The 487,420-nt window shown below is 38.4% G+C and overlaps 16 protein-coding genes and 4 long non-coding RNA genes across 56 annotated transcripts; 5 read left to right on the top strand and 15 right to left on the bottom strand.

The window, feature by feature from the left end:
• Window positions 1-12,241: 12,241 nt before the first annotated feature.
• Window positions 12,242-17,728, bottom strand: LOC129724335 (condensin complex subunit 3). Its single transcript, XM_055679099.1, has 6 exons — window positions 17,420-17,728; window positions 16,559-17,361; window positions 16,018-16,209; window positions 14,513-15,947; window positions 13,469-14,455; window positions 12,242-13,401 (listed from the first exon to the last, which is right to left on the bottom strand). The coding sequence occupies exons 1-6, from the start codon at window positions 17,576-17,578 to the stop codon at window positions 12,451-12,453; spliced, it is 4,527 nt and encodes a 1,508-aa protein (XP_055535074.1). The 5' UTR covers window positions 17,579-17,728; the 3' UTR covers window positions 12,242-12,450.
• An 11,376-nt stretch (window positions 17,729-29,104) lies between these two features.
• On the top strand, window positions 29,105-30,624 carry LOC129722090 (putative methyltransferase C9orf114). The gene is made up of 2 exons (XM_055675325.1): window positions 29,105-29,634; window positions 29,701-30,624. The coding sequence occupies exons 1-2, from the start codon at window positions 29,247-29,249 to the stop codon at window positions 30,597-30,599; spliced, it is 1,287 nt and encodes a 428-aa protein (XP_055531300.1). The 5' UTR covers window positions 29,105-29,246; the 3' UTR covers window positions 30,600-30,624.
• A 688-nt stretch (window positions 30,625-31,312) lies between these two features.
• On the top strand, window positions 31,313-37,406 carry LOC129722098 (uncharacterized). Of its 3 annotated transcripts, none has more exons than XR_008727554.1 (6): window positions 31,313-31,636; window positions 32,178-32,393; window positions 32,505-32,909; window positions 33,116-33,227; window positions 33,779-33,900; window positions 36,987-37,406. It is a non-coding gene; the product is annotated as an uncharacterized LOC129722098 (long non-coding RNA). The 3 variants fall into 3 exon arrangements; XR_008727552.1 differs by having other exon boundaries at window positions 36,982-37,406; XR_008727553.1 differs by having other exon boundaries at window positions 32,178-32,404; window positions 36,982-37,406.
• LOC129722097 (uncharacterized) lies at window positions 37,157-43,656 on the bottom strand. Of its 2 annotated transcripts, none has more exons than XR_008727550.1 (6): window positions 43,107-43,656; window positions 42,456-43,041; window positions 41,785-42,393; window positions 41,458-41,573; window positions 40,910-41,007; window positions 37,157-37,217 (listed from the first exon to the last, which is right to left on the bottom strand). It is a non-coding gene; the product is annotated as an uncharacterized LOC129722097 (long non-coding RNA). The 2 variants fall into 2 exon arrangements; XR_008727551.1 differs by having other exon boundaries at window positions 43,425-43,656.
• Window positions 43,657-44,445: 789 nt separating this feature from the next.
• Window positions 44,446-50,634, bottom strand: LOC129719570 (uncharacterized). The gene is made up of 8 exons (XM_055670965.1): window positions 50,622-50,634; window positions 49,961-50,195; window positions 45,675-45,833; window positions 45,617-45,620; window positions 45,538-45,572; window positions 45,400-45,480; window positions 44,621-45,299; window positions 44,446-44,564 (listed from the first exon to the last, which is right to left on the bottom strand). The coding sequence occupies exons 1-8, from the start codon at window positions 50,632-50,634 to the stop codon at window positions 44,475-44,477; spliced, it is 1,296 nt and encodes a 431-aa protein (XP_055526940.1). The 3' UTR covers window positions 44,446-44,474.
• A 1,965-nt stretch (window positions 50,635-52,599) lies between these two features.
• LOC129722093 (ubiquinol-cytochrome-c reductase complex assembly factor 1-like) lies at window positions 52,600-62,266 on the bottom strand. 4 transcript variants are annotated; one of them, XM_055675331.1, is made up of 7 exons: window positions 61,054-62,266; window positions 60,382-60,990; window positions 60,054-60,169; window positions 59,504-59,602; window positions 53,554-53,634; window positions 52,775-53,453; window positions 52,600-52,718 (listed from the first exon to the last, which is right to left on the bottom strand). In XM_055675331.1, the coding sequence occupies exons 4-7, from the start codon at window positions 59,590-59,592 to the stop codon at window positions 52,629-52,631; spliced, it is 939 nt and encodes a 312-aa protein (XP_055531306.1). In that variant the 5' UTR covers window positions 59,593-59,602; window positions 60,054-60,169; window positions 60,382-60,990; window positions 61,054-62,266; the 3' UTR covers window positions 52,600-52,628. The 4 variants fall into 4 exon arrangements, with proteins under 4 accessions (XP_055531306.1, XP_055531304.1, XP_055531303.1 ...); XM_055675329.1 differs by lacking the exons at window positions 60,054-60,169; window positions 61,054-62,266 and having other exon boundaries at window positions 60,382-60,401; XM_055675328.1 differs by lacking the exons at window positions 59,504-59,602; window positions 60,054-60,169; window positions 60,382-60,990; window positions 61,054-62,266 and adding an exon at window positions 53,829-54,098 and having other exon boundaries at window positions 52,775-53,123; window positions 53,196-53,453.
• Window positions 62,267-63,034: 768 nt separating this feature from the next.
• On the bottom strand, window positions 63,035-69,215 carry LOC129719569 (uncharacterized). Its single transcript, XM_055670964.1, has 8 exons — window positions 69,203-69,215; window positions 68,542-68,776; window positions 64,263-64,421; window positions 64,205-64,208; window positions 64,126-64,160; window positions 63,989-64,069; window positions 63,210-63,888; window positions 63,035-63,153 (listed from the first exon to the last, which is right to left on the bottom strand). Exons 1-8 carry the CDS (start codon window positions 69,213-69,215, stop codon window positions 63,064-63,066), a joined length of 1,296 nt encoding a protein of 431 aa, XP_055526939.1. The 3' UTR covers window positions 63,035-63,063.
• A 1,967-nt stretch (window positions 69,216-71,182) lies between these two features.
• On the bottom strand, window positions 71,183-79,638 carry LOC129719568 (uncharacterized). The gene is made up of 6 exons (XM_055670963.1): window positions 79,626-79,638; window positions 78,966-79,200; window positions 72,412-72,570; window positions 72,137-72,217; window positions 71,358-72,036; window positions 71,183-71,301 (listed from the first exon to the last, which is right to left on the bottom strand). The coding sequence occupies exons 1-6, from the start codon at window positions 79,636-79,638 to the stop codon at window positions 71,212-71,214; spliced, it is 1,257 nt and encodes a 418-aa protein (XP_055526938.1). The 3' UTR covers window positions 71,183-71,211.
• On the bottom strand, window positions 72,046-83,032 carry LOC129719567 (ubiquinol-cytochrome-c reductase complex assembly factor 1-like). The gene is made up of 11 exons (XM_055670962.1): window positions 82,839-83,032; window positions 82,781-82,784; window positions 82,702-82,736; window positions 82,564-82,644; window positions 81,785-82,463; window positions 81,610-81,728; window positions 79,626-80,211; window positions 78,955-79,563; window positions 78,624-78,739; window positions 78,086-78,183; window positions 72,046-72,217 (listed from the first exon to the last, which is right to left on the bottom strand). Exons 1-6 carry the CDS (start codon window positions 83,030-83,032, stop codon window positions 81,660-81,662), a joined length of 1,062 nt encoding a protein of 353 aa, XP_055526937.1. The 3' UTR covers window positions 72,046-72,217; window positions 78,086-78,183; window positions 78,624-78,739; window positions 78,955-79,563; window positions 79,626-80,211; window positions 81,610-81,659.
• Window positions 83,033-89,764: 6,732 nt separating this feature from the next.
• Window positions 89,765-95,943, bottom strand: LOC129719566 (uncharacterized). Its single transcript, XM_055670961.1, has 6 exons — window positions 95,931-95,943; window positions 95,270-95,504; window positions 90,994-91,152; window positions 90,719-90,799; window positions 89,940-90,618; window positions 89,765-89,883 (listed from the first exon to the last, which is right to left on the bottom strand). The coding sequence occupies exons 1-6, from the start codon at window positions 95,941-95,943 to the stop codon at window positions 89,794-89,796; spliced, it is 1,257 nt and encodes a 418-aa protein (XP_055526936.1). The 3' UTR covers window positions 89,765-89,793.
• A 1,968-nt stretch (window positions 95,944-97,911) lies between these two features.
• On the bottom strand, window positions 97,912-105,263 carry LOC129722092 (ubiquinol-cytochrome-c reductase complex assembly factor 1-like). Of its 2 annotated transcripts, XR_008727549.1 has the most exons (5): window positions 104,027-105,263; window positions 103,356-103,963; window positions 103,028-103,143; window positions 102,480-102,577; window positions 98,887-98,946 (listed from the first exon to the last, which is right to left on the bottom strand). XR_008727549.1 is itself a non-coding variant. In XM_055675326.1 (4 exons), the coding sequence occupies exons 1-4, from the start codon at window positions 99,331-99,333 to the stop codon at window positions 97,941-97,943; spliced, it is 1,044 nt and encodes a 347-aa protein (XP_055531301.1). In that variant the 5' UTR covers window positions 99,334-99,386; the 3' UTR covers window positions 97,912-97,940. The 2 variants fall into 2 exon arrangements, 1 of the variants encoding a protein (XP_055531301.1); XM_055675326.1 differs by lacking the exons at window positions 102,480-102,577; window positions 103,028-103,143; window positions 103,356-103,963; window positions 104,027-105,263 and adding exons at window positions 97,912-98,030; window positions 98,087-98,765; window positions 99,140-99,386 and having other exon boundaries at window positions 98,866-98,946.
• A 539-nt stretch (window positions 105,264-105,802) lies between these two features.
• Window positions 105,803-107,325, bottom strand: LOC129722096 (ubiquinol-cytochrome-c reductase complex assembly factor 1-like). The gene is made up of 3 exons (XM_055675334.1): window positions 106,706-107,325; window positions 105,978-106,615; window positions 105,803-105,921 (listed from the first exon to the last, which is right to left on the bottom strand). Exons 2-3 carry the CDS (start codon window positions 106,449-106,451, stop codon window positions 105,832-105,834), a joined length of 564 nt encoding a protein of 187 aa, XP_055531309.1. The 5' UTR covers window positions 106,452-106,615; window positions 106,706-107,325; the 3' UTR covers window positions 105,803-105,831.
• LOC129722100 (uncharacterized) lies at window positions 106,964-113,090 on the top strand. 2 transcript variants are annotated; one of them, XR_008727556.1, is made up of 6 exons: window positions 106,964-107,312; window positions 107,860-108,084; window positions 108,195-108,599; window positions 108,806-108,902; window positions 109,457-109,578; window positions 112,666-113,090. It is a non-coding gene; the product is annotated as an uncharacterized LOC129722100 (long non-coding RNA). The 2 variants fall into 2 exon arrangements; XR_008727557.1 differs by lacking the exon at window positions 106,964-107,312 and adding an exon at window positions 107,577-107,790.
• Window positions 112,831-117,525, bottom strand: LOC129722099 (uncharacterized). The gene is made up of 4 exons (XR_008727555.1): window positions 117,493-117,525; window positions 117,164-117,279; window positions 116,611-116,708; window positions 112,831-112,901 (listed from the first exon to the last, which is right to left on the bottom strand). It is a non-coding gene; the product is annotated as an uncharacterized LOC129722099 (long non-coding RNA).
• Window positions 117,526-119,971: 2,446 nt separating this feature from the next.
• On the bottom strand, window positions 119,972-124,496 carry LOC129722094 (uncharacterized). The gene is made up of 2 exons (XM_055675332.1): window positions 123,583-124,496; window positions 119,972-120,645 (listed from the first exon to the last, which is right to left on the bottom strand). The coding sequence occupies exons 1-2, from the start codon at window positions 124,418-124,420 to the stop codon at window positions 120,581-120,583; spliced, it is 903 nt and encodes a 300-aa protein (XP_055531307.1). The 5' UTR covers window positions 124,421-124,496; the 3' UTR covers window positions 119,972-120,580.
• A 5,940-nt stretch (window positions 124,497-130,436) lies between these two features.
• On the bottom strand, window positions 130,437-131,553 carry LOC129722095 (ubiquinol-cytochrome-c reductase complex assembly factor 1-like). The gene is made up of 3 exons (XM_055675333.1): window positions 131,403-131,553; window positions 130,612-131,337; window positions 130,437-130,555 (listed from the first exon to the last, which is right to left on the bottom strand). The coding sequence occupies exons 1-3, from the start codon at window positions 131,436-131,438 to the stop codon at window positions 130,466-130,468; spliced, it is 852 nt and encodes a 283-aa protein (XP_055531308.1). The 5' UTR covers window positions 131,439-131,553; the 3' UTR covers window positions 130,437-130,465.
• Window positions 131,554-132,147: 594 nt separating this feature from the next.
• LOC129722089 (activating signal cointegrator 1 complex subunit 1) lies at window positions 132,148-134,825 on the top strand. The gene is made up of 4 exons (XM_055675324.1): window positions 132,148-132,407; window positions 133,552-133,639; window positions 133,702-134,127; window positions 134,189-134,825. Exons 1-4 carry the CDS (start codon window positions 132,293-132,295, stop codon window positions 134,607-134,609), a joined length of 1,050 nt encoding a protein of 349 aa, XP_055531299.1. The 5' UTR covers window positions 132,148-132,292; the 3' UTR covers window positions 134,610-134,825.
• On the bottom strand, window positions 134,647-196,340 carry LOC129722088 (activated Cdc42 kinase-like). Of its 4 annotated transcripts, XM_055675323.1 has the most exons (9): window positions 195,710-196,340; window positions 154,072-154,141; window positions 152,539-153,979; window positions 152,182-152,478; window positions 151,850-152,129; window positions 151,676-151,778; window positions 151,270-151,609; window positions 135,246-136,757; window positions 134,647-135,185 (listed from the first exon to the last, which is right to left on the bottom strand). In XM_055675323.1, the coding sequence occupies exons 1-9, from the start codon at window positions 195,711-195,713 to the stop codon at window positions 134,997-134,999; spliced, it is 4,236 nt and encodes a 1,411-aa protein (XP_055531298.1). In that variant the 5' UTR covers window positions 195,714-196,340; the 3' UTR covers window positions 134,647-134,996. The 4 variants fall into 4 exon arrangements, with proteins under 4 accessions (XP_055531298.1, XP_055531295.1, XP_055531296.1 ...); XM_055675320.1 differs by lacking the exons at window positions 134,647-135,185; window positions 135,246-136,757 and adding an exon at window positions 137,106-149,611; XM_055675321.1 differs by lacking the exons at window positions 134,647-135,185; window positions 135,246-136,757 and adding an exon at window positions 137,106-149,608.
• Window positions 196,341-204,132: 7,792 nt separating this feature from the next.
• On the bottom strand, window positions 204,133-459,781 carry LOC129724619 (sorbin and SH3 domain-containing protein 1). 26 transcript variants are annotated; one of them, XM_055679648.1, is made up of 22 exons: window positions 459,549-459,781; window positions 453,451-453,503; window positions 392,552-392,605; window positions 308,472-308,945; window positions 298,972-299,142; window positions 298,755-298,918; window positions 298,565-298,637; window positions 292,114-292,149; window positions 289,935-290,067; window positions 289,742-289,862; window positions 283,569-283,601; window positions 281,806-281,871; window positions 281,303-281,361; window positions 266,621-266,796; window positions 261,830-265,600; window positions 261,431-261,754; window positions 260,991-261,080; window positions 206,955-207,291; window positions 206,784-206,898; window positions 206,516-206,725; window positions 206,070-206,275; window positions 204,133-206,012 (listed from the first exon to the last, which is right to left on the bottom strand). In XM_055679648.1, exons 1-22 carry the CDS (start codon window positions 459,764-459,766, stop codon window positions 205,844-205,846), a joined length of 7,053 nt encoding a protein of 2,350 aa, XP_055535623.1. In that variant the 5' UTR covers window positions 459,767-459,781; the 3' UTR covers window positions 204,133-205,843. The 26 variants fall into 26 exon arrangements, with proteins under 26 accessions (XP_055535623.1, XP_055535625.1, XP_055535629.1 ...); XM_055679650.1 differs by lacking the exons at window positions 392,552-392,605; window positions 453,451-453,503; window positions 459,549-459,781 and adding exons at window positions 337,915-337,974; window positions 348,889-349,292; window positions 350,937-351,213; XM_055679654.1 differs by lacking the exons at window positions 392,552-392,605; window positions 453,451-453,503; window positions 459,549-459,781 and adding exons at window positions 337,915-337,974; window positions 348,895-349,292; window positions 350,937-351,213.
• Window positions 242,773-244,114, top strand: LOC129724621 (uncharacterized). Its single transcript, XM_055679665.1, has 2 exons — window positions 242,773-243,302; window positions 243,373-244,114. The coding sequence occupies exons 1-2, from the start codon at window positions 242,999-243,001 to the stop codon at window positions 243,579-243,581; spliced, it is 513 nt and encodes a 170-aa protein (XP_055535640.1). The 5' UTR covers window positions 242,773-242,998; the 3' UTR covers window positions 243,582-244,114.
• Window positions 459,782-487,420: the final 27,639 nt, after the last annotated feature.

Below are 487,420 nucleotides of genomic sequence, written 5' to 3'. Positions count from 1 at the left end.
TCTTTTTTGTTTTTTTTTCTGGCCTTTAGAAAGCGATTTCGGCCATTCTGAGCTTAATTTGGGATCATTTTCTTTATTGGTTTTTTTCTGGCCTTTAGAAGGCAATTTCGGCCATTCTGAGCTCAATTTGGGATCATTTTCTTCTCTGGCCTTTAGAAGGCGATTTCGGCCATTCTGAGCTTAATTCAAAATCATTTTCTTTTTTGGTCTTTTCTGACCTTTAGAAGGCGATTTCGGCCACTCTGAGCTTAATTTAGGATCATTTTCTTTATTGGTTTTTTTCTGGCCTTTAGAAGGCGATTTCGGCCATTCTGAGCTCAATTTGGGATCATTTTCTTTTTTAACCTATTCTGACTTTTGGAAGGCGATTTCGGCCATTCTGGGCTCAATTTGTAATCATTTTCTTTGTAGTTTTAATAGTGGACTGTAATTTTCACCGAGAGAAAACGCAACTGTTAACGTTTACTTCTAACTTGTATTTCGCGATTCGTCTTTCACAAAAGATAAACACTGAATGAATGATGCGCGACGCACCCCTGTATTTATAGCACATTCTTTCTTATGTCGTTTTCCTTTTCGCTGTTGTTCACTTTGCGCTGATTGGCTGGATATGCTTCTCGAACAATGTGGACCATATCGCAACTCAGTTACCAGAAATACGTTTAGCAACTAACTTTTAGAAAAGTGAAGAATATTCGAACATTCTTTTTGGCCTTTTCTGACCTTTAGAAGGCGATTTCGGCCATTCTGAGCTTAATTTGGGATCATTTGCTTTTTTGGTTTTTTCTTGCCTTTAAAAGGCGATTTCGGCCATTCTGAGCTCAATTTGGGATCATTTTCTTTTTCGGCTTTTTCTGGCCTTTAGAAGGTGATTTCGGCCATTCTGAGCTCAATTTGTGATCATTTTCTTCTCTGGCCTTTTCTGACCTTTCGAAGGCGATTTCGGCCATTCTGAGCTTAATTTGGGATCATTTCTTTTTTGGTTTTTTCTGGCCTTTAGAAAGCGATTTCGGCCATTCTGAGCTCAATTTGGGATCGTTTTCTTTTTTAGCCTTTTCTGGCCTTTAGAAGGCGATTTCGTCCATTCTGAGCTTAATTTGGGATCATTTTCTTTTTGGTTTTCTTCCGGCCTTTAGAAAGCGACTTCGGCCATTCTGAGCTTAATTTGGGATTATTTTCTTTATTGGTTTTTTTTCTGGCATTTAGAAGGCGATTTCGGCCATTCTGAGCTCTATTTGTGATCATTTTCTTCTCTGGCCTTTAGAAGGCGATTTCGGCCATTCTGAGCTCAATTTGGAATCATTTTCTTTTTTAACCTTTTCTGACCTTTAGAAGGCGATTTCGGCCATTCTGGGCTCAATTTGTGATCATTTTCTTCTCTGGCCTTTAGAAAGCGATTTCGGCCATTCTGAGCTTAATTTGGGATCATTTTCTTTTTGTTTTTTTTTTTGGCCTTTAGAAAGCGATTTCGGCCATTCTGAGCTTAATTTGGGATTATTTTCTTTATTGTTTTTTTTCTGGCCTTTAGAAGGCGATTTCGGCCATTCTGAGCTCAATTTGGGATCATTTTCTTTTTTAACCTTTTCTGACCTTTAGAAGGCGATTTCGGCCATTCTGAGCTCAACTTGTGATCATTTTCTTCTCTGGCCTTTTCTGACCTTGAGAAGGCGATTTCGGCCATTCTGAGCTTAATTTGGAATCATTTTCTTTTTTAGCCTTTTCTGGCCTTTAGAAGGTGATTTCGCCCTTTCTGAGCTTAATTTGGGATCTATTGGGATCTTTGAGTACTTGGGTCCTCCAAAGACGCCATGCACTTGAGGTATTGTTATTCTGTGTAAACATAGGCCACTATTACAGAACAAGAGGTGAGCGGCGAGTTACTCGTCTAACCAATTTTGGTATCACAGATAGCGAGTCGGCTGGATTTTGAACGAGTAACTCGTCTGTCAGTGAGCTGTCACCAGCCAAGTTTCCCTAATACAACATTTTGCTGCGTATATCCTCCGAACAAAATTAACACCAACACACAACTTTTAGGAAAGTTTCGAAATTTTGTCAAAAATTCTTGTGATTTTTTTAAGATTTTTCAGTGCCACAGAACATCATTTTTCAACATATAGTTACTATTGGAAAAAATTTTCTCCAAACAAAATATTTTTATAAACTACAACTTAGGATGCCCATTCGTTGTCTTGCTTTCGTTTCGAACAGACGCAAATTGTTTTACTCCGGTTGATTCGAAATATAACAATACGGCACACGAGTTGTCGTTCGACGGGTATTGTTTTATCGGTTCGTTCTTGTGCAGTGCCCTGTGCGACAACAATAGCCTGCAATTTATCAGCAGAAGCATTTTTTGCGCACTGGCAGGCTACCCCGCCAGTGGCCGGTCCGGTCACGCAGCTGGAATCATAGCAGCAAAAACATTCCCTCGCACCGCTGGTACCCCGCTAGCAGCACGGATCTCCATACGGCCGAGTGAGTGGATTCAACTGCAAGTCTCATCTACAAGGCCGCGCGCAAATAAGACCACCGTGATACAACACAAAACGGGATCATTCGATGTCGGCATTGTTTGTTTTGCTGAGACACTCTTCCTGATTGATCCAACTAGCAGCCATCAGGCAAAATACCGTGTAGGCAAAAGACCTAGACGTTCGGTGAAGTATTCGCTTTATAATTATAATTTTTATTTTTATTATCATTATTATTATAATTGTTATTATTATTATTATTATAATTATTATTATTATTTTTCGTTCCCAATACGATTGTCTTTTTTTTCATTTGATCCATCTTAACTTGAAAAATTGTTTTTTTTTTTATTTAATACCAATTATTTGATCCCCCGTATATTCGGATAATTATCGTTTGTGTGCGGTAGAGCGTAACGCTCCCGCAAAAATGGACAACAACCAGATGGAACTATTCCTGGATGTGGAAACAAATGGGGAAGAGATTGAAATCTCCCCCTGCAGTTCCCCCCTGCCTTCCCCTGTACCATCCCCGCTACCTAGCCCTGTACCAAGGGTACCTGAAATACGGGTGAAAGCTTACCCAGATGCTTCGAAAGGTCCGTTCATAGTTTTTTCAGGCCCATTAAGAAGCCTCTTAATATAATACAAATCGGCAAAGACCTGACAAAACAGTTTTCGGACGTAACCGAAATTATTTAGGTTAGACCGAACAAACTGCGAGTTGTCGTGAGTAGCTTGAAGCAAGCAAATGCAATTGCTAGCTACGAGCTCTTCACGAGAGAGTACCGCGTGTACATCCCTGCCAAGGACGTGGAGATCGACGGTGTGGTTACCGAAGGAAACCTCACGGTCGATGACATTTTGCGTCACGGGGTTGGCTGTTTCAAGAACCCCCTGATTCAAAATGTAAAGATACTGGATGTCAAGCAATTGCATTCAGTATCCATCGAATAGGGGAAGAAGAAATTCCTCCCTTCGGATTCCTTCCGTGTAACATTCGCCGGATCTGCACTGCCGAACTACATATCTTTGGACAGGGTTCGTCTACCTGTACGCCTGTTCGTACCCCGGGTCATGCATTGCCAAAACTGCAAGCAGTTAGATCATACAGCCACCTACTGCTGCAACAAGGCACGCTGCATCAAGTGCGGAGGCAATCATGCTGAGACCGCTTGCAGTGAGGATACTGAAAAGTGTCTTTACTGTGAAGGAACTCGGCATGACCTTCCGGCGTGTCCCGCGTACAAACAGCGCGAGGAAAAAATTAAGCGTTCCCTCAAGGAACGATCAAAGCGTTCTTTTGCAGAAATGCTTAAGAGGGCTGAGCCACCCTCGACAGGAAACATCTTTTTCTTTTTGCCAACCGATGAGGGTACATCTGACGATCCCGTTGAAGGGTGTTCTTATGCCATGCCAGAAGGATCTAGGAAGAGGAGAATGCTTAACTCTCCTAATCTTTCTCGCAAAGGTCGTAAGATAACCCCTAGCGGAATGACCAATAAGCCAACACAAAAAGGAAGTAGTGAAAAAAAACCGAAGCAAGTACCTCCTGGTTTTAATTTCAATTCAAACCAGGAGTACCCACCGCTTCCTGGGGCACCAAAAACCCCTCGTGCACCCTTTGCTCATTCAGAAAATAGAAAAGAAACAGGGTTTATAAATTTCTCTGATATTGTGGATTGGATATTTAAAACGTTCAACATACCAGATCCCCTTCAAAATATTCTTCTTGCCCTCCTCCCCACAGTGAAAACCTTTTTGAAGCAACTAGCTGCAACTTGGCCCCTCATTTCAGCTAACATATCTTTCGATGACTAATACGTCGAAAGAGGTTAGGAATTTTATCACTGTATTACAGTGGAATTGCAGAAGTATCATCCCCAAATTCGATCTATTTTCTCATTTGATAAACACACACAATTGTGACGCGTTTGCGCTCTGTGAAACTTTTCTCAATTCAAACGATCAACTTAATTTCCACGATTTTAACATTATTCGTCGAGATCGAGACTCACACGGAGGAGGGGTACTTTTAGGGATCAAAAAGTGCTATTCTTTTTTTAGAATCGACCTACCATCGATCTCAAATATTGAAGTCGTTGCCATTCAAACGAATATGAATGGAAAAGACCTATGCCTTGCTTCGATATATATCCCTCCGTCCGCGCGGATTGAACAGAGGCAACTTACTGATATAGCAGAGTTGCTTCCTGCGCCTTTTTTGATATTGGGAGATTTCAACTCTCACTGTTCGCTATGGGGGTCGCTGTACGACGACAACCGATCTTCTTTAATCTGTTACTTAATCGACGACTTCAATATGACACTTTTGAATACTGGGGAAGCGACACGTGTACCTAATCCTCCAGCACGTGAAAGCGTGCTTGACCTATCCCTCTGCTCGACATCACTAGCGTTAGATTGCCAGTGGAAAGTAATCAATGATCCCCACGGTAGTGATCATCTTCCAATCGTTATTTCAATTGCTAATGGTTCAACTCCCCCGGATCCAATCAATATCTCATACGACCTTACACGTAATATTGATTGGAAGTCTTATGAGACGATTATTGCGGAATCCATCGAGACTTACGAGGAACTTCCTCCGGAGGAAGAATACGCGCTCCTTTCTGGCTTGATCATCGACGCCGAGACTCAAGCTCAGACGAAACCGATACCCGGGGTAACGATTAGACGGCGCCCTCCTACCAAATGGTGGGACAAAGAGTGTTCTGAGCTGTACGGGCGAAGGTCCTCGGCGTATAAGGACTACCGAAAGTACGGCTCTGTTAAGCTGCTTCGAAGGTACGAGGTACTCGACAGGCAGATGAAGAGCTTGATGAAAGCGAAAAAACGCGGATGCTGGCGGCGGTTTGTAAACGCGTTGTCGAGGGAAACAGCGATGAGCACCCTTTGGGATACCGCCAGGCGCATGCGGAACGATTTTGCCAAAAAGGTCTGTCCGGACTCTGTACCGGAATAGAAAACCTTTCGCGACGCGTTATTAGTAACTACGGAAGAGCCTCCATTTTCGATGTTGGAATTTTCAATGGCTCTCCTGTCGTGCAACAATAAGGCTCCAGGGTTAGATAGAATAAAATTCAACCTGTTGAAGAATCTACCCGACTCTGCAAAAAGACGCTTGTTGAATTTGTTCAACAAGTTTCTTGAGCTAAATATTGTTCCGCACGACTGGAGGGAGGTAAAAGTCATTGCTATTCGGAAACCCGGGAAACCTGCCTCTGATCACAATTCATATAGGCCGATTGCGATGCTCTCTTGCCTCCGGAAATTAATGGAGAAAATGATCCTCTTACGGTTAGACAAATGGGTCGAAACAAACGGTTTACTTTCAGATACTCAATTTGGCTTTCGCCGGGGCAAAGGGACGAACGATTGCCTAGCGTTGCTTTCTACTGAAATTCAACTCGCATTCGCTCGAAAAGAGCAAATGGCTTCTGCGTTCTCGGATATTGAGGGGGCTTTTGACTCTGTCTCTGTAGAAGTTTTAAGCGCGAAACTTCAATCGCAGGGACTTTCACCAAATTTGAATAACTTTTTGCTCAATTTGTTGTCAGAAAAGCATATGTATTTCTCACATGGCGATTCGACAACTTCCCGAATAAGTTACATGGGCCTTCCCCAGGGCTCATGTTTAAGTCCTCTCTTATATAATTTTTACGTCAATGACATCGATGAATGTCTTGCAAATTCATGCACGCTACGGCAACTTGCAGACGATAGCGTTGTATCCATTACTGGTAGCGAGGCTAGCGATCTGCAAGGACCATTGCAAGATACCTTAGACAATTTGTCTGAATGGACTCTTAAGCTGGGTATCGAATTCTCTCCGGAGATAACTGAGTTGGTCGTTTTTTCTAGGAAGCATAACCCAGCTCAGCTGCAGCTCCTACTAACGGGTAAAACGATCTCTCAGGTTTTAGTCGCTAAATATCTCGGGGTCTGGTTCGACTCTAAATGCACCTGGGCTCGTCATATTAGGTATCTAACACGAAAATGCCAACAGAGGATTAATTTTCTTCGTACGATTACCGGAACCTGGTGGGGTGCCCACCCAGGAGACCTTCTAAGGCTTTACCAAACAACGATATTGTCTGTAATTGAGTACGGGTGTTTCTGCTTCCGCTCCGCAGCAAACACACATTTGATCAAACTGGAGCGAATACAATATCGTTGTTTGCGTATTGCCTTAGGCTACATGCAGTCAACCCATACGATGAGTCTTGAAGTGCTAGCAGGTATTCTCCCGTTGAAACATCGCTTTTGGAATCTCTCTTACCGGTTGCTAATCCGATGCACAGTTATGAACCCATTAGTAATTGAAAATTTCGAGAGGTTGGTCGACCTTCAATCTCAATCCAGATTTATGACTTTATATTTTGACTATATGGCTCAAGATATTAACCCTTCTTCATATGTTTCCTCCAATGTCGCACTTTTAGGTACTTCTGACAATGCTATATTCTTCGACACCACCATGAAAACAGACATTATTGGTATCCCGGATCAATTGCGACCACAAGAGATCCCTAAGTTTTTTTCCAATAAGTTTAAACATGTTAGTTATAATAAAAGGTTTTACACTGACGGATCTAATCTAGATGAGTCCACTGGCTTCGGTGTTTATCATGAAAATTTTACCGCCTCTTACAAACTCGATGCTCCTGCTTCCGTGTACGTCGCAGAACTTGCTGCTATTCAGTACACCCAACGCAAACGGGGAACATTTTATTACTTTGGGGCATTTTTTTATTACTTATTGTGTCTTATGACGGCCACACGCTTGTATGTGTTTCTGCAGAAGAACATACAGCCAAGCACCGCAATGCATGTGTTAGCAAAACTTCACTCGCTGCATTTGTATTGATGCAACGATCAGATTAATTTTTGTCCTCTTCATCCACACATAATGAGAATCTCACCCGTCAACCTCAAATGTCTAATTAGAAACACTTTCGTTTCGTCCCGCAGTGTTTATTTGAAATGAAAATATGTTATACTGTCTGAACAGAGTTGCCGAAGTTGCGAATATTGTTCTGGATGGGCACGAATTTTGTATTTCCAAACAGGTGCAAATGAGTTTCCATGAACCAATGATTATGTGTTTTGGATAGCTTGCAAGAAAGCGAATGTTTTTGTTTTTCTCTAACGCAGTTTACAGATCGTGATGTCAATTGAAGACGCATTCCAAGTCTTTGAAATCATCAACGTTTGCATACTCTATGACGGGGAAAATGCTGCTTGGCAGCTCTTGTCATATTCTTTCTCGACTCCGTATGCATACAACGAGCGAACTAATACACGCTCACCGGATGAATTGGAGATTGAAGGAACTTGTAACATGTGCAACATATGCGACGGTGTGTGATTTTTTTTTTCTTGAGATGGAAAGGGAGCAGTTTTTGACAGAAAAAATCGTGCATGTGGTTGAAACGACCATTATTAGATAGTCGCACTCCCGTAACACGTGCTAAATATATGACAGTATGTGTTGTTATTTGACTGGGGAAGAATTTTATTGCCTTTTAAGTAATAGGTTTGTTACCTTAAAGGCAATTTTGCGCTATTGCTTCTAAAGTAATAAGGAAAAGTTTTGCGTGTACTCTCTTTTGGGATCATCGAAACCCTGCCCATAGACCACTAATTCATCTTCACAGATAGTCTCAGTGCCATTGAGGCTCTGCGATCGATGAAGCCTGTGAAGCACACCCCGTATTTCCTGGGGAAAATACGGCGGTTTTTAATGCTTTAACAGATAAAAATTACCGGGTTACCTTAGCGTGGGTCCCTTCTCATTGCTCGATTCCGGGTAATGAAAAGGCTGACTCTTTAGCTAAGGTGGGTGCTATTGATGGCGATATTTATGAAAGACCAATTGCTTATGATGAATTTTATAGCATTTTGCGTCAGAGAACACTCAACAGTTGGCAATTATCATGGAACTCAGATGAACTGGGACGGTGGCTACATTCCATTTTTCCTAAGGTATCGACGAAAGCATGGTTCAAGGGGTTGGATGTAGGTCGGGACTTCATTCGCGTGATGTCCAGACTTATGTCCAATCACTACACGTTAAACACGCATCTCTTTCGTATAGGGCTTGTAGACAGTAATCACTGCGTTTGTGGCGATGGCTACCATGACATCGAGCATGTTGTTTGGTCGTGTACCGAATACTGTGGTGTTAGGTCCGAGCTTATAGATTCCCTTCGGGCCCGAGGAAAACAACTGAACGTACCCGTTAGAGACATTCTGGGAAGCGGTGATCTCCAGTACATGACACAGCTATACGGGTTTATAAAAAATGCTGGAATTAAAATTTGATTTTTCTTATCTATTTGTTAGATTACAATTCCCGTTATAAACTGAATGAAAATGATACACCATGCTGGAGACACTAAATCGAAGACTCGGCATCTTCATGTTCACGCAGACACCTCAGACCAAAACTGCTCAACTGGAACATCACTGCTTAGCCATGTACAAATAAATAAATCCTGTAACTCAATATAGTTAAAATCAAAATTGTAACTCCCCTCCTCTCACCTTAAATCCCCACTAGCTCGTAGTCGGCAGCGAGATATAAAAAATGTGCCTCCCTCTTTTCCCTGCTAATTTAGAATTAAAAAAAAATGTACTTGGCTCAGTTAAACATAAATTGTATCGTGCCGTGTCAAATAAACTATTTTAAACTAACTTAGGATGCCCTTTCTGTGAAAATTTATCAAATTCGATGCAATATTTCTTAAGACTCTAGTCTATTTTTAATACATATTGACCTTATTTTCAAATGACAATAACGGCTTGAAAACTTACTCAAATTCAGAAAAACTTGGAGAATCAGGTTCTATTTTATTCTTGAAATTCTTTATATATATTTGAAACAATCAACCAGCGCAAATTTTAGTGTCCATTTAATGAATTCTGACCCAGCCAGAGTCGGATTTACGATTGTGGAGGCCCGGGGTCCAGTTTTAAATGGGGACCCCAGAATAAAACGTTTAAAATCTGTCCACGTGGTATGTGGATGGTTACTTTCTTTACTTCACTCTTATGGTGACACAAAATTCGGTCTTGGACTGCTCTTCTCCAGTCTCCCCTTACACCCGCTGCTCTGGCATCCTCGTCGACAGCAAACATCCAGTGCATGCGAGGTCTGACTACGCAATTCGTAATAAGCCTAATTCGCTGCCGAAATCTGTCTCTTCACCTCGCGGCTTACCTCGTTGTCATGTGAAACTGTCAAGCGTCGCACGTAACAGTTTAACTTATTTTGTTGGAAAACCATGTTCAAGCATAATTTGCCACAGCTCGTTGCGTTGCACTGCATCGTACGCCGCCTTGAAATATATAAACAGATGGCATGTCTGCAAGTTGTGTTCTCGAAACTTGTCGAGGATCTGTTTCAAGGTGGACATCTGGTCGTGTCGCTCAAAAACAGCCAACAAAGGCTCCTTGCAACGGTCTCAGTCACTGAAACAGGATACGGGAGAGAATTTCATAAGCGGAATTACGGGGAGTTATGCCTCAATAATTACTACAGTCGAGTTTGTTTCCCGTTTTGTAGATAGGGCTGTTGATAGAGATAGGGATGTTGATAGAGATGAGGTAGGGATGTAGATGAATCCTTCCAACCAGTTCCTCAGACCATAAAGCAAAGCGGAACATTGGTGCTACAGTCCGTATCGGAACTCGACCTTTTGTTTTACTATACACAGACTTCGCAGCCGACTGTTATATGTACAGAACAATTGCGGGGCTAGCGCTACGATCCTACTGACACTAACAGTCTCTCCCGAGCCGGGACTTGAACATACGACGACTGGTTTGTTAAGCCAGCATCGTACCTCGAGACCAGCTGAGAGATTGACACGGTTCATTTAATTTCCAAGTAGCACGAAACTGACGCCCCGGTTCGCTCTGTCGCCGCCACTGTAGTAGATGTGGTACTTGAAAAAATTGCCCGCGGTCACGCCCGGAATTCACGTTTTTCGGTTTTAGACCAACGCACCTTTTTATGGCTGCTACCTCCACATTTGCCTTCCGTAGCTCTCTGGCCAAGATTCCCGTGAGTGCCGGCTCGAGCAGAGTCCCAACATTCCAAGTGCCAAGTTCCCAATCGCTGTCCTTTTTCGTTTGTCCTGTCTATACCGATAATTCCGATCATTCTCTGGATTGTTCGTGGTATGTTTATTTTAGCATACTACCTTACTAGGGCTGCGATGCGTAGTCTCGCACCGGGGCTGCGAGACACCGCGTTAGCATACGACAAAGTTCTCACCGATCCACCGATCTTCTCTTGGTTGCTCGTATCCCAGTCGAGACCACGTGGAGGTAGGGATAGGAGTTGCTAGGTATTATGCTATGGACCACACTGGGGTCTATTTCATGCCAACGAGTACGGGTGGTACGCACTGCCCAGTCATTTATCAGCCCTGAAACAATCATTAGCTATGATCCAGAAATATTTGAATCTATTTTTTTTCTCCGCAATCTCGTACAGTTTCGGGTTCCCGAAAACAAAATTGCGGTCGGAACAAAAGTAGGTACACAACTTAAGGATACTTTCGTATCGATCGTTTTATTTTTAAGCATCATTCCGTGACGGTTTTCAAGCGATGATTTTTGTTTCTTCTTGACGACTCAAGAAAGGTAAATCAAAACGTTATGTTGAACGTACTGATGTTTCGATATTATTTTAAGAACTTATTCTGCTATATATTCAACTAATGTTTTTTGGGCATCCCAAATCAACAGTCTTACGACCATCAAATCATTAGGCTGATTATAAACAGTCTACGGGGTTCTAAAGGCAACGAATGCGACAATCACCGGAAGTTTTTTCTCAGTTTGATTATTTCCTAACCAAAATAGGCGGTTCATATATTATAGAATTTTCAATAATTTCAGGTGCTGGAAAATCTGCCACGACTCTTGGGGAATTGGTTATGTGCACTCGGAGGAATTTGAAAACGTCTACTGAATGTATCACGAGCTGGAAACGGCAGGCCTGTCTCTAAGTAAGTACAGATTCTTTTATTTTCCTTAACTTGTCCTTTTGCGGTTTTGTCCAATTAACGAAACATTACATTATTAGTTATTATATTAAAATCTGAGAATTAAAATGCAAGAATCGTACGCCATCATGTAAAAGCTTTTTTTACACTGCAAGTTTATTAAAATCGCCTTTAAAGCATCTTCATGATCGGAATGTTTGTTAGCTTCTGCGTCTTCGACGCTATAAGGAGCCTGGGACCAGGATTGCATCGGTGTTTGATAGAATCCCTTGAAAACCTGTCTAAAATCCTTCAAGTGTATCACAATCTTTGGATTCAAGGAAATCTCTAAGACCTTATCCACGCAATTAACTTGGTCATGTTTGTGTACCGTATCAACGAAGATTTCCAATGAAAGTGTAGCTCCATACTGTGGAGCGTAATTAAACCTTTGTAACCGGGGTTGTCCAACATTACCTGTAAAAATCTGAAGGTTAACGAGGGAAGGTAAATCAGTAAATTAGCAATTTTCAATAATTTAAGGTGCTGGACAATCTGCTAAGACTCTTGATGAATTGCTGATGTGCACCCGGAGGAACTCTAAAAGTCCACTGTTTTCAACTGTTTTAAAACGGCATGCCTGTCCCTAAGTAAGTACAGATTCTCTATTCTTTTATTTCATCGTGCGATTTTTGAACAAGCTTCCAAAGGAAATGTAGTGTCATCGAACAAAAAATCTCTGACCGATTGACAAAATATTACATTATTAGTTAATATATTAAAATGCAAGAATCGTAAAGCAACGATGTAAATGTTTTTTTTTTTTTCACTCTGCAAATGACTTGCACGAGACGTGAATATATGTTAGTCACCATACAAACTCTATACAAGTTTAGGAAAATTTCAAAATAAAGCACACACACACAAAGTCAAATGAACTATTCGTCCAAGTTTCCTCACTTCTTCGCCAACTTGCGTACCGGCCGTGTTGGCGTCGTAACTAGGCGTGTCGTCGCCCGTACCACACTAAGCGGCGTAGATGCTACTCGTTTAGCGTGCAGTGGACTGCTGCTGGACGACAGGCCACTGCTGATGGAGGAAGCGGACGTTGATTCGGATGGCACTTTCGATAGTCTGCCGGAGGAGGCACGAGTTGCGACCGGTGTTCGAAGACCAGCCTTGGGGGACGTTATCGTGGTTTCACTGTTAGTACTTTGGCTTTGACTACTGTCGCTACTTGATTGCTTCCCGGATGATGTCGACGGTGACCCGCTTGATGACGATGCCGCCTTAGTGGCAGGTTTTTCACTTTTTTCAAGGGTTTTGCGCGTTGTACGTGTACTGAGTGAGCTTCTCGTAGATGCTGTCTGATCGTTGGTGGCTGACTTTCTGGTGAGCTGTTTTTCAGCGGATTTCGTACGAGTTGCTTTCGCAGAATCATTAATGCCTAGAGATTTCCTCGATGATCTTCGTACTGCATCTGCTGATACTGATGATGTTGATGCTCTGTGGTTTGTTTCTTTTGACGATTCATTGTCAAGATTTTTTTGCTTGTTGGAACGTCTCTTAATCGCTTCATTGTCCTCCATTTTCTTTTCTTTTGTTCCTGTGGTCTTCGTAGTAACTTTGCTGGAGTCTGCCTTTGCCGTAGGAGCAGCAGCAGCTTTGGCTCTCGTAGCTTTTGGGCTTTCCGGAAGCAGAGTGATACCGGTGAGACTTGTTCGTGTCGGTTTTTTGCTAACTTCAGCCAGAGATTTACGGGTCGTCACCTTCTTTTGGGCGGTTTCGTCACGTGTCGCAGTTCGTGTTCGGGGAAGAGTTTGCGGGGTGGTGCCTTTAGATCGCACCATTGATTTGGCGGATGCTTTTACCAAAGGCCGAACGACGCTGCGATCGAGTCGAGTTACCTGGAAAGAGAATATAAAACGGCGAATGGTACGTTTTATTAGTGCAAGTTGTTTTTCGTCATTTTACCGTAGTATTAGGTGAAGCATTGATCACTTCGTCCTCGAGTGTTTTATCGGTCTTTCTGGTTTCATTTTCCAACTCGGTTGATTCGTCCGATGTAACGGAAACTGCTTCCTCACTACTTTCGGCGGCGATTTTTCGCTTTGTAGGTGTTCGTTTAACGGAGTTTTGCTGGCTGCTGGGGGTTTCCTTCGGTGGTGATCGTTGTGTTTCAGGAATTTCTAGGTGTAGAATAGACGAGTCACCATCGGTTGAGGACACCGTAGTGTCCTGCGTAGCGGGAATTATAAACGATTCTGGTGCGTTGTTGGAGGGAGTCATAGATTCATTTTCCTTTTTCTCTTCTTCGGAATCTTCATCCTCAACTGGAGATCTATTCTTTTTACTGGTTACTTTTTGTTTCATCTGTCGTAACGTTTTTGCCATATTGGCATCGGGAATCTTGAAGAGGTTTTTCGGAGTGGGCTGCTCTGGAAAACCAAGGAAATTCATCGATTTTCGAAGCGACTTCATTCCGGTAGTGTTTTCCGAGCCAAACGTAGTAGGAGTCGCAGGCGGTGTCGATGGTGGTACAGGTGACGACGTAACAGACTTAGCCGGCGAAGACAGGGGTCGACTGGAGTCGTCTCTCTGCAGGGAAGACTTATTGATCTCAGGAATCTCCCTGTCTCGAGCAAGGGGAATATTTTCCTCCTCTTCGATCGCCTCCAATGCATCTTCATGCTCGGCATGTTCGTCAGCTTCTGCTTCTTCGACGCTAGGGGGAGCCTTAGAGGACGAGAATAGCAACGGCGTACGATAGGTTCCCTCGAGAACCTGTCTAAAATCCTTCAAGTGTTTCACAATCTTTGGATCCAAAGAAGTCTCTAAGACCTTATCAACGCAATTAATAAGGTCATGTTTAAGTACCGTATCATCGGAAATTTCCAACGAAAGCAGCTCCTTACTAAGCAGCTTTAGTAAATCTTTGTAACCGAGGTTGTCCAGCATTACCTTTAAAAATCTGAAGGTTAACGAGGGAAGGTAGATAAGATATAATTTAAAACAAACCTGCAAAAATGACATCGCGATCATGTTGTGCAGATTCAATCCTGGACTGCAAAAGACCGGTTTGGTCGAATCAATCACGAACTTCACCACGTGTTCCGGTTTAACCTCCTGCAGAGGACTATCATTCGGTGCCTCCATAATGGTGCAAACCGTACTCATCAGAGCTTTCTGGAGGGTTTCCTGTCGCTTTCTGTTAATCAATGCTTCGAAGAATATACCCAAAATTTGCTGAGTTTTTGGTTCGGTCGTCGGGTTGAAATACTTCAACAGTAATTTCGCCATAATATCCTGTGAAGTGCAGTGCCCTCGCAGGATCAACCGACAGAAGCCATCGACGATAGCCGTGCAGATAACGTTGTCTTCGCATGTTTCGAAGAAGTGAGTCATCATGGACATCACCTTTACTCCGCTTCCCATGTTGGACGTATTCGCGTCCTCATCCTGCCCCAGATAGTCCATCGTGTTGTACAATTGGCGGGCATTTTTCCTAGATTCGTCTTTTTTTGACTCCACATCGAAATGCTCAAATCCGTACCGATCCATCAGCTCGAAAATGCCTTCGATCGAAGTTTTCCAAAGGCGAGTGCAATGGTTCCGGAAAAACTGCTGGTACAGCAGCTGGAATGTATCCTTCGACAGACCATCGTATAGCATACTGAACGCGACCGCACATCGCAATGCCCAATCGCGAGTAACGATTTCAGCCGATTCCAAATATCGACTGATGAAGCTTTTGTAAAGATCGCACACAATTGGAGTCAACGAGCGCACGGTGCTGCTGTTGACCAAATAGAACGAAATTTGCAGACATTTATTAACGGTCGCATTGGTAATCTTCTTCGGTTTTAGCGATTCACGGAACATTGAACTGCCATCCGATAAAGAAGAAACCTCCAGTAAAATAGGCTTAAGTAAAGCAGCATATTCTTCATTCGCTTTGTTCAATTCATCCGAAACGCGCTGCGCACCCGCGTAGTCCTTGGCGTTGACCTTAATTGTTTCTTGTTCCTTCAGTTCCATTATGGTTAAACGCAGCCGAGAAATTTTAATTTGCAAACTTTTGTCGGGATTTTTCTCCAGATATTCGTCGACCGTCGAGCGGGACGAGTTCGAAACATCGGTTCGCGATGGTTCCAAAATACTATTGACCACATCAACGAAAAACTTAAACCGCGTTTCAACATCGCTGATCAAGCGTTCGAAAATCGCCAGAATCGTTTTGACGTTCTTCTCCGCCAAATCACAATTGCACAGCACATCGGCTAGAATTTTCTTCAACGTTTCCCGGCCAAACTCGTCCCCGAAATCATAGGAGTCAATTATTTCCAGCAGGATCTGCAGCATCGACTGAAAGTACATCTTCTGAAGTCGTATCATAGATGAATCATCCGCCAGAATGCGAATGTAGTTACAAACTGATGGGTTGTCCGTAAAACTTGAAGAAAACGACACAAATTCAACATAAACATTCAACCCTTTTTACAAAACTAAACGAGACAACTTACACCTTAATATATTGGCAGAATACGGACAAATCCACCATCAAACTTTCCAGTTCATCCGACTCAGTTTTCTGGAGAAAATCAAGCAAAGCCTGCCAGCAGATCACAGTTTCAATGGTTAAATTCTCCAACGGGACGGTTTTATCCTCCTCATTGAGACCCAGCATGGTAGTAGCGTCCGCAATTCCATATTTCCTATGGAATAGAATAAACATGTTTCAGGGTAGTGTCTAATTGACCACTTATTATGTTTGTCTCTGTATATTGTTAAAAAAACCATTTCAAAAATTCTCAAATCCGCGCAAAAAACGTTACGCGTGAAATTCAAATTGATAAAAAAAACATTTCAATTGAGGTTTTGAATCACAAACAATGCTTCCAAGGGTTAGCAAACAAAGTAGATATAATCTTGAATTTCACTTGAAATCCAAAAAAAAACATTTTTAAAGACCTTAACAAGTTATTAATAGATTACAAAATACGCTTAAAATTAGACTGGATATATCAAAATTAATTCCATGTAACACATGCGCATTGAACTTACGAAAAAATCTCAAAAAGCGCCAGCTTCGCCGTATTGCTGAATCTCTCCAGCTCCATTTCATCGGCGTCGATTTTCAGTGCCTTCACGAACAACACGTAGTTCTTCTGGTACGATTCGAACCACTGCGGAATCAGTACGTTCTTCACCACCTTCCGGACGGCTTCCGAGTGATCTTTGAGACCCTGCTCGAGAAAGGTTAACCGTTGGGCCACCTTGTACTGCTTCACCGGATAGCTGCTCATCTGCAGGTACGTATGCCGACGGACATGTTCCTCGACGTCCCACAACCGTTCCAGAATGTACGGTATGGTTCGATAGTTGCGTCCTAGGGAGGTAATAATCGATTGCCTTACCTTGGGCGATGGGTCAGTTTCAAGGTGGAAAATGTACGTGCGAAAAACGCAATCATCTGGATTGTCCGGATTCTGCAGCCGCTGCAAGGCCAGCACGGCTTGTACCCGCACGATAGGCGCAACGTCTCGCATTCGCTCCAACATATAGCGCAGGATTTTATCGCAAATATCATCATCCAGGGAAGCCTCCGGACCCATAGCATTTAGCACCAGATTCACGAACTGACAGATGCGGAAACGAATGGTTGACACTGGGCTGATGGTCTTCAGTAGCCAGTCAAACGAATGCAGTATTATTGGGTGCGTTTCTTCCTGTTCGCTGTAGTCCGGATGGGCAATGAACTTTGCACAAAGCTTCAGCCGATTGTTAGCGTAGTCGTTTAATTCTTCATGTTGCATTGCTCCTTTTAGCGATTGGATAAAGGATTTCATGAACGATTCGTGCGTTACCTAAATCATATTATCCTATAGATCAAATGCTAAAACCTCACGATCAAAATATACATACCGTAGGATAAATGTTTTTCAACTCCTTGAGCAATTTTACGTGAGATGTTTCACTTTCCTGGCCCTTCAAAATTGTTTGTATAACGATGATGCTGTATTTCGCCTTTTCTGGGGAAACTGGCGCCGCAACGACTTTTATTTTACGTTTACGAGGTGCCATGGTTTGTAACTTTTGTTAGAACAATAACTTCTTGCAAAATATCGTGTTAAAATAGATTACTCTTGAATAAAATTGTAAAAATACCAACAGACGCCGTTGACGCAGAAGTTTAGCTTGCATTAGCGAATTGAGGCTAATTTTGAACATCGCATTTGTTTACAGCGGCACAGTTAAACTGCTCGCTTCCAGCCAGGGTTGCCATTTTTTAAATAACTGTATGATAGTTTCCTAGTGGATTTTTTGAGGCTCGAGTAGAGCCAAAACGAAGAAAATAAATTCTATTCATTATTTGTCGATTGTACTATTGTTCCAGTTGAAAATCGAAAAAAACGGCATTCGATTTTTTTCACCTCATGCACAATGCGCATAATGTCGCATCTAGTGCGCCGTAGAGCGCATCACATGTGCTAACACTACCCGCCACAAGTTTGGAATCGCTTCACTGAGCATCCCGGAAAGTTTATCATCACCTAATATGGGCAAATTTATGTAGCTTTATGAACTTATGAAGGCTTTTTTTTGGTCTACAGTTTGTTCAAAACTCGACTGCAACGCATGTAGTTTTGGGTATTTTAAAACGTATTCACCTCGTATATCCGACCTTTTAAAAAGTTGTGGTCTATGGCACCGGCAGGTGAAATAATCCGTGTTTTTCTAATATTTTTCATATCTCTCAGAAAAGTGATAAAACCGAAATAGGGTAGGGAACATATTTTAAGCAGCTTTAGAAGCCGCCTGTGTATTGGGACAAAATACTTGAAATGTGTGTGTTCATTATCTTTTTCTATGTCAGTACTTCTTTTCAGATTGTAAAAGTGATTTAGCGAAGCTTAACAATAATCATTTAAAGTTTGCAATCGAAAAGCACCATTCCAATCACCCCGAATCTATTCTAAGCAGTTTGCATCTGTTTTGCTAGGGATTTTCTTCAGCACCCGAAGTGGCGCCTGAATGGCTACAATTGTGGTTGATTTTTTTGATTGATATTTATTCAAAGAATTCTCTGTACTGAACGGTATTTTATGTATTCGTAAGACAGCTAGTTAATCGGAGTGTTCGTTCTAGTCATTGAAATTGTCGATAATGATCGCAATTCAGGTGTTTGAGGGCCGTTTTCTTCGACTGTTTAAAATAGGTGCCACTGCTTAAGCCGTTCCTTACCTAATTTGTGTGATAAATTCGAGATTTTTAAAAACGAAACGTGAAAAAAAAAACTAACCGTGATAAAATTGTTTTTCATGGCACCCTAGAAATGAATGCAAGATTTTTCTTAAACTGCAATACTTTTCAACTAAAATTTAGATTGAATAGAAAGAATAACTATAGACTATCTCACCGAATCTCTTTAACCTCACCTAGAGTGCTCTATTGGAGATTAAAAATATTTTTACAGCCAAAATAGTTTGTTTGATGGGTAAAGTGTCTCTAGCAAAGTTATAGATAATAATTTTGTGTGCCTTTTTCTGGAATTTTTCTGGATCGGACAGTCCTCGATGTTTACGTAATCTTTTATAGTTTTGATAAAAATTAAGATGTCTTAAAAACAAGCTCTTATAGATATTTTTTTAAATTCTTCTTTGAAATTTTCTTGCAGTCAACATTTAGCCGGTTTGCCCGAATCAACATAAGATAAGGGTAAACTGCTCATTTTTCGGGGGCCAGTGCCTAAGAGAAGAGTGGCCAAGATGTTACCCGGTTTGCTTCAGGTTTTTGACGTAGACCTACGTTTTACTTTAGCATACCACACAGGGATTCAAACTGAAAAACTGGGACGAAATTTGTCCCTTTTCAAATGCTAATAGGTCGGTTGGTTTTCAACCGATTTTCTTCATTCTTGCAGCAATCGATTGGCAAATTATACATGCATCTGCCCAAATGCAGAAACATGTTGTTTGAATCTACGAACTATTGCACTATTGAAAATTGTCAAGCCTTGTTGGAATAGAAATAACGTCCTCTAATTGGTCGCTTACTTGCTGTGTGTGTATGATATGGTATGATGTGTGTATGATATGGTGTGATGTGTGTATGATGTGTGTGTATGATATGATATGATGTGTGTGTGTGTGTGTGTGTGTGTGTATGATATGATATGATGTGTGTGTGTGTGTCTGTATGATATGGTATGATGTGTGTGTCTATGATATAGTATGATTTGTGTGTGTGTGTGCTGTGTATGGTTTTTAACTCGGCACCTTCTGCTAACTGCTGAATCCGGTTCACGAAATTCACGACCCTTCATTAGTAGACATTATAACTCATTACCCAAGTAAAAATATTGGTTTTATCAAAGTTTCATAGCGCTCAATACAGCCAAAAAAGCGCTATGAAACTTTGATAAAACCAGTTGTGTTACTAGGGTAATGAAACACTCAATGCATTTGTTAATAGTGTACGTAGCTCTACGTCATTTATGCGGTCGTGTCTTGGATACAACCTCCTACTTTTTTTGCTCCAAATGTGATTGGCTGATTTTGACAACACGCGTGTGTGACAATAATCCAAATGGGTTCAGTTTGCCGTGTTGCTAAACAGCTGGTGTTTGACCCAATCATTGTGCAAGTGAAAGTAGAACATTGTGGAAACAATTTTGTTTTTATTGCGGCAAATAAAAGGAAAAACGGACTCGAATGAAGTGCCAAGCGTTTGGTTGTGAAAGCTACTGTGGTTCCGGTCTGGGCATTAGATTTTATCGATTTCCCAATGATGCAGAAGCTTATCGACAGTGGCTAAAAATATGCGTGGAATCTGAAAAAGATATTCCAAATTTGAAAATCTCACGCAATAGTCGAATATGCAGTGTAGGTATTTCTTTTCATTAATATATAGTTATTTAGTTGTTCGTTGTAGATTCACTTTCCGAACGGCATCAAAAAAAAACCCGAACGGTTCAATTAATATACCGTCATCTTCTTTTTGCAATGACAATAAACCTCATGAAAAAGAAGAAGTTGGTGAATGTAGAAGTATGTTACGTTTAAGGAAACAAGTGTCTGCATTAAGAAGGTGCGTTATGCATTTTTATGATTTTATTACTACATTAAAAAATTCATAGGTCTCGGAGCAAATTGAGAATGAAATATTTGAGATTAAAGAGCAAATTGTCAAAACTACCTGAAAATCACAGCAGGGTTGTGTGCAAAGTCACGACCGCAAGGTTAAAGTAGAATACTTTTACAAGAAAGATAACCCGGCTGCTTGCGTGTCAGTCATTTTTTCTAGTAAATAAATTTTGACTAATCAGATCAATCGAATTTTGCGCTTCAACAAGGATTGACCATTTTTAATAATATAGTAAGTTGCTTGTCATGGTTGGGGCTTGACCGCTTGACCATTTTTAAATTTTGAGATGAAATTTTTTCGGATGTCGTGCTCATGACTGAAGGAAAACATAATTCAGTACGTTTTGAGACACGGAGATGAAGTGAAATTTATTACTTTTACAAATTTAAAAATGTGAATTAACTCATTAGAAAATATTAACTCTTCAATCAAGTTTTTATTTCATCCTGAAAAGGACAATTTGTTGTTCATTTTAGTATCGGATAAGATGCCGATCACATCTTTGCGTTATCACTGACAGTGCGACTAAAATATTCCTTGTGATAAAATAAACAATGAAAAGCTGATTTAACACTCAAAACTAGACGGCTCACGTGTTGTCAAAATGAGTCAACTTTTCATTGAATACATTTACTAGTGCCCACTATCGCACAGAGACTGCATAGTTTGTTTCCAAAACGTATGTCATCCAGAAAAAAAAAACATTTATTTACATTCATACAGACTTTTTATTAAAACTGCTTTTTTCCTTCTCGTTGTTATGTATTTTTTGGTCCGATGAATCCAAGAATATCTGCTTACGGGTTGACAACTTTTTCAATAATTTCCTCGTCCTTCAGGAATTCGGAATCTGCATTTTCTTCATTGCATTTAAATATGACCGTTTGAACTAACTTTTTTTTACACATAAGTGTGGCCTAAAGATGCACTTTGTACACTGGTTTAAAACGTGAAAAACGTGATCGTGAACCTTTTGACCGTAAAAATGCTTTTGAAATGCTATAGTGTATTCGACAAAGTTTCTGTTTATCTTAAGGCGAAACTTTTAATACGAATAGATTTTTGATTAATCTGCCTAAAAGTGAAATGTAATTATTTTCTTTAATTACTTATCAAAGCAAAGTGAAGTTTTTGACAAAATTGTAGGTAATCTTTTGCAGGAAAATTTTGCTGAAGACGCTTTGGTTCTATCCCTTGAATATTGACCACATACAAGTGGTTTTATAGAAACATTCTTAAAATGTTTGAAAATTAAAAAAATACCAATTAACTTTTTTGGGTGTGATTTCAGAGGCCTACTATATTGTGTACATTTTTTCATATTTGAGAAATACACCATTCTGCCGAACATACCCTAAGGCATCGTACACAAATTACGTAATGCTAAAAATCTAGATTTCAGACACCCTCCCTCCCCCCTATGTAGCGATAGGTATCGTTCGGCATGACTCCTCCCTCTAAAATTACGTAACACAACACTGATCAGCTTGACCCCTCTACGAAGTTTTCAATTTCGAGCAAACATCACAGTAACGTAAATGTCTCTACCACCCCCTTCCTCCCCCCTACGTAACAACAATTAATGCAAACTCAACCCCCCTAACCCCCCCCCCCTTCATGCGTTACGTAATTTTTGTACGACACCTAAGCATATTTACAACTTTTTCATAAGTTTTATAATGTTTTTGATGAAAAAATGCACTTTTTTAAACATCTCTAGCAATTCGAGTTTTAATAAAATTTTGTCTTTTAAAATTTCAAACAAATCTTCAGAGATCAAACTTTAAGTTAATTTATTCTATCAGCTCCTCCGTTCCCATCCATGTTAAACCACGCTCTATCATGTTTTTCGAACGGGTTTTCAAGCTTCCGTTGAGTGTGGAGTATTTTATGGACACTCCCCAAATGATCAATAGTAACCAGAGACGTTGACAGGATAACCAATATATTATTTATAGGAGTTTCCATACCAATTTCGGAGTTATTTGTAACATAATAAAAATATGTACCTTATATCGAGGTAAAATGTACCTTATATCGAGTGACGCTTTATCGAAGGTACTTTAAATCGAGGGTTCCTTATATCGAAGTTCGCCTGTAGCATGTTTTAAATTGCAAGGTATATCCCAGTCCGCACAAATGACATGTTGGTGACCTTAAAGAGAAGATTCATATTCGTATGAAGAATATGTTCTGTAAATGGTCAGGAATGCTGAAAAAGCGTCGAAAAGGCGTGGCTTAGAGCCTTTTACAAACTTTTAGTAATTGTCACAAAGTGGTTTGTTAGAAATTTTCTACATTTACATATTTTTGACTTGGTGATATTTATAGGAAAAACCAGAAACATTTCTATTTTTTTTTTGATTGTCACCGTGAGACATATTTTTATCAACACATTCATGAACATTTCTCGTGACAAAGTTCTAAAGTAAAACATACTATTCGTGACTAATTCACGAACTATTTTAGTGTTTTTTTTTATTTCGCCGATGAAATTTAGAAATGATTTAGTGTGTGTATATAAGTAATAACATAGAACAAGTGGAAATTTCGATAAATGCCAAGAGCTATTTACAAATGCAATCCCATTTTCATGGAGAAAGTATATCGCCTACCCCTTCAAATTTCCACGCGCCTTCAAAAAAATTAGGTTTTAGATAGTATTCGTGAAATTTTTAATATTTTAGAAATACGAAAAAATAATTTTGTTGATCTCTTAAGGCAAATGTCTGTTTATAAGTGACTACTGTTGTAATCTTGCTACAAAATACATGAAAATTTTCGAGGAAAACGTCTAAATCGTATTATGGTTTAATTTTTTAATGGACTACTTTCGCCGCTCTTAGTAAGTATTTCCCCCATTTTAGTGAGCCAACAAACTTCAGGTGTTCGTCACAAATTATTCTTGGTGACTTTTGTAAACAAGATGCATTCCTACGGTTATAGATCATTTCTTAATTCTTTAATAAAGATCAACTGATACGGGGACTCATTTGAGACAATACCAATCGAACATTAGTTTCAGGGAATATGCAACCTTATTAAATTGAACTTTTTTTTGTTATTTGGTTAAAAAAGGATAGTTACTAAAATCCCGCGGAACTTTCAGAAAGATCACATATTGTTCAATGGCAACAGTTGGCATATGTTTCCTTACAAAAGTCACGGTGACTAAATAGTAACATTTGTTGGTCAAAGCCCGATGTTTACTTTTTCTGATTTTTACTCAAACCAAAAAAGATGATTACCAAAATCACTGTGACAATGTTAATAACTTATAAGTTCTTTCAAAAGGTCACGAACTCTATTAAACAAAACTTTTGTCAAATATTTTCTTACAAAAGTCACAGTGACTAACTGGGGAAACTATTTCTATAAAAAGTCACTGTGCATTTGTCAGAAAAATTTAAATGTACCTCTTAATTTCTTGGTGACTATTCTAAGACAAAAAGCCATTTGTACTTCAATTTATCACCGTGACTACATAATGGAACAAATACTTTCGTTTAACAAGTGAAATGATTTCGTCTGTGACTCTTCAGAGAAAAATTAATAAATTGTAGTTCAATGATCACGGAAACAAAATCAAAGAAATATTTGTTTTTTGATCATAGCTTTAGTGTCTTTTGTAGGAAAATAAACACAAGTTCTTCTATAAAAGGTAATGGTTTCTCGATTACAAAAACTATTTCCATATTGTTTTCAAAACGTTCGGGGGACAACTGTAAGAAAAAAGTCCTATTTTATTTGTGACTCTCATGCGGATTGGGATGATTCTGTCGACCGTGCTTGGGAAGCAATCATATAACGACCAATCAGAGGTCGAATTTTTCGTTTTAACAAAGCTTGACTGTTTTCAATAGTACAATAGTGTGAATAATAAAATTACAATTATCTTCTTTTGGGAAGAATCTTAGAAGATTTTCCAATCTATTGCTGCAAGAACGGAGGAAATCCATCGAATACTAACTGATTTATTAGCATTTAAAATTGGACATATTTTTCACTTTTTTCGATTTTAGATTTTCATTTCACATCCCTATGTAGCCGAACTTCCTGAGAGAAGTATTCTACTTCAAAAAAATATTTCGTACCGAGCAGCTCAAGCTTCTTTCGGGAGAAGTGAAACGAGTATATAAATGGAGCAGTGAAACTATAGTTGAGAGTCTTCAAATACATTTCGCTTGTCATGGTGGTTACAAAAAACTAATACAAAAAGGATACCCGTTCCCCTCAACGAGAACACTCAGAAGGCAACTTGAAGATCTCAATTTCAATCCAGGTATTTATGTTAGTTCGTCGAATATCTATAATCCTAATTGCGGGAAAAACATTTATCGCAGGAGTTTTGGAGGATATTTTCACGATGTTTCAATATAAAATTTCATCGATGTCAAAAAATGAACTGGATTGCGGTATCATTCTTGATGAAATGAGCACCGAGGAGGCACGCGAATTTTGTCTGAATAGAAAACAGTTGATCGTAACTACAACTTTGCCGATTTCGAACACATTGGCCAGTAAAGCATTAATTTACATGCTTGTAGGAATTTCCTCAAGATGGAAACAAGTTGTCGGGTACGATCATACTGGTAGTTCAATCTCGGGGCACGTACTGAAAGATAGAGTCATAGAAATAATTGGTCGAGCGGAATCGATTGGCTTGCGAGTTCAGTTTTTAACCTCTGATTCAGGTTCTGAAAACCTGAGGCTGTGGAGAGATTTGGGAATGGATATAGGTCGGTCTAAAGTATCTAACAGTATACCAGTGCCGCATCCTATCGATAAATCGCGCAAGCTGGAGCTCGTACCAGATCCAGTACATATTTTTAAGAACATGGTACATGGGTGGATCAACAATGTCTTCTTAGTTCTTCCCGCGTGGTACGTTGAGTGCAAAAAGCTTTCTACGAACATAGTTCATCGCAATCACCTCCAAAAGTTAGTAGCGTCGGAGAAAGGATATCAATTGAAGATGTGTCATAAACTTACTGACAACGATGTCAATTTTGAACAAAAAATGTCCTCTATTGACAAAACTAGGGTTTGCAGTGTAGTCAGCTCTTCAAGTTTTAGCGATACATTTGAATGATCCAGCTTTGAACGCCACAGCAGCTTTTATAGAGGACATTGCTCTTTGGTACAACATGATGACCAATCGTAATGAGAATACTGCTCTCAGCGAGGACAATCCCAAACACTATCAATATGCCGTCGAACATCTACAGCATGTATCTCGTCTCATATACGACGTGTTGGTTGGTGAAAATAGTCGTTGGAAGCCTTGGCAGGCAGGAGTTAACATTTGCTCCTACGCAATAATCCGATTGTCCAAAGAATTGCTGAACAACGGACACAAAACGATTATCACTGGTCGATTCGATTAAAATTGCCTAGAAAGCCTTTTCTCCCTGGTTCGGTATAAACAGAAACGACCAACTTCGCTTCAGTTTTCTCAGCACCTGAAAACAATAGCTTTGTCTCAATACATGGCACCGGTTTTATCTTCATCATATGAATTTGATTATCAACAACATCTAATTGGATTGACCGATATCATTAGTAAACGCAAAAACGTTAAAAAAGGAAATAACCCCGACAACTCTTTACTGCAATTGGGAGCAATTTGTGAGTTGATTAATCCTACAGACTTCATTGAGCTGGATTATGAAACATTAATTTCTGAAGCATCCAATTACTTCGACAAATCGGAACAACAGGCATTATACCATATATCAGGATATATACTGGGTAAAATTCGCAGGAATACATTGGCATGCAAGTCATGTTTCGACAAATTGCTCATTTCTAAGAAGATTCCCGAGCAACACGCTATATTCTCTCGCATACGGGCCAGGACAGCTGGTAATGCAACTTATCGTTTCTTATCTGTAGAATTATTTGCTTTTTTTAACGGAATGGAAGTTTTGTATCGAAACGTGAAAGCAAGCTTTCCTCCACAAACAAACAATTTACCCTTGATTTTGCAACAGGAATTAAGTGTTTTACCTAATATTTTTCATTGTATTCTTTTTAAAAATCTAATCAAGAAATTTGTTTTGTTCCGAATAAAGTCCGGAGAAGGGGGTAAAACAAGAAAAAAGAAGTTTGACAGTAGAAGTATACTGATTTAAATATAGATGAAATTTTGTTGTACTGTTTTATGTGTTGTTTGTAATCTTATTTTTATTGTTTTTTTTTTTTTTGTTAAATAAAAACATCAAAAAAATGAATTTTTCTGGTTGCACTGGATTTTGCGTAAGGCAGACGAAAATAATGTTCAACCGGGGATATGTTTCATAGCGAAGAAGAAGAGAAAGAAGCCACTAATGTATAGGTTCGCTAGGCCAGTGCCAGTGATGTTGGTAACGCGTCAAACGTATGGTAGCCAGGGTTGCCACATTTATATCTGTATTTTTCTTTGAAAATATCTGTATATCTGTATCTCGGGCCAAAAAATCTGTATTAAAAATCTGCATCGAGCAAACTCAGAATGTTGGATGGAAAAATTTTTACTTGCAGAACATATTCAAACAAATTCATTCTTCTCTACGTGATGTTTATGCAGGTTTTTGTTGAATTTATTGATTCAAGTTTTCGTTAATTTAATATTAGTATCTCCTCGGTCTGCAACGTTGCTTTCAGCTTTTAAAATTGAGATCATTAGCTTAGGGGCCATGCAATTTCTGATTTTAACTATATATCAAAAGTATGCGTTCTAAACAAGCAGAAGAGTATGGATTTATTTAAAAAAATCTCATAAATGATCTGTAATGGAAACTTGAAATTCCACCTAATGGTGTTCAACAGCTCAGACCAAGTTAAGTTATTTGTTTCAATGAATCTTCCGGTCAATAAGTTTTTTTCAAGCATGCGAAATTCGTTAGACAGCCCTTGTCAGTTAGATACTGTTACACATTTGGGGAATTGTCGCATCAAATCGTTTAAATTTTCTCATCTCACGAACGATATAAGATTACTTAAAGCTGCCATTTTCACAACAGGATCGGTGAAATCGTTCAAGTTACATTCCACTTCTTCTTCATCGATACCTACATAAACCTGATGTTGTTTTTTACAAAACTTTGAAAATCGTATAATCGAATTCTACCTTTGAAATTGATTTCAGTTCGTCGGTATAACAAAAAAAAAATCTGTAAAATCTGTATTTTTGGCAATATTCTGTAATTCTGTAATACAGATTCTGTATTGATTTTTCAGTTGAAAAATCTGTATATGTGGCATCCCTGATGGTAGCTGACAGCGATGCCATTCCCGTGGTTTGGAGCAATTTCTTGGTTGCATTTTGTATTGTACGAACCACGAGCAATCACCCTATTTCCCAAACTTTGGGGGCCGTTCAATAATTACGTAAGCATATTTTTCCACTTTCTAAAGCCTGTAGTACACTCTTTGTCTAATGGTCAAATATTTGACCTTCTGACATAATGGTCAAATTTATTTGACATCATGGTTGTTGTTTGCCCGTGTTTGCCCCATGTTAAAATTGGAGTGACAAATAATTATCTTTGACCAAATTTTTATCTGTCAAAAGTGACAAATATTTGACGCTGGGTCCAGAGATGCCAGATATACAGACAAATCTGTATTATACAGACTTTCTGTGTTGCGATACAGACACGCATAAGCCTACAGATTTTATACAGACATTTAGTATAATACAGATATTACACAGATATCTGATATTCTACATAATGGTTTTACCAGTATACACAAAGAAACGAACACAGAAACCAAAAGTCACTGTAGCCGTTGCTGGAAAAAGTGAACTAGGAACTGAACACTTTGCTGAACATATTAATCTTGCGTTTTTGAGAGTGAAATCATGACAGCGGGAATCGAGTCAGGCTATCGGGGTTTTTATCGGCCCCGTGGGCACTAATCTGCCTGTTTCGCCCCCAGTAACAAACAGCTGATTGACTCGATCGATTGCCATGCAGGTTATATTGGTGAAAAGACCGTTTGTTCTATTCGGAGCAATATCCAACGTTGAAAAATTGCTTAAAATGTCCCAAACCTTGAAGGTACTATTTTTATAACCGCGAGACTTCTGCCATCATGTATCAGTTTAGCTACATTACGACGAACGACGATTTTTATCACGGGAAAGACTCTTACTTCTATGTGTTACTTAGATTTAAAAGATAAATTAGTTATCGATTAATCGACCAACTATGATAGACTCGAAAAAGAACAATCAAAACAAGCAATAAAACAAAACAATCTGACAGGTCGACAAATAATTAGGTATCAATGTATCGGTAACTTTTTTTCGCAGCGGTATACAGACTTATACAGACATTTTTATGGATTATACAGACTTGCCAAAAAAAAGTCTGGCATCTCTGGCTGGGTCAAAGAGTGTACTACAGGCTTAAAAGCGGTTTCAAATATTTTTAATATATATTATCTGGCATCTCTGTTTCAGTCTTACTGCCCTTACCCGTTAATGCACCCAAGACTGCACTATCTATGTACTGCAGCAAAACAATAACAAAATTAACGCGTGGCTTCACGGTTTGCAACTCCCGTAGCAAAACCGAACTTTTGTCCCCTCAAACCGTTATCACCATCAGCAGTAGTTATGAAAACGAATTCGGATAGAAAGTCCTCGTCAGTGCCCTATAAAAAGTTATCTGCAAAGGAACGCTTCGAGCGCAAAGAGCTAAGCAAGAAGAAAAGACAGAACCATCTGCTGGAACGGGTAAAACGGGAGTTTGAACAGGTGGAAAACGAAAAGGATATTGCTACTGCCACAATCGACGTGCCGAGTATTCCGGAAAATAAAGCCGCTTCTACGCTCAGTATCGCTGTTCCGGGTTCTATACTAGACAATGCTCAGTCGCAAGAACTTCGCACCTATTTAGCCGGACAAATAGCTCGGGCGGCTTGTATATTTCAAGTGGATGAAATTATTGTTTTCGATGACTGTGGTAGCTCTAACCAGGCTATGGACAGAATGGGTACGATTGGTGAGTAAAACATGATGCGGTGATTTGTCTCCATGCTGTGGACACTATACGACGACTCCGTTTCAGATACGGCACAAGGCAGCACTTCCGCCAGACGCTGCTGTGTACAATTGGCTCGAATTCTGCAATATCTTGAATGCCCTCAGTATCTGCGCAAATCATTTTTTCCAATGCACAACGACCTTAAATACTGCGGATTGGTAAATCCATTGGACTCACAGCATCATCTGCGGCAGGCCAGCGAGTTTGAGTTCCGCGAAGGAGTAGTGACCAACAAGCCCACCAAAAACGATCGTTCTGCGTTTGTGAATGTAGGTTTGCTTAACGATGTCCTCGTTGACGGTCAGTTGAAAGCGGGACTGCGAGTTACGGTCAAAATGCCTCCGGGGGTGGATCTTAAATCGAAAAAGATTCGCGCCAAAGTTGTTCCACCTACACAGCCTCGACAGGAAACCGGCATCTATTGGGGGTACAGTGTGCGCATAGCAAACTCTCTTTCTCAGGTGTTTACCAAAAGTCCGTACAAAGGCGGGTACGATTTGACGATAGGGACCTCTGACACTGGAAAGGATGTTCATGAGATTTCCTGCAAGGAACTGAAATTTCAGCACGCGTTGGTCGTTTTTGGAGGGGTTTTTGGTCTAGAGCCTGCGTTGGAAAATGACGTTAAATTAAACGTGGATAAAGTGGAGCTCCTTTTCGATCATTATGTCAACACAGTTCCTGGGCAAGGGTCTAGAACCGTGCGTACGGAGGAAGCGGTTCTTATTTCTTTGGCTGCACTTGGAGAGAAGCTGGACCCAACGAACCATCCGAAAGAGTTTAAACATTTTGACGCTATTCCACAAAGTCAGGATACTGGAATACAGCAGTACGCTTTCAATGAGAAAAAGAGAAAACCAGTTCCGGAAGCGTCTGTAGTGGCGAGTGAATCTGCCTCAGACGATTTGTCGCGATTTGATTGAGGTAATCACAATTGTTGCTATTCAACTTGCATATTTATTTTGTGATGAAAGAATGTTCCACGGGCAAAGCTATTGTTCATCTGATTCGAGATTGGCGATTTCGCGTCGAATTTGCGTTACGACTTCCGCTAGCGACTGGGGATGAACGCCGGCTTCCAGTAGCTTCACACAAATATCCAACGTTTCCGGGTTGAGTCCTGTGTTGAGTAATTGCGATATGTTTTGAATGTTGGCACGTACGGTCTGGGACTGTTGTAGGCGCATGTAGAGATTCGAGTTTTGGTTATTTTCACCGTTCGGCTGTGTCATGTTGTTAATGTGCATCTGAAAGAGGAGAGCGTAAAGTCACTGTTCAAACCGTTCAAACAAAGCGTATGCACTTTCTGTATCCACGGAAGGAAAATATTTCAAAGGTGTACTTACAATTCTGCTGCGTTTAATTTCTGAATTGATTGAAATTTCCGGGAGTTACGGCTTTGAGAAACTATCAATGCATTTTACGCTAGATTTTAGTTCTCAAAACCTAAGAGCTCAAAACAAACGGTTGACAATCTATATATTTTTACAGCGGAGCGGATTTCATTGCCGCAGAGCTGCCAGATGAACAAATTTTTGACTGTATGATTCTTTCCATAGAGTCGTAAAAAAGATGAAGACACCAAAGCAACCCATGAAAAACGGTGACATATTCTATTCAAAGTTTTCCGCTATCGAAATAAGTTTGTTTGCTGCATGGAAGAAATTACGACGAAAACCGTTGAAAAACTGTTTCAAACCGAAGAATCGAACTTTTTGTTCATTCAAACCAAAATTACCATTCGCAGTAGTTATGAAAACGTTTTCGGTTAAAAACGATAAAAAGCCCCAGTCTAACGAACCATCCGAAGGAATTTAAACATTTTGGTGGAATAGCATCAGCATAGCGAAGTCATGGATACCGGAATACAGCAGTACGCTTTTAATGAGAAAAAAAATCCGGAAGCATCTGTATATGGCGAGTGAATATGCCTCAAACGATTTGTCGCGGTTTGAATGAGGTAATTACAATTGTTGCTGTTCGTTTTTTTTTTATCAGTGATAAAAGAATGTTCCACGGGCAAAATTGTAGAGATTGAGATTTTTATTATTTGCACCGTTATCATACTGAAACAATCGTTGTGCACTTTCCGAATTCGCGGAATGAAAGTATTTCGAGACAATTCGGTTGCAGTTGATGCCTGAATTACGGGAAGCGGGAAGCGATTTATTTTTATTGCTCTGAACTGCACCAAAACGGTCGATAATTTACCTATATGTTTCCCACGGGACGGATTTCATTTGTTTCTAGGGTTTTTCGCGTTTTTCGTCATTCTCGTAGAGCAGTGAAAATCCTGAATACACCAAAGCAAGCTATGATAAACTTTGTGACATTTTTCGTTCAAAATTTTTAGCTATAGGAATATTTTTTTTTTGCTCTATGGAAGAATTTAAGATGAAAATCTTCGAAAAAAGTTTTTTGAGGTGTTCAGGTTTCTAGTCTTAAGCTTTCACAGCGTTTTTTTTTTCATTGATTCTAAAGGTGATTTTTTTTTCTTCTAGTCCATCAGTCATGAAACGGCGGAAATCACGGAAACTTCAAAGCAAACCAAGCCAAACTTTGCGTCATTTCGCGTTGAACCTCTTCAGATTTGGAACAAGCTAATTTTTGCTGCGTGAAACCCAATTACGTTAAAATTCTCGAAAACCGGTGATTATGCACTCCCAAGTAGATGCTACGGTTCAAGAGTATTTACCGAATGGGACGATCAAGGCAAGGTATTAGAAGGGTTAGATTTTTTTTTCTTTTAGCTTCAAGATTCTAATGCATATAGCACCGATCAGTTGTTTTAACTTTAATCAAATCGATACTTTTCATTTGTACAATAGGAATCTCCGACAGTGGAAAGAATTTTCAGGTGGTTCTCTGCAAGAAAAAAGATCGAAATTTCAGCACGCGTTGGTCGTTTTCGGAAGGGTTTTTGGTCTGGAGCCAGTGCTGGAAAATGATGTTAAATTAAGTGTGGATAAAGTGGAGCTCCTTTTCGATGATTATAGCAAGCGTCCGAAACCGTGCGTACGGAGGAAGCGGTTCTAATTAATTTGGCTGCACTTGCAGAGAAGCTGGACCCAACGAACCGTCCGAAGGAGTTAAAACATTTTGATGCTGTTCGGTAAAGTCAGGATACCGGAATACAGCAGCACGCTTTCAACGATAAAAAGTGAAACCCAGTTCCGGAGCATCTGTAGTGACGAGTGAATCTGACTCAGACGATTTATTGCGGTTTAAATGACGTAATTACAATTGTTGTTATTCAACTTACCCTCGCAGCGTTTTTAGTAGTGTTGCGCACATTTTTTCCAAGTATTTTATTTTCTGCACTCAATCTTTGAATCATTTGGAGTTAAAACTCTCTCCCGAATGTTATTTTTTCTTAGTTTATTATTTGTTTTATTAGTTTTGAAGATAATCATTTAATGTTTTGTTTTTCACTAACCAGGAAATGGCCCAACAAGGAATAAAAGGACTAGAGAACATTTGTACGCCCAACTTGAAGTGAACTTGCTGGCTTCTGGCGAAAGCGATTTTGATTCACCTAATTGTGGCTGAAGGTAAGCTTTCAAGATTTTTTTTGTCAATACTAGGGAATGTCCTTATTGAATTTGTGGTCAAGAAAATTTGTTAAACAATTACCAGTCAGTTGGTAATTTAAGCTTTTTTGACATTTAGACCCAAATTATGCATTTCTTAATTTCAATATATATGAACCAAAAAATATCATCTTCGCTTTTTTTTAAACATATCAATGAAAAAAGTATAGAAACAGAACCAAACAGTTTCATTGACTTCAAATTGGATATACAAGAATTGTGACATTTAAAATCGTTTGCCAATTCTGAAGTCAATTAGGAAACATTATCTATTTTGATTCTTTTTGTTAAGCTTTTCTAGCACTTCTGAGTCTAATTTAGAATGATTCTTATTTTGTCATTGAAAAAACGGTATTAAGTAATTCCAATCCTAAATAATGTTTGGTTTATTTTTTAATCACTTTTAGGCGTCCAAATGAGAAAATTATTTCAATCTTAGGAAAGCTGGGAGAGTTTTTAAACGGCAATAAAAAGGTGGCAAAAGAAATTTAACCTTTTCTTTTTTTTTTCAGGTTCAGCAGGAAGCAGGGAGCGGCGGGAACCGAACATTGGAAAGCTCGAGCTTCTACAATTGTTGTACAGTATGGATGTGTATTGCATCTACTTTTCCCAGATTGTCTTTTAATTGCTTAAGGTAAGTGGACAAAGTTCATTTTTTTATTATTATTATTTCTGAAGATTTAAAAAAATCTTTCTTTTACATAGATATTCTTTAACTTTACAAGTTCAAACCAAGGAGTGTGTATATTAAAAACGTTCACTGTAAACATACTCACATACAATATACACACACACTTTTACTGTAAATACGCACATTTTCTTTCATTACTTCTTATTTCTTGGTATCTATCTTTAATTTCTAATCTCTTATACACTTCTGCAATTATCAATTTCCTGCTTCCAACATCTAACTTCTAATTTTCTATTTCTCATCTCTCATTCTTAATATCCAATTCACTATACTTTATTTCTAATTTTAAATATTCAATTTCGAATTTCAATTTTTCACTTGAACTTCAAAATTTATATTTTTAATTTCAATTTTATTTTTTATAACTTATACTACACTTAGGTACACTTCGATTATACGCACCCTCGATTTGACGTACATTTTACCTCGTTTTTATGCACAGTTTTTTCAAACACATTCTCAGTTCAAACGGGAGGGAAGGTAGGAAAATTTCCACACTTCATATGATTTTTCGAAAATTTATATGAATGTTTATCCATGGAGGGAGAAGGGGGTTATCTGAAATCATTCAAATATGTCCGCGAGGTATATAGATAGCCTCTAATTGTTTGATTTTAAATCATTTAAAAGCTGAGAGCAATTTTATAAAAAATATACTAAATTTAATATATTTTATAAGTGACATTTTTTAACCTGGGTGAAAATTTTCAGAGATGTACCTATCGACTGAAGATGTCATTTTGTGCTAGATTTTTTTTCTTTGGATCACGAACAATAAATTATTAATTGTTTGTTTGACAATAATTTTGTAGAGAATCGAGGTATACCTGTATTTCTAATATTTTATTATTACTCTAGCCAAATTTTGTCACTACAGCTATACACCATACACACAATTTCTTTCACACAATACACATACACACTATTACAATATCTCAAAACTCTACTTATATTTGAAAAACTATAAATAGATTGAAGATTTAAAAAAAATCTATCTTTTACAATTGAGAGTTTTTAACATAACGAAATTAAAATATGAGTCCATTTAGCGTTACCCAGGTTGCACCACGAGGAGGCGGACTTTTTGCAACCCAAAAATTTCTAATTCTTCAATAATTTCTAATTTCGATTCTAAATTACTAAATTTCAAATTCCAAATTCGATTACCAATTTTAAATTTTGAACTACTACGAATTTTCAATTTCTAATTTCAAATCTATAATTTTCTTATTTCTAATTACTAAATAATAATGACTAATAATTATAGACTACAAAAACACATTCATACACAAATGCACAGATCTTCCATTCCATTTTTTTTATACACACTGTACAAAGGGTGTGTGTATAAAAAAAACATTCGCTGCAAACATACACACATACAATAAGAACACACACACTCTCTTACTGCAAACACACATCTTTCAATTCTTTTTTTTCGTACACACACTGTTCAAAGGAAGTGTGTATATGAAAAAAAAAAACACTACAAACATACTCTGGGCACACTGCAAATACACATTTCCATTCTCTCTCTGTTTTTTAACACACACTTTACAAAGGTAGTGTGTATTAAAAAAAATCGCTGAAAACACACATATCTTTCATTCCTTTTTTTCATGTACACATTCTGCAAAAGGAATGTGTATATGAAAAAAAAAAGCCATTCGTTACAAATTCACACATACACACTTATGCTCATTTACTACAAATACACACGTACAATCTATAACTTCTGATTCTAAAAAAATCTTCTTTCTTGATACTTATCTCTAATTCCTAGTCTCCTATACAATTTCACAATTTTCAATTTTTAGTTCCCTACGTACAACATATAACTTCCAATTTTGTGATTCCCATCATTTATTTCTAATATCAAATTCACTATTTCAATTTCCAATGTTTTATTTCTAATTTTAAATATTCAATTTCAAATAGCTAATTTCTATTTCAAATTTCAATTTTTTTACTTGAATTTTAATTTCATTTTTTAATTTAAATTAAAAGTATTACATATGAATTACTATTACTAATATTATATTAATACTACAAATTATAAACGCACACATACAACTCAACACAACCACACACACGTACACACAGAGGATAAGAGGATAGGGATAGGATTTATTTTGTCCGTCATTCGTTATCCTTCATCAATAATCCATCCTCCATCCATCCGTCATCCATCCACCACCATTTATTATCCGAACAATTTTCTTCCACACTCTTAGCACTACAAAAAAAATTGTAACATTCAAAATAAATAACACAACACAAACAATAAAAACTACATAAAACTAATGCAAATGACGAACACAAACATAAAAAAAATTCATAACACTAAGCAACACACAAAAAACATAAACGTGAACAAAAACCTCATTCTCGCCGCAAATATTCCTCATGCGACGAGTACGTCGCAGCAACCCTGGTTTGTTGAAATTCCTTTGTTTTCTTATTTCACAAACCGGCCAAGTGCTGCGACGTTCACTGTCGGTCACCACCGTAATAGTGATCACCGACTCCTCCTGCAGGGATAGATTTCCATGGGATCTTCGGGGCAGTGTTGGCTGCTGTGGCGTACCATTCAGTGAAATCAGAGATCCTGCAAGGGCAACTGTTGACCAGTCGCACATATGCAGCGTAAAATCGATCTCTGGTTTCACTGCAGCGATAATCGTCGGCTGGCTCGATTGTTCCGCGAGATCCGTAAAATTTTGATCTCCGGAACCCTCGACCCGGTCCGCACAACAGCATGCCGAAAATGTCCGCTTCAACTTCCGCCAACATGTCCTGAAGATTCCCATAGCGGAGCGAATGAAAGCAGGTACGTTCCAAACCTATCCCTATCCTCTTATGATGATTATACTTTTTTCTTCAGCCAAGTGAACTGCGATCGAAAATCGTAGATTTGTTTGTTGGTCGCTAGGGTTTTTCTATTCTGTTGATTGTTGATCGCTATGGGTATATGTACTTCCATAGTTGTATATATTCTTTCATGCTGTTTTTTTTTTCTTCTAGCCCAGGCTCTGGTCGGTCGGACGATTTGGAAGAGAAACTGAAAAAGCTACCAGACATCGGCTCTGAGAAAATTCCCCTTCTGTAAGCGCGCATGGGAGTTCGGACACCAAGAATAAAATAAAATAACGACCAATAAATTGTTTTTATAAATATTATTTTTCATTCATTCCACGTTCCCTAGATTGGCCGGTGAGCGTGCAGTCGGTTTCGACCCAGGCCAGTTCTTCGACATCAACCTGAAAAAGAACAAATTTTAAATGGTGGTTGTCCGTGAAAGTAGATAGGGTATCGAACGTCTTCGGCAGTGGTTTCTTCGGCAGGTTTCCGCGTCAGAAAACCGGCCGAAGAAAACCACTGCCGAAGGCGTTCGACTATATAAAACAAAATATCTACAACTATGGAAGTACATATACCCATAGCGATCAACAATCAACAGAACAGAAAAACCCTAGCGACCAACAAACAAATCTACGATTTTCGATCGCAGTTCACTTGGCTGAAGAAAAAAGTATAATCATCATAAGAGGATAGGGATAGGTTTGGAACGTACCTGCTTTCATTCGCTCCGCTATGGGAATCTTCAGGACATGTTGGCGGAAGTTGAAGCGGACATTTTCGGCATGCTGTTGTGCGGACCGGGTCGAGGGTTCCGGAGAAGATCAAAATTTTACGGATCTCGCGGAACAATCGAGCCAGCCGACGATTATCGCTGCAGTGAAACCAGAGATCGATTTTACGCTGCATATGTGCGACTGGTCAACAGTTGCCCTTGCAGGATCTCTGATTTCACTGAATGGTACGCCACAGCAGCCAACACTGCCCCGAAGATCCCATGGAAATCTATCCCTGCAGGAGGAGTCGGTGATCACTATTACGGTGGTGACCGACAGTGAACGTCGCAGCACTTGGCCGGTTTGTGAAATAAGAAAACAAAGGAATTTCAACAAACCAGGGTTGCTGCGACGTACTCGTCGCATGAGGAATATTTGCGGCGAGAATGAGGTTTTTGTTCACGTTTATGTTTTTTGTGTGTTGCTTAGTGTTATGAATTTTTTTTATGTTTGTGTTCGTCATTTGCATTAGTTTTATGTAGTTTTTATTGTTTGTGTTGTGTTATTTATTTTGAATGTTACAATTTTTTTTGTAGTGCTAAGAGTGTGGAAGAAAATTGTTCGGATAATAAATGGTGGTGGATGGATGGAGGATGGATTATTGATTAAGGATAACGAATGACGGACAAAATAAATCCTATCCCTATCCTCTTATCCTCTGTGTGTACGTGTGTGTGGTTGTGTTGAGTTGTATGTGTGCGTTTATAATTTGTAGTATTAATATAATATTAGTAATAGTAATTCATATGTAATACTTTTAATTTAAATTAAAAAATGAAATTAAAATTCAAGTAAAAAAATTGAAATTTGAAATAGAAATTAGCTATTTGAAATTGAATATTTAAAATTAGAAATAAAACATTGGAAATTGAAATAGTGAATTTGATATTAGAAATAAATGATGGGAATCACAAAATTGGAAGTTATATGTTGTACGTAGGGAACTAAAAATTGAAAATTGTGAAATTGTATAGGAGACTAGGAATTAGAGATAAGTATCAAGAAAGAAGATTTTTTTAGAATCTGAGGTTAGAGATTGTACGTGTGTATTTGTAGTAAATGAGCATAGGTGTGTGTGAATTTGTAACGAATGGCTTTTTTTTCATATACACATTCCTTTTGCAGAATGTGTACATGAAAAAAAAGGAATGAAAGATATGTGTGTTTTCAGCGATTTTTTTTAATACACACTACCTTTGTAAAGTGTGTGTTAAAAAACAGAGAGAGAATGGAAATGTGTATTTGCAGTGTGCCCAGAGTATGTTTGTAGTGTTTTTTTTCATATACACACTTCCTTTGAACAGTGTGTGTACGAAAAAAAAAAAGAATTGAAAGATGTGTGTTTGCAGTAAGAGAGTGTGTGTGTTCTTATTGTATGTGTGTATGTTTGCAGCGAATGTTTTTTTTATACACACACCCCCTTTGTACAGTGTGTGTATAAAAAAAATATGGAAAGGAAGATGTGTGCATTTGTGTATGAATGTGTTTTTGTAGTCTATAATTATTAGTCATTATTTAGTAATTAGAAATAAGAAAATTATAGATTTGAAATTAGAAATTGAAAATTCGTAGTAGGAAATTCAAAATTTTAAATTGGTAATCGAATTTGAATTTGGAAATTCAGTAATTCAGAATTGAAATTAGAAATTATTGAAGAATTAGAAATTTTTGGGTTGCAAAGAGTCCGCCTCCTCGTGGTGCAACCTGGGTAACGCTAAATGGACTCGTATTTTAATTTTGTTCAGTTAAAACTATCAATTGTAAAAGATAGATTTTTTTGAATCTCCATAGTTTTTCAAATATAAGTAGAGTTTTGAAATGATGTAATAGTGTGTATGTGTTATGGCTGTAGTGTGTGTATTTTTTTTTTTGTTACAGTAATAATATTATATTAGTAATATAGGTATTCCTCAATTTTCACACATTGTTGTTTTTGAAATGTCGAGAAAGGTAATCATTTCCGTTACGTAATCAATAGACGTTCGCTAATGGACCGTGTATGGCAAGAACTGAACCAGAACATCTGGAAAATGCTTGAAAGGATTTACTCGAAAAAATGAATATGGATTGTGTGTGTGTGCTCGTAATAACACCGACCTTTATTGAATGCAGCCCTTCTGTCTTACTTGAGCTTTGATTCATAAATTGGCAAGACCGAGTGCCTATTAATGATAAATATATTTGAAAAACCGACACGATTGATTTGATCGATACGGTGTCTCCGAGAAAGTTCCAGATATTAATTTTGTCCTTCCAGAAAAATTTAAATTTGCCATTCTTTTTAGAAAATTTTATCTGTATTGTTTCTTATGATCAGGCAACCATAAATGTTTAGCTAACCTTTTGTAGTTTTCATAAAAAACAAGATTTTTAAGCTTTGTAAAATAAATAAACTTATTTTTTTTTTGTTGGAATATTATTTACAACATTGTCAAAGATGTCACACCGATCAAACAAACAACTCTTTTTTACATAAACCCTTGGAACTAATTAGTCGTGATTAAAAAAAGGAATAGCACAAAATGACATCACTGGAACATCTGTGCAAATTTTCACTTAGATCAAAAATGTCACTCATAAAATACATCGAAATTAGGACATTTTTCATGGAATTGCTCACAGCTGTTAAACAATTCGAAATCAAACAAGTTCCTATTAGGGGCTTTCTATATACCTTGCGAACATATTTGGATGATGTCAGATAACCCCCTCTCCCTCCATGGATAGACATTCATATGGATTCTCGAAAAATTATTGAAATGTGAGCATTTTACTACCAGCCCTCCCCTCCCCCCTTAAGAGTTCACGTTATATGTGGACAGCGCTTTGTTTGTGAACGATGCCTAATTTATATAAACCTGCAATATGCACAGTTCAAACAAAAACGTTTTAATTGTGTTTGAAAAAACTGTGCATAAACTCGAGGTAAAATGTACGTAAAATCGAGGCATACCTGTAGTATTAGTGATAAAAAAATAAACGAATTTAAATTAAAAATTTAAAATTCGAGTAAAAAACTGAAATTTGAAATAAAAATTATTTATTTCAAATTGAATATTTAAAATTACAAATAAAGTATAGTGAATTGGATATTAAGAATGAAAGATGAGAAATAGAAAATTAGAAGTTAGATGTTGGAAGTAGTAAAATGATAATTGGAACAGTGTTTAAAAGATTAGAAATTAGAGATAGATATCAAGAAATAGGAAGGTTGTGTGTATTTGTGGTAAAAGAGTAGGAATATGTATGTGTGTGTATTTGTATTTTTTTAATCTTGAGAATTGAAAATAATAAAAAAATAAACTTTATCCACTTACCTCAAGCAAGCAAAAGACAATCCGGGTACAACTGTTGAAAAAGCTCGAGCTTTCTAATGTTCGTCCTCTGCTTCCTCTGTTCCTGCATTCTGCTCAACCTAAAAAAAACAGAAGGTTAAATTTTTTTGCCATCTTCTTATTGCCGTTAAAAAGCTCTCCCAGCTTGCCTAAGCTTGAATTAAATTTCTTATTCGGACGTCTAAAGGTGATTGAAAATAAAACTAAACATTTTTTTTTTTAAACATTAACAACGAGTTATTGAAAATCGTTTATTCAAAGACAAAATAATGATTTTAAAATTAGGCTCAGAATTGATAAAAAAAAGTTAACAGGAAGAACCAAAATAGACGTTTCCCAATTGACTTCAGAAACAACTTTATATCTCACAATACTTGTAAATTCAGTTTAAAGTTATTGAAACTGTTTAGTTCTGTTTTTATACTTTTTTCAATTGATATATTTAAAAAAAAAGGAAAGATGATATTTTTTTTTTTGATCAAGTTATGTATAATTTGTGGCTGAATGTCCAAAAATTTGAAATTACTTACCTTTAGCCGAAATTCGGTACTCCCAAATTGCTTTAGCCGGGCGCAGAGAGTTCACTTTAAACAGGATGGGCGTACAAATTTTCTCCAGTCCTTTTATTTCTTATTCATGCCGTTGCCTGTTGAGTAAAAAAAAACAACATTAAATGGTTATTTTCAAAATTAATAAAACAGATATTAAACAAACAAAAAATAACATTCGGGACAAAATTTTAGCTCCAAATGGCTCAAAAATTAAATGCAAAAAAAAAATAAAACGCTTGAAACAAAAGTGCGCAACAGTACTGAAAACGCTGCGAGAGCAAGTTGAATAGCAACAATTGTGATTACCTCATTCAAACCACAACAAATCGCCTGAGGCAGATTGATTCGCCACTACAGATGCTTCCGGAACTGGTTTTTCCTTTTTCTCAATAAAAGCGTACTGCTGTATCCCGGTATCCTGACTTTGTGGAATAGCATCAACATGTGTAAACTTCTTCGAATGGTTCGTTGGGTTAAGCTTCTCTCCAAGTGCAGCCAAAATAATCAGAACCGCTTCCTCTGTACGCACGGTTCTAGACCCTTGCCCAGGGACTGTGTTAACATAATGATCGAAAAGGAGCTCCACTTTATCCACATTTAATTTAACGTCATTTTACCAGCGCAGGCCCCAGACCAAAAACCCCACCGAAAACGACCACGAATTTCAGTTTTTTCCTTGCAGAGAATCTGATGAACCTTTTTCTCTTCCACAATTCACAATTCTTCCGCAGAACTCCAACTCGCTGGCCTGCCGCAGATGATGATGCGAGTCCAGTGGATTCACCTATCCGTAGTGTTTGAGTGTATGCATTGGAAAAATAGATTTGCGTGGATATTGCGGGCATTCAAGATATTGCAGAATTCGAGTCTATTGTACACAGCAGCGTCTAGCAGAAGTGCTTCCTTGTGCCGTATCTGAACGGAATCATTTTCTAGCATCCACAGCATGGAAATAAATCACTGCTTGTTTTACTTACCAATCGTACCCATTCTGTCCGTAGCCTCGTTAGAGCTTCCACAGTCATCGATAATAATAATTTTATCCGTCTGAAAGATACAAACTGCCCGAGCTATTTATTCGACAAGATAGGTTCGGCGAAGTTCTTGAGCATTGTCTAGTATAGAACCCGGAACAGCGATACTGGGCGTAGGAGCAGCTTATTTTTCGAAATTCTCAGCACGTCGGTTGTGCCAATAGCATTATCCTTTCACTTTTTTACTTGTTCAAACTCCCTTTTGCTCGTTCCAGCGGACTGTTCTGTCTTCGCTTTCTAGCTTAGTTCTGCGCTCAAAGCTTTCCTTCGCAGTAAACTTTTTATAGGGCACAGACGACGACTTTTGTCCGAAAACGTTTTGATAACTACTGTTCATGGTGATTATGGTTTGAGTGGGCAAAAGATCGGTTCTTCAGTTCAAATTTCGAAACCGTTTTTCAAGGATTTCACCGTAATTTCTTTCATGCAGGAAAAAACTTATTCCGATAGCGGAAAACTTCAAACACGAAAATTCACTAAATTACTCATGGCTTGCTTTGGTGTCTTCATGATTTCTGCCGTTTCATAACTGACAAAGAATAAAAAAATATATTCAGAATTTACTAACCACATACCATAATATTGTCAAATTACTAGGTTCCAAACATTTTGCACTTTGGGGCAGCAGAAAATTAAACTTCGAAACGCCATATAACCTAGATATTCGGTTCACTGCTAAATCTACTAGCGCTACTATCCTGGTTCAATGTCGAGCACGAATTATTTCATTTTTTTTATAAAATGCAAGTATCAGGTTCGAATGGCACCACTCAAATGATTGGATGAATAATGAACCTATTATCGTCCTTAAATATCGTAAGTTCTGTAATTTAAACGACGGTTTCGTCTTTTCACGCCAGCAATTTCATTCACAAGCTCTACACTCCGGGATTTTCAATCAACAGCACTTACTTCACTGTTGGTTTGATTGCAAAATTGTAACACTTTCAGATGCCCGTAGTCTTCGCATCTATAAACGTCCTTTAACGGTTTTCGTCGTTATTTCCGCATTTCAGGCAAGCAACAAAAAAAAAAAACTTTTTGCGATAGCGGAAAACTTCAAACACGTAATTTCACAAAATGTCTCATGGCTTGCTTTGGTGTTTGCATGATTTTTTTTTCATTTCATTGGCCCTGACACAAGTACAAGAGATTTTTAAGGCTGTTCGCACCTACGCGAGTTCTTATAAGCAATTATCAATTTATGAGTGAAAACAAAAGCAAAAATATTTCCCTCCTTCACTTTCGCAAGCAAAAACCAAACCAATATCAACAGAGTCGTCAGGGCCAATAGCTGGCGAGGAAGAGAAATACCATTCAACCTACTGCTAGCGCTACTAGGTATCTTCTTTCAATGGCGAAATAAATAAAAGAAATATTCAAAAAAAAAAAAAAATTAAAAAACCAAAGTATAATTTTCATGCAAAGAATTAGCCTTTGCTCTTAAAAGCTTCAAAGGTTTATGAAAGATGTGCTGAAAAATCTAACGTACTAACCGAAATCCTTCGACAACGGATATACAATACAACGAGATCTATTCAAAACAATCTTCGCACGGTTTGAATCGATTCCTTGATTGTTTTAACGATTAAGAAACGCGACAAAAATCCGTTACCCCCCGAAAGAAAACGTCCGTTTTCTCTAACATGCTGAACGAGAAAAGTAAATATCATCCAAAAATAAATTTGGTACCTACAATTTGTGTAGCTAATTTGAAGTTGTTTTAGAACATATAAAAACTCCATGTAACCTAAATTACTAACATTTGACTGCTCAAACAGCTAGCGCTACGATCCTACTTCAGTGTTGATCGCGAACTGGAGTTTCGACTTTTTGAGAAAGCAAAGGGTAAGGTTCGATTTGCCAACACTATCAAATGATCAGTTGAATCTTTAAATTTCGAAAATTCTATAGCATAAACAAAAGGTTCACCTTTCACTCCAGCGTTTATATTTACAGCCTCTACAATCCGGGTTTTTCAATCAACGGCAGCCACTTCACTGTTGGTTTGATTGCAAAATTGTAACGGTCTGTCTTATCCAGCATTTCCATCTAAAACAAACATGAATCATAAAGTCGCAAAGGAAAACACAAGCCAATCAACGTACCTGTCTCCTCACGTACTTAACTAGTAGCTCCAGATGCTCGTAGTCTTCGCATCTACTGGAGAAGAACCTCCGCCACAGGGCACCCGACAGCACCTTGTCATCGCTGCTGATGCCCTCGTCGTAAGCCATCAGCGTGGCCTGAAATTGCTCTGAAAGAAGTTGAATTTGTGGCCGTACAGCCGACGGGTTATCAGCCGCTAGCTGCTTCGCCCGGGTTGTCACATCATTCCACATTGTTTCTACTATGCAGTTACGCATGAACCGACCAGCAGCATCCTTCTCCGGTCCTTCGGCCATGGCACGTACCAGCAGCATCCACACATGCAGCTCGGTTATCAGGAACCAGGTGTTGAAGGAATTAGGCATATTGAAGTACGTGAAGAATTCGTTGTAGTTAACGCAATCGGCTACCGATTCGTACAGATAGCAGCTCGACATCCGCAGACGGACTTTAGAGTTGTCCAGCCAGCCCATTTTTTTGATGAAGCGCTTCAAAAATCCTCCCTCTGTCTCAGCACTTACGGAGGTTTGATTAGTTCCAGTCGCAGCGGGATATGCTCTGGCAGTTTCTGTGGATAGTAGCGCCAGCCGAGTTTGCAAAGGTCTACTAGGCGATTTTAATAAGTGCAGATCCTGTGTGGCCTGGGTCGGAACCGACTGCACGCGCTCACCGGCCAATCTAGGGAACGTGGAATGAATGAAAAATAATATTTATAAAAACAATTTATTGGTCGTTATTTTATTTTATTCTTGGTGTCCGAACTCCCATGCGCGCTTACAGAAGGGGAATTTTCTCAGAGCCGATGTCTGGTAGCTTTTTCAGTCTCTCTTCCAAATCGTCCGACCGACCAGAGCCTGGGCTAGAAGAAAAAAAAAACAGCATGAAAGAATATATACAACTATGGAATTACATATACCCATAGCGATCAACAATCAACAGAACAGAAAAACCCTAGCGACCAACAAACAAATCTACGATTTTCGATCGCAGTTCACTTGGCTGAAGAAAAAAGTATAATCATCATAAGAGGATAGGGATAGGTTTGGAACGTACCTGCTTTCATTCGCTCCGCTATGGGAATCTTCAGGACATGTTGGCGGAAGTTGAAGCGGACATTTTCGGCATGCTGTTGTGCGGACCGGGTCGAGGGTTCCGGAGAAGATCAAAATTTTACGGATCTCGCGGAACAATCGAGCCAGCCGACGATTATCGCTGCAGTGAAACCAGAGATCGATTTTACGCTGCATATGGGCGACTGGTCAACAGTTGCCCTTGCAGGATCTCTGATTTCACTGAATGGTACGCCACAGCAGCCAACACTGCCCCGAAGATCCCATGGAAATCTATCCCTGCAGGAGGAGTCGGTCATCACTATTACGGTGGTGACCGACAGTTAACGTCGCAGCACTTGGCCGGTTTGTGAAATAAGAAAACAAAGGAATTTCAACAAACCAGGGTTGCTGCGACGTACTCGTCGCATGAGGAATATTTGCGGCGAGAATGAGGTTTTTGTTCACGTTTATGTTTTTTGTGTGTTGCTTAGTGTTATGAATTTTTTTTATGTTTGTGTTCGTCATTTGCATTAGTTTTATGTAGTTTTGATTGTTTGTGTTGTGTTATTTATTTTGAATGTTACAATTTTTTTTTGTAGTGCTAAGAGTGTGGAAGAAAATTGTGCGGATAATAAATGCTGGTGGATGGATGACGGATGGATGGAGGATGGATTATTGATGAAGGATAACGAATGACGGACAAAATAAATCCTATCCCTATCCTCTTATCCTCTGTGTGTACGTGTGTGTGGTTGTGTTGAGTTGTGTGTGTGCGTTTATAATTTGTAGTATTAATATAATATTAGTCATAGTAATTCATATGTAATACTTTTAATTTAAATTAAAAAATGAAATTTAAAATTCAAGTCAAAAAATTGAAATTTGAAATAGAAATTAGCTATTTGAAATTGAATATTTAAAATTAGAAATAAAACATTGGAAATTGAAATAGTGAATTTGATATTAGAAATAAATTATGGGAATCACAAAATTGGAAGTTATATTTTGTACGTAGGGAACTAAAAATTGAAAATTGTGAAATTGTATAGGAGACTAGGAATTAGAGATAAGTATCGAAAAAGAAGATTTTTTTAGAATCAGAAGTTATAGATTGTGCGTGTGTATTTGTAGTGAATGAGCATAAGTGTGTGTGTGTGTGTGAATTTGTAACGAATGGCTTTTTTTCATATACACATTTCTTTTGCAGAATGTGTACATGAAAAAAAAGGAATGAAAGATATGTGTGTTTTCAGCGATTTTTTTTAATACACACTACCTTTGTAAAGTGTGTGTTAAAAAAAAAAGAGAGAGAATGGAAATGTGTATTTGCAGTGTGCTTAGAGTATGTTTGTAGTGTTTTTTTTTTTTCATATACACACTTCCTTTGAACAGTGTGTGTACGAAAAAAAATGAAAGATGTGTGTTTGCAGTAAGAGAGTGTGTGTGTGTTCTTATTGTATGTGTGTATGTTTGCAGCGAATGTTTTTTTATACACACACCCCCTTTGTACAGTGTGTGTATAAAAAAAATATGGAATGGAAGATGTGTGCATTTGTGTATGAATGTGTTTTTGTAGTCTATAATTATTAGTCATTATTTAGTAATTAGAAATAAGAAAATTATAGATTTGAAATTAGAAATTGAAAATTCGTAGTAGGAAATTCAAAATTTTAAATTGGTAATCGAATTTGAATTTGGAAATTCAGTAATTTAGAATTGAAATTAGAAATTATTGAAGAATTAGAAATTTTTGGGTTGCAAAGAGTCCGCCTCCTCGTGGTGCAACCTGGGTAACGCTAAATGGACTCGTATTTTAATTTTGTTCAGTTAAAACTATCAATTGTAAAAGATAGATTTTTTTGAATCTCCATAGTTTTTCAAATATAAGTAGAGTTTTGAAATGATGTAATAGTGTGTATGTGTTATGGCTGTAGTGTGTGTATTTTTTTTTGTTACAGTAATAATATTATATTAGTAATATAGGTATACCTCAATTTTCACACATTGTTGTTTTTGAAATGTCGAGAAAGGTAATCATTTCCGTTACGTAATCAATAGACGTTCGCTAATGGACCGTGTATGGCAAGAACTGAACCAGAACATCTGGAAAATGCTTGAAAGGATTTACTCGAAAAAATGAATATGGATTGTGTGTGTGTGCTCGTAATAACACCGACCTTTATCGAATGCAGCCCTTCTGTCTTACTTGAGCTTTGATTCATAAATTGGCAAGACCGAGTGCCTATTAATGATAAAAATATTTGAAAAACCGACACGATTGATTTGATCAATACGGTGTCTCCGAGAAAGTTCCAGATATTAATTTTGTCCTTCCAGAAAAATTTAAATTTGCCATTCTTTTTAGAAAATTTTATCTGTATTGTTTCTTATGATCAGGCAACCATAAATGTTTAGCTAACCTTTTGTAGTTTTCATAAAAAACAAGATTTTTAAGCTTTGTAAAATAAATAGACTTATTTTTTTTGTTGGAATATTATTTACAACATTGTCAAAGATGTCACACCGATCAAACAAACAACTCTTTTTTACATAAACCTTTGGAACTAATTAGTCGTGATTAAAAAAAGGAATAGCACAAAATGACATCACTGGAACATCTGTGCAAATTTTCACTTAGATCAAAAATGTCACTCATAAAATACATCGAAATTAGGACATTTTTCATGGAATTGCTCACAGCTGTTAAACAATTCGAAATCAAACAAGTTCCTATTAGGGGCTTTCTACATACCTTGCGAACATATTTGGATGATGTCAGATAACCCCCTCTCCCTCCATGGATAGACATTCATATGGATTCTCGAAAAAATATTGAAATGTGAGCATTTTACTACCAGCCCTCCCCTCCCCCCTTAAGAGTTCACGTTATATGTGGACAGCGCTTTGTTTGTGAACGATGCCTAATTTATATAAACCTGCAATATGCACAGTTCAAACAAAAACGTTTTAATTGTGTTTGAAAAAACTGTGCATAAACTCGAGGTAAAATGTACGTAAAATCGGGGCATACCTGTAGTATTAGTGATAAAAAAATAAACGAATTGAAATTAAAAATTTAAAATTCGAGTAAAAAACTGAAATTTGAAATAAAAATTATTTATTTCAAATTGAATATTTAAAATAAGAAATAAAGTATAGTGAATTGGATATTAAGAATGAGAGATGAGAAATAGAAAATTAGAAGTTAGATGTTGGAAGTAGGAAAATGATAATTGGAGCAGTGTTTAAAAGATTAGAAATTAGAGATAGATATCAAGAAATAGGAAGGTTGTGTGTATTTGTGGTAAAAGAGTAGGAATATGTATGTGTGTGTATTTGTATTTTTTTTAATCTTGAGAATTAAAAATAATAAAAAAATAAACTTTATCCACTTACCTCAAGCAAGCAAAAGACAATCCGGGTACAACTGTTGAAAAAGCTCGAGCTTTCTAATGTTCGTCCTCTGCTTCCTCTGTTCCTGCATTCTGCTCAACCTGAAAAAAAAACAGAAGGTTAATTTTTTTTTGTCATCTTCTTATTGCCGTTAAAAAGCTCTCCCAGCTTGCCTAAGCTTGAATTAAATTTCTTATTCGGACGTCTAAAGGTGATTGAAAATAAAACTAAACATGATTTAAGATTGGAGTTATTGAAAATCGTTTATTCAAAGACAAAATAATTAAGAATCATTTAAAATTAGGCTCAGAATTGATAAAAAAAAGTTAACAGGAAGAACCAAAATAGACGTTTCCCAATTGACTTCAGAAACAACTTTATATCTCACAATACTTGTAAATTCAGTTTAAAGTTATTGAAACTGTTTAGTTCTGTTTTTATACTTTTTTTAATTGATATATTTAAAAAAAAGGAAAGATGATATTTTTTTAAATTTTTTGATCAAGTTATGTATAATTTGTGGCTGAATGTCCAAAAATTTGAAATTACTTACCTTTAGCCGAAATTCGGTACTCCCAAATTGCTTTAGCTGGGCGCAGAGAGTTCACTTTAAACAGGATGGGCGTACAAATTTTCTCCAGTCCTTTTATTTCTTATTCATGCCGTTGCCTGTTGAGTAAAAAAAAAAACAACATTAAATGGTTATTTTCAAAATTAATAAAACAGATATTAAACAAACAAAAAATAACATTCGGGACAAAATTTCAGCTCCAAATGGCTCAAAAATTAAATGCAAAAAAAAAAATAAAACGCTTGAAACAAAAGTGCGCAACAGTACTGAAAACGCTGCGAGAGCAAGTTGAATAGCAACAATTGTGATTACCTCATTCAAACCGCAACAAATCGCCTGAGGCAGATTGATTCGCCACTACAGATGCTTCCGGAACTGGTTTTTCCTTTTTCTCAATAAAAGCGTACTGATGTATCCCGGTATCCTGACTTTGTGGAATAGCATCAACATGTTTAAACTTCTTCGGATGGTTCGTTGGGTCAAGCTTCTCTCCAAGTGCAGCCAAAATAATCAGAACCGCTTCCTCTGTACGCACGGTTCTAGACCCTTGCCCAGGGACTGTGTTAACATAATGATCGAAAAGGAGCTCCACTTTATCCACATTTAATTTAACGTCATTTTACCAGCGCAGGCCCCAGACCAAAAACCCCGCCGAAAACGACCACGAATTTCAGTTTTTTCCTTGCAGAGAATCTGATGAACCTTTTTCTCTTCCACAATTCACAATTCTTCCGCAGAACTCCAACTCGCTGGCCTGCCGCAGATGATGATGCGAGTCCAGTGGATTCACCTATCCGTAGTGTTTGAGTGTATGCATTGGAAAAATAGATTTGCGTGGATATTGCGGGCATTCAAGATATTGCAGATTTCGAGTCTATTGTACACAGCAGCGTCTAGCAGAAGTGCTTCCTTGTGCCGTATCTGAAACGGAATCATTTTCTAGCATCCACAGCATGGAAATAAATCACTGCTTGTTTTACTTACCAATCGTACCCATTCTGTCCGTAGCCTCGTAAGAGCTTCCACAGTCATCGATAATAATAATTTTATCCGTCTGAAAGATACAAACTGCCCGAGCTATTTATTCGACAAGATAGGTTCGGCGAAGTTCTTGAGCATTGTCTAGTATAGAACCCGGAACAGCGATACTGGGCGTAGGAGCAGCTTATTTTTCGAAATTCTCAGCACGTCGGTTGTGCCAATAGCATTATCCTTTCACTTTTTTAATTGTTCAAACTCCCTTTTGCTCGTTCCAGCGGACTGTTCTGTCTTCGCTTTCTAGCTTAGTTCTGCGCTCAAAGCTTTCCTTCGCAGATAACTTTTTATAGGGCACAGACGACGACTTTTGTCCGAAAACGTTTTGATAACTACTGTTTATGGTGATTATGGTTTGAGTGGGCAAAAGATCGGTTCTTTAGTTCAAATTTCGAAACCGTTTTTTAAGGATTTCACCGTAATTTCTTTCATGCAGGAAAAAACTTATTCCGATAGCGGAAAACTTCAAACACGAAAATTCACTAAATTACTCATGGCTTGCTTTGGTGTCTTCATGATTTCTGCCGTTTCATAACTGACAAAGAATAAAAAAAATATATTCAGAATTTACTAACCACATACCATGATATTGTCAAATTACTAGGTTCCAAACATTTTGCACTTTGGGGCAGCAGAAAGTTAAACTTCGAAACGCCATATAACCTAGATATTCGGTTCACTGCTAAAACTACTAGCGCTACTATCCTGGTTCAATGTCGAATTATTTCATTTTTTTTTTATAAAATGCAAGTATCAGGTTCGAATGGCACCACTCAAATGATTGGATGAATAATGAACCTATTATCGTCCTTAAATATCGTAAGTTCTGTAGTTTAAACGACGGTTTCGTCTTTTCACGCCAGCAATTTCATTCACAAGCTCTACACTCCGGGATTTTCAATCAACAGCACTTACTTCACTGTTGGTTTGATTGCAAAATTGTAACACTTTCAGATGCCCGTAGTCTTCGCATCTATAAACGTCCTTTAACGGTTTTCGTCGTTATTTCCGCATTTTAGGCAAGCAACAAAAAAAAAACTTTTTGCGATAGCGGAAAACTTCAAACACGTAATTTCACAAAATGTCTCATGGCTTGCTTTGGTGTTTGCATGATTTTTTTCCATTTCATTGGCCCTGACACAAGTACAAGAGATTTTTAAGGCTGTTCGCGCTACGCGAGTTCTTATAAGCAATTGTCAATTTATGAGTGAAAACAAAAGCAAAAATATTTCCCTCCTTCACTTTCGCAAGCAAAAACCAAACCAATATCAACAGAGTCGTCAGGGCCAATAGCTGGCGAGGAAGAGAAATACCATTCAACCTACTGCTAGCGCTACCAGGTATCTTCTTTCAATGGCGAAAAAAATTAAAGAAATATTCAAAAAAAAAAATTAAAAAGCAAAGTATAATTTTCATGCGAAGAATTAGCCTTTGCTCTTAAAAGCTTCAAAGGTTTATGAAAGATGTGCTGAAAAATCTAACGTACTAACCGAAATCCTTCGACAACGGATATACAATACAACGAGATCTATTCAAAACAATCTTCGTACGGTTTGAATCGATTCCTTGATTGTTTTAACGATTAAGAAACACGACAAAAATCCGTTCCCCCCCGAAAGAAAACGTCCGTTTTCTCTAACATGCTGAACGAGAAAAGTAAATATCATCCAAAAATAAATTTGGTACCTACAATTTGTGTAGCTAATTTGAAGTTGTTTTCGAACATATAAAAACTCCATGTAACCTAAATTACTAACATTTGACTGCTCAAACAGCTAGCGCTACGATCCTACTTCAGTGTTGATCGCGAACTGGAGTTTCGACTTTTTGAGAAAGCAAAGGGTAAGGTTCGATTTGCCAACACTATCAAATGATCAGTTGAATCTTTAAATTTCGAAAATTCTATAGCATAAACAAAAGGTTCACCTTTCACTCCAGCGTTTATATTTACAGCCTCTACAATCCGGGTTTTTCAATCAACGGCAGCCACTTCACTGTTGGTTTGATTGCAAAATTGTAACGGTCTGTCTTATCCAGCATTTCCATCTAAAACAAACATGAATCATAAAGTCGCAAAGGAAAACACAAGCCAATCAACGTACCTGTCTCCTCACGTACTTAACTAGTAGCTCCAGATGCTCGTAGTCTTCGCATCTACTGGAGAAGAACCTCCGCCACAGGGCACCCGACAGCACCTTGTCATCGCTGCTGATGCCCTCGTCGTAAGCCATTAGCGTGGCCTGAAATTGCTCTGAAAGAAGTTGAATTTGTGGCCGTACAGCCGACGGGTTATCAGCCGCTAGCTGCTTCACCCGGGTTGTCACATCATTCCACATTGTTTCTACTATGCAGTTACGCATGAACCGACCAGCAGCATCCTTCTCCGGTCCTTCGGCCATGGCACGTACCAGCAGCATCCACACATGCAGCTCGGTTATCAGGAACCAGGTGCTGAAGGAATTAGGCATATTGAAGTACGTGAAGAATTCGTTGTAGTTAACGCAATCGGCTACCGATTCGTACAGATAGCAGCTCGACATCCGCAGACGGACTTTAGAGTTGTCCAGCCAGCCCATTGTTTTGATGAAGCGCTTCAAAAATCCTCCCTCTGTCTCAGCACTTACGGAGGTTTGATTAGTTCCAGTCGCAGCGGGATATGCTCTGGCAGTTTCTGTGGATAGTAGCGCCAGCCGAGTTTGCAAAGGTCTACTAGGCGATTTTAATAAGTGCAGATCCTGTGTGGCCTGGGTCGGAACCGACTGCACGCGCTCACCGGCCAATCTAGGGAACGTGGAATGAATGAAAAATAATATTTATAAAAACAATTTATTGGTCGTTATTTTATTTTATTCTTGGTGTCCGAACTCCCATGCGCGCTTACAGAAGGGGAATTTTCTCAGAGCCGATGTCTGGTAGCTTTTTCAGTCTCTCTTCCAAATCGTCCGACCGACCAGAGCCTGGGCTAGAAGAAAAAAAAAACAGCATGAAAGAATATATACAACTATGGAAGTACATATACCCATAGCGATCAACAATCAACAGAACAGAAAAACCCTGGCGACCAACAAACAAATCTACGATTTTCGATCGCAGTTCACTTGGCTGAAGAAAAAAGTATAATCATCATAAGAGGATAGGGATAGGTTTGGAACGTACCTGCTTTCATTCGCTCCGCTATGGGAATCTTCAGGACATGTTGGCGGAAGTTGAAGCGGACATTTTCGGCATGCTGTTGTGCGGACCGGGTCGAGGGTTCCGGAGAAGATCAAAATTTTACGGATCTCGCGGAACAATCGAGCCAGCCGACGATTATCGCTGCAGTGAAACCAGAGATCGATTTTACGCTGCATATGGGCGACTGGTCAACAGTTGCCCTTGCAGGATCTCTGATTTCACTGAATGGTACGCCACATCAGCCAACACTGCCCCGAAGATCCCATGGAAATCTATCCCTGCAGGAGGAGTCGGTGATCACTATTACGGTGGTGACCGACAGTGAACGTCGCAGCACTTGGCCGGTTTGTGAAATAAGAAAACAAAGGAATTTCAACAAACCAGGGTTGCTGCGACGTCCTCGTCGCATGAGGAATATTTGCGGCGAGAATGAGGTTTTGACGTTGGACTAACGTCTATATCGAAGTTAGGCACCTGAATTTAAAAATCTAGTAATTCAACCGGGGAAAACCAGGGAAAAGTGGTCAGGTTTTGAGCGCTTATATATCAGTCATTTCTTTTCAGAATTTCGAGGTTTTGGCATCAACCGATCAGAAATTCTTTTACGGTTGAATTTATGTAACAAAAATAACCTATTGTTCGAGATACACTATTGAAAAATTGATAAATCACATCGATTGTCTAAATCATACCGAGCAACCAATCACCACCTCTCTTCACAAGCACAGTCGACACTAACGGATACAACCGATCTGACTTTGTAAACAGTCTCGCAGCTTTCAACCAATGACGAGCTCGCTTTCGGTAGCTGCAACAGGTGTTTCAACACCGTTTTAAAATGCTTCTTTTATCATTACCACTGAACAGATTCTAAACACCAATGGCTTGATTGATAGGGGAAATATTGCGCAAGATTGTCATATAATAATTTAAATATGTTTTCGATACTAAACTAGTTAAAAGTTGTGTTAAAAGTCGTGCACATTCAACCAATCACAAGCTCGCTTCTTGTTTGCTCGCGGATGGATTTTTGCTTTGGGCTATATAATAGCCTGTGTCGTCTCATAGCAAGTGGAAGGCCTCATCAGTTAACAAGTGGAAGGCCACCAGGCCGGTCTTGTATAATCAGCAGCGGTGGCTGATTCCAGCGGCCAAACTGAGCTGCAGCAGAACCAGAGCGGTAGTATCAGGCAGCAGCGGCGGAGGTAGTGGGCAGCTGCATTTCTTCATTCAGTTCGGTTCTCCTTCGATCTGAGTTGGACCCCACCAGCGGTAATCCAATTCAGATATCGTTGGGTGAAAACTGCACGAAACTGCCAGAACTGCCAGAAACTGCACGAGCCAGCACCGCCACTAGGAAAGCTACCGCCATTTAGTGTGTGTGCAGTGTGCACATATAGCGTATGTGCATCCGTATTGCTATGACATTTGCGATGATAGGGATGGCGCTGTTGCGTGTGTATGGCTAGCTATAGCGTGTGTAAGACACTAGCATGTGTAGCATATTATGGCTATTGCGTGTATATCTTCAGCGTGTGTACGGATAGTTATAGCTTGTGTGTGGATAGCTGCTGCGTGTGTAATGATTAGTTATAGCGTATGTATGGATAGTAATAGCACATGGTTGGATAGCTTATGCGTGTGTATAGATAGTTGTATCGGATGTATGGAAAGGAATAGCATGTGTATGGATAGCTTCGGCATGTGTGTATAAAAAACTATAGCTACAGCGTGTGTATGAATAGTTTTAACGCGTGTTTAGATAGTTATAGCATGTGTGTGAATAACTATAGCGGGTGTTTATCGAAGATTATTATTGTCATTGAAAATATTAAAATGTCTTAACGAACATAGTTGTGAATTTGATTTTACAGCAGCGTTCTAACTTCTTCAGCCAGTCTTAATTCATCGAAGAAAAATTACTACCTATGAATGATCAACACTTATTTACTAGAAATTTGATTTAGATCAAAACGGGTTCTTTTGAGTATCATAAATTATTGGTAAAAAGAGTTGCAAGTTTTCTCAATGAGCATTCATTAAATTTTCGTTTTTGTTTCTCGGTGCGCGGTTTTGATTTTGTTTCTCGCACACAGAGAAAGAAACAAACTTGTCGCTATCGTGAAAAATAACAAAACAATTAGAAATGCTCTAAATCACAACTGAAGAAGTTAAGATATTATCCTGTCACTCGCCCAAACCTTGATAACAACTACCGAAAAACGTGTGATTGAGCTCTTGCTATATTGAGTTATTGAACCAAACGTTTTTGTTTTTCAAATACATGAAGTTATATGCTGGGCTGGAACCAACCTAGCATGAGTTTTATCGATTAAATGTCCAACAATTTTCAAATTTAAAATTTTCGTTTGAATCGTTCTGGGCTCCAATTTCAGATAGTTTCGTAAAGTTTGCTTTTTGCTTAGATAGGAAAATTTTACCAATTCGCTCAATTAAATGATTGTCTTGGTAGTGCAGCAAACAAAGGGTTGATTCGAATATGTATGAAATGACAGCGATTAAATAAAAGATATCCATTCTTTTAGTATATATTATTATTTATAACGTTTTAACGTCTCAGCATTCAGAAATGCACTGTTAGATAAAATTGCAGCAAATACTAGAGTTGCAATTCTCTCTATTATTTGTTTTAATGGAATATAAGAATACCGTAGTCCAACGTCATGCGGTCGTGTCTTGAATACCACCCTCCTACTTTTTGTTCACGTTTATGTTTTTTGTGTGTTGCTTAGTGTTATGAATTTTTTTTATGTTTGTGTTCGTCATTTGCATTAGTTTTATGTAGTTTTTATTGTTTGTGTTGTGTTATTTATTTTGAATGTTACAATTTTTTTTGTAGTGCTAAGAGTGTGGAAGAAAATTGTGCGGATAATAAATGGTGGTGGATGGATGACGGATGGATGGAGGATGGATTATTGATGAAGGATAACGAATGACGGACAAAATAAATCCTATCCCTATCCTCTTATCCTCTGTGTGTACGTGTGTGTGGTTGTGTTGAGTTGTATGTGTGCGTTTATAATTTGTAGTATTAATATAATATTAGTAATAGTAATTCATATGTAATACTTTTAATTTAAATTAAAAAATGAAATTTAAAATTCAAGTAAAAAAATTGAAATTTGAAGTAGAAATTAGCTATTTGAAATTGAATATTTAAAATTAGAAATTAAACATTGGAAATTGAAATAGTGAATTTGATATTAGAAATAAATTATGGGAATCACAAAATTGGAAGTTATATGTTGTACACGTAGGGAACTAAAAATTGAAAATTGTGAAATTGTATAGGAGACTAGGAATTAGAGATAAGTATCAAGAAAGAAGATTTTTTTAGAATCAGAAGTTATAGATTGTGCGTGTGTATTTGTAGTGAATGAGCATAAGTGTGTGTGTGTGTGAATTTGTAACGAATGGCTTTTTTTCATATACACATTTCTTTTGCAGAATGTGTACATGAAAAAAAAGGAATGAAAGATATGTGTGTTTTCAGCGATTTTTTTTAATACACACTACCTTTGTAAAGTGTGTGTTAAAAAAAAAGAGAGAGAATGGAAATGTGTATTTGCAGTGTGCTTAGAGTATGTTTGTAGTGTTTTTTTTTTCATATACACACTTCCTTTGAACAGTGTGTGTACGAAAAAAAAATGAAAGATGTGTGTTTGCAGTAAGAGAGTGTGTGTGTGTTCTTATTGTATGTGTGTATGTTTGCAGCGAATGTTTTTTTATACACACACCCCCTTTGTACAGTGTGTGTATAAAAAAAATATGGAATGGAAGATGTGTGCATTTGTGTATGAATGTGTTTTTGTAGTCTATAATTATTAGTCATTATTTAGTAATTAGAAATAAGAAAATTATAGATTTGAAATTAGAAATTGAAAATTCGTAGTAGGAAATTCAAAATTTTAAATTGGTAATCGAATTTGAATTTGGAAATTCAGTAATTTAGAATTGAAATTAGAAATTATTGAAGAATTAGAAATTTTTGGGTTGCAAAGAGTCCGCCTCCTCGTGGTGCAACCTGGGTAACGCTAATTGGACTCGTATTTTAATTTTGTTCAGTTAAAACTATCAATTGTAAAAGATAGATTTTTTTGAATCTCCATAGTTTTTCAAATATAAGTAGAGTTTTGAAATGATGTAATAGTGTGTATGTGTTATGGCTGTAGTGTGTGTATTTTTTTTTTTTGTTACAGTAATAATATTATATTAGTAATATAGGTATACCTCAATTTTCACACATTGTTGTTTTTGAAATGTCGAGAAAGGTAATCATTTCCGTTACGTAATCAATAGACGTTCGCTAATGGACCGTGTATGGCAAGAACTGAACCAGAACATCTGGAAAATGCTTGAAAGGATTTACTCGAAAAAATGAATATGGATTGTGTGTGTGTGCTCGTAATAACACCGACCTTTATTGAATGCAGCCCTTCTGTCTTACTTGAGCTTTGATTCATAAATTGGCAAGACCGAGTGCCTATTAATGATAAAAATATTTGAAAAACCGACACGATTGATTTGATCAATACGGTGTCTCCGAGAAAGTTCCAGATATTAATTTTGTCCTTCCAGAAAAATTTAAATTTGCCATTCTTTTTAGAAAATTTTATCTGTATTGTTTCTTATGATCAGGCAACCATAAATGTTTAGCTAACCTTTTGTAGTTTTCATAAAAAACAAGATTTTTAAGCTTTGTAAAATAAATAGACTTATTTTTTTTGTTGGAATATTATTTACAACATTGTCAGAGATGTCACACCGATCAAACAAACAACTCTTTTTTACATAAACCTTTGGAACTAATTAGTCGTGATTAAAAAAAGGAATAGCACAAAATGACATCACTGGAACATCTGTGCAAATTTTCACTTAGATCAAAAATGTCACTCATAAAATACATCGAAATTAGGACATTTTTCATGGAATTGCTCACAGCTGTTAAACAATTCGAAATCAAACAAGTTCCTATTAGGGGCTTTCTACATACCTTGCGAACATATTTGGATGATGTCAGATAACCCCCTCTCCCTCCATGGATAGACATTCATATGGATTCTCGAAAAAATATTGAAATGTGAGCATTTTACTACCAGCCCTCCCCTCCCCCCTTAAGAGTTCACGTTATATGTGGACAGCGCTTTGTTTGTGAACGATGCCTAATTTATATAAACCTGCAATATGCACAGTTCAAACAAAAACGTTTTAATTGTGTTTGAAAAAACTGTGCATAAACTCGAGGTAAAATGTACGTAAAATCGGGGCATACCTGTAGTATTAGTGATAAAAAAATAAACGAATTGAAATTAAAAATTTAAAATTCGAGTAAAAAACTGAAATTTGAAATAAAAATTATTTATTTCAAATTGAATATTTAAAATAAGAAATAAAGTATAGTGAATTGGATATTAAGAATGAGAGATGAGAAATAGAAAATTAGAAGTTAGATGTTGGAAGTAGGAAAATGATAATTGGAGCAGTGTTTAAAAGATTAGAAATTAGAGATAGATATCAAGAAATAGGAAGGTTGTGTGTATTTGTGGTAAAAGAGTAGGAATATGTATGTGTGTGTATTTGTATTTTTTTAATCTTGAGAATTAAAAATAATAGAAAAATAAACTTTATCCACTTACCTCAAGCAAGCAAAAAAACAATCCGGGTACAACTGTTGAAAAAGCTCGAGCTTTCTAATGTTCGTCCTCTGCTTCCTCTGTTCCTGCATTCTGCTCAACCTGAAAAAAAAACAGAAGGTTAAATTTTTTTTGCCATCTTCTTATTGCCGTTAAAAAGCTCTCCCAGCTTGCCTAAGCTTGAATTAAATTTCTTATTCGGACGTCTAAAGATGATTGAAAATAAAACTAAACATGGTTTAAGATTGGAGTTATTGAAAATCGTTTATTCAAAGACAAAATAATGAAGAATCATTTAAAATTAGGCTCAGAATTGATAAAAAAAGTTAACAGGAAGAACCAAAATAGACGTTTCCCAATTGACTTCAGAAACAACTTTATATCTCACAATACTTGTAAATTCAGTTTAAAGTTATTGAAACTGTTTAGTTCTGTTTTTATACTTTTTTTAATTGATATATTTAAAAAAAAGGAAAGATGATATTTTTTTAAATTTTTTGATCAAGTTATGTATAATTTGTGGCTGAATGTCCAAAAATTTGAAATTACTTACCTTTAGCCGAAATTCGGTACTCCCAAATTGCTTTAGCTGGGAGCAGAGAGTTCACTTTAAACAGGATGGGCGTACAAATTTTCTCCAGTCCTTTTATTTCTTATTCATGCCGTTGCCTGTTGAGTAAAAAAAAAACAACATTAAATGGTTATTTTCAAAATTAATAAAACAGATATTAAACAAACAAAAAATAACATTCGGGACAAAATTTCAGCTCCAAATGGCTCAAAAATTAAATGCAAAAAAAAAATAAAACGCTTGAAACAAAAGTGCGCAACAGTACTGAAAACGCTGCGAGAGCAAGTTGAATAGCAACAATTGTGATTACCTCATTCAAACCGCAACAAATCGCCTGAGGCAGATTGATTCGCCACTACAGATGCTTCCGGAACTGGTTTTTCCTTTTTCTCAATAAAAGCGTACTGATGTATCCCGGTATCCTGACTTTGTGGAATAGCATCAACATGTGTAAACTTCTTCGAATGGTTCGTTGGGTCAAGCTTCTCTCCAAGTGCAGCCAAAATAATCAGAACCGCTTCCTCTGTACGCACGGTTCTAGACCCTTGCCCAGGGACTGTGTTAACATAATGATCTAAAAGGAGCTCCACTTTATCCACATTTAATTTAACGTCATTTTACCAGCGCAGGCCCCAGACCAAAAACCCCGCCGAAAACGACCACGAATTTCAGTTTTTTCCTTGCAGAGAATCTGATGAACCTTTTTCTCTTCCACAATTCACAATTCTTCCGCAGAACTCCAACTCGCTGGCCTGCCGCAGATGATGATGCGAGTCCAGTGGATTCACCTATCCGTAGTGTTTGAGTGTATGCATTGGAAAAATAGATTTGCGTGGATATTGCGGGCATTCAAGATATTGCAGATTTCGAGTCTATTGTACACAGCAGCGTCTAGCAGAAGTGCTTCCTTGTGCCGTATCTGAAACGGAATCATTTTCTAGCATCCACAGCATGGAAATAAATCACTGCTTGTTTTACTTACCAATCGTACCCATTCTGTCCGTAGCCTCGTAAGAGCTTCCACAGTCATCGATAATAATAATTTTATCCGTCTGAAAGATACAAACTGCCCGAGCTATTTATTCGACAAGATAGGTTCGGCGAAGTTCTTGAGCATTGTCTAGTATAGAACCCGGAACAGCGATACTGGGCGTAGGAGCAGCTTATTTTTCGAAATTCTCAGCACGTCGGTTGTGCCAATAGCATTATCCTTTCACTTTTTTAATTGTTCAAACTCCCTTTTGCTCGTTCCAGCGGACTGTTCTGTCTTCGCTTTCTAGCTTAGTTCTGCGCTCAAAGCTTTCCTTCGCAGATAACTTTTTATAGGGCACAGACGACGACTTTTGTCCGAAAACGTTTTGATAACTACTGTTCATGGTGATTATGGTTTGAGTGGGCAAAAGATCGGTTCTTTAGTTCAAATTTCGAAACCGTTTTTTAAGGATTTCACCGTAATTTCTTTCATGCAGGAAAAAACTTATTCCGATAGCGGAAAACTTCAAACACGAAAATTCACTAAATTACTCATGGCTTGCTTTGGTGTCTTCATGATTTCTGCCGTTTCATAACTGACAAAGAATAAAAAAAATATATTCAGAATTTACTAACCACATACCATGATATTGTCAAATTACTAGGTTCCAAACATTTTGCACTTTGGGGCAGCAGAAAGTTAAACTTCGAAACGCCATATAACCTAGATATTCGGTTCACTGCTAAAACTACTAGCGCTACTATCCTGGTTCAATGTCGAATTATTTCATTTTTTTTTTATAAAATGCAAGTATCAGGTTCGAATGGCACCACTCAAATGATTGGATGAATAATGAACCTATTATCGTCCTTAAATATCGTAAGTTCTGTAGTTTAAACGACGGTTTCGTCTTTTCACGCCAGCAATTTCATTCACAAGCTCTACACTCCGGGATTTTCAATCAACAGCACTTACTTCACTGTTGGTTTGATTGCAAAATTGTAACACTTTCAGATGCCCGTAGTCTTCGCATCTATAAACGTCCTTTAACGGTTTTCGTCGTTATTTCCGCATTTTAGGCAAGCAACAAAAAAAAAACTTTTTGCGATAGCGGAAAACTTCAAACACGTAATTTCACAAAATGTCTCATGGCTTGCTTTGGTGTTTGCATGATTTTTTTCCATTTCATTGGCCCTGACACAAGTACAAGAGATTTTTAAGGCTGTTCGCGCTACGCGAGTTCTTATAAGCAATTGTCAATTTATGAGTGAAAACAAAAGCAAAAATATTTCCCTCCTTCACTTTCGCAAGCAAAAACCAAACCAATATCAACAGAGTCGTCAGGGCCAATAGCTGGCGAGGAAGAGAAATACCATTCAACCTACTGCTAGCGCTACTAGGTATCTTCTTTCAATGGCGAAAAAAATTAAAGAAATATTCAAAAAAAAAAAAAATTAAAAAGCAAAGTATAATTTTCATGCAAAGAATTAGCCTTTGCTCTTAAAAGCTTCAAAGGTTTATGAAAGATGTGCTGAAAAATCTAACGTACTAACCGAAATCCTTCGACAACGGATATACAATACAACGAGATCTATTCAAAACAATCTTCGCACGGTTTGAATCGATTCCTTGATTGTTTTAACGATTAAGAAACACGACAAAAATCCGTTACCCCCCGAAAGAAAACGTCCGTTTTCTCTAACATGCTGAACGAGAAAAGTAAATATCATCCAAAAATAAATTTGGTACCTACAATTTGTGTAGCTAATTTGAAGTTGTTTTCGAACATATAAAAACTCCATGTAACCTAAATTACTAACATTTGACTGCTCAAACAGCTAGCGCTACGATCCTACTTCAGTGTTGATCGCGAACTGGAGTTTCGACTTTTTGAGAAAGCAAAGGGTAAGGTTCGATTTGCCAACACTATCAAATGATCAGTTGAATCTTTAAATTTCGAAAATTCTATAGCATAAACAAAAGGTTCACCTTTCACTCCAGCGTTTATATTTACAGCCTCTACAATCCGGGTTTTTCAATCAACGGCAGCCACTTCACTGTTGGTTTGATTGCAAAATTGTAACGGTCTGTCTTATCCAGCATTTCCATCTAAAACAAACATGAATCATAAAGTCGCAAAGGAAAACACAAGCCAATCAACGTACCTGTCTCCTCACGTACTTAACTAGTAGCTCCAGATGCTCGTAGTCTTCGCATCTACTGGAGAAGAACCTCCGCCACAGGGCACCCGACAGCACCTTGTCATCGCTGCTGATGCCCTCGTCGTAAGCCATCAGCGTGGCCTGAAATTGCTCTGAAAGAAGTTGAATTTGTGGCCGTACAGCCGACGGGTTATCAGCCGCTAGCTGCTTCACCCGGGTTGTCACATCATTCCACATTGTTTCTACTATGCAGTTACGCATGAACCGACCAGCAGCATCCTTCTCCGGTCCTTCGGCCATGGCACGTACCAGCAGCATCCACACATGCAGCTCGGTTATCAGGAACCAGGTGTTGAAGGAATTAGGCATATTGAAGTACGTGAAGAATTCGTTGTAGTTAACGCAATCGGCTACCGATTCGTACAGATAGCAGCTCGACATCCGCAGACGGACTTTAGAGTTGTCCAGCCAGCCCATTGTTTTGATGAAGCGCTTCAAAAATCCTCCCTCTGTCTCAGCACTTACGGAGGTTTGATTAGTTCCAGTCGCAGCGGGATAAGCTCTGGCAGTTTCTGTGGATAGTAGCGCCAGCCGAGTTTGCAAAGGTCTACTAGGCGATTTTAATAAGTGCAGATCCTGTGTGGCCTGGGTCGGAACCGACTGCACGCGCTCACCGGCCAATCTAGGGAACGTGGAATGAATGAAAAATAATATTTATAAAAACAATTTATTGGTCGTTATTTTATTTTATTCTTGGTGTCCGAACTCCCATGCGCGCTTACAGAAGGGGAATTTTCTCAGAGCCGATGTCTGGTAGCTTTTTCAGTCTCTCTTCCAAATCGTCCGACCGACCAGAGCCTGGGCTAGAAGAAAAAAAAACAGCATGAAAGAATATATACAACTATGGAAGTACATATACCCATAGCGATCAACAATCAACAGAACAGAAAAACCCTAGCGACCAACAAACAAATCTACGATTTTCGATCGCAGTTCACTTGGCTGAAGAAAAAAGTATAATCATCATAAGAGGATAGGGATAGGTTTGGAACGTACCTGCTTTCATTCGCTCCGCTATGGGAATCTTCAGGACATGTTGGCGGAAGTTGAAGCGGACATTTTCGGCATGCTGTTGTGCGGACCGGGTCGAGGGTTCCGGAGAAGATCAAAATTTTACGGATCTCGCGGAACAATCGAGCCAGCCGACGATTATCGCTGCAGTGAAACCAGAGATCGATTTTACGCTGCATATGGGCGACTGGTCAACAGTTGCCCTTGCAGGATCTCTGATTTCACTGAATGGTACGCCACAGCAGCCAACACTGCCCCGAAGATCCCATGGAAATCTATCCCTGCAGGAGGAGTCGGTCATCACTATTACGGTGGTGACCGACAGTGAACGTCGCAGCACTTGGCCGGTTTGTGAAATAAGAAAACAAAGGAATTTCAACAAACCAGGGTTGCTGCGACGTACTCGTCGCATGAGGAATATTTGCGGCGAGAATGAGGTTTTTGTTCACGTTTATGTTTTTTGTGTGTTGCTTAGTGTTATGAATTTTTTTTATGTTTGTGTTCGTCATTTGCATTAGTTTTATGTAGTTTTTATTGTTTGTGTTGTGTTATTTATTTTGAATGTTACAATTTTTTTTTGTAGTGCTAAGAGTGTGGAAGAAAATTGTGCGGATAATAAATGGTGGTGGATGGATGACGGATGGATGGAGGATGGATTATTGATGAAGGATAACGAATGACGGACAAAATAAATCCTATCCCTATCCTCTTATCCTCTGTGTGTACGTGTGTGTGGTTGTGTTGAGTTGTGTGTGTGCGTTTATAATTTGTAGTATTAATATAATATTAGTAATAATATTTAATATGTAAAAATTTTAATTTAAATTGAAAAAATGAAATTTAAAATTCAAGTAAAAAAATTGAAATTTGAAGTAGAAATTAGCTATTTGAAATTGAATATTTAAAATTAGAAATTAAACATTGGAAATTGAAATAGTGAATTTGATATTAGAAATAAATTATGGGAATCACAAAATTGGAAGTTATATGTTGTACACGTAGGGAACTAAAAATTGAAAATTGTGAAATTGTATAGGAGACTAGGAATTAGAGATAAGTATCAAGAAAGAAGATTTTTTTAGAATCAGAAGTTAGAGATTGTGCGTGTGTATTTGTAGTAAATGAGCATAGGTGTGTGTGTGAATTTGTAACGAATGGCTTTTTTTTTTCATATACACATTCCTTTTGCAGAATGTGTACATGAAAAAAAAGGAATGAAAGATATGTGTGTTTTCAGCGATTTTTTTTAATACACACTACCTTTGTAAAGTGTGTGTTAAAAAAAAAAAAGAGAGAGAATGGAAATGTGTATTTGCAGTGTGCTTAGAGTATGTTTGTAGTGTTTTTTTTTTTTCATATACACACTTCCTTTGAACAGTGTGTGTACGAAAAAAAATGAAAGATGTGTGTTTGCAGTAAGAGAGTGTGTGTGTGTTCTTATTGTATGTGTGTATGTTTGCAGCGAATGTTTTTTTATACACACACCCCCTTTGTACAGCGTGTGTATAAAAAAAATATGGAATGGAAGATGTGTGCATTTGTGTATGAATGTGTTTTTGTAGTCTATAATTATTAGTCATTATTTAGTAATTAGAAATAAGAAAATTATAGATTTGAAATTAGAAATTGAAAATTCGTAGTAGGAAATTCAAAATTTTAAATTGGTAATCGAATTTGAATTTGGAAATTCAGTAATTTAGAATTGAAATTAGAAATTATTGAAGAATTAGAAATTTTTGGGTTGCAAAGAGTCCGCCTCCTCGTGGTGCAACCTGGGTAACGCTAAATGGACTCGTATTTTAATTTTGTTCAGTTAAAACTATCAATTGTAAAAGATAGATTTTTTTGAATCTCCATAGTTTTTCAAATATAAGTAGAGTTTTGAAATGATGTAATAGTGTGTATGTGTTATGGCTGTAGTGTGTGTATTTTTTTTTTTGTTACAGTAATAATATTATATTAGTAATATAGGTATACCTCAATTTTCACACATTGTTGTTTTTGAAATGTCGAGAAAGGTAATCATTTCCGTTACGTAATCAATAGACGTTCGCTAATGGACCGTGTATGGCAAGAACTGAACCAGAACATCTGGAAAATGCTTGAAAGGATTTACTCGAAAAAATGAATATGGATTGTGTGTGTGTGCTCGTAATAACACCGACCTTTATTGAATGCAGCCCTTCCGTCTTACTTGAGCTTTGATTCATAAATTGGCAAGACCGAGTGCCTATTAATGATAAAAATATTTGAAAAACCGACACGATTGATTTGATCAATACGGTGTCTCCGAGAAAGTTCCAGATATTAATTTTGTCCTTCCAGAAAAATTTAAATTTGCCATTCTTTTTAGAAAATTTTATCTGTATTGTTTCTTATGATCAGGCAACCATAAATGTTTAGCTAACCTTTTGTAGTTTTCATAAAAAACAAGATTTTGTAAAATAAATAAACTTATTTTTTTTGTTGGAATATTATTTACAACATTGTCAAAGATGTCACACCGATCAAACAAACAACTCTTTTTTACATAAACCTTTGGAACTAATTAGTCGTGATTAAAAAAAGGAATAGCACAAAATGACATCACTGGAACATCTGTGCAAATTTTCACTTAGATCAAAAATGTCACTCATAAAATACATCGAAATTAGGACATTTTTCATGGAATTGCTCACAGCTGTTAAACAATTCGAAATCAAACAAGTTCCTATTAGGGGCTTTCTACATACCTTGCGAACATATTTGGATGATGTCAGATAACCCCCTCTCCCTCCATGGATAGACATTCATATGGATTCTCGAAAAAATATTGAAATGTGAGCATTTTCCTACCAGCCCTCCCCTCCCCCCTTAAAAGTTCACGTTATATGTGGACAGCGCTTTGTTTGTGAACGATGCCTAATTTATATAAACCTGCAATATGCACAGTTCAAACAAAAACGTTTTAATTGTGTTTGAAAAAACTGTGCATAAACTCGAGGTAAAATGTACGTAAAATCGAGGCATACCTGTAGTATTAGTGATAAAAAAATAAACGAATTGAAATTTAAAATTTAAAATTCGAGTAAAAAACTGAAATTTGAAATAAAAATTATTTATTTCAAATTGAATATTTAAAATTAGAAATAAAGTATAGTGAATTGGATATTAAGAATGAGAGATGAGAAATAGAAAATTAGAAGTTAGATGTTGGAAGTAGGAAAATGATAATTGGAGCAGTGTTTAAAAGATTAGAAATTAGAGATAGATATCAAGAAATAGGAAGGTTGTGTGTATTTGTGGTAAAAGAGTAGGAATATGTATGTGTGTGTATTTGTATTTTTTTAATCTTGAGAATTAAAAATAATAAAAAAATAAACTTTATCCGCTTACCTCAAGCAAGCAAAAGACAATCCGGGTACAACTGTTGAAAAAGCTCGAGCTTTCTAATGTTCGTCCTCTGCTTCCTCTGTTCCTGCATTCTGCTCAACCTGAAAAAAAACAGAAGGTTAAATTTTTTTTGCCATCTTCTTATTGCCGTTAAAAAGCTCTCCCAGCTTGCCTAAGCTTGAATTAAATTTCTTATTCGGACGTCTAAAGGTGATTGAAAATAAAACTAAACATGATTTAAGATTGGAGTTATTGAAAATCGTTTATTCAAAGACAAAATAATGAAGAATCATTTAAACTTAGGCTCAGAATTGATAAAAAAAAGTTAACAGGAAGAACCAAAATAGACGTTTCCCAATTGACTTCAGAAACAACTTTATATCTCACAATACTTGTAAATTCAGTTTAAAGTTATTGAAACTGTTTAGTTCTGTTTTTATACTTTTTTTAATTGATATATTTAAAAAAAGGAAAGATGATATTTTTTTAAATTTTTTGATCAAGTTATGTATAATTTGTGGCTGAATGTCCAAAAATTTGAAATTACTTACCTTTAGCCGAAATTCGGTACTCCCAAATTGCTTTAGCTGGGCGCAGAGAGTTCACTTTAAACAGGATGGGCGTACAAATTTTCTCCAGTCCTTTTATTTCTTATTCATGCCGTTGCCTGTTGAGTAAAAAAAAAACAACATTAAATGGTTATTTTCAAAATTAATAAAACAGATACTAAACAAACAAAAAATAACATTCGGGACAAAATTTTAGCTCCAAATGGCTCAAAAATTAAATGCAAAAAAAAAAAATAAAACGCTTGAAACAAAAGTGCGCAACAGTACTGAAAACGCTGCGAGAGCAAGTTGAATAGCAACAATTGTGATTACCTCATTCAAACCGCAACAAATCGCCTGAGGCAGATTGATTCGCCACTACAGATGCTTCCGGAACTGGTTTTTCCTTTTTCTCAATAAAAGCGTACTGCTGTATCCCGGTATCCTGACTTTGTGGAATAGCATCAACATGTTTAAACTTCTTCGGATGGTTCGTTGGGTCAAGCTTCTCTCCAAGTGCAGCCAAAATAATCAGAACCGCTTCCTCTGTACGCACGGTTCTAGACCCTTGCCCAGGGACTGTGTTAACATAATGATCGAAAAGGAGCTCCACTTTATCCACATTTAATTTAACGTCATTTTACCAGCGCAGGCCCCAGACCAAAAACCCCGCCGAAAACGACCACGAATTTCAGTTTTTTCCTTGCAGAGAATCTGATGAACCTTTTTCTCTTCCACAATTCACAATTCTTCCGCAGAACTCCAACTCGCTGGCCTGCCGCAGATGATGATGCGAGTCCAGTGGATTCACCTATCCGTAGTGTTTGAGTGTATGCATTGGAAAAATAGATTTGCGTGGATATTGCGGGCATTCAAGATATTGCAGAATTCGAGTCTATTGTACACAGCAGCGTCTAGCAGAAGTGCTTCCTTGTGCCGTATCTGAAACGGAATCATTTTCTAGCATCCACAGCATGGAAATAAATCACTGCTTGTTTTACTTACCAATCGTACCCATTCTGTCCGTAGCCTCGTTAGAGCTTCCACAGTCATCGATAATAATAATTTTATCCGTCTGAAAGATACAAACTGCCCGAGCTATTTATTCGACAAGATAGGTTCGGCGAAGTTCTTGAGCATTGTCTAGTATAGAACCCGGAACAGCGATACTGGGCGTAGGAGCAGCTTATTTTTCGAAATTCTCAGCACGTCGGTTGTGCCAATAGCATTATCCTTTCACTTTTTTACTTGTTCAAACTCCCTTTTGCTCGTTCCAGCGGACTGTTCTGTCTTCGCTTTCTAGCTTAGTTCTGCGCTCAAAGCTTTCCTTCGCAGATAACTTTTTATAGGGCACAGACGACGACTTTTGTCCGAAAACGTTTTGATAACTACTGTTCATGGTGATTATGGTTTGAGTGGACAAAAGGTCGGTTCTTCAGTTCAAATTTCGAAACCGTTTTTCAAGGATTTCGCCGTAATTTCTTTCATGCAGGAAAAAACTTATTCCGATAGCGGAAAACTTCAAACACGAAAATTCACTAAATTACTCATGGCTTGCTTTGGTGTCTTCATGATTTCTGCCGTTTCATAACTGACAAAGAATAAAAAAATATATTCAGAATTTACTAACCACATACCATGATATTGTCAAATTACTAGGTTCCAAACATTTTGCACTTTGGGGCAGCAGAAAGTTAAACTTCGAAACGCCATATAACCTAGATATTCGGTTCACTGCTAAAACTACTAGCGCTACTATCCTGGTTCAATGTCGAATTATTTCATATTTTTTTTTATAAAATGCAAGTATCAGGTTCGAATGGCACCACTCAAATGATTGGATGAATAATGAACCTATTATCGTCCTTAAATATCGTAAGTTCTGTAGTTTAAACGACGGTTTCGTCTTTTCACGCCAGCAATTTCATTCACAAGCTCTACACTCCGGGATTTTCAATCAACAGCACTTACTTCACTGTTGGTTTGATTGCAAAATTGTAACACTTTCAGATGCCCGTAGTCTTCGCATCTATAAACGTCCTTTAACGGTTTTCGTCGTTATTTCCGCATTTTAGGCAAGCAACAAAAAAAAAACTTTTTGCGATAGCGGAAAACTTCAAACACGTAATTTCACAAAATGTCTCATGGCTTGCTTTGGTGTTTGCATGATTTTTTTCCATTTCATTGGCCCTGACACAAGTACAAGAGATTTTTAAGGCTGTTCGCACCTACGCGAGTTCTTATAAGCAATTGTCAATTTATGAGTGAAAACAAAAGCAAAAATATTTCCCTCCTTCACTTTCGCAAGCAAAAACCAAACCAATATCAACAGAGTCGTCAGGGCCAATAGCTGGCGAGGAAGAGAAATACCATTCAACCTACTGCTAGCGCTACCAGGTATCTTCTTTCAATGGCGAAAAAAATTAAAGAAATATTCAAAAAAAAAAAATTAAAAAGCAAAGTATAATTTTCATGCGAAGAATTAGCCTTTGCTCTTAAAAGCTTCAAAGGTTTATGAAAGATGTGCTGAAAAATCTAACGTACTAGTCGAAATCCTTCGACAACGGATATACAATACAACGAGATCTATTCAAAACAATCTTCGCACGGTTTGAATCGATTCCTTGATTGTTTTAACGATTAAGAAACGCGACAAAAATCCGTTACCCCCCGAAAGAAAACGTCCGTTTTCTCTAACATGCTGAACGAGAAAAGTAAATATCATCCAAAAATAAATTTGGTACCTACAATTTGTGTAGCTAATTTGAAGTTGTTTTCGAACATATAAAAACTCCATGTAACCTAAATTACTAACATTTGACTGCTCAAACAGCTAGCGCTACGATCCTACTTCAGTGTTGATCGCGAACTGGAGTTTCGACTTTTTGAGAAAGCAAAGGGTAAGGTTCGATTTGCCAACACTATCAAATGATCAGTTGAATCTTTAAATTTCGAAAATTCTATAGCATAAACAAAAGGTTCACCTTTCACTCCAGCGTTTATATTTACAGCCTCTACAATCCGGGTTTTTCAATCAACGGCAGCCACTTCACTGTTGGTTTGATTGCAAAATTGTAACGGTCTGTCTTATCCAGCATTTCCATCTAAAACAAACATGAATCATAAAGTCGCAAAGGAAAACACAAGCCAATCAACGTACCTGTCTCCTCACGTACTTAACTAGTAGCTCCAGATGCTCGTAGTCTTCGCATCTACTGGAGAAGAACCTCCGCCACAGGGCACCCGACAGCACCTTGTCATCGCTGCTGATGCCCTCGTCGTAAGCCATCAGCGTGGCCTGAAATTGCTCTGAAAGAAGTTGAATTTGTGGCCGTACAGCCGACGGGTTATCAGCCGCTAGCTGCTTCACCCGGGTTGTCACATCATTCCACATTGTTTCTACTATGCAGTTACGCATGAACCGACCAGCAGCATCCTTCTCCGGTCCTTCGGCCATGGCACGTACCAGCAGCATCCACACATGCAGCTCGGTTATCAGGAACCAGGTGCTGAAGGAATTAGGCATATTGAAGTACGTGAAGAATTCGTTGTAGTTAACGCAATCGGCTACCGATTCGTACAGATAGCAGCTCGACATCCGCAGACGGACTTTAGAGTTGTCCAGCCAGCCCATTGTTTTGATGAAGCGCTTCAAAAATCCTCCCTCTGTCTCAGCACTTACGGAGGTTTGATTAGTTCCAGTCGCAGCGGGATATGCTCTGGCAGTTTCTGTGGATAGTAGCGCCAGCCGAGTTTGCAAAGGTCTACTAGGCGATTTTAATAAGTGCAGATCCTGTGTGGCCTGGGTCGGAACCGACTGCACGCGCTCACCGGCCAATCTAGGGAACGTGGAATGAATGAAAAATAATATTTATAAAAACAATTTATTGGTCGTTATTTTATTTTATTCTTGGTGTCCGAACTCCCATGCGCGCTTACAGAAGGGGAATTTTCTCAGAGCCGATGTCTGGTAGCTTTTTCAGTCTCTCTTCCAAATCGTCCGACCGACCAGAGCCTGGGCTAGAAGAAAAAAAAAACAGCATGAAAGAATATATACAACTATGGAAGTACATATACCCATAGCGATCAACAATCAACAGAACAGAAAAACCCTGGCGACCAACAAACAAATCTACGATTTTCGATCGCAGTTCACTTGGCTGAAGAAAAAAGTATAATCATCATAAGAGGATAGGGATAGGTTTGGAACGTACCTGCTTTCATTCGCTCCGCTATGGGAATCTTCAGGACATGTTGGCGGAAGTTGAAGCGGACATTTTCGGCATGCTGTTGTGCGGACCGGGTCGAGGGTTCCGGAGAAGATCAAAATTTTACGGATCTCGCGGAACAATCGAGCCAGCCGACGATTATCGCTGCAGTGAAACCAGAGATCGATTTTACGCTGCATATGGGCGACTGGTCAACAGTTGCCCTTGCAGGATCTCTGATTTCACTGAATGGTACGCCACATCAGCCAACACTGCCCCGAAGATCCCATGGAAATCTATCCCTGCAGGAGGAGTCGGTGATCACTATTACGGTGGTGACCGACAGTGAACGTCGCAGCACTTGGCCGGTTTGTGAAATAAGAAAACAAAGGAATTTCAACAAACCAGGGTTGCTGCGACGTCCTCGTCGCATGAGGAATATTTGCGGCGAGAATGAGGTTTTGACGTTGGACTAACGTCTATATCGAAGTTAGGCACCTGAATTTAAAAATCTAGTAATTCAACCGGGGAAAACCAGGGAAAAGTGGTCAGGTTTTGAGCGCTTATATATCAGTCATTTCTTTTCAGAATTTCGAGGTTTTGGCATCAACCGATCAGAAATTCTTTTACGGTTGAATTTATGTAACAAAAATAACCTATTGTTCGAGATACACTATTGAAAAATTGATAAATCACATCGATTGTCTAAATCATACCGAGCAACCAATCACCACCTCTCTTCACAAGCACAGTCGACACTAACGGATACAACCGATCTGACTTTGTAAACAGTCTCGCAGCTTTCAACCAATGACGAGCTCGCTTTCGGTAGCTGCAACAGGTGTTTCAACACCGTTTTAAAATGCTTCTTTTATCATTACCACTGAACAGATTCTAAACACCAATGGCTTGATTGATAGGGGAAATATTGCGCAAGATTGTCATATAATAATTTAAATATGTTTTCGATACTAAACTAGTTAAAAGTTGTGTTAAAAGTCGTGCACATTCAACCAATCACAAGCTCGCTTCTTGTTTGCTCGCGGATGGATTTTTGCTTTGGGCTATATAATAGCCTGTGTCGTCTCATAGCAAGTGGAAGGCCTCATCAGTTAACAAGTGGAAGGCCACCAGGCCGGTCTTGTATAATCAGCAGCGGTGGCTGATTCCAGCGGCCAAACTGAGCTGCAGCAGAACCAGAGCGGTAGTATCAGGCAGCAGCGGCGGAGGTAGTGGGCAGCTGCATTTCTTCATTCAGTTCGGTTCTCCTTCGATCTGAGTTGGACCCCACCAGCGGTAATCCAATTCAGATATCGTTGGGTGAAAACTGCACGAAACTGCCAGAACTGCCAGAAACTGCACGAGCCAGCACCGCCACTAGGAAAGCTACCGCCATTTAGTGTGTGTGCAGTGTGCACATATAGCGTATGTGCATCCGTATTGCTATGACATTTGCGATGATAGGGATGGCGCTGTTGCGTGTGTATGGCTAGCTATAGCGTGTGTAAGACACTAGCATGTGTAGCATATTATGGCTATTGCGTGTATATCTTCAGCGTGTGTACGGATAGTTATAGCTTGTGTGTGGATAGCTGCTGCGTGTGTAATGATTAGTTATAGCGTATGTATGGATAGTAATAGCACATGGTTGGATAGCTTATGCGTGTGTATAGATAGTTGTATCGGATGTATGGAAAGGAATAGCATGTGTATGGATAGCTTCGGCATGTGTGTATAAAAAACTATAGCTACAGCGTGTGTATGAATAGTTTTAACGCGTGTTTAGATAGTTATAGCATGTGTGTGAATAACTATAGCGGGTGTTTATCGAAGATTATTATTGTCATTGAAAATATTAAAATGTCTTAACGAACATAGTTGTGAATTTGATTTTACAGCAGCGTTCTAACTTCTTCAGCCAGTCTTAATTCATCGAAGAAAAATTACTACCTATGAATGATCAACACTTATTTACTAGAAATTTGATTTAGATCAAAACGGGTTCTTTTGAGTATCATAAATTATTGGTAAAAAGAGTTGCAAGTTTTCTCAATGAGCATTCATTAAATTTTCGTTTTTGTTTCTCGGTGCGCGGTTTTGATTTTGTTTCTCGCACACAGAGAAAGAAACAAACTTGTCGCTATCGTGAAAAATAACAAAACAATTAGAAATGCTCTAAATCACAACTGAAGAAGTTAAGATATTATCCTGTCACTCGCCCAAACCTTGATAACAACTACCGAAAAACGTGTGATTGAGCTCTTGCTATATTGAGTTATTGAACCAAACGTTTTTGTTTTTCAAATACATGAAGTTATATGCTGGGCTGGAACCAACCTAGCATGAGTTTTATCGATTAAATGTCCAACAATTTTCAAATTTAAAATTTTCGTTTGAATCGTTCTGGGCTCCAATTTCAGATAGTTTCGTAAAGTTTGCTTTTTGCTTAGATAGGAAAATTTTACCAATTCGCTCAATTAAATGATTGTCTTGGTAGTGCAGCAAACAAAGGGTTGATTCGAATATGTATGAAATGACAGCGATTAAATAAAAGATATCCATTCTTTTAGTATATATTATTATTTATAACGTTTTAACGTCTCAGCATTCAGAAATGCACTGTTAGATAAAATTGCAGCAAATACTAGAGTTGCAATTCTCTCTATTATTTGTTTTAATGGAATATAAGAATACCGTAGTCCAACGTCATGCGGTCGTGTCTTGAATACCACCCTCCTACTTTTTGTTCACGTTTATGTTTTTTGTGTGTTGCTTAGTGTTATGAATTTTTTTTATGTTTGTGTTCGTCATTTGCATTAGTTTTATGTAGTTTTTATTGTTTGTGTTGTGTTATTTATTTTGAATGTTACAATTTTTTTTGTAGTGCTAAGAGTGTGGAAGAAAATTGTGCGGATAATAAATGGTGGTGGATGGATGACGGATGGATGGAGGATGGATTATTGATGAAGGATAACGAATGACGGACAAAATAAATCCTATCCCTATCCTCTTATCCTCTGTGTGTACGTGTGTGTGGTTGTGTTGAGTTGTATGTGTGCGTTTATAATTTGTAGTATTAATATAATATTAGTAATAGTAATTCATATGTAATACTTTTAATTTAAATTAAAAAATGAAATTTAAAATTCAAGTAAAAAAATTGAAATTTGAAGTAGAAATTAGCTATTTGAAATTGAATATTTAAAATTAGAAATTAAACATTGGAAATTGAAATAGTGAATTTGATATTAGAAATAAATTATGGGAATCACAAAATTGGAAGTTATATGTTGTACACGTAGGGAACTAAAAATTGAAAATTGTGAAATTGTATAGGAGACTAGGAATTAGAGATAAGTATCAAGAAAGAAGATTTTTTTAGAATCTGAGGTTAGAGATTGTACGTGTGTATTTGTAGTAAATGAGCATAGGTGTGTGTGAATTTGTAACGAATGGCTTTTTTTTTCATATACACATTCCTTTTGCAGAATGTGTACATGAAAAAAAAGGAATGAAAGATATGTGTGTTTTCAGCGATTTTTTTTAATACACACTACCTTTGTAAAGTGTGTGTTAAAAAAAAGAGAGAGAATGGAAATGTGTATTTGCAGTGTGCCCAGAATATGTTTGTAGTGTTTTTTTTCATATACACACTTCCTTTGAACAGTGTGTGTACGAAAAAAAAAGAATTGAAAGATGTGTGTTTGCAGTAAGAGAGTGTGTGTGTGTTCTTATTGTATGTGTGTATGTTTGCAGCGAATGTTTTTTTTATACACACACCCCCTTTGTACAGTGTGTGTATAAAAAAAATATGGAAAGGAAGATGTGTGCATTTGTGTATGAATGTGTTTTTGTAGTCTATAATTATTAGTCATTATTTAGTAATTAGAAATAAGAAAATTATAGATTTGAAATTAGAAATTGAAAATTCGTAGTAGGAAATTCAAAATTTTAAATTGGTAATCGAATTTGAATTTGGAAATTCAGTAATTCAGAATTGAAATTAGAAATTATTGAAGAATTAGAAATTTTTGGGTTGCAAAGAGTCCGCCTCCTCGTGGTGCAACCTGGGTAACGCTAAATGGACTCGTATTTTAATTTTGTTCAGTTAAAACTATCAATTGTAAAAGATAGATTTTTTTGAATCTCCATAGTTTTTCAAATATAAGTAGAGTTTTGAAATGATGTAATAGTGTGTATGTGTTATGGCTGTAGTGTGTGTATTATTTTTTTTTTGTTACAGTAATAATATTATATTAGTAATATAGGTATACCTCAATTTTCACACATTGTTGTTTTTGAAATGTCGAGAAAGGTAATCATTTCCGTTACGTAATCAATAGACGTTCGCTAATGGACCGTGTATGGCAAGAACTGAACCAGAACATCTGGAAAACGCTTGAAAGGATTTACTCGAAAAAATGAATATGGATTGTGTGTGTGTGCTCGTAATAACACCGACCTTTATTGAATGCAGCCCTTCTGTCTTACTTGAGCTTTGATTCATAAATTGGCAAGACCGAGTGCCTATTAATGATAAAAATATTTGAAAAACCGACACGATTGATTTGATCGATACGGTGTCTCCGAGAAAGTTCCAGATATTAATTTTGTCCTTCCAGAAAAATTTAAATTTGCCATTCTTTTTAGAAAATTTTATCTGTATTGTTTCTTATGATCAGGCAACCATAAATGTTTAGCTAACCTTTTGTAGTTTTCATAAAAAACAAGATTTTTAAGCTTTGTAAAATAAATAAACTTATTTTTTTTGTTGGAATATTATTTACAACATTGTCAAAGATGTCACACCGATCAAACAAACAACTCTTTTTTACATAAACCCTTGAAACTAATTAGTCGTGATTAAAAAAAGGAATAGCACAAAATGACATCACTGGAACATCTGTGCAAATTTTCACTTAGATCAAAAATGTCACTCATAAAATACATCGAAATTAGGAGATTTTTCATGGAATTGCTCACAGCTGTTAAACAATTCGAAATCAAACAAGTTCCTATTAGGGGCTTTCTATATACCTTGCGAACATATTTGGATGATGTCAGATAACCCCCTCTCCCTCCATGGATAGACATTCATATGGATTCTCGAAAAAATATTGAAATGTGAGCATTTTACTACCAGCCCTCCCCTCCCCCCTTAAGAGTTCACGTTATATGTGGACAGCGCTTTGTTTGTGAACGATGCCTAATTTATATAAACCTGCAATATGCACAGTTCAAACAAAAACGTTTTAATTGTGTTTGAAAAAACTGTGCATAAACTCGAGGTAAAATGTACGTAAAATCGAGGCATACCTGTAGTATTAGTGATAAAAAAATAAACGAATTGAAATTAAAAATTTAAAATTCGAGTAAAAAACTGAAATTTGAAATAAAAATTATTTATTTCAAATTGAATATTTAAAATTACAAATAAAGTATAGTGAATTGGATATTAAGAATGAAAGATGAGAAATAGAAAATTAGAAGTTAGATGTTGGAAGTAGGAAAATGATAATTGGAACAGTGTTTAAAAGATTAGAAATTAGAGATAGATATCAAGAAATAGGAAGGTTGTGTGTATTTGTGGTAAAAGAGTAGGAATATGTATGTGTGTGTATTTGTATTTTTTTAATCTTGAGAATTGAAAATAATAAAAAAATAAACTTTATCCACTTACCTCAAGCAAGCAAAAGACAATCCGGGTACAACTGTTGAAAAAGCTCGAGCTTTCTAATGTTCGTCCTCTGCTTCCTCTGTTCCTGCATTCTGCTCAACCTAAAAAAACAGAAGGTTAAATTTTTTTGCCATCTTCTTATTGCCGTTAAAAAGCTCTCCCAGCTTGCCTAAGCTTGAATTAAATTTCTTATTCGGACGTCTAAAGGTGATTGAAAATAAAACTAAACATGATTTAAGATTGGAGTTATTGAAAATCGTTTATTCAAAGACAAAATAATGATTTTAAAATTAGGCTCAGAATTGATAAAAAAAAGTTAACAGGAAGAACCAAAATAGACGTTTCCCAATTGACTTCAGAAACAACTTTATATCTCACAATACTTGTAAATTCAGTTTAAAGTTATTGAAACTGTTTAGTTTTGTTTTTATACTTTTTTCAATTGATATATTTAAAAAAAAAGGAAAGATATTTTTTTAAATTTTTTGATCAAGTTATGTATAATTTGTGGCTGAATGTCCAAAAATTTGAAATTACTTACCTTTAGCCGAAATTCGGTACTCCCAAATTGCTTTAGCCGGGCGCAGAGAGTTCACTTTAAACAGGATGGGCGTACAAATTTTCTCCAGTCCTTTTATTTCTTATTCATGCCGTTGCCTGTTGAGTAAAAAAAAAAACAACATTAAATGGTTATTTTCAAAATTAATAAAACAGATATTAAACAAACAAAAAATAACATTCGGGACAAAATTTTAGCTCCAAATGGCTCAAAAATTAAATGCAAAAAAAAAAAATAAAACGCTTGAAACAAAAGTGCGCAACAGTACTGAAAACGCTGCGAGAGCAAGTTGAATAGCAACAATTGTGATTACCTCATTCAAACCGCAACAAATCGCCTGAGGCAGATTGATTCGCCACTACAGATGCTTCCGGAACTGGTTTTTCCTTTTTCTCAATAAAAGCGTACTGCTGTATCCCGGTATCCTGACTTTGTGGAATAGCATCAACATGTGTAAACTTCTTCGAATGGTTCGTTGGGTTAAGCTTCTCTCCAAGTGCAGCCAAAATAATCAGAACCGCTTCCTCTGTACGCACGGTTCTAGACCCTTGCCCAGGGACTGTGTTAACATAATGATCGAAAAGGAGCTCCACTTTATCCACATTTAATTTAACGTCATTTTACCAGCGCAGGCCCCAGACCAAAAACCCCACCGAAAACGACCACGAATTTCAGTTTTTTCCTTGCAGAGAATCTGATGAACCTTTTTCTCTTCCACAATTCACAATTCTTCCGCAGAACTCCAACTCGCTGGCCTGCCGCAGATGATGATGCGAGTCCAGTGGATTCACCTATCCGTAGTGTTTGAGTGTATGCATTGGAAAAATAGATTTGCGTGGATATTGCGGGCATTCAAGATATTGCAGAATTCGAGTCTATTGTACACAGCAGCGTCTAGCAGAAGTGCTTCCTTGTGCCGTATCTGAACGGAATCATTTTCTAGCATCCACAGCATGGAAATAAATCACTGCTTGTTTTACTTACCAATCGTACCCATTCTGTCCGTAGCCTCGTTAGAGCTTCCACAGTCATCGATAATAATAATTTTATCCGTCTGAAAGATACAAACTGCCCGAGCTATTTATTCGACAAGATAGGTTCGGCGAAGTTCTTGAGCATTGTCTAGTATAGAACCCGGAACAGCGATACTGGGCGTAGGAGCAGCTTATTTTTCGAAATTCTCAGCACGTCGGTTGTGCCAATAGCATTATCCTTTCACTTTTTTACTTGTTCAAACTCCCTTTTGCTCGTTCCAGCGGACTGTTCTGTCTTCGCTTTCTAGCTTAGTTCTGCGCTCAAAGCTTTCCTTCGCAGTAAACTTTTTATAGGGCACAGACGACGACTTTTGTCCGAAAACGTTTTGATAACTACTGTTCATGGTGATTATGGTTTGAGTGGGCAAAAGATCGGTTCTTCAGTTCAAATTTCGAAACCGTTTTTCAAGGATTTCACCGTAATTTCTTTCATGCAGGAAAAAACTTATTCCGATAGCGGAAAACTTCAAACACGAAAATTCACTAAATTACTCATGGCTTGCTTTGGTGTCTTCATGATTTCTGCCGTTTCATAACTGACAAAGAATAAAAAAATATATTCAGAATTTACTAACCACATACCATAATATTGTCAAATTACTAGGTTCCAAACATTTTGCACTTTGGGGCAGCAGAAAATTAAACTTCGAAACGCCATATAACCTAGATATTCGGTTCACTGCTAAATCTACTAGCGCTACTATCCTGGTTCAATGTCGAGCACGAATTATTTCATTTTTTTTATAAAATGCAAGTATCAGGTTCGAATGGCACCACTCAAAAGATTGGATGAATAATGAACCTATTATCGTCCTTAAATATCGTAAGTTCTGTAATTTAAACGACGGTTTCGTCTTTTCACGCCAGCAATTTCATTCACAAGCTCTACACTCCGGGATTTTCAATCAACAGCACTTACTTCACTGTTGGTTTGATTGCAAAATTGTAACACTTTCAGATGCCCGTAGTCTTCGCATCTATAAACGTCCTTAAACGGTTTTCGTCGTTATTTCCGCATTTTAGGCAAGCAACAAAAAAAAAACTTTTTGCGATAGCGGAAAACTTCAAACACGTAATTTCACAAAATGTCTCATGGCTTGCTTTGGTGTTTGCATGATTTTTTTTTCATTTCATTGGCCCTGACACAAGTACAAGAGATTTTTAAGGCTGTTCGCACCTACGCGAGTTCTTATAAGCAATTATCAATTTATGAGTGAAAACAAAAGCAAAAATATTTCCCTCCTTCACTTTCGCAAGCAAAAACCAAACCAATATCAACAGAGTCGTCAGGGCCAATAGCTGGCGAGGAAGAGAAATACCATTCAACCTACTGCTAGCGCTACTAGGTATCTTCTTTCAATGGCGAAATAAATAAAAGAAATATTAAAAAAAAAAAAAATTAAAAAGCAAAGTATAATTTTCATGCAAAGAATTAGCCTTTGCTCTTAAAAGCTTCAAAGGTTTATGAAAGATGTGCTGAAAAATCTAACGTACTAACCGAAATCCTTCGACAACGGATATACAATACAACGAGATCTATTCAAAACAATCTTCGTACGGTTTGAATCGATTCCTTGATTGTTTTAACGATTAAGAAACACGACAAAAATCCGTTCCCCCCCGAAAGAAAACGTCCGTTTTCTCTAACATGCTGAACGAGAAAAGTAAATATCATCCAAAAATAAATTTGGTACCTACAATTTGTGTAGCTAATTTGAAGTTGTTTTCGAACATATAAAAACTCCATGTAACCTAAATTACTAACATTTGACTGCTCAAACAGCTAGCGCTACGATCCTACTTCAGTGTTGATCGCGAACTGGAGTTTCGACTTTTTGAGAAAGCAAAGGGTAAGGTTCGATTTGCCAACACTATCAAATGATCAGTTGAATCTTTAAATTTCGAAAATTCTATAGCATAAACAAAAGGTTCACCTTTCACTCCAGCGTTTATATTTACAGCCTCTACAATCCGGGTTTTTCAATCAACGGCGCCACTTCACTGTTGGTTTGATTGCAAAATTGTAATGGTCTGTCTTATCCAGCATTTCCATCTAAAACAAACATGAATCATAAAGTCGCAAAGGAAAACACAAGCCAATCAACGTACCTGTCTCCTCACGTACTTAACTAGTAGCTCCAGATGCTCGTAGTCTTCGCATCTACTGGAGAAGAACCTCCGCCACACGGCACCCGACAGCACCTTGTCATCGCTGCTGATGCCCTCGTCGTAAGCCATCAGCGTGGCCTGAAATTGCTCTGAAAGAAGTTGAATTTGTGGCCGTACAGCCGACGGGTTATCAGCCGCTAGCTGCTTCGCCCGGGTTGTCACATCATTCCACATTGTTTCTACTATGCAGTTACGCATGAACCGACCAGCAGCATCCTTCTCCGGTCCTTCGGCCATGGCACGTACCAGCAGCATCCACACATGCAGCTCGGTTATCAGGAACCAGGTGTTGAAGGAATTAGGCATATTGAAGTACGTGAAGAATTCGTTGTAGTTAACGCAATCGGCTACCGATTCGTACAGATAGCAGCTCGACATCCGCAGACGGACTTTAGAGTTGTCCAGCCAGCCCATTTTTTTGATGAAGCGCTTCAAAAATCCTCCCTCTGTCTCAGCACTTACGGAGGTTTGATTAGTTCCAGTCGCAGCGGGATATGCTCTGGCAGTTTCTGTGGATAGTAGCGCCAGCCGAGTTTGCAAAGGTCTACTAGGCGATTTTAATAAGTGCAGATCCTGTGTGGCCTGGGTCGGAACCGACTGCACGCGCTCACCGGCCAATCTAGGGAACGTGGAATGAATGAAAAATAATATTTATAAAAACAATTTATTGGTCGTTATTTTATTTTATTCTTGGTGTCCGAACTCCCATGCGCGCTTACAGAAGGGGAATTTTCTCAGAGCCGATGTCTGGTAGCTTTTTCAGTCTCTCTTCCAAATCGTCCGACCGACCAGAGCCTGGGCTAGAAGAAAAAAAAAACAGCATGAAAGAATATATACAACTATGGAAGTACATATACCCATAGCGATCAACAATCAACAGAACAGAAAAACCCTAGCGACCAACAAACAAATCTACGATTTTCGATCGCAGTTCACTTGGCTGAAGAAAAAAGTATAATCATCATAAGAGGATAGGGATAGGTTTGGAACGTACCTGCTTTCATTCGCTCCGCTATGGGAATCTTCAGGACATGTTGGCGGAAGTTGAAGCGGACATTTTCGGCATGCTGTTGTGCGGACCGGGTCGAGGGTTCCGGAGAAGATCAAAATTTTACGGATCTCGCGGAACAATCGAGCCAGCCGACGATTATCGCTGCAGTGAAACCAGAGATCGATTTTACGCTGCATATGGGCGACTGGTCAACAGTTGCCCTTGCAGGATCTCTGATTTCACTGAATGGTACGCCACAGCAGCCAACACTGCCCCGAAGATCCCATGGAAATCTATCCCTGCAGGAGGAGTCGGTCATCACTATTACGGTGGTGACCGACAGTGAACGTCGCAGCACTTGGCCGGTTTGTGAAATAAGAAAACAAAGGAATTTCAACAAACCAGGGTTGCTGCGACGTACTCGTCGCATGAGGAATATTTGCGGCGAGAATGAGGTTTTTGTTCACGTTTATGTTTTTTGTGTGTTGCTTAGTGTTATGAATTTTTTTTATGTTTGTGTTCGTCATTTGCATTAGTTTTATGTAGTTTTTATTGTTTGTGTTGTGTTATTTATTTTGAATGTTACAATTTTTTTTTGTAGTGCTAAGAGTGTGGAAGAAAATTGTGCGGATAATAAATGGTGGTGGATGGATGACGGATGGATGGAGGATGGATTATTGATGAAGGATAACGAATGACGGACAAAATAAATCCTATCCCTATCCTCTTATCCTCTGTGTGTACGTGTGTGTGGTTGTGTTGAGTTGTGTGTGTGCGTTTATAATTTGTAGTATTAATATAATATTAGTCATAGTAATTCATATGTAATACTTTTAATTTAAATTAAAAAATGAAATTTAAAATTCAAGTCAAAACATTGAAATTTGAAATAGAAATTAGCTATTTGAAATTGAATATTTAAAATTAGAAATAAAACATTGGAAATTGAAATAGTGAATTTGATATTAGAAATAAATTATGGGAATCACAAAATTGGAAGTTATATTTTGTACGTAGGGAACTAAAAATTGAAAATTGTGAAATTGTATAGGAGACTAGGAATTAGAGATAAGTATCAAGAAAGAAGATTTTTTTAGAATCAGAAGTTATAGATTGTGCGTGTGTATTTGTAGTGAATGAGCATAAGTGTGTGTGTGTGTGAATTTGTAACGAATGGCTTTTTTTCATATACACATTTCTTTTGCAGAATGTGTACATGAAAAAAAAGGAATGAAAGATATGTGTGTTTTCAGCGATTTTTTTTAATACACACTACCTTTGTAAAGTGTGTGTTAAAAAAAAAAGGAAGAGAAAGGAAATGTGTATTTGCAGTGTGCTTAGAGTATGTTTGTAGTGTTTTTTTTTTTTCATATACACACTTCCTTTGAACAGTGTGTGTACGAAAAAAAAATGAAAGATGTGTGTTTGCAGTAAGAGAGTGTGTGTGTGTTCTTATTGTATGTGTGTATGTTTGCAGCGAATGTTTTTTTATACACACACCCCCTTTGTACAGTGTGTGTATAAAAAAAATATGGAATGGAAGATGTGTGCATTTGTGTATGAATGTGTTTTTGTAGTCTATAATTATTAGTCATTATTTAGTAATTAGAAATAAGAAAATTATAGATTTGAAATTAGAAATTGAAAATTCGTAGTAGAAAATTCAAAATTTTAAATTGGTAATCGAATTTGAATTTGGAAATTCAGTAATTTAGAATTGAAATTAGAAATTATTGAAGAATTAGAAATTTTTGGGTTGCAGAGTCCGCCTCCTCGTGGTGCAACCTGGGTAACGCTAAATGGACTCGTATTTTAATTTTGTTCAGTTAAAACTATCAATTGTAAAAGATAGATTTTTTTGAATCTCCATAGTTTTTCAAATATAAGTAGAGTTTTGAAATGATGTAATAGTGTGTATGTGTTATGGCTGTAGTGTGTGTATTTTTTTTTTGTTACAGTAATAATATTATATTAGTAATATAGGTATACCTCAATTTTCACACATTGTTGTTTTTGAAATGTCGAGAAAGGTAATCATTTCCGTTACGTAATCAATAGACGTTCGCTAATGGACCGTGTATGGCAAGAACTGAACCAGAACATCTGGAAAACGCTTGAAAGGATTTACTCGAAAAAATGAATATGGATTGTGTGTGTGTGCTCGTAATAACACCGACCTTTATTGAATGCAGCCCTTCTGTCTTACTTGAGCTTTGATTCATAAATTGGCAAGACCGAGTGCCTATTAATGATAAAAATATTTGAAAAACCGACACGATTGATTTGATCAATACGGTGTCTCCGAGAAAGTTCCAGATATTAATTTTGTCCTTCCAGAAAAATTTAAATTTGCCATTCTTTTTAGAAAATTTTATCTGTATTGTTTCTTATGATCAGGCAACCATAAATGTTTAGCTAACCTTTTGTAGTTTTCATAAAAAACAAGATTTTTAAGCTTTGTAAAATAAATAGACTTATTTTTTTTGTTGGAATATTATTTACAACATTGTCAAAGATGTCACACCGATCAAGCAAACAACTCTTTTTTACATAAACCTTTGGAACTAATTAGTCGTGATTAAAAAAAGGAATAGCACAAAATGACATCACTGGAACATCTGTGCAAATTTTCACTTAGATCAAAAATGTCACTCATAAAATACATCGAAATTAGGACATTTTTCATGGAATTGCTCACAGCTGTTAAACAATTCGAAATCAAACAAGTTCCTATTAGGGGCTTTCTACATACCTTGCGAACATATTTGGATGATGTCAGATAACCCCCTCTCCCTCCATGGATAGACATTCATATGGATTCTCGAAAAAATATTGAAATGTGAGCATTTTACTACCAGCCCTCCCCTCCCCCCTTAAGAGTTCACGTTATATGTGGACAGCGCTTTGTTTGTGAACGATGCCTAATTTATATAAACCTGCAATATGCACAGTTCAAACAAAAACGTTTTAATTGTGTTTGAAAAAACTGTGCATAAACTCGAGGTAAAATGTACGTAAAATCGGGGCATACCTGTAGTATTAGTGATAAAAAAATAAACGAATTGAAATTAAAAATTTAAAATTCGAGTAAAAAACTGAAATTTGAAATAAAAATTATTTATTTCAAATTGAATATTTAAAATAAGAAATAAAGTATAGTGAATTGGATATTAAGAATGAGAGATGAGAAATAGAAAATTAGAAGTTAGATGTTGGAAGTAGGAAAATGATAATTGGAGCAGTGTTTAAAAGATTAGAAATTAGAGATAGATATCAAGAAATAGGAAGGTTGTGTGTATTTGTGGTAAAAGAGTAGGAATATGTATGTGTGTGTATTTGTATTTTTTTAATCTTGAGAATTAAAAATAATAAAAAAATAAACTTTATCCACTTACCTCAAGCAAGCAAAAGACAATCCGGGTACAACTGTTGAAAAAGCTCGAGCTTTCTAATGTTCGTCCTCTGCTTCCTCTGTTCCTGCATTCTGCTCAACCTGAAAAAAAAACAGAAGGTTAAATTTTTTTTGCCATCTTCTTATTGCCGTTAAAAAGCTCTCCCAGCTTGCCTAAGCTTGAATTAAATTTCTTATTCGGACGTCTAAAGGTGATTGAAAATAAAACTAAACATGATTTAAGATTGGAGTTATTGAAAATCGTTTATTCAAAGACAAAATAATGAAGAATCATTTAAAATTAGGCTCAGAATTGATAAAAAAAAGTTAACAGGAAGAACCAAAATAGACGTTTCCCAATTGACTTCAGAAACAACTTTATATCTCACAATACTTGTAAATTCAGTTTAAAGTTATTGAAACTGTTTAGTTCTGTTTTTATACTTTTTTTAATTGATATATTTAAAAAAAGGAAAGATGATATTTTTTTAAATTTTTTGATCAAGTTATGTATAATTTGTGGCTGAATGTCCAAAAATTTGAAATTACTTACCTTTAGCCGAAATTCGGTACTCCCAAATTGCTTTAGCTGGGCGCAGAGAGTTCACTTTAAACAGGATGGGCGTACAAATTTTCTCCAGTCCTTTTATTTCTTATTCATGCCGTTGCCTGTTGAGTAAAAAAAAAAAACAACATTAAATGGTTATTTTCAAAATTAATAAAACAGATATTAAACAAACAAAAAATAACATTCGGGACAAAATTTCAGCTCCAAATGGCTCAAAAATTAAATGCAAAAAAAAAATAAAACGCTTGAAACAAAAGTGCGCAACAGTACTGAAAACGCTGCGAGAGCAAGTTGAATAGCAACAATTGTGATTACCTCATTCAAACCGCAACAAATCGCCTGAGGCAGATTGATTCGCCACTACAGATGCTTCCGGAACTGGTTTTTCCTTTTTCTCAATAAAAGCGTACTGCTGTATCCCGGTATCCTGACTTTGTGGAATAGCATCAACATGTTTAAACTTCTTCGGATGGTTCGTTGGGTCAAGCTTCTCTCCAAGTGCAGCCAAAATAATCAGAACCGCTTCCTCTGTACGCACGGTTCTAGACCCTTGCCCAGGGACTGTGTTAACATAATGATCGAAAAGGAGCTCCACTTTATCCACATTTAATTTAACGTCATTTTACCAGCGCAGGCCCCAGACCAAAAACCTCGCCGAAAACGACCACGAATTTCAGTTTTTTCCTTGCAGAGAATCTGATGAACCTTTTTCTCTTCCACAATTCACAATTCTTCCGCAGAACTCCAACTCGCTGGCCTGCCGCAGATGATGATGCGAGTCCAGTGGATTCACCTATCCGTAGTGTTTGAGTGTATGCATTGGAAAAATAGATTTGCGTGGATATTGCGGGCATTCAAGATATTGCAGATTTCGAGTCTATTGTACACAGCAGCGTCTAGCAGAAGTGCTTCCTTGTGCCGTATCTGAAACGGAATCATTTTCTAGCATCCACAGCATGGAAATAAATCACTGCTTGTTTTACTTACCAATCGTACCCATTCTGTCCGTAGCCTCGTAAGAGCTTCCACAGTCATCGATAATAATAATTTTATCCGTCTGAAAGATACAAACTGCCCGAGCTATTTATTCGACAAGATAGGTTCGGCGAAGTTCTTGAGCATTGTCTAGTATAGAACCCGGAACAGCGATACTGGGCGTAGGAGCAGCTTATTTTTCGAAATTCTCAGCACGTCGGTTGTGCCAATAGCATTATCCTTTCACTTTTTTAATTGTTCAAACTCCCTTTTGCTCGTTCCAGCGGACTGTTCTGTCTTCGCTTTCTAGCTTAGTTCTGCGCTCAAAGCTTTCCTTCGCAGATAACTTTTTATAGGGCACAGACGACGACTTTTGTCCGAAAACGTTTTGATAACTACTGTTCATGGTGATTATGGTTTGAGTGGGCAAAAGATCGGTTCTTTAGTTCAAATTTCGAAACCGTTTTTTAAGGATTTCACCGTAATTTCTTTCATGCAGGAAAAAACTTATTCCGATAGCGGAAAACTTCAAACACGAAAATTCACTAAATTACTCATGGCTTGCTTTGGTGTCTTCATGATTTCTGCCGTTTCATAACTGACAAAGAATAAAAAAAATATATTCAGAATTTACTAACCACATACCATGATATTGTCAAATTACTAGGTTCCAAACATTTTGCACTTTGGGGCAGCAGAAAGTTAAACTTCGAAACGCCATATAACCTAGATATTCGCTTCACTGCTAAAACTACTAGCGCTACTATTCTGGTTCAATGTCGAATTATTTCATTTTTTTTTTTATAAAATGCAAGTATCAGGTTCGAATGGCACCACTCAAATGATTGGATGAATAATGAACCTATTATCGTCCTTAAATATCGTAAGTTCTGTAGTTTAAACGACGGTTTCGTCTTTTCACGCCAGCAATTTCATTCACAAGCTCTACACTCCGGGATTTTCAATCAACAGCACTTACTTCACTGTTGGTTTGATTGCAAAATTGTAACACTTTCAGATGCCCGTAGTCTTCGCATCTATAAACGTCCTTAAACGGTTTTCGTCGTTATTTCCGCATTTTAGGCAAGCAACAAAAAAAAAACTTTTTGCGATAGCGGAAAACTTCAAACACGTAATTTCACAAAATGTCTCATGGCTTGCTTTGGTGTTTGCATGATTTTTTTCCATTTCATTGGCCCTGACACAAGTACAAGAGATTTTTAAGGCTGTTCGCGCTACGCGAGTTCTTATAAGCAATTGTCAATTTATGAGTGAAAACAAAAGCAAAAATATTTCCCTCCTTCACTTTCGCAAGCAAAAACCAAACCAATATCAACAGAGTCGTCAGGGCCAATAGCTGGCGAGGAAGAGAAATACCATTCAACCTACTGCTAGCGCTACTAGGTATCTTCTTTCAATGGCGAAAAGAATTAAAGAAATATTCAAAAAAAAAAAAAAATTAAAAAGCAAAGTATAATTTTCATGCAAAGAATTAGCCTTTGCTCTTAAAAGCTTCAAAGGTTTATGAAAGATGTGCTGAAAAATCTAACGTACTAACCGAAATCCTTCGACAACGGATATACAATACAACGAGATCTATTCAAAACAATCTTCGCACGGTTTGAATCGATTCCTTGATTGTTTTAACGATTAAGAAACACGACAAAAATCCGTTACCCCCCGAAAGAAAACGTCCGTTTTCTCTAACATGCTGAACGAGAAAAGTAAATATCATCCAAAAATAAATTTGGTACCTACAATTTGTGTAGCTAATTTGAAGTTGTTTTCGAACATATAAAAACTCCATGTAACCTAAATTACTAACATTTGACTGCTCAAACAGCTAGCGCTACGATCCTACTTCAGTGTTGATCGCGAACTGGAGTTTCGACTTTTTGAGAAAGCAAAGGGTAAGGTTCGATTTGCCAACACTATCAAATGATCAGTTGAATCTTTAAATTTCGAAAATTCTATAGCATAAACAAAAGGTTCACCTTTCACTCCAGCGTTTATATTTACAGCCTCTACAATCCGGGTTTTTCAATCAACGGCAGCCACTTCACTGTTGGTTTGATTGCAAAATTGTAACGGTCTGTCTTATCCAGCATTTCCATCTAAAACAAACATGAATCATAAAGTCGCAAAGGAAAACACAAGCCAATCAACGTACCTGTCTCCTCACGTACTTAACTAGTAGCTCCAGATGCTCGTAGTCTTCGCATCTACTGGAGAAGAACCTCCGCCACAGGGCACCCGACAGCACCTTGTTATCGCTGCTGATGCCCTCGTCGTAAGCCATCAGCGTGGCCTGAAATTGCTCTGAAAGAAGTTGAATTTGTGGCCGTACAGCCGACGGGTTATCAGCCGCTAGCTGCTTCACCCGGGTTGTCACATCATTCCACATTGTTTCTACTATGCAGTTACGCATGAACCGACCAGCAGCATCCTTCTCCGGTCCTTCGGCCATGGCACGTACCAGCAGCATCCACACATGCAGCTCGGTTATCAGGAACCAGGTGTTGAAGGAATTAGGCATATTGAAGTACGTGAAGAATTCGTTGTAGTTAACGCAATCGGCTACCGATTCGTACAGATAGCAGCTCGACATCCGCAGACGGACTTTAGAGTTGTCCAGCCAGCCCATTTTTTTGATGAAGCGCTTCAAAAATCCTCCCTCTGTCTCAGCACTTACGGAGGTTTGATTAGTTCCAGTCGCAGCGGGATATGCTCTGGCAGTTTCTGTGGATAGTAGCGCCAGCCGAGTTTGCAAAGGTCTACTAGGCGATTTTAATAAGTGCAGATCCTGTGTGGCCTGGGTCGGAACCGACTGCACGCGCTCACCGGCCAATCTAGGGAACGTGGAATGAATGAAAAATAATATTTATAAAAACAATTTATTGGTCGTTATTTTATTTTATTCTTGGTGTCCGAACTCCCATGCGCGCTTACAGAAGGGGAATTTTCTCAGAGCCGATGTCTGGTAGCTTTTTCAGTCTCTCTTCCAAATCGTCCGACCGACCAGAGCCTGGGCTAGAAGAAAAAAAAAACAGCATGAAAGAATATATACAACTATGGAAGTACATATACCCATAGCGATCAACAATCAACAGAACAGAAAAACCCTAGCGACCAACAAACAAATCTACGATTTTCGATCGCAGTTCACTTGGCTGAAGAAAAAAGTATAATCATCATAAGAGGATAGGGATAGGTTTGGAACGTACCTGCTTTCATTCGCTCCGCTATGGGAATCTTCAGGACATGTTGGCGGAAGTTGAAGCGGACATTTTCGGCATGCTGTTGTGCGGACCGGGTCGAGGGTTCCGGAGAAGATCAAAATTTTACGGATCTCGCGGAACAATCGAGCCAGCCGACGATTATCGCTGCAGTGAAACCAGGGATCGATTTTACGCTGCATATGGGCGACTGGTCAACAATTGCCCTTGCAGGATCTCTGATTTCACTGAATGGTACGCCACAGCAGCCAACACTGCCCCGAAGATCCCATGGAAATCTATCCCTGCAGGAGGAGTCGGTGATCACTATTACGGTGGTGACCGACAGTGAACGTCGCAGCACTTGGCCGGTTTGTGAAAGAAGAAAACAAAGAAATTTCAACAAACCAGGGTTGCTGCGACGTACTCGTCGCATGAGGAATATTTGCGGCGAGAATGAGGTTTTTGTTCACGTTTATGTTTTTTGTGTGTTGCTTAGTGTTATGAATTTTTTTTATGTTTGTGTTCGTCATTTGCATTAGTTTTATGTAGTTTTTATTGTTTGTGTTGTGTTATTTATTTTGAATGTTACAATTTTTTTTGTAGTGCTAAGAGTGTGGAAGAAAATTGTGCGGATAATAAATGGTGGTGGATGGATGACGGATGGATGGAGGATGGATTATTGATGAAGGATAACGAATGACGGACAAAATAAATCCTATCCCTATCCTCTTATCCTCTGTGTGTACGTGTGTGTGGTTGTGTTGAGTTGTGTGTGTGCGTTTATAATTTGTAGTATTAATATAATATTAGTAATAATATTTAATATGTAAAAATTTTAATTTAAATTGAAAAAATGAAATTTAAAATTCAAGTAAAAAAATTGAAATTTGAAGTAGAAATTAGCTATTTGAAATTGAATATTTAAAATTAGAAATTAAACATTGGAAATTGAAATAGTGAATTTGATATTAGAAATAAATTATGGGAATCACAAAATTGGAAGTTATATGTTGTACACGTAGGGAACTAAAAATTGAAAATTGTGAAATTGTATAGGAGACTAGGAATTAGAGATAAGTATCAAGAAAGAAGATTTTTTTAGAATCAGAAGTTAGAGATTGTGCGTGTGTATTTGTAGTAAATGAGCATAGGTGTGTGTGTGAATTTGTAACGAATGGCTTTTTTTTTCATATACACATTCCTTTTGCAGAATGTGTACATGAAAAAAAAGGAATGAAAGATATGTGTGTTTTCAGCGATTTTTTTTAATACACACTACCTTTGTAAAGTGTGTGTTAAAAAAAAAAAAGAGAGAGAATGGAAATGTGTATTTGCAGTGTGCTTAGAGTATGTTTGTAGTGTTTTTTTTTCATATACACACTTCCTTTGAACAGTGTGTGTACGAAAAAAAAATGAAAGATGTGTGTTTGCAGTAAGAGAGTGTGTGTGTGTTCTTATTGTATGTGTGTATGTTTGCAGCGAATGTTTTTTTATACACACACCCCCTTTGTACAGCGTGTGTATAAAAAAAATATGGAAAGGAAGATGTGTGCATTTGTGTATGAATGTGTTTTTGTAGTCTATAATTATTAGTCATTATTTAGTAATTAGAAATAAGAAAATTATAGATTTGAAATTAGAAATTGAAAATTCGTAGTAGGAAATTCAAAATTTTAAATTGGTAATCGAATTTGAATTTGGAAATTCAGTAATTTAGAATTGAAATTAGAAATTATTGAAGAATTAGAAATTTTTGGGTTGCAAAGAGTCCGCCTCCTCGTGGTGCAACCTGGGTAACGCTAAATGGACTCGTATTTTAATTTTGTTCAGTTAAAACTATCAATTGTAAAAGATAGATTTTTTTGAATCTCCATAGTTTTTCAAATATAAGTAGAGTTTTGAAATGATGTAATAGTGTGTATGTGTTATGGCTGTAGTGTGTGTATTATTTTTTTTTTGTTACAGTAATAATATTATATTAGTAATATAGGTATACCTCAATTTTCACACATTGTTGTTTTTGAAATGTCGAGAAAGGTAATCATTTCCGTTACGTAATCAATAGACGTTCGCTAATGGACCGTGTATGGCAAGAACTGAACCAGAACATCTGGAAAATGCTTGAAAGGATTTACTCGAAAAAATGAATATGGATTGTGTGTGTGTGCTCGTAATAACACCGACCTTTATTGAATGCAGCCCTTCTGTCTTACTTGAGCTTTGATTCATAAATTGGCAAGACCGAGTGCCTATTAATGATAAAAATATTTGAAAAACCGACACGATTGATTTGATCAATACGGTGTCTCCGAGAAAGTTCCAGATATTAATTTTGTCCTTCCAGAAAAATTTAAATTTGCCATTCTTTTTAGAAAATTTTATCTGTATTGTTTCTTATGATCAGGCAACCATAAATGTTTAGCTAACCTTTTGTAGTTTTCATAAAAAACAAGATTTTGTAAAATAAATAAACTTATTTTTTTTGTTGGAATATTATTTACAACATTGTCAAAGATGTCACACCGATCAAACAAACAACTCTTTTTTACATAAACCTTTGGAACTAATTAGTCGTGATTAAAAAAAGGAATAGCACAAAATGACATCACTGGAACATCTGTGCAAATTTTCACTTAGATCAAAAATGTCACTCATAAAATACATCGAAATTAGGACATTTTTCATGGAATTGCTCACAGCTGTTAAACAATTCGAAATCAAACAAGTTCCTATTAGGGGCTTTCTACATACCTTGCGAACATATTTGGATGATGTCAGATAACCCCCTCTCCCTCCAAGGATAGACATTCATATGGATTCTCGAAAAAATATTGAAATGTGAGCATTTTCCTACCAGCCCTCCCCTCCCCCCTTAAAAGTTCACGTTATATGTGGACAGCGCTTTGTTTGTGAACGATGCCTAATTTATATAAACCTGCAATATGCACAGTTCAAACAAAAACGTTTTAATTGTGTTTGAAAAAACTGTGCATAAACTCGAGGTAAAATGTACGTAAAATCGAGGCATACCTGTAGTATTAGTGATAAAAAAATAAACGAATTGAAATTTAAAATTTAAAATTCGAGTAAAAAACTGAAATTTGAAATAAAAATTATTTATTTCAAATTGAATATTTAAAATTAGAAATAAAGTATAGTGAATTGGATATTAAGAATGAGAGATGAGAAATAGAAAATTAGAAGTTAGATGTTGGAAGTAGGAAAATGATAATTGGAGCAGTGTTTAAAAGATTAGAAATTAGAGATAGATATCAAGAAATAGGAAGGTTGTGTGTATTTGTGGTAAAAGAGTAGGAATATGTATGTGTGTGTATTTGTATTTTTTTAATCTTGAGAATTAAAAATAATAAAAAAATAAACTTTATCCGCTTACCTCAAGCAAGCAAAAGACAATCCGGGTACAACTGTTGAAAAAGCTCGAGCTTTCTAATGTTCGTCCTCTGCTTCCTCTGTTCCTGCATTCTGCTCAACCTGAAAAAAAACAGAAGGTTAAATTTTTTTTGCCATCTTCTTATTGCCGTTAAAAAGCTCTCCCAGCTTGCCTAAGCTTGAATTAAATTTCTTATTCGGACGTCTAAAGGTGATTGAAAATAAAACTAAACATGATTTAAGATTGGAGTTATTGAAAATCGTTTATTCAAAGACAAAATAATAAAGAATCATTTAAACTTAGGCTCAGAATTGATAAAAAAAGTTAACAGGAAGAACCAAAATAGACGTTTCCCAATTGACTTCAGAAACAACTTTATATCTCACAATACTTGTAAATTCAGTTTAAAGTTATTGAAACTGTTTAGTTCTGTTTTTATACTTTTTTTAATTGATATATTTAAAAAAAGGAAAGATGATATTTTTTTAAATTTTTTGATCAAGTTATGTATAATTTGTGGCTGAATGTCCAAAAATTTGAAATTACTTACCTTTAGCCGAAATTCGGTACTCCCAAATTGCTTTAGCTGGGCGCAGAGAGTTCACTTTAAACAGGATGGGCGTACAAATTTTCTCCAGTCCTTTTATTTCTTATTCATGCCGTTGCCTGTTGAGTAAAAAAAAAACAACATTAAATGGTTATTTTCAAAATTAATAAAACAGATACTAAACAAACAAAAAATAACATTCGGGACAAAATTTTAGCTCCAAATGGCTCAAAAATTAAATGCAAAAAAAAAAAAATAAAACGCTTGAAACAAAGTGCGCAACAGTACTGAAAACGCTGCGAGAGCAAGTTGAATAGCAACAATTGTGATTACCTCATTCAAACCGCAACAAATCGCCTGAGGCAGATTGATTCGCCACTACAGATGCTTCCGGAACTGGTTTTTCCTTTTTCTCAATAAAAGCGTACTGCTGTATCCCGGTATCCTGACTTTGTGGAATAGCATCAACATGTTTAAACTTCTTCGGATGGTTCGTTGGGTCAAGCTTCTCTCCAAGTGCAGCCAAAATAATCAGAACCGCTTCCTCTGTACGCACGGTTCTAGACCCTTGCCCAGGGACTGTGTTAACATAATGATCGAAAAGGAGCTCCACTTTATCCACATTTAATTTAACGTCATTTTACCAGCGCAGGCCCCAGACCAAAAACCCCGCCGAAAACGACCACGAATTTCAGTTTTTTCCTTGCAGAGAATCTGATGAACCTTTTTCTCTTCCACAATTCACAATTCTTCCGCAGAACTCCAACTCGCTGGCCTGCCGCAGATGATGATGCGAGTCCAGTGGATTCACCTATCCGTAGTGTTTGAGTGTATGCATTGGAAAAATAGATTTGCGTGGATATTGCGGGCATTCAAGATATTGCAGAATTCGAGTCTATTGTACACAGCAGCGTCTAGCAGAAGTGCTTCCTTGTGCCGTATCTGAAACGGAATCATTTTCTAGCATTCACAGCATGGAAATAAATCACTGCTTGTTTTACTTACCAATCGTACCCATTCTGTCCGTAGCCTCGTTAGAGCTTCCACAGTCATCGATAATAATAATTTTATCCGTCTGAAAGATACAAACTGCCCGAGCTATTTATTCGACAAGATAGGTTCGGCGAAGTTCTTGAGCATTGTCTAGTATAGAACCCGGAACAGCGATACTGGGCGTAGGAGCAGCTTATTTTTCGAAATTCTCAGCACGTCGGTTGTGCCAATAGCATTATCCTTTCACTTTTTTACTTGTTCAAACTCCCTTTTGCTCGTTCCAGCGGACTGTTCTGTCTTCGCTTTCTAGCTTAGTTCTGCGCTCAAAGCTTTCCTTCGCAGATAACTTTTTATAGGGCACAGACGACGACTTTTGTCCGAAAACGTTTTGATAACTACTGTTCATGGTGATTATGGTTTGAGTGGACAAAAGGTCGGTTCTTCAGTTCAAATTTCGAAACCGTTTTTCAAGGATTTCGCCGTAATTTCTTTCATGCAGGAAAAAACTTATTCCGATAGCGGAAAACTTCAAACACGAAAATTCACTAAATTACTCATGGCTTGCTTTGGTGTCTTCATGATTTCTGCCGTTTCATAACTGACAAAGAATAAAAAAAATATATTCAGAATTTACTAACCACATACCATGATATTGTCAAATTACTAGGTTCCAAACATTTTGCACTTTGGGGCAGCAGAAAGTTAAACTTCGAAACGCCATATAACCTAGATATTCGGTTCACTGCTAAAACTACTAGCGCTACTATCCTGGTTCAATGTCGAATTATTTCATATTTTTTTTTATAAAATGCAAGTATCAGGTTCGAATGGCACCACTCAAATGATTGGATGAATAATGAACCTATTATCGTCCTTAAATATCGTAAGTTCTGTAGTTTAAACGACGGTTTCGTCTTTTCACGCCAGCAATTTCATTCACAAGCTCTACACTCCGGGATTTTCAATCAACAGCACTTACTTCACTGTTGGTTTGATTGCAAAATTGTAACACTTTCAGATGCCCGTAGTCTTCGCATCTATAAACGTCCTTTAACGGTTTTCGTCGTTATTTCCGCATTTTAGGCAAGCAACAAAAAAAAAAACTTTTTGCGATAGCGGAAAACTTCAAACACGTAATTTCACAAAATGTCTCATGGCTTGCTTTGGTGTTTGCATGATTTTTTTCCATTTCATTGGCCCTGACACAAGTACAAGAGATTTTTAAGGCTGTTCGCACCTACGCGAGTTCTTATAAGCAATTGTCAATTTATGAGTGAAAACAAAAGCAAAAATATTTCCCTCCTTCACTTTCGCAAGCAAAAACCAAACCAATATCAACAGAGTCGTCAGGGCCAATAGCTGGCGAGGAAGAGAAATACCATTCAACCTACTGCTAGCGCTACCAGGTATCTTCTTTCAATGGCGAAAAAAATTAAAGAAATATTCAAAAAAAAAAATTAAAAAGCAAAGTATAATTTTCATGCGAAGAATTAGCCTTTGCTCTTAAAAGCTTCAAAGGTTTATGAAAGATGTGCTGAAAAATCTAACGTACTAGTCGAAATCCTTCGACAACGGATATACAATACAACGAGATCTATTCAAAACAATCTTCGCACGGTTTGAATCGATTCCTTGATTGTTTTAACGATTAAGAAACGCGACAAAAATCCGTTACCCCCCGAAAGAAAACGTCCGTTTTCTCTAACATGCTGAACGAGAAAAGTAAATATCATCCAAAAATAAATTTGGTACCTACAATTTGTGTAGCTAATTTGAAGTTGTTTTCGAACATATAAAAACTCCATGTAACCTAAATTACTAACATTTGACTGCTCAAACAGCTAGCGCTACGATCCTACTTCAGTGTTGATCGCGAACTGGAGTTTCGACTTTTTGAGAAAGCAAAGGGTAAGGTTCGATTTGCCAACACTATCAAATGATCAGTTGAATCTTTAAATTTCGAAAATTCTATAGCATAAACAAAAGGTTCACCTTTCACTCCAGCGTTTATATTTACAGCCTCTACAATCCGGGTTTTTCAATCAACGGCAGCCACTTCACTGTTGGTTTGATTGCAAAATTGTAACGGTCTGTCTTATCCAGCATTTCCATCTAAAACAAACATGAATCATAAAGTCGCAAAGGAAAACACAAGCCAATCAACGTACCTGTCTCCTCACGTACTTAACTAGTAGCTCCAGATGCTCGTAGTCTTCGCATCTACTGGAGAAGAACCTCCGCCACAGGGCACCCGACAGCACCTTGTCATCGCTGCTGATGCCCTCGTCGTAAGCCATCAGCGTGGCCTGAAATTGCTCTGAAAGAAGTTGAATTTGTGGCCGTACAGCCGACGGGTTATCAGCCGCTAGCTGCTTCACCCGGGTTGTCACATCATTCCACATTGTTTCTACTATGCAGTTACGCATGAACCGACCAGCAGCATCCTTCTCCGGTCCTTCGGCCATGGCACGTACCAGCAGCATCCACACATGCAGCTCGGTTATCAGGAACCAGGTGTTGAAGGAATTAGGCATATTGAAGTACGTGAAGAATTCGTTGTAGTTAACGCAATCGGCTACCGATTCGTACAGATAGCAGCTCGACATCCGCAGACGGACTTTAGAGTTGTCCAGCCAGCCCATTTTTTTGATGAAGCGCTTCAAAAATCCTCCCTCTGTCTCAGCACTTACGGAGGTTTGATTAGTTCCAGTCGCAGCGGGATATGCTCTGGCAGTTTCTGTGGATAGTAGCGCCAGCCGAGTTTGCAAAGGTCTACTAGGCGATTTTAATAAGTGCAGATCCTGTGTGGACTGGGTCGGAACCGACTGCACGCGCTCACCGGCCAATCTAGGGAACGTGGAATGAATGAAAAATAATATTTATAAAAACAATTTATTGGTCGTTATTTTATTTTATTCTTGGTGTCCGAACTCCCATGCGCGCTTACAGAAGGGAAATTTTCTCAGAGCCGATGTCTGGTAGCTTTTTCAGTCTCTCTTCCAAATCGTCCGACCGACCAGAGCCTGGGCTAGAAGAAAAAAAAACAGCATGAAAGAATATATACAACTATGGAAGTACATATACCCATAGCGATCAACAATCAACAGAACAGAAAAACCCTAGCGACCAACAAACAAATCTACGATTTTCGATCGCAGTTCACTTGGCTGAAGAAAAAAGTATAATCATCATAAGAGGATAGGGATAGGTTTGGAACGTACCTGCTTTCATTCGCTCCGCTATGGGAATCTTCAGGACATGTTGGCGGAAGTTGAAGCGGACATTTTCGGCATGCTGTTGTGCGGACCGGGTCGAGGGTTCCGGAGAAGATCAAAATTTTACGGATCTCGCGGAACAATCGAGCCAGCCGACGATTATCGCTGCAGTGAAACCAGAGATCGATTTTACGCTGCATATGGGCGACTGGTCAACAGTTGCCCTTGCAGGATCTCTGATTTCACTGAATGGTACGCCACATCAGCCAACACTGCCCCGAAGATCCCATGGAAATCTATCCCTGCAGGAGGAGTCGGTGATCACTATTACGGTGGTGACCGACAGTGAACGTCGCAGCACTTGGCCGGTTTGTGAAATAAGAAAACAAAGGAATTTCAACAAACCAGGGTTGCTGCGACGTACTCGTCGCATGAGGAATATTTGCGGCGAGAATGAGGTTTTTGTTCACGTTTATGTTTTCTGTGTGTTGCTTAGTGTTATGAATTTTTTTTATGTTTGTGTTCGTCATTTGCATTAGTTTTATGTAGTTTTTATTGTTTGTGTTGTGTTATTTATTTTGAATGTTACAATTTTTTTTGTAGTGCTAAGAGTGTGGAAGAAAATTGTGCGGATAATAAATGGTGGTGGATGGATGACGGATGGATGGAGGATGGATTATTGATGAAGGATAACGAATGACGGACAAAATAAATCCTATCCCTATCCTCTTATCCTCTGTGTGTACGTGTGTGTGGTTGTGTTGAGTTGTGTGTGTGCGTTTATAATTTGTAGTATTAATATAATATTAGTAATAATATTTAATATATAAAAATTTTAATTTAAATTGAAAAAATGAAATTTAAAATTAGAAATAAAACATTGGAAATTGAAATAGTGAATTTGATATTAGAAATAAATTATGGGAATCACAAAATTGGAAGTTATATGTTGTACACGTAGGGAACTAAAAATTGAAAATTGTGAAATTGTATAGGAGACTAGGAATTAGAGATAAGTATCAAGAAAGAAGATTTTTTTAGAATCTGAGGTTAGAGATTGTACGTGTGTATTTGTAGTAAATGAGCATAGGTGTGTGTGAATTTGTAACGAATGGCTTTTTTTTTCATATACACATTCCTTTTGCAGAATGTGTACATGAAAAAAAAGGAATGAAAGATATGTGTGTTTTCAGCGATTTTTTTAATACACACTACCTTTGTAAAGTGTGTGTTAAAAAAAAGAGAGAGAATGGAAATGTGTATTTGCAGTGTGCCCAGAGTATATTTGTAGTGTTTTTTTTCATATACACACTTCCTTTGAACAGTGTGTGTACGAAAAAAAAAGAATTGAAAGATGTGTGTTTGCAGTAAGAGAGTGTGTGTGTTCTTATTGTATGTGTGTATGTTTGCAGCGAATGTTTTTTTTATACACACACCCCCTTTGTACAGTGTGTGTATAAAAAAAATATGGAATGGAAGATGTGTGCATTTGTGTATGAATGTGTTTTTGTAGTCTATAATTATTAGTCATTATTTAGTAATTAGAAATAAGAAAATTATAGATTTGAAATTAGAAATTGAAAATTCGTAGTAGGAAATTCAAAATTTTAAATTGGTAATCGAATTTAGATTTGGGAATTCAGTAATTTAGAATTGAAATTAGAAATTATTGAAGAATTAGAAATTTTTGGGTTGCAAAGAGTCCGCCTCCTCGTGGTGCAACCTGGGTAACGCTAAATGGACTCGTATTTTAATTTTGTTCAGTTAAAACTATCAATTGTAAAAGATAGATTTTTTTGAATCTCCATTTTTTTATAGTTTTTCAAATATAAGTAGAGTTTCGAAATGATGTAATAGTGTGTATGTGTTATGGCTGTAGTGTGTGTATTATTTTTTTTTATTACAGTAATAATGTTATATTAGTAATATAGGTATACCCCAATTTTCACACATTGTTGTTTTTGAAATGTCGAGAAAGGTAATCATTTCCGTTACGTAATCAATAGACGTTCGCTAATGGACCGTGTATGGCAAGAACTGAACCAGAACATCTGGAAAATGCTTGAAAGGATTTACTCGAAAAAATGAATATGGATTGTGTGTGTGTGCTCGTAATAACACCGACCTTTATTGAATGCAGCCCTTCTGTCTTACTTGAGCTTTGATTCATAAATTGGCAAGACCGAGTGCCTATTAATGATAAAAATATTTGAAAAACCGACACGATTGATTTGATCGATACGGTGTCTCCGAGAAAGTTCCAGATATTAATTTTGTCCTTCCAGAAAAATTTAAATTTGCCATTCTTTTTAGAAAATTTTATCTGTATTGTTTCTTATGATCAGGCAACCATAAATGTTTAGCTAACCTTTTGTAGTTTTCATAAAAAACAAGATTTTTAAGCTTTGTAAAATAAATAAACTTATTTTTTTGTTGTTGGAATATTATTTACAACATTGTCAAAGATGTCACACCGATCAAACAAACAACTCTTTTTTACATAAACCCTTGGAACTAATTAGTCGTGATTAAAAAAAAGGAATAGCACAAAATGACATCACTGGAACATCTGTGCAAATTTTCACTTAGATCAAAAATGTCACTCATAAAATACATCGAAATTAGGACATTTTTCATGGAATTGCTCACAGCTGTTAAACAATTCGAAATGAAACAAGTTCCTATTAGGGGCTTTCTACATACCTTGCGAACATATTTGGATGATGTCAGATAACCCCCTCTCCCCCCATGGATAGACATTCATATGGATTCTCGAAAAAATATTGAAATGTGAGCATTTTACTACCAGCCCTCCCCTTCCCCCTTAAGAGTTCACGTTATATGTGGACAGCGCTTTGTTTGTGAACGATGCCTAATTTATATAAACCTGCAATATGCACAGTTCAAACAAAAACGTTTTAATTGTGTTTGAAAAAACTGTGCATAAACTCGAGGTAAAATGTACGTAAAATCGAGGCATACCTGTAGTATTAGTGATAAAAAAATAAACGAATTGAAATTAAAAATTTAAAATTCGAGTAAAAAACTGAAATTTGAAATAAAAATTATTTATTTCAAATTGAATATTTAAAATTACAAATAAAGTATAGTGAATTGGATATTAAGAATGAAAGATGAGAAATAGAAAATTAGAAGTTAGATGTTGGAAGTAGTAAAATGATAATTGGAACAGTGTTTAAAAGATTAGAAATTAGAGATAGATATCAAGAAATAGGAAGGTTGTGTGTATTTGTGGTAAAAGAGTAGGAATATGTATGTGTGTGTATTTGTATTTTTTTAATCTTGAGAATTGAAAATAATAAAAAAATAAACTTTATCCACTTACCTCAAGCAAGCAAAAGACAATCCGGGTACAACTGTTGAAGAAGCTCGAGCTTTCTAATGTTCGTCCTCTGCTTCCTCTGTTCCTGCATTCTGCTCAACCTAAAAAAAACAGAAGGTTAAATTTTTTTGCCATCTTCTTATTGCCGTTAAAAAGCTCTCCCAGCTTGCCTAAGCTTGAATTAAATTTCTTATTCGGACGTCTAAAGGTGATTGAAAATAAAACTAAACATGATTTAAGATTGGAGTTATTGAAAATCGTTTATTCAAAGACAAAATAATGAAGAATCATTTAAAATTAGGCTCAGAATTGATAAAAAAAAGTTAACAGGAAGAACCAAAATAGACGTTTCCCAATTGACTTCAGAAACAACTTTATATCTCACAATACTTGTAAATTCAGTTTAAAGTTATTGAAACTGTTTAGTTCTGTTTTTATACTTTTTTCAATTGATATATTTAAAAAAAAAGGAAAGATGATATTTTTTTAAATTTTTTGATCAAGTTATGTATAATTTGTGGCTGAATGTCCAAAAATTTGAAATTACTTACCTTTAGCCGAAATTCGGTACTCCCAAATTGCTTTAGCCGGGCGCAGTGAGTTCACTTCAAACAGGATGGGCGTACAAATTTTCTCCAGTCCTTTTATTTCTTATTCATGCCGTTGCCTGTTGAGTAAAAAAAAAACAACATTAAATGGTTATTTTCAAAATTAATAAAACAGATATTAAACAAACAAAAAATAACATTCGGGACAAAATTTTAGCTCCAAATGGCTCAAAAATTAAATGCAAAAAAAAAATAAAACGCTTGAAACAAAAGTGCGCAACAGTACTGAAAACGCTGCGAGAGCAAGTTGAATAGCAACAATTGTGATTACCTCATTCAAACCGCAACAAATCGCCTGAGGCAGATTGATTCGCCACTACAGATGCTTCCGGAACTGGTTTTCCTTTTTCTCAATAAAAGCGTACTGCTGTATCCCGGTATCCTGACTTTGTGGAATAGCATCAACATGTTTAAACTTCTTCGGATGGTTCGTTGGGTCAAGCTTCTCTCCAAGTGCAGCCAAAATAATCAGAACCGCTTCCTCTGTACGCACGGTTCTAGACCCTTGCCCAGGGACTGTGTTAACATAATGATCGAAAAGGAGCTCCACTTTATCCACATTTAATTTAACGTCATTTTACCAGCGCAGGCCCCAGACCAAAAACCCCACCGAAAACGACCACGAATTTCAGTTTTTTCCTTGCAGAGAATCTGATGAACCTTTTTCTCTTCCACAATTCACAATTCTTCCGCAGAACTCCAACTCGCTGGCCTGCCGCAGATGATGATGCGAGTCCTGTGGATTCACCTATCCGTAGTGTTTGAGTGTATGCATTGGAAAAATAGATTTGCGTGGATATTGCGGGCATTCAAGATATTGCAGAATTCGAGTCTATTGTACACAGCAGCGTCTAGCAGAAGTGCTTCCTTGTGCCGTATCTGAAACGGAATCATTTTCTAGCATCCACAGCATGGAAATAAATCACTGCTTGTTTTACTTACCAATCGTACCCATTCTGTCCGTAGCCTCGTTAGAGCTTCCACAGTCATCGATAATAATAATTTTATCCGTCTGAAAGATACAAACTGCCCGAGCTATTTATTCGACAAGATAGGTTCGGCGAAGTTCTTGAGCATTGTCTAGTATAGAACCCGGAACAGCGATACTGGGCGTAGGAGCAGCTTATTTTTCGAAATTCTCAGCACGTCGGTTGTGCCAATAGCATTATCCTTTCACTGTTTTACTTGTTCAAACTCCCTTTTGCTCGTTCCAGCGGACTGTTCTGTCTTCGCTTTCTAGCTTAGTTCTGCGCTCAAAGCTTTCCTTCGCAGATAACTTTTTATAGGGCACAGACGACGACTTTTGTCCGAAAACGTTTTGATAACTACTGTTCATGGTGATTATGGTTTGAGTGGGCAAAACATCGGTTCTTCAGTTCAAATTTCGAAACCGTTTTTCAAGGATTTCACCGTAATTTCTTTCATGCAGGAAAAAACTTATTCCGATAGCGGAGAACTTCAAACACGAAAATTCACTAAATTACTCATGGCTTGCTTTGGTGTCTTCATGATTTCTGCCGTTTCATAACTGACAAAGAATAAAAAAAATATATTCAGAATTTACTAACCACATACCATGATATTGTCAAATTACTAGGTTCCAAACATTTTGCACTTTGGGGCAGCAGAAAATTAAACTTCGAAACGCCATATAACCTAGATATTCGGTTCACTGCTAAAACTACTAGCGCTACTATCCTGGTTCAATGTCGATCACGAATTATTTCATTTTTTTTTATAAAATGCAAGTATCAGGTTCGAATGGCACCACTCAAATGATTGGATGAATAATGAACCTATTATCGTCCTTAAATATCGTAAGTTCTGTAGTTTAAACGACGGTTTCGTCTATTCACGCCAGCAATTTCATTCACAAGCTCTACACTCCGGGATTTTCAATCAACAGCACTTACTTCACTGTTGGTTTGATTGCAAAATTGTAACACTTTCAGATGCCCGTAGTCTTCGCATCTATAAACGTCCTTTAACGGTTTTCGTCGTTATTTCCGCATTTTAGGCAAGCAACAAAAAAAAAAAACTTTTTGCGATAGCGGAAAACTTCAAACACGTAATTTCACAAAATGTCTCATGGCTTGCTTTGGTGTTTGCATGATTTTTTTCCATTTCATTGGCCCTGACACAAGTACAAGATTTTTAAGGCTGTTCGCACCTACGCGAGTTCTTATAAGCAATTATCAATTTATGAGTGAAAACAAAAGCAAAAATATTTCTCCTTCACTTTCGCAAGCAAAAACAAACCAATATCAACAGAGTCGTCAGGGCCAATAGCTGGCGAGGAAGAGAAATACCATTCAACCTACTGCTAGCGCTACCAGGTATCTTTCAATGGCGAAAAAAATTAAAGAAATATTCAAAAAAAAAATTAAAAAGCAAAGTATAATTTTCATGCAAAGAATTAGCCTTTGCTCTTAAAAGCTTCAAAGGTTTATGAAAGATGTGCTGAGAGAATTTGGTACCTACAATTTGTGTAGCTAATTTGATGTTGTTTTAGAACATATAAAAACTCCATGTAACCTAAATTACAAACATTTGACTGCTCAAACAGCTAGCGCTACGATCCTACTTCAGTGTTGATCGCGAACTGGAGTTTCGACTTTTTGAGAAAGCAAAGGGTAAGGTTCGATTTGCCAACACTATCAAATGATCAGTTGAATCTTTAAATTTCGAAAATTCTATAGCATAAACAAAAGGTTCACCTTTCACTCCAGCGTTTATATTTACAGCCTCTACAATCCGGGTTTTTCAATCAACGGCAGCCACTTCACTGTTGGTTTGATTGCAAAATTGTAACGGTCTGTCTTATCCAGCATTTCCATCTAAAACAAACATGAATCATAAAGTCGCAAAGGAAAAAACAAGCCAATCAACGTACCTGTCTCCTCACGTACTTAACTAGTAGCTCCAGATGCTCGTAGTCTTCGCATCTACTGGAGAAGAACCTCCGCCACAGGGCACCCGACAGCACCTTGTCATCGCTGCTGATGCCCTCGTCGTAAGCCATCAGCGTGGCCTGAAATTGCTCTGAAAGAAGTTGAATTTGTGGCCGTACAGCCGACGGGTTATCAGCCGCTAGCTGCTTCGCCCGGGTTGTCACATCATTCCACATTGTTTCTACTATGCAGTTACGCATGAACCGACCAGCAGCATCCTTCTCCGGTCCTTCGGCCATGGCACGTACCAGCAGCATCCACACATGCAGCTCGGTTATCAGGAACCAGGTGTTGAAGGAATTAGACATATTGAAGTACGTGAAGAATTCGTTGTAGTTAACGCAATCGGCTACCGATTCGTACAGATAGCAGCTCGACATCCGCAGACGGACTTTAGAGTTGTCCAGCCAGCCCATTTTTTTGATGAAGCGCTTCAAAAATCCTCCCTCTGTCTCAGCACTTACGGAGGTTTGATTAGTTCCATGTTGGCACGTACGGTCTGGGACTGTTGTAGGCGCATGTAGAGATTTGAGTTTTGGTTATTTTCACCGTTCGGATGTGTCATGTTGTTAATGTGCATCTGAAAGAGGAAAGCGTAAAGTCACTGTTTAAACAAAGCGTATGCACTTTCTGTATCCACGGAAGGAAAATATTTCAAGTGTGTACTTACAATTCTGCTGCGTTTTATTTCTGAATTGATTGAAATTTCCGGGAGTTACGGCTTTGAGAAACTATCAATGCATTTTACGCTAGATTTTAGTTCTCAAAACCTAAGAGCTCAAAACAAACAATCTATATATTTTTACAGCGGAGCGGATTTCATTGCCGCAGAGCTGCCAGATGAACAAATTTTTGACTGTATGATTCTTTCCATAGAGTCGTAAAAAAGATGAAGACACCAAAGCAACCCATGAAAATCGGTGACATATTCTATTCAAAGTTTTCCGCTATCGAAATAAGTTTGTTTGCTGCATGGAAGAAATTACGACGAAAACCGTTGAAAAACTGTTTCAAACCGAAGAATCGAACTTTTTGTTCATTCAAACCAAAATTACCATTCGCAGTAGTTATGAAAACGTTTTCGGTTAAAAACGATAAAAAGCCCCAGTCTAACGAACCATCCGAAGGAATTTAAACATTTTGGTGGAATAGCATCAGCATAGCGAAGTCATGGATACCGGAATACAGCAGTACGCTTTTAATGAGAAAAAAAATCCGGAAGCATCTGTATATGGCGAGTGAATATGCCTCAAACGATTTGTCGCGGTTTGAATGAGGTAATTACAATTGTTGCTGTTCGTTTTTTTTATCAGTGTTAAAAAAATGTTCCACGGGCAAAATTGTAGAGATTGAGATTTTTATTATTTGCACCGTTATCATACTGAAACAATCGTTGTGCACTTTCCGAATTCGCGGAATGAAAGTATTTCGAGACAATTCGGTTGCAGTTGATGCCTGAATTACGGCTCTGGGAAGCGATCAGTGCGTTTTTATTTTTATTGCTCTGAACTGCACAAAAACGGTCGATAATTTACCTATATGTTTCCCACGGGACGGATTTCATTTGTTTCTAGGGTTTTTCGCGTTTTTCGTCTTTCTCGTAGAGCAGTGAAAATCCTGAATACACCAAAGCAAGCTATGATAAACTTTGTGACATTTTTCGTTCAAAATTTTTAGCTATAGGAATATTTTTTTTTTGCTCTATGGAAGAATTTAAGCTGAAAATCTTCGAAAAAAGTTTTTTGGGGTGTTCAGGTTTCTAGTCTTAAGCTTTCACAGCGTTTTTTTTTCATTGATTCTAAAGGTGATTTTTTTTTCCTCTAGTCCATCAGTCATGAAACGGCGGAAATCACGGAAACTTCAAAGCAAACCAAGCCAAACTTTGCGTCATTTCGCGTTGAACCTCTTCAGATTTGGAACAAGCTAATTTTTGCTGCGTGAAACCCAATTACGTTAAAATTCTCGAAAACCGGTGATTCTGCACTCCCAAGTAGATGCTACGGTTCAAAACGATCTAGAGTATTTACCGAATGGGACGATCAAGGCAAGGTATTAGAAGGGTTAGATTTTTTTTCTTTTAGCTTCAAGATTCTAATGCATATAGCACCGATCAGTTGTTTTAACTTCAATCAAATTGATACTTTTCATTTTTACAATAGGAATCTCCGACAGTGGAAAGAATGTTCAGGTGGTTCTCTGTAAGAAAAAAGATCGAAATTTCAGCACGCGTTGGTCGTTTTCGGAAGGGTTTTTGGTCTGGAGCCAGTGCTGGAAAATGATGTTAAATTAAGTGTGGATAAAGTGGAGCTCCTTTTCGATGATTATAGCAAGCGTCCGAAACCGTGCGTACGGAGGAAGCGGTTCTAATTAATTTGGCTGCACTTGCAGAGAAGCTGGACCCAACGAACCGTCCGAAGGAGTTAAAACATTTTGATGCTGTTCGGTAAAGTCAGGATACCGGAATACAGCAGCACGCTTTCAACGATAAAAAGTGAAACCCAGTTCCGGAGCATCTGTAGTGACGAGTGAATCTGCCTCAGACGATTTATTGCGGTTTAAATGACGTAATTACAATTGTTGTTATTCAACTTACCCTCGCAGCGTTTTTAGTAGTGTTGCGCACATTTTTTCCAAGTATTTTATTTTCTGCACTCAATCTTTGAATCATTTGGAGTTAAAACTCTCTCCCGAATGTTATTTTTTCTTAGTTTATTATTTGTTTTATTAATTTTGAAGATAATCATTTAATGTTTTGTTTTTCACTAACCAGGAAACGGCCCAACAAGGAATAAAAGGACTAGAGAACATTTATACGCCCAACTTGAAGTGAACTTGCTTGATTTTGATTCACCTAATTGTGGCTGAAGGTAAGCTTTCAAGATTTTTTTTTGTAAATACTAGGGAATGTCCTTATTGAATTTGTGGTCAAGAAAATTTGTTAAACAATTACCAGTCAGTTGGTAATTTAAGCTTTTTTGACATTTAGACCCAAATTATGCATTTCTTAATTTCAATATATATGAACCAAAAAATATCATCTTCGCTTTTTTTTAAACATATCAATGAAAAAAGTATAGAAACAGAACCAAACAGTTTCAGTGACTTCAAATTCGATATACAAGTATTGTGACATTTAAAATCGTTTGCCAATTTTGAAGTCAATTAGGAAACATTATCTATTTTGATTCTTTTTGTTGAGCTTTTCTAGCACTTCTGAGTCTAATTTAGAATGATTCTCTCTCATTTTGTTATTGAAAAAACGGTATTAAGTAATTCCAATCCTAAATAATGTTTGGTTTATTTTTTAATCACTTTTAGGCGTCCAAATGAGAAAATTATTTCAATCTTAGGAAAGCTGGGAGAGTTTTTAAACGGCAATAAAAAAGTGGCAAAAGAAATTTAACCTTTTCCTTTTTTTCAGGTTCAGCAGGAAGCAGGGAGCGGCGGGAACCGAACATTGGAAAGCTCGAGCTTCTACAATTGTTGTACAGTATGGATGTGTATTGCATCTACTTTTCTCAGATTGTCTTTTAATTGCTTAAGGTAAGTGGACAAAGTTCATTTTTTTATTATTATTATTTCTGAAGATTTAAAAAAATCTTTCTTTCACATAGATATTCTTCAACTTTACAAGTTCAAACCAAGGAGTGTGTATATTAAAAACGTTCACTGTAAACATACACACATACAATATACACACACACTTTTACTGTATATACGCACATTTTCTTTCATTACTTCTTATTTCTTGGTATCTATCTTTAATTTCTAATCTCTTATACACTTCTGCAATTATCAATTTCCTGCTTCCAACATCTAACTTCTAATTTTCTATTTCTCATCTCTCATTCTTAATATCCAATTCACTATACTTTATTTCTAATTTTAAATATTCAATTTCGAATTTCAATTTTTCACTTGAACTTCAAAATTTATATTTTTAATTTCAATTTTATTTTTTATAACTTATACTACACTTATGTACACTTCGATTATACGCACCCTCGATTTGACGTACATTTTACATCGTTTTTATGCACAGTTTTTTCAATCACATTCTCAGTTCAAACGGGAGGGAAGGTAGGAAAATTTCCACACTTCATATGATTTTTCGAAAATTTATATGAATGTTTATCCATGGAGGGAGAAGGGGGTTATCTGAAATCATTCAAATATGTCCGCGAGGTATATAGATAGCCTCTAATTGTTTGATTTTAAATCATTTAAAGCTGAGAGCAATTTTATAAAAAATATACTAAATTTAATATATTTTATAAGTGACATTTTTTAACCTGGGTGAAAATTTTCAGAGATGTACCTATCGACTAAAGATGTCATTTTGTGCTAGATTTTTTTTCTTTGGATCACGAATAATTAATTATTAATTGTTTGTTTGACAATAATTTTGTAGAAAATCGAGGTATACCTGTATTTCTAATATTATATTATTACTCTAGCCAAATTTTGTCACTACAGCTATACACCATACACACAATTTCTTTCACACAATACACATACACACTATTACAATATTTCAAAACTCTACTTTTATTTGAAAAACTATAAATAGATTGAAGATTTAAAAAAAAAAATCTATCTTTTACAATTGAGAGTTTTTAACATAACGAAATTAAAATATGAGTCCATTTAGCGTTACCCAGGTTGCACCACGAGGAGGCGGACTTTTTGCAACCCAAAAATTTCTAATTCTTCAATAATTTCTAATTTCGATTCTAAATTACTAAATTTCAAATTCCAAATTCGATTACCAATTTTAAATTTTGAATTTCCTACTACGAATTTTCAATTTCTAATTTCAAATCTATAATTTTCTTATTTCTAATTACTAAATAATAATGACTAATAATTATAGACTACAAAAACACATTCATACACAAATGCACACATCTTCCATTCCATTTTTTTTATACACACTGTACAAAGGGTGTGTGTATAAAAAAAACATTCGCTGCAAACATACACACATACAATAAGAACACACACACTCTCTCTTACTGCAAACACACATCTTTCAATTCTTTTTTTTCGTACACACTGTTCAAAGGAAGTGTGTATATGAAAAAAAAACACTACAAACATACTCTGGGCACACTGCAAATACACATTTCCATTCTCTCTCTTTTTTTTAACACACACTTTACAAAGGTAGTGTGTATTAAAAAAAATCGCGAAAACACACATATCTTTCATTTCTTTTTTTTCATGTACACATTCTGCAAAAGGAATGTGTATATGAAAAAAAAAAAACCATTCGTTACAAATTCACACACACACACTTATGCTCATTTACTACAAATACACACGTACAATCTCTAACTTCTGATTCTAAAAAAATCTTCTTTCTTGATACTTATCTCTAATTCCTAGTCTCCTATACAATTTCACAATTTTCAATTTTTAGTTCCCTACGTACAACATATAACTTCCAATTTTGTGATTCCCATCATTTATTTCTAATATCAAATTCACTATTTCAATTTCCAATGTTTTATTTCTAATTTTAAATATTCAGTTTCAAATAGCTAATTTCTATTTCAAATTTCAATTTTTTTACTTGAATTTTAATTTCATTTTTTAATTTAAATTAAAAGTATTACATATGAATTACTATTACTAATATTATATTAATACTACAAATTATAAACGCACACATACAACTCAACACAACCACACACACGTACACACAGAGGATAAGAGGATAGGGATAGGATTTATTTTGTCCGTCATTCGTTATCCTTCATCAATAATCCATCCTCCATCCATCCGTCATCCATCCACCACCATTTATTATCCGAACAATTTTCTTCCACACTCTTAGCACTACAAAAAAAATTGTAACATTCAAAATAAATAACACAACACAAACAATAAAAACTACATAAAACTAATGCAAATGACGAACACAAACATAAAAAAAATTCATAACACTAAGCAACACACAAAAAACATAAACGTGAACAAAAACCTCATTCTCGCCGCAAATATTCCTCATGCGACGAGTACGTCGCAGCAACCCTGGTTTGTTGAAATTCCTTTGTTTTCTTATTTCACAAACCGGCCAAGTGCTGCGACGTTCACTGTCGGTCACCACCGTAATAGTGATGACCGACTCCTCCTGCAGGGATAGATTTCCATGGGATCTTCGGGGCAGTGTTGGCTGCTGTGGCGTACCATTCAGTGAAATCAGAGATCCTGCAAGGGCAACTGTTGACCAGTCGCCCATATGCAGCGTAAAATCGATCTCTGGTTTCACTGCAGCGATAATCGTCGGCTGGCTCGATTGTTCCGCGAGATCCGTAAAATTTTGATCTTCTCCGGAACCCTCGACCCGGTCCGCACAACAGCATGCCGAAAATGTCCGCTTCAACTTCCGCCAACATGTCCTGAAGATTCCCATAGCGGAGCGAATGAAAGCAGGTACGTTCCAAACCTATCCCTATCCTCTTATGATGATTATACTTTTTTCTTCAGCCAAGTGAACTGCGATCGAAAACCGTAGATTTGTTTGTTGGTCGCTAGGGTTTTTCTATTCTGTTGATTGTTGATCGCTATGGGTATATGTACTTCCATAGTTGTATATATTCTTTCATGCTGTTTTTTTTCTTCTAGCCCAGGCTCTGGTCGGTCGGACGATTTGGAAGAGAGACTGAAAAAGCTACCAGACATCGGCTCTGAGAAAATTCCCCTTCTGTAAGCGCGCATGGGAGTTCGGACACCAAGAATAAAATAAAATAACGACCAATAAATTGTTTTTATAAATATTATTTTTCATTCATTCCACGTTCCCTAGATTGGCCGGTGAGCGTGCAGTCGGTTTCGACCCAGGCCAGTTCTTCGACATCAACCTGAAAAAGAACAAATTTTAAATGGTGGTTGTCCGTGAAAGTAGATAGGGTATCGAACGTCTTCGGCAGTGGTTTCTTCGGCAGGTTTCCGCGTCAGAAAACCGGCCGAAGAAAACCACTGCCGAAGGCGTTCGACTATATAAAACAAAATATCTACAACTATGGAAGTACATATACCCATAGCGATCAACAATCAACAGAACAGAAAAACCCTAGCGACCAACAAACAAATCTACGATTTTCGATCGCAGTTCACTTGGCTGAAGAAAAAAGTATAATCATCATAAGAGGATAGGGATAGGTTTGGAACGTACCTGCTTTCATTCGCTCCGCTATGGGAATCTTCAGGACATGTTGGCGGAAGTTGAAGCGGACATTTTCGGCATGCTGTTGTGCGGACCGGGTCGAGGGTTCCGGAGAAGATCAAAATTTTACGGATCTCGCGGAACAATCGAGCCAGCCGACGATTATCGCTGCAGTGAAACCAGAGATCGATTTTACGCTGCATATGGGCGACTGGTCAACAGTTGCCCTTGCAGGATCTCTGATTTCACTGAATGGTACGCCACGACCAACAATAATGCCCCGAAGATCCCATGGAAATCTATCCCTGCAGGAGGAGTCGGTGATCACTATTACGGTGGTGAACGACAGTGAACGTCGCAGCACTTGGCCGGTTTGTGAAATAAGAAAAAAACAGAGGAATTTCAACAAACCAGGGTTGCTGCGACGTACTCGTCGCATGAGGAATATTTGCGGCGAGGATGAGGTTTTTGTTCACGTTTATGTTTTTTGTGTGCTGCTTAGTGTTATGAATTTTTTTTATGTTTGTGTTCGTCATTTGCATTAGTTTTATGTAGTTTTTATTGTTTGTGTTTTGTTATTTATTTTGAATGTTACATTTTTTGTAGTGCTAGGAGTGTAGGAGAAAAATGTGCGGATATTGAATGGTGGTGGATGGATGACGGATGGATGGAGGATGGATTATTGATGAAGGATAACGAATGACGGACAAAATAAATCCTATCCCTATCCTCTTATCCTCTGTGTGTACGTGTGTGTGGTTGTGTTGAGTTGTATGTGTGCGTTTATAATTTGTAGTATTAATATAATATTAGTAATAGTAATTCATATGTAATACTTTTAATTTAAATTAAAAAATGAAATTAAAATTCAAGTAAAAAAATTGAAATTTGAAATAGAAATTAGCTATTTGAAATTGAATATTTAAAATTAGAAATAAAACATTGGAAATTGAAATAGTAAATTTGATATTAGAAATAAATGATGGGAATCACAAAATTGGAAGTTATATGTTGTACGTAGGGAACTAAAATTGAAAATTGTGAAATTGTATAGGAGACTAGGAATTAGAGATAAGTATCAAGAAAGAAGATTTTTTTAGAATCAGAAGTTAGAGATTGTACGTGTGTATTTGTAGTAAATGAGCATAAGTGTGTGTGTGTGAATTTGTAACGAATGGTTTTTTTTTTCATATACACATTCCTTTTGCAGAATGTGTACATGAAAAAAAAGGAATGAAAGATATGTGTGTTTTCAGCGATTTTTTTTAATACACACTACCTTTGTAAAGTGTGTGTTAAAAAAAAAAAGAGAGAGAATGGAAATGTGTATTTGCAGTGTGCCCAGAGTATGTTTGTCGTGTTTTTTCATATACACACTTCCTTTGAACAGTGTGTGTACGAAAAAAAAAATGAAAGATGTGTGTTTGCAGTAAGAGAGTGTGTGTGTGTTCTTATTGTATGTGTGTATGTTTGCAGCGAATGTTTTTTTTATACACACACCCTTTGTACAGTGTGTGTATAAAAAAAATATGGAATGGAAGATGTGTGCATTTGTGTATGAATGTGTTTTTGTAGTCTATAATTATTAGTCATTATTTAGTAATTAGAAATAAGAAAATTATAGATTTGAAATTAGAAATTGAAAATTCGTAGTAGGAAATTCAAAATTTTAAATTGGTAATCGAATTTAGATTTGGGAATTCAGTAATTCAGAATTGAAATTAGAAATTATTGAAGAATTAGAAATTTTTGGGTTGCAAAGAGTCCGCCTCCTCGTGGTGCAACCTGGGTAACGCTAAATGGACTCGTATTTTAATTTTGTTAAGTTAAAACTATCAATTGTAAAAGATAAATTTTTTTGAATCTCCATTTTTTTATAGTTTTTCAAATATTAGTAAAGTTTTGAAATGATGTAATAGTGTGTATGTGTTATGGCTGTAGTGTGTGTATTTTTTTTTGTTACAGTAATAATATTATATTAGTAATATAGGTATACCTCAATTTTCACACATTGTTGTTTTTGAAATGTCGAGAAAGGTAATCATTTCCGTTACGTAATCAATAGATGTTCGCTAATGGACCGTGTATGGCAAGAACTGAACCAGAACATCTGGAAAATGCTTGAAAGGATTTACTTAAAAAAATGAATATGGATTGTGTGTGTGTGCTCGTAATAACACCGACCTTTATTGAATGCAGCCCTTCTGTCTTACTTGAGCTTTGATTCATAAATTGGCAAGACCGAGTGCCTATTAATGATAAAAATATTTGAAAAACCGACACGATTGATTTGATCGATACGGTGTCTCCGAGAAAGTTCCAGATATTAATTTTGTCCTTCCAGAAAAATTCAAATTTGCCATTCTTTTTAGAAAATTTTATCTGTATTGTTTCTTATGATCAGGCAACCATAAATGTTTAGCTAACCTTTTGTAGTTTTCATAAAAAACAAGATTTTTAAGCTTTGTAAAATAAATGAACTTATTTTTTTGTTGTTGGAATATTATTTACAACATTGTCAAAGATGTCACACCGATCAAACAAACAACTCTTTTTTACATAAACCCTTGGAACTAATTAGTCGTGATTAAAAAAAGGAATAGCACAAAATGACATCACTGGAACATCTGTGCAAATTTTCACTTAGATCAAAAATGTCACTCATAAAATACATCGAAATTAGGACATTTTTCATGGAATTGCTCACAGCTGTTAAACAATTCGAAATCAAACAAGTTCCTATTAGGGGCTTTCTATATACCTTGCGAACATATTTGGATGATGTCAGATAACCCCCTCTCCCTCCATGGATAAACATTCATATGGATTCTCGAAAAATTATTGAAATGTGAGCATTTTACTACCAGCCCTCCCCTCCCCCCTTAGGAGTTCACGTTATATGTGGACAGCGCTTTGTTTGTGAACGATGCCTAATTTATATAAACCTGCAATATGCACAGTTCAAACAAAAACGTTTTAATTGTGTTTGAAAAAACTGTGCATAAACTCGAGGTAAAATGTACGTAAAATCGAGGCATACCTGTAGTATTAGTGATAAAAAAATAAACGAATTGAAATTAAAAATTTTAAATTCGAGTAAAAAACTGAAATTTGAAATAAAAATTATTTATTTCAAATTGAATATTTAAAATTAGAAATAAAGTATAGTGAATTGGATATTAAGAATGAGAGATGAGAAATAGAAAATTAGAAGTTAGATGTTGGAAGTAGGAAAATGATAATTGGAGCAGTGTTTAAAAGATTAGAAATTAGAGATAGATATCAAGAAATAGGAAGGTTGTGTGTATTTGTGGTAAAAGAGTAGGAATATGTATGTGTGTGTATTTGTATTTTTTTAATCTTGAGAATTAAAAATAATAAAAAAATAAACTTTATCCACTTACCTCAAGCAAGCAGAAGACAATCCGGGTACAACTGTTGAAAAAGCTCGAGCTTTCTAATGTTCGTCCTCTGCTTCCTCTGTTCCTGCATTCTGCTCAACCTGAAAAAAAAAAAACAAAAGGTTAAATTTTTTTGCCATCTTCTTATTGCCGTTAAAAAACTCTCCCAGCTTGCCTAAGCTTGAATTAAATTTCTTATTCGGACGTCTAAAGGTGATTGAAAATAAAACTAAACATGATTTAAGATTGGAGTTATTGAAAATCGTTTATTCAAAGACAAAATAATGAAGAATCATTTAAAATTAGGCTCAGAATTGATAAAAAAAAGTTAACAGGAAGAACCAAAATAGACGTTTCCTAATTGACTTCAGAAACAACTTTATATCTCATAATACTTGTAAATTTAGTTTGAAGTTATTGTAACTGTTTAGTTCCGTTTTTATACTTTCTTTAATTGATATATTTGAAATAAAAGGAAAGATGATATTTTTTTAAATTTTTTGATCAAGTTATGTATAATTTGTGGCTAAATGTCCAAAAATTTGAAATTACTTACCTTTAGCCGAAATTCGGTACTCCCAAATTGCTTTAGCCGGGCGCAGAGAGTTCACTTTAAACAGGATGGGCGTACAAATTTTCTCCAGTCCTTTTATTTCTTATTCATGCCGTTGCCTGTTAAGTAAAAAAAAAAAAACAACATTAAATGGTTATTTTCAAAATTAATAAAACAGATATTAAACAAACAAAAAATAACATTCGGGACAAAATTTTAGCTCCAAATGGCTCAAAAATTAAATGCAAAAAAAATAAAACGCTTGAAAGAAAAGTGCGCAACAGTACTGAAAACGCTGCGAGAGCAAGTTGAATAGCAACAATTGTGATTACCTCATTCAAACCGCAACAAATCGCCTGAGGCAGATTGATTCGCCACTACAGATGCTTCCGGAACTGGTTTTTCCTTTTCTCAATAAAAGCGTACTGCTGTGTCCCGGTATCCTGACTTTGTGGAATAGCATCAACATGTTTAAACTTCTTCGGATGGTTCGTTGGGTCAAGCTTCTCTCCAAGTGCAGCCAAAATAATCAGAACCGCTTCCTCTGTACGCACGGTTCTAGACCCTTGCCCAGGGACTGTGTTAACATGATGATCGAAAAGGAGCTCCACTTTATCCACATTTAATTTAACGTCATTTTACCAGCGCAGGCCCCAGACCAAAAACCCCGCCGAAAACGACCACGAATTTCAGTTTTTTCCTTGCAGAGAATCTGATGAACCTTTTTCTCTTCCACAATTCACAATTCTTCCGCAGAACTCCAACTCGCTGGCCTGCCGCAGATGATGATGCGAGTCCAGTGGATTCACCTATCCGTAGTGTTTGAGTGTATGCTTTGGAAAAATAGCACAGCAGCGTCTAGCAGAAGTGCTTCCTTGTGCCGTATCTGAAACGGAATCATTTTCTAGCATCCACAGCATGGAAACAAATCACTGCTTGTTTTACTTACCAATCGTACCCATTCTTTCCGTAGCCTCGTTAGAGCTTCCACAGTCATCGATAATAATTTTATCCGTCTGAAAGATACAAACTGCCCGAGCTATTTATTCGACAAGATAGGTTCGGCGAAGTTCTTGAGCATTGTCTAGTATAGAACCCGGAACAGCGATACTGGGCGTAGGAGCAGCTTATTTTTCGAAATACTCAGCACGTCGGTTGTGCCAATAGCATTATCCTTTCACTTTTTTAATTGTTCAAACTCCCTTTTGCTCGTTCCAGCGGACTGTTCTGTCTTCGCTTTCTAGCTTAGTTCTGCGCTCAAAGCTTTCCTTCGCAGATAACTTTTTATAGGGCACAGACGACGACTTTTGTCCGAAAACGTTTTGATAACTACTGTTCATGGTGATTATGGTTTGAGTGGGCAAAAGATCGGTTCTTTAGTTCAAATTTCGAAACCGTTTTTTAAGGATTTCACCGTAATTTCTTTCATGCAGGAAAAAACTTATTCCGATAGCGGAAAACTTCAAACACGAAAACTCACTAAATTACTCATGGCTTGCTTTGGTGTCTTCATGATTTCTGCCGTTTCATAACTGACAAAGAATAAAAAAAATATATTCAGAATTTACTAACCACATACCATGATATTGTCAAATTACTAGGTTCCAAACATTTTGCACTTTGGGGCAGCAGAAAATTAAACTTCGAAACGCCATATAACCTAGATATTCGGTTCACTGCTAAAACTACTAGCGCTACTATCCTGGTTCAATGTCGATCACGAATTATTTCATTTTTTTTTATAAAATGCAAGTATCAGGTTCGAATGGCACCACTCAAATGATTGGATGAATAATGAACCTATTATCGTCCTTAAATATCGTAAGTTCTGTAGTTTAAACGACGGTTTCGTCTTTTCACGCCAGCAATTTCATTCACAAGCTCTACACTCCGGGATTTTCAATCAACAGCACTTACTTCACTATTGGTTTGATTGCAAAATTGTAACACTTTCAGATGCCCGTAGTCTTCGCATCTATAAACGTCCTTTAACGGTTTTCGTCGTTATTTCCGCATTTTAGGCAAGCAACAACAAAAAAACTTTTTGCGATAGCGGAAAACTTCAAACACGTAATTTCACAAAATGTCTCATGGCTTGCTTTGGTGTTTGCATGATTTTTTTCCATTTCATTGGCCCTGACACAAGTAAAAGAGATTTTTAAGGCTGTTCGCACCTACGCGAGTTCTTATAAGCAATTGTCAATTTATGAGTGAAAACAAAAGCAAAAATATTTCCCTCCTTCACTTTCGCAAGCAAAAACCAAACCAATATCAACAGAGTCGTCAGGGGCAATAGCTGGCGAGGAAGAGAAACACCATTCAACCTACTGCTAGCGCTACTAGGTATCTTCTTTCAATGGCGAAAAAAATAAAAGAAATATTCAAAAAAAAAAAAAATTAAAAAGCAAAGTATAATTTTCATGCAAAGAATTAGCCTTTGCTCTTAAAAGCTTTAAAGGTTCATGAAAGATGTGCTGAAAAATCTAACGTACTAGTCGAAATCTTTCGACAACGGATATACAATACAACGTGATCTATTCAAAACAATCTTCGCACGGTTTGAATCGATTCCTTGATTGTTTTAACGATTAAGAAACGCGACAAAAATCCGTTACCCCCCGAAAGAAAACGTCCGTTTTCTCTAACATGCTGAACGAGAATGAATGAATTACTATATTGTAATTCATTGTAATTGTAATTCATCGGACCACACCCTGGCAGACAAGCGTCCGCCCATCTACATTTACATGCTAGGTGAGGACCTACAAGCCTATTATGTACCTTAGTACCACTTAGTAGGAGTTCGGATAAAAACCACTTATTAAACACTTGTTACTTGATCCAAAACCAAACTGACTGAGTCAGCCCCGCGCAGCGGGTTTTATTCCTCCTTTGCGTTACAGTATTGGTGTTCGATAGAACTCTCCACTCCGGAGGAGAAGTTATATTGATTATATATCTTTATCAATCGGACTCGGCCTTTACTGGGCCTTATTATTACACCACAATTCTTATCCTTTTAAATTTTTTAATCCATCGAAAACATCATTTAAAATGTACTTTTCTTAATTATATAATTTTGTATAAAATAGCGATTGCGTTCTTTAACGCTCATTATAATTCAAACTTCTGAAAGCGTATAATTACGCCAACTCGATCAATCGATCGATACAATATCGAAACACGTTTAAACAATTAATCTACAAATTTTCTTTGATTTATCTTTTATAAACTCTCCTCGGTCGAACCTTTAACCTTTCAGAACGTCTAGGACTTGGCGTTTTTGGTTCCGTTCCTTCATGATCGCCTTTGCGAAACCTCTTTGCAGCCACATCATCTGGAAACCCAAGGAAATCCTCCTCCGAGACCAGCCTACGCTTACAGTGACTTCTGCATGGAACCGCCACGTTTGGAGAATTCTTAGAGTCTTTCTGGACCCTCAATTGCGAGCGATGCGCCTTTGTCGTTACGCTTCCAATACATATCTGAAATATTATAGGAGAACACTGTTTTACAAACTTTGCTTTTATCCATCTAGAATCATTTTTATTGTTATTATTTTTATACCAAATGGTATCTCCTAAATTCAGATTAGTAATTGGATCCACCGAAACTGATTTTCTATTACTAGTAATATCACAGTTTCGATTAATTTTTGTATCATCAATAGAATCGTCAGTTATCTTTGGTTTATATAGCTTCTTAGGATTAATTAAATCTAATAAAATCTTTGGTGTATAATTTAATAATTTTTCGGAAGGGTAGCTTCCTTCTTTCGGTAAACAAGTGTTTCTATAGTTAATAAGAAACAAACTGATTTGATCCTCCGTTTCCAACTTACTCACTTCTTGATCAAACAGACATTTCTTTAGCACATCCTTAACAATCCTGACCGACCTTTCGGCTTGTCCGTTACTGGAGGGATTGTAAGGAGGACTCTTCATGACAATTATTCCTTGTCTTGTTAGAAATGAAATAAAAGTGGAGGAATTGAAGGGAGGACCACCATCTGTTACCACTACATCCGGAAGACCAAATCTGGCGAAAACAGCAATGAACTTTTTAATAACTTTACTAGCATCTGTACCAAATCTCATCCACTCTACTTCGATCCACTTAGAAAAACTGTCTACGATCAGCAAAAATACCTTTTGTCCGAAGTAAAAAAAATCAGCATGTATTCTGCTAAACGGACGAATCGAAGGAATCCAATGTGATTCGATTTTATTTTTAGGAACTGTTGCCATTCTATTGCATGAATCACAAGCATGTACATAAGCCTCAATTGCTGCATTTATACCAAACCAGTAAACTGACCTGCGTGCCATCTGCTTCATTTTAACAATTCCAGAGTGATTTGCATGCAGTAACTTTAAAATTTCTTTATGCATAGCTTTTGGGATAACCACCCTGTCCTGGAAAATCAAACATCCTTCAACCAACTCCAAATCATGCCGATTAGAGTGTATGTTTATCAATTCTTTGTCGATTTTCTCAGGCCAACCACGCTGGAAATGTGTTATTATTCTTTGTAAAAAGCTATCCTGCTCTGTCTCTTTAGCAACTTTTGAAAAATTCATTGGAACTTCTTGTGTAAAATTTAAACTTTTTACAAAATCCTTGTCAAAATCAGTCGGAACTGGTTGAGGGAGTGGAAACCGTGAACAAAAATCAGCATTTCCCATTTGCGCTGATGGTCTATAACATATCTCAAAGTCATATATTGCCAATTCTAAAATGTATCTCTGCAATCTGGTTACATAAATGGCATTTTTACCGGTTTTCCCGAATATTCCTACAAGCGGTTTGTGATCTGTGTATACAGTAAAGCTTTGGCCATATAAAAATTTATGGAATTTTTTAATAGTGCTTACCAAAGCCAAAGCTTCCAAATGCAAAATTGGGTAAGAACGCTGGGCTTTATTTAATGAAAAAGACGTGAAACAAATTGGTTTTTCTGTGCCATCTACCAAGTGAGCTATGACTCCCCCTAGTCCATAGCTTGATGCATCCGAAACCACCACTATTGGTTTTGTTGGGTCGTAAAATTCTAGCATGTTTGCATTCAATAAGGCAGCTTTGCTTTCTGCAAAGGCCTTTTCACAGTTATTATCCCAATTATATTTCACATCCTTTTTCAATAATTGGTAAAGACAAAACAACTTTGAAGAGAGATGAGGTACAAATTTCCCATAAAAATTCACGAGACCTAAAAAGGCTTTCAACTCGGTTACATTTTTCGGGGTAACTGCTTCACTAATTGTATTGACTTTTTCTGGACTTGGAAGTAGGCCATTCTCCGTTATAACATGCCCTAAATATGGTAAACTGGATACGAAAAATTTGCATTTCCCCCAATTTACCTTAATATTGGCCTTATTCAAACGCTCTAAGACTGAGTAAAGTTTCCTACGACAATCATCTCGATCCTTCCCTGCAACTAACACATCATCTAAATAAACCGAAACGTTTTCAAGACCAACTAAAACCTGTTCCATGACCTGCTGAAAAATTGCTGCACTAGAGGACGCCCCTTGCGGTAAACGATTGTAAACATATAAACCCTTGATAGTATTAATGACCATAAATTTTTTAGATTTTTCAGACAACGCTAACTGAGTGTATGCACCCTCTAGATCTAATGAACAAAATATTTTACAACCTGACAATCTAGCAAACAGGTCCTGCGCTACGGGAAGAGGATATGTATTGGGAATAATCAATTTATTGATGGAAACCTTGCAGTCAATAACCAACCTAATGTCCTGATTTTTTTTCATCACCACAACTACTGGTGAAGCCCATTCACTAGTTTTAATTGGTGTTATGACTTTCTCCCTCTCCAACATTTCTAAGTGCTGTATAACTTTATCCTGTAATCTGTAAGGTACAGCATAAGCTTTACGAAAAATTGGTGAATTTTCCTTCAACACTAAATCTGCCTCAAACCCAAGAATCGGTGAAGAAAAATCCTTGCAGAAAACATTAGGAAAACACGCCTTGATATCCGCGATTGTGGCATCTTTGTGAATATTTTCACTAATATTACCTACACTGAGAGAGTTATGGAATGTCCCAATTAGGGTAAAACACGTCTAACCAATTTCGCCCTAACAAAGGTAGAAAATCATTTTTGCTACTCAAGACAATTAATTCCAATTTTTTGCTAACTCCCCTTAAGACAACATCAACCAAAACACTACCACAGACAGACAACCTAGCCCCATCAACAACGACCAATTTTTTCCCACACTGATCAAGCGGCATTTTAAATAGTTTGTCATATAGTTGTTTTCCGATTAACGTAATGGAAGAACCACAATCTACTTCCATTTTCAATAATTGCTCTTGTATTGTAACATCGACCAAACAAGGCTCGTTAAATTTCTTATAGCTATTAATTTGCATGCACATAAAATCACCTGAATCATCTGATGACTCATCCAACCCGGAAGGCTTCAATCTACTAAAAAGTTGCTCTAGATTATTGCTTGCACTACAGCCCGGTCGCAGCTCATCCGCAAATCTAACCGTTGGTTTCCTCTGACTGTTGATATATTTAAAACATTTTTTTAAAACATGCCCAGATTTGCCGCAATAATAGCAAGTCAATTTTTTTTTAAATCCAAACCGCCTCTGCCTAGAGCTACTTCTGTTTCTGTCCTTACTACCACTCGCACTTCTGTTTCGCAATCCATACCGCATACCCGATTTGCTCCTACTTCTACTTCTACTTCTGTCTCTCTGCTGAGTATTACTCTCGAACCTATCTCTACGCCCCAATCTATGTTTTACCGATGCAATTTGTTCATTTTTGCCACCAATCATCTTTGCTCTGGAACCCGCCAGCTCCCAATTAATTATCATCCTTTCAGCCGTTGCCAACGTAAGATTTTCTTCTCCTAGCATTTTTTGTTGTAGGCCTTTATCATAAACCCCCATTAGGAGTTTATCCCTAATGGCGGTATCTTTAAATTCGCCAAATTCGCAAAATTCAGCTTGCAGTTTTACTGCCAGAACAAAATTTTCAGCGGTTTCGTCCGCTCCCTGAACCCGGTTATAAAATTTAAACCGCTGTATCAAGTCTGATTCCTTTTTGTCAAACCGCTCTTTAAGTTTTTTAATTATCTCATTATACTGTAGAGTCGATAAATCCCTAGCAGGATACAAAAGTTTAAGCTCCTCAAAAACTGCCGATCCGCTGAGAGTAATAAATAGCGCCTTTTGAGAGTTCTCAGGGACGTTATTATATTGGAACATAAAACCTAACCGTTCAACATAGTTTGAAAAAGATGCTCCCGGAATATAGGGCTCTATCGTGCCCACTATATTCGAAGCCATACCTGCATCGGATGAATATATTCGCTATGAATTTGCCAAGGAACAATGAAAAAAATTTCGTCGCTTACCAAATGCCGTGTAAAATACTCCCTGCTGATGTATCACGCACGACCGTACGCTCCACACCAATGCAATGCTGAAGTAAAGACGCCAATCACCGTCGCCTGTTGACAATGTTTCACCAAACGATCCAACAATTGCGCTACCGTATTAGCGCGTAGTCCACAGCACCACGCACAGCAAGCAGCAAGCAGCAACCACAACGCAAAGCAAAAGAACAATTCCCCAGCCACAGCAGCCACAGAGTGATGACACAAAAAAACGCTTCCTCCCGTTGGAGTAAACGTTTATTTCGGCTAGGAAATGAATAAAAAACACTTTAGCGAATTTGAATTTCAACTAGGCTCGTGGTATTCGAAACCCTAAAAATTGAACGTTGAAAAGTTTTGCAGAAAAAACCGTTAATCACAACGGTGCAGAACTACGTTCAAAATCTCGCGCTAAACGAGATACTAAAAAAATCAATCTCGCTATAGTATTTTTTTTTTCTTCGCTTGCACTTTACTACACTTTTAACTATTGATTTTGCTTTTTATTTAAATTTTTTTTGTCGAAATTTAAAATTCCTCACACTGTCGCTTTATCATAAAATTTTTTTTTTTTTTAACACTTCCTTTTTATCATTAAATCACTTGCTTTTCCCCGAAGCTTATTCTCTTTTTCCAGCACAATTGCTTTTTTTATTTAATTGTAAGACTTCTTTTCGAATTTACCACTCAAAAGACCTTTGTCTCCGCGGACAAAACCAAAACCGATTTCCCTTTGGAATCAACGGCTTTAGGATTTTGAGAAAAATAGCACTTTTACAAAAGGATCAGTTTAATAATTACTGACCTTTTCGACCTTCGATCGCTTTTTTTTTTTTTAAATTCTTTTGTGCACTTTGCACACTTTTTCTTACTTTTTACTACACACGCGAACCGAAAAACTATTTCTTCTCTTCGTCGCCACTTATTATGTACCTTAGTACCACTTAGTAGGAGTTCGGATAAAAACCACTTATTAAACACTTGTTACTTGATCCAAAACCAAACTGACTGAGTCAGCCCCGCGCAGCGGGTTTTATTCCTCCTTTGCGTTACAGTATTGGTGTTCGATAGAACTCTCCACTCCGGAGGAGAAGTTATATTGATTATATATCTTTATCAATCGGACTCGGCCTTTACTGGGCCTTATTATTACACCACAAAGCCTATCCGTTATCTCAAGATTTTCAGGAGACTTGAGATATGCGCTAGACCGTATAGCGCACCGGTTTCTTCCACTAGTAGGCGCAGGCTTTCAACCCGTCCCGCTAGTTTCAGATGCATTACTTAGAGGATAGGAGAAGGCAGAAAGTGAAAGGATAGAAGAGATATATTTAATTTGCTAAAATGGAATGACAAATTGGATAATTTATTATGTTATCAATCATATAAATATATGATTCATGTATTTATATTTATATAGATTGCTAGGTTCATTTATATATTTCAACTTACTTCTTATGCTTATGTTGTTCATCATGGAGTTTTTTTTTTCATATATGGACATCATGGAGTTTGCAAGAGAGACATTTTACTCACTTTGTTTGGATTGTCTGATGCAGGAAGTAGGTGTCATTCTGAGTCGCTCGCGTCATCATAACCTTCGAAGTTGCCGTATGAGTCTTCTTCATCAGGAAAGCTGACGAAATCGGAATCGTAGTCTCCTTCCATTTGTTCTTCTTCGATTCTCGTTTTCATTCTGTCTGCGAAAGCTCCAAACCTTCCTCTTTCCTCAGCCAGCTCCCTGAGATAGCTTTCCGAAAGATCGGTGCACTCTATATCGTGTTTCAGACAGGTTTTCCAGTTGTGACAAGGGCGTCCTCGTTTTTGAGGTCCAGGGATTTTATAATCTTCAGTCAGCTTCAGTATCTCGCTTTCCCCCATTCTAAGCAGGTGAGCCCAGTAGAGAAGCCGTCCAATTCCATAGGGCGTTCGGCGCTGTGTCTCGAAGCTGAATATAGACCAAGTACGATCTTTTGTTCCATGTCGCGTAGCCGATCTCGATTGTGCTTTGTTAGTGTTGACACTCTCAAAGCGTACAGCACAATTGGACTTATCACTGCTTGCTAAATCCGGAGTGATGTTTCTCATCTAAGTCGGCAGGTTTTCACGAAGCCCGCTACAGCTTGGTACGCTCGAAGCGCTTCTAGAGCCCGATTGGATACTATTTCCCGTCTGTTTAGTGAGCTGGTGATATATGCTCCTAAATATCTCAGCTTGGATACCACTCGCAGCTCAAAGTTTCCAAAACGTTCACTTCTTGGAGCGTCAAGGTTTTGCGTTCGTGATGGGTCCCGGATCAAAACTTCAGTTTTGGTGACATTGAGTTCTAGTCCAAACTCCTTCAGGCAAGGGCCGATGAGGTTGAGTAGTCTTGGAATCTGTGCAGGGTCTGTAACGATTAATAATATATCGTCTGCGTACACTCGCAGGCATGGTAATTTTATTCGCTGCGTCTGGCCTAGTTGTAATTCCGGCATCAGTTGTTTTAGTCGTTGGAGTGCTTGGTCAAGAAGGTACACAAATAATTTTGGTGACAGTGGGCATCCTTGCTTTATTCCTGTTACTTTATTGTGTTTCAGTTCTTTGCCCGAACCACTGGAGCGAGGTACGTTCGGTGAGACATGCGGATACGATTCTGTTTATCAAGTATGGGGGCACGCCCAACCTCGATAATGTCTCTGGCACCACGCGTAGATCGATGGTATCGAATGCTTGCCGTAGGTCCAGCGAAACGATATACGTGGTTCTACCTTTGCGCCATCGCTCGTCCAGCATTTGGCGTACGATGAATATTTGGTCCTCGGCGCTCCTGTTGTGATACGCAAACTGGTAGTTGTCAACGTCTCCAAGATATATTTCAAGCTGTTCCAGCAGGAATCTGGCGTATATCTTATAAATAACGGAACAGAGGGTGATGCGTCTATACTCGTCTGCGTTTTTGGGTCGAGGGTTTTTGGGAATAGGTATTTGGACAGTCTCTAATAGCCGAGGAGGCGCTTCATTTTGTTGCCATATTTGCTTCAAAATTTCATGGATGCGTCGATGTAGACTTTCGGGCCCATATCTCAGTAACTCCGGGCGTACCGCGTCCACACCCGTAGCTGTGCCGTTACGTAGGGTTAAGCTGAGGCGTTCTACGTCATGCCACGTTGGGCCTGAGTTAATTGGTGGTGGAGTCGGCTCTGGAAGCAATACCACTTCCGCTTGACTTGCGCTGGATTGTAGTTTCTCCTCCCACCTTTGGATTGGGATATACGTTGATGCACCTTGCGTGATTTTGCGGCGATGACGTTTTAAGTAACGAAATGTTAAACGGAGTCTTTCTAAAACTGGAAAGTTTTCTATGTTTTCGAAGAACAACTTAACTTTCTCTTCCTGGTGGTTTTCGTACGCTTTGCTTTTCCTTTTTCGTGCATCTCGGTACTTTCTTTTGAGTTCTGCATCGTTTCTGTTCGCTAGCAGCTCACGTTGAACCTTTTCAATGTCGCGACCGCATTTTCTTCTTCTGGGAGTTGATGGGGACGTGGATCCATTCAGCGTGGTTGACGCAGTGTCTCATATGGCGGTTATGGTAGACTCGATAAGCTGGTTTGTGCTGCCTACAGTGCCGTCATTTTGGATATCTAATTTCCTGGTAAGTACTTTAGAGTAGCGTTCTTCTGCTGCAGGATCGGTTGTCAGAAGAGAGACTCGGTAGTTCGGTTGTCCAATTTTTCTGGCCCTTCCATCCTTGGTGTTAACGTTGAATTCGCTTTCTGTGGCACGGGGGGTTTCCGTTCTTGCATTCGGTTGACGATGACGTACCGTCAGTAGCAGCATGCGGTGGTCAGAGAACCCTGCTGTTCCTTCCACCGCTTTGCACTTTGGCCGCTGGAAACGAGGTATGATTGGCATAACCACATGATCGATCTGTGATTGGTTTGTGCCTCGACTCCATGTGCGCAGGACACTATGACATGGCCCAAACGAACTGCAAAGTTTATAGTTGTAGGCCTGGAGGATGTCTTTGAGTTCATCCCCGTTCGCGTTACTCCAGGGATGATACAAGAGTTTTCCGACATTTGGTCGTTCAGCTGGTAGCAGGTCACGATCGGAGGAATTCGTGTATTACACTGTATTCGGGGTCAGCTTGTCCTCTTGACGATCTCGCGTAAACAGAGATTATTATAAGTTGTTCACCAAAAATTGGTAGAAAAATGGCGCATGAGCTGTCAGATATCCGTTGGAATTTGTATCTTGGCACCAAATCTCGTTGAATCGCGATAGCTGTTCCTCCGCCCATTCTGTTGTTGTTGCCTGGCTTGTTGACATTACCACAGGTACGATGTGGTTCTAATTGTGCAGGTCGCTAATCGCGTTCCCTGTAAATTTGCTATCGCAAATCTGTTATCACGCAGAGTCTGATCAACTAGCTCCCTGTCGCTTTCTTGAGAGCATCCGGAGACGTTCCAAGTCGCTATCGTGATGGTTTCCGACACATCAACTGCACATGCTGTTGTGCTCTGAATGTCACTATGTTGTGTCACTTCGTGTGTGTCTGTTGCTGCTGGCCCTCGGCGTTCGGTTAGTAGATGGTGGATTGGAAAAGGGTTCTGCGTAGGAGGTGAAAAACCGGGTGTTGGGTTATGGCGACGTTTGACTCTCGGAGGTTCGTCGTTTTCAATCAATCTTATTACGCTGTCGCAATGATTGTAAGCACCGTATTCGTTGGATCTGTGAACTATGCTCAGGTCTTGTTGGTTTCGCACTCCGGGTTCTCCTATTGTTGTCATGCTTGCGTTTTCTGAGTACACTCTAATGTTATACTCGAAAATGGCAGCCACCGCTCTGATACTCTCTTCTCCGCCCCAGAATCCAGGTGTTGCGAGGTTGCGCATGTAGTGTTCGATGAGTTGGGCTGCTCACATGGTGCCGTGTAGTTCTGGAAATATCACTTGGGCTTGTGCCGTCAGTTGCTCTTCGAGCGATAATATTCTACAACTAGTGCTCGGAGACTGCGGGCGTGAAAGTTGTTGAGCTCTGTTGCCGGGAGTGATTGCCATATTTGGTGTGCTAGCGATGAGAACAGGCAGTTTCCATCGCCAGGGATTGTGCAGACCACCAGCGTTCCTTCTCGCACATTAACCATTTGTGTTTCCATTTCGTTTCATCTCTGTTAGCTATTATTGTTTCGCTTCTAGCTACTAACTTAGAATACCTGTGAAAGGTTTAGTAAAGTTGAAAATTAAGAAGGTTATATTGGAAACTGTTGAGTATGACATGTCGTACGGTCTCGCCCTCCGGATGTCCCGGTTGACAACCCGACCACACACTCACGCTCATCTTTTTAGCGCCAGCCGGTGGGGACTTGGTCCAGTACCCATTGCCTTCCTTATCTCTATTCCTCTCACCTTTTCGCAACATTGTGATAAAATGGGCGGAATATATTTTAATATGAGATAATTATTGCAGACGACTTTCACTTGTGAAAGATCGACAGGTAATCGGTGGGAGACCACCTGGCTCCTCATAGCATCATGCTTAGAGGCGGGCCGGAAGAGTTGATGAGCTTCCCCCCCCATGCTGAACGAGAAAAGTAAATATCATCCAAAAATAAATTTGGTACCTACAATTTGTGTAGCTAATTTGAAGTTGTTTTAGAACATATAAAAACTCCATGTAACCTAAATTACTAACATTTGACTGCTCAAACAGCTAGCGCTACGATCCTACTTCAGTGTTGATCGCGAACTGAAGTTTCGACTTTTTGAGAAAGCAAAGGGTAAGGTTCGATTTGCCAACACTATCAAATGATCAGTTTAATCTTTAAATTTCGAAAATTCTATAGCATAAACAAAAGGTTCACCTTTCACTCCAGCGTTTATATTTACAGCCTCTACAATCCGGGTTTTTCAATCAACGGCAGCCACTTCACTGTTGGTTTGATTGCAAAATTGTAACGGTCTGTCTTATCCAGCATTTCCATCTAAAACAAACATGAATCATAAAGTCGCAAAGGAAAAAACAAGCCAATCAACGTACCTGTCTCCTCACGTACTTAACTAGTAGCTCCAGATGCTCGTAGTCTTCGCATCTACTGGAGAAGAACCTCCGCCACAGGGCACCCGACAGCACCTTGTCATCGCTGCTGATGCCCTCGTCGTAAGCCATCAGCGTGGCCTGAAATTGCTCTGAAAGAAGTTGAATTTGTGGCCGTACAGCCGACGGGTTATCAGCCGCTAGCTGCTTCGCCCGGGTTGTCACATCATTCCACATTGTTTCTACTATGCAGTTACGCATGAACCGACCAGCAGCATCCTTCTCCGGTCCTTCGGCCATGGCACGTACCAGCAGCATCCACACATGCAGCTCGGTTATCAGGAACCAGGTGTTGAAGGAATTAGGCATATTGAAGTACGTGAAGAATTCGTTGTAGTTAACGCAATCGGCTACCGATTCGTACAGATAGCAGCTCGACATCCGCAGACGGACTTTAGAGTTGTCCAGCCAGCCCATTTTTTTGATGAAGCGCTTCAAAAATCCTCCCTCTGTCTCAGCACTTACGGAGGTTTGATTAGTTCCAGTCGCAGCGGGATATGCTCTGGCAGTTTCTGTGGATAGTAGCGCCAGCCGAGTTTGCAAAGGTCTACTAGGCGATTTTAATAAGTGCAGATCCTGTGTACTCGAGGTCGAAAGCTGATGTGCCAGGTTGATTGACAGTCGACTGCTATTAATTCGCAGTACTGTGTGGAATAATTCGTTGGCAAACTGAAATTTAATCAACCGAATATTATCTATAAATATAAGCTTTGTACTGTGAAGTATTCACGAACCGCCACCGTCTTGCCGGTCAAAAAGCTGGCCATCATCGATTAGCACTTGATTGTATCGCTCAGAATTCAGGACCAGCCCAAACTAAACAGAAAACTTTTCGCACTTGTATTATGTAAATCTGACGTTTCGGGAACTGCAGCTGCTGCAACCAGCGTTGCCAGGTCATTTTTTTTTAAATCTGGAAAAGGCAAAATAAAAATCTGGAAAAAATCTGGCAGTCATTTCGTGGAGTGAAAGGATAATTTTTCGGATAAAAGTCTTGGGGTACGCAAAATTTGAGGTGACAAAATTGCAAAATTTCGCGCCAAAATTGAAGTGATGACCTCTTTGCGGAACAGGGAAAATAAAATCTGGATAAAATCTGGATCTTCCATGAAAAATCTGGATAATTGGACATCAAAGCTGTTTACCTGGATACATGTTCAAAAATCTGGATAATCCAGCTAAATCTGGATACCTGGCAACGCTGGCTGCAACACAAACGATGAAATGCAACCTCTGCTCTGATAGCAGAGCGGTCAGAATATTTTGAAGAATCAACCTTTTCAGAAATATTATGAAGAATTCACTGAAAAATGGTATTGACAAACTACGAAAAGTACATTTAATATAATAATCAAAAAGCATAATTAAGGAACTAATATCATTAAAGGCACTATATCACAAGAAAGTTTAACTACATCAGCGAGATGTTCAATTTAACAGTTTAAATTTCCCAAAAATCTCTGGCATCTATGCACACGACAGTGCTGTTTGTTCATTTGCTGGTGGGTTTGCTTGCGGTATTTATCGTATTTATTATTTTTCTTATTCAGCTTTCTACGAACGATAATGGCTAAAAATTAGGTTGATATTGTTTCAAATAATTAAAACCTTATAAAAAGTCGAAATGGATGTGTTGTCACCGGAACTGATGTGGATTGGTACGCGCTGTTATCGTGTAAATCAAGTTTCCGAACAATCTGAACTGCAGCAGGATGAAAACACACCATATGTTGAAGAAGGTATGCCTACTTACTGCCGGTATCGTTAACTATCGTCGTTTTGTCTACTTGGAATTTTCGCATTATTTTCAATTATTTTTTATTTTAATTATTAATCATTGTTACAAAAAATCGTTAGAACGAATAAGAAAATGATTTTTTAGTTTTCGGATGGGCTAAATCCGGAACTAGCGCACGCCGTGAAATTAGAGCAGATACAAAAAGTTCATTAAATATGCTTTGCGCCAACTACCGTGGAATGATCCAGTAAACTTACCAGACTACACCGCGCGTTGAATGCTTCTTAACTTGAAAACTCTCGCAGCCCGTCGAATCAAGCTGCAAAGAATGTTTGTTTTCGACATAATAGAAAATGTTATCGACTGTCCAGAACTGTTACAGCACATTAATTTTAATGTCACCCCCGCGAACCCTCCGAAGTAATCCCACGAATAATTTACCGTTTCACAGAACTAGTTACGGACGTGATAGTTCATATAATGCATGTTTGAAGGCATGCAATGATGTTAGTAACCTTCATGAATTTGGTATGACGGAAACGGCTTTTAAAATAGGATTAGAAAGGAACCGTTCCCCAAACATGTGGTCATCTTTTGATCACTTTTTATACCCCCCGTACTCCCCCTTGGACTCTCGTGGTCTTTTGGTCACCTCCCTCTTGCGACCACGTGGTCTTTTTATTTGTCAAGTGCCAAAAATTCGCTTAAATGTTTTATATTTTTATTATTTAACTTTCAGTACCTACCTACATTCTATATTTCTAAAATGCAAAAGCTTCATTCTTGACTTGGTGGCAACAATAAATTATAAGTCAGGAAAAAAGACCACGTAGTCATTTCGTTAACTCCCCCACCCTCGTGCGTGGTCTTTCATGATCTTTCGACAAATCCCCCCGTCCTCCTCTTTATGACCACGTGGTTTAGGAATGGCCTCAAATTAGAATAAGCTAAAATTAGTCTGTACGATTTTCATTCGAAGACGAGAAACAATAAAATAAAGTGGTTTTCGAACAGATTTAGCATATTAAATGCAATACGGTTCGGCCACGGGCTGAATATTTGAGCAGAGAGAAAGTGCCATATTTTCTGGTTTAACATCAAAAAACGTAATCAGCTAAAAATGTCTTCCTGAATTCTCTTCACAGACTTGTATGAAGAAGACGATCGAGAGACGGACTATGATATTCAAATGGTTGACGGTGGAAAATTTCAAACATCCTTCCACGTACCTTCGTAAGTTTCCTTAACCAAATGAAAACGAAGCACTTACCTCGAAACATCTTTTTCGCCGGCAGAGTTTTCTTCGCAATGATCATCGGCAGTAAGGGAACCACCAGACGTCGGCTGGAGGCAGAAACAAAAACGCAAATTATCGTACCGAAACAGGGAACGGAGGGTGACATCACGGTAAAAGGTAGCTCCCGAAAGGCTGTAACTGCCTGTCGGCAACGTGTCGAACTGATTGTGTTGGGTGCCCGCAGTCGGCAGCAGTTCACTCACTTCTTGTCCGTTCCGCTGACTGCCAATGAGATCAAAACCAAATACGTGAAATTTCGGGAGAAAGTTCTGACGGAACTCCCGGTTGGATTAAGTATAGACGAATCGCTTTTTCAAAAACCGGACAAGCTACATCTGACGTTATTTACGATAAGCTTGATGGACAACGAGGACCGATCGCAGGCTGCGTTGCTGTTACAGCAGTGTCGTGAAACAATCATTGAGTTGGTTTCTTCTTGTTCGAGTTCTGTTTGTCGGGCCGCTTTCATATTGATTTTATTGCAGTCCAATCTTGGCTAGTTACGGATCGATCGAAATACGCCTGCGTGGTTTGGAGTACATGAATGACGATCCACACGCCGTTGATGTCCTGTACGCTAAGGTGGAATCCGAACCATTGCAGCAGATAGCGGATCAGCTAATGTTGCGTTTCATTGCCAGCGGGTTCGTTCAGGAGAAGTACGACCGGGTGAAGCTACACGTGACGCTAATCAATTCGCTCTTTCGGGATGGCATCGCAGTGGACGGCAGCGAGGAGCAACAGCAGCCTCGCAACTCCAGGGTTACGTTTGACGCCACAACAATACTGCGAGAGTTTGGTCACTATGATTTCGGCAGCCAGCGGGTAACTGATATACATCTTTCCCAGCGCTACTCGACGGCGTGCGATGGGTATTATGAAGCGACGGGGTTTATTAAATTGTAAGAGAGGTGGCGCATTCTTTCTAATAACACACAGGCGCTGCTTTCAGAAACATCGATAACATAAAAATATGTCAGTATAATATATGAGAATATACTTATCAAGCTATTTTGGCAATCATTGTTCGATTTGTTTTTCTCTTGGAGCGAAATAAAAAAAGGTTAGAAAAATAAATTTTTGATAAATGGTTAGAAAATGAAACAACGCGAAAAAAACGCAGCTGCACTGGAAGTATTTTTATTTCTTTTGAGCCTGGTTTTGAGAGGTTCCTTCCTGCTACGGTGAAGGGCAGTTCAGAGAATACTTATCGTAATACTTTTCTTTTTGTTCGGTTGCTCAGGGAAGACATTCGTCAAAACAAGAAGCGGAAGTATTGTGTGTATGGCTTAACTACTTGTGCGCCTTTAGCTTGAGTGCCGTCGTGTGTAAGTCCCAGTCGTAGCTTTCCAGCGCGTCGCGACACTCCAACAGTGAAAGATTGAAAGTGGACAGGATATTTTGCAGCTTGCACAGTTTTATCGCCTTGTGGATGTCCCAGTCGATGAAGTCCAACGTGATCATGCACTGCTCTGGTGGGGTCTAAAAGAATACGAATTGGTTAGCTGAGTGTTCCCTCGTCAGTATCTGACTAATACTCACATTTTTTCCCAGCACTTTGGACATGATGCGCACTTCGTCCGATTCTAAACCGCGGGCGCGTCCTTTCGGTTTTTCGGCGAATTCTAGCAGATCTTCGCAGCTGACGTAGTTAATGGACTTCTTCAGATCACCCTCGGCGACCGACGCGGGGGAGGTTGGCAGCCCATCGACGTCGTCCTCGTCTGGCACTGCTGACGGTGGTGGAGGGGGTGCTGCTCGCGTCGATTGATACGATTCGGCTAGAGCGGCGTTCAGCGTGGGAGCCGGTCCTGCCGGGGGTGGAGGTGATCGCAGGATGGACTTTTTATCGACAGTTTTAGTATCGACAACGTCGACATTGCGCAGCACGTCTTCAACTAATTTGATCGATTTTTTGCTCTCGATATCGTACAGTGCACTGGTAAAACTATCGACAACATCGATCGAAGTTGACGGCGATGAATGGTCCGCCACTTTGTCTGCATCGTTTTCCAGAATCGATTCACAGTGTAGAGAGGCGGTGTCGACGTTGAGATGGTGGCTGTTGTTTAACTGATGGGTCTGAATGATGTCTAGGTTTTCGTAGGTTGGATCCCGAGCTAGAGACTGTCGGTTGGCAGCGTCCTTCTCGTTGCGACGCCGAGTAAGAATCGTGCTTGTTGCGGGAATCGTTGCCGGAAGGGTTGTCATAGTTGGGGTCGATTTCAGATGAGGAAAATTTTTTTCCACGAACTCTTTACCGTAGGATTTTTGCGGTAAGGTTGTGTTGTTGTTAACGTACGAATGACCTATTTCATTGAGCTTCGAAGAGTCGGAGGAAGATTTTTCCAGCACGTGGTTCGAGTCTAGATTGACGGAATCATCGTGTGGGACAAGGAAGACATCGGTTTTTTCCTCGATGGGCGTGATCTGGGTTACTTTGTTGAGCGTTCGTTGTAGACCGGAAGCCGGAATAATTAGTGGATATTTTCGTACGTGTCGTTTTTGGTTGCTGTCGTATATTTTGTTGCGATCCCGTGGTGGGAGAGGAATCGGATTAGCTGCAGCAGCAGCCAATGGATCAGTGTTCGTTTCGGAACCATCACCAGCAGCGGCATTGTTGTACGTGTATTCTGGACTTGTCAGATAGCTGGGACTTTCGCACATTCCATCCTTATCATCCAGCGACACCAGATGTTCTTCTGTGCTACTCTGAGTTTGTATTTTCAAGCGTGGTCGCAGAGCGGAGAAATTTTTGCTTCTCAACATTCGCAGTGGATTTGAGTCATCGCCGCCAGAGCTGGTGTCTTCGTTGGTAGAATGTAGCCCAGGAGATTTCGGCGCCGGATGCGTGGGAGGTGCTGTAAAATCGATTTCCTTGAAGCGGAAACTGCCGGTTCCGGACGAGAACGTGCTGCTGGCCAAAGTGTTGAAGCGAGAACGCGGCAACGTAGACGACGTGAAGCACTTTAGATCGCTGGGAAAGACGCTGACTCCGTGCGGATTCTCTACCAGACTATTGTAAGCCTGTCGATGTTCCTCGGTGATGATGCTCTGTAAAGTTAATAGAGTTCCCGGAAACGGAAAACGGGTGTTGGAGTAGGAAAAGGAAAGACCAGCGGAAAGGATCAGGGAGACCAAATCGTAGCGCGTTCAGCGTTTTTTTTTTGTTCAGGTTAGAGGCCAAGGAGAGCGAGGGTTAAGTTGAAATCAAAAAACGTAAACGTGTAAGATTAATACAGAAAAACTAACAAAAGACAAAATTGAATCAGAACAAAAATCGAAATTAAGGCTAATTTAAAACAACAAATTTTTTTTTTGGGTTAGTGTTGGTTAGTTGATGATAATAAGAAGCCAAATTAGAAAAGTAATTAAATTAGGCGCAAAAAAACTCTGGTAATGTTCTGAAATTACTGAACCAAAAAGTGACGTCTTCGAGTTATCGAGAATCGGTTTTTATTGCTTCTAGTGACTAGCAATTTCATTCCATTCAGTTGTTTCACTGTCGCTTGTTTTGATCGATAGTTACAATAGTATTTATTTTTATGTCATAGCTGTTTTGTTGTTTAGCTTAATGTAAGTTATGTGTTTTTTTTTGTTAAGTTTAAATATCACTTTTAAGTTGGGTTCTCCCGCGAGCTTCCACTTCTCCCGTCTGCTGATGCAGTACCAGCTGGAAGCGAATTCCTGATAATATCCTGTCAACCTACCGGTGTTCTAATTGCGCGTTTCGATTCGAAACTGGAAACAAGTGTTTGTGTGTGTGTGTTTTTGTTCATCAATTCGTGTCTGTTTTGTGTGCCTGCTTATAGTCTAATCAGAAAGTCTTTTATTTCTTAACAACCAACAGTGTGATGTTTCTGATGATTTGTTTTTATCGGCTGGAAAGATCCGTTTCTTCGGAGAGTATCTAAAAATAGCATCAAACAACTATAACAACACGAACTTCATAAGAGGTTTTGTTTTTTTATCGTATGACGCTTCTGGACGCCATGAGCGAATGCAACGACGTTTCTACGTTTTTACTTGAGATAATGTTTGTGTGGCGGTTAAATTGAGAATTAAAAGGGACATAAGAATGATTGTACGACATATTCCCAGAAAACCCCCGGTAATCGAACAAATTTAGACGAAAATACTTGTTTTTTCAAATGTACTAAATTTAAGGAAAAATAACTTCTTCGAAAAAAATTAAATGAGTTAACCGTCAATCAATTTCTTCTATACTTAAAACAACTGAATAATCTCTAGCTGTGAGCAAGAGGCCGCCGCTTTCGATGGCGGGTCGGTGGCCCAAACCCGTTATTTGGTCAGCAACGCAGATGACCGAGATGTCACGTCCATAGAGAAGTAGTAAATGGGATCTACCAAAAAAATGAAGCACTTGTTGATTGTGAGCGCTCCAGGAACGTGAATTTCCGATGGAAGATTATGATTATAACTTTTTCTCATTGGGTATTTTCTATTAAACATTCAGGTGAAATTTGTTCAATGTGTATTGTTGACACTGTGTAAGTTGCACTCGGTTGCTAGTGCAATCGTTGCGAAGATGGATTCGGAAAAACAGAAGAGGCGTAGAGAAATTTTGCACACGGTAACTTTGAAATTTTGAATCTACGGTAACTCGCCTTTTAAATCGGTACAACGGCTGAACAGTACGTACCAGCAGTACACCTGTTCTAGTTGGCTAATAGACTCCAGTGTGGTGCAAAGCAGAACGCCCAGCAACTTCTAACGCAACCCAGGAAAGATCGGTGAACCGGTGGGAACTTGATCATATGCTGACAGAGAAGAGGGTGGGCTGTTCTCTTAGGAGCGCAGCTTGCCTGAGCGTCTGTTTTCCATTTTAGAGGCGGCTCAAACAGCGTCTGATCCGGAGCAGACAGCAGAATTCTGAAATACGGTGTTTCGCCTACTATATCCAAGACGGCAGCTCCGGCGCGAGACTAGGCATCCGCAGGCAGCCTAGGCAGCATGACGAAATATTGAAATACTACGAACAATCAAGAATTGAATACGGATCGGAACAATCGACAACGACCTAGGCGACGAAAAAAGGACGATGATTGGAAGCTCGGTACATATAGGTCGCTGAACGACCGAATTCTACTGGATCAGCTAGAACCCCGCCACTTAGACATCGTTGCGCTCCAGGAGCCTTGCCGGAAAGGAGAGAAGGTATGGAGGATTTGTGGACGCGGGGTACAGTACTACCAGAGCGGTGGCACAACCAATGAGATGGGTACCGGCTTTATAGACAATGTACACTGCCCTGAACGCTCAGATCGGTAGGGAAGACATACAAGCCGGTGATCGGCCCGCACAGCCTGCATACCATGACGAACGACAACGGCCAGCGATGCATCAACATCGGAGCTTTCTGAGGATTGGCAGTCCGAAGTACCCTCTTTCTCCGAAAGGGCTGGCAAACGAGTGGATGGAGGGAGTCGTATCATCTACAAGATATGTGGCAAACTAGAGTGCCGCAACAACCGAGGTATCTTGCCTATTAATGCCGCCTACAGATTACTCTCACAGATCATGTTCCATGATGTGCTACGTGCTTGTTTCGGGGATACTTTCGAGACCCTTTGAATCGCGCAGAGGGTTAAGCCAAGGTGAAGGACCTTCCTGTTTGCTGTTTAATATGGCCCTTGAGGGTGTGATCTGCAGGGCGAGCATTGACACAAGGAGCACGATTTTCACAAGGCCTGTTCAGTTTCTGGGATTCGCAGATGACTTTGACATCATAACACGTAACTTTGCAAAGGCGGTGGAGGAAACTTACGCCCGACTGAAAACCGGGCCGAACGAATCGGACTGCGAATAACAGCGTCGAAAATGAAATACATGCGAGCGAGAGGCTCCAACATCAGATTCCCAACTCAAGTCTCTGTAGACGGCGATGAGCTTTCGTGACCACCGACGATAACACCAGCAAAGAGATTCTGAGACGCATCCAGGCTATAAATCGTGCCTACTGTGGAAGATATTTCGATAGAGTCGAGTGCGACGACGCAGGAAGTTGACGCTGTACAAAACCCTGATAAGACCGGCAGTTCTATACGGAATCGGCACAACAACGCTTCTCGCGAAGGACCTTAACAGTCTTGGAATTTTCGAACGGGAGGTGCTGTGGAGTATCGACGGTGGAGTACAAACGGACGAAGGAGAACGGCGACGGCGCATGAACTACGAAATGCACGCGCTGCCTGGAGAGAACCCCATTGCACACCTGGCGAAAATTAATGGGTTGCGGTGGGCCGGTCACGTCGTTGGGGCGCCGGACGACAAACCTGTAAAATCTCTTCTCTTCAGCAACCCTGCCGGCACCAGAAATAGAGAGGCGCAGCGTGCACGATGGCTCGATCAGATCGAAGGAGACTTGCGACTTGCGGGTGATGAGACGCCTGGGGAACTGGCGAAACACAGCCCAAAACTGAGTAGCATTACGCCAACTTTATGATACAACACGAGCCACCACGACTTTCGTCTGATTGGTAAGGTAAGGTAAGAGCATTGACAGGAAAGAAAAAGGTGGCCAAAATGTATCTCCGTATAGTGTAAAGGATCACAAGGGAGTAGTTCAAGCTTTTAAGAAGAATCTGAACAGTTCAGGCTGAAAAACTTCATTTGAGTAAGACTTTCGTTCAAGATGCAAAAAAAATGAAGGATTACACACGTACAAAGTTCAGAAGGCGCCGAATCCCAATGAACGGCACGGTGACGAAAATACGTGCACAGAAGCTCTAGACCCCGAGAAACCACTTTGCCTCGTTATGGATGACGAGACATACGTAAAAGCAAACTTCCGGCAGCTTTCGGGGCTCCAGTACTTCACCGCTCATCATAAATTCGAAGTTCCTGAGGATGTTAGGAAGCAGAAGGTGTTGGCAAGTAATTTGCTCGTGTGGAAAGCGGAGTACCCCATTCGTGACAACGGGACGATGAATGGGCAGGTATACTTGAAGGAATGCCTCCAAAAGCGTTTACTCCCACTTCTGAGGTCACACAATGGTCCTAGCCGGATTTACGCCTCTGAACTGCGGCCAATTGATAAGTATGTACTGGGCCATCATGAAGCAGGCACTTCGGAAACATCCTAAGGAAGTAAAACCGAAGATAAAGAGAAAATGGATTTCCACACAAAAAACAGTGGGTCCAAACGTTATACAAGACCTTATGAGCAGTGTTAAGATGAAAGTTTGTGCATGGAGGTGAAAATTTGTTTTTCTAGGAGGCTGCTGGATATCTGTTTTTCGTGGCTCGATACAGTGCCAGTCCAGGTCACCAATATTGGTAAGATAAATCGTTACTATATGGAGACATCGACGAAGTTGGAGTATTCCAAACGAGGATCCACCAAGTTTGTTGGCTACAGCGCTGCCAATTGGAGAGGAGATCCTACAAGCAGAAGGTATCTCGTGGAACGTTAAAAAAGCAGCTAACAGTCGTATTGTCATACATGATCGTGTTTAATATTTTTTCGGGCAAGTGTTTTCCAAGGTAATTGCGAACAATTTCCCTCGGGAAAAATGTCGTACAACCTCTAGAAATGACCCGTACAGTGTATACTATCTCAACTGCAAAATGCTCTAACTTCATTCGCCAAAAAGGAGATAGTAGTTCGGTATATTTACGTATGCTAGTTGTAAATATACAGTTTCATAAATGTGTATTATTTCTTGTTTCTGGATAAGTAAAGTAAAGCTTTGTGCTTGTCTGTGCAACCAAACTTGCTCAGTACTGTTGCGTACAGCGACTCGATTTGGTCTCATAACGCTAATGTGTATTATGTATTGTTTGGATAAGGCAATCCACGGGTGACGTTTTTTTGCTTGTACGTTTGTTATTGTTGCTGTTTTTCAAACTGTAAAATCAAAACACGGCCAAAACCGAAATCTTTTAATGTCGGCAATAATATCAAAAGTGATTTTATATTTTTGTATTTAGGATTGGCCCTCGCGATACTAGAGCTACCGACAGGGGCGGACGAAGGCTGATTTGAGCTGCAAGCGAAGACTGATTTTGCCGCCCCCCTTCCCCCTACGTTTCCGACATATCAATTTCTTGAGGCACCTGTCTTTCTATCGATATCATCGACAAGCCACACAAACGTTCTTGCGACAAGGTCGATCGTAAATTCGTCTTTATTAGTTTTAATTTTGAGAAACTTCTCTCGCCACTTGCTACACTAATGGGTAAAGTAAGTAAAATTCTCAAAGATACAAAAATGTTTGTAAAAGTTTCAATCAGTTGATTTTTTGTAATGTAGTTTAACACATTCAATGGAGTCGGCTGGCAACATAGGTGACAGAAAAACAAGTTCTTGGTTCATTTCATGTCCATCGATGTCACACTCTTTCTTGTGTGTGAGGATTTTCTGTAAATGTAGACAACTTTTCTCTAACTGATCTGTACTACAACCCATTAAACTGTGAATATCATACAAGAAGCTGAAATTGTCATTGTGATTTTTCATTAGCTGGAATCGATCCTTGAACGATGCAATAGCTACATCCAATACAGAATAGAAGAAATTCACTTTGAAAGAGAGTATTTCTGATGTAATTGGTTCATCTGACTGTTCGGATGCAAACTGTTTCTTTATCATTCTCGGCCAAATTCGTGTTTCTATTTGAAATTCCGGATTTACTTCTAAAATGTCGGCAAGTTCTTTAGCATCAGTAATGACTATTCAGACCTTCTTCACTTTTCATACTTTCCAAAAAGTTTTGAACGATGCCTATCAAGTCTATAGTGATTTCTAGAATGCTATTTATTTTTTGAAGGTACCTACTTGCTCACTAAATTGATTTTGAACAAAATTGAATGCCAAGCTACTAAACTGCATAAGAATCTGAATTTTTTCGCTAGGCTTTAAGCAGTATTTCTTGCAAACGCATCTTGCTTTAGATCCTCGCTTGCTTCATATAAGGCATAATAAATTTCTCCTATATTAAACCTCAAGGGAGTAACAGCATTTTTTTTTTATTTTTTTTATAGGGGGATTTGTTAGTAGCTTAAGTATTTATGATAAATAATAGTAAATAATGAGTATGTGTGTCCAATCACAAATGGTGACTTCTCAACACTGTTAGTAATTTGTAATTTTAATTGTTAGGATTTGTTTGCTTTCGTAATTAGGACTTATCATTCGTAGGGATTTAATCCTACTTGTCAAGAAAGGAAAGTAAACTTACAACTTACTTAAATGCTAACTTATTGGCTATAAAGAGAGCTTATCGTAGCAATTGAGGATTGCAACGATTTTTGTCGAAAATTGTTAATAATTTTATTTGACATAGCTTCTAATGGTTCAACACCAGTAAGTCTATGTAATTCGAGTGTACCAAACCAAGGAGGACGCTTCAAAATCATTTTCAGAATATTATTCTGAATCCTTTGGAGCGTTTACTTCCTTGTTGAACAGCAACTTGACCAGATCGGTACAGCATAAAGCATTGCTGGTCTAAAAATTTGTTTTTAAATCAAAAGTTTGTTCTTTAAACAAAGTTTAGAATTCCTGTTAATGAGAGGATATAATCATCTCGTATATTTGATGCACTTGGCTTGTATACTCTCAATGTGCTCTTTGAAAATGAGTTTTTATCGTAAATTAGTCCTTACCTTACCTTACCAACCTTGTCAGACCAACTTAAAATAACCTCATTCATCTTGACAACGTGATTATTGTTTGGCTTGAGGAAAGAAGCCCTAGGCTTATGAGGAAAAATTATCATTTGAGTTTTAGAAGCATTGGGAGAGATTTTCCACTTTTGCAAGTAGGAAGAAAAAATATCTAAACTTTTCTGCAATCGACTGCATATGACACGAAGACTTTTTCCTTTTGCGGAAATGCTTGTGTCATCGCAGAACAATGACTTTGTGCATCCTGGAGGTAAATCAGTAAGATCTGAAGTGAATATGTTATACAGGACTGGGCCCAAGACAGAACCTTGAGGTACACCTGCTCTGACAGGAAATCTATCAGATTTTAAATTCTGATAGATAACCTGCAGAGTTCGATCAGTAAGATAATTTTTCAAAATTTTGATTGGAAAATTAAAAGTTTGCAATTTCGCAATCAAACCTTTATGCCGAACACTGTCGAATGCTTTTTCTATGTCTAAAAGAGCAGCTCCAGTGGAATAGCCTTCAGATTTGTTAGCTTGTATCATATTAGTAACTCTGAGCAATTGATGAGTAGTGGAATGCCCATGGCGAAATCCAAACTGTTCATTTGCAAAAATTGAATTTTCGTTGATGTGTGACATCATTCGGTTAAGAATAATTCTCTCAAACAGTTTACTTATTGAAGAAAGCAAACTGATTGGTCGGTAACTTGAAACTTCAGCTGGATTCTTGTCCGGCTATAAAATTGGAGTAATTTTTGCATTTTTCCATAATTTGGGAAAATATGCAATTTTGAAGCAGCAATTGAAAGTTTTCACTAAAAATTCCATTGTGCTCTCAGGGAGATGTTTGATTAGTATATTAAAGATTCCATCGTCACCAGGTGCTTCCATATTTTTGAAATTTTTAATAATTGATTTAATCTCATTCAAGTTAGTTTCAATTATTTCTTCTATTATTTCAATTGGACTCACAAAATTCAAATTTGAGTTATGAACACTCTAAAACTGCTGAGCAAGTCTTTGAGCCTTTTGTTCATTGGATACAAGAAAACGTTCACCATCTTTAAAAACTGGAATAGGCTTTGAAAGTTTCTTAAGAATCTTCGACAGCTTCCAAAAGGGTTTTGAATATGGTTTCAATTTTTCAACTTTAGTCTCAAAATTTTGATTTCTCAGAAGAGTAAATCTATGTTTAATCTCTTTCTGTAAAACTATATAAATAGTTTTAAAAACAGGGTCACGAGAACGTTGATATTGACGTCTGCGGACATTTTTCAAACGAATTAGAAGTTGAAGATTTTCGTCAATTATTGGTGAATCAAATTTCACTTGAGCCTTTGGAACATAATAATTCCTGGCATCAACAATTGCACATTTTAATGCTTCCAAAGCGGAATCAATATTCACTTCGTTTTGCAAATCAAACTTATTATTGAAATTTCTCTCAATATGAGTTTTGTATCTTTCCCAATTAGCCTTGTTATAATTAAAAACAGAGCTCATACATGACTTTGATCTGTTAGCACCAAATCAATGTTGGTGGGTTTCTTACAGAAGAAAAGCATGTAAGAATATTCTGAGACAAAATAGAATAGTATCCTGAAGAACAATCATTGTTCGTTCAGAGGTCGACTGTAGATTTTCAATATGTGGTGATTACGGCTTAGCAGACTGCTAAGCCGTAATCACCACATATGAACAATCATTGAATAAAATTTTGCCATTGGAATTACTTTGAGAATTATTCCATGAACGATGTTTAGCGTTAAAATCGCCGATTATGAAAAATTTCGAACGATTTCTGTTGAGTTTTTGTAAATCACCTTTAAAATAATTTTTGAGCTCGCGTGTGCATTGAAATGGTAAATATGCTGCGGCAATAAATAAAATCCCAAGCTCAGTTTGAACTTCAATTCCCAAAGTTTCAATAACTTTCGTCTCAAGATGGGGAAGAGCACGATGTTTGATTCGGCGATGAATAACAATTGCAACTCCACCGCCGGAACCCTGAATCCTATCATATCTATGAACCACGTAATTGGGATCATATTTTAATTTTATGTTAGGTTTCAAAAATGTTTCAGTAATAATTGCAATATGCACATTATTTACTGTTAAAAAATTAAAAAGCTCATTCTCATTGGCCTTCAATGAGCGAGCATTCCAATCCAAAATTTTGATCGGTTTATTTAAAATCATTGCTAAATTTTAAATTAGAAACAATTTTAATAGTAAAATTTGTGCCTATTTGAATGGCTTCAAACATTGATTTTGCCTGCAACATGGCGTTCATAAGATCGAACATTGCTTGTTGCAGAAAAGAAAGTTTACCTGCCGTAATAGGCCCCAGGCAGTTGACATTAGAAAAAATATTTTCGGTAGCAATATTAGCTGGGGTAATAAGTGTACAATTATTTTCTAGCTTGTTTTGCTTACCCATATTAGCGGTCATTTTCGAACTACCAACATTAGGCGGTAGAATGTTCGAACTACCTGTAACCTGTGCATATGTTAAACGGGTATGCAAAGAAGTAGGTAAACTATGCGTCACTTTCGAAGTTTGTTTTGAATTTTGCTTACCTTGCCTTGCCCTAACAATTGCTAAACGGGCTGGGCATTGATAAAATTTCGACATATGGTTGCCGTTACAATTCGCACAGCGAAAATTTTTACTCTCTTTCACAGGACATGTGTCCTTTTTGTGAGAAGAGTCTCCACAAATGAGACATTTTTGGTCCATGTTACAGAACTTTGAACCATGGCCATAACGTTGGCAAATACGGCATTGGGTGATATGCTTTTCACCTCCGCCAAACTTCCTATAAGCTTCCTATTTTATACGCACGTTATATAAAGCATGTGCTTTTTCAAAAAATTTCAAGTTATTAACCTCACTGCGGTTAAAATGAATTAAATAGTTTACAAGGGAAATTCCAGTTCGCTGACTGTTTTCGTCTCGTGATTTTTGTAGGGGACTTTCCCAACGCGTTCCACTCAGAGGCTTTACCTTAAGAGAAGTGATGTGTTTTTTGAGAACACTCCAACGATGAGTTGATGCAGAAAAGAAGTTGAAATTTTCTTGCACGACACTGAAAAAGTCTACTGCATCAAAACATGACTTGGCACCATCGTTAACAACAAGATTGAGAGAATGGTTGCCGCATGGAACGGATTGATTTTTACAAAAATTGATTTTTACAAAAAAAGTTCAAGAGATTATACCAGATCTCGACGTTTCATGCATTTCTAAAACCATTTTTTTCAATATCGAACATTTTACAAACTACCTGTGCATTTTTTATCGGCCGAAAAAATTAAACTTTGACTGCTTTGAGCCACCACTTTTCGAAGTCCGACTGAGCTGAAATTTTGCAAGAAGACTGTGACATGTGGAGTGTGAGTACAACGTTAGTACATAAAAATGTGGATGTAGTTATTTGTGTGAGTGCGCGATATTTGCATTGAAAAGTTCTGTATCACTAAGCTCGAAGCTCTGACAACAAACAACTTTCCCCAATAGCACAAAATATTACTTTTAATAAATTATTACTTTGGTTCACGATAAAGTCTCACGAGCTCTATCAAGTATGTAGTTCGTAAGGCCATCACCTTTCGCATCCTGCAAATTGTATGGCACATGTCTGGTTGCGTCGTACGTGAATGGAAATGCTGCTAGCGAGAGAAAAAAATTCCTCGTCGCTTAAAAAATAAGCACACGCACTAGCCGTCTGTTTGCCGCCCCTCGATGATTGACGAGCAGGCGACCGCCTGCTTCGCCTACGCGTTAATCCGCCCCTGGCTACCGATCGGATAACATTTGTTTTTCACGCTTCTGGATCCGGATTGCATCCAAGTTGAGACCGATCGAACATACCTAAAGCTGTCATAAGTTGAAAACAGACTGAAATCAGCTGATCGCAACTGTCTCGTGGATTGCCTTATTGAGTTGAAATGTGTGTAAGTGTGTCTGTGTGTATTTAATGTCTTCTGTCTACTAACAACATTCTAATACGTAACGCGTCTTGTTGAAAAATTTGTTGAACTCTGAGCATGCTTCATAATATAGGTTTCTGTTCTGTTACATGCATATTTAGTAGTTAAGTTTTTCTTCATATTTGTTTACAATATTGACCCTGCAGCTGTGTTGTGTTGTAATCAATATATTGGCTTAGCCTTTCTAGCTTCATCGAATAAATAGTAGTTTTCCTTTTCTGTAATTCCATTCAAGCCTCAGTATCAGCATCCGAGTTTCATCTAGCAGTAAAAAAGCTCCAACAGCCCCTCATCAACGTAGTCCACTTTTCCCGAAGGGTCCCAGGAAATCGACATGCTAAAGTGAAGATCGTTCGTAAAACTAAAACTCCAAAAGACATCTCGTGCTGGACGGATAGGAGCTGATTCTCGGGTCTAGCATCAAACGATCCTCACTTCGCCGCCACTGGCGCCCTTCTGGTGCGGGTACCCTCACGGTGCCGGACTGGGCGGCATCCCGGGTACAAACTCGCGCCGAAAGTCGACCGAGTCTGTCTCGGTGGAGGAAGTTTCGCTCGAGTAGCGAACGTCGTTAGGTCCGCCGGTGCCGACAGTGACTACTGCTGCAGTAACTCCCCCGCCACCGCTGGAGCTGACCACCGAACCACCGTAGAGCTGTTTCTGCCGCCACAGCATGTCGTTGTGCTTCACGATGGCACCGTGAATCTTCTCCGGCCACTGGAAGGCCGGTTGGGGTTGCGAGGGTGCCGTAACCGTTGCTACCGACGCTACCGTAGAGACAGGTAACTGCGACGGCAGCTGATTCGATTGCTGCTGAGCAGTGAAGTAGCTTTGGGTGGTCGGACTCTTGCCGGTCAGCTTCGAAACGTCGAATTCCGAATAGAGAAAGTCTCGTTCGAGAGTTTTGTTTGCGTATGACGCTGGGGGAGGCGGAGTAGGAGTCGGATCGTTCGCGTACTTGGCCGGGGGTGGCGGAGGAGCTACTGAACCTCGTCCAAAGTCGTAAATATTTTCCTCATCGTCGTCATTGTCTGCGTAGTCGGTGTAGTTGAAAGGATAATTGTAAAACTGTCGATCACTGTTGTAATTATATTGGGGAGCACTTTTAATGCTGGCATTTGAGCCGTACAGCTTGTCCTGGCTGCTCGCGCTGTTACTATTCGAGCGTCGCTGCATGTACTGACGGCGTCGGCGCGAACTGAGCCTCGATCGAATATCACACTCCGAGTGGGCGTGGTTTCGATCGAGTTCACTCTCGCTACTGGAAGATGAACTGTCGATCATGCTGATAGGATTATAGCTGAGTCGTCTAAGATTTCTAGCTCGAATGCTCTTTGGTTTGTAGGTTATCACCTTACGGGAAGCAACTGTTTTCGGCTGTAGTGGAGCGTGTAAAGCATGCTTCGACTGGCAAATGTTCAACAACTGAGCCTCGATCGATGTCGGTGATTTCAGCTCGTAATTCTCGGTAAAAGAAAGCGAACGCTGTCGATTCTGTGCGCTGGAATCGTCATACTTTCTACCCTGCATTGGAGTATTATAAATCTGGTACAATTGATTGATCGATTGATTACTCGAGTTTGCAGTCTTTTTAACCGGAGATGACGCGAGCACTTGATTCTGCTGCTTACGCGTTAAATCCGACAGATACTCATTTTTCATATTATAATAATCCGACCGGCCCTGTCTTTTAGGATCGATCCCTTGACGGAACTTAAAATCTCTAATCGGAATCCCTTTCGGTGAGCGCAGCGTCCCCCCACTGCCGATCAGCTCGGAGTACAAATTCATTTCATATTGCTTCTTAGTGGGAGGACTTTTCCCCGTCACAGAAGAACCCCCACTTCCCCCACCACTACCACCTTTCTCCACCGGCAGTATCCTAGTGGTACTACTCTCCAGCGAGGAACCCCGAACCAGCGAACTAGCCGGAGGACTTTTCCGATACGGAACTCCACCGCCACTGCCATAACTTTCACCGAACAGCGTCTCCGCTGAGTCGGCCTTCTCCAACTCCTGATAGGTCTGCAAAAAGTCCAAGTTCAGTGCATTCAGCGTCTTCTCGATGTCCATCAGGTTCTCCCCTATTAGGTCACGCGTTTTCTTGTCAAAGTGGCGCCCATCGAGCGTTGCCGTCGATATATCCAAACCGAACGGTTTGCTAAGCAACTCTCGACTTTTCTCGAAGCAAAAATCCGACGATTTTTTATCGAACAGCGGTATCCGGATGTCGTTATTTCGATAACTTTCGATACCGGTCAGCGAACGGTAGCGCTGCTTTAGCGGGAAGTTTTTTTTTATCACCAGAGATTCAAGCAAATTAAAAGTAAAAAAATTAGGCGAATAAAAAAAACGAAACATAAGCGCCAAAAGTATCGTAAGTTGCACATGATTCCGATCAAATTGTTTCGTATATTTTGTTTTCATACGCAATGGGAGTTGTACACGAAAAAGAACACAGTAAAAATAAGTTAGTATAGTTTTTTTTCCACTAGAGGTTATGGTTGTTAAACTACAAATCGACCGTGTCATCAATGAACTAGAGAATGGGTTGTTGTAGCAATATACATATAGGGGTTGGTAATGTGGTTTGTTATGATTTGATGTACCACCCGATGAGCGTGAAATAGTGGTGTTGAATGTTCGATAGTACAGATACAGTAATGGCAGTGTGAACGAAAAGAGGAACAATAACCGAAAAAGGCAGAACGAAGCAAAACGGAACAACGAATAACAGCGGTATGGTTTGTTAGTAATGGGTTAAACAACGAACAATGATAAAATCGAATGAAAAATTATTCGAAACGAAAAAAAAAAATCAAAGCAAAACCAGAGATGGTTTGTACAGAATGACAACAGAGAATGTGTTGCACGATCACAGTTCAGTGGGAGGTGATTTTAGCGCGCGAAAAGTTAGTGAAGAAAGAAGAATAAATATAATCATATATATACGACGTGAATTATAAATGCTTGAATATACTAATTATATGGTGTGTTTGATGGGACACTAAAATATTCTTGAACTGTCCAATTTAAACAAACAAAAATATCCGCTAATGTTTTGGGAGATGGAAACACTAAGCAACTACAAAATGGATGACTGTGTTCTACGTACTACTTAGGACTATTTTTTTTATCTGTGCGGTACGGAAACATTGAGTTAAAGGTTGGCGATTATCACAAAGCCAAAACTCAACCGCGGTTCGTAACAGTCAAATCATAGCCAACAGTTTCACCGAAGAAAGTTTAATTTTATATCGTATATTTTTTTAGTTTGTAGTTAGGAATAAACCGTAACATATCTAGGAATGATGTCTAGCCATGAATAATGTTTACCAACGTTTTGTTTTAAGAAACGAAATATGTCCAGAAACTTGCGATTTCAAAAGATGGAGCGAATAATTATTAAAAACTGTATATGCTTCGTAACAACCGGAACGATTTTAGATTGAAACATGTTAGCAAAACATGTGAATTTCAAAAAGCAGAACATATTTGAATTAAAGTTATTGAAAATGGACCAGCTTTTGTTTGAAATTCATCTTTTAAAAAGTTGTTCCTTACTTGAAAATTACAATTATTACAAAAATTTTAATCTAAAAACAAAAAATAAAAATAATAAAAATAATAAAAATAGTTAATAAGGACTAAGTGGTATAATTGAATATCAGCACGTTACGTCATGTAGCGCTGTATAGAGAAACGTCTAATAGTTGCATTTGCAAGACTCGACTAGTAACTTTCGACATGACTTCAATGCCCCAGTACTATCCCACAGTTAAACAAAGCCCAACAAACAAAGTAACCGAAGTAAAACTCCAACATTTCCGTTACCGCACAGTGAACTAGCTTTTTGCCATACGAACAAAACGAACCAAGCCAGATCCCCAACCCTGCTCCCATGCAGATCCGCCGGAGCCGGGCGGTGTACTTACATGCAAGTCTGGCACATTCTTCGCCTCTTCGGAAAAGTTTCTCCTCTCGCGGTAAGCACTGGCGAACGTTCCGATACCGTGATGATGCCCGGACGCCGACGAAGCTAGATGGTCCTTGTCGGAGCCGCTGCCCCGGCTACCACTGGCCGAACCACCCCCGCCTCCCACTCCGGTCGAACCCGAACCGGAAGAGTGATGATGGCTGCTGCCGGCGCTGCCTCCGCTGCCACCACTGCCACCGCCGCCCACGACACCATGAATGTGCGGAAAGCGGAAGCTAAACTTGCGCTTCGGACTGGACGTCTGCTGGCTCGAGTCCGAAACCAGGTCGGTCATCGATCTGGAAATGTTACAAAGTTTACATCACTCACTGGACTGGAAGCAATGAAATTTGTGGCTATCTTACTTTGCGCTGATTTCATTGGCTATTTCGATGGCTTGATTCAGCAGCTTTTCATCCTTCACCGATATTGGCTTCACGGTACTTGTTCTCTTTTTCGATTTACTTCCTGCGAACATAAAGTTACGAACAGTTTTGTTTTGTTTTTGAGCTTGTATTGTGAGTGTGTATGTTACTAACCAGTTTTATTGTTAACAGTTCCAGAACTCGAGCTGTTTTTGCGATTTAGTTTGGATGATAGCTCGGTCAGCTCGTTTCGCTTGTTGGTGTTCTCGACATCGGGCGAAAGCGGTGGCAGCTGATGTTGCTGCTCGGTTGCCGTTGTCATCGACTTGAACATGTATTCCATTTCGTCCAGTAGTGAGGTGCCATGGTCGAACACCTTTTCCGTTGGTATATCATCGTCGGAAATTTCGTGATATTCGTGAGGATCTTGATGATTGTCTGACGATTTTGCTTCCTAGAAGCGAAGATGTGATGACAAACTGTAACGGCTAACGTGCTAATTTTACCTTAGTTTGATTGTGCGTGCTGGCGTCTCCGTTGACGTCGACATTAATGAACGGGTTGCTGTCCTTGAAGCCGCTGTTGCGAAAATCGAATGCACTAGCTAAACCACTGTCAACAGTGGAACGGTCGTGATTTTCGCCGGCATTAACGAAGCTTTGATGTCGGGTTTGCAGTGTTTCCGAAAAGTAACCACTGGCCGTCTGGATCGAGTCCGGGCTAGTGGGAGTTGGTGGCAGCAAAAGTGGCGTTTGTTCTAGATCTTCCGAAGGCTTGTATGGTGTTACGATCTGTCGGGGAAGCTAATCGAAAAGTCAACAGATGATAACTAAAAAAAAACTAGAAATCTTATTTTTACTCACATTTTGTGGACTGGCAAGGAAGGCTACATCACCAAAATAGGCACCATCGATACCCACGTGTCCCGTGTGTTTTAGGTCGTTCTGCGGTCGCGAGATCATATCGGTTCTTATCTTACGCTTGCTTGTACGTTCTGCAGTCCTGCTGAAGCTATCGCGATTGATCGACGATGGAAGACTGTCCAGATAGGCGACGGTATTTGCCGGATTGAAGAGTCCAGTTTTACCCGAGTTCAGTACACCCTTCCAGTAGGGAGAGTTGGTGCTCTTGTCCAGCACGGTGATGATTTCTCCCTGTCGATACAAAAGATAGTCCTTTTTCGGCTCGCTAAACGAGACAATGGTTTTCAGCTGCTCTGGCTTCATATCTGGCAGAAGCAGGTAGATTTCCGAGAACTTGGGTCGCTTTGCGGCATCATGCTGCCAACATTTCAACATCAGCGAATAGTATTCTTTCGGACAACATTCCGGTTTTTCTAAACGCTGATAGTTTGGTTCATCTATCGCTTCTAGAATCTGATGACCGGTTAGCGCTGCCCACGGTTGGAATCCGTAGGAGAAAATTTCCCATAGACACACTCCGTATGCCCAAACATCCGAGGCATTCGTAAACCGGAGAAAGTTTATGCATTCCGGAGCGCACCACGCAATGGGCAGCTTAAGATTCACATTAAAATTGGTTTGATAATAATCTTTGCCGACACCAAGCGCCCGCGATAATCCAAAGTCCGATATTTTCACCTTGTTCTTACTAAACACTAGAATATTTCTTGCTGCCAAATCTCTATGAATCAGTCGTTTGTTCTCTAGGTACATCATACCGTTGCAAATTTGTGCTGCAAACTCACACAGAGTTGGAACTGTCAGAAAGCTCACCCTTAAGCCGGGATCCTTGAGGCATTCCAGCAGCGACCTGAGATGAGCCAGCTCGGTCACTAGCATGAGCGACTCGGTGTCTAGCACCACGCCGTACAGTCGCACAATATTCTCATGCTCGATGGAGTGCATTATGGCTGCCTCCTTTAGGAACTCCATCGGATTGGACTGCATCCGCTCCCGGCAGAGGCACTTGATTGCCACCTGAATCCGCTCGGTGCCATTCGTCCAAACGCCCTGCTGCACGATGCCGAATTCTCCCGTTCCGAGCTGTTTGTTCACCGTGATGGCATCGGCCGGAATTATGTGCTTGTTGTTGGGAATCTTGCTGGGCGACGGGCAGGTTTTCAGCGGTTCCACCGTTGAAGGCGGACTACCGAGACCCCCTTCGTCTTTTTTCGGTGCGTGCAGTAGCCGTTTGATCTTGTTCAGGTAGCCGTGGGGAAAATACTTCTCGTAATACTTGCGCAGGCGGCGTATCTCCGGCCGGGACAGGCCGCACATCTGGCGGAGATCTTCGTCGGTGGCGTACTTCAGGTGCGCTATGGAGGTGATTTTCAGATCATTTCTAGCAGGGAAGATATGAAGCAGGGTGGAAGGATTAGTGGTAAATTTTGATTTTTTACGAATTCATTGGACAAAATAATATGTGAAGCTTACTTGAGTGAATTGTAGTACTGCTGCAGCTCCGATTCTACGAGGAACTCGTAGAGGTCCATCGTTTTTGTTTCTGGAAAAGGAAAGAAAAAAACATAGTTATTGAAGTAAAACTTTGATTGGGTTTCACGTGGTTTCAACAATTTGTTTTTGTTTCTTCACGTATTTCTCGTGTAAAAGCCAACCCCAGATTGTTTTTGATGCAAAAATGGCTTATCGTAACTAAATAATTGAATATGTAAAGTTGAGTAATTTGAAATGAAAATGGTCTCTCCCGGCTTTTCCATGAGGTAACCTTCATCCTCGATAAACTCAGGCCTGATTTGCTGTAATAATGTAAGCACTCAAGTATAGTTTTAACAATCTATTATTTGTTATTGCAAAAGCTTCACAAATTCAAAATATACGAAGTTGTTCTTAGAACTGTTTGTATATATGGAACATAAATCATAGAAGAGTTCCTGCTTTATATTGTTTGCTTTGCTTTAAGTGGTTCTCGAAGTGCGGTGGCCACCTTCAATCATAAAAGAGGCCTGCGGCTAGCACGTACATAAATAAAATGCAACCAATCTATAAAGCTCTTATCTGTCTCACAAACTAAAGTGGATGAAATATATATCCGCTCATATCTGCTCATTTCGAACCTCAAAGTGTCTGTAGCTAGCAGCGGCAATGATAATGGCAGAGCTTCCAACTGAAATCAAATTAAAGAGTTTAATATCGGTAGAGGAAAATTGTATTCAATGGCTCCAGGTGAAATTTCTAATATCAACAGTTGCTGGTGAATTGATATACCAAGTATCAGAAATAAGAAGACTGAAAAATTAAATATAAAAGAGGTAGATTTACATTTTTTATTGCATCCTCAGAAGATCTAACGCTAAACTAAATTCACTGAAATTTATTCTTAGGGTGTAAGATTGATCGCCCCTTCTATAACAGTTACGGATATTTTGTTTGGTGATACGCTTTGATTTCATGACTTTCTTAAGTTTCGACATTGTTTTATAAAAAAATAAAATAAACCCAACGCAGTGACGTAGTTCAGTCAATGGTCAATTCGAGATTTGTTGTTTATCGCATGACATAAACAGTAGACTGCCAATATAAATCGACTATTCGAATTTTGTTTAGCGGCAGGATCTTGAAAGTTTCGTCTCCTCGAGAAAAGTTGCTATGCAAAATTCCAGCTCAGTCATGCGGCAACCTGTTTCCCAGAGCCAGGTATAGCCATAAAATTAGATTCACACGTACAGACAGACATTCGATGTAACCTTCCGTTGCATAGTCTGGAATAGTATATTTCTCCGACATTCATTCACCGGGATAAAATTCTGATACTCGACACCTTGTTAACTCCGCTTACAATGGATCCTTTAATGTTCGTACGCATGAACTTGAAGTATTGAGCACCTTCTAGTCTGCCTGCTCCCCGTAAGGAGAGAGCGAAGCGACTCTCCAACGCACAAAAGCGCAGGTACGCGGCACACTCCAAGGGATGAAGCCAGAATGCTCGCGCTTCGATCCTCCAACCGGCCAGACCTGCAAGGTCAAGCTGCTGTTGAGTGGCAACGATCGGATGACGTCCCGTCACCAAACACCAGCGCCGATCGTCCGGCGGACAACAAATCTCGGGTCCCGAGACACTCCATGAGAGTTACCTTCAGGGAAATGGTTGAAGCTATTAGTATCACCATCGCCCTTGATGGCTATAATCACCCGAATCCACTCCGCCAGACTACTGGGGGGAGTACCTTCTTGAAAATCTTACTTCCAATGACGTCAATATATGCTATATAGGGAACAACCCGCTTTTACTAACGCCATAAGAGACGAGGTCCTCGTAGAGAGAAACTCAAAAAATGACATGTCTCTGACGAAACGAGCTTCACAGATCACCGACGTATCATCTTTGACATCGAAGCTATTCCTTTAAATAGCGAAACATTCAGGAACCCGAAGAAGACTACTTGGTTTTCGTTCAGGGAACCCCTGGATCAACTCCTGGATAGACGCACACCTGACGATCTGGATATTGCTGCACGTGATCTTGAATGCAGGATTACTGATGCCTAGTGGCAAGCTTACGTGTCGCGACGTGCCCTGGTGGAATGAAACGCTCAATAACCTCCAACGTGAGGCCAACCGCTTACCGACGAATACAGCGCGTCACTCACCAAGTGCAACGCTGAGCAGCGAAGGAAAAAAATCACCTCTAGCGATTAATGAATACATATAAAACAAGCCTAGGATGCGTTGAGATCGTCGTCAGTATGCGAAAAACAAAGTATCGGTGCTGGTGCACTCTTTTTGCTTTCCTCTTTACGATATATTTCTATTCATTAGTGTACACCACAATACGTGGTTCTCAATGTGCACAACTCGGTATATGAAGTTATTCGTCTCTGTTACAGAGAGCGATCAGAACTTGTTATATCCTTATTCTTTTGACTCATGAATATGATTTTTTGTCAGAAAAAGAAAGAAAATGACAGTGTATGCTCTCCTACTCTCGCTTAAACTCAACCGCTGCCGAAGTAGTTCCTTCCCCCACACATTCCCTCTCACCGCACCACACCTCTGCTGCTGTTCAGGCGACATGATTTTCTCCTGTTGCTATCCTTTCTTCCCGTAACTACCGGCCTATGGAGAGACAAACGCAACGATCGATTCGCTTCTCAGAGCTGATGTAGTCTAGTCATGTGTTTGTTTTCTCCCAGAAACCTATGCACGCTATCATCATTTCATCATGGGTTGAGAGGATTCGAGTTTAGTCCCGGCCTGTACACTTCGTGAAGTGCACAAGTGATGAATAAACGACGATTGCATCATATTCGTTTCGTTTCCATCACTGACGCTGAGCTACGTAAACCTAAAAGAAATTTTTATGTTTTGCGAGGGCATCCAAACGATACCCGAAGCCGTACGACTCTAGAAAGTGATGTCCATAGACCACATCAACGGTCAGGGCAGTTAAAAAAGAGGACGGCAATCTCACCTCCACACCTCTGCAATCACTGGAAATCACCGCAGGTTCTAATGAACACGCACTTCTCTGGGTCCACATGTATGTATATTTATTTTTTTATTTATTTATTTAACTTCAACTGACAAAGTCTAAATGAAGTGTGCAATGGGAAAAGCCGACTTGAGCTGATAACATCATAACCATTCTCAAATCGGCATAAAAACCCATTTTTAAATGAGGTGTACAGAGTTTACAATTACAGATCACATACAAAATTCAGTCAAGAATTATAAAAAGTAATAACACTATAACACATTTTTTACGATTAATCTAACATATCACTTCGAAGGATTCGGTTTTTAAAATGCTCTAGAGTTGAAGAAAAGTCAAACAAATGATATACATTATTGAAAATACAACACATCGCTTGAACTGGTTCATGTTTCCCATAGTCGGTTCGATGAAATGCAGGTCGAAGGAAGTCTCGAGATCTTAGAGGCCTCGAACCGACGTTTAAATTCAACAGTGACAGGAGCTCAGGAGCATCAATTTCACCCATTAGCAGTTTAGCGACGAAAACAGCTCTTGAAGCATTCCTCCGTTTGTTTAAAGTGTCGATATTCAACAGGTTGCATCTGTCTTCATATGGTGGTAGGTTTACTGTGTTAGACCAAGGAAGATGTCTTAGGGCGAATCTGATAAATCTGTGTTGTACAGCTTCTATTCTGGATTTCCAAATTTGTAAATGCGGGCTCCATACAACAGAGGCTGTGTCAAGAATGGAGCGTACTAGCAAGAAGTAGAGAGCTCGCAAGCAGTACGGGTCGCGAATGTCCTTGGCCATGTGCATAATGAAACCTAGGTTGCGGTTAGCTTTCGACATGATGCTAGAGTAGTGGTTCTGGAAAGTAAGCTTGGAATCCAGTTCCACTCCCAAATCTTTTACTACGTCACCTCTTCCAAGAGGAGCATCGTCGATTTTATAATTGAACAATAAAGGAGTTTTACATCGAGTGAAGCTAATAATGGAGCATTTGGAAACACTAATCGTAAGGTTGTTCAAGCGGCACCGTTCTGCAAACTGGTTAATAACATTTTATAATTGCTTGCAGTCTTCTAAACACCGTACAGCAAGAAATATCTTTAAATCGTCAGCATATAGTAGTTTACATCCAGATTGAATTATAAAACAAACTTCGTTAAAAAATATAAGGAAGAGTAACGGTCCTAAGTTGCTACTCTGTGGAACTCCAGACTGGTTGCAGAAGGTACGAGATTCAGTGGATCCAATCTTCACTGAAAGGCTGCGGTTTGTCAGGTAAGTATGTAGCCAACTAACAAAACCGTCAGAAGCACCGAGTCGGCTTAGTTTCCGTAACAATATGTGGTGGTCAATGCGGTCATAAGCCTCTCTAAGATCTGTGTACACTGTGTCAACTTGAGCATTTTCCTCTATTTTCTTAATGCAAAACGAGCAGAATTGAAGCAGGTTTGTGTTAATCGAGCGTTTGGGAAAAAAACCGTGCTGTTCTATTGCGATGTACGATTTCACTTTACTAAATAAAAGCTCACCCACGAGAATCTCCAACAGTTTCGACCCGGCACACAGAGATGTGATTCCGCGGTAATTCGTAATGTTGCATTTATCTCCTTTTTTATAGACTGGGAAGATATATGATTTTTTCCAAGATTCAGGAAACTTATTCTGTAAAAGTGACATATTACAAATTTTTTGTAGTGGCTTGCATAACACTTCAGCACATTTTTTGAGTACAATTGACGGTATTCCGTCCGGCCCCGATTTATTAGACGTCTTAAGCTTTAACCGTATAACCGAACAACCAACGTCGGTCAACAGGGTCCGAGGCCAGGGCGTACAGCGACCCACGACTCAACTCTACTCTCTCGAAGGTTGTTCACGGAAGTTTCAATCAATTGGGCATTAGGCTCCATTGAACCTATGAAATCTCCAGGACCAGATGGCATTATATCCATCTTTATAGAGAATCTTTTTCGCGCAAGCTTCACCCTGGGCTATATTCCAGTTGGCTGGTAGAAAGTGATGGTGATTTTTATAGCGAAGGTAGAAAGGAAAGACAAAACACTAACTAAGACCTTCAGGCCCATGAGACTCACATTTACACTTCTGAAGTTCTCTGAATGGATAAAATTGCAGATAGCCTATTTTTGCAATGAGGTTCTCTAGGACTAATCACTATATTAGAATAGCACACTTACCAACCTGTTAAATCGACTGAAACTGCTCTTCATGACATAGTGACTCTTATCGAAAAGTCGCTGAAGTATAAAGAGACCGCGCTATGTGCTTTTCTTGATATTGAAGGCGCTTTTGACAATACATCCTATGCTTCGATCAATACATCTCTCCTGAAGAGGGGAGTTGATAACACTACAAGGAACTGGATTCAGAATATGCTCTCGAGTAGACAAATCACAGTTACATTGGGAGATGCTTCAATCACCGTCTCAGCGACAAAAGGCTGTCCAAGAGTGGCTGTACTCTTCCCCCTGCTTTGAACGCTGATGGTCGATGCACTATTAAACAAGCTCACCCAGCTTGGCTATGAGATTGTTGACTATGCCGTCAACCGCCATCAGGCGACACTAGATATTACCCTGAGTTGGTGCACTCAAGAGGTGCTGAACCTAAATCCTGCTAAAACAGTTACTCTACCCTTCACCAAAAGAAGGAAACACACTCTGGCTCCTTCACTGAATGGGTGTTTACTGACCTTCTGTAAAGAAGTCAAATTCCTGGGTATTCTTCTGGACAGTAAGCTGAATTGGACGGCCCAAATTGACTACCCAGTCGAAAAAGCTATGACGGTAATTTGGTCTTACAGCACACTACATATTTAGCAAAACCTGGAGATTGGAACCACAATTGGCTCTCTGGTCCTACATAAAGGTAAATGAAGTGACAACCCAACCCTGACCGGTATTCACCAAACTTAATCCTACATGATCCTTACTCAAAAGCATATGAGAAATGGGAGGGCAGCAGGGCTGGTAGCAGGTCTTTTTTTAGAGACTTGGTCTCTATTTTAAAGCTATTCTCTAAAAAACCTCTTTTTTCAACGAAAGGTCTCTAAAGTCTCTTTTTTCTTCTAAAATGGTCTCTTTTTAACCTAAAAGTCTCTTTTTTGATTTTTCGTTCAAATCATCAGTCGAGGTTGGAAGGAGTATCTGTTGTGCTACAGGAAACGACATCACAAATAAGGACGCCCGACAGAATTCAAGGAAATATCCTGAAAAGAAAGGCTCTTTCATCCCAAGCTACTTTTTCGAAGCGACCAAAAAAGTAGTTGCCAGTGTGCTAGAAGTACTTTGCTTTTATGTGATGCGGATGCAAATCCCAGGTACATTCCGTTTCGAAATTTAACCTTGTGTTTTTATTTGACACAGATTTCGCTGCCCATCGTTATATTGTACAATACAATTGCGCGGTTAAAACTTTGACAACTGTCTTGTGGTGCCCCAGGTACACTGCATAAATATTGCTGTATCGATATTTTATCGATATCAGTGCTTGGTTTGTAAGTGACAAATGCGCCACATAGCGGGGGCATTGACACTTAGTGGTAAATGACGGTTGCAAGTCTTTACACATCTTTTGAAAAGAAGATGAACGTCTGTTCTCTGTATCCCGCCTTCTCTGCACTCTGGTATCGACGATAAAAAATAAGCGTTGTTCACATCGGTTTTTGCTTTTTGTCACTCTTTTGTTCGCGCACAATTTTCTTTTTTTTTCGTTTTTCTGAAATTCTGGTGTATTTGGAAAATTTTCTGTTCTGCCAAATGGAAGGACGATCCATCAACCTCCAGGAATATGATATGGTTCTGAATGAATTTGGCAGCATCGCATGGCATGGTGAAGGTAGCGTGCTGCTCTATAACAAATCGAGTAAGCATTTTGTCTATGCTGACCAGACGTACCGTTTTGAACGGGATGGTATCGTTTTTAAACAATTTTCAACCGTCCCGTCTTATTGCCGTTTTGTACTTACTCGTTGAAAATTTTTCTGGTAAAGCTTCAGTAACAGAGTTCATGACAAATGCAAATCGTTGGGTTCAAATATTTTACGAAATGGAAAATATGTTTTGTTTGTTTTATTGAGTACATGTCGTGCTTTGCTGGTAGTTTTCATCATCACCCGCGTGTTATGATCGTATTGACCACCCCTTTGGCATCGCGCCATGTTTCAAGGGCTAACATCTCAACATATGTGTAAACGAGATAGCATATCACCACCTCTTTTCATACATCTTTATCTTACTGCTGACAGCGGGCACAAATTAACTTGAGCCCAGGACATCAGTTCATTGTCATTCACTGTTACTCGGTATAGGGATGCCAATGGCTCGGTTTTGACAGATACGTTGTAATAGTATTGGTGAACCCACCCGCAAAACTGACAAAAGTTACAGTGCGAACCTGTCTGTTTTGCAGGCGCTTTCAGGTCAATTCTGGGTCAAATTCAAGCGAATAAAGAAAGGTTTTGACAGCAGTTCGAGCGACTCCAGGTCAAAACGAGGTCAGCTGGTGGAATAAAGAAATTCGCCATTAATTAGCCGGATAAGCATCTTTTGCTGTTTCTTAACAGCTGTAAGCATCGGCGGGGATTAGGGGGACTGAGCACTTTTTATTATATTTGTCTAAACTTTAACTGAGGTTTTTGGTTGTCGAAAAAAGGTTTACCTTTCAGCTTCGCAACTCGTCAATCATTTTGATTTTTTTTAACTACGACTCATTTCAACTTGCCATTTAAGGTGGAGTAGGTTTAAGCACTAAATTTTGAAGTGTTAAATGTTCGTTCATGCCTCTGTTACTTCAAATTTTCGATTGGGTTGAGTTGACTTACCCACTTGTGCATCATATACTAAAGCCACAGACACAACCGTGCAACTAATTTTCGTAAAAAATGGCTTTTGTTTTGGCTAATAAATGTGTACGCTTATTTTTAGCAACATCAGTGGCATTACTGCCTATTAGTCAGTGCCTAATAAACAAAACTTCAAAACAATCGTTATTTTTCTGGACAAAGAAATCGTCATCGAGTGGCTCGTCTGTTTGTCTGTGCCAAAGCAGAGGCCAAAAATTTATATCGGGGAGGCCCTGCTCTTGCATAACGACACATGCACCCACATAATATCTGTGGGTGTACGGGTATTTGTTGCCTCCTGCTTCTTTTGAACGTGTAGGAGTCGTTCTTACACAAATTCGAACCATGATGAATTCTATATGACAATAACCATTTCCAATGTAAAAATATTCGATTCAAATCCTCGTTCAAAGTTGCCCCAGGGGCGAAAATGTAAGAGACAAACTAATATGATATAAATTCTTGCCGAAATAGAGACTTACTGTGTCTTTTTCAAAATTATTACACTTTATCAACACAAAATGTACAATTTACAATCTTTTTTGCGATAAAAATTTATGAACCAAAACTTCCTTCAAAAAATTCAATCTTCTTGTAAAAATGCTTACTCTGAATTGAAGAAGAGCGGGTATGAAACAAAAGTACAGCTTGCGCATAGTAACTCCAAGGTCTTGGTTTTGACAGTTGAAAGATGCGTTAATTGATATTCACTATTGAAAAATAATAATAGCAGTACATAACCAACGACCGAAATGGTGGCTCTTGTTTCATTTTGTTACAAAATGATTCTGAAAGAAGGGGTCCTTTTAGAGAAAAAAAAGTTTTTTGTTAGAATAACTTTTTTCCTTTAAAAGGACCCCTTTCTTAAAAAGAACTTTGGGCAACTGAATTGCCTGTCTAGAAAAACTTATTTAGATAAAATCTGAGAAAATCGGTTTTTATGAATATCAATTCTTGTTTTTTTAAGTATAGAATCTCAAATTCAAGTATCTCAATATTTTAAACTTCTTTGAAAGTCATCCCTTCGCAACTTTCCTTTATCTCGGTTTTTTATTCAGATATATCGATTTATTAAAAAAACTGATGACCTTTTCAAATTTAAAAAAAAAATTGCAAAGTTACTTAGGGTACTAAGGCCTACACACCCGCAAAGTTCCATCGAATTCTGAAAAGCTACTACCAACCCCTCAGTCGAGTTGGCACGAAACCCTTCTCATCTTTATCGAATTCTTGAAAAACCGTAATGATTTGTTTGCTTCTTATGAAATTTTTACCGTGCTTTCGAGCGACTTCGTGGTTTACTTGGATTATTTAGAACAATAGTTTTTGTTAATCATTTATTTGAAGTGTCGGTTTAACTTAATTTAAGGACATTGAAAAAATTGCCAATACATTCTATCGGCCTCAGCTCGAAAATTTTGTATGTTCAAGATAACGAAGTTTTTCGAAAAAAAAAATTTTTTGAGATAACAAAAAGTGTCGACGGTTCATACATTTCAACATTTCTAAGACATTATTTTTTCATCGGTTAAACAAGTAGGTAAAAATTGGACCACTGTTCGGTGCCTTCTTTCCAAAATCTGATTGAGGTCAAATTTAGCAAGATTTTTTTTCGAGAAGACAAAGGATTTGAGTCCTACCACTAAACGAAATGCGACATCGGAGATTGCGGGTTCGTGTTCCGTTTGGACGAGAGAAATTTTTTCGAAATCCAAATCACATCCTCAGCCCGTGTTCATTGTTCGCATTCTCGAAAAAATTTCATACATTGCCTACTTTGAAACTTGAAATTCGAGGGTCAGAATTTTAGCATAACAGAAGCATTGGAAGCCCAACGGCAAGTTAACAACAACAAAAAAGTGAAAGAAACAAGAAAGCGCCATAAGACGAAGTTTGCGAACGATTTGGACATAAAAAGAGCGAAAATTGTGCTGGACTTTATGTACAAACTTGTCAGAGTCTACGAACAGCTGAATAAAGTTTTCATAGTTTTCTAGCACTGTTTTTTCCTTATTTTCAAAAATAAAACAACGGGAAAATTTAAGAAATATTGTAGGGAAATCAGGAAAAAGCGAGAAATCAAAACTTGATTTTGAGTGGTCATCCTGTTATACGTTTGTATTGCCTTTTTAATGCAATCATTTTATATCCTAAAATTCACAAGCCTTTTTCACATATCAATAGATTTTTTTTGCTTCTTAGTCTGAATTTCATCTTTATAAATTTTCTCTATGGTCACCTTTTGGTCTCTTTTCGGTTCCTTCTCGGTCTCTTTTTGGTCTCTTTTTCAGTCATTCGGTCTCTAAAGTTCCTATTTTTGAGTCACTCAGTCGCTACCAGCTCTGGAGGGCAGCCACTGAAGGGAGAAGGGATGAATTCCGAACAAGTACATGTATAATTTCCGCTTTTCATACAAAAAAATACACGCCTTTATGAAAATTTGACCCTAATACAGCAAATGGCTAAAAATCTCTCAGCTGGTCTTGAGGTACAATGCTGGCCTAACAAGCCAGTTGTCGTAGGTTCGAGTCTCGGCTCGGAAGAAACTGTTGGTGTCAGTAGGATCGTAGCGCTAGCCCCGCAATTGTCCTGTACACTAAACAGTTGGCTGCGAAGTCTGTGAATATAAAAACAGAAGGTCGAGCTCCGATTCGGAATGTATGGCATTTGGAGACAATTTCTGGCCTCTGAGCATCATTCTGGTCAAAGAAACACCCATATTTGGTTGTTTTTGGGTCATTTTCGGCAGTTTTCCAGTCACCAAAAGTCGCCATTTTACAATTCAAAATGTTGTCTGAGGTCGATTTGTGGCTTCAGTGCATCATAACAATCGCGGAAATACCCATATTTGGTCATTTGCCGCTGTTTTTCAGAAACCGGAAGTCGCCATCTTGGATTTCCAACTGTCATTTGGAGACAATTTCTGGCCTCTGAGCGTCATTCTAGTTAAAAAACACTCATATTAGGTGGTATTTGGTCATTTTCGGCAGTTTCCCAGACACCGGAAGTCGCCATTTTACAACTCAAAATATTGTCGGAGGTCGACAAACGTACAAACCGTGGAACAGCACCCATGGATTGCCTCATACATAGGCGAACTTTATTATTATAAAATATTCGGCCGAGTCCACTTCAGAATAAAATGTGCATTTTTTTCAGTGTATCCATTAGGGTAATATTATTGTTTAAAGTTACTCTTTTTCGCATGTCGTGTAGAACAAAATCAGAAGTGGCGCACCTAGCGGTCGAAGAGGTGACTAACGCTTCTGTCATTTTCAATTTGTCTTCATAATTTCACGTAAGTGAACTATATTGGTATTTAAGATATTTGATGAAACCCTGAGTAACATTTGATTGTGTTCCGAAAATTATTTGGCGGCTTCCATTATCACTCACGAGTTATTGACGAGTTTGATGCCAGGTACGACATGTAATATGTAGATGATGAGTTTGGTGGCTGTTTTACTCTGGTACAAAAGAGCATTGACTTCGACCACGATGTTTGCCATTCAATGGAAAAAAATAGTAAATTCACTGGATCATGTAAATAATTAAAGGCCATTTGCCACACATGTTGAACCCGCTTTTTCTATCGAAAAAAAGCAAAACATGTTGTTTCTACAGGAAAAAAAGTCAATATTACTTGTTCCTATCCAACAGTGAAAGTCTAGCTAGGCCTCCGCTACGCTACAAGTCAAGCGTTTAAATGACAGCAGAGCACTGCCAAAACAAACAATTGTAAACTCCAAAGTACATCGCAAAATTAATAACGACGAAAAAACTTGCCTTTTAGCAAAATATGGAGCATTTTCGTTCGTGAGAAGATAAATCGTAAAGGTAACGAGTCTATAGGTGACGGCCACTTCGATGTGCGCGTCTTTTTGGACCTTTTGGACCTTTGTCACAGGTCACGTAAGATCTCCGTGTGCCAGTTGGTAGTCTATTTTTTTCTACATCCTCGCTGGGTTCCGAATAGGCGCTGCACTGCAGGAGTGACTGCGATTTTGTGCTGCTCTCCGTTTTGTTGTTTGCCCCTAATTGATTCTGGCAGCAGCAGCCGCAGTAGAAAATAAAGTTCGGCACCGGATAGCCTTAAACGGCATGCTATACGGTACGGTGCCAGGATTTTACCCCGGACAAGCGGGGGGACAAAGGTTGTTGTTTTCGTTTCGTTAGCTTGTTCCGTGTTCTACTTGTTTGTTGTAATATAGGATGTGAAAAACTGTGTTGCAGATATTTTTCTGCCGTCCTCGGTGTTCCCAACCGTGCCTGTATCCAGCTGTTTTATTAACTGGCGCTTCAAATTAGATGCTTCCCAGTCTGACGGAGGAAAAGTAATAACACACGTTGAGAGCAAAAGCTATTGACCTAGATTTTTAGATGTTTCTATAGTTTGTTCCATGAAATACGATTAACTAAATGAATTTGGCCAAGAGTTAAGCTATCAATGTATGTTAGTAGAATTATACACTAGCTTCGACCGGCAACTTGTGCCAAAGTAAAGAAGAGTTTAATGGCCCAATCTCCATAGTATTGTCGCTGCTTTTCTTCATCATCCTCTTTAAAGCTTTAAAAACTATTATCATCATAGCCGTTAGAAGGCACCTCAAAGCAACAGAACAACCACCGAAAACGAACGAATGCAAAAAAAACAGCACGCGAAAGCGATCGGAAACAAACACGGCGGCGAACAACCAACAACCGGAAGCGACATATTCGTATGTCGGGAGGAAGCCAAATCTGCGCTAGCTGTAGGCAAAAAAAAACCACGCTGGAAAGGGACGAGTTGATCCCAAAACTGTTTGTGTGTGTGTTTTTGTTTTTCTAGCCCAAACACATGTTAGGCAACAATTTGGTTGTAAAAAATAAAACGCAGTGTTGCCTCTTACGTTTTGCTTCCTTTACGTTCCAGAGCCAATCACAGTACTCAACGTCGCCGTCATCAGAGCCAACGACGCCAAAGGGGCGACAAACTTCCCGATGTAACCGTTCCACCCGGTAATTGTTTGTAGGTAAGCAAGATTGCTGACGTCTGCAGCAGGTAAAACTGTGCGATGACGTTATACTCAAAGCTCAAATATGTTACAAACGCCTTAACTGAAACTAGACACGATCTAGAAAAGGTATGCTGATTGGTTGATAGTGAAAATACTCAGAATTAAATGCGTTGTTGGTGTCCAAGTGAACAGCATTTCTTATGCTAAAAGGGTGCTGAACACTGTAGAAAATTACCTAGTTGACCGATCTTTTTCAAACTTTTAGACAATAAGATATAACCTATTAGATAGCTTTTGGCATATTTATTTCATTCAACTTCATTGCCACAATCGTACGCTCGCACCTTACGCTTAACTCCACTCATAGTGTTTTGTACAACATCTGGTTGCAGCTTCTGTACGGAAGCCCACATTTTTTTCATGTCCTCTCCATATTTAACCACCTTGGAATGTTTTCGTAGTGCCTAGTTCATAATAGCCCAGTATTTTTTGAAAGGCCTTCTTTTGTTGAGGAATTAGAATTACATTGTCCAGTGATGTGAACTTTTGTAAAATATCCCAATCAATTGCAAAATACAATGACCACTATTGTTGAGTGATCAGGTACTTGCACCGACACGCTTCTAGTCAGGTAAAATATGGTTTATGAATCCAATCACCTTCCCAGGATTCAAAGACCAAATCTCTTTGGGCTGTAAACAGTCACTGCCTTGATCTGCGTTCAAATAATGCACCACAACTGCACAGCAGATGTTCCGATATCTCGCCTTCCATATTTTTCAGAAAGGCCTTAGTTCCGCTGCTTTGGAGGGGGGATCTCATGTCCTTGGGTACGAAAGTGACCCCGTTAGCTTCGTACTACTACAGGACATAGTTCGAGTAGTGACACTAAACTAGATCCGGCTAGAAGATCGTAGGTTTAGGTCCCTCGTGTTGCTTCAACAGAGGAAGCAGACGCTTCTGTGGACACTCCTTCAGGTAGATCTTCTTGTTTACAACCCCGGTGGTCACGAATGGAAGTCCGCCTTGAGGTAATTATCCATGGTGAGACAATGAGGCTTCGTCAGCATCTGGGTGTACAGTTTCCGGGCCCGTGACTCTCCCACCGTATTTTTCCGGTAGTCACGATTTGGAGCCTTCTGCACTTTGTACATATGCAGTCCCTCCTTGGGTCTCTGAACGAAAGGCTTGGACAGATTCAACTTTTTGGCCACATCCCTGACCGAAGCATTGAGATTCTCCGTAAACACTTTCACAACACTCTCATGAACCTGATCACAGGGTGGCCACTCAATATCAATTTTCAATTTCCCTATTTTTTCCCGGTTTTCCCGATAATATTTGGAAAAATTTCCCGGTGTTTTATTTTTAAAAGATATGAGGAAAAAATCAATTTTCACATGCTTATTTGTGCTTTGCAAAAATAGTGTTACAAAACTATGAAAAACATTCCTCCTTCATCGTGTTTAGCTGTTTGTCGACTTGAGCAAGTACCTTCATGGTGATCTGCTGCACAATTTTCGCCCTCTTTATCTCCAAATCGTTGACAATCTTTGCCTTCTCGCGCTTTTTTGCTTCCTTCTGCTTCTTTCTCTGTCAACCTTCTCTCGAGCTTGCAGTGCTTCTGTATCAGGATGCCAATGAAATGCGTGGGATAAATTTAAGAGTTGGGGCATAGAGTTTTTGTCTTCTAGAAAAATGTCCTCAGGCTTCAAGACTTTGAGAAGAAGAGCCTCAGAGTGACCAATGAAAAAATGCACATGAAACTGTCAAGATGCATTTTGCAAAATGCATGAAACGTTGAGATCTGTTATTTCAAAACAATTTTTTTTCAAAAAACTTCCATCCTGGGACTTTAAAATTTTTGAGCTGGGGTCAATGTAAGAAATCTTCTCATGGTCCGTAAAATAAATTCAACTGACACTCTGAATAAACAATTTGAAAAAAAAAAAAATTAGCTACTGTTTGTTTTTGATATAGAAAAAATCTGAGAAATCTTTAACAAATAGCTCTTCAAGGTGGCGTCTTTCCCCAACAAAATTAAGTAGTAAAAAGGTCCAACACAGCATGAAAAAATATTTTTTTTCTGCAAAACACTTAATGTGGAGAATGTTCAAAATAACAAAGTTTTGATTATTTATATTATTACGAAATTTCAGCAGATATTGACCTAGTTTCCGCAACACGACATACGAACACAGTTTGTTAAAAATATTTGATATATATTCTCTATGAAGTATGTCGCTTGCAAATGCAATTAAAATGATCCGCAATATAAATGTGCTGCTTGTGGTTAAAATCATATCCAAAATCGAAAAGTACAAACCGGGTAGCTCCGTTCCGGTCCGGTTCGAAATAAAATCGAGACTCGAAGTTTCCGGTCCTATTTGACTTTTGACCGGATTCTCCCTGATGCGATGTCGAACACTATTCACAAGAAATTTCAATACGCCTCCCGCGACGCTGATAACTTTTTGACTTCTTTAAAAATCTGACAATATATGTTACGGAACAGTAAATTTATCCTCCTGACCAAGCCTGAATTTATTTGACGCAGATCTTGCTGCGAAGCCGCTGTCGACTTTAGCTGAAAACAACAACCAGCTTCTCCTAGCCGGCAGAATCATGCCAGTTAGGTGAACATGAAAAAACAGGGTCTCATGTTGACATTTCCTCAGAAACTGTTGAACAAATGAAGCGGCAGACATAAAGGAGGATGATTTTCCCGGCGTGAAGCCTAATTTCCCGGTTTTCCCGTATTTTTTTCCCGGTGATTTGAAATTCCCGGCTTTTTCCCGCTTTTCCCGGTAGAGTGGCCACCCTGTGATCACTGATAAAACATCCTTGCTGAGATCGCATTTTTCCTTCCGTTCCCCGGCTCACCGTTGACTGCACGCTTCCGAGATGTTTCCCGATGTCCCGAGGAGGAGGAATGTTAACGATTTTCCAGATGCTTGTGCAGAATCAATTCTTGATATTGTTTTTCGGGTAACGGAATTTTTAAATTTTCGGAAGCGAAAATACAGTGTAAACAATAAACTCCAAAACAACTTCTAACCAAATTTTCGAGACAAAATACCCAATGGGTAATTTTCTTATATAACGAATGTATGTGATTTCACGATTCATTCTTCAGAATAAATGCTAACTTAAGAAATTTCTCCATGATTTCACATACATAAAATAATTACATACATAAAACAATTACATACATAAAACAATATATGAAATGCACTGTAGAACATTTGTTACGTTTAAGGTATGGATAGTCAATTTAACTAACTACAGTCTGTGTCAGTAGTTGATGCATAATTTTTTTCGAGCTGTTCTCAGAGAATGAAACTGTTTTTTTCTACCCGGAATCCGAATACGGTGAAATTGTACACAGATTAAAGCAGTAAAGTAGCTAAACAACAGCCGTGATTGTTTCTATAAAATAAACTTAATTCATGGAATATTTGTATTCATTAAATATTCAACTTTATGTAGAATAGTTCAGTAGTGTAAGTAGGTATTTCGTTTTAAACTGTTGCCTTTTTTTAGTAATTAGGCTGATACAAATTTCGAAAAGTTTTTATGTCCACGGTTATCAAAGTTAGCTAAGGGGCAAAAAATAAATAACACTGAGAAGAAAAAAAAAAAAAGCAATAGCTTTCATAAAAAATTGTGTGCAAGTTACGACGTTTGTAACTTGCATGCAGAAGTGTATTGAAAAATACCACATTATCATTATTAATCATTTGGCTTGCCTTTTGATGACACTTTCACTGCTTGTTGCTAAATTAAGCATATACTCTGTCGAAAAGTCAATATTATTAACAAAACGGCTTGAACTTTTTTTTCTTCCCCTTCCAATTTTCAACATTTTAAATAATAAAAATGGAATTTGTATCGGCCTTATTTCTTTTCTTCTAAAAAATTATGCGAGAAAAACAGCAACGTGTACGAATTAGTCGACAGAGTAAACGAAATTTATAGCTAAAGTTTTTTTTTTCCACCCAAATTGACCATTAATTTTACTAAGAAACTGTTTTCATAACGCGTACAATTTAACCCGTTTCCGACTTTTCAATTTACTCATTTTTTGACAGCCTCATGAAATGGATAAAGATTTACCCATTAATCGGTTTTCGACGCTTACCGTGCAGAGAGTAAAACAACAAAAGCAACAACAAATCGGTTATAAAGTTAAATCGTTTGTATATTTTAGCGTCGGCTGTGCTAGAGAAGCAGGTCATGTGATTGGTCAAAAATGCGTTCAACGTTCTTAAATACGCAGCACAATAATTAGCATAACAAAAGTACAATTTTCCGCATTTAAAGGTGGACAATTTTCCCACTTGACTACATTCGCTGATTTGTACACCTGGTACACTGCATGGTTCATGCGTCTGCGCCAAACACCATTTCCTAGTTTGCCGCCAAGGATTGAACGCAAAATCCTACGCTCAAAAACACCAAGACCTCGCCGATCGGCCTCTTTCAACGTCCATGCATCATGGCCGTAGAGGGCCACGGGAAGGATTAGTTGTAGAGTACAAGCTTAGTACGGGTTCGCAGATTACGGGACCTCAGCTGGTTACGCAATCCGTAGAAGGCCCTGTTTGCAGCTGCTATCCGCCTTTTTATCTGACGCGGCTAACCTCGTTGTCACATGTCAATAATGTACCCAGGTAAATAAATTCGTCGATAAATTCAGCACCAACATTCGTCGGACTACCACGTTCTCTACCAGCTAGCATGTATTTCGTTTTAGCAGAGTTAATTATGAGCCCTATTCTCGCAGCTTCCCTCCTAAGAGGTCCGAAGGCCTCTTCCACAGCTCTACGGTTGATACCAATGATGTCGATATCGTCCGCAAAACCTAGAAGCATGTGAGACTTCGGAATGTTGGTGCCGTTTCTTTGCACGCCAGCCCTCCGTATAGCACCCTCCGTAGAGCCTTCAAGGGTGGCACGAAACAGCCTAATTAGTTTCGTTGGGAATTCGCAATAATTCATTTCTCTTAACTGTATCGTACGCTGCCCTAAAGTCAGATAGTGAGCCTGCAAGTTGAATTCTCAAAATTTTTTGATGATCTGTCGCAGAGTGAACATTTGGTCCGTAGTGGAGCGTCCCCCTCAAAAACCACATTTGTAATCGCCAACAAAGGTCTCCGATAACAATTTTAATTAATCTCAATCGAAAAATTAAAGCAAATCTCAAAAATCATAAGAAAATCTCAGGAAAATATAATTGTTTCACTCTCAAATGTATGAAATATACTTATATACTTAATATACTTAATTGTAAAGATAAAGTGTCTCTGAACGTGCTTCATATATGACATGTTAGAGTTCTGCCTCCTTGACAAAATATAACCTAATGAGCATTCAAAGAGCAAAAGAGCTCGATGGTGGTCATTAGAATGCTCTTAGTTTTAATGGCAGTTTTTCTGAAATGGCCAGGAAAATTTCTGGAATAGTAAAATATTCATCAAAATGTTGTTCAAAAAAGCTCATACCATCATTCGTGTGTATTAAAAACTCATTGAAACAGATAAGATGAAAACGAAAGGTATTACTGCATGCACCAGCGACATGCAGTGTTGTCGATTAGGATACAACATCGATTTTCGCAAAAAAAAAATAACTGCCTTTCTCCGCCTAAACCTCTCACGAATAACTCGCTGAGATTGCATTGCATGCATTGAAAGAGTCAAGTGCTTGAGCCGCCACTTCAGACTCGGAACGACGTAACACGGCACACGTAGCCTTGTACCTAGTTTATTTTCATTTTTTTTTTATTTTATCTGTTTCACCCATGAGGCCATCACCATGCCCCCATGCTGTTGGTGGACTCGTTTGTTGTGGTTGCCGATGTCATCCTTGAGCTTTCTCGAGAATGCAATTGCAGGCATGTGTGTCATGTCGACACTTTTTTCTCATATATCCACAAACTGTTGCGCTGTGGGCTACGTGCCAGAACTGCGGCGGCAAAACATATTTTTTATCATCTTAGAACATGAAGAAAACGGCACATCATCTCGTTTGTCACAGAGATAGTGCGGGTCGATGCTATGCAGAGGGATACTCCAAGAATGTCTAATATCATCACAGAAAATGGTGAATGCCAGCCGAGTGTGTGTGTGTTTGGTTGATGCTAGAATCAAGTGTGACCTTCTACCGTAATGGGTCTTCACCTTTGTACATAGATCATTCAAACCACAGAGTCAGGTTGGCAGACTCGTTGAAGTTTTGCATACAAGTTTGCACCATAAACGGTATCTTGACTGTACGATTACGCAGGGACAGCCGAATAGAAAGGAACAGGAAATCCCTTTGCCCTATAAATTTTTTCAACTCTCATAATCCAGCAGTTTGTCATGTTAACACGAATGGACCAAACGGCATTGGCTATTTTCACCGCATAGTTTTCCTTTTCCAGTTTGCTCGCTTGTACACATCCGAGAGTCCGACTTGTTTTAGGCTCTCGCATAGAAGCATGGTTCAGCGATAATCCTGCCCGTTTAGGTACAGGTCACGAAGCATCGCTTCCAGCCTTTGAAAATTTCACTGGTAGGTGTACACATAAAATTCTCGCAGGCAGGAGTGAAGGAAAGTTGTACTGCAAAGAGTGCTGCTGTTGAACCTGCTCCGCACTGGACCGACCTGTCCAAAGAGTGCTGGAAACGATGCTGGCGGTCAGTCAGCTTCGTTATTCTACTAGTGGAGGCCACATACATGCATGTACGATATGTACGGCCTTTTGTATTGCCTTGACCCATTATGGAATGCGGCCGCAATGATGAGTTTTAGTCGGGCCATCAATCGATGGTGGATTGTATTAACGATGAATGATCATCTGCAAGTGTGGAACGTGCCAAATGGTCCAAATGGATGCGGTTGAGAATTTAAGGGTTCGGAATGGCAGTACGTAAGAGAACGTTAACGAGGTTTTCATGTTCGTTTTTTTTTGTGATTTCAATAGTCTCAGAACTGCGACTTGTGATTATTAGATGCTTTTTTTGCATTCATAACCTGTATGTGAGATTTTACGAAAACTGCCCTTTTAGTGTTCATGAGGGCAAAAACTTGATTTCAAACCAAACTAGCTATTTTCTGGTGAGAACTCGTATAAAAAAAAATCAACGGCATCCAGAAAATTTATCTGTCTTGAGACAGATGGTTTATCTGTTGACTCTATGCAGCATCATTGAAACGAATGAGATAATAACAAAAAAGATGCAATTGTAAGTCAAGATAAAACATATCACACACGCTTCACAAATGACTAACCGTTTTTCTTTACTTTTTCCGCATCCTTGTAGGCAGACCTATTGTTGATCAATGTACTGTTTCCGGTCTTTAGCTTCCGACAGGTGAAAGAACGGCACATTTTAATTTTTAGAAGGCATTCCATGTCGGACATATTTCTCCAGGTCGCAAAAGTTGCTCCTCAATGCAATCTAGCTTCGACTCAAGTGCATGAATGCAAAGGAAGCGCACCCGGAGACGCTTGGTTTCGAGAGATTGCTGCTCGCTTTCCAATAACAATTATGTACGTCTGCTGCCGGGAAGCCCAAGTGGGACTCGAAATCCGGGCCAAAGCAGAAAAGTTGCCTCCTATTTTTCCACGCGAGCGATTTCCAAGAAAAGAATGTATTCTCAGCGCTCCACCGCCGCATCGCGTTCTCGCTTGCTTTTCTGTCGAGCGGAAAATACAGTTGTTTTGTTAGGAAACTCTAAAATTGAATACACTCACTTGAGACGAACCAAATGACGCCTCGTGCCAAACTAAACCACCCGGAAGCAAAAGGGGGGAAAGAGTCTTCTACTCTCCAGCCCCACCATTAGCTTCATGCATATCGCATGCCATTAAAGATTTTAGACTGAGCTCTTTTCGCAACGGCGGAAAGCATCTCAGCTCACGCTGTGGAAAGCAGTGCATCCATCAGTGTGCTTTATTTTTATTTTATTTTATTTTTTTTTTTTGAACGAAGAGTAGTGGGTTGTGCCGCATGTCAAAACACCAATATGATCCGCCATTCTACTCGCCATTACGGTATTGACATAACACAGCTTGAATTAAATTCTTTGATGAGATAGAAACAGAGAAAGTGAAAGACGGTTGTGAAATATGGTTATTTTTCTCACAATTTCCGTGCATAATATATCGATTCCCTATTCGATTTCTTATTTTTTCTCTGTTGAGCATTGCTGAAAGAAAGTTTTAAATTACCTATATCAAAAGTTAAATCTAACTCAAGATAAAAATAAATAAGAGAGTCCATCTCAGAACGAAAAACAAGTTTTATTTTCAACTTGAAATAACTCGAAAACAGATGCGTTTAGAAATTTAACACCTATTAACAGTAATCAACTATTCTTGAAAATGTTAAAACTAAACTTGCGATTTTCGTTCAAATTAGAGATACTTGAATTTGCTCAACAGACCATTTGGAGTGCACATTAGACGGTACCCATAGAGGAGCGGCCAAAATTACCAATAGGCGAATTTTACATTTAGAAAGTTTTATGCACACGATTTTGTAGTTTTTAATCTTTTTAATCTATATTCTCTCAATTTCTGAATGAAACCTTTATACATAAAACGATTCATGTTGAAAAATACCTCCAAAGTTACTTATTTCAGAAATAAAGAGACATAGTTTTTCTAAATATATTGTAATATATAAAATTCTGCTAAAGCCTATCTAAAGGTATTTTTGCATACAAATAAGAGATTATATTTTATAGTTTTTTTTTTAAACTGGTAGAATGATGGATTTTAAGTCCACAGAGTCTGCTGCAGGCCACATAGAAAATATGTGGATTTTTTTAGTGTGCCTGAAAGCTCCCCTTGTGCCTTCAAGAATCTATGTTAAAAGTTTGCAGACTTAACATTTGAGAAAGAAGAGCGGCTTTGACATCTTCTTCTCGCTGATTGTCAGTCACAACAGCATCTTCTTGGGGAACTCAATGTGAGAAACGAACTTCACCTCGGTGCTTACTGCCTTCGTCGGGGAAGTAAAACACGAAGTGCCCTGCCAGTCCTTGCCATCCAGTGTGAACAGGTCGACTTGACCATCTTATTCAGGCGCTGCCGCTGCGGTATTGCTTGCAACTCGAGACCAGTGGACGGGACTGCTGCTTCCTGACATGTATGTTCATGTTCGCCAGGTACTTCTTCACTGTTTGGCCGATTTCACCGACCGCCCGGCCAAGCGCACGCAGCGATGTAGCCACTTTTCTCTCGGTCTTCCTCTTCAGCATCCTTTGGAGCTTCTTGTTGCTCAGGGTCGTCAGCCATCCGGAACCGGGTTTTCTTTCGTTCTTTCGATGCTCTTATTGTTGTCCAATAGTGCCAAGATGTTGTAGATTTCAGAACGGGCTTATCCGGCGTTCACAAAGAGCCGCACGATGTTCGTTTTCAACGCGACGGAGTACCGTTTTTTGAACGCGCACACTTCTGAACAGAGTAGCCTCACTGTTTTCACGCCATCACGGTTAGAGTTCGACTGATATAGCTGACAATTTTTTTGCTGACTCATGGGTTACTATGATTGGTGCTGTATGGGTAGTTTCGTCAGTGCGCGTGAAGATAAACCCATGAAAAATCGGCAAATTTCGTCCATTTGTATTGCTGCAAACGTTGCAAACTAACTGTCCACTAACACAGCGGTCAGTATACCGTGACGTACCCTGGTGGAATGATCAACTTAGTGACCTTCGTCGGGAAACTAGGCGGTTGTTCAACAGGGCAAGAGTCACGTCTAACTGGGGCGACTACAGGGCGTCCCTCACTAAGTATAACGCCGAGCTACGCAAGGCTAAACGGAAATCCACAGTTAGTTTCTGTGAAAGAATTCAAACTCTGTCGGAAGGTACGCGGCTTCAAAAGGCGATGTCCAAAGACCATACTAACGGTTAAGGACAAGTGAGGAAAAAGGATGGATGCCTCACTGTCACTACCAAGGAAACGCTGGAGGTTCTTATGAACACCTACTTTCCTGGATCGACAGAGACCGGAGAACTGAATAGTGATGGGTCGCGGCAGGACAATTCGAGACATATGGCGTCTCGGGAGTCCATTTTGCTGGCCCGTCGACTGTTCACGGAAGCTTCAATAGGTTGGGCTCTAAGCTCATTCGACCCTATGAAGTCTCCAGGTCCAGACGGCATACTACCCATCTTTCTTCAAAAATCGGCCGCAGTTATCATGTCCGAACTCATCAACCTCTTCAGAGCCATCTTTATCCTGGGCCATATTCCGGATAACTGGCTGAAAGTGAAGGTAGTGTTTATCCCCAAAGTTGGAAGAAAGGACAAAACCCTACCTTAAACATTCAGACCCATAAGTCTGACTTCATCACTTCTCAAGTTGATGGAGAAAATAATGGATAAATATATCCGTGATGAGTTTCTTGAAGACTCCCCGCTGAATAGGAACCAACATGCCTATCAAAGCGGCAAGTCAACAGAAACTGCTCTTCAGAGCTTAGTGACGTTGATTGAAAAGTCCCTGAGTTATCAGGAGACGGCGCTATGTGCCTTTCTTGATATTGAAGGGGCCTTCGATAACACGTCCTTTGCATCAATTAATACGGCTCTCTCCAATAAGGGAATCGACCACACTTCAGAGAGCTGGATACACGCAATGCTCTCTAGCAGAGTGATCACAGCAACCTTGGGAGATTCGTCTGTAACAATGTCAGTGATCGAGGGGTGCCCGCAAGGAGCAGTTTTCTCGCCCTTGTTATGGTCACTAGTTGTCGACGCACTTCTCAATAAGCTTTCACAGCTTGGATACGAGGTCATTGGATACGCTGATCACATCGTCGTCATCGTCAGAGGTAAAGATGACGCAACTCTGTCGAGCTGAATGCAAACGGCTCTAAATACCACCATGTCATGGTGTTTACAGGAGGGTCTAAACATAAACCCCTTAAAAACAGTCCTAATTCGATTCGGCAGACGAAGGAAGATCTCCATCACTCCTCCAATACTGAATGGAGTTAGACTGGGCTTGCAATGAAGTCAAATACCTCGGAATTATTCTAGACAAGAAACTGAACTGGTCTGCACAACTCGATCATGCCGCTAAGAAAGCGATCTCAGCGATCTGGGCCTGCAGAACTCTGTTCGGTAAGACCTGGGGACTGAAACCAGACTTGGCACTCTTGTCTTACAAGACCAGTGCCCGACCAAGAATCACCTATGCTGCCCTAGTGTGGTGGCCTAAGGTGAACGAAGTGACTGCGCAAGCCAAACTCAAAAAAGTTCAAAGACTTGCATGTCTTTCGGTTACCAGCGCTATGCGAACAACTCCAACTGCAACCATGGAAGCTATGCTTTGCCTACTACCTCTACATCTTCATGTGAAAAAGGAAGCAGAGCTTGGCGCTCTAAGGTTGCAAAGGAGGAAAACTAAACTTGAAGGGGACCAAATCGGCCACCTTCGCATACTTAGGGAGTTCAAACTAACTCCGCTATTAACCACAGTCTCCGACTGGATGAACGTTAGGACCAACATGGATATTCCATATAGAGTGATTGAAACAAACCGCTCTATGTGGAACAATGGAGGGCCTAATCGTCCACCGCCATAAAGCTACTTAGTCTAAATCGTAGTGACCTACGGATAATCACGGGACTCCTTACCACACTGTCCCGCTTTTTATCATTTAAAGAAAATCGGTGTAGTATTGAACGACACCTGCCGATTCTGCAAATCTGAGCCAGAGAGTTCAGAGCATTTGCTTTGCTCTTGCGAAGCTCTTGCTTCCTTTAGGTACAACTTCTTAGGAAGCTACCTTTTAACCCCATACCAAGTGTGGAGCTCTAATACCAAACAGATAATTAGTTTCATCAACTTTGTTGTACCTAATTGGGGTACAGGTTTACAACAAAACAGTTCTACTCCATCAATGAGTACGAGCAATCCGTAACCTGTGCACAGCAATCGGGGCCCGCCACAAAAGACAATCAGCAAGAATGTCGCAGTGGCATTTCAGTACCCAGTGCCCTTCAGGCATACAGAGAGATACATGTTATATTGTTGCGTTTATGAGAGCTCTATCGGTCCGGCTCGGCTAGATACACACAAGTAGTCATTTTGCGAAATTGGGACTAACTGTAGGAACTTGAAATAAAGGCGAAGCTATTCAGGAGATAGCTCTATAACAGAATGATATGAGATTTATTTTTTGTGCATTAGTATTCCAACATACGAAATAAAATTTCACGTAGGTAGGGAAATGAGAGAACATGAAACAATGGCGTGGCCTATTTTATTATGTCAGTGCCGATATGGTACGCGATATGACCACCCAAGTAACAAAGCTGGTTTTATCAAAGGTTTATAGCGCTGTTTTAACTGTATTGGGTGCTTTAAAACTTTGATAAAACCAATATTGTTACTAGGGCATGGCGCATTTTTGCGGTAATTGAATGAAATTAGCAATTGCATTATTCGGCTTTTATCAATGCTGCTACAACTGCAACGAATTTTTTTTTTCATTAAACTACAACTGAGCAAATCCACGCTACTTCACAAATCGATACTGATCGATCATTTCCGATTTCGCTGAAACTTTGCATAGTTGTTCCGTTTTGATAAAGAGGTCATTTTATAACATCAGTTCTTCGTGTAGACTCACGACTGCTGTTTCAAACGGGGTCTATCAAAAATGTGACTGATGTATACAATTTTCTATATCAGAAAAACGATGTCTTCAGCAAAGTCGTAGGTAATAAAATTAAACACTGTAAATTTTTCTCTGGGCAAAATTTTCCAAATTGTCACAAAGTATTAAATAACTCAAAAAGTACCTTTAAAATCTCATTTCAAAAGAATATTGGTTTGTTTGATTAATGACGTCTTCAGCAAAGTTGTAGATAATACTTTGGCGTTCCAGAAAAAATATATAACACTGCTTCTTGGGAAAAAATTACAAGAATCATTATTAATTAAATATCTGTCTACTTTTTGAAGATCTGAAATTTTTACATAAATAATACACATTATTGTCTATACATTAATGCCTTTTGGAATATGGTAGAAAAAAAAACTAAAAATGTTATGATTTAAAAAAAGAACTTTTTTCATGGTGTAGGGTATCGAACGTCTTCGTCAGTGGTTTTCTTCGGCCCCTTTTTGCATAAGATTGCTGCAGAAAAACTGCCGAAGAAAACCACTGACGAAGACGTTCGATACCCTATATATTTTTTTTTTGGAAGGATAAAATTATCATCTAGAACTTTGCCGAAGACACTATTCCGATCAAACAAACAGTTTGAATTCTAAGATATTTTTGATCAATAATATACACTCGGCGCAGAAGATTATTAACAAAAAAAGTGGATATTCGATGAAGGATCAGGATGCCGGAACAAGAGCGTTGTACGGTATTCACGTCGACTTTTCGGATGCATCTGTTGATTTTACGAAACAACTGTTATTTGCAGTTCTTAGTTCTCCAGTTGTTTTTGTACACTAAAAAAATCAAAATCCCGAAGAAATCTTCGATTGGAGGACACTGAGGTAGATTTGTTGGGTTGCATATTAGGAGTGCGAATGGAGTCAAGTGGTTGTTCAGGAGCGTTTGTTTTTTTTTAACGTAATGTTTTATCTGACCAAAACACATACCTTTCATCGGTGAGATGTTTTGAAAGAAATGGAATTAAAATTTTGTTTGAACATTCGTTCTGATATACTTATCACACAAAACTGCAACCCCCCCTCCTCCTCTTCCCACGGATACCACGTCATTTATGGATGTTCCCTTGATTGATAATCAAACCACTAGGCTCGAACCATGATTTTGAAAAAAAAGTTAAAACTGTACGATGGGCTTGCACAATGCTTCCTGTCTCGACGCCATTTCACCAAGAACTGTGCATGCATAAACAAAACAGAAAAATACTGGCATGAAGAGGAGAAAGAGAGGTTTCATTTGAATATTTTCTTTTCTCTCTGAGCGTGTTTGTTGTTGAAATAAGCACCCCAAACAAAAGCAAATTTCTAGTTGTCACAGGTTACGCTCGCAGGCAGCAGCGATCTCGAAAACCTGTACAGTAAAGGACCCAAATTACTTCCTTGAGGAACTCCGAAACTGTTTATGTAGGAGATAGTCAATACAAGTTTGATGTTCACTTAAACCAATTAGGATCCCAGCCATTCAACGAAGTGTTGAGAGGTTTCCAAATGTTGAGTTCTAGCAAGCAGTCAGTGCAATCGAAGGCAGGTCTGTATAGATTGTGTCAATTTGACTTCTGTCCTACATAGGCTTGATTAAAGTTGATTCAAATTAAAAATTATATTGTAATAAATCGTATATATTTTAGAAAGACGTCAGTTTAAGTGATTTTTTTTTTCTAAAGACGAATCTTGAAGACTGCAATATTTTGCTCGAGAAGGTATCATACATGATTTCTGTACCATGAATAGGTGTTTCTTTAGCATGTAATAAAACTATTTAGAAGAGATTTTATTTGCATAAGCCGACACCAATTTACGTAAAGATTTCGAATCGTGCCAGATCGAGCGTCATTCCTCTCCGCTTTATAAAAGTCTAAGTCTTACACAGTATTTTTTGCGGAACTGTAAACCCCAATTTTTGCGGCTCCGCGATGCTATATTCGAGCGAGCTTCGGTTAAAATTAAATTCACCTATACAAAAATGAATCCCATAGGCAAGGTACAATAGATGGAAGCACACTTGAAACCGTCAGCCAGTGAGTCTACCTTTCCAACAGTGTATAAGTTAGCTAAAATTACCCTGCCGTGGGTAGAGCCATGGCGAAAGGAGACAACACCCACCTTCGTGCGGCGGGAAAACGATTATGATGGAAACGCGAAAATCCACGGCCTCTACACACAGGCCGCAGCTCGGTGGGGCTACAGACGGGGTGATAATTGATTTCCCTCCTCTTTTCCACTCCGGTCGGCTTCCTGACGGCGATAATTTCACGTAAAATATAGAACGCTAGAATTTCAGGAATGTGATTTGATGTGGTTGTGGTCCAATTACACCTCCACCCGCCCGAACATGACTCAGTACTTTATCTATCGCTCGCTTCGCCGTAGCGGAGGAAAATCACTCCAGTCTTGAAGGTTCACTTTGGGAAATGGAAAAAGAAAATGCTTATGTTTTCGTACTTGTGGGTAGGGCGCGTCTCGAGTGGAATATTGTAATCGACTGCCGCGAAAACAGATTACGTTCCCTCGTAACGAAGTGGAAAACTTTCTAATGGGAATTCGGCAGAGTTTGGTAAGAAAATAGTCAGACTGAAACTAGGTTACATATTTCAACATGATTTATTGTCCTATCGGAGTAACTCTTTCAGCACTATTGCATTGATTTAGGAGGAAGCAATCCGAACGTTTTAAAGTGTTTATCCATTTAACTTTGAAGCAAGTATAATGAATGTTAAAGTTAAAGGGAATTATGAATTCCTCACAAATTTTTTTCTCCTGATAGCCCTTCCCCAAACAGTCGCATAAATTAAAAATTGGGTCAATATAAAATTCCTTTTATAAAATGTTATCTGCTATAACGGTTAACGATGGTTCTTCAACGTTGGTATTTCAACGGCTGAACGTTCGATCTGGACAACAGCGGAGAGCTCTGATTGAATTACACGCCAACCCTTTACTACATGGCGTGTGTCCATCCGTTCGCGGAACCGCATCGTAAATCCATATGACCACCGTCCGTCCGTCCAGGATTGAATAGTGAGCAACATGTGCACAGTGTGGTGTGTTGTGTGTGGGCCAGCAGGGCTGGCGGCGGATTGGCGTCGGTTCGTGTTGCCGATGGCGCGCAATTCCATTCACTCACGCGGATCAACTTTCCTCGACAGCTTGCTCGAGCTACCGAACGAACAGCGCTCCGATAGGCAAATCAATTCAACCACAGCCACATGGGACCGAGCGTCAATGTTTTTCGGACGGAGCTTCTACCTGCTTTGACTACGGCAGGTGTGATGGGCGAAGCGGAGGGTCTATGTTGCTCAGAAAAGGGTAATTCAGATCGTTCTGTGCTTCCGAGCGTTGCAGGTTTTTGAGCAAAGGTTGAGTTCGGAACAATCGGACGATGGCCTTTTTTATCTCGATGCTGCGTTGAAACAAGAGCTTTAAATTTTAAAGCTAGCAATGTATGCGACTGCATAAAATGGAAAGATTTTTGTTGAGACAAAAATCGGCGGTTTACATTAAAATGATAGTATAATTAATTCAGCTTATGACATAATACGCAAAGCAAGTTTATTTCTGGATAAAATATTTTTTTACTCATCGGTACTCAGAAATTTCAACACACGTAAGTACTCGGCAGGGTACCCGGGTACCCACAAAAATGGAATCCTTCTTACTTCTTCAATTCTTGACCGATTTTCGATCTTGACCCGTCAAATGATTAGATAATTTGTCTATTTTTATTGTAAAATGGAAATTAATCATGATGAAATAAAGGTCAGAAAATACCCAAAAAGAAAATGATCGTAAATTTGAGCTTAGAGATGCAAAAAAAGGTTTCCGGAGACTAGTTTGAAAACCAAAGATCTCAAATGAAGCTTAGAATGACAAAACAAACCCAGAGACAAAAAATGGTTTCAAATTGAATGGAAAGCACGTGGAAGTTCTTTATACATACTTTAGCAATGCATTTGATCGCAAAAAAATACCAATGCTACTCTGCAAATTGTAAAAAACTTCTAAAGTGGCTTGAATCATATTTAACCAACAACCAACAAATAGTTAAATTCAACGGACAAAACTCAAATCCGATCACGGGCGATTCGTAACTTTTAAACTTTATAATGAAATATAAATAAAAATTTAGATTTAAAACTCACTTTTTGCCTGGCGTTCCTGTGTGCAATGCACAGGTTGAACCTACGGACGAGTCGCCCTTGAATCCGATGCTAGTCACTTCTAGTGTCCTCCAAGGCTCTTACTTTGGATCCCTTATTTTCATTGTGTACCTTATCGACATTTTTTTATTCTCAAAAAACTAGAAGTGTTAATTTATGCCAACGGTGTGAAGCTTTTTTGGAAATGAAATATGAAAAAGACATCAATGCACTCCAGAATGAAATACACATATTCTACATATGGTGTAGTAAAAGCTTACTAGAGCTAAAAGTGAAAAAATGCAACCTTATATCAGTCTGTCGAAGAAGAACAACACCAAACATTACAATATCCAGGGGGCGACTCGTCCATAGTTCCAACCTGTACATTGCACACGGGGACGCCAGGCAAACAATAAATTTCCAATCCAAATTTATATTTGTATTGTAATAGTTTTGGGTTTTATTTTTAAATGGTACCAAAGACAATGAGTTGTGTTTTTTTTACTTCCCTAAACTGTGCTATTCAGAATTTTTAAGTTGAACAGGTAGGTTCAAAGTCACGAGTCGCCCCTGTCAATAGCGTTAGGAAATCAAACTGTACGAAATTGTGAAAGAGTAAGAATGTTGGGAATTGTCTTAGGCTTCAAACTAACCTTCATTGACCATTACAATACAATAATCTACAAAGCTAATAACATGTTGGGCTTTATAAAGCGCTTTTGTTAAAACTTTCAGAACCCGTAAACCATCAAAACACTATATATAGCTTATGTAAGATCAATACTGGAATACTGAAGCATTGTATGGTTACCCTATACAATCTCACACGAAGAAAGAATAGAATCAGTACAAAAGCAATTACTATTGGTATCCCCTTCGTAAATTAGGATGGACATCATTTCCTCTTCCATCATTTGAAACACGTTGCATGCTTATAAACATACAATCATTTATTTATTTATTTATTTGTTCTTTGTCTTCGAAAATTTCGTACAGACTGTTGCTTAAAATAAATGCCTAATTCTATTAACAAAAACATCTCCACTAATACAGAAATCGAAATAATCGTAAACAACGTTAAAAGCACGGATGCACGATGCAATCTACCCGATCAAGAGTGATCGAACCAATCTTATAGTTAAATTCTACGGCTGTTTGGCGACGCGTGAAGGAGATTATTTTACATTTTTTTATGTTCACGTTCATCCCATTTTCGTCACACCACGACAGGAGTTTGTCGATGTCAAGCTGCAGGGATGCACAATCCAGAACGGATGAAATTACTCGGAAGATTTTAAGGTCGTCTGCGAAAATAGCTTTCAAATGACAAACGGTAAACGAGGTCGTTTATGTACAGAATAAAGATGAGAGGTCCGAGGATGCTCCCTTGTGGTACACCAGATGTGACATCGAATGTTACAGAGACTTCAAGATCTACTTGAACAAAAGCTTTACTTCCGGCAAGGTACGATCTCAGCCATTCAACTATCCAGCATGGGTAGTTCATATGTAGCAGTTTTTCGATTATTAGAGTTTGTGGGACCACATCAAGTCTTCGAAAAATCTACATAAATGGCATCTACTTGGCAACGGGCTTCTACAGCAGGGAACAGTGTGTTGGTATAATCCATCAGGTTGGTCGTAGTTGAACGGCGCGCTACAAAACCATGCTGAAACTCGCTGATTATCGGCTCAGCGGCGTTGTTCAGGAAACCGTGGACGTTTGTTTCAAAGACTTTGCCCAGACAGCAAAGTAACGATATTCAACGATGGTTTTCAACTAGATTTGTGGATTGGAATCATCTTGGCAGTTTTCCACATTGACGGGAACGTTCGGTCAGCGAGGGAACGATTGAAAATTATCGTTAACGGTATAACTAGTCCGGGAGCACAAATCTTTAGCATACGTGGCGTCAATCCATCAACGCCAGGACCTTTTGAAGCATCCAGGTTGTTCAGTGCTTCGAAAACGTCCCTGTCAGAAAAGCGGAATTCAGAAAGATGCACCTCATGAGTTAGTGTACGCCGAAATGTATCCGGGTTGGAAGCGGGAGAGGTGATTCGAAACACGCTTTTTAAAAACCGGCAAATAGGTTAGCAGCTTCCTTAGCTGTGCTCGCATGACATCCGTTCAACTCAACGTTCGATGGAATGCGTTTCGATGATTTCTGAGTCCTAATAAAAGCCCAAAATGATGACGGGTATAGTTTCAGATTTGATTGCAATCTATTCACGTACATTGAATAGGTCGTCGCCAGGAGACTGGAATATTCACATTCGATGTGCCGAAGAAACTGGTTGTTTTCTTCGGACCTTGTCCTGAAGAATCGGTTACGGGCTTTACGGAGCTTGTTGCGCAGGCGACGTAGCCCAGTAGTCCACCAAGGTTTGTGTGCAAAAGAGGATGTACCGATTTTGCGACGAGGAACGAGTCTTTCGAAGATGCCATGAAATGTGTCATAAAAAACAGACACAGTTTCATCTACAGAGGTACAACTCAGTCATTGTGCCCAGTTGATTGCTGAAATTTCAGTGTTTAACAAGTTAGTGTCACATTTCTTGAAGTCGAACTCCGTGGTATTCACTGAAGCGTTGTTGAGAGCCGGTCCGGTGAATTGCGTGTCAAGCTTTAAAATAAAAGGCATGTGATGCTCGTCTAGTTTTAGAAGTGGAGTTGGCGCGCCAAAATGTTCCACGTAATCGGGAGAGTTGACGTACGTTATGTCGAGAATTCTCCCGCTTGCATTTCGTAGGCTATTCATCTGAACAAGACCAGCAATGGACATTGATTCCGTCAGTGAAACCTCTCGCTCTGATGTAGCGTTCGTAGGGAGATAACCGTTTATGTCGTCGTCAAAGGTCCGGGGAGGTTATAGTCACCTAATGCTAGGATGATATCGTCATTTGTCGCGTTGTTACATACATTCTGGATTGCATTAGTGTGTGCAACATAGTTGTAGAAACTGGACAATGGTCTGAGATATATTCCTATAACATAAAGTGAACGATGTGCTAATTTGATGCGAACAATAGACTGCTCAAGTTGATCGCAATTGTCCACCGAAACTGCTTTACATTGGTGGACTGCTTTGACGGCGACAAGTACACCGCCACCTCTCGATAGTTCGCTTGTAAAGCCACTTCGATCGCAACGAAAAATGTAGTCCGATGACAGTTCGCTATCGACGATTTCCGGCCGGAGCTAAGTTTCAGTCAGAACAAGAACGTCATAATCGCAGCCTGAAAGTGCCAGTCGCAACTCGTTCGTTTTGGTACGCAATTCTTTGACGTTTTGATAATATACCGACAAAAAGCGGTCGGTCGTCGTAGAAGTGGTGTTGGACGTTGTTAACCCAATTTGTCGTGCGACGTTCGGTTCGGAGACGTATTGCCAATGTGAAGTAGCAACAGGATCTACCGGTATCTGGTTACTAATAAGCGGAGAAACTTCAGGTCAATTGAGGGATGTACTATTCGAATACTTGCCCGCGAGGGGATTTTGGAAAACCCTTTCCCTTTCCACGAAAACAGAGCCAGGATGACTTTGATAGCAGGATACATGTGAGCGACGAGATGTGACATTTCATCGTTGAGTGCCGAAACAGTTTCGGGTGGGTACGGGTCTTCCATACGGCTTTCGCAGGTGCATCCCGGGTAACGGTGGATGTTCATTGGTTTGCTGAACGATGTTCGAAGCCTCAGATGGGTGTACGATCGTTGCCCAGTGGATTAAACGCAGAACGACGAGAGTTTTTTGCTTGGTTCACAAATTCTCCGAAGTCCATCCAGCCAAGTCGACGCCGTCATTGAACGTTGGTGCAACGATGGGTCCAGACGAATTTTGTAAGACACGAACGACATTGACCAATTCTTGTGTTATGCAGAAATTCGTGTTTCATTTGTATGCGAGCCCTTCCTTCCAAGAGAGGGATGGTTATCAAACTACCAGGAGGATATGTTTTGCGCCCTAAAACCTCTCCATGTCAAACTGGTTCCATTTTCTTGATGAAATCTATCTTGAATTTTTGCAGAAATTTGTGTTTCATCAAACACATGATACACTTCACTTCATGTCAAATTTGGTTCCATTTGCTCGATGAAATCTCGAGTTATGCAGAAGTTTGTGTTTCATTTGTATTGTACCCATTGTCGAATCATAGTAGAAATATTTTTTTGCTTCCGAAACCTCCATTTGTCAAATTTGGTTCTATTGCTTGATTAGTTCTTGTGTTATGTAAAATTTCGTGTTTCATTTGTGTGGGACCTCTGCCTTCAGAGAAGGGATAACCTTCCCCGGTTCTAAAACCCCCTACATACAAATTTCCACGCCGATTCGCTAATCCGTTTTTGAATTTACTCCTAACATACAGACATCGTTGCAGTTTATTATATAAAAAAAGAAGAGAAGATAACAAACGTGGCTGAACACAGTTGAGTTTCATCCCACGAAGACCTGTTTCAAAATTTACAAAAAAAAAAACTAGAGTGAGCCGTACCAGTCTTGACGATAAAGTCATGTTTTACGTGCTTACACTTCGAAATGACTCCCACATTATTCACATAGCAAACAAAAATGAGAAAACAAGTCTCCATGCAACCGTAGAAAAAGCCCGAAAATGAGGTATTTGTTGTGTGGTGTTGTTCTTTATTCGTTGCGTGCCGATTCGAAGACGAGCATCAAGCACCGAACGCATAGGTAGCTAGAGTCATATTTTGGTTATGCCAACAGTGCTGTGCGTGCTTTACCAACTTTGCTGCAGCCTGTACCAGCATTTTCTTCCTTCAAGACATTAGTTTTAAAAACATTCTTACAGCAAATCATTAAATTGTCTACTAATGAGGGTTGCTACAAACTTTTCAGAAATGCTTTTCCTTTGAGTCTAGGCTCATGGAAGCAAACATCATTATCAAAGATTGCGTCATTTTGTTTTGGTTCTGTTGCATAGAATATCAAGACAGACGGTGGGTGTTTACTCATGTTATCTGAGCTAAGCATGTGATTGGTTCATTGTCTGCGGAAATTCGAGCTTAAAACTTTTCATCAATTTTTCTGCCGTGATTTTATTTATCCAACAGTATATTAATTATTGTTACCGTTTAAAATCTTTCATTTCGACATCACATCTGGGTTTTAATTTCCGCAGAGTGTGCCCCAATATAGTGCGGTAAGATGTAGTCTTACGTCAAAAGAAAGCAAACCAAAAAATTTCAGAATTGTGAAGACAGGCATTTAAAAACCAAAATAAAAAATAATTTAAGATTAATCTTAGAATGACGAAACCTCCGGTTTTATGAAGTCATAGATAACTAATTTTTTTGCAGAAAAACGCTTCGCAATATGAAAAACCATCAATCAAGAAATAAACTATCATTATTTAAACCCTTAAGATAATAGGACAAATCTGACAATAGAGCTGAAACCCTAATAAGTTTTTGTTTAAACAAAGGATTCTAATGCAAAAACTGCCGGAGAAAAAGATGCAGATTTCTCTGTTTTCTTTGCTGTCTGTTTCAGCGTTCCCCATGGGAGTAATATGAGTCTTTTTTTATGTTCTCGTTATTCATTGATCAATTTTCTTTTCGATTACCTTTTTGTTAGGATGCCGAAAATTTGACACTGACAAATCATGCGCATGTTTTTAACATTGCTAATTATGGTGAGTTGTAGTTAACTGTTGTTATTATATTGACGATTTCTTTGATAATCAAAAAAGGTATGTACATACATGAACATTGCCTGCAGTGATTTCATAGTTACTCAAGACAATTTTCAAGCAAACTCATCACAAGGCCTTACTGCGTGAGATCCATGCCTGTAAGCAGTGAAAAACAATTACGAAACGTGCAAACATGTGCAATTTCCTCCCGAGTTTATGCTGGCAGTCAGCCCACCGGACGAGTCTCGGTTACACTCAATTGGAAAAAATTGTTTGATGTGGTTCAAAGATAGATTTTCGCTTGTCCGTCTTTCAACCGAGAGTTTCAAGCTGGATGCTGCCGCTGCTAGCTGCGGGTCATCCCGTGTGTCAGTTAGACTGAAGCCAACGCCGAACGAACAAAGGGATGCTGCTCCCCAGCGGCAACACACACTGCAAACGATCTTTCTCTGCTGGCTGGTTTACAGTCCCGCAGTATGCTCAAATCATCATTCGCAGTGAAAGTGTACTTGCAGTGCAGCTCACAATGGACGCATTGTTCGAACGGACGACTATTTCTCGGTACGAGCATTTTGTACGGTTTCGTTACGAGAGGATGTTTTCAGCTGGAATTAACACTCATCATGTAGGGGAATGGCAGGAAAAGTGCTTACGTATGAGAGATTGGATATTGATTGAATTCACTTCTGCAACAGGCTTACAATCGGAAACATTCTTCGCTTGCATTATTTCGTCATTAGCAGAATGTTGTAAGGGAACAGGAATGAAGTTTGAAATATTCAGTGCATAACTTATTGATAACAAAATAACACCATGTACAGGATTATTTTAACTACTTCTGTAGACACCGCAAGCCCCAAAGGAATCTGTTTCGGAATGACTATTTGTAGTCAAAACCACGCAAAACCAAAAATTTGACACATTAATTTTGAAATGGTTTTATAGGTACTTCTGTGTGTGCTTTAGGCTATTGTGGTCAAAATAATGAAGTGCAACTTTGAATTTATCAAAACAAGGAAGTGATCAAAGTCATCCCGAATTAACAATTGAGGTAAAAATTTTAGGACAATTTAAAAAAATCTGACTGAAGTCTCAAGGTAGTGAGGGGACCTTGCTCATGCCAGCGTTTATTATAAAATTATCTACCTGTAGGTTTTCTGCTCAGTACGTTCTTAAAATATTATTGACAAAGAATCAAAGTCACCCCAGTTTACAATAATAGTGTTTAATGTGCAGTGCGCAGACCTTCATTCAACTCAGCTGGCAGAACCTCATGTGGCAAGTGTTGATAGTATAATTAAATTATTTAATAATTAATTTTTTTTTCAACCTAAACATGCACTGCTTTCAATTGCACTGATTCGCATCACTTTTTTTCCATTTCGAAGTTCCATGAAATATGGTTCGCTACACGAACACGACAGCTCTGCAGGGAAAAGCTTAGCTAGGGTAACTCGTCCACATTTGTGTCAAAAGCTCCCAAAAAAAATGAGAAATAGTAACAGCAAGCATTTGCACGTAGAAGCAATAAATCAACGAAAAGCACCCCGGCGTCGGTCATCGCAGCGATCCTCTGATTATGATATTTCTATCATAATCTGCTACCCGAGCGTTGTTGATTCCCATCACGCTTCGGAGCCGTCTGTTTTTGCCAACAAAACGGAACTAGCCCCAAAATAGGATCAAATCAGAGCAAGTTGGCTTGAGTGGGAAAAAAGTACTAGGAGGAAAAAAAGCACAACCACCGGGTCACCAACTTTACCATCACCATCCATCGTATCGTGGAGAGTAGCAAATCGGTAGGTTATGTGCCTGCTACAACACCGGCTTCGAGAGTCCGCTTATAAATGATTCATCGCGGTATGCGCTTCGGCCCATACCAGAAAATCGGCAAAATATGTTCCGTAATAATGCCACCGATCGCACACTACTGCTATGCCATGCATGTGCAGGAATTTATTTCGTTCGCATATGTCGTGTATATGCTAAATTCGAATTAAATCGAGCGAAGCATTTAAAATTCCTCGAATGTGCTGGACTCATTCCGTTTGATGACACAATCTTGTTAGTTCCCTTAAGGCTGACCGCGGTGGCAAAAGACTGAAAAAAACATGGCATGGCGAAACGAACGGTGAGAAGTGATAAAATATTCGCTCGCGAAGTTTTTAGCCGTACCTTCCGATTGAAAAAGTTGATAGATAGGATCGGCTTAAAAGTGTCATATTTATTTTACCTCAATTGCTGCGAATGACCGGGACAGGCAAGTAGTGCTGTGCACTGCACTGTGAAATTTGAAGACCCCGCTGAAGTTGAGTGAGATTACCGCGCTGCCGCTGCCGTTGGTCAGGATTTTTACTTGTAATTGATACACACTGACTGCGTTTGAAATGTCAAGATAAAATTAGATGCATTCTTACCATGAGCTATATCTCTTGGAATTTTCTTCCGTATTGATTCTCTTCTAGTAAATTCGTCACAGTCGGGAATTCAGATAGAAAGCTAGAGGAACGCTTCTGATGAAGAAATGAAAAATACATAACAGCGCTGATAAAAATAGATCACCAGTGCAATTTATCAAAACGTTGGAAATTATAAAACTTTACTTTACAGGGTCACTGACAAGAAAAGAAAATTACTTGTCTTTATCTAAATTTTACGTTTTTAATGAAAAATGCCGAAAATAGGACCAACGTGACGAGTCGCGAAAAACACAGAAGTTTCAAGTGCATGGCTTAGAAATAAATAAATTGACGTTTTGATTCGATTAAGCATTAAATTTCATTTCTAATTCATCCAGAAATCGAAAACTTGCAAAAAAAACAAAATTTCAAACAAATGTTCATCAATTTCCCTAATTTCTAATTAGATTTGCCTGGACATAACCAGCTTCGGAATATCACAGCTCATAAACTGTGCATCGTAGAATTAACAATAGCAGAGCTGTGTACGCTCTCTCCTATCATACAATCTTTTATTAACGACTGTTATACATGACCTGCCATTTATCTACCTTTCAATTGGCACCAATTGATTCAACTAACAGATAATTTATCTCAGCATTGTATTGAAATTACTGCATTTTAAATTTTCTGAGTAATAAACTTTTTTTTATGACTATAGCTGCGAGGGCAGGGTGTGTGTGACTTTTTGCCTTAAATTTGATTGGTTTTTCTCAGTCAACTGATCAGCTAATCAGAGAACTCATCTATAAATTCACAACGTTTTGAAAATCAATTTGTGAAGGTAAGTTGTCAGTTATAACGTTACCACTAACGTTAATTTGTCGTATTCAAAACCGCTCGGTTTTCACAGTTCGATTGATGGACCGTTAGAATAACCAGTGTAGTCTTTTTCATTTGATGTCGTACAAAGTGGTACCTACCTACAAACTATTGCGAAACTGAAAACTTGCCTCGCAGTAGTTTTGTCAGGGTGAGAAGAAAACCGGAAAAAAGTTCAAATCAAGCATAAGGTTAGTTTGTGTCATTACAAATCCATTTTTGATTTCAATTGGATGAGAAGCATTTTATAATGTAGCACAACTCACTTCACAAATAGGGTAGAGTGGGGCTAGTTGGTCATTTTTGCTCAAAATGTTCTGTAACTTTGTGGGAAATATTATGGCAAAAACTCATTCCATTAAAATGTTGTGTTAAGTCTATAGCATCTAGAAAAAAAAAACTGTACAGAATAGTTTATGATTCGGCGGATATTCTTTTTTTTTAAGTTTTTTAAGTGGATGTCAAATTGGCCAACTAGCCTTTCAGCTGGGGTAAGTTGGTCAGGGTGTGGGGTAAATTGACCATTTATATTCGGGAAGGACAATTCAGTTTTCCTTCCTCACTGCATTTGCGGCAGCCTGTAGTGTCTCAGTGGAGGTCAAATCGCATCCAGTTTTTTGTTTATACATTTGCTTTCTGAAATCCCAAACAATGAAGAAAGTAACTCATAATTGCATGAAAAAAATCGTGTTACTCTTTCATACCTAACGAGAAGTTTATGTTTAAATCTTTCTAATAGTTTGGTTGCGAACTAAATCGAAGACAATACTGATTCTCATCTGCAATCACAAGCAGGGCTCTACATTTTCGAAACAAAACAATGAAACTGATATACTCGCGCTGTCATTTCGATTCGAACCCTTGATTCCTTTCGGCTACTATCAACGAATCACTTCTTTCTCTCTTTCCCTCTTTCTTCTTTCGGATCATTTCAAATGAAACTAATGGCTATATCAATCGACGGAGAGAGTGACGGAGGGAGACTCTTTCCTTTCCTTCAGCGTCTCAATTGAAATTAGAACCGCATCGCGTCGTTTGATGGTAGTTTTCTAATACCGCAGGCCGTAGTTAGAACGGCAATGGCATCCAATAGATACGTTATGCAAGTTCCGATCAATATTTCCTTCCTCTTCCCTATATATACTGTATGGAAGCCTTCTGTCTCCGTCAGCGCTCATTGCCATTTTCAATTGAGATTCGTCATTTGAGAGTGATAGTGATAGTCTCCGCTTTCAATTGAAAAGCGTTTGTATCAATTCCAAGCCCTTCAGTTGTCAGAATCACAGCAAGAGCTTTCGACTGTGTGTCATGTGACTCACGAAGTACTCGAAAATGATACAAAAGCTTTTCAACTGAAAGCGACGGGTCAAAGCGTCACTATAACCTGATAATTGTCAATTAAAAAAGACTTTGTCAGGCTCTGATCACAAGCACAAAACTATAGCTACATTAGTTTTTTTTTCCTTTTTTTTGTTGAAAGCTTGCTTTCGCCGAAATTTTCATCAGGCATTTGTCGATGCAATAGTGTACGTTATAGTCATTTTAAATCAATGACAATGCAATGGAGATAACTTTTACCAAAAAGTTTAATCGTTCCAAATAAATGGTTTTGCTAAACAATAAAAAATGCTGTTTTCGCTTGGATTAAGTTTGCATCACGAAAGCACTGTTCCTGAAATTGCATTTACTTGGTTATTTGAATTCATTTATGATGTCCATATGACCAACCAGCCCCTCATGTATTTAATATGAAAATTACTTGAAATATATGAAAAAAAATTTTGGTGAAAGTTTGCTTTACACAACTTAAAACTCACGAAAATGACTTTCATGATACGTTGAGCCATGTTCATTTCCATTTGGCTAGCTCTGTTTCTCAAGCTTTGTTTAGACAAAAAACTTCAACTTGAAAATCGAGTCAATTGATGGCCAATTTTGCACCAATGTGTTGGTGTCTCCAAAACTGCACTCTGTTTCTTTCGCGGACTGTCCGGGACAGAAAAAGGGTAGTCCGGAAAATAAAAAAAAAAGGAAAACAGTTATAGGACAAAATGTAGTCCGCGATGTAGCTACATACGATATCTTTGCTCGGATATGTTGATATTATTGCATAAAGTAGTTGAAAATTGGATGTGAGAAAAATACCTTAAATTTTAGCAATTTTTCCTGCTGCATCCTGTAGTTATCAAAATATCCGTGGTAGTAAGGTAAAAGATAACTACTCTTCCATTGCTGAAATTATTTCTTCCACTGATTTGGTCGTTGGAAAGCTAAGAGCTATTGAACTAATCAAGCCAAAAATTTTAATATCCTGTTATCAGCGGAAATTTTATACTTATTTTATATTCCGTAAAGAAAAAGCACAAAAAATCAGTTTTTTTACTGTCAGCCATTCACTTTTTTTTTACTTTGTGTCAATGTTTTGTTAAATTTTCTTCTGAAATTCTGAAATTTCTCAACGCCTACTACGACGACTTCAATCCCATATTTCATTTAATACATATTTACCTAATACATTGCATAATAAGTGCAGGCACTACATTCATTGTTTATAGCGAACGCAAAATTGCGAAGTTAATTTGAAAAGAAAAAATAAAACATTTCTGCATACTAATCTTCAAAGCAAAACAATGACTCGCTACGCACTAGGAACCCGTATTATTGAGCCGCTCTGGCAACCTTTTCTCTCTCTCTCTCCTAATAGCACCTTTGCCCCCTTGCGCTTGCCAGACGTCGTACATCGAGCCGCCGCTCTTTGTCCAATTTTTCTCTGTGTGTACATTCTTGAATCTGATGCTCGACCAGATTCCACCCCCTCATCCCAAGCGAATTATTATTATTTTCGGCTCGGAGAAACTTGATAGACGGTAGTTGGTCCCACGACGATTAATGGAATTGTTTCCTTCTTTTTTGATCAGATGGAAATAAATACGTTATGTTTAGGATATTTTAATATTTAATTCAAAGCCCATTCCAGAATCAACTTCGGTACATACCCATTGTGAAGCGTCTCGGTCCACTCCAGTTTCGATTAGTCTTGATACGTTTCTTCGGGTGCTGCTGCTATTTTACTGCAACGTCAAAACCGTCGTCGCCATCATCCGGAAGCTTTTCCACTGGTGCACTACCAACAGAAAACCACTGATTCAGATTTTTCCTGCCTTAGACTGCGACTAATAAACGGGAAAGTGAAACTTTCCACAACACGACACAGCTTCACGGTCGTCGAATGTTTCGCAGCCTACCGGATGCTATTGATTTTCACAATTTCAGAACCACCTTTTTATTCCCAGACATGTCACACGCCCCGAAATCGTATTTTTATTGCTTTTTTTTCACTGGGTGCTTTTCTCACGTACCACTCAGAAGGGATCCAACCTCGGCGGAACTCGAAAATCTGTCTGGCACACAATTACCGCTGTTTGCTTATTAGCGAAATGAAAGCAAGAGTGCAACCTGCTCTGGGTGAATTTCAAGTGCAATTACTCCTATTATTATTGTTATAAAACACAATCCACGAAGGCAACAAGGGGGGGAAAAGCACTACTGTTTTTTTTCTCGAACGTACGCACTTCTTTCTCGCTACGCTACAACCGACGACGGTGAAGGTTCGATGCTATCTGCTGCTGTGCTGCTGGCTTCTCTCTCTCCTCCGCTTCGCGATGATGCAGAATCGACGAACAGCAAACTGACAGTTTGTTTTTATTGCGCATTCGGTGCATTATCGTCGATTTCAGGGGACGGTCTATTTGTTTTGTACGTAACACAAGCTTGTTGTATACACTGGAAAAATTGTAGCACAGGAGGCTTGGAAGCACAAGATACATATATTGCTGATTGCATCTGAAACGCGAATTACAGACAACTTGCAAGCAAAATGCAGATAACATGCACGCCAGATTGATCGTATACCAGTCAACTAGAGCGAACGCGACAGAATGCCTTCGGTAATCGTATCTAACAGGTCTATCGCGTTCACTCTCGTATGCTGGTATGCGATCAATCTGACGTACAAGTTGTTTGCATTTTGCTTGCAAGTTGTCTGTAATTCGCGTTTCAGCGGAAATTTGCAATAAAAACACATTATTATGAAAACTTGAAGAAGCATAAGAAATGTTTATGATTTCATTGATTGTCTCATATTCAGCGATGCTTTATTTTTCATCGTCATTGAATTTATACTGTAAAACTTTCATCATTAGTGTCAATTTATGTTGTTTTTTTCCGTTTCTGTTGTGTTCGAGGTTTTGATCGTAAATAAGGTATTTATTTGGTAGAACCAAAGGGCTTATTTTGAATATTTAAATTGCACTTTTTAGCAACTCAGAAAATGCAGAAAACTTTTGATTCTTTTACGGACATCCCACAATCAACGGCATTTTTAACCGCGGTGCAAGTTTATTTTTGCGTTTTTCCGATAAAAGCACAAAGCATCTAGACTTTAAAATGGCAATTTGCACAATTTTCTTACCGTAACTATAGGCTGTCCATTTTACTCGCACAGTACGTGCTATTGGAAATACTTAAACTCATCGGAAAAAATATTCAAACAATAGGGTGTTTTAGGGGTATGTTTATTATTTTTTCTATTGATAAGAAATGGCAAATAAATTCATATTCTACTGACTAATTTTTAATTTAAGCAGCAGAACTATTGAGAAAAATCGATTTCGAATTTTAACAACTGTACGAGGGAAATTCTTGACGTAGGACTACGTCTAACCGCACTATATCGAGATGCATTCTGAGGAAACTAAAAACCAAGATGTAACGTCGGAATGAAAGATTTCAAACGGTAATACTGATGTAACCACATAATGGATCACAATAATCAATATGTCGTTGGATTGATAAAATGATAGACAATTTTGTGATTCTTCATATATCATTGTTACTTAATTGTTAAACAGTGAAAATTGATGAAAAGTTTCAAGGTCGTATTTTAACGAACAATGTACCAATCACATGCGAGCACTCCTGGCACAGACTTCATGAGTGGACACCAACTGCCTGCTATGACAACCTCTATTCAGTGGCAAAAAAAAATTTGACAGAATCTCCCCGTCCCAATAGGTCAACTAATATTTGCTTCTATGAACCTAGACTATTTTGATGTCTTGAAAGTAAAGCTTTTTCGGAAAGTTCGTAACAACCTCCTTTATCAGACAATTAAACGATCTGTTGTGAGAATGTTATTGAAACTGATGTCTTGAAGGAAAACATGCTGACACAGGCAACAGTACTGCACCGAGCCATGTATGAGAAGACGGTCGCTCGTCGTAAGTGCAGTAGCACTCGATTGCCATTTGTGTGCAGTCAAGCCAAGTGGAAACAATGTAGCTGCTGTCGACGTACAGTGGTGCGTGTTCGCACACTACGCTGTGCGACCGGGGATAAAATAATTCTGTACGCAACAGTATATCACGATGTTGGATGTTGCATTCAATATGTGATTACAACTGAACGGATTTTGACCACCAATGCTTTGATCGAACGACGACGGTTTCCAAAGCATGTGATACAATAATTGGCATATCATTGTACATTGTACGATGAACAGTAAATTAGTAAAAAGTTCAGTTGAAATCCACTTTTTCTAGTTCAGTTTCGCAGCTTTCAACCAATCACGAGCTCGCTTTGTATAGCTGCAACAGATGTTTTCTCATCGTTTTAAAGTGCTTATTGTATTACTACCCCTGAACAGATTTCAAACACCGATGTCTTAATCGACAGGTAGAATATTGCGAAAGATTGTTATATAATAATTAAAATATCTCTTCAGCAAAAGTTGTGTTAACATTCTACTAATCAGCTTGCTACCCCGTTGCTCGTTTCCTTTTGGTTGTCGTGACGAGTAGATGGCATTTGAACTGCAACCGTAGTGATTTTCATATCCATGTTTAATGATAAAAACTTCTTTCAAATTCCTAAAATTAGAAGCTGCATTGGGTTGCTGTCTTTTTGAATTCTACACTCTGTTTTTCTAAGATTTATTTAAATGATCATCTATAGGCTATTTAAAAGACAATAGAAAACCAATATGCTTCGTAAAGATTTTTAAACAGATAGTTCAGATAGCTCGTTTAAGCTGTACTGATTAAGCCGATAAATCTACAAAATTACCCGCTACAGTCGACAAACAAACATGTACTGATGGTTATATTTTTCCAGTAAAATAAATTTAATTCAATATGACAATCCTAGTTGCATTACGCGGTTGTGGTATAGAGAAAACCCAAATTATATGCATCTTGACGTTAGGTTTTAAACATTCATATTCGCATTTTTCAATTACAAAAATATTACATCAGCATCTGCAAGAAAATATTACTAAACATATAAACACAACCTGTCGCACAACACAACATATAAACACAACCGTGTAAAGATACTAAACATATGAACACAACCTGTCATTGCCAGACTTGTAATTGAACAACAATATGCAAACATCAGTTGGAGAGGGTAATGTTGTTTATCAAGCCGAGATAGGTTTATTTTTGAAGGAAACAGACGGATGACTTTTAAATATGGCATTTTGTTGTTTGTTTTTTCATTGGTATCTTAAAACTGATTATTTTTTTTCTGGTTCTGCTTAATGAATAAATGTTTCAATTGGCCTGAAATGAAAAAAAAAAATGACTGTTACATGTTACATCCTCATAAATTCCAATGTCAATTTCAAAATTTTTGTGAGTATAGATTTTCCACTAAAAACTGCAACTCTTTATCGTCACTTTTCCAACGAACTTGTAAATACAGGACTTTTTTATGTGACTCAATGTTATCAATGTTAAAAACAGTATTTTTTTCTTCTTGAATAGATGTCTTCAAATAAATAATCTAAATTTTTTCAGTTGTCAAAATCGAACCATGTTAAAAATAAACGCTTTTCTTTTTATGACTTTCTGGTGGCATATGACCTTAACAATATGTGGCCACCGATGAACTAGTTTTAGGATTGTTAATTGTTAGAGGTGTCGTTTGATGGATTTAGGCTCAATAATCTGAAAGTATCCGGAACGCAACGTCCGCATGAAGCCTTCAACGACCTAGACACTTGATATGACCCTTCCGAGTAATTAGAGGTATAGCACGGTATTAAGTACTGCTTTGATCATGTCTATTTTGGTTTCGGTTGCGGCAACATAATGGACAAAATGCCTTTCTCTTGGTGGTTGTTGAGTTTGAATTGTTTAAAAGCAAAACAAGAAAACTATAAATTATGATTAAACATAACCGCTCGTTTTTGGCTTATGTTTGCCAAAGTCAAACCGTGTCGAAAGTGAAACGTGGTCAAATCGAACAAAGTCTGAATTCTCTAAATGAAATATAAAACTATCGTAGTCCTACGTCAAACATGCGGTCGTGTCTTAGATACCACCCTCGTACTATTTCTAAGTCTAGTCACACCTTCTATTCCCGTTCATCTTCGCATTCCCGCGAAACTACATACATTGCCCGCTTTACTAAACTTAAACTGTAAGGGATTTTAAGACAAACAGAGGGGATTCACTGCTGTCAAATTTCATACATGTGTGCGTTATCGCAGATCAACTCTGGTCCATGACGTTTGTTGATCCGTGATGTTTGTAACTATGAACAATAATGGGGGAAAAATCACTACACAGCACATTCATGATAGTTTTCCGTTCCGTTCTCGAGTGTTGATAAAAAACTTTCCAATTCTATAATATTTCACATCGATCATTTTCATGACCAAAAAGAACAAAAACGAAAACAAACGCCATGCTACCGAATATGTTGGTTACACGATGTTTGACAGATAGATCCCTCCTGAAGACAAATCCTGCCGTCAAGAAATCATGACACAGGGATGCCAGGTCATTTTTCAAATGTCTTCACACTCCATAAAAATATCTCCACACTTAAGAAATCTGTAAACACGGTCTCCATTGAATGTTAGCAAAAATCCCAGTGAACACATCCAATCGGGTGCGGTTAACAAACCAATTATATTAGGCTTCCACTTATTCACACGAGCTGTAATGTCTTCGAAATTAAGACAAGTCTTCGTATTTGGCATCCCTATCATAGTATGCGAACCATGTTTATTACACACAGACTTCGCGGCCAACTGTTAAGTGTACAGGACAATTGCGGGGCTGCGATCCTACTGACACTAATAGTCGATGTTGAAAGAGTCAAGGTACTCTTAATTTGAAAGTTTATGTTATTTAAAGCATTTTTGTAGAACATTTCGACTTTCTAAAAAAATGTTTTCAGGTTGTCCAAACGTTATTCATGAAAAAATTACTTCTTTCAAGCTACAAACCCACTTTTTGCACTTTTTTCAATTCTGTTTGATTCCTAAATGTTTATATATATTTTTTCATTTTTGTGAGGTTGTTTTTGAATATTTTGCATGGTTCAGTTCAGCATTACATTCAGTTATTTAACTCCCAGAGCCCATTAAACATCACAAAAAAAATTAATTTTTCCCATAATTTTTATATAAATCCCTCCAAAACACAAATAAAAAAATTTTTGAAGTAGAATACTTCTCTCATGAATTTCGGCTACATAGGGATATGAAATAAAAATCTAAAACCGAAAAAAGTGAAAAATATGTCCAATTTCAAATGCTAATAAATCGGCTATTTTTCGATGGATTTCCTTCGTTCTTGCAGCAATAGATTGGAAAATCTTCTAAGATTCTTCCCAAAAGAAGATAGTTGTAATTTAATTATTCACACTATTGTACTATTGAAAAAAGTTAAGCCTTGTCAAAACGAAAAATTCGTCCTCTGATTGGTCGTTATATGATTGCTTCTCAAGCACGGTCGACAGAATCATATACCTTGCAATTTAAAACATGCTATTTGGCCTATATAAAGCCTTTTTCAGGCGAAGCCGCTCATAATAGTTCTAGAGAGCGACAACAGCAGTCGTCCTTCCTTAGCAGCAGCATTAGCAGTGCAGTGGATACCAGCGATGGCGAAAGGGCCACAGCTGTGGCGTAGCAATGGATAGCGCACTCGTTGCAGCGGATTCCAGCAACTATAGCAGCCTGGCCAGCTGATGCAGGGACAGTGGATACCAATGGCAGCGTATAGCGGCCACAACTGTGGCATGGCTATGGATAGCGAACTAGTTGCAGCGGATCTCAGCATCGATAGCGGCTGATGCAGTGAGGCACTTTAGTCTAATGCAGTCTCTGTGCGATAGTTGGTACTAGTAAATGCATTCAATGAAATGTTGACTCATTTTGACAATACGTGAGCCGTGTTAAATGTTAAATCAGCTTTTCACTGTTTATTTTATCACAAGGAATACTTTATTCGCACTGTAGTGATAACGCAAAGATGTGATCGGCATCTTATCCGATACTAAAATAAACAACAAATTGTCCTTTTCAGGAAGAAATAAAAACTTGATTGAAGAGTTAACTTTTTCTAATGATTCACATTTTTAAATTGTTAAAAGTTATAAATTTTACTTTATCTCCGTGTCTCAGAACATACTGAATTAGCTTTTCGTTCAGTCATGAACACGATATCCGAAAAAATTTCATCTCAAAACTTATAAATTGTCAAGCCCCAACCATGACAAGCAACTTACTATATTATTGAAAATGGTCAATCCTTGTTGAAGCGCAAAATTCGGTTGATCTGATAAGTCAACGTTTATTTACTAGAAAAAATGCCTGACACGCAATCATTTCGCAGCCAATCATCGCAGCCGGGTTATCTTTCTTGTAAAAGTATTCTACTTCAACCTTGCGGTCGTGGCTTTGCACACAACCCTCCTGTTATTTCGATATACACTGTAAATAAAAATCACGTCGAAGTAAAGTGATTTGCTGTTGAATTCGCACTACTTGCCTAACATTTCAGAGTTGAATGGAAAGCTTTCGAAATATATTAATGCAAAGAACAACGAAATCAACAGCAAATCACTTTATTTTCTGTTGTTATGTTCATCATTGTTGATATGCTTATGTTTGAGATACGAAATGTCGGTCAATTGGATAATTATATAAATTCACAATAAATTCAAGAGACTTCTTTTTATTTTAGATTTTTCATTTTTATTTTATTCTAGATTTTTAATTTAAGAATAAGATAAACCTATAGATGATCCCTGTCACTGTATCGATGCAATCGCTCTCAGGATCTGTAAAAGAGTCGTTTTATTGTTATTTTAATTCAAAAGATTCAATAAAACTTACGCTCAAATAATTTTTTGATCTCCGGCTAAATAAGCTGCTTACGCTGTTCGCCATCGTCACTATTTTTGTTTCGTCTCATGGTTTTGACGTTTGTCAATTGGAATTGCAGCTGTAATTCAATTGATTTAAACAGTGGTGATAATACAAGAGATATTCATTATAAAACGATGGTGATTTCCCTTAACCAGTTTTCAACGCAAGATCATTTCATTGGAAAGTGGTAATCATCGAGAAATCAACACTAAATCACTTCAACTTGCAGTTCGATGTGAAGAATTGAGTCAAGTGCAAAAACACTTGAAGTAATCGTGGCAATTTTTCTAAGTGTAGGTGTAAACTCGTGGATTTCACTTCATACGAACTGTAAACTGCAGACTGGTGAAATATCTGGGTATCCCAATCAAGTTTTCACGACTGAATGAGCGAAAACTCACAACTAGGGGAACAACGGGCAACGCGGACAGGGCGGGCAAGATGGAACGTTGCTCATTTCTATATAAACCATTGAAATTAACACAAATCAGTTATGCCAGTTACATAACAACTCGACACGTGGGTTTTATACATTCTGTTACGTATTATACTCACATACCCCGAAGAGTCTTGACAGCGGATAATCGATTTCGCTCTACTGCAACTAGCATCCACTAGGTGGCTACAAGAATCGAACACGCGTGACGGTGTTTCAAATTGGATTTTAAGAACAAAATTTTTTTTCAATACGAGTTAATCGTTTAAACATTTGTTGCAGGAATGTTGACCTCCAAACATGTTTTCTTATTCTCGTGGATTACATTTTATAGATTTTTTTTTTACCGACAAACTAAAATAGAAAAGCTAGTGCAGAGTAAAAATCTGTTCAGGAATCCTTTATTACAGAATTATCTTTTCGCTTCATCATAAACATTTTTGATTTCGGATTTTTTTCGCAAATGTCTCCGGATACATTAATGGCAGACAGTGCGTGCAGCTGAAACAGTAAAAAATGAGCGAACTGAAAACATGATACCGACTTCGGAAAATATATCGCATCCAGACGGAAAATCAACCCGCACTTTCCTTGTCTCCGAATCAGATTGTTTTTCTAATTGTCTAAAGACATCGAAATTTATGTAAAAAACGAATTGTGAACTAGTATTTATATCTTCACAGAGAAAATCCTTTTTTTGGGCCAAGTTCCAGATTTTGCTGGTATTGAGAAGTCATCCAGTAATTAATCGCATTACATTTTTTTTTTCATATAGGTATTTAATGTATTTTATCAACAGAACCATATCGTAAGTGTGTTCACTTTCCTACAACAAACAATAATAGACAAAAAATGATGAGTACGTCGTGCTAGTTTTGGTGTGTATGCGTGTGTGTGTTTGTTTGCTTGCTAAGTGTGTGTAATCCGCACAATTATCCTGCTCACTGCCTGATGCCTTAAGGTGCCGGGAGTTTTGTTTGATAGTTTATGTGTTCAAAGTGTTCGAGTGATTCTATGCGGTTAAATTCTGCTAATGTTGCAGACTATGAAAAAAAAAACACCTTGCATGATTAATTATGATTGAGTTTCCAAAATATTGGCTAAAATTAGGTTCAGTAGACTAAAAGAGACAGATAGTCTCCGTTTCGAATAAGATTTTGATTATTGATCGTGGCACATGGCATGATTCTGGTACACAATTTTCGGTTACGAATTTGTTTTAGTACATTAGTCTCAAATTTTACGTGTACACTATTGCTGGTAGGTCATTAGGTTACATAATAAGTTATTAACAATCGTCCAAATGTATGTGTGTGATTGAAGGCAGAATGACATTTGTTCCTACTATGTATAGACGAAGTTGAAAACCTAAAAGGTTAGAATATTATTTTCCGAACAAAAGGTCCAATAAAAGGCACATTTTCCGAAAGTACAGGTTGAGGTTCGGACCTAAAAGCACTAGTTTTTCCCTACTAAAAAAATTATAAATCCTAGCAGGCTAAACCGAGTTGCCAGGTTAGAATCACCGATAAAAACAAAATCACTACAGTTTCGTGTGATGTTTGTAAGCTGCGTTTGTTTTTTTTTTTTGCGAATAGGGTGAATCAGGTTCATTTCAGTTATTTGTAAATAGAAATATGAATTAGTGTAACACAAAGGCAATTATAGTAAACAAATATAATAAACTTTCTGAAACGGTAAATAAAGTTCGCTTGGAGATAGCAATTGGTGCCTGCTCCGGAGAGTACTATGAAGTTACGAAGTACGGTTTGAATATCTTTTCTACGCTTGATTGTTGGTTAGTTTAGGTAAACTAATTGTATACTTTTCAAGTAACGCAACGCTTAAAGTATAGTATTTTGTTTGAACAGGTTAGATGTGGTTATGGTTGTTTCCCCCATTTAATCTTTTTCTATTCCGCTGCTTTACACTCTCTCTTTTTTGGAAGGATAATGACTAGCAAACAATTACATTTTATTTTCGCTTATTTTTAACTGCTTGTGTAATTTTTTTTGGTTTCTAGATTTAGCGTGTTATTTATTTATTTAGTTATTTTCAAAGTACGTTGCGTGGTATGGTGTTCTTCCACCGCGGTTGGCAATTAAATGGCTGTTTTTAAATCCAAAATATCAGCAGGCCACTGTTTTTTTAAATTATTTTTGGTACATAAGAAACTGTACGCTGTTGTACTTTTACTCCGTTGTTTCGTGTGTTTGTGTGTGTTCAAGTGTAAGTTCGTACAATTACATAAGGCAACGCTCGGGCACTCTAGAAAACGCCAAGGAATTCAACCTTGCGTTTTCCGTTGTTGGTTGTGGCTTTTGACAGAGTCCCTGTCTGCGATGGTTGTTGTTGCTGTGGTTGTTTTTGATGTTTTTGCTGATGGTGATGGCGATTCAGTGATGCTGAAGACGATTGTAAAGCTGGATCAGGAGGCGGCAACAGTTTCCCGAATGGCTTGGATTGTTCTCATAACTTCTTCACGTAGTTGCCCGGGAACGTTCCGAAACAACCGGTTCGAGCCGAAGTACCAACATACCAACCGTCGTCGCATTTTTCCAGCACGTACACCAGATCCCCTTCGAGGAGCTCCAATTCGTCGGAGTTTTGCGGCTTGTAGTTGTACAGGGCACGATAGCTGGTAAGAGCGTAGATTATGGATGAGATTGAATCAACATGAGCTGGACAAACTTACGATATTGGTTCGTTTGAGGTGTCCACGTGCAGTACTTCTGTTTTTTGAACTGTTTTCGTTTCCCGAACTACACCGGGAGAAATCCGTCCATTGCTCAGTGCGGTATCATAGCCGGTGGATAGCGAGTGCGATTGAATCGTTTGAAGTTTTGGTTTGACGATGGGCTCTATCTCGTAGCTTTCCTCTCCGCCGATATCTGTTAGAACCTGTGAGGAAGATTGAGGCTTAGAAGGGTTTCTAGAACCCAGTTACAGCCGTGTGCACTGGGGCGGAATGTCGCGGAAAACTGTTACTTTAGTCAGGATGATGCTACTCATCATGTCAAAAGTTTGGGGAATGTTCAAACTATCGATCAAGATATTAGTGTCCGAAATCTGTTCAATGTCAGAGGGTTATACACGTTCGTAAAAAATTCTTCACACACCTCAGGCCGTTACGGAACCTACCTCGACATAGGAAACGGGAAAAATGCCCTTTTTGTTACCGATCCGTCCCTCGAACCAATTATCATCAACGCGCCGAGTTAATGTGACCAATTCTCCCTTCAACAGCGACAATTCGACCGAGGTTTGCGCGGTGAAGTTGAACTTCGCTCGGGCTTTGCCCTCTCGCTGTGGCTTCTTCGGCAGTGGTTTGGCACCGTCCCGTGGGAGGATCTGCAAGTTTGAATTGCATTGCAATTGGAGCAACCGAAAGTAGAAATTAAATACTCACTTCTATGTAATTCGCTGGCAACAGTCCAACCATGGCATTGTGTTCACCTTCGTACCAATTTTTGTCGATCTGTCGTCGCAGGTAGATGATGTCGCCCTTCTTGAAGGAGAGTTCTCTGCAAATAAATTCAAAATAAGTGTTCACTTCTAACCAAGTCAAGATAACCTCAACCTAGCTGTCTGTCCTTGAAAGTTATACAACGCACGCGCGATCGTTCTGGGCAACACGTTGATTGGTTTGGGCGACAGATCGGCGTCGAAGTCATCGTAGCGGTTCAGCGGAATCGGAGATTTTTGCGAGGGGGCGAAGATGTCCGTGTGGCGGCGGCTCTGCAGATCCTCCAGCTCGTGCATGTACTTGCGGCGGCGTTCCTCCTGGTAGACACGACGCATGTGTTCCGCCTGCCTGTAGGCTAGCTCATCATCCGGGATTGCTTCCTTAAACTCGTACCGAATGGGCGTTTTGTAGTGGATGTTGACATCGCTCTCGATGTAGCGACGGGGAGACTCTGGCGGTATGAAGGGAGACATCGATTGATCAATACAATTGCAATTATCTGTGAATCACGGTATTGTGTGCATAATAAAAATAAATCAAGCTGTCACTTGAAAGTCGTTGATGAAGTTTTGCTCTTGAAGTGACCAGTAAAATTGTCAATAATCGGAACGAGAGAAAGCGACAAACAGTTATTATGATTTCTCGGCATTGTTGTGCAAACTACGGACACATGCGGAAAAACTAGCAGTTTCAAAACCACCATCAGGAAGGTATAAAATAACCTAACCTGGTACCAACTAATCAGCATGCTTTCGCTTTTCTCACTTTCATGGCGTGGCGGTGAATGTTCCGCCGGGGCCGTAATTGTCGTAGCTATTGCCCTGCTCTGTGCACTACTAATGCGCTGTTTTCGAGTAAGAAGAGAAGTAGCAAAAAAGGGCGTTGATGGAGACATTATAAATGATACGTTCTCCGATTTGCGACAGCATAATAACCGCCAATGAAATCGGAGACACAAGACACAAACCAGGAGGAAGTGCTACCGCATTATTGCCGCCGGCCAGGGGAGCATTTCAATTAGTCATACCGCTACGGTTCAGAAGCCGATAATCCACATCTGACGTCCGTCAAACGCTTATTAATTGCCACTCCTCGGGTCTGTTACGATGAGGTGAAGATGACTGGGTGGATAAGAGAAGAGGGAACGGTGGGGGCTACTTGGTTGGAGGCCGATTTCTCCATTAAGCACCAAACGTGGAGTGCAGATTATTATTTTCTCATGTGCGAAAGATATTCGATCAGATTTAGCAAAAGTAGGTTGCACAAGCGATGTCGCGGTTTCAATTGATGAGAGGTTTTCTGCATCATTAAGTTGAACGATATGTCATAGAGGAATTTTTACTGGTTTCCTTTCTCAGTAGAAGGTCAAGTGTTCTTATACAATAAGGAGATAATCAGTTTTCTTTGCCATTTTCAATAAATAACAGCTTCTATTTTTTTTCTTGAGGAGCTTTTTATAAACAGCCACAATTTTGTGAAATAAACTATTCTATTGAGAAATATGAATATTATATTTTATTTTATTTTTTATATTAGCTTACCAAACTGATTTTATTCAGCGGTTGTAGAATTGTTTTTAGACGCAAGTGTAATTTTGTAAAAGATTGTATCATTTTAACATATGTTTATTTAAAATTTTGTTGCTCAGAAATATTTTGTTGTATTTGAAAAGCTGTGTGACACGCGTTGTAGAGAACAAAAACTATACACTAACAAAACAATTTTTTTGGGCAACAAAATTTAGAACAACAAACGCTTATTTTTTAATTCAAATACGAAAATTCTGTTCCTTATTTTCTGCTTACGATTATAAAACAAAACTGTTGAAAAAGTCAGGAAAGAAAAAAATGTACGATAAGTGTTTTCTTGGAAGTTAGGTTTTTTCGCATCCTAATTAATTTTTTTTAGAATAATCATACTCCACTGATGCTCTGTGATTCTAGCAACCATTTTAAATCATAATACTTCTAGTGATCAGCTTTCTAAAAGCATCCGTTTTCAAAATTTTTCAAAAAAACAGCATGGGAAAGTTGAAATTATTTATGAAAATACGCATTTTTCGTTATTTGTGATTCTTTAACAAAACTTAACCTCCAAAAAATGTATCTCTTTTCTCGCCAACAGGGAAGAGAGAACGGTGGATCCCGCACACTCTAAGGTGGCAGCGCCGTTACCTGGTTAGGGACCTTAGGCTAACAACCTACTGTACCCGAAATCTTACAAAAGTTACAGAAAATGAAAGAAGAAATTGAGCTGGATCTTTGGCAACGAACTTAGCATGGAAACACGGACACGAATCGAAACATGCAATATGCTGAGCCTTGCCCAGTAGCGTGGACTGGCTCAACTTGCAGGGAATGCTAGCCGCCTGAAGCTTGAAATCCTGGGACTGAGCGAAGTCCGTTGACTGGGTACTGGCGAACACAAGATATCATCGGGGCGAGTCTTGCTACTGCTAATGCTAATACTACTCAAGAAAGAGGAGTGGACTCCTACTGCGGCCCTGATGAAGTGGGAACCAATAAACAAAAAATTCAAGATACATAGAAAAAATGAAAACCTCTCAATCGCCTTTTTCAACAAAAACGCAAATTTTCCACAAACTTTTAACACTGGTTCTTGAAGAGCATAAACAGGGCTCTCAGGCACTTTATCAAGAGCTGTGCTTACATTTGATGTTTTTGGAGGTGAAAATTAAGAAAATTCCGAATATTTTCTACGTGGCCCGCGGCAGACTAAAATCAAATTCTTTTTCGGTTCTAGGAAGCTAATATAATAAGCTTTTAATTGTGTGCAAACATACCATAACAGGTTTTGTTGGATTTTATATATTCCAAAATGTTCAGAAAAACTGTTTTCCCTCATTTTTGAAAGAGGTAACTTTGGAGGCGTTTTTCAATAAAACCCGATTTATATATTAAGATTTCATTGACAAATTATGAAAATATAGATCAAAAACTACAAAATCATGTGCTTAAAACTTCCTAAATATGAAATTCGCATTTTGGTATTTTGGCCACTCCACTATATGGAGACCGTCTAATGTGCCTAGGAGAGATGAGCGAAAACGGAGAGTTCTTTACAGAGTTTTGTGGTAATAACAACATGATCATTGGTGGATCGCTCTTGTCCCATAATAACCCAAGGAAACGTGGGTTTCCCGCGATAGAGGAATAGAAAACCTAATTGACCACATTTGTACCTAGCGAAAATGGAGAGGGAGCCTTTTTGATGTATGCAATAAACGCAGCGCCGACATTGCAACCTTGTTATCACTGAGTTACGACTGTGCGTTGCATGTGTTCAACACGGAAAAGAGAAAGTTGGATGTCGCTACGACGTCCGCTGACTAGAGAGTACCGAGTTGGAAAAGGGCTTTGTCGAACAACTTGAATCCCGAGCCACGGATTGTCCTGGTAGTGGAATCGTAGAAGTGCAATGGACTGGTATCAAAAACGTCTTCATCGAGATAAGTAATGAAACCCTTGGCAAAGTGTGCAACGAGCGGAGGGAGTGAATTTCGGATGACACTTGGAGGACGAAAGCCGGCATTGAGCGAGTGCGAACCAGACCAACTAAGACAACGATATGCTACGAACTGGGACTAAACGCGTTTGCAGACAGCACAAGAGACCTTGGACTAACTCCTGAGACGAAGAAGAAGAAGAAACGACCGCCGCCAATGGTGATGTCCACTTGTACGATATTTCTCGCCGCCTTAGTGGTGCCAACAGTTTAGCGTATCAGTCGCGTCAACTCCGAAGTGCCATCACTAGATGAAATTGAAGTGGCCATTAGAAGTATGAAGTCCAAGACTCATCTTTGTCAGCTATTCAGCAACATATGAAAAACCGTAACCCATGCGGTGGACTGGATGCAGGGCATATTGGTTAAAGTCCCCAAAAACAGAGACTTAACTAGGGGAACTGCTCCATTATTCATCTCATTAAGCCGATATTCACGAAGAATTCACGGATTAAACACTAAATTTTCACGAAATCATTGAACAAATAAACTAAATATGCTTACGTACTCTTATGGAATCGATTAGCATTGTATATTTAGTAAAATTAGATAGATTTATCCTGAATTTTGTAAAACAAACCATTTTTCACAATGCTTCCATATCCATCTCAAAACTTGAATCACTGCTCAATTATTCATCTCACGACGTCCCCATATTCATCACACTATTAATCATGAATGAAACACTTTATCATGAATGAACGTAGCCGCAGCCCGTCGTAGTAGGTTACCTAGATATTCGCTGCAGTTGTTTACGAGCAAAACTGGTAACCTAGGTAACCAACACCGTGCTGTAGATTTATGTCAATTATGTCGGAATAATTCAATATTTTCAGTATGATATTTTCGTATTAACAGGAACTGATTTGGCAACTCTTGATTTTCTTCAACGCAGTGAAAACAGATGAAAATACATAGAGTTTAAATTTAGGAATTGTAGAAATTCATCTCATATATTTCTGCTTATTCAAGCTTGTTTTAGGAAATTTGAGGTGAACATTTCAAAGATTGAAGTATTCTTAGTGTAGTGAGTGATTTTGTTTAGTGATTGAAAAAAAAATCACAGGAAGGTTGTATGCAAAGCCACGACCGCAAGGTTGAAGTAGAATACTTTTACAAGACAGATAACCCGGCTGCTTGCGTGTCAGTCATTTTTTCTAGTAAATAAACGTTGACCGTTCATTGGCAGTATTGTAATTTCTTTTTGTTTGATATTTTGAATGAAGTTCATTGAATATTTTTAAATTTTGTGCAAATGAGAAGTTGAAGTGCTGCCGAATTGTAATATGCACATTTAATACGACATCATTAAACAGGAACGGAAAAAAGGCTACGGTTGTGCAGAGCGCAAATGCCGGCGCGATGCGATTCGCCTTACCGTGGTGAAATGTACAGCTCTTTCTAAGGCGAAGTAGAGCTATACATTTCAACACATTTCGTCTTGCCGAATCGCATCGCGCCGTTGTTTGCGTTCTGCATGACCGTAGCCAAACACTAAGCGACGCAAACACGTAATAATAGTCAGAGTAAGTATGTAGAAAAAGATAATTAACTTTGGATTATAGCGCAAAACGAGAAAATATTAACTCTTCAAATATTCATTTGTGTTCTTCAAATTTCAGTTGTTCGATTTAATATCCGATGAAATGTCTGTTTATTATCTGATGATGATCTCTTATATAGGGCAAATGATGCATTCCCAATTTACTAGGACCGTAACTCTGCCGACCGTGCTTGGGAAAGCGCGGTATAACGACCAATCAGAGGTCGAATTTTGTGTTTTGACAAGGCTTAAGAATTTTCAATAGTACAATAGTTCGAATGATAAAATTGCAATTTCATGCATTTGGTAGGAATCTTAAAAGATTTTCTAATCGATTGCTGCAAAAACGAAGGAAATCCATCGAAAACTAACCGATTTATTAGCATTTGAAATTGGACATATTTCTCACTTTTTTCAGTTTTAGATTTTCATTTCACATCCCTATGTAGCCGAACTTCTTGAGAGAAGTATTCTACTTCAAAAAGTGGACCGTTAGTGATGAAAAAAACTTTGGTTGGCTGCTGAACGAGTCCCGTTGTAGCCGTATAGAACGATGCGCGGATTTTGTTTTCTGAGGTAGGTGATTGAATTAAAGTTTTCGAGTGCAGATGCCCGACTATAATATCAAATTTAGTGCTTTTAAGTGAGTTTTTGGGGATTATACTTTATGAGGAATCTAAAGTGAACTAAGAAGAATCCATTACATGGATTAGCAGATTGGTTTAAGAAGAAAATTTGCGTTTTTTCCTGTTTTCAATTGTGTTTACATGTTGAATAAGATGAATATACGGGCTGAGATGAATAATGGAGCAGTTCCCCCAAATGTGGTACCCAGTTCCCACATAAAGTACTTTGTAAAATAATCCTAAATTGGATCCAGTAGGAGATCGTCTGACCCTATAAGGGATACTGCTGGTGTGAGAGAGGGCTGCATGTTATCACCGCTGCTGTTTCTCATCATTATGAACGAGATATTAGTTGGAGCGATTGACAGTAGATCAAATCGAGGATTACCTTGGAGTTCTTTTATAATGGAGTACTTGAATTACCTCGACCTAGGCGACGACATTGTCTTGCTGGCACAACACCGATTCGATAAGCAAAGCAAGTTAGATGACCTCTTCGAGTGCTCCTAAGCAGCAGGTCTCTCAGTCAATGTAGCAAAAACTATGATTGTGAATACTGAAAATCTCCCCAACTTCAAAGTAGCGGAAAAACAGGTTGAGCATATACACTAAAGTCGCTTTTTACGCGGGGAATACGTGCTGCGTAAAAAAAACCGCGTAAATTCCGGAATCCGCGTAAAAAAAACCGCGTAAATTCCGGAATCCGCGTAAAAAACCGCGTAAATTCCGGAATCCGTGTAAAAAAAAGCCGCATTAAAAAACCGCGTAAAAAGCGACCTTAGTGTACCTTGGTAGCCAGACAACGCCTGATAGTGATACTACAGCTGATATAGTCACACGGATCAGGAAAATCCGAGGTGCCTTTGTAAGTTTACGAAACATTTGGTGCCTAAATCAGATCACTCTCGTCCACAGTGGAGAGATTTCATCCCTTTGTTCTGCCGGACCGACGGAAACGGATCAATAAGTAAGTAACTTGCAAAATCCATGTTTTTAAAGCGATACTAACAATGTTCCGCGTGACCTTTGGAGTGTTCTTTACAAGCTTTATAACTAGACCACTCATTCCCTGGTATTCCTGAAAGAGCGGCCTAAACATCAAATACGAAATCGTCAGCTACATCCAAGACTGCAGCTCCGTCGCGAAACAAGACATCCGCACTCAACAGGTAACTACGAACCGGAATAATCATCAACGACCTAGGCGACAAAATTATGAAGGCGGGTTAACCTGAAACAGTTCCGGAACCCCTAAGCTGCGGAGGAATATGTGCATCTGATCAAAGCGGTACTAAAATTATCCATTGGGTGTTTTATCTTGTAAATTTGGGTAGAAGTAGTTCTGTAATGTTTACACTGTATTTTTATCGTAATCAGTTTTCCGAAAACTGGAGAAAATAGTGTCACCAAAAGCACCATCGCAAATTGCTTTTGCGCAAACACCTCCAAAATTCTTAACTCTCTCATTATGGAAAACAACTCGGAGTCGTGCAGTTGAGTATCGAACGGAACAAGAAATGCGGTCAGAATGGATGTTCTATTAGTGATCATCAGGACCACCAGCATGCCGTGAAAGCGTTAAAATTAAATCCCAATGTTTCTGACAGGGATGTAGGCAAAAAATTGAATCTGTTCAAGTCTGTCTTTCAGAGAGCCAAGGACCGGGACTTACGTCAAGGTGGACTTCCAGCAGCTTCCGGGCTACTGTTCTTCACCACGCAGCACAAGTTGTATGTTCCGGAGAAAATAAGAAAGCAGAAACTTTTAATGTTTGCCAAGAAATACATGATCTGGCAAGTGATCTGCTCATGTGGCCAACGGAGTGTGCCACTCGTGACTAACGGGACTAAACCTAGGAGACCTACCTCAAAGAGTGTCTACAGAAGCATCTGCTTCTTCTGTTGAAGCAACACGAGGGCCTTCTGACCAGACCTGGCTTCGTGCCACTATTCCAATTATATTCTGAATGGGTACGAAGCCAACAGGGTAACTTTCGTACCCAAGGACATGAATCAGTCCAACGCACTATAACTAGGGTTTATCGAAAAATACTGGGCTATCATGAAGTAGGCACTACGGAAGCATACCATAAAGGTCAAATCCATGATAAAGGAAGAAACATGAAAAAAGTGGGTTTCCGTACAGACGAAGCTTCATACAGATGTTGTACACAAGCTAATGAGTAGAGTTAAGCATAAGAAGCGAGCGTATGGTTATTGTATTGAAGTTGATTCAAATAAATATGCCAAAAGGTTACTAATCGGTTATATTTTACTGTCTGAAAGTTTGATGTAGACACCTACGGCAGAGGAGCTTGGCGCGTCACCTTTCAGGAAAACCCCAACGGCGACACTAGGAGAGGATGAATACGGGGAATGCGAGGCAGCGGTGAATAAGAATAGCTGGATCTGGGCGATGTAAGACAAAAGAAGCATCAGCAAAAGGATTGTGAAGATAAGCAGCTCGAGCAACTGTCCCGTGTCAGTGATATGCGGAAGTTCTATAAGAAGGTGAACCAGTCTCGCAGAGATGACCGGTTACCAGCCCCCGATATTCATGAAGTTCGATGTGAGAACGGTAAGCTAAAGAACTACAAACCCCGGCGAAGACGGACAGCTGATAGAGTTCTTTAAGTATGGTAGAGAGACGTTGATTAGCGCGCTGCACTGGATCATTTTGAGGATTTTGGAGGAGGAAAAGCTACCAGACGAGTGGACGGAGGGAGTCGTCTTCCCTAAACTGCCCCAAAAATAGCGACAAGCTGTTCAAGCAGAAGAAGAATCCTGTTTCAGTGTCCATCCCTGGGGTTCGTGGGACAGTATCAAACGGGTGCCATCACGAACCAGATGATTTCAGTCTGACAGATCTTACAGAAATATCGCGAATTCAACGAGCTTCCTCAGCTCACATCTTCATTGAGAACAGCGATGGAGGATCATGCACGATAACGACTTTCCGGACAAACTTACGCGATTGATCAAGATCACCATAGTTTAAGTAATGTGTTACGTGCGTATTTCGGGGATAGTTTCGAGTCCTTTTGAATCGCGCAGAGGTGGTTGGCATTCGCTATTGAGCAATTGTCACGCTAGATGTGATGAGAAACGCGTTCTCTAGCGCCAGCTGGGACTCTATAGCCTATGCGCTTCGGAGTCTGCGGCCGATGATATAGTAAGCACGAATAGCGTCACGGAGCTGTAAGAAGAGCTGTACATTCAAGCACGGCAAGTAGAATCGCTACGCGCCTTAGAGTGCCGGTGCCACTGCATAAGATTCTATGAAACCAGAAGCAGATGCTAGTATACAGCACATATGAGGGTAAGAAATGGGCCCCTATTACCCCATTACCATTAGGTGTGAAATGCCATGTATGACGATGTGTTGAAACTTAAACTCTGTTCGGGAGCGGTGATTGTGGACCATGCAGACGATCTAACTCTAAAAGTACGGCGAGTCAATTAACGAGGTAGATTTAAAGCCGCGCTATCCATACGCGTAGTTGAGGATTGGATGCACTCCAGGAAACTTGAGTTAACGCACCATAAGACGGAGGTCATCGTAGTGAACAACCGTAAATCGGGACAGGATAGGTTTGGACACGCAGAGTCATTCATATGTCCACAATGCGTGGGTGCGGAGGAAACCGCTGAGCATGTGCTCTTTGTATGTCCTCATTTGTCAGAGGCGAGCAGTGAAATGTTAACAGTGAGCGGCCCGAGCAACGGAAAATATAGTGCGGAGGATAGGCGACGATGAGGGCACCTGGAAAGCATTCAGTGCGCCTGCCTCCCAGATCGACGACGGCTCTAGAATCGACGGGTCCATCATCGTGCCAACGTTTCACTTCGGAATACGCTTTGGTCAAATCGTATGAAACCTTGATCGGACCGATAGTCCTCTACGTGATCGAGACACCAACGCTTTTCGCGGAGGACCTAAACGCCTTTACAATTTTCGAACAGAAGGTGCTGCGGACTATCAACGGTGAAGGACAGACGAACGATGACGAATGGCGAAGGCGCATGAACCATGAGCTTTGGAGAGCCTCATTGTACATCTAGCGGATGTTAATAGACTGCGGTAGGCCGGACACGTCGAGAGAATACCGGACGGCAACCCTGTGAAGTCGCTAATTTTTAAACTTTGAAAAAAAAAATGCTTAACTTTCTTCCAAAAGTTTTGTAATAATTATAATTTTCAAAACAAAACAGAACCACAACACTAAATATGAATTCGAAGAATTGTTCGGCACGCACATTTCTATTTTAGGCAAAATGTGTAGTAAAAAAGTTGATCTCAGCTTTTGTTACGATTAGGTATTCTGTCGTAATTGATTGATTGGTTCTATATTTCGTAGTAAGTGAGTATACTGTTGAAACATAGCAAATGCACGCTTCCTATTCCGCATAAAGGTTTAAACGGTTGCCAAACAAATTTAAACCGTTTATTGTTCCGTACGGTTTAATTGCTAAAACTCGCTTTCATTCAGTTAATCGTAAAAACCCATGTGGTCTGGTGTTTCCATGACCATTTTTATTCGTTTCGTTCTTGCATGTTCTAATTAGCATATCATAATTGAAGCGACTGTCCCGTCATCCTGTCATTCAATTTTTTTACCTAGCTGAAAACTATGTCCTTCTACTGAACAATAATAAAATGGATAGAGAAAATAAAACGAAGCGACGAAATTGACTTATCATCTGCGACAAACACACTAAAAGGTAGTTTTTTTTCTTGGCAATGAGCTCAGAACTTTTCCGAAAAAAACTCTTTTCTGAACGTTTTTGAACAAAAAAAACACGCCAGTCTACATGTTGCTCAGGACTGGCAGTGAATTATCGGCTCAACAACTTCCATAAAATATTTGTTTACCATTGTTCCTGATTTCGACAACGAATTCAAGGCATATATCCGATGTTCCATTTGAGAATCGAATCGACTAACGGCCATGCCGGCAGCTAATGTTTTCTGGTTGGCTTCGACTGTCCCCGGGCTCATTTTTTGCTGAACAATATCGAAAGCCAACCCAACATAAACTAGTTTATGATTTATGTAGCTCGCCGATGTCGACAACGCGCCATGACATGTAGTTTTCACGTAAAAAAATCACTTCACTCTATACTGTACAGCCGCTAGCTAGTCGTCTCCGAACATCGGAAAGTTCATCGAGCATTGGCACTTGGGCAGCCGACGGAAGGGTGGCTGTAGGGCGTTACCCCCCTACCGTAGTATCTGTTGTGGTAGTGCCATGTAAAAGAGCTATTTAATTTATGAAAGCGCTATGATTATCATGTGCACCAACATTAGCGTTGCCATTAAAGTGATTATCACTGGATCGTTTGGAGAAAAGCTAATCACTGCGTGGAACGATGTCATACTCAATTGATGCGACAGTTATTAGGCGACCATATTTAAAATAATATCATTATCTAGTTACCGAAACGGAAACGTGTCATTTCGCTTCCTTTCCTATGGCTGTTATCACTGGAAAGCTTGACAAATGAGTGTTCGACACACTTTCTGTCTATAGTATTGAACAAACAACTGAACAAGGAGCACCCAAACAATATGGGGCACATTTGCCTTCAGCTAAAGTAAATCTCATCAGCAAACCTTACGTGGAGTCAATTCCCTTTTTCTACGCGTTTCATACTGCGGATACGGTTGAATCAACTCCATACTAAGGAACTGCTTCATAATTTTGACTAATTGGCTTTTGTGTAAGCACGAAATCGCCGTTAAATTTGACAAATCGCAACGGCAACCCTGATAACAAAGCGTTACGCAACACATACGACGCAATCCAATTCGGCGTAAATCGGTTACCCCATACACCGTAACGCTACATGACCCAAACCCAAACTTAGTGATTATGGTGTTCCGGTCAGTTGCGGTCAGCTGCTGGAAACCCAATAACAGGTGATCTTTTATTTACGGCCGTGAGACTGGCGCAGTAGAGCGCGATTCCAAAATTTACAAGGCGCTTTAGTTTAGAGTTATGGTTTTCGGTTCATCTTCGCCAAATGCTAAACTGCTCGTTTTACCTTTGTTATACTAAACAAAGGTTACAAAATCGGTCGAAAAACGCAAAATAGATCCAAGGCCCGGAGGGCCGAACCGTATATACCATTCAACTCAGCTCGACGAACTGAGCAATTTCTGTTCGTGTGTATGTGTGTGTGTATGTGTGTGTGTGTGTGTGTATGTATGTTGTCTGTATGTATGTGCCGCAAAATACTAACGCGTCTTTCTTATAGAACGCAATATCCGATTTTGATGATCTTATATGCAAACAAAAGCTAATGTGCTCCCCCAGAATGCTACCGAGTGGATTTTTGATTAGTGGCTTAGATTTTAAAATATTGATCAAAGAGTGTTTTTTATATGATACATTTAACTTTTAAGGTAAAATTAATGGCACGGAGAGCCATGTGTTGTATACCAATTTACTCAGGTCGACGAATTGAACAATTTATGTATGTTTGTGTGTGTGTGCCTGTACGTATGTATGTGTAATTATGTTGTTTATATGTGTAGTACATCAAAACCGACCCAAAAAAGAAAAATAACAAAAAAAACACTCTTTTTACAGAACGCTTATTCCGATTTTGATGTTCGCATGCTCAAATGTAAGCCACAGAGCTCTTTGAAAAACATACTGAGTGCGATCTTTTATTGGTTGCTTGAACTGTATAGTTTTGACCAAAGTATATTTTAGACATGGGATATTTTACTTTCTGGATAATTTTTCTCTCTCACTGCTCTTTCTTCTCTATCCCTCTTTCTTTGTATCGCTATTCATTCCTCATAGGAAATCAACAATCATCGACAACTTTTTATAATCTTTACACTCTTCGTAGTGCGTCTTAAAACTGGTGTAAATAAATTACCCTTTTGCTTTTTCTTGAAAATTTGAACCAGATTTTAGAAGAAACTGCAATGCTTACTTAGTTCCTTTCTCGCTTCCGAAGCTTCCGTGCTCACTTCTTATAAAATATATACTGAATTGTACGTTGAACCTAGATTCGCGAAGAGTAAGAAACATTTACAGCTTTCGGGAGCCAAGCATTGTAGTAAAATTTGATCCCACAGTGTAAAAAAATAGCGATGCAGATATTTTAAAAAGCTTTACCAAAGATGTATAGACCTATTTACGTACGAATGTGCCACCCGTTGAGAAAAACACAAATAAATCGCTGTTTTGTTTGCAATGCTACGTTTCGAACAGTTGGAAAATTTTTCAGTTGAACACTTATTTTATGTTTTAAATTTGTGACCAGGAATCTAAAGTAGCTGGTGAACGTAATCGGCAAAATAAGGAAAAAGTGTTAAAGCAACTCTACATGGCTATACACGTTTACTAGTGTGCGCAGGTGAAAAGTCACTTATCTCTATGAATGATACACTTTGCTCATACAATATCGCAACGCTAGCCTGGGGGGGGGGGGGGGGGGGGGCTGGCTAATGCGGTCTCGATCAACTAGATTAGTTGAGAGAATTCGTTATCGATATTGTTTTCGGCACATTTTGCATGTGTAGGATAAGTACAACGATACACCGTGCCCCAGTGCTGAGTCGAGAAAATTTCCAGCTCGAAAAGATCCTCGACCTGATCGGGAATCGAACCCGATATCACAACCGTGTGGGAAAGCTAGCCGACCGACATCGCTAACCACAGCACCACGGGGACCACTTTGCTCATGTGAGATATAAATATTGCTTTCTAATTTAAGACTAAGTGCAAACAGAGTATCCAGGTTATTCCACTTCTCGTTATGACAGCAAGATTTAAAAAGTCTTTATTTCGGATTTTTTCATACAGCCTAGGCCTTCGAAAAGAATAATGTTCTCGCCTACACTTTGAAAATCCAAAAATCTCAAAGATCGTGGAGAACCTTCATTTTCAGATAATGCATTTGAGATAGAATTAAATTGACAACTTTCATGAACAGCTATATTTTTCCTGTATAATTCTGAACTATATATCGAGAGCAGGTTTGTAGAAGTTTGCTTAAACTCGTAAAAATAACTTGACGCTGATTCATAATTTAAGGTCCTGCGATTTATGAAAATAAAACGAATAAGTAGAACCGCATTAAACTAACATACTTGTTTGCTGTTCTAGTGTGAAATCAGCATCATTGTTATCTATTACGGTTTCCCCACGTTCGATTATCTCAAAAAAAAAAAAAATTACTTCTAACCAGCATTTAAAAATTGGTTCGTGATCGAAAAAATAAGACTCATGTACTCCAGTGATAACATTCATGTTATTTGCGAAAACCACGTCAAGCTTTAATTCAATGATCGTCTTTGGTTAACTCTCTGAAAACTATCTTTTAAATTCATTTCATCCATTATTGAAATTGGACTTACGTTGGTATACGATTTGTAATTGACTGGCCTAATATGTATATAGCAATAGTTAGTATAGCGAAGGTTTCTGCACCACTAGGTGGATCAATTCAGGTTTTTTTTCAGTAGAAACAAGCTCTTCAGCTTATCGATACGTTGATTATTATGGTAAACATCTCACGGTAAGACAACACCGACCGCGTTCGTATTTTAATGACGGGTTTTACCTCTGGTGCATCTAATCGTTGCGGTTGCGATCAATTTCACCTGCAGCAGCCCTCAGTGAAAGTATAAATAATTATAATGTACACAACACAGCATGTTAAAGATCAACAACAGTCAACCGGAATAAGACAGAAACAAAACCAAAAAAATATGCTAATTGAAATATCAGATAGAGGACATGTTGAGAAGGGTTTTTCACGTTTAACTGAACCGCTACTTGCTCTTGTTCCGAAAGCAACGAAACCGTACGGAACAATAAAAATAGCCTCAATGTTGAAGTCTTTAGGCGGGCTACTGTGTAGCTCATAACGGCTCATAACTCATAACGGCTGGATAATTGTGAAAAGAACTGTAATTAACACTGTACCACGCTGTTTGTGTCAAATCAAAATCTCCTTTCGATACAATATAATGTTTATACTTCAAACTTGTACTTCAGTAATCTTAGTATTTTTTGATACTAGAAATAGTAAATTCAAAACTGAAGGAAAATCTTGATAGAAAGAGTCAAACTGATAAAACATTGAGAAGGATTTACAGTGCTCAAATTTTCGATTTTCTGATCAAAATGTCCTTTTTATATAGTCAGATTCATGGGAAAAAAATATCTAGTAATTAATAGTTCCTAGACACTTTGTTTAATATTAAATCATATTTACTTGAAGGTGATTTATGCGAATTCTCTCAGACAAAATATTCATTTTGAAGCTAAGGCTCTGGAAAATCATTACAAAAAGCATGGAAGAAATGTTTTTACCAATCTTTTATGAATACCTTAAAGTGTGTAGAGGGGTTAAATGGAGTTTTAAGGCAAAATGTGTGTTTTGAAACATTCAAAGGTTCACAATTTATTGGAAGTATTCAATTTCGAATATTCTGCAACGCATTGTGAGAAAATCGTCGAGTTTGAGGATATTTTGAATTTGGTGAGCTTTCGCATAAATTGAAGAAGACACTAGCAAGAATGAGTCTTACAGTGACGTGTCGATTTTACCACGGTTCATTTTTTCACGTTTCGTTTCTATCAGTCTCGAATTTTATTACGCAAAGCATTTCGGTTTTATCACGTTTCTGGGATGTATTGAAACTATTATAAATTAAACGGTTCGATCTAGCGGCGAAAAAAAATTGTCAGTAAATTTTCAGGTAGTTACTACTTTTAAGGAAGAGTTTTGTGATTACCTGATGAATAATTACTTGATTACCAATCAAATCAACTTATTCGAAAAGAACAAAAAAAACACTTTAGGAATTAAAATTGACGAAAATCTAGTAACTTCATGCCATACTCGAACAAAATCGGGACTGATAAATTGCCATTATTATTTATTGAAGGTTCAAAAAAGCCTAGATGCTTGAAATATATAACGATTTCATTGCATTACCGAGGCTGATGTCTGGATGAATCGGAAACTTTTCAGCTGACCACACGGAATGTGGATGGCCTCTACCACAATTACAAAGTTTTGCGAATAAGTTTGTCAAAACAATCATGTTATTGATGAAGCTTAATTGGTTTGGTCACACTGTTTAGTTTCCCGGAACCCGAACCATTGATATATACCAGAACTGGAGGAAGAAATAATTAGCCATATACAATGTTCTTACAGTCAAAATGTCCATATTGTCAAAAAAAAAAACTAACATCACTATGTATTTCCGGAAAAATTACAGTCTTCAGCAAATTTGTTCAGAAGGTAGAGGGCTTCTGGCTGATAGACAGTTCAGAGCAAAATTCTGTCGCTACGTGGTATTAGTGTGAACGCAATTCTTCATAGTTTGAATTCCCACGGTTCTTAATCTCTAGAAAGCTGTGATCTTCAGCAAAGATATTCAGAAGGTAATAGGCTTTCGGAAAGGTGGGAAGCTAAGTAGTTAATTTCTCCACTGTGTGGTGCTAGTGCACTCGCAATTCTTCGTATTTTTACCTTGATTTACCCATACTACGAATCCACCCGTTCTCTAACACAGCGTAATCTACTGCTGCGTGGCTAAGGATGCTGCACTCTTGCTACCAGCTTCCATCTGTCACGAGGAGAATATTCAATTTTATAGCGGCACGATACAACGCGTTATTTGTTGCGTGGCTGAAAGCTGTAGTGTAGTGTAGGTGTAGTGTTTGCCAACACGTAATGAGATACGTGATCGATTGATTGATTTCCTTCAGAGGGACTTAACCCCAAAATCGGCCATTCGTTTCTGATGAGGTTCATTTTTCGTACATTCTTTTTATATACAGAATAAAATGTCTTTGCGTATCGCGAATCTGAGAAAATTATATGACTTGGAAGAAGGCGGGGCCATTTACAACCCGGGTATGAAATAAACTAAACACCAACTGTAATACCAAAAGTTCAGGGAAAGCTTCAGCTATCGATTAGAACGTTGTCGTTCATGATTGGTTTAGTGAAAATAACAATGCATCCATTTAAAAACGGCATATGGCACGTACGATCTAACACTATAGTACCCTGTTCTCAGCTATAGAAGCAAACTCGAAATTGGTCGAATGCAACTCAACTTTTTATAAATTTACTGCTGAAAAGTTGTGTTAACTACTATATCAAACATTTGGGACAACTCTCAACTGTCACTTCAATAACACCAATAAAATACTGTTCAACGGTAGCAACATAATACGCGGATTTTCGTTACACTTTCCACAGTATGCCACCCGATTAAAGTAAGACGTAGTTCTACGCCAAAATTTGTTTTTCTGACGTAGGACTACGCCTTTAAGAAAGTTCCGTTACAAGAGTGTAAAATAAAAATCTAAAAACAAAACAGGGGGTAAAATTTGTTAGATTCTTATCCCTCGGAGCTTTTTTTCAACGAATTTCCTCCGTTCCTATAACAATCTGTTGAAAAAATATCTACGCATCAGCCCAAATGCAGAAAACAGTAATTCGATTATGTGGCTTATTATACTATTAAAAATTGTCAAGCTATGTTGCAAAGCCCTCAACCAATCAAAGATGAGCAAGTTTGTCTAGCACCATCGACGGAGCAACAGAAATCGAGCTCGTGATTGGTTAATCGCTGCTTTTTGACGTAGGACTACGTCTCTTCGTAAGGGTCCAATTTGAGTTTTCTCTCGCATCTTGTGGAACGTTTTATATGTAACATTTCAGTCATGTATAGTGATGTGAAAATCGACACATATATTTATGATTTTTACATCATTCGATTACTGTATTTTATAAGATTTATTATGAGCATCAACAGTACGGCATAACATGTTATGATAGTTATTATTTAAATAAAAACAAACAAGTTCTAAATTTAATTCAAAATCGGAATCATTCAACCAACCACGTGCATGCTTCCCATACACAGATATCGCGAAAATTTAACAAATATTGCCTAAACACCTCGCATCTTCATCGTTACCACGTGATTGGTCGTTTCATCATTCATCCAACAGTTCTCGTGGAAGAGATGGTCTCATTTGCATGCATAAAAGCAGCACTGGCATGCGGCTCGCGTTCATTTACAAGCTGACTTCCGAAACAGAAGCATCAGCAGCAGTTCTTAAATATCTTATGAGAGATGATGGATATGAAGGACATACAACCATACAACTTTTTCAAGTTCCGTCTTTCTCGCTTCTGCGTTTACGAAGCTGGTCGTTTTTTTCTAAGGCCTATGTTATACAAGGGACGATGCAGCGCGAATTGCGTCGAAACAGTTCGGGATGTGTTTTGACGCGCGTCAGTTTTCATTCTTCACGTGAGAAAAGACGCAGTTCGCGCTGCATCATTTTCAGTATAGCATCGGCCTAAGGTAATGGAACCCGGTATCAGGGAAACGTTTTCCCTGGGAAAATGACCCACCGTTTTTCAAGCAGAGGTATATGCCATATATATCTGCAACGCAACTACAGACATGCAAAAATCGGTATATTCTCGGACAGTCAAGCAGCACTACTAGCACTTAAGTCCGTCAAATGCGCTTCCAAACTTGTTTGGGAATGCATTGAAACTCTACGGGAACTTTCCCGACAGAATTCAGTTTTTCTGTTTTGGGTGCCCGGACACTGCGGAGTCGAGGGTAATGAATACGCTGACTACCTAGCAAGACAGGGATCAGCTCAGCGGTTTATTGGCCCCGAGCCGTTTCTGGGTACGTCCATTTCCGCAATCAAAAGCGAACTACTAACTTGGGAAAGGCTAGAAATAGTATCCCAATGGCAACAGGCACAGGGTTGTAGACAAGCTAAACAGTTTATCTATCCGAACCCTGGAACCGCCAGAAAGCTACTTAGTCTAAATCGTAGTGACCTACGGATAATCACGGGACTCCTTACCGGACACTGTCCCGCTTTTTATCATTTAAAGAAAATCGGTGTAGTGTTGAACGACACCTGCCGATTCTGCAAATCTGAACCAGAGAGTTCAGAGCATTTGCTTTGCTCTTGCGAAGCTCTTGCTTCCTCTAGGTACAACTTCTTAGGAAGTTACCTTTTAACTCCATACCAAGTGTGGAGTTCTAATCCCAAACAGGTAATTAGTTTCATCAACTATGTTGTACCTAATTGGGGTACAGGTTTACAACAAAACAGCTCTACTCCATCAATGAGTACGAGCAATCCGTAACCTGTGCACAGCAATCGGGGCCCGCCACAAAAGACAATCAGCAAGAATGTCGCAGTGGCATTTCAGTACCCAGTGCCCTTCAGGCATACATTAGTAAAAAAAAGGCAATGGAAACGACTAGCTTTGTAAACGCAGAAGCAAGAATGAAGAAACTTGAAAAAGTTGTATAGTTGTATGTGCTTCAAATTCATCATCTCTAGTTAGATATTTAAGAACTGCTGCCGGCCAGAAGCTAGATTAGAAATGAAAGAATCATTAGACTATGTTTCCCACCAACCAACCGAATCGGATTGTGCTTGATTTTTTTCGGTTCAATTCTTGTCCGCAGAAGACAGTAGAGTAGACAAAGTAGCTACTGTGAAAGCAGTCTGTGGGTTTGTGGGAGCCTTATTATAAAAAAAATGTACCAAAGAATCTGAGTACACCATTCGATTTGTTATGTCGTCCAGAATCTCTGGTCGAAATTTGAAAAGCATCGTACGGTACATTTTTGAGTAATGCCCTTTTGAAGGTCGTAAAGTACAAAAAAGTGATATAAATAACAGGAGGGTTGTGTGCAAAGCCACGACCGCAAGGTTGAAGTAGAATACTTTTACAAGAAAGATAACCCGGCTGCTTGCGTGTCAGTCATTTTTTCTAGTAAATAAACGTTGACTTATCAGATCAACCGAATTTTGCACTTCAACAAGGATTGACCATTTTCAATAATATAGTAAGTTGCTTGTCATGGTTGGGGCTTGACAATTTATAAGTTTTGTGATGAATTTTTTTCGGATGTCGTGTTCATGACTGAGCGAAAAGCTAATTCAGTATGTTCTGAGACACGGAGATAAAGTAAAATTTATAACTTTTAACAATTTAAAAATGTGAATCATTAGAAAAAGTTAACTCTTCAATCAAGTTTTTATTTCTTCCTGAGAAGGACAATTTGTTGTTTATTTTAGTATCGGATAAGATGCCGATCACATCTTTGCGTTATCACTACAGTGCGAATGAAGTATTCCTTGTGATAAAATAAACAGTGAAAAGCTGATTTAACATTTAACACGGTCAAAATGAGTCAACATTTCATTGAATGCATTTACTAGTACCCACTATCGCACAGAGACTGCATTTCACTAAAGTGCCTCACTGCATCAGCCGCTATCGATGCTGAGATTCGCTGCAACTAGTTCGCTATCCATAGCCATGCCATAGTTGTGGCCGCTATACGCTGCCATTGGTATCCACTGTCCCTGCATCAGCTGGCCAGGCTGCTATAGTTGCTGGAATCCGCTGCAACTAGTGCGCTATCCATTGCTACGCCACAGCTGTGGCCCTTTCGCCATCGCTGGTATCCACTGCACTGCTAATGCTGCTGCTAAGGAAGGACGACTGCTGTTGTCGTTCTCTAGAACTATTATGAGCGGCTTTGCCTGAAAAAGGCTCTTCTATAGGCCAAATAGCATGTTTTAAATTGCAAGGTATATGATTCTGTCGACCGTGCTTGAGAAGCAATCATATAACGACCAATCAGAGGACGAATTTTTCGTTTTGACAAGGCTTAACTTTTTTCAATAGTACAATAGTGTGAATAATAAAGTTACAACTATCTTCTTTTGGGAAGAATCTTAGAAGATTTTCCAATCTATTGCTGCAAGAACGAAGGAAATCCATCGAAAAATAACCGATTTATTAGCATTTGAAATTGGACATATTTTTCACATATTTCGGTTTTAGATTTTCATTTCACATCCCTATGTAGCCGAACTTCCTGAGAGAAGTATTCTACTTCAAAACGACGAAATACTTATTGTAAAGCACGTTTTTCAACCTCCATTTTATGAAATAACTTCCAAAATAGTTTCTACACATCCCAAGGGTTATATTTCAAGACATTAACAATTGGTGGAAAGATTTATTTGAAAATCCCTAACTCGGTCTAACTCGAAAAATCGTGATTGTTCTAGATTTAACTGTGGAAAACGGATTTTATGTACTCAATGTCTTCAGCAAAATTGTTTCATTGAACAAGGCCTTACTTCTGGCGTTTTTAGTTTTTTGATCAATCCACCTAACAGTTAGATAAAAAAATATTTTTCTAATTTTCAATATACCAGATTGTTTCCTTCAGCAAAGTTGTGGAAAATTTTGAAAGAAAATAATTGCTGAATACTGCGATGTCCTATCTGTACGTTGAATACGACAAAATGTAACCCTTGGAATGTGTAGAAACTATTTTGGAAGTTATTTCATAAAATGGTGCTCGAAAAACGTGCTTTACAATAAGTATTTCGTCGTTTTTGTCACTTTTTTGTACTTTACGACCTTCAAAAGGGCATTACTCAAAAATGTTCCGTACGATGATTTTGAAATTTTGGCCAGAGATTCTGGAAGTCATAACAAATCGAATGGTGTACTCAGATTCTTTGGTGCTTTTTTTATAATAACGGTCTGTGAGAACACCGTGTGCTTATTAACTACTAACAGAAACAATCAAATCTACAATGAAGAGTTAATGAATTTCCTCTTTTGGTTACACACCTAGTGGTAGGTACAGACCAAATTGACATGAGCTTGAAGTAATATTCTTTCTTCTGTGCTGGTAATAGCTTGAGCACTTGCACACTTTTTTCTACAGGACAAATAGAATTGAAAGTTGAAGAGCTGATTTTCGCCTTCCCATAATATATGCCGTTATAGCCTAGATGCAGGAATGCTCACAAGTTTGAAGAAGAGTGTTCTAATATATGGTGGTGACAGCTCGAGTATTGGCACTCTACTCGACAGGATAAAACTCAATTTATGACATAACAAGACGTCAACGATGCCTACATTTCCATTCGCCATGAAGGGTAGGGTGATGTTATGTGCTGAATGAGACCAAGTTGTGTTGAAGCCGTGATAAAATGGAAATTAGTGACTTTGGCAAGTAACAAATCAGGATGTGGTTATTTTAGTTTTCTACTCTCTTGCTCACTGTGTAGTGTCAAGTGTGTAAATGAATGATAGCTCCTCATTGTGTGTCAGATATAACCTTCTACATTTCCTCTTTAAATGTTCATTCGATGTTATTATCATTCATGATTGTTGGCAATATTGAGTACGACAGTAAAAAACATTTCCAACGTTGGAAATGTAGCTCAGATGGTAGAGCGCTTGCTGAGCCAACCGATTTTTTTTTGTCGTGTACACTAATATAATCAAATTATATCAGGGATTTTTTCATTGAATTGCAACTGTGATCAAACTCCGCTCCAGGCGTGTTCTCCTGAAAATGTTGATTTCGTTCTAGAAAATTTATTACACTTATTGCAAAATGTTCACAAAAACGTTAATTTGACTTTACGGTAACATTTCGATTTCCTTTCTCATGTCAGCCATTGCGCAGCACGAGCAGAACTTTGATGTCCCCCAGCCGCATAGTTGCAATATGCAACACGCTTTTGCGTAATAAATTGTTGCACGGCAGAGGGTGCGTATATTATTCTGATATCTGAATATTGAGAATAGGTTATGTTTCCATTTATCTCTACTACCACTACTACTCGAATACCCTCCTATACTGTCCACAGATACGCACGTATTTCGGTTGCTACATACAACCATCATCACTGCTTATGTGGACTGTTCACATAAGCCGCTGAGCTATTTAAATTGTTATCAAAGAGAAGAAAAATCATAAATATTACACTAATCGACAACCAGAACTCTTTGTCCGGACGTTCTGCTAGAGAGTAATCTCAGCGATCCGTGAAGCACAGCAGCATTCATAATAAAAACCGGAAATATAATAAACCAGTATCAAAACGACTCCGGTTGTGGTTTATGAAAAATGCAACGTATTTGAAGCAACATCACAATGCAAAGGAATTACATACAACTGCACGTGGTTTCACCGGAAAAGCTAAAGTTAATTTTTTAGTTTGCACTTCATCGCAAAACCGCAGAATTCGGAGGGATTTTTCGCGGAAAGGTGGTTCGTTTGCTACGGTTTCGTTTCGCTTTCGAATAGCAACATATCTCAGTACACATTTTGGACACCCGTAGTGTGCGGGTATGCGCAATTTTCCGCATGTGACCAACCGGTTTAAATTTGATATTCTGGTTTGTTTATTATCAACATTGCGTTCGTTGATTTTCGCATGAGTGAGAATTGCTGTGTGTGTCCACACCCAAATGCTGGGTACCGAATTTGCGGTCCAAACCGAGTAGGAAGCTTACTGTTTCCGTAACCGCTAATCATGATTTTTTTTTCGGTTATTTTCGGTGAGTGTGTAACTGGTTTCCAGGTTTGTTTTATTCATAGTTGATGATTCGTTTCATGAACTCCATGATGATGGAGTACGGTACGGTCTGCAGATCGTGCATGTGTAAAGCAAGGTGGAATGAACGAATTCTATTTAACGATGCATTATATTTGCCAAGCCTTTAGTTAAATAAAATCTGAATTGAAACGAGAACATAATCATAATTTGCAACAGAAACGATTCTATCAGGCAACTAATTTGTGTGTGCGCATTCAGTAAAGCTTAATTGGTGAATGAAATATTTTCTATTGTGGAGAACTCATTCTACTTTTACTTTAGATTTTAAAGAAGCACGCTATGCGAAAAATCGAAAGCGTTTGCATTTAGGTAACTCACCCTTCCGCTTGGGTTTAACATTAGTAACGCTAAACGTAATCCTCATCCTTCTCTAGCTTGGAAACAAACAGTCAGTATGAACAAGTTTTGTTTGTGCGTTTCCAGGCCTATGTTTGTTTTTTTTTCCTATTAATGCACCGTCACATGCGACGTTTGTTTGTTCGAATTCTAGCACAGCTTAAGAAATATTTACCGCACCCACAGCGAAGTTCTAGTTTTTAGTAATAATATAACTTTTGTCACTATTACTCACTGTTACTGTTGAAAGTTAAAAAAAGAAGATAATAATCGCAAATTAAATTAAATCGAGAAATTGGAACAGTGCTTCTGCATACAGGCTTTATCGAGTCACCGGCAGGCGGTTTCCAGGTGATTTCCACACTCAGCCCAGCCGAGACAGTCGGCACAGCCGAATCAATTTTCCAATTTCCACACCGCCTGAAAAACCGCCCGAAAAACACCAACCCAACCCCTCTTACTTGGCTCTAACCAGCCAACGCACGCGGCCAGGAGGAGGCTGAGAAATTAATAACGTTTAATGGTTTGATTTGTGAGGTGCCCGCCGCCGGGGGCTTATGGTGGCAGATTAAATAATGAAACAGCCTCCAGCAATTTGCCACTTTTCGGCTTATTCTTCGCCTACAGCTGCTTGAGCGCGCGTGGTACCTTAACAGGTGTTGAAACACCCCTTGGGGCCGCGCGGGAAGGTGCACCGCAATACGATGCGAGATCGACGCTTAATGCCGAAGTGTAAACAACGATAATCGTCTTGCGTTTTTGGTTTGCTAACAGATTGATGTTTCAATGGAGGATTGATTTTTCTCCCTCGCAGAATTACGCTCTTTCTCTCTTTCTTCCTCGTTGTTGACTTTGTCGATCGATGAACGGAGGGTTAGCTGTGCTAGTGAGAGGAGGCCCTGTTTATTTGTCGTTCGATCATGTCATGTACACGATCGATCGATCGATCGACAAGGGTTTACGTCACTGGCGGTGGTTTTGCTGGACACGTAATAATTTATTTGCTGCCGCTCGGTGAAGTCTACAGTATTTTGTGTGTTCAATGATGATAGGGTTTCCGATTGGTTACAGTAGAAATATCCTCTTTATACTTTCCAGCACTGTATTTGTGCATTGTTAAATAGATGCTCAAAGGTGTCAACATCCAGTGAATCATCTAATTATATGCTGGTTTTATTCCAATCACAATCTTGACAGCTTTTTGCTGCATTGAGGCATAAAACTCACGGCAAATACGCAGTAAATTTGGTGATTCGAATGAGTGAGGAGAAAAACTTAGTACATCAAAGCCTCGTGAACGAACGATATTCAACTCAATGCGTAACAACTAAAAGTTGTGTACGATTCCCCAAAACGGTGATAAGTACTGATAACTAGATAACAGCTTACACTGTGCAAATTTCTGATTTGAAACAAATCTGTTTATATCAGGTCATAATTTTCCTTTAGGTGATAACTAAAACCCCCAATTGGTTTCGGGGTACGCTTTTGTTCTAACAGGCCAATCGTCGCGAGGTCTGGGTATAACGACTCGAAGGGTTAAGCTCCGACAACGCAATATAATTAACTCTTTTTCAACAAATGATATTTAAAAAAAAGGGGAACAAACACAAACAGACTTGGGGTGTTATTTAAAATAGGAACAAAATTAGGGACAAATTGAAAAAAATTGAGGTTAAAATTAACACAAAATTGAGTTAACCTGATTCTGGATTGAGACGAAACAGACAAAAGTTAAGAAAACTCGATCACAAGTGAGGACAGAATCGAGAATAATTTGATAGAAAATTGTTTCGAATCTGAAGATAGAACTTAGGAAATAAATTTGAGAGAGTAAATCACGGTAAAACCCAGAATAAACTGAAGTGAAATCATGTCGAAAAATAAAAACATACTAATACCAATACCAATTGGAACAACAACTGTACCAGAGTAAGTAAAAAAAATATATAAAAAAAATTAACAAAAAATAGAGACTATATAAGAATAAAAGGGCACAAGCTCAGACAAAACTTTGATCAACAACTAGTTAAGATTACTAAGCAAATTTGATATGGAATTCAGACGAATCAAGAAAAAAATGTAAACGAAGCCAAATTGAAGTAGAATTGCATTGAAATTAAGTCTGAATTGCTGCTAATTTGGCTAGATTGGATAAAAAAGTGACAAAACCGGAAGTAACCGGAATATTCAAAATTTATTTACTAACTGAATTGCGACATCTTAGATGTTATTGGTTATTGGTACTGAGGTAGAAAACTAAGATTTCATTAAAATTGTTTCTAAATAAGGACTAAACTGTGATTAAAAAATAAAGATTGAGACAAATTCAGGACAGAGTTTATACGAATTTGAGTTAAAGTAGACACAAGATTTGGTATAAATAACTGAAGTTGAAATTAACATAGAGATGCGAGCTAGAGGAAAAATAAAACGATGTACAGGTCGGACTCGATTATCCGGAATATTTTTTTTCTGTTTGTTTTTAATTTTTGTCTTGAAATTTAACCTTTTCTCTCCGTTTTAAAATATTTGTTACCATTTCTAACCTTTTTGGAGTGATTGGGACATGTCCGACAAAAGTGAAATCAATCCATGGCTAATTAATCTTTTTTGCTTCCCAAAACTTCAGCTCTTTTTACCAGGGAGATATTTTTTGGCTACGCCGCTGCATCATACAAGTAAAATAACAAAAGAAAACAATTACCTTAGGTTCGTTGATTGAAAATTTGAATGATTATTTTTTGTAATTCAGTTATTCGGAACACTCGTTTATCCGGAGTGGGAATTTTATCGAGTTCGACCTGTACTTGAGTTTTTGTATGTTTTTTTTTGTATTTCACGTGCTTTTAATGATTCTAAACAAAAAAACATAACAAACAATACGCGACTGTTTGATTCTACGTTCCCAAAAATTTAAGCGAGACTGCATTAAGAGGTACCAAATAAAAATCGAATTATGAAAATTGGCTGATTCAAAATTTAGATACAATCGACACAAAACAAAGTAAAATTGAAACAAAGTTTCAACAAAACTGTTTTTCAACTTAAACTAAACTCCTAATGAGTTTAGTCTTAGTTGAAAAACAGTTTTGTTGTAACTTTGTTTTAATTTTACTTTGTTTAAACTCAATTACAACAATGAGGGCAATAAACTATAAGATTGGGATAAATTTAGGATTGAATTAATACAAACTGGAGTTGAAATAAACACAAAATTGAGCACAAGTCATTGTAGTTGAAATAAACATATTGAGACCGATGTATTAATTTAGACATAACTATGATCCACATATAATTAAAAATAAGACCAAGTTTAAAAAAAGAGGAAAAATTGAGAAATAATTCAGATAAACCTGCTATAAAATTGAAAGAGCGACAGAACTCCGAGATAATTAAAACAAATTTGTATCGGAATCAAGAGAAAATAGGACACAAATTTAAAGCAAGATTAGAATAAACGTATTTGATGCGCAACTAAATTTTCGCTATTTTGTTAATAGATGGCGCCAACAAGTGTTGGTCGATTTTGATCAATCCAAAATGTGTTGAACCAAGTTGAGACCTATGATAAACAAACTGCTTTGACACGTTATCAAATGATTGCCATTTGCGGAGAGTGCTACTTTTCCCGATTCAATCAAAGAAAACGGTGGTTAAAGCGCATCGAGAGTTTGAAAAACTTAACGGAAATGCTGTTCTGTTAGTTGAACAGCGTGCAGAAATTCCGTCGTTTTGAAGACGGCAGTTTCGATGTTAACGACTATCTGCGTGAAGAAATATCAAAAACCTTCGAAAACGCTGAATTGGAGTGTTTACTCGATGAAGATCCATGCCAAACGCAGGAACAGCTTGCTTCGGAACTAGAAGTTACCGGTCAAGCCATTTTCATGAGACTGAATGCTTTGGGAATAATTTAACAAGAGTTTTGGGCTTCTTGGGATTTGAAGCCAAGGGATTGTCGCTTTGTCACCTGCGAACAACTGCTCAGGCAATAAAAAACTAAGGGAATGCTGAATCTAAGCTCCATGACGGTTGATGAAAAATGGATTTATCGAAGCTTTCCAAAGAAGAAAGTCATGGCGATTGCTCGGTCAAGCTTCTATGCCGTCGGATCGGCCGCATATGCACTCTGTGATAGCTGTACTGTGTATTCCCGACAAATACACAGATCAATGTTATTGATTATGAGATGTTGAAGCCAAACAAAACCATCACAGGAGAATGGTATTGACTTCAAATAATGCGATCGAAAAATGGCCAAAATAGGATCGAGGCAGAAAAAAGTGGTTCGTAGAGTAGAGTCGTTAAAACTTACACACTTCAATTTTTTGCCGGGTCCCGGTAAATTATTGCCGAGAACGGTACCACTGAGTGCTCGGTTAAAAAAATAATGACAGTTACCATATTTTTTCGTGAATCTCGGTTCAACCGGATATTTTGTGCCGAAATTTCAGATAGGTGAATCGAGATTTACGAATAAATATGACAGCTGCCTTTATTTTTTTAACTGAGTAGTGCCGTTCTCGGCAACAAATTACCGAAACCCGGCATAAATTTTAAGTGTGTATATTAACGGGAAGTCCTACCTTACTCGCCATATTTCCCAGACATTGCACTTTCCGATTATGACTCAATTCGTTCGATGACACATAGTCTGGCTGATCAGTAGGTCTGCTCTCATGAAGACCTCAAAAATCACCTGAATTGCGGTTAACCTAGAAAGACGAACGCTTTCATACTGGTATCCGAGCTCTGGCAGAAAGATGGGACGAAGTTGCAGCTAGTTGATTTATAGTAGCATTTATATTTAGAAAAAAAAAAAACGGTGAAATAAATTGAAACAGAAGAATTAAAGTCTAATTGAGACTGAGACAAAACTGAGAATGGAACAAACACGTATTCGGATTGAATGAAAGTATAAAACAAGATACCAATCTTAATTACAACAATAAAATTTGTTTAAAAATCAAATTGAAAGCAAAATTGACACAAAATAAAAGTTGGCAAGGAAAGTAAAATTGGTAATAATACTATCAAGGAAAAAATATAGTGTAAATTTGAGTATGACCAATCAAAATAGCAAAATTGATAAAATAGTGCTAACGTTTACGTAAGAGAAATGGACAAAAATTGCCGATTTTTCATAGGTTTACCTTCGCACACACTGACGAAACTACCTATGCAGCGTCAATCATAGTAACCCTTGAGTTAACAGAAAAATTTCGACAGTTCTATCAGTCGAACTCTAATCGTGCGCGTTCAAAGAACGGTACTCCGTCGCGTCAAAAAACGGTGCTTTGTTGACGCTGGATACGCCCGTTCCGACATCTACAACATCTCGGACTATTGGACAACAATCAGAGCATCGAAAGAAAGCCCGGGTCCGGACGGCCGACGACCCTGAGTGACAAGAAGCTCCAAGTTGAAGAGGAAGACCGAGAGAAAAATAGCTATATCGCTGCGTGCGCTTGGCCGAGAGGTCGCTGCAACCGGCCAAACATTGAAAAAGTACCTAGCGAACATGGACATACATATCAGGAAGTGACAGTTTTATCCACTGGTCTCGGGTCTGCAGGCAATGACGCAGCGACAGCGCTGAATAAGATGGTCAAGTCGCTTCTCGTGGCAAATCGCGACTTGGCAGTGTTGATGGACGATGAGACCTGTCTGATCCTGAATGGCAACGACTGGCAAGGCACTTCTTATTTGACTTCCCCACAAAAGAAGTGAGCATCGAAGTGAAGTTCATTTCACACACGAAGTTCCCCAAGAAGATGTAGCTGTGGCTGACAATTTTCTTTCGCTTCAAACTGGCCGTAAACGGAGAAATTTATAGTACGTGGTAGCTGCCGGAAATTGGATTGAGAAATATCAAACGCGGTGTTCTGGCCAAATCTGCGATTGTTGGAAGAGATGGAGCAGCTGAATATCGATGTAGTATCCAAGTCGGCAAACCCTTCCAACGTCCCCCAGTTGCGTCCCATCGAGAATTTCTGGACAAACCTGAAGTGTAAGATCTACTCCAACTATTTTGTCGTGAGAACTTTTGTCTATTGAGACAAAATTGAAAAATATAAGGCAAAACTTATAAAAAGGCAAAAAGTAGAAATAAAATTGAGAGTGCATTGCGAAAAAATTTAGAAAGGAAACATGCCGGAATAAAAAAGATACAAAATTGAAACAAAGTTCGGCCAAATCATAAACCAGTCGTCGTAGGTTCCGGTCTCGGCTCGGGAGAGACTAGTTTTGTCAGTAGGATCGTAGAGCTAGCCCCGCAATTAAACAAAAGGTCAAGTTTCGTATTGGAAAGAAACTTTTTTTAAGACTAAATTGAGACATTTGACAAAAGTACAATTTAATTAGCAGGATTGAAGCTGCAAAAGAAATCAAGACTAAATTTGGGCCGAATTGAGACAACACTGACACAAAATTAGGAAATTGTGAAAATTTTTTTTTGGTAAAATCGAGACAACAACAAATTCAAGTCCGAATTAAGACCTAATTGATGCTAACGCGTGAGTAAATTAAGACAGAATCGATCCTAAGCTCAGAGAAAATTGTCACGAAATAAATCAAATTTGAAACAAGATCTTAGCATTAGTTAAATTCGATTTTTGAAAAAAAAATTTCAACAAAATAATTTTTCAGTTTGGACTAAAATGTATATGATAAACTTAGGACTGCATTGTAACTTAAAAGGGAGAGAAAAATTAAAAGTTTAATTGAAAAACGAATAGTAACCCGCATCTCAAACGAAATGAAGTAGTGCTATTTTAATCGTACTTTGATGTTTTCTCGCAAAAAACCCTATCTCGATGGAGCTCAACCTAAAAAAATGAACTTCAAACTCTTGTTACTCATCACCTATTGCACAATTAACACAAACTGCATTGCATATTAAAGATCAATCTGTTCTCTAACCATTGTTAAACCTAAACCAAAGTTTAAATCGCATCACCTGTCGGGACAAATTGAACTTTCAAATCACTTGAACTTGAATCAACAAAAAGCTGGGAATCAAATCACAAGTCAAAATTAGGAAAAACGGAAGTATACAGAGTGTCGCCGTAAAGGGATACACACATTTGAGAGCCTCTTTTCGCACTGGTAGGCCCTGTAATCAGCTGTGTTTGTTTTGATTCCTGAAGACTGAAGACGCACGTTGCTTTTTCATATGAAAGATTGTTTGCATTGGAGGCTGTTTGGAACAAGCAGAACGATTCTGTGTATGGAGCATGTCTTCGTGATATTCCAACCGAAAAAGAGAAGTGGAACGATTACAGAATGCTTCAGCTGTGGTGGTTTGGGAAGCAATGCCCAACATAGAAAAGGTATGAAAATTATTGAATAGTACTATCAGTAACACGTCATATAAGACCATTTGCTGCCGTATGATAAGGAATTATTCGAAGAAGTAACTTTTTGCATTCAACAAGATGCAGTGTCAGCCAGTTGTTTGCAGCACCTCTAAATGGGCCGCATTTTCTCCTCAGTTGAATAATTGGACTTCCGCATTTTGAGGTATATGCTAGATAAGCTGAGTGAAGTAAAACACAGGACTTTGCACACTTGTCGTGCGTGCAGCTTCTGATAATTTTGAGAAGCGTTCGCGGACCGTTATCAAATGCAATGGCGAAAGATTGGAAATGCACTGATTCAACTGTAACTTTACTACTCTACCATGATAATAAAAAAGAACCAGGGAAGAAACATGCATCTGTTTTAATTTTATGGCATTAATGAAGTGTATCACTTTTACGGTGACCCAGTACATTGTGCAAGTTTAGTCAAAATTACAATAAAATTTTAGTCTAAATTGAACAGGTTAAGGCTACATTAGAATAAAATAAAGAAAACCGAGTTTGGACTGAATAAAGACCAAATTTATGTACAGTGCGAACACAGTCACAATTCAGTCATTGATCATTGATGAAATTTCCGTCGAAGAAAAGAACTAAATCAGAGGCGACGCGTGACCAAGTGGGCTACCTGTTCAATCAACATTTGCAACACTAAAACAACAGTATCGTGATAACAGTTTCGAAAACTTTCATCTCTCTACATTTATCTATATGGCAAAGAATTTCTACGGTCTATTATGACCGCGAGTTTTCCGTTAATTTTCTCGTAGAATAATGATATCTGCATCATTTCATGGAGGAAATCTTCATCCACATTTATCACATCATGATTCTCAATGATCGGTTTTAGTCATAAATAAGTCTGGATCCGTCGAAGAACTAGAAAAGTTCGCTCGACGGATGGCGTTGTGATATGCAATGTCAGTATCATTCAGGTTTTTTCCAACGATAATTGAAATTATGTTTATGATCTATTTGCCTCTAAACTTTTCGCATGAGTAAAAAACCTATTTTTGTTCAATGCTAAAGCGTTTCTTTTGACGATTTTGAAATTTTAAACTAAAAAGAAAGCAGCGCGTAAGAAGACAAACGTTTACTATGCGGACTATGCGAGGTTCAAGTTTTCGAATGAACAAAATGGGTGTAGAGGTTTTAATGAAACTATACATCGACGGAAGAATTCCACCACATTGACAGAAATAATGAATGAATTTGCTCGTTTTTCATTTGCACTACGAAAGCTCTGAAGATGGATCTGCGAACTCTCGCGGCCACGTGGTCTCTCTCAAATTTTAATGACGTCGAGAGAAGAAACAGAAAGGCATAACGAAACAGATTACCAGACACTAAAGAGAGGAGGTGTGTAATGTATGTTTTCTCTCGCTGACATCGGTTTTGTTCAGCAGAAAGTTTGAACCAAAAATGTCACTTTTACGCGAGGCGTCGCATTAGTAGTGGTGAGCATGAATGACTGCGTCTACCCTGCCGCACTTGAAGGTGCAGAGAAGTGTTGAACGACGGTTAGTTCAGGTGAAAAGTCTGAACAAACAGTAGTCATTATTGCGTGTGGCCGTGTGGGTTGCGTTGCGCGTGAGTTGTATGGCGTAGTCTGAAATGTAGCCCATCAGGTTACATTCTTCACGGTGCATACATTTCCACTATGTAGAAAATGAAATAAGGATGTTCGGGATAACATTGAAATTACAAATAAATTACTCCGACGATTTTTCATCCACTCTACAAATGTGAAAAAATCACTTTTTTTCTGAGATTGTCTACCTGTCCTATGAAAAGGTTGAACAGGTGGACGAGACGCCTCTGAACTAAATTCATATAATAATACTAAAGTTATCAGTATTTTCATTTCTTATCAAAATTATACATTCCACGTGATATTAGACAGCAAACGTGACGCTAGCTTTGTTATTAACTTTGCTAAGTGATGATCTATAGCTGTTAAGCTATGATTTGCACGGACTTAGCTCTAATGTCCTACACTGACGTCGTAAGATTCGACACGTCTGATGATCCACCGCGGTTATCCGTTCATTAGTTTGTTACGTTCCCCTCCCGGGCTATTCCGAAGCAGTTGTCTTTACACTGAAAATGTTTTTTCGTTATTCCACTCATGCACATTTCGTAAACAAGAAATTCGTAGATTGTACAGCACTTTTGTTAATTGTATATAACGTTCGTATTACAAGTTATCGATTGGAATTGCAACATTACGCATGATTTGTATAATTCGCGAATGTACTTTCGTACGAACATGGATAGCAACGATAATTATACGAAAACTTTCGTTCATAATACCTACATATACTAGCAGCACTTATTCCATTACAGAGCGTTCATTCATTTCGTCGCCATTGTTTAATTCGGTTGATAGAAAAACGGTTGTTAGGTGTTTTTTGATATTCAGTGCAAAAAATCATCGTTCCGGAGATTAAAAGCTGTTAATACCAGCAGAATTCAAGCAGGGAATAAAACCTTGGTAAGTTGTTACGATTTTTTGGTCCAATCCTAATCCATTCGAATAGCATAGAAAAGTTGCGTCATTCAAGATCATCAGTGTTGTGATTGTCTACCAAATTTTCTGTCATGCCAAGATTAAATTTAACATACATTCGAATTTCAGGCTAGTAGAAACATAGGTACCTCGCTCTAAAATACGAAAAACAAACATAGTGTGTGCATCTCAGCTTATAGAGAAAAAATGAATTGCTTTGTATGTGGTATTCACTTTGATTCTATTCCATTCATGAGAAAACATTTTCGCCTGTTTCATGATCTACCTGAAAAACATAATTATCAATGCACATTTCATGGTCGATGCAACACTTTGCTCGGAAGCCTGAGTTCATTAACACGTCACTACAAAGATCACATTGAAGCACAATCCACTAATCATCCAAATAATGAAATTGATACTCTGAATCACCCAGCTCTGACTTTACATAGTACTGCATTCTTCGATCCATTACCTTCATCTATTTCACAAGAAAACCAACATACATTCAAATCGACGCCAGTATCAGATACCTATCACTCATCTATGTTGTCTTCGGGAGACTTCCTCTACGATAATGCTTCAGTTGATGAGTGTGGTGTGAAATTTACACTCAACCTCCACAATAACAACAATTTTTCACGAACAGACGTTTTGAACATCCAAAAAAGTGTTATAAAAGACATTGTTAATCCGATTGTTGGCTCCGTTAACACATTTTTAACTCAGTACTGCAACACAAACGATCTGGAAAATCGCTTACGATTAACATCACTTATTCATGAAATTTCAAATCCGTTCTACAAATGTGAAAATGAGCAACAATTGTTCAGTTGGCTTCTACAAAGTGACAACGTCTGCGATTACGAAGTATTCGAAATTAACAAAGAGATTGCAGAACGATACCGACGAGGAGAACTTGTCTATGATGAAGTTGATGTAACGGGAGTTTTGCTACCTATGTCATTCCAATTTCGAAAAGTTTTTGAAAAAAATTCCTTGCTCCTAAATACTCTTAGCAATATGAAATCAATCAGTGAATCAAATACAAATACACATTTCATCAATGGGGCATTATGGCGAGCAAAAAGTAAACCTTTCATTGATACGGGTAAAATTGTCTTGCCGTTTTTTCTATACATTGATGATTCAGAAATCAACAACGCCCTTGGTACACATACTGATCCGGTATCATTCGTATATTATTCTTTTCCGGTTGTAGAGAACTCAGACATCTACTTGGCAGCAGTTATAAAAGGAAAAGACTATAAAGAGTTCGGTAACGAAAAATGTCTTAATGCTTTGATCAGGTCTATCCGGGATATTGAGGAAAATGGAATTCTCATAGAAACGACTGAGGGAAAGAAACTCGTGTACTTTGTCCTAGCTCTTTTCGTTGGAGACAATTTGGGCCTGAATAAAGTTCTAGGATTCACATCATCCTTCAACCACACATTTTTCTGTAGATTTTGCAAAACTCCTAAGCCCATCACACACACATTGTCCACAGATAATCTGAGTTTAGCTCGTAATCCTGAAAATTATTCTGCAGATGTTGTAGCCAACGATCTCAGTTTAACAGGTGTGCAAGAACATTGCATATTTAATAACATAAAATCTTTCAACGTAACTACCAACTATGCAGTAGATTTGATGCATGATGTTTTTGAAGGTGTATGTCATTATGATATCTGTCATGTTATCAATTATTTCGTTTCAATGAAATATCTAACACTTGAAACACTGAATACACGCAAACACATGTTCAACTATGGAGAAATAAAAATTGACCACGTAACTCCTGAAATTACACAAAATCATTTGAATAAGTTCCGTTTAAAAATGACTGCAAGAGAGATGATGTGTTTTATACATCTGTTTCCTTTAATGGTCGGTGACCTTATTCCGGACGATGATGATGTATGGTCCTTTATTCTGAAATTCCTAGAGCTGATTGACATTCTTCTCTGTTTTGAAATTTCATGCGATTTAGCAGAACGACTGCGTATTTTAATTACCGAACACCATCAAGATTACGTTCGACTCTTCAAAGATACCTTGAAGCCAAAACACCATATGCTTCTACATTATTATTAAGTGATTCTGCAGTCAGGTCCTCCAAGGCATTACTGGTCTTTTCGTTTTGAAGCGAAGCATAAGGAATTCAAAACGTACGCTCGTAATATAACTAGCCGCAAGAACATATGCATCTCCATAGCGAAAAAGTATCAACTGAAATTTGCTCATTTTATAAATGAGCCTGTTAAGCCAGTATACATCGTACAGTCTCATCATGCTATCATCACAACACATTTTGATTTGATACAAGCGTTCTGCAAGAAACAAAATTTTGATGGAAACAATTTCCGTTGTTATTCCAAATGTGTGTATAAGTCCAAAAAGTATAAACAGGGATATTTTGTGTGTCAATATTTGGATGCAACTTCTGTCGAAAATGTGGTAGTTTTTGAAATAAATGAGGTAATTTTATTCGGCTACTCCCCAACTATACACGTTGTTTGTAAACGAATTGAAATGATAAATTATTATGAGCACTACGCTGCTTATGCAATCGAAACGTGCAATTCCACGAAACAAAGCAAATACTACATACTTAGCGTTGATAATCTAGCTGGCCCTCCTATTAACCTTCATAAAACAGCTCGGGGGTTGAACATGATTAGGCCGAAACAATATTGCTAAATAACATATTCGAACAGAAAATTGTACGTTTATTGTACTTACATGTCGCAAAGAAAAACTCTAACGCATAATGGAACACTCGGAAGAAACTAACAGTATGGGAACGGTAGTAGTATCAACGCAAGCCACTTCAGACGAAGAACCATCGCAATTTGTGAACATAGAAGATTTTGAACAAATTCCGATTATAAGCGTTATGAATGTTGAAAACAATAATTCTACCTCAAACACGAATGAAAACGAAACCCCCGCGGATGATACATTTACGTGCCAACAACTTATACAGAAGTATGCAAGCTCTAATGCCGATATACTTGAATTGTATGCGTTGCTTAATAGCTGGAATCTAGGAGATCTGTTCCCGTATTGCTGTCGTAAGTTGAATTTATTTTCCCGAACGTTTTTCAGACACTGTATCAGTCTTAATTGTTCATTCATAAATAGGCCAACACTTGTACGTCGGTGTGCTGAGACATCTTACTCCGGAAATGGCTATATCAATTTTGAACCAACCGTGTATCCCTCTGGGGGCACAAGTTGAATTCTATCACCACTGGCACAACTGGATGGAATCTGCGCGTTCAACAATCGACGTCGAGAAAGCCGAATGTAATCCTGAAAACGATTTAACATTACGAGCAAATCTTCGATGAACGAATCAAATTCAGCACAACAGTCCAGAGCTATGGAAGCTCCGCTTGATTTGAACACCATATTAAAGTCAAATCAGTATGGTTTAAATTTGATTGCTACATTCAACCGGGACAAAATTCTCAACGATAATCTTCGCAAGCTGATGTTGGAATCCATCCTTCAGTTCTGTATTGAAAACAAACACGATTTAACAGTCAAAGACTGTTCTGTATTGGCGGCACAAATAGTCCAGGTTTTTCCAGGAGAAGTAATGGTATGTATAATGGACACTCCACTTCACTATCTTTATCTCTTTTGATTTTGAGTGTAAACAGCGGACGGAAAAGCTGAGTTAGTAAAAAGTAACCTTATTTGAAATTGTTTAGCGCTCTCTGTATTTGGCAACTTCGTGAGAGCGAGCTATTGTCAGCTACTGATTAATAGATTTGAAGAACCTTACAATCAGTTCAGGTTGAGCATGATACATATACATATACAATATATGGCTGTGTTCCAATTGAAGACGCGCAAGGCAATTGGTGAATGAACCAGTCTGGCGAAAATATTCAAAAGGACTTAGGGTAGCGAACGGCTTCGGCAGTGGTTTGCTGCAGCAATCTTACGAAGAATTCTGCCGATGAAAACCACTGCCGAAGCCGTTCGCCACCCTTTGTGCTTTTGAAATCAAAGTTCAAAATGTTATCTACTCGAATCTTTTAGAACTCCCACGCGAACATACATCATAATCAGAAAGGAAAAACTGTTAGGTACTCGATAGTGGTGTTAGTTTGCGTGGGAGTGCATTTGATCTTCCTTCACTAAAACACATAAGTCCTTTCGAAAATTTTCTCCAGAAGTACGATATAAACAAACTTTTGTTTCTTTGCAAAAGGTGGAAAATGTTCTTCACTTGTTATACACATTTTCAGTCTAAGCTCTTGAAGGAAAGTATGTAGCGTAGTTTTTTTAAATTACATATTGAATATTCATGCAACTGAACATAAGGGTTTTTTTTCATAACATAACATAATTTTCTCTTCACCTGTTTCGCTTAACAATATCATGAAAATTTCTTGGCTTTTCTATCAAATTTTTTCGATACGGTCAGTGTTCCAGAAACGTCAGAAGAAAAATAGGCCGTATAATATCCACGTTCTTAAATGTTTGCTCGATTACTACCGGCATATTTCTAAAAGCATATGTTAATGATTGACCACTAGACTCACGGGATGAGAACATAGATTCTTTTATCGAACATCTGTTGTTTGATACCTGTAAAACAATTGTAGACTATGACATTGTTTTCGTAACTCACATTATAATATTAATATTATAAGTACCTAAGATTCTCTGGATTTTATTCACCTTCTCATACATTCCCAAACAACTGAAACACTTTGAAGTTTTGACAGATTGCTACTGTACACGCTCGTGGAAAATAACTGTAGAATGAATAAAATTTGACGCATTTTCGTAAAAAGTTGAGCAACCTAGGGGCAAGACACTATTGATATATTGCGAAATATTTCCAATATTCAATATAACAAAGTATTTATCGTTCCATTCCATTCTCCATCATATCATAGCTCATTGACGTTACATTATCGTTGAAGGGATGTCATTGTGACAGAGAAACGATAAAAATCAAAAATATATTAACCAATATCATTATACCTAACAACTTGGGTACGACACTTTGAACATTTCAATGAATACAATCTTTTTTTGTGTTATATTTCAAAAATATCTGAAGCTGACTGAACTAGTCTAAAACTTGTAAGCGGTAATATGAGGTTACTTAAAAAATGCTCTCATTTTTCAATAGGCGTACTACTTCGTTGAAAGGAAAAATAGCGCACCGTTGGGTAAACTCTACCACAAATATCGAAACTGGAAAAGCAATCTCAACCGCAAATCAAGCTTAGAAAAAAGCACGAAGTCCATAGTTGGAAATCCTTCAAAAAGGTTTACAACTGAAAAAGACGAAGAAATTCATATCCGCGCTCTGAGACATGAAATGGCTACCATGAGCTACGATGAAAAGCTTGCGCATTGGGTGGGATGTGCTGCAACGCGGTTGAACATAAATCAGAATCAAAACAACCCGCAATCCGCAAGCAAAATATTTGACCTTTGGCCACAGTTCAAAAATCCAGATGGCTATAGGATGGTTTGTTTGTTTCTTAATTATGATTTGTCACTAGACTAATTTGTAATTTTTCTTATAGATCGAAGCTGATTTTGTATTTATACACGGTCAGAAAAACGAATTACTTGATTCCCTTGACGCGTTCGTAGATGTGATGGTGGAGGAAATATTCCCGAAACATCGTGAGTCGTTCAAGTCATCTGAAGACAACGACATGTTGAACAAACTTTCTGACAAAAGCAACAATCTATCACAAAGTACAAAAATCAAGTAATGAATTAGACCTAAGTTGTTTATATAATATTTTATATACTTCAGACTCGTCAGCCGCTATGACGTTCCGTCTTATGCAAATGCTACTACCTTTTTCGCGGATTGAGAAGAAGTTAACAACAGATCCTAAACGACGATTCTACAGTATTCAGGAATCGAGAGAGGCGTTCCTAACTATTTGCGCTACTGAAACCGAGTATAAACAGAAATATGATGAGAAAGTGAAGCGTGAGTCCTGTATTCCACCTTTTATGACACTTATTGGAACTATAGAGAACTTCCATTCAATCATGGTAGACTTTGAGAACATAACATATAAGTACTACAGCTTTGCAAAGGCTGTAGATGTATGTTTCAAAGCATACCAGCTGTTTAACATTGCTTACCCACCCAAGTGTGAGCACTTGTGGGATTTTTTGAACAGAGAATTCTACAAATTGGAATACGATGGTGCAAGAACGAAACCACATACTTTCGTACTACTAAATGAACTTAACGGTAAGTTTGATAATTCTTGATGTTCATAACATAGAACTGCACATTTTTTAAATTTAATTCATGTTTTTTAGCTGCAAAAATCAGAAGATCTACGCAACCAGCTGCCGATGCCTGAATTTTCGTTTGCTATAATTTTAGGTTATTTGAAACATCTTCAACATCCTAAAAAATTATATGGATATGAATATACTTGAGTCAAATTTACTTTATTCAAAATATCAGAATTCATGAAATAAAAAAATACAGTCACGTTATTTATGTTTTTTTTCAAGTATTGAGAAACAAACTACAATACAAAGCTTAAACCCTAACGACAACGTTTCTCATAATATTGCGTACGTTTCCGTCAAGTTCGTTATCCAGAGAAATATCCTGTTTCGGAGAATTCTGATTTTCTCAATACTTAAAAATAATCCTTTCTTACCACTAGCGCCCCGACATATATAGCACAACTACATATGAACCCATCTTCTTGAAAACGAAAGACATAAGGATCATCCGAAATTTATAACTGACCTATGATATCTTTTTCTAGACACATTGGGGTTATCATTACGCAAATTTTATGGATTCTGGAAGTCCATTTTCTCCTCTTTCCGATAGGACATTGGATTCAGAATAGTACGAAAAATGTATGCAGCGTACATAATTGTCTGTACATTGTACGAAATATAGTCGAAAGTTTACGAATAGTTTTTAAACTGTACTACTAGGTTCGTTAGTGGTACGAATGTTCTAGTAGAAGTACGTAGTTGTTTTGTACATGCTACAAAAAACGTAAGCATGAGTAATTACTTGAACAAAATTTTTGTGTTCTGTTATTTTGATTTCGTAGAATGTATATATTGTTGCGTACGCTTACTAATTTTTCGTACTATTTACATTATGCAGCGTTTATTTGTACGATTGATTTAGTTCATTTTAAAAACCTTTCGTCATGTATACGAATAGAAATCTGTTACAATGCTGACAGTTCTAACGAAAGTACCTCCATATTTATTACGCATTGGTTTCGTTGCAGAAAACAACAAAAGGTTTTGTATGTAAAACGAACGTTTTCGTGGAATAAACTAAAATATATTTTCAGTGTAGTTGCAATTACAGGCCGTTATCCGACCGCCTCATCATGTCACGTAACAGGTGCATAAAAGTTCACCTATTACGCACTGAATGAAGAAGATACTACACTGCACTGTCGAGTGTAGTAGAGTGAAGGAAGTGTTCGCAACTGCTGCTGCAAGGGTCGCCATCATAATTAAAACAGTCGGGCTGCTGCCCCTCGCAGTGCTAGCAGATATATCGCGTAATTGAAAAAGGGAGCAGCAACGGGAGAGGGCAGTTACACGTAATCTGTTGTGAAAACGTATAACCATTTTCTCACGACCCATAGCTGTCGTCAACGCGACCGCCGCCGCCGTCTCGAGAACCATACTTTCAGGTGTTCGTGCTTGACTGCCGCTGTCGGGCATTGCTAATCGCTCGCTACTACACTACTGGTGCGGAATGATAAGAAATTTGCACAGTCGAAATGCGCTTCGTTTGCTTCGGCTTTGTTTGTTTGCCCCCTTTTCGTTTTATCATTTTGTTTGTTTTCACAATCGATCCAACTGCAAGGTAGAGAAAGATGATTCATCGACGGTGCCGGCAAATGCTTTGTGGAGAGCGCCGGTCGGTCCAAGCCGTGCGCAGGATTTTCATTAGAGGGGGTGAAAATTTTGTTTCTTATTTGAATTTGTTTTTATATTTTATTTGACATTCAAATAATTTTTAATTTTTTCATTTCACAGAGTGTGTTGAACCCCAAAGAAAACACCCACTAGTGCACGACTATGGCCATGTTGACATATTTGTAGCAGTATCGAACGCGTACCTAAAGTTGGCGACCTTTCGGTGGAGTTTTGGCGCACTATCAAACCACGCTACGTATGGGTTTGGGTTTTGGTCGAACATTCAAAGGTGCCAGAGGTAAAAATAGAACCGCTTTTGCACTGACGTTTACAGTGAATGGTTTTATTGACCTGATTATTTTTTGCGCGCGCGGATGAGTGAAATATTTCACCCAGGAAGCGGTTTCAAGTCGGAAGGTTATGAATCGTTTGTTGATTATTTACCCATTTGTAAAATCTTTTATCACGTTTTGCTTCTGCTTCTATCAGCTTCAGGACTGTGCGGCACTCGTTAAGTCTTTGCTAGGGCACAACGAACGCCAGACAGAGCACGGTGGAAGCTAGCGTCGTTGTCGGCAGACGATTGTTTAATCAATTTCACGTTGGCCCACAATCAGTTGATGAAGTTTACGCCTTTCGCACTGCTCATAAGGGGTCGTACGGTTTTGTTTCTTGCTTGCACGCTGCAACGTGCCATTAGGGCATAAACTAGCACGTGTGCACTTTATGGAAAGCTACTTTCTTTTTGCGGCAATCTATCACACTCTCACTGGCGGGACCACAATCAGACCTCTGTCTGCAGCAAGGGTTCCAAGGTTTCAATTTTCACTGCACACGTAACAACTTCGCACAAACTGGACCCACAGGAGACCGGCAAAGAATCGTACTGTAAGTTACTCACGATTGCCTCAGTCAACGACGATCAATTAATCATAAGCTCCACGAACCGACGATGCGCGGCAAAACTCGCGAATAAACGGTCAATTCTGCTGCGCGCGAATTTTAGCGCAGCTCAGTTACTTGATCTACCGACGCTTCCTAGATCTAGCTAGCGACTAACTTCGCCGGAAAAAGGGGGGCCTGCCGTTCTTCTCACAGTACACAGCACAGCAAATAACTCGGGTGAGAGTGAGCGCTGGCACTCATTCTCCTCACAGTCGCTTAGCGAACCTATACATTAGAGAAATGACAAGCCACTCACCGTTAAGGCAACTGTCAACATCAAAACGGATAACGGCAATGCAAATTTATACAGCTCGCCCGTTTTGATGTTGACAGTTGCCTTAACGGTGAGTGTCTTGTCATTTCTCTAATGTATAGGTTCGCTACAGTCGCTTTAGTGATAACCACGTTCGCAAGCATGGGTTTGTTGTTTGTTACCTTGAACATTGTCGGACAGCCGACTGATGTTCGCTGATAAAGGGACGGTTTTATGATTTACTTTTGCTTTTGTTTTTTTTTCTTTTTACCCAGTACATTGCATCGCGAAACGGGCGGAACAACGGTCGGTGACTGCCAGATTTTTAACGGGGGGGGGGGGGGGGGGGGGGTACCGGATTTACTTGTTCTGTCAAAAGTACACCCCGGGAACTGTCTGTAGTTTTTGTTCAGTTACGGTTGCGCTGCAAACGCAATAAAAACAGGTTTCGGGTCGTGTTGCGCAATAAATTTCACACGAAATTATCGTGATGCCTGGTTCTTTTTCGTTAATATTGCTGCATGAGATTACGAGTTAGGAAGGGTGATTGTTGTTTCTGTATTGTTGAATTGTTTGTTAAATAGAATGCGATGAAACATCATAGTTTTTTTTCGATGTTTGACAAATTTCGATACTGACGTTTTTCGATACTCAATGTTATCATAGTTGATACTGTTGCTCCAGTTTAGGTAAAAAAATACCGATTAGTTTTATTCAAAATTTCTGCCAAACTAAGATAAAATGTATACTTCATTATAACAATTTAAGACAAAATTAACTCAACATTGTGAAAAATTGTGACCAAATTCAGAATAAAGCCATATGAAATTTAGACTGATGCGAGATGTGATTAACATATATTAGATTGAATTGAAAAAATAGAGCTCAATCGATACTAAATTCAGAACAATATTGTAACTGAGCTGTGTCTATATCTAATCCTGATTGCAAATGAATTAAAAAAAGCAGCAGCATAAAAAATTATTTGATATTGAACAAAAAATGCAACAGAAATGAAAAAAAAATCTGATTTCATATTGAATTAGGAAGGAACTTAACTAAGACGAAGCAAACATATTTGAGAATATATGTAGACTTACAAAAACATAACTAGGGTGAAATCGAAAGCAATTGAGCAATCTATAATAAGATTAACCATCAATTGGCAATAATAGATATGGTCACTATACGCAAACTAAATATGATTAAAGCTTCGATAACCCTTCCGGAATAATTTCTTATATCATTCCATTTCAAATCAAACAGATTTTCCCAGGCGATAGGCGATTCAAATCTCTTTTTTGTATAGTAATCTTCAGATAAGTGAGATAATTGAATAACAAAAAAAATCAATTTGCAATCAACCATAACACCCATTGCAAAGAAATCTCAGCACCAGGGTAAACCCAAAGCTACTTACTCAACACTATAACTGCGCATTTACAAATTTTGCCATGTCTAACACCGAATCCGTTAGCAGCAGCCGCCCATCGTCCAGCGCCGCTGAGGTTTAGCTATAGCTGTGCGGTTAATCGATGTTCGCATGATAATTTGTTCCAGCAGCGATAACATCGATCACAACAACCATGGAAGCTTACCTAGTGCAAAAAAGGCGAACAGTATGCAACAGCTAATCTATAACAACATGTTCGACGCCTCGTCGATATGATTTTGCGCGAATCACCATGGGGAAAATTGAATACTCGCAAAAATGTAAATGTGATAGTCATCTCTTGGGATGAATAGAATGGACTAGCAACTACCGAAATTGATTATTGCGTCAATCAATCGGATTAGAATTGGAAGTTGGTTAGTCTTAGAGGTTCAAGAGTTCTGCGGTACACGTTAATAAATGAAAGAAAAACACGCGAGTTGCATATTTCGTGGGCTTTCTAAATATCTATGTGATCATTACAGGTATCTGGTTAGGGTTCTAAATATGCAAAAGCTTGCATCAAATGTCCGTATCTGGGAATGGAATTTTTTGACTACACTGCGGGTAAAGAGACTGCTGCACGATTGAGTTGCAATTTTGCATAAAGAATTTTTTCGAGAAGACAAAATTTTTGAGTTGATTTGAATGTTGTTTTCGAAACAGCACGTGCGTTGCACGGTAAGCGGTATCGCTAATGATAGCAGTAAAACACTCCCCATCTCCTAAGTTGTTTTCTCATATTCTCTTTTTTCCAATATTCACACACACTCAATTCTTTACTGCAACACAACCCGTATTGAGGATGGTGATGTAAGTGCGCCAAACCACTGCCTTTCAAATGCCATTTTGTTAAATGATAGTAATAAATTTACAGGGTGCACCATAAATATTGTAACAAAAAAGAGAGACCGTTAACCGTGTTTTTGCAAGTGAGAAAAAAACTTTTGAAATGAAAATATTTTTTTGAATTAAAACAATTAAAAACAACAACAAATGTTTCCATACAAACATCAGAAAAAACAGGCCGTTTCCGAGGCGAGCTGCTTTCCGTCGAGAAAGGGGTAAAAATTGATGGTGATTACTACCTGGATGAGATTGTGAAGAAGAATGTGATAGGTTGGGCCCGGAATAACAATCCAAACTGAACCTTCATGCAAGACGGTGCTCCGACTCACACAAAAAAGACCGTTCAAGACTGGTGAATTGCTAATTTTTCCTCTGTCAACACCAAGGATAAGTGATCTCCAAAATTGCCAGGGTTCATCGTGATGGACTTCTCCAATTGGGGGATGTTAGAAGCGAAGGCCTGCTCACGAAAACACTCAAGTTCGGACGAGTTGAAGAAGTCTTTGCACAAAGTTCGGAAGGAAATTCCTTAAAATGACTTTTGATTCGCCGTCGAGTCTTATCCTTAGCGTCTCCGAGTTGTCATCAGAGCTAAAGGCGGACACATTGAATAAGTTGTTGTTTTTTTTTTTCAATTGGTTTTACTCAATATATCATTTTTATTTCAATAATTTTCTCCTACTTGCCAAAAACGTGGTTGACGGTCCTCTGTTTCTTGTTGCAATAATTATGGCGCACCCTGTAGGTTACCAGTCTGTCAGCCTGCCATTATATTCAATACTCTCAAAATTCACCTTTTTTACCAACTATTTAATTTCAAAAAAAAAAAAGAAAGAAGAATATATACTAGTAACAAATTCTGATCAATCATAGAATTTGGACAATGAAGTATATTTTTCATTAAACTGAAAAACAATGATGGAACTTTTCACGAAGCTCTCGGTTGGTTGTGAAATCATTACGACAGTAAAAACTGAAAGAAATTTACTTATCTTTCATTTCATTTGAATAAAAATATTGAAAGATAATTTTTATTTATGAGCAAAAAACTAATTTTAATTAACTTCGAGAATGCATCCGTTTTCAAGTTATTTAGAATTGATGTTATTGATGTTAATAACAAAAGGGATTAATTTTATTATATAATTAAGCCCACAATGGAGAAATGTAAGACAAAATTTTGCTTAAAAGCTATGTTTTACACAATTTTTCAAATTCTAATTTTGAATAATAATAACACTGTTCGAACAAATGAAAAAAAGTCTATTCTAAAAGCTCAAACCGGAAAAAAGGAAAGTTATATTCAACCATTCCTATGGATTTTGGTGCGTGAGACCATGATCTCTGTTAAGGAGAGTAGCTGGGTTATGTTTAAAAATTTCTAAAAAATTCTGTTTGGCTATTTTGGATCTGAAATGGTGAGTTATTCCTTTTTCAGAGTCTTTTTTTGCCTAAATAAGTTATGATGTATGTTTTTATACCAAATGTCTAAATTTCTTTCGGTTTGGTTAATACAAACCTTATCACAATGTGGACATGCAGCTTCGTAAACTCGTGCTTTTTGTAATTTGTCAATTGAATCTTTAGTAGAGCCCAATCTTGTTTTGATTTGGTTATTTCTACTAAAAACTGGTGCTACGTTTCGATAAGGAACTTGACCTTCTGTTTATTTGTATACAGACTTTGCAGCCGACTGTTTAAAGTACAGGACAATTGCGGGGCTAGCGCTACGATCCTACTGACACTATCAGTCTCTCCCGAGCCGAGACTCGAACCTACGACGACTGGCTTGTTAGGCCAGCATCGTACCTCGAGACCATCTGGTTTACTTCTATTACACGGTGACAAAAAAGTCCGGTCACACTTTTTTGGGGTCGCCTGTAGCCTACACGTTTCATCTCTCTGGTGCCATCTATATGTCAAATGAAAGGGTTAACTTTGCTGCCCAAAGTGGCAGAGTTTCGTTCTGTGCAATTTGTTTACATTGAGTTGTGAGCCTTGGCAGAGTTAAGAGCAGCTGTTATAGCTGAATATGTGAAAGGGTACAAACCCGGATCCATATTCAAACACCTAAAACCGCTCGGAATCAACCTGAAATTCGTGTACCGGACCATAAACGGGTACCTTGAGTCCGGAGGCACCGAGGGCAAGGCACGATCTTGACGACCACGGTCTGTGAAAACTCCAAGGCTGAAAAAGATTATACGAGACCGGATTCGCCGGAATCCTGCCCAATCTGCACGGAAGCTGGCCAGGAACCTTAAAATGAACCGAGAATCAATCCGCCTGCTTCTGCGCAAGGATTTAAAACATACACCGTACAAAAAAACAGGTGGTTCATGAGGTTACCAAAGCTACAAAGAACAAGAGGTACCAACGGTCGCGGGAGTTGCTCGGTTGGCGCGCAGATGACGAGATTATTTTTTCGGACGAGAAGCTCCTGCGGACAAGCTGAACGTTTCCCGGTTCCAAAATAAGGCGTCAGTGATGGTTTGGAGAGCCATTTGCAAGAGAGGTGAACTGCCTCTTATTTTTATCGATAAAGGGGTCAACATCAACGCAGCGTACTACCTGGACACGGTTTTGAATAAAAATGTACTGTCTCAAACTGAACTATTGTTTGAAGACGATTACTACTGCTTCCAGCAAGAAAGCGCCCCATCCCACACCGCAAAGGTTGTTCAGGCGTGGTGTGAGGAGAACTTGACCGATTTCATTTCGAAGAATGAATGGCCTCCGTCGTCTCCGGATCTGCATCCACTGGATTATTTCGTGTGGGGATACACAATGTCGAAGCTGAACGACTATAAAATAACAAATTTGGAGCAATTCAAGCGAGTTATCACGAAAATCTGGGACGAGATGCCGATGGAGCACGTGCGCGCCGCTTGCGACGACTTTCCGAGACGTCTGAAGCAGGTTCGATCAGAGAAAGGTGGTGTAATTCTGAGATATAGTCTGTGAAGTATCTTTATGAGTTACTGAATAAAGCTATGAAAGCCAGATTCAGATTTTCTTCTTATTCTTTGAAATATTGAGATTTTCCTGTGTGACCGGACTTTTTTGTCACCCTGTACTGTAGATGATATCCACACCGAATTTCCATTTTTTCACGAAGTTTACGTGTAAAATCAACATCGTTTTCAGTAACTACTCTTTTCCGATCTTCTGTTAGCGGTGTGAGTGTTGGGTAAGATTTCCTATGTTGGATTCGTTTCTTTTTATCACAAATAGCTTGGATATTTTTTCTATTATATCCATTTAACTCACCAATTTTAAGAATATATTCCATTTAATATTTCTTACCTTCACAATTGAGAGGCATAGATTCCAGCGCCATTTTATGTTGGAAGGAGTGGTTAGAAGTGCTAGGGTTTTTGCGTTACGTAATTTATGGATGTCGCCATACCTTCACCATCGGTCTGGTAAGGAGTTTTTTCTTTTAGTTTGTTTTCCAAATGTGCCATATGAAAGGCGAAAGAGGATTCCCCATCGGTGCCCTATTTGTTTGTTTGTAAAATTTACTACGAAATGATAAATAATTGTCTTCCATACAAAGTCGAGTTAACTTCAAGTAACTACGTAACGTATGACGAAAAAAATCCGAACAAACTTTCAATTCCTTATTAAAATCTTGTGCAACTTATTTTTCTATACTTGTTTGTTTATTCAAGTAATGAAATTCATTAACAAACCTCATAAGAAAAACTCAGCTCCACATCGCGCTGATTTCCTGATCCTTTAAGGTACTTGCATAATAGCTTCCTGAATTCCGGATGTTTCAATTGTTTTGAGCTCCTTCTTGATTTTTCTATCAAACAATCGAGTTTTTTGCTCTGTAACCTTTATGGTAGACCATTGGCTTCAAATTTGCTCAGAAAGATTCAATAGATTGTAGCTGTGGCACATTTTGAGAATTCTATCCTTTCGGAATAAACCTTGCCGCAAATCCGCTAAAGTTGCGTTAGCATAGTTTGACAATACAAGGTCTGGCCAAAACACTACTTTATCATTTTTATGGTACTTATATTTAAAGTTTTAAACCCATTTCATGCAGATACTTGTTCACCGTTTTTGAATCAATCGGATATTTATTGGCCAGCTCACGATATGATTACGCTGACCGACCAGGCGTTTCTGCTCTCAACTTCACTCGAACTTTGCTCTCTTGCAAAGTGCATTTCCGTCCGCAACCAGATTTTTTTTTGAAGGTATTTCCATTCTCGAAGAGTTTGTCAATAATGTATATGAATGTTTTTTTTTTCTATATCCAAGATCTTTAGAATAGTGGAACACTTTACTCTTAGATTTTTCTTTATTTCGCTCACAAAAATTGCAAATAAATTTACGACGATCTTCTTCCGACCACGCCTTTTTCCCAACTATGCGTCACTTGACAGAATCGACTAGTTGTGTTACCAGTTATATAAAAGTGGATCTTCATTTTGTGGAAAAAGATTTTTCGATTTGTGCAGCACTTCGGAATCGTAGACCAATTTAAAAGTTGTTCGGATTTTTTTCCTCACACGTTACTTTAGTTTTTCAAGAGATGTCACATCGTTGAGAAAGAAGCCAATCTTCCAAAAGATATATGGCTTCCTTCACTGAGACACTCAGGAAGAGTGCTGTGATATCAAAAGGAACCATTATCTCGTCAATATTGATACTCGCCGAAGATTTTAAATTTCCAACAAAATCTCCTGTGATCTTAACAGATCGATTAGGAAATTTGTTAGGCATGGATTGAAATTTCTTGACTAACAATTTTGCCAACTTTACCGTTGGTCCCTCCACAGCAGAAACAATCTCTCTCGTTTCATTATCAGGTTTATGTACTTTGGAAGGCCCTCTATTATAGGAAGAGAAGGGTTTGAAATACGAAGTTTGTTTATTCTAAAGCTGAGAACAAGATGGTATAATGTAGAATTGTATGTGTATCGTTTGGATGCATGCATTGTTACTTTCAATAAACAGATCTTGAACACAAATATCTTAATCGGCATGTAACCCTCAGCTGACAAATCGAAACGATTGCTGCTACCACACTGCTGCTGAGATATGTGACCAACCGGCAAGTGATTTGTTTAGGTCGAAGGCGAATTCGGAAAGCCAGCTGATACTGCCGCAATCCGCTACACTACGGCTAACTAGGTATACTATTCTGTCGACCTTTTTAGATAAAGCCTGCAAGCGACCATTAAGAGGACGTAATTTTCGTTTTAACAAGGTTTGACAATTTTCGATAGTACTATAGATCGCATAACCATTTAACAAATTTCTGCATTTGAGCGGATGCGTGCATAATTTTGCAATAGGTTGCTGCAAGAATAAGGAAAATTGGTTGAAAACAAACCGAATTATAAACATTTATAATGGGTTATTTTGTTCCCTTTTCGTTAATAGATTTTCAATTTTCTCCCCTAAGTGGTAGGCTAAAGAAAGACGGTGTTCTACGTCGAAAATCAATTGGAAAAACAGAGCGGCTAACCAATCACGTGCTCGCTTTCGTTTCGCGATTTTTATTTTAGACTCATGTTGTAAGTGGCACCGCCTTTTTTGAAGTTATGTCATTTCCTCAGTTTCGCAAAACGCAAAGATATTTTATTCCGTATTTAATATGAATTTACGTCAGTTCGTTGCGTGTTTTTTCCCCTAAACATGTTTATCTGTATCTCCGCGGTATTCTATGGAACTTGATCATCTTTTGAATATATATTTTTTTTTCTGGGAGAAATCAAACCTTTCTTGCGTTTGAGATTTGTATTTATTTAAATAAATTAGTATTTTTCTGCAGACTCAATCAATTTTTTAATGGTTAGTCTAAGATTTATTTGCTGTGTGTTTTGTATTTTTTTTTTCGTTACATGTTTTATAAGAGTGCTTGCTTTAACTTTCCAAAAATAAATTGTTTAGTAACTGACAAATTACATTGTGAATATGCTCTTAATTAACTGTGTGAGGAGAATGATGAAAAATTATCTGGCATAAAACCTATAACAAAATACTTTTATAATCAGAAGGTCAGAACGAAATACACTGAATCACGCTCAAATTTTGTAAAAGGGTAAGACACCAAATGAAAAAAAACTTTCAAATTTAGCTGACAGTCGCTGAAAATAGCACTTAAAATTCCAGTGAAGGCATCAATGGACTTTAAATGCTGTTGACATTGTTTCAAAAATGATTCTGCAGGCCAGAGAAATCAATACAGGAAATGGAAAAACGTATTTTTCACGGGTGTAGAAAACCAATCTCGGATAAAAATAAAAATTTGTGAATAAAAAACAACCACAATACCTGAAAAGCCAAACCTTTTGTGTTTCCAAAACCAGAAACGTTTAAAATAGAAACTCATTACAAATTTGGTGAGAAATTCCGAAAACCAGAAACGTTTGAAATAGAAATTCATTACAAATTTGGTGAGAAATGAAGGTTAGAACAGGTCAAAGTAAAAAATAATTACAAATCAGATCCAATAAACAACACTTCATTTGAGGAACAAATGATGATATAAAAAACTCAAATTTATTCTAAAATGACTCAAATAGTAAAAGAAAACAAAAGCAACTAAACGTTGTCGCTAAAATGATTATATGTAAAACCTAAAAAATGATGGGAGAGATAGGGAAATTAAAATTTAAAAATTCTTATAAAAATGAAATAAAGGCAACATAGGAGATAACTTTCGATGAATTCCTAGATCGTTGATAACGCATCTGAATGCCGCTGAGAAAAAAAAAAAACACAACTAATTTAAGCTATGAATGCCGTAAGACTCAATTCCCAAAAACGTTTGAAAATGCCAGAAAAGGTCAAAATAAAACTTGAAATTGCTGACTCTGAAGGCCAAAAGATATTTAATATCAAATTAAACTTAAAATCACTGAGAAATGCCTCTGTAATTTTTCTTACGGTCAGAGGCAAACTATTCTATAATCCCAAATTGGGCTTTGAATCGCTAAATAACGTGTGACAACTGAAATTTTGGATTTTTTTGTGTTATTTCACTCCACAGCAAGCACGCTCAGAGAAAAATAGGAGTGTATGTTAGCTCTTCTGACAGGCATTAAGGCCAGTATTTTTTGTTCAAGTCTGTTCAAAACGGCGCCGAAACAAGAAGCATTGCGTCTGCGCATTGTATAGTTTTAACTAAACTGCGCAAAAATCCAAGCAAAATGTTCACGGTGAACCGTTTTCAAAGCAAATCTTCTCGTGTAGACTGTATGTTGCCAGAGTAATGGACAAAAAAGCTCTTCGTTCTTCTTGTCTAGTTCAAGCCCAGTGGTTTGGCTATCAATCAAGAAGTATACCAGAACGAGTGTTTGAAGAAATTTTTTATTCTATTTCTTCTGAAATTTCTGTCTAAAATTGCAGTTGTTACCCGTTAATATCAAAGACGATTGTCAAGAACAAAAACAATGAAACAGAGAAAGGAACGGAGAAATAGAAAAATGCTAGTCAAAACCAGAAAAGGATTTCGTATGGATACTGCGCCCAATAAAGCTTTAAAACGACTACAAGATCTAGAAAACATGATAGTAAATTATGCTACGAATTTCAAGTTTCCAAAGGCCAGGTGAATTAAGAAAAATGAAAATAACTCCAAATTCAATCTTAACATGCTAGAAATAATTCTGAGGGTCATTACGTAATCTTAAGTTAAGTATTAAATCGCTTCTGAAACCGAAGGAGGGTAAAATAAAAAAGACACCTTAATTTGGTTTACTATTTATCAATACTGCTTCTGAAGGTCACAACAAGTCAAACTGGCAAATAATTCCAAATCAGATTTTAAGCATTTTTAGTGATTAGACCGCTCCGAAACAGAAAAGATTCCATTACAATCTCAAAAGCGTTTCTGGAATTCAGAAGTTACATAAAATGATCTTAAGATTAGGCCAAATTTTGCTAAAACGATTTAATTTTATTTATTTTTGTTTTGTTCTTAAAATCGTTAATAATTTGGTTAACGACCAATAACAATCAGCACATTACCAAGATCATATGTTTGTACTGAAAATGTCAAATAAAAAACTATTTCTTCCTGGATAAGCTTTAATATAAATTGGTTTAGTAAATTAAAACTTTTTTTGCGTATGGTAATGGAATAAAATTAGTTACAATTATCCGCCTGGCAAACAAATCAACACATTAGAAATTCATGTATGTTTTCCGATCTCACCGTTCACGGTCGCAAATTGGCATCCATGAAACGGTTGTCATTCGAAAATGCCGCGCGTGCAATGACAAACAGAAGGCAACAGAAGGCCCATTCGCGGATTATTTTGCACTCGGTACACTCACTCTCTTTGCCTCCGCACTCACGATTTCTCGAAGGTGTTTGTTTGAGTGCCGTGCCGAGCCGCCTCAATTCGCTTTGTTCAGTCACATCACGTGGCTGTTCCGTTCGGTTGGTTAGGTGTCGTGCCGGCATGTTTTGCCCCTAGGCTCAGCTCGAGCGAAAGACAACAACGAACGGGTCCACTCCACGCGAGAAACAAGACACACGAGACAGTCGTCGTCAATGAGCTTTTATCGCACGTCAAATACTTTCCTTTTGCCGGGAGGCTTTTTGTTTTGTAATCGCGCTCCTCTGGTCAGTCCCGTGTTTGACCACGGACTTGGGTTTGCAGGAGGAAAGATGCGAGCGCAGGAGACAGTCGATGCTCAAGTGTGACGAGCTTGTTGGTAGCAGGTTTCACCGGCTCCGACCAGTCTTGCAGTGGTCGGTTACCCGAACGGATAAACTACACCACAATTGGGTCCATTTGTATGCTGGAATCATACGTTGAAATCTACGCGATTATTGCATTGTACTCGGGTCATATGCCGGGTGAGTAAAGCGCAATCGTAAAAGATGCCGTTCGTGAAAGTGACAGTAGGTAACTTCCTTGTTTTGCTAGTTTGTTGGTTTTATACATTACGAATGCAGTTGTCGTATCGCTTTTACCCCTGTAAGCGCTTCTAGTTACAGGAGCTCGGAGCAGTTATCGTGTACAGATTATTGAAGATCATTAGCAGTGACTTTATGTGCAACTCCCGCTGTTCTCACCTCATCAGCAATTTGTCATTGTAAATCGTTATTTGTTTTACTTTCTACACCTGATTGTATAGACTGATTGCTTAACGTTTTGTGAATATATAAATGTAACTGATTTGTAGGTGGAAGAAATTACACTACGATTTACCTAAACGTAAAACTCATGCAATTGCATTTCTAAACATTCGAGCTAATTTACAAATATTCATGCAAAAGTCTGAATGGTTCTGACACAACAGTAATTGACTACTTTTCGTTCTTTTCTTCACGTATTTTCAAATATAGGTTCCCCGAGCAGAATGACAAAATGGGAATCAACTCACCTGGTTCGTTCGAGCTCTTCGAGTACGGGGAGGAGGAGTTGGGCAGTTGTGTTCCTTTCATGGGAGGCGGTGGAGGCACGCTACTATATTCTAAATGTGGGAATCGGATATCGGTGGCAATCGATAAAACAATGAGAGTATGATCAGAACTAAACAAAATAAAAACTTAAACGACTACAGAGAAAGAGATAGCTATGCTAGGGAAATAATAATAATAATAATAATGATAAGGAAGAGCGTCTCTTTAAGCGTTACGATTAGTGTCCACTCCATGTAGTCTTTCACTCGTTTGTCAGTAGAAGCATTGGAGGTGGGGTCTCTGGGGTTTGTCCGTCACAAAAGATGAAACTCAGGACGAAAAAATAAGATTTTTTCCTACAGGTGGAAATGACGGGTGCCGTTCGGAAATGTATAGTGCAGAACAAGAAATTTTGAGAAACCTTCGAAAGTGACAGTTGCTTTGGTGGTGGAACCTCCGCTGGTCATAGCCTGAATCTTCTCCCAAAGGTACTCCGCATCCAGGTGCCGATCGGGCACGTAGCGATACTTGGGCCGGTGGATGCTGGGATCAAACTTCTGGTCAGCGAAGATGTCGTAGAACTGTTTCAGAAAGGCAGTGCTGTCCTGCTTGTCCTTGTGCCGCGGTGGTGAGGTAGAACTGGATCGGAGTTTGTTGCCCCGACGGCCAGGTTTCTGCCCCGGGGGTGACTGGTCTGGTGCAGTAATCGAGCGTGCATTGTCCGTGGGCTTGGGAAACTGGTGGGCTACCCAGGGACCGGAAAGGTAGTTGGAGATATCTTTAAGCTCGCGAATGTCCGGAACAGAAGTATACATCTTACCCAAAATCGACAGGTTCTCAGCCGTTTCGAACTTACTCTTGATCTTCTCGAACTCTTCGCCACTGGTGCAGCCGCTGGTGGTGCGCTCCTGCTGTGGCGCACTTTTGAGCTCTCGCTTCAGAGATGCTGTTTTGCTGATAACGTTGATATGCGGCATAAAACGGTCATCCTTTCGAAAGGGATTTTTCGCAATCGGCGAGTTTGCCCGTTCTTTTCTCTTCCTGCTACGAGCCCTCGACTGTACCTCATATTTGTGAGTAATTCTTGACACGTCTCCCGTTTCATGATGCTTCACCTTGATCTTACGACCTTGCGATTTTGTGATCTGTCGTTCCCCGAAGGGCCTGTTCAACTCCGAGTCACTTTGATACTGCCGCGGACTTTCATCGGCAGCCGATTGTTTCCAGATATTTACATCTAAACTCTCGAACTTGTCCTTAATCTTCTTCACTTCCCCGGTCTGAATACAGGTCGCGTACTCCGGGGTTGAGCTCCGCGAACGTAACGTGAAGTTTTTTGGAGATTTTTTCTCCTCTTGGTAGACGTACGAATAGGTTCTCGCTGGTTTCTCCCCAAACAAGTCCTTCAAATCCGTGTACGACTGTGAACTCGGTATTGGAGAAAGTTTCTGCGTTACCTTCACCTCCGCGTTTTTCTCTTGAAGTGTCTTAGTAGCATCATCTTCATCAGTGGATGATTCTCTCGCATGATATACAGTCACCGGTGGCACTTCATCCTTCTGTTTTTCCTCGAAATATTGAATTATACTTTTCACATCTTCGTTCGGGTTACGAAAGATCACGGTTCGGTTGGAGGTTTCCGATGAAACGCTTTCCGTCTCGCAGTAAGAATGTGGTCTTTCCTTCTCGATCGGTCTTGATTTTCGCATAACAACTTCCTCTCTAGTTTCTTCCACCTTTTGTCCACCCTGCAGCTTTCTGTAATCCGTTTCGAGTGAAAAGTATTCTTCTTTGTGTGGCAAAATCGACGGTCGCTCCTTCTTTCGCATTGTTGGCAGTGTATGACTGGAATGCTTTCCTTGAATTCTACTTTTCAACTCTTGACACAAAGCTTCCTGTTTACTTTTCTGTTCGAACGACTTCTGAATCGTGGCAACTTTTTTTTCCAGCTCGATTCGTGGTTTAAACTGGGCTTCGTTAACCTGTGTCTTTGTCAGCACCGAATGGCTGCGAACTGTGAGAGTATTCAAACCCGCAGATTTGGTGTGCCCTTGTGGCACATCAACAACATACTTCTCTGTAGCACCTACCCTTACCTCATCCTTGTTGCAGTAGATCTCACTGAGTTGGTTCTTCAATTTCTTCATCTGATCGCGGGACAAAGTACTCAACAAATTGGTACTGATTCCGTACGGTCTTCCCGCCTCTAGTGAGTGAAAGTCATCCCTTCCTCCCACATCCCCCGAATACTTCTCAGCCATGTGCGTTGCGACATCCACAACGGACGATCCTCTCCACAGAGGCTTGTAATGGTCCTTCCTAGTTTCCAACTCCCGCTTGGTAAACTCTTCAAAATGTAGCACCTTCTTACTCAGTTGACCCTTCAAATCTTCAACCGATTTTTCTTTATTCCTCAAACCCGCATCCAAATCACTTTTCCACCGCACCTCGTCCGGATCGTGCGGCAGAAATAGCAGGTCTTTCTCCTTCTGATCTTGCTTCAACTTACTCAACAGCTGGTTCATCTCTCGCTCTGCTTTCTCATGGTCGCGCACCTTTCGCCATAGATCGAAGTCAATGATTTCCTCGTCGCGTCTACGCGGACGCAAATCCGTCGAAGAAGTTACCTTCTCCAACTGACCTAGCCGTTCCAAGCTAGAGTAGAAATCGTTCAAATCCTGAAACCGATCCGAGCGCCTATGGCGGCAGATTGGAAGATGCCGCTCGTAGTTAGTGAGGTTCAGCGAACGGCTTCTTACCAGCTGATCCGAATGACCTGCGCTGCGATCGGTCGTGCTCAGACTACGCGCACGAACGATCTTCTGGACGTTTCCTTCACCACGAAAATGCTGAATTCTTCTACAGGAAGGCGAACGTGACGAACGCTTGGTTGTTCGCGAATACTCGGCAACCGGCGTCCGACCGAGGATCGTGCGTGGACCATCCGAACTGACCAATTCAGCGATCAAAGTCTGCACTGGGGGTTCACTTTTGCTACGCTCATGGTAGCTGTAGTCTATTTTCATGCTACGACCCCGCAGGCAACCGAACTCTTCTTCCTCGTCCGTCAGCTGCAGCAGTGACTCGTAGTGTTGAACTTGTTCGATAACCTCTCCGGCGGTTTCGCTACGGTACGGCCCGTCGTACCCGCAGTCCATCGTTTTGAACTTCGATAACGATACGGGTTTCGCCTGGGTGAGATAGTAATTCGGTTGCTTCAACGAGGGCTCGGATTTCGCGGATAAGCTGTTCCATAAGCGAGCTTTTTCGCGCACGCTCGACGCTTGTGGGGGATCGGTTCCTAAGGAGCTCACCGGTCCGGGAGCCGGTGATGATTTCCTCAAGAATAGATTCTGGAAAAAAGCACTGCTACGCACGACGTCATTCTGCTGGACGATTTGCTCGTTGTAGCTTTCGACAAGCGTTGGTGAGATGATCTTTTTGGGTTTCCTTGCGACTCGGGTCGTGATAGTGATTGGGGTGGACAACTTTTTCGAGGAGCTGATGGTTGCTGGAATGAAGGAAGCACGTGATTTGCGCTTCGAATTGGTCGAGTCGATCGAGTAGGTAGAACTGGTGCGAGCGAGACTTTGCGTGGATGGGGTTTTTGACTTTAGGCCGAGACTTTTGGTTACTTTTTTGATGTTCGATTGGATGGTGATGGTTGGGGAGATTTTTCCTTTGCTTTTAGGTGTTTTTTGGGTGGTGGACGTGCGAAGCAGTTCTTTACCGCGGGAGGAAATTGCAACGGTTACTTTGAGGGCTTTATCTTCTTTCTTGGTGGGGCTTGACATGGTGCTAGCTCTGGTGAGGCTTTGCTTGGACGAGTAAATGCTGGAAGCGCTTTTGTAGTTTGACGAAATTCTGCGCAGAGCTCTGGAAGCTGTAGCGAACTTTTCCGGTCTATCAATCACAAGCGGAAGGTAGGAGCTGCGAAGTGCTTTTTTGACTTCGTTCGGTGATTTGAGATCCGGATTACGAAGGATACTGGTGGAAACGGCGACGTCTTTGCGACATACTTTCGGCATTTTTTCTTCGAGCCGCCTTTTTTCTTCGGCAAATGTTCGCTCCTTGGAAATGCCTCTGCCGAATGCTACCGGACTGGGACTGGACTTGCGAACGGGGCTACTCGAACTTGCTCTGTAGGTGTACCGTTTTGCCACTCGGGTGCTGTTTTCCAAGTTCTTTTCCTCCTTGATGGACGACGCAACGTACGAAGTGGCAAACACCGGTCCCGCAGACTTCGACCTGTACTGATCGACTTTTCTCAGCGTTCTTGTTCCGGAATTACCGCAGCTGCTCGCTTCAACGACAGTTTTCTTGTCGTAATTCTTAGTTTTAATCTGAGACATAATCCTTAGCGTAGAGTTGCTACGAGAGGATTTTCGATTCGGCGGAGCCGGTGGTGCCACTGGTACGAATGATTTGCTCTCCTTCGGAAAAGAACCGAACATATCGAGTGGACGCGAAATGCTGGTGATCGGATAGCAAGTGATCTCCCGCGGTGGAGCTAGAAAGGGGTTCGTCACCAGTGTTGGAAGTACTTCTTGCACCACTTTCTGAATTTGCAACCGCAAATCGTTGTCGCCATCTGTTGGGGAATAGAAGCAGTAGCGAAAATATTGAACGCGTTTATGGTACCGCTTTTCAGTGCACACAAGTTTCACCTTAACCAGTTGTTGGCGCCTAGCGACGGCACGTGACTCACTCATTGTTGGGATTAGGGCTGTGGCGGTGGTAAAATGGTGGCTGCAGTTTCACTCTAGTGCCGTAACGCATGACTCACTCACTTGCATCAGGAGGTGTCGGGTGAAATTAGCCGGAAAATTGCTAAAGTCTTTACTGGTAAGCAATCAACTGGATTAAAACTTGCGATAAAATCTCTACGTTGATCGGTGCAAAGAAAGGATATTATCTATCCCAGGTTTATTATGGCAGTAGCCGCAAGGGGGAATGTGTTAAGATGCAGGCATGCTTGCAATATCGTTAGTCTACACATTAGAGGCCAACCGTGCGAGGTGTGTAGGTGATAGGTGCGTTAGTGTCTATGTACAATGTGATTTAGTTGCGGAAAATTTATGGCCGGATGATGCTTGCGAGAAAACAGGAGTACGGGACCAATGAACCAACATGCAGTAGGGTATTAGCTGGGACTTGAATAGTGCACACGATGCATGATGCTGCTTTGCATAAGCTAAGATTTATCAGAAGGTAAATATTAAACAGCATTGTATGTACACTGGTTTATTGATATGTTTATAATGTGAGAAATTATTCGCCATGAGAAATGTTTTGATCAGACGATAAACAGGGACAGAGTGTGGCGCTCTGTGTCGTTATTCGCCGGGTTTTGCATTGGGATTAGAGCAATTGTGTGAGAAGTGTAAATCCTCCACCTTTGACAGAACAACAGACAAACAGATTCCGAAAGCAGGGTCCGGATGACCCGGATTACTGCCTGAAGAAAGCTAGTAGTGTGGGTACGGCGCATCCCTTCCGGTGGGAGGTGGGACACGGTCACCGCTCTAATCATACTAATAATTCCACGCTCAAACCGTTCTCAAACCCCCCACCACCGGTGGATAGCATTGTGATTCAAGACTGAGCTTACCTTTGGGCTTCTCGGGTGCAGGTTTGCGAAATCCTTGGACCGGGATTTCCCCGCCTGCCTGCATGTTTTTGTAGTATTGCTTCTGCTCGATCGGACTGAGGGCGGAACTGCTGGGTGGTTCTTTCTTGCGGAAGATTAGCGTCGTGTCGCTGTCGTAGCCTTGGTCCTTGAGGGCTCTGTAAGACAATGTTTGACAGTTGAATTATGTTCTGTTGATCATGAAATCAATAAATTATTTAAAGTGTCTGTATCTTTATGTTTATACGATTAAATTGTAAAATCTTTTCGCTTTTGAGTCTTTTAAACTGAACGATTAGGGAGACTCTTTATTCAGAAAAAAAAATTCAGTTCAACCAAATTATTCATAAGGATTTTGAATAAAAGTAAAGTTTTCTTAAACTGAGCTCTAAAAATATATTTGAGAATCGTATTGAACTCTTTAAGATCTGGTTATTAATTGATGTTTCAGGTTATAAAATTTTAAAATGTTGAACTTAAGTCTGCAATTTTGCAAGCCTTAATTCTTTAAGCCTTAACGCATCAAACTTTTGGGGTGGAAACAAAGTAAAGTCTAAAATTTCAAGTCTGTGATCATGATTGTTGGTGCCGAACACGCATCAGTACTGGACGTGTTTGGTGATCGGTCCGATAGAGTATAAAACAAAAGACGTGTGAACAAGTGTTGGCATTGTTTGCCTGGTCGAGTGAAATAAATCCGGGTTCAAGGTCGTTCCTTTGTGCAACTGTTTCGCATCGTGACTGCCAGCTGGTGCGTAAGCCGATTTGGCTGCTGGCTGGATTGTGCTACAGCAGTGGACGAGACACAAACGAGGAAAAAGAAGAAGCCATCAGTGTCAGCGAGTCGTATCGCTGTGTGGAGTGATCTCACACCTGGCTCGCTGCTGGTGGCTGTTTGGTGCTGCTGTATTGGTGCTGCTGGCTGTAACGGCTGCTACTTCGAACGATCGGACAACCAACCTTACTGGAAGGGAGAAATAAAAAGGTACGTGTTCTTGTCAGCGCTAGTGCGCTAAACATAGCGCGATGGATGTAGATCCCTCGCCTCCCGCGCCACCATCCCCGAGCCCCTCTGACCCTGACCCTTCTGTTACCCCCTCCCCTGTTCATTCTTCAGTCCCCCCTCGCCCCAGGCTTTACCCAGACGGAGCCCAGGGCAGCTATACTGTTTATTTTCGGCCAAAGGCAGGACCGAAATCGAAAAAGTTGAACCTCTTGCAGATTTCTAAAGACCTGACGAAGGAGTACAAGGGCGTGACCGAAATTTCCAAGGTCCGGCCTAACAAGCTCCGTGTCGTGGTCGGTAACCTGAAAGAGGCCAACGATATAGCTTGCTCTGAGCTCTTCACACGCGAGTATCGCGTCTACATACCCGCACGAGACGTGGAGATCGACGGTGTCATAACCGATTCGAGTCTGTCCGTCGAGTGTATACTGCAAAGTGCCAAAGGGTGCTTTAAGAACAAAACGTGTCCCGAAGTAAAGGTGCTCGACTGCAAGCAATTGCGGTCAGCATCGATCATCGGTGGCAAAACAGTATACACTCCGTCAGACTCGTTTCGAGTTACGTTCGCCGGGTCTGCACTACCAAGCCACGTCTCGATCCACCGGGTTCGTCTCCCTGTGAGGCTCTACGTGCCCCGCGTCATGAACTGCCTGAATTGCAAGCAGTTAGGCCATACAGCCGCCTACTGCTGCAATAAGGCACGTTGTGGCAAGTGTGGGGAGTCTCATGCGGAAGATTCTTGCAGTGTTAACGCTGAAAAGTGTATTCACTGCGGAGAAAATCTGCATGAGCTCTCGACATGTGCGGTGTACATGCAGCGCAGGGATAAAATAAAACGGTCTCTCAAAGAGCGTTCAAAGCGTTCCTACGCTGACATGCTGAAGAAGACCGTTACCACTTCTCCCGTTACTTCGAACCCCTTCGATCTGTTGCCCTCTGAGGAAACCGATTCTGACGATTCACCAGCGGGAGCATCTTACGCCAATCCTGGGGAGTCTAGAAAGAGGAAAAATATTTCCTCTCCTAAACTTCCCAGAAAAGGTCCTAAGATTTCTCAAAGTGAAATGAAAGTTACAAACAAACCAAACAGTGCTGCGGAAAAACCGAAGCAAACTCCTCCTGGGCTGGCAAATTTAAAGTCCCAGAAGGAGTTCCCAGCACTGCCAGGAACATCTAAAACCCCAGTTGCTCCTTTTACACTCCCAGTTGATGAAACAAACTCTGGATTAGTGAAATTTTCTGACATTGTGGACTGGATTTTTGAAACTTTCAATGTACCCGATCCAATTAAAATTTTTCTTACAGCATTCCTCCCAACAGTTAGATCATTTTTGAAGCAGTTGACTGCCCAATGGCCTCTCCTTGCAGCGATTGTATCCTTCGATGCCTAATTCAACTGCGTATATGAAGGATTCTATCTCTGTCTTACAGTGGAATTGTAGAAGTATTTTACCAAAAATTGATTCGTTTAAAGTTTTGATAAATAAAAACGAATGCGATGCATTTTCCCTTTGTGAAACTTGGCTTACTTCAAATATTGATCTCAACTTCCATGATTTTAATATTATTCGCCTTGATCGAGACACCCCATATGGAGGAGTACTTTTAGGGATTAAAAAGTGCTATTCTTTCTATCGTATTAACCTCCCCTCGATTCCAGGCATCGAAGTTGTCGCATGTCAAATGACAATACAAGGTAAAGAGCTTTGTATTGCCTCAATATATATTCCCCCCAGAGCACAGGTTGGGCAACGGCTGCTCTTTGATTTAATAGAACTTCTTCCCTCGCCACGTTTGATTTTGGGAGACTTCAACTCTCATGGCGTGGCTTGGGGTTCCCCATACAATGATAACCGCTCCTCTTTAATCTATAACCTTTGCGATGACTTCGACATGACTATTTTAAACAACGGTGAAATGACACGTATCCCGAAACCTCCAGCGCGCCCAAGCGCTTTGGATCTATCCTTATGTTCGACGTCGCTACGGTTGGATTGCACATGGAAGGTAATCCTCGATCCTCACGGTAGCGACCATCTGCCTATTCTTATTTCAATTACTAACGGGTCAACTCGCATGCGACCAATTGACATTCCGTATGACCTCACACGAAATGTCGATTGGAAGTTATACGAGGAAATGATTTCAAAAGCGGTCGAGTCGATTCAACATCATTCACCACTTGAAGAATACAACCTCCTCGCGGGCTTGATTCTCGACGCCGCGTTGCAAGCCCAAACGAAGAAATATCCCGGCGTAACGATCAAAGAACGGCCTCCCACTCCGTGGTGGGACCAAGAGTGCTCCGATGTCTACACGCAAAGATCCGACGCGTTTAAGGCCTACCAGACGGGAGGTATACCTGGCGACTATTTACGGTATTCGGAGCTTCATACCAAGCTTAAAAGCTTGGCTAAAGCAAAGAAACGTGGATATTGGCGTCGGTTCGTGAACGAGACGTCGAGGGAGACATCGATGAGCACTCTTTGGAACACAGCCCGAAGAATGCGGAATCGCGTAACGGACAACGAAAGCGAGGAGTCTTCAAGTAGGTGGATATTTGATTTTGCCAGGAGAGTATGTCCGGACTCTGTTCCTGAGCAAAATATTGTTCGCGATGCGTCTCCGGGCCACGACGCGATAGAATCACCTTTTACGATGGCAGAACTTTCAGTTGCCCTCCTGTCCTGTAACAATAACGCGCCTGGATTAGATAGAATCAAATTCAACTTGTTGAAGAATCTACCCGGCAATGCCAAGAGGCGCTTGTTGAACTTGTTCAATAAGTTCCTGGAGCAAAACATTGTACCGCAGGATTGGAGGCAAGTGAAGGTGATCGCCATCCAAAAACCAGGGAAACCAGCTTCTAATCACAACTCTTATAGGCCGATTGCAATGCTATCCTGTATCCGGAAATTGATGGAAAAAATGATACTCCGTCGTTTAGACCACTGGGTCGAATCAAATGGTCTACTATCAGAAACTCAATTTGGCTTCCGCCGTGCCAAAGGGACGAATGATTGTCTTGCGTTGCTTTCAACAGATATTCAGCTGGCGTATGCTCGTAAAGAACAAATGGCGTCTGCGTTCTTGAACATTAAGGGGGCTTTTGATTCCGTTTCTATTGACATTCTTTCGGGTAAACTTCACCGACAAGGATTTTCTCCAATTTTGAACAATTTTTTGCACAACTTGTTGTCCGAAAAGCACATGCATTTTACGCATGGCGATTTGGCAACTTTTCGCATTAGCTACATGGGTCTTCCCCAGGGCTCATGTTTAAGCCCCCTCCTTTACAACTTTTATGTAAATGACATCGAAGAATGTCTGGCAAATTCATGCACGATAAGACAACTTGCAGACGACAGTGTAATCTCTGTTACAGGAGCCAAAGCTGCCGATTTGCAAGGACCATTGCAAGATACCTTGGACAATTTGTCTGCTTGGGCTTTACAGCTAGGTATCGAATTCTCTCCGGAGAAGACTGAGATAGTAGTTTTTTCTAGGAAGCATGAACCTGCTCAGCTTCAAACACAACTAATGGGTAAAACGATTTCTCAGGTTTTGGTACACAAATATCTTGGTGTCTGGTTCGACTCTAAAGGCACCTGGGGTTGTCACGTGAGGTATCTGATGAAAAAATGTCAACAAAGAGTGAATTTTCTTCGTACAATAACCGGACAATGGTGGGGAGCCCATCCAGGAGACCTTATAAGGCTTTACCAAACAACGATATTGTCTGTTATTGAATACGGGTGTTTCTGCTTCCGCTCCGCAGCAAACACACATTTGATCAAACTGGAGCGAATACAATATCGTTGTTTGCGTATCGCCTTAGGTTGCATGCAGTCGACCCATACGATGAGTTTGGAGGTTTTAGCTGGAGTACTACCATTGAAAAACCGCTTCTGGAGCCTGTCTTCTCGTATTCTAATCAAATGTGAGGTCTTGAACCGTCCCGTGATTGAAAATTTTGAAAGGTTAATCGAACTTAATTCTCAAACCCGTTTTATGACATTGTATTTCAATCACATGTCCCAAAATATTAACCCTTCTTCGAATATTCCAAATCGTGTCGACTTATCAAATACTTCTGATTCTACTGTGTTTTTCGATACATCCATGATAGAAGAAACTCGTGGAATCCCGGATCATTTACGCGTGCAGCAGATCCCTAAAATTTTTTCCAATAAATATCGAAACATCAACTGCGACAATATGTACTACACTGACGGATCACTTCTTGATGGGTCCACTGGCTTCGGTATCTTCAATAACAATTTAACCGTCTCCCATAAGCTCGTTAATCCTGCTTCTGTTTACGTCGCAGAATTAGCTGCAATTCAGTACACCCTAGGGATTATCGAAAAAATGCCCACGGACCATTATTTCATCTTTACGGACAGTCTCAGTTCCATTGAGGCTCTCCGATCGATGAAAGATGTTAAGCACTCTCCGTATTTCCTGGGGAAAATACGGGAACATCTGAGTGCTTTATCCGAAAAATCTACTCAGATTACCTTAGCGTGGGTCCCTTCTCACTGCTCGATACCGGGTAATGAGAAAGCGGACTCTTTGGCTAAGGTGGGCGCAACAAACGGTGATATTTATGAAAGACCAATTGCCTTTAATGAATTTTTCGCACTTGTACGTCAGAATACGATCATCAGTTGGCAAAATGCTTGGACCAGAGGGGAATTGGGAAGGTGGTTACATTCCATAATCCCCAAAGTATCGACGAACCCGTGGTTCAAGGGGTTGGATGTAGGTCGGGATTTCATTTGCGTGATGTCCCGGCTTATGTCCAATCACTATAGATTTGACGCGCTCCTCCGTCGTGTTGGGCTCGGGGAAAGTGGTATCTGTGCCTGTGGTGAAGGTTATCACGACATAGAGCATGTGGTTTGGTCATGCCCTGTACACCGTGACGCCAGGTCTAAATTAATAGCTTCCCTGCAGGCCGAGGGTAGACAGCCGGCTGTTCCTGTTCGTGATGTCTTGGCGAGCCGTGACCTATCCTACATGTCCCTTATATACGTTTTCCTGAAATCCATCCACGCCCCAGTCTAGTCCCGTTCCCCTCCGTCTACACCCAACAAAACGACAAGAACACGTTTGAACCTTAAGCACAAAACCAGCAACCAGACCCCGCACAACAGAACCAGGACCCAAGGACTACGAGCCTCTGTCCCAACTCACGACATCGTGGCTCAGCAGAACGAATCCATACATGCCATTCGACGATTATCAGACGACCATTGAACAACAAAACACTGATTGGAAATCCCATGCTAGTTTTAAGTTAGACTTAATTTCAGCTCGTAGTCGGCAGCGAGGATAAAAAATTTGCTTTAGTTTTTAAGTCATCAGATATAATTGGCGCCGTTAAACATTAAATTGTATTTGTGCCGTGTCAAATAAATGTTATGTGAAGAAAAAAAAAAAAAAAAAAGTCTGTGATCATAAGATTTCTAATCATCAAGGTTCTAATTATCATTGGTTTTTTAATTCTGTTCTCAAAACATGATGATCTTGAATTCGTTCTTAATTTATAATAGTTGGAGTTAAGTCAAAGAAGTCTATATTTCGCAGCCTAGTTTTTAAAATATTTTGGAACATTGTGCTCCAGTATACTTGAAATCGTGATTTAAAAATTTGAAAATGTTGAAGTCTTCAGTTTCTGAAGATTTAAAGTCTTTCATCCTTTAAGTTTTGAAATTCTGTATGAATAGAATAAAGGGTTGGTGAGTCCAAGTTTTGGAGTCTTAAATTTATACTGGAATCTTGAATAAGAATGTCAGACCTCAGCAGAAACTTTAAACCTTCAAGACTTCAAGATAACAAAGTTTTGGATGTCAAAATCCACAAAAATGCAGAAATTCGCGTGAAAAACTGCACATTTAAAATGTGCACTTTTGAAAATCAGAGAAAAAATAACAAGGTCAGGGAAAATCAGTGAATGTTCGGGAATTGGAAAAAGGAATTCCAACAAATACTCAGGATTAACAATGTAAAAATAAAAAAACCATCGAAAACATTGCGTAAATTTCGAATCTGGTGAATCCGCGAAAAAAGCGTGTATTCCGGTATCGGTGTATAGAAATCAAGTAAATACCAGACCAGAGCCGACAAGAGCAAAAACAAATTGCCCTGGATCACCCTCAGCGTCCTAAAAAGATTACAGCTTTCTAATGATTCATGCTTATGCAGAAGTGCATCGAAATGCCACAGAGTAATTGCTCGCCAGGTTCGACGTTTTTACGTTGGCTTAGGGAACAACCATAAATGACGTAGCACTCGAGGGATGAGGGGGAGGGGCTTGAAGTTTTGTGACGAAATGTGTTGATGGGGGATCAAGCCAAGCAAAGTAGCAAATATGAAACTCAGAAAAACATTTGGATTTTTTCTAATTGTTCTCTTTTATCACTGTTTTGTCTGTTTAGGGTTATTTTTAGTACTTTCACGACTTTTCTTGTTCATTTATGATCCAAGGTATGTTTTTGATAGTAAAATTTGCAAAAAAATGTCATGGGAGGGGGGGGGGGTTGTTATAAAGCTACGTAATTATCTGGAGGGGGGGCTGACTTTATGACGAAGTGCTACGATGGGGAAGGGGGCCTAAAAAACTACGTCATTTATGGATGTTCTCTTATAGGAAAACTCATTAAGGTCTTTGAAGCACTTATCTTTACTAAGGGCACCAAAAGTCACAGGAATGGTTATTTTTTTTTTTTCTAGTTTGAGTACTTGGGCAAAATTTGTGTTCACCAGTGTAATGAACGACTCGATTAACCGAAGAATTCAGTTATCCTAAGGGAAATATTTTTCTGAAAAACCGAGTCCGACCTGTATTTTAGAGTTTAAAAATTTGTAACACATCAAAGTTATCTACCAGGAACATGAAGACTTGAAATTTTATATACTTCACTCGTTGAGACATCTTAGATATATGAAGATTCAAATTAAAAAATGTCTGAAGCCATAGCGCCTTGAAATATATTCTAAAAGATTTGGAGTATTAGTATTCTAGAATCTGGTGACCTTAAAGTTTTTACTAATCGTGATGAAATTTAAAAAAAATTGAACTTTAAAATTCCAATTTTTCCACTCAAAAATTTTTTAAGTTTGAGGTTTTAAAATTACAGAGTGAAAATTTTCAGGATTTATTAAGGTTTGAAGCTTTCAAGGTTCAAAGGCATATTTTGCAGCATTACAGCCCCCTGCTCTTTAAGAGTTCAATCTCCCAAACTCCGTAGAAAAGTAAGCTTAAGAAATTACAGGCTTCACAAATCTAAAAGTCCGAAAAATTTGAAAGATCAGAATTCCTAATGTTATAACGTGCTGAAAGGTAATCGTGAAGTTTTAATCTTCTTATGTTTACTGCTCATAAAGTTCTGAAGTCTCTATGTTCTGGAATTCTTGGGTCTAGGCTTGTCGTTTCATTTCAGAGATTCATTAGCTTGTAGGAGAACACTGGTGGACAAATCGTCGCTTGAAGTAGTGTTGTTAGTCTCGTTCATAAACAGTAGGGATGTTATGGATATCCGCATCCATAAATGCGGAGAAACCGCATGAAAATTAACATCCGCATTTGTATTCGCATCCTCATTATGTATCACGAGATATGATGCGGATGTTGAAAAAAAATCGTTTCATTACATTTTGTGGCAAAATTTTCCTTAGTGTTTTTGCTGCTCGCTTCAACAGCTTCTGCATTGGGATGCGATATGTCATGCGATGTAAGCGGAATAAAAAAGCAAGGATCCTGCGGATATCTGCATCCGCATCCGTAAATGCGGAACATCCGGAACTGCATCCGTAAATACATTTGCATCCGTAATCACATTCGCTTCTGCAGATGTCTAAAAAATCACATCCGTATCATCCCTGATAAACAATATGCAACACCTCAAGTGAGGCTCTCGTTGCTACCGATATCACACACTGGAGTATTCTCCATTCAAGCTATTTCTCGTTCTTTTTCGCTTTTTTCATTGCTCACATTCTCTTCCGAAATCATATGCACACATTCCCGTTTACTCTCCTACTGGCGTCCACTCCCCCCTACTCGCGCGCACAACCAGCCAAAGATCATTGCGGAGGAACTAAAATATATTGAGTAGAGTATCGGAATACTTGCGTAGCGGTTTGCTTTGGCTGGTTTTGCATAAGACTGCTGTAAAAAAACTTACCAAAGCAGTCCGATATTCTACACGTTCCAGCATGCGATACTTTACAGATTCTTCCTCCCACTCTCAGCGGTCGGTGCACGAAGCAAGACCGGGTAGATGAAAAAAGCATTTTCGTTTTCGAGCCAAGTTTTTCAAGCATTCCTCCCAGTCGAGCAATTTGAGTCGAGTACTCCTACTCGCTAGCAGGAACTCGCGTACTCTGAGTAGGAATACAAAAGAGTTTTTGCGTGTCGGTGCTACTCATGGGAATGCATGAAGAATAAAGAGTCTCTTGAAAGCGTGCGTGCAGAAGACTTGAGAAGCGTAGCATATGTCTCGTTCTCAAGCAGAAACGAAGGAGAAAAGCTTTGCATCTTTGCATCGTTTGTATATCAGAAGCTTGCAAAAAAAAAACACCGCGGGGAAATTTGAAATATCTCTCCAGCATTATCTCTCTCGTGTGAGCTTTCTCACACGAAAGGATATTACGCTCAATAACTACAGAACAGAGCTCGCTGCAGTGCTTTTACTGTGTGTTTCCTAAGCATATATCAGATGAGATGAAACACAGCACAAAGCAGAAGGAAGAAGTGTGGTGAAAAAAAAAAAATTAGACTTATCGCTCATGCTGGGTAAGGAGAAAGCGGTGAATATTCACTCTGCTCTCTCCACATATTGAAGAGAATAACAAGCCTGATTGTGACGCAATTTTTTCAAGTCTTCTGTGTAATCATAAAGTTTTTAAAGAATTAGAATTTTTATTACAAAATTAGAAAATAACTGAGTTCCATCATCTAGACTTCCAGGGTTTTTGAAACTAGGTGGCTCCAATACATCAAGATTTTAAGGTTACAAAGCTTCTTGAATTTCGGGCTGCAAAATTTTCATTATTTTTTCGTGAGATCTGGATCACTGTGACCATTGTTTCAATCTTTTATGGTATTTTCATTATTTTGAAAGTAAGTGTTTTTAAAACCGTCAGTATTTGAAATTTCAATGCTTGGAGAATTCTGGATTGCATCAGAAGTTTGAAGAATACTGCTAAAATTTTTTTTAGAAAGACACAGAGGTCGGAATCACGGTCATAAAATATCTAGAGCTGACCTCCGAGTTCCAAAATTTAATATTTTAAGGGCTTATGAATTTGGAATCTCGAAGACTGATTGACTGGCAGATTTCAGGGTTCCGAAATTTTAAATACTTGGTGTAAACCTGAAGGTTTAATGAATTGGAAAGCTTCACGAATGCAGTTTTTGAAGCTATTATGACCTCATGAATCATAAGAATCATCTCAGCCACGAATACATTGGAATTCTAAGACTTCAATTTATTGACGTTTTTCTTCCTAGAAAGTTTGAATAGTTTTAGTCTAGATACCTTAGAGTCTTGAAAGGCTTAGTTTCCATACTCGCGAGGATTGCAAAATTTCAAATTGTGAAGTCTTGAGGTGACGCTAAATCAAATATAGCTTGAAATCTGGTTAGTCTTTAGTCGTCAAATCATAAAGAGTCGAAACTTTGAAATTCCGAAGACTAACAGTCTTGATATCTCTAGAGCGGGGCGGCAATGACTTGCATGAAGAATGAAGAAAATTGGTTTTTGAATTTCGCTTAGAAGTAGTGCGCAAATGTTTTGTCTTCTAAAAAAAAGCCTCTATGCAAAATTTCAGCGGGCTTTAGGAACATGTGTCTTGTAGCGATCAAAATTTCACGATGGAAAAAAAATGCACAGAGATAGGGAAGATTTCCAGCTCAAAAATTTCTAAGTCCCAAAAAGTCAATATTCTTCATTTCTTTTCAAGACAACACCAGATCTCGACGTTTCATGCATTTCTTAGACACTTGGCATCAAAAACAAAATTCGATATCGACAATTTCATGTACTATATATTTATGTGTGCTTTTCTTCATTAGTCGGAAAAGTGAAATTTTGACCGCTTTGAGACACGTGTTCCCGAAGTCCGATTGTGCTGAAATTTTGAGTGGGTACTGTTTTCGTGTCTCTCAGTTGGTCTCGAAGTACGAGGTCTGGTCTGGTACAAGCCAGTCGTCGTAGGTTCGAGTCTCGGCTCGGTGCAGACTGTTGATGTCAGTAGGATAGTAGCACTAGTCCCACAATTGTTCTGTACACTACACAGTTGGCTGCGAAGGTCAGAAGGTCAAGTCCCAAATGGGAATGTAGCACCGAGGCTTGCTTTGTTTTTACTGTTTACGAGACGAACTGTTGAGCTCTATTTCTGAGCGAGATTCGTAGGTCAAATTTTTGCCATAAACAGGCCATGTTCAATTTTGGCAACACGTCAAAATTTAAATTTTTTATGATGCCTACCGGACTGAAGCGAGAATTTAAATTTTTGGAAAATGACTGAGTTTATGTTAAGACCGTAAAGATGAATAGTAAATAAAAATAAATCAAATGTAACATACTGTAACATAGAGAAAATGAAATAAATAAATTATTTTTCTAATAAAAAAACGCTTGGATGGTTGCTGGTGGCAACACGTCCAAAGTTTTTATGTTGCCAAAATTGAACCGTGCCAAAAACGGAACGTGCCAAAATCGAACGAGGTCTGTATTCCATTGGCGCCAAAGTCCTAGAAAGTCGATTTTTATCAAATTGTTTTTTTTTTTCGAGATAACACCAGATCCCGAAGTTTCATACATTTCTAAGCAAGGTTGCATATTCAATATTGGGATGCTTTTTTGACACGTGCCGAGAGCTCGCTCCACAAGTGCAATTTTAAGAAACGATGTGTGACAAACTTGTAGTCCCTAAGTAGTACTACAAGTTTGTCGAATAGTGCAGTGCTCTAACTCTTATACCTGAAGTGTAAGCGCCCATATTCAGCGCAATATTCACTCAATATACGCGGTGAATATTATGATATTCACCGCGAATATTTGCTGGATATCCCACTGGATATGGGCTCTCACACTTTAGGCATGAGAGTTAGAGCAATGCTTTCTTTGACAAATTTGTAGCAATACCTGAGGATTGCAAGTTTGTATTACATCATGATTAAAAATTGTGCTTGTGGAACGAATTACTGGCATGCGACCAATTGAATGGTATTGACACCCCAAAATTGAATATGCAATATGTCTCATTTCATTGCCACCCTACTGTAGAAATTGAAGTCTTAATGTTTTCGAATTTCAGCACTTGAAAAACGTTCAAATTTTACGAGTTTTTAAGGTTGAATATTTCTTTTCCAAAAGCTCGACATTTGATTGTTTCAAAATCCTAAAATCCTCAAACTTTTCAGTCTCAATTTCTTAAGTTCTTTATATCTTAATTTGTTTAATTTCTGTTATGCTAAAGTTCAAAAGTCATAAAATCTAGGACTCTGGAGCTTTAAAAGTCTCGAAATGTCAAACTGTTAAAGTTTTGAAGGGATGAACAAAATCATAAACAAGTGTGATTACAAAATCATAAACTGTTAATTTTCTGAAAACCTTTACATAAGTTCTTCGAACCACGAAAGTTCATTAAGTTCCTGAAGATTTGAGGTCACGAAATTTTGGTTTGACTTAAACACAATTATGATCTTTAAACAAAAAACGTTTTGAAGGGTTTGCAATGCCGGTTTTCTGTGTACCGTTTAAGTTGAAAATTTGAACTATTAAGACTATAAACCTCAAAATTGGATCTAATTGAAATGGGGTGATGAGAGTTGAACGTTTTAGGAATTGAAGACTTTATGATTTCAGTTGTTCAAGATATCAAAACCCTTACAAATCATAGATTCAAAAGCGCAAGACTTAAATGCTTGAAGTCTCAAAGTTTACAAGTTCTTTCAATCTTCGATTTTTACAAGTCGGTGCATGAAATTTTAAAACTTTCAAGTGATAGCCTAACCTCTGGTGCTTTTGTGAAATTCCAAAATCGTTACTGGAAATCTTCAAAGTCAATTATTCTTCAAGTATTTAGGTCACATATCCCGGCAACGAAGTCTTCATGTAGTTTTACTGTTTTTAGCTCCTAAAGCTTTGGAGTCTTGATGAATTGATTTGATGATTTGAAGTCCTGAAGGTTTGAGTTTCGATATTGCGTCTTAAATTTGCAAACTCTGAAGTGTTAGGGTAACACGGAAGCCACAGCAGACACGGCAGACACGGCAGCTTGAGACGTGGCGGGTATAATCTTAATTATTAGAAACTTAAAAATTTTTGAAGGCCTTTTGATCCTGATCTTGAGATCTTTAAAGTTTGAAGCTTTAATGTCTACCATTTTTTAGTACTTTGAAGTCTTTTTCAGTTTCACGATTTTTTTTTTGTTTAAAACCTTTGTTTACCTCATCTTTAAAAATTGCAGTTTAAAATTCAGACAATTTGGGAATTGAAATTAAAAACGAACATAAAAAAAATCCGGATAATCGAGTCTGAAATTCCGGATAATCGAGTTTTCGGATAATCGAGTCTCTGGATAATCGAGTCAGACCTGTATTTGATTTTTAATATGCTGAAAAGTTTATTGTATTATCTATGACTTTGAGTCCGCAAATGTAGGATTACGAAAGTCTTGAAAGTCCTGAAACTTTGAACTTTTGGAGACGTGAATTTGTGTTCATAAATTTTCGAAAATCTGATGTACTTAATGAATTTTTCTATTAGTCTAATGTCTAAACTGCCGGTACTCGGATAACTGTCCCATGATGAAAAACAACATGTTGAGAAAACGGCGATTGAATATTATCCGTGAATTTTCGGATTTCCAGCTATTACATCCAGAACCAATGACCATATCAGGTTCATGACAGCACAAGTTTATCGTTGAGAACAAAAAACCATGGATGGAATTGGTTTTTCGTTATATAACTTGAAAAAAAAAAGACAAAATGAGACAAAATATGCGGGTACATTTCAAAAGTACTCGCATATTTTGTCCCATCACATATCAATTCAACCAGCAACCGGCAGTATCATTGACAACGTAGATTGTACTACAGACAAACAACATTAGTTTAGTTAATTAAATGACATACTTCTATATGCCTAAAATAGATGCCTAAAATACTCCGATATACACTAATCTGGAGCAAAATTATATGTTTGCAGTTTGTACCACTATGCAGTGGGACTGTAATGCGGGTACTTTCAATATGGGACAAAAACAACTTGGTATTTTTTCCATACAAAAGCATCAATTTTATTTTTTTTCCAGAAAATATGATAACAATTAAGTCGATTCCCGATGATAACTCAAAAGTGACCAAAATCAGTATGGGACAGTTATGCGGGTACCGGCAGTAAAGCTCTTGCAGTTTTGGAGTTACCAAAACCTTAAATAAATATAATGTTTGATTTTATAGGGTTCAAATGTTTTTGCTTTCATCTTTTTTTAGCCTTTAAAATCATGGTTGAAATTGCAAAGCTGCAAATTCTTAAAGAGCTGAAACTTAGTTCAAAGTTGAGATTCTTATTTCGGTTATGTTGTTGATTCTCAGGTTACAAGTTTTTATATCGAATATGAAAAACCTAGCTTACCTGGACAAATTTCCCTCCGTGTACGTCTTGCTGGTGCTAAGCTTTTGCTGCTCCAGTTGCTGTCGAAGTGCACCGTATGGGGAAACGAGAGAGAGAGAAAAAAAAACAGAAAATAGCCATAAAACAGCTGCAATTATCATCGCTTTCGCGAAGGAATCGCTCAATCTACCGTCCGCACTCACCAACGGAACGGGAAAGTTCGGGGTGCGGATGGTAGATTTTGCTTCTGGTCAGAGTACATTCGGGGTACGCTTGTTCTCTATTTCAAGCAGGATAAAGTGTTGTGGAATCAATCGTTTTTCTTTGTTCAAGCAGTGGAGAAAGTGTTGTGGTTTTCCGTTGAAACAGAAAAGTGTAAGTCTCTTTCATTGGGGATAATTAATTGGCGACCCGTGTATTGGTCGGTGTTTTGTGCAGTACATGAGAATAGTTAATTGCAGTGTTCTGTGCGATGTATGAGATTTTGATTGTTAGCTTGGTTGTTGATCGATGGACACACTTACGAACTTTTGCACTTCACGAGCAAAGACAATGCAGAAAAGAGGCACAGAGGAGTGCTCATCTAGCCACTACATACCGGTACGGGGTTCAGTGATTTATTTGAAGCAGAGTTGCAGTTGTTCGTTTTGTAACAAACCAATCAGAGGGATTAGATGCGGTGTTGCATGCGATGTTTTGTTTTTTTTTGGTTCAATGTTGACGAAATGTTGTTGGTGAAAAATTTAGTACATTGTTATCGATCCAATTGTGGGCAAGATAGTCAGAGTCGAGGTAAGCGAAAGCATGAAAGAAACGCAGAAATTACAGATTAGATATTTTGACTTTCTGGAGGCTAGTGATTAATTGCTGTTGTACTGGGCAGACTATTACAAGCAGCGTAAACAGGGCGAGGAGAAATAACACGCACAAACAATACGCACACTTACAGAGATAGAGGGAAAAAGGTATAATGGGGAAAAGAAATGGGAAGTAATTTATCTGGCTCAATAAATGTTTGTAATCAATCGACTAGGAGAGGAAATCTTTTATCATTTCGGACATGTGAGGATGATTTCGAACCGAAGCGGCGAGGCAATCTACCTATTTGGAATCTTTATCTTCACTGAAGATTTATAACCTAGGAATAATAACGCATAAATCCAATGTAGGACAATCATTTGTGGAGTGCAATACCACGCGTTCTAGAGCGCGATTGCAAAGCACTATTTCTATTAGTGAAAGCGGGTCACTCGTAGAATTATGGAGCGGTTGTTTGATTTAACACTGCGGTTGTCTGATTAGTAAGATTTATGAGACCTTTACTGGTCGGTTATAGTAAGGTAGGGTGTCAAAAGTTGCTCGGTTTATTGTGCTGGAAGTTTATTCTAGGAGGCTGAAGGATAATTTACGAGCTCAAGATAACCGGAATGAGCTGATTGAAGCATAACGGTGGTCACGGAAGAGTTCGAGTAAAATTCATGTATAATTAAGCTTATATGAGAAATGTCATGAATTATATCAATAATAACTCGGCTTTGCAACATTTATCAATTGAATGAATAAAACTAAAAGTCTAAAAATTTTTTTTTGGTAATCTTCCACGCAGCGGAAACTCCACAAGTTTTCGGAGAATTTTTTTTCCATAGCATGAATTAAACACAGATTTGAGTTAAGTTAAAAGATTTTCTCGAAATGCTCTAAACACAAAATGCAGGAAAAGTACAGTGAACATTTTCAATCGATTAGTACTTGTGCATTGTCCGTAACCAAGTTGCCAACACATTCCCTGTTGCCTGATTTTCCAGGGACAGAACATGGAAACTTTCGCCAGCAACGGATGTGCGGAGTGCTTGAAACATGATTCAAAACTTTCCCCCGGCTTAGTGCTCAGTTTCGTTGTAGCGGGGCGGTACGGGCGCCGATGGAGGCGAAAGTACTCCGTGCATGAACCAAGAACATGACGCTAGTGAGATGCGGTTTAGAAGACATGCCATACGACTGCGGAAAATGGGTGGTTGTGGGTGGTTTTAGTAGGTTAGTTTCTGCATTGGCCGGTTAGCTTGGCACTAGAATATCTTCATTCTCAAGGAAACAGCAAGAACAAGCAGCGCAGAGTATAGTTTCGTTTTGTAGAAGCATTTGCTCGGCGCTTAAGGGAAGTATCTTTACTAGCGGGAAAGGGTAAACAAAGGGGCATCCAGCTGCGGCTGGAAGTACGAGGAAACGGAAATGAAATCAACAGAATAAGGAAGCACACAGACAGATCATAGGAAAATTGATACCGTACCCCGTTGAAAATCTCCATTACTTCATCCCACCACTGGGGAAATCGGTTGAACGAAACAGGCAAGAAGTGCATAAGAGTGCGCGAGTTGTTCGGTGAAGAGCGTATCGATGGTTCCGTGCGAGTATAGGAAGAAAGATTATTTCAATTAGATTAGTGCGTGATGCAAAAACATCCACGGAAAGCTTACACTACTACTGGGGTGGGTTTATAACAATTAGCTTTTGAAGCAAATTGCGTGAACTCTACTAGTGAGAAGATGGACTACTTAAAAACTAAACTGTTACTGAAGAGTGATAGAAAGTCTTTTTAATGCTACTGATTGCACACTCTGGGACCAACGATGCGGGAAGAAGTCCCTCAATAAATGCCTGCAATTAGTCTGATAAATAATTCATAAACATCCGGTTTGCGATGACAGATGGAACTCTGTCGGTTTGCTCTCAGAGTACCGAGCTCAGGATGATGAACTGATGGGGAATTTGCATTTTTCAGCCATAAATAATTTGATTCTTGTTCAAAGGCGAATCGGTTCCCGTTCCCAAAGGTCACTAAGTCTGCTTGGCAATTAGAATAATAGGCAAAACTTGAATGCTCTTGAAAGCAATAAATTTCCATACTTGGAATACTAATCTCCCACGATTACCGACAAGCACCGCGACTGGGTCTGCTTCCCAAATCCATCAGCTTTTACTGCTTGTAAACACATCATTCGTCTTCGAAAGGTCCCGAGAGAAAGCCCGCGGAGATGAATGGTCTCAATTTTGTTTCCGCTTGCAATCTTATCTCCGAAGTATCGAGGAGAACACGTTGTTGGGGGTAAAATATTACCACATCATCAAGCTTTAAATACCGATCCAAACCCAACACCTAAGTAATCGATTTTCTCAGTACTTATGTAGAAATCAACGTGCAAATCATTATCCCGCTTGTCTACATTGTCTCCATCGACATAAGATTAATTATTACAATCACACATGAAGTCGCTTTCGCTGCCGAAACCCAAAGAGGATTGCAAATTTACACAGCGGCCGTGCGTCGGTCGGTTGTCACAAGAAGCGCGGATAATTATTCCGGCCGCGGAAGTAACGGTTGTCGTCTCTATCGACAAAATGATGATTAATGGGCGTATTATTATTTTGCGGTTCCAGTGACAAGTCGTCTGTCGCGGTTCACTGCAGACTCAGTCAATCGAGAGCTTTGGTTTATGGTTTGGAATAACTCCCACCCCCGGGAAGAAAGACCAATCTGCAGCAATTAATAACTTAATCTGGGGAAAGCCGATTTGACGAGGTGGCGGCGAGTTTGAAAGCCAATTTGGGACAAAATAAGTAGCTTGGCTGGAAACCATCACCAGCTGTGTTGTTGTTATTGGTGGTGATGGCTCTTAGCCAAAAGATTTAATAAGGATCGGCACATCCGTAAGATAATAATTTTAAACAATTTACTTGGATCGATAAACGAACGAATCTTGATTCTCGCCTTTTTGGATTATTCCTATTCTTTTGAAAAGTTGAGTTTTCACACGATCAAAAGAATACATCGTTCATGAAATGAATTAAGTTATGTGTCAAAGCATACGTCGTTTTAAAATTTACAAAATTTTTCAAAATTATGGAGTTTCTACGAATCTAAAGTAATTTTTGAAAATTCAGAAAACCCGAAGTATTACTAGCTCTTAAAATTCAAAAATGTTTAATAAAGCTTTGAACATAAATTACTGTTTAACAAAGTTTTAAAAACATCAAAATTTTAAGAACCATCTGGATGGTATATTGGAGATTTCTAGAAAATTTTTCAAAATTTCAAGCATAATATAAAAAGAAAAGGACCGCGAAGAATTACTTTCAATTTTACATTACAAATATGCCAGAGCTCGAAAGGAATACTCGAAACACGCACAAATAATTATCGGGTTTTTAAAATTTCTTGATGTGTCATAAAAAGTTATGAAGTCCTGTACTGCCGTTCTACGCATAGTTGTCCCATGTTACTTTTGGTCGATTTTCGTTTTCTCTCACCAATGAGTCTATTTTCATGTATATTTTTAAAAAAACTTTTAAAAATAACAGTGTTTGTTCCGAAAATCTTGAAAAACCATACCTAGTCTGTTTGTCCCATCGATGATTTTCTACACATTTTGTCCCACCAGATTTTTTCTATTCTAATTCATCCCACTAACCACTAATTCTCATATTTACAACTTGGGAAGTGCTACAGAGCACTAAAGACTTCTCCTAACAACAGTTGACTACATTACGAGTTTGAGAAATTCGGAAACAAAAATCACTTTGCTTGATTATTTAAATGCGGTGCGTTCATATCTTTGTTGAGGATACCTAAACCTTGTTTGCTGGTTCGTAACCTGAATAAATTTCCTTTTCGAGCATATAAGAGGATAAACGTATAAGATTCATACTAACTGGAGTTGTAAGAACTGTCTTTTGTGTGTAGCCAAAATGGGGAAAACCCAACAACGTTCAAATGTTGTATGATAGCAATGGGCAATCTAAAAACAAATAATTCCCCTTTGAAATGGGGAAGGTCAGGTGAGGTTAGGTCTGATACTTATTCAAATAACCTAACTTTCATCATTTTCGACTATCATCACTTGTGTATAAAAACAACAAGATTAGCGTGATCATTTTCGTGAAAGATTAAACAGCCTTCTTTCCCCAGTACGAACTTTGTATTGAGAAACATCGAATGCACATGGTGGGACTTATATGCGTAGAAATTACCTATTGGGAGGCAAAATTCTCGGCATTATTGTCCCAGTGGGTATTTTTTATGGAAAAGAGTGTTGAATCTAAAAACCTTCAACTAGATTTATTGAAAACTGTCTATTGCAAGGTGAAACTGGTTAGAAACTCATAATTGCATTTGTCACATTGACGCAATGCGTTAAAGTATTGTAAAACTTTAACATCGTTTTTCTCGTTTGCATGATTTAGAACATGGGACAAATATGCGTAGAACGGCAGTGTAGAATTTCATGGAAATCTTAAAAAAGAGGATCCTTCATTTCAAGGATTTCAAGTGTTCTTAATAACACATTTTTTTTAAATGTGAAGAATGCTGGAACTTTCAATAATTTTATTAACTCCAGAATAATTAAAGATTTTATTCAAAATTCAAAGAAAATCTAAACAATACCAATTTATACACAAGAATTTTAAAATTTAAACACGTAAATAGGAGTTCTCAATGATTTCTCGTGGAAGTGCAGAGGTGTTCTCGGCTTCCAACAAAGCGAGTATCACGTCAACATGTTCCTATACATACTCCTTCTTTGATCTGCATTCGGATGCGGCCGGCGCTGGTATTGCCTAATATAAAGATTAAGGTCACCAGTTTTAACACATTGAGGATGAATGTTAATCCCAAACATCATCCGCTGGTTCTCTGTGTTATTACAGCTGATCTGGCAATAACGGAGTAGCAACCGCGGGCGGTCAATCATGCTCATGCTCATGCTCATGCTCTCTCTTCGAACGCCCACAGCGTACGGAGAGAAAAAACAACTAGTCTGGACATAGTCCCGAAGATGGGCGGTAGCAGCCCGAAAGCGATCGACTAAAGGTAATTCTTATTAATGTCATTAATGTCATTAATGTCATTAATGTCATTAATGTCATTTATGTCATTAATGTCATTAATGTCATTAATGTCATTAATGTCATTAATGTCATTAATGTCATGAATGCCATGAGCGCCATGAATGTTATGAATGTCATGAATGTCATGAATGTCATAAATGTCATAAATATCATAAATATCATAAATATCATAAATATCATAAATATCATAAATATCATAAATATCATAAATATCATAAATATCATAAATATCATAAATATCATAAATATCATAAATATCATAAATATCATAAATATCATAAATATCATAAATATCATAAATATCATAAATATAAATATCATAAATATCATAAATATCATATATATCATAAATATCATAAATATCATAAATGTCATGGATGTCCTAAATCTAGATAAACATTTCAAAAGGTCGTATCTGTTTTTATCGTTTTTCCGGAGCGTTTTTTCGTTTTGTTAATGGTTCAGCTTTAGTTATTCTTACAAAAGAAATTTTCGTTCAGCAGGCTAGAGTGATCCCATCGCTATCAATTTGTGAAAAAAACGTATCATAAAAGGTGTTTAATAAGCTGCGGTGATTGAATGAAAGCGATCGATCAAAGCAGATAGGACCCTTCGAAATGTTTCTCTAGAAACGTGTCATAGATTTCCTTAAAACCACAAATGTCATGAGCGTCATAAATGTTATGATTGTCATAAATGTCATAAGTGTCGTATATGTCAGAAATATCATAAATTTCAAAAATGTTAAGAATGTCGAAAATTTCGAAAATGTATAGCGTTAAAAATTTCAAAAGTGACAAAAATATTAAAAATGTGAAAAATATTAAAAGTTTTTGAAAATTTTTTCAATTATGGAAATTGTATCAAAAAGTGAAAATGTTTAGGCGGGATCCATAAATTACGTAACGCTCAAAGGGGGAGGGAGGTATCTTTGAGCGTTACAATTTGTTACATAGAGGAGGGGGGAGGTAAGATCAGCGTTACGTAACAAAAAATCTCTGGTGATACTTTCCAAAAACGAGCATTTTCATTAGGGAAATTCTTCTACAGCGTTACGTAATTTTTATGGGTAGTTGGCGTTGGCGTTGGCCTTACGTTTCGTTACATATGGGGGGTGGCGTCCACGAATTGGGTTTTTTGCGTTACATAATTTATGGATGTCGTTTTAGAAGCATACAACAATGTAATGTTATGCAAGTCACTCATTTTAGTTGTGCCGTATTTGTCTGGATGATTGAGTGACTTTTGCATCTAATTATATTGTACGACCCCACTGAAAAATTCTCCTTGAAAGAAGGCCGCCGAAAATGGCCGAAACGTCAAGCATACAGATTGTCGTTAAGTATTTTCAAATAAGACCGAGAAAGCCAGCTTAATCCCGTCTTAAAATAACATTGATCAAGGCAGGTTTCACCGTAGAGCTCAAATGGGAAAATGAACAGCATTTGTTTTATTTTCGAGAACTTTGTGAGTCGAATGGAAACTACTCGAAAGCTCTTGCTTAAATTTTAACAGCCTAAGGGCTTGAAAAGAAAAGAAATGATTGCGGAGAATAACAGCGTTACTTTCACCTGACGGTTATCAATTGAGAAAGACAATGAGCGCTGACAGAGATAGGGGCTGAACACCAGACAGAAAAAAACCGTAATCAATCTGTTTGGAAAATGTTCACCGAGAAAATTCAATTTTAATGCAGCATGTTTGGTGGAGAATCTGCATTAACATAAAAGTTTCAATCAAACCATCAAACATGCTGCATTAAAATTAAATTTCTCGAAGCAGAGAGAGATAAAATTTCTAGAGCAGATAAAAGTTGGTGTCAAAGAACGAACTATGGAGATTTCAAAAACGTTCAATTAAGTCTACAAAAAACAATTATGTTGACCGCGTTTTTTTGCGAGAAAACATCAAAATACTTTTCAAACAGTACCACTTTGAAACATTTTTGGTTCCAAAATGTTAATTTTCACATTCATTTAGACATGTAGAAACTGTATCTAGTAGAAAATTTTCTCAGTTTTCAATGAAATTAATAGTATTCCTCTGAGTTCTATGCACTCAAAGTTAGAGCCACTTTATCGAAAAGTATCCAAGAAACTTCAAAGTTGAATAACTCCAAGTAGATTAATGTTAGGGCATACGCGTAGATAAGTATTTTCCATCATATTCCTATCAGTCCCTAAAATACTCCCAACAAGGAATCAATCACTTTGTATGTTCCTTTAACGGAAATTTAACTATTAGTTAGTTAGTAAGTTCTAGAAAAAGTCAGTTATACTTCCTTTTTCCATCTCGAACTTCAATTTTTTCTCATGAACTTCATTGCTTTCCTTGAAGTAGTTAAAATATTCGAATGATGAGAAACGGATAGTGTTGGTTTTTGATTTTCATAAGCCGATATGCGCGTTAGAAGAAATAGAACTCAACAATAAAAATCAATTTAAATCCATTGCTAACTCTATCAATCTTTGCTGGTAGACAAACAGAATTAAACACGATAACTATCTACATGATGTTTCTACCACCAATAAAAGTGAACGAAACCTTTAGTCATACCTCTTTGGATTCTTTCTCCGAGATGGACGAATGGCCGGGCACGTAGTTCTCTATCCGGCCGGGTTGGTTTTTGTACTGGCTGCTGCCGGACCGAATGGCTGCGCCCTGAAGCGTGTTGAATCTAGAACGGAAAGTGGAAACGAAAAAGCAAAGGGTACATTTTCGGCTGAAGTAATACTAGAGTGCAAGTTACCTCGAGTAGCTGTTGGGGTTCAGCACCGTCGGTGTTCGTCTTCGGTCAAGGGTGCTGTACTTGATCGTGTAATCCGAGTCGTAGTTCGGTTCCGGTTCCGATTGATAGCCGGTGGATTTATACGGGAAGTTGCCTGCGTTCGGGGGAAGAAAAGGGTTGGTTATAATAATCGTCTTAAAAGGTTGTTTGCAAATTGCCCACAACCATTCATGCAAACCGAGAGATTATGTTGATAGAGCGATGGAAACAATCACAATTGGCACATGCACATGATGGAAGGCGAGGTGAGTAATGGTCGTGTAGTTTTTGTTAATCGTTTTTTTTTTCGTTTTTTCTTTTAAATGTCAAAAACGTAAAATGAAAATGATTCTAGAAGTAATATAAAAAAAGGTGATTTGGACGCTAGTTCGATTTATTCACAACCTGCCATCTTATTCTGCTGTACCAGTAAATCCTGACAATCTTGTACGGAATCGTATTTAATCTGGAAAATTGCTTTTGCCGAACCCACGTCAAATGCATCACCAGCGTTTTGATTACTCCCCTTGAATTGCATCGGACCTGATTTGGTCTGCACAATGCACCACCAGCCAGAGCTGAAGCAGCAGAAGCAGTTACAATTTGATTTGCTGTCTAGTTAGGAGTGAGCTGATGAGAAAGCAAAATCAAATTCTGAATCCATTCCGGTTCTTGTCAGAGCTGAGTGGTTCTCGTCATCAAAGCTTGGCTGAGGACACAATACACATTCGATAGCCGGACGAGATTGACTTCCATTCTTGCTAGGAAAACGGACAAGGCTACTACCTTCGAAGCTAAGTTAACTATCTTGTGGGAAAACTAGAAAAGGGATGTCCAACAGTGCTTCTCAAAGGAAGTGAATGATACTAGAAGAATAAAAAAAAAGTCCGGTGACTAATCATCCGATAAACTTCTTTGTGGAAAAGTCTCAACTGTTCACAGAATCTGTCATCTTTTGGGGCATCCTCAAAGTGCTGCTGCATCAAATTATGTCTCGGATAATGATTCTATTAACTGTACGATGCAGGCGCGCGTAGGTAACTACTCACGAATAGTCAAGGCATGCCGTCGGAAACCACGGCGATAATTAGATTCACTGAAGATACTTCCGCTTCCGGCGGCAGCTTCCTACGCTAACAGTACATGCAACCGGAGAAGCTCATTATACAGGAAATCGAAACCGGTAATCTTCTTAACCGTAACATAGCGACATCGTAGCGACGGAGGAAGCCAGTGCAAGCAATCTGCATGCCATTAGCGAACCGAAACGAATTCGGTGCACCCTTCGATTGGCGGCACACTGATTGAGTGCCGGAAGCTCGCTAGTTCTGTTTCAGACGTGCAGCCGCTGGTGCATGGCGGTTTTTTCTTGCTTTGAATCATGAGGTAAATGATGATGATTCGAGCTGTATAGATAGCGTGAGGTTGGGTCCAGAAATTATCCACCCACTGAGGTAAAAAAATATGCGCATATGAAATTCACAGCACGACGATTTGAGTGCAGTTTCTGTTTTTTTTTGAGATTGAATAACGTGCCTATGATCGCAATACAAATAGTTTGAACGAATTTTCTAATCAGAAAATATGGATTGTATATTGATTGGATATTATCAGATTTTTTCGATTCAAGACTATGCGCCCCCACCATACGTTTTTTAACCAGGTTTCTCCATCAAAAAATTTCAATTCAAAATTCAGAAAAAAAAACAAAACGTTCGCATAGAATAATTAAATTTTTTAAAATGAATTCGAATCTACAAATTAAAGAATTTCTTCCTTTTCCCATCATAAACCGATTAAATTCCAGCAGCATACACCACAACTACTACAAAGTAAATACTTAAACTATTGGTTTACATGCAGACAGTGTGTTTCCCTCTCCCTAAGCAAAACTAGGAAAAAGACAGTACGACGGCGGAAGCACCGCAGCTGCGGTGATTAAAACTATGTACATCAGACCGGAATGGCCACGAATGCTAGCAGAAAAGTAATTAGTAAAGCCTGTTACAGCAGCCCGCGCTAATGCAGAAAACTTTCCGAACGCTTAGAAGCTGTGAAGCTCGTGAATCAAGCGGATGCGCAATATGTATGGAAGCTTTTATTATATAAGTATGTATGTGTTTGTAGTATGCATGCGTGAATGCTGAGAGTAATTTATCACCTCGACGTGTTTTGTATCGTACGGTCACGAAGTCATCTGGAAAAAGTTTGGAGGAAAAAGAAAAATAGAGAATAGAGGGCAGCATTTTTAGGGTGTAGTGAGGAAGAAGTTTTTTTCTTATATATTTGACTTCTCGCTTCTTGTACGTGTCTTATTTGGAAAGCGAGATACGATACGAGTCGTGAGAGTCGAGGATATCATCACACGAGACCGTTCCGTTCCAGAGGCTATCTTCGTCATCGAATGCTAATGCAGTTTGGAGAGGGAAGTTTCTACAACCAGTAGCAGCAGCAGCAGCTCTAACGGACACTTGATTGTGACTGCACGGCATCTTACGAGGAGCATACTTTCTTGATAGCTCCAGTAAATTATCCTTTCCGCTGCACCCAGTGATGTGATTTCCTTGCTTTCTTACATCGTCTTCGTTGTTAAGCATACTTTTTGCCATATGCGGTTTTTTTGCTGCTGTCTTCAGTGTTGCTTCGAGGTTTCCCACAAGCAGTGGCAGTAGATTCTGTTGAAAGTAGAGGATGAATGGGGTGCAGTTGCTCTGCGTTGAACGTCGATGCACCAAGAGACGAGTGAGCCTTCAAGGATTATTACCGTCACTGGGTGGTGAAGTTATTATCGCGTTTTTTGTAGAACAGAATCCTACCGAAGTGACCGCACAGGATGGTATGGGTGCAGAATGACAGGCAGTCGGTTTTTTTTTCCAGCGCCTCCCATACGACCGAGCTGACGGCTAGGTCACATATTTAAACTTCGGATTGGTTCGGTCGGGTGCCTTCAGAAAGATTCCTTCTTTGCTCTGGATAGCTCACTAGCTTTGTGCACTGTGGCGTACAGAAGAAAAAGCAAAAAAAAACTTTGCCAGAAATTAAATTTGGAGCGCAGGACGCACCGTGCATTCGAGTGCAACTATCGGTGTGAAATGCGGCAACTTTAAAATTACGTGAAGTGTTGTTTTTTACTCAGAGATTGTAGAGTTTTTTCGATAACAAAACAAATTTAATGTTGATTTTGTAATTATGACCACAAATTTCACAGATTGTTATTACAATCCATATATTTTTTGAAAATTCATGAGTGTCAGTTAATTGAACTCTAATTTAATTAACTTCCGACTAACAAAATCTCAGAACAAAATTATTATCAAGCAATGAGAGTTCAATTTTAATGGAATATGTTCAATATTATTTTAATACCTCAAATACTAGCATAATACGTAAAAATAAAATCAATTAACCCTTCGGAGGTTTTCTTAAATATAAATAAACCCAGATCTAGTCAGTACATTGAAATTTCTAGACATGGAATATACTTGAAAAATCTCGAAAAAGATTTCAGTACCATACATTTTTTGTTCAAATTTCTAGAGCCCTGGTATTTTTTCTCAATTTCCTGAAATATTCTGTTAAACTCAGCTTATTTTTTTATCGTTTATAGTACCAATTTTTACTGTTCAACATTCCTGCTTCTATTTTGATTTTACAATTGTTTTTTTTTTACAAGTTCTAGTTTTCTTCAAGTTTCTACCCGTAATAGATTTTTGTTGCTTCGGGAGTTAGTATCAGATGATCGAAAAATGTATTAACGGCAGATTTATCAAGGTTAAAACTTGTTCCTATACTTTTAAATTTTTAGCAGTAAAGAACGTTTTTTTAGTGCCTCGAAACTGATCGTTCGCCCGAAGCCGAAGTTTACCCAGACTCTACGATATTTGTGTATAAGTGATTCAAATGTTTTTTGGTCGCAGTTCGGGTATTTTTAACATCTACATTGATGAATTGAAATATCGTAAAAATTTACGGAATGTCAAATTCACCGTTTTACTGAAGTGCTGTATCTAGAAACCACGTAAATACAAAAAAAAAAATCGAATCCGAAACGAATTAGGTAAAGAAGTTTGAAGCCTAATAAAAAGCATTAATATCATTAATCTTGATCGATTCCTGAAGATCTAAAGGGCCGCCTACATTTTACGTGGACAGAAAAATCGTCATTTTTGACCTCTCAATGTCCTTCTCTGTGGCCAATCGTGGACATTGAGCAAACCTGCTGTCCCCTTTTTAGTCCACGTAGACATTTTAATATCAAGAAAAATTCAAAAACGTTTGGTTTTTTTACGAAAAATGATTTCTAAAAGCGTTCAGAAGAACAATTTTAATTTGACCGAAGCGCTCCTAAAAGCTTGAGAACCCAGGAGCAAAATAATAAAAAAATGTACCCTGAAATCATTGGAATCACTTTAAAAGCTATATTGTGTTATTTCTTTGGATCTCGAAGCTGAAAAAAATAAATCCAGTCACCCGTCACGCATGGTTTCGAATTTATATCAGCAGTGCGGAACCGCGGTGTACTTCTGTGTATTCTCTCCAGAGTGATCCACAACGGTTGTTTCGCTCAGCTGTGATGTAAGCAGTTAGTGTACCAATTTTTCTGCGAGTGGCAGAAACACAGTGCAAAGCAGAAGTAAGAAGTGTGTTACTATACGCAGCGCTCATTGTGGCCAAGAGGTGGGTGGTGAATATTCACTTAGCTCTTTCCACATATTGAGGAGAATAACAAGGCTGCTTGCTCTTATACCTCGTAATCGTACGACTTTTATGTTTTTTTTTGCTATTTTCTTGTTTGAAATCCCCGCTGGCCTGATTTAAATTCCAACTGATGGATCTTAATTGTCCGGAAACAATGAAAGATTATAGCTATTCAATCATTCCTGTGAATTTTGGTGTTCCTAGCCGCTAACTTTTTTCAGTGACTTGAATGAGTTTTCTCGTGAACATAACGTTGAAGTGACGAACCCAGCGGGAAATTACTATGCAAACTCTAACATAGATTACCGCGTTTTGGTAATGGCTAGGGGCACCTAAATTCGTAGGAAAAGTTGAATAGATATAATCTTTCATTTTTTCCGGTTTGACCTCCTAGAGTGCACTTTTCTTTCATTTTGTCGACCAGTGTAATAGATGGTATCAGTAGTAAGCATTGATCGATTATGACATATCTTAAACGTAATTAATTAAGCTAAGACTTATGGTAAGCATCCTGCTTTTATACGTTAGTGATTTTATTGTGGCGTAAACTACTTTGAATTTTGTGAAAATGTCTGATTATGTGGCTTATTTTCTTATTAATTTAAAAAAAGGCATCGAGAGTAAAAGGGCTACGGAAATGCCGCTCTAAGAACAACAATGTGACGACGGTAATTTTTATGTTGACGACTGTCCATGTGAAGGAAGGCCAAAAACCTTTGATGACATTGAATCAGAGGAATTTCTCGATGAAGATCCATGCCAAACGCAGGAACAGCTTGCTCCGATATTAGGAGCTAACCGCTAAACCATTTCCAAGCGATATAGAAATGATTCGAAACCAAGGAACTTGGGTGATTTGAAACCCTTAGAGCGTTGTTTTTATCGCTTGGGAATAACTGCTCCAGTGGCAAAAAAGGAGAGTTTTCTGCATGGCATCTGGTGACGGGTGATGAAAAATGGATTTATTACAGTAACCCAAAGAAGAAAGTCATGGGGACTGTCATGATTGGTGGGACCTGGTCGGTTTTATTTATTATGAGCTTTTGAAACCGACCGAAATCGCACTGAGTAGCGTTTTTGACTTCAATTGATGCGATTGAGTCGAGCACTGCGCGAGAAACGACCGTACCTCGAGTAGAGACACGAAAAGTTATTTTACTACATGACAACGATCGTTCTCATTTCGCCAAAGTCGTTGAAACTTACATGGGTACGCTCAAATAGAAAGTCCTACCTCACTCGCCATATTTCCCGGATATTGTGCCGTTCGATTACACTGGTAAACACAAGTTTTGCCTTGAAACTCCGATTTAAATAAAATTAGAAATTATACCTTCTAAACCATTCTTGTAAATTTTAGTGCCTTTAGTAAAGATAACTTGTGCAGAGACTTAAATTAGTTTTCCTATAAATCTACGTAAAAGCGACGAACCTGGCGAGCAATTACTCTGCGGCCTCTGGACGCACTTCTGCATACACTAAGGCACCAGAAGTCACAGGAATGGTTAAAAGGCTATAATCTCTTTTGAGCAACTTTTGTGAGACTTAGAACAACTTTCTTTGCTGTTGTCGACTAGTGTTTATTCCATTCGACAGCATATTGTCGGGCTGATCAACAGTTCTGCTCATATAAGGCAACATACATTAAGTACGTCATGCAAATATTGATTAAATTTAACTTCCTCTCCCCCTCTTGTCACAATTTGTCACACATTTATGAGCCTCCCAGGAGAAGTACGTCACGTCACAGAAATTCCCCTCCTCTGTTGAAAAAATTAAACCGTGAGTATTCTACCCCAAAGTGCCTGCCAGTAGGTCTCGAAGTACAACGACTGACCTTATAAGTTAGTCGTTGTAGGTTTGAATCTAGCGCTAGCCCCGCAATTGTCTTGTACGTTAACACAGTTGGCTGCGAAGTTTGTATCAAATAAACATATGGTCAAATTACGATTCGGAGTGCTTTACCTAATGTCACTAAGTTAACTAAATTAACAAAAAAGAAAACATCTTCGGATAAGTTTCAGTAGCCTTAGATATGCCAATGGACGCTTCTTTCATATCCATGTAATTTGTATGCATAAACTCAAGCTCGTCAGATCGTTGTTGCAAATTCTACGAATTTTTCTGGAAACAGATTTTTTCGTTTTTTCGGTACAGATTCTGTACTATACAGTTTTTATGAAAAAGCACGGATAAGTACTGATTAACGATACAACCCAAATAACAAAACTGGTTTTATCAAAGTTTTATAGCACTGTTTTGGCTGTATTGAGTGCTATAAAACTTTGATAAACTTGAACAAACCTCGTTGAAGTTGTTTTTTTACAGGTTTACAAAAGTATGCTCCAATGAAACAAATTTTCGTCGGAAGTAGTACAAATGAACAAGATTTTTGCAGCTCCCAATACAAATGAAAATGTGGCATCACTGCGTCAGACCCATTTGGGAAATCAGGATTTTCTGCTGATGCTTTGAAGCAACCAGTTTCAGAAAAATTTTCTTTGCTATTATTGTTTTTGTCTAATTAGTTTTATTTCGATTATTAATCAAAAGGTTGTGAATAAAAAAAAGGTAAACTAAATAATTTTTCCAGTCAATTTTTTATTTAATAAATATTTTTCATGTGACGTCACAAAACGTATACCCCCCCCCTGCCACAAAACGTCACAATTTTCTTAACCCTCTAGTGCCCAGGTTAATTATAATAATTTTAATTAATTAAAAGTTAATTAAAATATTTAACTGAAGACCGTCTAAAGGCGGCACTCTCCCTCCTATATGCGTGACGTACTTTATGGATGCCACCTATTGACAGCGAAAAATAGCTTGATTTGGGGGTAGCCTTGAAAGACGAATAATTTTATTGTAACGGAATTCAAGCTCTGCCAGGAAAATAGGATAAAATTATAGCTAGCGATGGACAAACTTTCAATGATTTAAAGGTATTAGTTTCCATATTGAAGTTGAATTTTGACTGAAAAAAAAACAGCGAGAACTAAGCTGTATAGATATCTGACTTAGGACAAATATTTTTTACTACTTTTGAAAAAAAAAAGTTTTATTTTTTAACACCGTTTTAAACATTGAAATAAAATAATAGAGCAGATTTATTTGAATTCAAACTTTTTCAATTAATTCTCAAAATCATAGTTGATTTCATAAATCCCCTTTTGCGCCCGGTTCGCTCGAACGTCTAGGAAATAGTTGTTTGATGTTCAACCTCAAAGCAGTTCCCATGAGATTGCTATTTGCTATTCGCTATTCGAATATTAGCAAATTAGCAATTTGAACAAGAAAATTCCAGCTTCACGAATCCCCGTTTCGTGTGTCTAAATAAATTGCACTGCAGCAAGGCTCAGCATCAATGTTGTCCTCATTATCGTCGGTGCTATCGTTGACATCGCTATCGCTGGTTGCGGCCGATTGTTTCTGATCGGCCCCCGGGGGTCATCGAAATCGAATCGGTTGAGGTTGAGCTCGAATCTGGCCGCGGCTACTGGCTGTGTTTACCTTTCTTCATCCGCTGCTGCTAGCGAATCGATCATTTCAGTATTAATTGAATTTAATTAAACTTTGCAAAGACTTTTCGATAAAACGCGTCACTGGACGGGAGGGACGGTCTCGTGGCAACTCGTGGTGCGATTTTCTATGCTTGAAATGCTTGGTAAGCTGGAGCATGATGGACGAAGAGGAGTGGAAAGAGAGGGGGTCAAGGAGACGGAGGTTTGATGAATTTCCAGGACTTTATGGATTTGACATCTGGGATAAATTGAAACTGAAAGACTGGAGTAATCGAGAAGATTTGCCGTTTCAACAAATACGATTTGTTTTTTCGGAGGAGGGAGTTGAAGTTTTCTTAGTTCAATTATACGATATTGGTAGACAAAAGATGAGAATTGATGGCTAACATTTACCGTCATTCTGCGCTTTGTGCAGAGTTTGATACATCTTTTTGTACCATTTGGCTTGATTGTTTTCGTCCACTTCCTGGTTGCGTCGAAGAAAGAAGGATTATATATTAAATATTTTTCGGAACAAATTTGAACTCCGATTAAGAAATTTAAAACAAAACATAAGACTGATCAAATCACCCCAGGCTCTTACAGATCTGAGTGTTAGTGGCATGCCCTCCTGGGTCATCGGTCCGATGCCGTCGATTTTTTTCGGCGACAGCTGTGCCGCGCTGGCTGGCGAGGCTGAGGTTCGCGATCGGATCGAAGAGAATTCCATTTCTGGCTCGCTTAGATAGTCGACCCGAACGGGGTGATCTGTAACGAATATTAAAATACAAATAACCCATTGCTTGTTAGTTAGTCCGTACTTATTTCCGTGACCCGTCCCAGACGGGTTCCGCTCCCGGTTCGCTGGTATGTCGGCTGCTGGCGGCTTGTGGTCGTCGTCGTGCTGGTTCTACTCGCTGACGTCTGGTAGACATTGGACTGGCTGCCGGACTCGTACGTATTCACCAGCTGCTGGCTAACTTTGCCGTCCACTGTTTCCGATTTGACAGTTGAGATTGAATTCGGCGGAAAAGCGTAATGGGAAATTAATTACCTTCATCCTTTTGTGTAGGACCATACAATTTATGATCCACTGGCAGCAGTTCGCACGTTTTTCTCGACTGCGGATTGTAATAACGGGGCAGTTGCGTCGGAAGGCTAGGTAATAAATTTCACTTACTTTGGGTAGTTCGCATATCTCACACAGGAGCTTGAAATAACGGAAGAATGTTTGGAAACTTTTCGATAAAAAGAAAAGCTACTGGCAAGTGAAATGCACGACGGGAAGAGACCTGACCGTATCAGCGATGAAAAATCGAATTCTCGCAGAAACAAGAATGAAATTGTACGGGAAACTACCACCAAAGGTGGATGGTGGAACATTTATTCTCAGCCTTTTTCCTCGACAGCACATTCCTTCCAAACGGTTCAAGATAAGTAACGTCTTTGTAAGCGCTGTGTAAGCGACGACAGGGTAAAGTTGGGCTGTAACTGAACTAGTGAGCAATTTTTCGAAGGTATTTTTTCTGACTGGTGATAATGGTGAGAGTTTTGCCGAACGAACAATCTGACTTCGTATGTCCCCGGACAGTTTGTGTGCAGCGGAAGAAAAGTTTCAGCTTAATCTGTGGGTTATGGTGGATTTGAAATTTTTCAATTTTGGGTTGTAAGTTTGACATGAAAAAATCGTTCAAGTCTTTATGATTGATGGGATGTTTTTTGGGGATTTGATAATCCCCAGTATTAGGGACGAACGACCACCGTGGTTAAAATCCCTCAAAAAAAAAAAAAATCAAATCCAAAAATAAAACCTAGACACTTACTTGTTATTAACCCTCTAGTGCCCAAGTTAGTTTTGAGACGGACTTCGAAAAAATCACTATGAATCTTTATAAACATTTTTTAAGTATTTATTGAAGATTTTTAGAGGTTTAACTGAAGACCATCTAAAGGTGGCACTGGGCACTAGAGGGTTAAAATACTCATTTTGCAACTTTGATTAATATTGATATTTTTAAGACCATTTCAGTCATTTAAGGTATTTATGTTTATAACCGAATCTAAAACGCTTTATTATGTCCTTCATTTTTGCATTTTTTAAATTTTTAACTTATTTCTATGTTTCATTTGCCTTTTTCTTATAAGTTTCGCATTCAAAAGTACACACATTTGATTCTCAGATATATTTATTTTTCAAACTGGAAATAATAACCTTCAATTTAATCCAGAATCATCAAAATTGATCAACTGCTTCAAAAGTTATAAGTATTCGAAAATAATATAAATCGACTGAAGCCGATTTTTTCTGACCACCCTATTTTGGAACTGGTCACCCTAACGAAACAACAAAAAAACTGCTCTAATTATGTTCGATGATGATCAATAACTGCAATTTTGAGCACAATTTAAGCACTCTGGGGGACCAGTTCCAAATTAGAGTGATCAGATAGAAAGCTTCATTCCATACATTTTATTTTCAAAACCTCATAACTATTGAACCAGTTGATCGATTTTCGAGGATTTTGGATTAAATTAGAGCCAATTATTTCTAGTTTCAAGGAAAACTATCTGGAAATCGAATACTTTAGAATGCAAAAATTATAGAATTATATTTTTTTTCGATATCTTCAAGTTGAATTTACTCAAATATGAAAAACTGTTTTTTCAATTTACTTCTTATATAGAGTCAAATATGCACTTCAAAATAAAGCCAAGAGGTCCCGCAATCTCCGATGTCTCCGGCATGGTGTTTTGGCCAATTAAACTACTGGGAGAGGTAGTTTCCCCTAAGAACAATATCGATCACCTTTCTCTATTGCTCTATGCTCCACACACGCCTCGATCAACCACACACACTGCCTTGTGGAAGTTATCTTTGTAACCGAACGATAGCCTGCTCTCACACTTGTATAACGACTTACTATATCAGATGGGAACCTATTACATTTTTTGTCTTATGACTTAGGGTAAGAAACAGCTTAAGCAGTAGCACCTATTTTAATCAGTCGAAGAAAACAGGCCTCAAACTCCTGCATTTTGATCAATATCGACAATTTCAATGATGAAAACGAAACTTTGATTGTCTAGCTGTGTTACGAATATAAGAAATACCGTCAATCACAAAAAATCTGTGTTTAGATTTTGTAGACATTTTAGATTTTGTAGACATTTTATACATTTCAAAAATTTTAGACATTTTCAACATTTCAGAAATTTTAGACATATGCGATGTTTTTGACACTTTTGAAATTTATAATATTTTTGACAATTTGACATTTGTTGCATTTCGGAAATTTTAGATATTTCAGACATTTTTGACATTCTATTCGTTTTGGACATTTGCTCATTCCAGTTATTCTAGAAATTTTACACATTTTAGACATTGTCAATGTAGACATCCGAAACTCGAATATTTTAGACATTTTGGACATATTAGACATTTTTGACAGTTTGGAAATTTTAAACATTTTAGACATTTTAGAAGGTTTAGACATTTTAGACATCATATACTTTTTGGACATTCTAGACATTATATTCATTCAAGGTATTTAGGAAATTGTAGAAATTTTAGACATTTTTAACATTTTAGACATTTTTGGCAATTTAGACATTTTTAGCATTTTATACCTTTCAGGCATTATAGACATCTTAGACATTTTAGACATTTAAGTCATTTCGGACATTTTACACATCTTAGACATTTTAGATATTTTCGATATTTTACACGTTTTGGACAATTTAGACATTTTAGACATCCCAGATACTTTAGACCTCTTAGACATTTCCGATATTTTAGACTTTTTAGACATTTTAGACACTTAAGACAATTTGAACAGTTTAGACATTTTAGACATTCTATACATTCAAGACATTTTGAACATTTAAGATATTTAAGACTTTTAGACATTTTAGACATTTTTGATATATTTGATGTTTCAGACAATACGACATTTTTTACATTTGTGACCTTATTGACTTTACTGTCATTTTCGACACCTCAGACATTTCTGATATTCTCAACATTTTCGACATTTTTGACGTTTTTTTTAAATCGATATATCCGAAGAATGACAAGAGATAGAGAGAAGTTGTCAATGGATAATTTTTGAAACGGTTTCTGAACTTTTATTTAATAATATCGGCATAATTAAAGTTGAGATTTTACACTGAAAAAAAAATATTTTGAAATAAAAATGCTTTTTTAAAAAATTGGTTTGATTTTTTCAAAATAAGTTTTTTCAAAATAACATTTTGGAGATTTTTTGGCAACCTGACAGTTCTTAATAACATATCTGTACAAAATCTGTGTTCACCAATTTGTTACAAATTACTTTTTGTTTTTGAAATGATTTTTCGAAGCAGTATCTCAAATTCACTTTATTAAATATTTTTCAATAAAAGTTCAGACAACTCCATAGAAGTCCTGTCTTGACAACTTTTCTCTAACTGTTGTCATTATCGTACTTTCAGAGCACAAACAGCTTTTGTTAGGAAAACTTCAGCTCTTTTTGAATGTTATTTAAGATACATTACCTGGCATTTTTGACATTTTTTACAATTTCGACGTTACTTACTTGAAAATCAATAGAAGTCTGCAATATCTGTTTATTTTTAGTTATTTAACTTTAGCTGAGTAGTTTGATGTTTTCTACAGTATAATTCCATTTCTTTAATTTTTTTTCATTTGTTTTTTAAATTATTCATGTATGGCATTTTTATTTCCACCGTCTTTCCGCTTTTCAATTTTGCTGTTTATAGATCTTTATTTAATTTTATTCCTTTCTTTATTTTATTTAATTTTCTATATAACCATATTTTTTTATTTTCCCGCTTTACATTTTCCATACTCATATTTGTTTGTTTTCCTCAGCATGTCCTATCTTATTTTCTGGTCATTTTTGTTTCTTTAGTTTTTTTATTCATTATAGTTTTTTTGTTAATTATTGTTATCACTCTTTTAAATATCATTCTAAATATTCTCAGTTTTCTAGATTCGTAAGTTTTTGTAAGGCAGGTTTTGTAATTTTGGACCTTTGACAAAAAAAATCCCGTCAAACTATTCGTCTCTTTTATTAACCTCAAAAGCCTTTGTTGACCGTTCTTGAGTTTTTTAATGCTCTTCTTTGTCTACATTAGTTCCTTTTTTATATAATATTATTATATTGCTAAATTTCTCTGGTTCTCATTTCTTTTAATTTTAATATCATCACATTTTCCGATAGTTGTTTCTAGAAGTGAACTATTTTTCGTCATTCATCAGATCTTTCATTTTTTGGCTCTCCCCTGCCCGTACTTATATTTGTTTGTACTCCAATTAGCTCCTACTTCGCAGAACATTTCACAGTTTGTTTTACAATTTTCACATATATAACATGTGAGCAGTTCCACAATTTTTTGGAACACGACTCATTTCTGAGAGGCTGTTATTTTGGGTAGGTATTGATGAAGGAAAATTAAAAATTAATTATCTAAAAAAGCTCATTTTAAAAAAATATATTTTATTCTAATAGCAACTGCAAAAGATTACCTAAACAATGCAACCGGTCCGATCATGAAGAAATCAAGAAAAAAATTTAGAAAAAAATATTTTTTTTTCACAGGGTACATTTTTTTATGGAAGGACAAACAACTTTGCTAAAGAGACTACGCCAATCAAACAAACCGTTTTGACTGCAAAAATATTTTTAATTCGCCATAAAGAGCTCTATTGGAAATGAAAAATATTTCCACAGCCAAAACGGTTTGAATGATTGGCATAGTGCATTCGGTAAAGTTGTAGATTAGAATTTTGTCATTCCAAAAAAAAAAAAATATGACCTTCAAAAAATAATTGAAAAAAACTTTTTTTTTTTCAAAAAATCATAATTTTTTTTTCTTGATTTCTCCATGATCGAACCGGTTGCATTGTTTATGTAATCTTTTGTAGTTTTTATAATAAAAAATTAGGTTTTTATAAAATGAATATTTTAGATAAATAATTTTTGATTTTTCTTTAAACTTTTTTTCAAAAAATAAATATTTTTTTTAGAGTGTTTTTTTTCGGAAAGACTAAATTATTCTCTACAACTTTGCGGAAGACGTCACATCGATCAAACATACCCAAAAATATTTGTAATCATCAATCCCTTCCCAAAATAGCATTTTTCAATAGCTTCTCGAAAATTAGTCGTGTTCCAAAAAATTAAACCAATAGCACAAAATGGCATCTTTTACCTGTAGAAACATCTATGCAAAGTTTCAGCCAAATCAAAAATGGTCGATTAAATTGGATGCCCGTTTTACCTTTGTTATACTAAACAAAGGTTATAAAATCGGTCGAAAAACGCAGAATAGATCCAAGGCCCGGAGGGCCGAGCCTTATATACCATTCGACTCAGCTCTACGAACTGAGCAATGTCTGTTCGTGTGTATGTGTGTGTGTATGTGTGTGTGTGTGTGTGTGTGTGTGTGTGTGTAGGTAACGCACCTTTCTTACAGAACGCAATGTTCGATTTTGATGATCTTATACGCAAACGGAAGCTACTGTGCTCCCCCAGAATGCTACCGAGTGAATTTTTGATTAGTGGCTTAGTTCTCAAAATATTGATCAAAGAGTATTTTTTATATAAGATATTTAACTTTAAAGGCAATATGAATGGCATGGAGAGCCATGTGTTATACACCCATCGACTCAGATCGACGAACTGAACAATTTCTGTATGTATGTGTATGTGTGCTTGTATGTATGTATGTGTAAATATGCTGTTTATATGTATAGTATATCAGAATCGAAACAAAAAATTTTCAAAATAAACACTCATTTTACCGAACGCATATTCCGATTTTGATGTTCGCATGCTTAAATGAACGCCCTAGAGCTCTTTAAAAATCATACTAAGTGTGAATTTTTATTGGTAGCTTGAACTGTAGAAATTTGTAGACATGGGATATTTTACTTTTTGGATAATTCATCTCCTGCTTTCTCTTCTTCTCTATCCCTCTATTTCTTTTTTTTTTCGTATCGCTATTCATTCCTTAAAAGAAAACAACAATCATCGACAACAATGCATAATTTTTACACTCTTCGTAGTGCGTCTTAACTGGTGTAAATTAATTACCCTTTAGCTTTTTCCTTAAAATTTGAATTAGATTTTAGAGGACACTGCAATGCTCACTAAGCTCCTTTTCTGCCTTGCGAAGCTTCCGTCCTCACTTTATTTGAAATTTATATATTAAATTGTACGTTGAACCCAGATTCAAGAATAAGAATCTTCTACAGCTTTCGGGAGCCAAACATTGTAGCAAAATCTGATCTCAAAGTGTTCAAATGTAACATAATTAGCGATGCAGATATTTTGAAAAGCTTTACCAGAAATGTATAGACCTATTTACGTACGAATATGTTAGTGCCACCACACTAAATTAAAATTTAGTTCTGAATATACTTTTTACTCGTGACCAGGAATCTACAGTTGATGGTGAACGTAATTGGCAAAATAAGGAAAAAGTTATGAGAAATTGTGAACAACGAGATGCAATGATTTACAGTCTGAAGCAACTTTATATGGCTATACACGTTTACTAGTGTGTGCAGGTGAAAAGTTACTTATCTGTATGATATGATACACTATGCTCATGTAAGATATAAATATCACTTTCTAATTTAAGACCAAGTGCAAACAGAGTATCCATCTTAAACCGCTTCTCGTTATCGCAGCAAGTTTTCTAAAGTCTTCATTTAAAATTTTATCATACAGCCTAGACCTTCGAAAAGAATAATGTTCTCGACTACACTCTGAAAATCCAAAATTCACAAATGTCGTAAAAAACCTTCATTTTCAGATAATGCATTTGATTTAGAATTAAATTGACAACATTCAAGAATAGTTTATTCCTGTATAATTCTGAACTATAACTTTTCGAGAACGAGTTTGTAGAAATTTGCTTCAATTCGTAAAAAATATAAGATGCTGATTCTAAATTCTAGGTCCTGCGATTTATAAAGCAAAAGCGAGCAAAAGAACTAACATACATATTTGCTGTTCTAGGATAAAATCAGCATGATTGTTATCTATTACTGTTTCCTCACGTTCGATTATTTCAAGTAAAAATTTGAGTTGCTTTTAGCTAGCATTTAAAAATTGGTTTGTGATCGAAAAAATAACACTCATATACTCCAGTTACAACATCCATAATATTTGCGAAACCCACGTCAAGCTTTAACTCGTATTTGGTTCACCCTCTGAAAACTATCTTTTAAATTCGTTTTATTATTGGAATTGGACTTACGTTGGTATACGATTTGTGGTTTACTGGTCTAATAAGTATAAAGTAATAGGTAGTTAGTATAACAAAGGTTTCTGCACCACTAGGTGGATTAATTCAGGTTTTTTTGTGGAATTGTTCATGTTTGACCGTTTTGATACTTCTTATTTTTTTGAACACAATACCTTTTTGACATTTAAGGCATCTGAAATATTTTTGACACTTTAAAATTCTTGTTATTTCTGAGAGTTTTGGATATTTTGGAGATGTTTTATAGTTTTGACATTTTTGTGACTGCAATACCAACTACTTAGGCTTGGTTATCTACTTTTAGCTCAGGAATTTGATGCCATTTTATCACAATGCACAGGTTGAATAGATAAATGCAAGTTCTTTACTGTATCTGATCAAGTATTCCTCAAAACTGGTATCTATGCAATACGATTCCGACAAATATCTTGAACAATGATAAAACACACTTTAAATCTAGTCTGAACCGGAAGGCGCAATGCTTTCAGCTGGTTTCCCACGCGGCGCGTTTGTTTCCGCTCGCTTGGTAAACTTTTCGAAACTTGCAGTTTATCTTCGAAATTCTACCATTTACCCGATTGTTATTCAAAATTCGTCCCTAATTTCCGCAGATTTCAAATTCGTTTGTCAACCGGTCTCATGGGGCACGGAGAGTGAGCGAGTCTGCAGCGAGTGGGATGATTGGCCTGCGGTGAAGGATCGCTGTGCTTCAGCACACGAAAGGAGAAAGTTCGACGAAAATCTGGAAGGAAAAGTTTGCTATTTTTCTTACCACTGTTCCCGTACAGGTGGTACGTTTAGTTTTTCGCCAGTTTTACCACACAGCAAGGGGATGGGGGAAGAGGGGTTTCTTTGCTATCTCTCTTGGCTCGATGGTGATTGGGGTGTATGTTTAAGTTTCTCGAGAAACTTGTTCACGAGAGAGCTGCTATTGCGGCAGTTTCTGCGTGAAACCGGCTCTCAAACAAATTATTTCAAGAATGTTTAAGTTTTCGACGGAGTTCGAGTCTTTGAGTCAACGGCCGGTCGGTCAATCAGTGTGGGGCTGAATGAGCGCGGAAGGGCGGACGAGCGATGATAATTTCGGGAGGAAAAAGGTTCAATTTAAGCAAGTCGTTTTCCGTATCGGAGCGCCAGATCATTCGCAACGGAGGTCTGACCCTCATCAGAAAACGATGAAGGACGTTCGGTTCGTGAAATTGTTATCAAACTCTCACTTCGGACAGATGTCACGAGATTGGCCCCGATGAGAGATGCTGTAGATGAAAAAAGTTTTGTGCTTTTCCGATGAGCTTTGTTTTCATGTGAGATTGGATTTTACGCTTTCGTTTTTTTCTGATCTCGTTGCAACTATTTGTTTCGACGAGTGGGAGTTTGTAATTTGCATTTCGCTTTCGCTGAACAAAAAATATTGATGGGGTTGTTAAGGAAAAGTTTTCGAATCGAATAAATCTAATTTGCTGATGTCGAACCGAATGCTTTTGATGGGTGTATTGGCTTTGGATTTGGGTTAAGACTTTTCGCATCGACGAATTCGCTAAAGTTTCAACTGTGCAAAAATTTCAGATCCAGGGCATTTTGCTGGGGACGCAAGGTCCAACGTGTTTTTGTTCAATGGAGTCGCATTATACTTTGTGAAAATTTACGGTGCTTTTCCACCCAATGTGCTTTTATTATATTGCGGTGGTGAAACGTGATACCGTCAGCACAATAAAATTTAATTCACGCATTTCCTTTTTTCCCTGTAAAATCGTCGCGGTGAACATTAATCGTGCCATAAATAGCCTATCTAACACGCAACATCATCAAAGGCAAACAGTGCAGGTGGAGGGAGAGAGAGAGCGAGGAAAAGAAAAACATAACACCGTTAATTGAAATTTCTCCTTTGCAAACCTCCCATAAACTGTCGGAATCTTTGGTCGACAATCTGGTGCATCACACATAGGTAGAATGGTTTTGTTTTTTTTTGTTTCACAGCTGAGAAAAACGTGCTTTGCTATGTGGTTGGGAGGACACAAAAAATGATAGAAACAAAAAAGGCACTTACCTTTGGACTTGAGCAGCGTGTTGATGGTGGGACTGGTGGGTGGTGGTGCGAACCGAACTGAGTGGTGATGGGTCGGAGCGCTGAATATGTTATCCCGCGTTCCGATAGTGGGCAGTGAGTTTGAGTTCTGAAGTTGCCTCCGCGAAGAATCGTCTGGTCTTGTGGCAACAGGAGGATTACTGGTGAATTCTACCGGTTTATCGTAGCCCGGGGTGTTGGTCCAGGGCGGGGAAACCTGAGGTGTTTCGGCTCGGGATGTCGGAGTGTTGGCCGAAACGTTTCGGCGCTGGGGAGTGGGAGATTCGTATCCAATCGGACGAAACTCACGACGTTCGCCGACTGGAGATGGTGGAGCACTGCGAGGGGTCCAAACGGGTTGCAGCGGTTCCGAGCGATTGCTGTTATCTTTACTGCGCTCGGCTAGCTCTGCCTTGGTGAGAATTTCGGTGGAGCGGTTGTGCGGTGACCAGACGCCTATGAAAACGAAACAGAGAGACAAGAAAATTCAATTAATCCTTCGTGCAAACAGAGTTGTTGTCATCAGCATCAGAACAGATGGTAGTGACCGGCCACATTCAACGCTGACGCATTCCAGGGGAGAGCGGGAGGTTAGTAGTGACGGGCTCGCGTCTGAGTTGGCGCTGTTGACACGCGGTAAACATATGTTTGTAGTTATTCACCAGATGGGATGCGCAAGGACATTGTACGCAATTACGGGTCGGTGCGAGTCTATGACTGGCTTTAGACTGGTTCGCAAAGGTAGGACTGTCAATTGGCAACCGATGATGGAGCACCGAAACCAACAGTGCGGAGCAAACTGATATGGTAATTCGGATCAATAGCGCGTAACGCGGTTGGAAGCAAATTAGGTTTGACAGGCAGTGCTGTCTGTAGTACAAAAAAACACCCGTGAAGGATTCATAAGTTTAGGAGATAGGTGAAATTTGCAGTGGTGAAGTTGGCATCACTGGTAAGTCATCGATCTGTTACCGTCTGAATAAGCACAGAAATCGTTTAATGGCTCGATTTATGAATCAATTGTGTTGAGATCAGATTCCTGATGCCCGGCTGAATTCTAATTCGAAAATTCACATACTAGGCAGTTTAATGTTTATATTAGCATCATATATCTATTTTTATAGCCTCTACCTTCGCTATCATGGACCATGAAATAATAACATTCCAATTTTCGTTGAGTTTTAGTATTAGTATTCGGTTGAAATATTATGCTGTTACTTTGAAAGAGCAGCAATAATAATGATAGATAATTGGGACAAGTAAAATTAAATAAAATTTAAAAATAAACAAATTAAAAAGTGACCCAATAACACTGTGCTACAGCGATTTAGAACTTTTGAAGTGACCTAGTGTAGGTTGTAGGTCTTGTTGAGTGCAACATTCGTTCATACTAAAAATTTTCCAAACACCCCCAAAATCTGGAGTTATGGTCAAAATACGATTTTTTGGACTTCAGCGCATATAATATTTTTTAACAGTCATTTATCAACCGATTTTCAATATTAAAGCAGTTTTAGAAAGAGGACTAAGAGAGCTTTCAAAATATATACAGGTTTGTTCTAATATCAATAAAATATGTTGAGTTATTCGAGCTTAAATCTAATTTTTTAGACTTTTTCACGCAATTTTTCAATTTAATTGCCAATTTTCCGTCTATTTTTGTGAGAAGCATACCACACATACACTATAATTTTGAAAGTTCATTCAATTCCGAATCAATTGAAAGTAGTTTTGTAAAAATCGGTTGATATTTGGCTAAGTTATATATTTTTTAAGAAAACCAGAATTTTAAGCTTCTATCGCGCAATAATTTCACGGAGCTACAAATGATGAAAAAATGCAAGAAATTTTGATGTGACTTAGTGTGGGTTGTAGTTTTAGTCAAATGTTACTTGCGCGTTTACTTGAAGTTTTTCAAATACCCCAAAAATTATTAGTTATGGTCAAAACCCTGTTTTTTACTTTAGCTCACATTTTTATGTTCAATTCAGTTTTTTTTTCAACCGATTTGTTATATTTTGGCTGCTTTGGAAAGGCAAAAAATAAAACTCCTGAAACATATAAATATGTCTAAGGAGTTTATCTATATGTGATGAATAGTTTTAAATAAAATAAGATGATTTATATTCAATAATATAAGATGATTTATTTTTTTTTTCAAATTTTACCTATATGTGATGAATCGTTTTGAAATAAATAAAATAGTTTATGTTATTTTCAATTTTATCCAAATTTATTCGCAATTTTTCACACATTTATGTAATGAACGAGCTTTAATTGCTGTAGAATTTGAAAAGTACATTTAGTGCCAAACGAAAACAGTAAGTGTTGTTTATGAAAATCTGTTATAATTTGGCTGAGATATGACTTGATGTTTTCCACTGTATACTTAGGCTTCATCAAATCATTTCTCAGCCAAATTTTAACAGATTTTCATTAACAACACCTATTGTTTTCGTTTGGTACTAATTTTCCAAATTTTACAGCAATTGAAGCTCCATCATTACAAAAATGTGTGAAAAATTGCGAATACATTTGGAAAAATTTGAAAATATCATAAAGCATCTTATTTATTTTAAAACTATTCATCACATATAGGTAAACTTTTTTGACATATTTATATGTTTCAAATGCTCTATTTTTCGCCTTTACAAAACAGCCAAAATAAAACAAATCGGTTGAAAAATAACCGCATTAAACATAAAAATGTGAGCTAAGGTAAAAAACAGGGTTTTGAACATAACTAATAGTTTTTGGGGTATTTGAAAAACTTCAAGTAAACGCGCAAGTAACATTTGACTAAAGCAACAACCCACACTAAGTCACATCAAAAGTTCTTGCATTGTTTCATCATTTGTAGCACCGTGAAATAAATGTGCGATAAAAGCCAAAAATTTTGGTTTTCTTTATAAAATATATAACTTAGCCAAATATCAACCGATTTCCACAAAACTGCTTTCATTTGATTTGGAATTGAATAAACTTTCGAAATTATAGTGTAGTTGTGGTATGTTTCTTACAAAAATAGACGGCAAATTTAGAATTAAATTGTAAAATTGCATGAAAAAGTCTATAAAATTAGATATAAGCTCAAATAACTTAACATATTTTATTGATATTAGAACAAACCTGTATATAATTTGAAAGCTCTATTTGTCCTCTTTCCAAAACTGCTTTAATATTAAAAATCGGTTGACAAATGACTGCGTTAAAAAATATTATATGCGCTGAGGTCCAAAAAACCGTATTTTGACCATAACTTCAGATTTTGGGGGTGTTCGGAAAATTTCTAGTATGAGCGAATGTTACACTCAACAAGACCTACAACCTACACTAGGTCACTTCAGAAGTTCTTGCATTTTTTTTTTCATTTGTAGCACAGTGTAATTGAAAGATTATCACGTTTTTGAACATGCACTGCATGATTTTCTTTTGGTTGCCAGAAACGAGTGCTAAATATTTCTAAGTGGAAATGTACTTCAAACTATGAGCATATTGTATTTGTTATAGTCATTTGAAATTTCCTGAATGTGATTTTAATGATTTCATGTAAGTTATAACAAAAATATCGATTTTTCTGAAGATTTTTCCAAATTATTAAGAGGCGAAAAATGGGTCACATTACTTGCCTTGGTTCCATATTTCGCCCTGGGCGAATCTCTATACACTGTTTTGGGAATATGATGTGTGCCTCATTTTCGCCCTGTCTGTGAATAACAATAAAATGGAAAGTAATAACAACGTATCCGACACAAGCTTGATATTTGTATGCATGTATATTTCAACATACCCTTTGAATGCTTGTATTGATTTCCATCAAACTTGGTATACGTGTATTTTTCACAGAGCTGATGGTCATAGAATTGAAAGGAAAGAAAGGGATAGCCATCTAAACTTCAGCTCAGAAACTTAGAATCGGTGTCCGATGCCATTTTGAAGCCCGACACGGCGATTTCCAATTTACGAAAAGTAAATCGACGTTTTCCGGTACTCTGCATACATAATTAACCACCGTTATCGATACTATTTGGATGTTTTAGGAACATCTGTGGCTGATGTTACAATTCCAGCGATTTTTGGACTTTCATGAAAACATTTTTGAAGAAGCACTTCAAATATTCGCTTTGATCGATTGTTTGTTTTCACCTTCCGCTTTTTGATATAGCAATAATTATAATGATTTGATAGCGAGAGTTCAAAATACGTTTCGAAAAGTTGCTGGAGCTGGTGCATTTTTAAATTGAAGATTTATCAGGAACATCCAATGAAACAAATGAGAGCTCTTAAAATCTTTTAATATAAAAATAGCGGTGGATTTGAATATATGATTCATGTTCAATGCGGAACAGCTAGACCAAACTTGACATAGGTATTTTTCGATATAAGATTGATTGTTAAAGAAGAATAAACCATAGATTGACTCATTATTGACAACATGATCTTCTTACAATCCAGTTTAAAATGATAGGTTCAAAAGTAACATAGAATATCAACAAACCAGACCGTAATAACTTCTAAGCCACCATAACAACAAGAGCTAACATGGAATCCCGAGTAAGACTGGGTAATCAGCTGGTAATTTATAAAATAAATGCTTTTCATGGGTAACCAACCGATCCCATTACATAGTTAAGTTGATTTTCTTTTCATAGGTTGATTTGTTTCATTTAACAGCTGTTTTCGTCATATTTTCGAGGTGGGCGAAAAATGGATCCTTAGGTGAACGAAATTCGGATTTTCGGGGTCGGACACCCATCAGGATATTTCTATTCAACTCGACTAGATAAGTTATTTTGGCTGTAAAGCAACCCGATATGCAACACAATGTTTATTGTGCACTATACAGTAAATACTGCATATCGTCGAAGTAACACATAAAAATGTATAACGTTTAACTGGATAGTCATGAATAAAGTGGGCGATTTATGGATCCTTTACCCTATCATGAAATCGAATGACATACTTTGCCAACTATTTCAGATGGTGTCCTGATAAAGGGAAATGATAACAACAATTATAAAAAAACCTAAGTTAATCCACCTAGCGGTCGGACCCAGCCTTTCTCATTCAAACTTATTATTTGTAAAAATAGATTTACATGAACGCTTCAATCCAATAAAGGTATATTCACTCTTTGGGTTCCAAAATATTGCTGTTGTAAGTGAAGTATAATTTATGAAATTCGACGTGCTTAAGTGCTTAAGAAATAGCGAAATAAAAGAAATGACTCTTAATTTGCTCCCACAGACCGTTATTATAAAAAAATGCACCAGAGAAACTGAGTACACCATTCGATACGTTATGACGTCCAGAATCACTGGTCAAAATTTCAAAACGTCGTACGGTATATTTTTAAGTAATGCCCTTTTGAAGGTCGTAAAGTACAAAAAAGTAATAGAAAAACGACGAAATACTTATTCTAAAGCACGTGTTTCAACCACCATTTTATGAGATAACTTCCTAAATAGTTTCTACACATTCCAAGGGTTACATTTCAAGACAATCACATTTGGTGAAAAGATTTATTTGAAAATCCCACAGTGCACAGTGGTCTAAGCTCGAAAAATCGGGAAAAATTGATTTTATGTACTCGATGTCTTCAGCAAAATTGTTTCATAGAACAAGGCCTTACTTTTGGCGTTTTTAATTTTTCGATCAATCCACTTAACAGTTAGATGAAAAATTATATTTTTTTAATTTTCAATATACCAGATTGCTTCTTTTAACAAAGTTATGGAAAATTTTAAAAGAAAAATAACTTTTGTTTTTAAGATACTTTATGAAGTAAAATTTTAGATATAATTGGCTCCGTAGAACATTAACTTGTATTGTGCCGTGTCAAATAAACGTTGATTGAAAAAAAGAAAAATAAATAAGTTTATGTCGTTTCCCAGAAACTATTTTCCAAGAGGCTTGCAGTGGTTATGATGAAATTCCGGCAGATTAACTAAAAAGTGTTATTCAGAGTCTGCGAAAAATCGTGTTTGCAAATGTGCTGTTTTTTAAGCATACGAGCAACGTTCATGGGGTGAAATACAAATTTTACCATAGGATATTGATTAGTCTAAATTAGACAACGTTAATAATAAGCGTTTTTCACATTCCGAGTTGTGCTCTCGTCGTGTTCGGTCACAATTTTATTTCGATCTCGATAGTGCCGACCAGTAACCCGCCTTCAAGGTCACCGTGCATTGTGTCGCGTGTGCACTGCTGCTCGTTGCCGTCGTCGTTGTTGAAGACAGCAAAAACTTCAAAACAAGGAAGAAGAAGTCAACAATAGCCCGTGCGTTGTGTCGCTACTTGAGGTGATTCAGAACCCGGCGCACGGCTGTTTGGCTGTATTGGTGCTGCTGTGTGGTTGTAACGGCAGCAGCTTTGACCGATCGGACAACCAACCCTGCTGGAAGGAAGAAGCAAAAAGAGATTGGCATCGCCCGTGCGCTGATTGTGGTGGAGAGCGCCTGCAGAAACTAAGTAGTTTTTTTTCTTGGTTTTTTTTTCTACAATATTATTTGCTGATTGGCATTTTGCGTGTGTGGCTCACACGTCCAACATGGACGACGAACGCGGGGATGAAAACCCGCTCGTTCCACCACCTAGCCCTCCCGGATACAAGGGGTTAAAATTGGAACCCAGCAGGAATCTACCCATCGGCTAAAGAAGTATCCGGAAGGCAAAGCTGGTATTGGGGCTGTATTTTTCCGGCCGAAAGTTAAAGCATTAAACACAATGCAAATTTGTAAGGATCTAGCACGGTTTTCAGCCGTGACTGAAATTACCAAAGTACGTCCGAATAAGCTGCGTGTTTTGGTGTCCGACTTCAAGCAAGCAAACGGGATTGCTGCTTGTGAGCTCTTCACGCGAGAGTACCACGTGTACATTCCAGCTCGCGTAGTTTAGATTGACGGTGTGGTCAACGAATCGAGTCTGACCGTCGAGGACTTGTTGAAGGCTGGAAAAGGCCTTTTCAAGGATTCTAGCCTTGAACCAGCCAAGATACTTGAATGTAAGCAATTACATTCAGTATCGCTCGACAAGGGTGTAAAAACTTACACCCCATCAGACTCTTTTCGCGTGACTTTCGCCAGGTCTGCTCTGCCGAGCTATGTGCTCGTGGATAAGGTGCGTCTACCCGTGCGCTTGTTTGTACCGCGGGTAATGAATTGCCTAAAGTGCAAACAGTTGGGCCATACGGCCTCCCAATGTGGCAATAAAACACGTTGTGGCAAGTGCGGAGAGCAACATGCGGACGACGCCTGTAATAAGGCTGTTGAAAAGTGACTTTATTGTGGGCAGACTCCGCATGAGCTGTCTACATGTCCCGCGTACAAACAGCGCCAAGAGAAGATCAACCGGTCTCTGAAAGAGCGCTCTAAGCGCACTTTCGCAGAAATGCTCAAAGAGGCCGCTGCCACCAAACTGGTTTCCCCGAATCCTTTTGAGGTTTTGTCATCCGATGAGTCTGATTCTGACGATTCAGTTGGGGAACCTTCTTTTGTTGAACCCGGGAAGTCTAGAAAGAGAAAAAAACCTCTCTTCTCCTAGACTTCCTAGGAAGGGACAGAGAAGGTCTCCATCTGAAGTGGCTGATACTAAGAAACAAAAAAGTGTTGTAGTAAAACCGAAGCAAACTCCTCGGGGATTGCCAAGATTGAATTCAAGTAAGGAGTTTCCGGCACTTCCAGGAACATCAGAAAACCCAACTGTTCCTTCTTTTTCGTCCAAGATTCAGCCAGAATCTGGACTGCTGAAGTTTTCAGATATTGTAAACTGGATTTTTGAAATTCCAACATAATTGATCCTCTTAAAAGTCTTCTGCTGGCATTTCTGCTGGCCCCTCCTTGCAGCGATCGTATCTTTCGATGGCTAATTCATCGACTGAGATGAAGGATTCTATTTCTATTTTACAGTGGAATTGTAGAAGTGTCCTCCCAAAAATTGATTCATTTAAAGTGTTGATTAATAAGCATAAATGCGATGCATTTTCCCTCTGTGAAACTTGGCTTACTTCAAATGTAGATCATAACTTCCATGATTTTAATATAATTCTCCTTGACCGAGACACCCCTTATGGAGGAGTACTTCAAGGGATTAAGAAGTGATATTCTTTCTATCGTATTAACCTCCCCTCGGTCCCAGGCGTCGAAGCTGTCGCATGTCAAATGACAATACAAGGTAAAGAGTTTTGTATTGCCTCAATATATATATTCCTCCCAGAGCACAGGTTGGGCAACGGCTGTTCTTTGATTTAATAAAACTTCTTCCCTCGCCACGTTTGATTTTGGGAGATTTTAACTCTCACGGCGTGGCTTGGGGTTCCCCTTCTAACGATAACCGTTCCTCTTTGATCTATAACCTCTGCGACGACTTCGACATGACAATATTGAACAACGGGGACATGACTCGCATTCCGAAACCTCCAGCGCGCCCAAGCGCTCTGGATCTATTCTTATGTTCGACGTCGCTACGGTTGGATTGCACATGGAGGGTAATCCTCGATCCTCACGGTAGCGACCATTTGCCTATTCTAATTTCAATTACTAACATGTCAACTCGCACGCGACCAATTGATATTCCAATTGATACCTCACACGAAATATCGATTGGAAGTTATACGAGGAAAAGGTTTCAGAAACTATCGAGTCGATTCAACATCATTCACTACTTGAAGAATACAACCTCCTCGCGTGCTTGATTCTCGACGCCGCGTTGCAAGCCCAAACGAAAAAATAGCCCGGCGTGACGATCAAAGAACTTCGTGGTGGGACAAAGAATGTTCCGATGTTTACACGTAAAGATCCGACGCGTATCTGGCCTTCCAGGATGCAGATAATGCCGACGATTTCGAACGTTATTCGGAGCTTGATACTAAATTCGTAAGCTTGGCTAAAGCAAAGAAACGCGGATATTGGCGTCGGTTCGTAAACGAGACGTCGAGGAAGACATCAATGAGCACTCTTCAGAACACAGCCCGAAGAATGCGGAATCGCGTAACGGTCAACGAAAGTGAGGAGTCTTCAAGTATTGATTTTGCCAGGAAAGTATGTCTGGACTCTGTCCCTGAGCAAAACATTGTTCGCGATGCGTCTCCAGGTCACGACGCGATAGAATCACCTTTTACGATGGCAGAGTTTTCAGTTGCCCTCCTGTCCTGTAACAATAACGCGCCTTGGTTAGATAGAATCAAATTCAACTTGTTGAAGAATCTACCCGGCAATGCCAAGAGGCGCTTGTTGAACTTGTTCAATAAGTTCCTGGAGCAAAATATTGTAGCGTAGGATTGGAGGCAAGTGAAGATGATCGCCATCAAAAAACCAGGAAAACCAGCTTCTAATCACAGCTCCTATAGGCCAATTGTAATGCTATCCTGTATCCGGAAATTGATGGAAAAAATGATACTCCGTCGCTTACACCACTGGGTCGAATGAAATGGTCTACTATCAGATATTCAGTTTGGCTTCCGCCATGCCAAAGGGACGAATGATTGTTTTGCGTTGCTTTCAACAGATTTTCAGCTGGCGTATGCTCGCAAAGAACAAATGGCGTCTGCGTTCTTGGACATTAAGGGGGCTTTTGAATCTTTCGGATAAATTTCACCGACAAGGATTTTCTCCAATTTTGAACAATTTTTTGCACAATTTGTTGTCCGAAAAGCACATGCATTTTACGCCAGGCGATTTGGCAAGTTTTCGATTTTTTTTTGTAGTGGAACTAGACTACTGCGTCCAGTTTTCGAATTAGCTACATGGGTCTTCCCCAGGGCTCATATTTAAGCCCCCTTCTTTACAATTTTTATGTAAATGACATCGAAGAATGTCTGGTAAATTCATGCACGACAAGACAACTTGCAGACGACAGCGTGGTTTCTGTTACAGGAGCCAAAGCTGCCGATTTGCAAGGACCATTGCGAGATACCTTGGACAATTTATCTGCTTGGGCCTTACAGCTAGGTATCGAATTCTCTCCGGAGAAGACTGAGATTGCAGTTTTTTTTAGGAAGCATAAACCTGCTCAGCTCCAACCACAATTAATGGTAAAACGATTTCTCAGTTTTTGGTACACAAGTATCTTGGTGTCTGGTTCGACTCTAAAGGCACCTGGGGTTGTCACATTAGGTATCTGATGAAAAAATGCCAACAAAGAGTGAACTTTCTTCGTACAATAACCGGATCATGGTGGGGAGCACACCCAGGAGACCTTCTAAGGCTTTACCAAACAACGATATTGTCTGTAATTGAGTACGGATGTTTCTGCTTCCGCTCCGCAGCAAACACACATTTGATCAAACTGGAGCGAATACAATATCGTTGTTTGCGTATCGCCTTAGGTTGCATGCAGTCGACTCATACGATGAGTTTGGAGGTCTTAGCTGGAGTACTACCTATAACCGCTTCTGGAGCCTGTCTTCTCGTATTCTTATCAAATGTGAGGTCTTGAACCGTCCTCTGATTGAAAATTTTGAAAGGTTAATCGAACTTAATTCTCAAACCCGTTTTATGACATTGTATTTCAATCACATGTCCCAAAATATTAACTCTCTTCGAATATTCCAAATCGTGTCAACTTATCAAATACTTCTGATTCTACTGTGTTTTTCGATACATACATGATAGAATGATGATAGAAGAAAGATCATTTACGCGTGCAGCAGATCCCCTAATTTTTTCCAATAAATATCGAAACATCAACTGCGACAATATGTTCTACACTGACGGATCACAATTTAACCGTGATTCAATAACAATTTAACCGTCTCCCGTAAGCTCGATAATCCTGCTTCTGTTTACATCGCGGATTAGCTGCTATTCAGTATACCCTAGGGATTATCGAAAAAATGCTCACGGACCATTATTTCATTTTAACGGACAGTCTCAGTTCCATTGAGGCTCTCCGATCGATGAAAGATGTTAAGTACTCACCGTATTTCCAGGGGAAAATACGGGAACATTTTAGTGCTTTATCCGAAAAATCTACTCAGATTTCCTTAGTGTGGGACCCTTCTCACTGCTCGATACCGGGCAATGAGAAAGCGGACTCTTTGGCTAAGATGGGCGTAACAAACCCAAAAATTCCATTATCCCCAAGGTATCGACGAGCCCGTGGTTCAAGGGGTTGGATGTAGGTCGGGATTTCATTTGCGTGATGTCCCGGCTTATGTCCAATGACTATAGATTTGACGCGCATCTCCGTCGTGTTGGGCTCGGGGAAAGTGGTATCTGTGCCTGTGGTGAAGGTTATCACGACATAGAGCACGTTGTTTGGTTATGCCCTGTACACCGTGACGCCAGATCTAAATTAATAGCTTCCCTGCAGGCCGGAGGTAGGCAGCCGGCTGTTCCTGTTCGTGATGTCTTGGCGAGCCTTGACCTATCCTACATGTCCCTCATATACGTTTTCCTAAAATCCATCCACGCCCCAGTCTAGTCCCATTCCCTTCCGCCTACATCCAACCAAACGACAAGAGCACGTTAAGACCCCGGACCCGGAGCCAACAACCAGACCCGCACGATACTCTCAGGGCCCGAGGGAGACAACTCTATATGCCAGTCCGTAATATCTCGGCCCAGCAGCGGAACATATTGCATATGCTGCTTACCTACGGCAATGGAAAACCATCAAATAACAAACCATTCTAGCTTAAGTTAGATTTAATTTCAGCTCGTAGTCGGCAGCGAGGATAAAAAATTTGAGGATAAAAAATTTGAGGATAAAAAATTAAAGGATAAAAAAGTAGCAATGTTTTGCGAAAACCTCAAGTTTATTATGTCACAAGGAAGGTTTCGCTGCCGCAGGAGAAAATATCATTATAATATCACAACCAGATATTGGAATTTAGGTACCAATACTCATTTTGATCTTAATATGGTTTACATAGTTGGTAAAATAACAAAAAATAATACCAAAATATTGTTCCTCCAAGACTATATGAATAACAAAGCATGATATTTCCATAACAAACCAATAATTTGCGCTATAAATCACTAAAATGACCGATTCAGATATTTTCAATTTATAGAACACTGAATGCATAACTGATATAATCTAAATAATCAATAACGAAAAATTTTCACTTGAAACTCACTTTTAATGAGAAATTTCAAAATCAACTCAAATATCTCATTGAAGGCATAGCAAGATATGATATCAAAATTTTATGATATTTTCATATGCATGTTTGAAACGTGAATATCTTTCGAATAACACGATAAGTCCCCATAACTAAATATGTTATTGATGAGGTATGCTTTTGTTATGCTCTCCTGCCCGGGTATAGCCTGTGTCTCTGGAAGGGTACTTACCTAACGGTTACTCTCGATAAATCTGGAACAATGAAAAATTTCGAAATGTCCCAAAAACCATAATAAATTTGTGATCTTTTGAAAATGGTTCGATCGAATTCAGTTTAGATCTTGCGGAACGGCAGGTGAAATAGTATTTAATCAGATGACTGTTTGGAGTGAGTTGAGGGAAAGAAATATTTCTTTATTTTGGACTTGAAGAGTGGGTTCCATCAAATACGCATGGCTTCGGATTTCGTTCCGTTTACTGCTATGGTGACACCTTCTCCAGACCTACTCCAGCTGTAGTTCAAAGATTTGTTGACATGGTACTAGAGCCATTTTTAAGAGAGGGCACTGTTGTGGTTCACATGGATGATGTTACTCTGGAAATGAAGACTGTTCCAGAGCATTTCGATCTCCTAGGCCGCGTTCCTCGATGTTTGGCGAAATTCCGATGGAGGTTAAGACGAGGATTTCCGACTGAAGAGTGTACGCCGTCTTACGGAGCCAAGTGCCGAGGATGAATGGTTCCTACGCGTGGACCGCTCCTATTCCGCTAGTGACACTTCCGAACAGTCAAACTATGAGTGATACTCTTTCGCGCTAAAAACTTCTCGAGAAGAAGAGGAATCGACGAGTAATTGCAAATGAAAGGTCTTGTTGCCCCATAAGACCCTATTAAGTTTCATTGTAATCGGATTTTTAGTTTATATGTTATGTATCAAAATGTAAAAATCATGAAACATCATTATCTCAGAAACTACACAACCGATTTGAACAAAATTGGCTTTAAATGAACGGGCTACCTGAAAAACTCTTAACTTTTGAATTTTATTGAGATTGAACTTGTGGTTCAAAAGTTATGAGAAGAAACGTGTTCTGGAGACTGTTTAATCTCACTCATGTTTCTCAGAGATGGCTGGACCGATTTTCATAAAATCGGTGTCAAATGGAAGGCCTAGTTGCCCCATAAGACCCTATTGATTTGTTTTGCAATCGGACTATTACTTTGCCTGTTATGTTTAAAAATGTGAAATCCAGCTATGAAAAGGAACATATTCCGAAGACTACATGGACTCACTCACTTTTCTCAGAGATGGCTGACCCGATTTCCACAAAATTAGTGTCAAATAATAAGTCTAACTGCCGCATAACACCCTTTCGAATTTTACTGTAATCGAACTGTAACTTCGTCTCTAATGTACCGAAATGTGAAAATCACGAAACTTCATTATCTCAGAAACTACACAACCGATTTGATCAATATTATTATCAGATGAGCGGGCTAGTTATGGGTTAATGCCAAATGCCAAATTCGGTTTCATTTGCTTGGTTTGTTCTTGAGTTGTGCAGAAATTTATGTTTCATTTGTATTGGACTCCTCCTTTCCAGAAGAGGGAGGGGTCTCAAACTATCATAGGAGCCTTTATCGGGATCAAAAACCCCTACCTACAAATTTTCACGTCGATCGGTTCGGTAGTTTTCGAGCCTATATGGATCAGAGGGACAGACAGACAGACCGAACTGCATTTTTATATGTAAAGATTGCAACATCAATATTTTAGAACCTAAAGAGTGAATATACATTTATTGGATTGAAGCGTTCATGTAAATCTATTTTTACAAATAAAAGTTTGAATGAGAAAGGCTGGGTCTGACCGCTAGGTGGATTAATTTTGGTTTTGTTTTAACAATCGCTGTGACTGGTCGCGTTAAAAATAAAGAGTTTCCGAGTCTACCGCGAGGAGTTTTATTTCGTCCTTTTGACTTTACAATTATAACTTTTAAAATTTCATCTTTCATTGCACAGTGGTCCAATATGGTAAAAAGTGGAACTTAATTCCATAGCGCCTTTCACCTTCATCCTAGCTTAAAAATGTCTTCGGAAAAATTGTTTGTATGAATGACTCGCATAATTGCAAATTATCAAAAGATATGAAAAATTTACTATACTTAAAATAAAAAAATTAACTTTTTCGTGTTAAGAGATAGAAAAATAGTTAATTCAGCAAAGTTGTAGAAAATTCAAAAATATGAAACTTTGTTAAACAAATGAAAATCATATCTTTTTTCGGTACAAAGTTATAAAGTGTATTACATGGGACTTACTTAAAATTTAGTTTTTTGTACTTAACTTTTGTTAGTTGCATTTTACACAAACGTGTTGTTCGGAGGAATTGTTAGGGCACACAAAACACACATTTTTGCCAAAGACTATTTATCTCCATAACTTTTCCTCATAAAGTTATATCATATTTTAGATTGTTTTTCGATAATTTCAAGAAGGCTATAAAGGGGCAAGTGGAATCATGATGTCAATACTTTTCCTTAAAGTTTTGCTGAAGTACTTAAAATTCCTTTAGGTTCCATTTGTCCCAATTCACCCACATTAGAGTACGACGAGCATATGTTACAGTAGGTTTTCATATATCGAAAATACTAACTTTTTTGTGTTAAGAGATAGAGGAATGGAATATTCGGTAAAGTTTTAGAACGTGAAAAAATATAAAACTTTGCTGAACAAACAAAATTCCTATCTTCATTGGGTACAGAGTTACAGAGTATATTCTATAAAAGTTACTTAAAAGTTAGTTATTTGTACTTATCTTTTGTTAGTTACACTTTACAAGAAAACGTTGTTTCAAAGAAGCATTTGGGCATACAAAACACACATTTTTGTTGCAGGCCACACATCTCCAGAGCTCATCCTTTCAAAGTTGTAGCACATTCCAGCATATTTTTTCGATAACTTTAACAACGTATAGAGTTAAGATTAGGTGGATTGGGACGGATGGAACTTATAGCAGTTTTGAGCACTCGAGCTAAACTTCGAGGAAAAGTATTGACATCATGCCCCTTTTTTATTTATACGTTCTTAAAGTTATCGAAAAAAATAAGCTAAAACATGCAATAACTTTGTAAGGAAAAGTCCTGGAAATATGTGGCCTTCAACAAAAACGTGTGTTTTGTATATCCAAATGCTTCTCTAGAATGACGTTTTCTTGTAAAATGTAACTTACAAAAGTGAAGTGCAAAAAATTAACTTTTAAGTAACTTTTACAGAAAATACTCTGTAACTCTGTACCGAGAAAAGATAGGATTTTCATTTGTTCAGCAAAGTTTCATATTTTTTCACGTCCTAAAACTTTGCTGAATAAATTATTCCTCTATCTTTTAACACAAAAAAGTTAATATTTTTGATATATGGAAACCTGCTGTAACATATGCTCGCCGTACTCTAATATGGATAAATTGGGACAAATGGAACCTCAAGGAGCTTAAAGTACTTCAGCTTAACTTCAAGTTAAAGTTTTGACATCATGATTCCACTTACCCCTTTTTAACCTAAACTTTGTTGAAGTTATCAAAAAAAACCTAAATTAATCCACCTAGCGGTCAGACTCAGCCTTTCTCATTCAAAATTATTATTTGTAAAAATAGATTTACATGAATGCTTAAATCCAAAATGGTATATTCACTCTTTGGGTTCTAAAATATTGATGTTGTAATTAAAGTATAAAATATGAAATTTGACGTAATGTTAGTGCTTCAGAAATAGCGAAATATAAGAAATGACTCTTAATTTCGAACAATTTATTAACGAGCGATACCGGGAACGTTCAAATAGTACGATACCACATTTAAATCATGTTGAGGCCATATATATTGATCAAAGCAGGTATAGTGTTGAATAGTCTTTGAATTTCTTTTCTTTACAAAACTTTTGAACTGTATATCAAATTTTTATGAAGTTTGTTATTTGTAAGTTTGAGGGATGACTAGTTTGTATGACACTAGTTATGTTCAAATAAGTCGTGTAATACTTGAGATAATAGACTTTCGTTGTTTTACAAATTGAAACATAACGATTGCTTAAGTTTGATTACAATCAAATGAAAAGGGAACGTATGGGGGAGCCAAACTTTGAAACCACGTGTTCAATCATAATTCATCAGTTAACCCTTAACTATCCCGTTCATTCGATATCAGTATTGTTCAAATCTGTTGTGTAGTTTCTAAGATAATGAAGTTTAGTGATTTTCACATTTCGGTACATTAGAGACGAAGTTACAGTTCGATTACAGTAGAATTCGATAGGGTGTTATGAGGCAGCTAGACCTTTCATTTGATACTAATTCTGTGGAAATCGGGTCAACTATCACTGAGAAAAGTGAGTGAGCCCAAGTAGGCATCAGAATATGATTCTTTTTATAGCTGGATTTCACATTTTTAAACATAACAGGAAAAATAATAATCAGTTCGCAAAAAAAAATCATTAGGGTCTTATGGGGCAACAAGACTTTCCAAATGACACTGCTTTTATGAAAATCGGTCCAGCCATCTCTGAGAAACATGAGTGAGATTAAACAGTCTCCAGAACACTTTTCTTTCTGTAACTTCTGAACCATATGTTCAAACTTCATAAAATTCAAAAGTTGACGGTTTTTAGGAAGCCCGTTCATTTGAAACCAATTTTGTTCAAATCGGTTGTGTAGTTTCTGAGATATTGATGTTTCGTGATTTTTACATTTTGATACATAACCTCTAAACTAGAAATCAGATTACAATAAAATTCAATAGGGTCTTATAGGGCAACTAGACCTTACATTTGCAATTGATTTCATTGAAATCGATTCAGCCATCTCTGAGAAAATCGAGTGAGATTGGGAGAGCGTTACACACACATGCAGAAAATGCTCAGCTCGTCGAACTGAATCGAGTGGTATACGACATTCGGCCCTTTTGAGCACTTTTATACCTTTAGTTTTTGCAGTGATTGCTATACCTTTCTAGGAGAAAGGCAAAAAGTTAAATGATAGAAATGACTTTTAATTTCAACTTTAATCCCGAGCAAGGCCGCAAACATTGAAATAGTACAATATTAAATTTAAATGATGCTGAGGCCACATATTTTGATCGTAGCTATAGTTTTAAACAGTCTGCGGGTTTCGTTTCTTTCCATAACTTTCAAACCACATGTTTAAACATTATGAAATTCATTGTTTAAGGGTACGAAAGCCCATTTATTTGAATTCAACTATGCTCATAGCTTCTGAGATATAAGAGCGTTTTTCACATTCTGACGCAGCGCCAAAACTAAAAGTTTGATTACAACGAAATTCAATAGCAACCTAAGCGGCAAATAGACCCTTTATTTGACACCAAGATAGAAAGAATCGGTCAGACCATCTCTGAGAAAAGTGAGTGCGAAAGAAAGGTGCACATACACACGTACACACCCACACACAAACATATACACCTACACATGCATATATGCAGAAAATGCTCGATTCGTCGAACTGAGTTGAGTAGTATATGACATTCGGCCATTCCAATCATTTTTCTACCTTTTAATTAGCCAGTGATCGTTAGGAGAAAGTCAATATGTTTACTTTCATTATGTGATTTCACATTTTTATGAACAACGGACACAGTTACAATCCGATTGCAATGAAATTCAATAGAAACCTATGGGGCAACTAGACCTTTCATTTGACACTAATTTTGTGAAAATCGGTTCAGCCATCACTGAGAAAGATGAGTGAGTTTAAACAACCTCAGGATAACTTTTCTTTACATAACTTTTGAATCATATGTTCAATCATAACGAAATTTAAAAGTTAAGAGTTCTGGGGACAGCCCAATCATTTGAAACCAATTTTGTTGAAATCGGTTGTGTGGTTTCAGAGATATTGATGTTTCGTGATTTTTACATTTTGATACATAACCTCTAAACTAAAAATCCGATTACAATGAAATTCAATAGCATGCTATGGCGCAACTAGACCTTTCATTTGCAATTAATTTTATGAAAATCGGTCCAGCCATCTCTGAGGAAAGTGAGTGAGAAAAAAGTTGCACACACACACACACACATACACACATACACACATACATACATACATACAGAAAATGCTCAGTTCGTCGAAAGAAGTCGAGTGGTATATGACATTCGGCCATTTGGACCACTTTCATACCTTCGGTTTTTTCCAGTGATTGCTATACCTTTCTAGGAGAAAGGCAAAAAAAGCTAAAATATGATATAACTTTGTAAGGAAAAGTCCTGGAGATTTATGGTCTATGGTAAAAATGTGTGTTTTGTGTGCCCTAACAATTCCTCCGAACAACACGTTTGTGTAAAATGCAACTAACAAAAACTAAGTACAAAAAACTAACTTTTAAGTAAGTTCCATGTAATATACTTTATAACTTTGTACCGAAATAAGATAGGATTTTCATTTGTTCAACAAAGTTTCATATTTTTGAGTTTTCTACAATTTTGCTGAATAAACTATTCTTCTATCTCTTAACACAAAAAAGTTAATTTTTTTATTTTTAGTATAGTACACTTTTCATATTTTTTGATAATTTACAATTATCCGGGTCATTCATGCAAACAATTGTTCTCAAGACACTTTCAAGCTAGGATGAAGGTGAAAGGCGCTATAAAATTAAGTTCCAATTTTTGCCTTATTGGACCACTGTGTATTGGAGAGGAACCCGAGAGTTAACGTAACCGTTAGAACAATTACAGATTTTTTGAGTATCATATTAGAATAATAGTAAGAAATATTGAGCTAAAAATCATCAATGTCAACATTACCAAACTGCATCCAAACACACAGTTATATGCTTTAAAAAGTGACAGGACGAGGAACACAGCTAGAATTTGTAAGTAAACAATGAATGAGAAACGGAAAATTGTAGAAAATATCTAACTTATTGAAATAACATAGTATCCCTAAGGAACACATACTTGAATAAGAATCAAGCACATTTTTCAGCCAGAAATTCATCTCTTAAAAATGTAATCAATATTCATTTCACGTTTATCTTGTACACACTAGTAGAACTAAAATTATAAAGAAAAGAATTGATTAAACGAAACCTTTTCTGCGGTCGATTGTCAATAAAGGTTATAACATTTGGATACCAAAGAGTAACGTGCGGAGCCGAGGTGAATACTATTTCTTTTTACCGATCGGAAAAAAGTTGGAAATATACTTCATTTTGGCTTCTTCATGATACTAACATACCCTTTTCTGGTAGAAGTGAAATTTATCTCGGCGAATAAATGGTGTGCATCTAAATGCGAGCTGCGTTGGCAGAAATTTAAATGAAAACATCGTTCAAATTTACTGCCAGCTCACGATAACCCTTCCGTTTCTCCTCGACTTCATTCGCAACCACACAGTCTGCACGCTCTGTTGATTGCAGTCATCAACCAGTCAGTCAGTGGCTAGACGCAGGCGGCAAATTCGACAGCGTAGAAGAGTGTAACGTTTCTGTCGATAGCAAAACAAATTGCCCGTAATATCCATGTAGGACCTTCCACTTAGCGAATGATGGATCCGTAGCTTCTTGTCGGAAAGTGTTTCGCCCAAGGGTCTCTCTCTCTCTGGTATTCCATGTCGAACACAACACTGTCTCACAGCAGCAAGGCGGTTATGATACAGAAAGAAAATCGGTCTATTTGTACGCCTGGGTTCTGCTTCAAGCGATAGTCAACTTTGCATCATTTAGCTGGACAAAGGCTACTTCAGACGAGTAAATGAACCGTACGTGAAGGATTGGATTTACCTGGTGAGATTGACGAATAGGTGGTGGCGGTGATTACAATGTCACTTCTGATGGATTTATAGCTGTATCTATTATGACAATCTGTCGGATTGAAATTTCCCATGGGCGTTGCTGGCGCGTCAAATGGAATTTTTTTTCACTGTCAAAAATCTTGCACACGTAAGGACGTGATGAGAAGCAGTGATTTAACAGACAGTTGTCTAATTTAGTATTTATAAATAACATAAAGAACCAACCTTCCACCCAGCTTGCGAAGTACTTTACCTATCTTCTTGACCAGATCTTTTGCTTTATCATCCCGGCGTCGACAAAATTCGTTACCCAAGGAGCATCACTTCTTAGGGGGTGGCGAGCGGGTCAGAAAAACGCTTGGCAGTCATCAATAACACTACTAGAGATACCAGGTACTCGTTCATCGGTTCGGTTGTTGTTCGGCCAGCAAGTGAAGGAAAACTCCTCGACTGTGTGCTTTCGTCTTTATGGCCGCTGCAAGCAGTAGAGATAAAGCACATTCCATTCTCCCGTCTGCCGGCGAAAATTTTATATTACTTCTTTCAACCGCCATTGAAATTAGAAGAGCTCTCTTAAAAGGGGCCCCGGATCTACGCTGAAGCCAACCTCGTTCGTTCAGTCCATTTACCGGGCATTTACCGGGCATTAGTCGAAGAGCCAAGCCAACTCGGCCAACGATCATAAATTATAAATCAATAATAATCAAACGGTGGCCCTCCCTCCCCTGCTCCCGTCTAGGCGATACGAAGTTTGGGCATCATTGGCGAAAGACGGAACCCCGAATAGCTCACAAATTGTTCGAACAAACTCACTTCTTGTGAGTAGCAAAGAAGCAGTCAACAATCGGTGTGTGTGTGAGAGAGAAGGCGAACGAGAGCAAATAATAAAATAGTTCAACTATGAAAACTTTCCCAATTTTATTCATATTTATAGCTTTGAGAATACTCAGCAGCTGGGCTGCTGTTTTGGACGGAGCTTCGAAGTACACTAAGAATTCTGCTTGCAAGCAGTTTCGGAGCAATTTTATTGTTATTGACCATGGTTAAAATAGTCCACTGCGTACAATGAAAGGCAGCTCAGGTAAACAATGTAATCTAGATTTTGGTACAGTGTCGGTTCGCAATTTTTTCTGCGACTTCCAAATTGCTCCCGTTGGCGCAGATTTGTTAAATCAACTTTTTACTGGAGTTTGTTGCTATAAATTTTTGATTGCAAATATGTGTTTTTTTCGGCAGGATAAATTAAAAACATTATCAAAGTTCGGTATTGTGAGCCAAAACGGAACTTGTTTTTCTCTTCATATGAAGCGCCTCGATCGGTTTCAAAGCGAAGGGAACGCATGGTGTTTTTAACGTGAGAATCTGCATGAAGTTTACACAATTATAGAAGCTGATTGCGATTAAAAACAGGTCGGGAGAAACCGGTTTGCTTTCCAAGGTGGAAATGTTCAATAGTATCATTTTATAATCCAAAAACTGTCCGTGAACAACTCCATTCACACCCAACCCGAGTCGACATCGTGCCCGAGCCTTCGAGCTCCACCAACTGCGAAAGACTCAACCGAAATGCACTTGCAATGTCAATTTACCCGCATCACAAAGCCCCGGCGGACACATAAAGCTCTAGCTGTCCGGCTTTGTTTTACGACCTCTACCCGTGTAAGCCCTTCTACTTCCCTAGCCCCATCCATTCGCTATTTGTTTGCTATCTGATTGCCGGGCTCCTTAAATGTGTTTGTTCGATGATTTGTACAACTCCGTTCCGGATAGTCCTGCGCTCCATGCGGTCAGTCATCGTCTGGTGTGGGACCAGTAGGAACGGGCGACAAAAAGTTCCCTCTTCTCCGCCTCCTCTGCTCTGCCAGGAATATTTACCATCACCGAAAGGTCAACTTTGACCAGTCACCGCAGTTCGAATACCTAAATGCCAGCTAGCCTATCACGGAAACTGTGTAACAAAATTATGCCAATGCTGTAGTAGTACCGAGTTTACACAAGTCAGTGAATAAGAAAATTGCGACCATCGGCAACGTTGACCGTCCGGTAATGGATTCAATCAAACCGATGGATTCCGGAGGCAGAAAGCTCAATTGAATTGAATTCCAGCTACCCATGGGCTCATGGCTCAAGGCTCAGGGGCTATCGAGATCGAAGCTGATATCGATGCGAATCGTAATTAATTCATGATGGTACCCTAGATTGGCTGTCGCAAAGTTTCATCTTGCTCAATCTTGTTTACATTAATCGAAGACAGTGCTTAAGCTCACGTGGGCTGTGAATAACTCGGAATCAGAGTCAGCTTTTGATGATAGGATCTTGACGCGTGGGATGCTGGGGGTGGAGGTGCACCGGTAGAACATGAAATGAATTACTTAATCTAATTATATACAGTGAGACGGTGAATCATCGGCACCTGCCCGAACATCAACTCGCAGCATACTCTCGTACATAATTTACGTTTATCGTTTGTTCTCTTTCATCTCATCAGAACTCGAGGCGACACGATGGGGCCACTCTATAATCTTGTAATATCATCCATACCAATCTAGTGCACACTACAAGACAGCAAATCATAATAGACCGCATCAGGGCCGGCACAAGTTGCTCCCACTATTGATCTATTTTTAAACGTTACATAAAAACCTTTCTTCAGCAGTGACGACGCTGACGTTCTATATACATCATTGATCCACCCACGACATCCCGCCGCCGCCGCTGCCTGTCTTCCGAGCCGAAGACGACGCACAACAATGTTTTTGTTGGAAACACAGTCAGCAGCGGAGTCGGTTTCGCACAGTTGTTGTTTTCTTCTTCACCAGGCAAACAGAAACCGTCGGAAAGCTGCTTTTTGATCAATGCAAAGCTGAATTTTCATTCTGCGACGAATTGGGAAACGTTGCTGGGAAACGATTTTCTCAACAGAGGATTATCTTGTTGTGTTTTTTCATTCTGTTATTGCTCGATTTGTCTACTGAGAATGTTTAATAATGATGCAATAACGGAGTGAGAATATCAGTTACGGATACGGGATTTGTACCGATTCGTTTGTCATCTTTCTGTTATGGGGACAGAACCGGTAACTGGCAAAAAGGTAGAAGTTACAATGCAATTATATACATTTTTGAGAAAGGAAGGGCTTAAAATGCATTTTGAACCGAAACAAATTGTCACCATTCATATAAATGACACTATAGAATCGATAACCTGTTGACGTAGTACTACGTCTTTGTTTTCTATACTAGATTATATTTTGTGAAATTGGAAATTAAACTGGCAAATGTTGTGTCAGATTTCAAACGATTATAGCAAGCGAAAGACTTAATGCATCTTAGTCATTTATATGTCGGTGGATAGATAAAATGTGTGACAATTGTTTGATATAACATTGTTAACATTGTTGATTTACTGCGTAATGGTGAAAAAAGGTGAAAAGTTCCAAAGTCAAGCTTTCCCATACATTTTCCTTGCTATTCGCTTGCTTCCCGAGCACGGATAACAATAACATGGACGAAATAAATTCCACGACCTACATGACTCAACAAAGTGTTTCGTTCCGTTTTTCTTTCCCAAAACTGCGTGGCCACGCCGCGGTTTTTTCCTGTGTGGACTCATCACTGCGACCAGAGATTAGATTTATTGTAATATTGTTTTCTGTATTCTGCACTTCATATTATTGGCAGTACCTTTATTGAAGTAAGTGATACGCTTATCATTCATATCCGTGCTTATGTGTAAGTCTTACCTTTCCGTTTCAAACCCACTGTTCTACTATACCGAGCCCTTGTCCATCCTAACAATATCGCCTAGTTACAATGCCCTGGAGAGAACTTTCATACGTTACTCACACCAGTTTCATTATGATAGGGACTTATTTTTGTTAGAATTAGAGTCAACAGTGGTATTGTAGAGTTCAGATTAAAGGAAGGGTATGTGGTGGAGAGCCTGAGAATAAACCCTACCCCCCTTCTGATAAGATATTATTCGTTATTATTATTATGCGTTCGGCATTGGACCACTAGGAAGACATATTAAAGATTTTCTTGCGAATGATAACACAGTGCAACAATTTTTTGCCTTGGCTCCTATGTATGATTTTTTAATGTATTTTGATGCAAAAACAAATTTCTCCAAGTTTGAACACATTTTACCTTGAATTTTTGAGAAATCACAGAATTTCGATGTTTTTTCGACGCCATTTTGTTTTGAAGCCAAATATCAAAATTCTAAGAGTTTGTCTACGTATTAGTTTATTCTTACCCATCTTTAAAAAAGAACAGATCTTAAATCGGACAAAATTGAGCTCAAAATGGTGATTCTACGAAAATGGTTTTGGCATGGTTTCGGTGTATTTCACAAAGCGAAACAATATCGGGTATATATGAGTAATGGTATATAATATATAATGGTAATGCGCTATTTAAAATCTGTCTTACATTGAGTGAAAAAGTCTTAGGAATCGATTGGTAGGTATATGATCCACGTAATATGTCAGTAACGTGTCAATTTTTCCCCGATTCCCCTACAGATCTAAAATAGGTTCTAAAAGCGAGATTGAACAACAAATGAAGGTATCGAACGTCTTCGTCACTGGTTTTCTTCGGCAGTTTTTCTGCAGCAATCTTATGCAAAAAGGGGCCGAAGAAAACCACTGACGAAGACGTTCGATACCTTCATTTGTTGTTCAATCTCGCTTTTAGAACCTGACTGTAGCAATCAAACAAACGACGATAGTTGAATTTTAAACCTGTACTAGACTACCACAACATGATCTACCACTACTCTCTCCCACACTGCGAGAACATTCCAAGCCAGTGGGTACAATCGACATTAAAAATATCGCCAAGGGGTACGCAGACAAAAAAAGGTTGAGAACCGCTGATATACGGAATAGAATCTTTTTGCGTCCCGCAAAACTGGGAAAATGACGTAACTTGAAAAAAAGTTGAGCCACCTACAACACGAATCTATTTGTAAGTGTTTCCGCCTTTTTTTCAAGTTATGTCATTCCCCTCGTTTCGCAAGACGCAAACATATGTTATCCTGTATAAAAATATCGCCATCAGAAAGCTAGTCTGTAATTGGCTGGGTGCTGCTTTTTTACTTGATTTTTAGGAAAATTTTCTGTTCTCAGCTATAGAAACGAGCAGGTGATTTGTTGAATTCTGCGAAACTCAACCAAAAATGAGTTATTTTCAACTCAACTTTTCATTATTTTACTATTTGCCATTCAAAATTCGTTCTGTGGTAGTGCATTTCAAGAGCGCACATTTTCGATACACTTTTTACAGCATGCCACCCTACTAAAGCAAGGCGTAGTCCGTCCTCCGACGTCAAAAGAATAGTGTACTTCGGGCTCATCACTTGCAATCATCCTCGAATGCAACAATGCAAGCAGTATAACAATCAGCTTGTTCTACGTCAACCTTGCGATGCGATAACTCGAGGAAAGGAGTTATGTAATTTTTTTCTGAATATTATATATTAATATTCTTTTGTGAATTTTTAAGATTTAAAAGAGCTTTTTTACAAACGATAGATTAGTAGGGCTTTTTTCGGCAGGTTTTCTGCAGCAGTCTATTGCAGAAACCTGCCGAAGAAAACCACTACCGAAGCCGTTAGCTAGCCTATTTGAAATATTTAATTTTATTTTAGAGAGTATTTCTTAAGATTTTTTTCATTCAAATTTCTCTGTTATCGCATGAAACCCACTATTCTTACTAAATTTTGTAAGATTTGTTTACAGTAAGCTACTAATCTAATCCAAACTGTCTTGAGTTTTAGTAAAATTTTGTTTTTAAATTGGTCAGATTTGCTAATTACAAAAAAAAAAATTAATGTATTTTACAGAAAATCCAAAATTTGCAAATATATATTCTATATTGATCAATTTTTTTTTTAATTTCCAAACATCTTAAGGTTTGTGTGAATACTTTTATTTCTCATAGTTTCATTCGGTATTTCTGGTATTTTTTTTTGATTATTCGTAGTTTGTCTGTGTCTTCCAATCTTATTTGGAACCATCGAAATGTAATATGACTTCACTAAAACATCTCTCGTCCAATCTATATTATTTTTGAACTCGATATCGGTTTTCCGTAGAGTGCTTGGGTGTGTTTTTCAAGTATCCGTAATTTTTCTCTGATTTTCACGGAGTATGTTACGAGCTTGGGCTTGACTACCGCACATTTCGTAATTTCTCTTGCGTGATGGATCCGCTGCACAAAGAACCACGTCTATGGCTACTTGGAACTAGTTTACTACCCTCAATGAACGAAAATTCAGTAGCTTCCATTTTGTGTAGATCGATAATGGCACCGGCTACGTCCTTACGGTCGTTTACGTGGAAAGGAAGTTGTAAGGAGGGAGTTGGCAGAGTCGTTGCTGTCGGAGACCGAGCTTACCACTGCATCTCCAGGATCGCGACGGAAAGGAAATGCTTCTGTCGCCGTGGTATGTGACGGAATCGAACATTTGCACGCGAAGTTAACTCATAACGAAGACGAAAATAAGTTCTTTTTTGTCAAAAACTGCGAACCTATGCGAGTGACGCGTGCGGAGATCACCTAGGAGCATCTAAGTAGCTTCTTAAAGAGGAGAGGTCCAAGGAGCCGAATGAAATATTTTTATTTGACTCAGCTTGCAAAGCTCAGTAAAGGCTGGATTACACTCTTTGACCAAGCGTCAAATATTTGTCACATTTTGACAGATAAAAATTTGGTCAAAGATAATTGTTTGTCACTCTCCAATTTTTAAATGGGGCAAACACGGGCAAACAACAACCATGATGTCAAATAAATTTGGCCATTATGTCAGAAGGCCAAATATTTGACCATTGGACAAAGAGTGTAATACGGGCTTAACTGGTCAAAAGCATTTCAAGAATGTTTTAGGCAACTTATCCTGCCAAACGATGCGATAAATCCTCCATGTGATGAATGAGATTGTTCAGAGCGAGAATTAAACGCCGGAGAGATCGTCGGGTTTAGTAAAATTATATGCAGAATTGCTTATCTATTGTATAAAAATGTCAACTGTTTGTAGATTGCTCATTTTCACAGCTGTATTATTTATGCTTCGATGCCGAAAATATTAGACAGAATTTGAATATCCAATTTACCGAATTAATTTTCTGACGAAAAATGTTAAAGTTTTAATCCTACGTATTGCCTATATCAATGCATCAACCCGAAGCCGACCGACCCACATTGGCCACAGCTGGACGAATCAGAGTCCATTCCAGTAGCGGTAGCTAGCCGAAGGTTTTATTTATGAACCTTCGGCCGACCAGCAGAGCGCCGGCAGGTCCATGAATGGCGAATGACGCTGACGGTGCGGCGCTCGGATTGTAACTTTCGTTCGGTTACTGGGCGGGAAGGGAGTGGACGAACGAAAACAAAAGTTTGTTATTCCGGACCGAATTTTGCGGACGGTGCGTCGTATTTTCCTCCTCACAGCAACATCTGGCACGCAAACGGCAAGCCAAACTAGGCGGCCAGAAGTCCGACTTGGGTAGGCGCGCTTTCGGTCGGAATGTAGTAACGATAACATTTGGAATTCATGTTTGTTAGTCAGTTCTCGTGAAATTGCGTTTGAATCAAATTTAGGTATGATTTACGAACTTGCGTTGCTCTGCTGATTTCCACGGTTTGCTGATGATAATTATAAAGTTATTGCACGCGATTCGCGAAAAAAGATCAAGCGTCTCCTCCGGCGGACAGTTGCTAGAGTGAACGCATGGTTACGACACATTTTACACAATCGTTAGGGCAGAACATCGTATATGACAGGTGCATCGTAAGCGTTCTGCTGTGTAGGAATAATGAAAGAAGATAAAAAACAAACGTTTGGAAATCTGCAGACGAGTAATAAATTTATTCCGCTTTGTTAACATCCGTAAATCATGTTGTCGGTTACTTTTGGAAAACAATTTCTGCTTTGTTCGGAAAATTATGTCCACATCTCTGCTGTAACCGTCCCTCTTACCCTTCGTGGTCCGCTAGTTTTGTATATACGAATCTTTCCGCGTGCCTTCCATCCGATTGTCAGGGGGTTGAGTGAAAGTCTTACGCAATCATCTGCAAGCGAGAACGACGCATTGCGAAAAATTACACGATTGAAGAGAATAATCGAATAAACCTGTCACTAAGAGAATGTTCCAAAGTGCACCGGTTCAGTGTGATGTAATGCAATTTGAGGCTGGTTTTTGGTATACGTAGAGCGCAAAGAAACTGGACTGTAGTTTAGTCATCATCACAGGAAAAAGTTATAAAAAAAGGTTGCGCTCATAGACGCTTTAAATATTCACAGATTTTCCGACCGACAGACGGTCGGTAAATATTGCCCTGGGTAAGTAATTCGATGGATGGTTGGTGGGATGGATGGATGGTTAAATGGACGGATCGTGAGCGCGAACGAAAAGCGTGACTGAAATGAGTTCATTTTTTTTCCACTTGTTGGCATAGCTTTTTTGGGGGGAACAGCTTGCACGGTGTATAATTTTGACCGGTGACGGTCCGTTGTTGGTGACGCCGATGGTGTACTCTGTACGCTTGAGTCTGGGTCAGTGATGAAGGCGTTCGACATACAGACAGGGGTGCCATTTTACGACGGTCAGAAAGGGTTCGTGTGATTCGGCCAAACTTTGCAATAACATAATTCATTTGTTATGATTATAGCAGAACTGTTTGCCGGAACTTGTGGATAATATTCGGACCCCATTTTGGCATCACTTTTTGCCGCATTAGAAAGAAAGGTCTTACCCCATACGTGTAACCGGGAAAATTTTGCCACATCTTAGTGGTAGCATCATTTTGATTGATTTCGAAACCGTCGGCTAGAAATAGATGCCTACACACAGACGCACACACACCCACATTTTTCCGGACAGTAAACCCGGATTAACCACGTGTGCATCCCAGCTGGCATTCACAGTTTCTGTTTTGATTATACGGTCGTACTTTTCCGGCCATGATTTATGTGGGACATTTCGATTGAAGCGCTTGCCAACGAAGTGGACTTTGCTAGAGTATAAATTCTCATTACGGCAGGATTTTCTTTTTACGTGCAAGCCACCCCCTCTCTAGGAGCCGCTTAATTAGAGGATGGATGAAAGATCGTCTAGTTTGCGCATAAATTTTCCATCCGTAATCTCAAATGATTTCATGTCAAACCGCAGCGCTAGCTTTCCTCGTCTGGATTTTCTGGGAAACACACGAAACTCAACGCGTCGCTGCTATGCGTGTCTAATTGAATTATTAGTTGCGACAGGTACCGAAGGGCACCTGTAACCGGGTTTGTCGACGCGTCGTCTTGCTTGACCGTCGTCGTCGCCGTTTTCTGAAGGCGGCAGGCCGCAAACCACTAATGAAAACAAACTGCGGCACATGCTGAAACATGTCAGGCAATTTGTCTAACCCGTCTAGACTATGAACTGATACTGCGTAAATCGCATAGAATGAATATTGTCAAATAAACGGCTGGGCTGGTGGTTGATGTTAGAAATGGCAACACACGTGGTAGTAGTAATAGTAGTAGTACAACTAGGAAAGTTACCTGATCCGGTGGCCCGGGCCTTGAATTTGGGGGCAATCTTGAACGACTGCAGCGGAGATTCTGCGGGAAATCAGAGACAGACACTCGGTTACTACGGTTACTGACTGCTTCGGTGTACGCGTGTTGGATGTGTGTTCAAGAACGACGGGTCACGTGAAGAGTTTGCCCTTCGCCACCACGGACTTCCATCGTCTGCCATCGACAACGATTTGGACGGTTGTTTAGACGGATGTATGAAATTGAGGCTTATATTCGATTCGAGTGTCAATTGAGGATGCAAAAGTAACATAGCTTTTACCACAGCTTATAATACGACGACTTCCTATATTTCTTCCTAAAACATATCTAAAAGAATTTTAACCAGCAAACTTTCGTTATCGAAATAATATTTTTTACTCAAACGTAACGACAATTTATTTTTTGATATTCACAATTATTCGATCAAACCGTTGATGAGATCAAAATTACTTTGACAGAATTACTTGGCATAGCCCTTAACCAAGTAATTCTTATGAAACAAAAATCACGAGGTGAAAACAGTCAGAGAACTGAAGTTTCCCTTGTGAACTATTTAATTCATTTTAACCGCAGTGAGGTTAACAACTTAAAATTTTTTTGAAAAAGCACATGCTTTATATAATGTGCGTATAAAGTGGGAAATTTATATCACCCAATGCCGTACTTGCCAACAATATGGTCATGGATCTACTTTCTGTAACACGGACCAAAAATGCCTTTATTGTGGAAACTCTCACAAAAAGGACACATGTCCTGCGAAAGAGAGTAAACATTTTCGATGCGTCAATTGTGACGGCAACCATATGTCAAATTTTTACGAATGCCCTGTCTGTTTAGCCATTGTTAAGGCAAGGCAGGATAAACAAAATTCAATTTCCCAATCAAAACAAACTTCAAAACATAATTCTTCAAGCCCCGCTGTACCGCCCAATTTTTCTACTCCTTTGCATACCCGTTTAACGTATGCACAGGTAACAGGTAGTTCGAACATTATTTCACCTAATATTGCTAGTTCAAAAATGACCGTTAATATGGGAGGTAAACAAAAACCGACAGAAAATAAAAATACATTGATTATCCCAGCTAAAGTTATTGAAACTTTGGGAATTGAAGTTCAAACTGAACTTGGGATTTTATTTATTGCCGTAGCATATTTACCAGTCCAATGCACACGCGAGCACAAAAATTAATTTTATTCGGCGATTTTACCGCTAAACATCGATCATGGAATAATTCTCAAAGTAATTCCAATGGAAAAATTTTATAACATGAATCAATTTTATTTTTTTGTTTTTAATTATCATAAGGCTAATTGAGAAAGATATAAAACCCATATTGAGAGTAATTTAAATAAGGAGCTGGATATGCAAAACTATGAGAATATTGATTCCGCTTTAGAAGCCCAAAAATGTGCAATTATTGATGCCAGGAATTATTCTGTTCCAAAGGCTCAAGTGAAATTTGATTCACCAATAATTGACGAAAATCTTCAACTTCTAATGCGTTTGAAAAATGTCCGCAGACGTCAATATCGCCGTTCTCGTGACCCTGTTTTTAAAACTATTTATAAAGATTTACAGAAAGAGATTAAACATAGATTTACTCTTCTGAGAAATCAAAATTTTGAGACTAAAGTTGAAAAATTTAAACCATATTCAAAATCCTTTTCGAAGCTCACGAAGATTATTAAAAAACCTTCAAAGCTTATTCCAGTTTTAAAAGATGGTGAACGTTTTCTTGTATCCAATGAACAAAAGGCTCAAAGACTTGCTCAGCAGTTTGAGAGTATTCATAATTCAAATTTTGTGAGTCCAATTGAAAATAAAATCACATGTCAATTTGATTTAATTTCTTCCCAGATTTCTTTACCTGCAGAAATGATTGAAACTAACTCGAATAAGAATAAATCAACTATAAAAAATTTTAAAACTATGAAAGCACCTGGTAACGATGGAATCTTTAACATATTAATCAAACATCTTCCTGAGAGCACAATAGAATTTTTAGTAAAAATTTTCAATTGCTGCTTCAAAATTGCATATTTTCCAAAATTATGGAAAAATGCAAAAATTACACCAATTTTAAAGCCGAATGAGAATCCAGCTGTTGTTTTTAGTTATCGACCAATCAGTTTGCTCTCTTCAATAAGTCTGTTTGAGAGAATTATTTTTAACAGAATTATGTCACACGTCAACGAAAATTCAATTTTAGCAGATGAACAGTTTGGATTTCGCCATGGGCACTCCACTACTCATCAATTGCTCAGAGTTACTAATATAATCAGGGCCGGATTTAGAAGCTGGGGGCAAGGGGCACATTTGTTTGTGAGGCCCTCTTTTCCTAATACATTTAGAGATAAAGTTCTGGAAGGTGACGAGCAAAAAAAAAAAGGTCGCCTTAGACTAAAGGGGACATTTCAATCGGGTGGCCCGGGGGATTTGCCCCCTCTGCCCCCCTCAAATCCGGGCCTGAATATAATACGAGCCAACAAACCTGAAAGTTATTCCAGCTGCTCTTTCAGACATAGAAAAACATTCGACAGTGTTTGGCATAAAGGTTTGATTGCGAAATTGCAAACATTTAATTTTCCAATTTTCCTAATCAAAATTTTGAGAAATTATTTTACTGATCGAACTCTGCCGGTTGTCTATCAGAATTCAAATCTGATAGATTTCCTGTCAGAGCAGGTGTGCCTCAAGGTTCTGTCTTGGGTCCAGTCCTGTGCAACATATTCACTTCAGATCTTCCTGATTTGCCTCCAGGATGCCCAAAGTCATTGTTCTGCGATGACACAAGCATTTCCGTAAAAGGAAAAAGTCTTCGTGTCATATGCAGACGATTGCAGAAAAGTTTAAATATTTTTTCTTTCTACTTGCAAAAGTGGAAAATCTCTCTCAATGCTTCTAAAACTCAAATGATGATTTTTCCCCATAAGACTAGGACTTATTTCCTCAAGCAAAACACGTTGTCACGTTGTCAAGATGAATGGGGTTATTTTCGGTTGGTCTGACAAGGTTAAGTACTTAGGACTAATTTACGATAAAAAAAACTTATTTTCGAAGAGCACATTGAGAGTATACAAGCCAAGTGCATCAAATATACGAGATGTTTATATCCTCTCATTAACAGGAATTCTAAACTTTGTTTAAAGAACAAACTTTAGATTTACAAACAAATTTTTAGACCAGCAATGCTTTATGCAGTACCGATCTGGTCAAGTTGCTGTTCAACAAGGAAGAAAACGCTCCAAAGGATTCAGAATAAAATTCTGAAAATGATTTGGAAGCGTCCTCCGTGGTTTGGTACACTCGAATTACATAGACTTACTGGTGTTGAACCATTAGAAGCTATGTCAAATAAAATTATTAACAATTTTCGACAAAAAACATTGCAATCCTCAATTGCTACGATAAGCTCTCTTTATAGCCAATAAGTTAGCAAATAAGTTAGTTATAAGTTAACTTGCCCTTTTCTGACAAGTAGGTTTAAATCCCTACGAACGATACGTCCTAATTGCGAAAGCAAACAAATCCTAACAACTGAAATTACAAATTTCTAACAGTGTTGAGAAGTCACCATTTGTGATTGGACACACATACTCATAATTTACTAATATTTATCATAAATAACTAAGCTACTAACAAATCTTAAAAATAAAAAAAAATATAAGAGATAAAAATAAGCTTCCTTCGGTGAACTCGTGTGTTTAATTACATTGCAGAACATTGAAAAATTTGAGAAAATCACTATAAAATGTTATATAAAAAAAATGATTTTTATGGATATTCTAGAGGAAACTTTACAATAGTTACTTTACAGATAGAAATATGGTGTCTTCGACAGAGTTGTTTCTTACAAAATATGCTAAAACTTCACTCAGCAAAGTGGATTTTTATATGCAAAAACGAGAAAAATAAAATTCGTTTCTCTCTTTTGGGTAGATAAATCACAAAATTCTAACTTTCATAAAATGAAGAATAATTAACAAAACAACTTTACTGAAAACACTATGGCTCCAAAACCAATTTTTTTTTAGATAAAAGTAATTAGTGTGAATTAGTGCTTTATTTAAGTAGAAATCGTCAATAACTAAAAAAATATGTGAGATAAAAATAATCTTCCTCCGAAGAAATTGTTTGTTTTGTTAAAGGAAACAATATAATAGAACATAGAAAAATTGTAGAAAATCATTGCTAAAAGTTATATTGAAAGAATTGATTTTAAGTGGCAATCTGTAGAAAACTTCATATTAAAATAGACAGATAGAAAACAAAGCTGTTTCTTATTAAATGTGCTACAACTATGTCGAACACGATGAATTTTTATATGCAAAAATGAAAAAAGGAAAATTCGCTTTTCACTGTTAAGTGGATTGATCACAAAACTGTAACTTCTATAACATGGAGAATAATCCATGGAACAACTTTAATGGAGACACTATTGCTTTGAAATCAAGTTTTTTGGGTCAAAATAATTTCGATCACGTTTTTGCAGCTTTGGAAACAGTGTGCAATGGGGAGAAAGTTAGAACGAATTGAAGCGCGCCTAGTCAAGGCCGCATAAGCTGAACTTGAAACTTTATACACGTTTACCTTGAGAAGGTGTTTTTCAAAAAATGGCTTTGCCATGTTAAGATGAAAATGTATAGGAGTCAGAAATGGCCGACTTCGAATTTTGTCCATGTCCAAGACTCGCAAAAAAGGTAAAACATCACCTGTAAAAACACATCCTCATGTTTATATACTGGGGTGATGTACACATGTGGATGTGTTTTCATAGGTCATGCATTACCTTTTTTCCAAGTCTTGTATCTTCGAAAATTCTAAGCCAGCCATTTCTGGCTCCTGTACCGTTTCACCTTAACGGTTGCGAAATAACTATTCAACCGATTTCTTTATCGTTTTTTTTAAATGTTCGTTATTCAATTCGCCGGACGTTTAACGATACACAAAGCTATACTTTACCGAAACAATAGTTTTAATGTAATTTTTAGCACTCAAAACAAGCCTCTTTTATCTAGGAAAAACGATCCAGTTTGCAATGAAAACAAAATACTAATTAAAGTGATCAGTACACTTCTAAACGTATAAAAGAGTAGCTGAAAACTGTACTTTTATACAATAACAACTTTTATGCAATAAAAAAGCTGCCACAAACTTGAGAAATTCAAACTTTTCTCATTTTTCTCGAGCAAAAAGGTGAAAGGTAAAAGTAATCAAGACAATGTGAATAGAGAAAATCTCATTACTTTGAAAATAAAATTAAACAAAAGTTGATCAAAATTTTTTGAAACGCACGGAATGCTCAACAAAACGCATTAAAAATACAAAAAAAAAATTATAGAATTAACAAAAGCTGGAGAGCTTGAAAATTTGAACGTTTGAGGAATCTAAACTTAGTAGTATAAAAAATTTGAAGGAGTCCAGGAAAATATGACAATCTTTAGCGGACACTAAAAATATCGTAAAATATAATCACAAACTCTAACTATTTTTGAAAATCCAGTAAATATTGGAAGGATTTTGATAAAAGTTAAAAAGTCTAAACCGATTTTTACAAATGATTTGAACCAAGCAATACCTCAAATAGGTTGGCAAATGGCTGGACACGTGTAACTTGAGACCCTAATGTGGCCATTCACCTCTGTCCAGCAACTCCTATCCCAACCTCCACGTGGTGCCGACCGAAATACGAGTAACCTTAGCGGAGATCGGGTAACCAACCCCGGTGGAAACTATGGTCGTATGCTGACTGGGAAGGGGTTCGTACGCGGCTGTATCCCCATAGGGGCGGCGTACAACACCGTCTGACCCGTAGCGGGCGGCTGAATTATGGAATGCTGTATCCCGCCAGCGACACCTAAGATGGCAGCCCCATCAGCAGGATGTAGGTATCGCGACCCTGGTTAGGTAGCATACCGAAACCTTTCATCAACTACGAACAACGATTTTAGAAATACGGAACGGATCAATCGGCAAAGACCTAGGCTACGAACACGGAAAAAGATTAAGGTAAACGATTGGAAATTGGGTACTTGGAACGTCCGATCTCTCAATGAACCGGCGCGGGCTGGCTTGCTTGCTCGAGAACTACAGCGGCAGGGAGTCGAAATCGCAGCGATTCAGGAGGTTCGGTGGCCAAATTCCGGAGAAAGGGAATTCCGTGCAGTAGACCCTATTGCATGCACTTCTTTCAAGTACCACATCTACTACAGTGGCGGCAAAGCAGCGGAACGGGGCGTCGGTTTCGTAGTGCTGGGAAATCAGAAAACAAGAGTCATCCGGTGGAGGCCCGTAGATGACCGTATATGCGTGTTGAGGATTAAGGGCAAATTCTTCAACTACAGTTTAATCAACACCTACGCACCGACAAACGACAAATCCGATGAAGTCAAAGATGAGTTCTATGACAAGCTTGAGCGAATCTATGACGAGTGCCCAAAACACGACGTAAAAGTCGTCATCGGAGACGCAAACGCACAGGTTGGGAGGGAGGAATTCTTCCGTCCGGTCATTGGAAGGCATAGCCTCCACTCGTCAACCAATGAAAACGGCCCGAGGCTGATAAACTTTGCCGCGGCCAGAGGAATGGCCATATGTAGCTCCTATTTTCCACGTTTGAATATTCTGAAACACACCTGGAGGCATCCAAATGGAGAAGCCTGCTCCCAGATCGATCACGTACTGATTGACGGTCGGCACTTTTCGGATGTTACTGATATTAGGTCTTTTCGGGGACCAAACATTGACTCTGACCATTATCTCGTCGTTTGTAAGATCCGCGCACGGTTGTCGAACGTGCTGAAATCTCGCACAGAGAGGACGACGCGTTTCAACATTCAGCGGTTGAAAGCTGATGGCGTGGCAGCAGAATACGCCAGAGAGCTGGATCAACGGATCGCAGAACAGCAGGAGGAAGGAGTGGAAGACATAAATGGGCTGTGGAGCAGTATTCACGGCGCCATCGAAACGACTGCGAGAGAGGTGGTAGGTACGACGCGTGGAAGGCAGCCTAACGGCTGGTTCGATGCCGAGTGCCAGAGAGCGACAGATGAGAAGAACCGTGCCAGGAGCCGCATGCTCACTGCGGCTACGCGTCAGAACAGAGAGAGGTACAGGGTGGCAAGAGCTGCTGAAAATAGAACCCACCGTCGGAAGAAGCGCGAGTACGAGGAGCAGGTGCTCGCCAGCGCAGAGGACAGCTATGCTCAAAACGACGTGCGGAGATTTTATAGAACTGTCAACAGAGTCAGAAGCAGGAATTTCCCGGTGCCGGTCATGTGTAATGACAAGGACGGCAACCTGCTTACTAATAAACCGACGGTTGCAGCCAGGTGGAAGGAGCATTTTCAGGCGCTATTGAACGGTGAGGTGCCGGATGAGCAGAGCAGGAACAGGATGACGATTATGAGTGACGAACAAGCTGTGGAGCCACCAACACAGGAGGAGGTGAAAATGGCGATTAGTGAGCTGAAAAACGGCAAGGCCGCTGGGAAGGACGGTATCCCGGCCGAACTTCTAAAAGCGGGAAGCGAGCGGCTGTACTATGCGGTCCACCAGATAATACTAAGAATCTGGGCGGACGAACAAATGCCGAACGACTGGTTGGAAGGCCTCATATGCCCTATCTATAAGAAGGGCCATCGATTGGACTGTGGCAACTATCGAGGGATAACGTTGCTCAACTCCGCATATAAAGTGCTCTCCCGTATCCTGTTCTTCAGATTGAGACCGCTAGCGGAATCTTTTGTTGGCGAATACCAGGCTGGTTTCCGACAAGGGCGTTCCACGACGGATCAAATTTTCACCCTGCGACAGATCCTCGATAAGTTCCGGGAGTACAACTTATCGACTCACCATCTTTTTGTGGACTTCAGGGCGGCATACGACTCAGTGAAAAGAAACGAGCTGTGGCAGATCATGCTGGAACACGGTTTCCCTGCGAAACTAATAAAGCTGAGTCGTATGACACTGGAGGGATCAAAATCGTGCGTGCGGATAGCTGGCGAGACATCAGCCGCGTTCGTAACGTTGGATGGACTGAAGCAGGGGGATGCGCTGTCCAACCTACTGTTTAACATCGCTTTTGAGGGGTCAGTACGAAGAGCAAACGTCGAAAGAAACGGTACGATCATCACAAAATCTCACATGCTTCTTGGCTTTGCGGGCGACGTCGATATCATCGGTATCAACCGTAAGGCCGTGGAGGAGGCCTTCGTACCTTTTAAGAGAGAAGAAGCGAGATTGGGACTTGTCATTAACTCTGCCAAAACGAAGTACATGGTAGCTGGCAGAGAGCGTGGGAGTCTCCGTGGTGTTGGTGCTGAGGTGGAGATAGATGGGGAACGATTTGAAGTGGTTGACGAATTCGTTTATCTTGGTACGCTTGTGACATGTGACAACGATATGAGCCGTGGAGTGAAACAACGAACAGGGCTTTCTACGGACTGCGTAACCAGCTAAGGTCCCGTAGTTTGCAAACTCGCACAAAACTAGCGCTGTATAGGACGCTGATACTCCCGGTGGCCCTTTACGGACATGCTTGGACGCTGAAGGAAGCTGATCGACGAGTGCTCGAAGTTTTTGAGCGTAAAATTCTGCGATCGATACTTGGCGGTAAACTGGAAGACGGAGTGTGGCGCAGACGCATGAATCACGAGTTGTACCAGGTATACAAACATGCTGATATAGTGAAGGTAATACAGCGGGGCAGGCTGCAGTGGGCTGGACATGTAGCCAGGATGCCTGACGAGAGAGCCGCCAAAACTATCTTCAGTAGAGAACCAGGAAGAGGCCGTCGACTCCGTGGTAGGCCTCGTACGCGGTGGATGTGCGCGGTGGAAGAAGATGCACGATCTGCTGGTGTACGGGGATACTGGAGAACGGCTGCTCAAGACAGAAGAAGATGAACACCTCTAATTCGTTCGGCCCTGGACCGGTGAACGGTCCGTTAGCCAAAAAAGTAAGTTAAGTAAGTAATATCTCAAATATCTGATGAAATTACGAATAGAATTCCTAAGTAAGGTTGAGAAAACCCCAATTTAGAGCAAAGAATTTTATGGAAACAATTGAACTGACATGTTAAGATCTTTATAAAAATGTAACTAGTAAAAAAAATAAAAATATGACTGGAATATATTGCAGGAATAGTTTTTTAAAGATTTTTTTGTAGAATATAGGATATCAAATTTGTATGAACATTTGGTAATTTCGTTTCAGGTTCTCGTTTAAATTTTCGCATCTTTGTGATTTGGAGTGTTTCCAATCTCTGAATTTATATCGGAGCTAAGTCAATTTATTTGTAAACTAGAAACGGCTTTACATGATTTTTGAATCTTCACATATTAAAATGTTTGAGTAATTCAAGTTACCTGTTTAGTGTTTTTTAATATAATGAAAAATGTCAAATATGGTTTTATTATTCAATTGTCAGAATAATTAGAACTTCCACTTGAGTATATAATAGTTAACCCCCGAAACAAAATACAATTCATTGCTTTCTCGATACAGGCTTTCTTTGTGTATTTGGAATAACAACGGCACATAACGTGTGAGGAAAAAAATCTAGTCTACGATTTCGATGTGCTGCACAAATCGAAAAATCCTTTTCCACAAAATAAAGATCCGTTTTATATAGCTGGTAACACGACCAGTCGATTCTGTCAAGTGACGCTTTGTTGAGATAAAGGCGTTGTCGGAAGAAGAGCGCCGTAAATTGATTTTCGATTTTTGTGAGTGAAATGAAGAAAAAACTTAAAAGTGAAGTGTTGCACATCTTGGATATAAAAAAAAATATATGCATTATTGTCAAACTCGAGAATAGAAATACCTTCAAAAGAAAATCTGGTTTCGGACGAAAACACACTTTGCAAGCAAGCAAAGGTCGAGTGAAATTAAGAGTAAGAAACGGCTGGTCGGTCGGCGAAATCATATCGTGAGCTGGGCAATATATATCAGATTGATCCAAAAACGGTGAATAAGTATCAGCATGAAATGGGTTTGGAACTTAGAATATAAGTGCCATAAAAATGACAAAGTAGTGTTTTGGCCAGACCTTGCATTGTCATACTATGCTAATGCAATTTTAGCGGATTTGCCGCGAGGCAATATCGGGTTTATTCCGAAAGAATATAATCCTCAAAATGTGCCCAGCATGTGGTCTACCATAAAGGTTACACAGCAAAAAACGTCGATTGTTTGATATAAAAATCAAGAAGGAGCTCAACACAATTGAAACATCCGAAATACAGGAAGCTATAAAGCAAGTACCCCAGAGGATCACGAAATCAGCGCGACGTGGAGCTGAGTGTTTCCTATGAGGTTTGTTTATGATTTACACTACTTGTATAAACAAACAAGTATAGATAAATAAGTTGCGTAAGATTTTAATTTGGAGTTGAAAGTTTGTTCGGACTTGTTCCTCATACGTTAGGTGAAAATATAAAATATTTAAAAAATCATAAGCAAGGTTTTAACCATGCGACACAACAGTCGATTTATATAAAAAAATACAAAATTGATTTTCCCTGAATCTACGCTTCCTGTAACAACCGTGATTGAAAAAAATCAATCATAAAAGTTCAATTCCATTCCCTATTTTTTGGTTGAATAAATTATTCATTGGATTATTTTCACTTTACTTCAGCATAGCTACTAATTTCCACTGTCTGCTACGTCACTTTTGCATCGATTGGCACGCCTTACAGGAAAACAGGAAAAGCTCATCCACTGCGTTGGGTGATCGTTTTTGAACGAGCTCTAACGGGTTGGGATTTGGGAGAATGGAAATACACGATTCAGATCTGCACCGTCCATCGGAGTGCATCCGATCGTAGGTTGCGCGGGATATGTTTTGTGTAGGCAGCAGATGGAAACGTATAAACAAAAAAAAAAAAAAGCAACACTACACCAACAACACACGCACACTCTGAACAGTTTCCAACAGTGAAGCACTAACCCTGACCCATATTTTTCCGCTGCCACTTGCTGATGCACTGGGAGATCGCTGCTTAGTCGGTTGGTAAATATCACTTTATTCACGATTTTTCACCGTAGCTCAAAACCGCTGCCCTGGGGTAGGTTCGGGGAGAGAAGGTACTAAAGAAATACACACTGATGAGCGTCCGCTTCCTTCCGCCCGTGCAGTCCGCTATCAACCAGTAGCGATATTACTGATAAATTTCTCGGTTGCCACTTTCACTGATTAGCTAGGGATTTGCGGGTTTTGACCTAACTTTTCATCGACACATTTTGGCAGCTGTAAATTGTGGTGTGCGGTTATGGTTTGCAAAGTATGAACATCCCTAACTCAAGCAAGCGAGGAAAGTTAAGACACCGAACTGAGAACCACGGGGAGTTTATCTTGGACAGACAAAGAAAAACACAATTAAGCAACGATTTTGAAGTTTTAACGCCGCCAGCAGCACAGTCCAAGGGGAAGAACAGTGCCGCAGGTCAGCGTCTGTGTCTAATTTTTGAACGCAATCTTTTAGTGTTACTTCCATCGATTTGGAGGAAAAATAAGAGACATTCCACCGAAACGAGTGATTGCGAGTGACTCTGTCGGATCGAGATGCTAATTAAAAATAACAAATATTCACGCCTCGTTTCCACTGTGCCTGGGCCGAGGGGTTTAAATTTCCACCCGCTGGGAAGCGACTTCCTGCCGGTCGAAAAACCGTGTCCGCTGGCAAACAAACATCCGGAAGATTTCACGGCATGTGCCATTTTCGGGAGTGTTTTAGCCAGTGGAAGACGGAGACGGGCGGAGATTGCGGTGAAGAGGAGGGTAGCGCGCATTGACTGTATGTTTTTCGTAATTTTTCCTTTGGCGTTACCCGGTATTTCGATTGTTTGTTTTCTGTTCTGCTTTCGCTTTGCTAGTTGAGTTTTGTATAGTTTTTTTTTCTTCTTGGCGGGAACCTCACGGGACACCGCCTGTAATGCATAAATTTTCAACTTATTTTCCTGGCATGCTCGGTTGACCACCAGCGGTAGTCGTTTAATAATCTCCAGTTTGTTTACTCGGGAAAACTTAATTTGCAACCGAGCCTTCGACAGTTCTGCATTATTAATGATAAAATACGGCAATTTTTAGCGGTGCGATTTTCTAGATTGTACATATTCGAATGAATTCATTACTGACAAAATGCTTGCCCTGTTCTAGTTATGCTTCAACGGAGGAGCGCTTTTTGAATTGCAAATTTTACAGCACATTAGTGCACTGCGAGTATGCCTTTCCCGGCGCTGACCTGAATCGAGATCAGAAAGGAAAGTCACTTGTAAAATTTAATTAAAAAAATCTGCTTCCATTTGTTTCATCAGAGCCACTTGGAACTATAAACTATACCGCACAAGAGGGCACCCCGAACCGAGAGTCAAGGGGAATGCAAGTGAAAAAGAAATTTAATTTTGCATCTGACTTTCGCAGCCGTTGCACTGCGGGTCAGGGTAACCAAACGAACTAATCGGCCTCTGGGCTTCGTTTTTCGTAATGTTACGTTCATTTTATTCGGTGAAAATAGAAACTGGCATCACGTATTGCAGTTTCTTTCTTTTCTCGGTGCACCCGCTAATATCCATTTGTTTCGTTTGCAACTTTTTTCAGCACTCGAATGCCATTATCTAGATAGTGGAATGCACTCGTACAGCAACAGCAGCGTAACAAATTTCTTGTCGTTTTCAAGTTGGTTTTCACATTTCACGAGCTGCATCTTTACACCCTCCAGCTCTGTGACACAGCTTCTCCGATCTTGTCTAGTGTTTGTTTGTTTATCCTTTTTTTCGCACTCTCTCTCTTTTCAGATCATTTCACTTGACTGGGCAGGAGAATTGTTTCAATTAGTCTGCCCACTGCCCACCACTGCTAAAATTTCCTAGTGGATCATTATACAATGCAACCGGTCAAATGAAAAGTTAATCGAAGTGAACGAACATAATTAGTCGTTTCCGGAGAAGCGAAACTTGTCACGAACGATTGTTTTTCTAATTTGCTGCTCCACTAACCACTTTGCCCGAAAAACTTGGTACAACTCCTGATTGATTCAAAAGAAAAGAGGTAAAAAACTCGCGCTGTGATCCGACCAAGACGGGGTTCAATCGACGCGTACCGCTTGCAACTGGGAACTGAAAATGGAAGCAAGACGCGCGCGCGAAAATTTTCGGCACCGCACACACAGAGAACCGAGGCGGGAAAATACGGGATGCCAAAGCATCACGTACACCCCGACAACTGAGCCGAAATTCACGAGCGCGGTACAGCGAACAGTGATCGTCATCGGGGAAAACAGTCAACAGGTACCGCCTGCCCGGCGGTGGGGTAACGTGAGTTGGCGAAATGCCGTCATCACTGATCGCGAGCTGAGTGCCGTTTGCCAATCTCTGTGCGCCTGCGGTCTAGGATTCTACTCGTCAATGATGCGTGACTGATCGATTGTGTGTGTGTGTGCGCTTATTACATGGCGATCGAGTAAGGTTTTGTACAGAACTTGCTTAGAAACCGCAACGGCTTGACAGACTGGGAGAATTTAAGATGCCAACACAGGGACAGCTTGGAAGTTTGTGTGGCCGCTGGTTTGGCGGAAAGTCGATCGGCGGCACAGTGAGAGAGAACGGATGTCGTATGGTCAACCAGGATGGTTGATGGGACAAATCATTCCTAAAAATGATACTAGCTGTATTTCATTAGATAGAAATTGAATAACATAATAATGAAAATGTAAGGATAGCGAAGCACCATAAATAAATGAAAGTTGCAATCGATTCAATCGCTCATAATCTAACTTTTTGTTTTAACTTTACATTCAAAAAGGTGAATATAATAAAACTATTTTTTCGTGCATTGTGAAAGCCTACATATATCAAACGCCAAAAAGACTTAATAATTCGAATTCATAAAAAATCAATAAAACAATAAAAGAAGATCGAACAATTTTCTAAAACAAACTGATAATCATTTTCAATTTCATAAAGCGGAAACGAAGTCGGAAAGTTATTCAAGAGCAGGAGGATTTCAGAATTTCGTCTTTTAGAAAAAAGTCCCCAAGTAAATTTGAAAAAAAAACAAGCTTAGGTTCATGAAACTTCCAAAATCGAAATTTTTTATACCAAATACCAGGGACTTGGAACTGGAAGACTGTCTTAGAGCGAAACATATTTGGTCTTACAAAGTAGTTTTTTTTTTTCAAAATAACACCCAATCTCGACCTTTTATACATTTCTAGAACATTTGGCATTAAAAACATTCCATTAACTACCGCTAAACGAAATTCGAAGTTAAATTTTTCCCATAAATTCAATTCCATTTGGATTTTTGAAAAATTCAATTTTTCAAATCAATTTGAAATTCTCGAAACATGTTATTTTGCATCAATATCTTGAAGGGAAAATTGTTGGTGGAAATAACCCCAAAATTGTACTGAGAAAACTTGAGTGACACAAGGTAAAATAAATTGTCAGTGATTTGATAAAGAGCTGTTTAACAAATCGTTAACAAGTTGTGGCCATAAACAACATTTGTTAGATTGACGTTGGAGTTTTCAAGGAAGCAAGATAGCTCCTCTATTTTTTTAAGTATTTCCGTAAAGCTTCACTTCACTTTTTATACTCAAATATCTAATTGTTGTCTGACAGCACGCAGCAAATTCTGATTTTAAAAGGATTTAAATATGAAATTTATTCCCAACAACGACGCTTTGAACAAGCTCAGGTCACAAAATAATCCCCATTCACGCGATTTTTAGCCAATCAAGTTTGTACACAAAACTTAGCAGGATCTAATTTTTCATAGTAACCTTCTTCACTATATACAGGGTGTTCAGTAATTTCGAATACACTTTAAAAATGTGTTAAAAAAATAGAAATACAAAATATTCTTTCCTGAATCAATTTTCATTGAAGATATTAAAAATAAGCTTTCTAAATTGGTCCATAGTGCTCCCATTATGATTGGTCTGCTTGGCCAGCATGCATGTCTGTACATAAAAGTCCAGGGATTAAAGGTTCGGGGAGCTGGGAGGCCGCAAAGTTTTATTCAAAAAATCAGTCAAATGCTCCTGACAACACACTTTGACGATATTCACCGTGTGGGCCGGTGCGCGGTCCTGTTGACAGACGTAATGATCCTTCCCGTAGTGGTCTTGAAATGCCGAGGCCACTACCTTCTCCAGAACGTCGGTCCTGTAGTACGCGGGGTGGATTTTCACGTTTTTTTCGATAAACACTACCCTAACTGACACGCTGAGAATCCTGAGTAAGAATTCCCAGGATTCCTATAACTCGGTGACGGAATCCTGAGAGGAATCGTTTCTGCGATACGTACAGAATCTGTTTGAATCTCATAAGGGAAACCTTTTCAAGAATCCTAAAAAATCCAAACGAATCGTGAGAGGAATCGTTTCTGCGATACGGACAGAATCTATACGAATCGCATATGGAAAACCTTCTCAAAAATCCAACAGAATCCAAATGAATCGTTTATGCGATACGGACAGAATCTGTTCGAATCGCTTATGGAAAACCTCAAGAATCCAAATTTAGGAATCTCGGCGACAGAGTCGTGAGAGGAATCGTCTCTGCGATCCGGACAGAATTTTTTACGCGTTTTTCTACGAGGATATTTTTTACGCGGTATTTTGAATAAACGCGTATTTTTAGGCGCATTTTCGAATCAACCATGTTTTTTTTTGGCGGGATTTCGAATTACCGCGGTTTTTCAACGCAGATTTGATTTCCGTGTATTTAACGTGTTTTTTACGAGGTACGTATTCCCAGCGTGAAAAACTGAGTGTATAGCATAAGACTGAGGAAAACGTGTCGTAATGTGTCTATCTCTTTTCCAGATGAAATTGAAGAATCTAACCAACATCATAAAGAATATTATACTCATCACGAAGACGGTAAACTTGCTCCCGTTTTGGATCAAATTGAGTTTCTGAAAAAGTTAGTTATTTCTTTCTCAGAGTGTTCTACTTCCTAATTTATTCCTGAAACTTGGTAATTCTACTTTAGAAGTATACAAAACCTATATCTAGAATTGATATTGACCAAACAATCGTGTAACTGATGGTTAACAAATTAAAATTTCTCTCTTAAAAAGATTCTTTTTCAGCAGTCCACACAGGCACTGACGATGGTTATAAGTAATAACCGAAATATGTATCTGCGGACGATTTCAGCGGTATTCGATTTTTTGTAGTACTAGTAGAATTAAATGGAAACATTGCATATTCTCAATGTCTATTTTTTTTCTACTAAGACGCTCAATGTAAAATTTATTATATTTAAGCCAAACTAGATTCCCCTTTTTTGGCTTCCTCTGATCTAAACCTCAAATAATATGATTCAGAAAGACCAGAAATCAAATATATATGAGTATCACCAAAGTAAACTGAACACTGCGACTGTACATGGACCTTGCGACCAGCATCAAGCCGACATTGTTTCAACCTATTAGAATGCGAACAAACTTCTTTGAATATGCGAACAGAATTACAAATTTGAACAACTGACTCTAACGAGGACAGACTATTCGACATGACTGACGTTCCCGGGAATGAAGAATTTTATGAATATTTGGACAAAATCTAACAATTATTGGTTCAAGATACATAAAAATACTTGACAGGCCATTTGTATGGTTTTAGGTATGTTGGTCTTTGTAAAATAGATTCCACTGGCGCTTCTAGTGACCATAAAAACAGTTAAATAGAACAAGGTCAAATACCATCCAATATTGGTATATTCGGAACTGGGATGATGCCCCTAGACTGAAAAACGACCTTAGACGCCATTTTGAATTCTGGAAAGGCGACTTCCAGACTCTGGGAATTATAAATATCTGGCCGAATACCTCCCAATATGAGTATCGAATCGGAATAATGCCCAGAGACCGGAAATAGATTCCAGACGACATTGATGTACTTTAATTTGGGGTACCAAAGAACCCCGTCGAGCACATAGCGGTTGAAGTGAAAGGTTTCGTATCCTAAAAATTCTCCTAACACGATTCTCCTTCAAGAATCCTAGCCCCATAGACAGGGCATTCCTGAGGATTCCTTTTTCAGAGTTCCTCATCAAGGATGCTTCACGATTTCAATGTGAGGAATCCTGGGGAATCCGAAAGATTCTCATTACACGATTCTCATTCAAGAACCCTAACCCCATAGACAGGGTAGTATTGAGGATTCCTTATCAAGGACGATTCACGAATCCAATGTGAGGAATCCTAGGGAATCTGAAGGATTCTCATTTCACGATTCTCATTCAAAAATCCTAGCACCATAGACAGGGCATTCCTGAGAATTTCTTTTTCAGAATTCCTAATCAAGGATGCTTCACGATTTCTATGTGAGGAATCCTAGGGAATCCGACGGATTCTCATTACACGATTCTCATTCAAGAATCCTAATCCCATAGACAGGGCAGTCTTGAGGATTCCTCTTCAGGATTCCTTATCAAGGACGATTCACGTTTCCAATGTGAGGAATTTTAGGGAATCTGAAGGATTCTCATTACATGATTCTAATTCAGGAATCCTAGCCCTATAGACTGGGCATTCTCGAGGATTCTTTTTTCAGGATTCCTTATCGAGGACGTTTACGACGCTTCACGATTCCAATGTGAGGAATCCTAGGGAATCCATGTGAATCTTATGTGTTCGTCCGGGCAGTGCGTGGGAGGTTTTTACGCCTAGATACAGCCCCTTAAACCATCACCGATGTAGCGCGTCGTAATCGCGGGATGTTTATGTGGAACAGAGCGATACTGGACAACGTCGGCGTCCACAGCTGATCATTTTGTACAACGTGCGGCTGTTGCAAGACCGAGTTTCTCATCAGAAAACATGAGCTCCTGACCTGCGTGTCGCATACAACTCTACTAAAATTTGCGATGAAAAAATGGGCAAAAAATGTCGATTTTTCATGGGATTACCCTCACACGCAGTGACGAAACTACCCATGCTGCATCAATCATAGTCACCTATGAGTCAGCAGAAAAACATTAACAGCTCTATCAGTCGAACTCTAACCGTGATGGCAGAACAAGCGAAGCTAATTCGTTCAGAAGTGTTCACGTTCAGAAAACAGTACTCCGTCACGTCGAAAATAGACATCGTGCGGCAGTTCGTGGACACCGGATACGCCAGTTTCCACATCTACAGGTGGTGATGGACGTTTACACCTATCACACTCTGAATGGCAACGACTGGCAGGGCACTTCGTATTTTACTTCCCCCACGAAGGAAGTGAACTTCGAGGTGAAGTTTATTTCACACACTAAGTTTCTTTCAAAGGTACTACTGTGGCCAGTGTGGCAAACAGTTGACATTTTTGCATGACACCGTATCGAAAAATACCGTTTGCTCTCTTGCAGACCGCGACAGCAGCGTTCAACTGTACGCTTCTCTATTTGAGAGAATCGTGTGACTTAAAGCCAACACGGACGGTCAACGAATCTCTTTTGTGCCGATCTCCAGTCGCTTCGATATCTCGACTGTCGCATTGTGCGAATGACAATAATTGGCAATCATGCGACAGTTTAACACAGTAATAAGATGGAAAATTAACAATTACTATGTATGTACTGCCGAAAAATATCATCAATCGTGTACACCTGAAAATTTGAATCTCAACTTCTAAACCTTTTCATTCGAAAATAGTTCGCTGTAGCGGAAGTCTCATCCAAATTTTGCATATTTAATCAAAAACAGGACAATAAAAGCATGAATCTTACAAATTCAATTAACGTTCTCGTGCCCAAATAAAAATTGACGCTAAAAAAATTTATTCCACTTCAATTCGTAATAAATGCAATAAATACTACAGACAGCTACAGTCAATAACACACGATCTATACAATGACAACAATATAAAAAGAAGTGAGCGAGAGAATTGTTGTTCATATTGAATTCATGACAAAAAGCAAGAGATAAAGCAGATCGTATCATCAAGTAATACCACAACAGTGCGTCTTGAACTGTCCTACAGGTCAGACGTTTTTTCGGTTGCTTGTGGACTGGTCTTTGACTGCCTATAGCTTCAAAGTTTGTGTTTTGTCAGTGTGTCTTTTAAAGACTACCTGAAAGTTATTTCCCATCAGTCTTTCTCAAGACTTCCTACTTTTGAATTTAACATTTGTTTTAACTTTTTTCGTATCACCTGAAATGGCTGGACGGAAAAAGAAACCTCGCATCGCTGCGGGGAGGAAAAGAGAGGCATCTCTTTCTGACACTTCGAGTGTCTGTAGTGACAATCCTTTTGATATTTTGCCTGAGCAAGAAGCTGGTGAAATGGAAGTTGTTAATAATGAAACTATACAAAATATAAAATCTTTAAAAAAGGAGAAAGTTCCACCTATTGTGGTAACTATTTCTTCTGAATTTAATATATTCAAAAAGGAACTTTCAACGTTTGTTTCTGACGTTAAAGTTACCTATCAAATTGGCCGTAGAGGCGAATGCCGCTTATTAACCGACTCAGTAAAGGGTCGTGATCGTCTTGTCCAGTATTTAACTGACAAGATGTACAAATTTTTTACATATGACACCAAGAACGCCAAGCCGTTCAAGGTTGTCTTGAAAGGTCTCACCAACGATCAAACCGTTGATGAGATCAAACTTACTTTAACAGAATTACTTGGCATAGCCCCTACCCAAGTAATTCTAATGAAACAAAAATCACGAGGCGAAAACAGTCAGAGAACTGGAATTTCCCTTGTTAATTATTTAATTCATTTTAACCGCAATGAGGTTAACAACTTAAAATTTTTTGAAAAAGCACATGCTTTGTATAATGTGCGTGTAAAGTGGGAAATTTATAGGAAGTATGGCGGAGGTGAAAAGCATATCACCCAATGCCGTACTTGCCAACGTTATGGCCATGGTTCCAAATTCTGTAACATGGACCAAAAATGTCTTAATTGTGGAGACTCTTCTCACAAAAAGGACACATGTCCTGTGAAAGAGAGTAAAAATTTTCGCTGTGCGAATTGTAACGGCAACCATATGTCAAATTTTTATAAATGCCCAGTCCGGTTAGCAATTGTTAAGGCAAGGCAAGGTAAACAAAATTCAATTTCTCAATTAAAACCAACTTCAAAACAAAATTCTCCAAGCGTACCAGTGACGCATAGTTTACCTACTCCTTTGCATACCCGTTTAACTTATGCACAGGTTACAGGTAGTTCGAACATTATACCGCCTAGTGTTGGTAGTTCGAAAATGACCGTTAATATGGGTAAGCAAAACACGCTAGAAAATAATTGTACACCTATCACTCCAGCTAATATTGCTACCGAAAATATTTTTTCTAATGTCAACTGCCTGGGGCCTATTACGGCAGGTAAACTTTCTTTTTTGCAACAGGCAATGTTCGATCTTATGAACGCCATGTTGCAGGCAAAATCAATGTTTGAAGCCATTCAAATAGGCACAAATTTTACTATTAAAATTGTTTCTAATTTAAAATTTAGCAATGATTTTAAATAAAACAATTAAAATATTAAATTGGAATGCTCGCTCATTGAAGGCCAATGAGAATGAGCTTTTTAATTTTTTAACAGTAAATAATGTGCATATTGCAATTATTACTGAAACATTTTTGAAACCTAACATAAAATTAAAATATGATCCCAATTACGTGGTTCATAGACATGATAGGATTCAGGGTTCCGGCGGTGGAGTTGCAATTGTTATTCATCGCCGAATCAAACATCGTGCTCTTCCCCATCTTGAGACGAAAGTTATTGAAACTTTGGGAATTGAAGTTCAAACTGAACTTGGTATTTTATTCATTGCCGCAGCATATTTACCATTTCAATGCACACGCGAGCTCAAAAATTATTTTAAAGGTGATTTACAAAAACTCACCAGAAATCGTTCGAAATTTTTCATAATCGGCGATTTTAACGCTAAACATCGTTCATGGAATAATTCTCAAAGTAATTCCAATGGAAAAATTTTATTCAATGATTGTTCTTCAGGATACTATTCTATTTTGTCTCCGAATAGTCCTACATGCTTTTCTTCTGTAAGAAACCCTTCAACAATTGATTTGGTGCTAACAGATCAAAGTCATGTGTGTAGTGATTTGATCACACATGCTGACTTTGATTCTGACCATCTTCCAATAACTTTTTCTTTATCACATGAATCAGTTTTAAACCCTATGAGCTCTGTTTTTAATTATAACAAGGCTAATTGGGAAAGATACAAAACTCATATTGAGAGAAATTTCAATAATGAGCTTGATTTGCAAAACGAAGTGAATATTGATTCCGCTTTGGAAGCATTAAAATGTGCAATTGTTGATGCCAGGAATTATTCTGTTCCAAAGGCTCAAGTGAAATTTGATTCATCAATAATTGACGAAAATCTTCAACTTCTAATTCGTTTGAAAAATGTCCGCAGACGTCAATATCAACGTTCTCGTGACCCTGTTTTTAAAACTATTTATAAAGATTTACAGAAAGAGATTAAGCATAGATTTACTCTTCTGAGAAATCAAAATTTTGAGACTAAAGTTGAAAAATTGAAACCATATTCAAAACCATTTTGGAAGCTGTCGAAGATTCTTAAGAAACCTTCAAAGCCTATTCCAGTTTTAAAAGATGGTGAACGTTTTCTTGTATCCAATGAACAAAAGGCTCAAAGACTTGCTCAGCAGTTTGAGAGTGTTCATAACACAAATTTGAATTTTGTGAGTCCAATTGAAAATGAAGTCACACGTCAATTTGATTTAATTTCTTCCCAGAATTTTTTACCTGCAGAAATAATTGAAACTAACTTGAATGAGATTAAATCAATTATTAAAAATTTCAAAAATATGAAAGCACCTGGTGACGATGGAATCTTTAATATACTAATCAAACATCTCCCTGAGAGCACAATGGAATTTTTAGTGAAAATTTTCAATTGCTGCTTCAAAATTGCATATTTTCCCAAATTATGGAAAAATGCAAAAATTACTCCAATTTTAAAGCCGGATAAGAATCCAGCTGAAGTTTCAAGTTACCGACCAATCAGTTTGCTTTCTTCAATAAGTAAACTGTTTGAGAGAATTATTCTTAACAGAATGATGTCACACATCAACGAAAATTCAATTTTTGCAAATGAACAGTTTGGATTTCGCCATGGGCATTCCACTACTCATCAATTGCTCAGAGTTACTAATATGATACGAGCTAACAAATCTGAAGGTTATTCCACTGGAGCTGCTCTTTTAGACATAGAAAAAGCATTCGACAGTGTTTGGCATAAAGGTTTGATTGCGAAATTGCAAACTTTTAATTTTCCGATTTTCCTTATCAAAATTTTAAAAAATTATCTTACTGATCGAACTCTGCAGGTTGTCTATCAGAATTCAAAATCTGATAGATTTCCTGTCAGAGCAGGTGTACCTCAAGGTTCAGTCATGGGGCCAGTCCTGTACAACATATTCACTTCAGATCTTCCTGATTTGCCTCCAGGATGCACAAAGTCATTGTTCTGCGATGACACAAGCATTTCCGTAAAAGGAAAAAGCCTTCGTGTCATATGAAGTCGATTGCAGAAAAGTTTAGATATTTTTTCTTCCTACTTGCAAAAGTGGAAAATCTCTCCCAATGCTTCTAAAACTCAAATGATAATTTTTCCGCATAAGCCTAGGGCGTCTTTCCTCAAGCCAAACAATAATCACGTTGTCAAGATGAATGGGGTTATTTTAAGTTGGTCCGACAAGGTTAAGTACTTGGGACTAATTTATGATAAAAAACTTATTTTCAAAGAGCACATTGAGAGTATACAAGCCAAGTGCATCAAATATACGAGATGTTTATATCCTCTCATTAACAGGAATTCTAAACTTTGTTTAAAGAACAAACTTTTGATTTACAAACAAATTTTTAGACCAGCAATGCTTTATGCTGTACCGATCTGGTCAAGTTGCTGTTCAACAAGGAAGAAAACGCTCCAAAGGATTCAGAATAAAATTCTGAAAATGATTTTGAAGCGTCCTCCTTGGTTTGGTACACTCGAATTACATAGACTTACTGGTGTTGAACCATTAGAAGCTATGTCAAATAAAATTATTAACAATTTTCGACAAAAATCGTTGCAATCCTCAATTGCTACGATAAGCTCTCTTTATAGCCAATAAGTTAGCAATTAAGTTAGTTGTAAGTTTACTTCCCCTTTTCTGACAAGTAGGTTTAAATCCCTACGAATGATAAGTCCTTATTGCGAAAGCAAACAAATCCTAACAATTAAAATTTCAAATTTCTAACAGTGTTGAGAAGTCACCATTTGTGATTGGACACACATACTCATTATTTACTAATATTTATCATAAATACTTAAGCTACTAACAAATCCCCCCTTAAAAAAAAAAAAAAAAAAAAAAAGTAATACCACAAGGGTGAAGACGCCGTGTTCTTGCCGGGTCTGCCGTCGGCCCACTATTCGGAGCGATCGCTGAAGGGATGGAGCGGCTGAGCAATTATATTGGTACCCAAATCGGCGAACCCGCCCGACGTTTCTCAGAGCTGTGTCTTATCGTGAGTTTTTGGATAAAGCTGAAGCGCAATATCTGGAGGAATTGATAGATTAAACGAAGAAAGATGTTTTGTTTCGTGTTTTCGACCGCCATGGCAAATGTTCTGGTCAACTACCGGAAGGCTGGGTGTAGTATTTTTTGTGAGTAAGCTAATAGATTTAGCTTCCATGGGAAATTTATCAACCTCAACTATCTGTCTTAGTTTTTTTTTCTATCACAATCCAAAAAAAGTCCACTTTTTTATGGAAACGTTACTGTGAAAATCAAATGTTTCTTATACATTCCATTGACATCCTATTGTTGATGCATAGCTCCCCCACCCCTGGCTACGCCTTTGTCACTCATGAACCTTCTTTATTTCTTATTACTTACTAAAGAAAATAGTGTGACACTGGCCCTGACTCTTGCTATCTGCTTTCGTCCGACACCAGAAGAATTTGATAGTCTTGCATTCAAGCTGCAACACGATACAACGTGTTGTTTTGTTGCGTGGCTGAGGCCTGTATACGGAATAAAATCCCTTTGTGTCTTGAGAAACTGGGAAAATGACAAAACTAGTTAAAATCCCCCTGAAACATAAACTAGGCAAGACAAAAAATGATTATATGTCAGTATAAATATCGTACGTGGTCTAATCACGACGCAATTCTGCGATAACTGAACCAATTTTCCAATTACATCAATCGGGGTTTTTTTTTCAAGATTATTACACATATTATGCAGACGTTAGTGAAGGATTTTTATCAAATAGCAACTGTGATTAAAATCCGTTGCAGATGTAGTTTGGAGTACACCACAACTAGACATTACTGCGTAGAAACAGTGGCACCGATATACAAAACAAATCTGATTTCTATCAAAAGCAGGCGTGTTTTGCTGAGAACACCGGTTTAGTTCTGGAGAATACATTACACTTCACATAAAAAATTGGAACGTCTTGAAAAAGACGGTTAAAGTTCGATTTCATAGTGGAATTACGAACTCACAGTACGAATAAAGAATTCTGTTATCCTCCAACTGCAGCCGCAGGATGCAACACTTAAAAGTGTTAAGAACCATTGCGTGGCTGACAGTGCTGCACTCTGGCTGTCTGCTTCCATCCAACGCGAGAAAAATTTGATTGTCCTCCTTCCAAGCCGCAACGGGATACAACGTGTTATTTTGCGTCAGCGAAACTGGGGAAATGATGTAGCTTGAAAAAAGGTGGGATTATAGGAGAGGTGCCCGAAATACGATGTAAAGATTATCATTGGGGATGCAAACGTTCAGGTTGGACAGGAGCAGTTCTTTCGTCCCATTATTAGTAGACACAACCAGGTTTGTTATTCTCCTCAATATGTGGAAAGAACGGAGTTAAATCACCGCGCACTTCTTCTCCGGCATGAGAACTTTATGTAGCAAATTTGTACACCACACTTCGTTATTCTGCTTTGTAATGCGCTTCTGACGCTCGCAAAAACAAAACACACTAGTTGCTTACACTACACCCGAGCGAAACAAGAGTGGTGAATTACTTTAGTGAGAATACACAGAAGTACACCGCAGTGCGCACTACTAAAATAATACAATAGAGACAATTTGAGTTTGCTCGTGTAAATATGTATAAATATATTCTTAAGATACGCTCTATGGGTATTCATGTCGAGCTTTTTTACAATTACCTGATTGTAAAAATACTCATATCCGTTGACGTCTAGTAGTCGTACACAGATACACAGTTTATGGCTGGGTATTTGTATACAACTCGACGTGAAGACCCCTACTGTATTAAAAAAAGCACTACAGTGAGGTAGGTTGTGTATATATTGTGCGTTATGTCATGAGAGAACCCAATCAACCACAAATCGTATATCAATGTGTTAAAATTATCGCAAATATATCTTAAAGAAGTCGAAATCGTGTATCACGCTTATTAGTATGCGCAGAAATCCAGTTTGAATTTCAAATCATAATGGAGTCTAACCAATTTACGATTGAAGGCTTAGAATTGTAAGAAAGTGTGAAACAAATCACTTTCAATCGGAAATTATCGTATATAAATACGTATATCAAAAAATTGCATACCATTATTCCTCAGTATCGAAACATTACTATACGTATGAAAATGTTGACTGGGAAAGCTACAAAGTCGGGAGTAAGCGGCGTGCAATCCGTTGGCTCAACTCTTAAAGTTTAAGCCGAAGATAAAATACCAATGGACTGGGTAGATAGACTCATTTGCCCAGTCTATAAGAAGGAACACCGACTTGACTGCAGCAATTATCAAGGTATAACGCTCCTCAATTCTGCTTTCAAAATTCTCTCCCGCATCCTTTTTCATAGGTTGATGCCGTTGCAGGAAGCTTTCATCGGAGTGCGATTCTAGAAAAGAGCGGTCCACAACGAACCCAATATTCACCTAGTTTAGATAAGTTAACTTGCACACTCATCGTCTGTTTATAGACTTTAAGGTGGCATACGATTCAATGAGGTGCTACGAGTTATGGCAGATTTTGCTTGAACACGGCTTCCTAACAAAACTGATTAGACTGATTCGTGCCACCCTTGATAGTTTTTTATTATGCGTGATGGTAGTCGGTATAATTTCGTGACGATGAACGGTCTAAAGCAAGGTGATAGGCTTTCAAACATTTTGTTCAACATTGCTTCGGAGGGCGCAGTACGGAAAGTTGGCGTGTAAAGAAATGGTACCATTATCTCAAAAGATCAGTGAGCACTTAAAGTTAAAGTGTAGGATATTGCTTCCAATACTTGGTTATTGGATATTGTCCCGCATTTCCTTGTCTCTGGCATGTCACGTTTTATTCAATTAAACTGAAATATTATTTTGTTCCTTAAAGCTATGCTTTTTATTTCTAAGAAATAAATAATAAGTAATTTTTGGCATATAAATTTGCTTGCATAATCTATCAAATTAGCTTATTCTTAAAATCCTATAATATTAAGTCACTGGTCAAAAGTACACAGTGGAAAAAGGTTAATTTTCTAATGTTATCTAATTTTCCCTTCCATATAATTTTATTAAGATCGATTAACATTTATCCAGGGTACCTGATTTGTGCATATGCCAGTTTCGCTTGTTGCCCCGGTTCGATCGGTTCGCTTCTAGGGAAAGATATCCTCTAGCATTAACAATTTTTGCATAGAGGAGAGAGAGGGAAGATCGTAACGGAAAAAAATCGCTTGTATATTTTTTCGTTCCTTTTTTCTCCAAGAACGAGCTTTTAATTTAAGCAACACTGAATTTGACGTATCAAAGGACTCACTTTTAAAATTTACGCGAATGTCTATGTGTTTTTGTTGCAGCGCCGCATTAGGCGTCGTACACAAATTATGTAACGCTAAAACCCTAGATTTCAGACCCCCTTTCCCCTATGTAACGATAGGTAACGTTCGACATGACTCCCCCCCCCGAAATTACGTAACGCTGATCAACCAGATCCCCCTCCAAAATTTTCAATTTCGAGCAAACATCACAGTTACGTAACTGTCTCTAGTAGCCCCCCCTCCCCCCTACGTAACAATAAGTAACGCAGACTCAACCCCCTCCCTCCCCCTTTATACGTTACGTAATTTGTGTACGACGCCTTACGTATTCATGATTTTATGGGGCGTGTGATGGCGTTACGTTCTGTTGCAAAAAGAGAAGAGAGAGTGAAATAGTTGGAATATTTGCGTTACGTAATCAGAAAACAGTATTCTATTTTATTTTCGAAATAAATACTAATTTGCAGCTCAAACATTCACAAAACTTGAAGACGACTGTTCCTAAATGAAAAGTTTGTAGTTTGTAAAGTGGACAACATTTATGAAGTTTGTATGTGGTGTCATTTCTCGTTTAAAGAAATTAGTGTAATTGTGGATATCTTTAATTTTATATTGGATTTGGCCTTTTTTAACAAAATTCGGTCTTTGGTGCTTAACTTTTAATTAAAGGTTTAGTTACGTTGTCACATTCGCAAATTGCCATACTAATCTCGCCCAACAAATGATAAAGCGAAGCTTGAGAGCACTCCACCCTGAACAGTTAAGCTACCGACAATAGACTAGACGGGTTAATTTCGGGTTTTTTTTATTCTCGCTGGCGACGGTTCGAAGGTAAACACCTACTTGAACCCATAAGATTCAACTGGGCGGAGCGGGCCGAATCGGGCGGAAAGTCTGCCACGGGGACGGTCCTTCGAAGCACGATGAACGGCTGCCGAGGATTGAGATACATTCAAATGCAGACAGTTTTTCATCGCGTACGATGCGGGGATGGATATTTTTAAATTATTTTCCCACCATTACACCCACCGCGACCCCGGGTTCGACATGGCGCGGCTTGGTTGGCACACGAACCACTTGACGAACCTGTGCAGGTCTCTCGCTCGTCCCTTACTTTTTATCCGCTTGATAGAGGGCGAGTGCGGAGAAACAACCGAAAGAAGGTACGACAAAGTTGGACGTGATTTAAATTGGCTGTGGACTCAATTTAGTGACGAGTGTTTTGGTCTTTTCTAACTGTCTTTTTTTGTTGTTGTTGGTGGCGGCTACTGCGCCAGATGATTCACGACTTTCCCGTGTGTGGGCTAAGTTGATGTTTACTGTTGTTGGAGGGAAGCTTGAATGATGTATGTTGCGACATACACGGGAAGAAACTTCCCACAAGAGCTTGTTGATAACACTGGATTATTCTAGTAGAATTATATTATGTAGAATTAGTGCGCGTTGAATTATGAAGGCTATTCAGTTTGAGGTTAGGTTTGACACACGACAATCGGATGATGTTTTTGAAACGTCAAAACATTACACAAAATCACACAAACACATGCATACATCTCAACAGAAAGAATGAAAAACACTTAAGACAAACACACGCACACACATACACACAAACGTATCTACATTACCCCTGGTAAACAAGAAATCTTTAGCAAGCACTAGCGCCCGATCAATCTCATGCAGCAGGCCAGCCTCGGAAAAGCTTCTCCGGTGACTGTTGTTATCGGTCAGTGAGTTATTGGTGTTACTAGTGTTATCGGCGTTATGGGTCAGCATCACGACATTGTCACGGTCACGTTCACCACTACACTCAAGATCAGAATAGCTACCGATGCGATTGCTGGGGGCTGCTGCCGATGACGGTGGTGGAGGCGGCGGCGTGACGACGGAAGCGGAACCACTGTTGTGAACAGTGGGCACACTGCTGGCAACACTGATAGCAGTAAAGCTGGATGCTGGGGATGGTGCTTTGGTAGGTTTACGGTTTGCTTCGTTACTAGCGCTACGCTGAAGCCTACGTTCAAACTCTTGACACTTGGCACTGACACTAACCGGAGCGGAGTCTGTTTCGTGTTCCGGGGATAAATTTTCCACCGAACTGGCGGCACTGCGACCGACGGCCGCCTTGTAACTGTCCTGCCGCAACAGCTCACGCTGCTTTTGCTGGTGAACTTCAATCAGAGCACTCACTTTGACATTTTCACCGCTTTCGCTGGTAGTGTTTTCTACTCGCACCGATTGCGGCGGCTGGTACTGTTGTGGGCGGGAAGTTTCCACTTGATTTACGCTCTGACGCGTCCGCTGCTGATGACTCTCAACTGATAGTGGTAGGAAAGTGGAAATAAAAAATAAAAAAATGGGAAAGTTACTCAGGTTCGGTAGTTGACCGGCCAGCCGGTGCGATGTTAACGACGCAGAACGGCCACCAGGCAAACAGGCAAGCAGGCAATCAAGCGAACAAACGGAGAACGCCATCGGACAGGACAACATTACACTTTTCTTTTCAACAACCGGAAGGGCTTCTCAAAAAGATAGTTTTGATGGAGTGAAAAACAAAAAATTGCCTGGAATTGTTTTGGCTTGAACAAAAAAGATGGATACATGCACAATGAATTGAGAGAACGAATTGAAAGCAGAAAAAATTTAATTTGCAAAAGATCCGCATTCAACAAGGCGCGTGGGGGTTAACTTGTGGAAAACTCGGTCGAGAGGAAACTCACAAGCCAGCAAACTAATGACGGCGGTAAAATTAAACACGACGTTGTTAACCACTTTCATCTGCTAGAGCGTTGTTTGCCATCGATTTGATAAGCATTATTATAAAAGGATGAATCAGACTTTTCATTCTCGTAAACGGGAACTACAATAGAATGCAAAAAGGTTACAAAAAGATAGAGTGGTTTCTATATAATTCTTCGTTGCCACTAAATCCTTAAACTTTTATAAATTACTACTAACAAGATAACGATTCGGAACAACCCCTTCTAAATCATGCTAATCGTAACTGCAAAGCATATACAACTGTTTACTGGTAGCTTGATTTAATAAAAAAAAAATACTGCCCGACATCTTTACCGTTTGTTTGGGGGGCGCTTTTAATAACAACAGAAACGAAATCGTAACATATGGCGGTGTGTATTACTTTTATTACTCTTTCGATTCTCGTTTTTTTTTCTGTTGGGCTGACTTTGCCAGGCCAGTTATTTGTTTGGCTGGTTCGAAATTATGTTCGACGGCGATTTACTGCTACTGGCGCGGCAGCCAGCATTTGCAAAACATTGCAAAGTCAACCCGGAGTCAGCACGCTGCTAATCTGGATCTTTGTTTACAAAACTGAATCATTTGCTTGTTTTTTCTTTTTCCTATTGTAAGTAACAATTGGATAATAAAAATAGATGGCGATAATCAGTAACATGACGCAAGCCGTTCTTTTTCTATTGAACAGAAAAATTGCACAAAGACATTGCAATTGTGAGTAGTATTTCAGTTACGAACGGTCACACCTATTGTGTTGGATATTTAATTACAATTTCAAATTTTTTTCGCCATACAAATTTAATGCCAAATTTATATCAAATTAAAATATAATATAATATAATATAAAATTCTATTCCAACTGTGAGACAAACGCTGGAAAAAAAACTTGTCAAGAAAGGTTCTATAACGGATAATTTATATCTGACAAAGCTCAAATTTTGTTCAACTAATTCCTTGTGCATTCAACAATTTCAACCCTCTAGTGCCCAGTGCCGGTCTTCAGTTACACCTCTAAAAAGCTTCGGTCAATACTATGTTTCTAATGATTTATAGTGTTTTTTTGAAGTTTAGAAGAAAATTAATTTGGGCACTAGAGGGTTATAGATAATTTGATGGGTGTTTGCAATAGTCAATGGAAACCTTGACGTGTATAGAGGTAAAATGTGAAAAGGAAAACGATAGAAATGTTGTTGATAAAAACAAAAAAAACTGAAAAAAGCACAAAAAGAAATCAATATAACTAGGAACAAATGGAAACATATAGAAAGGCAGGCATTTAAGAGAAAGGATAAAAATAAAAATAGAAAAATACAAAATGAAAACAAGTACTTTTACATTCCGTTATCTTTTGTAGCATTTTTGAAACTTTGACTGAAGAAATGATCATTGATCAAAATTTTTGAAAATGTACTTAAGCCGCTTTTTACGCTTTAAGACGAATCAATATGAAAATAATAAACGTTAATATAGGACTATAAAAGTGTGTATACTATGAGGTAAAAACTGAACTAATATACAAATACTAGACAAAAACGTCATTATTAATACTAAACGACGCAAATGTAAAGCCTCAAATGAAAATAATAGATTTCACGCCAAAACGATTAGATGTTGGCAGCACGCTTTTAAAATTCAATGAAACTTTGTGGGTGTTTAGGCCTGGCAACTTTGCAACTTTGCATATTTGTTTTTTTTTTTTGTGTTCTATTGAATTCTGAGAGGGTGCTGTCAGCCTCGAAAACGGGCATCGTGTGGCAGCTCGTGGACACCCGTTCCGGAATATACAACATCTAGGTACTATTGGACAACAATCAAAGCATCGAAAAAAATCAGGGCCGACGACCCTGAGCGACAAGAAGCTCCAATAGATGCTGAAGAGGTAGACCGATGGAAAAGTGGCTACATCGCTGCGTGCGCTTGACCGGGAGGTCGGTGAAACTGGCCAAACAATACGAATACGATGGTCAAGTCGATTTCCCTAGCAAATCGCGACGTGGCGATGGTGATGGACGACGAGACCGGTGCATAGTGGGACCAAACTAAAAAAAGACGGACAAAAGTCTTTTTCGACGTATTAGCATATAGGTGTCTTCAAAGAAAATTCCTAATATGCGATTTTAAATACTTTAAGATATTCGTTAAATATGTTATAAAGGTAATCAGTCGTTGTATACACTAGAGGTGTACGAAAAATCATAGCCGGGTGTGATCGGGTATCATGGTTATCCCATATGCCCCAATGAACTGATTTTAAGGAGGTGTTGACAGAAATTTAACTATATCTCAACGATCTTACAATATAGACACTTAGTGTCTTCGAGAAAAATTAATAAATTTCATAGTTCTATAACTTTTCCGAAGACCTAAATTGGATATCTTGCAACCAGATGTACACTTTTCTTTTTTTTTATTTTGACTGTATGTGTAACCCTTAAAAACATTTTTAACGAATATCTTAAAATATTTTAAACCGCAAACCGCCGTTTCCTAGAAACTTCTCCGAAGACATGTACATGCTAAAACGTCGGAAAAGACTTTTGTCCGACATTTTTCAGTTTGGTCCCACTGTGCGGTTTCACCCTGGAAGGAAGTGAGCAGCGAAGTTCATTTCACAAACCAAGTTCCCCAAAAAGGCACTGCAGTGGCTGACAGTCAGCAGGAAGGGGATGTCGAAGCCGCTCTCGTTTCGCTCCGGACTGGCCGTAAACGGGAGAATTTATAGTACGAAGTGCCTGCCAGAAGTTGCGTCGTTCAAAAAAAAGTATCATAAGACCGAAGACGCAGTGTTCAAGTCGGATTTGGCGTCTGCCCATTACGGCTGAATATCAATGTGGTACCTAAGTTGGCGAACCCGCCCATCGTCCCCGATTATTGTCTCATTGAGCATTTCTGGGCAAACCTGAAGCCTAAGATCTACTCCAACAATTTTGTGGCGAAAACTAAGGAGGAATTGGAAAATAAAACGAAGAAAGAACTCAACAACATGCCTACACGCATGTTTTCGTCCGCAATGGCGAATGTTTCGTTTAACTGCCGGAAGGCCGCTTGCAACGCGTAGCATTTTTTTTGCAAGTAAGCTTACAAAATTATTTTCCATGGGAAATTTATCAAACTCAATTATCTGTCTTAGGTTTTTCACCACCATCTGAAAAAAGAACATTTTTACCGCTAACGCGGAAGGTGCGATAATAGTTACAATAATAGCACCGTTAGATATAAAAAATGGAAAGGGGAAATAATAAATATAGGATAAGAAAACATACTGAAAAATTAAATGGTGAGTGAAGATTAGAACAAGAAATGGAAAATTAGTGTAGAAAACTTGTTTTAACAGATATATATGCAAGATAGGAAAAATATAGAATAAAAAAATGGAGAAAGAGTGAAATTTGATAAAAAATGATTATATTTACAATTTTTTTCTGTTGGCATTTTTTATTACAAGGAAAACAAAGGCAATGCACTGAAAAATTAAAAAGTGTAAAGTTGAAGATATTGATAAAAGAAAAATGTAAATTAAAAAAAACTGCATATAAATTTATATAAAAGTGTAGAAGAAAGATATGAGTGGAAACAAAGTAAATGTGAAAGAAATATAACAAAACGACAACAATAAAAGCCATAAAAATCAAAGTAAAAGAGAAAAATGTTTGAAGCAGTATTGCTGTCGAAAACCGTGCCAGCAGCAAAAGTGTGTCAAAAAATGTATCTATAGACCGTTCCGATAATTATAAATACACTTACGATCAACCGTCATTTCAAATAACGTGCAGTATTCAACCAAACGTTGGCTGCGTTCTATTGTTTACATCCAAAAGAAACAGATGCTGTCATTTCAACATTTAGTGCGAAATTTGAAAATGCGTTGCCTTGTTTTAACTGATATATATGCAAGATAGGAAATATATAGAATAAAAAAATGGAGAAAGAGTGAAACTTGATAAAAAATGATTATATTTACAATTTTTTTCTGTTGGCATTTTTTATTACAAGGAAAACAAAGGCAATGCCCTGAAAAATTAAAAAGTGTAAAGTTGAAGATATTGATAAAAGAAAAATGTAAATTAAAAAAAACTGCATATAAATTTATATAAAAGTGTAGAAGAAAGATATGAGTGGAAACAAAGTAAATGTAAAAGAAATATAACAAAACGACAACAATAAAAGCCATAAAAATCAAAGTAAAAGAGAAAAATATTTGAAGCAGTATTGCTGTCGAAAACCGTGCCAGCAGCAAAAGTGTGTCAAAAAATGTATCTATAGACCGTTCCGATAATTATAAATACACTTACGATCAACCGTCATTTCAAATAACGTGCAGTATTCAACCAAACGTTGGCTCCGTTCTATTGTTTACATCCAAAAAAAACAGATGCTGTCATTTCAACATTTAGTGCGAAATTTGAAAATGCGTTGCCTTTCTCCCGAGCGAAGAAAGCGAATTGTGCACAAATGGGGCACCGTGAGTGGTCTTTCTATAAGAAAATTAGCCAGAAAAGAAGGTATAAGTGTCGGAGCAGTTCAAACCGCATTGCGGAAGTATTGTGAAGAGTGCACATTTACTGATGCCCCAAGACGTGGTAGAAAACCCGGGCCTGTTGATCCCACAATGGACAAAAAGGTTAAGGAATACTACAAGCGGCATCCTTCAGTATCAGTACGAGATGTGGCGAGAAAGCTTGGAACCTCGGCGAGTAACGTTATGCGTGCCAAGGGAAGAACGGGTCTGCAGACCCGTCGGAAGCAGAAACAGCCAAAACGAAATCCAAAACAAGCTGAATCTGTGAAACCGAGAGCTCGGAAGCTTTATGACAAACTTTGACCAAAAAAATTAGGTGTGTTATCATGGATGACGAAACCTACATAAAACTGAACTATAAGACTCTGCCAGGACCGCAATTTTATACATCACCGAAGGGAAAGGATGTCCCTGGACCAGTGAAAGCCATTTACACCGAAAAATTCGGCAAGAAGGTAATGGTTTGGCAGGCCATTTGTGAATGTGGGAAAATATCTCGTCCTTTCATTACGAATGACACAATGAATGGTAAAATTTACGTGAAAGAGTGTTTGCAGAAAAGGTTGTTACCCATGGTTAAGCAGCATAACAATCCTCCAATCTTTTGGCCCGATCTTGCTTCCTGCCATTACTCTAAGGATGCACTAGGGTGATATAAAACAAATAATGTCACATGTGTCCCAAAGGAGATGAATCCTCCAAACTGCCCTGAAAAGCGCCATATTGAAACTTTCTGGGCTTTGACCAAGGCAAAGCTGAGGAAATATGTCAAACCAGCGGACAATGTTGAAAAATTCAAAAAAGATTGGCTTAAAGTGGTAAAAATGGTCGGAGAACACACTCGGTAACATAAATAAACAAAAAATCGTAGAGAACTCGCGTATCCTACGATTTTTTGTTTTATTCAAGAAAGAAGATGTATTTATAATTTTCGGAACAGTCTGTATAATACATCCTACGATTTAAAACAATGCAGGTAAAAATTTAAATTGAATAAAAAAAGAGTAAAATATGCATAAAATAAAACATTGTAAAATCGAAGTGAGGTTTGAAGTGAAAGTGAAAACAACAATAAAAATGATAAACGATTGTTATGTGAAAGAAATGAAAAAGAAAATTATGCAAAAAATACCATAAAAGAACTGTAAAAGTATGTGTACAGCAAACAATGAAGAAAATAAAAACAAAATAAAAACAAAATCTTAAAAGAGAAAAAACAAAAGATGCAAATGAAAAACGAGAGTTTAATGATGATGATGATGATGATGATGAGATCAATAAAAAAACAGAAAAAAAATAAAAAGAAAAAAAAATCATGCATAAAGAATTAATATTATAAATTAAAATAAAGCACATGGAATTACATTCGAAAGGGAACAGATATCAGATAAACAAAATATGCAGAAATTGAAAGCAGAAATCAGAATCAGAAAAATGAGAGAGACGATGATATAAAACAAACGTAATGTGAAAAATGAAAGGAAAAGGAAAAATTCTTAATGAAAAGTACATAAACAGTAATAAAAGCGTATAGAAATTTAAAATGTTCAATATTAAATATTGAATATACAATAAAACCTGTAAGTAACATTAATAACGGAAAATTTTAAGAATAAAAAAGAAACATGAAAATACGTGAGCATGGCCATACTAAGCGATTGGAATGTAGAAGAGAAAACAATATTTAGGTGATGAGACGAAGTTAAATTATAATAAATGAATGATGATAGGAAGGGAACAGAAAAATAGGTGAACTAATAAAAACAAAAGTTTGTTATTTAATTAAATATGATTAAATATAACAATAATAAGGATGTATGGTAATAGTAAAACAAAAAAAAAACAACATAAAACTAAGAAGACGCGAATGTAAAACGGGAATAAAAATATCATTGAGAAGAAAAAGTTTGAAAAGGGAGATAGAATGAACATCACACAAAACACAAATTTTTGAATTAAAAAAGGCTTATAGAATTTTTGAACATTTGAAAAAGGGAAAAAAATGGAATGTGAACAAGAAGTCAACGTTACAAGCTAAGTAAAGCCTTGGTGCTACATTCCGATTCGGAACTCGACCTTCTGTTTATTTTTGCAGCCAACTGTTCGATGTACAGGATAATGGCGGGGCTAGCGCTACGATCCTGCTGAGCCTGACAGTCTCTCCCGAGCCGAGACTCGAACCTACGACGACTGGCTTGTTAAGCCAGCATCGTACTTCGAGACCAACTGGTAGGTTAAGGAGTCAACATGACGAGAAGAAAAATGTAAAAAAAACACACAGGTACAGGTAAAAATAAAAAAAATGGAAATAAAAATAATAATTTATAAAGAATGAAAACCGTAAATTTCAAAAACTCAATTCTATTATATAGGGGGTCGCAAATGCTAATTGAAAATTGGATCTTATGAAAGAAACAATGACAAGACGTCTGGAGAGGAAAAATTGAATGAATAATATGTAAACCAAAATTATACATTGAAAAAAATTTAATAAATTTCTATATATGTGGAGTGAAAATAATCAGATAAACAAAATAGCAACCTAACCCAAGGTAAGATAAGTAAGAAACGAAGAAACAATATAACGAAAAAGAGTGTGAAAAACAAAACAAATGGTATGATGTAATATTTTAATATTTAATATATTATAAATATATTTTAAATATCAACATAGAAAGACATAAAACATAGAAAGAAAATAATGAATATAAGGAATAAAAATCATACATTCAAAAAAGTAAATCAATTTTTTTGTATAGAAAAAAAATTCAATAAAAATATGAAAAAAAATATAAATAAAGCTGAATATAAATAGATAGTAGAGAGATGAGAAAAAATGAATAAAAAATATATCAAAAGAAAAAGAAACCGATAAAAACTGAAAAACATATATATTGGAAAATAAGTGTTCTAAGGTTCAGAAAAGTTCAATTAAAAAATAATAATATAAGTTACAAACAGCCGTCATAATTTCCTAAATTCTAAATTTACCCCCAAAATTTCCTATCTTTTAGTCGAAAGATAGCAGTTCTAAAGCAAAAGTCTCAAGTTTCACGGTAAGATGTAAATCTCAAGTCATAATTTATTATTCCTGAAAGACAATTCAAAGTTGGAAGTCTCGAATCGCATATTCTAAAATTTGAAGCAATCAAACTTCGAACTTTTTATGATCAGGTTCAATTGTATGAGACTAAAGATGGTAAAAAAGTTAAATGTTTTTTATAAAATCAGTTCACAAATGTTCACTGATATTTAGAATCGTCCTGTTTCCTGAACATTTGAAATAATTGAAATAGCTCCTAATACTGAAAATGACTTAAAAGAGAAGTTACTTACTTTAGTGTGATATATTCTCCTCATGAAAGGTTCAATCTCAGCTGAAAAGTGCTCAAATTGTTTCAACGTGGTGCAAATTATTGTCTGAATATTATCGCTTGTTCACAGATAAAGCAGCCCAACTTGGGTCTATTTAGATAAAGTAGTAGTAAAATCCCCTTGGAAACAAGTGGAATAGAAATGCATGCAAGATTTATTGGATCAAAAATTTTATTGCCACAACGTTGCACAGCGCCACCACGCGTCTCCATCCACATGCTAGGCTAGTGCAGTGGGTGCCCTGTCTTTTGTTATTATTATTAGCAAAGTAACATAAATACAGCACTGTTTCGACTTTTGTCATGCTACGCTAATACATTTCTTCTGTTTTGAGGAGAATATCAAAAACACTCTAGACTCGGGAAGCGGGAATAGGGACAAAAAAAAGAAAAACAATAACACAAAAATAAAAACAAATACATAACACAGAACTAATATCACTCCCGTCCAAACAGCACACGAAAAACAGTCCAAGCCACGATCCCGATAGCGCTGACCAGCACCAACAGTGACGGTCGGGGCTGTTGACGGTCTTCGCCTGTGTCGGGTTCAGCCTTCGAGGCGGTGGTGGAAGAGGACGATGACTCACCAGCCTTTGGTTGGTTCGGTTGCACTTGCTGCTGTTGATTATCCTTTAGCTCCTCCTCCTGCTGCCGACGGCGAATTTCCGCAAATTCGGCAAACTCCGCCTCGATATGTTTCGGAATTGGTTTCCGACCGGCGATCGGAGTGCCCGGTGTACTGTTCGGAGCACTATAATCGCAGTCGCTGTCTCCACCGGGGATTGTGAATTTTCGGCGCCGTTCCTTCACCTTGCGAATGAACTCGTCCCCTAGATCGGGATCATAGGGTGCAGCGTCACCCCCAGGTGGTGGAGGGGGAGGAGGCAGAGCGATAGGCTCCTTGCCGTTGGTTTCCTCGCTAGATTTAGATATTTTGATTATTTTATGCAGGCGCCGGGTTTCTCGTTCCTCCATCCGCTGCTGCCATTCGTTGTATAGTTGATCGTTGTTAGGTTTGGTGTTGCTGGCAGGTGGTTTTTGCCGGGGTTGAGCAGGTCGCTCCACGGCAAAGTCGTTTTGCTTTGAGACGTAGTAGGTGAGGTTGTCCGAGCCGGACGCCGGCGGAATCACGGTCATGCTGTTCAGTTCCTGCTCGATTCGGGCCGCCTCGAGTTCGAGTTTGCGAAATTCTTCCTGCAGCTCGGCGTCCTTAATGCGGCTAATTTCGTTACGCAGGTCATGCACCAGTGCCGCTTTCTGTTCCGGTGATGGTTCTTTGCCAGCAGCCGTGGATTCGTTCGTACGCTTTTCCCTACGTCGTAAAACCACCTCACTTCCGCTGCTGTTGCTGTTGCTGCAAACAGTCTCCTCTCTCAGCACGCGATGATCTTGAACGATTTCATAATTCAACTGTTCACTTTTTACCGCACGTTCTATTTTTGTCCCCACCGCACTGTGACTGAGAATTTCGGACGCTGGTAGGTTGCGCTCGCTGAAAGTGGGACGATTTTCCACACTGGCCTCCGCGAGCGGCTGCTGATCTTTCAAAATTTTCAATAGAACGCACGAATCATTCGCGACTACTGCATCGACACTATCTTCCGCACTATTCTGATCAGCATCTGCAGGATCAGCTTCACCAGTATCACTGCCACTATGAATTTGAGCATTTTCACGCGGTAGGCCTTCGTGCACCACCCGACCTAGATTAGTCACTGCGGCTGGCGATGGGACCATCGCCGGTTGCATAGCAGCAGGTGGCGGTGGCAGCGGAATCGGTGCCGAAGGTCGCGATTCTTCTAGGATCTCGTGTTCCACCATTTCGCCCTCGGATTGCACCCCGGAATCCCCGTTTGCCGGTCGGTTACCTTCAGGATGAGTCACACAACACTCGATTGAACTCGTACTCGTGTCGTCAACGTCGGAACAACCTTTCACCTCGGTGACATTCTGCTGCTCCGGCGGTTGCTGCGTCACGAAGCCAACACGATCAACACCCGCGAGTAGACTGTTCCGGCCATCGTCGGCATCGTCACGATCCGACTCCGTGCGATCGTTCTCGGGACTCTCACCGACCAGCTCATCATCATCATCATCTTCACTGCCGTCGTCGTCATCATCATCATCATCATCACAATCATCATCAGTATTTTGCGTGGTAAATGCGTTCGCCTCCGCTGGCGGCTGCGGGAAGTTTTTGTTTGTTTCGCTCTCGCGGCCGCCATCTCCGTAGCCGTTGTTATCCTCTTCGCTGAGCACTTCTTCTGCTTCTGCTTCTGCGTTTGAGTGCTCTTTTTGAGAGTGGAAAATCGATGGCGCCAGCGCCGCAGCACTTTCCTCCGCTCGTGAAACGATCGATGCAGTATCATTGCCATTATCATCCTGTGGCGGCGGCGGCGGCGCTGATGTGCTGCTGAGGTTGTTTTTATCGTTCTGATGTACGTCACTGCGCCGTGGCTCGATGTTGTTGTTTATCTTATCGTCGTCGTCACGACTATCGGCGTAGTTGTCACGCTTTGCGGTATCATCTTGGTCCGGTTCATCGGCAGTTTGATCAAGGTCACCCAGGTCCGTTAGATCGGCTAGGCTGCTTGAGTTCGATCCGAGATCGATGATTTCCACCTCGAGAATTTCCTCCGGGACAACTTCGGTGGTGCAGACGCTGCGGTACTCTTCCGTGCATGCTTCCGCTATTTTGGTGTCCACCAGGAAGCACGTCGTCGGTTCCTGTTTGCCTTGGAGAAGGCTTTTGAGAAAGTTTCTTGATTTGGCTTTGTTGAATCGCACTTTGGGTCGTGGAAAGCATAGATCTGGTTTTGGTGGGGGAGGTCGGTTTTCCGAATCGCTCACGTCACTGGTTTCTTCGGTGATTATATCCAGTGGACGTAGCAGCTGCGGAGGACTGCTGCTGGGACTAGAGTTGGGTGGTGGGTTGCTTTCACCTTCGGAGTCCGGTGGAACTTCGACGATTGTCACCATCGGTTGAATGCGTGAAGTTGATGGCCGTTCCGGAATTGCGGGTGGCGGCGAATCTACACGGTACTCCTCGGTAGTCTTATCCATGGCTGCGGTGGGACTAGCTTCTTCGTCGTCACTTTTCGGCCGACTGCTAACGCACGAGGTGCACTTCATGGCTGCCGTCTTAAAACGAAGATTTCCGCTTTAATCAATGTATAAATCGTCTCTGGCTGCCGCCCACTTTCCGCACCGTGTGCGCGCAAAAGGGGTACCTCCATTCGCAATTGATACGCGAGTACTAATTGGAAATCGCAACTGAGAACGGCGCGCGTGCGACAGAATACGGGAGTGAGCGAGCGAGAGGACGCCGCTTTGCTGGTTGCTGAATTACAGAAGCATATGTGTGCAATATAAATTGTACCCCGCCGGACGGACGCAAATAAAACAAAACAATCTTCTAGCTGACACACTCACACTTTGCCAGCCGGGTCGGTCGGTCCGAAGTGTATGCGCAACTCGTCTATTTTATCGAGTTCCTATCCGGTCAGTTTGCGCACCATCCGCCGATCGGCCCATAATGGCAATCCCTTATTGCACTCTCTGGTGACACTGTTAGCACTTTTTGTTTACACTAATAAGTTCCTAATGTCAACCGCAAACCACAACTCGTAAACACGCACGCGTTCGTAAAACATTCACTTCGGAAGACCGGTAGACGACTATAGAATCGTTGCCGAACTGCACTTATCTAGCCGAAATTGTGCAGATTTTCGGCCTCTAATCTCTCTCTCGCCTGTGTCAGCCTCTCACGTTTACTCTAATTTAGCAAATTACTCCGCGCGCTTCTTCTAGAGCATCCAGCGCGTTTTGATTAGATGATGCACGATTTCCCACTCGAGCGCGATCGGCCCCCTCGTATTCACTGTTGTGAGCCGCTTCACAACAAAAAACAAACCAGATGCCTGCACTCGAGAGTGTGTTCCGAATCCACTTACGGCCTCGTAAATACTGTTCGAAAGTTCCAAATATTAATCTTTTATTCCGCCCAAACCCACTCCAGAGGGAGGCAAAAAGCCGCGCTCGCGTTCTCCAACTGCACGGCACACCTTTATATTTTCCCGGCCGGGATCCAATTTCTTACTTTGTTGGTCAACTCTGGCAGTCGCTATCTAACAGATAAGATTCAGCCAGCCGCTGTTTGAACTCTCTGCTATCGTAAATAGCCTGACACGCATACAGGCCACGATGCGGCCTAGATAAGTGAGTAACCAACCGTCAGTGGAACGACAAAAAGTCACCGTCGTCTTTTCGCCACCTAGTCAGTTCCATCGAAAACACGTGACCTTAACCGGAGGAGCAAGAAACAATTAATGGAAGTGAACTACCTGAACCGCTAACCCCAAAATGGAAAGCGCTGGTGGGGCTTCCCTAATCAATATATTTGTATACTCCCCTTATTCGATTTGAATTTCAGTTTCGGATTTGGAGCGGAAATGGCTACCCCTCCCTTGTATATTATCAACTAAATACTATCGGATTACACCTATACGTGATAATAATACTAATACGGTCTCTCGGTATCAAACTCTCGGTCAGTCAAATTTATGTGACATTTAAATTTTATTCCTAGTGGTTACCATCGCAAATCGTTCGACCATGTACTCGTACATTATAGACAGATATCTAGCACGGGTAGAAGGTAGACGTATCAATTTCTTGCCGCCAAAGTCAGCAGCGAGCTACATACAACACACAATTGAACCAAGTTCAAGAGCTTGGCCGATCGGATTCAGTGTTGTACACCCGCCGCCAGTTGCGGTCGGTAGGGGACACCCATCGGGCGAAGGAAAACACCTATCAAAGTACATGGCGAACGCTGCGTTCTTGCTGTTGCGGTCTGGCTCGGTGTGCGTGTGTGTGTCTACGTTAAAACGGTACACGGTGCGAGTTTGTTTGTTTTCTATTCTTCTTAATTTATTTTTGCGATATAAATCTAATGGCAAACAGTCGAAGATCGCTTTGTGCTTTATGCTATACTTGTCGTACTATCCGGATTTAGGTTAGCCGGTCTTTGTTCTTTGGTGTTATTTGAGAAAAAAATCTCGTGTATAGGTAGAGAAGAAAGTGGTTGATGTTTACGCTACACATGTTGGTTTCAACATAAAAAAAATATCTTGAATAAATATTTTTTTTTTATTTTAAAAATCTTTTATTGTTGTAATCAACGGCTATTTCTAGTTTAATACAAAAATAACAGAAAATAAGGCAATTAAAGGATGGTTTTTCGGAAGCGATCATTTGCAATTTGAAGATTATTTTATATTTAAATTTTGTTGCATATTGTGATCCTAATTTTTGCCGTAGAATTACTTGTTACTTCTTACGGAAAAATAGAGGTGCAAATTGAAAAACCGAAAACAACTAGAATGTCACGAACTTTTCCACTTTCAAATTCCTCAGTCTATTTACAACAGATTTCCTTCTTTTTTACAGCAGACGATTGAAAAATTAGCTGTGCGTCCATCAGAATGCGAAAAATTGTGATATATTGACGCTAACTATTGTGCCGTTAAATATGGTAGAGTAGGGAGTCTCAAAGTTGCATCAAGGCTGGAATTCTGGAGGCTCACCCTGCAAATGATAAGAAACGGTGATACGAACAAACTCTTCTTCGGCGGCAACTCTAGAAACTGATGTTTTTTTTCTGAAAAAGCTATTTTTATATTAATTCAAAAAAACATATCTACTAATATAATTTTCCCTTTTTTTTGTAGATTTCTAGGAGAAACCTTTGTTTCGCTTTGTTTATAGTCGATTTATTTAGCTGCAAAATTTTTCGACCTTTGGAAAGGAAATTTTTCAAGTACTTTTTAACATTCAAACATTAAAAGTGGGTATCAAATCTGGTGGCATTAGAAACTCAATAATCTCAAAAGATAGAAAATTTTATGGGAAAAACTCTGCCAAAGACAGTCTAACTCGCGATTCTAAGTTATTCGTGGTTCGCTGAGGCATAAAGAGCTTTGGTTTTATGTTTTTCTACACCAAAACGATTATTCGCCGTATCACAAAGTATTATGAGGTCACAGCGAAAGTCACGCGAAAAGAGTCGAAAAGATTGAGTGTAAGTTGTTACACCCTTGTTGAGCGATACTGAATGCAATTGTTTGCAATCCAGTGTGTTCACCGGCTGAAGGCCGGAACTCTTAAAACGGCAGGTTCTAGTCTTCAGCAGATCCTCAGCGGTCATACTCGAGTCGGTAACCGTGCCTTCGATCTAGCTTGGGCGAGCTGGGATGTACACTAGACTGTCCCAAAAAATCGATGTTGCAATAGTCAAGGTGCTCAACATTGAATTGAAAGATAATGTTATTTATAGTATTTTTGTAGAACATTTCGACTTTATAAACAAAAATTTCAGGTTGCTTAAACGTGATATATGAAAAAATTACTTTTTAAAGCTACAAAACCGCTCTTTTATATATTTTGCAATTCTGTTCGATTCCTACATTTTTCTATATATTTTTATTTTTATTGGAATGATTTTGAATATTTGACATGGTTTGGTTCAGCATCACATTCAATTATTTGACTCACAGAGCCTATTAAACAAATAGTGAATTTTCATGTTTCTATCTTCTACATATTACGAACAACATAAAGTTTTCTATGAGAAAACAATAAAAATCACAATTTTCGTTTTAACTTTTTTCCCAGATTTTTTCGAATTCTTAAACCTTCTACTATATTATTAGCCATCCAAAATTTTCTGAACATTATTATTGTTTATCTCCCAAAATAAAAAAGTTTTTTGATATATTTGTAAAAATGCTTAGTTTTCGATCACATGTAAAATTAATGAAAAAAATTTCTCAGCCACCCGATAAGATATCAAAGATCTTTTTTAATGTAAATTTTCGTCATGTATCCCGATTTTAGTAAAAATTTCAAATCCTCAATGAAATTTTTTTGTATACGTTTTGAAGGGTTTTTTATAAACTTTATGGAAAAAATTCACTTTTTTACGATATTCAATGGGCTTTGTGAATCTAATAACTAAATGCAATGCTGAACCAAACCATGTAAAATATTCAGGATTAACCCTACAAAAATAAAAAAACTATATTGAAAAATGTGGGAATCGAACAGAATGGCAAAAAATTGCAAAAAAGTAGTTTTGTAGCTTAAAAAAGTCACTATTCCATAGTGTTGATATGTCACCGTTCGTGGCAGAACACAGGATATAAATTCTGAATAAATATTAATAAATAATTATTTCATCACAAAACCCTATTAAAAAATAAACAAAAGTCACTTTTTAATTTTTTTAGAAAGTCGAACTGTTCTACAGAATGCTAAAAATAACATTATCTTCCAATTTAGGGTTGAGCACTGACTTTTTCAACATCGATTTTTCTTGGACACCCTAATGTACACCGGATACTCCAGCGTGAAATGCTTATGAACAGCAATCTGGTTTGCTCGTTTGAAGCATGACACCGAAACATGCAGTATATTGGAGCGAACTTTGGTCATTGCGGTCACGGCTGAAAACCGTGCCAGCTTCCTGCAAATTTGCATTGTATTCAATGCTTAAACTTTGGGCCGGAAGAACACAACCCAGGGCCCCGGACATCCTTCCGGGTTCAGTTTTGCCCGATGGATCCACTCCTGTGGTGCTCATTTTCCCACTCGCGGAGCTTTGTAATCGTCCGGATCGGGCAGGGGAACGGAAAACGCTCCGCCTTCTGAATCGCAGGAGTCACTCTTTTCCTCGTCCATGGACTGGAAAATCAAATCCGCAAACCAAATTACCAACCAAAATCAAAACTGTAGAAAAAAAAACTCAACAAGCAACAACAATCTTGTCTCCTCTGAGGTTCACTATTCAATGATGGTTTGGCATATTTATTTCATTCAGTTTCAATGCCATAACCGTGCGCTCGCACCTTATGCTTAACTCCGCTCTATAATATCAGACTGCAGCTTCTTTTGTACGGGAACCCATATATTTATACATGTCTTTCTCAGATTTCACCTCCTTGGAATGCTTCCGCATTGCCTGCTTCATAATAGTCCAGTATATTTCGGTGGGTCGTAGGGGGCGCGTGGCTCATGACCTTGGGTATGAAAGTGACCCCATTGGCTTCGTACCACTCCATGACATAATTTGCACGATCTAGCATCCAGCCAAACGTCGTTCAACAGAGGAAGTAGACGCTTTTATATACACTCCTTGAGTCCTTGAGGAAGATCAATTGTTGGTTACTTAGCACTATTTTAATTTTTTTTTTTTCGTCAGGATCAGACAGATCTTTATTATTGTTAATTGTTACGCCTTTAACTTTCCGTTTCTTAAAAATCAAGTTTAGTTGAATTCTACTATGTGATACGGCGAATAAGCATTTTGTTTAACAGTACATCACGAATAACTTTAAATCGTGTATTTTTTGTGCCATACTGTTTTCGGCAAAGTTTTTCCCCATAAAATTTCTCAACTTAATTTAGCATTAAGTTTGTTACCCACTTTTGATGACTGAATGTTAAAATGTGCTTGAAAAATCCTCTTTCCAAAAACAGAAAATTTTGCAGCAAAATAAATTTACTATAAACCAACCGAAACAAATTTTTCTCTTATAGTTTGGGCCCTAAGGAACCCTAGAGACCTAAACAACCAATCACAATCTTTCTACGCAGCCGACAGTTAAGTATACACACGATTTGAATGTGCAAATGATTTGTTGTTTGCCTAGCTCAGGTATAACTCTCAGTAGTTACGTATGAAAGCCAGCATACAGAAAGCACTCACTCTAGCAAGAGAATGGTTTACTGGAAACTAGCTTGACTCGCAGCAAGTAGAGCAGCGGCTGATCTCAGCGCAGCAGACCTGAACAGCCTTTCACAGTAGACGGAGCAACAGAGGAAACCGGCGAGGCGTCCGCGCTGCACAGCATTGCAGAACATGTCCATTAATGTTGGTTATTCTCCGGATCTATCCCGTTCGCCTTCAGTAATGTAGCCACTGAGCAAAATCACACGAAAAGACCTATGGTCGAATATGGACAATTTTTTATTTGAATGAAACTTTGCACACGTATTTGGTTTAGCAAACGGAGCATTTTTCACAGATGGAGAGATTTTTTAGACCTATGTGTTATTTTCTAAAAGGGTGTATGTACTTTGGCATAGGTCTTATTCAAAGCATTGTAGCTCAGAAATTGTTTGTTGTATAGAAAAACTGTCTAAGAATGTCTTGTAGGGAATTTATAATGCCTCATAAAAAAACATTGCGAAAAAAATTTTTTTCGGATAAAAATTTTTAAAAAAAGATTTAATTTTATTTCCTTTTTAAATTCTTTTTTAAAGAAATTTGCGGTTATTACGCAACTTTAAAAAAAGTCCACGATGGAGAAACGAAAAACAAATTTTCTATGGAAGAATATTTTTTTTCAAATTTATAATTTCCACGTTAATCAAAATTGTTGTATTTTGATAATTCGGACAGTCATTTTTCAAATCGAGAAGCTCTTGATATTTGACATTCTAAAGGTATCGGTTTTCGAATTATCTTCTTTGAGTTCAATTTTTTAAAATTTAGTAAAATATACGTTTTACTTAATTTGCCCGTGGTTTTCCAACAAAAACCAAACTGTAAGTACTTCATAGCGGTTAGCGAAAGACGCACGCTCCAGCATCGAAATAATTTTCTAGAGATGATAAATTCGGTCTACCAGGAAATGAACGGGATTTTTCCTCTCCTGTCTCTTTCGCGATAAGGCCTTATCATTCATATGGTACTGTTTTACGAAAAAAAAGAACTTAAAATTTCTGTTGCTTTGACGAGAAAATTTTACAATATGAGGAGCCTCGTAGACGACAGAATGGAGAAAAGAAAACGAAACAAGCCTCAAACAACAGAAACAGGCAAGATATTGTGGACTACTTTAAAACTTATTTTAATAATTTTGATAAATAATTTATGATGACCAATTGGAAAGACTCCACCAACAAGAAATTGTATTAGTTGTTGCAACATTTGCAGTAGTTGTTGCATAATAGCAGAATCATTACAAACACTATTTTCGTATTCGTAGGTATAACCTCCTTTTTTCAATAACATTTATAAACAAGTTATTCCTGAACAGACGTCTTTTTCCGCGTCCACGTTTTTCCGCGTTGTTTTTTTTACAAATATTGATGGAATTTGATAAAAAAGATGGAGAAAGTTAACAGGAAAGTTTGCGGATGGCGTTAGGACTAAAGTGCACTAATCGCGTGTGCTCCATCAAATATTTCTTAAAAGGCGTGATATATAATAAAATCAACGGAATCTTGTTTGCCGACGTAGTACAATGAAGTCAGTGTAGTGTAAAAAAATGAATGTTGTGAACTCCTTTGTAAATTAACTTAAATGTATTTTCTCAATTGATTTGGAATAGTTTACTGTAACCCGTGATTATATGCATCTTATCTTATTTTTAAGCTTTGAATGCATGAATTGTGCCAAATTTAAAATTCCAAAGGTGTATTTCCTCCAGTTGCGTTGACTTAGAAGAATATCCGCACTGTTATTATTGAGAAAAAAATACCAATTATTTATTATTTACTCTCCCAACTATTCTTTTTTAAGGTATATTTTTATTAACTTTTTCCTCATATACCTAAGTAGAAATCGCGAGCAGATTTATCGTTTGATTTAACACTACACAGTTCCGGATGCTTTCTCTTATTTGCGACTAATACTTTTGCTTCGTTTTCTTAAATCTGGACTACAAATGGAAAATTTTTATATTCGCTTATCAGAGTGAATCCTGATCCAACTTGCCCTTTCCTGCTGGAAAACCTCCTTCCTATGACTTTTGTGGAGATGCAGAGTTTAACACGGTCTCCAAATAGCGAGGGTCACACTGACATCCCTTCCCTCTTCCCACCTGATTGCGGGGACGTGGCCGGTGTCGGTGTCGTTATTGATCCTTTAAAGTATTGAGTCACTAAAACTTGTACAATGAGAATGGTCGGTCACTCCCAGCCCCATTTAGTTGATTCAATGTGCAATTTTATTGATTCGGATCAATCACGGAGTGCCACCATTGATATGTGCAGTCAGTCAAGCTAAGCTAAGCTAAGCACAGATTCTTCGTTTTAGGTGTAATGCCGGTTATGCCTCACGATTCCTATGGCGGTGGGTTCATGCGTCATTTGATGTAGAATTCGGTGTAGCACTCTTCCACTAGAGTCGTTCGTTTCTGGTTGCGAGCTGCGTCTGAATTTTACTTACACCGCCTAAGAAAGTGTATTTGGATTTTGGAATACTTAAAAATTCCAAATAAAAAAATGCGATGGTTTTATTTTGTTAGATATGTTCTCTTATTTCTATTTTGGATTTCTTTAGCTTTTGAATATTTTTTTTCTAGCTTCGAAAGATGACACGGGTTCGAAACCATAAAACCAATAATGACAACATTGGCATTTTGCAAATTTATTAGGAATGTAGTATTGTTACTTATGCTCACATGCTTTTTTATATTTTTCGAGCTTTGGATGCATGAGTATTGCCAAGTTTCAAATTTAATAGGAATATTCTCTCGTGCGTCTACGAAAACGAGAATCGCGTTGTTACTTCTTATTTGTCCTTACACCGGTTGCCGTAGTGTGAATGATAATATTGATTATGATTAACAGTGAAACAGACTATTGACAGACTAACCCATTGTCTACACGAAAAACTGTCGGATTTTCCATCCATAAATCTACGCGAAAATAACGTTTCGTTGTTACCCGTGTGTACGGCGCGCATAGAATTTACGAGATTATTGAAATCGTATATAGTTTGCTAGAGGCTAGCTATCCGGCAAACTTTGTCCCGCTCATTTATACTTTTGAAGTAGAATACTTCTCTCAGGAAGTTCGGCTACATAGGGATGTGAAATGAAAATCTAAAACCGAAAAAAGTGAAAAATATGTCCAATTTCAAATGCCAATAAATCGGTTAATATTCGATGGATTTCCTTCGTTCTTGCAGCAATAGATTGGAAAATATTTTAAGATTCTTCCCAAAAGAAGATAAATGTAATTTTATTATTCACACTATTGTACTATTGAAAATAGTCAAGCCTTGTCAAAACGAAAAATTCGACCTCTGATTGGTCGTTACATGATTGCTTCCCAAGCACGGTCGATAGAATCATATACCTTGCAATCAGCGTTGCCAGGTATCCAGATTTAGCTGGATTATCCAGATTTTTGAACATGTATCCAGGTAGCAGCTTTGATGTCCAATTATCCAGATTTTTCATGGATGATCCAGATTTTATTTTCTCTGTTCCGCAAAAAGGGTCATCACTTCAATTTTGGCGCGAAATTTTGCAATTTTGTCACCTCAAATTTTGCGTTCCCCAAGACTTTTATTCGAAAAATTAACCTTTCACCCCACGAAATGACTGCCAGATTTTTTCCAGATTTTTATTTTGCCTTTTCCAGATTTTTGAAAAAATGACCTGGCAACGCTGCTTGCAATTGAAAACATGCGATTTGGCCCATATAAGAGCTTGTTTCAGCCGAAGCCGCTCATAACAGTTCTAGACAGCGACAACAGCAGTCGTCCTTCCTTAGCAGCAGCACTAGCCCTGTGGTTGGTCACCACGTCTCAGGAGCAGCGCGGTTCTTCTCAGCGTGTGTCGCCGGACTGCCATTAATCCCCCTCCCCCCCGTGTTGGGGCAGCATGAAGATTGCCATCAGGAAATCTAATTTTGAAAATCAAAATGCCTTTTTTAAGGAAAATAAACAAGTCATTGAAAGTTAATAATTTTTGACAACGCAAGCAAGCATTCTGTCGCGCCCGTGTAATTCACTGAATGTGAAATAGCTTCCACAGTGCATGATGTCCGTGTATCCTTATTCCCCCACTGTTAGGGAAGCTCAAAGGTTGCGATCAGCAACCGATTTTGAACCGCAAAATGCCTTTTTCAAGGCAAATAAACAAGTAATTGAAGGTTTATAATTTGCTGGCATCAACACAAGCAGATATTCTGTGCGGGATGCAATCAAATTCTGTTGTAGTTGTCTAATTTTTACTTAATTTAGTTAACCGCCCACTGTAAAGGCAGCGCAAAGGCTGCGATTAGCATAACCGACTTTGAATAACTAATTGCCCTGTTAGAACGCATTCACAAAGACAGTTAGGTCGACTATGCAGAGCTAATATGAAGTCGATTCAATCAATCAGCATGAACAGAATTTCGTCGTCTCCCAGTTGCCAACATGATGCAACACGCAACAGCGACCAAACGAAATCGCTTGATGTTACAAACCGCAATAAGATACGGGTTAAAACCGTTGCGTGTGTAAGAGCACCATCGGTGTTTATTCGCTGTATACAAAAATCAAATGCGGATTGTGGAATAATTCGTCCAAGAACATTAGGAAATGTTAAAACTGAACTGAAAGGCGTGGCCTATTACGTAGCACCCTTCGGCTATAAAAGAGTGTTTCTGCGAAAACTAGCTACATTCATTAGTCGGAAGGTGAACTGGATGAACCGTCCACAACGTTGACAGCAGTAGCAGCAGATATCGGCACTCAGCAGTAACAGACCATAGCAGCGGGTCGCGCCTGTGGCTGCCTTCAAATTAAACACTTGCCCTGTGGTTGGTCACCACGTTTCAGAAGCAGCGCGGTTCTTCTCAGTGTGTGTTGCCGGACTGCCATTATTTCCCCACTGTTGGGGCAACCTGAAGATTGCCATCAGGAAATCCAATTTTGGAAATCAAAGTGCCTTTTTCAAGGCAAATAAACAAGTCATTAAAAGTTAATAATTTTTGACAACGCAAGCAAGCATTCTGTGTTGGATTCTAGCAATTTAAATCTGTCGCACCCGTCTAATTTACTGAATGTGAAATAGCTTCCACAGTGCATGTTGTCCGTGTATCTCAATTCCCCCACTGTTAGAGCAGCTCAAAGGTTGCGATTAGCAACCGATTTTGAACCGCAAAATGCCTTTTTCAAGGCAAATAAACAAATAATTGAAGGTTAAAAATTTTCTGGCATCAACACAAGCAGACATTCTGTGCGGGATGCAATCAAACTCTGTTGTAGTTGTCTAATTTTTACTTTATTGAGTTAACTCCCCACTGTAGGGGCAGCGCCAAGGCTAGTGATAAGCATAACCGACTTTGAATAACAAACTGCCCTGTTAGAACGCGTTGACAAAGACAGTTAGGCCTCTGCCATGGTAAACGCGAACGCGAGCGATGGGGCGAGAAACTTGCCGTAGGTAAATAAACAACTCTCTTTACGGCTGTTCGGCATTCTGGATTTTGGCAATCAAAACTTCTGCTGGCTGTCTGATTTTCAGTGAGAAAACAGCCTTCAACTTTGTTGTCAGAGTGCCTGACTACGGTTTGGTAATATTGTTTGAGTTAAATGTTTACAAAATTTTACAATATTCCTCTTTCTCCCATTCAATAAAACAGGTAATACGATGCCTTCGTCATACGCAAGTTCACCATAACTCCCGCTTTCGTCGTAACACAGAGATGCAATCAGCGTCATATCCGATTTTAAATTCAACAACAAACTGTCATTTTTAGGACAACCAAACAAATGAATTGAAGATTTAATATTTTCTCGTGCAGAGCTTTAACCAAAAGTTAATTATCTTAATTTGAATTCACATGTACATATACTCTGACTGTTGAAACTTGCTTGCGCCGTAAAGAGTTTGATCTTTTCCTGTTCAGTGGGGTCGTATTCATATGTGTAAACTGAAATTGAATAGTACTTCAACTTCATTTGCACGGAATTTTCAATACTGCCAATGAGCGGTCAACATTTATTTGATAGGAAAAATGACTGACACGCAAGCAGTCGGATTATCTTTCTTGTAAAAGTATTCTACTTCAACCTTGCGGTCGTGGCTTTGCATACAACCTTCCTGTGATTTTTTCATCTAATTAACTCTGGCCACTAACGACGGGTTCACCTTTTTTTTACCAAATATTCGTGACATCAGGTTTTTCAGGTGTTTTTAGCGGTATCGTAGCGTTTTTTTCTTTTAGAAGAGACGAAGTCTATACGAGAGACGTCGCTACTCAATCTGTAAGGTAGAAAACTTAATGTCCGGTTGACCAAACCCCAAAAGACTCCACGTCGATACATTCCATGAGGTCGTATTATCTACACTGTAGATTCTACAGATAAATCAACAACGCGCAATAGTTTTCGGTATAAAGATGATCACCTTACAAGGAGATGTCCGATTAAGTCCAGTATCTTTGCGTATGCTCATTACTACGGCGTTATTTCATCAAACAGAAAAAGTTCGGAACACATAATGAATTTCGTGACGGATGTAATGAGCTTGTAGGCGCGACATTTGGTCTAAGGAACCCGACACTCAAAATCAGTGAATCGTCTACCAAAACGAACCCTGCTGTATACCCTGCCCTTTCTCCAACATCCCAGTGATTTCTCGTGGAAGTGCAGAGGTGTTCTCGGCTTCCAATAAAGCGAGTATCACGTCAACATATTCCCATACAAACTCCTTCTTTGACCTGCATTCGGATGCGGCCGGCGCTGGTATTGCCTTACATAAAGATTGAGATCTCCAGTTTTTACACATTGAGGATGCATGTTGGTCCCGAGCATCATCTGTTGGTTCTCTGTGTAATTACAGCTGATCTGGCAATAACGGAGTAGCAACCGTGGGCGGTCAATCATGCTCATGCTCAACATTTATAAACAAGTTATTCCTATTAACCATGCATAATTGAGCCCAGCGACCAAGGAAAAATGAAAAAAAGTTTTTGTTGATGGCGATCAACAGTTTTTGCGGGAAGATTGCTCCAATTAGTAATTTGTAATTTTGCAGTTACGATCAGACTTTTAAACAGTCAACATTTTCTTTTCGGCTCTTGTACATAAAAGAAGTGGTAGAATAACATTCGCGCATTGAAGAGATGTCGACTGTCATTCGTTTGACGAAGTTATTTTGTTTTATTTCTGTTTACTTTATTCTATATCTGTTCTGTTGATCAATGATATTAGTAATTTAAAAGCTCTTCGCACACAACGTACGTAATTCTCATTTCTAGAAAAAATGTCGAAACTCGTTTGGGGAAAAATGTCGTGGTGGCATGTACTCGCTTGACATATTTGTTAAAGAATGTATTTAAACAACAAGCCTTGCCAAAGTCAGTAGAAAGAAAAGACGACTATCGCTGTGAAAAATTGCTCTGACCATTCACAAGTCAGACTACGATACCCTCTAAATGAATTGTTCAGTCCTACGTCACTTTTGGTATACGGAGTTGAAATCCCATTACCACCTGTAAAAAAAGTATCAAACCTGAAAACCAAAACTGACCGTGATGAGTTTTGTTTTTGAGGATACTAAACACTTTAAAAAATACCCAGTCTCACTGTAGTACTTTTGGCTCTATCATTATCTACAACTACTTTTCAAACCTAAAGTTTTCTTATTATTTTATTGATTGAAATTTCAGTCGCGTGTCCAGCAGAAATTTAAAAATAAACACTTGTTTGAGCATCGTAGCAAAATAAGTAATAATTTCAGAGAAGAGAATATTCAATTCGATTTAGAGGTAAAAAACCCAAAAAAAAAAAATACAGCTGAATTCAATGGAATTTGAGAGTTGGCCCAATCTTTATGTCTTTGAATTACTAGTTTTCTGAGGCCTAAAAATTAAATTAAATCGACGGTAAAACCATTAAACCACTTGTATAATCATAAATTGAAAAGAGATTTTTTACAATAATACGTTGTCCTCTGCAAACCAGTGCAATTTACATTTCGTTGAATGATGCGCGCATCATTATTTACTGATCATTAGCTGATTAGGTTTTGCAATTTCTCTTTGCACATGAGCCTATTTAAATGTGATTACACGATTGGGTTAGTGAATAAAAGCGATTGAAAATGAGTCGATATGTTTCATACCGTATTCATGAACAAACTTGCTGCTAATATAAATCACAGTATAAATATAACCCTGGTATATTATAACAATATTAAAAAAACACGCATTTATCACATGCACGAATAACTATGTAGGTATAACCTCTTCCGGGGTTTCAGCACAACAATAGTAATGTTTCAAAATGAAACAATAATAATACCCCCCTCCCTTCTTAGTACGAAACACCAAAACCGGTAATTTCCTGAGCGACGGTTTGAAATAGCGAATAAATTCACTCACCACTATCGTCATAAACACTTTCCCGCTGCGAGTGGTTTTCCACCAGTGTTGATTCTGAAAATAATCGAATACAGAGAATATGTTAGCATAAAACAAATTAGTTTATTTCGCAACCAGCAGCATCCTAACCCCATTTCCGCACTCACTGCCTAGCATAACAGCAACGCGTAATTCAATATGAGATAACGAGTGGAAAATCTGTTCAATCGCTGTGACTCGAAATTGAAACTATGCTAATTGAATTATAATTAAATTTACTGTTTGCTCATTTGCGTACTCGGTCGGCCACAGGCCGCTTGAGAGCGGGCTTATGTGAGTGTGTGTGTGTGAACGATGATGAAACTTTGACATTGTAGCTAGATTGATTACAGGATGTCTGATAAGTTTGAGTTTAATTTTTGCTCGTCAAAAATTAATGATTGGAAAAACGGACACCCTGTTCGATGCGGAAAAGAATGTTCAAATTTTATTTACTACCTACAGCGGCTTTCATTGGAGGATGAAATTAACCCGCGATTGACCGGAGACAACCCGAAACGTAGCGGAATGAATTGTAATCACAAATTTAATTTATATAATTGATACGTGATCAGGTTGTAATTCATGGCAGAGGGATATGAAAAAAGTTGCTTAAAAAGCGATTTTTCCTGGCACACGGAGGCAAGCGTCAGCTGGAAAAACGTACATTTTTACAATGGTTTTTCACGTTTTTCCCCCGCTCCCCAGTATAGATCCGTCAAAGCTTTGTGTTGATGTCGACCGGTAACCGGGATGGATTGTAAATTTGGTTTGTTAAATTTTCATTGCGTGTGACGAAACTCGATTAAAAAATTGATTCGATTAAGTATTAATCATTAAGTGTTTTTTGTGTTCACTTGCCGGGAGCTTATTCATGGCAAAATAGGAAATTGATTCGTAATTGAATTACGGAAAAGGCCCACAAATGTGCTGGTTTTTTGTTTTACTTTAAAAGGTTTATTGTGATCTTTTTCGGTATTCACAACAGGTGAATGCAACGTTTGTGAGTTTATTCAACTTAAAACTGTACCTAATTGATTACTTTTCTGCGTATACAGCAGTATCTTACAGCTACTGGTTCCAATTTCCCCCTAGACCCAAGAAAAAACGCTTTTGATAAAACTTAGATATGGTTAAGCAGAGAGTGAATGAGTTAATTTTAATAAAAAAAGCGGAACAAAAGCAGTTCACATTCAAAATGTTGTGAAGCACATCAAAGCATTCACGAATAAAGTAAATATTAAATGAGAACAGAAAAACATAAAGAAAAAAACATAAGTGAAGAATACATTAAATGATATATGGAAAATAGTAACAGTGGATTTTTTTCTTGCTGTACCTCCTCTGTAATGTACAGTATGGCAATGTAAAGTATGGCATGCATTTTCCGAAACTTCTAAGAACATCGCTTTGTCAGAGAGGAATGCTCACCCGTGAGCAGGTTTCGAACAAAACTGCACGAAAGCAAGTATCAGATTCCACGTGACGAAAATTCCACGAAATCAATCCCGTGCACCAGCAACAATTCAATGGTAAAATATCTTGTCAGCTCCCCCCAGATATATGTGATGCCAACATAAATTTAAATCGTAATCCCGCCCGCGAACAGTTCCTTACTCATACTCGTCTGCTTTCAATTGCCAACAGCGCTGCACAGTGCCACATAAAACAAGAGATTGAATTTTATGTTGTCTTCATTCCGGATCCCGCTGTCAACCCGCATTACAATCGACTGGGGCGTTCCACCGTTCCACCCCGACTCACTGCTATCACCCGGTTGTGTCCTAATGGATTTGTAAAATTTTATTATTGTAACGTCAAACGAACATTCGCAAAAGCCGATAACGAGATCCGCCATCCAAGTCTCGAGTTAAACCCAACAGTAATATCTAGCGTGCGCTTAGAAAAAAAAACACCATTCCTACGAGATTTAGTTTTCCGCAAGGACCACTGCTGCTGCTGCTACGGTGGGACGGTCCTCCGGTCTGATGATGTCGAAATTCCTGTTGCTCTCGGCGGTGGGTGATTATCTAGGAAATAATCACGCTCGTTAAGTTTAATTTTATAGTCTGGACCGCCAGTTTGGTACAGCGTAGTTCCGATTGTTCCGTAAATGTCTTTCCACACAATGCTGATAGCATCATTAGGGTCGGGCGGAGAATTCAATTTTGCCCCTCGACAATATGATTCTGTCGGCGTGAAGGATATCGCTCTTTCGCTCCAGAAGTTTTTCGATGGAGACGCTTGATACTCTTGTGGAAGAAGTAACTTTTTGGAAATTGATTACTTCCTCAGTTTCGGTTCAGTTTCTAAACTTTAATTATGTACAACATTATTTATTGTATCTCAAAGCTAATAATTTGTTAAGATTCCTTGCAATCCGATGGACGACCTTCCCACATGCCACGAATATACTCGTATGGAAACAAAGGCGAACAAAAACGGGCCACATCCTACCGGAGGTGAACCATTCTTTAAACTAATTGCCAGCAAATCTCTATAATTATTTATTTCATCGTAATTATGGCTTGGCGAAAATGGAACAAATCCGGTGGGAAGACGAACGGGTGGACGGACCTCTCCGCTACCTACCAGTTGCTACTACAATGTTGAACATCGTTTTCTGTGGTTGTAGCTTTTCGCTACCATTGAATGGGAAAAACAGCCAGGCTGCTTGTAAAATCGTTACGACCACAGAGCTCTGTTAGCAGCAGTCTAGCGGAGCTCGGATTCGAATGAGTCGGCAACTAAAGTCTCTCCGCCAGTATGAGGTTAGTCAATATTAAAGTAGTAATAATTTTTGCGGGTTAAGTGTGTTGGTTTGATATGAAATATTTCTAGTTTAGTTTGCTGAAAAGAAAAGCAAATTGACACGGTTTGCAAACTGGATTGACCTTTCGGACGATAGCTGGTAAGTGGAAAATTGTTTACTCGGGAAAATCATTAGCTTGTCGCGAAAATATTTGTACAGCATTGAATGTTAGTGGACATTAACATACATTGAGCATTTGCAAGATTAATTTCCTTTAGAATTATAAATATCATTTCCATTTAAATTTGGTCCAACTGAAAGTTGGTACAACCTATATTCGATACAATTCAAATTCGATCCAGTGCACGCATGGTCCAGCCCCAATCCCGTCCAGAAATCCTAGTCTAATGTCAAATCCATTTAATTTTTTCCCAATCTAGAATTTGAATTCGCTGCAACTTCCAACCGGATCTTTTTTAATTTGGTCTAGACCTAATTCAGATAGATTAAAAAAAAAATCAATTCCTCGGTCGAATTTTGAGCAAGTATGAATTTTATTCGGTTTAATTTGGGCTAGTTCAATTTCGCTCTGATTAAGGTATGATACAACTAAAAAACAGCCGAAACGAGATTCGGTCCAGTCTATATTCCGTCTTCAGTATAAAGATGCTTTAGCCCCCTTGTACGAGTATAAAATTGGTCCAGCCTTCCTTTGATCTTGTCCGAAATTTGATCTAGCTCAAATTGATTTCAGTTCGAAATTTTATCTATTCAAATTTCGGTCAGGTTTTACCTTGTCCAAGTTGGATTGGTGAACTGAATAGTTAAGTTTAAATTCGGTCCAATTTAAATTCGAACCAGTCTCAATTCGGTTCATTAAATTTAGTTCCGTTCAAAGTTGACCCGGTTCAGATTACTTTCAGTTCAAAATCAGTCAGATCCGAAATTGGTTCAATACGGTCCAGTTATCATTTGGTCCAGTTCGAATCCATTTAAGTTCTGATTCAATTCAGTATAACTTTATTTTCAGTCTGAATACTCTATACTCGGTCGAAACTACGGTTTAGTCCAAATATGGTCCAGTTAAAACTAGATGACGATCCAGATTAAAGTCGGGGCGTTCCAAGTTCAATTCAGCAAGTCCAATGACCGATCTGTTTTAATTCGGTAAAGGAATAATTCGAACCGTTTTAACTTCGATCCAATGTTCACCAAAAGATGTTGAGAGAAAATTTGACGTAGTTTAATTTTGGTCAAGTTCAGATTTGGGGTAATCTAGTTTTTGTATAATCTAATTCCTGCCTGGTCTAATTTCTTGTTAGCGTGAATTTGGTCCAGTACAATTCGAAAGCGGTCAATTTCTGGTCTGTATATCGTCATCTCCAGATTAAAAGTTCGGTCTTGTTCAATTTTGTGCCAGTCTAAGTGTTGCCCTGTTTGAAATCTATTTATCTATATAACGTCCCAGGCAACAATTCCATTTGGTTTAAATTCGTCGTTGAACTTTCTTCCAGTTCAAGTGTGGTGCGGTCGAAGTTTGGACCGGATCCATATTCGTTCAAAATCAGCCAGAATTTGATCCAGTTGATTTCAATATAAATCCGTCTGAGTCCATCTTTGGGCGGTAATAAAGTAAAAATTTCAAGCCGTTCAACTCAGTTCAAATTTGGTCCAGTTCAAAATTCGATTTTAATCTAGTTTAAACTCGTTGATTCAATACACATTAAAAGCGATATATTTCAATGTGGTCCAGTCTAATCTTGATCCAATCCTTATTTCATTTCAGATTTGTTTTTTACTCTCTTGTCTCCATTTGGTTCAATTCAGAATTGGACCAATTAACATTTAGTCCAGTTTAAATCTAGTCCAGTCCCGTTTTGATCTAGTTAAAGTCCGATTCAGTTTGAATTTAACCAATTCCAAATTATATTTAGTATAAATTTTGTTAATTACGGAATTGGTTCAATTGTAATTCTGAGTAAAATAAATTTGTTTTTGGTCATGTTCGGTCGTTTTTGAACTTTTCCAGCCTAAATTGGGACGGGTCGAAAATCGATTCGATTCAATCTCCATTTGATCCGGTTCAAATTTGATCCTTCTGAGTATGGTCCTGTCTAAATTCAACCAATCTTAATTTCATATAAGATTTGTTTCATCTCAAATTCAGTCAATTTGGGATTTGATCTAATTAAGAAATGGTCCAGTTTGAATACGGTCTGGTTCCAATTTTGAAGTTCAAATTAGATCAATTCCAAATTATGGAATCAGTCCATTTCAAATTATTTCCAGACAGAATTTGTTCTTATTAAAGTTTGATCCTGCTCAAATTGTTTCCTCGTAATTCGATCGAATTTAAAATCGTATAAGATAAAATTCTGTCCAGTCTAAATCAAATCCAAATCTTTAAACTTATAACCGGCCCATTAAAATTTGGTCCAGTTTAAACCGATCGAAGTTTAAAAGCATCGGTCCAGGTTACAATTGATCCAGTTTAAATTAGGTTCGGTCATTCTTTGATCTAGTTCAAGTCTGATCCAGTTCAAATTCAACGAATTACAAATTCTCTTCAGTATAAATTCAGTCCATTACGGAATTGGTCCAATTCACATTCTGTTTGGAATCAATTTGTTTCTGTTCAAATTCCATCATTTTTTAAACTTTTCAGCCTAAATTAAGACAAGTCAAAAGTCGTTTCATATAAATCCGATCCAGTTATGTATGATCCTGTCCAAATTCATTCAATCCCAATTCCATATAACATTTGTTTCATCTCAAATTCAGTCAAGTTGGGATTTGATCTAATCTATAATTGGTCCTTTCGTAGTGTTGGACCACTCTCGCTGCCACCTGGCCACACCTTGGTGTACTTCTGTGAATTCTCACTAGAGTGATTAACCACTCTTGTTACGCTCGGTTGTGGTGTAAGCAGCAAATGAGTTTTCTCTGCGAGCGGTAGAAGCACAGCACAAAGCACAGAAGAAAAAACTGTGGTGCAAAAGATTGCTACACGCCACGCTCATGCTAGAGAAGAAGGACGCGGTGAATTTCAACTTCGCTCTTTTCACATATTGAGGAGAATAACAAGGTTGGATCATAGTGTATAGCAGTTTGAAATTCGATCCAGGAATATCGCACGCACTCTGTACGAGACTGAATAGGATTTGTATTGAGTTTAAATCGGACAGAATTTAGAAAGAACCGAATTTGCACAGGATCGAGCTCTGGCTGGACCAAATGTTGACTTGAACTGGACCGAAAATGGGCTGGACGAAATAGTTGTTCGATCTGATTTGGACTGAACCCAGTTTCAAGTGAACGGAACTTCGAAAGGACTCAAAATAAAACTGGCCTCAGCTTGTAACTGAACGGAATTTAAAATTGACCGAATTTAAACTTGGTAGGGCTTGAGCTAGAGTAGAGTAGGACCGCACTGAGCTTCAGTAGGACCAAATGTTATTTAGATCGACTTTCCTGAATCTGACCTTCAATATTTAAACTAAAAAATGGGGAAATGAAATTTGAGTGGTGGCGAACCAGCCTGTGGCTGAAAGCCACCTTAATAAAGTAATAAAAAAAATTGAGTTGGATGAAATTTGGACTGGACCAAATTCAAATAAACCGAGTTTGAACTATATTGATTGTTGATTGGATCGAGTTAGACTAACCAGAATGTGAACCAGGACGGCTTCTAAATTAACCGAATGTATACTGGAAGAATTTAACAGAATTGAATCTGAACAAGAATAAATTTTATCTGGGAAGAATTTGCAGACTAAGTTCAAACTGAATAGAGTTTAAAATTGGCCGAATTTCGAGTGGCCCTCGAACTTGAACTAAATCAAAGCAGGACCGAACCGAGTTTCAGTGGAACCGAATTTAAACTCTTGAAACATTCTTAAATGAAATGTTCATAATAACCTTGTTATATGTACTAAACTGGATGGGACTGGATTTGGACCGGGCCGAGTTTGTGCTAAAAGAAATTTGTATTCTGGACAGAATTCTGAATGAACGGAGCTTAGATAGGCCAAATTTTCGCAGAACCGAATTTCGACTACTCCAATCTAATACAGATTTGTACTGGACCGAAATTAGATCGGGTCTAAAATAAACTGAATTTAAGATGGAACTTTTAACTTGACAAAATTTAGACTAAGAATATTCAAATAGAGCCGAGTTTAGAAAAAAATCAATTTTGATCTGGATAAAATATGAATTGGACAGATTCCGTCATGGACCAAATTTAAACTGTACTTAGTTTGGAATAAGCTGAATTAAAACTAACTCGCACTTGAGCTAAAGAAGAGTAGGACTGAACCGAGTTTTAGTAGGATCAAGCCTAAACTGGACCAAAAGTCATTTGGACATAATGTCAACCTTCCTGAATTTGGAACAAAACCAAGGTGAAACTTAATTTGAATGGGTCAATTTGGGACTGGACCAAATTCGAATGGACCGAGTTTGGAATAGAACGAATTCTAACTTGACCGAATGTATAGTGGAAAAATTCGAAAGAACCAAATTTGAACAAAAAATAAATTTTATCTGGCAAGAAATTGAAGACTAAAGCCGAATTGGCCCTCAAATTTGAATAAATCAAAGTAGGACCGAAACGACTTTCACTGGGCCTGAATTTGAACTTTTGAAACTTTCTAATAATAACCTAATTATATGTACTAGACTGAATAGGGTTTGACTGGACAGGACGGAATCCGAATTATATCGATTTTAAAGTTGACAGCATTTAGATAGGACCGAAATTGCACAGAATCGAATTATGATTGATCCGGATGTAGACTGACATTTCGACCGGGCTGAATTTGTGCTAGAAGAAAGTTACATTCTGGACCGGATTTCGGACGAATGGAACCTAAAATAGACCGAATTTTCGCAGAATCGAACATACTTCAAAATAAAACTGCACTGGATTTGGACCAAATCAGATTTGTACTGGCCCTAATTTGAACTGGATCAGATGTAGATTAGATCAGCTCTAAAATGAATTGAATTTAACTTGACGACATTTAGACTGAAAGTAATGAGATTGGACCGAAGTTAGAAACAAATAATCAAATTTAATCTGGATAGAATATGAATTGGACCGATTTTGGAATGGACAAAATATAAGCCGAATTTAAACTAATTCGAACTTGAACTAGATCAGAGTAGGACCGAACTGGATTTTAATAGGACCAAATCTAAACTGGAACAAATTTCATTTGGATTGAATCCCAACCTTCTTAAATTTGAACCGAAATAAGAGTGAAACTAGAATTGAAGTGGCTCGAATATGGACCGAACCAAATTTAAAAGCACCAAATTTGAATTTATGCTGGAACAATTAAATAAGACCGAATTTGAACAGGAAGAATTTTTTTTTGCGAAGAATTTAAATTTGACTGTTTAATGGACCAAATTAGAGCTGAACGGATGGATTGGCATAATTTGAATTGAGTCGAACATGAACTGGACCAAAGAGGAATCGTAACGAATATTAATGATTAATGAATATTTCGTCCAGCCCATTTTCGGTCCAGTTCAAGTCAACATTTGGTCCAGCCAAAGCTCGGTCATGTGCAAATTCGGTTCTTTCTAAACTCTGTCCGATTTGAACTCAACACAAATCCTATTCAGTCTAGTAGAGAGTGCGTGCGATATTCCTGGATTGAATTTCAAACTGCTATAAACTATGATCCAACCTTGTTATTCTCCTCAATATGTGGAAAGAGCGGAGTTGAAATTCACCGCGCACTTCTTCTCTAGCATGAGCGCTGCGTGTAGCAAATTTTTTGCACCACAGTTTTTTTTCTGTGCTTTGTGCTGTGCTTCTACCGCTCGCAGAGAAAACTAACTTGCTGCTTACACCACAACCGAGCGTAACAAGAGTGGTTAATCACCCTAGTGAGAATTCACAGAAGTACAACAAGGTGCGCACTTCTGAGATAGTACAGCCGATATATAGGGTAAATTAACCTATAGTGGACCGCTCGTCAGATTAACCCAATTTCTCTTAACATAGATCGGAATTTAACAAATGTTTTTCGTGACTCTGATGTACCTGTTGTTTTTGAAAATCTCTGGAATTTTCGCAATAATTGAGTTAATCTGGCGGGTAGTCAACTGTTGGAAACAAGTTCAATATAGGTAGATTTATCCTAATTACTTATGACCTAAAACGGAAAACGTGATTGAAATGAAGTTCATACATATCTTGTGTCATTTTTGAGCAATGAAGTAAAGCAATCCGCATTAAAAAGACCTTAGCATATTTAATACTGGCAACACCGCATAGCAAATAATCGCAGGTGTTAGAGAAAATTAAAGAACTGTAAAAAAAAATCGGTGACAAAATAAGAGCGTAGGGTAAAATAACCTTGAGTGGACCACGTTTTTACCTCAATTTATGCGTAAAATCGACGAATTTTCAGAAAACTTTCTTCCGGAAATATCTTGTCCAGCTGATTTGCATCAGGAAATTCCAGTTTATAACAATAGAATTAACACTTTCTCGTCAGGGTGCTTCAATGAAGGAAGTGATCCATCCAAGGTAGTTCTACTCTATTCTTTTTCCGGTTATTGATTTTCTTTGCTTCGGAAAATGTGTCAATGAAATTGTTCATCTTGTGAACGTGTTGAAAACAACAGTATTTTGAATTAAAAGGGCCTGAGAAAGAAATCAAACAGAAGGGTATTTTAACTCATAGTGGAACCCTTTCCTATAGTGGACAACTCACCAGAATAACCAAATGTATGCTGAATGGCGAGAGATTTTCAGAAAAAATTCCATCCGAAAACACTCTGCGTCAGAATCACGAGAATCATTGATCAAAACCCGATTTATGTTAGGAGAAATTAAATTAATCTGACGTGTGGTCCACTATAGGAACGGGGTTCACTATAGATTAATTTACCATATACAGTCCTACGAAACGGTAATAAACACAGTGAATAGGGTAGAACTGCCTTGGATGAACTTCCAAGGATCCGATAGTGAACCACCCGTCATATTAACTCAATTTATACAAAAACTCGAGGGATTTCCAAAAAGTTCCATCGGAAATATCATATCCAGCCAATCTGCATCACAAACATTTATAAATTCCAATTTATGTTAAGAGAAATAAAGTTAATCTAAAGGGTGGTGCACTATAGGTAAATAAAATAAAGAGGTCCACTATAGTCTAATTTACCCTAACTGCAGTCGTTAAGGAAACAGAAAACTTTTTCGGAAAAAATCATTGAAAAAAAAGGTAAAACTGCTTCGGATGTACCACTTCCTTTAGTGGACCCTCCGTCAGATTACCTTAATTCATGCGAAAACTCAATGGATTTTCAGACAACTTTCATCTTATCGAGCTAATCCACTTTAGAGTAACTAGATATCAAGAGAAATTGAAATAATTTGACGAGTAGTCCATTGAAGAAAGTGGTCGACCGAAGGCAGTTTTAGGGTAAATTAACCTATAGTGGACCCCTTCCCTATAGTGGACCACCAGCCAGATTAAATGAATTTATACGAAAACTTGAGGGATTTTCAACTAAATTTCATTGGAAAACAACTTAACAAGTCAATCTGCATCACAAACATTTATGAGTCCCGATTTATGTTAAGAGAAATGCAGTTAATCTAACGGGTGGTCCACTATAGGAAATAAAATAAAGTGGTCCACCATAGGTAATTTATCCTATTTTACCAAATTGATTGAAAAAAAAAATATTAAACACAGGTTCACTAAAGAATAGCTTTTTGAATGATGCTGTGAGGGAGTATGTTCTGTTTAAATATACTTCAATTAACGTATAAGAAAAAAAGGAATAGTTTCACAAGCTCGCTTTCCAATGACGCAAGAAACTAAATATTGAAAGAAACCAAAAAAGACCCGCCGATAATAAAACTAATATGGACGCTTTCTACAATTAAGTTCGAAATTTCGGCTTGATGCAATTAATAAAATAAATGTGTTAAAATTACCTTCAATGGACCACGTCCTTTAGTGGACCACCGGTCAGATTAACCCTCTCGTGCGCAAATTTATTTTCAGACGGACTTCACTATGAATTTTTATAAACATTTTTTAAGTATTGATTGAAGCTTTTTAGAGGTGTAACTGAAGACTGTCTAAAGGCGGCACTGGGCACTAGAGGGTTAATCGGATCATCTTATCCAACTAATCTGCGTCCGAATCACGAGGTACATTAGAAAATTCCAAAAAAAACAAATTTTTTTTTTGTCAGGGTGGTTCACTGAAGGAAGGTAGTTCTACCTTAGTAGGGAAGTATGATAAAATTAATACAATGAAATATGACTACTTATAAAAGGAGAAAAGCAATTTGAAGTAAAAACGGGTTCGACTGATGGTCCTATTGGTGATAAGTTTATCCAGAATTTAGCCTTCAAAATATTGATGTAATCATATTGCATGAGCATGATTGACCGCCCGCGGTTGCTACTCCGTTATTGCCAGATCAGCTGTAATTACACAGAGAACCAACAGATGATGCTTGGGACCAACATGCATCCTCAATGTGTAAAAACTGGTGACCTTAATCTTTATAATAGGCAATACCAGCGCCGGCCGCGTCCGAATCCAGGTCAAAGAAGGAATTGGTATAGGAAAATGTTGACGAGATACTCGCTTATTGGAAGCCGAGAACACCTCTGCACTTCCACGAGAAATCACTGGGATGTTGGAAAAAGGGCAAGGTACACAACAGGGTTCGTTTTGGTAAACGATGCGCTGGTTTCGAGTGTCGGGTTCTTTAGAACAAGTATCGCGCGAACAGGTTCATTATATCCGCCCCGGTATTCATAATGCGATTCGAACCTATCAAGTTTGACAATGTAACACCGCAACAATAAATCGTACGCAAGAGTACTGGACCTTTGATCAAATTGGAACAATTTCAAATGATATGATATCTCCTCGTAAGGTGATCCTCTTTACACCGAAATCAATTGCGCGTTGTTGACCTATCGACCTCATGAAGATATCGACGCGGAGTCTCTAGGCGTTCGGTCAACCGGAAGGTATACATCGCGTTTTCGTTAATCGCGATATTTATCGGCCGGACCAAATCTTCGGTTGAACAGTCACAGTGAGACATGAACAAGTATCTGGGTATACCCCTCGAAATCATTATATTCCGAAAACGCTCATATAAGTAAAATTTTTCCGAGCCGAAAACGCGGTTTACATCGAAGCATTATGCAGGACCTCTCTATTTCCTCCTACCGACGCAGACACTCGGGGACACGACATTTCACGCCGATTCTCTCTTAGTTGTCGATGCGAATGTTGCCTATTAAATAGAAAAATTGGCAAAGTTTCATGCATACAAAGCCATACAAATAATTTGAAAATGCAAATTTCCATATTGACCAATATATAGTCTTAAGTTTGTTAACAAAATGCCGACCTAGTCCTTGTTGGAACATAGTATACAAAACATAAACAGCCCAAAAGCTAGAAAAATCGAAAAAGTGGAACATAAGATTACATGTATTATCACTGCACCATACTCCCAGCTTCCACAAACCACATCATTGCTCTCGAGGTGAGAACATGTTTGGCTGATAGAACCCTACTTGAAGCCTGACCGTGCAAAACCGCGGTAGATGACGGATTCGAGGTATACTATGCGTTATGTTGGCTCATTACTAAGTTGAGTTGTTCATTACCTTATAATGGATGTGATGCACTTGGAAAGATAGAAAAATAGCAAAGCTTGGTGCATCTAAAACATTAAGTGCAAACATCTGGTGTAGATGTACTAAATATAATAATCAAAAGTCTTAAAATTATTTACAAAACAAACCAATCATGATTATTTCAGGCTGACTAAACAATCATCGAAAGTCAAACTCAACAGTCACTTAAAAATCAATATCTGCTTAAAAACCTAAAAATCATGAAATGAAGCTTGACAAAATACCTACACCACTATGTCTAAGTTTTAGTTATTTGAATCGTAAAAATATAATGGCAACATAGGATTCTAGGAAACTAGCTTTTTTGTATTGAATAATTTTTAAATTTATTTAATTATTTCAGCCAAAGATATAAAAAATCTATTCAAGATCCGAAAACAAACCTCTCCTAGTTAAACAAAAAATGAGGCCGCTCAGGTAAAACTCCGCCAAAATAGAATATTGATGTAATCATATTGCTATTTAAAAACCAATTGCGGTTACAATTTTTTCCAGAAATGAACCATTTTATGCCGTTGCATTCAACCATTTAAACAAAAGCAGGCACTAAAACACAATGAAAAATAGGGCACATTAACCTATAGTAGACCTCTTTATTTTATTAACCTATAGTTAACCACCCGTTAGATCAACTCAATTTCTCTCACCATAAATCGGATTTTTATAAATGTTCGTGATGCAGATGGGCTGGTTGAGATGTTACCCGATGGAATTTTTCTGAAAATTCCTCGAGTTTTTGCATAAATTCAGTTATTCTAGCGAGTGGTTCACTATGAGAAAGGGATCCACTATAGGTTAATATACCATGCGACAACTGACCTTCCATAAATAATTCACATCCAATCCAATCCTGGCCGGCGAAAGATTGTACTCGTTTATCATGCAAAATCCATAATAAGTCGCTCTTTTCATTGGCTGCCTTTGTGCATTCGCAGATTACCGCGCTTTCAATGGTGCCCGTAGCAGCTAAAGCTTCTGCTAGGGTGTAAAATTATCATCCCTGGTTGCCTAGGCCTGCACCACCGTAATGCGAACAGCATTAATTAAACAAGGCGAAAATATTCCAGCTTAACTAATCCGTTTTTTGGGAATTGAACGAGCGAGAACGATCATGCAAGGGTTCGTATAATTGTGAAATATTATCAGCACCGAGCTGCGAACAGCAAAAACATCGCCCAACATGGGGGGCGATGTTCTGTGGTACGCTACGTCATTTTTGTTTGACCGGTTTAATATTTATGCTCGCTGCATGTAGCGAGGAAATGGGTACATTAAAACGCCTAAATGTATGCAATTATACACCGTGTGAAGCACCACAGGTGGGAGTTTAGATCTCCGTTTGTTGTGAAGCATAGCGAGTTTGGTTATAAACAAATATGGGGGAGGGTTTTTATTAGTTGTTGTTGGAGAACATGATACCGGCCCGGCACGGCAACATTACTGTCAGGCTGCGAGTGGATTGCAGATCATTTCGAAAATTATGACCATGAATTCTGATGACTTGTTAATGCATCGATTTTATGGAAGTAATTTGGTTCTCCCACCTATAGCTCCACCATGGAGCAAAAAATTGCAATTTTTGACTGCTATTTTTGGTGACTGGCGGTGATTACTGATGAGTCTAAAGTTGACGCTTATTTTTTTTCGATTATCATCCACTTCGAAGCACGTTCCGAGCAGTAATGGCTTTTGAATGTTTATGCATCTACCGCGTCTACTCCTAGCAAATAAGGCATTTCATCCAAAGGTAATTTAAATTCAAATCTATATATTTGCTATTCCACAAGCCAAGAAATGACGATCGAAAACAACTTTTTGAGACGAGTTTATTAGAAGTCACAATTTTGTGTGATAATGATACTAATAACCAAAAATGGTCGAATCATACTAGGTACATCATCCTAAATAATGCATGTACAAGCATTGACAAACAGTTAGTCGGTCGAAAGTAGGTAATAAGTTCCGTGTTAGATCTGTATCTTCTCTTGCCTCGAAGGAATTGTGCGTACCACGAAAGCCGACATTGGTGCGGGGGAAGTAGTAAAAATTTCCATTTGTGAGAAGACCGAATTCCAAAAGCCACGCCAGTTGCAAGCTTAATCGTCTTTCCCCTTGCTGTGATGCAGTGCCATGCCATGCACGCGCAGAAAGACAATGTTTGCATTCACAAGTGCACCGCCGGGGCGTCTCGCTTGTTACTAGCGGAAGCGAGCGAGTGAGAGAGACAGTTCGATTTCGAGGAATTCCACAAAGCTGCGCTTTTCTCTGCTGTTCACTTTTGACCCCTTCCTCCGGACAAGAAATATTGGATTAGATCACGTTTCTGGTGCGCTTTGCGACATACAATTTGTCTCTCCAGTTCTCGTTGGCAATTCGTACTGCAAAAGCCGCCTGGCGTTCTGTGCTATCACGCCAAAATCAAGCCCGAAACACAAAACCTTGATTATTGCTAGCGTGACAGTGACAAAGCTCACTGCCGAATTCTGAACAAAAACCCGCAATTTGTTTGCTGATGCGTGAAGAGCACGCTGTCTGCTGATAGTGTACCATTAAGTAATGTAGATCAATTTTGATCCATTATATTTTCCTAAGCATAATTTCATTCCATAAATAAATTATTCTGCCGGACTGAGAATGAAGATGTCTTCAAATCTTCTCTCAAAAGCAACACCAATAAATGTAAATAACCGCCAATCATCGCGACTAAAATGGAATCGAACCGATCGAGTTCCAAACAGCGTCAAGTTACTGACCGTGTTCAACAAACTGGTTCAATAGGCAGAAAGATGCCTAAAATTATACCTCCATCGGCAATCTCCAATTGTCGGCTTATGCAAATTGACTACCCTCCGACCTTTTCTCACCATCGATCGTTGGCCGGCGCGCAATGAACTCAGCTCAGTGCTGAAAATAAGCATCGTTCTTTTGCGAGCTGTCGGGCGAGCGGGACACGGAGAATAGGGTACTCCAACGCGGTGGCGGGGATTTATGAGCCCGATATGATGTCACATGTATTATTTAATAACAAACGCGCAGCCGGACGGGTGGTGTGAGTGTGTTGATGGAGACTAAAGAGAATCTAAATGCCACCAGCGATAATCGTTGTGTTATCCAGGGGGGATCTACCTGTCAAACATCGTGTAACCAACATATTCGACAACATGGCGTTTGTTTTGGTTTTTGTTCCTTTTGGTCATGAAAATGATCGATATGAAATATTATAGAATTGGAACGTTTTTTTATCAAAACTCGAGAAACCGCGGTAAACTTTCATAAAAGTGTTGTGAAGTGATTTTCCCCCATTATTGTTCATAGTTACAAACATCACGGACCAACAAACGTCGTGGACCAGAGTTGATCTGCGATAACGCACACATATATGAAATTTGACAGCAGTGAATCCCCTCTGGTGTTATCGCAGTACATTTCGCATACATGCATGTCAAAATATGACAACGTTTTTCTTCGCTTTGCTTGCGAATCTTCTCGGTCTCGGTCTTGGCTCAGCACTGGCACCGGATTCGCTGGTTGCCTGTTGCCGTTAGACTGTGGGACTGTGGCCACTAGCTACATAGCTGCTGCAGTTAATTCGCAATAAATTTGAATTAACGAAATGCGTCTGCCTTATCAGGCCGTTCCGGCAGCCGAGCCGGCCGCGTCCGTGTGCCAGTTGTTGAATTCGTCGTTCGCCTTTGAAGATGTGCTGCTTCCTGATTTCGGTGATTATCTGATGTTTCGTGCTTTGGAAACGGTTCACTTGCTTTCTAATAAATAGAGTGGGGCTAAATGTCGTTCTGATTGAACGGCAACCATCAGAAGTAATGAACCATGATTGAGATTGTCTTGAGAACCCCTAATCTCAAGGTTAGACGTTGGTTTCTGCGAAGCTAGACTCGTGAGTTCAGGTCTAGAGTGGAAGGTCGGATAGAACCAGTTGTCATGAAGTCATTTTTGAAAAGGAAAGTAAATTCTGGAAATTTGAAATTATTTCACTTCATTCATCACCAGAGTGAATGAACTCGTAACTTCGCCTAAGGACACAGATAAAACTAATGCAGAGTCTGCTGGAATCAAACAAGAAAAGCAAACGGAATAAAAGTACGTACTAAGACGATTGATAGTTGGCCTTTGCGAGAATAGTATTTATTGTAATACATTAAAACCGTTTTAAGCAAGAATCACTGATATAGCAATTTTCCATCGAAGACTATTCTAATGAGCCGCAAGGTTACAGAGCCCGCTTTGGCAAGCTGGTGGTCGTGGGTTCAAATCTTAGTAGAATCAGGCCATTTGGTTGTCAAAGGACTTAAGCATTGGTTTATTCTCAGGCTCCCCACAACGAACTCTTCCTTCTTACACACAAGCACGGATATGAATGATAAGCATATCACTTACTTCAATAGTGATACTGCCAATAATATGAAGTGCAGAGTACAGAAAACACCTGGGCAATATCACAATAGATTTGATCTCTGGTCGCAGTGATGAGTCCACACAGAAAAAAATTGTAATGAATAGTTTCAAATTGAAAGTCTATTTAAAACCTTAGACTAAAAGCTTTTATAATAATTAAAAAGCATAGCATTTTATAATACAAATTATCGCCCGACACAAAGCACGGAATATAGGAATGAATTAATTCATTAAATTAGGTAAAATTATTCCAAATTCTTCAGAGAAACAATCGTAACTGGTCTCTTGACTCAAAAACATTGTTGGATTGAGACTGAACGTTACTCGATTTCCCATTTAATGTTCTACCATCACTATATGTTGATTCAAACCCGTCGATAGTTTTCCTTCAGTTTTAGTTTCGAGTTTAACTCGATATCTCAGAATTTCTCAGGGCTCCCAATTTAACCGTTATGTACTCGGCAGGGTACCTTCTCAGACTTTATTGCTTCAAAAAACAAGGATAACCTCAACTCAGTCTAACTAGTGGAAATAAACCATTTTCATCATCAAATTGTTTATAGCAGCAGGGGGAGTCGAAGAAGAGGTCGATTTTTTACCCAAGTAACGACAGGGTACCCGGGAGCCCACAAAATGAAATGCTTCTTGCTTTTTCATATCTTGTCCGATTTTTGATCTTGGCCTGTCAAAAGATTGAAAAATCTGTCTACTTTTGTAGTCCGGGACCGAAATGAACCTGTGACCACATCCGGTTCCTATAAATCCGGTGAGACAAATAAGTATAATTGACAGTAAAACCAAATAACATTGGTATCAAAATTCGTGAAATTACTCCAGAATTTTCATTCGTTTTGAGTTTATCTGATGAGTTGTCCGAAATGGCCATTTCGGAGCAGATTCTCGATTTTGAACCTGGCCCCGGAGATCCGGATTTACAGGAACCATTTGGAAATGAATGGTTCTTTAGGTCACATATACTGAAAATAGAAAAAATTTCCAATATTTTGACGGGTCAAGATCAAAAATCGCCCAAGAATTGAACAAGTAAGAAGCATTTCATTTTAGTGGGTACCCAGGTACCCTGGCGAGCACTCACATGTGTTAAAATTACCGAGTACATAAGGGGCCATCCACATACCACGTGGACAGATTTTTAAAGATTTTAAACCCCCCCCCCCCCTTCCCATCCATGGACAACTGTCCATATAAATTCTAAAAAAATTGTATGGACCGTGGACGTTAGACAACCCCCCCCCAAAGTTGTCCACGTGGTATGTGGATGGCCCCTAACGGTTAATTCCTATTTTTATTCCAACCCTGACCCCAGCCAAATTGAAATTCCAATTATAATACCAATCCCAATTCCAACCACAGTTCCAATCCCACTCTAATCTTACTATTCCAATCCCAATACAAACCTAAACTCTAATCTGAATTCGAATCCGAATCCAATTCCAAATTTAAATCCTAATCTCACAGCGATCAAAACACAAATTCTAATATTTTATTCAAGAACTTCATACTAATCTCAATTTTAATTCCATTCGAATCCTTCTCTTTATCCTAATCCCAATTTTAATTTCAATCCCATCCTCTAACCTCGATTCCTATAGAAATCCAAAAATCAGTATTTGCAGCCTAAATCCAATCAAAATTCTCACTCCAATCCAGATGCCTATCCTAATCATATTTTCGATTCCAATTTCAATCCTAATCCCAATTCTAACACATATCCAACCCCAATGATAATCCCAGTCGCATTCATAATTCCAATTCCATCTGTCTAAATCTCGATTTCAATTTCAAACTAAACCCAAATTTAAATCTCTAAATACGAATTCAAACCCAATACAATAAGGTCTTACAAATTTGGAACGCATCTCTCGCGTAAAAATAGACCAATTTCAATTCTGATCTCAACTTAAATTGTAATTCCATACAGAATTTCTATCATAATCCCAATCCTAATTCCAATTGCAATTGCAACTTCAATTCCAATCCGAATCCCAATCCTAATTGTAATTCTAATGCATTTATCAATCCCAATCGCAATCTTCAACCTCGATACCAGATCCAATCCTAATTGCAGTTCAAACCCTTATAACGTTTGCGGTAAAAAAATGGACAAAAATTGCCGATTTTTCATGGGTTCACCTTTAATCGCACTGACGAAACTACTCATGCATCATGAATCATAGTAACCCACGAGTCAGCAAGAAAAAAATTCAGAAGTGTGCGCGTTCAAAGAACGGTACCTCGCCGCGTCAAAGACGGACATCGTGCATACCCGCCCGTTCCGGCATCTACAACATCTTGACACTATTGGACAACGATCAGAGCATCGAAAGAAAGCCCGGCTCCGGACGGCCAACGATCCTGAGCGATAAAAAGCTTCGAAAGATGCTGAAGAGAGAGACCGAGGGAAAAGTGGCTAGTGGCAGCGACAGCGGTTGAATAAGATTGTCAAGTCGATTTTCCCGGCAAACCGCGACGTGGCAGTGGTAATGGACGAAGAGACCTATGTCACCCTGGATGGCAACGACTGGCAGGGTACTTCGTTTTTCACTTCTCCCACGAAGGAAGTGAGCTCCGAGGTGAAATATATTTCACACGCCAAGTTCCCCAAGAAGGTGCTGCTGTGGCTAACAATCAGCGAGAAGGGGATGTCAAAGCCGCTCTTCTTTCGCTCCGGGCTGGCCGTGAACGGGGAAATTTATAGTATGAAGTGCCTGCCAGTAGTTGTGTCGTTCATCAAGTAATACCATAAGGGCCAAGACACGGTGTTCTGGCGAGATTGGGCGTCGGTCCACTACTCAAAGCGATCGTTGGAGGAGATGGAGCGGCTGAAAATCGATGTGGTACCGAAGTCGGCGAATCCGCCCAACGTCCCCCAGCTGCGACCCATCGAGAATTTCTGGGCAAACTTGAAGCGCAAGATCTATTCCAACAATTTTGTCGCGAAAACGGAGGAGGAATTAAAAAAAAAGAACGAAGAAAGACCTTAAAAACATGCCTACACGCATCGTCCATGGCGAATGTTCCGATTAACTGCCGGAAGGCGTAATATTTTTTTGCGAGGAAGCTAACATGATTACCTTCCAAGGGAAATTCATCCATTTCAATTATCTGTCTTAGTTTTTTTCATCACCATCTGAAAAAGTCCTTTTTTTACCGCAAACGTTATGAGTTTAAGTATTGTAATTTTACTCTCAATTTCAATTGCAATTCCGAACAGAATTCCAATCATGATTCTAATCCTAATCCCTATTGCAATTGAACTTCAATTTCAATCCGGATTTCAATCCTATTTCTAATCTGAGTTCCAATTTCGATCCAAATCTTAATCACAATTCGGATACTTATCCAACCCCAATATTAATTCGTATCACAATTCTTATTCCATTTTGAATCCTTTTCTGACTCTTGATTGCAATTTCAAATCAAATCAAAATTTAAATTTCAAAATCTCACATCCAATACAGTAAAATGTTACACTGTTTTTGCGTGAGATGATTTTCTCCATTGCTCAAAAACGGTGTGAGTTATTGACCTCATTCCAATCACGTTTTCTATTTTAGGCCAAGAGTAATCATATATCCATTTAAAAAAAAAATCCCAATTTTGGGTGTAGATACGGTATTACAATTCTGATCTTAATTTCATTTGCGACTCCAAACAGAATCCCAATCCTAGTCCTAATTGTAATCCTAATCGTAACACTGATCGTAACCTTAATTCAATTGTCAATCCCAATCTCAATCTCAATCTCATTCTCGATACCAGCTCAAATCCCAAATCCTTATCTTCTCTCAATTTTAATTGCAATCACAAACAGAATCCCAATCTAAATCCCAATTTTAATTCCAACGGCAACAGCAACATCAATTTCAATCCGAATCCGAGTCCCAATCCTAATCTTATCTAATCCTATCAATCCCAAGACACACCCTAAGACCAATTCGGATTCGAATCCGAATCCAAATGCAAATTAAATCTAAATTGAAATTTAAATCGAAATCAAAATCTAAGTTTATATCCAGAACCAAACTAAAATCCAATCGAAATCAAAGCCTTAACAGTAATCCACATCCCAATTTCAATTCTAATCTGAATCACAATCCCATTTCTAATTTCGAACGCCATTCCGGTTCCACTCCCAATAGGGTACTAATGCCCTATGGTGGTTTTAATTTTAATTGATAAAGCATGGCTTATGAATACATGAAGTATTCTCAATTTTATGTTTCAAGGCATAGTTTTGCGAAATGAATGTTTTTTCTTGCTTTTTGTTGTATCTTTTGAAATTATATCTAATCAAAATTACAATGTTCCTGACTCGGGTTAGGATCCAATCACAATTTTAATTCGAGTTCGGATGCCAATCTCAATCCCAATGTCAACCCAATCCCAATCCCAATCTCAATCCCAACTCCATTTACAATCTGATTCTGAATCTAAATTTTCATTCCAACCCCAATCCATATTCTAATCTCAATATTAATTTCAATTCAAATCCCAAATCTCAACTTGAATTCGAATCCAAATCCAAGTCCTAATTCAAATATAAATTAAAACCAATCGAAATCTCAATAGGAATCCAAATCATAATCTCGATTCAAATCTCAATACGAATTCAAATTCTCACAGTCCAATCCCGATCCCAATCTCAATTTTAATACGTATTCCAATCACAATTCCAGTGCCAATTGGTGAGAAAGTTTGCACTAGTTACTTCATTACAAAAGCCGTTTCCTCATTCTTTTTAAAACATTTGGTGGGACGATTTTAAGAAGCCTTATTTTATTTGTGACTCTCATGCGGATTGGCAATCGATGAAGCATGACTTATAAATATATAAGGTATGCTTAATTTTATGTTTTCAAGCAAAGCAAACCCTTGGTGCTTCGCAGCCAACTGTTTAATGTACAGGGCAATTGCGGGGCTAGCGCTACGATCCTACTGCCACCAACAGTCTCTCCCGAACCGGGACTCGGGATGCCTATCCCAATACCAAAACCAATCCAAATCTCAATATCAAACACAATCCCAATCGCAGTCCCAATTTCAATCCCAACCCGATCCCAATCTCAATCTCAAATCACTATCTAAAATTTGATTCTATCCTAATTCTCAAGACTATTTCGAATCCAAATCTAAGTCCTAATCCGGATGAAGATCCAACTCAATCGAAATTCTTATACGAATCCCAATCCAAATCTTAGTCGCGATCCGAACCACAATCTTAATCCAATTCCGATTCCAATTCAAATTCTAATACAAATTTCAATCATAATTCCATTCCAAATTCTAATTGAAATTCTGATTCAAAATTCATTTCCAAACCAGGTCCTACAGAATGCGGCAGGAAAAAAATGCGAAAATGTTTGTTTTATTACAAATTTGTAAAAATGAAAGCTAAATAAATGATTACTGTTAAGGTGCTAGGATGCCATTGGGCCATCGTTTATCGCATAGAAAAGCTTCGACAGGATGAAAACCATTAGAATTCGGGAAGTGGAGTTTTACGTTTTACGCGTACGCTAAACGTGATTGAATCAGTCCGTGTAAAGACTGCTCGCTACGTGGTTCTTTCCATCGATATTTTGAAGGATCAAGTGCTTCTCTGGATGAATTAAAAACCAACATTTCAATTCTAATCTCCATTTCAATCCCAATCCGAATTCCTACTCCAATTCAAACCCGAACCCCAGCTCGAATACTAATCCTAATACTGATCATAATCCTAATTGCATAGCCGTATTCAGGGGGCGGGGAGAGTCCTGGAGTCCATGGCCTCCGGGCCTCCACTTCTTTTGACTCATGACTAATTACAAAATAATGAAAATTCGAAAAAAATTGTGTCACTTTAAACTAACTGAAATTTTAATAACGCCACGTTCCTTCTATAACCTTCCTTTAACTTGTAAATTTATATGACATATTCCTTTATTGAAATTTTGACAACTGAATTACTAAATGCGGCCCTGCCTAATCTTAATCCCAATTCCAATGCAAATCCGAATCACAATCCCAGTCCTAGTCACAATCCTGATTTTAATTCCAATCTGATTTTTAACCGTAATTAAAATACTCAAATCCCAATCTTTCCAATTTCAATCCAAAACCGAATTCTAACTCCGATGCCAATCCCATTCCCATACCTAATTCCAATTCAAATCCCAAATCTAAATCGAATTTGAATCCGAATTCACATCAAAATCTCAGTCCCGATCCATACACAAATCCAGATTCCATTCAAATCTCGATACGAATCTTAATCCAAATCTCAATCTCCATCCAAATTACAGCGATATGATTCCTAACCTAATTTAAGGGCCAACACATTGTTCTACAACAGGATGAAATGTCATGTCACACGTCAAATCGAACCCAACGATGGCTGATCGAAGACTTGAAGTTTTGGTTAAAAGATTTTTGGCAATCCGGATCATAACCCATTGGATTATTCGGTTTAGGCGTATGTCATGAGTGCCTCAATTTGCACAGTATTTTACCCTGGCTTAAAGACCCTTAAGTCGGTAATAGTGTGAACATGGCAGTCGGTACTGGAGGACTTCCAAAGGTTCCAGGTTCCAAAGGTGTGTTCTAGCTTTCGGCGTCGCGTGGAGGAAGTCATTGATAAAAATAAAGAATACATAGAATAAATTTGTTTGAAAGGACTTAATGACGATAGCTGAACTCGAAAATGTTGATATTATTTCTTAAAGCATTGAGTAAAGAAATTTGAATGAAATATCTTTGGGATTTCGCAATTTTATTGGCGTAATCAGAATCCTAATCCCAATTTCAATTACTTACTTACTCTATCTTCTTGACCGACGGATCGTTCACCGGTCTAGGGCCAAACGAGTTGAAGATGATTTCTGATTTTCAGCTAATTTAAGCAATTACATCCAAAACCAAAGCCAGAATAGTTTCATGGCACCACAAGTTTAACGTTGAGAACAAAAAACATGGGTGCAATTGGTTTTACGTTATGTAACTTGGAAAAAAAACAATATGGGACAAAATATGCGGGTACATTTTAAAAGTACTTGCAAATTTCGTCCCATCACATATAAATTCAACCAGCAACAGGCAGTATCACTGGCAACGTAGATTGTACTACAGAAAAACAACATTAGTCTAGTTAATTGAATGACATACTTCTATATGCCTAAAATTATCTGATGTACACTAATCTGGAGCAAGATTGTATGTCGAAGTTTGAACCACTATGCAGTGGGACCGTAATACGGGTACTTTCAATATGGGACAAACACAACTTGGTATTTTTTCCATACAAAAGTATCAATTTTAGATTTTTTCGGAAAATATGATAACAATTAACTCGATACCCGATGATAACTCAAAAGTGGCAAAAATCATTATGGGACAGTTATGCGGGTACCGGCAGTAACTATTCCTGCCTTAGTTGCAATCCCAATCTTAATTCTAAATCCAAACCAAATCCCAATCCCATTTCTTCCAATCCAATCCAAATCAAAACTCAAATTCCAATTGCAATTCGAATAGCATAGTTTTGCGACAAAATTTGTTTTGTTTTGGTTTTTTAATCTTTAAAATCTGTCTAATCAAAATTTTAACCTTAAACCAAGTCTACATTTAATCACAATTCTAATTGCAGTTCGGATACCAATCTCAATCTTAATCACAATCCTAACCTCAATCTGAGGGAGCTGCGTAGCCGCAAGGTTACAGAGTCCGCTTTGTCAAGCGAATGGTTGTGGGTTCGAATCTTAGTAGAATCAGGCCATTCAATGTCTTACCCTTCCTTTACGCTAAAATTTATAACACTTTGCGTGACTTTCTCTTAACAATACATAAATCCCTCTTATTAATAAAACTGGCAAGAAGGATGCACCACGACACTACTCCAGGGAATCATAATTGTTGATATTTGGCAAGAGGAACGAGCATCGGTATGGTAGAACAGTAAGCGGGTAAAAGGAAGAGTATCACACACAAGCACTGATAAAAAATAATAATAAGCATGCCACTTCTAAATAGTGGTGTTGCTAATAATAGAAGTGCGGGATACAGCAGACACCCGGGCATATCTTACAATAGATCAACGATTCTGATTGCAGTGAGGAGTCCATACAGAAAAAAAAAACTCAATTTAAAGCTAAATCCCAATATAAATCTCATTTCCAATCTGATTCTCATTTCCAATCTGATTCCAACTCTCAACTCGAATTCGAATCCAAACTCAAATTTAATCGAAAACCCTATACGAATCCCAATCAAAATCTCAATCTCGTTTCTAACCTCAAAACTAATCCAAATTCCAACAATCCTCAATTTCAATTCTAACACTTATTCCAATCTTTATTACAGTTCCAATCCTAATCGCAACTCTAAATATAATTTCAATTCCAATTCGAATCCCAATCCCAATGCCAATTCCAGTCTCAATTCCAATTCAGCTCCAGATCCTGATTTTAATTGTTATTGTAATTTCAATTTCACTCCCTATTCTTGTCTTGATTCCAATTCCAATTCCAATCCGATTGCTAGCCTGAGCTTCAATTTCAATTCCAATCAAAACTCAATTTCCAATTCCAATTCGAATCCGAAACTGAATACAAATCTAAATCCAAATCCCGATCCGGATCTGTATCTCGGTTCTTATTTCAATTCTATTAGAGCTGTTAGAGTGAAAAAAAAAACATGTCTCAAAACACTTATCTACTAATTTTCCTTGAAAAAGGCCACCAAAACGGCCGAAACGTCGGGCAATTTATCTAGATTGTCGTGTACTTCTATTTAAAAAAGACTGTGAAAGCCAAAACAAAACACATCCGCACTTATTTTTAATTACTAAAAATGTATCTGTGATTCGGTTTCGCAGTCTTGCTAATAATAAAACGACTAGCGTTGTTCTAGCATTCGACGTTTCGGTGTATATTGCAACTTCTTCCGGGAATTAGAAATTTTGGAAATAAGGCATTATGAAAAAAAAACATTAAAAATTAGAAAAGAAAACCCTTTAACAGAATATGAATCATTCCTTGAGGAAGGGGGAAATATACGCCGAAACGGCGATTGAAAAAGCAATCTAGTATTGTTTTATCGCTGTGCCGTCGGCAGAAAAACATCCATGGATACAATTCCTCAGTCGATAGCATAGAATGTTTTCTTAATTGAGAATTTATCCCAGCTGAATGAGGGGTGGTAGAACAACAAAGAAGCTCAAAACGACTAAAAACTATTACCGGTCTTAAATAATTTTATCAATAAAAGTTTTTTTCCATTGAAAAAATGATTCAATATAATAAAAAAACAATATTCAAAGATTGTATTAAAATTCAATTTCATTCAAAAATTTACACGGATTGATCAACCATAGTACTGATTTAATGCCGAAACTCGTTTACAATACAACTGTTTTTCAACAATCCAAAGCTCAGGAGATTTTTGCAGCAAATAAGTTATTGAAAGGTACGTCACTTATGCAGCAAAAAAACATCACCATGCCAGCAATTCCTATCCGAAAATATTTTTACTGCGATCATACTCAAAATATATGTAGTTGACTTTAATCAAAAAATTTCAGACCGGTTTTTCTAAGGACCTTAGGGTGACTTTTTTGATATAGTGAGACTTAAAAAATCAAAATTTTTCAAAAATTTGTAACTTCTGAGCCTTTTCACCGATTTCAAATCTTTGGGTGTCAAATTGAAGGAAATTAGTGCACCTTTCTAGTAAAAATAAAATAATAGTACTTCAAATAATACTAACTGTGTGAAAATCATGATAACAACCATATTTTGCCGTTTAGGTGGGTACCCAAGACATTAAATATCAGATTTTTACAAAGTAATATTTTATCATTTTGACGATATAAAATTTTCAATCTTCACCTCCATTGAAAATAGCTCTCTCAATACAAAAATCCTCTTGATACTAAATTACAATGGCTGTTTTTATTTGGGTCTTCTCATTTCAGAAAGTGTCACCCTGAGGGCCAAACAATAAAATACGGGTCCCGAAATATTCGATAGAGACCGATAGAGATCGATTTTAGGCATGATCGGAGTAAAAATGTTTTGGGATAGGACTCTACTGCATGGAATTGATGATGTACGAAAATTACGTCAATAGACCATTGGACGTTTCGGTACTCAATTGCTGAATAAAATTTAGACAGCAGGCACTGAACCGCTGACATCACATACGTGAAAGCAACGTCAATATGAGTAAATACATTGTCTCCTATTCAGTGTGGAAAATGGTCTATATGCTTACTATGCTGAATTGTGAATTAACGAAATGAACTTTAATTAGCTATAATTGTTATCACAATGATGGTAATATATTCAAGGTTGTGAAGTTATCAGCTTAAGGGGTGAAGAAAGGTGATTCAGCATGTGATTTGCGTCTTTTCTGTTCTAAAGCCAAAACTAAGTTCTTTTTGAGTGATGCATTGAAAAGGTTTAAACTTGTTCAAAACATTTAAAAACCCATAAACCGTTCATCTGTTGATGCTACAATCAAAAGATTTTTTTCAGGTTGTTAAGAATATGTCACAATAAGTTCGTATACTGACTCTGGTTTTACGATGAAAAAGTATGTATTTAGTTATGAATTTTATGCTTTGATTTTTGGTTATAAACATCCGATAAACCCAAAAGTTTTGTTCAGTTTCTTCTGGAAACGAGACGATCCCGAATTTTAAAAATTGTTGTTGTCGGTTAAAGATCTTACTTCACTAATGGAAACACAATTCCTGAAATTCTGTAATCCTCTGTTCTGGTTTCGTTCCAAAATAAGATCAGACTTTCAAGATACCGATCCGAATAGACTTGAATTCATTGGATTCTACCCGGTCTGATCACAATAATAGATATAAAAACATGAGAGAATTACTCTATGGGGTTTCTCCATTCCAATAGGAACTTGCATTTCAATTGAGGGCAAGATCACTTATTCAGAAGCAGCTAATTAAACTTTATAATCAAATCATAAGCTCAGTTGGAAAGTTGATTGAAGTATGTAGCACGACCTGTCACTGCTTGGTGCGAAAGATATTATTAAACGTCAGTCATGTCCGATGTTAGTAGCGTAGTTTCCCTTCCGCTGAAAGTTACCAGCACAACTCCTCCAGCACTTTTAGCTTAACTCAAAGCCAATTTGTTCAACATCACTCCAAATGGTGTTTGCCGTCAAAGCCACACTTTCCCACACATTCGCCAATTTGCATTTCACCGACACGGAGACCACAAAAGGGCGCATAATTTATTCACCCCTATCATTTTATTAGAATTAATTTACTCACTCCGGGCGACGACGCGATCGGTTTTCTCTCCTCTGTTGTGGCCACTTTGCAATTTCTCGCACCCGAGTGAACACTCGGCTTGGATCTCTCACGAAGCCACTGCTGATGAAGAACTTCACTCGAAGGGAGGATTGTGTGTGAGTACGATCGATTTGTTTGAACACGATCTCTACCGGTTTCTAAATCTGAACCTAGCGCCGGTATAAGCAATTCATGCAAACCGCACCGGGAATCACAACACTCGCGCTAATTATTACCCGATGTTGACAACTAATTTGCATCCGCAAAATGACATCACTTTCGAGCTGCAGGCTGCTGCGGATAAATCTCTCTAGCGATCTCGATCAGCTGTAATCACTGCACACGGTTTATTAGGCTCCGGTGGCTGATGTTACCGTCGTCGATGGCAACCCTGACGGGTCGTTCGTTGTAGTTGGCACTGGAGCAATCGATTGCGATCTCACTTGCAATTAATTAGCGACTGGCTGGCGGCGGCCTGACACCGAGTTCACCGTGGGAGGGCAGATCTAGAAGAATTCCAATAGTGCGCACTCACGTGGTCGTTTGAAGATGTTGGGAAACTTTGGGTTTGTTTAAGCGGTGAAACTACTAGCACTTGTTGCCGCGGTCAGCTATCGGGGTAAGATAAACAATGGCTCACTAATTAGATTCAAATATATTCAACACGTTTTGAGTTCACTCTTCGTATGCGACCGACAGTTGTGCGGCTTCTGCTCGTAATGTCATCAAAATTCGTTCGCCTAGGAAAGTGTAGATTGACGACTGCATCAAAAGCTGTGCGAGTAGAAATGGCTGGTAATTAGTAGAGCGACGGTAGCTGATAAGCAGGATGTAATGGACCGAGTCAACTGACAGACCGTGGTGCGCGTTGTTCACTGATAAGACCGTCGTCACTCGCCACCTCGATCAAATCGAGTGGAGCCCTGAAGAATTCGACTTTAGAAGGTACACACAGGTGGCAAAAGAGAAATGTAAACAAATCAGTTCCTCAGCTTTCGACTCACAGCGCAACGCGGATAGGCACAACAAACGTGGGGGAAAGAAAAACGACCGAAACCCCCTCTCGATGGAACCGACGGGAAGCGTGCTCACGGGTTCGTAGTTAGAGGTCGGCAGAAGAGATCTGTTTATCGTTCGAGCGGTAACGCGATACTACTGGTGCGCGACTGGTTTTTGGTCGGCTGGTGCTGCGCGGGACTTGCGATCTGCAGCGGCCACGACTGGCTGTCTCTCTGACAACACAACAGGCAGCCGTCGGTTCCATTCAGCAACAGCAACTACAACAACAACATCACAACCGACAACCAGCAGCGAGCTGAGCGATAGTGACTTTATGGAATTCTATCGCCGTATGCCATTATGCCGCTTTATTCTATAATGTTTGTTTTCGTTTGTGCTCGCGCGTACAGAGTTCGCGGTAACTCTTTTTTGTTTGCTGCCTGCGCGGTCTGTTGTCTCTTTCGTTCAGTACGAGTCTATCCGTTCCAGTCGATGTATGGCTGAGTGTGTGTGTGTCGCGTATGTCGCGAGCGCCTGGGTCTGAGGGCGAGATATGAAGGGCCGACTCGTAAAAAGATTTGACTCGGAATGGTATTATTTATGAGCCTCTGGTGCAGTTCGCTTGGAGGGAAGTTTCTCGAGTGCCAGAGAAGGAGGAGGAGGTGGCACAGATAAGGATGGGTGCGGTTGGTCAATAGTACCGGCGGAGAGGCACAGATGATGGTCGGTTGGTTGACTGCCTGGATGGACAACTGCAGAACGAAGCGTGGTGACATGTGAGCGACAGGAAAATCGGCACGCTAGACGTTTGACCCTTCGGAGGTTACTGGCGTAAATGTTAGTTCTTCTAATGGCACAAATATTGCAGTTAAAAATAATTATCCACCTTGTAAGCTTACACATGCTTCGTTGATCTGCAGGAATAAGGACATAAACTTGACATTTAACAAGTTTTCCCCTTTGAACATATTCGACCAGCTTCTAACCAACACGAATCATTCATCTAACACATTTTGCTAATATTTAAAATTAAATTGTTAAAAAAACTATTCTTTTCAATTTTACGATTTTTCCTGTAAAATTTAATGTGAAATTTTATTCTTATAACTGCAAATACATATTAGAAAAAAAAAATAAAAAACTCAGGGTCCAAAAGGGTTAGCCGGTCATCACAATTAGGTCGATGACAGAAACTAATCGCTCGTTCCAGAGTATGTGATACACAACAACGCATTCACTAAACTGCAAGCTGATTTATTCGCTTAAAAAGCCCGAGCCCGTTCCAGTGACACAATGGATGTCCCTCATTTGCCAAGGCCTGTCCGATAAGTGGGAGTATCTTTCAGTAATTACTGAACAGCGAAATCAATTCCATTCGACCGAAGACGGGGATGGCATTTCCCAAGCGTATGCCACAGCTTCCCCGCCGCGGTACGCGGCTAGTGATGATAATAATAATGTCTATTCAATAGCTAATTTGTGCACTAGAGTCTACCGCCTTCCATCATCCAGTTGATCTGGCCATAATCCGTTCCATCCTTGTCGCACAGACCAGGGGAAAGCCGGTGAAGGAGGAGAAAAAAAACCTAGCGAGACTATTAAGGCAATAAAACATGCTACTTCACAACAAACGACCGCACCACAGCAAGGCAGCAGCCCATGTGAAGTTCAAATATGAAAATACTGATACACAACAGCAGAAATGAGGAAAAAAAATAATATCTATAAACGAATTGTAGTGGAGGCTGTCTGTTTACGACAAATGTTTTGCTGGACAACGCATGCTGGTGCTGTGAGTGGTGTATTCTCATGAAGCGACAGGCGGGCGACTGCTGAAATTAAGTGGCATTCATGTGTGTCAGATTCGCATTTCTGGCTTTTGGCGTTGGGATGGGAGTGGGAATTGCTAGACTGTCTGATGATCAATGTTATTCTCATTTTTGCCAACGCTACTTTCCGTTCTGAAATTCATGATAAATAGCCGGGCGCACGAGGCTGGTTTTGGGAGTTTAACCTACCACTCTTCTTTCCAGAGGCAGAAGAGGAAAAAAACGCTTTTGATGAGAGGGTTGTAAAAAAATTAGGCAGAGACTAATTAAGCGAATGCCAACAGCAGTGTAAAATTTTATGACAGCGCTTACAGGTAAAAATTGAGTCACCAGAGTATTAGTTCTGTCTAAAAAATCACAAGGGTTGTATGCAAAGCCACGACCGCAAAGTTGACGTAGAACTACATAAGGTTGTTTGTTGCATTACTTGTATTGAATATTTTTAAAATTTTGTGCAAAAGATGAAAAAATAAAATTAAGTCCCTATTATAATAAAACTGGTGTGAGTAACATATGAAAGTTCTCTCCAGGGAATTGTAATTAGGCGACATTATTGGGATGGACTAAGGCTCGGTATAGTAGAACAGTAAGCTTGAAGCGGAAAGGTAAAACTTACACACAAGCACGGATATGAATGTTAAGCGCATCACTTACTTCAATAATGATACCGCCAATAACATGAAGTGCGGAGTACAGAAAACACCTGGGAAATATCTCACAACAGATCTAATCTATGGTCGCAGTGATGAGTCCACACAGAAAAAATAAGTAGGATGGTGGTATCCAAGACACGACCGGAAAGTTGACGTAGGACTACGATAGTTTTATATTTCATTTTAAGATTTCATTTGAGCACGTTTTACTTTTGACACACATGTGCCAAAAACGAGCGATTATGTTTAATCATATTTTTGAAATTATTTGTTTTTTTTTACCAATTTATTCCTCCAACAAAAAGGTATTTTGATTCTCAGTACTAAAAACTGTACTATGTCTCTAATCACTCGGGTGGTCAGATCAAGATACATGCGGACCTGTCCCCGTTGAGTTCCGGCGAACTCCCAAATTAATGAGCTTAAATTCATTAAGCAAGACCTCTAACGACTTGGAACTGAAACTAGTTAAATAATGTCCACATCTTCTGCTAAGGTCGTCATGGGCCACTTAAAAAGTAAAAAAAGTCATGAAAGGAGATCCGGCATGGTTCGTATTTGGCAGCAGAAAATTTTTTGGCGTGTTGGCAAAATCAAACGGGGGTCTGTATTTTGATTATTTATTTGCAGCACTCTATTTTAGAAGCAAAAGTTTTCTTTTTAACATTGATGAATACCTTTTATCCTAATACAGTCGATTTTTTATACAGATTTTTATTAATTACGATTTAGTAGAAAGTAAATTATTTTCTATATTTAATTGCCTTGTGGCTCAAGATGGCTCACTCACCGATTCCAAAGAAGCATCTTGTTAGCTTTACCTGTCTATACCTCACAACTGCCAAGCAATAATGTCACATAAAATATTTTCCATCATTTACAAGTGCGCGGGAAAAGTAACGATAAAAAATTACAGTTTCTAGTCGAAAATGTATAATACAGAAATTTTAGAACTGACTATTGAACATTTTAACATTTAATTCAGGTCAACTTAAACATTTTATCAGTAAACAGGACCAGAAAAAAGTTTTTTTTGTTTCAAGATGTCAAAAAACTGCAAAAATACTGTTATCTTCAATAAAAGAGAAACCGGACTGAAATGATAAACAACATTAGCCTCAGCAATTAATGTTTGCTTGGTGTTGTTCAATTACAAGTAAGGTTATGGAAGGTAATATTTTCTGGCAGATGCTGATGCAAAAAAAAATGATTTGAAGAATACAAATACAATTGTGGAAATCCTAATATCAAGATGAAATGAATTTGGTTCATCTCTATACCGCAACCGCGGGGTGCTACTAGGATTACCATATTGAATTAAATTCGTTTAGCTAGAAAAATATAATCATCAATATAGCTCGTTAAACTGTCTATTCAAAGATCTGTACGGAACATTTTGGTTTTCTATTGTCTTTTTAATCTAATAGTTATTCAAATAAATCTGAGAAAAACAGAGTGTAGAGTTCACAAATAAACAACGAATTTTGCCTGTACAATGCACCAAATTTATATACCCTGCTATCTGCCTCTACCGACACGTACAGATTTCTGTTGTCCCCGGCGGCACAGCGTAATGTGTAGCACCTTCTGAAATTTGCTTCTGTACGAAACTAAAAGAAGAAGAAGACAATTTAAACGCACTTCTATTGTCTTCCAGATCGCAACACGATACCTACGCGTTAGCCCAACACGCCCCACTGTGTGTCGAAAGCGTCAATGTAGTCTTCATTTGGCTTGGCTGCTCACAAATGAATATCGCGTTCTTCTGCACTGATAGACAACAAGTGAAAAGCGCTCTATTCATACATGGCTCGGTGCAGTACTGTTGCATGTGCCAGCATGTTTTCCTTCAAGACATCAGTTTTAATGACATTCTGACAGCAGATCGTTAAACTGTCTGATAAAGGAGGTGGTTACACACTCCCCGAAAAAGCTTCACCTTCAAGACATAAAAATAGTCTAGGCTCAGGGAAGCAAACATTAGTTGTGACATATCGGGATGGGGAGATTCTGTCAATTTTTTTTGCCGCTGATATAGAGGATATTGCAGCAGGCAGTTGGTGTCTACTCATGAAATCTGTGCTAGGCGTGCACGCATATGATTGGTATATTGTTCGTGAAAATTCGACCTTGAAACATTTATTCAATTTTCACTGTTGAGGAATTAAGTAATAATGATAACTAAAGCATCAAAAAATTGTCCATCATTTAATCAATCCAACGACATATTGGCTATTGTAATCCATCATGTGGTTACATCAGATTTACCGTTTGAAATCTTTCATTCCGACGTCACACTTTGGTTTAAGTTTCCGCAGAGTGAATCCCGATATAGTGCGGTAAGACGTAGTCCTTTGTCAAAAAACGGGTGACAATTTTGAGGCCCTCTTACTTCACAACAAACATGCTCAGAGAGGAATGAGAGTATGTATATAAAAGCTCTCTCTCCTCTTTTTGCCAGTATTTTTTTTTTTGTTTATGTATACCCAGTTCTGTTCAAAATGGCGTCGGAAAAAGGAGCATTTCTCAAGCTCATTGTACAGTTCGTTATGAACTGCACAACGATTTTGGCAAAAAGTTCACGGTAAACCATTTTGAAAGTGAAAATCTCTCAGGTTCGACTGTGTATAATTTCCTGTAAACCTCAACAATAATCGCCAGGATTTTTTTGAAAGACCGGCCAGAGTAGTGGACAGACAGTCTTTCTGTCTGAATCACGGTTCAAGCCTAGTGGCTAAGCTATCAATCAAAATGTATGCAAGAACGAATGATTGAACAAATTTATGTTTCCATTTCTTATGAAACATCATACCGATGAAAAGTAGGTGATTTGACATCATTACATTGCGTCGAAAAAAACACAAACGGTTCTAAACAACCTCTAACTGGCAGAAAGGAATCAAGTATGGTTATACTGGGTTCCTCGTCACTGCAGAGTGGAAGGCAATGAAAAAGCCGTTACGTTAGCTAGACAGAGGTCATGTACCGATTTTATTAGCCCAGAACCGATCTGTGGGGTGTCATCAAGCGCCTTGAAAGCAGAACTGAAAACCTGGGAACAATACAGGAGAACTGGATATGCTCAGTAGGGCTACGTCAGTCGAATTGGTTTAGAAAACCAAGCGTGAAGAAAAACCAAAATTGCTTAGTTTAAATAAAAAGGAACTAATAACAATTACCGGACTGTTTACAGGACACTGTCCAAGTAAGTATCACCTAAAACAAATTGGTCAGTCAAATGACGAAATTTGTCATCTCTGTGGGTTCGAATGAGAAACCGCAGAACATTTGCTCTGCCACTGCAGTGCACTAATACAGCGAAGAATAAGAGTATTTGAAAAGGAACTTTGGAGCCTTTCGAGGTCTGGTCTGCAAATCCTAATGAGGTATATAATTTCATACGAAATTCATTGCCAATTTGGGAGAAAGGGTGCAACATGTCAACGACCATTACTTTCATCAACAGTGATATGTCAGCCATGAGTACCTAGACTAAAGAAGAGGTATACCACAAAAGTTCAAAATAATGGTCGCAGTGGTCCAAATCTTACAAAAAAAAAAAAAAAAAACACCACTTGACTCCATTTGTACCCTAAATACGCAGCCCAATGAATCTAACTCGATGTCGTCCAATTGAAGATTTCTTTGGGATTTTGAGTTTCTTCGGCGCAAAAATAATGGGGATCAACGAACTGCAAACAGTTGATTGGTAAAGGCCATACAAATCTCTTGTTTCGGCATCAAAAGAAAGTTTCGTCGGAAGACCTGTAACGGAGCATTCTCAATTGTTGAATATTTTTTATTGATATTCTTTCATGAGAAATAGATTAGTTTTTCTTTAAATTCACCCATCTTTATTCTAATTTTTGGTTGTCACCCGTTACGTTTCATGGCTTTAAAAGGTAGGTTTTTTGATGTTTAACAACTTTGCTGAAGACGCTAATGAGCTAGGTCCCTAAACATGCTATAGTTGTTCAAAGTTGGGTGTGTCGAATTAAATGCTGAAAATATTTTTTTCTTTTAACATTAACAGTGTGCCGGCGTCAGCAGGATTTTCATCAGAAGTAACATCTGCAACGCTTAATAAATCCTAACTACACCTAGAATATTGACCTTTATTTGTTAGCCTTATCCATCTCTGTATATAATCTCGTTACGACAGGTTACTTCTGAGGGTAATGTTGGCAGAAAAAATGATCTTAAGCACTTAATTCGATATACTCAACTTTGAATAGCTTCTTGGGGATCCTAGCTCTTCAGCGTCTTCTATACTCTAGAATTATTTTTATATTTATTCCCTGCTCATTATATTAAAAGTTTAGGTTGTTTTCTGAAAACTACAAGGCGGCATCCTAAATTTAAAAATGGCGCTTGACATTGACTTTTGATCTCTGGACATAATCTCGATTGAGCATGAGCATGAGCATGATTGACCACCCGCGGTTGCTACTCCGTTATTGCCAGATCAGCTGTAATTACACAGAGAACCAATGGGTGATGTTTGGGACTAACATTCATCCTCAATGTGTAAAAACTGGTGATCTTATCTTCATGTTAGGCAATACCAGCGCCGGCCGCATCCGAATGCAGGTCAAAGAAGGAGTGTGTATGGGAATATGTTGACGTGATACTCGCTTTATTGGAAGCCGAGAACACCTCTGCACTTCCACGAGAAATCACTGGGATGTTGGAGAAAAGGGTAGGGTTTGCAGCAGATTTCGTTTTGGTAAACGATGCGCTGAATTCGGGTACCGGGTTCATAGCAAATATCGCGCCTACAAGTTCATATTAACCTCCGCGAAAATTATTACGCGATTCGAACTCGTTCTGTTTGATATACCACCGAAAAAAGGGCACGCGAGAATACCACATCATTCGATCATTCGTTCAGTGTTGTGCTACCAGCACATATCATCACACCACAACAACACTCAACCGGCAACTGGCAACCGGCCAAACGGTTCATCATATATCGCGCCTCATATATCTCTGTACCGCCCCTCTGTCTCTGTCTGTATATGCTTCCGTCCCTCCAGTTCGACATGCACATGAACCGACCGACCGACCGACCGACCGCACGCTAGCTCGCCCGCCCGCACGCAAGCACGCACGCACGCACGCACGCACGCACGCAGTCCCTCGCGCGCCCGTTTCGCGTTTCGCGTAAGTAAATGCAACTATCGGCGCACTTGTGGCGCATAATCTCGATTTCGAAAATACTCATAGTGAGAGGTATTTGTTCATCTTAAACTGTATTCCAGAAACCGCCAGTCGCCATCTTGAAATTCAAAATGGCATCTGGATATCATTCCGATAAAATACTAATATTGGATTGCATTATATCTGTGTTGAACACAGGGCTTGACTTTTTCTAACATCGTGAAATTACAATTTTTTGCAGTGGGCACGCAGCTTTTACATTTTACACTCTCTCAGAAGCCTCCCAAAAGACATAGTTTTACGTCAAAAAATTCAGTATCAAGCTTGACAGTATTATACAATGCTCCGATGTTGAAAAAACTGCTGAATTTATTTCGTATGTTCTAGACTTTTTAAATTTTAGTTAGTGTCGGATATTTAAATATATTTTTAGCACTCACAATACAATACATTCGAGTCGCTTTTTATACTGGGGATACGTGAGGAGTATCCTTGGCGACAAACTAGAAAATGGTGTTTGGCGCAGACGCATAAACCATGAAGTGTACCAGGTGTACAAATCGGCGGATATAGTTAAGCGGATAAAACACGGCAGGTTACAGTGGGCTGGGCATGTAGCTAGAATGCCGGAAGAACGACCAGCGGAGACTATATTTGGCAGAAATCCCGATAGAAGCCGTTGACTTCGGGGTAGGCCCCGCACTCGTTGGATGTTTGCTGTCGACGAGGATGAGATTGGAGGATAGCAGCCCAAGACCGAGTGACATGGCGACGTATTCTGGATTCGCCATTGGATCGATAATCGGTCTGTCGCCGTAAAAGTGAAGTGAAGTAAGTAGGTACGTGAGGCGTTAAAACGTGTCAATTACGAAATTGGTGTCAATTTCCACTTAATTTACGATAAAAACTCTGATATCCATGAGAAACGAATTCACAAGTAAACAGTTTTCCGAGATGTTTGCCTAATACTACAGAAAAAAAAAAAAATAATGAAAGCAGATAAAAATCATGAGAAAAAATAAAGGTTCGGTAAAATCAGAAAATATTCGGAAATTCGATTTACGCAATTTAACACATACTTTTAATGAACGTTTTAAAAAAGGGAAAAGCAGTAAAAAACATTTCAAGTACGCTAAATTTTTAAAACCAGCGTGGAATCGAAATTCTGAATAAAAAAAATAAATAAATAAATAAATAAAATAAAAATCTGCGTCAAAATGTTTTGTCTTTTTTTAAAGCTAATTATAGTATAGTTAAGGTGAAGCCTCATGAAAACCCTAATGGTTAACATCATCGTTGATACTACTACATATTTACACCTATATATGATATTTTTTTTGTTTTGCGTGATGCTGTTTATAATTTAACAGATTAACCTATATGGAAAACATAGAAAATATTGCTAAGGACAGTTGCGATCGTGGCTTTGCGCACTGTTATTTCTTGTCCTGTTGAATAAAAGCGGATCGCAGAAGATGCAGCGTCCTCTCAGGTACGTAACAGTTTGTTTACGCTGTCGCGTGTTGTATATTGCAGCTATGCGGCTGGACGACAACAAAACATTTTAAATATTTTGTGCAAAAGAGGAGTTGCAGGGTTACCGAATTTAAATTTGTGCAAATAAATATGACATCAGGATACAGGAATGAAATAATAACTAGGCGACGCAAAGGAGTTCTAGCAGTCAGAGTGCATGGAGATTAAAATAACATTCCTCTTTGAATTCTAGTTCTTGTCCTTAAAAAGGCAATTGTTGTTCAATTCGAAATCGGATATGACGGCTTGCAGATTTCGATTTCCAGGATCCAGAGCGCTCGTGGTGTTGCGAAAAAAGTCAAAGCTTCACCGGAGCACAGTGGTAGGAATGGACTGAAATCAGGGCGAAATTTATAACACCTGAGGGTTGCGTCCTAGATGAAAGATGCCTTTTCGAATGTTGATCCTGAAACTATTGGCCATCTTTTGGTTATGGTTGTGTAATTCAAAACTTCACCGCTAGGCCGGCGCTGTCGCTAATGGCGCAAGGAAGCAAAATCGAAGGATAATGTCTGAAAGTAGTTTGGAGAGAATAGTTTTTTGAGAAACTTTTCCTGTGAAGTTAGTACATGATGTGTTTTTTTGAGAAATTCGGCAATTGATCTTAAACACATGAGGACGTTTCATAATCATTTTCAGAATTTTATTCTGAATTATTTGAAGCGCTTTATTCCTTGTTAAACAACAACTTGACCAAATCGATACAGCATAAAGCATTACTGGTTTTGAAACTTTGTTTATAAATCAGAAGGTTATTCTCTAAACAAAGTTTAGAATTCCTGTTAATGAGAGGATATAAAAGTCTCGTATATTTGATTCACTTGGCTTGGATACTCTCAATGTGCTCTTTGAAAATTAATTTTTTTATTGTAAATCAGACCCAAGTACTTAACCTTGTCAGACCAACTTAAAATAACTCCATTCATCTTGATTATTATTTGGCTTGAGGAAAGAAGCCCTAGTTTTATGAGGAAAAATTATTAATTGAGTTTTAGAAGCATTTGGAGAGATTTTCCACTTCTGCAAGCAGGAAAAGAAAATATCTAAACTTTTCTGCAATCGAATGCATATGACACGAAGACTTTTTCCTTCAACGGAAATGCTTGTATCATCGCAGAAGAATGACTGTGTGCATCCTGGAGGTAAATCAGGAAAATCTGAAGTAAATATGTTGAACAGGACTGGACCCAAGACTGAACCTTGAGGCACAGCTGCTCTGACGGGAAATCTATCAGATTTTGAATTCTGACAGACAACCTGCAGAGCACGATCAGTTAGATAATGTTTTAAAATTTTGATTAGAAAATAATTAGAAATTTTTTGAGTCGGCTAGTAAGCGGCATTCGCCTCTACGACCTATTTGATAACTAACTAACTTTAACGTCTGAAACAAACGTGGAATGTTCCTTTTTGAAAATATTCAATGCAAAAGAAATAGTTACCACAATAGGTGGAACTTTCTCCTTTTTAAAAAATTTACATTTTAAGATGTTTCATTAGTAATAACTTCCATATCGCCGGCTTCTTGCTCAGGCAAAATATCAAATACGTTTTCGCTGCAGACACTCGAATTGTCCGAGAGAGAATGCTCTCTCTTTCTCCTCGTAGAGATGTGCGGTTTCTTTTTTCGCCCTGTCATTTCAGGTGATACGAAAAAAGTTAGAAACAAATGTCAAATTCAAGAGTAGGTAGTCTTGATAAAGACTGATGTGAGATAGCTTTCAAGTAGTCTTTAAAAGACGCACTGAGAAAACACAAACTTTAGAGAGCTTCGTAGCCGCAAGGTTACAGAGTCCGCTTTGATAAGCGAGTGGTCGTGAGTTCGAATCTTAGTAGAATCGGGCCATTTGGTTGTCAAAGGACTTTAACATGGGTTCATTCTCAGGCTCTCTACTACATACCCTTCCTTCAAGCTGAATTCTATAGTACCCTTGCCGACTTTCATCCTAACAAAAAAGTCCCTCTCATAATAAAACTGTTCTGAGTAACGTATAATAGTTCTCTCCAGGGAATTGTAATTATGCGGCGGTCTTGGCTGGAGGAACGAGGTTTCAATACGACACCTTACTCTTGACAAAAATATAAGTCCTACTTATAATAAACCTGACCAGAGGTGAAGCATTGAGTGCCTCTTCAGGGAATTGTGATTGTGACGCGGTGTTGGTAGGAGGAACGAGGTTCGATAAGACTCCTTCCTCTTGACATAATAAGTCCCCCTTAGAATAAACCTGGCCAGAGAGGAACGTTAGGTGTAGCCTCAGTTCAGGCAATTGTAATTTGGCGATATTGGTAGGATAGAAAAGAGGCTCGGTATAGTAGAGCAGTAAGCTTGAAATGTAAGGGTAAACTCTCACACACAAGCACGGATATAAATATAAAAAAGCGTATCATTCACTTCAATAGTGATACTGCCAATAATATGAAGTGCGGAGTACAGAAAACACCTGGGCAATATCACAATAGATCAAAATGTCTCTGGTCGCAGTGATGAGTTCACACAGAGAAAAAAAAACACAAACTTTGAAGCTATAGGCAGTCAAAGACCAGCCCACAAGCAACCGAAAGCACGTCTGATCTGTAGGACAGATTAAGACGCACTGATGATACTATTCGTACACGTCACTTCACAACTAAAGGCATATCCAGGCTAAGGAACGGCTTAAACAGTGGCCCATTTCAATCAGTCGAAGGAAACATTTGAATTTTGGTCAATATCGATAGTTTCAATGACGTTAAAGACTAACAAGCTGTCTTTCGAAAACATTACTTGAAAAAATCAATCAAATTTGCAGCCATTCGGATGCTGAAGAAAATCCCCTTCAAAACGTATGCAAACTGCCTAAAACAGGTTCGGGGTGTTTAAAATATATTTCCTCGATTGAGGACTTCAATCGATTACTGTTAAAGTTAGCTCAAACAGTTTTACAATCTGCAAACAACTGCTGACAGAGAGAAAGATAGTAAATAAATTGATATACTTATGATTGTATTTCACCTAACATGTTTCGAGTATTTCATCCTAATACACAGGAGGTTTTATAAGCTGCTTAAAATAGGTTCCCTATCCTACTCCAGTCGAATTTAAAACTATTCGCTCCGAATGCTCGCACGTACTGCTGCTTACAGTGTAAAGAAGTAGAGTTTACTACGTAATGTCAAATTTTATAAGATACAAAACACCAAACTTCTATCAACACACCTTTTTAAAGCAATTTTTAACAAATAAAAAAAGAGAAAAAAATTGCTGGGGAAAGTATACTTTTCTGGTATTTGTTTAGCTGTTGAAGATTTTGATTAAATAATGCATTCTTTTACTGAAATATATCTGCAGACCCAACCATTTCTATATTGTTATTGTATTGTTCCTGTCTCAGAAGGTATTTTTCCGGAAGCATGGAAAATCTCTGCTGTTTGGCGCCTGTTTACAAAGCTGGAATGCTTACTGTAGAGAACAAGAGAAATAGATGAAACAAATAATAACAATTACTTCAGTGCAGTTTGCATTTCCATAGCATCTTGAAAGAACATTCCCTTTTGCAGCTTCGAGACGGTTTTTGAGCAAACGTGTGTGTGTTTCGCCAAACGAATCTGTGTCGAAAAACGTGTGTCCGTGATAGCCGGCAAGTCATGAGAGTAGCGCACAAGTTACGAGAAACTCAAAAAAATTCATAGTCATTCGAGAGGAAAGAATTGGAAACGAGTAAATGTACCATATTGACTGTTTATGAAGATGCAAAAAAAAAAGAGAAAGGGAGAGTTACATTTTATAGGAGAGATCAAAATGTGAGTCAGTTTTTGGACTATCGCGTTGATGAACGGACGTGTGCGAAGATGTCTGCCAAACACGACACTTACGACGTTACTAACTACAGACCAGTCTCGATTCTCTGTTGTCTCGCTAAAACGCTCGAACTTTTAATTTCTCAACACCAACACGGATTTGTTGAAAATCGCACTCATACCACGAACGGTATACGCCTAGGTATACGCTAGCGTCCTCAACTATAGTTTGCAGAAACGCTCTACTAGAGGATAGTGTCTAGAGGATAGTGTCTACATGGTTTTCGCCAAAGCCTTCAAAAAGGTACCCCACGACTAGCACTAAGTAAACTAAAAAAGCTTGGCTTCCCTAACTGACTCATCTGTGTTCCTATCTATGGGGCGGATCCTCTTTCGTGAAATATGAGTCTGATAAGTCTAACCGGTGTTAGACACTATCTGACGTGCCGCAAGGTAGCCATCTCGGTCCTTTAATCTTCGTTTTATTAGTGAACGACTTCAGTAATCGTCTTAACTCTCATCTTTTTGTTTGCTTGCGACGTTTTACACAGCCATATTGACTGCCTGGACCTACTACAACAATAAAATTTCTACGCGCCAGCCCGCGGATCCCAATAACGCTCATTATTCTGAACAACTACGCACCGGACTGCATTCGGACAAAATCACCCGCTAGAGAGATGTTTGTACTAATTGCGAAATAGATATTACAATTAGGCGCTATCTTGCGTTCAAGAACATGCGCTGAATTATTGACTACTCAATTCATGGTCATGGTCACCGATTTCTTTTATTGTAAGTTACGACACTGATTTATGATATTGTTGTTTTCACGCAAACAACCAACTGAAAGCCATTTTCGGTGAAATTGAGTTTTTAATATAATTTTAATTCAATATATAATTTCAATTTAATATGATAAACAACATTGCAGAACATTGAAAAAGTATTGAAAATAATTCAAAAAAGTCATATTTTAACAGGCCAAAGTCCATTTTAATAGGCCCTATCTGCCTATCTGGTGTCTTCGGTATTACAAAATGTGGCCGAGCAAAGTACATTTTTCTATGCAAAAATGAGAGAAGTAAAATTCATTTTCTTACTTTTAGCTGGATTAATCACAAAATAGTAACTTCTATAAACTGGCGAGTTTTCTTTGAGTGAAAATAATTTTGATCACGTTTTTTGCAGCTTTGGAAACAGTGTGTATTGGCTCTCATAGCAATAGTGTGTGTCCGAAAATGTCTCACTATTAAATTTATTTTCACATTGACAAGAGTCATTATTAAGGGAGCCTATTCAGTTTTATGACTGTCGGCCCATTGAAATATGCGTCATTTTTAACTTTATGAGGGCCTATAGCCGTGAGTGCGTAATTTGTCTTTAAGTGGGACATTATTTTGTATTTGCCTAAATTTATTTGCATAGTGAAACTCTTTTGACACAGAACAAGAACAGCAAAATAATGAGCGTATTTAAACTGGTATTTCGGAGGATCGAGGTAATAAAAACTAAAATTGCACTATTCGAATCGGTTTATCGGCTTATTTCGAATAACCCAAAATTTATTTAGATGAACTATCCCACGCTTATAGAAAGTTGAAACCTCCATCTAGTAGAACTAATCCCATTTTTGTCTCAACTAGGTTCGGTATTCGATTATTAAAACATCAATAAAGTAAATCAGTTTAGTTGGATTTTCATACAGTAAGAGGACATAGGAACAAAATCAACAAAAAAGAGAGACTCTCTGACACCGGGCGTCAAATCAAACAGTGAACTCAAACATGACATTATTTAATTCGGAAAAGCAAATTTGCAAAAAAAGAAACCCCTCCGGTATCTCCATCCCATGTCATCTGTCAATTTCATCGATCAACGCGTCGTAACGGAGTCAAATAGTAGCCGGTGTTCTCTTGTTCCGCAGTACGAGCGAAAACAAACATGCTTCCTCCTGGAGCTCCATTAAACCCATTGTGAACCCGGCTGCCAACAAGCAAGCCCCTTCAGTTCGGTGCGGTAGACAAAAGAGCTCGGTTCAAATTGAACCAAATTGCACGCCCGATTGATTCGGAATCCATTCAGCGAATAGGGCACTCCCCACCCACACGTGATGAATTCCGGATCAGTTCCATTCAGGTGAGCCCATCCGTAGCAAAGCGGGTGACAGTTTCACATATACGTTACGAACCAATCCCAGTTCTCGGGGTTTAGAACAGGGTGTCGAACCGAAAATGTTCAATGTTGAAATGAGTTTGGAAAATCAGTATTTTAAAAAAGTTCTCGGATAACTTTTAGTCGGTCATAATCGGTCGGTGGATGATGAAAATGATTCAATTTTCTACTCGATGTCTCCAACCTGTGTGCGCTCCAAACGACCTTAGAAAATTCCACACACACACGGGCATAGAGGTTTGATTTGAATTGTCGACCTAAGCTCATCCGGTCGCATTTTTAAGCTTACAAGGTTTCAGCACAAAAGGTACGGTTACACCAGGGCGGTGTGCGGTAGTGGGATCAAATTGGGAACAATAACTGCCGCCTGGTGGCATCAACGGGGGAGAGAGAGAGACTAACAATCGGCATTTCGAAGCTGACGAGTGCCGTCTGAGCCTGTCTGTTGTGCGTATGCAGCAAGCAAGCAAGCCACCTATTGTCAGTATTTTCGTGTGACGATATGTAAGCTATTGAATCAAAATTGATCTAAAAAAATGGCTTTTACCGGCAGTGATTTGTAGTATGCTTGAATGCGTTGATAGATAGCTTTTTTCGGGATCAGCCTTTTGCCTGTTAAATTGAGTACATTTCAATTCCCTGAAAGATTGAGTGTCCAACTTTTGTGCACAAAACAGCGCATTGCAAAAGTGTGTTAAAGGTTTCTTACTGATTACTAATTTCTGATTCTCGTGTTATATGCTGCTATGCGTGTCCATTCAATAATATGTATAGTATTGGAATGAGCATTTATAATCATCCAAAGTAATCAGTCACATAGTACATATTTCCGCTTCATTCCAGCTGAAATTTTGTATTCCGGTCAATTCACAACACAAATGTAGTTAAAATTCATCAAATCACTTTATTTTATTACCCGCACGTGTCGCTCCCATTGTGACAAACCTCGACAAGCAGATTTTTCTACATCCACAAACATCAATGAGCATTGCAAAGTAAATGTAGCGTAATATTTGAATGGATTATTGTCACTGTTAAAAAGTTTTAAAATTACTACGAAGCGTATTTTTTAGTTATGCTAGCGTGTACCGGCAATCCTCGTGCCCTGTTCCATTTTACGATCGAATAATTGCATTTTGCGATTTTTCTGCTGCGGTGGTCGTTTTTGCGGTTCGACGATTGCTTCATTGGTTTAAAATTCATGCGCAGCACTCGCACGCGTTCGCCCTGTAGCAGATTCCGAAAATCCATTATCGGCCGAAATAAATGGGAGGATGACAGTTCATAAAAGCAGCCACTACGTCATGTTCCGCAGCACCCGAACTGCAAACTGCAGACGTGAGGCCATTTTTCACCGCCGCAGCACAAAAATAAATGTTTTGGCCCGCCCGCCACTGACGGCTAATGATCCGGAACAAGTGACGCGTTAAATAGTGTACCTTCATCGTCATTAACTTCATCCGCAGCGAGATAAACGTGGCGGAAAGGGCGTGACTTCCGTCATTGTTGTGTTTTGGGTTTGCTACAATGTAAATCCTTCCGGTTTGACCGTTCTCCTACTAATCGCTTGATTTGACAGATAACATTAACGCGCGGGCAGGTAAGTGACAGTGCTCGAGTAGTGACTCCGTATATCAAAAGCCGTAAAACTATAGTTTCGATGGACACGTAATTCCAAGACATATTTTTACTGCTCAGCGGGAACAGTTTTACCCGACTTCCCTCGTCATGTGCTTCTGGTCTCAAATGCTCTAACGATTATCACTTTGAAATGAATCTCCGCTCCCGTAAACTTCAATAACACACCGCCAGTTTGCGGAACGACGATATGCTCGAAGTTTAAACATGATATAAAACAGAAATCATATTGCCAAGGTAATCAAGCGTGGCCATAAAAAAGCGCGCTTGGTCGGATGCAGATGAGTTTTAACGATCCTCCTGCCTGTGTGTGGGTTATGTTTCGTTGGGTGGCCGGGCAAATGACAGGCAAGGTGTCATCCGTCGGAAAAGGCCTACCAGTGTGTGCAACTTTGTGCCACTATTGATTACAGCAGGTTTTTTTTGAAACCGAGGCTGGCGGGTGGGCAGGCAGGTATCTGAAATCAATATGTGCACTGTCGCTGGTACTCGACGGCACGCATGACTGAGTTGCCCACACCCTTTCCAGCGTTTCGAAAAAAAAATTACAAGCACGGGAACTGAGCGTAAAGTTTCATGTATAAGGAAGGTTGAATTTATGGCTATTGTTTGCTAATAATACCCTAATGATGCGTACGTACACGGTAAAGTCAATAGTTGACGATCGAGTTTAGCAGTGACATTCTGTTGAACGGCGTTGTCATAGCTTTTTTTAAGTAGATCATAGTATTCGATAAACAGGATAAACTGCGACGCTTTTTTACCGTTTTTAGAGTTTTTTTCGAAGTACTCGGTATCTATCCTTTAAACTAATCAAACTGGTATTTTCACTCTTGAAATTCGGTTTGAATTATTTATCCAATGCCAGTCGATTGACAAGAGTCCTATATACTACATAGTCAACCTACGATGGGCGTGAGAACCAAAATCACATCGGCCCTACCACTATCTTGTACAAATGTGCACGGTTGTTGGTTTAAACCGAGCTTGGCAAGTGAATGTAAGAGAAAATTTAAATTCTGAACTTATGTTTCACTAAATGATACCCAACCCGTAATACTGAGCCTAACAGTATACGATGGCAACCGCAAATCTCTAAAACGTGCCACAACCTCAGAAAAATGATAACATTACTAAGTTACATCCATGTGGCTCTGGCTGTACGTCTTCGCCAGTGACAATGCCAATTTCCAGCTAAAAAAGGGTCTCCATCCACTTTAATAACTATATGCACAATGCTCCGGTGAAAATTATTCTACACAGAGTTCCTAAGTATTAAAAAAAACATAATTAAAAATTGAGATATTTATTTAATCAGCTTTTATGCATGGCGCTGTTTAAATTAAACTAAAACACAGAGATTAGAATTAACCCGAATCGGCCCAGAATTCCCCATGAATATTTGACTTTTTTCAACGTTGAATAGCTACTGTGTCCACATACAAAATTAACTAACTTGAAGTGTTTTTTTTTTTGGTAAGCGGCATCTATTGGTATTTAAAAAAGGCTTGCCAAATGATAAAAATGTTATTGAATTTTATTTTAAGTCAAGAATTGTTCAATATGTCCAATGGTGCCCATTGGCATCATTGGGTTGATTCGGGTTAACTTTTCTTATACAATCGCTTATATTATAAAATTTAATAGTATAAAAGTGGTCATCCACATTCCACGTGGACAAAAATTGTCGTTTATACCCCCCGTCCTCCCTCGTGGACAATCGTGGTCATCGCAGAATGGCCCAGAAACAAATTCAGGGGGGAATTTGGGTCTAGAGCTCTATACCAATGCTTTAGAGAAAAACTTTCTTCTACAAATTTGTTACATATGATAAGCGCTTTATTATTGAGTAAATTCAATTTAAAAATATAACATAAATTTCTAAATTTTATATATTATGCATGTGAAAGCACACAGATTTATTTTTTCGCTGTTTTCCTTTAAACTTGAATTAATTACCTTCAATTTAATTCAAAGGAATCGAGAATCGACCAACGGGATCAAAAGTTATGAATTTTTGAAAATAAAATTCATCGAATAAAGCCGTTTTTATGGTCACCCTATTTCGGAGCTAGTCGCCCTAACGACCCTACGAAAAAATACCAGTTTAATTATTTTCAACAAAGATCTATCCCTGCAATTTTGAGCACAATTGAAGCATTTGCGTGACCAATTTCGAAATAGGGTGACCATATAAAACGGCTTTATTCGATGTATTTTATTTTCAAAATTTCATAACTTTTGAACCTGTTGATCGATTCTCGATCTATTAGAATTAAATTGATTTAAAACTAACTCTAGTTTAAAGAAAAAATAGCAAAAAAATAAATCTGCGTCCTTTCACATACATAATTTATAAAACTTTTGAAATTTTTGCCATACTCTGATATTTAATTTACTAACGTATAACATATTTTTAAAAGTTTTTCCATATATAGAGTCTTTAAATTGCGACTGCGAGATATTTTTAATGTTTGCTCAAAAAAAAAAAAAAAAAAGAAAAACAAATGAAAAAGGCATATTTTTTATGGAAAAAATAATAACTTTGAGTAGAATTGAGATATTCACGATGTCGGCATTGCAAATTGTTTCTCTTAAAAAGCCTTAAAAGTCGTTCAAACACAGGTTTAAGGTTAAAAATAATAGAAATAGAAAAGTTAGAAGTTAGAGCGAAAATTAGGTTTTTTTTTAATATAAATTGGTTATTTTCAAAGATAGAAAAAATAACTTTTTTTATAAAGTTACTTAAAACTAACAGAGCTACAACATTGTAGAAGGTTGTAATTAATCGATCAAACTTTGTTTGTATCTTAGGTCTTTAGTCTTTTCCTATCAAAACATTACCTTCATTATTATTTACTAATCCATATTCCTTGCAGAGAGCGAGTAATGGCGCTATAACCATCAGTTAAAAATGCTAGGACTAGAGTTAGTACTCAAGTTCCAACCGTAACAGTTAAAGCGAGTAAAGGCGCTATATCCTTGGTTTCGAAACCCGAACATAAGGAGGAAATACCTATGTTCCATCCAAAGCAATTGGTCAACAAAGGAGTGTACTTTCTTAGCTTTGTCACTCCCAACGAATTATATTAATTCTTATATAGGGTAACCGCTCCTATATTCATATCAGTACCTATATTCATCTCATCACGCCTTTTTGATCAATTTATCGTCAAATTTCACCATATTTTCAACGTAAAACTTTCAGCCAGAGAAAATCGAGAAGCAAATAGATTTACTTTCAAAAATTTGTAGAAATTTCACGATAAATTGGACAAATGAGAGAAATAGGATGAATATAGGTGCACCAAGCTGTTGAGATGAATATTGGAGCGATTACCCTACGGATCGGTTGGTACGGATTGTCCCCGATCTTAGATTATATTGTATTATATTGCGCTACACAGTAGGCCTGGCCGTTGACAAGAAAAATGTATGGAAATCATTTTTAAAAAAATGGTTGACATCATTTTCCAGGATCCTTTCAAGAACTGACTGTGTTAGTGTAGACTAGACTAGACTAGCCTAGACAGAGCTACAACATTGTAGAACAACTTTTCCTTTTATCTCCAAAAATAAAAAAGTTAGATACTTGATTGCATCAAAATAGGAAATAACTTTGTAGAAGAAAGTTTTTCTCTAAAGTATTGCTATAGAGCAAAATTCCTCTTAAATTTGGTTTCTGGACCATTGTGCATTGATAAAACCCACTCCACCTCCTTTTCTTGTCCACGTGGACATTATTTACAAAGAAAAATTACAATTGAAAAATTGTTTCTTTCTGGAAAATGCCAACAAAAGAATAACAAAAATGATTTCAGATTCAACCTTAAACCTCCTAGAACAAAGAAGCCAGAAATGAAAAGAATCTCATCGGAATTTAGCCAAAAAGGGCTAAGAAACGTACTAAAAGGTCATAAAAGAAAAAAAAGTAGAAATGGATTCTAGATTTTGCTGAAAAAGGTTCCAAATTTGAAAAGGACTATAAACCAAAAAATAATCAAATTATGTTGGAAGCTTTTGTTAAAAACTACTTAACTTAACTACTTTAAAATGACTTTTAGAAAAAAAAACTGAAGGCCAACCATAAAATAAGCAAAACTAAGCTCAAAATTTCTGAAATAATGAAATGGCCAAAACAAAAATTTTTTATTTTCTGATAAAGTTGAGAACCGCTCGAACAAATCAAATAAAAGATCAAAAACAAAAAGGATTCAACAATTAGTGTAAGCTTTTGTATATGCTGGAAAGAGCAAAACTTTTGTACAAACTAGAAAAAAATAACAAACCTACACCAAATTTAACTCAAAATGCATGGAAGCGCTCCGGAAAGCAAACTAACTGAAACCATTTTGAACTGGAATTAAAAAATTTAACCTCACCTTGAGTTCAACAAGTTCTCCGTCATGCAAAAAAATAGTCATAAGAAAAAGGGCCGAAAGCTACTATCACTAATTTAGGCCAATTTCACCTTAAAAATACTTCTTCTAATGGTAGAAGAAGGGTACATAGAAGTTTATGCTGAAAAACATCTTAAGAGCATCTTAAGAAGAAAATAATCTTGAATACAACTTTAAAGTGTCTAAAAACACGTAAGAAAAAAAAAAACAAAACATCCAAAAATCGAAAATGAAAGGAATTATTCCTCGAATCGGTTAAAACTTTTTCTAAACAAAACAAAGTTCTAAATTTAGTCCAAAAAATTAAAATTACTTTCAATAGATAGTAAACCCAAAACAACTAATCTTAAATTTGTTTCAAATTTTTAGAGTGGATAAGTCTAACGAGAGGAAAAGGCCAGAATCTCTGCAAACAAGAACAAAAATTTATACCTTACATTATTTTAACTGAATTTCGAAAAGTTCTCAACAAGTGTTTAGCACTTCTTTCCAAAAAACGAAGAGACCACAAATAAAATAATTTGACTGGTCACCTCATCCTCTAATCAGACACCTATTATTTTTCCTCAAATGTCTTTTCTGAACATCAATAAACATTTTCATATAAAAAAAACTAAATTAATCCACCTAGTGAGTGGTCAGGCCCAGCCTTTCTCGTTCAAACTTTTATTTGTAAAAATAGATTTACATGAACGCTTCAATCCAATAAATGTATATTCACTCTTTAGGTTCTAAAATATTTATGTTGCAATCTATACATATGAAAATGCAGTCCAGTCTGTCTGTCTGTCTGATCCATACAGGCTCGAAAACTACCGAACCGATCGACGTGAAAATTTGTGTGTAGGGGTTTTTGGTGCCGATAAGGGTTCCTATGATAGATTGAGATCTCTCCCTCTTCTGGAAGGGAGGGGTCCCATACAAATGAAACATAAATCACTGCACATGAGCATGAGCATGAGCATGAGCATGATTGACCGCCCGCGGTTGCTACTCCGTTATTGCCAGATCAGCTGTTATTACACAGAGAACCAACGGATGATGCTTGGGACTATCTTTCATCCTCGATGTGTAAAAACTGGTGACCTTAATCTTTATATTAGGCAATACCAGCGCCGGCCGCATCCGAATGCAGGTCAAAGGAGGAATGTGTATAGGAATATGTTGACGTGATACTCGCTTTATTGGAAGCCGAGAACACCTCTGCACTTCCACGAGAAATCACTGGGATGTTGGAGAAAAGGGTAGGGTTTGCAGCAGGTTTCGTTTTGGTAAACGATGCGCTGAGTTCGAGTACCGGGTTCATAATTACAAATATCGCGCCTATAAGTTCAAAATAACCTCCGCGAAAATTATTACGCGATCCGAACTCATTCTTTTTGATATACCACGGTAAAAAAAGCATGCGAGGAATCCGTACCTGCGACTAAATTGAGACAGACTAAAATATTCGAATATTTCCTTAGCAAATCATTTAGTAAGTACCGAAAAGAATATCCCATTGATTTATCTCAGCCGACTACACAATGTTACGAATGCTACAAAAGTTCTATCCACGTTAGCGTCTCGCCACTTTCGTTTTCTCGGTGAGATTATACCGACAACTATGTCGCGTTGATAATCTATCTGTATGAAACACGAACTCATGGAAGGTATCGACGCGTAGTCTCTAGATACTCGGTCACCCAGACATCTGGCTTTCTGCTTAACAGATCGACTAACGACGTTCGTTTGTTCTTAAAAAGCGATTTCTGATTTGAGACCAATTCATGCACGACCGCTCTATTCCTTCCTACCAATGTGGACGCGTAGGGACGCGGCGTTTTAGGTCGATTAATTTTATTTGTCTACGCAAGAGTCGCCTATTAAATACAAAAATTGGCAAAGTTCCGTGCATCAAGAGCCCCAAAAATTAAAAAGAAATGCAGGTACACATATTTGCCAAAACGTAGTCTCAAATTTGAGGACAAAACGCCAAACTAGTCATAATTAAGAAATAGTATTTAAAACGATTATTCAAAAGCTAGAAAAATCGAATAATAAAGCATAAGATTCTGGTTAGGGGAAATCCATCCACCACCAGAATCATTTCAATATTTTCCTAATTAAAATCCCCCTTCCTCTCAAAACAGAAGACGTCTTTCGACATACGCGGACTTTGAAAAGAATACATCACGTAATAGTTAGATCAATTGCGATATTTATCGACCGAGTTAAACTTATTCATGTGGGTTGGTATTTCGTAAAAGTGAAATAAAAAAAATCAGCAGATCTGGAATCGCTGCTGGTATTCCTGAATAACTGATCTAGGCCACACTAATGTTAAAAGAAGCAAACTTCGTTGCTATGTTGTCCATGCCCACGTGGGAAAAGGAGAGACTGCACTAGGATCTCTTTCACCGTCGTCACCTAAATAATACAGTCTTCTCATTCTTGAATAGCCATCGCGTGAGAGTGAGATAATGAATATGATCTTATTGGAAAATTCACAGCGGTGGATCTTATTGGAAACGCTGGCTCACCTTAGCATTTATGGGTTTCGCGAGGTCGATGAAATTATAATAATACATACAAAATACTATATAATATATAAGTAAACGATGGATTATAAAATCTCCTTTGGTAGGGAAGAAAACTAGCACCTCTCTGTACTGTGTAAGATACAGTTTTACTTATCAGTCGTTACCGCCGCCATTGCGTCTTGCTGCCTTGCACCTGGATAAAATAGTATTTTCTACACTTTATTGCAAAGCTTTGGCAAGTACTTCAACTTGCTGAGTAAACTACATCACTAATCTTCACTTCTAACACAATTATTCTCGTTAACCCGCTCTGCAACTCATCAAAAATAAGTTTTTAATATTTTAAACACGCACAATTTAAAAAAAAACACCGTTTCGCTCAGCAGTGCACCCAGTCCTCTCAAATGAAACATAAATCACTGCACAACTCAAAAACAAACCAAGCAAATGAAACCGCATTTGACATGTGGATGTTTTAAGGGGTAACCAATATGTCCATAATAATTGGACGCCCCTTCCTTTTCTGGAAAAGCGGGGTTCCATACAAATGAAACACAAATTTCTGCACATCTCGAGAGCTAATCAACTAAATGGAGCCATATTTTGCAGGTGAATGGTTTTAGAGGTAACAAATATGTTCCATAATCGACCTCAGGCAACATTTTGGATTGTAAGATTGCTACTTCCGGTTTCTGGAAAACAGCCAAAAATGGCCGATTTCCACCCAATATAATCTATACCTATAAAAATGCAGTCCGGTCTGTCTGTCTGTCTGATCCATATAGGCTCGGAAACTACCGAAGCGATCGACGTGAAAATTTGTGTGTAGAGGTTTCAGGGGCCGAGAAAGGTTCCTATGATGGTTTGAGACCCCTCCCCCTTCTGGAAGGGAGGGGTCCCATACAAATGAAACACAAATTTCTGCACATCTTAAAAACTAACCAAGCAAATGGAATCAAAATTTAGCATGTTCAGGATTAGAAAATTGTTGTTTTCATGTTCATGTTTTCAGGAGTAAAAAATTTGACCATGTTGGTTCGACACCCCTTCCTCTTCTGGAAGGGAGGGGTTCTATACAAATGAAACACAAATTTCTGCACATCTCGAGAACTAGCCAAGTAAATAGTACCAAATTTGGTAGGTGGATGTTTTTAGGGGTAACAAAAATATCCATAATGGTTTGACACCCCTTCCCCTTCTACAAGGGAGGGGTCCCATACAAATGAAACACGAATTTCGCACAGCTCGAGAACCAATCATACAAATACAACCAAATTTAATATGTGAATGTTTTTAAAGGTAACAAATATGTCCCTAACGGTTCGGCTCCCCAGCTGGTCTCGAGGTACGATGCTGGCCTAACAAGCCAGTTGTCGTAGGTTCGAGTCTTGACTCGGGAGAGACTGTTAGTGTCAGTAGGATCGTAGCGCTAGCCCCGCAATTGTCCTGTACACTTAACGGTTGGCTGCGAAGTCTGTGTATAGTAAACAGAAGGTCAAATTCCGATACGGAATGTAGCACCAAGGCTTTGCTTTTTGGTTCGGCTCACCTCCCTCTTCTGTGAGGGAGGGGTTCCAAACAAATGAAACACAAATTTCTGCTTATCTCGAGAACTTATTAACTAAATGGAACCAAATTTGGCAGGTGAATGTTTTTAGGGGTATCAAATATATCCATAATGGTTTGACACCCCTCTCTCTTTTATAAGGGAGGGGTTCCATACAAATGAAACTCAAATTTTGCACAGCTTGAGAACCAATCAAGCAAATATAACCAAATTTGGCAAGTGAATGTTATTAGGTCTAACAAACATGTCCATAATGTTTCGACACGCTTCCTTCTTCTTGCATGTCTCGAAATCTAAGATGGCGACTTCCGGTTTCTGAAAAACAGCGACAAATGACCAAATACCACCCAACATGGGTATTTCCGGAATTGTTATGATGCACTGAAGCCACAAATCGACGTCAGACAACATTTTGAATTGTAAGATGGCGACTTCCGGTGTCTGGAAAACAGCTGAAAATGACCAAATACCACCCAATATGGGTGTGTCTTCAACAAGCATGACGCTCAGAGGCCAGAAATTGTCTCCAAATGTCATTTTGCAATCCAAGATGGCAACTTCCGGTTTCTGAAAAACAGCCGAAAATGACCTAATACCACCTAATATGGGTATTTCCGGAATCGTAATGATGCACTGAAGCCACGAATCTACCTCAGACACAGTTTGAATTGTAAGATGGCAACTTCCGCTTGCTGGAAAACAGCCAAAAATGGCCGATTTCCATCCAATAAGAGTATCTGCGGAACCAGAATGATACACGGGAGCTAAAATCGACCACAGACACCATTTAGAAATCTAAGATGGTGACTTCCGGTGTCTGGAAAACAGCCGAAAATGACCAAATGCCACCCAATATGAGTATCTCCGGAACCAGAATGATGCAAGGAACTAAAAATTGACCTCAGACACCATTTAGAATTGTAAGATGGCAACTTCTGGGAAACTTCCAAAAATGAACGAACACTGCTCAATATGGATATTTCCGCAATCGAGATGATGCATAGAAGCATTGGCCCTTGACACCATTTTGAATTCGAAGATGACCACTCTCACTTTCTGGAAAACAACGAAAATAACTGAATACCACCCAATATGGATATATTCAGAATAAAGGTGATGTAAAAAAGCCAAAAGTCTAGGACGTTGTCATTCCGATGAAATCAATCATTTCAAACGATTTGTCTTCTGACTTTGATCATATCCTATGGCTGATTCGACGTGCATTTGCAGACTATAAGCAAATCGCAAGGAATCAATGAATTTGGAACGTTCAAATAGTACGATACCACATTTAATTTATGATGAGGCCACATATATCGATCAAAGCAGGTATAGTTTTCAATAGTCTTTGAGTTTCTTTTCTTTCCATAGCTTTTGAGCCACATATCAAATTGTTAGCAAGTTTGTTATTTGTAAATTTGAGAGATGACTCGTTCGTATGACACTAGTTATGTTTAAATAAGTCATGTAATTTTTGAGATAATAGACTTTCGTTGTTTTAATAACAATTTAATACATAACGGTTGCTTAAGTTCGATTATAATCAAATGAAATAGGAACGTATAGTGCAGCCAAAATTTGAAACCACGTGTTCAATCATAATTCATCAGTTAAACCTTAACTAGCACGCTCATCTGATAATAATATTGATCAAATCGGTTGTGTAGTTTCTAAGATAATGAAGTTTCGTGATTTTTACATTTCGGTACATTACAGACGAAGTTACAGTCCGATTACAGTAAAATTCAATAGGGTGTTACGAGGCAGCTAGACTTATTATTTGACACTAATTTTGTGGAAATCGGTTCAGCCATCTTTGAGAAAAGTGAGCGAGTCCAAGTAGTCTTCGGAATATGTTCCTTTTCATAGCTGGATTTCACATTTTTAACCCGTAAAGACCCGGGACGGTACTTGTTTTTTGAAAATGCTCGTTCTCAGCACTGGGAAATACACGTTTTGATAAAAAAAAACAATCTGGAGATATAATAAATTAAAGTTAAAACTTGCTTTTATAAAGGAGAGGATATAGCTGGCTACAATATCACTTTTTTACAGCACTATACACTTTTACAGCTCAAATGCAGAGAACTTCAGAAAATTCCAACTTAAAATGTTGTCAGTTTGTATACTGTGATATCACCGTTCAGCTTTGACATTTGAAAAATCAACAACGATGATAAATTTGCCCATCGGTTTTCGCCGCAGGGTTTAAACTATGTAATCATTTGATAGTGCATACACAGAAACATAGAACAACGATGACGTTGTTTTCCTATTATCAGTGTTGTCTACTGCCTTGTTTGCACTATCATGTGATATCGCATATCTTGATATCAGAATTCACACATCTAGTTTTTACGGGAAATTTGGTGTATGACATTTGATATCAAGACAGGCGATAACACATAATATTCGCTGAAGTGTAAACGGGTTATTGATTTGCTTTCGAACAATACTAAAACTAGTTTCGCTGTGCAATGTTGCCGTGAAAGTGCGTTGATGTTTTGTGCTATTTATTTTTTTTTCGCAAAATAATGCTTGAAAACATAAAACTGAAAATACCTCATGTACAGGCTCCGTTCGACTTTGGCAACACGTTCAAATTTTTTATATTGCCAAAATCGAACGTTTTTTTCATTATATCTTTTTTTTATGTGGCCTATGATGACTCAGACTCTAGATATGGCCACCGATGGACTAGTTTTTGGTTAGTCGTTATAGGTGTCGCATAATGAGTTTTGATTCAATATTCCGGAAGTATCCGAAACACAACCTGAATGTCCGCATGTGGCCCATAGCGACCTAGATACTTTATATGACCACCGCATTAATTAGAGGCAAGGTACGGTTCTAATCACTGCTTTGAATATGGCCATCATATTACCGGAACATGTTCCGTCAATGTTTTATCGAACCAATTTTTTTAAGCTGAATTTCAAAATTATAAGGATTTGCCCGCATAATAGCATTTTCTTACCTATCTTTGAAAAAAAGGATCTTAAATCGGACAAAAACTGACTTCAAAAGGGTGATTCTACAAAAACAGTTTTGGCGTGGTTTTAATATATTTTTCACAGAGCAAAATAATATCAAGTATGTAGAGCGTTAATGGATCTGCTAATATCTAAATTCTAATTATATCTTATATCGAGGAAAACAGTCTCAGAAACCAATTGGTATGTATCCATTGTACTATTCAATCGAATTCCAGAGAGTTGAGGAATCAAAATGTCGCAGAGAAAAGTGTAGAATTTCATTGAAATGGTATAATTTGGCAATTAAGATTTGCGATTGTCAGGAATTCGACACAAAATTGAAAAGCCGCAAGTAAAAGAATCAGATTACAATAAACAGCGCTCAAATGTTTCGCTTATTCAAATGCCCACTTAGAACCAGCTACAAACCCGGTCAAACAAACAGTTCGAAGGTGAAATGCGGTTTGCAAACTGAATGTGCATCTTATGGTATAGAACACATGGCTAAAGTACGAAATATATAGAAAACCGACATCCACAGACAGATACATTACCTCAGATTCCAACCATCACGGTGCTCAAAAACAAGCAGCCTTCCATTCGATGGTACACCGTCTCTTCAGCATACCGATGGAGAGCGAAAACTTTGTAACCGAAAGAAATAGAATACATGAAGCTGCCGAACTGAATGGATACGATAAAACTTTCGTTGACAAAATTCTCCGGAAACACGAAAGGAAAAAACACAGACAGAACTGCACAACACTACAGCCAGAGAAAGAAGTAAAGCGTTGGATCAGCCTCCCGTTTTATCCAAAATTGACAAATTCTATCCAATCCGTACTTCAAAAACATGGTTTCCACGCTGCATATAAAAGCAATAACAATTTAAAAGATCTGCTGGTTAATCTTAAAGACTGCCCCGCTGTTTACATTGGCCAAACTCGGCGTAAACTTAAAGCTAGACTGCGAGAACATAAAACTGCAGTAGAAAACGATCGAGTCAATGACTCAAGTGTGGCAGCACACACTACATCCCAAAAACATAGTGTTGATTGGGAAAAGGTTAAACTGATAAAAAATGTACAAAAAACCGCACACTTAAATGCATGGGAATCCATGTACATCACTACCACTGACCACCCACTAATGAATGAGGACGACCCCCCAATATCGTCCCCTCTCTTCCATCTAACGAAGCTGTAAATACAGTACAACTCTCTGCGAATCAGGATCAGAAACTACCACAAGTAACTAGTCGGACATCGTCCAGCTGATGGGCAAGATCGTAGCCCGAAACCGGTCGACGAAAAAGGTAAATTTACTCCTTTTTATGTTTTGTAAGAATAATAAGTGTTATGTCCTGTCTCGCGTCGTCGCGGAACACATGGGTTCAAACTTTTCTAATTAAACTGAAATGTCTAGAAACTGGCATTCCTCGAAAACTGTTTATCTGTGAACCTTTTACCTCATACATTCAACCCATGAACATTTTTTCCCAATCAGTAGCAAAAAAAGTACTAAGGAGTGAAGTGTCTTCGCAATTATGTAACAAATAAGCTGATAAATAACTAAAAACTATGTCGTTCCGCTCATTGCAAACACGGAAGGCTTTTATCTGCTTGCGCCAAGATCGCTTCAGAATAGTGCGGAACCCGATACTAGGGCTTCCCGCCTCTTTGCGCCCGCCTAGAATGCCGAGAGTCGGTCACCGATTGCAAACAAGATTTTCCCAGCTGAAAACCGGTCGACACAAATCACGTGCGCTACAATCGGCTACGTACCTTGATGCAACCGTACCAGGTCACGTTTCTTGATTTTGTGCTTTCGTTCGATTTCGTACTTTTTGCAGAAGTACGGGTGTAGAGCTCGGACGGTGGCTGGAACTCCGTTCGAGAAGGGAAGATCCATTTCCTGACGTTGAGCGCGGTGCTGATCATGATCTTCGTAGGCATGATAAAACTGACGCTTGCCTAAACTCGAACTCGAATAGCCGTCAGCGGTAAGGCCACTACCGCTAGTGCCAGCGTCCGAGTCCGGTTCCGACGATCCGTGGCTGAGATTGTGCAGCAGATTGGACCCTATCCGTTTGAGTAGTGAAATCGATTTCCCACTGGTGCCACCGTTATTATTGGCAGCACCGCCCCCACTTGCCGCTCCATCCCCTAAACAATGGTAATGCTTGTGATCTTCATCCGACTCGGAGGAAAAGCACAACGGAGAAGGACACTTGAGCTTCATCTTCTTCACGTAATTCACATCTCACTCACCGCGCACAGCAGAACGGCACTTTTTCGAGCAAAATCAAGATTAAAACACTTTCCAGGCGATACAAAAAAAGCGCGAGCGCGGGCGCCAGTCGATGTCACTTTTGCTGTTTGGTTTCCACTCAACACGGGGAACCGATTCCGTCAAAGTCCGCACTTTCAATGGCTGGAAGTTCGATTTCCCGGGACTCGGGGAATGTCTTCGCTCGACCGGAGAGAAGCCATATGGCGCGGTACTCGAGCGAGCCGTCAGTCGGGCGAAGGTAATAATATAGTTTCTGATTCGAAAAGGAAAGACAAGGAAAAAAGATAAACAAAAACAACGGCTAGAAGGTACCGATCTTGGATGGGTCGGCCGGCACGAGAGCTGGAAGAAGGAAGACACACGACACAACTGATTACCTCGTGGCGTGCCGCGCCCCTTCCGCAACCGATCAACAGCGAGAAAGATGAAGAAGTTGTCGGATGGAGAAACAAAAGCGCGCTTTTATTATAAACGATGGTTTGATGCTTTGTTGCCGGCGTGAGATAGGTAATGCTTTCACTTGTAAAGATATTTTTAGTAGGAAAAATTTTGGGATGACGGAGGGGGGGGGGGGGGAACCGAACGATTAAATGAGATACCGACCTTTGAGGGTAAAGTGAAATGTTTTGAATGTGTGAATGACATTTAAGCTAGTGTTGCGTTATTTGTTGCCTTCCCGAGAGTTCTGAACTTCCTCTAGGGAGATTGCTACAGGCCGGAAAAAGTCATTCGAATTTTATGCTTCACTTGATGCAGTAATGATTCAAAAACTTACCGGTTTGTGTTTATGAGACTAGAGTACAATTGAAATGTGAGGCTGTGTTGGAATGCTCAGGGCATTGTTAGATAAATGTGGGTCGCGTTCTTGGCACGCACCACTGTGGTTTAAAGAGTTTGCTGCGAATTCATCGTGTGTGTCAAAACATTTCATTCAATTATCAATGCTACAAAAAAAGCTGGTTCATAAAAAGACAATAAAAGATGATTTCTTTTTATTTTGATAGAGATCAATTACTGCACATTTTCATGTATGAGTTATCGAACTTCGAGACGAAGACTACAAAGTCAAGTAGCATGATAAGCTCAATACCACTAACTAGGAATATAAATGCACCATAAAACAGTTGCTGCAGGAAATTTACGAAATAAATTGCTTACCCTTGGAACCTAATATTTCAGACTCCTTAGAGGATAGTGGTTCTTCTGGCTTCCTGTGAAAAAAAAAAAAAACAATTGTATGTAAAAATTACACCTGACGATTAGAATAGAAATATAATAAGCTACTATCATGATTGATAGATATTTAAACTTTGATAGATATTTAACCTTTGAAAAACTGGGGACAAAGGGACACTCCGTCATTTTCCCCTATAACTGAGTACTGAATTGAAAGTTTTACCGTTGTTAAATTCAGCTGAAATTGCAACCCAGAAAATTGAATCCGATTGAGTTGCCTTTGAGAGAATTGAATTAGAACGTTTTCTCTACGATTCTCACTAATCATTTCAGACATTGGTTGGTTTCTTTTGAGTGTATTTTATCTATTAAGACATAGAACCGAGAAGCTTCTGAAAAATGGTGTGAAATGAATCGAGAGTGTCACAAACATTGTCCAATCTCAAATGCTTCTAATTCAGTCAATTTTCAATGGATTTCGTCGATACTTGGACTACTACATTGTAAAATTAGTTGCGCGTCCACCAAAATCCATAAAATTGTGATTTCCTAATGATAATCACAGCAGTTATAGTCAAACTAAAAATTACCCTTTTTCGAACGCAGCTTTTGACTAATTAGAACTGAAAACATGGCTAAATGCAATCTAATATGAGTGTTTCCGGATCCGGGATGATATACAAAAGCCATTTTAAACAATTTTCATTTGTTTTGACATATAGGAGTTCAAAACGACATTTTTTATATATTCTGCAAGCTCTTATCATATCGAAAATTTTTTTGATAGTTTTGGTTACTTTATTTATTAGTTTTATTTTCGCTTTGACTTTATTTTTTTCATATTTGGTCTCTTACATATTTTTCTGACATTTTGACATTTTTGGCAGCTTTTATCTAGTTGGCTGTTTCTAAGCATGTTTCTTACTATTTTTATTTTTCATGTTTCTTATGACCAAACCGGTCGTTTGTTTAAATATATTTGAACTATTCTCTATATTTGTTAATTTACTTTACTTTACTTTACTTTACTTTACTCTACTTTACTTTACTTTACTTTACTTTACTTTACTTTACTTTACTTTACTTTACTTTACTTTACTTTACTTTACTTTACTTTACTTTACTTTACTTTACTTTACTTTACTTTACTTTACTTTACTTTACTTTACTTTACTTTACTTTACTTTACTTTACTTTACTTTACTTTACTTTACTTTACTTTACTTTACTTTACTTTACTTTACTTTACTTTACTTTACTTTACTTTACTTTACTTTACTTTACTTTACTTTAGATTCGATTAGGTTAGATTAGATTAGATTAGATTAGATTTGCTTTGATTCGATTTGATTTGATTTGATTTGATTTGATTTGATTTGATTTGATTTGATTTGATTTGATTCGATTCGATTTGATTTGATTCGATTTGATTTGATTTGATTTGATTTGATTTGATTTGATTTGATTTGATTTGATTTGATTTGATTTGATTTGATTTGATTTGATTTGATTTGATTTGATTTGATTTGATTTGATTTGATTTGATTTGATTTGATTTGATTTGATTTGATTTGATTTGATTTGATTTGATTTGATTTGATTTGATTTGATTTGATTTGATTTGATTTGATTTGATTTGATTTGATTTGATTTGATTTGATTTGATTTGATTTGATTTGATTTGATTTGATTTGATTTGATTTGATTTGATTTGATTTGATTTGATTTGATTTGATTTGATTTGATTTGATTTGATTTGATTTGATTTGATTTGATTTGATTTGATTTGATTTGATTTGATTTGATTTGATTTGATTTGATTTGATTTGATTTGATTTGATTTGATTTGATTTGATTTGATTTGATTTGATTTGATTTGATTTGATTTGATTTGATTTGATTTGATTTGATTTGATTTGATTTGATTTGATTTGATTTGATTTGATTTGATTTGATTTGATTTGATTGATTTGATTTGATTTGATTTGATTTGATTTGATTTGATTTGATTTGATTTGATTTGATTTGATTTGATTTGATTTGATTTGATTTGATTTGATTTGATTTGATTTGATTTGATTTGATTTGATTTGATTGATTTGATTTGATTTGATTTGATTTGATTTGATTTGATTTGATTTGATTTGATTTGATTTGATTTGATTTGATTTGATTTGATTTGATTTGATTTGATTTGATTTGATTTGATTTGATTTGATTTGATTTGATTTGATTTGATTTGATTTGATTTGATTTGATTTGATTTGATTTGATTTGATTTGATTTGATTTGATTTGATTTGATTTGATTTGATTTGATTTGATTTGATTTGATTTGATTTGATTTGATTTGATTTGATTTGATTTGATTTGATTTGATTTGATTTGATTTGATTTGATTTGATTTGATTTGATTTGATTTGATTTGATTTGATTTGATTTGATTTGATTTGATTTGATTTGATTTGATTTGATTTGATTTGATTTGATTTGATTTGATTTGATTGATTTGATTTGATTTGATTTGATTTGATTTGATTTGATTTGATTTGATTTGATTTGATTTGATTTGATTTGATTTGATTTGATTTGATTTGATTTGATTTGATTTGATTTGATTTGATTTGATTTGATTTGATTTGATTTGATTTGATTTGATTTGATTTGATTTGATTTGATTTGATTTGATTTGATTTGATTTGATTTGATTTGATTTGATTGATTTGATTTGATTTGATTTGATTTGATTTGATTTGGATTTGATTTGATTTGATTTGATTTGATTTGATTTGATTTGATTTGATTTGATTTGATTTGATTTGATTTGATTTGATTTGATTTGATTTGATTTGATTTGATTTGATTTGATTTGATTTGATTTGATTTGATTTGATTTGATTTGATTTGATTTGATTTGATTTGATTTGATTTGATTTGATTTGATTTGTTTTGATTTGATTTGATTTGATTTGATTTGATTTGATTTGATTTGATTTGATTTGATTTGATTTGTTTGATTTGATTTGGTTTGATTTGATTTGATTTGATTTGATTTGATTTGATTTGATTTGATTTGATTTGATTTGATTTGATTTGATTTGATTTGATTTGATTTGATTTGATTTGATTTGATTTGATTTGGCTTGATTTGATTTGATTTGATTTGATTTGATTTGATTTGATTTGATTTGATTTGATTTGATTTGATTTGATTTGATTTGATTTGATTGATTTGATTTGATTTGATTTGATTTGATTTGATTTGATTTGATTTGATTTGATTTGATTTGATTTGATTTGATTTGATTTGATTTGATTTGATTTGATTTGATTTGATTTGATTTGATTTGATTTGATTTGATTTGATTTGATTTGATTTGATTTGATTTGATTTGATTTGATTTGATTTGATTTGATTTGATTTGATTTGATTTGATTTGATTTGATTTGATTTGATTTGATTTGATTTGATTTGATTTGATTTGATTTGATTTGATTTGATTTGATTTGATTTGATTTGATTTGATTTGATTTGATTTGATTTGATTTGATTTGATTTGATTTGATTTGATTTGATTTGATTTGATTTGATTTGATTTGATTTGATTTGATTTGATTTGATTTGATTTGATTTGATTTGATTGATTTGATTTGATTTGATTTGATTTGATTTGATTTGATTTGATTTGATTTGATTTGATGATTGATTTGATTTGATTTGATTTGATTTTATCTCAAATCATCTCATCTCATCCATCTCATCCCATTGCATCTCAGCTCAATTCATCTCATTTCATGTTGTTTCATATCAGTTCCTTTTTCAATTTATGTTTTGTTTTTTTGATTTATTTCATTTATTTTTATTTTGTTTTTTTTTTGTTCTAATTTTTTTATTTCATTTTATTTTTGTTAATTTCGGTTCAATTTATTTTTTTCCTCTATTTTATTTTGTTTGAGTTTTTTAAAACTATTCTTTTTGTTTTTTTTTACCTTGTTTATTTCATTGAATTACATTCCATTATTTTTATTGCATTTATCATCTCATCTCATTTCATCTCATTAAATCTCAGCTCATCTCATCTCATCTCACCTCATCCCAGTTCATCTTACCGCTTCTCATCTCATCTTATCTTACTTCATTTCATCTCATGTTATTTCTTCAGTTTATATTTATTTTAATTTATTTAGTTTCCTTTATTTTATCTTATCTCATCTCATCTCATCTCATCCCGTCTCATCTCATCTCATATTATTTCATCTCATCTCATCTAATCTCATCTCATCTCATCTTATCTTATCTCATCTCATCTAATCTCAACTCATCTCATCTCATCCCATGTCATCTCACCTCTTCTCATCGCATGTTTTATCATATCATTTTATTTTTAATATAAATTTAGTTAATTTTCTTCATTTTAGTTTTTTTTATTTTAATTTATTCTCTTTTGTTTACTTTGTTTTGTTATTATTTTTTATTTCATCTCATTTCTTGTTTGTTTTCGTGCAATTTATTTTATTTCCTCTATTTTTGTTTCTATTAAATTATTCTTTTAATTTTTTTATTTACCTTATTTTATTTTATTTAATTACCTTTCTTTTATTTTTTCGTATAATTTTTTTTTTAATTTGATTTAAAATTTATATTTGAAATGCATGCAAATTTTCAATCTCTCTGCATTACAATTTGCCCTTGTTTAGATATTTTATGCTTTTTTAATTTTGTTTGGCAATGCTGATTTTTCGAACCAAATTTCTATTTTCAACAACGGCTTTTACCCGTTAGTTCAATAAGCAGACAGTATTTGCAGTAGGGAAAGCGAAAAATAAGCGAACTGGAAATATGATACAGATTTGGAAAAATATACCGCATTCCAACGGGACTTGAACCCGTAATCGCCCAGGGATTCTGTATCATATTTCCAGTTCGCTTATTTTTCGCTTTCCCTACTGCACATACTGTCTGCTTAATGAACTAATGCTGATTTTGTTTAACATTCTGTATATTTTTATACACCAATCCTTACTATTACTAATGAAGTTTTGAATATTGATTTTGGCTCACACACTTTAACTCTTTTTGATTTTCATTATTTAGATTGTTGTTTTGTTGAAAATAGTTCACGGATATTTGATATTGTTGACCCTTTTCTACTTTTGATCTGATATTTTTAAGTTGTCACTGTGTTTTACATACTTGAGTACTTGTTTTATCATTTTGAATCTCTTTTCTATATTCGATCTTTTTGTAAATTTTCTGTTTTTCTAGTTTTTTTTGGTTTTTTATTGGTAAATTGGACACAATAAGTTTTCTTTTCTACATTTGTCATTTTTTATGGTGTTTCGACTTTTGAAACATATGAGAAAATCATTATTTGTTTTAAACAGTTTAGACTTTACTTGTCATGTTTGGGTATTTTCATCTTCGTTTTCTCTTTTTCACCGTTTTGGCATGACATTGTGACATGTTTAAATATATTTTGCATTTAAAATTACACATTTTGTAGTCCTGACATATTTTTGCGCTTTTATCATTTTTATGATAACTGGGCGGTTTCATAAAATAAAGTAAGTGAAGATAAATTGTAGTTTAAATGATATTTTGAAGATATTCGAGAGGGATCGAATTTACTAGGAATTCGAAAGCTACATAAATATGATAATAAGCATTTTGGCTCGTGTTTGGGATCAACAATTATTATATTTTTTTATGTTTTGATTTGTTCAGCAGTCCGCCACAAAATAGTGTTGTCTCCATGAACTGGCTAATGCACTAACTCAAAATGGATGAACAGGTTGACCGAGCAGACCAACATGAACTGCGCACAGTATTTCTATGGAGTTTGATTTGTCGGAAGTTTGTTCCGACAAATCATGCAGACAAGTTCGCCTCATCGTGATTCGGAATAATTTCCACCTCATCAAACAGTTCATAATAATCACTTCCACGTGTGTGTACTTAATCACAGTTTCAGGCCGGACAGTGCATCTCTCCATCGGCACAAATTAGTGTCATATTCACTCCAAACGCGGCTCACCTCGTGCGTTTCTGTGGCTTAGTCTAATGGAGTGTGCAAATCTCACCTTTTAGGAAGATTTACCGTGTAAGAAACGTTCGCCTCCATGGTAATCCTTTTGCGGAATCGCGCCGATTGCCGTCGCAGGAAGGCACCCAGTCCGAGCTTCTCGTCGACGTCGTCGTCACCGGCGCCGGCCACCGTAACAATCCGACGGCTAGTTCCGGCATAGCCATCTACACTTTTCGAAACTTTCGGCTTGGAGGGACGGCAGAATTTCAGCATATCTTTCGTCGTCGTATGATTTCGGAACGGCACCGCACGCGCGAAATCAGCTCCACATGGTGCTGCAGTGAGAGTGTTACTACCGGACTGGCAATCCTAAAAGATGGGATAATCGGTAATAACGAGGCCACACTGTGATAGCAGAAAAGTAGGCGTCTGCCCCGCGTAGCGGTCAATCCCCAGGGGCTGTTCGCACTTTGCGTAACCTCAGCCCACATTTACCACGGGTTAGGTTAAATTTTTTGGATGTTATCGGACTCGGGACGAACGTAAATATTTTATGTAATTTAACCGTAATGTATTCAGATTACCCCCTGTCTTCCGGAAGGGAACGACAACGTTGAAATTCAGTCATTTTTTACTTCATGATTCTCGCTGTAGAGGGTGAGAAATGGAAAAAGCAATCCTGTCTGTCAATATTTGCCCTGAGAGAGTGGGGTCAATTTTGCACGATTCTACCTTCGGTGTTTTTTTATATTTACCCGTCGCCGTCGGTGGTTCATAAACAAGGATTTTAGATTATTATGCACAGTTTGTCTAGAGCTTGTTGGAATAATTACCCCGCCACAAACTCTAGTTGCACTATTTTCTCTGTTATAAGATTATAACCATTATTCCCGACTATCCGACTATCCAACTTTTTTTATTCAATGCACCTGAGTTCATAGTTTTTTCTTTCAAACCCTCATTGCTTGCGATTACTGTATCTGCCATCGTTAGGAAGGGTTTATTGCCACCCCGTCATACAGATTGCATATGTGCCATGTTCATATTAGGTCATGTTTGATGACATCGTAGACAAGACTTACGTTGGGAGATTCAGTGTGGGCGTAAAAATCGATATGCTGTAACTGGCGCACGAAAGAGTTATGGTTGCCATTTTTTGTGTGTAGTTCTTCTGGAATTTACGTCAGCTCGTGGAGTGAGAGTTAGAGTAGCAGAATGTAAGCAAACTCTGCCGAATTGGAATCGAATTCAATTTTCGTATATGAAATAACTGCTTTTATTTGCGCATCATCCACTGCTCATACCCAGTGGATTAAAAGTCACAGTTTTAAATTGTTGAAAAACGAAAAAATATGCACTAACATCTTCTAAATATATGTAATCACACTGAAATAGATCGATCAATGCAATCACCAACATTGATTTGTTAAACTAGGCTTCACTTCAAAATTTATGTTAAATTCATTTTAAAATTGGCTCGTTCTGTTCACATAACATAATAATAAGAGAAATATCAATCCCTACTCTCGTTTTGACAGGCGGGAGGTGCAGACAGTCAGAGCAGAGCGCTTGCAATGGTGCTGCATTGGAGTCTACAAACAAACTGTCGTTTTCAATATGATTAAACATTTCGAATGATGTTAAATGTTTTTTCTTGTAATTCTATACCGTTAGAGTATAGACACGGGAATCTTCCTTGTCTCAAAAAATTCTTCGGGGTTTTGACCCTCCCCCCTCTCCCATCGTAGTATCTCGTCACAAAGTTGCAGATTCCAGATAATAACGTAGCTTTATACCACCCCCCCCCTCCTCTTGACAATTTTTTTTGAAAATTTTATTATCAAGAACATACATTGTATCAATAATGAACAAGAAAAGACAATAAAGTATTAAAATGACCCTTAACAGACCAAAACAGTAATAAAAAAGAACAATTAGAACAAATCCTTTTTTTTTCTTATTTTATATTTGCTACGTAGCTTGACTCGATATTATACAGTAACTGTTCGCTAACTGGGCACGCTATAACTGGGCTTCTTTTTAACTGGGCGCTCGCTAACTGGGACGATTCTCAGCTAAAAAGACAACTAACGGCAATGATCAAAACGATGAGTGGGTACGTTAATAGGAAATATTAAAGGGTCTTGCAGCTCCTTGTTGGTTTCGCGGTTAACTTTAAAGTGTGGCCTTCTAGTTTGGAATCTGATAGCATCGTAAACAGTAACAACACGAATAAAACTTTCTTTCTGACGATCAAATTTGAAAATTGAATCTTTTATGAAATTGCCGCGAACCTGCTGTTCATCGAAATCTTCTTGGCTGTTTATTTACGTTTGAAATGACATCCCAGTTAGCGAGCCGATTACGATAACTGGGAAGTACTCTTCGCCCAGTTAGCGAACAGTTACTGTAACAAAATACTCATTGTGCTCATACCAAGAAGATTGGATATGGTTTTACAAAGCAAAAGACAAGCCACAAAATATTTAAAGTGTGTTTTGTAACGAAAAAGGTCACTTTGCTAACGATATGTAGAGAAATAAAGCTAATTTGGATTGTTTTGTGTATATATTTCAATAGTGTATTTATTTTTTTCGCCACTTTGAAAATACTAACTCACGCAAAATAAATTCGGAATCACCGACACAGAAATTTCTCCAGTTATTTCTCCGTTCCTCTTTTAAAAAGAGTGTCTGCAGATCGTAATGACGTAACATAACATCATACAACAATTAAAATCACTGCGCAAATATGAAAATTTGTCTAACACTGCAAGTGTATTTATTATTATCTCCATGACGTATATAGAGTAATAATAATAATTATTAATATTTTTCATTCATATTTTAATTTTTTCGATGTTTTTTTGGAGAACAAAATCTGAAACTTTACCAACGACTCTATACAAATCAAACAAACTGGTAAAAAAAAATTTCTATACAAAATTTGAGCCAATAAAATTTTTATTACTACATGATTCATCAACCATCTAAGCTTAACTAAACTTTTGGAGATTTTGTAAGTAAAAACATGATTATTTTGAAATAAATTTTTAATAATTTTATTTTTAATTCTATTTTTATATATTTCCTATATTTCATTAATACCAATTTTACACAAGTTTACTTTTTTTTTCAAAATTAGTCTTGTTAAAAAAATGATACTAGAAAAGTTTCGACCATCGAAAATGGTCGATTAGCATCGTTGTCCAATGTGGCTTGAAATTGCTATACTGATCCTGTAAATATTCCCTCTATAGTGTCGAGGCATTTGGGTTTTGAAGTGAAACAACAAACAGTTGTATACGTGACGGCTGAAATGTTCTTTTTGATTATCTCTGTCTCGCGCGCTATCACAGCAGAAAGGGGTGCAAAATGTAATCACAGTAATACCTCAATATAAGGCAACTTTATTTTTATTTTCGTTACGTTATATCGAGCTACGTTATATCGAAGCAAAAAAATTTTTTTATTAATTTATGCAGAATGTTAATGGTGACTCAAAGATGCGCGAAAACCTATTTTCCATAACCTATCAGTATTTTTTAACCTTTCTTATGCCCATTTAGAAATATTTTCAGAAGCAAAAAAAAATTTTTTTTTCAATTGATACAAGAGGTCACTCAAAGATGCGTGAAAAACGTATTTCCCATCACCTATCAGTATTTTTAATCCATTCTTATGCCCATTTAGGGCAATTTTCAACAAGCAAATTTTTTTTTTTAATTGATGCAAAACTGTTGGCGGTTACTCACAGATGCGCGAAAACCTATTTCCCATCACCTATCAGTATTTTTAAACTTTTCTTATGCCCATTTAGAGGAAATTTCAACAAGCAAAAAAAAAAAAATTGATACAAGAATGTGAATTGTTACTGAAGAATGCGTGAAAATCTATCTCCTATCACCTATTAGTATTTTTAAACCTTCCTTATGCCTATTTTGGACAATTTTCGCATTGGTTTCATTGTTTAAAAAACTTACTACAAACATTTTTCCGAAGCACTTTATGGCCCAAAAACAGTTGCTGTATCATTTATTTTCAATTTCGATACATTTTAAAAAGTTACGTTATATCGAGGTAAAAGTTACGTTATATCGAGGTTGCCTTATATGGAGGTTGCCTTATATCGAGGTATGACTGTATATTGTTACGTATTGTTACGTCATACTGCATGTACAGAAGTATAAAATAACAAACAAAACGCTTAATTTTGGCTGCAGAGATCATGCGATTATGTAACTTTTAACATAATAAATTTTCAATTTTGTTTGCCTAAAAACAATTTTTTCATGGTGTATAATTTTTCATGAATGACAAAATTATTCGAACTAAATTTTTATTTTTAACAACAGCTAACCCACAACCGTTAACACACAAGTTCATTAAGCAGACAATATGTGCAGTAGGGTGGGACAAAAAATAAATGCTAGCTCCCATGCCCTTTTCGTGTTCCTTATGGGTCCCATAACAACTTTGTAACTTTTCAGATCGATTTTTAAAGTTTCCATACGATTTTGTATGGGAAAATCCACTTTTTCAATACTTATTCTCTAGAGATGTTAAGTTGGCTCCTAAAAATATCAATACATTATATTTGTAGGAAATTTTCCTGGGAAAAACTTTTCTGAAGACCGTAAGGCGCTACGATGCTTGTAGAAACAGTTATTCACTTCAAACTGATTGAATGTCTGACGGACGGCTCACCATTGAAATTTTCCAGCAACACTGCTACAGCTATCGCAAACTTGCCTAAGGATGAAAAATTATGTCGCGTGGAATTAACTTTCAAAGTGTGAATTTTGCTCATAGTATCTTCGGGGAAGCCTCCAAGATAAATTTAAGCGATATCATTTCTCATCACATGGTTGAATTTGCAACAGCAGCATGCTGCAGCAGTATTGCTAGTAAAATTCAATGGTGAGCCGTTCGTCAGACATTCAATCAGTCTGGGCTAAATATCTTTTTTCACAAGCATGGTAGCGCCTTGCGGTCTTCAGAAGATTTCCTATAAACATCATGTATTGATATATTTCTAGGAGCCAACTGGACATCTCTATATAAAAAGTTTTGAAAAAGTGGTTTTTCCCATATAAAATCGTATGGAAGCTTCAAAAATCGGGCGTTCATTCATGTCCTGTCGGGATGCTGTATATTTTTCCAAATTTGTATCATATTTACAGTTCGCTTATTTTTCGCTTTTCCTACTGCACATACTGTCTGCTTAATGACAAAATTATTATCTATAACTTTGCTGAAGACGTCACACCGATTAAATAAACAATTCTGGCCCTAGAAAAATAATCATCTATATCATTTTTACTCTGAGGGGGGCTAGCAGCTCTCAGAATCCAATGAAACTTTGTGGGTATGTTTTGGGTCACTACCCTAAGCAACTATACATATATTACATATGTATGAATAATGGCAATAGACAGAGAAAAGTAGTCAAGGAATGACATTCAAGAATAGTGTCTGAGCTTCTATTGAAAAATAATAGAAACAATAAATTTGGGATCCTGCTTTGAAACAAAAAAATTTTTTAAACAAAAAAAACATTTTGGAAATCGGTCATCTTAGGCTTTTGAATAATTATTTAAAAAAAAAAACTGAGGTGATCGTTTATTTATATTTCCTTTTGTTTTTGAAATAAATATTTTTTTCTGTGTAGGATCCAAATTTATTTTCTTTAATCTTTAAAAAAAAAATTAGATTCTTTCCTAATAAGCATAACTTGACAACTTTCCTCTATTATCATTTCATTTTTTCATTTTTTTTTATCATTTTTCAGATATATCGATTTATAAAAAAGTACTTAAGCTCTTTTCAAATGTAAGTACTGATCAATTTAAAAAAAGCAAAGTTGCTTTGGGTAGTGAGGCCCACACACCGACAAAGTTTCATTTATTTTGAGGGGGGTGCTACTAACATCTGATCGAGTTAACGCAAAATCGGTCACAAACCCTTTCCATAATTTAGCCGCGATTAAAAAAAGAACATATCAATGGCAGGGATGTTACGGATGTGATTTTTTAGACATCTGCAGATGCGGATGCGGATGCAGATATGTGATTACGGATGCAGATGTTGATACGGATGTAAATTTTCATGCGGATGCGGATGCGGATGTTCCGCATTTGCGGATGTGGATGCGGATATCCGTAACATCGCTTGTGTTATATTTTGCTTTTTTCACATAACCATGCCCCTCCCCAGTGCAAAAGTTATTTGGGCGAGCAGTAAATACACCAAGGAAAATTTTTCTGCAATATTTTATGAAGCGATATTTTTTTTCAATATCCGCATGGTATGATGCGGATGCGGATGCGGATATGTGATTACGGATGCAGATGTTGATACGGATATTAATTTCCATGCGGATGTTCCGCATTTGCGGATGCGGATGCGGATATCCGTTACATCCCTAATCAATAGTCCAAAATGAATTCACCCCATAGGAACGTTTGTGCAAAGTTTTAGCCGGATCAAAAATGGTCGAATAAAGTAGTTACCCGTTCTTCTGTGGAATTGCACAGTTGTCAAAACCAAACGAAACCATGATCGAGGAACGATATCGGCTTGATGCGATCAAACCGAGCAGAAGCACGAAAAAGTGATTCTAGTGCATGACAACGTTCGCCCCTATTCTGCCAAAAACGTTAAAATTTACATAGAATCACTTAAATGGGATATCGCTCCGTCCGATTATTATTCGTTCTGTTGGTCTGGTATCCCGTCTGGCTGATAAACAGTTCTGGTCATGCGAAGACATCGAAAATGGTTTGATTCGTGGATAACATTAAGAGACGAACACTTACATTCGGCATTCGAACTCTTCCAGAAAAACGGGACAAAGTTGTAACCAGCGGTAGACAATACTTTGAATGATATCAAAATAAGGTTTAGATTTATAGCATTCAATCAATTTTAATTCTTTCAGGGAATGATCGTCTTGTAATGAAGTAAAATTATAAATTGTAGTTTCAACTATCTAAATGCATCCATTTTCTAGAAAAAATGTATGGTCAATATAACACAAGTAAATTTTTGACAGCAAGAAGATTTGATGAACTGATGAACTCAGCAGTTGTACACATTTGATTATTTCAATTTTATTTAGTTTAACTGCGAAATTCCACCATTGAAAACCATGTGTGGAAACTAGAGGGTGATTTTTTAAGAGTTAGGTGTTTCTTTTAAAAAAACGCATAAAAATTACAAAACTGTATGAAATCTTTATTTGAGCCGATTAATTGGCTTATGCCATTTACTTTTTAAAGATAATTTCATCCAAATGTTGGCCATGGCTATGTTTTAAATGGTCCATACGAAGAGTCCAATTGTGGGTCACTTTTTCGAGCATTTCGCGTGTAATGTTGTCTTCCAAGGCTGGAATTGTTGTTGGCTTATTCGCATAGACGAGAGACTTAACGTAGTCCCACAAAAAATAATCTAGCGGTGTTAAATCGCATGATCTAGGAGGCCAATTCACCGGTCCATTTCGTGAGATGAATTGCATACCGAACTCATTCCGCAATATGTCCATTGATTCGCGCGGTGTGTGGCACGTTGCTCCGTCTTGCTGAAACCACAAGTCAACAAGACTCAGCTCTTCCATTTCCGGCAAAAAAAATCAGAAATCATCGTGCGATAGCGGGCGCCATTGACCGTAACGTTGCGATTTTGATCATCTTTGAAGAAGTACGGACCAACGATGCCTCCAGCGTGTAAACCGCACCAAACCGTGCATTTTTCTGAGTGCATTGGCGATTCTTGTATTGCCTCTGGTTGATCTTCGATCCAAATGCGGCAATTTTGCTTATTAGCATACCCATTTAACCAGAAATGAGCTTCGTCACTGAACACAATTTTTCGGTAAAAAAGTGGATTTTCGGCAAGTTGTTCTGAGGCTCATTCACCAAAAATTCGACACTGCGGCAAGTCGTTCGGCTTCAATTCTTGTACGAGCTGTATTTTGTAAAGCTTCACACCAAGATCCTTTCGTAAAATCTTCCATGTAGTCGAATAACACAAGCCCAATTGCTGCGAACGGCGTCGATGTGACATTTCACGGTCTTCCACTACACTGGCTGATACGGCTGCAATATTTTCTTCTGTACGCACTCTATGTATACGTGTTGGTGAGTTTATGTCCAACAGAGTAAAACTGGTTTGAAATTTCGTCAAAATAGCTTGAATAGCTTGCTCAGTAGGTCGATTATGACGACCATAAAATAGTCGTAATGCGCGAAAAACATTTTTCACAGAGGACGAATTTTGGTAATAAAAGTCGATTATTTGTAAGCGTTGTTCAGGCGAAAGTCTTTTCATGGTGAAATGGCAAACCAAACTGAGTACATTAGACTTTGACAGCTGTCAGAATTCCCGCGTGAATTGTCAAATCTGAATACACGAAAAACCAAATAGCAAAAAAATCATTCTTTATCTCTGAATGCGCTTACATTAAGCATTTCCTGGAGCTGGAGTGGATTTTACTTCGGAGCCTTTCCTGAGTTGAGTTTCATATACCAGTCAAAATGCAACATGCCAATTTTCCACTATGCAGGTGCATTTTGGAATACCCTACACTGAAGCAGTGCACGCAATTTTTCAGTACATAGTTGAGATCCCAACCAACCGTTACAAATAGACAAACCGAAACTCCGACCTCGAAATCGCCCGAAGAATTCACCATCGTTGAGAAAAAATCTAACTAGCAGAAAACAAACGCTCAATCGAGAGTAATCTAGCAGATTTTTTTGGAAGAAGTGAAGGTATGGGGATCTGCGTAGCCGCAAGTATAGATGATCGTGGGTTCGAATCTTAGTAGAATCAGGCCATTCAATGTCAAAAAGGATCCCATGCTTAAGGGGTTTATTCTGAGGTTCCCCAACCACTTACCATTCCTTTGCACTGAATTCTTTAATAGTTTGGTGTGACTTCCTCTTTACAAGAAAGTCCCTCTCATAAATATAACTGGCTAGAAGGACCCACAACGAAACTTTTTCAGGAAATTTATGAGTGGCGAGATTAGGCAATAGGAACAAAGCTTGGTTAGTGTGTATTGTAAAAGAAAGGGTAGAATCACATTACACACAAGCACGGATAAATAATAAGCATACCACTTCTCAATAGCGGTATTGCTAGTAATAAAAGTGCGGGATACAGCAGATACCCGGGCATATCTCACACTAGATCAACGATTATGGTCGCAGTGAGGAACTCCATACAGGAGAAAAAAGAAGTGATGATGGGAGCATGGACTTGAAGGCCCCATTTTCGATGCCAATATCCTTCTCTTACACTCTAGAGCTTTGTGGTTCTCGGCAAAGTTGCAGATTATAAGATTTAAAATTTTTATCTCTTCCAGTCTCTGATATCTACGAATTTTTGTAAAACTTGTTTGAAGTTCGCGGTTTCTTGTGATACAGACAGGCTGCCTCCACCCCACATAAGACGATCCCTACAAAAGACGAGCGGCCAAAATTACCAAAATGCGAATTACATATTTAGGAAGTTAGGCGCACATGATTTTGTAGTTTTTGATCTATATTGTGTCTTTCAAAAATTTATGTTCAAAGTTTGCGGAAAATTTGCGTTTTGGTAGAGAAAGACGATTAAAAATTGTCATTTTTCTATGAGTTTTCGAAAGTTTTGTGGGGAATTATCAACGAAATTCTTACCAATTTGGTCCAAAACACGTTGAGAAAACGCAAAGTTGTTTTTTTTTTTTAAAGGGGGGATTTGTTAGTAGCTTAAGTATTTATGATAAATATAAGTAAATAATGAGTATGTGTGTCCAATCACAAATGGTGACTTCTCAACACTGTTAGAAATTTGTAATTTTAATTGTTAGGATTTGTTTGCTTTCGCAATTAGGACTTATCATTCGTAGGGATTTAAACCTACTTGTCAGAAAAGGGGAAGTAAACTTACAACTAACTTAATTGCTAACTTATTGGCTATAAAGAGAGCTTATCGTAGCAATTGAGGATTGCAACGATTTTTGTCGAAAATTGTTAATAATTTTATTTGACATAGCTTCTAATGGTTCAACACCAGTAAGTCTATGTAATTCGAGTGTACCAAACCAAAGAGGACGCTTCAAAAGCATTTTCAGAATTTTATTCTGAATCCTTTGGTGCGTTTTCTTCCTTGTTGAACAGCAACTTGACCAGATCGGTACAGCATAAAGCATTGCTGGTCTGAAAATTTGTTTGTAAATCAAAAGTTTGTTCTTTAAACAAAGTTTAGAATTCCTGTTAATGAGAGGATATAAACATCTCGTATATTTGATGCACTTGGCTTGTATACTCTCAATGTGCTCTTTGAAAATAAGTTTTTTATCATAAATTAGTCCCAAGTAAAACGCAAAGTTGTGTTTTCGATGTATCGCTATTGTTATCGTTATTATTGTGTTTTATGATTGTCATGCGCTGTGTCAACCAATCTTTGCGGTGAGAAATTTTCGGTGAGAAATTTTCGAATCGAAATTAGAGTTTTGCTTTAGTGAGAAAACCACAAAATCTCAATTGAGCAAACATGAACTTAGATCCACGCAAACGGCACACGTCGTAAGCCAATCACGCACTACAACCAGCGGACAGCCATTCGACAGCAAACAAAACCTAACCTAAATTGTTAACATCGCCTGTCAATTCGTTTCGCCACAAGGACACACTCCGCCACCGATAGTCACTGGAGCATGTAACCATGGTATCAGCTCTCAAATTACACCGCGAACAATACTATTATCGCGTGTGTTCACAAAGCTACCGATGGCCGTGATGTCACCCAATCCGCGGCCACCGCCTGGAATGTGTATTGATTAGGTGTCACACCTCCCTCCGCAATGCAAAATCCGCTCCCCGTTGAATTGGGCACCGATCGGTCGCCAGATGGGACAAATTATAAATTACCGTGGTCAAACTTGTTCATTGGCTTGGTAAATCTCACACGTAGCGTATTGTCGCACCGTCATCCATTCTCGGTCGCTTCGCAATCCGGAAAATTCTCCATCGCCACTGGCTTCGAAGTTTACCTTTGTTTCTATTCGATGTTATTTCCAGTTGGTACCAGCGGTACCAGTGCACGGAGGGAAGCGTACAGCCACGGAATCGCCAGAGTCACCTGCGCTGCAGTGGAACACTTTTTTCTCCGTGGTCGAGGACCGCCCATTGATTGACGTTTTCCGCAATTGGCTTCCATTGTCGCGGTTCTCTTCGCCAACAGTATCCATTGTCCGCTCAGTTTGAAATTCAAACGTTTACTCATGCTTTGGTTTTCCGGGTTAAATGCATTATTAGGTGGACTGCACCCACTGCTGGATATTGGCGAATCTTTGGTTCGATATCGGCTTCTCTAACAAATGGGAGTTCTGAAATATGGCAAATTATCCTACCACGTGTCGTGGGTAGCGAATAAATTATTTATTAATTTCGTTAACATCTAACCGTTGTTAGAACAAATTCGAGCTCTTCCAACGATTATCGGTAAACATGGCCGACGCATAGCGAAATCGTGGTTTCCTTTCGCAACCAAATCCAATTCAATCATTAGTCAAGCCGAATCCACAAACCGATTGCTGCAGTAGGCCCTTTGTTGCCTAGGGCAACATCATAATGAATATCGCAATAAATTCACTGATGCTGATAGGTCGGCCGCCGGATGCGGATCGGAAAGGTTATACACTACTTGAGAACACACCACTGACTGTGTGGAGCAGGAATTCTCATCTAGGGTTAGGGTTTCCCCCAACGTTAATTATAATATTGTTGTTGTCAAAATATGCCACTCACCCTAATGCCAGTTCTGATGAACGGTTGCGTTGCTGTTGCGAATGAATCCACAGCTGATTGTGTTATTCGGAAGCATACTACATATATATTGGAAACTGTGGCGAGCATCCGATATACGCAACTAATAACAGTTATTGGGAGTGTTTGCTTGGTCACGATGCTGCAATAATGGTTTTGACTAGGATCGATTTAGTGCGACAGAGCGTTCCTCTGTTCAGCCGACTTCCACTCCAGTGGAGAGAAGAACTCGTATGCGTTGCTAATTCAGTTTGAGTTTGTTAGATTGCCGGTAGTTGTGCGGTCATCAATCATTCGGTGGATCTTACTTCTGATGGTACTCGTCAACCTGTTCTTCTGGTTTAGAAATCATTTTGAAACATCAAATTCAGCACATGCACAATATTTTATAGACAATAAACTCCAATGCTTTAAGAGAACAAATGTATGGAATATATAACTTGACACAACAAGGGCCAACCTGTAAACCGTGAATGTTTTATATAAAAAAACAATCGTAGTGGAACAGTCATAACTTAATTTACATATTTTCAATCAACTGTTGAAGGCGCCTTTTTACTAAGTTACACTTGAGTAAAAAATCATGCCCGGTTAAAAAAAAAAACAAACTTGTGTTGAAGCCAACATTACAGCCAAGAACGACTCAAGCCAGAGTAACAGTATTCGAATGACAATTTTTTCTGCGCTTTGAGCTGGAAATGACCTAAACGTTGATGCTCGTAAAAATCCACTACAAATTACCGTCACCATCGGTGACATTTCAAAATCCCCGCTCACACTGTGGCCCCAATTAACGTAATTGATTGGCTGCAGTGGAGAACTTTATTACCGCATGGTATCAGTAGCAGTGCACTGCAGCCGAACTGTCGAACCCCGCGAGTGTGGGTGGTGTAGTGTAAAGATTGAACCGACAAGCCTCAGTCCAGACCAGCCAGCACTAGGTACTAGCTCGAAACTAGAATCAATCGACTTTCCGACAGATCCGCCGACAAAGGTTAGATTGGCAGCAAGTAGCGATATAAATCGAATTATTTGCTCTGTAACACTCGCCCAAGAGGTTGGCCGCGGAGTCAGAGCGGATCATAATTTGTGGAAAGAAGAGGGGGAGCGGGAAACCCACCCCACGCTTTGCGGTAGTAGTTTTCACATATGGGATGTATTTAATTGGATGACTAACAAGGTTGCACTCTCGGTCGATCTACTTTGCCAATATAACGTACACACATTGTTTGAGTGGGTGGAAAAAGCAGCTAATCATTACGTTGAATGGGTGCTGATTCGTGTTTTATTGCGAATCGTACGAGTGATGGATAAAAATGAACTATTTATTGTGGATCTGGTAAATAGTTGCAAATCATGCTGGATTCATATGATGGATGGTGTTGGGATTTACAAGCAACACAAACTTGACCTGTGCGATGATGTGCCATATCACCGCCGTTAGGAAAATGTTCATGATTTTCAAAAAAGTGCTAGCAAATATTTTAAAAATGTAATTTATGATCTGAGCGGATTTACCGTTAGACCTGTGTGCGATCATGTCGTCAAAAATTTTAAAAAAATCAAAAAATATACATCATGGAGAAATTGAACATTGTTGTGTAGAAGCTTAGCTTAGGTCTGACTATTGGAAACTTATCTGCTACTCCATGTGAGTATAACCTGTTTCTAGATCCCACTGTCTGGCAATGATATTATGAAAAGAAGAAAGTTGCAGCTATCTTCCATGTCTACAACTATCTGAGTTTCAGGATGTAGAAAGTGTTAGCTCTACCGACTTTCCAACGACTTTTTAAAAAATGACTGACTATTTGCAGTACCTTCAGTAAACCCTGCCTGAAAATAATGTTAGAATTTTATAAATTCTATTACCTTTTCAGACTTTCAGTTCGTTTAATACAACTATAACAGTAAAAATTAAAAACACGACCGCAAGTTTATAGTAAAATTACAACAGTCTGCCTTATGTCAATGTATTTCTTGCTATGAGTATGGAAAGACACTGGATTGGGATTTATCAATTGGATGGTATGAAGCGGTAAATTTCTGTAATTATTCTCTTTTAACTCTAAACTTTTTTTAAGGGGATCTGGCAGCACGGCAACATTGATTGTACGTGCTCTGAATCTGCTCCTGCAAGCTATTGTTTGTATGGTAAATTTGCTGAAAAGAGAAAATAAGTGTTCATGCTCTATTTACATGATAAATGTCAATTTTAAACCTCATTAAAAAAGTATCCTTTTGCATGATTGAAGGTGTTAGATTTATTTCTTGAAAAGCCAGCAGGGTTGTATAAGTGTGAATGTTGGCGTCGCGCTGGTAAGCGCAGCGTTGCGGTGCGCTGTTGAGTGCCGCTTGATGCTGGTCGGTGTGTGTTTCGTGTTTCGGTTTTTAAGAGCATCAACACCGTCATAGTATAATCACAACGATTTAGATAAGTATCTAATAGTTTTTATGTCTAACATTTAAAAAAAGCACGGTTTTATTGTTGAAGTGGAAGTTTGGCGCACGAAGTTTGCTTGCTTTTCGGGTGCGAGTGAGGCTCTGGTTATAGTGGACGCGAATAGCGGCGCGAGGCTATTCGCCTTACCGTGTTTCAATGTACAGTAGGGTGCCAGGCAAAATGGTCATCTCGAATTTCAAAAAAAAAAACCCTATTTAAAATGTTCACCTGCTCGAAAATACACCCTGTGTACGTTCTCAGCTCAATCGGACTAAAAATGGGGTGGCGCAAAGCGATTGAAGTTTGGCTTTTTTGAAAACCGAAAAATCACCCAAGGGAGGGGTACGTGAAATTTCGGTTTTCGAAATTTTTTTTTTGATGCCAAATGACTTAAAAACGAGAATTGGTGTCATCTGAAAAAAAAATTTTTTTTGAAAAAATTTACTCTCTGGGGCTTAGTCGTTTTTTCAATTGTGGAAGGCGGAGTTCAAAATGTTTAGAATTTATCTTTTGAAATTGATCACTAGTCTCTCGAAATAGCTTGTATAATGATATACACTATAACTAGCATCGAATACATTATGTTTCATTAGGGTGGTTCATTTATTCGGCATATTGTGAAAAATGAGTATAAAATAAAAAAAGCACTTCGGTTCGTTTGATTGGTGTGACGTTATTAATTAATTATTCAAAAGGGCTCATATTTTAAAAACTTGATTTTTTTATTAAAACCTACGAAAGATTACCAAAACAATGAAACCAGTCCGATCATATAGAAATTAAGAAAAATAAGTTATCATACTTAAAAAAAATTGTTTTCAATTATTTTTTTTAAAAGGCATATTTGTTTTGGAAGGATAAAATATTATCTACAACTTTGCCGAAGACACTATGCCGTTTCGACTGTAGAAATATTTTTAATTTCCAATAGAGCACTCTATAAGGAATCAAGAATATTTCTACAGTCAAAACGGTGTTTTTGATTGACATAGTGTATCTGGCAAAGTTGTAAATAATAACTTCGTTCCTCCAAAAAAATGTACCCTGTGAAAAAAAATTTAAAATATATAACTTTTTTTTCCGATTTCTCCATGGCCGGTTTCGTTGTTCAGGTAAACTTTCGAGGTTTTTATAAAAAAAATCAGTTATTTTTTAAATGGGCTGTTTTCGATAATTAATTTATAACCTTCTTTTATTTCTTTTTTTAAATTAGTAATTTGTTTCTAGAGTGTAATTTTTTTTTTTGAAAACTATTATCTACAACTTTGCCGAAGATGTCACACTGCTCAAACGAACCGTGTTGGCTCTAAAAATTTTTGTAATCATCAATACCTATCCGAAATAGCATTTTCCAATAGCTTTTCAAAAATGAGTTGGTTTCAATAAATTAAAGCAATAACACAAAATGGCATCTTTTGCCTATAAAAACATCTATGCAAAGTTTTAGCCAATGGGCACGTTCACGTTCTGATGATGTAAACTTGACAGAAAATGTATGGTCGAACTGTCAAAACGACGCAAACTCAGAAACAACGAGTCAATTGTTTTGCGTATCTGATTGAGATCCCTAAACTATCATTATCACTGAATAACATCGATACAGTCTTTTGACCGATTATATAAGCCAGAGCAATGTGTGTTCATTCAAGTGTTGGCAAAGGACATAATTGTGGTAAATAAAACAAATAAACTGTCTGGTACAACATTCGAAAGACGAGTGCAAGTGTCTTAGAGAGTAGATTTTTCAAACAAAGTAATATAACATATTCCATCAGTTTCCACCGTTTCATTGAAAAGTTTAAGACACTTGGAATCGAAAACATTTTTCAAATATTAATATTCCATGTACCTACCGTGTGTGATTTTGCAAATGACATGAAAGCATTCAACATTTTCCACGAGACACAATCTTAATTTTGGTTGAGATAATTTTTTTTGCACAAAGTAGTTTGATACATTTTGTAAATTTGTTCTGTAATTTTTTGCCATTTTACTTATAATTTTTCCAATTCAACATTGCCACCCTAACGACAATGATATAACAAATATTATATTTTCAGGAATATTTCTATTGGTATTCAGTGAAAAGTGATTTTTTTCATTTTTTACTCATTTTTACACAATATAATGAACCACCCTATGTCGAATAAATGAACCACCCTAATGAAACATAATGTATTCGATGCTAGTTATAGTGTATATCATTATACAAGCTATTTCGAGAGACTAGTGATCAATTTCAAAAGATAAATTCTAAACATTTTGAACTCCGCCTTCCACAATTGAAAAAACGACTAAGCCCCAGAGAGTAAATTTTTGCAAAAAAAAATTTTTTCAGATGACACCAATTCTCGACGTTTCATGCGTTTTTAAGTCATTTGGCATCAAAAAAAAATTTCTAAAACCGAAATTTCACGTAACCCTCCCTTGGGTGATTTTTCGGTTTTCAAAAGAGCCAAACTTCAATTGCTTTGCGCCACCCCATTTTAAGTCCGATTGAGCTGAAATTTTGCACAGGGTGTTTTTTCGAGCAGGTGAACATTTTGTATAGGGTTTTTTTTTTAAATTTTCTGGTCACTTTTTTTCCATACGATGATTGGCGCCCTAATGTACAGCTACTTACGGCTGTACATTAAAACACGGCAAGATGAATCGTCTCGCACCGTTATTCGCGTCCACTATAACCAGAGCCTATGACAGCCTATGCCTTTTTTGTGTTTGGAAAATGTACCTGTCGACTTTAATTGTGCATTGGCATTTAATGAGTCGACATTCATGAGCAAACTAAGTTATTCCTTTTATTCGCAATTTCTCGGCAGCAAGTGGGTTGCACTAATTTTTGGGTGTCCAAGCTGTTAGGGCATAGTTATTTTCGATTTAAAGACTGCGTAATCAAGAAGTGTGTTGCTTTAATTGTTCACCATCGCTTAGACTGATTGGCCAATAATAACATTATCGAACATTTATTGATATCGGGCTTTTTTCAGATTCAAGGATGTTCAAAGTAAGCTGCTTTTTGGTATTTTTCCTGTTATTGTCAATATAGATTCAACCAATACTTTATATAATAAATTTTTTTAGGCTATTCTGTTTCGTTCTTGCGTTCTCATTGCAAGATTCTTTTCTATCTTTCGCACAAATGTTGTTGCCGTTTTTGGGATTCTAGTGTATTTTACGCTAATTTCGCAATTTACGCGGATTTTGCTAAATAAAAAAATTGATCGCATAAGGAAAATATATAATTCGTACAGTTTGGCTGTGAAATATCTTGGGTCTTGATCAATTAGGCTCTTGGGTCTGTTTAGAAGTCTTAAGCAGACATAAAAAATCTGCAGGTCAGGGTTTTTACGCAGGTTTCAAAATACACGCGATTTTTCACGTGAATTTTGAAAGTAAGTAGTTGTCTTTATCATAAGCATTCTTTTTACACGTTACCTTTTGCACTCGTAAAAAATCGACTTCAGTGCACTTTGTCAAACTGGGGTGGTTCTATAATTAATGATGCTTTTTCGTATCGATGAATGTGTATTGTACGTCACGATTTTATACAGGTGTAATATCTTTCAGATGGTCATGAGGTACGATGCTGGCCTAACAAGCCAGTCGTCGTAGGTTCGAGTCTCGGCTCGGGAGAGACTATTAGTGTTAGTAGGATCGTAGCGCTAACCCCGCAATTGTCCTGTACACTAAACAGTCGGCTGCGAAGTTTGTGCGATATTGTGCGATATTGTTTTATAAGTTCCGAATCGGAATGTAGCACCAAGGCTTTGCTTTTTAACTACTCCAGAATTGCACTTTTGCACTAGAATTGTTCGTTTTGGTTTTCGAACTGTACCAAACTTTTGGCACCGATTTAAAAAGTTTAGCACGCAAATAAAGCAAAATCGATTTCTATTGTGATATAGTAAAGTTTACCCTGCATTGCTGCGTTAAAGCATTTTTGGGAGATAAACTATTTGGGAGATGGTTGAGAAATGAGTGATTTGACTATTTTTTTTTCTTCATCTATAATTTATTTGACACGGCACAAATACAATTTAATGTTCAACGGCGCCAATTATATCTGGTAGCTTACTTTCTAAAGTATCTTAATAACTAAAAGCAAATTTTTTATCCTCGCTGCCGACTACGAGCTGAAACTAAATCTAACTTAAAGCTAGAATATTTTGCATTAAAAGCACAGGTTTGCTGTTTGATGATTTTCATTGCCATAGGTAAGCAGCATATTAAATTTGTTCCGCTGCTGGGCCAAGATATTACGGACTGGCATATTGGGTTGTCTCCCTCGGGACCTGAGAGTATCGTGCGGGTCTAGTTGCTGTTTCCGGATCCGGGGTCTTAACGTGTTCTTGTCGTTTGGTTGGATGTAGGCGGAAGGGAAAAGGATTAAACTGGGGCGTGGATGGATTTCAGGAAAACGTATATAAGGGACATGTAGGATAGGTCACGGCTCGCCAAGACATCACGAACAGGAACAGCCGGCTGCCTACTTTCGGCCTGCAGGGAAGCTATTAATTTAGACCTGGCGTCACGGTGTACAGGGCATGACCAAACCACATGCTCTATGTCGTGATAACCTTCACCACAGGCACAGATACCACTTTCCCCGAGCCCAACACGACGGAGATGCGCGTCAAATCTATAGTGATTGGACATAAGCCGGGACATCACGCAAATGAAATCCCGACCTACATCCAACCCCTTGAACCACGGGTTCGTCGATACTTTGCGGATTATGGAATGTAACCACCTTCCCAATTCCCCTCTGGTCCAAGCATTTTGCCAACTGATGATCGTATTCTGACGTACAAGTGCGAAAAAGTCATTAAAAGCAATTGGTCTTTCATAAATATCACCGTTTGTTGCGCCCACCTTAGCCAAAGAGTCCGCTTTCTCATTGCCCGGTATCGAGCAGTGAGAAGGGACCCACGCTAAGGTAATCTGAGTAGATTTTTCGGATAAAGCACTCAGATGTTCCCGTATTTTCCCCAGGAAATACGAAGAGTGCTTAACATCTTTCATCGATCGGAGAGCCTCAATGAAACTGAGACTGTCCGTAAAGATGAAATAATGGTCCGTGGGCATTTTTTCGATAATCCCTAGGGTGTACTGAATTGCAGCCAATTCTGCGACGTAAACAGAAGCAGGATTATCAAGCTTATGGGAGACGGTTAAATTGTTATTGAAAATACCGAAGCCAGTGGACCCATCAAGAAGTGATCCGTCAGTGTAGAACATATTGTCGCAGTTGATGTTTCGATATTTATTGGAAAAAAATTTGGGGATCTGCTACGAGTTTCTTCTATCATGGATGTATCGAAAAACACAGTAGAATCAGAAGTATTTGATAAGTCGACACGATTTGGAATATTCGAAGAAGGGTTAATATTTTGGGACATGTGATGGAAATACAATGTCATAAAACGGGTTTGAGAATTAAGTTTGATTAACCTTTCAAAATTTTTAAATCACGGGACGGTTCAAGACCTCACATTTGATAAGAAAACGAGAAGACAGGCTCCAGAAGCGGTTTTTCAATGGTAGTACTCCAGCTGAGACCTCCAAACTCATCGTATGGGTCGATTGCATGCAACCTAAGGCGATACGCAAACAAAGATATTGTATTCGCTCCAGTTTGATCAGATGTGTGTTTGCTGCGGAGCGGAAGCAGAAACACCCGTATTCAATAACAGACAATATCGTTGTTTGGTAAAGCCTTAGAAGGTCTCCTGGATGGGCTCCCCACCATTGTCCGGTTATTGTACGAAGAAAATTCACTCTTTGTTGACATTTTTTCATCAGATACCTCACGTGACAACCCCAGGTGCCTTTAGAGTCGAACCAGATACCAAGATATTTGTGTATCAAAACCTGAGAAATCGTTTTACCCATTAATTCTGTATGAAGCTGAGCAGGTTCATGCTTCCTAGAAAAAACTACTATCTCAGTCTTCTCCGGAGAGAATTCGATACCTAGCTGTAAAGCCCAAGCAGACAAATTGTCCAAGGTATCTTGCAATGGTCCTTGCAAATCGGCAGCTTTGGCTCCTGTAACAGAGATAACACTGTCGTCTGCAAGTTGTCTTATCGTGCATGAATTTGCCAGACATTCGTCGATGTCATTTACATAAAAGTTGTAAAGAAGGGGGCTTAAACATGAGCCCTGGGGAAGACCCATGTAGCTAATGCGAAAAGTTGCCAAATCGCCGTGCGTAAAATGCATGTGCTTTTCGGACAACAAATTGTGCAAAAAATTGTTTAAAATTGGAGAAAATCCTTGTCGGTGAAGTTTGCCCGAAAGAATGTCAATAGAAACGTAATCAAAAGCCCCCTTAATGTCCAAGAACGCAGACGCCATTTGTTCTTTGCGAGCATACGCCAGCTGAATATCTGTTGAAAGCAGCGCAAGACAATCATTCGTCCCTTTGGCACGGCGGAAGCCAAATTGAGTATCCGATAGTAGGCCATTTGATTCGACCCAATGGTCTAAACGACGGAGTATCATTTTTTCCATCAATTTCCGGATACAGGATAGCATTGCAATCTGCCTATAAGAGTTGTGATCAGAAGCTGGTTTCCCTGGTTTTTGGATGGCGATCACCTTCACTTGCCTCCAATCCTGCGGTACAATGTTTAGCTCCAGGAACTTATTGAACAAGTTCAACAAGCGCCTCTTGGCATTGCCGGGTAGATTCTTCAACAAGTTGAATTTGATTCTATCTAACCCAGGCGCGTTATTGGTACAGGACAGGAGGGCAACTGAAAATTCTGCCATCGTAAAAGGTGATTCTATCGCGTCGTGGCCCGGAGACGCATCACGAACAATATTTTGCTCAGGAACAGAGTCCGGACATACTTTCCTGGCAAAATCAAATATCCACCTACTTGAAGACTCCTCGCTTTCGTTGACCGTTACGCGATTCCGCATTCTTCGGGCTGTGTTCCAAAGAGTGCGCGTCGGATCTTTGCGTGTAGACAGCGGAGCACTCTTGGTCCCACCACGGAGTGGAAGGCCGTTCTTTAATCGTTACGCCGGGATATTTCTTCGTTTGGGCTTGCAACGCGGCGTCGAGAATCAAGCCCGCGAGGAGGTTGTATTCTTCAAGTGGTGGATGATGTTGAATCGACTCGACCGCTTTTGAAATCATTTCCTCGTATAACTTCCAATCGACATTCCGTGTGAGGTCATACGGAATGTCAACTGGTCGCATGCGAGTTGACCCGTTAGTAATTGAAATAAGAATAGGCAAATGGTCGCTACCGTGAGGATCGAGGATTACCTTCCATGTGCAATCCAACCGTAGCGACGTCGAACATAAGGATAGATCCAAAGCGCTTGGGCGCGCTGGAGGTTTCGGGATACGTGTCATTTCACCGTTGTTTAAAATAGTCATGTCGAAGTCATCGCAAAGGTTATAGATTAAAGAGGAGCGGTTATCATTGTAAAGGGAACCCCAAGCCACGCCATGAGAGTTGAAGTCTCCCAAAATCAAACGTGGCGAGGGAAGAAGTTCTATTAAATCAAAGAGCAGCCGTTGCCCAACCTGTGCTCTGGGAGGAATATATAATGAGGCAATACAGAGCTCTTTACCTTGTATTGTCATTTGACATGCGACAACTTCGATGCCTGGAATCGAGGGGAGGTTAATACGATAGAAAGAATAGCACTTTTTAATCCCTAAAAGTACTCCTCCATATGGGGTGTCTCGAACAAGGCGAATAATATTAAAATCATGGAAGTTGAGATCAATATTTGAAGTAAGCCAAGTTCCACAAAGGGAAAATGCATCGCATTTGTTTTTATTTATCAAAACTTTAAACGAATCAATTTTTGGTAAAATACTTCTACAATTCCACTGTAAGACAGAGATAGAATCCTTCATATACGCAGTTGAATTAGGCATCGAAGGATACAATCGCTGCAAGGAGGGGCCATTGGGCAGTCAACTGCTTCAAAAATGATCTAACTGTTGGGAGAAATGCTGTAAGAAAAATTTTAATTGGATCGGGTACATTGAAAGTTTCAAAAATCCAGTCCACAATGTCAGAAAATTTCACTAATCCAGAGTTTGTTCCATCAACTGGATGTGCAAAAGGAACAACTGGGGTTTTAGATGTTCCTGGCAGTGCTGGGAACTCCTTCTGGGACTTTAAATTTGCAAGCCCAGGAGGAGTTTGCTTAGGTTTTTCCGCAGCACTGTTTGGTTTGCTTGTAACTTTCATTTCACTTTGAGAAATCTTAGGACCTTCTCTGGGAAGTTTAGGAGAGGAAATACTTTTCCTCTTTCTAGACTCCCCAGGATTGGCGTAAGATGTTCCCGCTGGTGAATCGTCAGAATCGGTTTCATCAGAGGACAACAGATCATGAGGGTTTGATGTAATGGGAGAAGTGGTAACGGTCTTCTTCAGCATCTCAGCGTAAGAACGCTTTGAACGCTCTTTGAGAGACCTCTTTATTTTATCCCTGCGCTGCATGTACACCGCACATGTCGAGAGCTCATGCTGACTCTCCCCACAGTGAATGCATTTTTCAGCATTTTTACTGCAGGAATCATGACGCGAGGCACATATAATCGCACAGGGAGACGAACCCGGTGGATCGAGACGTGGCTTGGTAGCGCTGACCCGGCGAACGTAACTCGAAACGAGTCTGACGGGGTGTATACTGTTTTGCCACCGATGATCGATGCTGACCGCAATTGCTTGCAGTCGAGCACCTTTACATCGGGGCAGGTTTTGTTTTTAAAGCACCCTTTGGCACTTGCCAGTATACACTCGACGGACAGACTCGAATCGGTTATGACACCGTCGATCTCCACGTCTCGTGCGGGTATGTAAACGCGATACTCGCGTGTGAAGAGCTCAGAGCAAGCTATATCGTTGGCCTCTTTCAGGTTACTGACCACGACACGGAGCTTGTTAGGCCGGACCTTGGAAATTTCGGTCACGCCCTTGTACTCCTTCGTCAGGTCTTTAGAAATCTGCAAGAGGTTCAACTGTTTCGATTTCGGTCCCGCCTTTGGCCGAAAATAGACAGCATAGCTGCCCTGGGCTCCGTCTGTGTAAAGCCTGGGGCGAGGGGGACTGAAGAATGAACAGGGGAGGGGGTAACAGAAGGGTCAGGGTCAGAGGGGTTCGGGGATGGTGGCGCGGGAGGCGAGGGATCTACATCCATCCCGCTAAGTCTAGCGCACTAGCGCCGACTAGAGCACGTACCTTTTTACTTCTCCCTTCCAGTAAGGTTGGTTGTCCGATCGTTCGAAGTTGCAGCCGTTACAGCCAGCAGCACCAAACAGCCACCAGCAGCGAGCCAGGTGTGAGATCATTCCACACAGCGATACAACTCACTGTCAACTGATGGCTTCTTCTTTTTCCTCGTTTGTGTCTCGTCCACTGCTGTAGCACAATTCAGCCAGCAGCCAAATCGGCTTACGCACCAGCTGGTAGTCACGATGCGAAACAGTTGCACAAAGGCGCGACCTTGAACCCGGATTTATTTCACTCGACCAGGCAAACAATGCCAACACTTGTTCACACGTCTTTTGTTTTATATTCTATCGGAGCGATCACCGATCACACGTCCGATACTGATGCGTGTTCGGCACAGAATGAGATTTGACTATTCTTACGTTATTTTTTTTAGGATACCGTTCTGGCGATTGTTACGAAAATATTACGCACAAGACAATACGTTACGGCGTTTCGATGGTCTCTTTTACATTTAATATCTGATTAGCTGTGGATTAGATTAGATTGTTGATTGTTTATTTTGCGGTTTTGCTCAATTGTTTAAATGATTTGAAATTCTAAAAACGAAAGTTTCATCCCTTGGCTCTTTGTGTAATTCCGGCTGATCTGGCAATGGCGGAGTGGCGGCCGCAGGCGGTTAATCGTGCTCATGCTCATGTAGCTTCGTAGAGGCTGGTTTCAGAATTCTAGGCTTAACCCTCTAGTGTCCAAATTAATTTTTGGAAGGACTTCGAAAAAATCACTATGAAGCTTTGGAAACATTTTTTAAGTTCTTATTGAAGCTTTCTAGAGGGTCAACTGAAGACCGTCTAAAGGCGGCACTGGGCACTAGAGGGTTAAGGAGCGCAGCCTGGAGGATTATCAGAAGCTTGTGATTCATTCTGTTTTCGCTTCTCTTTACAGTCGTGTGCTTTGCAGTCTGAGTGTACGGCAATAGACCATCTCACCGAATCTCTTTAAGCTCACTTTTCTGACAGTGAGTAGTTAGTAGTAACTGTTTACGTTTTAGAATCTGTGTTTTTTTTGCTGGAGCTATCGTGTGCTAAGTGGAAATCCTGCACGATTTTCATTCGTGCGAAAGATTAGCAAATATTTTTACGAACTAATTTCATTTTTGTCATATGACTTACATTTTATCTATCTATTACAAGTTCTTACGGACATTTTACTCGAGTTGTCGCTCTTATTTCATGATTTTCCTAGCTTTTGAATGAATATTGCTACACATTAACAATTTCTCTAGTATGAAAAATACCTAAAAGTAGGTTTTCCCATACAAATTTGAAATGCGATGCGCCAAGCGGAGATAAAACCAATCGACTACCGATTAATTCAGGGTTGTTTGGGGTCTCAAATAGAAGAGATAAAGCTTGGTTCTGGCTTTGTGCTATCAAGTTTAATTTTTTCATATAACGACACTTTAATATCGTTTACCCGAAGACCTCGTTCGGTCGATAAATATCGTGATTAACGGAAACGCGATGTATACCTTCAAAAGGACCGCATCGGCTGACATGCGTTTGTTCCCACGAAGGTACTCGGGTTTTGGTAATAGACAAACTGCTGGATGCTACGAGTGGTAGATGCTTTTTCGCGCGCGTTGTAGGCAGAGGATCGCGGTGTTTGACAAGAAAGATACTTGTCGTTCGTTTTTGTTATAAGCGATCTTCTCGCGCAACATTGTTCGATTACGTTAATTACTACGGTGACATGAAACACAAACCTTCCTTTCAACCGCAGTCGCGGAGATGCAGAGATAAACTCAGTCTGACCGTTTGGCCCCGTTGCTTCTATAATAGCACGTATACGTTTCGAAATTCGTGCCTGTTAAATTTCATATTCTTTCTTAAGGATAATAGTGGTGAATTGTATCTGTGTGCGCTGCTCGTATCGGCCCGCGAGATCCAACAAGAAAGATACTCACTATTCGTCTTTGTAATGAGTATACTTCGTGCGCAACACTGTCCGACTCAGTCACTTACCACGGTGACACAACCCTTCCTTTTCGTCGCAGTCATGGAGATGCAGAGGTTAACTCGGTCTCCGACAATAACGACTGTTACACATCCTTCTATACCCTAACGATCGTAAGGACGTGGCTGGCGCTGTTATCGATCCATACAAAGCGGTAGCTACTGAATTGTTGTACACAGCAGGTGGCAGACCAATCCCCAACAGCCATGTACGGGGTTTCCCGTGCAACTTTACTAGCTCAGATCGATCACGGAGGAGCAACTACGAAATGTGCGGTCGATCAAGCTCGAGCTGTTTTAACTATCAACTTTTTTGAAATATTTGTAACCTCAAAGATGAGCGTTTTTGAATTGGCCTGAAGTCATTCGAAAATAATTTTGAAGGTTGCTGGAACACAGTTATATGTAGAGCATCACTTCACCGTCAAAAAACAGTACAGTTCTACACAGTGGATAGTTGGAGAGTTCAAGACACTTTGGGCGAGCGAAGGTAACAACAAATATGAGTTTGTTTATGAAGGGCAAGTTACGGTTGATGTCTAATAATTCGACTTAAAGAAAGTAAAGCCTTGGGCTACATTTTAGTATACAGGGCAGTTGCCGGGCTAACGCTACAATTCTACTTACACAAACAGTTTCTCCCGGCCAGCATCGTATTTCAAGACCAGCTGGAGGGGTTTACGGTTTGCAAGCGCGCTCAGCATAGGTTCCTCTATAAGAAAACGGTGAACACGAATATACTTAAAACTGGGGCCAGCACGATTCAAGATTTGAGGATTATTTGTCACTAAACAAACTCAAATTAGGCTAGATTAGCTTCAGTTCTGTGTATAAGTTTACACATTTGAAAAACATTGAACTGGGCGCTTTTTTTTGTATGGACCCCACTGCGACCAGTATAATTGTTTGATGTTTTGTGGCATTGTCCGGACGTTTTTGCTGTTCGCACATTTTTGTTTATTTTTACCCTTTTGCAGTGTTTCTTATTGAGAAGTAACCTGCTCCGTATTGTTTGTGCTTTTTGTATTCTTATTCAGACTCAGTATCCTATTTCCTTCCTTATCGACTCTATCATGTCCTCCTGCAAATTATACTTCTAACAGCGTATAACGTGCTATAGTGCCTATGATATAATCAAAGCTTCAGAACAGTGGTGTTCTTTGCCGCGACCAGGCTCCACCATCAGTATGATACCCTATTTTTTATTATTTCTTATATATTTTTTAATTTTAATTTTTTTTGTTTTTTTTTTGTTTTTTTTTCTTTTTTTGTCTTAGGAATGAAAATTAGTGAAATTTCTTTTAGCTACATTTCATACCAGGGAAACTTTTAGTGGAGGTGGAGCCACGAAGGTTAGAAAATAAACATAGAAAATATTTGTCGCAAAATCGTTCACAAGTAGTCCAATCGGTTGTACAATTCAGTGTCAGCTATGCTGGGGAAGAAAGGTAATGATGTTTTGTTAGTTTGATTTAAACTAAGACTGAAAACTTCGTCTAATATTTGGCCTTGTTTTCAGGTCTGATTGATCGAAATATGCCTTCTAAAAGGTTATTGCTTTTTCAATACCTAATTTCCCAATCGAATGCTGCAATAATGAAGGAAATCTGTTGACAAGTGACTGAGTTTTATGCATTTACAAGTGGAAAATTTTCGTGACGCTATCGATGCTTTCGGTTTTTCAATTTGCACTCCTATAATGTTGCTGTAAGACGTAATTCTATGTCAAAAGATCGTAGAAAATGACAATTTTGAGCTAAATTGAATTGTTCTTTAACTTTAGCTAATCGGTTGTTATGGCCTGCTATCTATTTCTATCAGTAAATGTGGGGTTGACGGTTGCAAAATGAGTGGGGAAATAGTAAATTGAAATTTTTCGAAAAAACATAGACGAGCAGTCAGGACTCGAACCCACAACTTCTAGTTTTCGGTCAGATGCGTTTCCATTACACCACCACAGGACGTATAACTCGGCCATGCTAAGTAGCTATTTTGTGTCGCTTGCACACTTTTCGCACGTTATGCATTTACTCAGTACTCAGTTTATTATTGTTTGACAGAGATTTTAAAAATTAGTTCTGCTTCCTCGGAATGCTGAGATCAAGCTATTCTTATATAATTGATATATAACACTGTGCTACAGCGATTTAGAACTTCTGAAGTGACCTAGTGTAGGTTGTAGGTCTTGTTGAGTGTAACATTCGCTCAAACTAGAAATTTTCCAATCACCCCCAAAACCTGAAGTTATGGTCAAAATACGGTTTTTTTACATACAATTTTTTTTAACTTAGTCATTTCTCAACCGATTTTCAATATTGAGGCAATTTTGGAAAGAAGATAAACAGAGCTTTCAATACATCTACTAATTTGTACTAATATCACTAAAACATGTTGAGTTATTTGAGTTTAAATTTAGTTTTTTTAGTTTTTTTCACGCAATTCAATTTA

This window comes from Wyeomyia smithii, chromosome 2 (genome assembly GCF_029784165.1).
Source record: "Wyeomyia smithii strain HCP4-BCI-WySm-NY-G18 chromosome 2, ASM2978416v1, whole genome shotgun sequence".
Taxonomy (NCBI): domain Eukaryota; kingdom Metazoa; phylum Arthropoda; class Insecta; order Diptera; family Culicidae; genus Wyeomyia; species Wyeomyia smithii.
This window is presented reverse-complemented; position numbering and strand designations above follow the sequence as displayed.

Coding starts and splice junctions, on each gene's coding strand:
- LOC129722092 (XM_055675326.1), bottom strand. CDS start 99,333: ATGCAGCGTAAAATCGATCTCTGGTTTCACTGCAGCGATAATCGTCGG. Junction 98,947..99,139: donor AGCGGAGCGAATGAAAGCAG/GTACGTTCCAAA, acceptor TTTTTCTTCTAG/CCCAGGCTCTGGTCGGTCGG. Junction 98,031..98,086: donor TTAAGTACGTGAGGAGACAG/GTACGTTGATTG, acceptor TGTTTGTTTTAG/ATGGAAATGCTGGATAAGAC.
- LOC129719570 (XM_055670965.1), bottom strand. Junction 45,481..45,537: donor TTGATTGTTGATCGCTATGG/GTATATGTAATT, acceptor TTTTTCTTCTAG/CCCAGGCTCTGGTCGGTCGG. Junction 45,300..45,399: donor TCTGAGAAAATTCCCCTTCT/GTAAGCGCGCAT, acceptor CACGTTCCCTAG/ATTGGCCGGTGAGCGCGTGC.
- LOC129719567 (XM_055670962.1), bottom strand. CDS start 83,032: ATGCAGCGTAAAATCGATCTCTGGTTTCACTGCAGCGATAATCGTCGG. Junction 82,464..82,563: donor TCTGAGAAAATTCCCCTTCT/GTAAGCGCGCAT, acceptor CACGTTCCCTAG/ATTGGCCGGTGAGCGCGTGC. Junction 81,729..81,784: donor TTAAGTACGTGAGGAGACAG/GTACGTTGATTG, acceptor TGTTTGTTTTAG/ATGGAAATGCTGGATAAGAC.
- LOC129719569 (XM_055670964.1), bottom strand. Junction 64,070..64,125: donor TTGATTGTTGATCGCTATGG/GTATATGTACTT, acceptor TTTTTCTTCTAG/CCCAGGCTCTGGTCGGTCGG. Junction 63,154..63,209: donor TTAAGTACGTGAGGAGACAG/GTACGTTGATTG, acceptor TGTTTGTTTTAG/ATGGAAATGCTGGATAAGAC.
- LOC129722093 (XM_055675327.1), bottom strand. CDS start 54,022: ATGCAGCGTAAAATCGATCTCTGGTTTCACTGCAGCGATAATCGTCGG. Junction 53,454..53,553: donor TCTGAGAAAATTCCCCTTCT/GTAAGCGCGCAT, acceptor CACGTTCCCTAG/ATTGGCCGGTGAGCGCGTGC. Junction 52,719..52,774: donor TTAAGTACGTGAGGAGACAG/GTACGTTGATTG, acceptor TGTTTGTTTTAG/ATGGAAATGCTGGATAAGAC.
- LOC129719568 (XM_055670963.1), bottom strand. Junction 72,571..78,965: donor GCCTCAGGCGATTTGTTGCG/GTTTGAATGAGG, acceptor GTTTCACTGCAG/CGATAATCGTCGGCTGGCTC. Junction 71,302..71,357: donor TTAAGTACGTGAGGAGACAG/GTACGTTGATTG, acceptor TGTTTGTTTTAG/ATGGAAATGCTGGATAAGAC.
- LOC129724621 (XM_055679665.1), top strand. CDS start 242,999: ATGGAACACTCGGAAGAAACTAACAGTATGGGAACGGTAGTAGTATCA. Junction 243,303..243,372: donor TCTGTTCCCGTATTGCTGTC/GTAAGTTGAATT, acceptor ATTCATAAATAG/GCCAACACTTGTACGTCGGT.
- LOC129722088 (XM_055675320.1), bottom strand. Junction 151,779..151,849: donor AACTGTTAACAATAAAACTG/GTTAGTAACATA, acceptor TTATGTTCGCAG/GAAGTAAATCGAAAAAGAGA. Junction 149,612..151,269: donor AGAATGTGCCAGACTTGCAT/GTAAGTACACCG, acceptor TTCCCGCTAAAG/CAGCGCTACCGTTCGCTGAC.
- LOC129722090 (XM_055675325.1), top strand. CDS start 29,247: ATGAAAACGAATTCGGATAGAAAGTCCTCGTCAGTGCCCTATAAAAAG. Junction 29,635..29,700: donor GGACAGAATGGGTACGATTG/GTGAGTAAAACA, acceptor ACTCCGTTTCAG/ATACGGCACAAGGCAGCACT.
- LOC129722096 (XM_055675334.1), bottom strand. CDS start 106,451: ATGGGCTGGCTGGACAACTCTAAAGTCCGTCTGCGGATGTCGAGCTGC. Junction 105,922..105,977: donor TTAAGTACGTGAGGAGACAG/GTACGTTGATTG, acceptor TGTTTGTTTTAG/ATGGAAATGCTGGATAAGAC.
- LOC129722095 (XM_055675333.1), bottom strand. CDS start 131,438: ATGATGGCCAGCTTTTTGACCGGCAAGACGGTGGCG. Junction 131,338..131,402: donor TGACCGGCAAGACGGTGGCG/GTTCGTGAATAC, acceptor ATTAAATTTCAG/TTTGCCAACGAATTATTCCA. Junction 130,556..130,611: donor TTAAGTACGTGAGGAGACAG/GTACGTTGATTG, acceptor TGTTTGTTTTAG/ATGGAAATGCTGGATAAGAC.
- LOC129719566 (XM_055670961.1), bottom strand. Junction 90,800..90,993: donor AGCGGAGCGAATGAAAGCAG/GTACGTTCCAAA, acceptor TTTTTCTTCTAG/CCCAGGCTCTGGTCGGTCGG. Junction 90,619..90,718: donor TCTGAGAAAATTCCCCTTCT/GTAAGCGCGCAT, acceptor CACGTTCCCTAG/ATTGGCCGGTGAGCGCGTGC.
- LOC129724335 (XM_055679099.1), bottom strand. CDS start 17,578: ATGGCACCTCGTAAACGTAAAATAAAAGTCGTTGCGGCGCCAGTTTCC. Junction 17,362..17,419: donor TGAAAAACATTTATCCTACG/GTATGTATATTT, acceptor AATATGATTTAG/GTAACGCACGAATCGTTCAT. Junction 14,456..14,512: donor TCGCGATGTCATTTTTGCAG/GTTTGTTTTAAA, acceptor AGATTTTTAAAG/GTAATGCTGGACAACCTCGG.
- LOC129722089 (XM_055675324.1), top strand. CDS start 132,293: ATGGATGTGTTGTCACCGGAACTGATGTGGATTGGTACGCGCTGTTAT. Junction 133,640..133,701: donor ACATCCTTCCACGTACCTTC/GTAAGTTTCCTT, acceptor TTTCGCCGGCAG/AGTTTTCTTCGCAATGATCA. Junction 134,128..134,188: donor TGTCGTGAAACAATCATTGA/GTTGGTTTCTTC, acceptor ATTTTATTGCAG/TCCAATCTTGGCTAGTTACG.
- LOC129724619 (XM_055679637.1), bottom strand. CDS start 378,508: ATGAAGTGCACCTCGTGCGTTAGCAGTCGGCCGAAAAGTGACGACGAA. Junction 292,150..298,564: donor GCACAAAGCGCAGAATGACG/GTAAATGTTAGC, acceptor AACTTTTTCCAG/ATGACTTCGTGACCGTACGA. Junction 261,755..261,829: donor TGAGAACCTGTCGATTTTGG/GTAAGATGTATA, acceptor GTCCCTGGGTAG/CCCACCAGTTTCCCAAGCCC.
- LOC129722094 (XM_055675332.1), bottom strand. CDS start 124,420: ATGTTCCAATATAATAACGTCCCTGAGAACTCTCAAAAGGCGCTATTT. Junction 120,646..123,582: donor TGAGTCATCAGATGATTCAG/GTGATTTTATGT, acceptor ATAATATTTCAG/ATATGTATTGGAAGCGTAAC.